General features: G+C 36.6%; 1 protein-coding gene across 1 annotated transcript; it reads right to left on the bottom strand.

The window, feature by feature from the left end:
• Positions 1 to 152,059: 152,059 nt before the first annotated feature.
• On the bottom strand, positions 152,060 to 491,968 carry kirrel3b (kirre like nephrin family adhesion molecule 3b). The gene is made up of 16 exons (XM_059330957.1): positions 491,654 to 491,968; positions 287,699 to 287,848; positions 273,954 to 274,103; positions 247,717 to 247,874; positions 232,648 to 232,798; positions 211,122 to 211,227; positions 194,384 to 194,532; positions 192,876 to 193,003; positions 191,699 to 191,825; positions 175,289 to 175,389; positions 170,973 to 171,183; positions 167,664 to 167,771; positions 166,171 to 166,254; positions 164,584 to 164,693; positions 162,955 to 163,041; positions 152,060 to 153,979 (listed from the first exon to the last, which is right to left on the bottom strand). The coding sequence occupies exons 1-16, from the start codon at positions 491,775 to 491,777 to the stop codon at positions 153,518 to 153,520; spliced, it is 2,406 nt and encodes an 801-aa protein (XP_059186940.1). The 5' UTR covers positions 491,778 to 491,968; the 3' UTR covers positions 152,060 to 153,517.
• Positions 491,969 to 562,500: the final 70,532 nt, after the last annotated feature.

Here is a 562,500-nt window from a genome sequence, read left to right as displayed (position 1 = left end):
CCACAAAAAGACAAAAAAAACACCAACATTTGGTAAGAACCAAATAATCATCAGGTCACTCTGCTCGGGCCAGTTCATCACTGCTGGCAGCTTTAATTTATCTGGTTTTAAGAGTTAATTTCTTATTTTAAGTGTCCTGCTTCTTTAATATGTTGATATTTATTCATGCATTCATCTTATTCTGGCTGTTTGCAGCCTGCAGAGGTAGAGAGAGAAGTAACTATTGGCTCATCTGTTTATTCTTTCTGACTCCTGGGAGTGAATCATCGTCATAAATACTTTTATAATTGCTTTTAAAATGTCATTTAATTGTCAGGAAGAGGAGCCTGCCAACATGAAATATTTTCAACCTGTAAACAGGAGGACAAGTCGTGTTATGCAATAATCTTCATTGTCACAATCAGCCTTTTGTTAAATGATGGAGAGAATCCTACTACTGTCTTTTATACGCCTGCAATCAAAAAAAGAGAAAGAAATACAAAAGTCATAGTTATAATATTAGGTACTGAAGAGGATTAGGGCCTCAGGAAAACTTATATTTCAGTTCTGGGTTTTAACCCTCCACGAAAGTGCAGGAGCACGACTTCTTCATGACATTAAAAAAAGACCCAAAAAGACACAAAATGACTAGAAAAAAGACACAAAATGACCAAAAAGACACAAAAAAGACACAAAATGACCAAAAAAAGACATTGAAAGACATTGCAACGTAAAAACGAAGCAGCTTTTTTAGAAGTTTCCATGTCCAATTTAGTTCATCAACCCTTTTTCAGCAAAGGTAAAAAAACACATTGACTAAGTATACGTTTTTGCAGGTTTTTCAAATTTTGCAGTTTGCATTCAGCATTTTTAATGCAATATTTTGTCTTTAATGTTTTTTGTGTGATTTTTTCCTCAATTTTTGTGTGTTTTTTTTTATGTTTTTGTGTTGAAAATGTTGATCCAGTAAGTCAAAATGTAAAAAATAATAATCAGGTCATATTGGTCTATCACAATGAAAATTAAACCACAATTAAAAGGATTGTGTCTGAAAACTAAATTATTACAACTTTATGCACTGCAAAAAAAGAAAAGTTGGGTGAACTAAAAATTTCAAGGCAACAAACTTCCATAAAATTTTAAGTTGGACAATTAAACTAAATATTTTTTATTTTTGAGTTTGCTCAACTCTGAATTCAGATTTCTGAACTTATAATTTTACATTGTAATAACTTTTAATCCTTACTTCTGCTAACTTCTGCAATGTGCTGAATTGGCACAATTGTAACACCGCTATGAAATGTCAGCTAATGTTGCGACCACAATTTTGAGTTAGCATTGATACGCTAATGGCTACTCTTGTAGCTGTAACAAGCAGCGCAGCTAGCATCAGTTACCCGCTAGCATCAGTTAGCCGCTAGCTTTCGCTAATGACAGAATTTCACCGCTTTCCAGCATTTCACAATAACGAAATAAGAGTTAGCAGAACTATTGTCCCTTGTTGTGAACCCCAACTTAAAGATATAAGTAACAACAACTCACCAACTTGTTTTTGAGCAGACAACTGGCTTCCTTTGTTGTGCTAACTTACATTATTGCCCTAAGTGTCAGTAATTTATATTTCCAAGTTTTACCAACTTAAATCACTGTTTTAGGCAAAAAATATAAGTTGGCTTTTTTTGCAGTGTGGATGATAGTTGTGACTATCACTATCTTGTAGAAGTATGGTTCTTGTAAAGGCTCAGTTCCTAAATACGAACTGTGTCTATTTCTCTGTGGATTGTGCTTTTTAATACTTTCAAAGTATTTATATACCACCTACACATGCTTCACAATCAATAAAAGACTTTCTTTTACAACATAGGATGATTAAGATCATTTTAAGTCATACTTTGTGTGGGAAAAAAACCCAAAATGATCATTGATGATGTGGAAAAGAAGTATATAATGAATCTGTAAGTCTGGTGAAACTAATCACTTGTTAGAGATATTTTGGAGCATTTCCCTGTGGGACTCCTATTAACACAGCTAGAAGACGGAAATCTGCTCAATCCAACTGGTTTAAAGAGGATCAAAGCATTATCATTAACCCCTCACACACATCTGTTAAATGCAGAAAGTCAATCAGTATCAAAGCAGAAACAGAACGCATTAGGACATGATGATGTTTTTCTTTCCTGTGGTGTGGGTGGGAATGATTCAGTTTACTTGATAAATAGAGACGAGGTGCTTCCTGATTAGCAGCCAAACTGAACAAGAGATGAAGAAATGATGAAAAAATGGCTTCACGATTAGGTTTAGGACGATAAAAATGAGTTGATCAGAGAACGAAAGAACACTGCAGAAACTGAAATATATCTCAGATCAAAGGGATATATGGTTATTATTGTCTGATAAGATAGTTCTTCTTAGTCAGCAGTTTTTATTTTGGTTAGTTAGTTTCTTATTTCAAGAGATTTAAGAAAAATATTCTACATACAGAGAAAAATCTTTGTAGCTGTATCAAGAAAAGTCTGTCTTTTTGTGTCATTTTGTGTCTTTTTAAGTGCCATTTTGTGTCTTTCTTTTGGTAATTTGTGTAATTTTTTGTTCTTTTTGTGTCTTTTTTGAGTCATTTTGTGTCATTTTTTGTTCTTTTTGTGTCTTTTTTGAGTCATTTTGTGTCTTTTTAAGTGTAATTTTGTGCCTTTTTGTGTCATTTTGTGTTTTTTGTGTCATTTTGTGTTATTTTTTGGTCATTTTGTGTCTTTCTTTTGGTAATTTGTGTCATTTTTGTGTCATTTTGCGTCTTTTTAAGTGTCATTTTGTGTCTTTTATGTGTCTTTTTGAAAGTTGCAATAACAATTATAAAACACACAGAAATATAAGAGGATTAATTTGAGCAAAACTATTACTTACTTACTTACTGTATCAAACCTTGCTAGCATGAATTACTGAGTCTGAACTTATTTAAACACATTTAAATATGCAGATTACTGTGAAAACTAAAAGATAAAAGTTGACTAGTTTTTAGTGTGACTTTGCTGGTTTCTATAAATATAATGCCTATCACATCATTATGTCAAGATGATGGCTCTAGCATTTACTGATTATTAATTCAAGAATATTTTTACACATTGAGAAAATAGGTCACGTGTATTTCATTAGAATCAAGAAAAAGTCACTTGTTATTAGTTAGAATACACTATTTCTAAGGTATTTGTGGCTTCATTGAGACAAATTTTCTTGTTCCATTGGCAGATTAATTTCATATTTTTAAGCAAAATACACCTCATTTTTGTACTTTTTTCCTTGTTTCTAAGAGCTGACTTCCAGCGACGGGTCGAGGTAACGGAGCCTCGGGGGGATTTTCCTCACAGTCGAGGGGCTTATTTGAATTGGATCTGCTGTTGATTGAAATGAATCGGCCCAATATCACAAGTCCTTATAACTCGATCCTGGGGACAGATGGACGAGTCATCTGAGAGGACACTGTCTCTAATCCTCAGTCTCTCATGAGCTGCTGAGGCATTCTGGGACGCCGGAGAGGGAAGAAAGACGACGAAGACCCTCCAACACACACACACACACACACACACACACGCACGCACACATTGATGTGTGTGTGGGCTGTGGGCTGAACTGATTTCATGGTGGACGGAGAATGAGATCAAAACTAACAGAAAGGTGTAGAGAGAGTGTTTTCTTAGTTTGACTCCTCATCCAGCAGCCAAAGAGACTCAACACGACTGTGAAAAGGCACACAATTAGACCACGAAGAGATCAAAACAGCTACAAAAAGACTCAAAACAGCTTCAAAGAGATGCAAAAAGACTACAAAGAGACCAAAACAACTGCAAAGAGGTGTAAACTCTGTTTTTAGATTTTTCTTATTTTGTCGTTTTTATTTATAACTATATTTGTGTATGATTTTTATTGTATTTTAATAACTGTACAGCCCTTTGGTCAACTGAGGTTGTTTTTAAATGTCTATATGTATTATTATTTATTATTACATTTACTTGCCTAAGTATGTGTATGTTTATGTTTATATTGTGTATTTTTATGTATTTTATTTATTGTCGCACTGCTTTTTGGCGTCAGCTTTCAAATCTCATTATACATGTGTATGAAGACAATAAAGGCCTTCTATTCTATTCTATTCTATAAATAAACTTTGACTTGACTTGACTAAAAGAGGTTTAAAGAGACTCAAAGAGGAAACAAAGCTGAATATCAGATATATCAGATATATATCAGATATATGAGACACAGACCCATGTCAGTCTGTTGAAGTGATTTTATGGTGGACAGAGAATGAGATCTAAACCAACAGAAAGGTGTAGAGAGAGTGTTTTCTTAGTCTGACTCCTCATCCAGCAGGAGGAGCAGCGGGGTGCTGGGGTCAAAGGTCGGCGTGTCAGATGAAGTTATCCTAACGTGGCTTTGACCTTTGACCTCCACCTGGTCGGGTTTCACAGAGACAAAATGCTTTTTCAACTGTTGAAGGATCACTAGTGAAGTCAATGTTCACTTTGTTCTGTTAGAAGCTTCATCTTCACTAGAGGAACTCAGCTGGAGTTATTAATCAATCTGAGTATTTATATTTTATCTCTGGCTGTTTATCAGAATCAGTGAAGTGAAACACGCCGACCGTTCAGTACTGCTCCGTACGTCAATCAGCCAACGAGCTGAGAGGTAAGTTGATAAAGATACAGTTTACACACTGCTTGGTTTTTGTGTCATTTTATGTATTTCTTTTGGTATTTGTGTCATTTTTTGGTCATTTTGTGTCTTTTTGTGTCTTTTTAAGTGTCATTTTTTGTAATTTTTTGGTCATTTTGTGTCTTTTTAAGTGTCATTTTTTGTAATTTTTTGGTCATTTTGTGTCTTTTTTTGTCATTTTGTGTCTTTTTGTGTCATTTTGTGTCTTTTTGTGTCATTTTGTGTATTTTTTGGGTAATTTTGTGTCTTTTTGTGTCATTTTGTGTCATTTTGAGTCATTTTTTGTGTCATTTTGTGTATTTTTGGGTCATTTTGTGTATTTCTTTTGGTAATTTGTGTCATTTTTGGTCATTTTGTGTCTTTTTTGTCATTTTGTGTATTTTTGTGTCATTTTGTTTCTTTCTTTTGGTAATTTGTGTCATTTTTTTGGTCATTTTATGTCTTTTTGGGTAATTTTGAAAGTTGCAATACCAGTTATAAAACACACAGAAATACAAGAGGATAATTTCCTTCTGAGCGACCTGCTATTTGAATCCCTTCTTCTTTTTTTCTTTTCTCTCTTTGCTGTTAAATCACTGTGGAGCTGTCAGCAGCACAGATTGCAGCGTTCACATCCACTCGTCCTGTCAGCAGAGACACATGAAGTTAAATTACCAGCTGAATTTCTGTTCTGAATGCAGAAACACGTAAATACATCAGGGACATCCCCAGAGCTGGCTCCTAAATATTAAACCAACCATAAATAACCAGTATTTACCACTGAGAGCTGCTTTTGTTGCCTCTAAAATTAGATTAAATATACTTCAAGGAATATCACTGGTTATGAAACAGTTCCAATTTAAAAGTGATGCTTTTATATGACCTACATAAGCAAACAAGATCATGAGTGAGGTTTGCTGTTTCTATATAGTTATTCTTAAAAAAAGTTATGAAAAGTTATGTAGATGCTTGATTATTTTAGAGAGTAAAGACAAGCTTTGCAAAAACAATAATAATTGAAAAGACAAAAAAAACCCAATGCAAGATGCACTAGAAGAGCTGTTTAAAATCCTCCTGTAAACAGTTTTGGTTGAGCATTTTAATGTGACGGCTGCATTTAGTGCTGAATTCTTCTGCATGAGTATTTATTTAGCAGGTATTTCTTAACGTGGATCATGTTTCACACATTGCACCTGACTTGGCTGGAACGTGAATACATTTTCAGTCACAAGATTTTTTTTAACTTTAATCCATGAACATTTAAAACAAGGATATGTAAACAGAGTTTGTGGACTTTTTTGGTCATTTTGTGTATTTTTTGAGTCATTTTGTGTCTTTTTTTGTAATTTTGTGTCTTTTTGTGTCATTTTGTGTCTTTCTTTTGGTAATTTGTGTAAATTTTTTGGTCATTTTGTGTCTTTTTTTTGCACATTTTGTGTCTTTTTTGTGTCATTTTGTGTCTTTTTTTGCACATTTTGTGTCTTTCTTTTGGTAATTTTTTGTCATTTTTTGGTCATTGTGTGTCTTTTATGTGTCTTTTTTGTGTCATTTTGTGTCTTTTGTGTCACTTTGTGTATTTTTTGGGTAATTTTGTGTCTTTTTTGTGTCATTTTGTGTATTTTTTGGTTAATTTGTGTCTTTCTTTTGGTTATTTGTGTCATTTTTTGGTCATTTTGTGTATTTTTTGGTCATTTTGTGTCTTTCTTACGGTAATTTGTGTATTTTTTTTGTAATTTTGTGTATTTTTTTGGTAATTTGTGTAATTTTTTGGTCATTTTATGTCTTTTTGGGTCATTTTGAAAGTTGCAATACAAATTATAAAACACACAGAAATACAAGAGAATTAATTTAAGCAAAACTATCTGACTGTATCAAACCTTGCTAACATGAATTACTGAGTTTAAAACATACAACATTGAACTCCTTGATGTTTTCTTTACAGTTTGATGAGTTTGACTGAGTTCGGATCAAGTGTCTTTTCGTCCTTTCAAAATAAAAGCGTACATTATCCAAACAGGCTTTTGTGGACACGAGGCTTCTTAACTACTGTGGAACATGCAAGTTAAGTATTCACTTTTCAATAAGTGTGTGTAGTGGATCTATTATAATGTGTTCCATTGTGCAATAATAGAGACATGCAAGTTACAATAACAAATAGAGCCTCAAGGTCCGAATCGTCTTCGGAAACCATGAGGTAAGCTGCTTTATGAGCTGCAATGTTGCAATATGCTCCAGCTAATTTAGCATGAAATTCTGTCAGTGAATGCATCATTTTATCTGGTATTCAGGATGAGTCAGAAGGAGACAGACACAATGGGGACTATTGTTCAGGGATAAAAACTAATGGTTGCTATCTTTATCAACACAGGCTCAAAACACATCTGGCAAATTTGTGTGAGCTTCAGTGGCCACGTACAAAGACGACAGTGTTCCTTGTTGACTGACACAATCTGTGAGACATAAATGATTTACTCTCTAGCCTTTAAAGCAGGGCAGGGCTCTGTGCACTGCAAAAAGGTGTGTCTAAAAAACCCGATAAAACAGTAAATCTGAGGGAAATGATCTTGCTGCATGGACAGATAATTTACCTTGACATTTCTTAAATTAAGATTATTAAATCGAGAAATAAGCATGTTGCACGCTTAAAATAAGAAATTAACTCTATTATCTAACACTTCTAAATCTAAAGTTGTTTTTTTATCTTGGTAAGAAACTAATAATTTGCAGTGCACGCTGCACGTTTTTTGCCTTTTTTGGTCATTTTGTGACCAAAACAAGATGTAAAAAGACAAAATGACCAAAAAAAGACACAAAAAAAACACAAAAAGACAAAAAAAGACATAAAAAAACAAAAAAAAAACGAATGTGTGGCATGAAGCTGGAGGACAAACCAGGGAAAGAATGAATCTATACAGTCACAAACCTGTTTCACTTATACATGTATGTATGCAGACTGATGCATCTGTATGCACCATAACTTTACTGCACATGCACATATATATATATGAGCTCATGCATACATGCACAAACACCTTTATGAATGCACTGCAAAAAAGGTGTTTAGTCTAAAAACCAGATAAAACAGTAATTCTAAGGGAAATGATCTTTCTGCATGGACAGATAATTTACCTTGACAAGATTTATTAAATTAAGATTATTAAATCTAGAAATAAGCATGTTGAACGCTATGCAGCAGGATCATTTCCCTCAGATTTAGTGTTTTTATCTGGTTTTTAAACACCTTTTTGCAGTGTATGAGCTTATGCATACGTGCACAAACAGCTTTATGAATGTAGATGCTCATGCATTAGTCACTCAGCTGTTCTGGCTGCGTGCAGCATGTGCTCACGTCTTTGTATGTTGTTGTCAGTGTGCAGGGTTATCCAAACACAGCAGCAGCCAAGAGACACACACTAGAACACCTGATACTTGTGTGTTTTCCATTAACTGTCATCTATGACACTCAAGTCTTTGAGGAAAATGTCTTCACAGCAAGTTTCTGTCCAGATCTAAATATATATCTATATACACAAGTGGCTTTGTTTTGCTTTTTACAGCCCTGCACAGGATTTTATTTAACCCTCTGGAGTCACCAAAAGCACCATAGCATGACTTCTTCATCACATCCAGACGTAAAAACAAAGCAGAAAATGACGCAAAATGATCAAAAAAGACACAGAAATACTTACAAAGACACAAAATTAATGAAAAATGACAAAAAAAAAGACACAAAATGACTTAAAAAAAGGCACAAAAAACACAGACACAAAATAAATGAAAAATGACTAAAAAAAGACACAACAAAAGACACAAAATGATCAAAAAAGACAAAATGACCAAAAAAAAGACTCACAATGACCAAAAAAAGACACAAAATGACTAAAAAAAGAAACAAAAAGACATGAAATGACCAAAAAAGACACAAAATGACTAAAAAAAGACACAAAATGACCCAAATTGTTGGGCTAAACACACAAGAGCCAAATCAAATGGAGTCCCATTAGAATAAAAACCAGAGTTGATGACAGGATCACACACAATCACAAGATCACATTTATGTTGGTTTTTCTTTGTTTCTTTTTGGTTCTAAATGTTGATCCAGTAAGTCAGAATAAAAAATAAATTATTATCAGGTCATATAGGTGAAAAAATATACCAACATGGTATTTAAACATGTTTTAAGTGGTGAATACAGGCAGGATGGAAAGGAGTCAGACATGGACTAAATAGAACAAAACTCCAGAGAGTTAAATTCATTTCTTTATCTATTTTGCTCTGAATTGGCTGATGATTCAAAGATTAAATAAGCGTACTATGTTGGGTCTGTTAAGTGTTTTTTCCAGCAGATCTCTATAAGGCTTTATTCCACCAGTCATTTATAAAAGCAGCATTAGCTGCTCTGACTTATTAAGAACAAAGGTCTTCCTCTGGCACAGAACACACATAAATTATTGTTTTCTTAATTGGATTAAAACCTCAAAGTGAGTTTGGAGACCTCCCACACACACACACACACACACACACACACACACACACACAATGGAAACAACAAGACGCATCACTGCAGATCTCCATCTGGGAGGTTTTCAGTTTCTCAACAGCTATTAAAGAAGAAGAAGAAGAGGATCCTTGTTACAAATTCTTTTTTTTATTGCCACAATAAATCTCTCATCTCTACAAAACAGAAGGAAATAAAACTTTTTTTCTTTTGCTTCCAATCGCTCGGAAAAAGATGTTCAGTATAAATAAACTATTGGTATCTCCCTCTTCATCATACGCAGTTCTTCTCCTCCTCCTCTCCTCTCCTCTTCCTCCTTCTCTCCTCTCCTCCTCATCCTCCTTCTCCTCTCCTCCTCCTCTTCCTCTCCTCCTCTTCCTCCTCCTCTCCTCCTCCTCCTCCTCTTCCTCCTCCTCCTCCTCCTCTTCCTCCTCCTCCTCTCCTCCTCCTCCTCCTCTTCCTCCTCCTCTCCTCTTCCTCCTCCTCTTCCTCCTCCTCCTCCTCCTCCTCATCTCCTCCTCTCTTTGTCCCCAGGTGAAAGGAAACTGTTGTTACATGTAGGTGGATTTCTCAGTCAGTCATGATCCTCTCTGACAGTAATCCTGGCTGATCTCTGACTGTGTGTGTGTGTGTGTGTGTGTGTGTGTGTTGACAGCAACCTGCTGGGTGAGCTCTGAGCTGCGAGTTGAGTTGAACTGATGACACTGTGACACATGTCAGCAGAAAGAAAACATCCTGTTCACTCAGCAGCAGTTTGTAACTATTTATTGACTTTCAGAAAGTCAAGCACACAGTTGAGGATTTATTCTGCTCTCATTTGACGAGAAGGAAAAAAAGAACGTGTTCGAGATGACAACCTCGTCAACGTAGGAAAATAAAAAGGAGATGGAAAACTTTTCTAAAGAGTCTCAAATAGATTACAGGAAAATATATATAACTAGAAAATCTCCACTGGGCAAATAGTGAAAGGTCCACGGGGGCTACTGCTGGTGTGTGTACACTATGATGAGATTCTTCAGAGATTTAAAACAATTAATACTAGTAATGTTATAATACTACATAATATACAAGGAGCACACCTACAACAAGCATTCCTTTTCAAGTATTTATTTATACAGCAACCTATGACCTTTAACCTCAAAATGTGTGTGTGTGTGTGAAGCATGTGTATCTGGAGGAGTGTGTACGTGTATCTGTAACTGTAATCAAATCAAAGCATCAAAGGCTTTGCGGCCGACCACTCAGAGCAGAGCAATCAACAGAACTAGAAAATTTCCTCTGGGGAAATAGTGAAAGGTCCACGGGGGCTACTGCCGGTGTGTGTACACTATGATGAGATTCTTCAGAGATTGAAAACAATTAATACTAGTAATGTTATAATACTACATAATATACAAGGAGCACACCGACAACAAGCATTCCTCTTCAAGTATTTATTCATACAGCAACCTATGACCTTTAACCTCAAAATGTGTGTGTGTGTGAAACATTTGTATCTGGAGGAGTGTGCGCGCTTACGTGCACATGTGTGTGAGTGTGTGTGTGTGTATGTGTGTGTATGTGCGTGTGTGTGTGCGTGCGTGCGTGTATCTATAACTGTTATTACATTAAATGACCAGTGTGAATGTGCGTGCGTGTATCTTTAACTGTAATCACATCAAAGCATCAAAGGCTTTGCGGTCGACCAATCAGAGCAGAGCAATCAACAGAATTAACAGCTGGCCTCGAACAGAATGCATTTTTGGCAAACCATAATACCTATCATTGATCCGACTTCACTTTGAGCGTCCTGAGTTCTTCCTGAACGTCTACATATATTTTTTTTTAAGAAAAATGAAAAAATAGCTTTGGTAGAGCGATCTAAAAAAACTGTTACATCTCCCTTTTTCAGAAATCTGCGTTTTTTAATATGGGAGCGAATGAGGCTGTTGGTGCGTGTTGGTGGATCATCTGTGCGTCCTACACCCAAACTATAACTCTGACAGCTTTACCAGAGGATTGTGAGTGAGAAGACTAATTTTCCTACGTTTCTATGTATAAATTATTTCTGTAGAGTGGAATTTGCGGCCTGGAGCGCAGTTTTCAAATTTATTTTTGGACAGTTTTTTCTCTCCCTCTACACTCTGGCGATGATGTCACACACTGTGACACGAACGTTCCGTGCAATACACACCCATAATAATCTCAGAATTTCTCCAAAAATGATCATGGACATTGAACAGGGATTGATAAAAAACGATATGACCGATCGAAACGTGGATTAATACACCAATACACAAGACTTGTGTCTACTGTTTAAAGTTTAAATGGAGTCTCTAGGTGAAATTATGCCGGAGAAGTAGACGTTTAAAAATCTCCAATTATTGTTATTTTTCGCTCATTTTTTTCCGGCCATCCCATTCATTTCAATGCAAAATTTTGGGCAGTTTTTCGCGACAAGACAAATTAAAGCTGCCAGCAGCGATGAACTGGCCCGAGCAGAGTGATCTGACAATTATTTGTTTCTTACCAAGATAAAAAAAAACTTTAGATTTAAAAGTGTTATATAATTTATCTTGTTCTAAGAGTTAATTTCTTATTTTAAGTGTTCAACATGCTTATTTCTAGAGTTAATAATCTTAATTTAAGAAATCTTTTCAAGGTAAATTATTCATCCAAGCAGCAAGATCCATTCCCTCAGATTTACTATTTTATCTGGTTTTTAGACCTTTTTTACAGTGTTGTTATACATTGAGAGTAATGTAAGTCCACCACAGCATCCAGACTCTGAATCAGACTTCTCAGACGTTTCTTCCTGCCAGTGTTGGTTTTTTTCTCTATGAGGTATTTGGTTTTATTGGTTAGTCAGTCGCTCTGGAGATCAATAAAATGACCAGCACAGTTATTGCAACTGTGACAGTTCTGAGTGAACATATTCGTCCAATAAAGAGTTTTATTCCGTGGTAGGAGATCCAGCCATGAATCACTGCTGGATTACTGGTTCACTGAAGACAGGACGGGCTGAAATCAGAGGACAGACTTTGGTGTGGCATGTGGACGGTGGAAGATTAAAGATACGAATAAAAAAAATATATATTGCAGAAATTATGTCCAAGGATTTTGTGTGTTTTTATGTGTGTTTTTGTTTGTGTTTTTGTAATTTTTTTGTCTTTTCATGTGTGTTTTTTGTATTTTTTGTGTGTTGTGTGTTTTTGTAATTTTTTTGTCTTTTCATTTGTGTTTTTTGGGATTTTTTGTGTGTTTTTGTGCGTTGTGTGTTTTTTGTATTTTTTATGTTTTATGTGTGTTTTTTGTATTTTTATTTTTTTTTGCGTGTTTTTTGTAATTTTTTCGTGTTTTTATGTGGTTTTTTGTATTTTTTCTGTGTGTTGTGTGTTTTTTGTATGTTTTTGTGTTTTTTATGTGTTTTATGTGTGTTTTTTGTATTTATTTATTTATTTTTGTGCGTGTGTGTGTGTGTGTGTGTGTGTGTGTGTGTTTTTATATGTGCTTTTTTGTATTTTTTGTGTGTTTTTTGTGTTCAAAATGTTGATCCAGTTAGTCAAAATGAAAATACTAATCAGGTCATATAGGTTGTGCTGAAAAAAATGATACCAACACGTCATGGTAAATTTATCAGTGGTTTATAAAGGCAGAATGAAAAAGAGTCCAAAACCGACAAAATAGCCCCAAACTCTAAAGGGTTAACTGTAGAAAACACACAGTTTTGCTGTAAATTCTCTAGTGGTCCCAGTAATGAGGACAGAAGCCGAGGTGGAAGTTAGTATAAAGAACAACAAAGTCCACTCAGGGCAGATGTGTCCAAACTGTTCCAGAAAAGGACCATGAAGCTGCAGGTTTTCCTTCCAAGCAAGCAGAAGTCATTGAATCAGCTGATCTCAGGGTTGAAACCCTGGTATGATAGACTAGATGCTTTTTATTAGCTTTCTCATAATCAGTGTCATGTTATGATCTGAGAGGCCAGTTCTGGAATAGTCTGGACATGCCTGACTCAGGGTGGATGGGAGTCATGGTTGGTGGGTCAAACAAACACTGATGTTCCACCCAAGTGACTGGTGCTCCTGGCCAAATACCCAAAATCTGTAATTTAAATTCTGTGTGACTATGTCATGTTCTTTGTCCTTTTTATGTCACTCACGTAACAAACATAAGTACCTCATGTACGGTTGTAATTATTTTATGCCAGCATGGTTGTTGGTCTGAGTATTTCACAAACTGCTGATCTACTGGGATTTCACTCACAACCATCTCCAGGGTTTACAGAGAATGGTCTGAAACAGAGAAAATATCCAGTGAGCCTTGTTGGTGCCAGAGGTCAGAGGTCAGAGGAGAATGAACAGACTGGTTGGAGATGATAGAAAGTCAACAGGAACTCAAATAACCATTTGTTACAACCAAGAACCATCTCTGAACACACAACACGTCTAATCATGAAGCAGAAGACCTCACCGCCACTTTATTAGGTACACCCTGCTAGCGGATAAAGTGGCCAGTGAGTGTATGTTTTCATCTCAAATGTGAAAAAAAAAACAGAATACAATGATTATTAATACGTTTTAACATACATTGAACTGAAAACTGTACTTTGTTTGTAGAGAAATGTGTGACTTTTCAGTTCATGAGTAATTCACTGAGTTTCTTAGCGTTCACACAAAATAAATGCAGGAGATATCCCATGGACTTTAGTCTGTCAAGAGCCAGACAGTTTAAATCTTGTGTTTAAACACTGAATAATTGAATCAAATAAGCAAAACATGATTCAAACACATCAACACAAGGACAAAACGTCTCATTCACAGTAAACAACTTAATGTGGTAAATTAACCCTCAAAAGCTCCAAATAATCCAGACTTGTTGACTCCATCCAGACTAGAAAACAAAGCAGCGTGGAGCCCTACTGTAAATTTACCTCTAAAGTTCTGGCTGTAAACTCCATGAGGCCAGTTTCAGTTTGATGATGATATACCAAGTAAAACTGGAGACAAGCTCAAATAGATTTAGTAGAAAATGATAGAACTGGATATGAACAAAATAGCATTTTATGTTGGACTAATGGACTAAAAAAAGACACAAAATGACAAAAAAAAGAAACAAAAAGACACAAAATCACCATAAAATACACAAAATGACCAAAAAAGAAACAAAATTACATAAAAAAGACACAAAATAGCTAAAAAAGACACAACAACAGACACAAAATGACCAAAAAAGACACAAAATGAGACGACAGAATGACTAAAAAACCCACAGAAGACACAAAATGACAAAAAAGACACAAAATAACTAAAAAAAGACACAATAGACACAAAATGACACAAAGACACGAAAAGGATTCAAAAATGGACAAAATAGCCCTTTTAGACTCCATAGAGTTAATTAAATACACATTTAACAAAGATTCTTTTCAGAATGTTGCAAGAGCTTAAACGACTTTACATTGATTATGAAACATGTGTTTCATTAGTAGCATGTGTAAATCTGCACGTCCAAAATAAAAACACACAGTTTGTGCATATTTAAAGAGTTTAAATGTGAAATCTTGCAGCCGCCTGCTCTGACAGTAGCAACACTACAAACAGCAGTTGTTTTCACAGCCAAAGCCCTGAATATGGCTTTTGGATGAAGACTAAAACAGATTAAGAAGAAAAAAAGAAAAGATTAGAAAAAACAACGGCGTGCCTGGTTTTCATGTAGAGCCAATAGAGACGTATTCAGCTCTCACACACCAGCAAAAGGTTTCCACTTGCTCATCTGAAGAACCCAATCCTCCCTGAATTACAGGGAGATTAGGGCGGATTACGCTGCCTCTGAGAATCCAGATATTATATCCAGAGAGAGACAGTGGGCCGCACCTGTTGCCCCACAGCCGCCGGGACGGGACGCTCGGTCCGGTTTAGGGTTTATTAAAAGAACAAAACACAGAAAAATTAACTAGAGTTTATAAAATGAAACGCCGTGTTGTTTTAACCTTTTTATTATTTATTCTCCAAAGGAGCAATTTGAGCTGTAAAGACAGCTGTAAACTGACAATTGATATTTAAACATTTAACATTAAAACATTTAGCAACAACAATAAAAAAAAAGTCACTTGTTATTAGTTAGAATACACTAATTCTAAGGTATTTGTGGCTTCATTGAGATTAGATATTTTTACTGGTTTTGGAAAGTCTTGACAAGACACATTTTCTTGTTTGTTTTTTGGTCTTTTTTTTTGTCATTTTGTGTGTTATTTGTGTGTTTTTGGTCATTTGTGTCTGTTGTTGTGTCTTTTTTTGTTATTTTGTGTGTTTTTAGAGCATTTTGTGTCTTTTTTAAGTCATTTTGTGTCTTTTTTTGTTCATTGTGTCTTTTTTGGTCATTTTGTGTCTTTTTTTAGTCATTTTGTGTATTTTTGTGTATTTTTTTTAGTCATTCTGTGTCTTTTTTGGTCATTTTGGATCTTTTTTGGTCATTTTGTGTCTTTTATTAGTCATTTTGTGTCTTTTTTTAGTCATTTTGTGTCTTTTTTTTTAGTCATTTTGTGTCTTTTTTGGTCATTTTGTGTCTTTTTTGGTCATTTTGTGTCTTTTTTTAGTCATTTTGTGTCTTTTTGTGTCGTGTAATGTTGCTGAAACAGCTTTGTAACTGTTGATACTCTAGTTTCCAGCATGTATTTACTCAGTATAGGTCATAAAATCTCAGTAACAAGCTGTAATATCTGATTTAGATCATTAAGGACCAAAACACTTCAAACAAGTGAAACAGTGGAACATAAAAACTGCTGACTAAGAACTATCTCATCAGACAAACAATAAGCAGATATTCCCTTGATCTGAGATATCAAGTCAGAATCCAGATATTATATCCATCAGAGAGACAGTGGGCCGCACCTGTTGCACCACAGCCGCCGGGACGGGACGCTCGGCCCGGTTTAGGGTTTATTAAAAGAACAAAACACAGGAAAATTAAGGAGAGTTTATAAAATGAAACGCCATGTTGTTTTAACCTTTTTCTTATTTATTCTCCAAAGGAGCAATTTCACTTTAAAGCCCCATATGTGAAATGTGTTTTGAATTTTATACCATGACTTCATCCTCTGGCAGAAGATGTCTCCAGGACTACATGAACAACGTGGCCCAGGAGGTTCTTTATTGTCCCTGCAAGCACTTTACAACCAGCCGTGTGTGCAGTAATTCACTAAAATGCAATTATGTTGAAAAAGTGCACCATAAAAAAAAGGCAATTTCACGAAAAACGGTGTCGAAAAAAAGTTAATAAAAATGGGAGTTATTTACATGGATAACTGTGCAAATGAGTGCTAATGCTGCGGTAATGGAAGGAGCGTTCATAATTAACTACCTCTCTTAAAACGCTGCGACTTGCAGGTGGAACATGCAAAAAAAAGCAAAAAAGCCTCTTTTATTAACGTGAGCATCTTGTGGAAATAAAATATGAGAAGTCACAGTTTCTTGCTAGATCTTATAACATGTTATGACACAACTGGAGCGTTTTAATGCGGCTGACATAATGCTGTGTTAAAACCAAACGCAGCCCGGCGGACTCACATTATTGTTCCGCTGAGTGAAAACTTGCTGAGACAGAAAATTACGGGAATGATAGATTAAGATTCCTAAAACAATGTTGCAGCGTTAAAGGCTTATTTAAGGCCAGATCACACCCTGCTAACCTTCCCAGGGACACTATGCAGGTTGCTCAACCTCACGCGGCCGCGCCTAACTCTTGCAAAAACTCCAAAGATGTATTTACACGGACAATGACAAGCCTTTACTCATGCCTGGATTGATTGAGCAGGCATGTAATGGTTTAGCATTAATGCAGTGCGGTTGAATCACTCAGAGCTTTTTACTCTGTTTTCATAAGAGGAAATAAAAGGATACGAGACAGTAACTTCAGTGTAAAAGCTCTTATAAAAATACCAAATTACAAGGCATTCACTATCTGGAGTACTGCAATTACCCCGAACCAAACCACTGCTGGAGCATTTGTACTGTGTGTGCAGAGCAGCACTGCAAAAACTGAACTCTAAGTTAGATTAATATCTTAGATCAAGGGGATATCTGCTTATTTTTTGTCTGATAAGATAGTTCTTCTTAGTCAGCAGTTTTTATTTTGGACTGTTTCACTTGTTTTAAGTGTTTTGGTTCTTAATTATCTAATTAATAATAATATTACAGCTTGTTACTGAGATTGTATCACCTATACTGAGTAAATGCATGCTGGAAACTAGAATATCAACAGTTACAAAGCTGTTTCACCAACACTTACAAGACTTACAAGACACAAAAAGACACAAAAAGACTAAAAAAAGACACAAAATGATGTTTTGTTGTGTGTTTTTTGGTCATTTGTGTCTTTTTTAGTTATTTTGTGTCATTTTCTGTGTTATTTGTGTCCTATTTGTGTCTTTTTTGGTCATTTGTGTCTTTTTTAAGTCATTTTGTGTCTTTTTTTTGGTCAGTTGTGTCTGTTGTTGTGTCTTTTTTGGTCATTTTGTGTCCTTTTTTTAGTCTTTTTGTGTCTTGTAAGTGTTGATGAAACAAAAAGACACAAATGACCAAAAAACACACAAAAAAAACATCATTTTGGGGCTTCCCGGTGGCTCACACTGGTAGAGCGCTTACCACATGGCCATGTGCTTGCTGCTGCGGATCTGGGTTCGAATCCGGCCTGAGGTCCCTTTGCTGCATGTCTTCCCCTCTGTCTCTCTGTTTCTATCAAATAAAGCAGTAAACATGCCAAAAAAATAATCTTAAAAAAAACATAATTTTATGTCTTTTTTTTGTCATTTTGTGTCTATTTTGGTCATTTTGTGTCTTTTTTTTAGTAATTATGTGTCTTTTTGTGTGTGTTGATGAAACAGCTTTGTAACTTTTGATATTCTAGTTTCCAGCATGTATTTACTCAGTATAGGTCATAAAATCTCAGTAACAAGCTGTAATATTATTATTATTTAGATCATTAAGGACCAAAACACTTAAAACAGTGGAACAGTGGAACATAAAAACTGCTGACTAAGAAGAACTATCTGATCAGACATTAATAAGCAGATATCCCCTTGATCTAAGATATTTCATCCTACTTAGATTTGACTTTTTGCAGTGCAGCTCTGCACACAGAGTACAAATGCTTTTAAGCAAAATGCACCTAATTTTTGTACTTTTTTCCTTGTTTTTGCAGTGTGAAGCCGTCCGACTGCACACAGACAGACGAACTCTTGTTCTTCAGCAGGAAGACGCAGCCGGCACCAACTGTCCCCAAACACAACAATGCCATTGTGCAATAAATAAGATGAGACAATTTTTTACTATGCTTGTGGAGAGACAAACAGGACAGGTAACAGTACATTAGGAAAACAACCTGCGGTTGCTAGGAGACGGGCAAACAAACAGAGCAGGGAAACAGAGTGGTTGGGTGTAAATCAGCCTGGAGGGACAAGAGCCCAGTCACTGAAGCACAGAGAGCCAGTTTCACAAGGAGGCCAAGCCAAGTATCATCCAGCGTGAAATACCAGCCACTAATCGTTTACCTTTAGCTTCTCTTCTCTTCTTATCCTCCATCTCTCTCTCTTTCTTCTTAAGAAACAGGGCTGCAACCAAACATTGTTTCTGCATTATTCTTTTATGTATCTGTGAATATCTGATGCTTTTAAATGTGATATAAAACACACTAACTTGCATGTAATGCTTGAGTAAAAATACTAATACTTCACTGCAGGTAACAAGTTACAATCCTGCATTCAAAACCTTAAAGTTTACAATACAATAATACAATAAATCTTAATTATCCATCATGGTGGAAATCTGTCTTCGGCTCACTGTAAAGATACAGAATTTCATTAAAAACATACAGCAGTTTGGAATGCAGTTAAAACATAGAATAAGAAAAGAAAAAGACAATAAAGAGCAGTTAAAAAGTTATGTGTCTGATGCTTTTAAATGTGCTATAAAACACACCGACTTATATTTAATGCTTGAGTAAAAATATTCTGTGGACACCTTTAAAAAAGGGCTTAAAACTTTTTTTGTTCAGGGAGGCATTTTTAGGTTGTCCCTAGATGTTTTTATTATTGTCTCTGCACCTTAATCTATTAATAATCTACTTTCTTACCTGGGTCTTTTTTATCTACTGCTGATTTTAATGTGTCCGATTTTTCTCTCAGTCTTTTGTTTTTTGTTTCTGGTTTCTGTAGCACTTTGAGATTTCTCTATGAAAAGTGCTTTACAAACAAAATGTATTATTATTATTATTACTAATACTACACTGCAGGTAATGAGTTAAAATCAAAATAATTTGATAGTGTTATCTGCAAAACATACTCAAAAGTTGTGCAGTAAAATGCTCCTGATATGATGTTTTCCTGCATTCAAAACCTTAACGTTTACAATACAATAATACAATAAATCTTTATTATCCACCATGGTGGAAATTTGCCATTGGCTCACTGTAATGATACATAATTTCATTAAAAACATACAGCAGTTGAGAATGCAGTTAAAACATAGAATAAGAAAAGAAAAAGACAATTAAGAGCAGTTAAAAAGTTAGTTAGTGCATCACTTATGTTGTTGAGATTGTTTGTGTTATCTGCAAAATATTCTCAGAAGTCGTGCAGTAAAAAGCTTCTGATATGATGTTTTTGTGTTTATGTTACTGCTGCATTGAAGTGCATGTCTGATTTTACTGCTATAGATGATTAAAGTTGTGTTCATTGCAGCTTCTTTACATTCTGACAGTTTAATCTGCAGCAATGAATCACTTTCTATTAGATCATCAGGCTGACAAGTTCACATGTGTTGCACAAGTTTTCACCGTGTCAGAAAAACTATTTTCAGCTTAGTAACCATGCATTTTCCAGCTGATCCTGAAGGGATTTTAAATATGTTTTATTAACTAATTAAGGAGAATTTTCTCAACTCAAACATGCATAATTAACACATATGCAGAAACATGGTTTTTACGTGATAGGAAGGATATTATTAACTTTTAAAATATCTTCTTAAAACTTCTCATTGGCTTTGAACACCATGTAGAGTGTTTATTTTATGATTTTATGTTTTTTTATATACATGCATATATTATTTTGTGCAGGCAGTACATTTTATTTATTTTATTCTATTTTTAATTCATTTTATCTTATTGTATTTTACTGTTCTATTGTTTTCTACATCTCTTTGTATTGTATTTATTGTTGTGCAGCACTTTGGAAACCTTGTGTTTGCTAAAATTATGCTATAAAATAAATAAAGTGGATGGAACTGTATTCTGTAATGCAACTAAAACTGTCAGACAAATGTAAAAAGTACAAGATTTGCCTCTAACATCTAGTGGAGGAGTAGAAGTTGAAGTAGAGTAAAAGTTAGAAGAAGCATAAAATCTCAACCAACTTACATTTTCATCTATATTTTCCCCAAAAAATATATTGAAGGTGTGAGGTAATAACAGAGTGATACACCTGTTAACCTGCAGCTCTCTTTGCTTATTATTATTTCCTTTTAGAGAAATGTGGCAGCTTCAAATTATCCTGTCATCCTGCAACCATAAATGTTAATTACCCTGTTCAAGTGCTTTAAAACAAAAAGCGTTTGAGTGGCGCGTGGAAGGTTAACTGTTGCATTTGACCTCCTGAAACCAAAGATGTGCTTTCCACATTAGAGCCGCGCAGCCGCGCACATCAACTCTGAGCACGATGCGTCAACTCGCAGCTCGCAGCGTGCAATTTTCTCTCTCCGCTTAAGTTGCTGGGCCAGATGACAGACGAGTTAAAAGGGTAAAGTGAAGCGAGATGTGCTCTCAGAGCCTCGTAGTATCAGCTCCGCCATGCTGAGGTGATACTTGCTCTCCGGTTTCGGTGCAGTTCCGCTCGACCGGGCAGACTGGGGACATTCCTCACACACACACACACACACACACACACACACACTTTAACACACTGCAAAACACACACACACCCCTGTCTGTCACATGCTGAATGAATCCATACCCACAGGGACGGCAGCATCTAATATGTTTCTCTTCTTGACATGTTAAACTGAAGAATGTGACGGAGAATACACTGCAAAAAACATGAAGCTTACCATGTATTTTCTTCTTATATCCAACAATAGTATCTCTTGTTAAATGCATGTATTTCTTCAACCCTTTGATGCAGAATAAAGTAATATACACCTTTTTTTCAGGACTACCAGTGCTACCAGAATAAATAAATGGTTCTGTCATATGTCACATGAATGTGCAAAAAGTTATAGAACCCTGAAGACAAGGGAACAAATAAAGTGAAAACTTAATTTTACAGAAATATAGTAAAACCACACACAAAAACATAAATGCAATTTTAAGGTCTTGGAGATGAAACATGAACATGAAGCTTACCAAGTATTTTCTTCTTCTATCTATCAATAGTATCTTCATTATCTTGTTCTGAGTATAATTTACCTACTGACCATAGCTTTATGTGCTTATTTTAACAACATGTGTCTTTTTGTTACTAAACTGAGTGAATAACCTCTTCACAGGGATTTCAGTCTTGTGTAAAGACTTGTTTTTAGGATTGACATTGTGAACTTTTTCATGCTTTTCAACCTATTCAACTGTTGAATATGGTGAGTTTTTACCTAAAATATTGGCTCCAGTTGAGAGTTTTAGTTGCATGTAGTTTAAATTATATTTCAAAAGCATTTTCTACCACCAGTATCTACCCACAGATACTGAAATGAGGAATGACTGTTACTACAGTCGGGCTTTTCAAGCCATAATTGCTTGAAATAAGTATTTTTGGATTTATTTTAAGACATCATTGTTTTTTCCAGTGCCGAGATGCACTGGCAGATAATTTGACTTGTTTCAAGCATGCATTTGCTTCATTCTAGTTATTTATTTCTTATTTTTTGCAGCGAAGGCCTGGTTGAGGCTCTGCAGCCTGTTTTTCAGCACCTCGTCTCGGTGTGACAGGCGTCTATTAATGACACTCCTCTTTGTGCAGAACATCTCTCCGATTCTTCCTCTAAAAGAGCTTAAATGAAAGGATATACTCAATTACTTAAATGGATCATTTTCTGCTAAGTGCAAATATGAAGAGGAGATTAAAAAAAACCCATTGACAAACACCTGACGACCTGATTTCTTCACAGTGTATGACACTCATTCACAAGTCGAGTTCCAGATAAAAGTTCAAGGAAGTTAAAGCTCAGATTACAAAGGAAAGCATGATCACAGTCATAAAAATATCCACACAAATAGCTGGTGCTATTAATAGGCAGCGTTGAAATAGATTTAATCAATGCTGGCATGCAGGAAGTTCAAAAGAAAAAAAAGCCCAGTATGTAAATTTTTGGTGCATTAAAAGCCAGATGTTTCATTTTTACTGTTTCTGGTTTAAGGCTCATGCACAAAGAAAGAAAGAGAGAAAGAAAGAAAGAAAGAAAGAGAGAGAGAAGGAGTCGTGCTGGTTGCTTTTCTTGGTCACCTTATAGCGTCTAACCTCATACGGGCTGCATGTTGTCAACCAGCTGCTGGCAACATCACTCGGCACCAGCAGCATGGTGCCGCGCTGCAGAGTGAGCTAATGGGCCCCGCGTTACTTCATCGCACTTCTAAGTGTTGCTGCATTTAAGAGAAGCCCCAATGACTGCAGAGGCACTAATAAAGCTGTTCAGAGAGAGAGCGAGAGAGAGAGAGAGAGAGAGAGAGAGAGAGAGTCCCCCGAGACTCCAGCTCTACTTGTGAATCGTTGACAAGTCTCTCCTAAAGGCCCAGGTGTGTCCTTCACAGGGAACTTTCTCTCCTCGGCAGCTCGTGCAAACACTCGGAGGCCCTTCAAGTCACTTCTGCTCATGCAAAAAGCTGAAGTGAGCGTCTTCTGGTTTCAAGTGTGTCCAATTATCTGCTGTTGTCTTGTTTGAAAATACTGCTAACTAACGCTTTCTATGAGGGAAATGCATTCACTTAATCTGCTTTTGGCACCTTATAAATCCAGTTTGAAGCTTATTCATAATGCATTCAAATAACCATAATGCTTTAAAACAATAATCATAACACACATTTTTAACCCTTTATCAGGCAAAGAACTATATTTGGTAACTTCAGGTAATATTTCGAGAAAAAAGTTGCAAATTTACTAGATTAAAATGGCAAATCTACAAGAAAAAAAGTCGCAGATTTACGAGAAAAAAGTGGGAAAAAAGCAACTTTTTTCTCCCAGATTCACCACTTTAAATCTCATAAATCTGCAATTTTTTTTCTCGTAGATTTGCCGCTTTACTCTCGTAAACTTTTTTCTCAAAATATTATTTTCGTTTTTTTTTTTTTTTACACATTCTGGCAGTATGTAATATCCTCCAATATTCTCTAGGGTTGAAATTTGGAATTTGCAAGTATTTCTATTGTGTCCTATTAAGGGTTAATGATGTCAAGTATCCTCATGCTTCATAACTGCAGCTCATTGAAGCTCATGTCTATAATGCATCATAAACATACTTATAACCCCAACCCTATAATCACTTTATAATGTATTGTAACACAGATTATAATGCATTATGGAAGATTATAATGTGAGAGCCATAAAACACTATGAACCTTCAAAACCAGTCTGTGCGCAGCAGTTATAAAGCACTACACTACTCGACCTTATGAGTTGTAATAAAAGGCTTTTTAATGTGCTTTTACTATTATAAATATATGTGAGTACCTAGAAGTATAATTACATATTTCTACAGGTTGATTGTAATGCACTATAAGCATGCAATTCATAATTACTCTGGGTCAAAGGGCGTTTGTTTACTCTGCACCTTCTGCTGGGATCTGCTCCAGAAAGACTGGAAACTAACTGACTTTATTTCTTTGAGCACTTTTAAATCCAAACTGAGAGCTATTGAGGCCGATTGTTTCTCATAACATGTTTAAGATCTGAGTCTGATGTAAATATGTTACTGTATTTGTGTTTGCTGCCTCTTGGCCAGGGCTCCCTTAAGGAAAGAGGTTCTTAATCTCAATGGGAGATTTCCTGGTTAAATAAAGGTTAAATAAAACATTAAAAAATGCAATGCATTATGGACATTAATAGAAAATGTTGCAAAATACTTGGACTGCAAAAGCTGCAAAAGTTTCATCAGAATTACACATGAAGAAATAAAACACGACATGCTGTTTTGGCTTTAATCATCAAAATGTGTGAAGTTGTTGTGCTCAGAGAGAAACAGAAGGAATATTAGAGCTGGTGGAGAATTGCAGCCTCTTGTGGTTCAGTGATAATGTAAAAGCTGAGAGCTCAGCAGAAATAAAATGTGTTGCAGTCTTTATACAGTCTTTGGTTGCAGAGCAGTGAAATAGTTGCTGCTGCTCCTGTTTTGGCCTCCAGGTGTGAGTCCACCTCCCACTACACTGAACAAAAATATTTTTTTGGCCCTGTAATTATTATTTCAATCATCCGTATAAATTTTACAACAAAATACGAATCCAGTGCTTTTACTTTAAAATATCAGTTTTTCATGTGGTGCATTACTGTGTCTGTGTAAATCTGATATTTACTTGTGTAGTTTCATAGCATAGCTAACCTATTGTTCATTTTGTGATAAAAGCACCAAATTTGGTGCATATATAGCTTAATATATTTGGATAAAGACTGGATATTGGGCCATCTCATATTCACATTCTGATGACCATGGCCGCCATTTTTCCAGAATGGCGTCCAGCTGTTCAAGTAGATAGAAGCTGGACTTCAGAGGTTGAAGCTCTGCCGGCCCACTCCACAGCTCCACACAGCAACGAGACGTGTGTCTGAGGACAAATTCTTTAAGCAGCGTAATCGTGCAGAATTGTCAGAATTAATGTACAGATTCTCGGGGACGGAGACACCTGTCTGAGTGTAATGTGATATCTATATTTTCTACGTTAAGATCGGGAGCATCAATCATCCCGTTGGAGAGAAAACGCTACGTGCTGAATGTGAAACGTCCCATATGGGCCCGAGCATAAAATCCCTCGTCACTTTCCTCCCTGCAGACTCTCAGCTGCCTGCTTTTGCAGCTTTGCCTTTTGCCCGTGAGGCGTTCTGCCTCTATAAATTAGATAACAATTACACAACTGGTTGACAAAGCACAGAGTTTGCGTTTGACATTTTTTGGCTCGGCTGTCAACACAAAAAGGCTCGGCTGCTCTGGGTGTGAACGCACCTTTATAAATCATCCTCTGAGGAAAAAAGACAGATAGAGATGCATGGCTTTGTTTCACAATACACACGAGAGCCGAGCTTAAAAAAAACATTTTACAGAAGTCCCTCGCTGCGATTAATTTATCACACGTCAATAAGGATTATCAAAGAGTTACACTGCAAAAAAGGTCAAGATTTATTAAATTAAGATTATTAAATCTAGAAATAAGCATGTTGAACACTTAAAATAATAAATGAACTCTTAAAACCAGATAAATTAAAGCTGCCAGCAGTGATGAACTGGCCCGAGCAGAGTGACCTGATGATTATTTGGTTCTTACCAAGATAAAAAAAACAACTTTAGATTTAGAAGTGTTAGATCATTTATCTGGTTTTAAGAGTTAATTTCTTATTTTAAGTGTTCAACATGCTTATTTCTAGATTTAATTAAAAAAAAAGAAAAAAAATGAAAAAAATAGTCAGAAAAGCAGAAAAAATGAGTCAGAAAAACAAAAAAATTGTCAGAAAAACAGAAAAGAAATTGTCAGAAAAAAAAGAAAAAAGTCAGAAAAACAGGAAAAAATGTGTCAGAATAGCAGAAAAAAATTGGTCAGAAAAACAAAACAAAAATTTCAGAAAAACAGAAAAAAATAGTCAGAAAAAAAAAAATCAGAAAAACAGGAAAAAATAGTCAGAAAAGCAGAAAAAAATGAGTCAGAAAATCTGAAAAAAGAGTCGAAAAACAGCAGAAAAATGAGTCAGAAAAACAAAACAAAATGTCAGAAAAACAGGGAAAAAATTAGTCAGAAAATCTGAAAAAAAGAGTCAGAAAAGCAGGAAAAAAACTACTTTGAAAAATAGAAGAAATAGTCAAAAACAGGGAAAAACATTGTCCTTAAAATAATAAATTAACTCTTAAAACCAGATAAATTAAAGCTGCCAGCAGTGATGAACTGGCCCGAGCAGAGTGACCTGATGATTATTTGGTTCTTACCAAGATAAAAAAAAAAATTTAGATTTAGAAGTGTTAGATCATTTATCCTGTTTTAAGAGTTAATTTCTTGTGTTCAACATGCTCATTTCGAGATTTAATAATCTGAATTTAAGAAATCTTGTCAAGGTAAATTATCTGTCCATGCAGCAAGATCATTTCCCTCAGATTTACTGTTTTATCTGGTTTTTAGACACCTTTTTTTACAGTGTACAAGTTAACTATGCTGTCTAGATTTTGGATGCAACGCCTCGAGTCAATCTATCATAAAGTATAAACTGTTTTCCAGGAGCTCGATTAAAACCAGGTGAGATCAGCGCGCTGGCATCGATCCTCAGGACTGGACACGCTCGCCTGCTGTTCTCGCCAGGTGAATTAAAGGTTGTCTTTATTTTACAACAGGGGTTTTTTCCACTGCTCCGTCTTATTTTCCTCTGTCACCGTGATGCCAATTTTCCCTGTGAATGCACAGGATCACATCCTCACCTATCAATAGGTGTCACTCACTTTTATTTCCCCGGAAAACTGACAAATAGGCAGAAAAAGATGGAGGAGTTGTTGCTTAGGAACAATGCAGGAGAATCATAACAAGGAAAAAGACCCTGCAGGTAAGTTCACCTGCAGGCATCAGCACAGGGCTTTCTCTCTGACAAGTTAAGAGGACGCACAAATATGAGCTGCACCATAAGGACAGAAAGATAAATAAATCAGTGCTGTCCAAACAATGAATAATATTTGCTGTGTGCTGGTGTTCATAGCTGAGATTAAGTTTACAGTATTAAAGGATAATGGTTAGAACCTATGAGGACAGATTGATGCTTGGACATCTCACTGTACAAACAGAGAACAGTAAAGACTTCTAGTCTCCGTCAGCAGCAACATTCATCATCATGGAGATTCATCAGACGACAGAAACAGCAAATGTTGTTGGAGAATGAATTCTCTCGTCATGACATCATCACTCGCAAAAAACAACACAAAACACTGGATTGTAATGTGTTTAAATTTAGTACAAGTACAATTAAAGACAGCTATGTGACCTTTGCTTGTTGATTGAAAATATATATATAAATAAAAATAATAATAATGATAATAATACATTTTATTTGGAAGGCGCCTTTCTTGGCACTCCGTACAAATAGATAGAAAAAACTATAAAATATACAAAATTAAGAGCAATACAATAAATTGGACAGTTGGTATCAGAGGGATTATATATATATATATATTGTTTCTAAAGAGCAATAAAGTTTCATTATCTTTTGAAGAAAAAGTTCATTTAAAACCTCAGTCACCAGGTTCCCAGTGTTTTTTTCTTTCTTTTTCTACAGAGGTTCAGGGGCCTGACTGACTGTTTACTAACTCAAGTACCATATATAAGTACAATTTCAAGATTATTTATGATTTCAAGTACAAATAAGTGCATTTTATGCTACTTTACCACTCCATACGGAAGCCCTGAGAGGCCCTATAAGCAAAAACATTCTGGTGATCAAGATATTTTTTTTAAGGCTGATCTAAATAGTTTTCTTTTCAATGTTTCTGACTTTAAAAACAGGAGAAATATATGATTTTGCTAGCATTAGGTCCTAAATGGCCAGGATTTATCTGGAATTTTTTTTTTTTTTTCAAATTTGTGTTTGTTGTTGTAATACCAATTTTGGCCACAAGAAGCTGAAGTGCACCACTACAAATATAATTTAAAGCATCCATTAATGTTTTCTTTACCAGGTGAGTTTTTAATGTCTCCTTGTACACACAAGGTACATAATTAAGTGTTAGCAAGTTATATGACATTTCTGTAATTTTTTTTTAATTTTGACTGCGCAAGAAAACATGAATGCATTTAGTCCTTTAGTTAGAAGACGGAGTAGTGCTGCACCTCTTGTGGCCAAAAAGAGTATTACAACAACAAAGACTGAGAAAAATCAGCGTTTTTTTAAACCTGTTTGCACAAATGAGAAAAAAAAAAGTTTGATTTCACCTTTTCCGAAGTCATAAACAGAGGAGCCAAATAATTTAGATCTGACTTAGAAAATGGATCACCATATTTTTTCCCCTCTCTTGCCTCTCAGGGCTTCCATAGCTCTATAATATAATATAATATAATATAATATAACAATATATTTAAAGAGGACATACAGTCATTCTGACAGCTGTAATCAGATTCAGATTATATGTTATATACAAAATTTTTTTGTTTTTGTGTGTCATCTACATACAAATGCCCCATGATTTATGAGTTATATTATTCATTTAATCTTATGATATTTTTCCATCTTCATGTTGCTCTATTTCCCTCATTAAATCTGTCTGAATGAATCTGTGAAACCATGCACCAACCCTGTAGAAATAGGGTCATTTGTACATATCAGTTATTTTAGTTTTGAAAAAAAAAAAAGATTGTGCAAATGTATAAAAAAAGGAAACTTTTCATGATTGAATCATGTTTTTGGCAGAGAGGAACAAGCAGCAAAGGGATTTGGAAACATTAATAACTTTACGACTTAAACACTAAAGTCAGTGTTTGTCTGCAGTGTTTGTCTGCAAATGTTTGTCTGCAAGTTTTGTGAGAATTTAGAAGGTATCATACACTGCAAAAACTAACTGACAAAAATAAATAATTAACTAGAATTAAGCAAAAACATGCTTGAAACAAGTCAAATTATCTGCCAGTGCAGTAAGTAAATATTTCTTTGTAAGAATTCTTTAAATAAGTAAAAATATCTTGACACTGGAAAACCAATGCTGTCTTAAAATAAAAAAAATTAAAAAATCCACCATATTCAACAGTTGAAAAGATTGAAAAGCATGAAAAAGCTCGCAATGTCAACCCTAAAAACAACTCTTTACACAAGACTGAAATCCCTGTGAAGAGGTTATTCACCCTCTTTTTGTGTCTTTTTTGGTCATTTTGTGTCTTTTTTAGTCCTTTAGTCCAGACTGAAAGAGGTTATTCACTCATTTTAGTTACAAAAAGACACATGTTGTTAAAATAAGCACATGGTCAGTAGGTAAATTAAACTCAGAACAAGATAATTAAGATACTATTGATAGATAGAAGAAGAAATGTAGAATGTTTTTTGCAGAACAACAGAACTTTAGTGATTTAAGGGTTTTTTTTTTTAAAGCCCAGGATCTCTCAGCTTTATTCCCCTCAATTTTACTTTGTTAAGAGTTCTGTTAAGTTCAAGTGAAGACATCTCCAGTATGTGCCTCGGGGCAGAAGGTTGGAGGAAAAGGAAGCAAGAAAAGCACCTATTCATAACAGTTAGAGCCGAGCGCTGCTGCAGGCGGATCGCTGATAGACTTACGCCCATTGACTGATAAGGAGGAGGGCATCTTTCAGCGTGCATTCTCCTGCAGGGCTTACTTAGACACACGTACAATTCAGCATTGAGCAGAGAATCTGGTGTTACACCCGTCCATCTGTCTCTCATGTGGCCTGCATGAGGTGAGCGCTGGCATCAATAAAAGATCAGCTGTCAGCTGACAAACCGCCCGCGTCAGGGCCGACGCAGCGGACATCAGGCAGCGAAACGCACCCACCAGAACATGGAAGAAATGTTTGCATGTGAAAAAAAAACAGAAACAGAGAGAGAGAGAGAGAGAGTTGGCGGGCAGCCAGCTGCTGTCTGGCTCACATCCAGCAGGATGATGTAATAGTGGGTTAAGTAGTTCAGCCAGATTCAGGAGTTGGAAAGCAGCTTTGTGTTTTTGGGGGTTTGACTCTGCAGCAGGTGAAACACGACAATCACTGGATTCTTTTCACATTTAGCCCTCGGAAGGAGCCAACAGGAGACAGTCTGAGGAGGTGGAGGGTCATTACAAACCTCTCTCTCCCTCTCTCTCTCTCTCTCTCTCTCTCTCTCTCTCTCCTCTCGCCCCTCTCGCCTCTCTCTGCCTGCCGTCCACACAGTCACATATAGAAACTTCTGCAGTCAGTTGTTGCATTCAGAACTAGGGTTGTCAAAAGTATCGATACTCTCAAAAAAGTATCGATACTAAAACATTGTATCTGGATACGATGCTCATTTTCAAAAGTAGCGATACCCCCGTGTGTTATTTTCTCTCTTGAAGTCCCAGAATGAAGCAGAGACAAGTCAACCTGCAACCAAACAGCAACACAACCTTGCGACTCTACCGTCTGTTTGACCAACAACCAAAATATGATGCCAAGTCCCCAGAAGCTATGAAAATAAAAATGTTATGTGTGTAAAGCATAGCCAAGGAATGAACACTTAAGTTAAGTTATTGTTATTTTTTTATCAAGCTTGCCTAATATTGTGCACAGCATACAACCTCAAAATATTGTTCTAATTGTTATTGTTTATTGTATTTATTTATTTTCTGCACTACCTCAGACCTGAAGTTATCATAGTTGCAGTTTCTTTTTGCACAACTGTTTTTTAATTATAAATATTTAACCTGTGGTTCTGTTCATTTTTACATGTTGCATTTTTCTTGTTTATAAGAATATTTCTGTTAAATTTTGGGGTTAGGGTTAGAGTTAGTATCGGTATCCAGTTGAAAATCTTAGTATCGTGACAACCCTAGTCATTACAAACCTCTCTCTCTCTCTGTTTTTCTCTCTCCTCTCGCTCCATTTCTCCTGCCGTCCACACAGTCACATATAGAAACTTCTGCAGTCAGTTGGTGCATTCAGAACCCTTCGGCCTCGTCACTCAGCTAAACTTTAGCCTGGTGAACAGCAAGCATTGTCCAAAATCATCACAAATGTAGATGAAAACACGAATTATGAAGTCATCAGAACGGAGCTGTGCTGTCTTTAACCCTCTGGGCTCTGAGCCTATTTTGGCCATTTCTCTTTTTATACTTTTGATTTTGCCCTTCATGTACCACATAAAAAATGTTTACTATACCCATATTTGGTATCCATTTTTTCTTCACCTATATGATCTGACAATTATTTTTTGTATTTAACCTACTTGATCAACATATTGAGCTCTAAAATACACAAAAATCATGAAATCTGAGTTGAAAAATTATACTATTTACTACAATAAAAACCACAAATATGCTCAATGAACTGTTTTGGAACTTGAAAATGTAAACATTGGATGCATATATGAACATATAAAAAGGTAAAAATTTAAATATAATAAAACTATATACAAAAAAGTCCCACAAAAACATGTATATTTATAGGCTTTTTTTCCTTGTTAGCTGCAACTCTTCACAACAAACAAACTGTGCAAAATTACATATTATCACTATTATCGTATGTTATCTTATCTTATTATCATATCTTTGGTTTTACATGACCTGGGAATGTCATTGTTGAATGTTTTTAGTTAAACTTCACGTGATCTGATCAGAACGGCACAATCATACAGCCCAGAGGGTCAAATGAATATTAAAGGGAACATATCAAACTCATACTTGTTTTGGGGTTTCTACTAGAACATGTTTACATGCTTTCATGTTCAAAAAACAAATTTCGCACAGTCTGCAGTCCAGTTGCCACAAAAAAAGTATTGCCTTTGTATGATTCTACATCCCAATCTAATGTGCTCCTAGCCTGGCTAACACCAGACTAGATCACAAACTAGATCTAGTCTGGAGACCACTTATTCATGTTTCCGTAGAGGAGGCGTGGTTTACGATCCTCCAGAGCCGTTTATTGGGCGCTATGAATGTCTATCATCAGCGTCTGTAAGTAGCTCTTAGCCAATCAGATCAATTAACTGTGCAACAGCTTGTGGATACCGGGTTGGGCTGCCTCCTTTATCTGGTCCTCCATCAAGGCGATCAATGACAAGACGACCACAAGGACCGGGGTCTGGCTAAACCCCGATAGCTTAGCCGCTAACGGGGCTAGTTGGTAGATTAGGCTTTTGCCAATCGTCTGTTAATTGTTCTTTGAAAGAGGTAAAAAAAAAAATCCAACTTTATGGGTGAGTGTGTATTAACACCGCGAGAGGTTTCAGTGGTTCAGAAACGTGCGGTTGAACACATCTGTGACTTTTAATAAACGTCCAACAACAACAACATTTATTCTGGCAACAATGTAACGACTCAAAAACAGAACAGTCTGTTCTGATTGGTGTTTCTGGTTCTTCCGCGTTCTCATTCAATCAATCAATCAATCAATCAATCAATCAATCAATCAATCAATCAATCCATCATCTCACCACTAAATCAATTGACAGGTAAACAGAAACGTGTAAAAAAACATGCAGGTGTTAATTATCTGTGACCTTTAAGGGACGATAATTCGTGCAGGTGCATGCAGGAAATGAGAAGGTAGCTTTGTTTCACTTTGATTTAATGTGGGAATTACACAAGGAAAACACATCCACGGCATGTTTTCATCCTTGTAATTTTATTTTGGAGTTGAGGATGATTAGATAATGTATCCGGCTCCGTCGTGACAGACGGTCAGGGTCGGTTTAAACAGCGTATACTTAAGCTGAATTACACAGTACGCCTCAAATGAGTCACTGAGCTGAAGAGGAACTGTTTATACAGCGTCTGATTGCAGGGTTTCATCATGCTACAACACTCCGGATGAACTTTTTCTTTTATACGTTTGTGATTGTGAAGATAAACTTTGGGCGTTCCCCACAAAAAAATAAAAAAACAAGACCGGTTACAAGTCATAAAATAAATAAACGATCATTTATAAATCTGGTAATACAATCAGGGAACATTTATGAGTCATATGAGTTCTTCTGTTAGTAGGAGTGGGATTCTGACATCCGATAATGACTCAATGAAGCTACTTTAAACAAGTTAATCAAATTTAATTCAACCCTGGCCCTCACCTGCAGCATGTTACTCTAAGGGACTTGTCCATGAATTGATGTGAAAGAACCACAAGGAAACATATAAACCCACTACAAAGCCAGATGCAAAGAAACAGAAATGCACAACAATTATGAAAAGGGTCAAAACAACCACACACAATGACTACAAACACAAAACGACTACAACGAGATGCAAAACAACTACGAAGAGATGCAAAATGATTACAAAGAGATGCAAAACAACTACGAGATGCAAAATGACTACAAAGAGATGCAAAATGACTACAAAGAGATGCAAAACAACTACGAGATGCAAAATGATTACAAAGAGATGCAAAACAACTACAAAGAGGTGCAAAATGACTACAAAGAGATGCAAAACAACTACAAAGAGGTGCAAAATGACTACAAAGAGATGCAAAACAACTACAAAGAGATGCAAAACAACTACAAAGAGATGCAAAACAACTACAAAGAGGTGCAAAACAACTACAAAGAGATGCAAAATCACTACAAAGAGATGCAAAACAACTACAAAGAAATGCAAAACAACTACAAAGAGATGCAAAACAACTACAATGAGGTGCAAAATGATTACAAAGAGATGCAAAACAACTACAAATAGATGCAAAACAACTACAAAGAGCTGCGAAATGACTACAAAGAGATGCAAACAATTGTAGAGATGCAAAACAACTACAAAGAGGTGCAAAACGACCACAAGGAGATGCAAAACAACTACAAAGAGATGCAAAACAACTACAAAGAGATGCAAAACGATTGTAGAGATGCAAAACAACTACAAAGAGGTGCAAAACGACTACAAGGAGATGCAAAACCACTACAAAGAGATGCAAAACAACTACAAAGAGATGCAAAACGATTGTAGAGATGCAAAACAACTACAAAGAGGTGCAAAACGACTACAAAGAGATGCAAAATGATAAAAAATGCAAAATGATAACAAAGAGATGCAAAACGACAACAAAAAAACAAACAACTAAAAACAGACACAAAATGATTGTAAAATGATTGTAATGAGAAAATGATTGAATGAGATGGAAACTCTTTTTTTTAACTTTTTAACAGAAATGAACTACATAGACATTACATTACAAAACAACTAAAACTAATAAAAACTAAACTAAAACTAATAAAAACGAAACTACAACTAATAAAAACTAAACTAAAACTAATAAAAACTAAACTAAAACTAATAAAAACTAAACAAAAACTAAGCATTTTCCAGAAAATAAAAACTAAGTAAAGCAAGCAAACTCCCTCTAAAAATTAATTAAAACGAATTGAATTTGAAAACAAAAAATCACAACGAAATTAAAACTAAAACTAATGAAAAATCCATTATAATCTATTCTAACCTCCCTCCCATCAGCCCTGCAGTGAGTGACTCCGTAGAGTGAAAGACACTCAGTGTGTTACCAAACAGTCAATGTTACTACGGAAACATTTAAAATGACGGCATACGAGATTGAATAAGAAATAGGATTTTAATGTCAACAGATGGAGGTGCCAGGTAGCCCAATATTACTATTATTATTACTAATATTACAATCGGAGCCTCGGCAGTATTTAAAGCCACCGATATTAATGGCGGTAGAGGGAAACATTATCCTTAAGTCCTGCGGTTGAATCCAGCACAGAGACCAGAGGTCTGCCAATACATATGAAGCTAACCCAGTCTAATATCCAAATTACATTATGGCACACTCAATCAGAGCCGGGGCTATTACTGGCCACAGGAGAGGACATAGGCACATTTGCGGAGAATGGTTTCATTTATGAAGCAGGTCGTAAAAAGTTGGGTTTGGGGGGGTTGGGGTGCAGCAGGGCACTTAAAAATAACTGAACAGGGGGACATGTCATTGGTGTAATAGCATTAGCTTAGCCCTTTAATCTGCATTGAAGTATGTTTACTTTCCAATTATGTTGAAGTTACGGCCTCCAATAGATCACAGTTGGAGATTTAAAATATACAGTACTGAGCCTTGGATGATTACAGAATAATATACTGAGCAGAAAGAAAGAAAGAAAAGATTTAAAGGCGACTAACAAGTCCGTCATATTTCTCCTCTGACGTCTCAACAGTTTGCTTGGCCTCCAAATAAACACTGTAAAAACAGAAAAAAGTTGTTTTTATGGTAAAAAAAACAGCAGCTGTGGTTGCCAGAACTTTACCGTAATAAATACGGTCCAATTTTTCTAATATTACAGTAAAATGATATTAACACTGTTGATTTTATGTTTAAGATTGCCATTTTATTCCATTTTTTACCGTATAAATAAAAAGTTTTTCCATTAAAAGAAACACTATTCTGCCATATAATTGACAAGAAAATATGTTATAAATGCTGCATAAATTATAGATTTTACCATTAAATATTACAGTATATTTCTGTTAGAGATATGGTGTTTAGTACATTTAACAGTGAGAAAAAGTATTTTTATAAAAAATAAATGCAAAAATGACAGGGATGGCTTAATGACTGCATAATATATATATATATATATATAACAGTATATTGCCAGTGTATTTTACAGTAGAGTAATGTATTTTTTTAAACTGTAAAAAAAATGTTTTGTCTGATATAAACATTTACAGTGTTTCATTGTTACTGAAACTGAATTAACCCATTTATCATTTTACGTCTTTTACTACGTCTTATACTTTCACCCTAAAATCTACAGACATTTTTTACAGTGCACAGAATATATTTCTGTGTGTTGTTCCTGCTGATGCTGAGGTTTTACAGCTCAAACGGTCACTTTTACATGCAAATCTCAGACAGTTTTCTGTTCCCTCCAACAACAACAGAGACAGTCACCATGTCCGCTACTTGCACTCAAATTTCAGTTGGACGGAACTTAAGTACAAGTTAAAATATTTATGATCTCAGAAACTGAGCCATGGGCCATTATGATGAATAAAATAGAGGGTTTATTTAAGGTGCAATTTAGAGGTTTTTTTTCACTGATTCCTTCCTCAATAAGGAATCAAAGTTTTTGATTTCCAGCTGTGGATTCATGGAGCAGCAAGTTCTCCAACATAAAGGGCAGAAGAGGTCTTTATGACTGTAAAAAATGTTTGTAGAAACTACAGTAAAACACTGTCAAATTGCATTAGAAATAGGGTGTGAAATTAAAAATCGAATATCATCGTAGACGCTTTTAATTACCACAAATCAAGGAATAGTACAAAACCTTTAAACTGTAGAAAACACAGTTGTTGTCATGTAAAGTTAAAGGAGAAACATAATGTCATGAGGACACAATTACTCACCTAAAAATAAAGGGACTACTCAGTTTAAATGACAGTTTTTGGTGAAATTTACATATAAATTAGAGGAGTAAACCAACTGCATTTTTCACACGGTGAAGTTCTAGCACAGCTGTCGGTATTTTACCGTAAAACAGATTTTTTTTTTTTTTTACAGTGCACGTGTTCTAAAAATAGCACACATGTATGGTTTGCAGTTGTAAAAACAAAAAAGACTGCAGTTTCTGTGGATTTATGTTGTAAAACCACTGATCTAGGTTTAGGGCAAAAAACTTCTGGTAAGGTGTTATGAAAGACAGTTTAAGCAGTAAATAAATGTACGTAAATGCCGGAAACTAAGTAGTTACAAGGTTAGCATGACTGCTGCAATTTCCATAAAAAATGTAAGTTACGTTCAAAAACGTGATCCACGTAACTTAGTAATCAACGTAACTTAAGTTAAAAATGCAAACGGGATGCAAACTCCGCTCTCCTGTCCAATTGTCCAATAGTAGAAATCACAAAAAAGTGGAAGTCACGAAAAAAGTGGAAGTCACGAAAAAAAGTGGAAGTCACAAAAAAAAGTCAAAATGAGTTAAAAAAGTGGAAGTCACCAAAAAAAAGTGGAAGTTAAGAAAAAGAAGTCAAAATAAGAAAAAAAAGTTAAAAGTCACTAAAAAAGGCAAAATAAGAAAAAAAAGTGGACGTCACGAAAAAAAGTCAAAATAACAAAAAATAGTGGAAGTCAAGAAAGAAAAATGAGGAAAAAAGTCACCAAAAAAAATTCTAAATAAGAAAAAAGTTGAAGTCACAAAAAAAGTCAAAATAAGACAAAAAAAGTGGAAGCCACAAAAAAAATGTCAGCCAGATGGCGGTGGACACATTACAGCGGACGTTGAAATTCGTAAATAAAGCTCTTTTTTTCGCTGCCTGTACACACGACCTATATTGATGTTTTTGTCAGAGAACAGGCTGCATGGACACTGATTAGATAATGGATTACCCACATTGTTTGAGAAGCCAATCAATGAGCTGAAAACCTCCTGGTCACCATCTGAGAAGTCTATTTAAAACGAGAGCTCTGCTTTATTAAAGTCCTCTACAGAGAAGAGAGGCTTTGGAGCGCATTAAGACATTTCGCTTCACTGTCATTTAGCAATTACGCTGCATCTGCAGAGAGGAAATAGGACGGAAATCCTCCTGAAAGAGATGAAAGGCCGGCTCGGCTTCAGAGGCTGAGACCAGGACTCCCTCTAGCCCTGGTGGTCTCTCTTCTTCTCCTCCCTCACTCTTTTTCTCTCATCCCTCCCTCTCACACTCTCACTTTTCCCTCAGCAGTGTTTGCCAGGAGTGGATCTCCTCCTCCTCCTCCTCCTCCTCCTCCTCCTCTTCCTCCTCTTCCTCCTCCTCCTCCTCCTCCTCCTCCTCCTCCTCCTCCTCCTCCTCTCTGAGGACCATCAGTGAGTGAGGGGCCACCTTTGAGCATGGCTCTGAGCTGCTGCTGCTGTGATCTAACAGCTATAAAATGCCAAATAAAAGTAATGGACAGCCATTGGCCGAGAGCAGCAGCCATACAACACAATGGATCATTGTTATGGAACGATGATGTCACGGCTGCTCCTCTTCTTTTTATACACTAAAGAGAACAATTATTATTATGATATCTGTATGTATCTCTCATGATGTCATGTCTCTTATTCATTAAAGCTTTTTACTGGGATTGTTGAAGATATTAACTACACTGTTAAACTTTTCTCTGTTCATTTACTAGTAATTAAGCTGCAGCAGCTTCGCCTGCAGAGTACTGGAATTATTTTACGTTTCTTACCATATTTTACAAATACATTATATTACTAAAACAAATGTGTGTATTTATGTATTCTTGTAAATTTACAACACCATACTGTTCAGTTTGTCGTTAAATTACTGAATATTTTTATTGAATATTTATACGATAAACTGTTACATTTTCCTGTGTAAATATACAGTAAATACAAACATATTTTTTTCTCCCAGATTGCACTGCAATACAAAATATGGCCCTGTATGACATTAATACAGTGGAATACTGTTCAGTTTTCACTGTAAATTTACATGTAAGATATATGATTAAATTGCATATACACGGTCGGACAGAAAGTTGGAATAATTTTGTTTCCAGATACAATTTTCTGTTAATTGTGGTTTAATTTTCATTGTTATATGTTTGGAGATTGATTAATAAAGTTTATAAGGTGGTTATTACGAAAAATATATATACTGGAATGTGTATTTAAAGCAGTCACGAAAAAAAGTGGAAGTCACGAAAAAAAAGTCAAAATGAGGAAAAAAAGTGGAAGTCACGAAAAAAGTCAAAATAAGAAAAAAAAAGTGGAATTCACGAAAAAAAGTCAAAATAAGAAAAAAATTGGAATTCACAAAAAAAGTCAAAATAAGAAAAAAGTCACGAAAAAAAAGTCAAAATAAGAAAAAAAGTGGAAGTCACGATAAAAAAAGTGGAAATCACAAAATAAAAGTCAAAATGAGAAGAAAAAGTGGAAGTCACAAAAAACAAACACGTTAATAACATGTTACTATAATTATAATAATAATAATAATTCTTAACGCAACACTTTGACCTGCTGTCACTCCCAAACTGATTGATGCCAACATTTTTACAGGAACTCATTTAGGTTTAGTAATGCTACTTTGTATCATTATAATCTTTATTTATAATTAAATGTCTCTTGAGAAACATTCATTTTCTCTCTATATATATATATTTTTTTCTATAACCCATGTTGATATGGCTGTTCTTTAAAGTCAGATTTCATGTATATATTAAAACTTGCACTTCTGGAATATAATACCAAGCACATTATAACATGATGAACAGTATGATGTCAATGTTTAAGCTCAATCTCAGCTCATATCCACCTACTGGATGTATGTTACTCTGTGTTAATGTCAGACTGTCATGTTTTACAATATGAACCCAGCCAGAAGCGGGAAACAAACTTCAACCCTAAATTTAAGAACACCTTCAGCGATGAATGAGAACAATTAAATAATTGCATACTTCCCCACCAGCACTATAACCACAGCAAATCATGCTAGTCTTCTTGTCAGTGCTCATTCTGCAGGCCAAGTAATAATTTCATCTCTCTCGAAAACTATGTGTGCATAATAATTCACCTGTAGCATCACTGGGCAGGTAGCAATTAACTCGATCAGCCATAAATCTCACCTATCAACTTCATTTTAGAAGCATCTCGTCACAGAGGTTAAAAGGTTTCCTCTTTTTCTGCTTGTCTGATGCTATAAATTATCTGAGATAAGTATATGTTGATGCTTTGTGTTTGGATGCCGGATGAAGAACACAGGCATTTATTAAGCACTCCTAAACAAACCACTGCTGGAAATATGCCAATGTGAGTTAAAAAGTTCATGTAATTATTCAGTGTGTACAATTCATTTACATTTTTTGTTACATTTAATTAAGTTGTTTCATTTCAGCATCAAATGTTGCAACTGCAGGATTGTTGAGGCTGTGCCTGAAGCACTTTATTCATTTTTTCACTGGAACATAAAAGAGTTTTTGTTGGAGATGTATTTAATTTAGCTCTAAATCAAAGACTCAAAGACTCTCATTTTTTATTAATACATATAAAAGTCCTGAGTTGGATTACAGCAAACTGTTTAACATGGTAAGTGTGTGAGATGTTAGGGGTTTAAAACACATGAGAACTTACAGAAAGCTGATTTTCAGAGCCCTCCCTTTGCTTTCACCGACAGAATGTTACTGAACATGACGTACCAACCAGGAAGAGACTCAAAATGACCACAAAGAAACATAAAATGACTAGAAAGAGACAATAAGCCGCTTCCAAGAGACTCATAGGGACTACAGCGTGACCATAAAAACTACAAAGAGACTCACAATGATTATGAAAGGCGCAAAACAGCCACAAAGCCACACAAAATGACTCAACAAAGACAGAGCGTGCACAACAACTAAAGAGACTCAAAATAAGTACAGAGAGACACACAACAACTACAAGGAGACTCAAAATGAAGACAAAGAGAAAAAACGTGCAAAGCAACGACAAAGAAACTCAAAATGACTATAAAGACTCAAAATTATCACAGAGACAAACAATAACTACAAAGAAACTCAAAATGACTACAAAGACTCAAAATTATCACAGAGACACATAACAACTACAAATTGACTCGAAATAACTACAAAGAGACAGACAATAACTACAGAGACTTAAAATGACTACAGAGAGACTCAAAAGTAGTACAAAGAGACAAACAGCAACTACAAACAGACTCAAAATAACTACAAAGAAGACTTAAAATGACTACAAATAGACTCAAAATTACAACAGAGACACACAATAACTACAAAGAGACAGACAATAACTACAGAGACTCTAAATTACTATAAACAGACTCAAAATGAGTACAAAGAAATGCAAAACAATTTAAAAACAATTTATATACTTTTGATATTCAACATTTGATCTAAAGTGCAAGAATAAAAAAGGCTCCTTATTGAACTATGTTGCAGCCAGGGTGTCTGTCCCAGTCCACGTCTGTGTGTTTTCTTGGCACTAACTCTACGGACCCCCCCACCACTTGTTCTCCCCCCCCCCCCCCCCCCGGTCCCACTGTGCCATCCCAGTGGTCCCAGCGTGGGCCCAGCAGCCCACCAGCAGCACCAGCCGAGCCGTCCTCCCTGCAGCCACCCCTCGCTCCGTCACCCTGGCGTCGCATGACATTCTTTCCCACAGGCAGCCACATAGTTGCAGCGTCTCCTCATGCGAGGGGGCCTGGGACCCTGCAACAGGCGGGGGGCACTTCAAAGGCCGGCGGCCCACAGCTGCAGCCTGTCGCTCCAGCAGCCAGCTCCAGTTTGTAATCATTATTAAAGGCTTGACCTCGGAGGCATCTCTGCCGCTGTTCACACCCCCTTCCCACCCCTGATAACGCTGCACGGGCTCCTCTCAAGGCCGCTCCAGTTACCATCAGCAGAGGACGGAGCGATGTGGTGGAGCCATTGTTTCATGGTGGTGTGGTGGTCTGGTGGAGGCTTTAGAGGTTTCAACAAGGAGCCTGTTTCTTCATGCTGTAAGGAACCTGTATGGTGCTGGTTCAGGGGCTGGTGACAAAGCTGCAGTCTTAACAAGACTATAAAACACTGAAATATGGTTTAAAGAGCCCATGTTGCAGAAGATGAAGGAAGAAGAAGGTACATAGACATAATAGACTCAAAATGAGTTCAGAGACACACAATAACTACAAACAAGAACTCAAAATGACAACAAAGAGACTCAAAACTAGTACAAATAGACTCAAAATTACTACAAAGAGACTCGAAATGACTATAAATAGACTCAAAATGAGTAGAAAAAGACTCAAAATGACTACAAAGAGACTCACATCACACTGGTGTGGTGGTCCGGTGGAGGCTTTAGTGGTTTTAACAAGGAGCCTGTTTCTTCATGCTGCAAGGCACCTGTATGGCAGTGGAAGTGCTGCTTCAGGGGCTGGTGACAAAGCTGGAGTCTTAACAAGACTATAAAACACTGAAATACGGTTTAAAGAGCCCATGTTGTTGAGAACTACAAAAAGACAAAAAATTACTACAAATAGACTCAAAATTATTATAAATAGACTCAAAATGACTACAAAGAGACTTTAAATGATGACAAAGAGACTCAAAATGACCACAAAGAGACCGAAAATGAGTACAAATAGACTCAAAATGACTACAAAGAAACTCAAAATGACTACAAATAGAGCTGTCAGAAGTTATGAAGGTTTGTGATGTCACAAGTAAATGGTAAATGGACCTGCACTCATATATCGCTTTTCTAGTCGCTTTGCGACCACTCAAAGCGCTTTACACTACAGACTGCGCTCATTCACCCTTTCACACACACATTCATACTGGTGGCAGAGGCTACCCTAAACGGTGCCACCTGCCACCATTGGGAATTCATTCACACACCGATGAACACAGCATCGGGAGCAATTTGGGGTTCAGTATCTTGCTCAAGGATACTTCGACATGTAGGCTGCGATGGTCGGGGATCGAACAACCAATCCTTCGGTTGGGGGCCAACCAACTCTCCCAACTGAGCCACAGCCGCTATATAAGGTACATATAAATATAGTTATAGGTAGAAAGTACGGCTCCAGGGCCGTTACAGTCTGGGCTTTTTCTGAAGGGGGATCTTAAAGAGACAGGCACTATAATGGAGCGTTTCAGCCAGAAGGTTAAAAGGTTTATTCACAATGAGACAGTATGAGAAATGTGTTTATTTGAAGATTAAAGTATGTTAATCTATTCTCAGAGACATCCAAGTACAAGTATGAACCTGAACATTAGAACAGTATGTCCCCTTTAAATGGAAGCTCATAACAATGTAGTAACAACTTATTTTATTGAATGTGATTCATAGGTCACTGCATGCCCATGCAAAACACTGCAATGATCAATCATCATAATCATTTGAGAAAAATGTCAGTGGAGAGAAATTATTCCTCTTGTTTATTAGGCATTAATTCTTAGAATTTTGGTATCTTTTAACAAATCAAAATAGTAAAAAATGACTGCAATACTTTAAAAGTCTGGATGATTTTGGAAAAACACAGATTTGTGAAAATATTTTTCACTTTGAAACTTCTTTAAACCATATTTTATTGAAAGATGATGACCTTCCATCAAGACTTCTGCAGTGTTGGTTATAATATTTCACAGCACATTTTGCTTTTTGAGGATTAATAATTTGATCATAACCTACCGGCTCATGAAGGCACTGAACCGGATCTTACAGTACCTGGTCATTCCCAACTAACATACTGTTAATATTACATTTACATTGAGTCATTTTAGTCATTAGTCATATTACTTTAAAGACCTGGATGTTGAAAATAATAATAATAATTTAAATAAAATAAGATAAAATAAAATGATAATAAAAATATAAAATAAAAATAATAATAATAAATGAAATAAAATTATTATAATAAAATAAAATAATAGTAATAAAAAGATAAAATAAAATGAAAATAAAAAAATAATACATTATAACTATTTTTATAGAGCATTTTTACTTAACTAGAACATTTCTGAAAGGGCCACGGGGGGCTATTGCCGGTGTGTGTACACTATGATGAGATTCTTCAGAGATTTCAAACTTTGCCCTTTAACCTCAAAATGTGTGTGTGTGTGTGTGTGTGTGTGAAACATGTATCTGGAGGAGTGTGTGCGCTTACGCGCGCATTTGTTTGTTTGTCTGTTTGTTTGTTTGTTTGTTTGTTTGTTTGTTTGTGTGTGTGTGTGTGTGTGCGCGCGCGCACGCGTGTTTGAAGCATGTTTATGCATGTGTGAGGAGTGTGCGTTCTTACGCGCATGTGTGTGTGTGTGTGTATCTGTAACTGTAATCACAGCAAAGATCAAAGGCAATCAGATCAAAGCAATCAACAGAATTAACTGACACCTGCCAATGTCCTGGAACATTGACAGGCTGGAATTTCTGGCCTCGAACAGAAAGCATTTTTGGCAAAACCATAATACCTATCATTGATCCGACTTCACTTTGAGCGTCCTGAGTTCTTCCTGAACGTCTACATATGATTTATTTTTTTTAAGAAAAATGAAAAAATAGCTTTGTTAGAGCGATTTAAAAAAACTGTTACATCTCCCTTTTTCAGAAATCTTCCTGCGTTTTTAATATGGGAGCCAATGAGGCTGTTGGTGCGTGTTTGTGGATCATTTGTGCATCCTACGCTCAAACTTTAACTCTGACAGCTTTACCAGAGGATTGTGAGGGAGAAGACTAATTTTCCTACGTTTCTATGTATAAATTATTTCTGTAGAGTGGAATTTGCGGCCTGGAGCGCAGTTTTCAAATTTATTTTTTGACAGTTTTTTCTCTCCCTCTACACTCTGGTGATGATGTCACACACTGTGACACGAACATTCCGTGCAATACACACCCATTATAATCTCAGAATTTCTCCAAAAATGATCATGGTCATTGAACAGGGATTGATAAAAAAAACTATTTGACCTATCGAAACGTGGATTAATACACCGAGACACAAGACTTGTGTCTACTGTTTAAAGTTTAAATGGAGTCTCTAGGTGAAATTATGCCAGAGAAGTAGACGTTTAAAAATCTCCAATTATTGTTCTTTTTCGCAAAAAAATTTTCGGCCGTCCCATTCACTTCAATGCAAAATTTTGTGCAGTTTTTTTATGACAAACCGCACGTTTTGATATATAATTTGTCCTGCAACTCTTCAAGTTGTAGGACTAGAAGCGGGACGAAATTGTGTGCGGAAGAGGAAGAAGAACAAATCCACAGAATAACAGTAGTGCAGCACTGGTCCCTACAGCTATTGCTGGATGGGACCAGTGTTCGGTGCGATTGCCCCGAGGCCCTAACTATACAGTTCTCTCAGCAGGTTATAACGCAAGTATAATGCATTATAGACATGGCTTTATAAGGTCAAAATTGACCCTCCACTATATTGAACAACATTTTGTGTCTTTTTTCAGTAATTTTGTGTCTTTTTTTTTGTCATTTTGTCTTTTTTAAGTAATTTAGTGTTTTTTCAGTCATTTTGCATCTTTTTTTGGTTATTTTGTGTCTTTTTTTAAGTCATTTTGTGTCTTTTTTGTAATTTAGTGTCTTTTTTGGTCATTTTGTGTCTTTTTAGGTCATTTTGTGTCTTTTTTTGATCATTTTGATACTGCGTCCAGCAGCCTCCTGGTAATTTGAGTGTGAGACCCCTGAGGTAAACTAAATGCATTGCTTCTCATCAGCTTTATCACCATTCTCCTCCTCCCCGAAACTTGTTGATTAGTAGTTATGTTGGTCAACACAACAACTAAAGGGCACCAAGATATTTATATGAGCCGTATCCTCATCGCTCAACAACTCCACATCCAACAGCTGGATCTATTGTGCAGCTATAGATTGTAAACAACACTATAAAAGGAGGTGATCGGCCGTGATAACAAGCATCAGAAGGACGATGCTTCATGCTTCGGTTATTCTAAACATCTACGTCCAGATGTGAATGTGCCAACAGCCAGGATACGCTCCTTTCCTTTTCTCATTAATTCCTCTTTATCTGGTTGATGTCATGCTGCTGACTCACTCCACAACAAGAACAACAGCAGCAGGTGTCCACTAATGGCAGGTTGGCCTGGTGAGAAGTGGGCGGGGCCTCACCTGTACCAGGTGTGCTGCTGCCGCGGCAACAAACACGCATCGTGATAACCTTTCATTAAAGATTCCACACGCCGTACGACATGCAGCTGAAGCAGCGTTTTGACCTGAAACTATCTCTCTCTACATAGTAATCAATCCTCACAATAACTCATTGCTTTATTGGGCCTTTATATATCGCCCTCACACAAAAAACCTGACATTCTCTAAAGCTCACGTTGACTTTATGGCTCCGTTAAACAGGCAGTAAATCTTCCCTGAGTCACATAAACAGGCTGCAGAAAAAACATCGTTAATTACACAGCGAGGCGTGATGACACAGCATCAAAATATCTTTTACTTCATTCACAAACTTTCAGAATTGTGCCATTACACTGTAAAAAAAACCCTGTTGTTTTTATGGTAAAAACCAGCAGCTGTGGTTGCCAGAACTTTACCGTAATAAATACGGTGCACCTTTTTCTAATATTACGGTAAAATGATATTGGCACTGTTGATTTCACGTTTAAGATTGACATTTTATTCCGTATTGTACAGTAAAAAAATAAAACGTTTTTCCATCAAAAGAAACGCTGTTTTGCCATATAATTGACAAGAAAATTCTTCTAAATGCTGCATAAATTAAAGATTTTACCATTAAATATTACAGTATATTTCTGTTAGAGATATGGTGTTTAGTACATTTAACAGTGAGAAAAAGTATTTTTACAAAAAATAAATGCAAAAATGATGGCATGTATATATATTACAGTATATATTTTTTACAAACACTTACTTTTAGATTTAGATTTAGAAGTGTTCATCATTTATCTGGTTTTAAGAGTTAATTTAGTATTCTAAGTGTTCAGCATGCTTATTTCTAGATTTAATAATCTGAATTTAATAAATCTTGTCAAGGTAAATTATCTGTCCATGCAGCAAGATCATTTCCCTCAGATTTACTGTTTTATCTGGTTTTTAAACACCTTTTTTTGCAGTGTATCCACGTCTCCTAGTGTTTACTTCCATATTTATCTCCAACACTCAGCAACTCACACCAAACAATCTAGTCCGACAGGTTAAGAGGAAAAACACGTTTTTGAATTTAGGGTGAACTATCCCTTTACATATTCCACAAATTGTGTTGTGAAAACATGTATTCAATGAAACACTTTCTCCAGAATCATTCCTGCAGCCTGCTCAACCACTTTATCAAGATTACTGTTAAAAATAAATAAATAATAAAAAACATCTCCATTTCCATAGCTACAGCCACAACACTTACAGTTCCCATGATGACATGAAAACATTTATAATCATCTTGTGGGAGAGAATTTTTTTGTTAACAAAGATGAAGGAAGGATACTACAATGAAAAGTGCAAGTAGAGATGACAAATTCATCTGTGTGTATAATAAATCCTCTTCTTATCAATAATCACATCCATCTGCCCGGAGGATTCACTATTTATTTCCACATTTGTGAATAAACTTGTTGTAGATTTCAGGACTGATAGCGTGTCCTGTTTCACCGTGTCTGCATTAAAAACTAAAGGCTGGCTTAAACAAAGGGACTTTCTGATAAATAACATGTCATGTAAACATTATAGAGAAACCCCCTCTTATGTTACATGTCAGACATTTAGTGTTTGTTTTGATTCAAGCTGTTGGCATGATAAAAAGGGCCACCACGCATCACCATGGCACGGTATTTTAATTATGGAAACATTTATGATAAAAGGATATGGAGGTGATCTAATGCACCCACCCACTGTTATCTGGGTTACATAAAATAGATGCAAAAAAGACTAAAAAGGGCACAAAATGACCAAAAATATATGTAAAAATGGCTGAAAATGCACAAAATGACCAAAAAATATGTAAAAAATAAAAAAAAAAGACACAAAATAACATAAAATAGATTCAACAATCACTAAAAAAGACACAAAATTACCAAAAATAGAGGGGGGATTGACTATTTATTTTCACGTTTGTGAATAAACTTGTTGTAGATTTGGTGACTGATAGCGTGTCCTGTTTCACCGTGTCTAGCCTGGTAACACTCTGAAACAAAGGGACTTTCTAATAAATAACATGTCATGTAAACATTATAGAGAAACCCCCTCTTATGTTACATGTCAGACATTTAGTGTTTGTTTTTATTCAAGCTGTTGGCGTGATAAAAAGGGCCACCACGCATCACCATGGCACGGTATTTCAATTATGGAAACATTTATAATTAAAGGATATGGAGGTGATCTAATGCACCCACCCACTGTTATCTGGGTTACATAAAATAGATGCAAAAATGACTAAAAATGGCACAAAATGACCAAAAATAGATGTAAAAATTACCAAAAAATACACAAAATGACAAAAAAGATATAAAAATGACTAAAAAAGACACAAAATGACCAAAAACAGATGTAACGTGTTATCTGTGTTATTCAGTAGAAACCCTCCATGCCCAGTGAGAGTGTAGCTGCCGTATTCAGGCTGTGTGGCTCAAGCCGCGGTGCGTGGCCCAAGCCGCGGTGCGTGGCTCAAGCCGCGGTGCGTGGCTCAAGCCGCGGTGCGTGGCCCCGCTCCAGGACTCAGAGCACAGCTGACGGCTCCTAACAGATGGAGAAGCTGAGTCTCTTTGTCTCCCTTTTGTTTTGTTGATTTGTTTATTTTTGGTTTCTATATAATCAGGATCCTCTGGAGCTGAGAGAGGAGACAACTAGACATAATAAGCTGGATGATGAGAGGGGCAGCGGGCCCCGGACCCCCCAGGCTCCTGCTGCTGCTGCTGCAGGGGGATGCCAGGAATGGCTCGGGGGTCCCAGCGGCACGAGCCTCCGACACTTAACAAGCCCCTCCAGTTGTCCCCGGCCATGACCCGGCTCGTCTTAAGACACATATGTGGCTGAGACAGCAGAGAGCCTCAGGGACACGATCAGTTACAGCCTGTCATATCTCAGGAATATCTACAATCACAATATTTACAGGACTCTTTCCATTACACAGAGGGGAAGAGAAACTACCTTCATTCACTTCCAATCAATAAATACTTATTATTATTATCACGAATGTTTCCATGACTGTAGATGTAAAAATGACTAAAAAAGACACAAAATGACATAAAATAGATGCAAGAACGACCAAAAAAAGACACAAAATTACCAAAATTAGATGTTAAAATGACTAAAAAAAGACAAAAAATGGATGTAAAAATGACTAAAAAAGACACAAAATAACATAAAATAGATGCAAAAACAACCAAAAAATGACACAAAATGACCAATAATACATGAAAAAATGACTAAAAAAGACACAAAAATAACATAAAATAGATGCAAAAACAACCAAAAATGACACAAAATGACAAAAAAATAGATGTAAAAATGACCAGATCTTCTATCAGACTTTTTCCATTACTAAGAGTTGAAGAGAAAGTACCTTCATTCATTTCCAATCAATAAATTCTGCAAGAATGAATCAATCAGAAAGTACTGAACTGGTTGGAGGTAATACATTATACAGTCATGGAAAAAAAATATTAGACCAGTTTTTTCTTCAATTTGTTGTTCATTTTAATGTCTGGTTCAACTAAAGGTTAATTTGTTTGGACAAATATAATGATAACAACAAAAATAGCTGATAAGAGTTTAATTTAAGAGCTGATATCTAGACATTTAACATGGTTTAAATCATACTGATTTTGGTTATTATCAAGAAAACCATATATGATATATATATATATATTAGGGCTGTAACTAACGATTATTTTCATTATGGATTAATCTGCAGATTATTTAAAAAGGTTAAAGGTGAACATTTTCTTTAAAAAACACTTTTTTTAAAAGTTGCTTATTCTTCTCACAGTGCAGGTTTAGAAGTTTAAATAGAAACATCAATTATAAATAAATTCTTCTTCTTCTTCTTCTTTAGAAGAGTAAATATTATCCAGGGCTTAAATGTTTTTTTTTTTCTATAAATACTACATGATAAAATAATTTTCCAAGATGTGGTGTTGGAAAGTTAAAAGTGGTGCTGGTGGACAGCCTGTAATCTGTGGAGCTTAGCTGCAGAGTCGATTGTGGGTAAGAAGACAATGTGAGTTGGCAGCACAACACATAAACGCAGCACATTAGAGTAAAAACAACTGGTGAGGCTGGCGGCTCCCACAGTCCTGGGCTCCGGTGTAATGAGCAGATAACTAGGCCGTCATATAACACGTCCCCACATACCATTGACATGTAAGGCTCGTTTTAATGGTACGAGCCGGGATGTACGCCGCTTTTAGCCACGTTTAGCTCCCCCAGGAGCGGGAGCTATGTCCAGAGGCTAATTAGCTTGAAAAACAATAGCTCCCTGATCACCATTCCATTGTGCTGCCCTGCATTGTGCCGCGGATCTGATTACAAACTTGTGATAAACAAGGAGCTAAATTAGATGTGCAGTTGTTGCCATTGTCCCTGATTTGTGATACCCCCGCGTCCTCTGTAGGCGGTATGTCCCAGTTAAAGCCTGACAGAGTCGCTGCCCGCTCCCTCATGGAGGAGAAATGTATGGAAGTGACCGACAGAGAGAGCTGATACAGTTGGTCTCTGCGGTCACCTTCTCCTGGCAGAGACCGACGTAATTAAGACGGTGAAGGCAGTCCAAGTGGTGGGCTGCTGCTGAAAACCCTCTGGAGTCACTAAAAGAAGCTCCAAATCATTCCGACATCTTGATTAAAAAAGACACAAAATGACGAAACAAAGACACAAAATGACCAAAAAAAGACACAAAATGACTAAACAAAGACACAAAAAGACTTTAAAAAAAAGACACAAAATGTAGCCTGGGTATACCCATACTGCCTTTTGCGCTTGGATCTGGAAACTAACGCCGTTTCTTAGCCCTGTTTTAGGATCCAATCACAGAGCGGGGAGGGACGGCAAGACGATGACGCGTACTACTGGACAGACGGAAGCTTGTAGTTTTGTAGTTTTCTTACAGATCCAACATGGCTGCAGCAGACGCCAAGCTCTCTTTAGCTGTAGATGGTGTTTTAAATAGTTTAGAGCGAAAGTTGATTTTAAAAGAAGAGCAACGTTTGACTTTACACTCCTGTTTCACCACCAAAAAGGATGTTTTAGCCTTAATGCTGCCGACAGGATTTGGCCAAAGCCTAATCTACCAACTAGCCCCGCTACCGCTCGCTGCTGTAACCACGGTGATGAGCCGGTGGACAGCGGAGCCCCCAGAGACCCCCAGCAGCTCGTCTTTTGACCATAAAATCAGTGGATGTGTGGCTGAAAGACATGAGGGGGAATAAGGCGGAAAAATAAATAATCTTGCAGAAAGAGAGAACTGGAGAAGCAAAGCAGCAGCAACACTCACACACACACACACACACACACACACACACACACACACACACACACACATCAACACTGCCGGTAGACTGTGAGCAGCCAGAGTCAGAACATGCTGCAGAAAAACGTTGCAGAAGCACAACTGAACATTTTAGTCTCAAAGTAGAGATGGGCTAGTCTGGCTATGTAAATCCCCATTTTCTGTCTCTCTACATACGTCATCTGGTATAACTGATCTGATTGGCTAAGAGCTACATACAGACGCTATGATAGACATTCGTAGCGCCCAATAAACGGCTCTGGAGGATCGTAAACCACGCCTCCTCTACAGAAACATGAATGGCTGGTTTCCAGACTAATCTCATTTGTGATTAGTCTGGTGTTAGCCAGGCAACACAAAATGACTAAAAAGACACAAAATGACTAAACAAAGACACAAAAAGACACAAAATGACTAAAAAAAGACACAAAATGACCGAAGAAGACACAAAAAGACACAAAATGACTAAACAAAGACACAAAAAGACAAAATGACAAAAAAAAGACACAAAATTACCAAAAAAAAAAGACAAAATGACCAAAAAATGACACAAAATTACCAAAAAAAGACACAAAATTACCAAAAAAGACACAATAAAGGCACAAAATGACTTTCAAAGACATGAAAAGGATTCAGAAATGGACTAAATAGCCCTATAAGACTCCGTAGAGTATTACTGTAGCTGTGATGGAGAGTTAAGACAGAATATGAATATGATGGATGGAGTCAGGAGTGATTTGCTGCAGAGCGTGGGTAGCGGGTAGTGGGTTGTGTGTTGTGGGTTGGGGGCCAGCTGCTCGGGGGTCACAGAGCTGATGGGGCCAGATGCTAACAGATGCTAACAGCCCTCTTAGCCTCTGCTGATGGAGCACAATTGATTAATGCCCCCAATTAGGAAACATTAAAAGGCACGTTTTCCAAAGCACAATCCACTGTCACATGATGCATGAGGGGTGTTTGGTGTTTTCCCAGCAGGCTGACAGAGAACGGACGGCTCCGTTTAGAAAGAATCACACTTGGCAGATATCCACCACGTTAACCGTCCGATATGTGGAGCGGAGAGTCTCAATGGGTCAGATTCTACAAACAGCAACACAGTGATATTAAGATAAAAAGACATCCATGTCAACAACCTCTACAGCCCTACAGAGTCTACACTGCAAAAAAAGCCAACTTGTATTTTTTGGCCTAAAACAGTGATTTAAGTTGGTAAAACTTGGAAATATAAATTATTGACATTTAGGGCAATAATGTAAGTTAGCACAACAAAGGAAGCCAGTTGTCTGCTCAAAAACAAGTTTGTGAGTTGTTGTTACTTATATTTTTAAGTTGGGGTTCAAAACAAGGGACAATAGTTCTGCTAACTCTTATTTCTTTGTTGTGAAATGCAGGAAAGTGGTGAAATTCAGTCATTAGCGAAAGCTAGCGGCTAACTGATGCTAGCGGCTAATTGATGCTAGCCGCTAACTGATGCTTGCGGCTAACTGATGCTAGCAGCTAACTGATGCTAGCGGCGCTGCTTGTTACAGCTACAAGAGTAGCCATTAGCGTATCAATGCTAACTCAAAATTGTGGTTGCAACATTAGCTGACATTTCATAGCGGTGTTACAATCGTGCCAATTCAGCACATTGCAGAAGTTAGCAGAACTAAGGATTAAAAGTTATTACAATGTAAAATTATAAGTTAGTACAACTTACAGTTGAGTTGACAAAAATCTGAATTCAGAGTTGAGCAGACTCAAAAACAAAACTTAAAATATTTAGTTTAATTGTCCAACTTAAAATTTTATCGAAGTTTGTTGCCTTGAAATTTTGAGTTCACCCAACTTTTCTTTTTTTGCAGTGTAACAGTAAAAACATTTTTGGTCTGAATCGAGTTTTAACTAAAAATGAACTCCTTGATGTCTGTTTTATCTTGTGACAAAGTTTTAGATTTCAATTTTGCTTTATTTCAAGTCAAGTCAAGTCAATTTTATTTATATAGCCCAAAATCACAAATCACATATTTGCCTCAAAGGGTTTTACAGTCTGTGGAACATGGAGTCAGACCTGGACTGATCCGAAACAAACAGTTAATTTGTCATGTGTGGGACTTGTATCCACTTCTCTCTCCACAAACTGTAAGCTGTGTTTTTATTAGTATTTTTAGATCCTAGTTCCACCGACAGCTCTTCTACCTGTCAGCCGGAGAAATAACACCTTCTGATGGTTTTGGCAACTCGTAAAAAGAGAAGTCGTAAAAACATTAGCATAGCCCGCCTCTTCCTCTTTTCACTATAAACCTGGAGATATTCATAAGACTGTAGGCCTGTCAGGCCCAGGCTTGACTCCGCTCTGACTTTTATAGCGTTCTAAAATATTTTAAAATAAAAAAGAGCTGATTCGTCATCGCTCTTTCCCTTCGCATGCCTGGATCACTGTTGTGAAATGTGTTCAGGGAACGCTTTGTTTCATATTCAGCTCGAAAGATCTGCTCCATTTGTGCTTTCTGTAGGATTGTGGTTAATATGACTTATTATAATGCATCTATTTTTTGTCATTTTGTGTCTTTTTTAGTCATTTTTACATCTATTTTTGGTCATTTTGTTTCTTTTTTTAGTCATTTTTACATCTTTTTAGTCATTTTTACATCTGTTTTTGGTAATTTTGTTGTTTTTTTGTGATTTTTACATCTATTTTTTGTCATTTTGCGTCCTTTTAAGTCATTTTTACATCTTTTTTTTGTCATTTTGTGTCTTTTTTTGTCATTTTTACATCTATTTTGTCATTTTGTATCTTTTTTTGTCATTTTTACATCTCTTTTTTGTCATTTTGCGTCCTTTTAAGTAATTTTAACATCTATTTTTTTTGTCATTTTGTGTCTTTTGTCATTTTTACATCTATTTTTTGTCACTTTGTATTTTTTTTGTCATTTTTACATCTATTTTGGTCATTTTGTGTCTTTTTAGTCATTTTTACATCTATTTTTGTCATTGTGTGTCTTTTTTAGTCACTTTTACATCTGAAGTCATGGAAACATTCTTCATAATAACAAAAATCCTTATCAATAAAACCATGGAAAATGTCTAGATATCAGCTCTTAAAAGAAACTCTTTTTGGTGTTATCATTATATTTGTCCAAACAAAGTTGTACCAGGTATTAAAATGAACAAGACATTGAAGAAAACAATGGTCTAATCATTTTCCCATGACTGTACATAAAACTTATAATGATAAATAATGTGGTGAGTGCTCAGTGACCTGAGGAGATGTAGATGTCTCCGTTATTCAAACTGTCCCTGTTGGTTCTGCCCTTTCTCTCTCGGTGCCTTTTCCCTGGAGAAGGTGTGGGGATTGCTGACAGGCAGGCCAGTAGATGTCTCAGCTCAGGGCTTCCTGTTACAAGACCATAACAGACTCTGCTTGGTGAGTAACAAGGACACATTCCCTGGCTCCCAGCGAGTCCAGCGGGACGCTGTGGATCACGTACGGGAATCACTTAAGTAGGCCGCACGCCGGCTACAAAGTCAGGAGCAAGAAAATGGGTTCTGGTCAAACCCTTGTCTCAGGAAGAAGAAAAAAATCACAAAAATAGATCTAAAAACGAATAAAAAGACACAAAATAACATAAAATAGATGCAAAATGTCAAAAATGACCAAAAAAAGACACAAAATGACCAAAAGTAGATGTAAAAATGACTAAAAAGACACAAAATGACAAAAAAATGATGTAAAACAGACACAAAATTACATAAAATACATTGCTTATGATTTACTTAAAAAAATGTGTTGTACTGACTGATTTTACACTTACTGAACACTTATTACAAATATTTAATCTGTGAGTCAAATATTAATTTCTTTTGAAGTACTAATGAATTTTGATGTAGTCAACTCAAATACTCATCATGATGATATTCAGCATTTATATTTAGTATAATACCTTTAGATTACTGTCACATTTACAGGCTCCTTCAATCATTTCTTAGCGTGTTGATCAGCGATGGGCAACCTAAATGCTGCAGGGGGCCACAGTTTATCATGTTCACTACCACAGGGCCACATATAGGAGCGTACACTTCACCAGATATGATGAAGCTGCTAGCTTAAATATGTTTACAGTGCAGTAACTTAACATATTTCATGCTCAAATGCATGTTTAACAGTATAAATAGGAATACAAAAGATTTGAAGCAAATCAAAAATAACCACTTGCTGTGATTCATTTTCTTTTTAAGTTCAAGAACAGTAATTTTGTGCATTTTTACATTGCGCTTTTAAGATTTCATGCTCAAATGCATGTAGTTGTACTGAGGGCCACTTCAAGTGAGGGTGAGGGCCGTATGTGGCCCCCGGGCCTCCAGTTGCCCATCCCTGGTGTAAATAATCAGTGTTGAGACGTTTCCAGCTGCCCGTTAACTAACTAACCTCTCAGTCCATCTGACTGATTGGTGTGAGCTGCTGATTCAAACATTCAGCAGTCAGGCTGGGAACTGTTTCAGCCTCAGAAAGCAAAAGTTCCAACCCGCCGTGTGGAAACAACCTCTGACCTGAAGCATTAACCTTTGACCTGCAGCAGGTGGAGACGGTGTCTCTCCAGCCATCAGCAGCATCTCCTCTCAGCTCTCTGGACAAATATTATCACTGAGCTGAGGAGCACTCAGACAAAAACGCTGTAGCCTCCATGGGAGGTCCAATAACACGTGTAAATGCTGTGTCTGGGACCAGGAGGGGGTCTAGGTTAGCTGACCCCATGTGGAAAACAAACCAAACACCTGTTTTACACTTACAACTAGTGGGAATGGGATGAGAAGCAGCGGTGCTGCGGAGATAAAGGAGAATTTATTAGAAGTTGTCAGGGACGCTCACCCTAGAATAGTGTGTCATCTGAAGCATGTAGATATGAAGTAATGTGGATCATTATAGTCACTGTAGTCACAGAGTGGGCATGATAATACCGCAATAATATTATATGGAGGAACAAATCATTTCATTGCATATGTTGCTCTTTCTACACTGTAAAAAAAGTTTGTAAAAATACCGTAAAACTCAAATTACATCAGAAGTAGGTCGTAAAATTAAACATTGTACGTCACCATAGTAGATACTTTTAATTATTGTAAATCAAAGAATAGCACAAGATAGATAGATAGAAAGATAGATAGATAGATAGATAGATAGATAGATAGATAGATAGATAGATGGATAGATAGATAGATAGATAGATAGATAGATAGATAGATAGATAGATAGATAGATAGATAGATAGATAGATAGATAGATAGATAGATAGATAGATAGATAGATAGATAGATTACTTTATTCATCCCCATATTTATGTACAATAAAATACAGTAGAATAAACTTGAAAATTTCCTCTGGGGAAATTGTGAAAGGGCCTACTGCCTCAAAATAAAAACGTGCAGTTTGATTGAGATAGGTGTGCTATTACTTTTCTCTACAGAATACGAATTTCGCAAAAAACTTCCCAAAATTTTGCATTGAAGTGAATGGGACGGCCGAAAAAAAATGACCGAAAAAGAACAATAATTGGAGATTTTTAAACGTCTACTTCTCCGGCATAATTTCACCTAGAGACTCCATTTAAACTTTAAACAGTAGACACAAGTCTTGTGTATCGGTGTATTAATCCACATTTCAATAGGTCATATAGTTTTTTATCAATCCCTGTTCAATGACCATGATCATTTTTGGAGAAATTCTGAGATTATAATGGGTGTGTATTGCACTTCTGAAAAAGGGAGATGTAACAGTTTTTTTTAGATCGCTCTAACAAAGCTATTTTTTCATTTTTCTTAAAAAAAAAAACCATATGTCGACGTTCAGGAAGAACTCAGGACGCTCAAATTGAAGTCGGATCAATGATAGGTATTATGGTTTTGACAAAAATTCTTTCTGTTCGAGGCCAGAAATTCCAGTCTGTCCACCTCTGGCTGCTGTCACTGTTACGGAACATTGGCAGTTGGTGGCAGTTAATTCTGTTGATTGCTTTGATCTGATTGTCTTTGATCCTTTGATGTGATTACAGTTACAGATAAACACACACATGCACATAAGCGCGCACACTCCTCCAGATACACGTTTCTCACGCACGCACGCACGCACGCACACACACACACATTTTGAGGTTAAAGGTCATAGGTTGCTGTATAAATAAATATTTGAAAAGGAATGCTTGTTGTAGGTATGCTCCTTGTATATTATATAGTATCATAACATTACTAGTATTAATTGTTATAAATATCTGAAGAATCTCATCATAGTGTACACACACCGGCAGTAGCCCCCGTGGCCCGTTCAGAATTTACCCAGAGGACATTTTCTAGTTTCATTATTATTATAGATTATAAAGAGCTCTTTCTGGACAAAATGAAAAGAAACTGTGTTTTTTAAAGTAGACTTCTTCACTTAATTCTTTATCAGGTTTAACAATTACTCCTTTGAAAATCTTCCTGGCTTTGCCTCTATCGGCCCCCTGCTGTTATGGAGCTTATGGTTATTAGTAACGGGCCGAGGAGGAACAGAGTGCTCTGCTGGCTGACGCCCAAACGCACAATCTTTGATGTGCAACTGTGGTGTTGTGGGGGCCAGGCGGCTCCGTGGAAGGGGCCGGGGGGCCGGGCGGCTTCACCAATAGGTGTCGGCAATCTCCCTCTGGTCTGTCTTCATCACGGGGAGAATGCACGCAAGTGGTCCTGGGAGACCCTCCCTCAGTGGCAAACGAGTTTTAATGGAGAGGTCAGGGAGAGTTCCTGACCACCGGGGGGGGGCCCCGGGGCCAGGTGGCACATCACAGCGGCCCTATGGCAGCTATCCCCAGAATGCGACACAGTGGCGTCGGCAACTTTGTCTCTGATCAACGAGGGGGGGTGTGGGGGGGCGTTATAGCGTGGCCAAATGCTGAAGGGACTGTGGACCATGAGGACGAGGCGGCGGCGTGCCAACTCTCAGGCAGACCGCTTGGCTTTTTACACTGGAAGGAGCTGAACTAAAGTACATTTGGCTTCCAAATGCCAAACACAAATAATTAAATCCACAACAGAAACAACAGAATAGTCGTTTGGTTATCTTCTGTCATTTTGTGTCTTTTTTTGGTCATTTTGTGTCTTTTTTTGGTGATGATTTCAAAGTTCTGGAAAAGTCCCATGTTGCATTGCAACACTCCCACATGCATTCTCGTTTTGTGTCTTTTTTTAGTCATTTTGTATCTTATTTTGTTCATTTTGTGTCTTTTTTGTTCATTTTGTGTCTTTTTGTGTCTTTTTTTAGTCATTTTGTGTCTTTTTTAGTCATTTTGTGTCTTTTTTTAGTCAATTTGTGTCTTTTTTGGTCATTTTGTGTCTTTTTTTTAGTCATTTTGTGTCTTTTTTTTGGTGAAGATTTCAACGTTCTGGAAAAGTCCCATGTTGCATCGCGACACTCCCACATGCATTCTGATGCATTTAATTTGCCGAGAGACCAAAAATAGATGGAAAAAACTACACTTTCCAGGCTTTAATGGTAGAAATGTCTTTCTACCAAGTATCTTGTGCCAAATGCCAAACACAAATAATTAAACCCACAACAGAAACAACAGAACAGTTGTTTGGTTTTCTTCTCTTTCTCCCTTTCTTCTCTCACTTTTTTTTGGTTTCGTTTCGTATCCGTTTATTTCGGTCAATACATGTCATTAAAACAGAAGTAACAAACCAGAAAACAAAACACATTGATCAAAGTAAACAATAAGTAAACAGAGAAAGAAAATTGATAATAGACATTTGGACCGAAAAGGCTGAAACAGCTTATTACGCCTGTTACAACTCAAGTTAATTTAAAAATGTACAATCAGTTATTTATTAATAAAATAAATAAGCTGTCACAAAAGAGAGAAAAGAAAGAAGCTGCTTGATTTTTCTTTTTCCTAAATAGTAGCCGCATAGAACGTGTCACCACTCATTACTCTAACTTATATAAATTAATCATCCTGTTTTTAAGTACTTTTTTGAATAAGTTAATGGTCTTGCAAGTTTTTAAGTCTTTCTCCAATTTGTTCCATAAATTAACAGCTGTTACTGTGGTGCATCGTGATTTGGTGTTGGTTCTGGTTTTTAACTTTATAAATATACACACCCCTCTGAAATGATAATGGCTTTGTCTTAGATTGAACATTTTATGAATACAGTCAGGCAGCATTTGTAAAAGGAAAAAAAGAAGAAATGGAAATTAACATCATATTCAGCAGGTGAAAAAGTTTTTAGAAGTTGCTTTTTTTAATCTTCCTAAAACAACCACTTGATTTAAGTTACAAGGACAACATAGCAGCCTTGAATAGATTAATTAAAGGATCACATTATTACAGGACAGCATTTCAAAAGGGTGAACTAAAGGTGTTCAACTGATAAACATTTTAATTAGCACAAAATAAATCCTGCATAGCACAGAAACATAATAAACTGTGATCCAGGGTGTTAAAAAGTTTGAATAACTTTTCAGTTAATCCTCTGGGCTCTATGATCACATAAAGTGGCTTTTTTTAAAGCTCCGTAACAAAAAAACAAGGCCATGTGGAGCTCTGCTGTCAACTTCACTCCAAGTTACAGACTTGAAACTTTCTCCAGTTTTTGGTTTGACGTTCCGAGGTCAAGTAAAACCAAAGACATGCTTATTCAAGTGTAAAAGTATGATGGGACGAGGCAGGTCTAATCATCTAACACTGTTCCTATAAATAAACTTGTTATTATGGTCATTTTTTATGTATAGTTTTATTATATTTGAATTTTACCTTTTATATGTTCATATTTGCAACCAATGTTTACATATGTCAGGTCTTAAACAGTTCATTGAGCATATTTGTGTTTTTTTTATTGTCATAAATAGTAAAACCTTATTTCAGATTTCAGGATTTTTGTGTATTTTGGGGCTCAACATGTTAATAAAGTGGATTAAAGTGAAAAAAAATAGTCAGATCATGTTGAAGTTGTGCTGAGAAAATACCAAACATGAGTATAGTAAATATTATGTGGTATATAAAGGGCAAATAGGCTCAGAGCCCAGAGGCTTAAAAGACGGTTCTAAGGCAACGTTTGTCTGAATCAACTCTAAAACAGTCAGGATACAGTACGCTCTTCATCAGAACACAGTTAACACATAGTATAGTAAGTATTTGCACCTATCATGGTAATTAAAGGTAGTTTTAGGTCATTTATTGCATAATATTGTCCGTTTTTATTCTATAACGCCTCATTTTACACACCAGTTACAGGCTTAATTTTGTTTATGCTTCAGTTGTCTTTTACTTTAAAGTTTGCATTTGTGTTCGAAGAAAAAAACAGACAATTTTACTTTGTTTTAAAGCCAGACTAGATTACAAGATGGAGCCTGAGACATGTTGGACAGAGATGTCAACATGAATGAAACAAACATTTGTACATGTGTGTGAGACAGAAAGTGACTAAGGAGTGATTCAGTGATGCCATCTACTGGCTGCTAATTGTTTCACTCCCTCTCAAACTGAAATCAGTCTTTGTGCTTGTCTCTGAGCCCTGATTAAGATTCACCTGTCCACAGAACAGGCATCATCTTACACATTAGAGACTTCAAGTGCCCCCTCCCCCCTTTAAGTCATTTATCTTCACTTTAATGGAGTTTGGTGCCTTCTGGAGAGGACGACAAGGACTAATTAGGGCTGCACACGGCCCACAAAGTGGCTCTGTCATCTAGTGGCCATTGAAGAGAACAAACAGTCCCTTGCTACTCTCAGCTGTTCAAAGATATTAGAAAAAACATTTTGAAACACCAGCTGTCTTGTGGTTTTCACTGCACAATCCTCTAAAACCACAAGCCGTTGCAGTATAGCAGCACATCCGTCTGCTCGGAGTCAGACGATAATGTAACTGGAGCCCATTGTCGTGAAGGCTCCAATAAAAAGATTTAAAGATGACATTGTCCATTTTTATATGCAACCAAATAGCCTGATAATGACCTGTTAATAAAACCAATTTTATTCCAATTCAAAGCATAAAGACCTCTTCTCAACACAATTTGACCTGAAGCAGCAGAAGCACTGAAACCTTAAAGTCTCAGCGATCTCATGGCCTCTTAACACTCTTAACGCTGCGAAGCTTCTTCTGCAGACGGCATGTTAATGTGTTCACTGGCTGCATTAATAAAAAAAGAAGGAAAGTTTACACAGATCCTTATTTTAAATGAATTGCCACACAGAAAATTAACGATAGGGCATAAGGCATCACGCCATATACTCTATAAATAAAATAAAATAATAATAATTATTATTATATCTCCCCCCCAAAAAATAATCAATTTTTTTAATCAATGCATCCCCCCAAAAATTAACTATCAATCAATACACCCTCCCCAAAAAAAATTAACTATCCTGCAATGCATCCCCCCCAAAAATTAACTATCATGAAATGCATCCCCCAAAAATTAACTATAAATCAATGCATCCCCCCAAAAACTATCATGCAATGCATCCCCCCAAAAATTAACTATCATGCAATGCATCCCCCCAAAAAGTTTACTATCATGAAATGCATCCCCCCCAAGAATTAACTATCAATGCATCTCCCCCCAAAAATCAACTATCATGCAATGCATCCCCCCCAAAAAAAATCAACTATCATGCAATTCATTCCCCCCCAAAAAAATTACTATCATGCAATGCATCCCCCCAAAAAGTTATCAATCAATGCATCCCCCCAAAAAATTAACTATCAATCAATGCATCCCCCCCAAAAATAACAAATGTGCAATCCACCCCCCCAAAAAATGAATTATCACTCAATGCATCCCCCCAAAAAATTAACGAATGTGCAATGCACCCCCCCCAAAAAATCAACTATCATGCAATGCATCCCCCCGAAAAGTAAACTTTCTAAAGCACTGCAGTTTAAACCCACGTTGTGTTACATTTCTACTTGTTCTTTGTCAATTCCTTCAACTAAAACACAAACACTCATTCCTCTTTCATATTCTGCCATGACATCTTCAAACAGCCGCTGCATGTGTTCGGCCTGCAGAAACACTGGAGAAAATGTAAATCTGTGTTTACACATTTGTGTATATTAGACATTATCACTGTGAATAACCGGTGCCGTGCTGCCTGGGAAAGACAAAAAAAGCAGCTATATATTCAGCTCTTCACTGTGGAATAATCATTAGTGAAGAAGCCGGTGTCGGGTACACAACATTATCTGGTTTCCATTGAGTGAACATTTGTAATTTGTGTAAACAGATGCGCAGCCTTGTTTTTACACCTGCGCCGTTTAATTAGAAATGCACACCTCCCTACAGGCTAATTCTGTTATTTATCTATTTTGAGGTGGGATGTTCATTTGCACATTGTCTGCATGTAAAATAAACCAGTCTGTGTTTGTAATCCCCTGAAACTGGGCTGTAATCCTCATAAACCAGGCAGCACCCAGACCACAGTAATGCAGAATACGACAATGCATTCCTCATTTATTTCACTCAGTTTATAGGCAGAGACTAAATGTTAGATAATTATCTAAATACAGCCCCTCTAATCATCATTACTGATACACTGCAAAACGCCAGCTCTCAAAAACAAGGAAAAAAAGTATAAAAATGAGGTGTATTTTGCTTAAAAATATTAAAATGATCTGCCAATGGAAGAAGAAAATTTGTCTTGTCAAGACTTTCCAAAACCAGTAAAAATATCTAATCTCAATGAACCACAAATACCTTAGAATTAGTGTATTCTAACTAATAACAAGTGACTTTTTCTTGATTCTAATGAAATACACGTGACCTATTTTCTCAATATGTGTAAAAATATTCTTGAATTAATAATCAGTAAATGCTCGAGCCATCATCTTGACATAATGATGTGATAGGCATTATATTTATAGAAACCAGCAAAGTCACACTAAAAACTAGTCAACTTTTCTTGATACAGCTACAAAGATTTTTATCTGTATGTAGAATATTTTTCTTAAAATTCTTGTATTTCTGTGTGTTTTATAATTGATACTGCAACCTTAAAAAAGACACATAAAGGACACACAATGACCAATAAATTACATAAATTACCAAAAGAAAGACACAAAATGACCAAAAAAAAATCACAAAATGACACAAAAAGACACAAAATGACTCAAAAAATACACAAAATGATAAAAAAAGACACAAAATGACACTAAAAGACAAACTTTTCTTGATACAGCTACAAAGAATTTTTATCTGTGTGTAGAATATTTTTCTTAAAATTCTTGAAATAAGTCAAAAGCCGTGGAATCTTTATATCAAACGAGGGAAACAGTCTAAAATAAAAACTGCTGACTAAGAAGAACTATCTGATCAGACAGAAAATAAGCAGATATCCCCTTGATCTGAGATATTTACTCTGACTTAGATTTCAGTTTTTACAGTGTAGATATTATAAAGCTGAGACACATTTTGGTCTGTGACAGTTTCTTTTTCTCTTTCGGGGAAATTAATTAAACCAAACAGATAAAATGTAGAGTCGTTGCTACATTTAAACATTTTCAAATGCTTCTATTCTGGCCTGATCAATACCACGCTGTCAGAATATGAAACACATCAGAATGATCCAGTTTTACATGCACTTGACTTTCATATACAAGTGTAAAGATTATATTTAGAGAGACAAGTCTGCAGACATAAAATAAAATATATACAGCAAGAAAATGTGTTACTAAGGGTCTTTTTTCATGCTTTTTCTGTCTTATCAAACAAAAAATAAGAATATATCCCCTTGATCTAAGATATTTCATCCTACTAAGATTTGAGTTTTTGCAGTGTATAAAAATAAAGCATGAAATAATATGTTTTTATTCACACAGGTGGATAACAGGCTGAATAAAAACAGAGTTTCACTCCTCACTGTCTTTAAAGCCATATTTGAGTTGAGAGAATAGGAACAAGAAAAACATATTTTCAGATTCCTACATATATATAAATGCATCCCGTGTGAGCTGTTCTCCTTAAAAAAGTGTCCAAAAGCAGCCGCGCTCCAAGGAATTATACAATCACTCTGGCAACAGATGCAGGACATCTGCTATCAGCTGTTTTCTGCTTCAGTACAGTAAAGATCAGGACAGGAATCAGTGGGGGAGAGCAGGTTGTCTACATTTCTGTTTTAGGGAACTATTGATAATCTTGTCATCTCACATTAGCAGCCAGCTGGTCAAATAAAAGATCAGAGCTGCATTTTGTGAAATAGAAGACATTGTTAGTGTCGCATACATTTATATTTACATTTAGCCATTTAGCAGACGCTTTAATCCAAAGCCACTTACAGGAAAAAAGGCAAACAATGAAAATATAGTGTGATAAGAGTGATTAGTGCTGCAATAAGTGCTGGTGACAATTCTTTAAGGAGTAGAATTGTCGTGTGGTGCTAAAAGAGACAATACAAACAAAGAAACACTGTAAGTTTAGGTGTATGAATAATGTGAAATGGATGAGCAAAGATTTCAAACGCTTTCCTTTCTCATTTACACAAGAAATCCTGTCCAATGTGATTTTTACACAGTTGGGCCAAGACACTGATTATAAAATGAATAACAGGGAAACATATGGAACAGCTGTCATTTATTCTATTTCAACCCATTTTACTAGCTAGTACTCCAAACCATACTGTCTCATGTGTCTTTTGTTTCGAGCCTTAATTACTGTCAGCAGGAGCTCCTCATGTCCTCATCTGTACATGTAACCGTCAGCTTTTTAAACACATTGTTATCATTGTGAAAAGGTCCAGTTTCATCAGCTTTAGGCAACAAAAGTTTGCCAAGGTTTGGGCAAAAAAGTACATGGTTGGGCGTTGTAGAATATAGTTTAAAAAGTAAAATAAATGCATGTAAATGCTGATACAAACTTGAAGTACAGAGTGACATTGCTTTAATTAACACTGTTCGCTTTTTTTACCCAACACACGAACGCCGGTCTCCTGGGTGACAGTCCTGAGTTTGATTTTAATATGAAAGATATATCGATATATTTTTAAATGTGATATGGAATTAGACCATATCACATAAATCGATATAGTTTCATTTTTGTTTTTTCTTTATATATAAATGCTGCCCTTACTAGGGTTTGTCATGTAATGTTCGCTATTCTTTTCTCATATAAATACATTTATTTCAGAAAAAGATTGTTTTAAGAGTTAATTTATTATTTTAAGTGTTCAACATGCTTATTTCTAGATTTAATAATCTTAATTTAATAAATCTTGTCAAGGTAAATTATCTGTCCATGCAGCAAGATCATTTCCCTCAGATTTACTGTTTTATCTGGTTTTTAGACTAAACACCTTTTTTGCAGTGTATAAAAACTAATCAGTCATTTAATCCCTTCTGAACCCCCCCCCCCCCCCCCCCTAAATAAAAAAGAACAGTCATGATGGATTTACATACCAGCAGCTTTAGAGGACAGAAGTCACTGAAAACTACAAACCTCCAACAACAGAAGTGACAGTGACACAGTTGACTTCTGAAACCCAAAGAAAGACACATTATTCTGCTTCTTGTTGTGATTACCTCACATTGACTATATTCTCCGTAAAATCAACTTTGGTATTGGTGTTTTATTTCGATCCAAGAACTGTTTTACACTTAATGTTCGAAGGAAACTTGCCCTACAACTTATTTTACCGTTTTTTTGATTACGCTGATGTAGTATATCTAAATGCATCTAAAACCAATCTTCTACCCCTCAACACAGCATAGAACTGTCTATGTAGATTTGTTCTTGGTTGTTTATTTTACACTCATCACTGTATCATGTATAACACACTCAAATGGCCTACACTCAATACATTTTTTATTCCATATTCCTCAACATATCAATTACGACACTCATCTCAGTACTTCTTTTTCATTCCTACAGTGAATAAAACAATTGGTTAAAAAGCATTTATGTTCAAAGCGCCATCTGAGGAATAATCTTCCTTTAAACATACCATCATTGACATCTTTTCATAGTTTTAAATATGCCCTGTCTTCTTATTTTGAGTTAAACTGCACATGTTTCAGATAATGTTATGTCCATTTTTTTTTTGTAACACTGCAATTTCAATTTACAATAATATGATGTTACTTCTTTCAGTTTTACTAGGCTAATGTTATGGCCAACTTGTGGCCATTGAGAGGTTGTGTTCATTGTTGTGTTCAGTTTTTCTCTGTTTGTGTTGATGCCTGTTGTCTTTGTTGTTGTATGTCTGTAAAGTGTTGGGTGTTTTGTTTTGTAATGTACTTTAGGACCCCTCGGAAACAAGAGGATTCCTCTCAAGGGGCTTATCCTACTCAATAACATTTCTGAATGAATTATTCGCCTTTTCACGCACACTCACACTCAAACACACTGGGACACGTTATGGGAAGCGTTTATATGAACCCATCAGCTGTAGAAGCGTCTGGGAATGCTTGGCCTTCCTCTTCCTTCTCTGAGCTGTGGAGAAGGTTTCTCTAATAAAAAGGCTGACCTTGATCATCTCCCAGCAGCTCAGATAAAGAGGAGATCAAATGGAGCAGCGGGGATTTACCCTCCTCGCCTGCTTCCACTACAGCTGACAGGTACTGAATTATGATATAGTCAAACACTTAGGAAATATGAAATCAGCTCCATTTAAAGCCTTTCATTCCCCCTCAGCAGATGGAAATGGAAGCTGTTACTGCCTATATTCATCTGAGAACAATCCTGAGGCCATATGTGACTAAATGTAGACAAATATAGACAGAGATATCAATTAGTCTCCTCTTTTCAATGGTACCAGACCATTAAATGGAAATTATCAATGGTGATCACGACCATTATAACACGTCAACAGTTTTTAAGGCTCCACTTTCACACTGCAAAAAAAGAAAAGTTGGGTGAACTCAAAATTTCAAGGCAACAAACTTCGATAAAATTTTAAGTTGAACAATCAAACTAAATATTTTAAGTTTTGTTTTTGAGTTTGCTCAACTCTGAATTCAGATTTTTGAATTTATAATTTTACATTGTAATAACTTTTAATCCTTACTTCTGCTAACTTCTGCAATGTGCTGAATTGGCATGATTGTAACGCCGCTATGAAATGTCAGCTAATGTTGCAACCACAATTTTGAGTTAGCATTGATATGCTAATGGCTACTCTTGTAGCTGTAACAAGCAGCGCCGCTAGCATCAGTTAGCCGCTAGCATCAGGTAGCCGCTAGCATCAGTTAGCTGCTAGCTTTCGCTAATAACCGAATTTCACCGATTTCCCGCATTTCACAACAAAGAAATAAGAGTTAGCAGAACTATTGTCCCTTGTTGTGAACCCCAACTTAAAGATATAAGTAACAACAACTCACAAACTTGTTTTTGAGCAGACAACTAGCTTCCTTTGTTGTGCTAACTTTCATCATTGCCCTAAATGTCAATCATTTATATTTCCAAGTTTTACCAACTTAAATCACTGTTTCAGGCAAAAAATACAAGTTGGCTTTTTTTGCAGTGCACTTTGGTTAGGTTAACCCTCTGGAGTCCATCCATTTATTGAAAATACACACGTTTTATTTACAGTAATAACTTTATTTATATCTGATATGTAGACAAGCTGAGAAAGCCAGTTAAAGTTCAATCATAGGAGCTTTCACAGTGTGACATTTATGTTTCTAGACCATTTTTAAAATGTGAATTTTCTTTCTACAATGAAATCTATAACTGTTTTTAATTTACATGCAAATAGACTGTTTTGTAGTTTTATTATTTATTAGTTTTTCTGCTGTTTTTGTGTGTATAAATGGTTGAAAAAAGGTAAATTTCCATAGAAAGCTGTGTCTTTTGTTTGTATTTTGGTTCCTTGCAGCTTTATACTTTATTTGAAATAAAATGTAAAATCTGACTGATAGCCAAGTTTGTGTGGAGAAAAAGGAGCCATGCATGTGATGTAAGGACAGACTGAAAGATGCTGAACAGACAGACATTAATGCAGAGGAAGTTGACACATTTGAACCCAAATCTCCTGGACTTCAGAGGTTTTAGGCACCAAAGTTATGTGGTGAGGTTTAAGAAAAGATCTTGGTTAAAGTTAAAGTAACGTAGCGTAATGTAACATGACGTGTCGTGTATTAAGTTTGTTATGAAACTTACTTTGGTCCGTTAGATCTGAAGAAGGCAGGAAGAAGAAGAAGAGGAAGAGTTTTTGACGTAGAGACCCCTCCACTCAGAGGCAGAGACCTTTAAAAGGAGAACATGGGACCACGTTTTAAATCTTCCACAAAAATGTCAGACTCTTTTTTTAATGATAAGGTTACTGGATGTACTTGTATAGTTCGTTTACACATTGCTGCATGAGTGCAGATAGCATTAGGGACGAGGGGATATGTCCCCTTAGATTCATAGTGATCCTAATCCGTCCCCCCACTTTCAGCGCCAAACATCGCCAGTAAAACAGGATTAATGTTCCGTTAGTTAGACTATTTACATTGCAGAACATAGAGAGTCTGGCTGCTAATGGACAATGGTTGTTGTTTACACTACAGTTTATTTAAAACTGTTAAAGTAAAACATATTGTGGTTAAGGCATGGAGTGGAAAAATTACTCATTGAGTTTAAATCATTTGCTGACAGCTTCGTCCCCCCAGTTCAAAAATCACATCTGCGTCTATTTTCCTACATACAGTAAAACAAAGTTAAGTGGTGCAGATCAGTAGCCCACTGAATACTAAAAAATATTTTTTTTTGGTCGTTTTGTGTCTTTTTAAGTAATTTAGTGTTTTTTCAGTCATTTTGTGTCTTTTTTTTTAGTAATTTTGTCTCTTTTTTTGGTCATTTTGTGTCTTTTTTAAGTAATTTTGTTTTTTTTCTCTCATTTTGTGTCATTTTTGTAATTTTGTGTCTTTTTTTGGTCATTTTGTGTGTTTTTTTAATTTTGTCTCTTTTTTTGGTCATTTTGTGTCTTTTTTAAGTTTTTTTTTTTTTTTTCTGTCATTTTGTGTCTTTTTTAAGTAATTTAGTTTTTCATTGTCATTTTGTGTCTTTTTTTGGTCATTTAGATACTGCCTCCAGCGGCCTCCAGGTAATTTGACTTTGAGACCTCTTCCTCTGGACCCTAATAGACTGAACTGTGTTTCATTCATCACAGTAAACTGCGTCCAGAGACTGGAGTTGTTCCTCTGCTGCTCCAACAGATGGAGCTAGCGCTGCACAGCAGATCTCCACCCAGATGGTCAGAGGAACACAAAGCATGTGTGTGTGTGTGTGTGTGTGTGTGTGTGTGTGTTTCTGCCCTGTAATACCTTCCTTTCCTTTTAATCTACATTAGCATCCTGTTAACTGTGTGCATCAAAGCACAGCGCTGCCATGTCGCCAGCTTTCAGCTCATTAGGGACAAAAAGGGATATACTGTACAAATGTGTAAATATTTTTGTTTGAAGATGAAAAACTAATTAGCTGTATGTTTTAAATGGTGCAAAACTGAAACATTTACAGCTGAACGTGCTGATGGTGGAAGCTGAAGACTTAGTTTCTGAGCTGCACGGAGAGAGAAGTTTACTGCTAATGGAAATAAAATGATGGCAAATTAACTGCTGCCTTTGTCTCTTTACATTATGTAACAATATGTCTGCGCTTTGAAAGATTTCTTTTCATGATGACATTTATGTTACTTTCTTATTCACATTTAGCAATGACTCATAGTCTCTGCCAGACAGGAGAGACAGAAAAAGCATGAAAAAAGACCCTTAGTAACACATTTTCTCGCTGTATATATTTTATTTTATGTCTGCAAACTTGTCTCTCTAAATATAATCTTTACACTTACATATGCGAGTCAAATGCATGTAAAACTGGATCATTCTGAAGTGTTTCATATTCTGACAGCGTGGTATTGATCAGGCCAGAATAGAAGCATTTGAAAATGTTTAAATGAAGCAACGACTCTACATTTTATCTGTTTGGTTTAATTCATTTCCCCAAAAGAGAAAAAGAAACTGTCACAGACCAAAATGTGTCTCAGCTTTACAATATCTACACTGAAAAAACTGAAATCTAAGTCAGAGTAAATATCTCAGATCAAGGGGATATCTGCTTATTTTCTGTCTGATAAGATAGTTCTTCTTAGTCAGCAGTTTTTATTTTAGACTGTTTCACTTGTGTCATATAAAGATTTCACAGCTTTTGTCTTATTTCAAGAATTTTAAGAAAAATATTTGACATACAGATAAAAATCTTTGTAGCTGTATCAAGAAATTGACCAAAAAAAGACACAAATTGACCAAAAAGAGACACAAAATGATCAAAAGAAGATGCCAAAAATAGACGCAAAATGAAAAAAAAGACACAAATTTACAAACAAAGACGCAAAATGACCAAAAAAAGACAAATTGACCAAAAAAAGGACACAAATTAGTTTTTAGTTTTTAGTGTGACTTTGCTGGTTTCTATAAATATAATGCCTATGCATATCATTATGTCAAGATGATGGCTCTAGCATTTACTGATTATTAATTCAAGAATATTTTTCAACATATTGAGAAAATAGGTCACGTGTATTTCATTAGAACCAAGAAAAAGTCACTTGTTATTAGTCAGAATACACTAATTCTAAGGTATTTGTGGTTCATTGAGGTTAGATATTTTTACTGGTTTTGGAAAGTCTTGACAAGACACATTTTCTTCTTCCATTGGCAGATCATTTTGATATTTTTAAGGAAAATACACCTCATTTTTGTACTTTTTTCCCTTGTCTTTAAGAGCTGACTTTCTGTGCTCTTTGATTGTGTCAGGAATGTCATGAATGTACGAAGCATGCCATGTCTTACTCTGTGTCAACACGATTAATCTTTTTTTTTTTCTCTGCCGCTCTTTTGCTCTCCATCCTTGGATTGGCACACTGTGTGGGAGATGGGCTTCTACGTCGAGCAAGAGGTAATTGAAAAGTGCAGAAAACAAATCTTTTCAATCACATTCTGAAGGCTTTGTCCTCTCGCTGTGCAGGCAAATGTGCCAATTGCAAAACAAAGCACGTCACAGTTTTTTTGCATCAGATAGCCGCGCTAATGTTTAGGGAAAATCACCAAAGCCAGTCTTTGTGGGATTGTCACAAGGTTTCTTTGGCTTGTTTGTTTCCTCATGTGAAGAAAGAAAGAAAAAATGCATAGCACGAACAAATCAAATCCAGCCTTCGTATTGTAGACTCACACTCACTCACTTCTGCTTTTTCTGTGGAGGATGTTGTTCATTATCACAAAATAAAAGACCAAACAGCCGTCGCTATGTGCACAGACGTGATGAAGCTCCTCAGATGTCTCAAATTTCTCAAGGGCACCGGAACACTTTATACATGCACAAACAGACTCACACACTTTAATGTTCTCTGGCTGTTACCTGCATCACTTTATCTAGTACACTGCAAAAAGTCAGCTCTCAAAAACAAGGAAAAAAGTCGAAAAATTAGGTGTATTTTGCTTAAAAATATCAAAATGATCTGCCAATGGAACAAGAAAATTTGTCTTGTCAAGACTTTCCAAAACCAGTAAAAATATCTAATCTCAATGAACCACAAATACCTTAGAATTAGTGTATTCTAACTAATAACAGATGACTTCTTCTTGATTCTAATGAAATACACGTGAGCTATTTTCTCAATATGTTGAAAAATATTCTTGAATTAATAATCAGTAAATGCTAGAGCCATCATCTTGACATAATGATATGATAGGCATTATATTTATAGAAACCAGCAAAGTCACACTAAAAGTGATTAGCAGTAATTCATGCTAGCAAGGTTTGATACAGTCAGATAGTTTTACTCAAATTAATCCTCCTGTATTTCTGTGTGTTTTATAATTTCTATTGCAACTTTCAAAAAGAAACAAAAAAGACACATAATGACCAAAAAAAAGACACATAATGACCAAAAAAAAGACACAAAATGACACTTAAAAAGACACAAAAAAGACACAAAATGACACAAAATGACTCGAAAAATACACAAAAAAGACACAAAATGATTTAAAAAAATACACAAAATGACCAAAAAAACACAAATTACCAAAAGAAAGACACAAAATGACCAAAAAGACACAAAAATGACACAAAGAGACACAAAAAGACACAAAATAACACAAAAAGACAAACTTTTCTTGATACAGCTGCAAAGATTTTTATCTGTATGTAGAATATTTTTCTTAAAATTCTTGAAATAAGGCAAAAGCCGTGAAATCTTTATATCAAACAAGTGAAACAGTCTAAAATAAAAACTGCTGACTAAGAAGAACTACCTAATCAGACAATAAAATAAGCAGATATCCCCCTGATCTAAGATATTATATTATATATAAACGCAGAGGCCTTTAACTAGAGTTATAAATCCTCCTGACTGGCTCTCTAAAGCTGCTGTTGTCCTGATGTTTGCATAATCAAGAAATGGCACTAATGCTAAAAGTTTAACCTAGTTTTTTAAATGAGTTCCAAAGCAAAAACTCCCTGTTGTACCTCCCCCTCTTGCAAACAGCATATATTCAGTAATTAATGCAGGAATATTGGAGGCAGAAACACTCTGAGTTGGTCTGTTTTGCATGTCGGGTCCCGATGAGGGGCAGATAATAAACGTGTCCTTGGTGTGAAGGAATATGGATTGCAGGACTTACTGATGTAGCCATTGATATGCACAGCAGAGGGTTTTTTTTCCTTTTTCATTTTGTCTTCCCACACCAGAGACCTCAACTTGTGCTTTTAAAATGAACCGCCCACCTCAATCAATGAGTTAATTAACATATTGTGGAGTCGCTCCGAGGAGTGTTGACGAAACTCAACACTAATCTGCAGCAGTCGGTTCTCTGTGGAACCAGACGTTCCCAAGGACGGACTAATCACACAGCTGATTCAAATTATATTCAGCCTAAAGGGCTCTAAAGCAGCAGCAGAGGAGACGTCCACCATCAACCAGCACTTAGAGAGGAACGATGCTGCTTATAGAGCCCGCTGCGTCCTGTCCTGTTTGTCACAATAAACTCTGCTCCGAGATTTTATTCAGAATGTCACAGTGGAAAATAGTGCAAGGCTTGGTTTAGTTTTGTCCTCCTCCGAGTGTCAGCGCAGAGAAATGTCAGATTATTTATCTTGTTTTAAGAGTTAATTTCTTATTTTAACAAAAAGACCAAAAAAAAGACACAAAAAAGACACAAAAAGACCAAAGAAAGACAAAAAAAAACTCAAAAAGACAAAAAAAGACACAATAAAGACACAAAAGACCAAAGAAAGACAAAAAATAGTCAAAAAAGACCGAAAAAAGACAAAAAAAGACACAAAAAGACCAAAATAAGAAACAAAAGACATAAAATTACAAAAAAAAAACACATAAAAAGACAAAAAAAGACAAAGTTTTTTCTATCTTGATAAGAACCAAATAATCATCAGTTCACCACTGCTGGCAGCTTTAATTTATCTTGTTTTCAGAGTTAATTTCTTATTTTAAGTGTTCAACATGCTTATTTCTAGATTTAATAATCTTAATTTAATAAATCTTGTCAAGGTAAATTATCTGTCCATGCAGCAAGATCATTTCCCTCAGATTTACTGTTTTATCTGGTTTTTAGACCTTTTTAACAGTGTGTAATAAACAGAGAAATAAGCCCAACAATGAGCCGTCTCTTAAAATTGATGGGCTCCTCATTATGTGTTTTTTGGTAATTTGGTGTCTACTTTTTGGTCAATTTGTGTCTTTTTTGGTCATTACACATCTTTTTTATTCATTTTGTGTGTTTTTATTGGTTATTATACGTCTTTTTTGGTCTTTTTACATCTTTGTTTGGTCAGACAAAATTATGATAAGAAGGACACGAATTATGACAAAAAAGACACAAATGACAAAAAGACAAATGCTGAGGTAAAGGCGTATGTGATGTGAGCAGATCAGATCAGAGTTTTGTGTCTTGTCAGTGTAGACGACACGCTACGGAGGAGAGGATCTAAGTTTTACACAATTTTGCCTTTTGAAGCCCCAAAAACGTTGTCGTGGTCTAAACGAAAAGCACTAAATATTTTTTCGTTTTGACCTGCTAGCGTCCTAAACGTGTAAACTGGGCCTCTGTCTGTCTGCTGTGTGATTTAAATAATGTGAAATCATGCTGGTCTTTGTCTAGTTTGCTCCTCTCAGTGTTTAGCAGCCAGACTCTTTTTCAGTTTGGGCTTTCAGAAACGGTTCCATTCTGCTTTATTTGCAGGGGAGAAGTCAAGGGAATCAGTTACCAATGAAGCTTTGAAGAGCTTCTTTCTGCCAGCTGCAGCTCCACGCTGCCCTCTGTCACACTCAACTGCTCTTTTCTCTTAATAACCTCGATGACGAGCTCTTTCTCTCTCTTTTCTCTCTCTGTCACTAATGCTTAGCCTTTAGGAGGAACTCTTTGCATCATCTGACGACCCTCTCAGTGTTTGAGAGGAGGAGAAGGAGAAGGAGGAATCACAGACTCACACTTGCCCTGACAAGCATTCAGATGAAGCATTTAACTGATGAAATGCTAAAAATTTGGAGGGTTTCTCTTCGCCTGAGGGAAAATAGATTTTAGGGTCAGAGTTTGGGTGAGATGTTGAGTATTTGACTTTGCTTCTTTTGAATTTTGATTTGTTATATAACTATTTTGAAGAAAGGACTGCCTTTATTAGTTATCATCTGGCTGCACTGCAACAAACCACCTAAATCTCAATGAACCCACAAATACCTTAGAATTAGTGTATTCTAACTAATTACAAGGGCATTTTATCTTTGTTCACATTTGCAAAATTTAAAATTCTTTATTGAGCATGATAGTGTTTTGAAAGGAAAAAAGATTTTAAATCACATTTTATGTTGGACTAAAGGACTGAAAGAGACACAAAATGACCAAAAAAAGACACAAAAGGACTAAAAAAGACACAAAATGACTAAAAAAAGACACAAAATGACTAAAAAAAGACACAAAATGACTTTATACTTGTAAATGTTGATGGAACAGCTTTGTAACTGTTGATATTCTAGTTTCCAGCATGTATTTACTCAGTATAGGTCATAAAATCTCAGTAACAAGCTGCAATATTATTATTTAGATAATTAAGGACCAAAACATTTAAAACAAGTAAAACAGTCTAAAATAAAAACTGCTGACTAAGAAGAACTATCTTATCAGACAGAAAATAAGGCATTATATTTATAGAAACCAGCAAAGTCACACTAAAAACTAGTCAACTTTTCTTCAGACAGCTACAAAGATTTTTATCTGGATGTAGAATATTTTTATTTAAATTCTTGAAATAAGGCAAAGGCCTTAAAATCTTTATATCAAACAAGTGAAACAGTCTAAAATAAAAACTGCTGACTAAGAAGAACTATCTTATCAGATAGAAAATAAGCAGATATCCCCTTGATCTAAGATATTTACTTTACTTATATTTCAGTTTTTACAGTGTGAGAAATTAAGTCCATATGAAAGTGTTAATAAATATCTGCAGCCTGTTTGTCTAATGTTGATAAAGAATGATGTGTGTCTTTCTGTCGGCTGTGACAACTGACAGCTGATTCCTGTTTGGAGAAAAAAAAAAGTGCAAAAGTGTTTGAATGAGAGTGTGAAAGAGGGACAGCAGCGGTTCAGGAGGATGTTTGTCATCTGGAGAAGATTCCCACTGAGCTCTGACTGAAAACGCCTCCATCATTGACATTTCACCAAGAATGGCATGTTGTTGTTAGCAGATGAGACTCACACAGAGCTGCTCTGAAGCAGCCGGCCCAAACAGCAGCAGGAATTAAAAAGGTGGCTGTGTTATCAAGACTGGACCAAAGGGTTGGCCTGTAAATAAACCAGGCGGCAATCTCCGTGCCTGAGCATGGAGGCCACCAGGAAGCGCATAAAGCCTGCAATTCACCGGAAATTCCAGTAGGGGTTGCTAAGTTTGGCTGCAAAAGAAATCTGCCCATTCATTTCAGTGCTAAATTTGAAAACTTCTCACTTGATTTATTACCTCAGAAAAAAATTTCAGGGACAACATTATGGTCTCAATCGTTAGTAAAAAATCATCTTCAAGACAATTTGATGTCAATAGTTCTAATAATGGCCCCATTTAGAAGAAAATAGAAGATAAAGAATCATATGATTTGGGGCGGGGCTACCTTTGATTGACAGGTAACTGACAAGGCGAGACGTCACCAGGAGAGAACAGAGCAATGCGTATCCACGGAAACGTGTCAATATTGTATAAGTTATATATAACGTCATATAGATAGAAAAGAGGATGTTTACCGATTTGGTCTCATAACTTTAACCCTTTCACTGTATTTTCACTTAATGACTAATGTTTATTTGAACGTTTTGTTCTGTAAAAATGTCTTGTTCAGTGTTTGGTTGGACTAACAGACACTCCAAGGAGTCGCTGCTCAGTTTTCTGAGGTAAGAAAGATACATTTTGCTTTTGTTATTTTGCTAGCCAAAACTAATGCTCCAATTAATGCTAACATGAATTAGCAGTTCCTAGATATTTTACTTATTTAAAGAATTCTTACAAAGAATCATTTAATTACTTTACTGGCAGATAATTTGACTTGTTTTGAGCATATATTTGCTTAATTCTGGTTATGTATTTCTTATTTTTTGTCAGTTCGTTTTTGCAGTGTATCTACTGATTCTGAACATTTCATTACCACTCTGATTGAGCAGGCAGGTAATTTTTTCACTTAAGATTAAAGCGAAAGTTTGTATTGTTGAAGTACTTATGTACAGTCAGTGTATTACTACAGTAGATGGCAGTCAGCACAACCCCAGTTTGGACAAACTAAGTCTAAACTAAGCCTAAATTAAAGCTAAGCTAAGCTACTGCTGTGGTACCAAACATGTCATGTTGTCCTGTCAAGAATGGGGCTAAATAACAAGACTGGTCCGCCCTCAAAAAGACCCATGGCTGGTCCCTACAGGCAGCAAAATACAACCATTAAACATCAATGAACTTCTGTGCTTCACGTTTTTATCTAACTGTGTCACTTCCAACCAGTGGTGGAGTCTAGTTTTTTGCAGTGGGTATACTGTCTATACTGGTACTCAGCCGTCCCAAAACAACACATCAACAACAACAACCATCTTGGAACAACACCTCATAACTAGAAAATTTCCCCTGAGGAAATTTTGAAAGGGCCACGGGGGCTACTGCCGGTGTGTGTACACTATGATGAGATTCTTCAGAGATTTCAAACTATGCCCTTTAACCTCAAAATGTGTGTGTGGGTGTGTAGCGAAAATCGCATAAAGTTACGTGTGCGTGTGTGTGTGTATGTGTGTGTGTGTGGGTAATTAAAATCACATAAAGTTACCTGTGTGTGTGTGTGTGTGTGTGTGTATGTGTGTGTGTGTGTGTGTGTGTGTGTGTAATTAAAATCACATAAAGTTACCTGTGTGTGTTTGAAGCATATGTATGCATGTGTGAGGAGTGTGCACGTTTACGCGCATGTGTGTGTGTGTGTGTGTGTGTGTGTGTGTATCTGTAACTGTAATCACATCAAAGATCAAAGGCAATCAGATCAAAGCAATCAACAGAATTGACTGGCACCTGTTCCGGCACAGTGACAGCAGAAGTGGACAGACTGAAATTTCTGGCCTCGAACAGAAAGCATTTTTGGCAAAACCATAATACCTATCATTGATTCAACTTCACTTTGAGCGTCCTGAGTTCTTCCTGAACGTCTACATATGTTTTTTTTTTAAGAAAAATTAAAAAATAGCTTGTTAGAGCGATCTACAAAAACTGTTAAATCTCAGACAGCTCCGAAATCTTCCTGCGTTTTTAATATGGGAGCCAATGAGGCTGTTGGTGGTGTTGGTGGATCATCTCTGCGTCGTACGCCCAAACTATAACTCTGACAGCTTTACCAGAGGATTGTGAGTGAGAAGACAAATTTTCCTACGTTTCTATGTATAAATTATTTCTGTAGAGTGGAATTTGCGGCCTGGAGCGCAGTTTTAAAATTTATTTTTTGACAGTTTTATCTCTCCCTCTACACTCTGAGCAATGACATCACACACTCTGACACCAACATTCCGTGCAATACACACCCATTATAATCTCAGAATTTCTCCCAAAATTATCATGGTCATTGAACAGGGATTGATAAAAAACTATATGACCTATCGAAATGTGGATTAATACACCGATACACAAGACTTGTGTCTACTGTTTAAAGTTTAAATGGAGTCTCTAGGTGAAATTATGCCGGAGAAGTAAACGTTTAAAAATCTCCAATGACTTACGTCGCGAAAAATTTGTGATCTGTAGAGAAAAGTAATAGCACACCGATCCCGATCAAACCGCACGTTTTGATATATAATTCGCCCCGAGCACTGGTCCCTACAGCTATTGCTGTATGGGACCAGTGCTCGGTGCGATTGCCCCGAGGCCCTAATAAACACCATCACCACCTTGAGTCTGATGCTGCATCCTAACATGTTGATAACACTAAACCAGTCTGTCAGAATGCTCTCAAGATGTATACTGGAGGCTAGGCATTAGTGAATGTGATTTAGATTCAGATGTTTTTAAGTTCAAGAATAAAAAACATCTGAATCTGAATCAACAAGTTAGGATGCAGCATCAGACATAAGGATCAATGAGACTGGATATATCTGTTAGGAAAGCTGCTCTGTGATTGGTTGGACACACAACCGTTCATAGTTCTGTGATTTCCCTGATGTTCATGAACGCGACATACACTTAGGGGCTGAGAAGCCTGTCAGTCATTGTCGTTCCCATGACAACGGGTCATTTGGAGGTGGGCGGGAACTGGAGAGCCGGCAGGCAGAGAGCCGAGCTAACGGTCGGTCGTTCATTACAATGACAGAAGTTCGTTAGCTTGTTGTGGTGTTAGCCATGGTGTTAGCTACGGCCCACTGATTATTCAGTAATTAAGCACCATGAAACCAGCTGATGGTAGTGAATGTACTGAGGAACGCTACAATATATTTAAATATACCAACAATCACCAGCTATGCTAATTTCACTTGCCGGTTGGCGTTATGGTGGCGTCGGGCTCCTTCTGAGAAGCTTCAGCTTCATCTTCATCTGGCTGTTTGTTTTTTCTCCGACCTTCTGCTGAAGCTGCAGTGTCTCCAGAAGCGTCTGTGGGTTCAGTGGCAGCTTCGGAAAACACTGAAAAAGTTTTGTCTAGCGTTGTTTTTGTTTCATCTCGTTGTAAATTACTAGCTGATTGTCTCCTTTGTGCCGAGAAAGCCCGCGAAATTAATCTGTTACTGTTGTCGTCACGGGCAACGGAAGCCTCAGAGGTCTAAACATCATGTGAACACAGACTGGGTTGATATAATTAATTCATCAACATGTGAAAACTGTCACAAAATGATGTTGTCACGTATGCTCGCGCATCAAGTGGATATATGAAGAAAAAAAACCTAGCGAGTATATAAGGCGTTTAACGACATATCACACAGAATAAACCACTGCGTATACGCAAATCACTCCCGTTTCCACAGGGTATAAGGCGAATACCTACACCACTGCTTCCAACATGTCGACCTCGTTTATGTACATTTATTTACTGTTTAAACTGTCTTTTATAACGCCTTACCAGGTTTGTTTTTGTCCTACACCTAGATCAGTGGATTTGTAGCCTAAATTAAACGCAACTGCAGGCTATTTTTTAACAAACCGTATGCACTGTAAAAATAAAAAAAAAGGAGTGTCTAAAAACCAGATAAAACAGTAAATCTGAGGGAAATGATCTTGCTGCATGGACAGATAATTTACCTTGACAAAATTTCTTAAATTAAGATTATTAAATCTAGAAATGAGCATGTTGAACACTTAAAATTAGAAATTAACTCTTAAAACAAGATAAATTAAAGCTGTCAGCAGTGATGAACTGGCCCGAGCAGAGTGACCTGATGATTATTTGGTTCTTACAAAATGACTAAAAAAAAAGACACAAAATGACCAAATAGACACAAAATGACAAAAAAGACACAAAGACATAAAAATGACCAAAAAAGACACAAAATGACCAAAAAGAGACACAAAATGACTAAAAAAAGACACAAAATCACCAAAAAGACACGAAATGACAAAAAAGACACAAAATGACAAAAAAGACACAAAATTACCAAAAACAAGACCGAAAATGACCAAAAAAGACTAACCCTAAAATGAGAATACATGGGAGTGTCTCAATGCATCATGGGACTTTTCCAGAACTGAAATCATGGTGGAAGACGACTATAGCGGAGGGAGCTCAGATATAACAGCTAAAAGCTCTCAAATACTTTTTGAGTTTCATTTCTATCTGCTACAGAGGCTGAAAAATCTATTATTTAGGAAGAGTTGACACTTCTGTTGAATTTACAGAAAAACTTCAGGTTATAGGGGCTGATTTTAAGGTTTTACAGGCAGTTTTTCCAGCCGTTTTAGGCCTAAATGGGTTAAAGTCCCTCTGACTCTCCATCTGTGCTTCACCAGCAAAGAAGTCACAGAATTATCTTTCCCACTTTGATCGACTGTGACATCATTTTACACTGTTATTAAATATTAATGACGGACAGATAATGGAAGCTTTATTACAGGAACTTTGAAATCGGAGGCAGATTTCCTGGAGTGGAGACAGATTGGAAAGTGTGCGGTGATGTTTAATTTTCACGTTATCAAAGAGGTTTGTGTGCAGAGACATGAAAAGCTGTGGGCCATGTCATAAAAACACCAAGGCTGAAACACTCTCAGCGAGGAGAAAAATAAAAATCTGTTCAATGTGAAGCCATCCAGAGCCACAGGCCTTCAACAAATACACTGCTTTACTTTTAACTCCGCAGCTTTTGTCCTGTTTTTATTGACGTCGGGTCTGAAAGCATTAACTTTTGAGACCGAGGTGGGAGTTTTAAAAATTCTGAAAATGTATTTTTCTTATTGAAAAGTGTGTTTTTTTTTTACTCTGTTAATATAATGCAACCCAAGAAGTGTTAAACTCTGTGATCCTCTGCCTCATGACTGTTGACTCAATGAAGAGAAGTGACTTTCTGAGGAAGGAATGAACCCTGAAACCCTCTGAAGCTCTCCGTCCTGCTGGCTGGTGGCCACCATTAACCGCTTTATTTCTCTACGCCACAAATGTGGAAGTTTTCATGTCAACACTCATTACACACTGATAAAAAAAGGTGTTTAAAACCAGATAAAACAGTAAATCTGAGGGAAATGATCTTCCTGCATGGACAGATAATTTTCCTTGACAAGATTTCTTAAATTAAGATTATTAAATCTAGAAATAAGCATGTTGAACACTTAAAATAATAAATTAACTCTTAAGACCAGATAAATTAAAGCTGCCAGCAGCGATGAACTGGCCCGAGCAGAGTGACCTGATGATTATTTGGTTCTTACCAAGATAAAAAAAACTTTAGATTTAGAAGTGTTAGATCATTTATCTTGTTTTAAGAGTTAATTTCTGTTTTTTAAGTGTTCACATTTAAAAGACATAAAGCACAGAAAAAAATAATGTTAGTTGTTTTCATGTCATTGAGGGAACCAACATTGATAAATCTCCCAAGATAAACCAAATGACACTTAGAAATATAACTCCCTCTCAAAATAATAGTGATATTTAGTTGTGAGCCAGTAAAGAGACATGGTGCTGTTTTAACGGTAACATGAGCAGTCTGTCCAAAACCACATTTTCACAGTGTGTGTTTGTTACTGACAAAAAATATATTATAATTGACCAAAAACTGTGTTATTTTCACAACAACAAAATGTAGAAATTACTTTGGACGAAGGGCTAGCTAGCGTTAGCACCAATTTAGCACGCTAGCTAGCAACTCCGAACCATAGCATCATCTTATCACGTTTTATATCTATATAAAATATATAATAATATCTATGGTTACAAAGTGCATTACTCGTCTCACACAGACAAAACGTCAAGCCAAACTTACCGTTTACTGCCGTTACTCACTTTTTATGTTACAGTGAGACCAGCATACATGCTAACCGCTAGCTAACCGCTAGCTCATTAAGCTATTGGCAGGTGTTTGGGTGGTTAGTAACAGTGTGACCAGTAAAGATACCGTGGCTCATCACTGCAAAACGACCAGGTGCCCGAAGAGTAATATTAATATTTAAATACAATACTATCAGATACTTCATGTACTTACTGAACAGTGTAACCGGTAAAAATTGAGATTTAGCTCTGAGGTGTAGCCTAAATACAGGATCAGAGTTTAGAGTAAGAAGTTCAGAGTTAATATTCAAACATTTACACTAACAGGTTTAATTTAGTGACGCTTCCTTTTTACACTTGGTTCTGACAACAACTATTTATGGACTGAGAGTTAATTATAATGGATTAACTCTATCAAGAGTATAATTGACTCTACTATGTCTAGTTTAACACCAAGAATTCAACTCTTCTCAATTTGCTTATTTCTAGATTTGACAATCTTAATTTAAGAAATCTTGTCAAGTAAAATTATCTGTCAATGCAGCAAGATCATTTCCCTCAGATTTACTGTTTTATCTGGTTTTTAAACACCTTTTTTTTTTTTACAGTGCATCATGCCAACAGGAAAGCAAATCACTGGTGTAATTGAAGCATTGAAGTGTAAGAGTCTTAAGTGGATCGGAGGGTAAAAACACAGCGTGGAGAGTTTCTTTAGCAGCAGGTGGCTGTTGGTCAGAGCAGATTAGCAGATGGTTTCACATCATCAAATGTCTTTAGTCACTTATAATGTCACTTTAACACAATATGTGGTAAAGTTATTCAATACGCACTAATGTAACCCAAATAATTACTGAAATAATGTTTCACTACAGAGTCTAACTGCAGTAACTAGCAAAGGTTAAAACTGAGAAAAACTACTTTAAAGTTTTTTTTTTTACGTTTTTAACTGGCCAGCCAAATGTGTGTTATAATTATATCCTTATTTCTACATGTATTGATGATGTAATATTTATGCTTAAAATCATGATTTATTTGACCTTAGACCCCAAAAGCGTATTTACTGCACTCTGGTTTCGCTGTAAAAGGTTCTAATAGTGATGATAAACAGAGCAGATATATAGCAGAGTCACTATAATGTTGTTGTCTTCTTTTAGCTTTTTTATTTAGTTTTCAGTGAATATTCTCAAATTGATTTTGTTATAAATGTATTTAAACGTGTTTAACAACTCTTTTCTCTTATTCAAATATTTGTGTATTTTAGACTTAATATTATAAAGTAATGTTATATTTTAGTCTTTATATAATTTTATCTAACTTTTTTTACTTCATCACTATCTAGATAATAATCTCCCTTTCAAATAAACTTATAATTTCTATTATTCTTGTCTTCACTATTCAAAACAATGAAGAAATTCAAGGCTACACTGGATCACAGTCAGAGAGAGATTACTGTGGTCTGCTTTGGTTTTCAGTTATTTTGTACTTTCTGCAAATTTTATATCATTATTTCTCTGAAATAAAGCAAAATTGAAATCTAAAACTTTGTCACAATATAAAACAGACATCAAGGAGTTAATTTGTATGTTAATAATGGTAATAATAAGTTTATATACTACATTCCTATGTGTCTCTCCAGGCCAAGACCTTTCCGGTGATGTATTTGGTTCTCTATGACAAAGTTTTATTGTTTTCAAATCTTGGACATATTCCGTAACATATATATATATATATATATATATATATATATATATATATATATATATATTATATAGCCGTAACAGGCTAACGTTCAGACAGGACTTTGAGTGCTCTGAGTGCGAGATGTGAAAAAATAAAACTTTGTCATAGAGCTAAACCAAATACATCACTGGAAAGGTCTTGGCCTGGAGAGTAACATATATCAATTTGAAGGTTCTATAATATTCTTGCTTTGAGATATTGACCTTTGAACCTTCACCCTGGGGCATATTTAAATGATTATAACTAAGAGACAAAAATGGTTACAGACATGAGACCTACTGTTATAGAAAGGTGTTGACATGGACTATAATGTGAGCATAGTCACTAAGGGGTGGGAGTGGGGGGGCTTTAGGATATGCTGAAAAAATAAAAAATCCCCCATTGAGCAAGACAATATTTAAAGTCTGATGCCAAAAATGTGATTGACATCCCCTCAGACCCCTGCAAGACAAAAATTAAGTATTTCCAACTTCCAATTTTAGGGGAAACCCTGTTTTATTAAAAAAAAAACTACAACTCCCTAGACCTCTCTTGAGTACTTATGTCGACATCAGCACCATTGTTGTAGTTCCTCCGTTTTAGGGTTGTGAAAATCTGTTTCGACCCAATATATCAAATATCACACACTGTCTAGTAAATAATTATACTGTATGTATATTATCTATGCTAAAAAAAGACCATGTTTGTTGAATGAAGATATTTTAACTAAAACAGGAGAGCAGCATTAACAGTGAGATTGCACCACACATCCGGTAGATTACAATATAAAACAGCGGACAAATCTGATCGTAACGTCACTTTGTCAACATTAGTGTCTCCCGCTGCAACAGAATAATATGTTGATCAGCAAATCAACCTCAGACACAAGGCATGTAATGGGCGAAGGTTTGATCCGTTAAATACACAGAAGATCAGGGAGATTTCAAAATAAAACATAGCAGATCGTCTTTTTCTGGCGAGATCTTCGCCACAAAGTGATTATGTACATTCACTGAGTGAGTATTTAGAAAATAAAACATATATTTCTTGCTAGAAATGTGATCAAAATCCATTTTTATGCAGAAACCAAGTCAGAATATTGATTTTTTTTCACAAAAAATGAGAGAACTGTCCGCCATGTTTTTTGTTCTGACCGCCGGAACCTTGAGAGTCGCGTGACTTGTAACAAACCAATAGGAACAAATATCCATGGAATAGCCACGGGATATGACTGTCATTAACATGCATTGTAGCAAAATCCGTGTCAGTTTCACGGAAATTTTAGTGATTCCGTGGCTATTCCACGAATTTTGAGTTAAGAAAATCCGTGGCTATTTCACAGATTCCTGTGAGACCAGGCTGCACATGCCCAAAGATGCTCTTATGGCTTAAAGTGATGCCTCCTGGCATGATACCCAATCACATTCACACACTTTAGCCTCACAGTATGCAGCAGATTTCCTCCTGAAAACACTTGTCTAAACACAGAATAAAAAGTGAAGACGAGACGCCACTTTAGGTCTTCTGTTCAGACCGTCATCATGTAAACAGAGCCTCCGTCAATCAATATATATGATAGAATAAACTCTTTATGTAGCTACACACATTCTAACAGTGTCTGACTCTAACTGAGAGGAATTAAAGAAGTGAAGTTGTGAACTTGAGGTGGAGTTTTAGCCTGGCTGCTATCAGTAGCATCAGTTGACCTGCAGCAGCAGAGTTCAGAAACGCTGCTGGCCTGGTGGACATGGTGAACTCTGATAAAACACTCCAACACTCTGCTGGTTCTAATGGAGCTCCAGACACTTTCACACTTCTCTTCCAGGCTAAAATAAGCAGAGAATAACTGGTGAGAGAACATACACATATACAGTTTGATTTGCAGCACAATGATGCTCTGTTTACTCTGGTTATGTGACCTTTGAACCTGCCAAAAGCTTGGCTGAATAAAAAAAAAGGCAAATACAGCTGATGGCTGTTTTTAGTCACAATAGAGACTTAATGAATCCTGATGCCTGCTTTGTGTTTACTGCAGATGGATGGATGGATGGATGGATGGATGGATGGATGGATGGATGGATGGATGGATGGATGGATGGATGGATGGATGGATGGATGGATGGATGGATGGATCGGTGGGTGGGTCGGTGGGTGGGTGGGTTACTAAAATTACAAAAAAAAGACACAAAATTACCAAAAAAAGTAATTAAAGGGACCTTCCACACACAACACAGTAAAGTGCCATTCATATAAAACTCACATTAAACTTTCATATCAAGGTGGGGGCCACAAAATATCGTCACGAGGGCCACAAGTGGCCCACGGGCCGCCAGTTTGAGACCAATAATTTAAAATCAAGAAGCCCTCTTGACCCCCTGAGGAGCTTTGTTGACCTCCAGGTTTTTTTGTTTTTTTTAAAGAATGTGTGTTGTAACATGTGAATGAGTGTTGTGTGTGGAGTTTCCTGCAGCTCCTCATGCTCAGCCTTTATGAGCTCCAGACAGGCAGGAGGTGATAATACAGCATTTGTATATGACACCATATAGTTTAATGGTGTGCCGAGGCAGTAAATATCCATGTGAGTTAGTGTAGTGTACAGTTAATGGTCGGCGTGGGTCACCGAGGGAAGCTTTTAGCTCTGGGAGCTGACCGCCAGGACCAGTTTAATGGACTGGAGCTCCAGACGGAGGAGCTAAACCAGGCTGAGAGCTGCTGACTGACCTCAGGATAACACAGAGTCAAGGAGGAGGACGTGTTATAGGACACAATGAGAGCAGAACAACAGGTTTACACTCTGTTCCCAACACCTCCAACACCCTCTAGTGCATGGGTCTCAAACTGGCATCCCGCGGGCCAATTGTGGCCCTCGTGACGATATTTTGTGGCCCCCACCTTGATATGAAAGTTTAATGTGAGTTCTATATGAATGGCACTTTACTGTGTTGCTGTGTGGAAGGTCCCTTTAATTACTTTTTGGGTAATTTGTGTCTTTTCTTGGTAATTCTGTCTTTTTTTAGTAACTTTGTCTTTTTTGAGTCATTTTGTGTCTTTTTAAAAAAAAATTTAATAATTTTGTGTCTTTTTTGGTAATTCTGTGTCTTTAAGTAATTTTGTGTCTTTTTTAATAATTGTGTGTCTTTTTTAATCATTTTGGTTTTTTAAATAATTTTGTGTCTCTTTTAAATAATTTTGTGTCTTTTTTTGGTAATTTTTTGTCTTTTTTGGTTCATGTTTTTTCAGTCATTTTGTGCATTTTTTGGTCATTTTGTGTCTTTAAAAAAAAGTAATTTAGTGTTTTTTCAGTCATTTTGTGTCTTTTTTTAAATTTTGTCTCTCTTTTTAGTAATTTTGTGTCTTTTTTTGGTCATTTTGATACTGCCTCCAGCGGCCCCCTGCAGGTAATTTGAGTTTGAGACCCCTGATCTAGTGAGTGAGGAGCTTATGCTTAATGAAGCATGCTGGGTAATTAGCGGTGACAGAAACCTCAACGTACACGTACTGTCTTCATCTTCATCTCTCCGCTCTCTCTACCCTCTCATCTTCGTCTTCTCTGCATCCTTTCATCTTCTGTTTCTTACCTGATCTTCATACCAAACAGATACACACTGTTATAGTCAAGAGGACAGAATATGCACTGTAAAAAAAGGTGTGTCTAAAAACCAGATAAAAACAATAAATCGACAAGATTTCTTAAATTAAGATTATTAAATCTAGAAATAGAAATCAGAATTTTTACCATTTTAAATGTCAGTTTGTCTGCATAATACCACACACAAAAATAACAATGGCATTTTCAGACCGAATGTTAAACCTAATGTTCTTGAATTAGGATTATTAAATCTAGAAGTTTTTTTTATCTTGGAAAGAACCAAATAATCATCAGGTCACTCTGCTCGGGCCAGTTCATCACTGCTGGCAGCTTTAATTTATCTGGTTTTAAGAGTTAATTTCTTATTTTAACTGTTCAACATGCTTATTTCTAGATTTAATAATCTTAATTTAAGAAATTTTATCAAGGTAAATTATCTGTCCATGCAGCAAGATCATTTCCCTCAGATTTACTGTTTTATCTGGTTTTAAACACCTTTTTAATGTCTGAGCAGTAAACAGATAAAGAGACAGCAGAAAGACAGAAAGTCATCCCATGAAAGCGTCCCCTGGATGATGGACAGGTCCAGCTCTTCCTACACATGATTAACTGCACAGCGCAGACATTTCTCCCCTCAGGTCCCAGAAGAGACTCAGTCAAGGTGAACACCAAGACATGATGAAACCTGAAGCAATCTGACCCCCAGCAGGAGAAGAAGAGAATCTGTCTCCGTCTGATCCACGTTAACCCTCAACATTCTGTTATCTGGTACAAAACAAGCCGTCATTCGACTCTACGGGAACGTTTGGTGACTTGCACTCAAAAAAATAATACTGCATATGGCTTCATTCAATCAGTGGCAGCAACATTTTTACACTTAGAGATATTGAGTTGATTTGAAAACTCTCAAATGGGTTCAACAAAACCTGAGTAACGAGTAGATTTAAGTCATTTTTTCAAGGACTTCTGAATGAATTGACTTATTGGCTCAATTACCACATAACTTGAGTAAATGTAACTGAAATATGATGTTAACCATATCATATGGAAAACTGAGTAGAAAATCACTGGACAAACTGAGTAAATATAACTGAAAACATCTGTAGGATATAACTGTAAATTTGCTCATGATTTGGTATTTTGTGTCTTTTTTAAATAATTTTGTATCTTTTTTGGTCATTTTATGTCATTTTGTATCTTTTTGGGTCATTTTGTGTCTTTTTTAAGTAATTTAGTGTTTGTTCAGTCATTTTGTGTCTTTTAATATATTTTGTGTGTTTTTTGGTCATTTTGTGTCTTTTTGCTTATGATTTACTTAAAAAATGTGTCATACTGACTGATTTTATACTTATTACAAATATTTAAACAATGTAATCTGTAAGTCAAATATTAATTTATTTTGAAGAAGGAAACTTAATTTCTATATGGATATTTTACACAAAGATTCCTGTTTGAGTTCTACTAATGAATTTTGATGTCAAACACTCATCATGATGATATTCAGCATTTATATTTAGTATGCTTACTTTTATATTACTGTCACATTTACAGGCTCCTTCAATCATTTCTTAGAGTGTACTCGGGCTATTTAAACTTCAGATTTATTGAAAGATAGCTGAAAAAGCTTGTCAGTAACAAGTGTTCACCTGGAGGCAGGAAGCAGCGTCCTGCTCTCCACTAAAGTTCACCTCCAACACCTGACACTCATCCTGAAGAGCTGTCGGAGCTGAAATGGCGTGCAGCCCGAGGCGGAGCTACCGTAAATATAAAGCTACGGCAGCTGTAGAGGTAAGAGACAGAAACAGGATGTAATGTTTACTTCTGTTTTCATTCCTGTCAGCTTGGTCGGGGACACATTTAGCTTCTCTAAACCTCAATTTCAAACACTAAATGTTGCCTTTTTTTGAGAAACTTCTTAGAAAAAAGTCTCCTGAATGAAAACAACCTCCTCCACCTCAATCCACAGAAGTACCAAAAAAAGAAACAAAATGACCAAAAAAAGACACAAAATTACTAAAAAAAAGACACAACATGACCAAAAAGACACAAAATTACTAAAAAAAAACACACAAAATGACCAAAAAGACACAAAATGACTAAAAAAAACACACAAAATGACCAAAATGACTAAAAAAAAGACACAAAATGACCAAGAAAGACACAAAATTACTGGAAAACACAAAATGACCAAAAAAAACCCTCAAAAATTACAAAAAAAAACACACAAAATGACCAAAAAAATCCACAGAATTACCAAAAAAGAAACAAAATGATCAAAAAAAAGACACAAAAAAGACACAAAATCACCAAAAAAAAAGACACAAAATGACCAAAAAAAAGACACAAAATAACTGAAAAAAACTAAATTACTTAAAAAAGACACAAAATTACAAAACCGACAAATGTAAAGTTAATATAATGTAAATATAAAGCCACTGCAGGTGTAGAGGGAAGAGACAGAAACAGGATAGAAAAAAGGAATGTCATGTTTACTTCTGTTTATATTCCTGTCAGCTTGGTCGGGGACACATTTAGCTTCTCTAAACCTCAATCTCAAACACTAAATGTTGCTTTTTAGAAACTTTTTAGAAAAAAGTCTCCTGAATGAAAACAACCTCCCCCTAAAATTACATTTCTGACAGCAACAATTTATTTTGTGCTTTACAGTTCATCACAACCAAACAGCTTCTGTTTTCATTTATGTCAGCACATTTAGCTTCTCTAAACCTGAATCTCAAACACAAAATTACTGAAAAAACACTGAATTATCAAAAAAGACACAAAATGACCAAAAAAGACACAAAATGACCAAAAAAAGACACAAAATTACTAAACCAACAAATATAAAGTAAATATAATGTGAATATAAAGCCACGGCAGCTGTAGAGGTTAAGAGACAGAAACAGGATGTCATGTTTACTTCTGTTTATGTTCCTGTCAGCTTGGTCTGGGCCATATTTAGCTTCTCTAAACCTCAATCTCAAACACTAAATGTTGCTTTTTAGAAACTTTAAAAAAGTCTCCTGAATGAAAACAACCTCCCCCAAAATTACATTTCTGACAGCAACAATTTATTTTGTGCTTTACAGTTCATCACAACCTAACAGCTTCTGTTTTCATTTTGAAGGTGTAGTAGAGTTTTTATTAAAAAATGTCTCCAGGCAGCAGGGTGAAGAGGATAAAAACGTCTCTGCACATGGATGGATGCTCTGCTGGGCTCAGATCCTCCAACAGGAGACGAGCTGGACCAGGAGGGTTAGTGACCGCATGGATGGGCAGGGGGCTGAAGGGGAGGGGTTTCTAAAGGTGTAAAGGTGGTTAAAGGAGCCGGAAGTCAGAACTGTGTGAAAGCAGAATGAGCAGAATGAGGCGTGGAGCGCCTCGTCCACTCTAACAATCCGTCCATCGATTCTCTGTTTCCTAACGAGTTATTTTGGGCCGTGTGGGATTTCTTTTTCTTTGCTGTTTCCTCCTGATGAGGCTGTGCTGCTGTTTATTTTACCCCCTCCTATTCATGAGGCTTCTTTTAAAGCAGGGGTCTCAAACTCTAATTACCTGGGCGCCACTGGAGGCAGTAACAAAATGACCAAAAATAGACACAAAATTACTAAAAAAAAGACCAAAGAAGACACAAAATTACAAAAGAAAAGATACAAAATTACTAACACTAAATTACTTAAAAAGTCACAAAATGACAAAAAAGACACAAAATGACCATAAAAATCCACACACTGCAAAAAAAGCAAACTTGTATTTTTTGCCTAAAACAGTGATTTAAGTTGGTAAAACTTGGAAATATAAATTATTGACATTCAGGGCAATAATGTAAGTTAGCACAACAAATGAAGCCAATTGTCTGCTCAAAAATAAGTTGGTGAGTTGTTGTTACTTATATCTTTAAGTTGGGGTTCAAAACAAGGGACAATAGTTCTGCTAACTCTTATTTCTTTGTTGTGAAATGCGGGAAAGCTGTGAAAGCGGTCATTAGCGAAAGCTAGCAGCTAACTGATGTTAGTGGCTAACTGATGCTAGCGGCTAACTGATGCTAGCGGCGCTGCTTGTTACAGCTACAAGAGTAGCCATTAGCGTATCAATGCTAACTCAAAATTGTGGTCGCAACATTAGCTGACATTTCATAGCGGTGTTACAATCGTGCCAATTCAGCACATTGCAGAAGATCAATTCGAAGAAAAAAAGACACAAAATTACACCTAAAAAGACACAAAACGACACAAAATGACCAAAAAAAGACAAAGAATTACCAAAAAAAGACACATTATTTAAAAAAGACAAAATTATTAAAGAAAGAAAATTACCAAAACAAGACACAAAATTACCAAAAAAAGTAATTAAAGGGACCTTCCACACACAACACGGTAAAGTGCCATTCATGTAAAACTCACATTAAACTTTCATATCAAGGTGGGGGCCACAAAACATCGTCAAGAGGGCCACAAGATAAATGATCTAACACTTCTAAATCTAAAGTTTTTTTTATCTTGTAAGAACCAAATAATCATCAGGTCACTCTTCTCAGGCCAGTTCATCACTGCTGGCAGCTTTAATTTATCTGGTTTTAAGAGTTAATTTCTTATTTTAAGGACTTTTTTTCCTATTTTTCGGATTTTTTTTTCTGTTTTTTTGACTAATTTTTCTGTTTTTCAGACTAATTTTTTCCTGTTTTCCAGAGTTATTATTTGTTTTACTGTTTTTCAGACTACTTTTCTGTTTTTTTATTAAATCTATAAATAATCATGTTGAACACTTAAAATGAGAAATTAACTCTTAAAAACGGATAAATGATCTAACACTTCTAAATCTAAAGTTTTTTTAATCTTGGTAAATAATAAATAAATAAATAATCATCAGGTCACTCTGCTCGGGCCAGTTCATCACTGCTGGCAGCTTTAATTTATCTGGTTTTAAGAGTTAATTTATTATTTTAAGTGTTCAACATGCTTATTTCTAGATTTAATAATCTGAATTTAAGAAATCTTGTCAAGTGAAATTATCTGTCCATGCAAAAAAATCATTTCTCTGTTTTTAGACACATTTTTTGCAGTGCAGATAAGATAAACTTTGTTTTATCCTCAAGGGGAAATAGTTTCTTAGGCTACTGTTCTATTCAAAGCTCACTTAAAACAGGATGTGTCAAAGAAAACAAGAGACAGAACAGCACAAACAGAATAAATTACATACAACAAAATATGTAAATACATGTCATTATAAATATGAAGGTGAATAATATAAATTGTAATCAAAACGTGTAAAACTAAATACAACAACAGTGTTTTCTCTCCTGTGGTCATGAATCTATTTCCTTGTTTAGTCGTGTTTTATAGAAGTTGAAAAGAGCAATTTAGTAATCAAGTCAATTATTATTATTCTGTGCTATAGAGCAGCTTTGTTGTCTAAAAACACATCAATTAATCACAGCGTTGCATTATTATTCACTATCATCCAGCACAGCTTTTTAAATGATCACAGGATGATAGTATTTAATGTTCTATTTATTATAAGCTAATAAATACTTCAGTAAAAACATCTAAAAGGGTAAGATCACTTTATTAAACCCTCTGAACTCTGGAATGTATGATTTGTTTTAAAAAATAGCCAAAAAAAACATAATTTATCATAGAAATAAACCTTATAAAGAGGCATTATCGTTGATATTTGAACTTTCCGACAGAATGGATCAAAGGTTATAAAACCAAAACGAAGCTTAAAATTTTGATATTTATGTAAAAAAAATCACTTTATTCTACACGTCTATAAATGTAAATAAATAAACCTTTGGAACAACTAGATACTGTTAAAAATTCTGAGATGGAAATTTCCTTTTAAGAAATCACAAAAATTTGAGACGGAAAGTTCACTTCATTAAACCCTCTGAACTCTGTATGTTTTCTTTTAAAAAATTGCCAAAAATACATCATTTATCATAGAAAGAAACTTTAAAAACAGGCATTATCGTCGCCATTTGAACTTTTTGACAGAATGGATCAAAGGTTATAAAACTTCCTCTGAGAAAAAGTAACCAAAACTAAGCTTAACATGTTGATATTTCTGTCAAAATCACTTTATTCTACATTTCTCATTGAAAACGTTGCAAAAAATAAACCATTTGGAAAAACTAGATACTGTTAAAAAAAAAAAAAAAATTGGTGCAACTCGGAAGCAATAATTGATTCTGCGGAGACGAACGATCACGTGACAAATATTCACTAAAAAGGCTGTTTACACAGAGCAGAGAGGAGAGGACAGGTCGAAGTAGTTCAATATGTAAATCACATGGAGAACACTTTTCACAATAGTTATGACACTTGATGACACTCGGAAAAGTGTTGTCTATATAAATTCCATTTTATTCTAATTTAAATGAGTTGTTCCCACTTCTAGCTGTGATTGATTCAGTAGAGGTGTTAAACTTACATATTGCTGTGAAATACAAGGCCACAGTGAGTAAAATGTAAAAAGAGCAAAAAACACACTGAAATGTCTTGCTTTTCAGAGGGTTACAATTCTACTCATTTTCAGGGTCTCAAGTAAAAAATGTTTCAATAAAAGGACAGAAAAGTTCAGAACCACAACACAGCAACACAAAATGAGTATTAACCCACAGCTGAAAATTGTCTCCAAGGAATGTCACATTTAGAACTTCCAAAACCCATAATACATTTTTTTAATACACTAAAAAAGGAACTGAGATTTGTCCAAAATGGTTAACCCTCTAGAGTCCATGAAAGCACCTGAACATTACTTCTTCATGAAGTGAAGACATAAAAATGAAGCAACATTGAGTCTCTCCATCAGCTTCCAAATAAAGTTCTGGATTGAAACTCCATACCAGATTTATTTTGATGATATCAAAGTAAAACCGGAGATATTGTCAAATATATTTAGTATAAAATATAGAAGTAGATATTTTCCTCATTTTACCTGTTACATGTTATATATGCAACCTGTATTCATATTTGTAACATTTCTGTTTGTGAATCATAATTTTCAAGATCAGATTTTTATGTTTTCCTTAGTTTCTATTGGGATCAAATAGTCAAAGTTAAAAATTAATTATCAGGACAAATAGGTGAGGTTGCACTGAAAAAACTGATACCAACATGGCATGGTGAAGATTTTTTAACGGACATAATAGCCGAAGGTTTAAGAGGGTTAATATCCAAAACCCAAAAGCATGCATTTCCTGTGAAATATAGTATATTATACTACTATATATATATTATACACTGGACACTAAGCTAGCATACATATCCCGCAATGCAATGCTGCAGCGAACACAATGTTCATAACACACAATGGTGTCGGACCATTAAATTACAGCCAGAATAACACAGATTGTGAAGACCAAACAGTGAAGAGGTCCATCATGTTGCTGTCAGGTGCTGCACATGTTAGTTTCCATGGTTACGCCACTTCAACCCTCAAGGAAGCTCTCAGAAGGTAATTAGAGGTAATTAACGACTGTTTATTTACTCATAAATGCGCTGAACAATAGTTGGTTTCTAGTTGTGAGTGTAGTGATAGTGACCTGTTATCAAATATTTAAATTCATGTTTAACTTATATACTACTGATCAGGTTTATTGTAATTGTTCCTTGTATATTTATTCTAGTCAGTCTTTTATGCGTCTGGAGGAACTTGTGCAGAATATGTACCTTATGCATAAATTATTTTACGCACAATAACTATTAATTATTCAGGAATTTCTTCTCTAGCTCCATTGTTAAATTCCCAGGGCACTGCTGGGAATCAGTAGCTGTATCCCAAAGTCAAGGATTCCTCCTTCAGAGTCGGGGCTCCGGAGGCGAGGCAAGAGTCCTCCGGAGTCACTGGTGTAACGCACAAATAGAGCAGCCTTCAGTGTGCAGCTGTGCGTCATTGCGTAATTGGACGTCCTGCTTAAATTCAGCGCCGCAATTTCAAAATCAGTTTATAACATTATGTGTCTTTGGCATCAGCACTCCGATCCCGATCAAACCTCACGTTTTGATATATAATTTGTCCTGCAACTCTTCACGTTGTAGGACTAGTAGCGGGACAAAATTGCATCCGGAAGAGGAAGAAGAAAAAATCCACAGTATAACGCCCCGAGCACTGGTCCCTACAGCTATTGCTGTATGGGACCAGTGCACGGTGCGATTGCCCCGAGGCCCTAATTACCAAAAAAGACACAAAAAAGACACAAATTACCAAAAAAGACACAAAATGACTTACAAAGACACACAAAGACATGAAAGGGGTTAAAAAAAAAGGGACAAACCAGCCCTATAAGACTCCAGAGGGTTAAGTAAAATACAGCCATTAAAAAATGTATATATCATATATTCTATGGGAAACTGCAACATACAAATATTTTCTACAGTATAATACCTTTTAATGGAAACAGACCAAAAGAAGACACAAAATGACTTAAAAAAAAAAGACACAAAATGACAAAAAAGACACAAAATCAGAAGACAGAATAACCAAAAAAAAACCACAGAAGACACAAAATAACTAAAGAAGACACAACAACAGACACAAAATGACCAAAAGAAGACACAAAAAGACACAAATTACCAAAAAAGACAAAAAAAGACACAAAAAGACACAAAATGACTTACAAAGACCCGAAAAGACATGAAAAGGATTCAAAAAAGGGACAAAATAGCCCTTTAAGACTCCAGAGGGTTAAGTTAAATACAGCCATTAAAAAATGTACATCTCATATATTCTATGGGAAACTGCAAGCTACCTACAAATATTGCCCAGAATGCATTGTTTTCTACAGTATAATACCTTTTTTAATGGAAAACAGTATGTTACTGTCACAATTTGGCTGTTTATTTACAGCAACCTGCTACAGTGCACCTCATACAACCTTACTTAAAACAATCCAAACTATCCCTTTAAGAGCAAATCAATGCACAGAGGATTTGTAAACCTCTCTGTGGGATCAGAGCTGAGAGAAATAAAGCGTCTGCTGCTGCATCCATCCATCCATCCATCCAGTGGTGGTCGGGGTGTGATTGCTTGTCTTGTCTTGTTTCTCCTGGCAACAAGGTGAATCTCTTGGATTACCTGCTCTCTTTCTTCTAGGTATCGCTCTGTCTCACTTCATGGCAGTTGCCACGGGTTACGGCAGCGGTCAGGGAGCCATTTTTCATGTTTTGCACACAGAGTAGGTCAAGAACTCAACATGCATACACCAGGCAGGTTCATATATGTGTTTATTTTTATCCACTTGTCTGAGCCGTCTCCTCCTTCACCTCAAAGTGCAGGTTTGTTTTTTTCTCCCTCTGTACGACTCCAGACCTCCCCTGACTCACCGCCTCTGAAATGCAGCACCATGTGACATCTGATGACATCTAGTGTGCCTCTAGTTTGTGTCAGCATGGCAGAGGACACGAGTCAGTGAACAAGGCCTGACCGCTGAACTGGAACGTCTGCTGGGAGTCCTGTGGGGACTGGAGGCGCTGCAGGGACATGAGCAAGAGCTCAGAGATGAGCCATCAGCACATCAGCTGGAATACCTGCTGTCTGACAGCATCACCTTCCTGTAACCGAGACAAAGATGGAGGAGAGCATCCACACAGGCTCTGTGATCACATTTTACATTACAAATCTCTTGTGAATTCCACTGGAGGTTAATAATAACTGGGTGTTGGAAATATATTATAACATCCAAACACATCCTGATTTAACCCTCTGGGGTCTGAGCCTATTTTGGCCGTTTTTTCTAAATGCTTTTGACAATAAAAAAAAATAAAAAAAATGTTTATTAATGAATAAACAAAGAACGATTACTTATTAGGAGCCACAATATGAAAACAAGACACTAAAACACAATTCTAGACAACAAAGACTCAGAAACATATTTACAAATTAGACATAATGTACACACAAATAACATACAAAGAATAATATAAAGGACAACCACAACAACAACAATGAAAACGATACACCAGTACAAAGCCATACGGCGAAAACAGACAAACAAACAAAAACAAAAAAAAAAGAATTATGGAGAGACTGGTAACATACACAGATTCCAGGATAAAAAAAGAGAATCATATGAAACATTAACTAAATTCAAAGTAACCCTTTAGATCAAATATTTTCTCACTTTAACCTACTTTATCAACATATTGAGCCCAAAAATCATGAAATCCGAGTTTAAAGAATTATACTTTTTACTACAATAAAAACCACAAATATGCTCAATGTACTGTTTTGGAACTTGAAAATGTAAACATAGGATACAAATATAGACATATAAAAAGGTAAAAATTTAAATTAAATAAAACTACGTGTATCATTCATTTATTTGATTTGTTTAACTGCAGTGTGATTGATATGATGTTAGCGGGCAAGCATTAGCTTACACAAAGTGCAACATTAACACCTTTCGTTCAGTGTATATAAGAATAATTTGGCGTCACGAGATGTTATTTTACCTGCAGAGATGGCGGAGACATACAGACGTTAACAGGGACGAAATAACTTGGCTCTATAGCATGGGTTTCAAACTCGCGGCCCGCAGGCCAATTGTGGCCCTTGTGACGATATTTTGTGGCCCCCACCTTGATATGAAAGTTTAATGTGAGTTTTATATGAATGGCTCTTTACCTGTCTGTCCTCCTGTCCTGTTCACCTCTTTGTCATATTGTTTGTGTGTTTTAACGGGATGATGACTAGGTTCATTGTACTAATACTTGTTACTCTGTGCAATGATAATAAAGGCTTCCGATTCTGATTCTTCTGATTCTGAGCTGATGACAAACATTCAATAGTCTAGAAATACACAAACTCACACTCATTGATTTAAGACTCCATTTTTGATCATTGTGTAGCACATTTTTGCAACAAATACAATAATAAAGCATGCAATAAAGTGTGTAAGGATTTTGTGCATAATGTTTTTTTAATCAGAGGACGGGTTACAAAAACATGCATGCAACAAATATGAAGTTTATATGCAGAGACCATAAGATCAGTGTGTTAATAAGTAATAATGCAGCTGTGTTTTACCCTCCAGTTTACCTTCCTTTGATTTGTTTTTTAGAGTGCAGGTTTGCTGCTCTGCTGCTCTATTATTTATTCTTTTAATTTCATCATTATATTATTTGCTTTCTTTATACACCAGACTCCTGCTAATAGTCTGTAAATAATGTATCAGTTCAAGTCATTAAAAGCTCTTTCATCTGCAAAAAGAAAACAATATACTTCTTGTTGTGATTTTAAACCGTTTATGGAAAGAAAACAGTGAAACTGAGTTCTTATCAAGGCAAACACAGTTTAGTCTCTCTGACATCAGCTGTCTTCTCCTCTTGGGGAGGTATCTCTGATCTGAGAACTGGACCCTGCAGACAGTCGGGATGTTTGCCTGGTTTTCTGCTGATGGAGCTAAGTGAAGACAACAAGCTCCACTCCACCGTCAGCCTCCACCCACCAGCTTTGCTGCTGCTAATGATGTGTATAGGAGCTGAAACCATCCATGTGTGTCTCTTTTCTATATGTGGAGGTGAGACACAGGTAGGGGAGCTTGATGCATTAAGTTAGATCATTTATAGTGTCTGAAAAATAGATTTTTTCCCACCGAGTTCACATTTAGAAGCTGTTTGGTGCCTTTTTTATGTTTAAAATTCTCTTCCAGGCGACTCAAATCACATTTTGACGCATTTAAATGTGGAAACAGTTCTCATTATTGTTCAGGTGAAACTCTTTTATTTAAAAAATAGAAGAGTTGCATACTTTCTAGTGTTGCTGTCCTTGTGGAACATCTGTTTGGACATTAACACTAATTAGTCGTTTCCTCTTTTTTTGGTTTAGTTCAAGCTGCCTCTGATATACTTCTTTTGGATCAATCTCTCCGTCACAAAATGGTTAAAATTGTTAGTCTGGAGACCACCGATTCTTGTTTCCGTAGAGGAGGCGTGGTTAACGATCCTCCAGAGCCGTTTTATTGGGTGCTAGGAATGTCAATCATCAGCGTCTGTAGGTAGCTCTTAGCCAATCAGATCAGTTATACCAGATGAGGTATGTAGAGAGACAGAAATTAGACGAGGAAGACGACAACTGATGTTTACACGATGGAGCCCGATTATTGCCTTTTGTGCAAAATATATATGAAGGAAGAAGGACACTCAACATACGCACACTATTCACACATATATTTTATATATATATCACAAGGACCGGGGTCTCGCTAAACCCTGTTAGCTTAGCCGCTAACGGGGCTAGTTGGTAGATTAAATCCTGTTTCTCAGCAAGGCTAAAACCTCCTTTTTTGGTGGTGATAAAGGAATGTAAAGTCAAACATTGTTTTTCTAAAATCAACTTTGTCTCTAAACTATCTAGAACTCGTCTACAGCTAGATCCAAAGAGAGCTTGGCGTCTGCTGCAGCCATGTTGGATCCGTAAGAAAACTACAGAACTACAAGCTTCCGTCTGTCCAATAGTACGCGTCATCGTCTCAACGTCCCTCCCCGTTCTGTGATTGGATACCAAAAACAGGACTAAGAATCAGACATGGACACCATGCTGCCTTGCAGCTCCAAACGAAATCAAGTGCGCAAGGCATCATGGGTAAACCAGACTATGCAGACATCCCAGCCTCAATAAACAGATTTACCAACGTTTGACAAAGATGAAAAACAAAAGGAGATTTTCACTATAATTTTAGTTAGTTTTGTAACCACACAATACAGTTTCAGTTGGTTATCATTTTTAAAAAACCCTCTAGTTTAATTTTTATTTCAGTTAACGAAAATGTTTTTTTTTTTTAATTCTATTCTTCATTAGTTTAGTTAACTCTAATAACCTTGGGGGAGACCGGACTCTTTATTTACACTGTAAAAGATGAATTTATGTATGTGAAGATGACTTCATTACACTTAAAGTTCATAATGAACTTTCCTTCTGCTCTTTTGATCCTTTCGATGCTGTGGCTATTTATGAAGAGCTGCACACAAACAAGGACACACACACACACACTCTGAAATGTCAGAGGGGCAATGAGCTACTTATTAGAAAATATGCTCCACAGAGAAGCCCTGCTTTAATTAATTTTGTGCCTGCCAGTGACAAGCAGAGGAGAGGGACCATGGTCCGTCTGGTCTCCATGGAGACGGCTATCCGTGAGTTAACTTCTGGGCTAAAACTTGGCTACATTTAATGATTTTCAGTGTCAGAAAAGAGAAACATTTATGTTGCAGTGAGTAGTTCAGTCCTTGTGTACTTACTGTCAGCATAATTATAATGTAATAATGTTGCAGTGTCAGAAGTCCCAGTGTGACTTTAGCTCTGACAACCAATTCATTCCAGTAACATGAGTCAGATTAGATTGTGCCTCTAACTAGGAAGCTTTGGCATGGAGCATGAGCATCAGACCCTCGGCTCGGCCCCCCAAGGCCTCGTGTCTGACTAACAAGTCTCTGTAGCCTTTATTAGGCTGGTATTAGTGGACACACAGTGCCGTCCACTGCCCTCCGTCCTCAGCGTCTCTATAGGAGGACAAATTGTTTCGAGACACTTACACAACCTCCAAAAAAAAAAAAAACACTGCACAAACAGACAATTAAACACAGACTGCTGCCCAAGAATTCCCTCTGCAAACAGATGGATGTATACAGTGTGTGTGTGTGTGTGTGTGTGTGTGTGTGGAGGAAATATGGGAGATGAAACAGACGCCAAAGAGGCTTTTTCCAGGATTTGTGTCTTGTCAGTGACATGCAGTTCAGAACCAGGACAACCAGGTGGTTTTAGTCTGGAGGAACAAAAAGACCAGCACAGTTACAGTTTTTCCTCAGTGGTTTTGGTGCATTTCTCACATCAATATTAACATTTGTACAACAGTAAGTTCAACCTACAACTAGCAGTAGCAGTTTCTCATTCCTTACAACAAATTACTCACATTTCAAACAATTAATACTAGTAATGTTAGATAATATATAATATACAAGGAGCACACCTACAACAAGCATTCCTTTTCAAGTATTTATTTATACAGCAACCTATGACCTTTAACCTCGAAATGTGTGTGTGTGTGTGTGTGTGTGTGTGTGTGTGTGTGTGTGTGTGAGAAACATGTGTATCTGGAGGAGTGTGCTCGCTTACGCGTGCATTTGTGTGCGTGTAACTGTAATGACATCAAAGCATCAAAGGCTTTGTGGTCGACCAGTCAGAGCAGAGCAATCAACAGAATTAACAGCTGTGGAATCTTCTGGCACAGTGACAGGAGCCAGAGGTGGACAGACTGGAATTTCTGGCCTCGAAGAGAAAGCATTTTTGGCAAAACCATAATACCTATCATTGATCCGACTTCACTTTGAGCATCCTGAGTTCTTCCTGAACATCTACATATGTTTTTTTTTTTCAGAAAAATGAAGAAATATCTTTGTTAGAGCGATCTAAAGAAACTGTTAAATATGCTTTCCTACAGAAATCTTCCTGCGTTTTTAATATGGGAGCCAATGAGGCTGTTGGTGCGTGTTGGTGGATCATCTGTGAGTCCTACGCCCAAACTATAACTCTGACAGCTTTACCAGAGGATTGTGAGTGAAAAGACTAATTTTCCTACGTTTCTATGTATAAATTATTTCTGTAGAGTGGAATTTGCGGCCTGAAGCGCAGTTTTCAAATTTTTTTTTGACAGTATTTTCTCTCCCTCTACACTCTGGTGATGATGTCACACACTGTGACACGAACATTCCGTGCAATACACACCAATTATAATATCAGAATTTCTCCAAAAATGATCATGGTCATTGAACAGGGATTGATAAAAAACTATATGACCTATCAAAACGTGGATTAATACACCGATAAACAAGACTTGTGTCTACTGTTTAAAGTTTAAATGGAGTCTCTGGGTGAAATTATGCCGGAGGAGTAGACGTTTAAAAATCTCCAATTGTTGTTTTTCGCTCATTTTTTTCGGCCATCCCATTCATTTCAATGCAAAATTTTGGGCAGAAAAATTCATATTCTGTAGAGAAAAGTAATAGCACACCGATCCCGATCAAGCTGCACGTTTTGATATATAATTTGTCCTGCAACTCTTCAAGTTGTAGGACTAGTAGCGGGATGAAATTGCGTCCGGAAGAGGAAGAAGAAGAAATCCACAGTATAACAGTAGTGCAGCACTGGTCCCTGCAAGCAAACAAGCAAGAAAGCAAGAAAGAAAGAAAGAAAGATTCTGCAGTTTGTACTAATTGTTTTGAGAAATGTTTTAACTATTGTGCAATGTGTAATATAGAATGAGAGGACATGTTCCTCTCCAGTTTATTATTCTGTATATTTATCCTCCAGGCAGAAATAAGAGTTTGGCTCATTAATCAAAGTCAACACATCCTTGGAAGTAAACTTGAGGTCGGAGTAAAGGAGCAAGGAGAGACAAATTATGCTTGAAATCTATAATGAGACAAAGAATTATCAAATACAGGAAACTTTATGGCATATTACATGAAAGAGCAAGGATATCTTAACTTCTGGCTCATTAGAATCTGTAGATGTTTTAAAACCTGCTGCTTATAATGATTTTCAAATGTGGTATTTATAAAGTTGGTATCTATAAATATGCGTATGTTCTGCTCAGGGGTATGCATACAGATATTTGGGAGATAAATCTGCTCATGAAGAGCTGCTCTTTGAATCTTTAATATCACACACTACAAAAAGGTGTGTCTAAAAACAAGATAAAAACACTAAATCTGAGGGAAAAAGTCCTCAAAACAAGCAAAGTTATCTGTCCATGCAGCAAGATATTTTCACTTGACAAGATTTCTTGAATTAAGATTATTAAATCTAGAAATAATCATGTCTATAGATGCATTTAGAAGGCTTTAAATAAGCCGGGAATGCTGGTTTTAACCCTCTGGAGTCCAGAAAGCGCTGGAGCTCGACTTTTTGTCTGTGTGTTTTGAGTTAGTTTTTATGTGTGTTTTTTGTAATTTTTCGTGTTTTTTGTAATTTTTTTATTTTTTTATTTTATTTTTTATGTTTTTGGTGTCTTTATGTGCGTTTTGAGTGAGTTTTTATGTGTTTTTTGTAAAAAAAAAAAAAAAAAAAAATGTTTTGTGTTTTTTGTGTTCAAAATGTTGATCCAGTACAAAATGGTAACAATAATAATCAGGTCATATGAGGTTGTGCTGAAAACAATGATACCAACATGTCATGGTAAAGATTTTTAAAATTGTCAAAATAGCCCCAAACTCCAAAGGGTTAAAATTATATTACTTAAAAAGTAGCTTTTTACAGCTCAAAAATAAGTAAAATATACTAAACATAAGCATAAAATTCTGGTTTTAAGATAAGATTACTTAAAATTTAACATTTTACAGCCTCAAAATAAGTGAAATACACTAAATATAAGCAATTACATATTTTGTTTTCTTAATTTTAGTAAATTAAGCTGAAGATTATGAAAAAATGTATATATATTTAGAGAAAAATTACTCAGTATTAGTGAAGAATGACTAAGCTGTCTTTATCTTGAAACAAGGCTTATTTCATCTTAAGTAAACCTTAAAGCCTGAAGTCCTTATTTTTAGAATATACGTCTTAATAGTTTCTGCAGAAATCACAACCAGAAATAAGAACGTCAACATTTATTTACTGCTCATCATCATCAGCTGTGTGTCAGGTTTGCTATGTTCTCTTATAATCAATCAATCTTTACAATAAAGACATTTGAATATCATTTTTCCACAATCGACAAAAGAGAAAAAAATTATTCTCAGCCCAGTTATGTTTGATGAACTTTTGCTGCTCGCTGCTGTTTCTGTCTGTTTCTGTCTGTTTTTGAAAGAAACATATAATAATCTTACCATTTTTTAGAGATTATTGCATTTAAAGAGCAGGACTTGTGTGCGTAACAATGAAGCAGTTGGCTTTTAATTAGGTACAAAAACTAACAAGATTAAATAAATTGGCTTTTGGGTATAAAACTGTAAGGCTTATAATAATTATAATAATAATAATCCCACTTATTACATGGAGACTTACAAAGGAACCAACAATCTGACTAAATAGATTTTAAAATGTTTCATTGATCTAAAAATAATTGTTTTGCTTCTGTTAAAAAGAAAAGAAAAGTCTGTTAACCCTTTGGAGTTTTAAGCTATTTTGTCAGTTTTTGACTCTTTTCATTCTGCCTGAATATAAACCTCTTAAACATCTTTAAATTAACATGTTGGTTTCATTGTTTTCAGCACAACCTCACCTATATGACCTGATTATTATTGTTTTCATTTTGACTTACTGGATCAACATTTTGAACACAAAAAACACAAAAAAGTTACAAAACACACACATAAAACTCACTCAAAACACACATCAACACACACAAAAACACATTAAAACACACACAAAAACACATTAATTACAAAAACACTGAAAAACACAAAGAAATTACAAAAAAGACCCACAAAAACAGTCAACACAAAAGATTGCATTAAAAACGCTGAATGTACACTGCAAAATTAGAAAAATCTCTGCAAAAAAAAGTAAAATCATGTTTCTACACTTGGTCGTGGTGTTTTTTACCTTCGCTGAAAAAGGTTTGATGTATTAAATTGGACATAGCAGCATTAACTCTATAACCTGCATCTGATTGACGTTTTCTGCCTCATAACTGTTAGTTTTTGACATTTAAAATTTAAAAAGTCAGAAATCCACATTTCCCCTGCAGCACTAACAGGTGCTTGGCCCAAAAAACAGGAACCGACTGTTTCACAAGGACTCTCTTTCAGAAACACTTTCTTTTATTGATTAAAAAAAAAGTTGTGTTCTTTCTCGTGTTGTCGTCCTTGTGGAAACATCTGTTTGGATTTTAGCCATGAACACGAATTAGTCCTTTCCTCTTTTTTAGTCCAAGCTGCCACTTATATACTTCTTTTGGATCAATCTCTCCATCACAAAACTATTAAAACTCTGGTAATTTTAATTTTCAATTTAAAAATCACAAATTTTCCTCAGAGAGCCTTTAGCTCTTCAGCTTAACCCTATAAAGCCTGAACCATGAAATAATTGCCAGGAAGTTCAATTAAAAAGCAAAACAAAAAAAAACTGGTGTTTTATTCTCTGGCTTTTTAACTTTGCGTGAGTTTTGTGATCCTCTGTGTCTTTTATTAGGGCCTCGGGGCAATCGCACCGAGCACTGGTCCCATACAGCAATAGCTGTAGGGACTAGTGCTGCACTACTGTTATACTGTGGATTTTTTCTTCTTCTTCTTCCGGATGCAATTTCGTCCCGCTACTAGTCCTACAACTTGAAGGACAAATTATATATCAAAACGTTTGATCGGGATCGGTGTGCTATTACTTTTCTCTACAGAATATGAATTTTTCTCGACGTAAGTCGTGAAAACTGCCCAAAATTTTGCATTGAAATGAATGGGACGGCCAGAAAAAAAAATGAGCGAAAAAGAACAATAATTGCAGATTTTTAAACGTCTACTTCTCCGGCATAATTTCACCTAGAGACTCCATTTAAACTTTAAACAGTAGACACAAGTCTTGTGTATTGGTGTATTAATCCACGTTTTGATAGGTCATATAGTTTTTTATCAATCCCTGTTCAATGACCATGATCATTTTTGGAGAAATTCTGAGATTATAATGGGTGTGTATTGCACGGAATGTTCGTGTCACAGTGTGTGACATCATCACCAGAGTGTAGAGGGAGAGAAAAAACTGTCAAAAAATAACTTTGAAAACTGCGCTCCAGGCCGCAAATTCCACTCTACAGAAATAATTTATACATAGAAACGTAGGAAAATTTGTCTTCTCCCTCACAATCCTCTGGTAAAGCTGTCAGAGTTATAGTTTGGGTGTAGGACGCACAGATGATCCACCAACACGCACCAACAGCCTCATTGGCTCCCATATTAAAAACGCAGGAAGATTTCTGAAAAAGGGAGATGTAAAAGTTTTTTTAAATCGCTCTAACAAAGCTATTAATTTTTCTTCACAAAAATCATATGTAGACGTTCAGGAAGAACTCAGGACACTCAAAGTGAAGTCAGATCAATGATAGGTATTATGGTTTTGCCAAAAATGCTTTCTGTTCGAGGCCAGAAATTCCAGTCTGTCCACCTCTGGCTGCTGTCACTGTGCTAGAAGATTCAACAGCTGCTAATTCTGTTGATTGCTCTGCTCTGATTGGTCGACCACAAAGCCTTTGATGCTTTGATGTGATTACAGTTATAGATAACGCTATACAAATAAAGTGGATTGGATTAGATTGATTGAACCTGCTGCTCGGAGTCTAGCAGATTCTTTCTTCAAGAAAGATCACAAAAATCCCCCCCTAAAAACTGTTTTCATTGGCAATGACTGATTTTAGCCCCTCACACACACACATCGATTATTCTTTGATCCTCTTTCAACCCTCAGTGGTAGAAAGTTAGTAACGTTTTTATGGGCCCTCCCAAGGGGACATTTCAACGTTCTAATGGGAAAGAAACCTGAATAATTCCAACCCATTCTCATTCCCAAAGCGTAATATACCGACGATTTGTCACACCCCTAGACGTATCATACTGAGGCAAAGGGTACCCTTCCACGTCTGTGTGAAACGCTCTGGGTTCTCAATTGACTCCAATATAAACCCGCTCGCGGCGCTGAGAAACGCTTAGAGCAGAGGCTTACAGCCGTCTATTCACTCCAATAATATCCCGACCACGGCCCTCCATTACGCTGCCAGCGACAATCTGAATGGAGAACCGAGGACCCTGTGCACGGAAGTATTTTTCTCCCTATTTTAAGGATTTCTTTTAATGACATCGTCAACATTTCTCAACACAAACACATCAAAGTCTCACTGATAATTCAACAATAAAATAGCTTCATGTTGTGGCTCTCAGTATCATTTTTTTTCTCCTTCGATTCTGAGAAATAAACTTTTATTCGTTTGTTTTACGGCACTTCACTGGCGGACATTTCTCTCATTTTTAGTGAAAAAAAATAAATATTTTGACTTTGTTTCTGCATAAAAATGGATTTTGATTACATTTCTAGTGAGAAATATATGTTTTATTTTCTTAATATTCACTCAGTGAATGTACATAATCACTTTGTGGCGAAGATCTCGCCAGAAAAAGACGATCCGCTGTGTTTTATTTTGAAATCTGTTTTATTTTGTAATCTACCGCGATCATACCGGATGTGGTGCGATCCTCGCGGATGTGCTGTGCGATCTCATTGAATCGCGCTTCACTGTAAATGGCCCCGACTCTGCTCTCCTGTTTTAGTTAAAATATCTTCATTAAACAAACATTGTTGTCTTTTTTTAGCATAGATAATATACATACAGTATAATAATTTATTAGACAGTGTGTGATATTCGATATATTGGGTAGAAATAGGTTTTCACAACCCTAATATGGAAGAACTACAAAACGAGAGGTTTCCAGGGGTTTGAGGGGATGTCAATCACATTTTTGGCATCAGAATTTAAATATTGTCTTGTTCAATGGGGGATTTGTTATTTTTTCAGCATATCCTAAAGCCCCCCCACTCCCACCCCTTAGTGACTATGCTCACATTATAGTCCATGTCAACACCTTTCTATAACAGTAGGTCTCATGTCTGTAACCCTTTTTGTCTCTTAGTTATAATCATTTAAATATGCCCTAGGGTTAAGGTTCAAAGGTCAATATCTCAAAGCAAGAATATTATAGAACCTTGAAATTGATATATGTTACTCTCCAGGCCAAGACCTTTCCGGTGATGTATTTGGTTTAGCTCTATGACAAAGTTTTATTTTTTTCAAACCTTGGAAATCTGCCCTAACAGACTTAGATTCCCACAGCCCTTTGAGTGCGAGATGTGTTAGATGTGTGCGAGACTGTTATAGAAAGGTTTTGACATGGACTATAATGTGAGCATAGTCACTAAGGGGTGGGAGTGGGGGGGCTTTAGGATATGCTGAAAAAATAACAAATCCCCCATTGAACAAGACAATATTTAAATTCTGATGCCAAAAATGTGATTGACATCCCCTCAAACCCCTGGAAAGCCACTAATTAAGCATTTCCAACTTTTAGGGTAAAACCTGTTTTATTAAAAAAAACTACAACTCCCTAGACCTCTCGTTTTGTAGTTCTTCCATATTAGGGTTGTGAAAACCTATTTCTACCCAATATATCGAATATCACACACTGTCTAATAAATTATTATACTGTATGTATATTATCTATGCTAAAAAAAGACAACAATGTTTGTTTAATGAAGATATTTTAACTAAAACAGGAGAGCAGAGTCGGCGCCATTTACAGTGAAGTGCGATTCAATGAGATCGCACAGCACATCCGCGAGGATCGCACCACATCCGGTATGATCGCGGTAGATTACAAAATAAAACAGATTTCAAAATAAAACACAGCGGATCGTCTTTTTCTGGCGAGATCTTCGCCACAAAGTGATTATGTACATTCACTGAGTGAATATTAAGAAAATAAAACATATATTTCTCGCTAGAAATGTAATCAAAATCCATTTTTATGCAGAAACAAAGTCAAAATATTTATTTTTTTTCACTAAAAATGAGAGAAATGTCCGCCAGTGAAGTGCCGTAAAACAAACGAATAAAAGTTTATTTCTCAGAATCAAAGGAGAAAAAAATGATACTGAGAGCCACAACATGAAGCTATTTTATTGTTGAATTATCAGTGAGACTTTGATGTGTTTGTGCTGAGAAATGTTGACGATGTCATTAAAAGAAATCCTTAAAATAGGGAGAAAAATACTTCCGTGCACAGGGTCCTCGGTTCTCCATTCAGATTGTCGCTGGCAGCGTCATCGAGGGCCGCGGTCGGGATATTATTGGAGTGAATAGACGGCTGTAAGCCTCTGCTCTAAGCGTTTCTCAGCGCCGCGAGCGGGTTTATATTGGAGTCAATTGAGAACCCAGAGCGTTTCACACAGACGTGGAAGGGTACCCTTTGCCTCAGTATGATACGTCTAGGGGTGTGACAAATCGTCAGTATATTACACTTTGGGAATGAGAACGGGTTGATAATTCAGAGAGCCCAGAGCTGGCCCCTGAGGAGTGCCAAGGATTATTGATATTTACTGAGTCAGGGTCCTGAGTAAACTGCTGTCAGATGGTCCAGAGGCTCCTGATCCTCCCTGAACCTGGAACATACTCTATAGACACAAACATCCACACATTCATAAACAAAGTTGCTGTATCTGCACTGTAAAAAAAAAAAAAAAAAAAAAATTTGTTTCTATGGTAAAAAACAGCAGCTGTGGTTGCCAGAACTTTACTGTAATAAATACGGTGTAACTTTTTCTAATATTATGGTAAAATGATATTAACACTGTTGATTTCATGTTTAAGATTGACATTTTATTTCATATTTTAACTGTATTAATAAAAAGTTTTTCCATCAAAATAAACGCTGTTCTGCCATATAATTGACAAGAAAATACTTTATAAATGCAGCATAAATTAAAGATTTTACCATTAAATATTACAGTATATTTCTGTTAGAGATATGGTGTTTAGTACATTTAACAGTGAGAAATAGTATTTTAACAAAAAAAAAGCAAAAATAACAGTGATGCTTGTATATATATATTACAGTATATTTTTGTTACACGGTGCCAGAGCATTTTATAGTGGAGTAATTTTTTTAAATTTTTTTAAAGCAATTTAAAAAATCCTGTTTTGGCTGATATATACATTTACAGTGTTTCATTGTTATTCAAACTGAATTAACTCATTTATAATTTTACATCGTTTTTAGCAGTTTTTCACCCTAAAATCTACAGACATTTTTCTGATGTAATTTGACAGTGTTTTACTGTAATTTCTATTTTTTACAGTGTGGTTTCATAAGCAGGACACAGTTTAAAAACAACTAAGAAGTTTTAATAAGTTGGCATGGCAGCATGAATAGAAACCTTGAAGAAATCTATTGAATCACTGATTGGCTCTGAAACATCAACATGCCCTTGGTTCACTTCTTTCACAACGAGTCCTATTGTCTTGTCTTGTTTCACATTATATTTTGATTTGATTTTAAGCCAATGTAGCATTTAAGCCTGATGAACTTTACCTACTAATAAATAAACACAAAACATGTTTATTCCACCTCTAATGAACACTTTGTACTTTCATTTTGTCATTAATTTCCCCATTTATTATCTTAACCATTTGAAGTACACACTAAAAAAAACTAAAAAAACCCACAAAATTACAATAACACACAAAAACTACAAAAACACATAAAAATTCACCCAAAACACAAATACACCAAAAACACAAAAAATTTTTACAAAACACACACACAAAAAAACAAATAAATTACAAAAAACACAGATAAAAACACAAATTAAAAAAAACAAACATAAAAAACAGTAAACAAAAAATATTGCGTTAAAATGCCGAATGCACTCTGCAAAATCAGAAAAAAACTTTTTGCAAAAAAAGTAAAATCATGTTCCTACACTTGGTCGAGGTGTTTTTTTCACCTTTGCTGAAAAAGAGTTGATGCATTAAATGTGACATGTAAACTTGTGGAAAAGCCAAAACTTTAGAGTTGAGCTGCCAGCAGGAAACATGCTGCTGAACGTATACCTCATGAAGAAGTCAAAGAGCTGCGGAGCTTTCTGGACTCCAGATGGTTAAATTTCACAAAACTCTCACTTGTATCAAAGTACCACATCTGGACAATAAACTCTTGTAAAACATTCTCTTCAGAAATCAATATTAATACGCTAACCGTCTCCTTCACAGGCAGAAACACAATCAACAGACAGCCCTGTCTCCTGTCTGCTTCAGACACAAACACCACTCAGCTCTGCAGATATGATGACAGCTCTGAATCAATTACTGCTCTCAAACTGCAGACTTTTTATTTTTTGGTGCATTATCTGTCCTCAGAGGACCTCATGTTGCATTATGCATAAAATCAGGACACGCTACTTACTGCAGCCTTGAACTTTGACCCTCTGCTCATTTATGCTGCAGAGAGGACTGTGGGTCAGATAAGAAAAAAAATAACTAACCCTGTGGAGTCCAAAAGCTCCAAATAATCCAGACTTGTTGACTCCATCCAGACTAGAAAACAAAGCAGCGTGGAGCCCTACTGTAAATTTACCTCTAAAGTTCTGGCTGTAAACTCCATGAGGCCAGTTTCAGTTTGATGATGATATACCAAGTAAAACTGGAGACAAGCTCAAATATATTTAGTATCAAATGATAGAACTGGATGGAACCCTCTTATATGTTAGATTTGACACCTTTGGTCACATTTACAACATTTAAAATTCTTTATTGAGCATGATAATGTTTTGAAAGTTTAAAAAAAAGATTCAAAATCACATTTTATGTTGGACTAAAGGACTAAAAAAGTCAAAGTCAAATAACAGTAAAACACTGTCAAATTGCATCAGAAATAGGGTTTAAAATTAGAAATTGAATATCACCTTTGTAGACGCTTTAAAAGTTTTGTTCTATTCCTTCATTTACAGTAATTTAAACTGTAGAAAACCCTTTTTTCATGTAAAATTAAAGGAGAAATACCATAATATCACAAGGACACAATGACCCTAAAAATAAAGGGATTATTCAGTCAAAATGACAGTTTTTTCTGATATTTACATTTACAGTAGAAAACCCACTCACTGTAGTTTTTACGGTGAAGTTCTGGCAACCACAGCTGCTGGTATTTTACTGTATATTAACCAGATTATATTTTACAGTGTGCACCACCATGTAGCCCCTGTACTGGGACATATTAAAGCTGTTCAGGCATGAGCAGCAGGTATGGTACTATGAATATTGGAACACACCCCGGACCAGTTCTTCTTCTCTGCCTCCAGCTGATCCAGTCCAGACCAGATGAACTTAATCTGTCTGAAGACTGAATGACCCACCAGGCTGCTGGAGGGAGAAGCTGCTCAATGTGTGTACAATATATCTATAAGGGCAAGAAGTGTGTGTGTGTGTGTGTGTGTGTGTCTTGCTCATGGCACGAAGGTGTGCATCCTCGATTTTGAAGATTTTTGAATACATTTTTCTAAATATCATTATTTACGTAGGACGTGTTGCAGCATTGCACTGTTTCTGATTGGATGCCTTTTAGAGAAGCTCCGCCCCTTTTAGGGGAGCTCCGTCCCATTGTGTGATAGGCCTACACCTGGTCAGTAACACAGTAATTCACTCTGGATTTCCACCCTGACTCATCTCATCTGAAGTCTATTTATCCTTCCTATCTTTAGGTGTTTTAAGGTGGCTACAAGGTTCCATTTTACAATAATATTCAAATAGTTTCCACTGAATATCAATGTTCAACGTGTATGTGCTGGATGGTGTGGTACCTTATGAAAAGTAAGTGTTTTATGGAGTTGCAGACGAATACATAATTCCTAGAGGCACTGCACTAGTCTGATGAACACGGATGTTGTAAAAGGGACCAAAAAAAGACACAAAAAGACCAAAAAAAGACACAAAATGACCAAAAAAAAAGACACAAAATGACCCTGCATGGGTTTGTTTGGTCAAATGGCAATTCAGACAACAATACGAATACTCCTCTAGTAATAAATGATTAAAAGGCCTTCTACTCAAATATGGACAAAGGTTAGTTATGTCAAATTTTCTGTATAAAATATGTCTCAAAGTGCTTTCTAGAAACTCAACAGCTACAGTTCGTGACCCAGAACAGCATCTTAAAAAAAGACAAAACAGCTCTCAAATATAAAAAGAAATGTATTTCATACTGAGGAAAAGGATAGACACCTCAGGAGAGGAAACTCAGAAATATATTCCTCCTCCTCAGACAGCAGGTGTGAAATAAAAGCCTTGGTTGGCAAATCGGATGAACAGAAAATGTGTATCATTTGGTAGAAATACTAGATACAACGACCCAGAAACAGAGTTCAGAACCAACAGAATAAAACCAATATAAAGGCAATTGAAAGTTGATTTCTAAGTGTACAGATACGTTGTCTGATGGATCTCTGACCACAGCAGATGTAAACTCTGCACCGTCTACATTCCTGCTGCCAGATGCTTCTCAACACTGCTGGAGCTGCATTTTGTGCCTCAGGCCACAAAATTACCCAAAATCATTGCACCATGTGTACTGACTCTGCTGTATACAACCACACACACACACACACACACACACACGGGACAAAATATACAATACTGCCCTCCAAAATGAGCCAAAAACTAATGGAAAGTGAAACTATCTCTCTATTATCTAGATACATTTAAGTCTTAAAAATAGAGTAATTCAAAATTAAATTAATCAATGAACATATTGTACTCTCTGTGAGCATATTTCCCAAAAGAGGAATGTCTTATACCTGCAAAGAATAAACTGAATAAGACACATGCAGCAAGAAATTACTGTATAATCATGTTGTCAGTGGGTCAGATTAAAGCCCTTTACATAAACACAATAACAGATCTTTTTTTTTTTTTTTTCCAGAAGGAAAGAACAAGAAAAAACATCTATCTGGCCAGAACATTTCACACTTCACAAGAAACTCCACTGCAGAACTGGTGGGAAGTCACAGAGTCCTGCAGCACATGTCTCCTTCACCAAGAAAAGACACAAAATGACCAAAAAGACACAAAGTGACTGAAAAAAGACAAAATGACAAAAAAAAGATACAAAATGACAAAAAAAAACCCACTAAATTATCAAATCAGTTTTCCCCACATATTTTACATATTGAAGTATTGTGATTTTTCCAGCCTCTCCTGTCCTCTCCTCTCTGCTCTGTGTAAACAGCCTCTCCTGTCCTCCAGAACCAGAACATTTCATACTTCACAAGAAACTCAACTGCAGCACACGACTCATTCAAATTCAGATTTCTGACCAGTCAAACAAAAACAAAAGTTCTTGGACACCACAAGAACAAAGTTCTGCCCAGATGAATGTCAAGAACAGAGAAATGTGTTCTTTGTAGGAGAGAGAACAAATATCAAGAAGCCTATGTATCTGTAGCCTTAAATTAAACACAGAATGCAACTTTGTGAGGAAGAACTCATTCACAGCACTCCAAAACCACACTGCATCAGTTTCGTGTGAAATAAATTCATTAAAAGGTGAAAAACATTCAGCAAAATATCATAAAGCGACTGTTTCTACATGGTAGGAAGTCAAACTTGTCTAAAAAATAACTGTCACACTGTGGAAAACAGGTAACAGAGTGAACTGTGAAGCTGATAGACAGGAACGGATCAGATCAGATCAGTGATTGATTGACAGCTTAGAGTTTCTGACAGGTGAAGGAGGAAGTCAGCAGACAGGTACAGGTAAACAGGTAGAGAGGTAGAGAGGTGAAGAGGTAGAGCAACAAAACACAAGCTCCAAAACAAAAACACAGCAAGAAAACAGAATGATAACTTTGATTACCTGGAAAAAATCCATGTAACTGAGTCAGTAGATGAAGTGACTGATGAGGGAACGAGGAGCAGGTGAGGAACTAGAGAGCTAATGAGGAGGAGAAGAGGTGTGTAGGTGTGTGTGGGGCAGTATAGCGGAAAAGGAGAGGTAGGAAAGTCTGAGAGCATCTAGAGCAGGGGTTTCAAACTCATATTACCTGGGGGCTGCTGGAGGCAGTATCAAAATGACCAAAAAAGACACAAAATTACAAAAAAAAAGATGACAGCAAAAAGACACAACACTACTAAAAAAAGACACAGAATTACCAAAAAAGACACAAAATGACCAAAAAATACACAGAATTACCAAAAAAGAAACAAAATTATTAAAAAAGACACAACATTACCAAAAAAAGACACAATCATGATTTTGGTTATTATCAATAAAACCATGTTAAATGTCTAGATATCAGCTCTTAAATTAAACTCTTATCAGATATTTTTGTTGCAATCTTTAAATGTGTCCAAACAAATGTAGCTTTAGTTGTAGCAGCCATTAAAATGAACAAGAAAACAAGGAGAAAACAAGGTGGTCTAATCATTCTTTCCATGACTGTATACTGTTTTAAGTGACAAGTAATTGTCAGATAAATGTAGTCAAGTAGAAGTATAAAGTTACATGGAAAGTGGAAATACCCAAGTAAAGTACACATACTTAAATTAAAAAATAAAATTAAATAAAATTAGTACAGTACTTGAGTAAATGTACTTAGTTACTTTCCACCACTGATTCCACTGATATTGTAGAACTCAGAGGGTAAAACTGTAAAGGAAGTTTTTGTGTGTGACACAGAACAAAATACTATTTTGTAGCTGACATCTAAAGGGGAATTACAGGTTTGGTTTGCTACCAAAACATCATCATTTGAATAAAGGTATTGTGGGGATAAAAAAGGTAATTTTATTAACCATACCAGTGTTTGTTGCAGCAGTTAACAGAACAGAAAAAGCATCTTATATAAAGCTTGACTGGAACGATGAATAACTTTTTCTTTTTATAAACCAAAATAACAGAGCTGTATTTCACAGTTTGAGGTTGCAACTGTACAAGGTTAAGTTATATAATATCTGCCATGAGACAATGAAGTGAGACGTGTTGCATTCATGAAAATCTTTAGCTGAAGAGCTGTCTGTGCATTGGAATAGAAACTTAGAAAAACCATTAACACAAGTCGAATTTGGAACTTGATTAACCTTTTTTTTTAAAAAATTTAATACATATTTGTGTGTTGTGTTTAAGGCCTTCAGTTGGGACAAAAAGCTTTTAATCATGCTGCTTGTTCTCCTGGAGATATAATTATAATGCAGATGGACCTGAATCTATCAGAGCTGATTAAATGGGAGAATAGAGTTGTTTTAACATTTTTAAAATAAGACTCTTGGTCAATGTAATTGCTCTTAAATTCATTAATTCATTTATTATCTGAACTCTGGTCACGGAGGAGCTGAGCTGATCCCAGCTGACACTGGCTCTCATTCACTCCTACGGGCAATTTAGAGTAATCTAGTTAAACTAAGCTGCATGTTTTTAACTGTTGGATGAAATAAGACACAGAGAGACCCCACTGACCCCTCACCACCACCACACCAAAGTCCAGATAAATCATTCAGATGGTTTATAAACTTTTTGCTGTGTTTCAGGCTGATAATTTGCTCCCATGTGAACAATGTATCTGCCTGTTTGTTTGGCCTGTGTTTTATTGTACAATGAAAATACATTTTAATCTTTTTATCTTCTATTTATCCTGCAGCCCAGTCTCTGCTGAGGTCACTCTTTGATTTAGCTCCATTATGCTAAACTTTATAATTACTAAAATGTCAGATTCCTCTCACTCTACATCCTGAGCAGAGAGGAAGAAGTGTCTGAACTCAGCACTTTGAATGAGATATTCTGTTGCAGCGCTGAAGTTTTATTGCCCTAACATGACCAAAAAAAAGACACAAAATGACTGGAAAAATACTAAATTACATAAAAAAGACACAAGATAACCAAAAAAGACACAAAATGACAACAAAAAAAACACAAAATGACCAAAAAAAGACAAAAAATGACTGAAAAAACACTAAATGACTTAAAAAAGACACAAAATGACAAAAAAGACACAAAATGACTAAAAAAGACACAAAATGACTAAAAAAGACACAAAATGACCAAAAAATACACAAAATGACTGAAAAAAAAACACAAAATGACCAAAAAAAGACAAAATGACTGAAAAAACACGAAATGACTTAAAAAAGACACAAAATGACCAAAAAAAGACACAAAATTACTAAAAAAAGACACAAAATGACTGGAAAAACACTGTATTACATAAAAAAGACACAAAATGACCCAAAAAATACACAAAATGACTAAAAAAAACACACAATGACCAAAAAAGACACAAAATGACTGGAAAAACACTAAATTACATAAAAAGACACAAAAATTATTTTAAAAAGACACAAAATTACCAAAAAAGGCAAAAAAATAATTAAAAAATACAAAAAAATATTTTAAAAAAAGACACAAAATGATTTAAAAAAGACACAAAATTACCAAAAAAAGACACAAAATTACCACAACACGGTAAAGAGCCATTCATATAAAACTCACATTAAACTTTCATATCAAGGTGGGGGCCACAAAATATCGTCACGAAGGCAACAATTGGCCCGCGGGCCGCCAGTTTGAGACCCATGCTCTCTCTCTCTCTCTCTCTCTATATATATATATATATATATACAGACAACTTTCTATAAATAATAAGAGGTGATTTTGTTATTATGACATTCTTAATAAAAAACAGCAGTAATGACAAAAATCTAGTTTTTACATCTAACCAACCTGATGATTTGTGCTAATAACATCATTAATAACATTAATAACATTAACATTAATAACATCAGTTCTCCATCCAGGAAACACTGTGTTGAGGAGGAAGAAAAGCAGGAAGTACAGTGAGCAGGAGAACAGTGTTGATTTGATAAATACTTCTTCAGAGCTGCTGATGCTCCGCTAAGCATTGAGACCCCGCTGAGACGGCATATGTTAATAAAAAGCTCTGCAGGACGTCTCTGCATCCTAATCTGCTGCTGTCACTGTGAATCTGACTGTGTGTGTGTGTGTGTGTGTGTGTGTGTGTGTGTGTCTCTCCATCTCTGTGCTGCACCGTCAACTTGACAACTGCATCTGCAGATCTTCCTACATAGTGAGGACCAGAACACGTTTTTAACCAACAGAGTGAGGACATGTTTGCAAAGTGAGAACATTTCAGCCGGTCCTCCCTCCTTTAAAGGCTTTTTGAGGTTTCAGACTTTGTTTTAAGGGTTAAAGGTTACATGATAATGATAATTAACTGAAACTGTATTGTGAGGTTACAAAACTAACTAAAATTATAGTGAAAATGCTTCATTTTCCTCTTTGTCAACTTTTTTCATACATAATGAAGATGGATCAGACAAAGGAAATAAAGGCAAAATTTACTGTGACCTCTTTTAATCTCCCACCCAACAAATACCCCATTACAAAAAACTAAAACTAATAAAAACTAAACTAAAACTTAAGCATTTCAAAAAAGTAAATACTAAACTGAAACTAGCAAATTCACTCTAAAAACTCATTAAAACTAACTGGATTTGAAAACAAAAATTCACAATGAAATTAAAACTATTCCAATGAGGGTCCTCACAAAGATAGAAGTACAAAAATCTCTGTGTGTGTGTGTTCTTGTACTTCTTACATAGTGAGGACCACAACACGTTTTTAACCAAAAGAGTGAGGACATTTTTGCAAAGTGAGCACATTTTGGCCGGTCAGTTTTTGAGATTTCAGACTTTGTTTTAGGGTTAAAGGTTAATATCAGGTTTCTGTAAAGGTAACCATGTATTAGGGTTATGGTAAGGGGCTCGGGAACTAAAACTAAAGCATTTGAAAAAAACTAAAAGCTAAACTAAAACTAGCAAACTCATTAAAACTAAATGCATTTGAAAATAAAAATTCACAATGAAATTACAACTAAAACTAATGAAAAATCCAAAACTATTATAACCTTGCAAGGGAATTCACTGTTCCAATGAGGGTCCTCACAACAATAGAAGTACAAGAATGTGTGTGTGTGTGTGTGTGTGTGTGTGTGTGTTCGTGCACATGGAGAATGTGTGATGCTCTGTGCAGTGACAGCAGCTCCTCATCTACATATCAGTTTTGCTCATTTGAATAGAGCATCACTGGGTGCTGGTGGTGATAATTACCTGTTGTGCAGTGAGTGGGGCCCCGGCTCCCACTGGGCCCCTCGCTGTCGGCCCCGGGTCACTGAATCAGCACACAGTACAGAGGAGGATGTGACTCTGGGGACCGGTGAGACATGACAGCACAGCAGAGTCCAAGCTTCACTTCTACCTGCTGGGAGCCAGCCGAGCGGCCATCAACACTGCAAAAAGACACAAAAAGAAAAAAAAAAGTACAAAAACGAGGTGTATTTTGCTTAAAAATATCAAAATTATCTGCCAATGGAACAAGAAAATGTGTATTGTAAAGACTTTCCAAAACCAGTAAAAATATCTAATCTCAATGAACCACAAATACCTTAGAATTAGTGTATTCTAACTAATAACAAGTGACTTTTTATGTGTTTTTATGTTAAATGTTTAAATATCAAGTGTCAGTTTAATGTACTAGTTAATTACATGCACACTACACAACAATACACACTTCTATTGTTTCATCGATCATAAAACTATTGATTCATCTGGCTGCTTGTTTTAAGGATGTGAAGAGGTCAAATTATGTCAAAGGTATGATTTCTTAGTTATGCTTGAAATAAGAAATCATTACTTCGAAATAGCAGTATATATATATATATATATTATATATTATATATATGTATATATATTTTGTGTCTTTTTTTTGGTAATTTTGTAGTCATTTTGTTTATGTGTTTGGACATTTTGTTTCTTTGTTTAGTCATTTTGTGTCTTTTTTTGTCTTTTTGTGTATTTTTTTGGTGATTTTGTGTCTTTTTGTGTCTTTGTTTAGTCATTTTGTGTCTTCATTGTGTCTTTTTTGGTCATTTTGTGTCTTTTTTTGTCATTTTGTGCGTGAAACAGTGGAACAATATATAAAAATAAAATAAGCAGATATCCCCTTGATCTAAGATATTTAATCTGACTAACGCCTGGATTCCACTGGATGCATAACGACTCCGACAGGGGTCTGTCCGCAACGGCTGCGTATCTACGCAGTCCGTCAACACCCACCGGATCCGTCTGTGTCGGAGCTGTTGCGGACAGCAGAGTCCCGAGGACGCACGAGATCTCGCGAATTCACGCCTAATCAATTGATATAACTGGAAGATAATCAACATCTCCTCGTTAATGACTGGAGACAAATCCAGCGACTCCGTCTTAACGACCGCTAACGAGGTCGGCCGGCTTGTTAACGAGCCGGCCGACCTCCTTAGCGACCCGAGGTATTTTATTTTGAAAATATACCGGTGTTTTATTTTGTGTCTGTGCAAGACTTCCTGTCCCGAACGATCTGCTCTGTGCTGAATTTATGCGTAGTGCTCCGTCGTCCGACAAAAATAGAAGCTCTGCGCAAGTGTTGCGAGGGCTGTCGGATGGCCCTGCGTTGTCGGACTCATTACCCAGTGGATCAGGGTAAACGACACAGGGAAACGTGTCTTAACATATCTAGGTTTTATTCAGCAGCAACTTGGAGATTTGTGCTCAACAGGAAGACGTCTTTCAGAGCCAACAGCTGCCATGTGAAGAAAAGGTTAAAGAGCTAAAGAAAAGGTCAAGAGATGGTGTCACTAGGAGACGGATTCAAAGGTTGAAACATCCCATTCATATCTGACAAAACACACTGAAGGGAAGATTGTTAGACGACACCGTGGAGATTAAATCAGACAGTTTGGGATGTCAGCTGTCACTAGATCACACCTAGACAGGAGGAGCTGCTCTGGAGAAAAGGTGATAAAAAACAGATAAAACAGTAAATCTGAGGGAAATGATCTTGCTGCATGGACAGATAATTTACCTTGACATGATTTCTTAAATTAAGATTATTAAATCTAGAAATAAGCATGTTGAACACTTAAAATAATAAATTAACTCTTAAAACCAGAAAAAAAAAATGTCAGAAAAGCAGAAAAAAAGATTTAGAAGTGCTAGATAATGTATCTTATTTTAATAGTTAATTTCTTATTTTAAGTGTTCAACATGCTTATTTCTAGATTTAATAATCTTAATTTAAGAAATCTTGTCAAGGTTTTTAAACATCCTTTTTTACAGTGTTGGCACTCACAATGTCATACAGCTGTTAAGATGATAAAAAAACATTAGAGTTAATGATTTAGCAATAATGTGAGTGTGTTTGTAATTAAATGAGGCGCATGTAGCAATTTTCTCGTTTCCATAATTCAGTCAAAAAGCGCTCCAGCTGAGTCTCAGTGAGCTCAGGTGAGTCACGCTGCCTGCAGCCTCTCGGCCATCGTTCTGCATGGCTGCGTCCTGAAGATGAACATTAAAGATGATCTCTCTCATCTCTACAGCTGTATGTTCACTGTGCTGGGGGTCCGGGGCCACGCTGCTGCACAGGGGCCCCGCAAACAGGAACCAACAGGTGTCACTTTAATGATGAGTCCTCTGGTTGTAGTCGGCCAGGAGACGCTGGCTCTTTAATTAACCTGCAGATATATATATATATATATATATATATATAAGTTATATATATATATATATATATATATACAGGAGGAGGACAAGATCTGACCGTCTAGACCACTCCCTGGATTTAATTACAGGCTCAGCCTCCTGCAGCCTTACACTGCAAAAAAGGTGTTTAGTCTAAAAACCAGATCAAACAGTAAATCTGAGGGAAATGATCTTGCTGCATGGACAGATAATTTACCTTGACAAGATTTCTTAAATTAAGATTATTAAATCTAGAAATAAGCATGTTGAACACTTAAAATAAGAAATTAACTCTTAAAACCAGATAAATTAAAGCTGCCAGCAGTGATGAACTGGCCCGAGTGACCTGACGATTATTTGGTTCTTAACAAGATAAAAAAACTTTTTGTGTCTTTTTTTAATGTTTTTTTTTGTCTTTTTGTTTCTTTTTTTTGGTGATTTTACATCTTTTGTGTCTTTTTTTTTGTGTTTTTTTGTCTTTTTATGTCTTTTTTGTGTATTTTTTTGTGTATTTTTTGTCTTTTTTGTTTCTTTTTGGTTCATTTTATTTCATTAAAGCTGCCAGCAGCGACCTCTTCACCTCGTCAGTGTATTTTCTGATGTCTGATAATAAAGAAAAGTAAAAGGAACATCCACGTCCTCTTTGATCCAGAGACGTAATAATTCCACTACACCTTTTTTTTGCAGTGTGTATCCAATTGTCCTGAGCTGTCTGCTTCAGATAGAATCTCTCCGCCATGTTTCAGTCACCATCAAGCCGCAGATTGCTCCTCTTATGTAATTTTTCCCTTGAAATGAGGTCAGGCCTCCCTCAGAAAGTGGTTTCTGTTCTCATAGATGTCTGGCAGATCTGCATCCAGACGCCATTGGAACTTTCTGGAGCCTTTTCTGCTTCCAGCTGTTTGCTTTTCTCCTCCGACTCGAATGAATCATGTCAGAATCAAAGATGCTATAATGCATGTTTCAATTTGTTCATTCAACCAATATTTCACTGCCCCTCTAGATTCTCTTCACTTTGAGTTTTGCACAGCTTCTTTGACTTTTCACACCACGGATTTGATTGACATTTTTATCCAATTATAGTGATAATTATCTCTCAGACTACAGATGTTGCGTCCCACATGCTTCAGGCTTCCTCTGACCAGAGAGAAGAGGCGTCTGGAATTAGAGCTCATCCTGTGATCTGCTTCGTTTCCTGCCATGATGCTGTTATTTACTGTTATTTACTGTTAGACTGAAGAAAAGCTCTCACACTCTGATATCCAGTGAAACACAATCAAGTCTGTCAGTCTGTTAAAGATCCTCTAATAACAACTGGAGGTTTATTCCTATTCTGTGCAGCTTTAACATAAATAACTAATCATTTTAATGTTTGACGTAATTATTACCCACAAGCAAAAGTTACTAAAAAAATATAATATAAATTTTGTGTTTTTTTCCTAATTTTGTGTCTTTTTCTGGTCATTTTGTCTTTTTTTTTTAAAAGTAATTTAGTTTGTTTCTGTCATTTTGTGTCTTTTTTGAGTAACTTAGTTTTTTTAGTCATTTTGTGTCTTTTTTTAGTAATTCAATTTTTTTTTCCTGTTATTTTGTGTCTTTTTTTTTTTTTTTTTAGTAATTTTGGGTTTGAGACCCTTGATATAGGGGCTGAAATGTCATGTCTTACATTCCTGTATGGGGCTGATAGTTGATGTTGAATATATCTGTAATGTGTAACACAGTAGCAGTGTAGATTCAGTGATTATCTCCAGTAAAACTCTCTTCCCAGGTCTTCCTGTGAGTGATCTTCCCTCTGGGAGAGCTAATGCAGCTGTAAATGTAGCTAAGAATAGACAAAGAGCAGCATATATAGAAGAAATGAAAATGGAAGAAGGCATGGAAATGTTCACCTTTAGAGAGGAATATCTCCTGTTCTATCATCTGTTCGTGGCCTTTACAATCACAATACAAACACCCACTGAAGATGAATTCAGAAACAGTTCAGATTTAACGGGTCCAGTTGCACATTCACAGCAACTAAAGGTTGAGCTTAATGAGTTTTTAGTTGTTTTTTCCCCGGCTTTATTCTTGCTCCCTATCAGGCTGTCTAGACACCAGAGAAAGCTTTTCATCAGCAGCAGCAGCTACAACTAATTGAACAAGCTTCCACACTGCAAGCAAACGTCTCATGACCAATATAACATCTCACCAGAACACTACTGGTGCCAATGATGCCAAAGGGAAATGTCTTTTTTTTAGAGGACATAATGAATTACAGTGTTGTCGTTAACAGAGCAGGTAGTCAACTATTCAAATCTTTTGGTTTGAACAGTTATTTAAAGACAATAAGTCCAAACCTGAAAGGGCCACGGGGGCTACTGCCGGTGTGTGTACACTATGATGAGATTCTTCAGAGATTTATAACAATTAATACTGGTAATGTTATGATACTATATAATATACAAGGAGCACACCTACAACAAGCATTCCTTTTCAAGTATTTATTTAAACAGCAACCTATGACCTTTAACCTCAAAATGTGTGTGTGTGTGTGTGTGTGTGTGTGTGTGTGTGTGTGTGTTTGAAGCATGTGTATCTGGAGGAGTGTGGGCGCTTACGCGCATGTGTGTGTGCGTGTATCTGTAACTGTAATCAGAGCAAAGATCACAGACAATCAGAGCAGGGCAATCAAAATAATTAACTGCCACCAACTGCCAATGTCCCTGAACATTGACAGCAGCCAGAGGTGGACAGACTGGAATTTCTGGCCTCGAACAGAAAGCATTTATGGCAAAACCATAATACCTATCATTGATCCGACTTCACTTTGAGCGCCCTGAGTTCTTCCTGAACGTGTACATATGGGTTTTTTTTAAGAAAAAATAAAAAATAGCTTTGTTAGAGCGATCTAAAAAATCTGTTACATCTCCCTTTTTCAGAATTCTTCCTGCATTTTTAATATGGGAGCCAATGAGGCTGTTGGTGCGTGTTGGTGGATCATCTGTGAGTCCTACGCCCAAACTATAACTCTGACAGCTTTACCAGAGGATTGTGAGGGAGAAGACTAATTTTCCTACGTTTCTATGTATAAATTATTTCTGTAGAGTGGAATTTGGGACCTGGAGCACAGTTTTCAAATTTTTTTTGACAGTTTTTTCTCTCCCTCTACACTCTGGCGATGATGTCACACACTGTGACACGAACATTCCGTGCAATACACACCCATTATAATCTCAGAATTTCTCCAAAAATGATCATGGTCATTGAACAGGGATTGATAAAAAAACGGTATGACCTATGGAAACGTGGATTAATACACCGATACACAAGACTTGCGTCTACTGTTTAAAGTTTAAATAGAGTCTCTAGGTGAAATTATGCCGGAGAAGTAGACGTTTAAAAATCTCCAATTATTGTTCTTTTTCGCTCATTTTTTTCCGGCCGTCCCATTCACTTCAAGGCAGTTTTTCGCGACTTACGTCAAGGTAAATTATCTGTCCATGCAGCAAGATCATTTCCCTCAGATTTTGTGTTTTTATCTGTTTTTTTAAACACCTTTTTATCAGTGTGCATACGTTTGTATTTGCTTCGTTCTCAGTAGGGAAATGTCTTTTTTTTTTTTTACAGGCCATAATAAATTAGAGAGTGTTGTCGTTGCAGCAGCAGAGCGAGCTCATCTCCACTTGATGAGCAGGAACGTGGACGAGGCCCAGTAGGATCATTTCACCAACAGGCTTTATTTTAACTCAATCAACTGTGATGCTGAACACACTGGTCAATTAGAAGCACTTCTTCTGAATTCAAGTCACTTGTTAATTATGGATTTTCTTCTCATTGATCCATTTTTGCTTTAGGATGAAGGAAACAGATTAAGTGAGAAGTCATATGGGAGAAAAATATACTTTTATAATGAGTGTCAGTCAAATACTTGATCAGGAAAGTCTGATATTTGGACTTTAAGTATTGTTTTCTTACTCTCTGTCATAAATCTTAATACGCTGTAAAAAAAAAAAAGAAAATGTTGTTTTTATGGTAAAAACCAGCAGCTGTGGTTGCCAGAACTTTACCGTAATAAATATGGTGCAACTTTTCTAATATTAGGGTAAAATTATATTAACACTGTTGATTTCATGTTTAAGATTGACATTTTATTCCGTATTTTACTGTAAGAATAAAAAGTTTTTTCATCAAAAGAAACGCTGTTCTGCCATAAAATTGATAAGAAAATATTTCATAAATGCTGCATAAATTAAAGATTTTACCATTAAATATTAGAGTATATTTCTGTTAGAGATATGGTGGTTAGTACATTTAACAATGAGAAAAAGTATTTTTACAAAAAATAAATGCAAAAATTACAGTGATGCTTGAATATATATATATATTACAGTATATTTTTGTTACAAACATGGTGCCAGAGTATTTTACAGTGGAGTAATGTATTAAAAAAAAAAAAAAAAAAAAATTTTTTGGTAATTTTGTGTCTTTTTTATTAATTTTATGTCCTTTTTTGGTTATTTCACATATTTGTTGGTCTCTTAAGACATTTTTTTGCTAATTCTGTGTCTGTTTTATGTAATTTTACACCTTCTTTTTTAAAATATCTTCCGGGGTGTTCTGCTGGTAATCATTTAAGGTTTATTGTTGGTCATTTTATGTCATTTTTTGTCATTTGACATGTTTTTTCATCTTTTACCTCGCTCTAGAGTGACATGACAGTTCAGATTGAGATTGCATTGTAAAACATTGGACCTGTATCCAATTTAGGATCACATATGAAAGAGGTCCAGGTCTGATTTGAAAAAATCGTACTACATGGAATTTGTGCTGTTCACACTTTAAAAAAAAAAAAGAGATCAGAGTCACGTATGAGAAAAAAATGATTTGGGCCACTTTCGCCTGCAGTCTGACTGTAGACATGTTGTCCCTTTTAGAAACAGAACAATGTCTCAGCATCCTTCTGTTTCTTTATTCCTCTTAATTCCCACATCTCCACCATGAGCTTATCATTGTCCCTGGAGATTCAGCTGATGAGGTTCAATCATCCACCTGCAGTCTTTAACTCCAATCCTCTTGGGTTTTCATGTCAGAAAAAAGTTGATGTTTTATACTAATATCACAATTCATTATTAATATTTCTTAATAAAATAATACAGTGCTATGGTTCCAAGAAAGACTGCAGTAAAGTTTGTCATTAATTAACCAAGACAGCATATCTTCATGCACAGATATCTTACAAAATATGATTTTATTTAACATTGTGAAACAACCACATCATCTCCAGTTTTAACACCGTTTTTTCTCGAAAGTTCAGAAAATAAAAGATCATGGTTTGGGTTAAAACAACAACATTGACTTTTCATTACACAACAGTTTCACAGAATACACTACCAGCAGTTTTCTGGGGTAAAGTCCTGTGTGTTTTGCTCAAAATAGCCGTTTTTCCTTTAGGGGGAAAAATGGCAACCGGGAAAATCTCAGGCCACGCCCTCTCTAAAGTCTCAGGCCACGCCCTCTCTAAAGTCTCAGGCCACTCCCTCTCTTATGTCTCAGGCCACGCCCTCTCTAAAGTCTCAGGCCACGCCCTCTCTAATGTCTCAGGCCACGCCCTCTCTAAAGTCTCAGGCCACGCCCTCTCAAAAGTCCTCTCAGTCCTTTTCGACTACAAGTTAGCCCCCAGAGGGATTTAGAGACTCTGGAGGTGACGTTTGGTTTTGCTAACTATGCACAACATCAGCAGCTGAAAGCAGCATGGCTAATTATTATTAGTCTCCGCTGATCATAAACATAGTGAATTAACCAGCATCACTCACTGTGCACAGAGTGTCTGGTGCTTGTTGTAAACAAACAGAGATCGCTAAGTGAACACCTCCTGCAGCAGCACATACACACTGTACTGCTACAGAGCTAACTGTTAGCCTGTTAGCACATACAGACTGTACTGCTACAGAGCTAACTGTTAGCCTGTTAGCACATACACACTGTACTGCTACAAAGCTAACTGTTAGCCTGTAAGCACAAACACACTGTACTGCTACAGAGCTAACTGTTAGCACAAACACATTGTACTGCTAGAGAGCTAACTGTAGCTAACTGCTGCTAACGGAGGCTCTTCTTAACGGTTCATTAAGAAGAGTAAGAAAAAGTCGCTGGATTTGTCTCCAGTCGCTTTCTTGAAAAATAGTCGCTAAGGGGGTCTGAAAAGTAGCCAAATTCAGCAACAAAGTCGCTAAGTTGGCAACACTGCTTCACCGGCTTTTACAAATGGCGCGTGTTGTTGTGGCATCGAGTACTACGTCACATCCTGCTTAGTGTTCTATCCAATCAGTAACCACCTGTTTAACCTGTTTTCAGGGGGGAAAAAAGACCCTGCTCTTCTACAGGGACAAAAAAAGCGAGTGAGACCTCATTCCGGGTATTGTCCAGCAGTGGAAACAGCCCTTTTAACTACTCTAACCTCCTTACGGACTTTGTTGCTCTTTATACTTCATAACATAACTTCATCCTTTGCTCCCTTCATACCTAGAACTGTCACCGGATTGTGAGAATCTGTTTCCTCTACCTCCTCGACTATGTGTACATTTCAGTGCATTACTTTTGTAGGTATCAGTAAAAAAACAGTGAATGAGAACCGCCTGACCAAGAAAATGTCACAGAAACAAACCACTGCCAGTGATGCTTAAGAATTTGTGAAGGTAAGAAATTTCAATTATTTTTCCTCATTTAAAAAAGTGAGATCTTGTGTGCCAGAGGATAAAAAGGACAAATAGAGTGTCTTTAGTACTGAAGGTGCTAATATAAAACATAAAGGTCAGCGCAAATTACTGCTCAACAAGTCAAGGCTAAACTTTAGAGATATGTATAAAAATTAAACAGGCATCCGTCTAGTATTTGTGAAGCATCTAGAATCCATTATAAGAACATGCACTTTTCATATACTTGACTAGAATGAAAATACGACTTGAAAAACAAACCAATTCAATGTCCCTCAGTGTTTTTCTGTCTGTCTCTGCTGACTTCTTTCTCCAATGAATTTCTATTTACTGTGAAGTACTGTACTGCAGACTTTTTGGTCTGATACAGCCAGGTTCCATTATCTGCCTCCTTTTTGAGCTCTCCAACAGCTTCTAATTCTTTTCAGGACTCCTCTGGCAGTATTGAGTTTTAGGCCTTTTGGGCTTGACAGCTATCGCTCTCAGACGGCGAGAGCACCCACTGCACTCTGGTTTGAATTAGTGGATGCTCTTCAGGTCTCATACTGTCCCCCACTTACTGTTCATATTGGATTTTTCTCCCTCAAATTCCACATCTTACATCTGAAATAAAACAGTGCATTGCTTGGGGCCAGCATGTGTGCGTACATGTGTTTTGTTTGCGTAATGGAACGCTCGCCATGATATTGCTCACCATGTCAATGTGCAAATAAAGTCAGGATCTTGGCCCACGCAGAAATCCAATCAATAATGCTGTGCTTGATCATGATCCAATTTGCCTGCTGCACTTACCTAACAGTAAATACAACAGCTTTGAGTTTACTGGCTCTTGCTTCACTTGTTTTTTTGTGAGTGTGTGTGGGTAAAATAAGGAATAAGGCAGCCTTGCTTCCAGTGACATAACTCTTCCATTGTTCCTTGCAGGTCTACAGAACTGCTTGTCAACAAGGCTACAAAACAAACTCATTGCTGAAAGGTCAGAGAGGTAGCAAGGCAAAGGCAATCCATGACTTAATACCCCATCTAAGCACCTCAGAAAACTTTACTGACTTTAAAATTTCATGAATTATGTTTCCATATTCCTCTCCAACCTCTGTGACCCTGAGTGGAAGAGAGGAAATATCTCTATGGCTTCTGTGTATTTGCCATTGTGGTGTTCTTTTTCTTAATGGGTGTTTGTGCACTGTAATTTAAAAAAAAATGGCTTTTGTTCATATTTTCTAGTTTCTCACATATTGCATATGGGAGGATATTTTGACCTGTTGTGTTCCCACACAGTGTCTCAATGCTGTCATCCACAGGCTGCTTTCTCCAGCTTATTATTTGTACTTGCTACTCCTGCTATTGATGCCGTGAGAGCTGCAAATGTTTTTATAACACTTACTTATGCCAGAACTTTTTTTCTTCCCTAATAGTTCACACAAATAAGACCTTTTGTCATCGACTCACAGACGCAACTGTGTATACAATGCATGCAACGAGTTTTTGCAGTTCTGCAGTATATAAACTTTCTCCCAAACAGATTAAATGATTGAGTCTGATCATTTGGGAGAAAAAAATGCTGATTGCAGAAATCAATGCTAGCCCGCTAACAGCTAGCATATAGCTTGCAGGCTATAAATCGCCGGCTAACGTTAGCACGCTATGATTGGCCAGGTCCTATGTTCCCTGCTTTTAGAAGAAAGGTCCCATGTTCCCCGTTTTTAGAAAAAGGGTCCTTTGTTACCCGTTTTTAGAAAAAGGGTCCTATGTTCCCCGTTTTTAGAAAAAAGGTCCTATGTTCCCCGTTTTTTAGAAAAAAGGTCCTATGTTCCCCGTTTTTAGAAAAAGGGTCCTATGTTCCCTGTTTTTAGAAAAAAGGTCCTATGTTCCCCGTTTTTAGAAAACGCTATAATCAAATGAACGAGAAATCATCATTATTCATTATTATCATTATCTTGAAATATTGTGACAATATCAAGCGTGTCCAGACGTATCTATATCCCCCTCTTTGTATGAGACTGGGGAACATAGGACCCTTTTTGGGAAAAACGGGGAACATAGGACCCTTTTTTTAAAAACGGGGAACATAGGACCCCACAATCATAGCATGCCAACGTTAGCCGGCGATCGATAGCGTGCTAATGTTTGCGGCTGATCATAGCATGCTAACGTTAGCCGGCGATCAATAGCGTGCATTAGTGGGCTAGCAAGACCAAAACCAATTCAGTGCTGTTGAGAGAGACCAACTAAAAACATGCATCATTCATTTATTTGATTTGTTTAACTGCAATGTGATCTATACGGGGTAGCGGGCTCACGCTAGCGGGCTAACACTAGCGGGCTAACGCTATAAATCACATGAAATTATCATTATCTTGAAATAACGTGACAATATCAAGCGTGTCCAGATGTGTGCATCAGTTTTAAGTGTCCTCTGGAAACACTTCTGTTGTGTTGCGGTCTTTGTTTTCTAAATGCTGCTCGTGTTGTCAAATTGATGAAGATGTTTTCTCAGTTTGCTTGTGTTTTGTGGATTTGCATGTGTTTTCTTAAGTTGCAGCGCTGTGAGCCTTCAGGGCCACCGTACCAACCTACTGCTTAAGGTTAGAGAAAAAACTAAACAATTAGGCATCGCAAAAGATAGTTAACAATGTGCACAATGCATGCAACAAGTTTTTGCAGCTCTACAGTATATAAACTTTCTCCCAAACGAATGAAATGATTGGAGTCTGATCATTTGGGAGAAAAAAATGCTGATTGCTTCAGCAGCTCATACAGCATGATTGCAGAAATCATGCCCTCATATTAATCATTGCACTTTGCACAGGCAAACACTGTATGACACATTAGAAACTGCCATCTGTTACTGTCACAAGACAAACACGATAATGGAATTGCATATTTTGGAAGGATGCAAGTTATACTTTTTCACTTGAGTCTTCCGAGGCTAGCAAATTATTATAGAACAGCCAAAATTAGCTGCTTACACCCCCTTTTTCTCCCCTCGAATGATACTGGTGGCAAATTGAAATCCAGAGGTCTCTGCCAATTTCATAGAAAAAAAATACTGTATTCCATTTTTAGTTATCAGGAGCCCACATGTGATAGAAAATGGAAGAAGAAGGAGTTGATGTGTCCTTTCAGCTTCCGAGTGGAACCATCTAATGACTGGAGGTGTCTCCTAGTCTTCTATTTTTTACTTTCTCACGTTAAAACACCTTGTTTTGCTTTTTTAAAGTCTGTCCAATGTGATGTTACTACTGTACATCGCTAACATTAGCATGCTTAACAGCACTATTTAAGAGATATCTAGACATTTAACATGGTTTTATTCATAATGATATTGGTTATTATCAATAAAACCATGTTAAATGTCTAGATATCAGCTCTTATATTAAACTCTCATCAGATATTTTTGTTGTTATCATTATATTTGTCCAAACAAATGTACCTTTAGTTGTACCAGACATTAAAATGAACAAGAAATTGGAGAAAAGGGTGCTTTAATAATGTTTTCCATGACTGTATATAACTGCGAAACACATGCATTTTCAGTAAAAAAGTAATATTTGGAAAAAAAAATTGCCCTCTGGAGAACACAGAAGGAGGTCTGTGTTCGATAAAACAAAATAAAACTTAATTTTCATCGCTTTTTCTGCAAATCTTAACTAGACAAGTACAAAATAATAATCTTTAAGGACACAATAGTGATCTCGTATCAGAAATGAATAGTGACTTTAACTGTCAGTTTGTGTATCTAAATGTTTTTGGTTGAAACCTGGCTTCGACTCTGAGCAGGAAGATTTAAAAGCACATTTAAATAACTAAAGAGCTGCTCTGTGCTGTTTACCTCGAGTCTCCTGATGATCTATCGATGACATTTAAATTAATACTCATTTGAATATGTGCACGCACTATCCATCTTTCCCCCTCCATCTCTTTTTTTAGTCAAGATTTTCTCTCTTTCTCTCTCTTGCACTCAGCTTTCAAAAGGGTTTTCCACTTCATTGCACCCCAACTGTTCTCCACATGGGATTTGGAGATAATTAGGATTTTCAACTTTAAGGCTAAATTAATGTTAAGTGTTGTTAAGAACCCTTTTATGAAACACAAATAGGTAACTTGTGGGACACGGCGACACACCATCCTAAACTAGTCACACGTCTTTGACTTGATGAATAAGATTGATGCGTGGGATAAATGACACACTCGCAGCATCAAAGGTTAATTAAATGAGAGATAATTAAATAAGTGGCTTCTCGGGTGAAAATTGCTCCTTGTGGATGGAGTAGTGAAGGCACCTGAAAGGTATTTCAATGACTTCCACATCTTCCATCCATAGACTTTTCTTTCTAATTATTATCACAGATGGAGGTGTTCTTCAATCACCTAATTCTGCTCCCTGATTAAGCTTGACATTTTACTCCTGAGTGTCAAAGATTTTCTCCATATGTGCAAATGAGTTCAAAATGTCTTCATTATGCAAATTCGCTTGCTAACATTTCAGGACAAACACTCGCCTCATTATATGTCATAACACATGTATAATGATTGTGATCGTGTTGTAGTGAGATTGAACAATAATACAACGTTGTAGAGGATGATTGACATGTCAGTTATGTGATTATTGTGGGTTTTGTATGGAGACTCTATGGTTTGTTGCTCAAACCAATTCACAGAAAATAAACCGCTCACTCGACTGCAAAAAATGTCTAAAAACCAGATAAAACAGTAAATCTGAGGGAAATGATCTTGCAGCATGGACAGATAATTTACCTTGACAAGATTTCTTAAATTAATTGATAGTTAAATCTAGAAATAAGCATGTTGAACACTTAAAATAAGTAATTAACTTTTAAAACCAGATAAATTAAAGCTGCCAGCAGCGATGAACTGGCCCGAGCAGAGTGACCTGACAATTATTTGGTTCTTAACAAGATAAAAAATACTTTTTGTGTCTTTTTTTTGTCTTTTTGTGAATTTTTTGTGTCTTTTTTGTATTTTTTTGTCTTTCTTTTGTCTTTCTTTGGTCTTTTTGTGTCTTTTTACATCTTCTTTTTGTCACAAAATGACCAAAAAAGACAAAAAAATGTACAAAAGAGATAAATTAAAGGTGCCAGCAGCGAGGAACTGGCCCAAGCAGAGTGACCTGATGATTATTTGGCTCTTACCAAGATAAAAAAAACCCTTTAGATTTAGAAGTGTTAGATCATCTATCTTGTTTTTAGAGTTAATTTCTCATTTTAAGCGTTCAACATGCTTATTTCTAGATTTAATAATCTTAATTTAAGAAATCTTGTCAAGGGAAATTATCTGTCCATGCAGCAAGATCATTTCCCTCAGATATACTGTTTTACCTGGTTTTTAGACCTTTTTGCAGTATGGATTCTGTGTGTTGATGTTGAAAAGCTTGTCATTGCTTGTGAACACAAGGGGGCAGTATGGACTCATTCTCCCAGAGTGACAGAGTTCAGGCTTCCTAAACACAATATCTGCAAGTCTTTGATACCTCATCATAAATGTTTCATCTCTGCCATAAACTCCAATCACGCCATTTTCACTTATCTGATAGATTTTAGAGTCATGTCATCTTCAAAAAACAGCAAAGAAAGGAAGAAAAATAAAGGAAATATGATTTAAAAAAAAAAATCCAATCAGCTTTAACACTGAATGGCATCTTATTATTTTTTTCTTGCTTTGCCTAATTAGTAACTTTGGAGCTCACATGATGTCATCAAAGGCTTGTTTTGTAATGTGAATGGTTTACATGTGACTGACCAAGAGACACTCAGAGGGAATGTTCAGCTCATTAGAGAAATGACTCATTGTTTTCTGTCCTTTCTCCGTTTCCTTCCTTGACTACAGGCTTGGTCACAACCCCTGGGCCTCCTACCCCCCACAGCCCCCCCACCCCCCATCCTCCTTCCTCGCTTGTGTGAATAACTCAATAACTCCCATCGTGGCACAATTAAGGCATTATTACACCCTCCGCTGGACCTCACGCTCCGGGGGTGAACCGCGGGGGCAGCAGTGGGCTTGGCCCGAGCCCCCCACACCGCACGTTCCCCCACACCCAACGTTCCCCCCTACACCGCACGTTCCCCCACACCCAACGTTCCCCCCTACACCGCACGTTCCCACCACACCACACGTTCCCATCCCAGGCCACTGTGAAGCCTTGGCTACACTTACCCCTGACCCATTTACACTCCCCCATGAGCCTCTGCTTCTCCACACACACACACACACACACACACACACAAACGATCCGTCTGACATCGCACACACTTGTTCAACCCCCCCCCCCCCCCCTTGTATCCGTCCAGCAGGCAGAAACAGAAACAGCTCCGTGAGTCACGTCAGTGCCAGCAGCTGTGCAACGGGCGCCATGTGGGGTGCTCGTTGGGCCAAGTAGTGGGTGAGAGGGGGCGGGGCGGCGAATGTGGTTAAGGGTTGAAGGATGTTTGTGTTAGCGGTCGACCCATACGGGTTTTTTAAGGCCGATGCCGACACTGATTATTTTGACATCAGTCTAAAGCGATCCCTGATATGTGCTGCCAATTAAAATGGGCGGTAAATCTTTTCAAACTACATACACCATATGTATATATTAGGGCCGGGACTTTAACGCGTTAATTAACATTAATTAATTATCCAAAAATTAACGCGTTACAGTCCCGGCATATCCAAACGCACGCACATATCGGCAGATGCAAGAAAAAACGCGAATACTGGCCCGATATATCAGTTGACCTCTAGTTTTGAGTCTCTCTGTACTCATTTTGAGTCACTTAGTAGTTGTTGTTGTGCAGGTTCTGTCTTAGTTGCAGGCCTGCAGATATATCGGTCTGTGTCTATTTCGTGTGCATGTCTGTATGATGTGTGGCCACCTCTCCTCCGTCTCTTCCTTTTAGCCCTCTCTCCTCTCGTGGCTCTGCATGAAGGAAGCCATCTGCCTACTGCCAGTCGTCTGAGGCAGCGGGAGCATCTGTGACACTTCACCCACCCACCTCTTCCCTCGCACACAGGATAAAACCATGCCGAGATCTGCCGCTGACCAGCTTTTTCACTTTCCAAGACACCTCTAAGTCGTCATACAGGCTTCTGCAGCTATTGTCCTGATTCTCTTCACCTTCGACTTGCTGTTGTGTCGTGCTGATGTCTGGCTGCTCGCATTGTCACGTCAAATGTTTTTCTTTTCACACACAAAAGGAGAATCTTGGCAGTGTTTGTGTGAGCCTTCTAAAGAAAAGGAGCCTTTGAATAAACTTTAACTGAGAGTTTCATTGGACTTCATCTGCAAGAGCGTCTTCCATTGAATGTGTTCGTTCTAAAGCATTCAGCGGCTCTGAAACTTGTGCGAGCTGAGAATTTGTTAGCTCAAAAAACAAAACAGACAAAAAAAAAAAAAGTAACCTACTCCAAAATATCTATGTAATAAACCACGGGCATTGAGTCAATATTTGTGCAAACACTTCCCTCCCAAGTTGATCAACAGCAAAACAAAAAATAACATTTTTTCCTTTATCATTGAAACTAGTCCAACCTCTCTCTCTCTCTCTTGATAACAGCAGAGACCAAGGTCTTGTTTTTCTGTATTTTAGCTTTGGGAAAGATGTTTTTTATGTGGATTAACTGAAACAAAGGTCATCGTATCTTTCATCAAAATGCAATAAACAATGATTCATCATGATTTACAGGAATTAGCAAGATAAGCTTGGGTTTCAAACAGCCAAGTCTCAAGCTGCTGGAACAACTGCTCGTGTTATTTTTTCAGAGAATATCTCCACTGTGTCCACTGTGCATGTGTTATTAGTATTCATACATAACATTTTCTCGAATGCTTCCAACTCCGAAAGACGAGTCTAACAAATGGACTCGCAATAGAAGAGAGGCTTGCTCTCCAAATGTCACGTCTGCGGGCTGTTCCATTTGTTTTGAATGCACTCCAAATGAAAAGCAATTTAAGAGCTCCAACCATTAGAAAGAGCCCTCACCAGTGAAGTGCAAACCAAACCTTAATTAGGAAAATGATGATTGTTCTGTGCACGCATCCAATTTGCTTTACAATTGGCCAAGCTCCTTTTTTTCTTCTTATACCGTCCTTTGACAATTTATACACTTCAGCCTGTCCACATTTGCAAAATGTCAACATGCCAGAGATGAAATTAAAGCAGGTTTCTGTAAAGAAGACACATCTATCACATCATTACTGGCAGAAGATTAACTGGTTGACATTTCTCTCCACTGAATGGGCACAATAGGACCTGATTCAGACGATTCTCTGTCAACAAGCCCTGTCACACTCACAGTGCATGATGGAGAATATAATTAAGTCAAATATCTGTCATGCATCTGATTCTTTTCTCCTCAGAGAACTCAAAAAGATTGTATGTTGACTTTCTTTGACTTTTGTTTGTGTTCAAATGTCAAGGACGAGCTGCAATTATGTTGCTGAAAACATCCTTTCAGTCAATTTGACCATAAATCAAGACGCACACACACACACACACACACACACGCACAGACACACACAGACACACACACACACACACACACACACACAGACACACACACACACACACACACACACACACACACACAAACACACACACATACATGTGTGTGTATACTGAGGCTTGTTTAATGATACATGCTCACGTCCCGACGCCTCACCTGTTGGAATATTGTGCTAATACAGCCAGAATAATTAGCAGTCTAATAAGGAAAGCTAATATTTGATCGTCCCAAATTGTCCAAAGTGTATGTCCAGTCAACAGCGCTGGAACAAACAGGAGCAAACCTCAACACAGGGAAAGGTCATGGGATCAATAATTCATTTAAGATGCTCCCTGGGATTGACTCTGCAGTCGCCTTGTAATCAGGGGGGGAGATTTATTTATCTTAACCAACTTTAAATCCACATTCCTACGCTAGAAAAAACACACCGCGCCACCTCGGTCGATGCTCGGTGCCCTCACAAGGCCACAAGGATTTTCTGTTTTATTTACCCCCCAGGACCTGGCAGGGAGCGCCTCTTTAATAAGACTCCAACGCTGGACCAAGCATCTGTTAGGAGAACTTAGTGGAAGGGAAGGAAAAGGAAGAACATCCAAGGATAGAAGAGTATTTATAGTGGCAGTTTGTTCTGTTTGTTTGCTGTGTAGAAGCTCTCTGAGTGAAACATTCATCACTCTGATGGATTCTCTTGACTGAAATTCAGACAGCAAAATAAAAATGTGTGGTAAATCTTTTCAAACTACATACACTATGTATACGACCTTTCCTCTCCTCACGTTGTGCTCTATTTCTTTTCTTTCATCTATGTCTCCCTGTCCTGTCCACCTCTGTCATATTATATGTGTGTTTTCAGTATATGTTGCATGCTATGATCAGCAGCTAACGTTAGCACGATATCGATCGCTGGCTAACGTTAGCATGCTATGATTGTGGGGTCCTTTGTTCCCTGTTTTTAGAAAAAAAGGTGCTAAGTTCCCTGTTTTTCCCAAAAAGGGTCCTATGTTCCCCAGTCTTTGTGTGATTATCTCTATTTCCGTGCGGCTACACCTGAAGGCGGCTGCTGTAAATAGTGTGACTGCAAACACCCCGCCCCTTATTTAGCACCCTTTTTTATCATTCTTTCCTTTCTAATATAATTGGTGGAAATTACAAAAAAAAAAAACAAGCTGTATGGAGCTAAATTTCGCTTCTCCTGAAACCTAGAACACATTTACATGGTGGATTTTTGGGTGTTAACCTAACATAACTGACAAAATGACAAAACAATCTGAAAACAGATCCTGTGAGTCGTATTTTAGATTTGGAACAAACGTCCTGTGTGGTCGTGTGGATTGGCGGTCTTGATAGTTTTTATTATTAAATAACAACCCTGTCATTGTGCCGTGTCTGCAGTACGTGTCTCTGTAAGACAACATGCTGCAGTGTTTCCAGCTATCCATCATTTAGTCAGCAGAACATTTCACATGTGCAGCTCTCACACTGACTGGAAGTGTGATTCTCAGACAGAACCTCCTCTTCTGATTTAAATAATGCAGCCGTGCTGAGTGCAGCCATCCGGAGGCTATGTTGGCTCAAACGCTACAAACCTGCCCGCTCTGAAAGATTTACCAATCAAAGCCCATGTCCAGGTGTGAAACCATATCTCCCCACATGCAACACCTTGAAATAAGGATGTTTACAACACACCGGGAGTGTTTTCTCCACCACGTTCTCCTCCTACGTGATGTGCAGTTAACGGATGAATTGTTACATTCCTACTCCAGGATCCTCCACATTCCAACAGACAGATGTTGGTTGAGTGAGTTTTCAGCTGAAAACAGCTGTGCCTAATAAACAAATGGCTATAAAGGAGGCATTTCATAGACAATTGCGTCAAGGAAGCAGCAGTGTGGAGTTTTTGCTTCAGCGTGTCACTCAACTGGTTCTCCAGCCTGCTATTAGACCATATGCTCTACAGTTTGGAGATATAAACAAGTTTGAGTGACAATCCAGTCAGACTGTCAGCAGTCTCTTGTCATTTTGTGTCTTTTTTTTTATTTTTTATTATTTTGTGTCTTTTTGTGTCTCATTTAGTCATTTTGTGGTCATTTTGTTTATTTTTTGTGGTCATTTTGTTTATTTTTTTGTGGTCATTTTGTTTATTTTTTGTGGTCATTTTGTTTATTTTTTTGTGGTCATTTTTGTGTCTCATCTTGTGTCTCATTTTGTGTCTTTTTGTGTCTCATTTTGTGTCTTTTTGTGCCTCATTTTGTGGTCATTTTGTGTCTCATTTTGTGGTCATTTATGTGTCTTTTTTTTGATCATTTTGTGTCTTTTTTTGGTCATTTTGTGTCCTCTCTCTCTCTCTCTCTCTCTCTCGCTCACTATTAGACCATATTTTGGAGATATAAACATGTTTGAGTGACAATCAGACTGTCAGCAGAGAGACTGGAGTCGTGGTTGACGACGACAGAACGGTGACCTGAAGGAAATCATGGAGTTAAGTTGGAGGGATTTGAATTACTTCACATGTTGTTCAGGCTGTTTGTCTCTACCTGCTACCAACACTTCCTCTCTCTCTCTCTCTCTGGGTGTCCTTATAGATAACCATCTCAATGTTAGCAGTCACATTAAATCAGTCACTAAATCAGCATACTTCCATCTTAAAAATATTAACAAACTTAGACGATATGTTTCAAAAGAGGATCTGGAAAAATCATACATGCTTTTGTCACACTGCAAATTATTTGTTTCTTACCAAGATAAAAAAGAAAACTTCAGATTTAGAAGTGTTAGATAATTTATCTTGTTTTAAGAGTTAATTTATTAGTTTAAGTGTTCAATATGCTTATTTCTAGATTTAATAATCTTAATTTAAGAAATCTTGTCAAGGTAAATTATCTGTCCATGCAGCAAGATCATTTCCCTCAGATTTACTGTTTGATCTGGTTTTTAGACTAAACACCTTTTCTGCAGTGTACTAGTAGGATTGATTATTGCAATGTGCTTTTCACAGGACTTTCCAAAAAAATTTTTGAAACCACTTCAAATGATGAAGAAACAGAGCAGCCAGGGTCCTCACTAAATCAAAACATAGAGATCACAGCACCTCGATCTTAAAGTCCTGCACTGGCTCCCAGTTAGCTACAGAACTGATTTTAAAGCACTTCTGCTTGCTTTTAAGTCTTTAAAGGGGGCGGGCCCAAACTACTTGCATGACATGTTTAAACAGTAATCCCAAACCAGGTCCCTTAGACCAGCTATTCTCAACCTTGGGGTCCCGACCCCAATTGGGGTCGCAAGATGATTTTCTGCGGGCCAAATGTCTGTTTTAGTCTTTTTGGTCATTTAGTGTCTTTTTTTGGGGTAATTTTGTGTCTTTTTTGGTAATTTTGTGTCTTTTTTTGGTAATTTTGTGTCTTTTTTGTCGTTTAGCGTATTTTTTGGTCGTTTTGCGTATTTTTTGGTCTTTTTTGTGGTTATTTTTTGTAATTTGTGTCTTTTTGTGGTCATTTTTTTGTCATTTTGTGGTCAATTTGTGTCTTTTTTTGGTCATTTTGTGACTTTTTTTAGTCATTTTGTGACTTTTTGGTCATTTTGTGGCCATTTTGTGTCTTTTTATAGTCATTTTGTGTCTTTTTTAGTCATTTTGTATCTTTATTTAGTTATTTTGTGTCTTTTTTGGTCATTTTGTGGTCATTTTGTGTTTGTTTATAGTCATTTTGTGTCTTTTTATAGTCATTTTGTGTCTTTTTGTTGTCATTTTATGGTCATTTTGTGTCTTTTTATAGTCATTTTGTGTCTTTTTTAGTCATTTTGTGTCTTTATTTAGTCATTTTGTGTCTTGTTTAGTCATTTTGTGTCTTTATTTCGTCATTTTGTGTCTTTTTTTTGTCATTTTGTGTCTTGTTTAGTCATTTTGTGTCTTTATTTAGTCATTTTGTGTCTTTTTTTGTCATTTTGTGTCTTGTTTAGTCATTTTGTGTCTTTATTTAGTCATTTTGTGTCTTTTTTTGGTCATTTTGTCTCTCTCTCCCTCTCTCTCCCTCCCTCTCTGTGTAAATACCTGCCTGTAGATAATTTTGTAATAGAGCGCGTCGTCGGCGGCGAACCGAATGCTTCGTCTGCCATTCGCTGTGAATTTGTGCCTTTGTTAAATTGGATTCCAAATGCAATTATGTGCCAAGGTAATTCATGACAGAGTAGCCTGCCGTAACTGCTCATTTGAAAGGATGCACAGTCATTTATGTGTCATTTTGGAACAATACTGTATCTCTTGGAAGAGGTGAGGCCCATGGGGAGCTGGGGAGAGAATGAATGATTAGTGGCTTCCAATAACTAGTTCCAAGGAGAGTTTAAAGCAGGACTGTAAGCACATTTCTGGCCTAGATGTGTTTAGTAATGAGCTGGATCTCCATGATTAGTCAAATCCATCACAAATGCTGCCGTTTGTATAATGTTTACAAAACACAAGCATTTTTTTTTTTCAGTCAGCATAGGAAGCTGTTCCAGGGAAGTCATGTAGCTGGCAGATGGAGTCTCAGTATCAAGAGCAGACTTGTTATAGCACTTTAGTTTAGAGGTACACTGCAAAAAAGGAGTGTCTAAACACAAAATCTGAGGGAAATGATCTTGCTGCATGGACAGATAATTTACCTTGGCAATATTTCTTAAATTAAGATTATTAAATCTCGAAATAAGCATGTTGAACACTTAAAATAATAAATTACCTCTTAAAACCAGATAAATTAAAGCTGCAAGCAGTGATGAACTGGCCCGAGCAGAGTGACCTGATGATTATTTGGTTCTTACCAAGATAAAAAAAACTTTAGCTTTAGAAGTGTTAGATCATTTATCTTGTTTTGTTTTTTTTTTACAAAAAAATCACCCAAAAAAATACAAAAAACCCACATAAAAATACAAAAAAAACCCACAAAAATGACAAAAAACACACATAAAAATACAAGAAAAACACGCATAAAAATACAAAAAACCCCCACAAAAAATGACAAAAAACACATAAAAATACAAGAAAAACACACATAAAAATACAAAAAAATACACAAAAAACACACAAAAATTGACAGAAATCACACAAAAACCTCATAACAGTATATTATTGAGCCCTATCTTGATAAGATTAAAACACTGCTTACATAAATGCATTAATAATAATAATAATAATAATTATAATAATAATAATACAATAATATATTTGGAATATATTCTGCATAAGAAATACTTTTACTTTTGATACTTTAAGTACATATATATATATATATATATATATATATATATAACCATCTCTCCATTCATGTCACTGTAATAATAATGTGTCTTGATAAGACCAAGCTGTGCATCTTATAATATCTGCTCCTGTGTTGTATCTTTATTTATTCTTGTCGCCTAATGTCCGCACGGCGTGTCCTTCTGTTTGTCTGGTTTCTGATTTGATGTGTCGCACTGAAACGTTTTCACTTTTTTTTCCTTCTAAGCCACAAAAATCAGAGAATTGTTTCTGATGCGAGACTTGAAGAATGCTGCGTTTCCGCCGCTGGATTAATCCAGCTGGAGAGTAATTGCCCTTGCATTGTATTGACTCTATGCATGAGGGAATTCAAATCACTTTAAAGTTTCACTTGTGTAGGATTGGAGCCAGTGCTTGAGACAAGCTGAGGTGTTTATGTGAGTTCATTTAATTTGGAGTAAGACTGCAATGGTCCTATTAATGGATTAAAGGCCTGCGTGTAAATGTAATTGTGTGAATCTGCTGACTGCCGAGGAAAAGATCAGAGGGGGGAAGAGAATAAACAGAACAAATACTGTAAAAGTGTGTTGAGCAGGAACAAACTGAAAAAAACAGTTTGTTGAAAAATGTCTTTTTGCGTAGCCTAATTTTGTGTCTTTTTTGGTAATTTTATGTTGAGTGAAAGTCCTGAGTTTGTTTGTTCTGAAACAGTTTCCACGGCAACGTGTCAATAAAGTTATATAGAACGTTATATAGATATTTCAAAAAAGGACATTTAGCGGTTTGTAATTTTTGGTAATTTGATGGGTTTTTCTGTATTTTTAACATGTTTTTGGTAACTTTGTGCCTTTTTTTTTGATAATTTAGTGTCTCTTTTTGTAATATCAAATCTTTTTTACATCTTTTCTTTGGTCATTTTGTGTCTTTTTCTTGGTCATTTTGTGTCCTTTTGGGTCATTTTACATTTTTTGTTGGTCTCATGACTTTAACAGAGAATAAACAGAACAAATACTGTAAAATTGTGTTGAGTAGGATCAAACTGATGAGTGTCTGCTGTAGAGCTGAGGGAGTCAGACATGTGACTGCCATTATCTCTATTTCTACACCTGAAGGCTGCTGCTGTTAATAGTGTGACTGTAAACACCCCGCCCCTTATTTAGCACCCTTTTTTATATCATTCTTTCCTTGATAAATTGGTGTAAATGACAAAAAAACAACAAGCTGTAAGGAGCTAAATTTAGCTTCACCTGAAACCTATAGAACACATTTTCATGCTGTAAAAATGCCACCTACACACAGCTACTGATTAAAGAGTAACCAGTGTACTGTGATGGTTCGATGTGTGGTGGTTGGATCACACTTTATAAGGAGAGACAGCAAGATGGAGACAGATAACTTTCTTAAACAGCCTTTTTACTCAGTCACCAAACTTCATAACAACTTCACTTCCTGGTTTCTCACATCCCACCAGACTGAATTAACCAATCAGAAGCCAGTCCTAAACTGTCTTAAAGACGCATCTGCAAACATTCAACATGTAAATATGTAAATAATAAATGTGCAACATAAATACACAAACAGCCAACTGATGAAAATATCAAATATAAATTATATTAACTTCTGAACCTTCTTAACCTTACACCAGTATACAGTACGTGGGTTAAATGTTAAACGAAAATGCATTTTTTTTGCTTTATATTTATATGTTACTCTGTGCAATGACAATAAAGGGTTCATTCATTCATTCATTTATATACAGTACTGTGCAAAAGTCTAGGTGGCAACCTCCTGGTCTGAGCAGGAGGCAAACCAGGAAGTGCCTTAAGCTGCATTCTACCAGAAATTCCAGCAGGCGGCGCTAAGTTTGGCTGCAGAAAGATTCTGTCCATTCACAGAAAATGCAACCAAATTAAGGAAAATCGTTTTTTTGAGTTACAAATAGAAAGCTGAATTAGCCAACTATTTTAATATTACACATTAATATCTTTACTGTTTTATAATTGCACTCATTTAACAATAAAAAGTCAAAGGACACAAACACTGTGAGGTGTGGGCAAATAAAATAAATAAAGATTGGGCATCAATCCTTCTATATTGGAACTGGCAAATTGTCATAAAATGGAACATCGTAGCTGATGTGTAGTTTTCTCCCAAATGGCTTCTGACTTGATTTATTCTTTCAGAAAGGTTTTTTAGGACAACACTATGGTCTCAATCACTAGTAAAAAATCATCTTCAAGACAATCTGATGTTAATAGTGTAAATAATGGCCCCATTTAGAAGAAAATAGAAGATAAAGAATCGTATGATTTGGGGCGTGGCTACCTTTGATTGACAGGTCACTAACCAGGCGAGCCGTCATCAGGAGAGAAGCAGAACAATGCGTATCCACGGCAACGAGTCAATAAAGTTATATATAACGTTATGAAGATATAAAAAAGGAGGTTTATGGGTTTGTAATTTTATGTCTTTTTTGGTATTTTTAACATGTTTTTGGTATCTTTGTGCCTTTTTTGATAATTTAGTGTTTTACGTTGGGTTTTTTTGTTTTGAAAGAGTTTCCACGGCAACGTGTCAATAAAGTTATATATAACATTATAAAGAAATAAAAAAAAGGAGGGTTAGCGGTTTGGTCTCATAACTTTGAGCCTTTTCACTGTATTTTGACTTAATGTCCTGCTCAAACAAACATTATTTATATACACTCTGTGGTTTGAAGGCAAAGCGTGGTCACACCAAATATTGATTTGATTTATATTTCTCTTCTGTTTACTCACTTAAATGCATTATTAAAATGTCTATTTTTGAAAGCATTCTTATTTTACACCATCTTTTCACACCTCAGACATCACCACACTACTGTATGTACAACTAGTGGATTAAAAATATGCAGGGAAATTACAGAGACAGCTGGTATTTAATTCAGCAAACACATTACAGTAGGTTTATTATAGATATATATATATATATATATATATATATATATATAAATCTGCGTCTCGGTTTATTTGTTTTTGCTTTATTATGGTTGTCATGGACATGATGCAGTGTTTCCAATTACACCGTTTTGTCTTCCCTCGACTTCTCTTGAGGTGGAAGGAATTACACCTTAATGGTGCGTTGTATATTTTCTTGTAATATTAATGAGAATTTCATTTTGAGTTAGTTTCGCAGCGGGTTTGTGACAAAGGCTGGTCATTAAAGGAAATGTACAGAGTAAAAGAAAACATTTTCAGTCATAAAAGTAGCATGGTGCTCTCAGTGAGACAGAGATCAGAAGGCTGATAATACATGATGTTGACTAGGAGTTTATCAGGAGAAATTCACCACAAGGTGCAATACTTAATGAGTTTTAGCTGCAGTGTAGAAGAAGTACTCACCTTATTCACAACTTGCTTGGTTCCAGAGCCTGACAGATCATCTATAATGTCCCTAATGTCAACTTTTCTGCTCTGATCTCAGACTAATAATCAATACAGCTTCCTTCTGGAGTGTTGCCATGTTTGTGTTCTTCTTCTTTCTTCTTCTTTGGTGTTTATTGGCAGTTGGCATCCTTTTTGTTGCATTTACCGCCACCTGCTGGACTTAACTTCTTTCATACTTTCCTTATATTCTTTGAATTAGTCCAGTTGTGGCAAGAAATCTCAAGAACTCTTCGACTTTTGGTTCGTTAACTGTCATTTGTGTATTGAACTTATTAACCACATGTTAATTGATTAATCGAGGCTCCCGGTCTGTTTGTGAGCTTTATGTCGGCTTCATGGGAAGTAATCCACAATGTTTGTGTATATTGATTGATTGATTGGTTTTATTTCCCCAGCCACTGTGAAACAGGAACACAGACTGACTGGGAGCTCTGATCAATCAATGTGGAGGCAGTTAATATGTTACACATATCTGTGTGATTTAAACAGCTGTTTGAGCAGGAAACGATTCACTAAACGCCACAAAAATAGACTTTAAAAATGTGATATTTGATCTGTGAGATGTGTGAGTGATGGACGTGGGGTTTATTATATCATTAAGCTTATTGTTACTTGTTTGTATAACCGGCACAAAAGCACAATAACTACTAGTATCCAGGCAGTTTTTGAATACTTTACCACATAAAAAAATGTTTACTATAGCCATTTTTGGTATCCATTTGGTATCCATTTTAACTTTAACCTACTTTATCAACATATTGAGTTGAAAAATTATACTATTTACTACAATAAAAACCACAAATATGCTCAATTAACTGTTTTGGAACTTAAAAATGTAAACACAGGATACAAATATGAACATAAAAAGGTAAAATTCAAATATACTAAAACTATATACAAAAAAGTCCCATAAAACAATTTATATTTGTAGGTGTTTTTTTTCTTTTACTTGTAATTTCACAGTAAAGTTAGGGACCTGAATATTTTTCCCACCATCAGATATATTTATATATATTTAGGTTTTTGGAGCATCTCGCTGTGACAGTCTTATGTAAAGGCTTGTCAGATGTTAACCCTGTGGAGTGTCCAAAAGCTCCAAATAATCCAGACTTGTTGACTCCATCCAGACTAGAAAACAAAGCAGCGTGGAGCCCTACTGTAAATTTACCTCTAAAGTTCTGGCTGTAAACTCCATGAGGCCAGTTTCAGTTTGATGATGATATACCAAGTAAAAGACAAGCTCAAATATATTTAGTATAAAATGATAGAACTGGATGGAACCCTCTTATATGTTAGATTTGACACCTTTGGTCACATCTGCAACATTTATAATTCTTTATTGACAAGATAGTGTTTTGAAAGTTAGATTCAAAATCACATTTTATGTTGGACTAAAGGACTAAAAAAGACACAAAATGACCCAAAAAAGACACAAAATGACTAAAAAAAGACACAAATGAGAAGACAAAATTACCAAGAAAACACAGAAGACACAAAATGACAAAAAAAGACACAAAATGACAAAAAAAGTCACAAAATGACTAAAAAAAGTCACAAAATGACTAAAAAAAAGACACAAAATGACTAAAAAAAGACACAAAATGACCAAAAAAGACAGAATGACAAAAAGAGACAAAATGACTAAAAAAAAGACACAAAATGACAAAAAAAGTCACAAAATGACTAAAAAAAGACACAAAATGACTAAAAAAAGACACAAAATGACCAAATAAGCACAGAAGACGCAAAATGACCAAAAAAGACACAAAATGACTAAAAAAAGACACAAAATGACCAAAATTGTTACGCTAAACACACAACACACAAATAAAATAGAGTCCCACTAGAATAAAAACTGCTGAAAAAAATATACCAACATGGCATTTAAAGATTTTTTAAGTGGTGTATACAGGCAGGATGAAAAGGATTAAAAAATGGACAAAAATAGCCCAAAACTCCATAGAGTTAAAAGTTTTCCTCGACTTCTCGCCATTGTAAAAAATAGTTCTTGTTAAGACTAAACTGTGCATCTTATAATCTCTGCTTCTATGTTGCATCTTTATTCTGTTCAAACTCTTTCTGATCCTGCATTGTTCTGTGTTTTGCTTCTGGTTGCTTTATTCCTAATGTTTCTGTTTGTTTCATTGTAAGAAAAGAAGAAAAAAAAGAGAGCAAATGATATGTTCTTGTTGTGATTAAAGCATCTCACTCTCCAATCTGCTCATTCACTCTCAGCACAACAAAAAATCCCAGAGCAGAATAAACACAAACTCAAACATCATTTTTATTCTCCAAATATACAGAGCAAAAGCATCATAGATTCACAGACCAGTACAGTTAAAATACAACCATTTTTCTTTTTTTTTTTCTTAGATACAGAGGGCCACTGCCTGAAAATAGTGGTTTACCCAGAAGAATTTACATGTATTTTCATTACAATTATGCTTATGGTTCACTATTTATACAAACTCTCGGAAGGACCATTTATGTTAAGTACTTTTTAAGACCTGGCTCGTATAGTACTTGCAAACTAGTTAGAGTCCAGAATAATGTAAGCCATCACAGAAAATCGCTTATTTGCTTCTCTGTGATTCTTCCACTGCAAACTAAAGCACACTGATTTCAGCTGAGCAAACTCTGAGGTTAATTTGCAAATATTACTTAGTCCAGAGCCTTTTCCTAACGGCTGTTTGTTATTAAAGTACTAACAAGGTATTGATTGGTAGAAAAGAAAAGAAGTGAGAGAGAAAGAGTGATAGAAAGCATTTACACAGTAAAGAAAGGGTTATAATGATCAATTCCATGTTCCAAACGCCATCTCCCCCATTGTGTTCCATCACAGACAGCAACACTATTCATACAGAGACCAAGGCTTCACACAGCTTCATGTAAAGGGTTCTTCCCTATGTTCCCCGGGTCCTATGTTCCCCGATAGGAACCTCTTTTAGAAAAAAGGTCCTATGTTCCCCGATAGGACCCTCTTTTAGAAAAAAGGTACTATGTTCCCTGTTATTCCCAAAAAAGGGTCCTGTGTTTCTTGATTTTCCCCAAAAAAGGGTCCTATAACATAGGACCCGGGGAACATTGGACCCTTTTTGGGAAAAGTGGGGGTAAAGGGTCCTTTAACATGGGACCCGGGGAACATAGAACCCTGAGAACATAGGACCCTGGGAACATAGGACCCAGGGAACATAGAACCCTGGGAACATAGGATCCTGGGAACATAGGACCCTGGGAACATAGGACCCAGGGAACATAGGACCCTGGGAACATAGGACCCTGGGAACATAGGACCCGGGGAACATAGGACCCAGGGAACATAGGACCCAGGGAACATAGGACCCTTTTTGGGAAAAGTGGGGGAAAAGGGTCCTATAACATGGGACCCGGGGAACATAGGACCCATGGAACATAGGACCCTGGGAACACAGGACCCAGGGAACATAGGACCCGGGGAACATAGGACCCAGGGAACATAGGACCCAGGGAACATAGGACCCAGGGAACACAGGACCCAGGGAACATAGGACCCGGGGAACATAGGACCCAGGGAACATAGGACCCAGGGAACATAGGACCCAGGGAACATAGGACCCAGGGAACATAGGACCCAGGATCCGGGGAACATCGACCCGTTCCCCAGATAAACCACCCTGTGCAGGCAGATATTACCAGATATTGGCAGGACTAATGTTCAGCCATTCTTCATCCATTATTCCGCCAGTTTATTCAGACCAAGCAAACAGTTTGTGCAGTAAACAAATAGAATAATAAAGCCAGTGGGCAGAGAAGCCGTTACAAAACATCTACCAACACGTCTTCACTTCACAACAACCTCTTCACCTGGGACCAGTCCTTGTCCAGCCTCGTCTTTAGCTTCTCTGAGTAACATCCTCCACTCTGAGCGGCCTGCTGCTGCTTTGTTTTATCAGGGAAAGGGCAGCAACCCCTTGTAATTGTTCCGCTCTTTGTGTTTATTCATCTGTTCTGCCCTGGCATCTGTGCGCTGCTTGTCGCCAGGCGAACATTCCCCGCCAGCACCAGCCGGGGAGGCGTCCACAGGTGACCGGGGCACACTTTGTACCCTCGTGGGCTTTGATTCCCAAAGACTGACATGGCACTCACATCCTGGGGAGCTCTCATGCCCACAGTGGGGGGATGGTGGTGGGGGGATGGGACAGAAGGCTGGCCTATCAAATATTTATCTGTTTGCTGTGCAGTGTGCAGATTCTCTGGACTGGGAAAATGCATTATGTTTGGATCAGTGCAGAGCTGCATCAGATAAGTAAAAACTGGACTCTTTGGAGAGGAAATTTGTTTTGTTTTGGAGGGAGACGGACATGCTAAATGTCTGCTCTGCAAAAAAGGAGTGTCTAAAAACCAGATAAAACAGTAAATCTGAGGGAAATGATCTTGCTGCATGGACAGATCATTTACCTTGACATGATTTCTTAAATTAATTGATTGTTAAATCTAGAAATAATCATGTTGAATGCTTAAAATAATTAAATAACTCTTAAAACAAGAACAAAACCAGAAAAAAAACAGTTCAAACCACTTAAAACCAGAATAAAACAGTTCAAACCAGAATAAAACCAAGATAATTCTTAAATTAAAATTATTAAATCTATAAATAAGCATGTTGAATGCTTAAAATAAGAAATTAACTCTTAAAACAAGATCAATTATCGAACACTTCTAAATCTAAATTTGTTTTATCCTGGGAAGAAACAAATAATTTGCAGTGCCCGAGCCCGAGCCACTTCATCGCTGCAAATTAAAAGAGTTAATTTCTTATTTTAAGTGTTCAACATGCTTGTTTCTAGATTTAATAATCTTAATTTAAGAAAGGTAAATTATCTGTCCATGCAGCAAGATCATTTCCCTCAGATTTACTGCTTTATCTGTTTTTTTAGACACACCTTTTTTTTTGCATTTTGTGAATGTTGCGGATGTAAAAATGATGCATAACATATGCAAATAATGATTAAAATGAAAAAAATCCTGTCCCATGCAAACTAGATCAGGCTGTAATTGGCTCCAGCTTGATATCAAGGTAAGAATTTGATGCTGCACTCATATATAAGCTGGGAAAGATATAAAATAAAATATAGCCGAGGCATACTTGGCAGTCATCATGGTGCCAAATGCAATATATTGCTGGGCATCTGGGCATCTCTCAGAAGGGCTGAAGGTATAATAACCTCTTACTGCATCTCACTTCAAAGCTGTCCCAGCTAAGCTCGGCTTCTCATCCTATAGCCTCCCGTGTGCTCCGTGTACGGAGTACCAGTTTCTCCCCCGTGAGATCTGCGGGAAGCTAAAAACTGCTCGCACAAGCCTTTCATGGAATTTGTGAGAAACAAGGAAGGTTGATGAAATATCTGGAAGGGAAACAAAGAGAGAGTGATTGTCTGGCGGACAGTTCTGATGCCACGTGGATTTGTGGAGCTCTAATATAGTGAAATCTGACTGAGGAAGAAAGAAAAAAAAAAGCCAGGGAAAAAAATTATATACAGAGAAAGACAGCATTAGAGATTTATATACAGTCTGCTAAGTGCCAAGCTGGATTATCAGCGTTGAAACAGAGCTTTTTGTCTTAAGCTGTACAATGGGCGCCAATCCATTTGTAAAATTAGAGTCCAAACCACTGCCACTCAAGTGGAAAACCCCATTCAAATGCCCTGAATATAATCAAATGTAAAGTGCTTACAACAACAACAACTTGCTTTTGTTAGAAATGCCGTGCATGGGTTTTTTTTTCCATGGATTGTTTCAGGCTCACTTTATCCCAATCGGCTACTCCGCTATGCAAAAATCTACCTAATTAGATAAGTTATATCGTAACATAGTACACCTTCAGCCACATTTTAGCTTGGTTTGATAAAACAGAAGTGACACTGACATTCTGTTTTTGATTTTTTTTTTTTTGCAGGTTTACACCAATCTGCTGCTACTTTTTTTCCCAAGAAATAGAAAGAACTGATCAAATAGTGAGCTGATTCTGTTAAGTAAGGCTGGAACAGACCTTGAAAGACGTATGAGGCTTTTGATGGCTTAAATCAAACGTGATGTAATGTATGATGTAACGTCTGTTACAGGAATGATCACTGTTAATGTTGTTCCTTGTCAAAGAGACGCTTCAGCTCACCGAAAGGACACAACTGGGTCTTTTGATCACAACTTTTGCTAGTTTAAACCTTATGCACACTGCAAAAAAGGTGTTTAAAAACCAGATAAAACAGTAAATCTGAGGGAAATGATCTTGCTGCATGGACAGATAATTTACCTTGACAAGATTTCTTAAATTAAGATTATTAAATCTAGAAAAATAAGCATGTTGCTGCATAAGAACTTCATATCAGCTCTATGTTGTTGTGTTATATGGGGAAATGTTTGAGGAAAATGTTAAAAGGAAAGTCAAAGTTTTAATTGGCCAAAAATATTAGGGTTTTATGTGTTTTTGTTAGTTTAAGAAAGAAAAACAAACTCTGAGCAACAAATTGCACAAAAAGACCTGATGTATCAAATATGATACAAATTAGAATTTATATAAGCGAATTGATACTTATTTATTAATTTTAAATTGTCAACAGACTGCAAAAAAGTGTTGTTAAAATTATCTAACACTTCTAAATCTAAAGTTTTAGATTTAGTTTTTTTCGGGCCACTTCATCGCTGATTGCAGCTTTAATTTATCTTGTTTTAAGAGTTAATTTCTTATTTTAAGTGTTCAACATGCTTATTTCTAGATATAATAATCTTAATTTAATAAAGATCATTTCCCTCACATTTACTGTTTTTATATTGTTTTTAAACACCTTTTTTTTGCAGTGTGGAGGTCCAAATTTCACCTGATATGGTTAAAAAGTTGCTTTACACTATGCACACTGCCCACACATCTGCATCCCCAGAGTTTAGGACTGTAAAACTCTCCAGTCATTACGTTGTTCTGCCACTAAACAATGACTACGACACTCTGGACAAACAGTTTGAGCGCTTGTGCAGCTGCACATTAAATCACGACTGCATGGACTCTCAACTAAAACAGCGTCAGTGATTAAATAATAGAATCCAACTTCATATATGTCACACACAGTGCAGAACAGAACCAAAGAGTTAGTGTGACACCATCAGCTTCACAGTAGCTAAAAAAAACAGCAAAATAAAACACAGATTGCTCTTCGTGTCCGTTGCTGAGCAGCTGATCACAGCCTGGTAGAGCTCCAGAGTCAACAACAGAGATGGGAAACCACAAGAAGAAGCTGAAATATCACGTTTACATCTCATTCAACAGGTTCTCTCTAGAATATGGCTGATGATCTGCAGCGTGAGGAGCAACACACAGCTGCAAGACATGTTGCAGGTCTGTGGGATGTCCTGCTGCAGGCCTCGGAGCTGGATCTGGATCTGGATCTGGATCTGGATCTGGATCTGGTGCAGGAGCACCGTGGAGGATGCAGCTCCTCCACATCAACACAACAAGAGCTGACGTCTATCTCGCTTTGTCAAAGTTTGTTTCCACAGCAGAGCCTCAAGGCAAAGAGGAGGCGCTCATGTCTGGTTTAGAGTCCGTCACGAGGGGAAATTAGACGCTAGAAAAGAAATTACAGTCACGTATGTACACTGATATTCTTTTTGTGTCACTGTAAAATAACGACTCAGGGATTTAAAATGAGATCAGCCGCTCTTTCTTTATCTGCCCGGCGCTGTGGCCCAGATTCTGCTGCTGCAGGAAGGAGAGAGAACAACAGATTTGTTGTGTTTGAAGGTTGGAGACGTCTGTGGGCACACGGAGAAAGTTTTCTTCCACCTACACAGGAGACGAGTTCCACCAACAGACAGAGTTTGAACGGTAGGAGAGGGAAGAGTTATTGCTTTAACAACTAAAAAAAAAAAAAAAAACACATGCACATTCATTGTTGTGCTTCAGACTACTAGAGAGCAGCAGGACGTCGGCTCACACTCGTGACGTTCGTGCTGAGTTTCAACACTCGAAACAACAATCCCAGATCTTTTTTTTTTTGAATGACAATCTTCAAAAAGGCAGAAATGGTCTTTTGCCACGGAGCTGATTGTCACACAAAGCTGTCGTAGTATTCCTGACCCTCTGAATGAGCCAATCCACTTCAGGAAGCCAGTCGTCAATGTTCAAAAATACCAAACTTGGGTTGTCTCTGTGTTGGCAAGAACCTCTCTGTGGCACAATTCTGATTATGGGCTTAAAAAAGTAGGTGGTTGATGATAAACATGGGCAATATAAGGCTTCTTAATCCACTTTTTTTGGGACATTTAGAAGTCTGAACAAGTCACACGGTGTGTTAAAGCCAATCAGCTGCAGAGGAAGCAGTAACATGTTACTTCGGGGCTCCTGGGAGCTGATTCGGTCTCAGTTTTTTACAATCCTGGCTGCTCGTCGTCCCCTCTCGCCCCCTGGTGGTCAGACGTGGGTCTGCATGCGCTTCTGCAGCGGCCGGGTGAGGTCAGAGTTCTGCGAGGAGGACTGGGAGTAGTGGGAGGAGGAGGAGGCGGACGCCTTGCTGTCCTTGTCGAACTGCACGTACCCGTCCGGCTTGCTGTAGCTGCTGACGCTGCTGTCGCACTGCGTGTCGATGAAGGAGGACGAGTCGCTGAGCGAGCCGCGCTGGAACTCACGCTCGCACAGCTCGATGGAGCTGCTGCCCATGCCCAGCACGAAGCGCTGGCTGTAGTCGTAGAGGCGGTTGGGGCCGGCGCCCAGCGTGGAGTAGATGTTGGTGAAGGACATGCCCGTGGGGACCCGCTGCTTCCCCAGGGTCCCCGTGCTGGTGGGGTTCCTGGCCTCCGTGGCCTGGGGCCCTGTCATGGTGGGGGTGTGGTGCTCCTTGAAGGTGTTCACGCTGTAGTATCCGTTTGTAGGGTCCTAGTGGGAAAAAACACAGGACAGAACGACTGTTATTGTCTAGATCAGGGGTCTCAAACTCCAATTGCGGCCCTCGTGACGATATTTTGTGGCCCCCACCTTGATATGAAAGTTTAATGTGAGTTTTATATGAATGGCACTTTACCGTGTTGTGTGTGGAAGGTCCCTTTAATTACTTTTTTTGGTCATTTTGTGTATTTTCTAATCAGTTTGTGTCTTTTTTAATAATTTTGTGTCTTTTTTTAGTAATTCTGTGTATTTTTTTGGTCATTTTGTGTCTTTTTTAAATAATTTTGTGTCTTTTATGGTCGTTTTGTGTCTTTTTTTAAATGGCTTAATAAAGAGTAATATATGTTTAGTATCAGTAAATTGCTAATTATTTACAAAAAAAGAATACATTTCAATTAAATAAAAATAAATAGCCAAATAAACATCAGTTATGTATTTTCAGTAATTGTTAATTGCTGACCATTTAAAAAATAAAAATAGATAAAATGAAATAAATAGCCAAATAAGGAGTAATGTATGTCTAGTATCAGTTAATTGCTGATCAATTAAATGAAGAATAATTAAAAATAAATAGCTGAATAAACATTAGAAATGTATTTTCAGTTGTTGTCAACTGCTGACCACTTCAAATTAAAAAAAATAGATAAAATTAAAAAATAGATCAATAAGGAGTAATGTAGGTTCAGTATCAGTGAATTGCTGATGATTAAAATAAAAAATAAAATAAATAAATAGACATTTCTAAATGAATAAAGCATTGTTTTTTTGTATTATTTGTTGTGTATATAACTCTTATATCATCACATATGGGTCAATATAAACATTAATACCAATAAACAGCACAAAAATGAGCTGATAAATCAGTTAATTATCATTATATGTTATTGTTTTCTGGGGTAAACATAACAGCAAATTAATATAGTAAAAAAAAACAAGGAGAAAATAAAACGTTTCCCTTGTTTATGTGAGTGTAATCGTCTCAGAGCCCAACAGGAGCCGAGGTCAAACTGCCACTAATTACCTTTCAAATGCTGAATAAATAAGGAACGAGGCTGCCGTGTTCATCAGCAGAGGAAAAAAAAACAGTGGTGCAGCTTAGCGCCAGGCTTTAGTCAGCCCCCACGCTAACCTTAAAATCATGTTTCCTGCTAATTAAGCGTCCTTGATGATTCATCATTTGGCTTCCACCGTGTCACTGCAAAGTTCACTCACATAGCAGCTTTAATTGGACCTAAACGGGTTCTAGTGTCGCAGATTCATGTTGCTCTGGAACGGCTGCTGAGGCTAAAGCTGCAGCTTGTTTGTCAGGGCCAGTGTGTGTGTGTGTGTGTGTGTGTGTTTTTAATGTCCTCTTGCGAATGTATGTGAACAGTGAGGAGGGGCGACAGCCCCCCATTCATGCCTCCATGGTTGAAAAAGCTCAATAAGGTTCCTCTAGATCAGTAGTAATCTCACACGCACAGTTCAGATCACCCAAAAAAGGAAACAAAATGACCAAAAAAGACAAAAAAAATGACCAAAAAAGACACAAAATTACCAAAAATAGAGATAAAATGACCCCAAAAAGAAACAAAATGACCAAAAAAGACAGAAAAAGAACCAAAAAAGACACAAAACGACCAAAAAAAGACATTAAGTGACCAAAATGACTAAAACACATTAACACATGAACACTTTAACACAGTGGAGACAGAGCTGACTTCCAAAATGATTTGGCGACCCCCAGAAATCATCTTGCGACCCCAATTGGGGTCCCGACCCCAAGGTTGAGAATAGCTGCTCTAGATGGTGAAAACCAGAGGAAATGTCTTATTGGCTCCTTTACACGAGTAAAAAATGATTGTGTTCCTTCATATAATAATGTCCTTCTAGTGCCCTTACAAAGCAGCATGGCTAATTATGCGCTGAGAGTTTCCGCTGATCATAAACATAGTGGTGAATTAACAGCATCACTAACTGTGCACAGACTTAATGGTAAATGGACCTGCATTTATAGAGCGCTTTTTTAGTCACTTTGCGACCACTCAAAGCACTTTACACTACAGACTGACTTATTCAACCGTTCACACATTCATACTGGTGGCAGAGGCTACCCTAAACATACCCTAACATACACACTGTACTGATACAGAGCTAACTGTAGCTAACTGCCGCTAACGGAGGCTCTTCTTAACAAGCTTTCACTTTCTTGAAAAATAAAAAAATAGTCTATAAGGGGGTCTGAAAAGTTGTTAAATTCAGCAACAAAGTCACTAAGTTGGCAACACTGCTTCACCGGCTTTCACAAATGTCGCGTGTTGTTGTGCCGTTGAGTTCTACGTCACATCCTGCTTAGCGTTCTATCCAATCAATAACCAGGCTGATTTCAGGGGAGAAAAAAGACCCTGCTCTTCTACAGGGACGAAAAAAAGTCCAGACAAAAGTCCGCTCCGGACTGCTCTTATTCAAATTAGGGGCGTTTCGGCCTCATTCCGGGTATTACCCGGTAGTGGAAAGAGCCCTTTAATGCTAATCGTAATCAAGGATGAGGACTATTTCATCAGAATTTACAAGAAGACTGTCAAAATAAGAGCCTTAAATAAAACATAAAAGAATCCTTATTCTCCTTTACAATAATTCTCTAAAATATGCAATGATTACGATGGAATAATGGCATTAGAATGTGTGAGAGGCACCAAATTTAGGCTTTTAGGGCAGAAATGTTCTCTGGGGGAGTATGGCCCCCGGACCCCCAGATTTATTTATTTAAGTTGCTGTTCCACTTCTGTTTTGTATACTGTTTTATTTAAAAATAAATGGCTTGAATCTGCTCTATTTATTCATGTTTTACAAAGGGTTTAACCTGAGCCAGGCCTTACCACAATGATAATCACATCACAGTCATGCAGGTGCAGGATTATATATTTTTTTATAACATATAGTGAATTCGGGTAATGTGGGACACGTTTAGCAATTTTGACTTTGTTATATTTTTCTAAATTTAAAAATATTTTATGTAATTCCAGTCACATGACAATAGTAAAGGTTTTGATGACTATATTTACTTTAAGCAGGAAATAAACCAGCCAAACCTTAAGTGTCCCACATTACCTGAATCCACCATATTGGTATCAGATCGGTACACGGTATCGGCCGATACTCACAGCACAAGTACACTGTAAACAAAGATAAACAATAGCTACTCAAAAAAAATTGAGGCAACAGATTGCACGCAATATTATTTATTAAATCTAACTACGTAACAAGTTGAGTTAATAACAACTTAACAGGAAGTGCCTGTGTTAAAAACGGACTTATTTTATGTGTTGGATTCATTCAAAATTCTCTTGATTTAGAATTACATACACATAAAGATTATATTTAATGTGATCAAAATAAGTAGATTCTATCTCAAACATTTTTATATTAAAGTTACTTAAACAACCGCCTCAAAATAAAGGACACATTTATATTTAATACATTTTTTCAAATATATTAAGTAAAATTAAATGACTACAGAATAATTTATTACAGTGTATCGGAATCGGTATCGGGAGGGAAAAAATGGTATCGGAACATCTCTAATTGGTGGTGCCCCGTGTTGTGCAGAATGGGCCCTTTTTTTTTTTCTGAGTCCGCCACTGGTTGTGAATGTCAAGCATGGCGAACACAGCGGCAAATCCCAAAGGAAGAATGCTCATAATGTGGAAATGAGAGCAACAACCTGAGAGGATCCTCGTTATGTTTGTCATTATCAGACTGGAGAGTGTTTGTCTCTTGTTTAGTTCCCTCTGCTCGCCGTCATTAACAGGATCAGGATCAGGAGCAGCTAACACAACACCAGCTCCCTCCAGGGAAACGCTCGGACAGAAGAACTAACGACCAGGTCACCATGCTTTTTCTTTTTTTATTGTGTGGCTGTGATAAGCAGTAACGCTGCTCTGGACTCTCAATAGACGTCACCTGCAGCTTCTCTCAGGGTCAGACTGCTGATAACATCTCTGTTCAACATAAACTGTGCGTGAAAACTCATCTAGAGGCTCCGAGAGGAGAATGTAGGTCGTAGGTGGAATAAACACCTGCTGAGATAATCCACCGAGCTTGATTTAGAGAAACATTTCCATGAAAAGCACCGAGGGGGTTCGTCTTAAGGCAGGAAACACTTTCTACCACCTATTGGAATAACTTTAACTACCACCTATATGTAAAATAATGTGCATTTCTCTTTGCATAATGAAAGGATGTGGAAACAAACTGCAGTGAGGCTGTTTTAAGAGAACGCTTATTTCTTAAATTGAATCCCACGTTTAGTTAATGCTCACTATAATATGCCACTATGACTCATATGTAGTTAGTTTATAGTGAATGAGAAAGTGTTTTTGTCAGTGATTCATTAAAACACTTTTACCACATATTTAAATAACTTTAACAACAACCTATACATAAAATAATGTGCATTTCCCTTGCATAATGACACACACACACACACACACACACACACACACACACACATATATATATATATATAAATTGTATATATTATATACTGTAATATATATACAAGCATCACTATAATTTTTCTTATAATATTTAATGGTAAAATCTTTAATTCATGCAGCATTTAATAAAATATTTTCTCATCAATTATATAGCAGAACAGCGTTTCTCTTGATGGAATTTTTATTTTATTTTTTCACGGTAAAAAGTTTTACCATATTTATTACGGCAAAGTTCTGGCAACCACAGCTGCTGGTTTTTACCATAAAAACAACATTATTTTTATTACATTGAAATTTTAGAATGTTTATTTCTTACATTTAATTCCACGTTTGGTTAACGCTCACTATAATATGCCACTATGACTCATATGTCGTTAGTTTATAGTAAATGAGAAAGTGTTTTATTCAGTGATTCATTAAAACATTGTAAAAAAACAAATGTTTTTACGGTAAAAAAACAGCAACTGCTTTGACAGTTGGAGTGAAAATATGAGAGAAACAACAACAATGTGTATTTATTCTTTACACATAATCTATATGATAAATGTGTGCAGCAGTGCAGCAGCTGTTGTTGTACAGGTTTCTTTAGGATGATGCACCCAGAAAGGAGAAGGAGTCCTTCACCTGGAGAGAACAGCCTCTAAACGTGATTCTGTACAATCTGACAAATCACATGCGGATCATTTATTGCAGTGTTACAAGTGGTAAAGTGCTTTCATGTGCGTTGGGAGAAGTGAAAGCAGAGTGGCTCGTCTGAACAGACGGATCCATTCATTGGCATGTAAATGGGCCGACAGCTATAAATAGCACTCAAGGCAATTTATTACATTCATTGAATTCCACGTCGGCTTTCCCTTTTGGTTGATCTGATCACAGAGACATTTTAGCTTTTTGTTTCTTTTAAATGTACTAAACCGGCCTGAATGTAACATATGAAATGTCATGTCATTTTGTGTCTTTTTTGGTAATTTTGTGTCTTTTTTTTGTAATTTTGTGTATTTTCTTGCGTCATTTTGTCTCTTTTTTTAATCATTTTGTGTTTTTGTGGTCATTTTGTATATTTTTTGGGCATTTTGTGTCTTTTTCTTATAATTTTGTGTCTTTTTTTGGTCATTTTAATACTGCCTCCAGCGGCCCCCAGGTAATTTGAGTTTGAGAGCCCTGCTTTAGACCCATGCTCTAAATAGCACAAAAGTCAATTTTATTACATTCACTGAATTCCACATCGGCTCTCCCTTTTGGTTGATCTGACCACAGAGATATTTTAGCTTTTTGTTTCTTTTAGTTTAAAGTTTTGGCTTTTCCACAAGTTTCCATGTCCAATTTAACACGTCAACTCTTTTTCAGCAAAGGTAAAAAACACCTCGACCAAGTGTAATATTGTTTTACTGAAGTTTTTGCAGAGATTTTATTGAATTTTGCAGTGTGCATTCAGTATTTATTATGCAATCTTTTGTGTTTAATGTTTTTTGTGTAATTTTGGTGTTTTTATATGGGTTTTTTGTGTTTTTTTATGGGTTTTTTTGTGTTTTTTTATGGGGTTTTTTGTATTTTTTTAAAATGTGTTTTTGTATTTTTTAATGTGTTTTTGTATATTTTTTGTGGGTTTTTCTGTTTTTTTGTTTTGTTTTTTGTTTTTATGTTTTTATGTATGTTTTTTGTCATTTTTTGTGTGTTTTATAGGGTTTTTGTATGTGTGTGGGTTTTGTATTTTTTTTTGTCTTTTTTTTGGTCATTTTGTGTCTTTTTTTAGTAATTTTGTGTATTTTTCTGGGTCATTTTGTGTCTTTTTTAAGTAATTTAGTGTTTTTTCAATCATTTTGTGTCTTTTTTTGGTTAATTTGTGTATTTTTTAAGTAATTTAGTTTTTTTTCTGTCATCTTGTGCCTTTTTTTTGGTAATTTTGTTTCTTTTTTTGGTCATTTTTCCAGCGGCCCCCAGGTAATCTAAGTTTGAGGCCCCTGCTTTAGACCCATGTTGTGCATCAAAGAGTTAATGCTGTATATAAGCAACACATTGTAACTGAAGGATACAAATTGCTTTAGGACTACACCGATGATGAATGAAAATTTAAATAAATTAAATGATATCATAAATATTTACAAACATATTTTGCCCCCGCAGACGGCCTGAAGGCCTCATGAGGCTCCAGAGCCGCAGGTTGACCACCCCTGGTTTATAGATGGAGAACACGGGGTCACGTCTCTAAATATAGAGTTATTGTCTTTAGTTAGCTGCACCACAGGCTCTCTGGCTCTGACTCACTGATTGTTTCTGACTCTGTCTGTTTAGTGGTGATGTGATTAAAGTCAGTGGTTTAACTCACATTAGCTTGTTGTAAAGTAACATAATGGAGCCTAACACGTTGAGCCACGGGGTTAATAGAGACACAGAGTGATTCAGACACGAGACTATTATTATATATCTGCAGGGTTTTGTGCTTAAATGCCAATAAGCATATATAAATATATTTTTTAATCAGCAGGTGTGTTTGTTCTAATTTGATTTGTTGTGCAGTAATTGACTGACTCAAATTAAAAAGAGAAAAATGATACATGTGAAGTCTTGTGATTGTTTAGTTTATGGTTACGGAGGAAAAAAGAACGGAGTAGTTCATTTAATTCGTCTAAGCTGCTACATAACAAAACGCTGAATGTTTTTATTATTTAAGATATGATGAGATATTCTAATAGTACAATGAATAGGAACTCACTTATAAATAGAAAAACAATGCAAACCAAAAACATAAAAACACACAAAAAAATACAAAAACCACACACAAAAAATACAGAAAACACACAAAAAAAATTAAACACACACACAAAAAAAATACAAAAACCACACACAAAAAACATAAAAACACACACAAAAAAATACAAAAACCACACAAAAAATACAAAAACCACACAAAAAATACAGAAAACACACAAAAAAAATAAAACACACACACAAAAAAAATACAAAAACCACACACAAAAAACATAAAAACACACACAAAAAAATACAAAAACCACACAAAAAATACAAAAACCACACAAAAAAAATGCAAAAACCACACAAAAAAAAATACAAAAACCACACAAAAAATACAAAAACCAGACACAAAAAACATAAAACACACAAAAACATTAAACACAAAAGATTGCATTATAAATGCTGAATGCATGCTGCAAAATGCAACAAAATCTCTGCAAAAACTTCAGTAAAATCATGTTTCTACACTTGGTCGAGGTGTTTTTACCTTTGCTGAAAAAGAGTTGATGCACTAAATTGGACATGTAAACTTGTGTAAAATCCAAAACTTTAGAGTTGAGCTGCCAGCAGGGAAACATGCTGCTGAAGGTTTTTATGTCATGACGCCATGAAGAAGTCGCTCCGGCTCTTTGTGGACTCCAGAGGGTTAAATGAGTCCGTCTCATATGTTTGGTATAAGTTTTCTCTCACTAAGTTAAATAAGAGCTGCAGGGCCAAACAGCCTGTGATTCCTTCAGCTACCTTTGATGAGACTAATTAATACCTCTAACAGGAGTCATTCTGCCTCTGGAGTTATCCTTGAAAATCATGTGTAACAGGAGAGGGATTAATTCTTTTCTGCTATTTTTGGTCCCAGAGTTAAAGACCCCCATGTTCCCTAAAGGCTCTCTGCCTCTCCACCTTCATCCACCCTCACACTGCAAAAACATCAAGCTGAACAAGTATTTTATTCTAATATCTATCAATAGTATCTTAATTATCTTGTTTTGAGTATGATTTACCTACCATAGCTTTGTGTGCTTATTTTAACAACATGTGTCTTTATTTTTTAACAAAAATGAGTGAATAATGTTCACAGGGATTTCTATCTTGACTAAAGGACAAAAAAAGACACAAACTGACCAAAAAAGACAAAAAATTACCAAAAAATACACAAAATTACTAAAAAAGACAAAAAAATTACCCAAAAAATACACAAAATTAAAAAAAGGATAAAAAATGACCAAAATGACAAAAAAAAGACACAAAATGACAAAAAAAGACACAAAATGACCAAAAACAACAAAACAAAACAACCATAAAAAGAAACAAAATGACCAAAAAAGACACAAAATAACTAAAAAAGACACAAAATAACTAAAAAAGACACAGAATTACCAAAGGAAGAATCAAAAAACATCAAAAAACACACAGAATTGTTAAAATAGACACAAAATTACCCAAAAAAGACACAAAATTGTTTAAAAAAGACACAAAATTATTAATAAAAGACACAATATTATTTAAAAAAGACACAAAATTATTAAAAAAAGACACAAAACTATCTGCCTCGAGTTTGAGACCCATGTTTTAAGACATCATTTGTTTTTCCAGTGTCTAGATATTTTATACTTATTTAAAGAATTCTTACAAAGAAACATTGACTTACTGCACTAGCAGATAATGTGACTTGTTGTGCTTGATTCTAGTGATTTCTTCCTCCTGTCTGTCAGCTGGTTTCTGCAGCAGTCCTACCTTAATGTGCTGATACTCCTTCTCCTCCTCCTGTAGAACCTCCAGCTGCTTCAGAACCGACTCCTGCTGGAACTCTCCTCGTTCAACCTGCACACACAGACAAAAAAAAAAAAAAAGTACATACAAAGAGTCTGTGTAGTTCCCCAAAAGTCTTCCTGAGACATTTTAGAGAGGCAAAGTATTTCACTTTCATCACTCGTTCTCCCTTTTTAATATCAGTCAGATATGTTTCACCTTCACTCAGGAGCATTAATAATGTATCCTGAATATCTTTTATTTATCTGAACAGAATGCAGATTTGTAAGGTAGCTAAGCTCATTTCCCTGAACTCACATCAAGCAGAGACTGTGTTAAGTATTTTAGAAAGGAAATGTAAAAACCTCTCACTGCAAATAGCCTGAGCCCTGCAGCAGGCTAAACACTGGTTCACTTCCAGAGAGGAAGCAGCTCTTTGTATGTCTAGAAGGCATTTAGATAGAGAAACACACCCACTGGAGGATTACCCAGCATGCATCAGCATCTGCAGCCGTACACTGCTCATAGGACGGGTGGCATATATACAATCTAATGCATTTATATTCTAACAATACTCAGAAAATCATTTATTCTAGCTGTGACAATAGTTATTCGTTATGTTGCTGCACTGCAAAAAAAGATGTTTAAAAACCAGATAAAACAGTAAATCTGAGGGAAATGATCTTGCTGCATGGACAGATAATTTACCTTGACAAGATTTCTTATATTAAGATTATTAAATCTAGAAATAAGCATGTTGAACACTTAAAATCTAAAGTTTTTTATCTTGTTAAGAAGCAAAGTTTGTGTCTTTTTTGGTCAATTTGTGTCTTTTTTGGTCAATTTGTGTATTTTTACATCATTTTTACATCTATTTTTGGTCATTTTGTGTCTTTATCAGTAATTTTGTGTCTTTTTTGGTCAATTTGTGTCTTTTTAGTGGTCATTTTTACGTATAATTTTGGTCGGTTGTGTGTTTTTTGGTCATTTGACGTCTTTTTTGATCATTTTGTGTCTTTATTGGTCAATTTGTGTCTTTTTTGGTCAATTTGTGTCTTTTTTTAAATCATTTTGTGTATTTTTTGGTCAATTTGTGTATTTTTTAGTCATTTTTACATCTACAATCATGGAAACATTCTTGATAATAACCAAAATCATGATGAATAAAACCATGTTAAATGTCTAGATATCTTAAATTAAACTCTTATCAGATATTTTTGTTGTTATCATTGTATTTGTCCAAACAAATTAACCTTTAGTTGAACCAGACATTAAAATGAACAAGAAACTGAAGAAAACAAGGAGGTCTAATTGTTTTTTTACATGACGGTATATATATATATAAATATATACTGATGAAGTTCTACTTGACATGAAACAAATTTCTTATTTCAAGTGTTCAACATGCTTATTTCTAGATTTAATAATCTTAATTTAAGAAATCTTGTCAAGGTAAATTATCTGTCCATGCAGCAAGATCATTTCCCTCAGATTTACCGTTTTTATCTGGTTTTTAAACACTACTTTTTTACAGTATGGCTTAAAAATATGAGAAAAAGTCAGATTTGAATGAACAAAAAGTGTAAAGTAGGACGTGTTGACACTCACACTCACCATCAGTTGTTTCATGGAGGTGTGCTCTTCGTTTTCTCGTGCTGCGTTGTGGTCTTTGTGCACAATCTCCACCCGGATGTCGTTCTTCGCCGACACAACTCCTTTCAGATCTGACAGAAACAGACGACACGTTTATCTCAATAAGATGAAAAAACACCATTCTGTATTTGTTGACATTATCATTTCCCCTCAGTGCAGTTTGCAGTATTACAGAATTTAGCAAAAAAAAGATCCCAAAAAGGGGTTTGTGAGAGTTTCCCCTATTTCCCCGAAAAACAATACAAAGCGTTATTAATCACTAGTTTCCTGCCAACACAAGCACTGAAAAAAAGGTGTAAAAACCAGATAAAACAGTAAATCTGAGGGAAATTATCTTGCTGCATGGACAGATAATTTACCATGACAAGATTTATTAAATTAAGATTATTAAATCTAGAAATAAGCATGTTGAACACTTAAACATAAGAAATTAACTCTTAAAACCAGATAAATGATCCAACACTTCTAAATCTAAAGATTTTTTTTTTTTTTTATCTTGGTAAGAACCAAATAATCATCAGGTCACTCTGCTCAGGCCAGTTCATCACTGCTGGCAGCTTTAATTTATCTGGTTTTAAGAGTTAATTTATTATTTTAAGGACAATGTTTTTCCCTGCTTTTCCGACTCATTTTTTTCTGATTTTCTGACTAATCTTTTTGTTTTTCTGACTCATTTTTTTCTGATTTTCTGAGTCATTTTTTTCTGTTTTTCTAATTAAATTTTTCTGCTTTTCTAACAATTTTTTTTAGTTTTTCTTACTCATTTTTTTTCAGATTTTCTGACATTTTTGTTTTGTTTTTCTGACTAATTTTTTTTCAGATTTTCTGAATTTTTTTTCTGTTTTTCTAACTCAATTTTTTTCTGCTTTTCTGACTCTTTTTTTTGTTTTTCTAACTAATTATTTTCTGTTTTTCTGACTATTTGTTTCTGTTTTTCTGTCTAATTTTTTTGTTTTTCTGACTCATTTTATTTCTGCTTTTCTGACTCATTTTTTTCTGTTTTTCTGACTATTTTTTTTCCTATTTTCTGACTTTTTTTCTGACTTTTTTTTCTGCCTTTTTTTTCAGTTTTTTTTAAATTTTTTAATTAAATCTAGAAATACGCATGTTGAAAGCTTAAAATAAGAAATTAACTCTTAAAACAAGATAAATTATCTAACACTTCTAAATCTAAATTTCTTTTTTTTTATCTTGGTAAGAACCAAATAATCATCAGGTCACTCTGCTCGGGCCAGTTCATCACTGCTGGCAGCTTTAATTCATCTGGTTTTAAGAGTTCATTTCTTATTTTAAGTGTTCAACATGCTTATTTCTGGATTTAATAATCTTAATTCAATAAATCTTGTCAAGGTAAATTATCTGTCCATGCAGCAAGATCATTTCCCTCAGATTTACTGTTTTATCTGGTTTTTAAACACCTTTTTTTGCAGTGTAGATTATCTTTTTTTTCTTTTTATTCTGCACATATGCAATCTCACACAGCCTTTCCCCGGCGGCTCATTCTGTTTGGGACATTTCTGACGATACTGTCAAATAACAAAGTCTTACTTTCTGTCTTAATTTTGCTTGCAAGTTCTCTCTGGTGAGCACAGATGGAGACGGGCAGTGAGGGCATAACCAGGTGCGCTTCCTCTGTAGTATACAGACAATAGACATGCTGAAGGGACCAGGAGCACAAATCGGTTCTTGGATAGAGACAGTGGCTGCCTGTCTCTAACCTGAGTCACTGTGAACATGGTGGGTGGCGGTGAACACAGCGCAGGATGGAAATAGCCTCAAAAGCGAATGCAGCCAGACTGAGATTGCATGAAATGAGCCCTTATTACAATCTGGCTCTCCTGCACCACAAAAAGATGTCCATCTCAACCAGCAATTTAATCCTGTGACATGAATGTTTCAGCAGTTTATCTCCAGAACAAAAAGACAACAATGGCAGCAAGAAGTCGAATTTTGCAGACAATCAAAATGCTTCACTGCAAAAAAAAGATGATAAAAACCAGATAAAACAGTAAATCTGAGGGAAAAGATCTTGCTGCATGGACAGATAATTTACCTTGACAAGATGTATTAAATTAAGATTATTAAATCTAGAAATAAGCATGTTGAACACTTAAAATAATAAATTAACTCTTAAAACAAGAAAAAAACCAGAATAAAACCAGTTCAAACCCACTTAAGACCAGAGTAAAACCAGAATAAAACCATTTAAAACCAGAATAAAAGCAAGATATTTCTTAAATTAAAATTATTGAATCTAGAAATAAGCATGTTGAACACTTAAAATAAGAAATTAACTCTTAAAACAAGAATAAAACCACATAAAACCACAATAAAAAACACTTTAAACCGGAATAAAACCACTTTAAACCAGAATAAAACAACATAAAACCAGAATAAAGCCAGTTCAAACCAGAATAAAACCAGTTCAAACCACTTAAAACCAGAATAAACCACATAAAACCAGAATAAAAACAAGATATTTCTTAAATTAAGATTATTAAATCTAGAAATAAGCATGTTGAACACTTAAAATAAGAAATTAATTCTTAAAACAAGAATAAAACCAGAATAAAACCACATAAAACCAAAATAAAACCAGTTAAAACCAGAGTAAAACCACTTAAAACCACTTTAAACCACTTAAAACCAGAATAAAACAACATAAAATCAGAATAAAACCACATAAAACCAGAATAAAACAATTTAAAACCAGAATAAAACCAATATATTTCTTAAATTAAGATGATTGAATCTAGAAATAAGCATGTTGAACGCTTAAAATAAGAAATTAACTCTTAACCTAATCTTAATTTAATAAATCTTGTCAAGGTAAATTATCTGTCCATGCAGCAAGATCATTTCCCTCAGATTTACTGTTTTATCTGGGTTTTTTTTTTTTTAAATAAATCACCTTTTTGCAGTGTGGAAGCAGATGAATGAAAACATTATCTCCTTTGTCTAGATGGACATGTTTTCCTGTGTGCTTGGGGCCGGTACAGTATTTTTCATGCTTCACTGGTTTAACTGGGAAAGAGACGTACTTCTCTGGGAGCGAGTGCAGCAGAACGCTCCGATGGTCCCCATGAGGACGATGAGGGCCACAAAAGCTCCCACAGCGATCCCAATGATCACCGCCACTGGGAGAGACTCTGCAAAATAAAACAACAAAGAGAAATGTCCCTCTATGAAAACATTCACAGAACATCTCATATGCACATTAAAGTCAATAAACACTGTAAAAATGGTGGTTTACGGTAAAAACCAGCAGCGGTGGTTGCCAGAACTTTACCGTAAAAAATACGGTGCACCTTTTTTCAATATAACGGTAAAATGATATTAGCACTGTTGATTTCACGTTTAAGATTGACATTTTATTCCATTTTTTACTGTATAAATAAGACGTTTTTCCATCAAAAGAAACGCTGTTCTGCCATATAATTGACAAGAAAATACTTTACAAATGCTGCATAAATTATAGATTTTACCATTAAATATTACAGTATATTTCTGTTAGAGATATGGTGTTTAGTACATTTAACAGTGAGAAATAAAGTGTTTTTACAAAAAATAAATGCTAAAATTACAGTGATGCTTGTATATATATTACAGTATATTTTTGTTACAAACACAGTGCCAGAGTATTTTACAGTGGAGTAATTTATTAAAAAAAGAAAAAAACTGTAAAAAATTTCAGTAATTTTGTGTCTTTTTTATTCATTTTATATCCTTTTTCAGTAATTTTGTGTCTTTTGTTACAAACACAGTGCCACTGTACTTTACAGTGGAGTAATGTTTTTAAAAAATAAAAAAACTTTAAGTTTTTTTTTTTGTATTTGTGTGTCTTTTTGTATTCATTTTACATCCTTTTTTAGTAATTTTGTGTTTTTTGTTGCAAGAGTATTTTACAGTGGAGTAATGTATTAAAAAAACTTAAAAAACTTAAAAAATCCAGTTTTGGCTGATATAAACATTTACAGTGTTTCATTGTTACTGAAACTGAATTAACTCATTTATCATTTTCCGTCTTTTACTGTCATGATTTAGCAGATTTTCACCCTAAAATCTACAGACATTTTTTTACAGTGTATAATAACATTCAGTGAACATCTCAAATGCACATTGAATTCTCTATAGGGGACATAAAGAGGACGTTATAATGTCTCTGTGTGTCAGCCTGACATCCTCATCTCTGACTCTCGTTCTGTCTCTGCAGCAGCTAACAGTAGCTAACAGCAGCTAAAGCTATATTTCATCCCTCTAAGTGACTCTGGCGTTCTCCCCGAGGCTCCAGGCTATGAAATAAAAACACACAGGCACGCTGGAACAAAGTTCTGTTCTGAAATCTAATGGAAACTAATTACCAAACCTTCTGTTATCAGTGTGGGTAAACATTTCCCTCCTAATATCGTCTCATTATCCTACTGTCTATAACTTTTAATTTACACTCATTTAGGCTAATAGGAGCTTTTATTCTCACTGAGTCGACTCTGTGTGCATTAGTTTAAGCCTAATCATGTTTGTGTTCTTGCAACAATGTTTTAGTGCATTAAGAGATTAAAGCTGCATCTATATGCTGCTCCAACATTAAAGGTTCTTATTAAAACACACTTTAATGACCTGAGGTACCAGCCCACGTTTGTCACCTTCTCACATATTAAACAAATGCAAAACAACCGAGTGCTTATTCATTCATTTTACAACCTTTTTCAGTAATTTTGTCTTTTTTTATTCATTTTACATCCTTTTTTGGTAATTTTGTGACTTTTTAAATTAATTTCACATCCATTTTCAGTAATTTTGTGTCTTTTTTATTCATTTTACATCCCTTTTCAGCAATGTTGTGTCTTTTTTATTGATTTTACATCCTTTTTCAGTAATTTTGTGACTTTTTAAATTAATTTCACATCCATTTTCAGTAATTTTTTGTCTTTGTTTTTCGTTTTACATCCTTTTATTCTCACTGAGTCGACTCTGTGTGCATTAGTTTAAGCCTAATCATGTTTGTGTTCCTGCGACGATGTTTTAGTGCATTAAGAGATTAAAGCTGCATCTATATGCTGCTCCAACATTAAAGGTTCTCATTAAAACACACTTTAATGACCTGAGTTACCAGCCCACGTTTATGACCTTCTCGCATTTTAAACAAATGCAAAACAACCGAGTGCTTCTTCTTCCCCATTAAAGCCTATTTAATGTCTCCATTGATCAATGTCACTTTCACATAAGCAGCTTATAATTTATCATTTGCGATAAGTGAATAGAAAACACAGCTTCCTCTCCGCTAGAGGGGAAAAAGGTCAGCAGAGAGAAAGAATTCATTTTTTAAAGCAATGAAAAATGTTTTAAATCTTCCCTTTACATACAAGAAATTAGGTGTTTTATATTCAGCATGCAGTGTGTGTGTGTGTGTGTGTGTGTGTAAGGTCACCAGTTCAAATTGCCAGGGAGTGGACTTTATATTAACTTTTTATTAACCCAGAAAACCAATTTGCCAGGATTTTATCATCATATTTACTGTACATCAAACGTTTTTAGAATTTAGGCCATGATGCAAATATAACTTTGTATTTCATTTCATACTTCCAAGATGGTGAAATGTTAATTTTTGAACATCTTTATTTTGATAAAAAATATCAATTTGTGTTTAAAATAGCTGCTATATTGAAGTTATAATGTGCCATTTAATATTACATATTCTGTGCTCAGAGAGGAGACAGAACTAAAATGTGGTATTACACTGCAAAAAAAGGTGTGTCTTGTTTTTTTAACAAGATAAAAACACTAAGTCTTTTTCCCTGTTTTTCTGAGTAATTTTTTCTGTTTTTCTGACTCGTTTTTCTGTTTTTCTGACTCGTTTTTTCTGTTTTTCTGGCTCATTTTTTCCCTGTTTTTCTGACTTTTTCCTTGTTTTTCTGACTTTTTCCTTGTTTTTCTGACTTTTTTTCTTTTTCTGACTTTTTTTTCTGTTTTTCAGACTCATTTTTTCTGTTTTTCTGTCTCATTCTTTCTTTTTTTCTGACTCTTTTTTTCCTGTTTTTCTGACTTTTTTTCTTTTTTTCAGACAATTTTTTCAGTTTTTTATTATGCAGTTATTTATTCTAAGCAGCAAGATAATTTCCTTCAGATTTAGTGTTTTTATCTGGTGTTTAGACACCTTTTTTGCAGTGTGTGCATTAATATTATTCATAAATGACTTTGTGTACTTACTGTCAACATGTAGAAAAATCACATGCCCACATAAACTCACATGATAAGTTCACAGACAGGCACAGACACCATCTACCATCTACATCTCTGCCTATAGCAGCACAGTGAGGAAGAGGAAGAAGAGGAAGGTGAACCTGTCGAACCTTGGCTCCCACCTTGTTCCTTCAGCCGAATGATCTCGGTGTCGGAGCCGAAGCTGTTCCAGGCGGTGCAGTTGTAGATGGTCTGGAAGTCGGCGGGGACGATGTTGCTCATGGTCAGAGTGGAGATGACTCCTTCCTCCGTGGTCACCGTCTCCACCGTGTAGCGGCCAGACGTCCCCGACTCCAGAACCGTCTCCTTCCACGACCACGCCTGAAAAAACACACAGGGGGGAGGTGATGAGCTTCACTGGTGCTGGAGAGCAGGGGTTCTCAACCTGGGGGTCCCAGATGATTTCTGGGGGTCGCCAAATCATTTTGGAAGTCAGCTCTCTCTCCACTGTGTTAATGTGTTTTAGTCTTTGTGGTAATTTCATGTCTTTTTTTTGTCATTTTGTGTCTTTTTTTTGTCATTTTGTGTCTTTTTTGATAATTTTGTGGTCAATTTGTGTGTTTTTTTTAGTCTTTTTGTGTGTTTTTGGTCATTTTGTTTCCTTTTATTTTTGTGTTGTTGTTTTGTTTGTTTGTTCATTGTTGTCTCATTGTGACTACATTGATGTATGTGTACTTATGCGTTTTTAAGTTAATAACAAGTTATGTATGGTTAATAATGGTAATAATAAGTGTATATACTACATTACTATGTGTTATACATACATATATTATATATATATATATATATATATATATAAACATTATTGTTGTTATATAACTGAATATAGTAAATTAACATAGAGAGAAGGGATTTAATAAGCTTTGACTCCTTTTGAACACAAATAAGTGTTGAGTTTTGTTGTTTTGTCTTCTGTTTATTGTTCTTCGTTTGTTTTTAATTGTTCATCTTTTATTTTGTGTTCAAATAAATTATCAATCAAATCAATCAAAGTGTTTGCATGTGTAAAATAAACCATCATGCTTTGCTGTTATCTGGGATTCTGAACAACGGCTAACCTGGCTGCACAAACACCTCTCCCCCACTCAAAGGTTAATGGAAGCAGCATAAATAAAGTGTCAGTGAGCTAACAGCATGGCTTTAGACTCTTCTTATGAAGTAAGAATCAGACATTTTCACATATAAATCTAAATAAATCCAAGACACAGGACATGATCACGCCATGCAACTCTTGCATCACTACTAAGTAACAGTAATATTAAGGTTTTCCTCAAATTACTGTTTTGAATTCAAAGTTTATTAACATCTCATACAAAATGTGCAGTAATTGAGGGGTCCTGATGTTTCTGCAGGGATTAATCTGTCAGGACGTGACGCTCTGCCACATGATGGACGTTGTGAAGTGACACTTCAGTGATGTGGTCGAGGGGAAACAATAGATATTTGCATATCGTGGTTTTATTTATGCAGTGATATGTTATGGTAACACATGTCTGCTTTTGTTCGAGGCGTCTTAGTGCATTCTTGACAATAGTGAGAGTTTGATGCTTAATTTTTGCTGATTTTTAACTCACAAACAAGGAGATTTATTACTGTGGATGAAGAGTGACAAAGACAAATTGGTGCTGAGAGAATAAACAACACGTCCAACTTGCAGCCTGTAATAACGGACAGGTGGCTAAATAGAGCTGTGAAATGCAGCGCTACCAAATTTGACTTGTGTTAGAATTCTGTTTAATGACTTCTTGAATAGAAAAATGATAAACATGAGGAGCTCCTTCTAATGAGGGTCCAAGAATAGAGGATGGATTACTGAGCAGGTCTACCAGCACAGGCCCAGGGGCCAAAACTCTCAGGGCCCCCTCTGGTTTTATCTACAACATGCTGTCAAAGAGACACGTACTATTTTTTTCTCTGTTGGGTTTTTTCTATGTTTCTTGTACTGTATGTGTCTGTATATATATATGTGCCAAAACTTTGCATAAATAAAATTTACAAAAAAAAAAAAGAGACACGTACTAACCAGAAAGAGACCACAAAGAAACAGAAAATGACCACAAAGAGACAGAAAATGACCACAAAGAGACAAAAAAAGACCACAAAGAGACAGAAACAGACCACAAAGAGACAGAAACAGACCACAAAGAGACAGAAAATGACCACAAAGAGACAAAAAAAGACCACAAAGAGACAGAAACAGACCACAAAGAGACAGAAACAGACCACAAAGAGACAGAAAATGACCACAAAGAGACATAAAAAGACCACAAAGAGACAGAAAATGACCACAAAGAGACAGAAAAAGACCACAAAGAGACAGAAAATGACCACAAAGAGACAGAAAAAGACTATGAAAAGACATAAAGCTAAGTACGAAGAGACCAAAACAACAAAAAAAAGATACACAAAATGACCACAAATCCCAACAAAAAGACACAAAAATGACACCAAAGGGACATCTAACCAGCAAGAGTTGCATAAGGACGACAAAGCGACACAGAACGAAACCTTGAAGATGTTGTTTGCATGTTTCCAGGGCAACAATGTCTCATAATGTAAAGCTCTCTGTCACAATTATGTGATTTTTGTGAATATAAATACATGAGAAGAGACTTGAACCACATCTCAGTGTTGACATATGTAATTTCAGACATAAAGCCAAAGAAACTAAAGTGTCTCTGTTACTAAAATAAATAAATCTGAATCCACAATAAACATTGCAGAGGCTCTGCAGGCTCAAATAAACCTGATATCAATTATGTTGCTAGTTAATGCTGGACATCAATATAATAAAAACACACATTAGATGACAAAGTATGGCAATTAAGCACATGCATATCCAAACACCCACACACGCAAATTAATAATCAGCGCAACGTGAGCTGGGAGAGTAGGCTGTTTATTTATATAAGGTCCATAAATCTTAATGGGATCAGTGCTAACAGAGCACAAGTAGCATCACATGAGGAATCAGGGCTTCAAATTGTATTTCCATGCCTACATTGAACACAAGAGATGGAGCTTTACTCATATGTAGTTAACAGATATCAATAGTCCAGTCAGCGCAGGGACCCGGATTACTTTGTGACCTCCAAAAATGAAAAATCCTCACTCAATATTTGTTTTCTAGAAGATAAAAGATGTATAGCCTTTACTACTTCGCAATAGTTAACAGGGATGTGTTTCGACTCGGCTTTAGAAAAGATCAGCTACACCACGAAAAACATGCTTGACAAGTTTTGGAAAATCTGGAAGGTTTTCTGTAATTTCCTTGAGAAAAATGATATTGAAGTAGATGGCTGGAATGATGAGCTGAACTGAAGATTTATTTATCTTTTAATTTTATCTTGATTTAGTATGCAGATTTAGAGCTTTACAGCAGGGCCGGCTCTAGGCATAGGCAACATAGGCGGTCGCCTAGAGCGCCATCTGCTGGAGGGGCGCCGCCAGTCACCCTCAAGGAAGAATTTTTTTTTTTTTAAATGTAGATGCCCATTGTCGTCCCTTCGTGTTCTGTCTTGAAAATAATATAATATTATAATATTATAATAATAATAATAATAATATATAATATTAACAAAATAAAGAAACAGACAAACAATGACATTTTGTCACTTGTGGTGCTGAGTCACATGACGTGTGGTCATTGCCTTGCCCCCCTTTCGATCAGACCGCTGTCAGAGAGGTCAGGTCACGTCAAGTGACAGACACATTATGTTTTGATACATCTTCAAGATGAAACGGCCGTCAAAGCTCTCTGGTAATCAGTATCGAAAGAGAAGAAAAGAGGAGGAGGAGAAGACGTTTCATTTGTATTAGCTTGCTAGCTAGGTTGAAATAAAGCAACGCTAGCTTAACACAGTTAAGCACATTTTTCATGGGGTTTCCACTTTCATTGTCTCTCTTGTCTCTAACTTTGTTAGCGTCTCCAGCTGGGCTTCTTTGAGAATTGACTTGTAAGTTAATAATTCTATAGACAGACAGTTGTATTATAGCCTGGTTGGCACCATGGGCAAACAACAACAGGAGTTCCCCTCCATGAAACAGCAAGCGGAGCTGCTCAACACCAATGGATCTCACCGAGGAACCAGATGGACTAGAGCCGGGCCTGCTTTACAGACATGTATATGTATCTGTGTGTGTGTGTGTATAGATATATGCATTCATTTATTTACTTATTTTTAATTTATTTATCTTTCTACCACCATGATTTTGTTTTGTGGTTATAAATGCCCCCCCCCCTTTTTTTCACCTTCCAGTTATTTATTTATTCATTTTATTTTCATCATCATTGTTCACCGTTTGTAAATTAACAAAATGTGCAATAAACATATGTTAAAAAAAAAAAGTCCAGTCAGCCATTCTATCAGACAGAGAAATGAAAGAATGAAATAGAGAAAAGACGCGATCACTGAGATGAACTCACGATGCGGTCTGGAGGAGGCGTACTCCGGATGAAACACTTGATCTGTCCTTTCTCTCCGTGTAGAGCCTGCTGGGTCTGGGTGCTGGAGATAGTGGGAGGCCCTGAAAGAGAAGAAAAAGAAAGTTAGAAGATGAGTTACATAAATTAAAACATGAATAATTAAATCCATTTTCCGTTTCAGGTCCTCTGCCAGTTCTGCTCAATGGAGTTTTTGTTCTACATTATATGAGAACGTCTCTCTGAAACACCTCTAGTGTTGAGTAATTCAGACTCCTGGGGAGGATTATATGAACATATCGCCTCATCCCTCGCTACGATCCAGACAAGGACACGGCGGGACCGGACCAAGGGCCCCAGACCTCATTCTGGATCAAGAAATAGTTGATTTATGGCCGGCTTGATTCCTCCTGTGGAGATAAACGTCAGTGGAGAGCTACAACAGTTCTCTGGAGCGCAATCAGCACGACACACTCGGAAAGAGAAAAACACCTCTGAGGGAAGATAACACACTTGTTGCAGTGTTTCACCTCAATCCATAATCAATCTAATATTTACCTGCAGCAGATCTGACCCCTGAACCAGAAACATTAACCCTGTATTGGGCAAAGAACTATATTTGGTAACTTCAGTGGATATCAAAATGGGGTCCCCATGTAATATTTCGAGAAGAAAGTTGCAAATTTACTAGATTAAAGTGGCAAATCTACAAGAAAAAAAGTCACAGATTTAAGAGATTTAAAGTGGCAAATCTGTGCTAAAAAAGTTTCAGATTTACGAGGAAAAAAGTGGGAAAAAATATTTTTTTCTCACATATTCACCACTTTAAATCACTTTAAATAAAATTTCTAGTAGATTTGCCACTTTAATCTCGTTAATGTATTTCTCTAAATATTACCCCCATCCCCCAGGTCCGTATGGTTTTTTACACATTCTGACTGTATGTAATATCCTCCAATATTCTCTAGGGATGAAATTTGGATTTTGCAAGTATTTCAGTGAGTGTCCTATTAAGGGTTAAGCCCCAGCTCTCTATAAATATCAATCAATCAATCAATCAATCACTCAGACTTTATTTATAAAGCTTCTTCTCTGGCACTGTAGGGAGGCGGTCGCAATTTTCTTTCCTCTCTCCCTCTGTGTGTTTTCCTGCTTCGCGTCTCATCTTGTCTTTTGTCTTATACTTTGAGAGACTCTCTCTACACTAATCTCAAAACTTAAAAATCATGGATATCATCAACTGGTCCCTCAACGCAATTGACACAATCTTCTGGAGGAGAAGCCTGGGTTCAGGGGAGCCCTCATGTCCTGCCGGCACTGGCGGCTCTCTCCGTAGAGGACATAGAAGATCTCTATCTATTCGGAACCTTGATAACAGGTCTTTTGCTGATTGGATTAGACTTTGCTCTGGTTTATCAAGATACACAGAAAATGGTGCCAGTTGTCCAAAGCCCTATAAGGCTGCTGAGATGATTGATATGATGGGCAGAGCTGTCGGCACTCAGACTGTGGTCACAAACCGCACTTTGGATAAAATCATGGAGCGACTGACAGCCCTGGAAAAGCGACAAGTTCGTGTATATATATATATATATATATATATATATATATATATATATATATATATATATATATATATATCTCATATTTTCACTCCAACTGTCAATGTAGAAAAAAGTGTTTTAATGAATCACTGACAAAAACCTTTTTTTGCAGTGTACACTGCATGCTTTTGAGCATGAAATATGTTAAGTTACTGCACTGTAAACATATTTAAAATTGCAGTTTCATCATATCTGGTTCAGTGCACGCTCCTATATGTGGCCCTGTGGTAGTGTTGATTAAAAACTGTGGCCCCCTGCAGCATTTAAGTTGCCCATCCCTGATCTATCATCTATGTGTAAATACACTCGTTACAGCCTCCATAATAAGTCTGATTAATTGGAATAACAGACTCTGTAAGCAGGCTGAGCGGAGCCAACAGGAGCTGCAGGTCTGGACTCGGAGCCAGCTCCTGTTAAAACTTGGTCAGGCTACAAGATTTGACCTGACAAGGGCAGCTCGGCCTAAACGACTGGTCTGCTGCCATCTGGTCCTGAGGCTGTTCTCACCAGGTGACAAGATGTCACACATGACCCACTTCTGTCTCTCAACTCTAACGCCTTCACTCCTCACACACTCACTGCAAGTACAGTCCCCAAAAAGGGCGCCGGCGTTTATTTACATCAGTTTATATTTAAAAAGATGCAGAACAAGAATAATCCTGTGGATCAGCTGTGATCTTTAAATATTATTTCACATGAAGTTATTGTAAGTGGAGCTGCAGCAGTTTGCTGTTGGAGGAGGCTGCTGATCTTGTTTACTTGAGACTTTACAGGCAAAAAACATTATTTTCAAATGCACTTAAATGCTTCCTTCTTCCAAACAAGTGGAAATAAAACATCCAGAATACATTTTTAGATGTTTTCTACTACACTTTGTCTATTTGTGCACTGCAAAAAAGGTTTGTTTAAATAAAGGATAAAAACAGTAAATCTGAGGGAAATGATCTTGCTGCATGGACAGATAATAAATGATTAAATCTAGAAATCTTGTTTTAAGAGTTGATTTCTTATTTTAAGTGTTCAACATGCTTATTTCTAGATTTAATAATCTTAATTTAAGGAATCTTGTCAAGGTAAATTATTTGTCCATGCAGCAAGATCATTTCCCTCAGATTTACTGTTTTATCTGATTTTTAGACTAAACACCTTTTTTGCAGTGTGTCTGTAGATTTCTCCAAAATTCACCTAAAGTTATCATTAGATAAAGCCTTATTTGCACATTGACACGTCATATTTCAGAAATAATATTTCTGTCTTTTTCTGTGTCTTTTTTAGTTATTTTGTGTCTTCTGTGTCATTTTGTGTCTTTTTTTGGTCATTTTGTGTCTTTTTAGTCATTTTGTGTCTTCTTCTGTGTTATTTTGTGTCTTTTTTGGGGCAATCTGTGTCTTTTCTTTAATCATTTTGTGTCTTTTTTAGTCCTTTAGTCCAACATAAAATTTGATTTTGAATCGGTTTTTTTAACTTTCAAAACACTATCATGCTCAATAAAGAATTTTAAATGTGTCAAATGTGACCAAAGGTGTCAAATCTAACATATAAGAGGGTTCCATCCAGTTCTATCATTTGATACTAAATCTATTTGAGCTTGTCTCCAGTTTTACTTGGTATATCATCATCAAAAGGAAACTGGCCTCATGGAGTTTACAGCCAGAACTTTAGAGGTAAATTTACAGTAACGCTCCACGCTGCTTTGTTTTCTAGTCTGGATGGAGTCAACAAGTCTGGATTATTTGGAGCTTTTGGACACTCCACAGGGTTAAAGTTCTCATCTGGACCTCATCAGAACCAATCATGTCTTAGAAATAATCACCTGGGCTTTGAGTTTGTCCACATTACAAGAGCAAACATTGAGTGAAATTTCTTCTGAGCCTTCTACTGTGGAGGTAATTCAGAAATAATTCAATTAAAAACACAAACAAAGTGCCATAATTGCTTTCGTCCACCTCCATTACGTTTGATTTAAAAGCTGTTCCTAAAGAGATGCTCCTTAAAAAATGACACCGGAAAATGTTTCCATCATATCTTGTTTTTATGGTGAAAACGCCTTGTGTAGAAGCTGTTAAAATCAAACATTTAGCATGTCTCCAGTGCTGGTTAAGGTTAATAATGTGGGTTTGAGGGGGTGGAGAGTGAGTGAGTGAGGAGCTTCTTGATTAGAGAGACAAGTCGCTTCTCAGCCAACTTCCCTCTAACTCCCGCTCTCTGCCATCTCTCTGACGATACATAATTGCAGTTTATTACCTGTCTCTTATTAAAATGAATTAGCATTTTAATGAGACTTTGCCAGATGGCGTCTTGGTTTGCTACTGGAGGAGGCTGCAAGGCTGCAACTGGATCTACTGCTGCACCAGAAACGCTGCAGAAAAAAACTACACGGACTGAAAGATGTTCAGCTGCTTCCACTGACTGACTAGATAGATGGATAGATAGATAGATAGATAGATAGATAGATAGATAGATAGATAGATAGATAGATAGATAGATAGATAGATAGATAGATAGATAGATAGATAGATAGATAGATAGATGGTAATAATGTTATTGTGACTAGACAGTGTATAATAATAGTACAGTATATAATATATAATAATAATAATAATAATAATAATAATAATAATAACAATATGATAATATAATATATAATAATTAAAATGATATATTATAGTAATAAGGCCAGTAATAGTATTGGCAGCAACAGAATATGTATATAATAATAATAATAATAATAATAATAATAATAATAATAAATAATAATAATAATAATAATAATAATAATAATAATAGTAGTAGTAGTTGTAGTAGTAGCAGTAGTAATAAAAAATAACAAGATATGATATAATATGATATATTGTACCAGCATTATAAATGCATATAAATATTTGACTACAATAGATAATATACGTAGAGTATACGAATATGTGTGTGAAAATGAGTAGAATGTGCAAAAGGACAAGAATATTGTATAAATATGATGTATAATATCAATACGTTTAATACACATCTCACATATGATGTGATGTAAATGTTCCAGTATTGGAGTGTTGTACAGGTGAAGAGAGCAGGAAGTGACAGTAGATTTAGTTGTGTTGACATGTCAGAATGTCACTATTTGGTTGGTTTGAGCTCTGATGAGAGGAGAACGTGTGTCAGGCTGCTGCAGGATCTATTCTACGGATCAGAGCTGCAAATGAGGAATATAATTAGAGAGCTTTATCTCTCTGGCTCAGCCTGGGTTACAGTGTGTGTGTGTGTGTGTTGTAGAGGAGGTGGGAGGCTCCACAGCATCAATGTAGCAGCAGGGAGGTGATCAACATGTGTCTCCTCACTCGTCTGAGGAGGTGTTAGCTGTTAGCTGTTAGCTGTGGAGTGGACATTACAACCAGATTACACAACAACATGGAGGAGGAGGGAGTCACAAGGTCGGCAAACATTTCCTTACAGCAGCTATTCTCAACCTGGGGGTCCCGACCCCAAGTAGGGTCCCGAGATGATTTCTGGGGGTCAACAAATCATTTTGGAAGTCAGCTCTGTCTCCACTGTGTTAAAGTGTTTTAGTCTTTTTGGTCATTTTGTGTCTTTTTTGTCATTTTGTGTCTTTTTTTAGTCATTTTGTGTCTTTTTTGTCATTTTGTGTCTTTTTTTTTGTCCTTTTGTGTCTTTTTTTAGTCATTTTGTGTCATTTTGTGTCTTTTTTGGTCATTTTGTGTATTTTTTTTTGGTCATTTTGTTTCTTTTTTGGTCATTTTGTGTATTTTTTTTGGTCATTTTGTTTCTTTTTTGGTAATTTTGTGTCTTTTTTGGTCTTGTTTGGTCATTTTGTGGTCAATTTGAGTCCTTTTTTTAATTTTAAGTAATTTTTTTGTCATTTTGTGTCATTTTGTGGTCAATTTGATTCTTTTTTGGGTAATTTTGTGTCTTTTCTGACAAATCCCAAAGTATCAAGTTGTTACTTTCCAAGGAGTCTCTGGCTTGAAGCTGACTGTTACACACTCAGGAGGTCAGAATGGACCTTTACACTTATAGCAAAGGACTTAGATTAAAAGGAACAATAAAATATAAAAACAGATATATAAATGCACAGACAGAGAGATGTTTTAGTTGTTGTCTGTTTCAGAGAGAGATTGTGTTCAGTGAGGGGGGGTCGAGGACAACATGCATGTTGAATTGGGGGTCGAGACTCAAAACGGTTGAGAATGGTTTCCTTACAGAACAGAACAGGCGTCCGCTCTGAACAAAAGCTTGACATTTCCTCTCTCTTTTGACTTCTCTGTTTTATTGTGATAAAGGAGCATCAAACAGCCAGAGGGCAGCTGGAACACAGCAGAATGTCTTGTGTGGTCACTGGTGGAAACATTTTCCTCTGGGAGGAATCCTCAGTGGTCAGGACCAGAGTCAGAGCTTATTTTACAGATTTTAACCCTCGGAAACCTTCGGCTATTATGTCCGTTAAAAAATCTGTTAAAAAATCTTCACCATGCCATGTTGGTATCAGTTTTTTCAGTGTTACCTCACCTATCTGTCCTGATAATTGATTCTTAACTTTGACTTACTCGATCAAAATGTTGAACCCAAAAGAAACAAAGGAAAACATAAAATCTGATCTTGAAAATTATGTTTCAAAACACAGAATTTTAAATGTTGCAAATATAACATATAACAGGTAAAACGAGGATAATCTCTAGTTCTATATTTTTATACTAAATATATTTGACATTATCTCCGGTTTTACTTGGCCGAATATCATCCAAAAAAAAATTCTGGCATTAAGTTTCAAGCGTTTCAAAGTTTTGGCTTTCCCAGAAGTTTCCATGTCGTCCAATTTAACACGTCAACTCTTTTTCAGCAAAGGTAAAAACCAACTCGACCAAGTGTAACATGGTTTTACTGAAGTTTTTGCAGAGGTTTTATTGAATTTTGCAGTGTGCATTCAACATTTTTAATGCAATCTTTTCTGTTTAATGTGTGATTTTTGTGTTTTTATGTGTTTTTTGTATTTTTTTTTGTTTTTTACGTGTGTTTTTGTGTATTTTTTGTGGGGTTTTTGTGTTTTTTTGTGTTTTTGTGTGTTTTTGTGTGTGTGGTTTTTGTATTTTTGTGTGTGTGTGTTTTATGTTTTTTTTTGTGTTCAAAATGTTGATCCAGTAAATCAAAATGACAAAATAATAATCAGGTTTTTTTTATGTATATTCCACAAAACGTGGCTCTATGATTTGATTTCCTCTTGAATATTGCACCAATGAAGTCTAACAGTTATTCTACAGACTCCAGTCGCTGTAGTGGTCAGTGAGAGTGTGTATATTGTAATAAAGAGGCTTGTTATCTACATTGCTGTCTACTGTATACTGTATCTGTGATTGCAGGACCAGGGGAGCATCATTACTGCTTATTTTATGCTAATCTTCCTGCTGTTTGGCTCCACTAACAGCAGCGGGCCGAGAAGATGCACAAAAACACATCTTCATCCCTAATTGGTCAGCTGAGGCCGTCAGCATGTTTAACTGGAGCAGAAAAACCAAAAGAGTTCCAGCCCCGAACACTGTGACAGCCTCACCACATTGCCTTGTTCAGGCTGAACGTCTCCTCCTCAGGGAGCAGACGGAGGTTCTCCTCGTCTATGTGCAGCCTGTCATCACTTCACACTAGAAACACATTTACAGTAACAACAGTAGAGTACAGTAAAGACACAGGCCAGAAACACTTATCATCTGATCCTCTGGCCACAAACAGAGCTGCAGCCAAACTTTTAAAGGGTGCTGAGATAGATTTCAAACACTGTCTGCAAACTATTTGTGGTCACAATGAGAGAAAGATCTGCAACATCTGGAACAATATTAGAATCCAACACTGGAGACGTGATGTTAATCAGCTGTGTGGACTCCAGTTGACTCAAGTCACTGTTTGCTGACTTGCAACTAAAAGTGACTTGAGATTTAACTTGTACTTGTGTAACAAGGCTAATTGTACAGAAATATTGCAAATAGGAGAGTAAATATTTAGTTGTGATTTCTTGTATTATAATTACCCAGAATCTGTATATATAGTTCCTCTCTGACATGTTATCCTCCTTAGTCTGCTTGTGGAATGTTTTACATTAAGCTTCTGTAATCCACGTCATTTTTGTGTGTCCTACTGTATGTTTTGGGCCGTTGTGCTGACCTCTCCCCTTTTGTCACTGTTAATGGGAGAGGTAAGCTGCATTTTTCCCTGTGTATGTTAGTTAATCTTAAATGGACCGTTATGCTTAAATGTTCTATAATATACTTTTGTACATTTGCATAGGAGCTGAAGTTGAGGGCAGGACTGACTGGAGTTTTCTTTTTGTTAACTGTATCTGTCAGAATAAACGGAGATCGCCTCCAAAAGGAGATCTGGTCTGAGCGTCGTCAAATCACACAACGCAGAGTAGCCTCCACTGGTTACACTTGGAAATTGAAGACTGATGACTCAATTTGACTTGAGACATGAAGTGTAACGCCCGCAACAAGGTTAGAATAGTTTTTAGTTTTAATTTCGTTGTCAATTTTTTTTTCTAATTCAGTTAGTTTAAATGAGTTTCTAGAGTGAGTTTGCTAGTTTTGATTTAGTGTCTCAACTGTGTTCATATCTCTGACAAACTACCACAGAAATGGCTCAAAATATATACATATATATATATATATATATATATATATATATATATATATATAGTTAAATTCCATCTTTGTTTATTAGCCCTTAGTGTTGATATAACATCTGTGTTGTTGTGGGTTCCTAATTACTTGATCAGGATTGATCCAGGTTGATTCCCATTGATTATTTTCAGTGGGATCTGACCTCTAATGTGCTGCCTGTTTATTTCCAGATATCCTTTCTGCTCCAGTGGACAAACTGAGGAGGATTTCTCCTCCAGGACAGACAGACAGACAGACAGACAGAGAGACACCTTGGAGCTGCTCTCCTCAGAGAAGTTACACTCCAAAAACCTGATAAACCGGCGAAAACAAGCCGAAATTTCAGCAGCAGCATCGTGTTAGAAAACTCCTTGTCTATAAATATAATAGGTGGAAATATGAAAGGTGTTTTTCACACGTGAAAAATTAGCGTGTGAGCTGAGTAGAGGAAGTGCATGTGACAGATACAGTTCATGCAAATGGGAGAAAAGTGAGTTCAAAGTCTTGCAGGGAGTCTAAAACATCACCATATCGCAGCACGCTGGAATTTAGCCGGTCAGATAAAATGTGCTGCATTTTAAACGCAGTTTTCCTCTTCATTAATTTGCAGTTTTCTTTCTTTCTTTCTTATACTGTGTCATTGGCAGTTTAAAGAAGGCTGGGATGCTAATTAAGAAGGCACATAAAGGCTGTCTGGGAAGAAGAAAAGCAGATCTATAACAACGTGGAGCTCAGTGGGAAGTTGAGGGATTCTCCGGCCCTCCCTAATGGGCTCTCTCTCCGGGCTGCACAACAAACTGTACCTTTCATTATATATATACTGCTTCCTCAACACAAACTGTTACTGGACAGATATGGATATCTTAATTAATATGCGTTGCATGAATATACACTGTAAAAACTGTAAAAACAAAAAACAAAAACCTGTTGTTTTTAGGGTAAAAACCAGCAGCGGTGGTTGCCAGAACTTTACCGTAAAAAATACGGTGCAACTTTTTCTAATATTACGGTAAAATGATATTAGCACTGTTGATTTCACGTTTAAGACTGACATTTTATTCCATTTTTTACTGTATAAATAGAAGGTTTTCCATCAAAAGAAACGCTGTTCTGCCATATAATTGACAAGAAAAAATGACGGCTTGTATATATATTACAATATATTTTTGCTACAAACACTGTGCCAGAGTATTTTACAGTGGAGTAATGTATACATTTTTTAAATGTAAAAAAAAAACTTACTAAATTTGTGTCTTTTTTTATTCATTTTACATCCTTTTGTTGGTAATTTTTGTCTTTTTTTATTCATTTTACGTCCTTTTTTTTTTGTAATTTTTTGTCTTTTTTTATTCATTTTACATCATTTTTTTTTTTTAATTTTGTGTCTTTTGATCCAGACACAGTACCAGTGTATTTAACAGTGGAGTAATTTATTGAAGAAAAAAAATACTGTAAATAAAAATCCTGTTTTAGCTGATTTATACATTTACAGTGTTTCATTGTTACTGAAACTGCATTAACTCATTTATCATTTTACGTCTTTTACTGTCATGGTTTAGCAGTTTTTCACCCTAAAATCTACAGACATTTTTTACAGTGTATGCGTTTCATTATACATATCCTGCTTCCTCCAACACAAACTGTTACTGGACGGCTAGTGGATATCTTAATTACTATGCATTGCATGAATATATGGTCCTTAAGTGTACACAAGCTAAATCCTTCCATGCATGTCAGATAACTTCTCTCAGCTCCAACTAGTGCAGGAATAAAGCCGTGCATATATATTCTATATAAATAATCACACGCATGGACGTGCAGCGCTCCTCTTTCAAACATGCAGCCACTTGACGACGGAGAATAAAACGCCCAGAGAGCTTTAGCATTCTGAAAATGTTTGAGTGGAGTAAGCAATATGTATCCATTAGTGACTTAAACACAAACTGCCTCCCCTGCTAGCTGTTTGATTATAATTAAATTACATTGTTCCCCGGGGAAAGCAGGAATCCTGGTGTCTGTGTGGAACGCCACAGTGGGACGACAGACAGAGGGAATGACAAATTATAAACACATGTAATTTAAATGATGGCATTAAGGAATCGGGGGGATAACTGCAGGGAAAACAAACAGCAGAGAAACATTGAAATGTGCACCGTGTGGTCGTGGATATGCTCAGCGTGGCCGATATCTGTAAAAAAAAGCTTTGTCTGTAGATTTTACAGTGAAAAACTGCTAAACCATGACAGTAAAAGATGTAAAATGATAAATGAGTTAATTCAGTTTCAACAATGAAACACTGTAAATGTATATATCAGCCAAAACTGTATTTTTTACAGTTTTTCGGGGGGGGAAAAATACATTACTGCACTGTAAAATAGTCCGGCACCATGTTTGTAACAATATATTGTAATATATTTACAAGCATCACTGTAATTTTTGCATTTATCTTTTGTAAAAATACTTTTTCTCACTGTTAAATGTACTAGAACAGCGTTTCTTTTGACAGAAAAACTTTTTATTTTTTTGTTGTAAAATATGGAATAAAATGGAATTTAAACATGAAATCAACAGTGCTAATATCTTTTTACTGTAATATTAGAAAAAGTTGCACCGTATTAATTACGGCAAAGTTCTGGCAACCACAGCTGCTGTTTTTTTATCGCTTTTTTTAAGTAATTTTGTGTCTTTTTGGTCATTTTCTGTCTTTTAAAAATAATTTTGTGTCTTGTTTTGGTCATTTTGTTTCTTCTTTAAGTAATTTTGTTTTTTTTTCTCTCATTTTGTGTCTTTTTTGGTCATTTTGTGTCTTTTTTTGGGTCATTTTGTGTATTTTTTAAGTAATTTAGTGTTTTTCTTTCATTTTGTGTCTTTTTTTGGTCATTTTGATACTGCCTCCAGCAGCCCCCAGGTAGTTTGAGTTTGAGACCCATGATCTACAGTGTTTCATTGTTACTGAAACTGAATTAACTCATTTATCATTTTACGTCTTTTACTCTCATGGTTTAGCAGTTTTTCACCCTAAAATCTACAGACATTTTTTACAGTGTACCAGGTGTGCCACAGGGAAAGCCCTAGCTGTCGTTTTTTTACCGTAAAAACAACAGTTGTTTTCTTTAAATCACGGTCGTCCTCCTAAAAGCTGAAGCTCGTCTCTTATGTCAGTTATTCATCGTCAGAAACAACGGAGTCCTGCTGAGTGTCAGTTTCTAGTCTGATGAGAGGTGAAAAGCTCACATTCATCTGGAGAAACAGGACGATCACTGGCCCTCGGGAGGGAGAGACCCCCCCCCCCCTCCAAAAAAAAAAACCCAACAACATTTCAACCACACTGTTTGCACTTTCACAAGTTTGACAATGTGATTGGCCTCGAGGAGCGTCTAAGAAATGACTCCAGATTCCTCGTGTGGTTTGGCAAGAAAAAAGAGATGAATTTCAATTATTCAAAAGGGTAAAAAGGAAGGAAGCTTCTGAATGTCAAACACCAATTCAGGCAGGGGGGGGGATATAAGCAAATAAAATAAAAAAGAAAAGACCAAGAGAAGAGAATTTGCTTGAGTGAATCCTTGGGAGACTCAATAAACATGCCATTTCAGCTTTTGTTGTATGTTTCCCAGCGTGCTGCCAGTTGTTTTGTGTTATAATCTTTATTAAAACAATCCGTCTTCTTTCTCTCACGGCGTTGCTTTTTTGAAAAGCCTCCTTAGTTACACGAGCAGATAAGAGATGCATCAAAATAAACTGGTACATTGGATGTTATGTATTCTGTTTACAAATTAAATCTGCAGAAGAAGATGCCAGTATAGGTTGCTATCAACACAACGGGAGACAATAGAATTAGTCATGATTTTTCTCTCCCTTTACGCCTCTTCTGCCTTGATTTGAGCAGGATTCCTGGCTGAGGAGGAGGAGGCTCATGCAGTTCATAGAGAGTCATGGTTGTGATGTTGTGCTGCAGGGAATTCTGGTTCCACATTCCTTCTGATATGCAAAACTAACGTCTGGGTTTGAAAAGAATTTCTTGACAAACAGTGTTTGATACTTGATGTATCTTCATCCCCAAATCAGCAGCAGTGTTGCTTACAGGCAAACTCTTTTGTTAGCTTTCAGAATGAACAATGAGACTCTGTCAGCATTAAGTCAACAGCATCTCTGCAGCTTCTTAACCCTTTGATGCCCAAAATACAGTATAAACACCTTCTAATGCACAACATGGTCAAAAATGACCTGCATTCATTTCACATGTTATTTCATGCTGCTGTGTGTTTGAATATCTTTCTTTTTTATCATTAGAACAGATTATATCCATTTTTCCTTTCATATTTTATGAAGAAATATAGTTTTTGTATTATTACATCAAGTTTACACACATGGGTCAATAATGACCTTGTGCATTAGAAGCGTAGTGATACAAAAAGTGATTCACTAAATCAGGGATGGGCAACTTAAATGCACAATTTTTCATGGCCACTACCACAGGGCCACATATAGGAGCGTGCACTGAACCAGATATGATGAAACTGCTATTTTAAATATGTTTACAGTGCAGTAACTTAATATATTTCATGCTCAAATGCATGTATAACAGTATAAATAGGAATACAAAAGGTTTGAAGCAAATAAAAAATAACCACTTACTGTGATTTCTTTTTTTTCAGTGCGAGAACAGCAGACCAACATTAATTACAAGAAGTAATTTTGTGCATTTTTACACTGCACTTTTAAGATTTCATGCTCAAATGCATGTAGTTGTACTGAGGGCCACTTCAAGTGAGGGTGAGGGCCGTATGTGGCCCCCGGGCCTCCTGTTGCCCATCCATGCACTAAATTAACAATGTGAGTATATGTGTAACTATGTTTGTCTTATTTTGAAGGTTTAACTTTAAAAGAGTTGTTAGAACCACCAGATTACATTGAAAAAATCACATATTTTAACATCTGAGACTTATTAGAGAGAACTTACATTGAATACATTATATAATATAGTCTTTTTTGGTCATTTTGTGTCTGTTGTTGTGTCTTTTTTAGTTATTTTGTGCCTGTTGTTGTGTCTATTTTAGTTATTTTGTGGTTTTTTTTTGTCATTTTGTGTCTTTTTTTAGTCATTTTGTGTCTTTTTTTTGTCCTTGAGTCCAACATAAAATGTGATTTTGAATCTTTTTTTTCCTTTAAAAACACTATCATGCTCAATAAAGAATCACGCTGCTTTGTTTTCTAGTCTGGATGTGATGAAGAAGTCATGATTTGGAGCTTTTGGCGACTTCAGAGGGTTAAAAGAGTTGTTAGAACCACCAGATTACATTTAAAAAATCACATATTTTAACATTTGAGACTTATTAGAGCCACCAAATAATAACTTCCATTATAAAAAACACCAATTTAACAAAATAGGATAGTTCATATTTGTGTCTTCTTTGTCAGGTTTTAAATTGGTGACAACATATAAACACCTTCGCATTCCCGGTGGCACACCTGGTAGAGCGCATACCACAGAGGCCCAGTCCTCGTAAGCGGGCGGCCCGTGTTCGAATCCGGCTCGGAGCCCTTTCCCGCATGTCTTCCCCTCTGTCTCCCCCTTTCACTCTCAATATCTCTCCTATCGATAAAGCTACAAAATGCCCCAAAAAAAAAAATCACCTTGTGCATTAGAAGAGTAGTGATAAAAAAAAGGGTTTTTATTCAAAAAGTAAGAAATGAAAACAAGAAATTAGGACGTATGATGATCAAAAACAAGTTATTTGAGGAAAACCTGTAATACTGAATGATGAAATTAATTTAATGCAAAGATAAAGAACATTAAGGCCCCGTTTACACGAGGACGTTTGCGGGTAAAAACGACAAAATATTTTATCGGAAGTGCCTTTCGTTTAGACGGTGACGGCGTTTTTGGGGCTTAAAAACGAAAAAATCGGAAACCACCTTCCAAAGTGGAAAAGTTGAATACGCTCCGCCGTAGCGTGTCCGTCTACACTGCCAAGACGCAAAACTCTGCTCAGATCTGCTCACGTCACGTATGTGTTTACGTCACATACATGCTCCAGTACAGGAAAATAAACAAACGTGGGATTATTTCCATGCGTCGGACCTTCAAGCTGCTCTGGCAGCTCTAATAAACTTACAGGAGTCTTTCCACCGCTGTGAACGAGACCTGGGAGATCTAGTGGATGGTGGATAACTTTGTGGAAGGAGTAGCTGATGAAAATGTGTGGCGTGAAAACTTCTGCATGCCCAAAGATGCTCTTATCGCTTTAAGTGATGCCGCCTGGCATGCATATAATCGATTTTCACACACTTTTGCGTCACCGTATGCACGCAGATTTCCTCCCGAAAATACTCGTCTAAACGAGGAATAAAAAGTGAAGACGCGACGCCACTTTTGCGTCTTCTGTTCAGACAGTCCTCGTGTAAGCGTAGCCTAAAACTCAGTTTGGTCACTTTAGACCCATGTTGTGCATCAAAGGGTTAAAACCATCTCTCTTGTTTCTGTTTTTTTTCTGTTTTAGTTTTTGGCTGAGTTTCATTCAGATGGACACGGGAGAAAATAAGAGACATGTAAATCCCACAACTAAGAACCTGTTCCACGCTGAAGCATGCTCCCAGAATATCAAGCGCTGATAATGAAGTCATTTGTTTGAGCGTTGCCAGGTCTCCCACCAAGGCTGCTATTCATTAGTCAGTCAGCGCTCAGCAAAAGGAAAAGGCAGCTTCTCTGTGACTCACGCAGAATATAATTAGCATTTAAGTACATTTCACCTGTGGAATGTGCGACCATATCTGGAAAAGACCAACAACGTCTATATTTATTGCCTTTTTCTGCTTAAAGGCTTCAGAGTGATGACAGTTAATGAAACTGCTCTGTTTGATCACAATACCTTTGTCAGGAGAATTAATCTGCATGGCCATGCTGTGAGCCACATCCCTGTGTTGTGTGTGTGTGTGTGTGTGTGATGCTTTATGTTGAAAAAAGTGCTAAAGTGCCTCTACATTGGTGAAAACAAGAGGAAGGGTCTTATTTGCTGCTCTTTACACGTGCAAAAAATGATTGGGTGTCCTCTAAGGTTCTCCTTCATATAATATATTATGATGATGTGTCCTCTAGATCAGGGGTCTCAAACCCAAATTACCTGGGGGCCGCAGGCAGTATCAAAATGACTTAAAAAAAGACACAAAATGACCAAAAAAGACACAACATTATTAAAAAAGACACAAAATTATTTAAAAAAGATACAAATGACTGAATGACATGAGGGGGAATAAGGAGTAAAAAAAAATAATCTGGCAGAAAGAGAGAACTGGAGAAGTAGCAAGCAACACACACACACACTGCCGGTAGACTGTGAGCAGCCAGAGTCAGAACATGCTGCAGAAAAACGTTGCAGATGCAGAATTGAGCATTTTAGTCTAAAAGTAGAGATGGGCTAGTCTGGCTATGTAAACATCAATTTCTGTCTCTCTACATACGTCATCTGGTATAACTGATACGATTGGCTAAGAGCTACATACAGACGCTATGATAGACCTTCTTAGTGCCCAATAAACAGCTCTGGAGGATCGTAAGCCACGCCTCCTCTACGGAGAAATGAATGGCTGGTTTCCAGACTAATCTCATTAGTGATATAGTCTGTCATTAGCCAGGCTAACATTTTACTTAAAAATGTACAAATTTTCTCCCAGGGAGCATGTCCCCGGGCCCCCTACATGGTTCTGTTCGATGGTTTCAACTGTCAGTATCATATCATTAATCACTTTGATCTTGATCTCCTTTTAACTTGATGCAATCAAGGATGAGGACTATTTCATCATCCATGATGCATCATATATTTTTGCTGCAGGTTTTGTTGCTCCATGTTGTGCAGAATGTTCCCTTTTTATATTTCCAGTCCGCCACTGCTGCCTGGTAAATGAACTCGTGTCTCCAAGTAACAACTATACTAAAAAAAAAAACAGAGCTGGGAAATAAAGCTGCATATTGTGTTGGAAGTTTTATAGATTGAAGCTTTTGTAAAGCACAGAGAAAGCAGAAGACTGACTCCTGTGACAAATTGCTTTCTTTCTGCTGCCGTTGACCCTGGACCTTCACCATTCACTCTCCTATGTGTTTGCATTTGACAGCGTTGTGGGTGTGAATCTCTGAAAGACATATCAATAATACAGCTTACCGTTGACGGTGAGAGAAACCTCCTTCTCCCCCGCTCCGACTCGCGGCACCACGGCGCGGCACACGTACTTCCCAGCGTCCTCCTGCCTCACCGACTTCAGTGTCAGGAGGTTCTCGTTGCTGAGAACCTGCGACAGAAACAGTCAAAGATGATCAAATGCAGCAAAGACAGCAAAGGCACCTTCGCTTTTCAGAAAGCAACAAGGCAGCAGCGTTACGGGAGGAAAGAGAGGCAGTTTAATACCCTAAAGGGCACCTCGCCTCAATTATTAAAATCCAATTTAGGGTCTGAGCTCGGAGCAGTGGCGGGGTTTCTCTTTGGCCTTTGATGTTTACAAAAGAAAAGGTGGAATGAGTCTGAATTTGCAGCTCAAATCAACAGAGAACAGGTCACCAAGAGGCTGCCTGCAACATCTGGACTGTTGTTTTTTCACTGTTAATGATTTTGAGTTGGTGGGTGATGATTTTGGAGTTGTTTTAACACTTAATGTGGGGAAGGGAGGGGTGGGTTTTGTCATTTTTATTGTCTGTTTTCATTTATTTATTTATTTTTATTTTATTTATTGTCTGTTTTTATTCTTATTTTTTGTAAAGCACTTTGTGTTGCATTTATATGCATGAAAAGCGCTTTATAAATAAAGTTTGATTTGATTTGATTTGATTCAGTTGGAGTTGATTTTCAGATTTTGTGACTTTACGTTCGGCTAAAGACAGAATACACTTTTAATGTATCGTAAAACAAAACAATGAATGTTAATTATCACATTAGTGAAAGGAAATAACATGATTTTAAGGTTAAAAATACACTTTAATGTGTCATAAAATAACACGATTTATGTTAAAAATGAACACTCAAAGTGCAAAGTGAAAAGGAATAACACAATTTGGAGTTAAAAGTGCACTTTTGTGGTGTCATAAAACAACACCAAGGGTGTCAATTATTTAACACTATTAAAGAGTTAAAATATTAACACTTTTCAAAGTGTAATTTTAACTCAGTATCCCTGAGAACAATATAAACTCAGTAAAAGTGTTAAATTTAACACTCTGTGAGTTGAATTAACACTCCCGAGGTGCTGGAATCATAGAAAGCCTTAAAACAAAAGCTTAGAATCTATTCAGGCCACATTATGTGTTTGAATAAAAACCACTCTTGCAGAGAGAATGAATGAACTGACCACTCCAGATCCTCTCTTCATCCACACGATGGTCAGAGACGGGTTTCCTGTCCACGCACAGTTGAAGACAGCGTCTGATCCGAGGTCCACCTGCAGGGACTGAGGCTCCGCAGCCATACGGGGACCAACTGGTGAAAAAAACACATTATTAACCATGGAGCCAAACCTGAATGGTAGTCTGGACTGTTAAAAAGGTGTCTAAAAACCAGATAAAACAGTAAATCTGAGGGAAATGATCTTGCTGCATGGACAGATAATTTACCTTGACAAGATTTATTAAAGTAAGATTATTAAATCTAGAAATAAGCATGTTGAACACTTAGAATAAGAAATTAGCTCTTAAAACAAGATAAATGATCTAACACTTCTAAATCTAAAGTTTTTTTTATCTTGGTAAGAAACATCAGGTCACTCTGCTCGGGCCAGTTCATCACTGCTGGCAGCCTCACATAATTATTATTAACTGGATCAACATTTCGAACACACAAAAAAAACATAAACCACACACAAAAAAAACTATAAAACACACAAAAAAATGACCAAAAAAAACTTTCATGAAAAAATATAAAAACACGAAAAAATATAAAAACACGAAAAATAAAAAAAAAAACACAAAAACACAAAAAATTACAAAAAACACATGATGAACACAAAAATCACACAAAAAACATTAAACACAAAATATTGCATTAAAAATGCTGAATGCACACTGCAGAATTCAATAAAATATCTGCAAAAACTTCAGTTAAATCATGTTACACTTGGTCGAGGTTGTTTTTTACCTTGGATGGAAAAGATAACTTATCTAACACTTCTAAATCTAAAGTTTTTTTCATCTCAGTAGGAAACAAATAGTTAATTTCTTATTTTAAGTGTTCAACATGCTTATTTCTAGATTTAATAATCTTAATTTAAGAAATCTTGTCAAGGTAAATTATCTGTCCATGCAGCAAGATCATTTCCCTCAGATTTACTGTTTTATCTGGTTTCTTTGTAACTTTTCGAAACTGGTCTCACAGGAATCCGTGAAATAGCCACGGAATCACTTTCGCTACAATGCAAGTAAATGACAGTCATATCCCGTGGCTATTCCATGGATATTTGTTCCTATTGGTTTGTTCCAAGTCACGTGACTTTAAAGGTCCCAGCGGTCAGAACAAAAAACATGGCGGACAGTTCTCTCATTTTTAGTGAAAAAAATCAATATTTTGACTTAGTTTCTGCATAAAAATGGATTTTGATCACATTTCTAGCGAGAAATATATTTTTATTTTCTAAATATTCACTCAGTGAATGTTCATAATCACTTTGTATGTTGGAATAGCCACGGGATATGACTGTCATTAACTTGAATTGTAGCGAAATCCGTGTCAGTTTCACAGAAATTTGAGTGATTCCGTGGCTATTCCACGGATTATGAGTTAAGCGAATCCGTGGCTATTTCACGGATTCCTGTGAGACCAGGTTGAACTTTTTATCAGTGCAGGATAGTTTGGTTAGCTGCTCACAGTAGACGTCGACGTTGCGGCTGATGTTGGTGCTGCCCAGCGGGTTGGTGACCTCACAGGAAACAGGTTCGGTGAAGAAGGAATGGTCCACGATGACCTCATACGTGTCTCCAGAAACCTCCTTGATGATGCTTCCTCCTTTGGCCCACCTGAGGATCAGAGAGAGGAGAGACGTTAAGACAGGTTCTCACTCCCCTGGTGTCAATAGCATGCTTCTGTGTGAATAAATCATCATTCTGGAGGAAGCTTCTCCACTGCTGGCTTCAGCAGGTTCCTGTGGCAGCCCTCCATGCTGTGACGAGCTCCTGGTGACTGGGAGCAGACAGCACGCTCCTCATTACGGCAGCAGAGAGGAGCGAAGAAAAACAAATCACAGGATGACAAACGGGAGCAGCCTCACCTACCAACACGTACTGTACCACACAACAGCTGATGTTCATAAAGTGAAGAACATCTGTTTGTGTGTGTGATTGATGGCTGCTGTGACGGGGAAACAGACAGTTTCTACGTGGCGAGGTGAGACTTTTATGATGTCACGGGTAGCGGCGTCCCGCTCGTCGTGCTAAACAGACAGACAAGACCCGTTTATAAAAGAGAAGCGAGAGCATCCGTTGATGTCTCTTTGGGAAATGTAGATGATTCTTTTGAAAAAGACACAAAATTACCCCAAAAAAGACACAAAATGACAAAAAAAAGACACAAAATGATTTAAAAAAGAGACAAAATTATTTTAAAAAGATACAAAATTATTAAAAAAGACACAAAATTATTAAAAAAGACACAAAATTATTAAAAAAAGACACAAAATTATTTTAAAAAGACACAAAATTATTAAAAAAGAGACACAAAATTACTACAAGAGACACAAAATTATTTTAAAAAGACACAAAATGACTAAAAAAAGACACAAAATTACCAAAAAAAAGGTAATTAAAGGGACCTTCCACACACAACATGGTAAAGTGCCATTCATATAAAACTGACCAAAAAAGACACAAAATTACGTAAAAAGACACAAAATGACCAAAACAAGACACAAAATGACCAAAAAAGTAACTAAAAGGACCTTCCACACACAACACGGTAAAGTGCCATTCGTATAAAACTCACATTAAACTTTCATATCAAGGTGGGGGCCACAAAATATCGTCACGAGGGCCACAATGGGCCTGCGGGCCGCCAGTTTGAGACCCATGATTTAAACAACTCAACTGTTACATCCCACACCTGACGTATAGAGCATGTTTTCACGCTGCTAAGTCTACTTTTAACCGTAAAACGATTCAACTTCTACTGTTAATATTCTGCTGTGTGACGTTGGATGCATCAGCCACCGTTCTCCACCACGGAGACGTGGCTGCATGCTGATGTGGCGAATGAAAACAATGTCTGTCTGTCTGCGTTTTATATTCCTCCAGAGCTGTGAGCAGTGTTGACGGGATGGGGAGCTCATTTGTTTTCCATGACTAAGCTGGCCCCGTGCTCCACTGGAACGCTATCATTTAAATGAGAACAGATTACCTCATTCAATCAGGAAGTGAAGTGAAGCAGAATTCTAATTGGGCTTCATGGGATTGTTTTCAGCTTTCTTTTCCAGCGGTAGATCTTCTCAGAGTTGTTGTTCTAGTGAGACGAGGAAGCAGCTCAGAGCTCTGAAACACCTGCGTTTACAAAAATGTCTCAAATATATATATATATATATATATATATATATATAGGGCAGACGGGTGTTTTTGGCCTGTCTAACTGCTGGTGATACTCGTATAGCGAGCCTGGACAGTGTTTTATTCTTCGTTTATTTATTTTCTCGAGGAATCAATGAGGGCAACAACTCATTTACAATGATGTCGAGAGAGAAAACACATGAAAAACACATGAAAAAAAAAGAGACAGAATTACCAATAAAAGACACAGAATTACCCCAAAAAAGAGACACAAAATTATTAAAAAAGACAAAAAATTACTAAAAGAGACACAAAATTATTTAAAAAAGACACAAAATTACAAAAAGACACCAAATTATTAAAAAAGACACAAAATTACTGAAAGAGACACAAAATTATTTAAAAAAGACACAAAATTATTTAAAAAAGACACAAAATTACTGAAAAAAGACACAAAATTACTAAAAAAGACACAGAATTACCAAAAAGATACAAAATTATTAAAAAAGACACAGAATTATTACAAAAAGACACAAAATTACTAAAAAAACACACAAAATTGCTAAAGGCGACACAAAATTATTTAAAAAAGACACAAAATTACAAAAAAAGTAATTAAAGGGACACAGGGATAAGTTTAGTTTTTGTTATCATAGTTTAGTTATTAGTTATACATATATATATATATATATATATATATATATATATATATATAAACGATGCTCCATAGATATAACTGGGAGACTCGTATATACACACTATCTATCTATCATATCCCCAGTATTCTCTGTTAGCAGAGGGAATCCTGTGTATTCTCCATATTGACAGATTAAAAGAATGTGAGCAGCGTTATGTTAACGATGATGACTGCTGATGTCTCTGAATATGGAAATCATTATGAATGTTTCCGCTGCTGTTTACATGATGACGATGATGATAAAGATGATGACGATGGTATTAATTACAGCAGTCATCATGATGAAGACAATAACAACGATGATTAAGATGATGACAACAATGATAACGATGATGAGGACGACGAGAGAGAGAGAAGAATGATGATGATGATGATGATGACGGAACGCCGAAGATGAACAGAAAGAAGTTTCAAAGTTCACTCTTTTCTTTTGGAAACAGCAGCTAATAAAACAATTTCTCCTAAAGGTCCTTTAGTGGCTATTCAGGAGATATCAACAATAGCAAAAAGTGCTCAGAGAAATATCTATGACAACTAGGAAAACAAGACTGTCCCCCTAACGGTGTGTTCAGACCGGACGCGTAGCGAATATTTCGCGCGACAAGATTACATACAAAGTCAATGCAAACACGCAAATACACGCAAATTTTTGCCGGCGGCGCGAATCGCGGGTTTCGCGCGACGCGAATGCCGCGCTACATGTATTGTAGAGAAGTAGCTACAACAGATAGCTGAAATCACATTGTCACAACTTACCAGGCAGACCGGTGACCTCACTCACCCTCCTCCAGGCAAGATCTTTATGGTTCCGGTTGCGGTAGGAGGGTGATGATGTGTCAAAAAGCTCGGGAAGCCCACAGACCGCAACAATAAGTTTCTCCTCCATTTTTCCGGAATAGGCGGGTTACCGGGATGCATGACGTCACTGTCGTCCAGAATCTCAACGCTGATAGGCTGTCCCGACACAGCGTCACGCGAATATTTCGCCAAAAATGAATTTATTGAACTCACGCGAATTCGTGTTGTTTCATTCGCGCCGTGACATTCGCGTCGCGCGAAACCCGCGATTCGCGCCGCCGGCAAAAATTCGCGTCTATTCGCGTGTTTGCATTGACTTTGTATGTAATCTTGTCGCACGAAATATTCGCTACGCGTCCGGTCTGAACACACCGTAAAAACACCCATATGTCAACTTATTACAGCAGCTTATTATTACCCTAATTGATGTTCATTATTAGATATGATTGCAACACATTGTTGACATGTGTTGACATCTGACTCACTGTTTTAAACATTAAAACTGCATTACGACTGCTGTTTTCAACACTGTTTTAATGCTGGAAACGGTCAGATTTCAGCACCAAATCCCATAACTTCCATTCATTTGTTAATTGAGAGAAATGATCTGGATATCTTACTGATTTTGATGGATAACTATATGTAGGAAATCATATAAACCATTAATGAGAACAGCCTGAAACATTACATTTACAAATAAGAAGGTGATGATATGAGCTCCTGCTACTAGTAGGGGCACTAATCTAGTAAACACTCCTGTTGGTTATTAGATATTAGTTGGTAGGAAGAAACGATTTATGGGGGCCATAATAATCTTTATTCTTCAATCTTTAATCTCCATCTGCAGATGAAGATCATGTGATATGATCAAAAGCTCCAGAACAGCTACTACACGGATGGTAACACTTTACAATAACCAACTAAATGGTGTTTATAGATGGTTTATAGACCAATTATTAACCATTTACAAAGTGCTATATATATTTAATTGTTAAATGTTTTCAACCAATTTCTTGAAGGTAAATGAATAATTTCAAAATCATTAACATACTTAATATGGTGTTAAAAATGTTATAATGAGTGCAACTAAAACTATTAATAAACTATTAGTTTTAATTTAATTGTTAATTAATTTAATGGTAAATTAAACTTACATTAGTATACCATCTATTTGCCATTTATAAATGATGCAGTTAGTAAAACATTAATAAATTGTGTATTTACCATTATAAATGGCCTATATACTGTTTATTAATGATGATTAAACATTAATATACCATCTATTTGCCATTTGTAAATGATGTAGTTAATTAAATATCAATAAATTATGTATTTACCATTCTAAATGGGCTATATACTGTTTATTAATGATGATTAAACATTGATAAACTCTCTGTTTACCATTTATAAATGATGGTTATTGTAAAGTGTTACCAAAGGGACTTTTAGGAGAGAATGCTTTGTCAGACATGATGGTTGTGATGCTGACAATTATGATGATGACATGGATGTGAATGTGTTTCACCTCCACGTCAGCAGCTCTACTGTAGAGTAGTAAGAGGACAGGAGAGGACAGATGTTTGGACAGCCGGCGGCAGCCTCCCGACCGGAGGTTGCCGCTGCCAGGTTTGTAGCGGTTGGCGGTGTTGGAGGGAGCAGACAGAACGCTGTGGTCCACAGGGAGCAGAGCTCTGCTGTTAGCTGGTTCCTGTCCAGGACTGGTGTCTAAACATAGCCGGCCTCGGCTAACACAAACACCTGCAGCCCTCTGGGAGCAACAGGGCCACGGCTAGCTGACTCACTGCTGACTCACTTTACTCTGCTGGGGCCTGTTCAGGGATTTCATTCAGACAAAAGGTGAGAATCTGTTCACTCCACTGGCTGTTTCTGTGTGTAAACACAGATGCATACACAGCAGTGGTTTATTCTGCATGATATGCCAGTAAACGCCCTATATACTTGCTAGTTTCTTCATATATCCACTTGATGCGCGAGCATACGTAACAACATCGTTTTGTGATTACAACGAGATGAAACAAAAACAACGGCAGACACTTTTTCAGTGTTTGCAGGTGACACTGCAGCTTCAGCAGAAGATGTCGGAGAAAACAACAAAACCAGCCAGATGAAGATGAAGCTGAGGCTTCTGTAGATAATAATAATAATAATAATAATAATAATAATAATAATAATAATAAAAATCAATAAATAAATAATGAATAAATAAATAAATAAATAAATGAATTAAAAAATAAATAAATAAATAAATAAATCCCCTAGAAGAAGCCCCACGCCACCATAACGCCAACTGGCAAGTCAAATTAGCATAGCAGGTTTAGTTTAGTTTAGTTTAGCTTTTGTATTTCGAACATGTGCGAGTAACAACAAAAACAAACAAACCCAATGAGAATAATCAAAACAACAATAGCAATAGTCAAAACAAAAGCAGTAATGTGAACACAACATGTCTGTAAAGGACATCTCCAGGTCCCGCCCACCTCTAAACAACCCGTTGTCATGGGAACGACCATGACTGACAGCTTTCTCAGTCCCTAAGTGTATGTTGCGTTCATGAACATCAGGGAAATCACAGAACTATGAACGGTTGTGTGTCCAACCAATCACAGAGCAGCTTTCCTAACTGATATATCCAGTCTCATTGATCCTTGAAACAAGGTGGTGATGGTGTTTATTATGAGGTGTTGCTCCAACATGGTTGTTGTTGTTGATGTGTTGTTGTGGGGCGAGTAAAGACAGTAAACACACTGTAAAACACTAGACTTCACCAATGGTCCACGGTGTGTGTTTGTGTGTGTGTAATCTAACTCTGTGATGGAGATAAACAGGTCTGCTGTTAATGGAAGTGGAGGATGAAGGAGACGTGGAAGAGGGGGAGTTTTGTATTTGCTGAATGTGATTAAGGCAATAAAACAGTAACAATTAAATTAGGCAGGTATCTGTGCCATCAGCATGGAGACCCTCAGTAAATCAGCCCCACAGTTATTATCAGCATGGTTAAACACAGCACAGCGCCGCTCCACTCTCCCTTCATAGTGAAAGTGATGACTATTGGATTCTCTGAGGAATATAAAATAAATATGCAGGTTTAGTCGGAGCATGCTGTCATTTTGACATGGACATAAATTGCAGAGGGATTTTATGATCTGCCAAGGAACTCAAGTAAGAACAAGTATGCTCTCTATTATACATATATAATATCTAATTTAAATAAAGACAAATGCTATTTGGACCACAGCATTCAACTTGGGAAAAAAATGTAGGTAAGTATAAGTTTAGAAAGTTGGAAATAACTTTAAAACTTTGTGGAAATTTCCAGGGTTATTACAAACTTTTAATGTTTAATCTCAACTTTTCAGGGTAATTTCCAGCTTGTCATGGTCGTATTGATTTCTACGTTTGCAGGAACATTGCGCTTAAATTTACAATTTTGCAATTATGTTGTTAATTGCTGAAAGAATTACGTTTCAGGTGTTGCATCGAGGCGCTAAGGTTCTTTTAAATAAAGTTACATGATAAAGTGAGAGACTATCCCCCCCTAAAAAAAATGCTGTTCTACAAAAGTAAGGGGACAGTCAACTAAAAGTCACTGTTGATATATTTTAATTCAAAGTAACTACATTATGTATTTACTTTATGTTCCACCTCATTTGCATTACACTGTAAAAAACAACAACTGTTGTTTTTATGGTAAAAACCAGCAGCTGTTGTTGCCAGAACTTTACCGTAATAAATGCGGTGCAACTTTTTCTAATATTACGGTAAAATGATATTAGCACTGTTGATTTCACGTTTAAGATTAAAATTTTATTACAGACTTTACCAAAGTTTTTCCATCAAAAGAAACGCTGTTCTGCCATATAATTGACAAGAAAATACTTTATAAATGCTGCATAAATTAAAGATTTTACCATTAAATATTACAGTATATTTCTGTTAGAGATATGGTGTTTAGTACATCAGAGAGAAAAAGTATTTTTACAAAAGTTATGCAAAAATGATGCTTGTATATATATATATTACAGAATATTTTTGTTACAAACACAGTGCCAGAGTATTTTGCAGTGGAGTAATGTTTTTTTTTTTTTAGATGTAAAAAAAACTTTTGTGTCTATTTTTTTAATCCCTTTTACATTCTTTTACATTCTAAATCTATTTGAGCTTGTCTCCAGTTTTACTTGGTATATCATCATCAAACTGAAACTGGCCTCATGGAGTTTACAGCCAGAACTTTAGAGGTAAATTTACAGTAGGGCTCCACACTGCTTTGTTTTCTAGTCTGGACGGAGTCAACCAGTCTATTTGGATTTGGATTTGGATTATTTGGAGCTTTTGGACACTCCACAGGGTTAAACAGCTCTGCTGCCACAATAGTTAGTGAGCACTAATTTAGAAAATGCTTCTACTTGTTTTCATAAAAATATTTCTAGGGAATAATGGCCCTTTTCCAAAAAGCACACAGTGGCATGTATCAATTAGCTACCTCCAAGATTCTCCAAAATTGGTGCTTTTACTGTCAGCTGGAAGCAACAGAAAATCCAGCAGTGACAACAAGAAAAAAAGTGTTACATAATTACATTAGAGAAATATATTCCAATGTGATCTTTTCCGAAACCTAACCATATGTTTAGTTGCCTAAACTTAACCAAACTGCAACCACTCCATGTGTTTTAAACAGTTCTGCTGCCACAACAGTTATTGTGCACTAATTTAGAAAATACTTCTACCAAAAAGCACACAGTGGCATGTATCAATTAGTTACCTCCAAGATTCTCCAAGAAAAAAAATCCAGCAGAGACAACAAGAAAAACAGTGTTACATAATTACATTAGTAAGTAAGTAAGTAAGTAAGTAAGTAAGTAAGAAAACTTTATTTATATAGCACCTTTCGCAGACAGAAGTCACAAAGTGCTTCACATAAAAATCATAAACATTACAAAAAAATGTACATACAAGTTTTAAAAGACCAAAACAACAGCAATTAAACAACCATAGCAGTCCCAAAGCAACTAATCAAGCGCCCGAACAAATAAATGAGAGCAATATACTCCAATATGATCTTTTCCTGAAACTTTTGTTGCCTAAACTTAACCAAACTGCAACCATTCCATGTGTTTTAAACAGCTCTCCTGCCACAACAGTTATTGTGCACTAATTTAGAAAATGCTTCTACTTGTTTTCATAAAATATTTCCAGGGAATAATGGCCCTTTTCCAGAACTACACAGTGGCATGTATCAATTAGTTACCTCCAAGATTCTCCAATTTTACTGTCAGCTGGAAGCAAACAGAAAATCCAGCAGAGACAAGAAGAAAAACAGAGAGAATCTGAGTGTGTATTTGAATGTTCTCTGCTGCAGGAACGAGGCTACTGTAACTCTCTGCATGCTGTATGTGTGCAGACGAGGGACCTGATTTGCTTTGTTTGTTATTCTTCCTCTTCTCTCTGGTGGTTTCTTCTTGTTTGGATCTAAGGAAACCCCTCTGTGTCTTCATCAGAGGCTGAGTGATTGTGATGTATGCCAGTTAGCCCTCCTCCCATTATAACCAGTAATGAAGATGTTCCGACCCACTCGTCTCCCCCTCTTAGAGGCTGTTGATTCCCTGAGTGCCGACTGGAAGGCGAGCCCATTACTCTTACTTCATTCACACATTCAGCTCCACTTTCATCTTCTCCTCCACACCGAGTCCTCCCCTCAATCCCCTGATTCCTTCCTCTTTACTCTCCCCTTGAGCTGTGTTCTGGCAAAAGTTCAGCTACCTGTAGGAATATATATCCTATTTCCATTTCCACGTTTAAAGTCAGATTTATTGAACCAGTAGGGCAATCATGAGGGGTTGGAAGGCAGCAGAACACTGTAAAACAGGTCTAAAAACCAGATAAAACAATAAATCTGAGGGAAATGATCTTGCTGCATGGAAATTAAGATTATTAAATCTAGAAATAAGCATGTTGAACGCTTAAAGTAAGAAATTAACTCTTAAAACAAGATAAATTATATATTTAACACTTCTAAATCTAAAGTTTTTCTTTATCTTGGTAAGAACCAAATAATCATCAGGTCACTCTGCTCGGGCCAGTTCATCACTGCTGGCAGCTTTAATTTATCTGGTTTTAAGAGTTAATTTCATCATTGTGTCTTTTTAGTGGTCATTTTTACATCTATTTTTGGTCAGTTTGTGTCTTTTTTGGTCATTTAACATCTTTTTTGCTTCATTTTGTGTCTTTTTTGGTCAATTTCTGTCTTTTTTGTCAATTTCTGTCTTTTTTTGGTCAATTTGTTTCTTTTTTGGTCATTTTGTGTCTTTTTTTGGTCATTTTGTGTCTTTTTTGATCAATTTGTGTATTTTTTTTTAGTCTTTTTTATATCTACAGTCATGGAAACATTCTTGATAATAACTAAAATCATTATGAATAAAACCATGTTAAATGTCTAGATATCAGCTGTTAAATTAAAGTGTAATCAGCTATTTTTGTTGTTGTCATTATATTTATCCAAACAAATGTACCTTTAGTTGTAGCAGACATTAAAATGAACAAGAAACTGAGGAAACATGCTTATTTCTAGATTTAATAATCTTGATTTAATAAATCTTGTCAAGGTAAATTATCTGTCCATGCAGCAAGATCATTTCCTTCAGATTTACTTTTTTATCAGTTTTTTAGACACCTCTTTTTTTTTTTTTTTTTTTTTACAGTGTGCTGTCTGGCTCTCCGTCATTGACTCAATCCACTGTAGGATTATATAATTTCCACACAGACTAATAACTTTTGATACTTCAAGGTTATACTCTGCACCAGTTCTGCTGGTTTCATAGTCTCCCATTTAGATTTATCTGCAATTTATACAAGCACTCCAGGACTCCCGTGCTCCGTTGGAGCTGGGGGCCTGGTAGACGGGGGTTTTGGGCCTCATAAAGCTTCCTGAGAGGCTTCGCTGAGGGAGAACCCCCCCACATAAAGTCCCCTCCTATAGAGTAATATGAGAGAGGAGAGCAGGGAGCTGGTCAAGCAGTGTGGGCCATTTTTCAGTGCTAATACACTCTGTCTAGCCCAGATCAGATACGGCACAAGGACAGAGGAGTTCTTAGACGGATGGCCTCTTTTCCATCCCCCAGAGAGCCATCCATCCATTCCCAGTGTGCACTGCACCACTTTACCATCCTCACATTCAATGGACACTTGAGACACAGACCCGTGATAGTGGGGGCACCAGTCAAAGGCAGGGGGCTTTCACTGCTGAAAAGGTGTTAAAAACCAGGTAAAAACATAATAAAAACAGTAAATCTGAGGGAGATCACCTTGCTGCATGGGCAGATTTCTTAAATTAAGATTGTTAAATCTAGAAATAAGCATGTTGAACACTTAAAATAATACATTAACTCTTAAAACCAGATAAATTAAAGCTGCCAGCAGCGATGAACTGGCCCGAGCAGAGTGACCTGATGATTACATGTCGAAGTATCCTTGAGCAAGATACTGAACCCCAAATTGCTCCCGATGCTGTGTTCATCGGCGTGTGAATGAATTCCCAATGGTGGTAGGTGGGACCGTTTAGGGTAGCCTCTGCCACCAGTATGAATGTGTGTGTGAAAGGGTGAATGAGCGCAGTCTGTAGTGTAAAGCGCTTTGAGTGGTCGCAAAGCGACTAGAAAAGCGATATATAAGTGCAGGTCCATTTACCATTTATATATATACAGTCATGGTAAAAAATATGATACCACCTTGTTTTCTTCTTGGTTTCTTGTTCATTTTAATGTCTGGTTCAACTAAAGGTTAATTTGTTTGGACAAATATAATGATAACAACAAAAATATCTGATAAGAGTTTAATTTAAGAGCTGATATCTAGACATTCAACATGGTTTTATTGATCATGGTTTTGGTTATTATCAAGAATGTTTCCATGACTGTAGATGTAAAAATGACAAAATAATACACAAATTGACCAAAAAAAGACAAACCGACTAAAAAAAAAAAGACCACTAAAAAGACACAATAATAAATTAACTCTTAAAACCAGATAAATTAAAGCTGCCAGCAGTGATGAACTGGCCCGAGCAGAGTGACCTGATGATTATTTGGTTCTTACCAAGATAAAAAAAAAAACTTTAGATTAAGAAGTGTTTGATAATTTATTTGGTTTTAAGAGTTAATTTCTTATTTTAAGTGTTCAACATACTTATTTCTAGATTTAATCATCTTAATTTAATAAATCTTGTCAAGGTAAATTATCTGTCCATACAGCAAGATCATTTCCCTCAGATTTACTGTTTTATCTGGTTTTTAGACACCTTTTTTTTGCAGTGTGCAGAGAGAGAGAGCATGACAAAGAAAGAAATAAAGGAAGAAATAAATTAGAGAGGAGGGAAGTGGCAGTTTTACTCTCTTATAGCTTCAACCTCAAACCATTTTTCATTCTGTAGTTTGTCGAACTAAAAGAAAAAGTCATCTCAAGCGTCGATCTGAGTGGTTGATCCCCCGGGGAGAGCTCTGATTCCTGCATTGATCCAGTCTCCGAACAATTGAGGTGAAATCCCTTTTGCAGGTGCAACAGACGTCCTGTCTATGCCGCGCACCTACACAATCAAATACAAACCTTGTTTTCCACCATATCGCTCCCCTCCCTCCTGCTTTTTTCCTTCTCAAAAGGGCAGAATCCATCAAAAAGGCAACATCTCTGTTTTGCCACCTGTGAGTGTGTTGTACATCCATTTCATTTCCCAGTACCATTACAAGATTCAGAGGCGGCCAATTCCCTTCGCTATCGATTTCATTCCATTTATTTTTCACCAGGTTTTTAAAAACCTCCCACGCAGAAAAAACCATCTCTTGACAAATCACTCGAGCATTACACTTCTAGAGGGCCGCGCAGATACGTCAGCAGGATAATTACTGTCCATTCTGTTGTTTCATCGCAATTACAGATGTGGTAAGAACAAAACTGAATTGATTCTAACAAGTGCGGCTGAGAATGTGCCTATCAATAAGCTCTAACAAACGCAGGAAACGGCTGAGAGGAATGCAACTTTGCAGATTGCGACTTTGTAAATTCGATGTATGGGAGCTTATGTTTCATCTGCAGCTTCAACTGTTTTCAGCAGGGTTTTATGTCAATAAATAGTTTGGGATATAAATGCTAAATGGGCTGCATTTGTTTAGCTCTAAGTGCAGTGTGCAGTGCTTTCGACTCAAACTAAAAATATTACCTGCAGGTCATGAAGAAGAAAAAAAACTTGAGAGAAATCAAAAAACTTTGTTTTGGTTCCTTAGGATGTATATTTAGTTCAGTATAAATCAAACTTGATGTCTCTAAATGCAAAAAGAATGAGTTTTACAATCAAATCACTAATTTTATCCTCTTTTAAATGGCAGTTATTAGTTTTAAACTGTATGTTACACTTTTTTCAGTGTAGGACTTATTAAAGCTCAACGTCAGATCCATATATGGACGAGGGCGGAGTCTCCTGGTTCTACTCAAGATGGGGGGTCCATTTACCGCATTTCAGCACATTTTCTAAAGGTTTATGGATGAAACTAAGTAGTACCAGCACTGTAAAAAAGGTGTTTAAAAAACAGATAAAACAGTAAATCTGAGGGAAATGATCTTGCTGCATGGACAGATAATTTACCTTGACAAGATTCTCACGTCTAAATCTAAAGTTTTTTTTTTATCTTGGTAAGAACCAAATAATCATCAGGTCACTCTGCTCGGGCCAGTTCATCACTGCTGGCAACTTTAATTTATCTTGTTTTAAGAGTTAATTTCTTATTTTAAGTGTTCAACATGCTTATTTCTAGATTTAATAATCTTAATTTAAGAAATTTTGTCAAGGTAAATTATCTGTCCATGCAGCAAGATCATTTCCCTCAGATTTACTGTTTTATCTGTTTTTTAGACACACCTTTTTTGCAGTGTGGAAACAGAATTTGCATGGAACGACAGTATTTGAACAGTTGCTGCGTTTGAAATTGATCTATTTATTTACCCAAGATCACTTTGGCATTGTAATTATAATGGAAAGATGAAATATAATTCCTTTGCATATTTGTTTTAACCGTTATTCAATCATTTGTATTTAATGTATCTTAATACAAACCCAGTTTCCAGGGATTTGTGTCTATATTGACAGTGAACACACAGTGCCAATGATCAGCCGATGCAGATAGTAAAACGGCTTGTGTAGGTGTTAAAAAGCTGTTATTGAACACAATCTGCGGTTGTGTAGTTTATGAAAATATCAACATTCTGTTTGGTTATGTTGGTGTGGAATTCCTTTATATATACAGACATTAAATGTTTCTGAGGTAACCTGAAATATGAAATCTGTTGATATAGGTGCAAAGTGTTTTAGTTTCCAGCAGCTTTAGAGTTAAACTGCCTTGACTTTTATTACATGTTTTTCTGTTACAATTCGACTTATGAAATGTTGTTTTGTCCTCAACCTACACATAACAGCAGCTAAAAACATGTTGAAGCTGGAATAAAGAGTGAAGAGGGCTCAGTTAAGTCATGAGGTTTAATCTTTGGTGCTCCAGTCAGAACTCAATCACTGAAGGACCTTCATGTTCTTCTTTAGACGGTAAAAGGTAAACAGAGCGTACTTGTGCAGCGTTTTTCAGTCCTTGCGTCCATTCAATCACACATTCCTCCTCTGGTGGTCGAGGCTACTCTAACCTGCCACCTGCCACCAGCACCAATTCACTCAGCTGTTTGGGGTTCAGACTCTTGACCAAGGACACTTCAACATGTCGAGCAGGGATGGGCAACTTAAATGCTGCAGGGGGCCACAGTTTATCATGTTCACTACCACAGGGCCACATATAGGAGCATCACTTAACCAGATATGATGAAACTGCTATTTTAAATATGTTTACAGTGCAGTAACTTAACATATTTCATGCTCAAATGCATGTATAACAGTATAAATAGGAATACAAAAGGTTTAAGTAAATAAAAAATAACCACTGTGATTTCTTTTTTTTTCAGTGCAAGAACAGCAGACCAACATTAATTACAAGAAGTCATTTTGTGCATTTTTACACTGCACTTTTAAGATTTCATGCTCAAATGCATGTAGTTGTACTGAGGGCCACTTCAAGTGAGGGTGAGGGCCGTATGTGGCCCCCGGGCCTCAAGTTGACCACCCCTGATGTAGGCTGACACGGTCGGGGATTGAACCACCGACCTTCCAATCAGTCTACCAACTGAGCCACATAGTTTCTCAGTGGCAAAAACCCAAAGAAAAGGGAATGGCGATCTTTGTCACCCACCACTCACAAATATCTCTCTTCACAGAATGAATCATGTGTATGGGCTGAAATATGTGCCACCAGAAACTGAATTTGAATTATTTATATACGCCAAAGAGTTGTTGTGTATCTGCGTTCGAATGCTCTGCCTCAACTACCCGCAGAAAATTGAAATTACATTTTTTCAAACTTAAATTTGAATTGTGAGAACTGAATGTTCAGTTACAAACTTATAAATTCAATTTCAAATTGCAATTCAGATTCAGTTTTTCAATGCAATGATTCAAACTGAACGATACAAATTCAAATTATGTGAGTCAAATGCTGTTTTTTAATGCAATTATTCAAGTTAAGCAATTCAAATTCAAATATAAATAATTAAAAATCAGTTTCTGGTGGCACATATTTCAGCCCATACATGTGTGATAAGCTTGCTGCAGGTTATTTCAAAGGGACGTGTAATTCGACTTGTATTTTTAAAAATCTTTTGGCATGTTTTAATCTTCCTCACAGCGAGTATTTGCATCTTGGAAGATTAGTTGGATGACCACGTCTTTTGAGAGTGAAGATATGTGTTTGCAGTTGTCTAAAAACAAAACAAAATACAATAAAACAAAGGAAGAATAACTGGTTTAAAACTAACGGTGTGCACTTTCAGCCATATTCAAGCAGTACTGTACAACACACACACACACACACACACACACACACACACACACATACAGCAGTAGACCCCTGGGGGGGAACCTGCCTCCTTCCTTCACACTGTGGAGCAGAACCCAATCTGAGAACGCTGTAATCTGGACAGCTCCATCACATGTCATGCACATTATATTTTTATATTTTTATATTTCGGCTTCCCTCCAACAGCTGATGGACATTTAATGTTCAGGGGAGACGATGATGTGACCACAAAGCAAGCAGCTCTGCAGCAGAGCCGCCGATCGCTCTGCTGCAGCCCACTGGAACATGACAAGGCTCCCAGATGATTCTTCTGAGCTATATTTTCATTATATTTCATCTGTGTGACAGCGTTTCATTGTTTTTTTTTTCTACTTTTCCTTCCAAACTTTGAGGCAGATGTAATGTTGTCACGGCATCATGAGAATGATTAATGCTTTCAATAATGTGAAAGTGTTAAACTTGACTTAATGTACTTGAGAGAACGCCTCATTTCAAGGTGATAACAACCACCTTTTCTCCTTCTTTTACATTACAGGCTGCTTTGTACACTGTAAAAAATAATCTGTTGCTTTTACAGAAAACAAATGGCAGCTGTGGTTACCAGAATATTTCTGCAAAAAATACAGTACAAATGTAAACAACTTTACAGAACAACTTGTAAATTTAGCTGATATTCAGTGTACAATAAATAATAGCTGAATGTTAATTTACTGGTATTCAATGCACAATAACCAAAATCTGCATGTAAATTTTGAATAAATAATGAGAAAAGCAGCACCATCCTGTGAAATTAGCAGTAAAGGACGCTATAATCTACAACTTTAAAATGTATTTTTTAAATTTGAAATTATTACAGTTTTAGGATGTAAAATTTACAAGTTGTTCTGTAAAGATTTTGACATATGTACTGTATTTTTTACGGAAATGTTCAGGTAAAATTCTGTAAAAACAACGGGACATTTTTACAGTGCACTGTTAAAAAAATAATCTGTTTAATTTACGGTAAAATAGCGTTACAGCTGTGGTTGCAGAACTTCACTGAAAAAAATACAGTGAGTGGGTTTTCTACTGTAAATTTAAATGTAAATATCTGTAATTTAGACTGAATAATGCTGTTATTTTTAGGGTAATTGTGATGTAATTGTGATGTAATTCAACAGTTTTTACTGTCATTTCTACTGTAAATTTAAATGTAAATATCAGCAAAAACCTATTATTTTTAGGGTAATTGTGTCGTTGTGACATCATGGTATTTCTCCATTAATTTTACATAAAAATACTATATTTTTACAGCAAAACTGTGTGTTTCCTACAGTTTATCACAGTAAAAGTAAGTGTTTATGCTTTTTATGCTTTTGCTGTAATTTCTACTGTAAATTTAAATGTAAATATCAGCAAAAAATTGCAATTTAGACTGAATATTCATGTTTTTTTAGGGTAGTTGTGTCATCTTGACATCATGGTATTTCTCCATTAATTTTACATGGAAATGTTATATTTTTACAGCAAAACTGTGTGTTTCCTACAGTTTATGACAGGAAAAGTTAAAGTTTTTATGCTTTTTATGCTTTTACCGTCATTTCTACAGACATTTTTTTACAGTGTGCTCTCTCGTATGATCTCACCTGTAGAGCGTGACGGGAGGATTGGCCTTTGCAGAGCAGTGGAATTTCACAAGGTTGCCCTCGAGAACTGGCTGAGGCTCCACGGAGAGATTGACAAGTGGGAGATCTAAAAAAAAACCCACAGAGACACAAAGACAACCAATTACAACGCTGACAGTCTCCTCCAGCATCCTGCAGCTGTAGAACTGTTTATGCAAGACACAAACACCACCTTGTTGACATTTTACGTGGGAAAAAATGAGGCCTGGAGAGAAAAATACAGCAGGAATTTTGCAGAAGAGACAAAAAAAAGTCACCTTATCAATAGTTTATAAAACATGCAACCTCAAAGGGAAACAGCAAACAAACCGACATGCAGAATAAAGTCTTAGTTTTATTCCGGGGACCTACATTTTCCCCGTGACCCAAAACTGATTTGGCAGCCTTTTATGTCCCCGTAGCACCTAACAGTACCCTGGTAAATACACTCCACTTAAAACCACAAGTCTTTTTATTATTTGGATTATCTTACAACACACTGTGGCAGCATTTAGAACAGTTGTGACAACTTATCACAGTTTGTGGCAGCATTTTCTCCCGAATAATAGGCAATTACTCCTGAATAATTTGATGCCCTATTTGTTATCTTCCTGCCACCCACATAGGAGGTCTGAGCCCAGCTGCTATTAGTCTATTTCACAGGTGTGGGAAGAGAATCAGCTATTTTTATTCTCATATATTCATTTGCGATGGTATAAGGAGCGAATCAAAGGCAAACTTGACTTGATAATGAGTTTTAGTTAAATGGCAATTTGAAAACAGCGAATAATCCATAGTGCAATTAAAACAATGAGCAACCTCTGTGATACAGTACAATTAAAACAGTTCTTAGAATAACAAGCATACAGATTATGCAAATTTAATAAACAATTTAATTTATCCTAATTGACAAAGGTGGGATTCTTTTTGAAGATACGTGATAATTTCCATATCAATCCCTTCCCATGTGAAACAAATAGCTATTTACCCAGCAGACTCAGTGAATATAAAGTAGGTGTTTGTTAGGGTTCCTCACAAGAGCTGGTGTATGTTTTATTTTGAGTTTTAGCTGACCAGTAGCTGATTAAATATATTGATCAACCCTTAAAGCGCCTGCTCAACCGATTAGGAACAGATTTGAGAATAAAGGGAACATGCATCAAATGCACAAAGCATCAAAAATTTTTCCACATGTTCTCCATCACTATAGGTTTCAATTTTTGGTAGGAGTCACTTCATCAAGATTCCAGATCAGAGATGGCAGCCATATAAAATCTATGAGAACCAATATATCTTCCAAGCCACTTAGAAGGTCAATCTTGGTGTCAAAATCTACATTTTCTGGGTCAAAGAATCATTTAAAGCTGTTGAGAATATCACTAGATGAATATTTTAATCAAATAGATATGTTCATTTTGGCCATGTATTTACGTAATTATTAGATCCCAAACATTTTCAGCTCCCTGCTGCAGCACTTGAAGCGAGTTGCCTACCAGTAAGTGGGTGAAAATTAACATATCTATTTGCTCAAATAATCATCTAGTGATATTCTCAACAGCTTTAAATGATTCTTTGACCCAGAAAATGTAGATTTTGACACCAAGATTGACCTTCTGAGTGGTTTGGAAGATATATTGGTTCTCATAGACTTTATATGGCTGCCATATAAGCCGCCTAACTAATATGGTGGAGCACATTTTGAGTCACCATATCTCAATGAAAAGAGTGTTTAACTGAAACCTGATTGAGCCTCTCGACCACTTGGCTCAGGTTTGTGTTTCTAAAAATAAATCTTCTAGATGTCGCTGTGTCTTTAAATATTTAAATGACTCTTAGTGCCGCCTCCAACCAGGAAATCACAAACAAGAAAATCACTCCAGACATTCGCCCTGTTTGAAATGTTAAAAGGTGGGTAACTTTTTTTGACATATAATCCTGTCAGACGCCTTACTGAACAGAATAATGTTTAAATGATTACAAAAAAACTGTAATGAATGTATAATCATTTTTTTAAAAACTATGTCAACCAAACAGTTGATTTCATAGCTAATAGTTCATTATAATAAACCATGTGCTATGAATAATCATAACTTGTGATCATTCATTGCTGTAAATATGAAACATTTCATGTTATTCCATCATAAATATGCTGAAATAATTAATTAAGTATGTCATTTTTGTCACTTTCTGAGATGATTTACAAGTAAATATTGTAATTATATAGAATAAATATGTGGAAATCATGCAACAAAATGACAAATGCTCGTATACTAATGTTTTTTTTACCATTGTAAGATAATGTGGTTCGTATTTGATTTTGTTTTTTTTATTTTACAATTACTAGATGACTACACAAAGGGGTTAAAGGGTTAAAGTGAATCATCTGGAGGAATGTTCCCTGTAACACATACTTGGAGAATATTTTCTTTCTCAATGTTCTTCCATACTTATCCTTGGTATCTGGAGTGTATGACACACAGGTAGAGGAGAAACACTGTGAGCTTTGTATGATCCAGTGTTGCACTCAGAACAGTCAAGAGGTTGATTATAAAACACTTCAGACCCTCGACGCTCGGCATGTTTGTTACAGAGCAGAAAGAGGCGTTGGACCACCAACCACCTACTAGTTTACACAGTGTACAACATGATGTTTAATACCTGAAGCATCTAAAGCAGGGGTCTCAAACTCAAATTACCTGGGGGCCGCTAAAGGTGGTATCAAAATGACCAAAAAAAGACACCAAATGACCAAAAAGACACAAGATAACCAAATAAGACACAAAATTACAAAAAAAGACACAAAATGACTGAAAAAAAATAAATTACTTTAAAAAGACTCTTTAAAATGACAAAAAAGACAGAAAATGACCAAAAAAGACACACAATTATGCCCGCATGTGTGTGTGCGTGTATCTGTAATCACATCAAAGCATTAAAAGCTTTGCGGTCGACCAATCACAGCAGAGCAATCAACAGAATTAACACATTGACATCAGCCAGAGGTGGACAGACTGGAATTTCTGGCCTCGAACAGAAAGCATTTTTGGCAAAACCATAATACCTATCATTGATCCGACTTCTGCGTGTTGGTGGATCATCTGTGCGTCCTACGCCCAAACTATAACTCTGACAGCTTTACCAGAGGATTGTGAGGGAGAAGACTAATTTTCCTACGTTTCTATGTATAAATTATTTCTGTAGAGTGGAATTTGCGGCCTGGAGCACAGTTTTCAAATCTATTTTTTGACAGTTATTTCTCTCCCTCTACACTCTGGTGATGATGTCACACACTGTGACACGAACATTCCGTGCAATACACACCCATTATAATCTCAGAATTTCTCCAAAAATGATCATGGTCATTGAACAGGGATTGATATAAAACTATATGTGGATCAATACACCGATACACAAGACTTGTGTCTACTGTTTAAAGTTTAAATGGAGTCTCTAGGTGAAATTATGCCGGAGAAGTAGACGTTTAAAAATCTCCAATTATTGTTCTTTTTCGCTCATTTTTTTTCGGCCGTCCCCTTCATTTCAATGCAAAATTTTGGGCAGTTTTCGTATTCTGTAGAGAAAAGTAATAGCACACCGATCCCGATCAAACGGCACGTTTTGATATATAATTTGTCCTGCAACTCTTCAAGTTGTAGGACTAGTAGTGGGACGAAATTGCGTCCGGAAGAGGAAGAAGAAGAACAGTAGTGCAGCACTGGTCCCATACAGCTATTGCTGTATGGGACCAGTGCTGCAATTGCCCCATGGCCCTAACTAGATTGTACAGATTATTGTTGCATTGTAAACCAAAACAGGTAAACACGCTCTCAAAACTAACAAAAACTATCAAAAGATAAATAAAAGGATAAATTGACTATAGCCTTAACAACAGTGTGTGTTTTCTTGTCGGCCCTGTGCTGTTGGCGGTGGCGGTGGCGGTGGCGTGCTGGTGAGGCATCCTGGGCAGCAGATTAGTCACATAGGGAGCGAGCTGGTTGTGGGTGTGATGCTGGTGCAGCCATCTGTTTCAAAGGTGTACTAAGTCTATCTGCTCTGTGTTCAATAATACTAATGTACTAACTAGGGACTGTGTTTGGATCTGGATGAATGGCAGAATTAAAGAAGCACACAAACACCGCTGTAATGAAGCCAAACAACACTGTGTATAGTTATGGAGAGTGATTCTGTGTGTGTGTGTGTGTGTGTGTGGGCATGAAGTGGAGGAAACTGCTTTTTACCCTGTGGCTGTGCAGATGCTCTGGGCTGGCTCAGCTGCCACAAAGCCCCAGAGAGGGTTGGGGGGGTGGGGGGTGGTCCAGGTGCTGGATCCATCCCGACTCACACACACTGAATTCACCATCAGGAGACTTCTTATTTTATTTTTTTCCCTTCTAGACAGCAACACCTCCACCCCAACACCCCCACCTCCATCCAACCACCCTGCCACTTTTAAATCCAGGAGCTCCACCTGTGCCAGTTCTCCCCAGGCCAGCAGAGAAAACAACAACAACACACTGCAAAAAAACCAGCTGACAAGAAATAAGAAATATAAATAACTAGAATTAAGCAAATACATGCTCCAAACAAGTACAATTATCTGCCAGTGCAGTAAGTTAATCTTTCTTTGTAAGAATTCTTTAAATAAGTAAAAAATAAACCAATGATAGCTTGAAATAAAACCAAAATATACTTATTTTGATCAATTGTGGCTTGAAACGCTGAACTCTAGTAACATTAAAATAAGCCAGAAATACTTGAAACTAGCATGTTTTGAACCTATATATATATATATATATATATATATATATATACAGTCATGGAAAAAATTGTTCATTTTAATGTCTGGTACAACTAAAGGTTCATTTCTTTGGACAAATATAATGATATCAACAAAAATAACGGATAAGAGTTTAATTTAAGAGCTGAATTGAAGATCTTGACATTTAACATGGTTTTATTCATAATGATTTTGGTTATTATCAGGAATATTTCCATGACTGTGATGTAAAAATGACTAAAAAATACACAACATGATCAAAAAAGAAAACAAAATTACCAAAAATATATGTTAAAATGACCACTAAAAAGACACAAATTGACCAAAAAAGACACAAAATTAACAAAAAAAAGACGTGAAATGGCTGAAAAAGACACAAACTGACCAAAAATAGATGCAAAAAAATTACCAAAAAAGAAGTTAGATCATTTATCTTGTTTTAAGAGGTAATTTCTTATTTTAAGCATTCAACATGCTTATTTCTAGATTTAATAATCTTAATTTAAGAAATCTTGTCAAGGTAAATTATCTGTCCATGCAGCAAGATCATTTCCCTCAGATTTACTGTTTTATCTGGTTTTTTAACACCTTTTTTGCAATGTAAAAACTCACCATATTCAACAGTTGAACAGCTTGAAAAGCATGAAAAAGCTCACAATGTCAATCCTAAAAACAAGTCTTTAAACAATAAGGTAATTACATAGGGACATAATAATAATACCAATAATTAAATAAGTATATAAAGCTATTGTCAGTAGGTAAATTATACTCCAAACAAGATAATTAAGACAATATTACTAGATATAAGAATAAAACACTTGGTAAGCTTGATGTTTTTGCAGTGCAGAGTGTCTGCTGGAGGACTGGCGGCCACAGTGAACCAGCGAGTTTTTCTCTCCAGGTACTGAGCTGCCATCTGTGTGCGTTTGTGTATTTGCATGTGTAGGCACATGTTTAAGGGAGGGGGGCATATGTGCATATGAAAGGGCATGTGGGTATCATAATATTACACAAAAAAACCCTCTGCATGCCTTGAGCCTGCAGAGCTACCTGCCCAGTAGGTGGTTTCAGCCTCATGTGCAGTTAATTGCGTGGAGGAAAATGTGTGCAGAGGGAAGCTCAGGGGCAAAACGACAGATGTGGTTACGGTAATAAAATCCAGCAAAAAGAGTACAAAGATGGGTAGACATAAGAAGACAGCAGGGGGTGGGGGAGCTGGAGGCGGAGTCACAAAATGACCAAAAAAAGACACAGATGACTAAAAAATAACACAAAATGACCAAAAAAAAGACACCAAATGACCAAAAAAGACACAAAATGACTAAAAAAAGACACAAAATGACCAAAAAAGACACAAAATGACAAAAAGATACAAAATGACCAAACGAGACACAGATTACTAAAAAAAGACACAAAATGACCAAAAAAAGACACAAAATGACCAAAAAAGACACAAAATGACCAAAAAAGACACAAAATGACCAAAAAAAAGGCACAAAATGACTAAAAAAATACATAAAATGACCAAAGAGAGACACAAATGACTAAAAAAAGACACAAAATGACACAAGACAGCAGGGGGTGGGGGGCTGGGGGAGGAGTCTGCGCTAATAGACACAGTGTATGTGCTGAGGCTAATTGTAGAAGCTAATTCACAAGCCTTTTCTCACTAAAACTGTTCCTATACTGTACTTTCCAACCATGCCAACGGTTTCTCTGGTCTCCCCGCCAACAGACTTCTAAGGACACAAATGCTCATTACTGTCAATCCGGCTTCTAATTAATGTTCTTTTCACATGATTGACTTGAGTTGAGCTGAGTTGAGTTCAGCTTTTTTATTTCGAACATGTGCGAGTAACACAACAAAGTCAACTCAAAAACAAACAAATCCAATGAGAATAATCATAACAATAAATAGCAAGAGTCCAAACAAAAAGCTATAATGTGAACGCAACATGTCAGAAAAGGAGTAGGATGAAGCATAAGATGCTTATTTAAACCTAAACCCCTTCTCCACTACTCAATTAACTATTTTTTCCCCCTAAACATACACCTGGTTGTTAAAGCCGTTCTTCCTCCCTGTACCTGGTGAAAACCATGTGTTTGTACCGCTTTTATTATCCACAAACTTAAGGACAAAAACGTTTTAATATTGTACGTGCCCGCTGATGTTTTAGATTGATCTAATCTGACTCACCCCTCAGATTATAAATGACCAAAAAAAGACACAAAATGACTAAAGAAAGACACAAAATGACCAAAAAAGACATAAAATGACTAAAAAAAGACACAAAATGACCACAAAAATACACAAAATGACTAAAGAAAGACACAAAATGACCAAAAAAGACATAAATTGACAAAAAAAAAACCCACAAAATGACCAAAAAAGACATAAATTGACCAAAAAAAGTAGATTGTTTATTGCTTGGTACATGATTTGTGCTGTTTGGAAATGAACCAGGTAGGTTGAGGCATAAAAACGGACGATCCTGGTCTCACAGGAATCCGTGGCTATTCCACGGATTCCTGTGAGACCAGGTTGAAACAGACCATCCCTCCAAAAAAAAAGAGCTCAGTCCAGCTCGGCGAGGGGTGATGTCACCACCACTTTACATCTATTTCAGTCAGACGAGCAATTTGTTGTCTAGTTGTATCTTTCTCTGTAGAAGCGAGCAGAGAGAGCCGAGGGAGCAGCAGCTGTCAGCAGTGAGCCAGCTAAAGGCCCAACCTCTGACCGCTCATATGACAGACATCTACTTAATAAAGAAGTCCATTTGCCTCTTTGATGTATAAATGCATGAGCTGCTGAGCAAACGAGGCGTCATGCAACAGAACATCAATATGCAAGACTGTTAATTTAACCCTGTGGAATGTCCAAAAGCTCCAAATAATCCAGACTTGTTGACTCCATCCAGACTAGAAAACAAAGCAGCGTGGAGCCCTACTGTAAATTTACCTCTAAAGTTCTGGCTGTAAACTCCATGAGGCCAGTTTCACATTTGACACATTTAAAATTCTTTATTGAGCAAGATAGTGTTTTGAAGGTTAAAAAAAAAGGTTCAATCACATTTTATGTTGGACTAAAGGACTAAAAAAGACACAAAATGACCAAAAAAGGACACGAAATGACTAAAAAAATACAGAAAATGACACAAAATGACAAAAAAAGGTACAAAATGACTAAATAAAGACACAAAATGATCACAAAATGACACAAAAAAAGACACAAAATGACCAAAAAAAAGACACAAAATGACCAAAAAAAGACACAAAATGACAAAAAAGACACAAAATGACAAAAAAAAGGCACAAAATGACATGAAAAGGATTAAAAAATGGACAAAATAGCCTCCCTAGAGTTAATTCGGCCGATTCGTCAAGAGAGTAGTAGTGAGGGATGAGGAGGAGGAGGAGGAGGAGGAGGAGGAGGAGGAGGAGGAGGAGGATGAATAGAGGGAATAACAGGGATAGCAGGACTGATGGGAGTTCCAGTGAAACAACAGGATGAATGAATGAGGCTGCTGTTATAGTTGGCTGACAGCTTTTGATGGGTTAGTTCAAAGTGGAGACCAGATGGTGTTTTTGGAACAATCTTCCAACTTCTCTGTGTTTCCTGGAGATAGTGCCAACATAAATTGTTTTTCCCCCCCTTTTCTTAAAGCTCAATTTCCAATCTCTCCGGGTCACTGTAGACAGCTGTTCTCCACTCGGATCAGCCTCAAACTGCTGGAATGTCTGAGAGACGGTGAGTCTGTTTGTGGCTTCTAGCCTCGGCAATATGGGCTCATTGTCACATCAGTGGAAGACTGGAGGGGAGAACAGACTGACGGAAAACCTCAGGTCCAGCATATTGATTATGAGATATCCAACCGTGGAGCGCTGCAGAATCCACTCAGTCTAATGAAGGCAGATGTTGTGGTAGACGTACAGGAGGAGCTGCAGAGCTCGTAGCACAGCTGTCCACATGTGAGCATCAACATTTCATTACTGAGCCACACAAAGATAGCAGCACACTGCAAAAAAGGTGTTTAAAAACCTGATAAAACACTAAATCTGAAGGGAAATGATCTTGCTGCATGGACATGGATCCAATGTTTTCTAACTAGCTTACAGGAACTGAACTCATAATGTCTCATCTCTGTTTAGTTTTTGTTTTTTCTGCATTTTGTGTTTGTGTGTGTCTAAATTCTCTGTTATACACTGCAAAAAAGGTATCTAAAAACCAGATAAAACAGTAAATCTGAGGGAGATGATCTTGCTGCATGGACAGATAATTTACCTTGACAAGATTTATTAAATTAAGATTATTAAATCTAGAAATAAGCATGTTGAACACTTAAAATAAGAAATTAACTCTTAAAACCAGATAAATTAAAGCTGTCAGCAGTGATGAACTGGCCCGAGCAGAGTGACCTGATGATTATTTGGTTTTTACCAAGATAAAAAAAAATGTTTGCGTCTTTTTTTTGGTGATTTTACATCTTTTGTGTCTTTTGTTTGTGGTTTTTTTTTGTTATTTTACATCTTTTGTTTCTTTTTTGGTCATTTTATGTCTTTTTGTGGGTTTTTTTGTCTTTTTGTGTCTTTTTAGTGTCTTTTTTTGTCTTATTAGATTTAGATTTAGAAGTGTTATATCATTACTCTTGTTTTAAGAGTGAATTTCTTATTTTAAGCGTTCAACAGCATCATTTCCCTCAGATTTACTGTTTTTATCTGGTTTTTAAACACCTTTTTTGCAGTGTAGCACATCTGTCTACATATGTGCATTAACATTTCATTAGTGAGCCAGTCAACAGATAGTAGTGAAAGTTTTAACAGTATCAGAAGTGTGATATCAGTATTGCAACATAATGTGAGCTTAATCTACTGCAGAGAGCACGCTAAGCCTTTTATTGGCCCTTTATCCTCCTCACACTCTTTTCCTCTCACTTTCCAACTCTGTCATCTGCCTTCAGATGAATTTACCATTATCTGCTTGATTAAGCAGGGAGAGCATGTAGCAGCTCCCAAAAACAAATCCTCCCCAATTGCACATCTGCATGTTCTTTATTAATTAGTCTCAACAAATGGCATTCATTTTCTCCCCACATGGCTCAGCTTGTTTGCAATGCAAACACACGGAGAACCTTGGCTTCGCTCGTCCCCGGCGCATTCATTTCCCACGACGGGTTTTTTGAAAGTTTTATTTTATGTGGGGCAACGCTCTGCAGATATGCAGCCGGACTAGAAAAGAGGAATATTTTAAGTTGTGTGGGATGAAACTGTGGCATCAGAATCATATTTCACAGCAGTGAGAGGGAGGTTAGCTGGGTTTAGTGATTAAAGTCCAAAGGGCATAATGCAAGTTAAGTCATGCTGCTTGGGAAAGCAGCATCAGGGGGTAGCCACCCCTCCGCTATCAAATAATTACAGTCTGCTAATGGACTGGTATGGACAAGTGAAGTCAGCAGTCTATCCAGGCTTCTGAATCACCTCTGTTGGCTCTAAATCCCTCTCATTCTGGCAACATCACCACTACATACTGTATTTAGATGCTAATTTGTCTAACCCTTGGTCAGATAACTCTGTATGAACTTCTGTTGGGAGTGAAAATGCTGATGTGGATGTAAATCAGGACGAGCATTAAAGAAGTGATGATAAAAAGAAAATACCGTTGTGAAATGCATTGGATTTTAGGGTTTTAGGGTTTTAGGTTTTAGCTGTCGAGAAACGTGCCGCGTTGTGTTTAGATTAGTCGCATTTAGGATGGAGAGAGAGAGGGTGAGAGAGAGAGAGGGGGGAGGGTTAGAGAGAGAGAGAGAGAGAGAGAGAGGGGGGGGGGGGGGAGGGTTAGAGAGAGAGGGGGGAGGGGGGGAGAGAGAGAGAGAGAGGGGGGGGGTTAGAGAGAGAGAGAGAGAGAGAGAGAGAGACAGACAGACAGACAGACAGAGAGAGAGAGAGAGAGAGAGAGAGAGAGAGAGAGAGAGACAGACAGACAGACAGACAGAGAGAGAGAGAGAGAGAGAGAGAGACAGACAGACAGACAGAGAGAGAGAGAGAGAGAGAGAGCTTGGAGGTGAATGGAATCTAAATGGTAGACGTGCAGACAGACTGAGGAGATTTTAATTACTTTTGTTGCTATCAATATAATCTCACTAATACGTTCAATTAGAAAACTCAGGCAGGAAAATAAATGAGACTATTAATTCTAAATATAGAGACTTCTACGCAAAGAGACACGCAATAGGAAATATGAGCGTTTATTCAGAGAATGTAAATGCTCCATTTCCACAGTTCTACTAACAACCATTTAGGCACATTTACTTATTTCAGATTTAGATCACATCATCAATATCAATCTAGTCTCAATCTGCAACAGAGAGCAACACACAGAATGTGAGAGAAACATTTAGAAGGCATTAACCCTGTATATGATACATGTCAACTCATAAATTCCTACTTTTAATAACTAAAAAGTGTCACACCGTGGTGAGGTTGTGTTTTATTTTGTGTTCTGGTCTTGTTATTTCCTGTTTTATTTTGAAATAGTAACTCTCCTCTCGTTTCAGGTCACTTGCCCTTCCCCGTGTGTCATCTGTCTGATTGTCTCCCCTAATTAGCGATTGTGTTCACCTGGTGCTCCCTTCCCTCCATGTGTTCCAATTGTTCATCATTTTGGAAGTCAGCTCTGTCTCCACTGTGTTAAAGTGTTCATGTGTTTTAGGCTTTTTGATCATTTAATGTCTTTTTTTTTGTTAATTTTGTGTCTTTTTTGTTAATTTTGTGTCTTTTTTGGTCATTTTGTGTCTTTTTTTGGTCATTTTGTGTCTTTTTTGGTCATTTTGTGTCTTTTTAAAATCATTTTGTGGTCAATTTGTGGCTTTTTTGATTATTGTGTTTACTTTTTTGGTCATTTTGTGTCTTTTTTTTGTCATTTTGGTTTTTTTTTGTGCCATTTTGTGTCTTTTTTGGGTAATTTTGTGTCTTTTCTGACAAATCCCAAAGTATCAAGTTGTTACTTTCCAAGGAGTCTCTGGCTTGAAGCTGACTGTTACACACTCAGGAGGTCAGAATGGACCTTTAAACTGATAGCAAAGCACTAGCAAAGTAACAATAAAATATTAAAAATATATATATAAATGCACAGAGAGAGAGATGTTTTAGTTGTTGTCTGCTTCATTATTTGTCCAAAATTCATCATATCAACTGAGTTTGTCTGATCTGAACTGTGATATTCTGTTCAGTGAGACAACATGCATGTTCAATTGGGGGTTGCGACTCAAAAAGGTTGAGAACTGCTGCTGTAGAGAGGCAGATTGAGCAGAGACAAGTGGAGCTGGGTTACTCAGGTCACAGCTTCCACTTTTGACTTCATCCCCCTGAACCAAGAAATGGGGTAAAAGCTCTACCAGAGATCAAAGGGACTTTCAGGCCAGTAAATTATAATGTAACTCAATGAGATCTTGGAGGCTCAGAAGTGGCTTGCAGTGTGCACTCTAGCCTCGGTGCCTGGTGTATCTGGCCTTCACAAGGGTCCCACTTAGACTAATAGCAAGCGTTGGCCAGAGACCGCCATTAATCCCTCCATCTTTGTTACAGACAGGCCTGCTGCACTGCAGCTCCACTTGTAAAACACATGAGTGCATGGAAGGGAATTTATCATTCCCATTAAACATGGCTGCCGGGTTTTATATGTGTGGAAAACATAGATTTCTGGCAACAATTTCAGTCCTCAATAATGAGAAAATGTTTATTATTATTATTCATATATATCAAGAACACTGCAAAAAAAAGGTGTGTTGTCTAAAAACCAGATAAAACTTTTTTGGTCATCTTTTGTTTCCTTTTTAGGCATTTAACATCTTTTTTGGTCTTTTTGTGTTTTTTTTGTGTCATTTTGTGTCTTTTTACATCTTCTCTTGGTCACAAAATGACCAGATTTAATGTTTTTATCTTGTTTTTAGACACTCCTTTTTTGCTGTGAAGTCTTTAATTTACTACAAAACAAAAATGCATGTAGGTCAGCACTCACATTTACATTAAACTAAATGTATTCTCTTACAAATATGTTTGTTTCTTTATATGTAGATGGTAGTTTAGCATATGTAAGTAAATAATGTAGCTGCAGCTTATTGTTATGCACAGCCTTGGAACAATCACACAACATACACGTGCTGCAACATAATGTGTCACTATTATGCAGAACTGCATCTCTCCAAGGATTCTTCTTATTTGCATGAATCATGACTAAACTATAGTATAATTCATAGATGAAAGCTTAAAATGTAGCTGATTACAGTGTGAGAGAACATGAACATTTTTAGTGAGGAATATGTGAACATGAAATCCTGTGGTGCGTTCAAAATCACAAACTGTGCAGGACATCCCAGACATGTGTTCTATTATACATCATAGTTTTGTGTAATTAATCATTGAGATCATGGCAACAAACTGATTTTATTTGTTTCATTATGCTTTCATTTGATTCATTTTTTCCCTCAAAAACTAAAACAGCCCTTTTTAATTCACTACAAAAACTAAAATGTATCTAAGTCAATTTATTAGTCTAAATTAAATTAAGTCATCTGTCTCTTATTTGTATGTAATTTGATATTGTTTAGTATGCACTGGGTTGAAATAACCACATCACACTGGCAAAAAAAAAACAGTAAATCTGAGGGAAATGATCTTGCTGCATGGACAGATAATTTACCTTGACAAGATTTATTAAATTAAGATTATTAAATCTAGAAATAAGCATGGTGAACACTTAAAATAAGAAATTAACTCTTAAAACAAGATAAATGATCTAACACTTCTAAATCTAAAGTTTTTTTTTTTATCTTGGTAAGAAACAAATAATCAACAGGTCACTCTGCTCGGGCCAGTTCATCACTGCTGGCAGCTTCAATTTATCTCTTTTATACATTTTTATGTCATTTTGTGACCAAAAGAAGATGTAAAAAGACACAAAAAAGACACAAAAATACCTAAAAAAGACACAACAAGACTTAAAATGACCAAAAAGGAAACAAAAGACGTAAAATGACCAAAAAAGACCTAAAAAGACAAAAAACAAACAAAAAAAAAAAACACGCAAAAAAAAACCACCAAAAAAAGACACAAAAAGTTTTTTATCTTGTTAAAAAACAAATAATCATCAGGTCACTCTGCTCGGGCCAGTTCATCACTGCTGGCAGCTTTAATTTATCTGGTTTTAAGAGTTAATTTCTTATTTTAAGTGTTCAACATGCTTATTTCTAGATTTAATAATCTTAATGTAATAAATCTTGTCAAGGTAAATTATCTGTCCATGCAGCAAGATCATTTCCCTCAGATTTACTGTTTTTTACTATTTTTTAGACTAAACACCTTTTTTGCAGTGTACCAAAAACAACAACAGCCTTCAGTGTGAAAGAAACCATGGGGAAATAAACGTTTCATGCACAGATTAATGCTGAGCATATTTGATATCAGGCTACATATGTTTCTAGAGGCATATCACAATGGCAACCTCCTGACTGCTTTTTGCAGAAGAATTGAGGGGAAAACACTGCACAATGTGAGGAAAAGATGGTCAAGTGTTCCATTTATTTTACTGTCTGACACGGAGCGCCTGGAGGAACCGTTGGCTTGATGGGGAGGTGATGACTTTCACCTTCTCCTCTGAGGAGAAGAAGAAATAGAGGAGTGTTTGTGTTGTTGAGTGGAGGTAAAACATGCTGTCCTGTCTGGTTCTACAGGCTGACAATAGATGTCTGTGTTTAATAGAGAGCTCCAGGAATGTCTCCACACATTCTGATTGTGTGGAATTAACTGGAATATTAAATAGAATATGAAGACAATCAAGTCTAACAAGGAAACTGTGAGAACTTGCAAGAACAAAAGGGTCTTTTTATCAAGATTTCTGGAAGAGGAGTTATTATCACACTGCAAAAACTGGAATCTGAGTAAGATTAAATATCTCAGATCAAGAGTTTTATATGGTTATTTTTTGTCTGATCAGATAGTTCTTCTTCGTCAGCAGTTTTTATTTTAGACTTTTTCACTTGTTTGATATAAAGATTTCACGGCTTTTGACCTAAAATATTCTACATACAGATACAAATCTGAATCTGAATATGAAGAAAAGTTTGTGTCTTTTTTTGGTCATTTTGTGTCTTTTTGTGTCATTTTGTGTATTTTTTGAGTCATTTTGTTTCTTTTTGTGTCATTTTCTGTCTTTTTTGGGTCATTTTGTGTCTTTTTTTTGGAAATTTGTGTCATTTTTTGGTCATTGTGTGTCATTTTGTGTCTTTTTTGGTAAATTGTATCTTTCTTTTGGTAATTTGAATCATTTTTGGTCATTGTGTGTCTTTTATGTGTCTTTTTGAAAGTTGCAATAACAATTTAAATATAAGAGGATTAATTGGAGCAAAACTATCTATATATATATACTGTATCAAATCTTGCTAGCATGAGTTTAATTTGATCCAAAACGTATTTAAACATAAAACACATTTAAACATCCAGATTACTGTGAAAACTAAAAGATAAAAGTTGACTAGTTTTTAGTGTGACTTTGCTGGTTTCTATAAATATAATGCCTATCACATCATTATGTCAAGATGATGGCTCTAGCATTTACTGATTATTAATTCAAGAATATTTTTACAGATATTGAGAAAATAGGTCACGTGTATTTCATTTGAATCAAGAAAAAGTCACTTGTTATTAGTTAGAATACACTAATTCTAAGGTATTTGTGGCTTCATTGAGATTAGATATTTTTACTGGTTTTGGAAAGTCTTGACAAGACAAATTTTCTTGTTCCATTGGCAGATAATTTAGATATTTTTTCCTTGTTTTTGAGAGCTGACTTTTTGCACTGCAGGATATTTAGTCAGGGGAAGATTTGAGGAAAGTGCATGTTGTGTTTGACTCGTGGCTGCGTCTCATTCGTCCCCCTGCTTTGTTGCTGTCTGGTGCAGGTGTCCAGACTAATCCTCTCTCACTGACTGTGTCCCACTTCAGCCTCCGGATGCTCCAAAGTCTGCATTTCCAGACTAAATATATCATAACAGCAGCACAAAACAAATCTTCTCCAAATCGGTCCAAGAAACCTACATTGTTTCTAAATATGGAGACGTTTGAGGACAAAATCCTGGAGATTAGGGCTGCACGATTAATTATGGCCAAAATGATAATCACGATTATTTTGATCAGTATTGTAATGATTATTAAACATGATTGTTCCTCATGTTAGGGAAAACATTTGTATTTTTATTGCACTACTTTTAAACAAACAACAGGAACAGTTTTTAGTGTCCGGTGCTTGTTGTAAAGAAACAGAGATCGCTAAGTGAACACCTCCTGAAGCAGCAGCACATACACACTGTACTGCTACAGAGCTAACTGTTAGCCTGTTAGCACATACAGAGTGTACTGCTACAGAGCTAACTGTTAGCCTGTTAGCACATACACACTGTACTGCAGAGCTAACTGTTAGCCTGTTAGCACATACACACTGTACTGCTACAGAGCTACTGTGAGCACATAGGCCTACACACTTTACTGCTATAGAGCTAACTGTTAGCCTATTAGCAATTAGCAGACTGGACGCTAAGGGGTTAACACCCCCTCTATGTTACTTAGCTAAATACTTAGAAAAGAAGTTAGCTAAGTAGTTAGCTTAGCAAGCTACTTAGCCAAGAAGTTAGCTAAGTAGTTAGCTTAGCAAGCTACTTAGCTAAATACTTAGCCAAGAAGTTAGCTAAGTACTTAGCTTAGCAAGCTACTTAGCTAAAAAATGGATATGGGTCATTTTTGACCCATGTTGTGCATTAGAAGAGTAGTGACACAAAAAGGGATTTTATTAAAAAATGAATAAAGGAAAACATAAAATTAGGATGTATGATGATCAAAAACAAACTAATTGTGGAAAACCTGGAATACATGATGAAAATAATTTATTGCAAAGATATAGAACATAAAAACTCTATCGGGTCACTTTAGACCATGTTGTGCATTAAAGGATTAAGTGATGCCGCCTGGCATGATACCCAATCCAATCCACACACTTTAGCCTCACTGTATGCAGCAGATTTCCTCCTGAAAACGCTCGAATAAACGCCGAATAAAAAGTGAAGACGAGACGACACTTTAGAGTCTTCTGTTCAGACCGTCATCATGTAAACAGGGCCTGAGATTGGATGAATTGTGCAGCTCTACCCTGCAAAAAAAGCCAAATTGTATTTTTTGGCCTAAAACAGTGATTTAAGTTGGTAAAACTTGGAAATATAAATTATTGACATTTAGGGCAATAATGTAAGTTAGCACAACAAAGGAAGCCAGTTGTCTGCTCAAAAACAAGTTTGTGAGTTGTTGTTACTTATATCTTTAAGTTGGGGTTCACAACAAGGGACAATAGTTCTGCTAACTCTTATTTCTTTGTTGTGAAATGCGGGAAAGCGGTGAAATTCGGTCATTAGCGAAAGCTAGTGGCTAACTGATGCTAGCGGCTAACTGATGCTAGCGGCGCTGCTTGTTACAGCCACAAGAGTATCCATTAGCATATCAATGCTAACTCAAAATTGTGGTCGCAACATTAGCTGACATTTCATAGCGGCGTTACAATCGTGCCAATTCAGCACATTGCAGAAGTTAGCAGAAGTAAGGATTAAAAGTTATTACAATGTAAAAAGTTAAAAAAATCTGAATTCAGAGTTGAGCAAACTCAAAAACAAAACTTAAAACATTTAGTTTAATTGTCCAACTTAAAATGTTATCGAAGTTTGTTGCCTTGAAATTTTGAGTTCACCCAACTTTTCTTTTTTTGCAGTGTGGAGCTCCAGCCTGTATCTGGTCCTCAGATCACCTCTGAATGAGGACGCAGCATGTGGCTGCTTCTTCTGTATGACAACAGCAGCTTCCCATCAATATTAACCACTGGCTTGTCCTTCCTCACTGCCGTCTGTGGACCCATCCAGACCCATCCAGACCCGTGTTTCTGTCTGGTCCTCCAAGAGAAGGAGGTCAGCGTTGGTCTGCTCCCCCTGCTGCCAACAGTCCATCATTTATTCATCCAGCACCTGTTTTTATTGTTAAAGAAGCCCGAGTTCTTCTCACGTGTCGCTTTGCAACGCACGCTGCATTCATATTTAAGTGGCTTCCAGATTTCCAACCTCAAAACACCCCATTTTTCACAATAATATTGTCATAAACTCACTTGAAATAGACATAGATGTGAAAAATCACGCTTGTATTTAGACAGACATGTATGAAGTGTTAGCTGCATGTGTCTGAAAAACACTTTACACTCTGATAGGTTCACTGCAAAAAAGGTGTTTAGTCTAAAAACCAGATAAAACAGTAAATCTGAAGGAAATTATCTTGCTGCATGGACAGATAATTTACCTTGACAAGATTTCTTGAATTAAGATTATTACATCTAGAAAAAAGATGTTAAAATACAAAACATGACCAAAAAAAGACACTAAAAAGACCAAAAAAGACACAAAAAAGACACAAAAAGGCAAAAAAAGACACAAAAAAAGAGGAAAAAGACTTAAAATGACCAAAAAAGACAATAAAAAGACAAAAAAAGACACAAAAGATGTAAAATCAGCAAAAGAACTCTGCACACTGCTCGGGCCAGTTCATCACTGCTGGCAGCTTTAATTTATCTGGTTTTAAGAGTTAATTTCTTATTTGAAGTGTTCAACATGCTTATTTCTAGATTTATTAATCTTAATTTAATAAATCTTGTCAAGGTAAATTATCTGTCCATGCAGCAAGATCATTTCCCTCAGATTTACTGTTTTATCTGGTTTTTAAACACCTTTTATGGCTTTTCTTTCTTTCCGTGTCTTAGTTCAAGAAACATCAAGTCTTTCAGATTGTTGTTGATCCAAGAACCTCATAATCGAATTAGGCAGATCTGAAATTAAGCAAATTGATGCCCAACACGAACGAATCAAAGTTCAATTACGGCACGTTTCATTTCATGAGGAAGCTTAATTTGGAAGAAGGTTCTTTGCTAGAAACTCCGGAGGCTCTGCTGAACACTTTACCTGTCAAGTCTGAGGAAGAGGAAGAGGAGGAAGAGGGAGAGGAGGGGAGGGAAACAAGAGGCTAAGCCTTGTGGGAGACAATTTGAATCTCGACAATTAGTCTCTGCTGTCGCTCAGTTTGATCTCACACTGTGAAAAATGTTGTCGGGAGCTTTAATTGTGTAAAGAGCACATTTAGGAATGCTAATTAGAAATCTGCTGCACTCATTTTTCAGGGTTAAATCGTACATTCAGAAGCGAGGATGATGCGACGATGGTGAGCATTTATCACACACACACACACACACACACACACACACACACACACACATCATTATACATGGTGACAAATCACTTTACATGTGGGCAGACTTCCCTCTCTGACTGCAGGACAAAAAAAAAAAGAAACGACGAGGACAAACTGCAAGGGTTGCAAACACTAACAACTGTTAATCATTTTTACTCCCGCGCCTGAGTCGGCCTGGCCCATCTCGCCGTGCTCGCCTCTTGTGGTGCACATAATGAAAAGAATGGAGCCGTCAGTCATATTGCCTCTCTAAATAGCATTTTCTGCTTTATTAGTCATACTTAATGGTGTTGAAGGGGCCGTGAGTGATGCAGAATCCCTTTGTTCAAAGCCCCTCTCTTACTGTGAACGCTTCTTGATCGAAAAAAGATTCCCTGACAATTGAGGCTGAATGTGTTTTACACGCTGGGCTTACTTTGCCTATTCTGGAGGGGGAATTGTGCATACTCTCATCAAAGAGATTGATGGCGTGAGCGAGGAAATAAAGGAGGTGGAGACAGTGTGCACAGCGCCGCAGCAGGCAGGTAGCTGGACCGAAAATGACAATCCCATTCATTTTGGATGGACAGCTCCTTTGATATTTTATCATAGCGAACACAGAAAAAAAAAAGAAAAAAGAAAGTGATGCATCATCAATCCATCCACCCACCTACATGGTATGAAAGCAAAATGGAAACCAATTATAAATATCCATCAGAGCCTAAAATGAATCTTAGATGTTTACAGAGTGTTAGTCACGTATGCCTGTCAGACACTTTCACGCCTCTACATGTGAGAAATACCTCAAATATTGAGGAATGCATGTCAGACACAGGCTTTTATCCCCCGTCTGCACCACAGGACGGTAAAAAACAACAAGTTAACCCTTTATCAGGCGAAGAACTCTATTTGGTAACTTCAGTGGATATAAACTGGGTCTCCACGTCTCTCTGTTTGGTCGTAGAACCACATGGATTTATTCCAGATAATCAGCAAAGATCAGACTATGTCACAGACGGTGACACCATGACTTCTCAGAATATTTAGAGAAAAAAGCTGCAAATTTACTAGATTAAAGTGGGGAAAGGGGGGTAATATTTTGAGAAAAAAGTTACAAATTTACTAGATTAAAGTGGGGAAAGGGGGGTAATATTTTGAGAAAAAAGTTACAAATTTATGAGAAAAAAAACTCAAATGAATGGTAAAAAAGTTACAAATTTGTGAGAAAAAAAATCTTAAATTGATGTTAAAGTTATAAATTTGTGAGAAAAAAAATCTTAAATTAACGTTAAAAAAGTTAAACATTTGTGAGAAAAAAATCTTAAATTAACGTTAAAAAAAGTTACGAATTTGTGAGAAAAAAAATCTTAAATTAAGGTAAAAAGTTACAAATTTGTGAGAAAAAAATTTCAAATTGACGTTAAAAAAAGTTACAAATTTGTGAGAAAAAAATCTCATATTTGTGACCAAAAAATCTCAAATTAATAGTACAAAAGTTGACGAGATTAAAGTGGCAAATCTACAAGAAAAAAAGTTGCAGATTTAAGAGATTTAAAGTGGCAAATCTGCGCGAAAAAAGTCGCAGATTTACAAGAAAAAAGTGAAAAAACAAAAACTTTTTTCTCCCAGATTCACCATTCATAATTTAAGATATTTTTTTTCTCACAAATTTGTAACTTTTTTAATGCTAATTTAAGATTTTTTTTCTCACAAATCTGTAACTTTTTTTAACGTTAATTTGAGATTTTTTCTCACAAATTTGTAGCTTTTTTAACGTTAATTTAAGATTTTTTTTCTCACAAATCTGTAACTTTTTTAACGTTAATTTGAGATTTTTTTTCTCACAAATGTGTAACTTTTTTACCATTCATTTGAGATTTTTTTCTCACAAATTTGTAACTTTTTTACCATTAATTTGAGATTTTTTTTCTCACAAATTTGTAACTTTTTTAATGCTAATTTAAGATTTTTTTTCTCACAAATTTGTAACTTTTTTACCATTCATTTGAGATTTTTTTCTCACAAATCTGTAACTTTTTTTAACGTTAATTTGAGATTTTTTCACATAAATTTGTAACTTTTTTAATGTTAATTTGAGATTTTTTTCTCACAAATTTGTAACTTTTTTAACGCTAATTAACGATTTTTTTTCTCACAAATGTGTAACTTTTTTACCATTAATTTGAGATTTTTTTTCTCATAAATTTGTAACCTTTTTCTCAAAATATGACCCCCCTCCCCCGGGTCCGTATGTTTTTTTTTACACATTCTGGCTGTATGTAATATCCTCCAATATTCTCTATGGTTGAAATTTGGAATTTGCAAGTATTTCAATGAGTGTCCTATAAAGGGTTAACCAAGAACTGCAGAGAGAAAGAGAAGCAGAGAAGCAGAGGGATGAAGAGAGAGAGAGATGGAGGTTTGTGTTCTTACGCTGGATGTCGATGGTGACGCTGGTCTCCTTGCCGTTGGGGACGGCCTTGTTGGAGGCCTTGCAGATGATCTGCTGACCCGTCTCGATGTTAGAGGGAGACAGGTAGAGCGTGCTCACCGTGCTCTCTCTCCTGCCGTCCCGCAGCAACGTCTGCAGAGAGCGAAGCAAAGGTGAGGAAAGTGGAAAGTTACGGAGCATGCACACTGCAAAAACACTGTAAAAAAAAGAGAAATAAATAACTAGAATTAAGCAAATACATGCTTAAAACAAGTCAAATTATCTGCCAGTAAAGTAAGTAAATGTTTCTTTGTAAGAATTCTTTAAATAAGTAAAAATATCTAGACACTGGAAAACAAATGATGTCTTAGGGTTAGGGTTAGTATAGTATAATATAGAGGGTTAGGGTTAGATATAGTTAACTATTTAACTATTTTATAGTTAACTAAATTGGTCGTGCCACTGCTTTAGGTGCATAGTTAAAGCAAACATAACAACAAAACAAACAAACATAGCAAGAAAAAATATTGGCATTTTACATTTCTGGAAACTGCAGATATGTTTTTTTGTCCATTACCAAAGACATATTAATTCAAAAGCCCTGTAGGTCAGCCCAGAGGAGGCTGGCGGAAGTTTTGTCCAGAAGTAAAGCTTTTATGTCCCATTGTGTCAAGGAATGCTGAGAATTCAGTTAAAGGGTTAGGGTTAAAAAGATTCACATTGAAAAAAATTCCATTGCATTGGCTCACAGTGATTGTACTCTGGAATGTCAGATAAATAAAGTATAAATATGAAATATAAAACTGTAAAAATAGAACAATTGAAGCCTGTTATTTCAAACTAAACTGAGTGGTTTTACAGCATTGTGAGTGTTTAAAACAGTGATCTTCACTTCTTGAAAACATCGATTTTCTATTTGTTTTGTTTTTGTATATTTTGACTGTGTAATTTTGGTGTTTATATTTATTTTGTACTTGCTATGGATGTATTGGATAAACTGATGTGTGCTCTGACAGCTGATATAATTATGCATCCAAGGAAAATCCAATAAAAATAATTTTGAAAGAAAGAAAATATCAATGGTCACGTTATTTGTTGCAGTTTTTAACGTGTTTGCAGCAGGTTTGACACAGAAATCATTACATGTCACAATAAGAGGTTTCATTGGTTCAGAAATGTTCATGTTGAAAGAAATATGACGTTAAAAAACTCAGAGATTCAATGTTATCTGGACTGTGAAATGTATAACGACAACATTTATAATGACCAAAAATAGATGTAAATATGACCAAAAAGACACAAAATGACCAAAAAATAGATGTAAAAATGACTAAAAAAGACACAAAATGATAAAAAATGATGTAAAAATGACAAATACATTTGGTATTGAACCTTTAATCGCTGAAATTTAAGTTGGGGCTTGTAAGATGTTTAAATGATACAGAAACAGAGAGGAGAGCGATGGAAACAAGCAGTTGAAGCTTTGATGGAGAAGGTGTAAAACTGTGAAAAACAACAACAAAACAGCAGCAAATTCCTGAATACACACATGTTGTCCCTTGTGGGACCACAGGCAAACCCTCAGAACTCTCCAGCCTCCAGTTTTTACTGCAGAGCTGATTGAAAAAATACAAAAAAAAAAAAGTAGAAATATGTTTTTCGAGCCTCTTTTGTGTGTCTGGAGAGCTGCGCTCTAGTGCATGGCTTGTCATCCTCCACAAAGGAAATCAATCTTCTTTTCAGCGCTCATCCTCTGAGCCCTACATTGTGGAAGCCATCTGGAATCGGTTGGTAGCGCTCAGTAGCTCTCGCTCTCCCCAAAACGCTCCGGGGAGGGCTCCGGGAGTCTCTGCTAACCAGCAACGGGCACAACAAAGTCACTCACTAGAACAAATTGCGTGGGCAACAGGGCACAGTGTGGTCAACCACAAAGTCAAGATGCATTTCCCTGCCACGTCTTTAAAGGAGCTGCGCTGCTGCTTTGTGTATTTGAAGAAAAAGAGGCTCTGGCTGCACTGAAGTACATCAAACATCTTCCTGATTTAGAAACACAAGAGTGGTGTTGACCAGAGGGAGCTACGCTGGACTGCTGCGGATTAGCCTCACAAATGTATGGATGGCTTCATGGATATTCCCTTTACTCACAATACAGCAAGAAAAATATTGCTGTCCCACTTCACTGTCTGCAAACCAATACTTCTCCAAATGTTACGGCCTGCTCTCACACACAATAGCTGAAAATATGAAATTATAGTTGTGGAAAGGCACAAAAGGGACGTTGAGATGAGTTAAAAAGCAGCCAGGTACATTATATTAAAGAGCCTTCACATGCACAAAATTACATAAAATATATGTAAAAATGACTAAAAAATGACTAAAAAAAAAGACACAAAATGATCAAAAATAGATGTGAAAATGACTAAAAAAGACACAAAAAGATGTAAAAATTACAAAAAAATATGTAAAAATTACAAAAAAAGACAAAATTACAAAAAAGACTAAAGAATACACAAAATTATCAAAAATAGATGTAAAAATGACAAAAAAAAAGATACAAAATGACCAAAAATAGATGTAAAATGACTAAAAATGACCAAAAAGACACAAAATTTCATAAAATAGATGTAAAAATGACTAAAACAGACACAAAATGATCAAAAAAGACACAAATTGACCAAAAAAGACATAAAATGACCAAAAATACTTGTAAAATGACTCTCAAATGTATATTATATATAAATATATATAAATGGATATTCCCTTTACTTGGATTCTTGCTCACAATACAGCAAGAAAAATATTCCAGTCACACTTCACTGTCTGCAAACCAAAACTTCTCCAAATGTTACGGCCTGCTCTCACACACAATAGCTGAAAATATGAAATTATAGTTGTGGAAAGGCACAAAAGGGACGTTGAGATGAGTTAAAAAGCAGCCAGGTACATGATATTAAAGCGCCTTGACAAAGTTCAAGAACACTAAGAGCAGCAGCAGCGTATATTTCAGCAGATAATCAGCAGCCATTAATCATTAGCTGAGTCAAACTGTGGCTCGTTGTCAACGCACCAACCAGCTGTAATTATCTTCTCATTTCTCTACTTTAATGCAAGGCTTTCTTTTGTAATCTAACTATGTGCCTCTCTTATGCATACCATATTCTGAATAATATAATTAAAGTGTCATTGAACTTGTAAAATCAGACTTGAAGACATTTCCAAAGAAATCTTTTTTTTATTTTTTATTATATATTAAACCTCCGCACGGTTCAAGTGGCCGCCTCTTCACACACTGTGGAACTTTTGTGTCATTGAATGAAGGAAAACAATATTTATGAAGCATCTGTGGAGTGTGAGAGATATTGTAGATGCCGTGCATGTTTCCATGGAGTACATTTGTATGTGGAGGACCACGTGTTTAAATTCTAAAGCAGGGCGCATTAGCTGCCAGACGTGGATATGTCAATGTAATATCCTTATGGTCGGCTTTAACAAAGAAATTTCGAAAGTCGAATCTTATCTAATCTAATCTAAATGATACAGAAACAGAGATGGAACAAGCAGTTGAAGCTTTGATGGAGAAGGTGTAAAACTGGGAAAAACAACAAAACAGCAGCAAATTCGATGACAATGACTAAAAAAGACACAAAATGACAAACAAGATGTAAAAATGACAAAAAAAAGACACAAATTGACCCAAAAACGACATAAAATGACCAAAAATATATGTAAAAATGACCAAAAAAGACAAAATGAAAAAATGAAAAATAATGTTATCTGTGCTGTGCAATGTATAACGAAACATTTATACAGGCAACTGGGTCTTCAATGTGATCCAACTACCAGCTGGAGCCTCTTTAAGCTCGATGGATCCTTTAAGAGAATTGATGATCAGTTTTTCCCTCACAGAAATATGCTCTAGTCCAGAACACATAGATGTAAAAATGACTAAAAAAGACACAAAATGACGAACAAAAAATTATGTAAAAATGACTCGAAAAGACACAAAATGATGTAAAAATGACTAAAAAAGACACAAAATGACAAAAAATTATGTAAAAATGACAAATGCATGTGGGATTGAACCTTTAATCGCTGAAATTTAATTTATGGCTTGTAAGCTGTTTAAATGATACAGAAACAGAGAGGAGAGCGATGGAAACAAGCAGTTGAAGCTTTGATGGAGAAGGTGTAAAACTGTGAAAAACAACAACAAAACAGCATCAAATTCCTGAATACACACATGTTGTCCCTTGTGGGACCACAGGCAAACCCTTAGAACTCTCCAGCCTCCAGTTTTTACTGCAGAGCTGATTGAAAAAATACAAAAAAAAAGTAGAAATATGTTTTTTGAGCCTCTTTTGTGTGTGTGGAGAGCTGCGCTCTAGTGCATGGCTTGTCATCCTCCACAAAGGAAATCAATCTTCTAAAACAAGAATAGATGATAAGAGTTTAATCTAGGAGCTGATATCTAGACATTTAACATGGTTTTATTCATAATGATTTTGGTTATTATCAAGAATGTTTCCATGACTGTAGATTTAAAAATGACTAAATAAAGACACAAAATGACGAAAAAAATAATGTAAAAATTACAAAAAAATTACAAAAAAATGATGTGAAAATGACTAAAAATAAAAAAAAAATTACAAGAAAATTATGTGAAAATCACAAAAAATTACAAAAAATAGATGTAAAAATGACTAAAAAAGACACAAAATGACAAACAAAAATTATGTAAAAATGACTGAAAAAGACACAAAATGACAAAGAAATCTTTTTTTTTTTTTTTATCAAACCTCCGCACACACTGTGGAACTTTTGTGTCATTGGAATGAGGGAAAACAATATTTATGAAGCATCTGTGGAGAGTGAGAGATATTGTAGATGCCGTGCATGTTTCCGTGGAGTACATTTGTATGTGGAGGACCACGTGTTTAAATTCTAAAGCAGAGCGTATTAGCTGCCAGACGTGGATATGTCAATGTAATATCCTTTCTGACACAATCAGGATTGTTTCCCTCGTCGCTCCGGACCTGTCTCCGCTCATTAATCTTCAGAAGGGGGTTAGCTGCCTGCTGCATTCAATTCAACACCATGCCACATTACAAATTGATAAATTTTCATATGAGTGCCTGGAGCCCATGTGAGGAATACTTTAACCAGGCTGGGAAAGGAACGGCAAAGGTAACAAGATTGAGATGGAAATGGTTGCTTTTCCCCTCCAAGTACACATATTTAAAGGTGTAATATGTAAGTTTTCCACATTTAAAATGAATAGACCAGACTTTTTCCGTACAGGAATGCTGCAGATTTTTGTTTCCAACAAATCAAGAACAGGTAGAAAAACCTGCAGCAACATGGCTCCTTCTGGAATAATATTGACATGCCTGGACTAAACCTACAGTCATGGAAAAAAAATAAAAATAAATAATAATAATAATATTGACATGCCTGGACTAAACCTACAGTCATGGAAAAAATAATAATAAAAATTATAATAATAATATTGACATGCCTGGACTAAACCTACAGTCATGGAAAACATATCTGACCATTATTTTCTTCAGTTTACAACACTGAGCTAAACAGAGACTAAAACAATGACAAAAAATAAGAAAATAAATATAAAAATAGAGAAATTACCACTGAAAAATACTACAAATGGTGTAAACGAGGTAGATAGTGTGTTGCACATATTAATCAATTGCACATATCAGTTTTTATTGCTAAATGACCAAAAAAGACACAAAATGACAAAAAATGTTGTAAAATTGACTAAAAAAATACACAAAATGACAAAAAAATGATGTAAAAATGACTAAAAAAGACACAAAATGACAAAAAAATGATGTAAAATTGACTAAAAAATACACAAAATGACAAAATGATGTAAAAATGACTAAAAAATATACAAAATGACCAAAAATAGATGTAAAATAGAATAGAATAAATATAAAAATAGAGAAATTACCACTGAAAAATACTACAGATGGTGTAGACGAGGTAGATAGTGTGTTGCACATATTAATCTATTGCACATATCAGTTTTATTGCTAAATGAGCATTTATAATGCATATCGTATGTTATCAAACTGCTTTTTATTAAGATAAGGACGGAAACATCTTGATGAATGTGTTTGAGATATTTGGATATGATAAACCTTATTTTGATATGATGATACCAATAATAATATTGTCTATCTTTAACTACATATTTTAATTAGATAATGAAGAAGAAGATAATAAAGGCACAAATTGACCACAAAATGACCAAAAAAGACATAAAATGACCAAAAATAGATGTAGAAATTACCAAAAAAGACAGAAAATTACCAAAAAAAGACACAAATTGACCACAAAATGACAAAAAAAAAACTGTAAAATTCCATTTTGTGTCTTTTTTTCATTGTGTCCATCTATATGACTCAATACTTGGTTGACTTGAACTAGTGGAAATGGACTTTCCATCATATTCTAATGTATAGAGATGATCCTGTATATTAAAGCAGATTATATCGTATATTATTAAACTACTTTTTATTAAATTTACTACATTAAACATTAAATACAAAATCCTCGTCTGCTGTTACTGTCTTTAGTCCAATAAATCTCTGTAAGGAAGGAAACATCTTGATGAATGTGTTTGAGATATTTGCATATGATAAACCTTATTTTGATATGATAATACTAAATATAAACTCTGACTCATTCTATATTGGATGTAGATGAAGGAAAGCTTCCTTCAGGGATGCTGATGATGATGAATTTACCAAGTAAGCAAAAGCTAATAATTCATTCATCATTAATATTCTGCTAACACGTCCCACAGCCTTTTGATTTGATATCAATGTATCTCCAGATTCTATTCACTCGGCTATAGTAATTATAAATATTCCAGCTTTAACATTGAACTATGGTATGTTTATATGGAAGACAAAATAGGCCCTTTTTCACCGTGGTCACTGAGGTTAAATAGGTTTCTTTTGTTTAACTTAACTCACTTCTCACCTCACCAAAGATCATTTGAAAAGTTGTTGAAAGCAATTAATTGAAGTGATCTGTATTTCAGATCACACTTTTAATTTTAATCCCGAATGAATTAGGTTAATTACCTCGCCAACATAATTTAAGATCTTTTAAAAGTGGCACAAAGACTTTCATTAATGCTAAAAGTAAAGAGCCCTTTGACTTAATATTCTTAATATTCTGCTCCTGCTGCTGCTGAGGAAACCAAACCTCTCCAGTAAAAGTTAACATGTTTAAGGCCCACTCACATTCTAATGGCTGCCTTTATTTGTAGGTATTTCCCACCTTATTACTCAACGGGTGTGACCATTAAAATGTAATAAAGTGATTCAATTACACAAAAAAATCACATGAAGCAGGAAAATAATGAAACTGAGAGGCGGAAAAAGCAGCTGAACTGAACACAGAGAGAGCTTTGAATGTTTTAACAGAGTTTTATCCTGACTCCTTTCCATCCTGCCTGTATTCACCACTTAAAACATGTTTAAATACCATGTTGGTATATTTTTTCACCTCTATGACCTGATAATAATTGATTTTTTATTCTGACTTACTGGATCAACATTTAGAACCAAAAAGAAACAAAGAAAAACCAACATAAATGTGATCTTGTGATTGTGTGTGATCCTGTCATCAACTCTGGTTTTTATTCTAGTGGGACTCTGGGACTTTGAGTTATTTTGTGTCTTTTTTTTTTGTTGGTAATTTTGTGTCTTTTGTTGTGTCTTTCTAAGTTATTTTGTTTCTTTTTTTAGTAATTTTGTATCTTTTTGGTAAATGTGTCTTTTTTAAGTCATCTTGTGCCTTTTTTGGTCATTTTGTGTCTTTTGTCGTGTCTTTCTAAGTTATTTTGTTTCTTTTTTTAGTAATTTTGTATCTTTTTGGTAAATGTGTCTTTTTTAAGTCATCTTGTGCCTTTTTTGGTAATTGTGTGTCTTTGTAAGTCATTTTGTGTCCTTTTTTGGTAATTTTGTATCTTTTTTGTGTCTTTTTTAGTTATTTTGTGTCTTTTTTAAAGTAATGTTGTATCTTTTTGGTCATTTTGTGTCTTTTTTCAGGGTTGGTACACTTGCAGTGGTCAACTTCAAGCATTTTTCAAGGACTTTCAAGGTAAATTTTCAAACTTTTCCAGTATCTTCCACCTGTTGTAAGTTGCCTGTTTTAGATGAGTACTTATATACTAAAAGGGGGAGATTTCACTGAACCAAACCAATAGAGATGGTGTTACACTTTTAGGAGGAACGCTCTTCATTTCAGATAGGCTACTCATTATTTTACATTGAACATGTGATTATCTATAGTCTATAGATGGATAGAGTCAGATTGAAAGAGAAATACAGGAAGAATTTCAAGCATTTACAAGCTTTATCCAAAATCCTTGATTTGAACCCTGTATGAACCCTGTTTTTAGTCCTTTAGTCCAACATAAAATGTGATTTTGAGTCTTTTTTTACTTTCCAAACACTATCATGCTCAACAAAGAATTTAAATGTGTCAAATGTGACCAAAGGTGTCAAATCTAACATATAAGAGGGTTCCATCCAGTTCTATCATTTGATACTAAATATATTTGAGCTTGTCTCCAGTTTTACTTGGTATATCATCATCAAACTGAAACTGGCCTCATGGAGTTTACAGCCAGAACTTTAGAGGTAAATTTACAGTAGGGCTCCACGCTGCTTTGTTTTCTAGTCTGGATGGAGTCAACAAGTCTGGATTATTTGGAGCTTTTGGACACTCCACAGGGTTAAAAGGATAATTATTTTTTCTACTGAAATGATATCCAGCAACAGTGCCAGCTTCATGTAAACTTTAACCATTTTACCTGATATTAAACAGCAACACGATCTCACTGCGAAGCTGAGAGGGTTTACAATAAAAAGGTACTATTCTGCTCTCGCCGGCAAGAACAGCTCATAAAAACGTCATTATGTTTTTTTATTTTTTTAAACCTCCTAACACTGAGATAACTCTGCTCACCTCTCAGCTTGTCACCAGAGCATTCAGAAAAATATGGGAGGTGGGGAGGTGAATGAACAGTGTTTTTTTTAATGTTTTCCTTCACAGAGCAAGTACGCACTGCAAAAAATATGTGTCTAAAACAAGATTAAAACTCTAAATCTGAGGGAAATGATTTTGCTGCATGGAAAGATAATTCACCTTGACAAGATTTCTTAAATTAAGATTATTAAATCTAGAAATAAGCATGTTGAACACTTAAAATAAGAAATTAACTCCTAAAACCAGATAAATTAAAGCTGCCAGCAGTGATGAACTGGCCCGAGCAGAGTAACCTGATGATTATTTGTTTCTTATCAAGATAAAAAAAAAGACACAAATTGACCACAAAAACACATAAAATGACAAAACTTGTAAAATACGTCTTTCCATTTTCTCACTTTCTGTTATCGTGTCCATCTATATGACTAAATACTTGGTTGACTTGAACTACTGAAATGGACTTTTCATCAGATTCACTATCACTCCAGAAAAGAAAAAAAAACACAAATTGACCAAAAAAAGACACAAAATGACAAAAAAAAAAAAAAAAACGTAAAATTCCTGAAGACCTCAATACTTGGTTGACTTGAACTAGTGGAAATGGACTTTTGAGATGATCCTGTATATTAAAGCAGATTATATCATATGTTATCAAACTACTTTTTATTTAAATACTACATTCTCTGCATCAAAATCCTCATCTGCTGTTACTGTCTTTAGTCCAATAAATCTCTGTAAGGACAGAAACATCTTGATGAATGTTCAACATGCTTATTTCTAGATTTAATAATCTTAATTTAAGAAATCTTGTCAAGGTAAATTATCTGTCCATGCAGCAAGATCATTTCCCTCAGATTTACTGTTTTATCTGGTTTTAGACCTTTAGATTTACTGTTTTATCTTGTACCTTTTCCTCAGAGTGACACCTCTGAGCCTGGCTCCGACCTGCAGGCTGCTAACCGCTAACAGTCCTTTAGCTGTTTGCACTCAGCAGCTCCACTGGAGCAGATGGGAGATGAGTGTTTGATGCAAGAGAGAACATTATTCATTAATTTCCTCTGCCCACATTTTCACAGCGAGTCTTCATATTTGAACCATTCACCTCACTGTGACAAGCTTCTGCCACTTGAGCATCGCTGGAATCTCCCCCGACTCCCCCACACACATAAAACATGAAAAACAAACCAAAAACACACACACACAAAATTACAAAAAACACATACAAACACACTCAAAACACACCAAAAACATAATAAAAATACAAAAAAACACACAAACATTACAAAAAAACACACATAAAACACAAAGAAATTATAAAAAAAACAACAAACAAAGAAAACAGTAAACACAAAAGTTTGTATTACAAATGCTAAATGCACAAAGCTAAATTAGAAAAATCTCTGCATCTTATTACACTTTGAGGTGTTTTTTTTAGGGTTAATGCACTAAATGTGACATGGAAACTTGTCTCTGCTGCTGACGTCGTGTTTTTTAAAAGCTACCCTCACTAATGATGAGCAGTGCATTAATTCACACTTTTATGTTAAAAAACTACACATATTTTTCCTGCTAAACGATAACTCTAATCATACACGTTCTCTTTATAACCACTGGTCCAGTAAATAGTTTTCTAACAGGTCATAAGAGTCAGATGAGCTCTTGGAGGCCTTAGTGGGGAAATTATCTTTGGGTCAGAACTATCATTAGATATGACACCATCAGCAGAGCCATTTCTGTGAATCCTGCACCACATCTGCTCACATTAGTCCTCTTGATCTGCGGGATATGAGGAGACCATCAGAGCAGATGATTATGCTTATACAGAATGTCCTCCTACTGCTCTTCGGATCCAAAAAAAGACTCTTTTTAATCGTTAGAAGTCTGAGCATTCACATTACTTCACCCTTTGGAGTTTGGGGCTATTTTGTCTGTTTTTGACTCATTTTCATTCTGTATAAACCACTTAAAAATCTTCACCATGATGTGTTGGTAAAAAAAACACAAAAAAAGACACAAATTGACCACATAAAGACACAAATTGAACAAAAAAGACATAAAACGACCAAAAGAGACACAAATTGACCACAAAAAGACACAAATTGACCAAAAAAAGACATAAAACGACCAAAAGAGACACAAATTGACCAAAAAAAGACATAAAACGACCAAAAGAGACACAAATTGACCACAAAATGACAAAAAAAAACCCATAAAATTCCTGAAGACCTCAATACTTGGTTGACTTGAACTACTGGAAATTGACTTTTCCATCATATTCCAACTTGTGTAAAAGCCAAAACTTCAGAGTTCAGCTGCCAGCAGGACTCCACGCTGCTGAACGTTTGTACGTTGTGACGTCATGAAGAAGTCGTTCTCCGGAGCTTTGTGGACTCCAGAGGGTTAATGGAAGCCATTTTTAATGATTTTTAATGGTAGGCAATAGAGATAAGAGTGGAGAGGGACGTAGTTGAGCTGAGAACAGGCCTCCATCAAGCTGCAGCAGCATCACTACCTCCTCATATCTGCCTCTGCTGCATACGAGAGGAAGTGGAGGCAGGAAACACACTCTCCGCCCACCATTAGCACGCCGCACCTCCAGCAATCACTTTATTCAAATGGGCCTGGTGCCGTACCCGGCCCAATCAATGGCATTTATCTGCTCTGTGAAAAAAGCCGATAATGGGAAGAGGCAGCGCGGGGAGCGCAGGGAGGCAGGGGGAGGTGTTAGCGCTGCAGAGTGCTGCTCTCTTTATGTTCTTTGTTTAAATGGGAATAGAACAAGACAGTGTTGATTACACGATTAGCCTTAAGGCTGAATGTCAGTCAGGAGTCTACGGGGTCAGCTGATCGCTGCCACTGTAAAAAAAGATAAACAATAGCTACTCAATAAAACTGAGGCAACAGATTGCACGCAATATTATTTATTAAATCTAACTACGTTACAAGTTGAGTTAATAACTTAACAGGAAGTGCCTGTCAATTAAAAACGGACTAATTCTATTGTGTTGGATTCAATCAAAATTCTCTTGATTTAGAATTACATACACATAAATATTATATTTAACGTCAATCAAAATAAGTAGATTCTATCTAAAACATTTATATTAAAGTTACTTAAACAACTGCCTCAAAATCAAGGATGCATTCATATATATATATATATATATATATATATATATTTCTATTTTAAAAAACACACAATATATTTAAGTTCATTTAAAGTGGGTTTGATTGGATTTACTAAGAAAATTTGAGTTTTGAGAAAATTTGAGAAAATAATTGAGAACGAATTACATAATATAATTTTAGATGTAAAAATGACTAAAAAAAGACAAAATGACCAAAATAGATGTAAAAATGACTAAAAAAAGACACAAAATGACCAAAAATAGATGTAACTTGTTATCTGGGTTATTTAGTAAAAACACTACATGCTCAGTGTTTTACTGTCATTTCTACAATGACAATTACAGTGTAGAAAGAGCAACATACTTAGACTAAAAAAGATAAAAAAAGACAAAAAAATATGTTAAAAACATGACGAAAAAAGACACAAAATGACCAAAATAGATGTAAAAATGACCAAAAAAAGACACAAAATGACAAAAAAAAAGATCTAAAACCACTAAAAAAGACACACAATGACAAAAAAAATAGATGTAACCTGTTATCTGGGTTATTTTTAAAAAATGTACTTAAAATGTATAAGTCCAGTCAACATAATAAAAATATCTAGATTCAGATAAAATTATTTTGTGCAAACACTTGTCATAATAAAATTATGTTCATTCAACAAAACGTTTTTTCGAGTGTATGGTGTGAAAGAAAAAGAAAAAGTGAGAACACAATCTGTCAGGCAGAATGACTGTGGAAAGGTTCAGGCAGATTCCTGCACGGTAAGAGTGACACGGAGCATTTGATAACAGGTTGGGAAGATGAAGAGAGACAAATGCCAGAGAAGGAAGAGATCAAAACACCAGAGAGAGACGTAAAGTCGCTGATAGTTCCCCGATCTCGCCATCTGCTTGTCTGACTTGATTTGTATACTGGGAAGAGGAAAAAAAGGCCAGATTTTTTTATTTTTTTCTTCTGGAATCAAAACACAACCTGGATTTTCAAGGGATTTCATTTCAAAAAGCAGCCTGGATGCTGAGGCAAACGCCCACCGATGACTCACACAAACATCTCACGGCTGTTTAGCACTTCTGCTAAAGGAGTTATTTACAGCAAGGCAAGACATGCAAATATGCAAAGTAACAGGTGTTAGCATTCCCTACCTCTGATTACTTTATAATGAGAATGGAAAGCTCAAACCACCACCAAACCAATGGTGCATTCCAATGTAGTGTTGGTATGCACCATTGTATATTTACACTACAGGCCAAAAGTCTGGAAGCAACTTAAATGTTGTGTTCTGAATGTCTTTCCTCTTAAAAACCAGTGTGTATTCTGTGTATCTCTGGATGTGTTTACTACATGATCAGACTTTACCTTTATTGAATTGAACCATTTTCCTCCATTGACCTTTAGGTACACATTGATGTTATCAGACCATTGGTGAATAAATGTTACCAAAAGAAAAGAAGGGCTTAGTTTTAGGGTGGAGGAGATTTGGAAGAGTCACAACTTCAGTTCAAAAGTCAAAAAAACAAATCACAGTTTGCATTATTCACTTTAGCTCTTTAGCTTTTGAGAGTTTGGAGACAAAAATGCCAATAAATCTCAACTGTATTCATATCTCTGACAAACTACCACAGAAATGGATCAAACTGAAGCAGCTGAGTAAAGAAACAAGAGTTCAGATTTATACATTAAGGAAAGAAGGAAACACAAAGTCTAAGCAATAAAAACCCAAAGACCTGATAATTAGAGTCAAAATGTGTTCTAATAAGTGACTCCTTATATAATAATCACCTTTATTTTGTTGCAAAGTATAGCAATGAAACTATGATCTTTTTTTTGTACAAATTTGATCTTTGGCCTGTAGTATAAAGGATTTTCTCAGAAAAACTTTCCAGCATAATCCGTATGGTAGCATATGAAATGTAACATGTGACGATCGCTGTTTTCAATGCATTTTTAACACGTGACAGCCACTGTTGTAGGTTCATCACTATCACTGTTTCAGACAGAAGGAATGCTGTTTTAAATATGTTGTTAATGCTGTAAATGGTTACATTAAACCACCAAAAGCTCCTCCATCGTTCAGGTTAGCACTTCCACATTACTTTCAACAATGGGACACAAACGCCGGTTTTTGGTTGAAGGACTGGAGGTTTAGACCATCTACCACCTCTCACATACTGTTAGAATAATCTGTTATTCTCTATCTGTTGAAGCTTCATCACTATCACTGTTTCAAACAGCAGGAATGCTGTTTTAACCCTTTGATGCACAACATGGTCTAAAGTGACCCAACTGAGTTTTTATATTTAGCACTAAATTAATTTCATCATTCAGTATTTCAGGTTTTCAGGCAGCACATCACAGCAACAATGAGACTTTCAAGTGCAACTCGGAAAGTTGGCTTTCCCACATTTCACAACAAAGAAATAAGAGTTAGCAGAACTATTGTCCCTTGTTGTGAACCCCAACTTAAAGATATAAGTAACAACAACTCACCAACTTGTTTTTGAGCAGACAACTGGCTTCCTTTGTTGTGCTAACTTACATTATTGCCCTAAATATCAATAATTTATATTTCCAAGTTTTACCAATGTAAATCACTGTTTTAGGCCAAAAAATTCAAGATGGCTTTTTTGCAGTGTTATCTCACAATGTCAACAAAATAAAATAAATCTGTGTGTATCCACCCTGTGTGTTGGATCTGCTTCACTGTTCCACCAAGTTATATGGAAATTGGGCCAGCAGGTTTTCCATAATCCTGCCAACAAACGGTCAAACAAACTGAGACGATAACATGAACTCCTTGGTGGAAGAAAAAAAAAAAAGCTGGTCCAGAGAATGAAAGCAGTGGCACCATGCAGCCCCTGGCTCTTTACCCCCCCCCCCCCCCCCGGTCTGACACACACCTCTATGCTTACCTTGGAGTACATGGCCCCATTCAGGACCTCTCCGTTGCGGATCCAGACGATGGAGGCTGCAGGCTTGGCGTTGTCTGCATGGCAGGTCAGATTGAGGTGGTCTCCGGCCCGGAGGCTCACCACCGGACCCCCGCTGATCACTGGGTCCTCTGGGGGGACTGGTCAGGAGAACACAGAGAGAGAAAGGCTGTTAGCCACATGATAGCTTATATTATCATGAATGGGTTGCATTTCATAAGGAAAAAATAAGGGTAACACTTTATATTAAGGTGCATGTATTCAACATTAATTAGTTGCTTATTAGCATGCAAAGGGTTAGCATAATATTTGTTATAAAGCATATATATGAATATATATAATATAAAACAAACATAAAATAAATGTAAAGTTGTCTCTGACTCATCTCCACAAAAAGTGCACATTTCACCTTCTTCAGCAAACCTGGTTTTAGTTTTGGAACCACAAAATACAGTTTCAGTTAGTTAGTATATATATTATATATGTTTATGTACATATATAATATATGTGTGTGTACCCTAATATAAAGTGTTACTAAAATAAGGAGTGAGTACATTAAATCTGGACGTATGTAGATTATCATTCAATATGTTTTATTTGTGCTGGATGCATTATATTGGCATACCTGCATGTAATGACTTTTCCATTGTTGTTGTTATATTTATCAGTGTGACGTATTTCTTACATTGTGATAGTGGAAGTCTAAGCTAATTACAAACGACACCTGCAATGATTTGACCTCCTCACACAGTCGACACACACATAATGAGCACTGAACAACATTTGGCTTATTCTATACGAATGATTTCCTTTAGAAAATAAAAGCCACATCTCTGGTTAAACATTCAGCGAAGGTAATGACTTCACAGTTAGAAACAGATTTAATCGAAATGTAGCATTACATGGAGCGGTTTGAAGCTCGGAGAGCACGAGTCACAGCATGACTCTCTAAATAACAATCAGCTGTGGCATCAGTCAGACAGATGAGATTCTGTTTCTATACATACTGTTAATGCATACAGAAATGTCAGTATTAAATATGATTCAATCTACACTGTAAAAAAAAACCTGTTGTTTTCACGGTAAAAAAAACAGCAGCTGTCGTTGCCAGAACTTTCCTGTAATAAATATGGTGCAACTTTTTCTAAGATTACAGTAATATGATACTACTAGAAAATTTCCTCTGGGGAAATTCTGAAAGGGCCGCATTTGTGTGTGTGTGTGTGTGTGTGTGTGTAACTAAAATCACATAAAGTTACCTGTGTCTCTGTGTGTGTGTGGTGTGTGTGTGAAGCATGTGTATCTGGAGAAGTGTGCTCGCTTACGCGCATGTGTGCATGTATCTAGAACCGTAATCACATCAAAGCATCAAAGGCTTTGCAGTCGACCAATCGGAGCAGAGCAATCAACGGAATTAACAGCTGTGGAATCTTCTAGCACAGTGACAGCAGAGGTGGACAGACTGGAATTTCTGGCCTCGAACACAAAGCATTTTTGGCAAAACCATAATACCTATCATTGATCCGACTTCACTTTGAGCGTCCTGTGTTCTTCCTGAACGTCTACATATAGTTTTTTTTGGGAGAAAAATGAAGAAATAGCTTTGTTAGAGCGATCTAAAAAACTGAATAAATATGCTTTTCTACAAAAATCTTCCTGCGTTTTTAATATGGAAGCCAATGAGGCTGTTCGTGCGTGTCGGTGGATCATCTGTGCGTCCTACGCCCAAACTATAACTCTGACAGCTTTACCAGAGGATTGTGAGGGAGAAGACTAATTTTCCTACGCTTCTATGTATAAATTATTTCTGTAGAGTGGAATTTGCGGCCTGGAGCGCAGTTTTCAAATTTATTTTTTGACAGTTTTTTCTCTCCCTCTACACGCTGGTGATGATGTCACACACTGTGACACGAACATTCTGTGCAATACACACCCATTATAATCTCAGAATTTCTCCAAAAATGATCATGGTCATTGAACAGGGATTGATAAAAAACTATATGACCTATCGAAACGTGGATTAATACACCGATACACAAGACTTGTGTCTACTGTTTAAAGTCTAAATGGAGTCTCTAGGTGAAATTATGCCGGAGAAGTAGACGTTTAAAAATCTCCAATTATTGTTCTTTTTTTGCATTCACTTCAATGCAAAATTTTGGGCGTTTTTTCGCGACTTATGTACTATTTTTATTCATTTTACATCCTTTTTCAGTAATTTTGTGTCTTTTTTATTCATTTTATGTCCTTTTTCACTAATTTTGTGTCTTTTTGTATTCATTTTACGTCCTTTTTCAGTAATTTTGTGTCTTTTTATTCATTTTACGTCCTTTTTTAGTATTTTGTGTCTTTTGTTCCAAACACAGTGCCAGTAAATTTTACAGTGTAATTTATTTAAAAAAAAACTGTTTTGGCTGATATATTTAGTTAAAGTGTTTCATTACTGAAACTCAATTAACTCATTTATCATTTTACAGTCTTTTACTGTCATGGTTTAGCAGTTTTTCACCCTAAAATCTACAGAAATTTTTTACAGTGTGTGTATAAAACCCCCTCAGACACACATATGTACATTTCTTCCCTCTCTTCCTTTGACAAACAGAGAGAAGAAAGCATCTCGTACTCAATGGCACTGATCAAAGTCCTTTTCCTGTTTTACCCATGAGCTGATCTGTTTGTTTTCTGTTTTCCTTTTTTTTTTTTTCTAGAACTGAGACTGCAGTGAATTATTGATTGACCTGAGTGCTCATTACAATGCAGATCTGGGGCAAGATGAAATCAAAGGCTGCAGGCAGCTGCCATATTCCCCCTGCAGAAGCATCACGATGGGAGAGGAAGGTTATTATGGGTTGGATTTACATTGTCAAACAGCTCTGAGATGCATGAAGAGAAAGAGAGAGAAACATAATTGGGATACTGTTTGTACATTTAATGACACTAAGTATGAAATGCTCTTTTATGGCTGACATAAATGGGAGTGTAGTGTCACAGAAAATGTGCATATACATATTCTATGTTGCTCACTTTTCACTGAAATGACAGTTTTGTTGTCACTTTACAGGACTCTGTTTTAGTTTGAGGTCACTGCCAATGTGTGTTTTTATAATTTACAAAGAAAACCTCTAATTGGATCTCAGAACTACATTTACTTAATCCTTTTTTAAAATTAAGTCACGTTTTTGATGCTATTTATGGATCTAGCATTACTGCCCTACAAAGTCTAACTGCAGTAACTATGCAAAAGGTAAAACTGAGAAAAACTGCTTTTTTTGGCCAAGTTTTGGTTATATTTAGATAAGTGATTTGAAACATATTTCTACATGTATTGATGATGTCATTTTTATGCTCTAAAATAATTATTATTTGACCTTTGACCCCAAAAACGTACATTTTGTGTCTTGTTTTGGTGATTTTGTGTTTTTTTTTTTTAAATAATTGTGTGTCTTTTTTAATAATTGTGTATTTTTTTAATAATTGAGTGTTTTTTTTTTAATTATTTTGTGTCTTTTTTTAAAATAATTTTGTGTCTTATTTGGGTCATTTTGTGTATTTTTTTTATATAATTTTGTATCTTTTTTGTAATTTTGTGTCTTTTTTGGTCATTTTGTGTCTTTTTTTAATAATTGTTAGTCTTTTTTAATAATTATGTGTCTTTTTTAATAATTTTGTGTCTTTTTTTAGTATTTTTGTGTTATTTTTGGGTAATTTTGTGTCTTTTTGGGCAATTGTTTGTCTTTTTAAAATAATTTTGTGTCTTTTTTAATAATTTTGTGTCTATTTTAAATAATTTTGTGTCTTTTTAAAATAATTTTGTGTCTTTTTTGGTCATTTTGTGTCTTTTTTAATAATTCTGTCTCTTTCTTTTGTCATTTTGATACTGCCTCCAGAGGTAATTTGAGTTTGAGACCCCTGGTATAAAAGGTTCTAATAGTGATGATAAACAGAGTGCAGTAACTATAATGTTGTTGTCTTCTTTCAGCTTTTATATTTAGTTTTCAGTAAATAAACATTTTCAAACTGATTTTGTTTTAAATTTATTTAAAAGTGTTTAACAACTATATTCAAATATTTGTGTATTTTAGACGTTATATTATAAAGTTATGTTATATTTTGGTCTTATTATAATTTTATCTCACTTTTATTTTTATGTTTAAATTAGTATATATATCCAAAACAGACTGTGGTAAGTGCAATTACTGCTTGGTTCTGAGTTGATTTAGTGGTTTTTGTATCATTATTTCTCTGAAATAAAGTAAAATTGAAATCTAAAACTTTGTCACAAGACAAAACAGACATCAAGGAGTTCATTTTTAATTATAACTTAATTTTGACCATAAATGTAGCTACTCCAGTTAGACTTTGTAGGACAGAATAGCCAACCATAGTTATTTACATTGTATTCACCTTTTTATGAAAAAATATTAATTGTTAGTGGCGGAGTTCGCCATTTCTGATTGAACTCAGACTGAAAATACCTTCTCAAGAGTGTTTCACATGAAAATATGCCACTCATAATTCAGTGCCACTGTTTTTTAATTGAATAACTGCTTAGTGTGTTAAGGTAAATAAAACCTTTTGTTGCTGCTTCACATAAAAAGCGTTCACCTGCAGGCTTTTATTGTGAAAGCTGTCACATTTGAAAAAATGTGTTTGCCACAGATGTTAATCGCTAATTGCAATAATTAATTAAAATGCAGCTGCTAAACTTTTGGATGCACTATGAATAGATGCTCACACGATAACCACAGGTGTCAACACATCAACTGAGACTGGAATTTTTAAGGTTCTTTGCATAATATTCAGAACATTAATATAGCAGTTAATGCTTAAGACACAAGAACCACCTAAAGGACCCTTACAACCACCTAAGACACCAGTAGAACCACCTAAAGGACCCGTAGAACCACCTAAAGGACCCGTTGAACCACCTAAAGGACCAGTAGAACCACCTAAAGGACCCGTAGAACCACCTAGAGGACCAGTAGAACCACCTAAAGGATCCATAGAACCACCTAAAGGACTAGTAGAACCACCTAAAGGACCCGTAGAACCACCTAAAGGACCCATAGAACCACCTAAAGGACCATAGAACCACCTAAAAGACCAGTAGAACCACCTAAATGACCATAGAACCACCTAAAGGACCAGTAGAACCACCTAAAGGACCATAGAACCACCTAAAGGACCATAGAACCATGGAACCATGAAAGATGCTGAACAGAGACAGAAATGAATGCAGGATGTTGACAAATTTGAACCAAAATCTCCTGGACTTCAGAGGTTTAATGACTGCCTGAGTGGCATTTTGGCACTTTGCGCTAATGATTAATTGTGTTGCATTGGGGGGAAAAAAGACTAAAAAACATGAAAAATATTTGTTTGTCCAATTTATTCGCCAACATCCCCGTCAGAACCACGCATTCAGAATGAGTAAGGAGTGAATCAGAGCGGTGTGGGAACAGAGAAGTCTGGACTAGATAAGAAGAAGAACTCTGACCAACTGGACCAGAGAATCTGAGATTTCAAAGACAATTCCCACTCACTATTTCCTATTGTGTGTTTGAGTTTGAAATGCAGTGTTAATTCTGGCAGGCTCCCTTTCATCTGGTCCTCATTAACATGCGGCGGGGCTGGAGAGAAGAAGAGGAATCTCAGGTCAGCACTTACAGATCAGACAACACAGTGTGCTGATCTCGGCAAGAGAAGAAGAATCTTTGTGAGAATGTGGTCACCTTCTGCTCCGTTATCAGGAAACAAGGTCAAGGAGATCACATTAGTTTATTCTTAGGCTAAGAATAGAGCTACTGCATGGTATGCAAATGAGGCAGGGAGCATGTGAAAAGCATTATGAGCTGGGAATCTCAAACAGCGCTTCCATTTGTCATTAAGGAGAATGAGCAGAATGAGAGGCAGTGATAGCACTGTGACAGCTGATTGCAGAGATCCAGTCTTATTGGCTTGCTGTCACTGCTCTCTTGCACACATGACTGAAACATTAATTAAATGCCAAGCATATAAGGCAGCCATAAAGGCTTTTTTTATGGAGAGAGGGAGATTAGAAAGGGAAGTCTGACAGTATGTGACTGATAGGACTCAGACTTGACGTGAGGAGATTTTCCTCTTATTGCTTACAAGTGCTAAAAGCTCTCATGGAAAGTGGAATCTGAGGCTTCTTTGTTCTCTATCAAAGGAAATGTTCCTCCTTGAGATATAGGAGCTGCAGCTGTCTATAAGACGTGGACGTCGCCTTGGTGATGGCCCTCATTGTTTGTGGACTTCTGCTTTGAAGTCTCCAAATCGGCATTTTGACTGTTGCCATCTCGTTTTTATTTTAACCAGCACATTAATTTAATGTTTTACATTTTTAAGTGACCAAAATGTTCCAGTCAACGTTCATGAAGTGAAAACACACCGTGAAAGTTTCTAAGATAAATACACACAATGCAACTTGGTAGCAACCTGTCAATCACAAGGCGGCAACCTCCGGCAACCTCTGAGCAGGGAGGCAAGTGGCTTAAGATACATTCTACCAAAAATTCCAGCAGGGGGCGCTAAGTTTGGCTGCAGGAAGATTTCTCTCCATTCATTTCAGTGCAAAATGAGAAAACTTCCTGTTTTTCAGGACAACACTATGGTCTCAATCACTAGTAAACAATCTTCTTCAAGACAATCTGATGTTAATAGTGTAAATAATGGCCCCATTTAGAAGAAAATAGTAGAGGCGTTTGAAATTTGAATAAAAACAACCAATGATCTTACACACAGACAGAAAAGCCAGAGAGAACAAGGGCTTCATTGGACTTGGGGACACCTTTTTTTTTAGCAACCTTAAAATTGACAAAGTTCTCCTCCGCTGTACCTCGGCAGTGTATTCTGGGCCTGAACCATTAGCAGCAGAGTAGACCAGAGCTAGAGTCTTGAAGCGTATCAGCCACCAGTAACCAGTGGAGGGAGGGAGGAGGGAGGAGGGGTGTTGTTTGTGAAAATTTGGGAAAGACCAATAGAGCAGCTGCATTCTGGATGAGTTGTAGAAGTCGGAGGGCTTTGGCAGCAGACCTGCCATGAGGGAGTTACAGTATTCCAGACTACAGGTTTTAGGCAAAAACCGCTTTAGCTTCACTTGTCTGGCGTAGATGTTACCGCTTTATGTTGGCACATAAATATAGTATCTCAGGGTCAGAAGATGACACACATAAAGAACATGGAGGAAAGGTTTCGGCTTCACTAAGTCACCATGTGACCTTTAGAGTCTCAGTTATTCACCTGGATGTTTCCCTCTGAGGAAGGTGAGTGCAAGAGGAGTTTATGGTTTTGCATAGTGGAGCTACAAGGCAGAGAGGAGGTCAGAGACAGAGCTAACAGAGTCCTGTACACCTCCAGGTCATGTCCCTCTGGAGGGCTGCCTGCTAGAACACACTGAGGCTGAATGTTGAGCAGATAAAGAAGAAGAAGGAGAAGAAGAAGAAGAAGAAGACACGCCTGGCTGCCTCCATCCTGCATCCACTCCTTGTTTCTCTCCAAGCTCCATTGTGTCTGAGGACCTACAACATAGTGAGGGTGCCGATGTGGAGACAGTTTGTGACAGCCACAACTGAAATAGGTTTCTGTGTAACTAGCACACGTGCATGCAAGGTTTCAGCTTGTGCTCCTTTTGAAATCCATGGAAAGGCATGATGGGAAAAAACCGTCACACCAAGGCAAAGGGCAGTTAGACCCCAATACACACACTGCAAAAAAGGTGTTTAAAAACCAGATAAAACAGTAAATCTGAGGGAAATGATCTTGCTGCATGGACAGATAATTTACCTTGACAAGATTTCTTAAATTAAGATTACTAAATCTAGAAATAAACATGTTGAATGCTTAAAATAAGAAATTAACTCTTTAAACAAGATCTCTCAACACCCACACAGGATAAATTAATTAAAATGTGCAATAAAATGGACATGTGCAATACAATTGATATGTGCAAAACATACAATCTACCTCATCTATCAATTATAACATTTTCAGTAGCCATTTATTTATTTTTATACTTAGTTATTACATCACATGTCCTTGTTCTTGTTTCTGTCCTTGTTTAGCTCGTTATTTTTTAAATGTTTTTACTCACGCTGTTTTGTGTTATGATTCTCATAACTATGCACCGTATGCAGTGGCACTTTCAATTTTGTTGTATAGTGAACTATATAATGACAATAAAGACTATTTGATTTGAGATAAATATCTAACACTTCTTAAGCTAAAGTTTTTTTTTATCTTGTAAGAACCAAATAATCATCAGGTCACTCTGCTCGGGCCAGTTCATCACTGCTGGCAGCTTTAATTTATCTGGTTTTAAGAGTTAATTTATTATTTTAAGCGTTCAACATGCTTATTTCTAGATTTACTCATCTTAATTTAAGAAATCTGTTTTTTTTTCTGGTTTTCAGACATCCTTTTTTTGCAGTGCATTAGTCCAGTAGAGGAGGAAACTTTCCTGCTCTTGTTCTTGGCAGGTGAAAGCCTTTATGTGTGCTGAAGTAATGGGATGATTTGACCAATAACCCAACATCCATTGAATGCAAATGAATGACTAGGAGGAAATTATTTAAATAGATATTTTTCTCTTTCTCTGCATTGGAGATCTTCCACTGATCCTGCCTTCTGACTGCCAGGTCTGACAGTTATACAGAGGCCAAGCCTTGAACTTGAATCAGCCATCATCATTACTGGGCTGTTTGCAAACTCGGCAGTCCCTAATGGTTCTAAATTAGCTCTTTACTGCAGCCATTCGATGGACTTGGCATAAGTAGTGTGGTCAGTGGTACAGATTGATCGCTCCTCTTTAATTACAGGGCTGACTCACTGCAAACCCTGCTCCACTCACTATTTTCTTCTTGGGGATAATAATGTAATCTCTTTCAACACTTTCACAAATTTGCATTCTCCCGTGCATGCACGGAGATGGAACTGTCTGCACGCAAACGCACAGACGCAGACATTCAAGTAGTTCAGTGATTACAGGTTTTAGACAAATCAAAGATAAGTAATAGCCGATCAGTCGTGGAGGAGGCTGAGTCTGTATCAGCCAAAGATGTAAAGCGTCTGGTTTCAACTACTTTATGAAAGCCATAAGACAGCCAGGTCATTACTTGAACCTCATCATTTGAACAGTTTGTTCACTGCAAAAAAAGGTCTAAAAACCAGATAAAACAGTAAATCTGAGGGAAATGATCTTGCTGCATGGACAGATAATTTACCTTGACAAGATTTCTTAAATTAAGATTGTAAAATCTTGGTAAGAACCAAATAATCATCAGGTCACTCTGCTTAGGCCAGTTCATCACTGCTGGCAGCTTTAATTTATCTCTTTTGTATATTTTCTGTCTTTTTTGGTCATTTTGTGACCAAAAGAAGATGTAAAAAGACACAAAATGACCAAAAAATACACAAAATGACCCAAAAAATACACAATAAAAGACACTAAAAAGACAGAAAAAAGGACACAAAAGATGTAAAATCACAAAAAAGACATAAAAAGACAAAAAAAAGACACAAAAGACAAAAAAACACCAACAAAAGACAAAAAAAGGTTTTTTTATCTTGTTAAGAAACTTATAATTGTCAGGTCACTCTGCTCGGGCCAGTTCATCACTGCTGGCAGCTTTAATTTATCTGGTTTTAAGAGTCAATTTCTTATTTTAAGTGTTCAACATGCGTCTATATATGGTCACTTCTGGTCCCAAAAAACCGACATGGCGACAGCCTGAATGGAGCATTCATAAGTGTAAAGCACACTTAGAGGTGACGGCACAGTATCTACGTCCACTTCTTATTTACAGACTTTGTTCTATTCCCACCTTCACACCTTCTATCCAATAACTCCCCTTCAGGTTTATTATTATTTACCATGTGGGAGCAAATACTTTTCTGCAAATAATAAGTCCTCCGCTGCTTTTTTTCCCTTCTTCTGTGTGTGTGTATACATTTTGTACAGTCTGCCATACTGTTTGTGATTGCCATCTGTGATCCTGTTTGTGCAAGTTTTTGTGCAATTCTCCCACTTTCTTTTTCATTCATTCACTCAAAATCCTTATCTCACACTCAGCTCAGGATCTTGTGGCTTTCAAACAGATGTACACTGACAGCACTTGAAGAAGGCCGGTGATTTGGGCCAGTGAGCCTCGTATGTCTCATGTTTCCACCTGTGCTGCGTAGTCCTCTCCTCTCCCTTTTTGTCTTCTTTCTTTTTTCCTGATCTATCTATCACAAACTCTGCAAGCTGTCGCGATGGGGTGACAGGCGGCCCGTGCTATAGCGTTCTTCTGGAATAGACAGGAAGTCAGGAGGCTCATTGTTGTTCAGGACACGTCTGCAGCAGCACGGCGCTACAGTAGCTCCCCTCCTCCTCTTCCTCCTCCTCCTCCTCCTCCATGCACCATGCAGGAGCCCTCTCTCTCATTCATTCGCCTCCAAATTGCTTTTTCTCCCTCGCTCCTGCTCCTGGAAAGCCAGGACGCTCGCAGGATTTCATCGCCGGCTTTCGAGAAGTTTCCCCCAAAATTGCTTTGGCCTGGAAAACTCAGCAGGTTCACCACCAGTTTGTTAGAAGAGGACTTCTGGGCCAACTCTAGCCTCGTTATCAGCTCCCCGTCACATAAATTCAACTTTTATGTTTTGTGTTTGGGGAATTTTATGTCCTGTGTTTGGGGAATTCATATGTACTGAGGGACAAAAGGCAGCTTTATGACCCTGAGGGTTTATTCAGACCCCTCTTGGACTCACCACCTTGCCCTATTCACTTAATTACACATCAATATGCCGTGGTCGCATTTATGGATATCTTTGATTATGCAGTAAAAGTAAATGATCTCACTGACATCCAGGCTTTCTGACATCACTGTGTTTTTTTTTTCTTTTTGACTGAGGCGCCTCATGTGGGGTTTATAGTGAGAAATATCCAGCAATGGTTGATTTGCACAAGTAAAGTGACTGCATGAGGTGACGGACCTCCATAAAATGTAAGCAGCCTTGAAATAAAATAGTGGAATTACCTTCATAGGGTTAATGTAAGCTGTGATGTACCAATTTAATTTTACCCTCAAACAAAAAAAAGACAGCTTGGATGTTAAGAGCTATCATTACATGGATGATCTAATGAAACCTTGAGTCAAAGTGACCACTACACTGCAAAAAAGGTGTCTAAAAATAAGATAAAAACAGTAAATCTGAAGCTACTCCTGAAAGCATACCCTGCTTTAGTGTCCATTTTACTCTGAATGAAAGCATGATTTGCAAAAGGAATATCATGTTGTATTTAAGAAGACTTAAAACTAGTGAGAACATATTAAAAATGTTTAATGAGGCAATAAATCAAGGGAGGAGACGGGTCATTTTCTAATAGACTTCAATACAATTTGACTTCTTTTTGCAACCAGTGGAGTCGCCCCCTGCTGGCCATTAAAAAGAATGCAGGTTAAGGTCACTTCAGCATTGACTGTATTTAATAAGACTTAAAGCTAGCCATTGGGGCCATAAACTTATTAGGAACATGTTTACAAATGTAACAAATGCTGAAACAATCAGACTCATTTTCTTTTTCTTTTTTTTTTGCATTAATTGAAGTCGCCTCCTGCTGGCCATTAAAAAGAATGCAGGTTTAGATCACTTCAGCATTAACTGTATTTAAGAATACTTGAAACTAAGCAATTGAGGCATAGATAGATTTATTAGGAAAACATTCACTGATGTGTACTGTGTGAAGCTTTCTTACTGAAACAATCACACTTCTTTTTTTGCAACCAGTAGTGTCGCCCCCTGCTGGCTGTTAAAATAATGCAGGTTTTGGTCACATCAGCACAGTATTTAAGAAGACTTAAAACTAGTGATTGAGAACACTGAACTTAATAGTAAAACGTTTAATGAGGCAATAAATCAAGGGAAAATGAGGGTCATTTTCTAATGGAATTGGACTTAATTTTGCAACCAGTGGAGTCGCCCCCTGCTGGCCAGTAAAAAGAATGCAGGTCTGGGTCACTTCAGCATTAACTGTATTTAAGAAGACTTAAAGGCCATACACTTATTAGGAACATGTTTACAAATGTAATAAATACTGAAACAATCAGACTTATTTATTTTTTTGTATTTTTTTGGCATTAATTGAAGTCGCCCCCTGCTGGTCATTAAAAAGATATATTCACTTTTCAGACCTAAAGGATTCTGCATGATATAGAAGTTAAGGTGAAGAAAGAAGGCAGCGAATTACAGGAAATGGAAATAAAGTGTAAAAAAAAGAAGATTTCAAGGCTGTGGTATCCACAGACATATTTCAATCTTTTTTTAAATAATGCAGTATAGAAATGCTTAACAATCTTTTGTTGGTGTCATGATGTAGTGAATAAACAGTGCCAAATGAAATGGAGAGAGGGAAGGATGAAGATGCGATGAGGAGTGGGGAGATGCCAGAGCTGTCAGAACCGTGCAGAGCCTTCTCCTTCACAGAGCAGCCATGTGCAGCTCCAGAAGCTGCTCTCCACAGATTGGGAGGGTGCTGACATCGCTGCTCACCAGCCGGCTGAGTTGAGCTGTATAGCTGTGTGCGTGTGTGTGTGTGTGTGTGTGTGTGTGTGTGTGTGTGTGTGTGTGTGTGTGTGTGTGTGAGTTCGAGGGTGGGAGGCAGCAAATTCGGGAATCAGGTTCCATAAGGACAGTTAAAAATATAAAAAGCATGGCTTCCCTTCCGTTCTTTCTCTTCTTCTTCTTTATGCCAATCATTAGTTTACTAACAATTACAGCTAGCTGAAGCAAGCTTATTTATTATGTGACGTACCAATTTATTTTCACCCTCAAACAAAAAAAGACAGCTTGGATCTTAAGAGCTATCATTACATGGATGATCTAATGAAACCATGAGTCAAAGTGACCACAACACTGCAAAAAAGGTGTCTAAAAATAAGATAAAAACACTAAATCTGAAGCTTTAGTGTCCATTTTACTCTGAATGAAAGCATCATTTGCAAAAGGAATATCATGTTGTATTTAAGAAGACTTAAAACTATAGTGAGAACATATTAAAAATATTTAATGAGGCACTAAATCAAGGGAGGAGTCAGGTCATTTTCTAATAGACCTCAATACAATCGGACTTCTTTTGCAACAAGTGGAGTCGCCTCACCTCCGTTCTTTCTCTTCTTCTTCTTCTTTATGCCAATCATTAGTTTACTAACAATTACAGTTAGCTGAAGCAAGCTTATTTATTATGTAGTGTGAATTTAAATCAGCCCAGCACCTGTACACAGTCGGTGCTGTTGTTTTGCAGAGCACAGATGTATTTGTGTCATTTCTCCTCCTTCTGTTGAAAGGCTGAGAAGAAGAAAAAAAACATCCTACATACAGTCTGTCTGCCATAATCACGCACCTGTTCACAGCCGCTCTGATATCATAGAAGTAGTTATCATTTCCATCTCGTGTTTCACACAAAATGGTAAAAAAAAGGAAGCAAAATATAAACGTTAGTCATGTTTTTTCCCAGAATGACTGCCATTTAGGATACCTTATCTCTCTCTATACTTTGACTAAGATGCTTGGCGAGACCTAAATTAACTTTTCGAAGAGATAAATTGGTTACTTACACGGGAAGCTCTAAAGCTACTACTTCTTCCTTTTTTCCTTCCTTCCTTTAGTGTCTCTAAATTGGTCTCAGACACACATACGCACATATTAAATGGCACCTCACAGTAAGAGGGATATGGATCAGTATATTCTGTTACCATAAATGTTTGATAAAGACACATTATTTGTGTCCAAGTGGTGTCACTCTGCGTTGTGTTGAACTTTTGGGTTATTGAGGACACCAGGACAAGATAGTTGAAGCTTGTTTATTGTCCAGCTCCTTCTCTTTGCTCTCAAGGTCTTCACTCTGTGATACAGTACAGTAGTGATAATACAGATCACCTCCTATTGTCACCACCTATCGACCAACAACAACACGAGGAATGGCTTTTCTTTTCTTTCTAACAATGCACCTTCACTCTACTTCAGTGTGTCCGACTGAGAGTTATTTACAGAGTATGGCATGAAAAATAAATGACAGAATATGTGAAAATTGCAACACAAGACATCATGAAACATCACTTCTCTCAATACCAACGATGGTAAAGAACAGATACTATATACACAGTATTAAAGTAAAGTAAAATCAATTAAAAAGCGGAGCAGAGAAATACATTCCTTCGCTCTTAAAGTCCCAAAACACAGAGAGGAAAATAACTTCCGTCCACAATGGGAGAATCCGTTTCTTTAACATTTTATCAGGGCAAAATAGCCTACTTACTAAAACTTACATATAATTACCTGTTTACATCCAAATGATTCAGAAAATAATTTCCCCACAAATTAACATCACAATCCTTTGTGAAACCGAAATCGACACGAAAAACAGGAAGTTAGCCCTTACAAATGCAAAATCCAACATTCTCAGTTCACGCCTTCAAAATAAAAAAGTTCTCCGCATTTTCCTAATTAACATCAAAATATAAAATTCTAAAAATAATCTAGTGTAACAACATCTCTCTGTTACACAAGCAATAAAAAAGTCTTGTCCCTCATCATGAGAAGCAATAGAACAATACAACTCCTTCACCATTTGATGCACAACATACTTAGCTAAGTAGTTAGCTTAACAAGCTACTTAGCTAAATACTTAGCCGAGTAATTAGGTTAGCAAGCTACTTAGCTAAATACTTAGCCAAGAAGTTAGCTAAGTAGTTAGCTTAGCAAGCTATTTAGCTAAATACTTAGCCAAGTAATTAGCTTAGCAACCTACTTAGCTAAAAAAAATGGATATGGGTCATTTTTGACTCATGCTGTGCATTAGAAGAGTAGTGATACAAAAAGGGATTTTATTAAAAACTTTATAAAGGAAAACATAAAATGAGGATGTATTATGATCAAAAACAAACTAATTGAGGAAAACCTGTAATACTGAATGATGAAAATAATTTATTGCAATGATATAGAACATAAAAACGCATACATATCGGGTCACTTTAGACCATGTTGTGCATCAAAGGGTTAAACAGCAGACTGACTAAAGTTACTTCTGGCTCTGCTGAGCTGTCACACTGCTCCAAAGAGGCTACCCTCAGACTCAACTTACATAAAATGCTGCATGTCCCAATAATAATAATAATAATAATAATAATAATAATAATAGCACAGGTGAGCAGGCAAACAGACAACAGCGAAAATGACTTCTTTGCATAAGCTTTTTATCCAAGAAACAACAACAGCAGCTGCCAAATTGCACACACATGGTGACATAGTCAGGCCAACAATTGTGAATAATTCCTCTTATTCCAGAGCCATGATTCGGTCAGCGGTTAGCACTCAGTGTGAGGAGTATTAGCAGTAAAACAGCTCACACACTGACAGTAGAGAACAGGGCTGGCACCGTGGACGGCGGTTAAGGCTAAAATACGAATTCAAGGACTGTGCGAAACATTATCTTTGTCTTGTTTTCACCATGACAACTTCTAATTCCTCAGGAGCTTTTTCTCTCTTTCTTTTTTAGCCTGCCCTCGAAGTCCACCCCCATTACTAAAAGGATGCCAGCGTGATCCTTGAGAAATAATGAATTCAGACTTATCCAGAGAAATGGCTGATTCAGCTTTGGCAATTGGAAACAACAATAACAAAAGATACCCTTGGGCTTTTGTGTACATGAAAATTGTTTCTGAAGCACGGGTCCAGAACATTAACAATGCAGCGAAAAAAGGGGGGAAAACAAATATCTTGCACACAATGGCTCATTGAAATGGCATGCTATCAATTATGTTTGTCAGAAGAGCGGCATCATACTGTGTTTATGAAGGCCTGTCATTCTGAGAAATCTTCCAGAAGGTCTTTTAAGTTTCACTTCCTGTAATATCTCACTGTAATTATAGAACGAGCCTCATATGGGTCCAAATGTAAAGCTATCAATATATCAAAACAGGAAGACTGGTATCTCACAGCAGCAATCAAACATAAAGAAATGAGTCTGCAGATATTAATAACTGTTCCCAGAGTAAAAATAATAGTATTTATTTGAACACTTTCTCTGAGTGCATCTGTGTACTTAACATTGCAGTAATTCTTTTCTAAAGAATGCAATCGCTCCGAAGGGTTAAAGTCGCCATCCATTCTGCTGTCGGAGCTTTTTAATGAAGGAATTTCATTATTGTTTATGAATGTTGGTGTGTTCACTGTTTTTCTTTGTAATTGCATCACTTCTGCATTCTAAGTATCGACTGGAATTAATGAAAGCCAAACAAAGTCTTCTGCAACTTATTAGACGTTTTCTTCTAACCAGCCAGTCAGGTACATAATGTTTGTAGAAACTACAGAAAAACACTGTCAAATTGCATTAGAAATAGGATTAATTATAGTTAGCTGTAACATTTTGGTCACTTAAAAGTGTTGCTAACCAACCAAGCTAGCTAACTCACACTAGCATTAGCTGATGAAAACGTCTTGTTTAGCATTTAGTTGTAATAAAAACAAATACTCTTAACACTAAGCTAGGTAGCTTGTGCTAGCATTAACTGGTAACTTATCATCTTCCTCCCTACCCTCTCATCCAAATATGGTCACTTCTGGTTTAAAAAAAACAAAAATGATGATGGCCAAAATGTCAAAATTGAGGCTTCAGAAAGCAATGGTTCATGTCACAGTGGCTACATTTACTTATGATTTTGCTATATGAAATTAAAAAACAACAACATTTGACTTTATTATATGTTTATGAATTTACTACAAATTCATTTCAAGGCTCTATATATCTTGACATATTTGTTTCTATGTATGAAATATTTTCTCCTAAGGAAGTGTCAAGTCTTCTCCAACACAGCATGATGTTCATTTTTATAAATTATTGTCCCATTTTGAGTAAAATCGTCAATTAAGCAGGTTGCTTTAGGGCATGGCTACCCTCTGATTCAAATATGGTCACTTCTGGTTTCAAAAAAACAAAAATGGCGACGGCCACAATGTCAAAATTGAGGCTTCAAAAATGTCCAAAACCAACGGTTGATGTTACAGTGACTACGTCCACTTGTACTATATGGTTTTGCTATGTGAAATTAAAAAACAACAACATTTGACTTTATTATATGTATATGTATTTACCACAAACTAATTTCAAGGCTCTATATATCTTGACATATTTGTTTCTATGTATGAAACATTTCCTCCTAAGGAAGTGTCAAGAATTGTAACCCTTGTTTTTTTTTTTTCCACTAAGGTTAAAATCGTAAAGCATTTCAGACCTCTTTGACCTTGTGCTCTGCAGAGCTGGAAAAGAGAGTCAAGTATTCATGAAATGTTTATCAAAAATGCATCTAAAAGTAAACCGAGCTGATTACCCATGCTTGACCTCGCCACAGTTTGAAAAGCAACACTTTGTCATATTCGCTGCAGTCTCGTAATTAAGTGGAAGAAAAAAAACGAGAAATGATCTTTCTGCTCTGAGTATGAGGATAAAGTGACAAAAGTTAAAGGACTGTCAGTGAGTTCATGCGAGAAAACCTGCATGAAAAATTTGACGCCAGTTGGGCTCTAATTAATGACTCGAGAGTGAGTGTGATGATGAGAAGTCATCTCAGCCACTTCATCATCTTCCCAGTTTATCTTTGGTAAAGTAAATACCTGATGAGCAATTCTGAAACTTAAATTAAGAGACGTGGATGTACCAAGCGTCTCTGCATTAATTGTGTATCCTTTTAACGCTGTCTTTTAAATTAGGAGAATTCAGTAATCAAAGAAATCCATGGCTCTGCATTAACGAGGGATGATTGGGTGAGTCATACGGAAAATAAAAGACAAAGAGAAACAAAAACATTTAAGAGGGAAACTGGTGCTTTAACTCTATGGAGTCTTGGGCTATTTTGTCCATTTTTTAATCCTTTTCATGTCTTTTTTGGGTATTTTTTGTCATTTTGTGTCTTTTTTATAGTTATTTTGTGTCTTTTTGTGCCTTTTTTGTGTCTTTTTTGGTCATTTTGTGTCGTTGTGTCATTTTGTGTCTGTTGTTGTGTCTTTTTTTGGCCATTTTGTGTCTTTTTTTGTCATTTTGTGTCTTTTTTATAGTCATTTTGTGTCTTTTTGTCATTTTGTGTCTTTTTTAGTCAATTTTGTGTCTGTTGTTTCTTTTTTTTTGGTAATTTTGTGTCTTTTTTTGTCATTTTGTCTCTCTTTTTTGTCATTTTGTGGCTTCTGTGTCTTTTTTGGTCATTTTGTGTCTTTTTCTGTCCTTTTTGGTCATTTTTGTGTCTTTTTTTCTAGTCATTTCGTGTCTTTTTGTGTCTTTTTTGGTCATTTTGTGTCTTTTTTTGACGTCATGAAGAAGTCGTGCTCAGGCGCTTTCATGGACTCCAGAGGGTTAAAATGTCAGCAGTGAGTCAATGAATGGGGCCACATTTCATTGTGACATTTTGACACATTTTCCTTTGTGGTAAAGATTAATATGTGCTAGATTTAGAAAAAAACACAGCACCTCAAGGTACTTTTTCAACCAAAGACCTTAATCAAACAAGGGTGATCTCCTTTCCCTTTGTTCTATTGGTCCCCAACCTGAGGTAGAAAGATTAGAGCAAAGGTCTGGAGCCGTGCCAACTTGCTGCAAGGGATATAATTAGCCTCAGGGGTCTTTTTTGGACCTGAAACCCTCCATTCCCTTTCTTCATGACTAATTCACAAGACCTTGATTCTCCTTTGGCGTTTGAGAGTAAGCCTGCAAGCCATGCAATCGCTCCGAAGGGTTAAAGTCTCCATCCGTTCTGCTGTCGGAGCTTTTTAATGAAGGAATTTCATTATTGTTTATAAATGTTGGTGTGTTCACTGTTTTTCACTGTAATTGCATCACTTCTGCATTCTAAGTATCGGCTGGAATGAATGAAAGCCAAACAAAGTCTTCTGCAGCTGATTAGACGTTTTCTTCTAAACGGGCCAGTCGGGTAAGGTGCACTGTAAATAATGTTTGTGGAAACTACAGTAAACGCTGTCAAATTGCATTAGAAATAGGGCGTAAAATTCAAAATTGAATATCACCATAGTAGAGGCATTAAATTGCCGTAAATCAAAACTTTTAAGCTAGAAAACAGTTTTTTCATGTAAAATTAAAGGAGAAATACCATAATGTCACAAAGATACAATAAACCTAAAAATAAAAAGACTATTCAGTCAAAATTACAGTTCTTGATAATATTTACTTTAAAAATTTACAGTAGAAAACCCACTCACTGTTTTATTTTACCGTAAATTAAACAGACTTGGGGTCATCCGTAGCGTAGTGGTTTACACAGGCGCCCCATGTATAGAGGCTACAGTCCTCGCTGCGGTGGAGCCGGGTTCGAATCTGGCCTGAGCTCCCTTTACCGCATGTCCTCCCCTCTGTCACCCCCTTTCTATCTGTCTCTCACTTTCAATAAAGCATGTAAAAATGCCAAAAAAATAATCTTTAAAAAAAAATTAAACAGATTTATTTTTACAGTGTGCTTCTTCTTCTCTGGCTCAAACGAACCGCTCAGCTTCAAGGACAAAATCAGCAAATCATTATGAAGAAAATGCAGAGTCGCAGTTTTCTAAAGTAGTAAAATCAAACATTGACACAATTGCACACAATTTCAAGCACTTGGCTTTTATACTGCACAGCCCTAACCACCGGTCTAAAAACGTGAAGCCTATGCAGAAGTGCTTTAAACTTGCATTCTTTCAAATGACCAGCAGGGGGCGACTACACCAGTTGTATTAACATTTAAGTAAATGCTGACTTCTTACTTGATTTATTATCTAAATAAATATTTTCCTAATGACTTTATGGTCTCAATCACAAGTGTCAAGTCTTCTCCAACACAGCGTGAAGTTCATTTTATAAATTATTGACCCATTTTGAGCCAATTCTTCTTTTCTGGCTCAACCGAAAGCTCAGCTTTCAAGGACGAACTCAGCAAATCATTATGAAGAAAATGCAGAGTCGTAGTTTAATAAGTAAGAAGTAGTAAAATCAAACATTGACACAATTGCACACAATTTTAAGCACTTGGCTTTTATACTGCAGAGCGCTAACCCGCCTTAAACCTGCATTCTTTCAAATGTCCAGCAGGGGGAGACTACACAGGTTGTATATGAGTCTATAAGAATGCTGACTTCTTCCTTGATTTATTATCTTAATAAACATTTGCCTAATGACTTTATGGTCTCAATCACAAGTGCCAAGTCTTCTCCAACCCAGCATGAAGTTCATTTTATACATTATTGTCCCATTTTGAGTCAATTCTTCGTTGGCTCAACCGCTCAAGCTCAGCTTTCAAGAACGAAGTCAACAAATCATAATGAATAAAATGCAGTATGAATATCTGTTGTTTGGCAGTGATAGAGGTCTTTCTCTATGCATTGGTAAATATTTATGTTATGTTATTTCAGAGCCCATCAAAGTCAAAGAGGAGAGAAGTTCCTCTGATATGGCACATGGAGGAGTTTTGGGCTGATATTGAGTTATGGAAGATGGAGGGGGGAGGGGAGGAGGGGTTAGATTTATTCTGCTGTCAGCTCCAAGAAGTGTGTGTGTGTGTGTGTGTGTGTGTGTGTGTGTGTACTGGTGTGTGTGTGTGTGTGTATGCATATTGTGTATATGCCTATGTATTTGTGTGTGTGCAGGAATAGGTGTGTGTGGCCGTCGCTGTCTTCAGAGTCGATAGACACACTCTGTCACCAGTGGCAAGTAATTGACAGCTTGGAGTTTGCAGTGACACAGGCCTTGCATATATTTCCTCCATTACCTTGTGTGTGTGTGTGTGTGTGTGTGTGTGTGTGTGTGTGTGTGTGTGTGTGAGCCTGCAGTTCTCTCTGGCAGTGCATTCAGGAGTCAGCTAGCTCGGCAGGGGATTAAACAAACACCTTCTATTTGGGCTTATGGGGAGGAATGATAAACTCTCTCACCCTCAATCAGCCAAATAGGTCATAAAAGGTTTCCACTTCCTCATTGCTGATTGGTTATTTAAATACAGTAGGCCAGCTACACTCCCTTTCCTGCTGTTGTTGTATGTCGCTCGCAATGCAAAGTGAAGCGCTTTGCTTGCAAATAATTTGTTTCTTTGTTTTAATTACTTTGAGTAGTCGGTGTAGGGTTTGCCAAATCAGAAAAAGCACAGTGTCAAGGGGATTAAAGCGAAAAACAAGAATTATTTGCATCTGCTGTGTATGGCAGCTGTTCACTCCTACATGAATGAAATGAATTGGCAGTTTCATATGTATAAAAAAAACTCACAAGGATGCTTCGAAGGCTCAATAAATTGGCATGAAAGATGATGTTTAGTGATAATATTGCCAAAACCCAAAATGACCTAAATTGAATTTAGATTGATACACAGTAAAAAAAAAAAAAAAGTTGGTGAAAAACTGCAAAACCATGACAGTAAAAGACCGTGAAATGATGAATGGGTTAAAAATTCGTTTCAGTAACAATGTAATATATATATATATATATATATATATATATATATATACACATCATTATTATCTTTTGTAAAAAATACTTTTTCTCACTGTTTAATGTACTAAACACCAAATCTTTAATTTATGCTTCATTAATAAAATATTTTCTTGTCAATTATATGGCAGAACAGAGTTTCTTTTGATGGAAAAACGTTTTATTTATACAGTAAGAAATGGAATAAAATGGCAAAAACAGTTTCTTCACAAAAGCAATAACAACCCTGAACTCTCATTTGCATTGATTTTCATATGGACTTTATTACTGTGCAATATTTATTTCTTTTTAAAATATACTATACCTGGCAATGTGCAATAATTTGTGCAATAAATTGTCCTTCAACATGCAACATATATTTATGAACACATAGCATCATATCTGCTTCTGGCAATTTGAATTGAAGACTGTGCAGCTTACCTTCCTTTCTTGCCTATGTTTACATTATATCGTGTCTATTTTTCTTTACATTTACTTGCCTATGTATGTTTATGTTTATATTGTATATTTTTACATTTTATATATATTTTATTTATTGTCGCACTGCTTTTTTGGAGTCAGCTCTCAAATCTCATTGTATGTGTGTATAGTGACAATAAAGGCATTCTATTCTATTCCATTCAATCTTAAACGTGAAATCAACAGTGCTTATATATTTTTACCGTAATATTTTTAAAAATTTGCACCGTATTTATTACGGTAAATTTCTGGCAACCACAGCTGCTGGTTTTAACCATATAAAAAAACAGTTTTTTTTATTTTACAGTGTAGAATAAATTGACAATGACCTTGTTTAACACACTCATGTTGGATTCCTCTTTCTTTCCATCCTATTCTGTCCTTTCCTTTCCTTGACTGTGGAACCAAATAAAGTTTGTGTGAGCAGCTAAACTTTGGGATTTTAACAAGTCAAGGAAGAAGGAAGGACAGTAGCGGAGGGCAGGAGAGTGCAGTTTCTTTTTCAGCTCTCTGTACAAGTATCCATAATTATTCACTCATATCCATTTGCAGGGGGGCTTGGCAGCCAGAGAAACGTTATGCCGCAATTTGTCTTCCCCTCTCTCTTTTTACTCCTGCTGCCTTCTCCCCTACAAATCGTTAGTTTCACTTTTCATTAGGCTGGATCAATAAGGCGGATCAGTCGCTCGTGGCGAGGATACTGCATGGCAGACGCCCCTCTCTCTCTCTCTTTCTCTCTCTCTCTCTCTCTCTCTCTCTCTCTCTACTCTTTCTTCTCCCTTACTCATTGTCATTGACTCTAGCTACACTCAGAAAATAGTACAGAATTGTACCTTTAAGGGTCTAATGGCTTATCACTGGGGCAGTACCCTCAGAAGGTACTTTTTTTGTACCCTTATTTTTAAGTACAAAAATGGACCTTTAAAAATTTGCCTTTATAGGGCAGTAGTTCTCAACCTTTTTGAGTCGCAACCCCCAATTTAACATGCATGTTGTCCGCGACCCCCGCTCACTGAACACAATCTCACACACACAGTTCAGATCACCCAAAAAAGACACAAAATGAACAAAAAAAAGACACAAAATGACTAAAAGAAGACACAAAATGAACAAAAAAAGAAACAAATTGACCAAAATAGACACAAAATGACCAAAAAAAGAAACAAAATGACCAAAAAAGACACACAATGACTAAAAAAGACACAAAATGACCAAAAAGACTAAAACACATTAACACATGAACACTTTAACACAGTGGAGACAGAGCTGACTTCCAAAATGATTTGTTGACCCCCAGAAATCATCTCGCGACCCCAACTGGGGTCGGGACCCCAAGGTTGAGAATAGCTGTTATAGGGTACAGTATTGTACCAGTATTTAATTTTATATATTTTTGTGTATCTACATTATACAAAAGACAAATACGTTTTCACTTCATCAGAATGTTTTTATTTTTTATTTTCACATTTCACTTTCATTTAACTAAACAATGTCAAATTGTTTAAAGTTAAAAAGTATAACTAACCTACTGCTGAAGAAAGACTAAATAATTATTTAAACAATAATTAATATTTAGGCTACTGTCATTTGTAGAGCCTAACACAGATTGTCTATTGTACCCCAGCATGTACAAGGAAGGGTACACATTTGTACCTTTTACCACTTGGGTACATATAGGTACCTTTTACCACTTGGGTACATATTTGTACCTTTTACCACTTGGGTACATATAGGTACCTTTTACCACTTGGGTACATATAGGTACCTTTTACCACTTGGGTACATATTTGCACCTTTTACCATTTGGATATATATTTGTACCTTTTACCACTTGGGTATAGGTACCTTTTACCACTTGGGGTACATATTTGTACTTTTTACCACTTGGGTACATATAGGTACCTTTTACCACTTGGGTACATATTTGTACCTTTTACCACTTGGGTACATATAGGTACCTTTTACCACTTGGGTACATATTTGTACCTTTTACCACTTGGGTACATATTTGTACCTTTTACCACTTGGGTACATATAGGTACCTTTTACCACATGGGTACACATTTGTACCTTTTACCACTTGGGTACATATTTGTACCTTTTACCACTTGGGTACCCATATTTACCTTTTTGGCCCTCAAAAAGGTACATATAGGTACCTTAAGGTCCAATAATTGGCCCTAGGGGGTACATTAGTGTAGATTGTACCTCTGGGGACAAAAAAGGACTGGTATTGTACCCCTTTTTCTGAGAGTCCTCCAACTGGAGGAACGCTGGAAGCATATATGCTTCCAGCGTTCCTCCAGTTGAGTGAAAGGCTCTAAGAGACAGGAAGTAACCGGGGACTCCAAGGGCCCCAGAAAGACTCGTCAGCCAGAGATTGCTCCGGTGCCGCCCAATAAGAAGCGAATGGCACCGCTGAATGATAACCCTATAAAGTTTAATTAAGAACCAGAAACCTCTCAAGCTTACAGTCATAATGAAAATGGAGGCTCCATGCAGAGGAAGGAAATTAAAGTGGAAATGTAAGGGTCTGTACAAGTTTAGTCATATTAACAGGCTCTGCCAAATGGGAAACATTAGCCTTGATTTAATTATTTTCTGATGGTTTTCATTCAAAATGTAGCTTTTGTTCTCAGGGTTTATTGCAGATGTTTTATCACGTTTTGAGTCAGCATGTGAACACCGATGTTTGAACCATAGACTGTGTAAAAGAAGTGGACATAGTTTGGAATATTGGCCATGGCCATCTTTGTTTTTGGCTTTCACCATCTAATTTTTTTGGAGCGGAAGTTATCTAAGTTATTAGTTAGTTTGGTTAGCAAAGTGCCACATTCTAATTCACTGAGCGAGACATTTTCAGGTGACTAAAATGTTACAATTAACTTTTAAGAACTGGGAATAAAAAAACACTGTGGGACAACTCAAACTAGACAGCAGCTACCCTACAACATACACTGCTTTATCTTCTATTTAACTCTACATGGGACCATCATAAACTCAATTAGCATCATGCTCTTTTGAAGATAACTTGAAACTAGTGATTCAGTGTGTTTACATGCATAGTTTAATCAAGCTACGCTTAAAAATCGATTTTGGTGTTGCATGTAAACTGGGGCAAGGACTTCTGTCCTTGTCCCAGTTTACATGCAACTGAGAAAATCTAATAACTGGGGGGAACGAGTCCTCCTCCTCAACACTGGGTGGCGATATGCGTAATTTCAGTGGGTTAATATGGCGCCCTTTCCGGTTTACCTCAGTTAGACACTTTGTGCCGTTGCTACTTACCAGCGACCAGCTAACGTGCAACCGGCTAATGTGAGCTGCTATTGTGACCGGCTAACGCGACCGGCTAATGCAAGCTGCTAATGTTACCGGCTGATGCAAGCTGCTAATGTGACCGGCTAATGCGAGCTGCTAATGTGACCAGATACTGCGACAGGCTAATGTGACCGGCTAATGTGCGAGCTGCTAACGCAACCGGCTAATGCGAGCTGCTGATGTGACCGGCTAATGCGACTGGCTAAGTGACCGGCTAATGCGCGAGCTGCAGACTTATTTTTCACCAGTGGAGGTTGTGTAGCTACAATTATAGTGAACATAAAGTGAACAAGGAGACATACTGTATACTTTTATACTATTTTTTAAGACGCCCTAGACCTCTGGTTATACTTCTGCCCAGTATTTAGACTATTTGGTTTGAGTATTTCTGATAATGCATTCTTATCTATTGTCCTGTTTTCCTTTAGAACAGGGCTGCTTAAAGTTTTAATGACAGAACACCAATTTATTGAGCCAAAGTATGATTGAGTACTGCACAGAAAACATGCAGTTGTGAGTTGTCCACCAAAAGTTTACCTCTCAGCGGCAGCATTGATGTCAGAGTTGCTATGCAACCAGGAGCTGAGTAGTGTATTAAATGTTAAAGCTATTGAAAGAGAGAGTCAGAGAACACTTTGAGCAGCTATGCTAAGTATTTCACCGTCAAACTAAACCAAAACACTGCTTATTCTGCATGTTTTTTTAATATATGAAATATCAGATGTTGATGTGATTTTATCATTGTGGCCCTAAACCCTCAGAAGCACTTTGAGAAGCAGCATGAACCGTTTAAACACTAATGAGAGAGTGTGAAGTCAGTGACGCCAGTGAAGCCTTCGTCCAGCGGGGGCGGTTAGCGCCAGCTCACTGCTGTTGTTTGGACTCTGTGTGTGTGTGTGTGTGTGTGTGTGTGTGTTTAATTTGGACTCACCCAGCACAGTGAGGCGGGCGGGACGGGACCTCATGGCGGCCTGGACGGCCTGGCACTCAAACACAGCGTCATCCATCAGCTCCACACGCTGGATCCGCAAATGATGTTCTCCTGACCCGTGGTCGCCAATCACCGTGTAGCGAGGGTAGCCTGCATGGAAAACACACACAGTAGTTCATTAAAATCACCTTGGAAGTCAAAATGCAGCCTTATTTTAAGTCTTAACTCGATGGAGTTTTGGGCTGTTTTGTCCATTTTTTAATCCTTTTCATCCTGCACCGCTTAAAAACATGTTTAAATGCCATGTTCATATATTTTTTCACCTATATGACCTAATAATAATTGATTTTTTATTCTGACTTACTGGATCAACATGTAGAACCAAAAAGAAACAAAGAAAAACCAACATAAATGTGATCTTGTGATTGTGTGTGATCCTGTCATCCAACTATTTTATTTATGACTTGTTTAGCATAACAATTTTGGTAATTTTGTGGTTTTTTTGGTCATTTCGTGTCTTTTTGTGTCTTTTTTCTGTCTTTTTTGTGTCTTTTTTGTGTTTTTTTGGTCATTTAGTGTTTTTTTTTAGTTATTTTGTGTCTTCTGTGGGTTTTTTCTTCTTAATTTGTGTCTTTTTTTAGTCATGTTGTGTGTTTTTGTGTCTTTTTTTGTCATTTTGTGTCTTTTTTTGTCATTTTTTGTCTTTTTAGTTATTTTGTGTCTTCTGTGGGTTTTTTTGGTCATTTTGTCTTCTCATTTTGTGTCTTTTTTTGGTCATTTTGTGTCTTTTTTAGTCGTGTTGTGTCTTTTTTGTCATTTTGTGTCTTTTTTAGTTATTTTGTGTCTTTTTTAGTCCTTTAGCCCAACATGAAATCTGATTTTGAATCTTTTTTTTTACTTTCAAAACACTATCATGCTCAATAAAGAATTTTAAATGTGTCAAATGTGAACAAAGGTGTCAAATCTAACATATAAGAGGGTTCCATCCAGTTCCACTATCATTTGATACTAAATCTATCTGAGCTTGTCTCCAGTTTTATTTGGTATATCATCATCAAACTGAAACTGGCCTCATGGAGTTTACAGCCAGAACTTTAGAGGTAAATTTACAGTAGGGCTCCACACTGCTTTGTTTTCTAGATGTGATGAAGAAGTCATGATTTGGTGCTTTTGGAGACTCTAGAGGGTTAAAGCAACAACAAAAAGACACACAGATTAAATGCATATACAGCAGGCTGCGTTGCATTTTAATGGGACGGCTCTAATTGAGCTGCACGACGAGATAATTCAAACAGCCAGCAGGTGAGTATTATAGATGACTTTATAGATGAATTTGCTAATATAACCACAATACATTTCCATACAAGATTAAAACATGAATACTATAACACACGGTTTTATAGCACTCCTGGCAATGTTAATGAGCTGCTGTGGAGGTTGCTGCTTTCTGCAAAATGATGTTTTACTGCAGCCGTAAACAGGAACAGCTAGAGTTTGAGTTGTTTCAGCATTGCTCTGTGAAATGATTTATAGTTTAATAATGCAAGAAAGCAGAGCAATATCCAAGAGACCTGGGCATTTTACACAAGTCAAGCGAGATGGTTTTAAAGATATCCCCCTAACTATTATCGAAATATGCATCGAGAGTGTGTTGTGGAGTGCATCCGTCCACCGGGGCAAATAAGCAGGAAGAAGAATGAGTTTGACTGCGCAGCTTTATGGGGTATTTCTCATGCTTTTAGAATTGCTCGTCTCTGAAGATCCCATTCTTTTGCTCTCGCTCCATCTTTCTAATTATTGGTGATACAGTGTTTGGAATGAAATGAGAATGTCTGTTCATAAAAAATGCACTCCAAAAATGTTGCGAATTTCCAGCTAAGAATTGCTTTTTCCTCCAGTGGTCCTTAAGTAATTGATCAATGATGAAACTAGTGGATAGTTTTGGAGAATGTTACAGCAGAACAAGGCCAGACTTTAAACAAAAGCTTCACTTTTAAAAAGAAAACTTCACACTTTAGACTCACACACTTGTCGTTTCCTTTCCAGAAAGTCTGTCAGTGCCCATCCAAGTGTTGGGTCAATGCCAACAAATGTTGGGGAGAAAATTATTGATTTCCCAGTAACAGCTAGCCAATGACTCATGTTCACTTCAGAGATCCCCAAACGCTCCACTCTCTCTCTCTCCCTGTAAAGCTTTTACAGGCTGCTTATATGTTTTAGCGCCCAAAAAGAACATAACAGACTGGGCAGCCTGAGAACAGCTTTTAAATCCTTGAATATGTCTACAGCAAAAACCCATCACATTTATTTAACTCTATGGAGTCTTGTACTATTTTGTCCATTTTTGAATCCTTTTCATGTCTTTTCGTGTCTCTTTTTGTGTCTTATTTGGTCATTTTGTGTCTGTTGTTGTGTATTTTTATGGTCATTTTGTCTCTTTTTTTGGTAATTTTGTGTCTTTTTGTGTCATTTTGTCTCTTTTTTCTCGCCATTTTGTGTCTTTTTGTGTCTTTTTTTGACGTCACGAAGAAGTCATGCTCCGGCGCTTTCGTGGACTCCAGAGGGTTAAAAACTGCAAAGATTATATTTCAAAACCTTTATTTTACCTTATTTAAAAATATAATTTAAGTATATTTGAAAGATACAAATACATTGATTGAACTGTAAAGTTTTTACAGGCTGCTTATATGTTTTAGCGCCCAAAAAGAAGATAACTGGGCAGCCTGAGAACAGCTTTTAAATCCTTGAATATGTCGACAGCAGAAACCCATCGCATGCCCAAAGTCCAATTACTGACTGTTGCTTCATTGAATCCAGTTGCCTTTAATAGAGCATGAAGTGGGCTTCATTTTCTGCTGGTGGGGTGAGTTACAGCCGATTAAGCCACTCTGTGCATCTCATCCTCCTACGTGTAGCCTCTAATCTTAAGGGTCTGTACGGTGGGAGGACGGAGGACAAAAGAACGGCTAAACATCAACATGAGAGCCAGCGAGAAGAGAAACAAAAGGAAGGCCAAATGATGGGGAAGTTAACTAAAAGAGGAACAAAGATGACAGCTGCTCCGCTGGATGTTTGTGTGAAAACTCCAGGTGATCAAATGCTTCCTTTCTTTGAGTTTTACACTTCGTGCTGAACTGAGTCATGGATGGATTACTGACAGGGACTACTGGGGCCCCTGGCCTGTCACTCAAAGAGACATGTCCTAGAAAGAGACAGAGACTGAGAATAAAGAAACATAAAACTACTGAAAGAGGCCAAAACACCTACACAGAGAGTCACAACAACCATGAAAAGACAGATAAAAAACCAAAAAGAGACACAAAATGGGAACATAAAGGGACATAAAATAATACAAAACCCACATATGAAAATAACTATAAGACAAAGTGACACAAAACAACTACAAAGAGACACAAAACGACATAAAACAACAAAAAATGACTTCAAAGAGACACAAATGATACATAATGGCAACAAAGAGAAACAAAGTGACTACAAAGAGACACAAAAACACAGAGCTGCATAACGAATACAAAGAGACACAAGGCAACAAAAAGGAGGCACAAAATGACTAGAAAGAGACACAAAACAATACAAAACTACATACAAAAATAACTATGAAAATACCAACACAACCACATAAAAAAAACTTTAGAAACAGCAAAACAACTTCAAAGAGACACAAAATGACTAGAAAGAGACACAAAACAGTACAAAACCAGATACAAAAAGTAACTATTAAAAGTGCAAAACAACGGATACAAAGAGACACAAGGCAACAAAAAGAGGCTAAATGGCTATTAAAAGTGAAAAACCTGCACAGAAATTTATAAAACATATATTTTATGAATTATTATGAATGTTTGACGACCTTGGATTTGCTTTAGTTATTGGCAGTGAAAAAGCTGCAGACAGAAGCTGAGCTGATCTCCTCACTGTTGGACAGGTAAGAAAGTAATATTAGCTTATGTGACCAACATATAAAGTTATACAGAACATATACACTAACACCTTCATGGTGAATCTCAGCTGCGACTACAAAGAGACACAAGATGACAACAAAGAGACACAAGATGACTACAACGAGACTACAGAGAGACACAAGGAGACACAAAATTACCAGAAAGACACTCAAAATGACTACAAAGAGACACAAAACAATACAAAACTACGTACAAAAATAACTATGAAAATACCAACACAACCACATGCAAAAAACAACTTTAAAAACAGCAAAAACAATGACAAAGTTACACTAAACAACTAAAAAGAGACACAATGTGACAACTAAGAGATACAAAGAGACACAAAACGACTACAATGAGACAAAAATGACACAAACCGACTACAAAATGACACAAAAAAACACAAACCAACTACAAAGAGACACAAAATGACAATGACGGCTGTGGGTCAGTTGGTAGAGTCGGTTGGCCCCCAACCGAAGGGTTGGTGGTTCGATCCCTGACCGTCGCAGCCTACATGTCGAAGTATCGTTGAGCAAGATACTGAACCCCAAATTGCTCCCGATGCTGTGTTCATCAGTGTGTGAATGAATTCCCAATGGTGGCAGGTGGGACCGTTTAGGGTAGCCTCTGCCACCAGTATGAATGTGTGTGTGAAAGGGTGAATGAGCGCAGTCTGTAGTGTAAAGCGCTTTGAGTGGTCGCAAAGCGACTAGAAAAGCGCTATATAAGTGCAGGTCCATTTACCATTTACCAAAAAAGATACAAAAATTGACTACAAAGACATACAAAACAGTACAAAACCGCATACAAAAAGTAACTGTTAAAAGAGAAAAACAACGGATACAAAGAGACACAAGGCAACAAAAAGAGACTAAACGGCTATTAAAAGTGATAAATGTGCACACTGCACACTGTTGGACAAGTAAGTCAGTAATAATAGCTTATGTGACCAACATATACGGTTATAAAGTTTAATATCAGCTTCATTAACACCTTCATAGTGAATCTAAGCTGTTTACTGGAGCTTTTCTCTCTTCTCTCGTCTCTAGTCTGCAGATTTTCCGTATTTCTGCACCACATTCTGGCTTCAGTCTGTGTGTCTTGTTGTCATGCAGCAGAGGAGTCGGGGCCTCTGGTATCAGAGCCCAGGGGCCCGGTGGGGCCCGGGGGCCCATTGTCTCCTCATCTGCTCATGCACTGAGTGATAGCGAGGCTTCAGCAGCAGCGGTTGTAAATATGACAGGGTTAATAGAGAGCTGATGATAACTAAAAGCTTCCATTAATAACATTAATAACCAGCGAGTGAGTGAAAGAGAGCTTTCAGCTTTTCATGCTCAGAATAATGCCAAAAATAGAGGACGCACCATTATGCGCACAAGGTCACCCGGAGAACCATTTCGCTTCAATTTTATGTTCATTGATGAGATTCAAAGCAATAATGCCATAGAGGATCACAAGGGTAATGATTATTGCTCTTTCTGAGTGATGTGACCTCGGTTTGACTCATATCTGAGCCTGCAGACAGGAAACTCACTTCACATACACTTTTGTTGTGCTTGCTTTAATTGTAGCAGGTATAAAGGTATCAGCCGTGTCAGTTTCTCTTACACAAACAGATGATCTGGCCAATTACCTCATCGCAGCCTCAGGCAGACTAAGAATAATTCTGCAGCGTGAGGACGACGTGGCTCTGCTCCAGTTTCATCTCTGTGCATTAAAGTGGATCCAAAAGGAAAAAGTCATTTGCATTTGAGGTGGATAGTAATGAGAAGAATATTACAATCTCATCAATGGAAACATTCTGTAATGCAGTGGCGCTTCTACACAGGGGCCTACAGGGGCCACATGTGTGAATTTAGTAACAAATCAATTTATAACGATGATCGACGAAACAATTCTGACCTATTTTTTGTTCAAACAATATCTCATTGTACACAAAAGGAACCCAGAATGTGTACATTCTGTAATCATTTCTTTTTACTTAATATATTTGATAAAATGTATTAAATATAAATGCGTCCTTGATTTTGAGGCAGTTGTTTAAGTAACTTTAATATAAATGTTTGAGATAGAATCTACTTATTTTGATCACATTAAATGTCATCTTTATGTGTATGTAATTCTAAATCAAGAGAATTTTGAATGAATCCAACACAATAGAATTAGTCCGTTTTTAATTGACAGGCACTTCCTGTTAAGTTATTAACTCAACTTGTAACGTATTAAATTAATAATATTGCGTGCATCTGTTGCCTCAATTTTATTGGGTAACTATTGTTTATCTTTTGTTTACAGTGTTTAATTGTGCAATAAAAGCTTGTGTAAATAAAAAAAAGATCATGCTCACTGTACTTCACTTCAAAAAAATAAATAATAATAGTTGTGCACAAAAATAAGAAATGTCATTATCGTACAAAAATAACTGTTGTTGGTGAGTCTCATTTTTCAATCAATGTGTTTGTATTTTCTAAATAGACTTAAATGAGCCAAAATAAAGGTTTTGAATGCTTAAATATATCTTTGCTGTTTTTTTAATGTACCCTCTGATAAAACACTGGACCCACAGTAAGATTGGTCTAGACCGCCACTGTAATGTGTTGTTGCACCTCCGTTCACACATTTACCCTTTATCGGGCGAAGAACTATATTTGGTAACTTCATTGGACATAAATGAGGTCCTTATGTCTCTCTGTGAGGTCGTAGAACCAAATGGATTTCTTCAGCTAATCAGCAAAGATCAGGCTACGTTACTAGATTAAAGTGGCAAATCTACAAGAAAAAAAGTAACAGATTTAAGAGATTTAAAGTGGCAAATCTGTGCAAAAAAGTCACAGATTTGTGAGAAAAAAGTGAAAAAAACAACTTTTTTCTCGTAGATTGCCACTTTAATCTCGTAAACTTTTTTACCATTAATTTGAAAAAATTTTCTCCTAAATTTGTAACTTAACCATTAATTTGAGATTTTTTTCCCATAATTTTGTAACTTTTTTTCTCTAAATATTACCCCCTGGCTGTATGTAATATCCTCCAATATTCTCTAGGGTTGAAATTTGGAATTTGCAAGTGTTTCAATCAATGAATGTCCTTTTAAGGGTTAATACCATCAATAAGAGTGAAATGATGGCGGCTCACATGAAGACTGATCACCTGTGCACGTGTGATTGTACCTGGAAGGAGCATTGATCTCACATCTCAGCACATTTCACAAGACACAATGTGTTAGCCAAAGCAAACAATGTAAAATAGGCCCATTAAGGAGTAATGAATCCATCAGAGGGGAATGGATTCATCCTGAGGCTGGATCAATGCTCTACGTGTGTGTGTGTGTGTGTGTGTGGAGTCACTGGGGGCGTGGCCTAGTGATTTATAGCGTTCACCTAGAACATGTTTCACACAGCAGAAACAACCAGGGGATAGTAGCAGGTTAGTGCAGCTGTGAACAGGTGACCTGTGTTTCTACTCTCTCTCAGGAGAAACAAGAGACTCGCTGCTGACTGTCAACATGTCATGTCAGGAACTCTTCCTCCATAACACACACACTGTAGAAAAGGTCTCTAAAAACCAGATAAAAACAGTAAATCTGAGGGAAATGATCTTGCTGCATGGACAGATAATTTCACCTTCTAATGCATCAAATAAATAATCTAGTTTCTCATGTTATTTCATGCTGCATGTGTGTTTGAATATCTTTTTTTATTACAACAGATTATTATATAAATTTTTCCTTTCATGCTTTATGAAAAAAAATGTTTTTGTATTATTACATCAAGTTTACACACAAGTCATAATGACCTTGTGCATTAGAAGCGTAAATAAAAACAGAAAATTAGGATGTATGATGATCAAAAACAAGTTATTTGAGGAAAACCTGCAATACTGAATGATGAAATTAATTTATTGTAGAGATATAGAAACTTAGTGGGGTCACTTTAGACCATGTTGTGCATCAAAGGGTTAAATTAAGATTATTAAATCTAGAAATAAGCATGTTGAACACTTAAAATAAGAAATTAACTCTTAAAACCAGATGAATTAAAGCTGCCAGCAGTGATGAACTGGCCCGAGCAGAGTGACCTGATGATTATTTGGTTCTTACCAAGATAAAAAAAACTTTAGATTTAGAAGTGTTAGATCATTTATCTTGTTTTACGAGTTAATTTCTTTTTTTGAGTGTTCGACATGCTTATTTCTAGATTTAATAATCTTAATTTAAGAAATCTTGACAAGTGAAATTATCTGTCCATGCAGCAAGATCATTTCCCTCAGATTTACTGTTTTTAAACACCTTTTTTGCAGTGTAGCACTCACCTGTTTCACACAGCGTAACCACCGGGGGATAGTAGCAGGTTAGCTGCAACTGTGAACAGGTGACCTGTGTTTAAAGAGTGACACGCTGCTCACTGTCAAGAACTCTTCCTCCTATAGCCTCTCCTCCTCCTCCTCCTTCTCCTCCATAATGTCTACAGCTCCACGTCTCTACTGTACGTGCAGGAGAATTCACTTATAGCTGCTTTGTCTGCAGCCATCATGCGTAGCAGATACATTCTCCGTCATGCATATTCATCACATTGATGAGCATGTTGTGAAGCAGTTGTGGGGCTACTTTGCTTTTCTTTAATTAGAGTGGAAAAGCGTAACACAAAGGGGGGATGAATGGGAGGATTGAGGGACAGATAGGAATCATTGGCTTTTGTGCAGTGATTTGTGTGTGTGAATGGAGAGAGTTCTCAGGTTTAATCACTGCTGCTGTGAATGAAACACATCATAGCATCAGTGCCGACGCAGCAGCACCTCCTCCTTTCTATGAATCCCCAGCAGCAGACCTGTATTATTGAAATGCTCCATGCAACATTTGATTCGTCGCACTTTTTATGTATACAGCTGCCACTTTCCCTCTCATTGTGTACATCCACGTTTCACAGTGGATGGAGCATCACTCTTTTACTGCCGCGTGCATCGCTTGTTTATGTAGCAGCCGTGATAAAAAGGACAGCTGTGGAGCTCTTTATTTCTCTAAAAGTCTCATCCGTCTCAATAGAAGTACTCAGCCCGCTGTCCGTATCACATTGGTGGTTCTAGTGACCTGTCTGCTCCAGACAGGCACTTATTACTCCTCATACACACACAAAGCTTTTGGTCATTTTGTGTCTTTTTTAGTCATTTTGTGTCTTTTTTTGGTAATTTTGTGTCCTTTTTTGGTCATTTTGTGTCCTTTTTTGGTCATTTTTGGTCATTTTGTCTTCTCATTTTGTGTCTTTTTTTGGTCATTTCGTGCCTTTTTTTTAGTCTTTTTTGGTCATTTCGTGTCTTTTTTTGTCTTTTTTGGTCATTTCGTGTCTTTTTAAATTATTTTGTGTATTTTTTTCGTCATTTTGTGTCTTTTTTAGTCATTTTGTGTCTTTTTGGTTATTTTGTGTCATTTTTTAGTCATTTTTGGTCATTTTGTCTTCTCATTTTGTGTCTTTTTTGGTCATTTTGTGTCTTTTTTAATTATTTTGTGTCTCTTTTTGGTCATTTTGTCTTTTTTAGTCATTTTGTGTCCTTTTCCTGGTCATTTTGTGTCTTTTTATCTAGCAGCAGTGATAAAAAAGGACAGCTGTGGAGTCTTTATTTCTCTAAAAGTCTCATCCGTCTCAAAAGAAGCACTCAGCCCGCTGTCCGTATCACACTGGTGGTTCTAGTGACCTGTCTGCTCCACACAGGCACTAATTACTCCTCATACACACACAAACCTGTGCATGTTTTAAAGCGTTATACAGAGAAACGTCACCCCGGTGTCTCTACTTCCTGGTCCGACTATTCAGACAAATAAGAAAGAGTAAGTACTTAAGTAGTGAAGGTCAGAAAAACTGCATCTTGTCCATGACTGATGTGATGTTAACTCTATTTTCATCCTGCCTGTATACACTTAAACACCTGTTGTTGTGTCTTTTTAAGTTATTTTGTGTCTTTTATTAGTCATTTTTGGTCATTTTGTGTCAATTTTTTGTAATTGTTGGTCATTTTGTGTCTTTTTTTAAATATTTTGTGTCTTTTTTTGGCCATTCTGTGTCTTTTCTGGTCATTTTGTGTTTTTTTTTTTCATTTTGTGTCTTTTTGTGTCTTTTTTTAGTCATTTTGTGTCATTTTTTTGGTCATTTTTCGTCATTTTGTGTCTTTTCGGTCATTTTGGGTCAATTTATAGTCATTTTTAGTCATTTTTCGTCATTTTGTGTCGTTATTAGTCCTTTAGTCCAACATAAAATGTGATTTTGAATCTTTTTTTCCTTCCAAAACACTCGTGCTCAGTAAAGAATTTTAAATGGTTCAAATGTGACCAAAGGTGTCAAATCTAACATATAAGAGGGTTCAATCCAGTTCTATCATTTTATACTAAATATATTTGAGCTTGTCTCCAGTTTTACTTGGTATATCATCATCAAACTGAAACTGGCCTCATGGAGTTTACAGCCAGAACTTTAGAGGTAAATTTACAGTTGGGCTCCACGCTGCTTTGTTTTCTAGTCTGGATGGAGTCAACAAGTCTGGATTATTTGGAGTTTTTGGACACTCCACAGGGTTAAAGGTTGATGTAGTGACCTGACATTCCCTTTGTTTTCTCTCTTCTCTTGCTTCCTCTGGCTCAGAGCTGAAATCAGATTTCATCTTGATTGTCTTGTCTTGTTAAATCAATAAAAATAGAAGAGGATAAAACAAACTCTACATCTCTACTCCACTCTGACCCCAAATACAATTGTGCTCTCTCTCTTCTCTCTCTCTTCTATCTGCAGCAATCATAAGTCCTCTCCCTGTCTGCCTCCTCTGCTGTCAAAGGAGACTCTGAGACTGCAGGACCTGATTGTTTACTGCAACCTCCCCGTCCCCCCGGGCCTGATAAGAACCTCCGGAGGGAATAGGACGGCTTTACTGGGCCCAGCTTTAATTACAGACCGCATCGGAGACTCCGTTTGTTAAAGGTCAGAGGGTAGAAGACCCCCGACCTCACGTGAAGTACAGATTTAATCCTTCCTGATAAAAATAGACTTGTGTTGTGTTCTAAAAATGGCTGAAAAAATGACACAAAATGACTAAAAAAAGACACAAAATGACTGAAAAAAGACACAAAATGACTAAAAAAGACTAAAAAAGACACAAAATTACTAAAAAAATGACACAAAATGACTGAAAAAAGACACAAAATGGCTGAAAAAAGACACAAAATGACTAAAAAAAGACACAAAATGACTAAAAAAGACACAATATGACTAAAAAAATGACACAAAATGACTAAAAAAGACACAAAATGACTAAAAAAACACAAAATGACTAAAAAAGACACAAAATGACTAAAAAAATGACACAAAATGACTAAAAAAGACACAAAATGACACAAAATGACTAAAAAATTGACACAAAATGACTAAAAAAGACACAAAATGACTTTATAGTGTTGGTGAAACAGCTTTGTAACTGTTGATATTCTAGTTTCCAGCATGTATTTACTCAGTATAGGTCATGAAATCTCAGTAACAATATGTTACTGTAATATCTGATTTAGATCATTAAGGACCAAAACACTTCAAACAAGTGAAACAGTCCAACATTTAGTGTCTTTTTTGGTCAATTTCTGTCTTTTTTTAGTCATTTTCTGTCGTTTTGTGTCTTTTTGGTCATTTTGTGTCTTTTTATGTCTTTTTTTTGTCATTTTGTGTCATTTAGTGTCATTTTTGTGTCTTTTTTGGTCATTTGTGTCTGCTGTTGTGTCTTTTTTAGTTATTTTGTGTCTTTTTTGGTCATTTTGTGTCTTTTTTTAGTCATTTTGTGTCTTGTAAGTCTTGTAAGTGTTGCTGAAACAGCTTTGTAACTGTTGATATTCCAGTTTCCAGCATGTATTTACTCAGTATAGGTCATACTATCTCAGTAACAAGCTGTAATATTATTATTATTTAGATAATTAAGAACCAAAACACTTAAAACAAGTGAAACAGTGGAACATAAAAGATGCTTACTAAGAATCTTATCAGACAGAAAATAAGCAGATATCCCCTTGATCTGAGATATTTAATCTGACTTAGATTCAGTTTTTACAGTGTTTGTAGAGTGGTCACACAGTGGTGGTGTGTGAAGTATATTATAAAGCTGTTATAAATGAGGCCTGAGCCCTGATAGAGTGAAGCTCCTCCTGTGGATAGAGAACCCCATGCTCAGATCTAAATGGATCTCTGTTTTGGAAGAATTTAATGATCATTTCAGTAAATGATGCGTGCGTACTACGCTTTTATGGATTTTCTCATCCAGTAGCTCAGTGCTTCAGAGGTTGTAAATGTTTATTTAGAGGAGGGGTGTGCTTCCTTCAAATCCATCCAGGTCATGAATATACATAAAGGCCCGATCGGTGGAACAACAGGCTACTAAATGACAGTGCAGTAGTCACTTTTACTCCAAATTAAACAATTAAGGCAATTATACACGAGGTGCAGTGTAATTAGAGGATGCCAACTACTCTTCAAAAAGCCATTTAGCAGCCTGAAGCACCAGAGAAAGACCAGCGCCACTATTGATTTCTCATTTCATTCCGGTTTTTCTGCTTCTCTGCCAAACACAAAGTATAAGAGATTTAGGTCTGCATCAAACACGCAGACAGAAAAGCTTTTTTGATGCTGTTTGGTTGAGCTGAGTGATATAATTATTGATGTTGTACATAACACTTGTAATATAATTTTGTGTTGTAATACACTATTATCAGAGCTCTTTTATCTGTCTGTGGAGTGATGTATCTGGCAGAGGGCAGGATGTTGACATGTGGGGGGGCTTTAGATGACAAAAAGCAGCCATTTGAATATGACAGTTATATTAGTGGAGTGTAATTAATGGCGGAAACGGAGGGTAATGGAAAAACGCCTGGCGAGACGCTCAAGGGGAGGAATGTTGTTAGTTACCAGCGAGGTCTCTGCCAACTCCCAGCGTGAAACAGGCGAACAGTTTGTGTCTTTTGTTGGTAATTTTGTGTCTTTTTTTGTCATTTTGTGTCTTTTTTGGTAATTTTGTGTCTTTTTTGGTAATTTTGAGTCCTTTTTTAGTCATTTTAGTCATTTTGTGTCTTTTTGTGTCTTTTTTTTGTCATTTTGTGTCATTTTGTGTCTTTTTTATGTCTTTGTTGGTCATTTTGTGTCTTTTTTTGGTCATTTTGTGTATTTTTTGGTCATTTTGTGTCTTTCTTTAGTCATTTTGTATCGTTTTGTGTCTGTTTTTAGTCATTTCATGTCTTTTTTCAATGATTTTGTGTCTTTTTTTGGTGATTTTGTGTCTTTTTTGGTGATTTTGTGTCTTTTTTTAGTTATTTTGTGTCTTTTTGTTTCTTTTTTTAGTCATTTTGTGTCTTTTTGTTTCTTTTTTTAGTCATTTTGTTTCTTTTTGTGTCTTTTTTTTGTAATTTTGTGTCTTTTTTAGTCATTTTGTGTCATTTTGTGTCTTTCTAGTGTCTTTCTAGTGTCTTTCTAGTGTCTTTTTTGGTCATTTTGTGTCTTTTTTTAGTCATTTCGTGTAATTTTGTGTCTTTTTTTAGTCATTTTGTGTCTTTTTTTAGTCATTTTGTGTCATCTTTTGTTTTTTGTGTCTTTTTTGGTCATTTTGTTTCTTTTTTTGGTCATTTTGTGTCTTTTTGTGTCTTTTTTTGTCATTTTCTGTCATTTTCTGTCTTTTTTGTGTCTTTTTTTTTTTTTTTTGTCTTTTTTGCTCATTTTGTGGGTTTTTTTTACACCAGGCGAGACGTTCAAAGGGAGAAATGTTGTTACTTACCAGCGAGGTCTCTTCCAACTCCCAGTGCCAGGCCATCTTTGATCCACAGCACGACGCCGTGGTAACCGGGGATGGTGCACGGTAACGTCACCGGCTGACCCGCAACCACCACCAGGTCCTGGGGCTGCTGGGAAAACATGGCCGCCGCCCCTTTAGAGAGAAAAAGAAGAAGAAGAGAGATTAAAGATCAGCTCTGACCCATTTAAACCCTCGATGCACAAGTTTTTATGTTCTTTATCTTTGCAATAAATTAATTTCATCATTCTCATTCTCACACACACACACACACACACACACACTACACAAACTATCACTGAATTAACATAACACAAGGTCATTTTTGAGCCATGTGTGTAAACTTGATGTAGTAATACAAAAACTATTTTTCTTAATAAAGTATGCAAGGAAAAATGGATATAATGATCTGTTGTAATAAAAAAAAGATATTCAAACACACAGCCAGTATGAAAATGATTACAAAAAACACAAAATGACACAGAATGACTAAAAAAAGACACAAAATTACTAAAAAATACTAAAAAAAGACACAAAATGACAAAAAAAAACACAAAATGACTTTGTACTTGTACGTGTTGCTGAAACAGCTTTGTAACTTTTGATATTCTAGCATATATTTACTTGACATGTGTGTAAACTTGTAATAATGCAAAAACTACTTTTCTTAATAAAGTATGAAAGAAAAAAAGGATATAATGATATGTTGTAATAAAAATAAAGACATTCAAACACACAGCCAGCATGAAATAACATGTGAAATGAATGAGGGTCATTTCTGACCCATGTTGTGCATTAGAAGGCGTTTATAAGTTGTGCATGAAAATCGTTACATCACTTTAATATTATGAGGAGAAGAGGGCCTAGAAAACTGAAGATCAAAGACGGAGGATAAGTGGCTTTACCAACACCTGCTTTCACTGTCTCAAGAGCTGAATGGAGGGGAATGAAGGGAAGTGCACCATATGCCCATTTCCACCAATTTCACTCAAGCCTCTTGTCAAACTCATGTTGAAAGAAGCCTAAAGTGTGATATACAAACGTGGCACATCCTTGTACTATTCATGATGCACAGACAAGATACAGTACAGGCATCAGAGGTGTCAGAGAGGAAGCAGCAGCGGCGCTAAGAGACAGCCGTCACCGCTCGGCTTGGTTCATTTATGAAGGATGTCACCGTGCAGATGGGCCGGGCTCTTAGACAACCACAGCAGATAACAGGAGCCAACACGGCTCTAGTGGCATACATTAACTCCAGCTCACACACAAATTACTACTGTGAAATAGTAGTTTTATATATATGACAAAAAAAAGACACAAAATGCCTAAAAAAAGACATAAAATGCCTAAAAAAAGACAAAAAATTACTAAAAAAGACACAACTTGATTAAAAAATACACAAACTGACTATGAAAAGACAAAAAAATAAAAAAAAGACACAAAATGACTAAAAAAGACACAAAATGACTAAAAAAAACACACAAAATGAAACAAAATTACTGAAAAAATGACAAAAAAAGACAGAAAATGACTAAAAAAAGACACAAAATGACTAAAAAGGAACCAAAAAAGACTAAAAAAGAAACAAAACTACTAAAAAAAAAGACCCAAAAAAGACTAAAAAAGACACAAAATGACTAAAACAAGACACAAAATGACACAAAATGACTTTATAGTTGTAAGTGTTGATGAAACACCTTTGTAACTGTTGATATTCTAGTTTCCAGCATGTATTTACTGAGTTTAGGTGATAAAAGCTGCAGCAGAAAACAGAGCTGCTCGTCTGCCAACACGGCTCTAGTGGCATACATTAACTCCAGATCACACACATGTATTCTACGATGCTGCTGCTATTAGCTGCAAAAAAAATCACTGCACACCACTTTCTGCCTGAACACACGGAGGAGAGTGGTGAGCAGTGAACTCCATTAGAGCAGAGGGTGTGTTAATGGGAGGGGTCTGTATGGGGCTGTGAGTGCTGCTGATGGGGAGTTAGAAACACTGGCAGCCTGCCTGTCAAATAAAGCCTACACACACACACACATACACACACACACACACACACACACACATATATATATACACACTCTCACATGCATTCATAAAGTCTGATCTAGGAGCTCCGACTGCTGCAAAGGTTTAAAAGTGCACAATGCAAAAAAAAAGGTGTTTAGTCTAAAAACCAGATAAAACAGTAAATCTGAGGGAAATGATCTTGCTGCATGGACAGATAATTTACCATGACAAGATTTATTAAATTAAGATTATTAAATCTAGAAATAAGCATGTTGAACACTTAAAATAAGAAATTAGCTCTTAAAACAAGATAAATTATCTAACACTTCTAAATCTAATAAACAAATAATTTGCAGTGCACTTGTGCCAGTTCATTGGTGTTGCAGCTTTAATTTATTTCTTTTGTACATTTTTTGTCTTTTTTGGTCATTTTGTGACCAAAATAAGATGTAATAAGACACAAAAAGACACAAAAAACACAAAAAAAGAATGACCAGAAAAGAAGCAAAAGACGTATAATCACTAAAAAGAGGAAAAACTTTTTTTTTTTATCTTGGTAAGAACCAAATAATCATCAGGTCACTCTGCTCGGGCCAGTTCATCACTGCTGGCAGCTTTAATTTATCTGGTTTTAAGAGTTAATTTCTTATTTTAAGTGTTCAACATGCTTATTTCTAGATTTAATAATCTTAATTTAAGAAATCTTGCCAAGGTAAATTATCTGTCCACGCAGCAAGATCATTTCCCACAGATTTACTGTTTTATCTGGTTTTTAGACTAAACATTTTAACAGTGTTGTTCTGATGTGTAGTTAGAAACACTGGCAGCCTGCCTATCAACTAAAGCCTTCACACACACACACACACACACACACTCTGACATCATTCATAGATCTGATCTGGGAGCTCTGACTGCTGCAAATGTTTAAAAGTGAAACTTTCTCTCTGTCTCACAGTTTTGTTAGCAGCTCTTTCTTATTTTTAACTTCTATGGAACAGAATCTCTCCTCTTTTTTCTTAAACAACTCATTCTTTCTCCTTTTGATACAAACTCCGGCAAACTGGAGCATGTTCTCCCTCCCACTTCGCCTAAAAACGGGCTCGCACGCACACATTTTTTAATCATATGCAAATAAAAAGCTGATAGAAGAATAACATGTAGCGAATTAGAATAATAAGACAGCGTGTTTTTCATCTTACAACATCTTTGTATCACGTTGCAGTCATCTTCTGCCGTTCTTTGTATGCTTGGTTTTATATTCAAAGGAAATTACTTATCCTATTGCAGGCAGGGAAATTGATTAGCTTTGTTCTACAATTTCAAACCACATCAGAGAAAAAGATTGTTGTCATACAAGAAACTGATTTTAATTTAGTTGGAAAATGCCATTAGAATCCCCACGAGTCATTTTTCAGCCTTGAACTGAATTCCATGTGATGGATAGCTTGTTAGAGACGTAAGCACAACTTTTCACATTGATTCATGTGCTGTCTGTCCTGTCACACCTACACACAGACACACAAACACACAACGCTGCCTCGTTTTAATAAACATCTATTACAAAACCAACCACAAATAAGAATAATAGTAGTAGTGTGCTATAGCTCACAACATGCACACTGCAAAAAGACACCGCACAAAACAAGAAAAAAAGGACAAAAAATAGGTTTATTTTGCTTAAAAATAGCTAAATTATCTGCCGATTGAACAAGAAAATTTGTCTCGTCAAGACTTTACAAAACAAGTAAAAATATCTAATCTCAATGAACCCAAAAATACCTTAAATCATGGGTCTCAAACTCACGGCCCGCAGGTCAATTGTGGCCCTCGTGACAATATTTTGTGGCCTTTTTAAATAATTTTGTGTCTTTTTTGGTAATTCTGTGTCTTTTTTTTCGTCATTTTGTGTGTGTTTTTTTGTAATTTTGTGTATTTTTTTTGTCATTTTGTGTCTTTTTTGGGTCATTTTGGTTTTTTTTTTTTTTTTTATAATTTTGTGTCTTTTTTTAATTAATTTAGTTTTTTTCTGTCATTTTGTGCCTTTTTGGTCATTTTGTGCCTTTATTTTGGTTATTTTGTTGAATCTTTTTTGGTAATTTTGTGTCTTTTTTTGTGATTTTGTGTCTTTTTGTGTCTTTTTTTGGTCATTTTGTGTCTTTTTTTTAATCATTTTGTGTCTTTTTTAGTCCTTTAGTCCAACATAAAATGTGATTTTGAATCTTTTTTTTTTACTTTCAATACACTATCATGCTCAATAAGGAGTTTTAATTGGTACATCATCATCAAACTGAAACTGGCCTCATGGAGTTTACAGCCAGAACTTTAGAGGTAAATTTACAGTAGGGCTCCACGCTGCTTTGTTTTCTAGTCTGGATGGAGTCAACAAGTCTGGATTATTTGGAGCTTTTGGACACTCCACAGGGTTAAATTAACCAAAACAACAACAAGTGAAACAGTGGAACATAAAAGATGCTGACTAAGAATCTTATCAGACTAAAATCAGCAGATATCCCTTTGATCTGAGATATTTAATCTCTGTTATATTCTAGTTTCTGCAGAGTGAGAGTCTCTCCATCCTGTGGATCATCATCCTCCCTGGTTAACCAGGCTTCTCTCTCTGCACGTGTGCATGTTTAGAGTGCATGATGCAGCGAGGTGAGACTTTATCTCACCGTATGTATTGCCCTTCAAACCCAGACAGCTTTGTTCAGGCCTGCCTGTTCCCACGTGAGCAGCTTATCTCTGCTGTAGCGTTCTGCTGCTACACGCTAACATATAGACAGCTCCAACACGTCTCTGGCATGTTCCACAGAAACAATGTAGACGCCAGGAGACGTTGTATCTGCTCAGTCATGACTGATATTATCAAACAGTTCAGCCTGGGCTCTAATTGATTTAACATACCAAGACGTCTGTTATCAAGAAGAAATATTTAGATTGGAGATTATACTTCAGGCGACCTGCCACGCTGCTGCACGTTCTCTCTGCACAGAGCAGAACCCTCCCTTATATATATATATATATATATATATATATATATATATATATATATGTATATATATATATGTATATATATATATATATTAAGGCTGCAACTAACGATTATTCTCATTATCCATTAATCTGTTGATTATTTAAACGATTCATCGTTAATTTTGTGTCTTTTTTTGGTCATTTTGTGTCTTTTTTTGGTAATTGTGTGTCTTTTTAAAATTATTTGTGTCTTTTTTAGTCATTTTGTGTATTTTTTTTGGTCATTTTCTTTCTTTTTTAAGTCATTTAGTTTTTTTAGTCATTTTGTGTCTTTTTTGGATCATTTTGTGTCTTTTTTTGGTCATTTTGATACTGCCACGAGCGGCCCCCAGGTAATTTGAGTTTGAGACCCCTGAATTACACAGTCACACTGACCAAGGGAAGACATTTCTTTATCCTTTAGAATTGATTTAAATTTACCGATTGTGATCAATTCAGACAATTTCAATTCTTTTTGCAGATTGTTCCATGATAAAGAGACGTAACTAAAAGCTTTCTGACCTAACTCATTCTCTCTCTTGGTTCCAGCATCTGTACAATGATTTGCGACCATGTTTAGTTGTGTTTGTACTCATTTATATGCAGACAGGTAAAAGGGAAACAGCCCCAGAACATGTGTGATGATGAGCCTGAGCACAGAGTTTTAGCACATCATTTGCAGAAGGAGTTCATGCTAATTCTGTGTCACAATTTGCCCTGAAACTGTTGTAAACAAATATCTGACTTCTCCAGCAGCCCCCTCAGATATATTAATTAACTGTACTCCACTGAATCACACATCTCCCACACAAACATGTGAGCCATTACTTTTAGCTTCACTTGAACTTAAAGGGCCACTTCACTGCTTCTGCACAGCAACATCAGTTTACTATCAGCCTTTAAATATACTTCATGTCTTCTGTTTCTTTCCAAGGTATAAAAAATAACCCAGATGACGTCACCAAAGTACTGTTACCAGTCTTACATTTCTTGACATAAACAATTATACATTATAAGAGTCCAGTTTCATGGAAAAGGCAAAAAAAATCCTGGCAAGAATATAAAATTGCAGAGCCCCTCCTGCAGCATATGAACATGCATCATATAATAATGGTTATTTCAAGCATCCTGGTCCTGATGCCATTATATAGTGGCACTTGTTTGACAATTACCGTCCTTTTTTTCTTTGCTAAGGATCATTCTATAAAGTCCTGTGAGGTAACAAACTGTGATTCAACATACCACTCAACTCTTGACACAATCTGTCGTTATCTCAAAACTTGACGAGCATCATCCAAGTTTTAAGTAGGATGAATCTTTTTGTATTTTATTTGAAAGCAATTGTCAAAAATTAGTATGCAGTTTTAAGCATCAAGTATTTTTCTTATTTTGCACAAGGAATTAATATTACATAACTAATGTGATAAGAGTATGCACCATAATACTGTATGCTAATTCCACTACAGAAGAGAGATGAAGATCTCTTTTTTGGTCAATTTGTCTTTTTTGGTCATTTTTTGTCTTTTTTTGATGGTTTTGTGGTCAATTTGTGTCTGTTTTCGTCATTTTGTTTCCTTTTTTTGGTAATTTTGTGTCTTTTTTTTGTCATTTTGTGTCTTTTTTGAGTCATTTTGTGTCTTTTTGTGGTCATTTTGTTTCTTTTTTGGGTGATCTGAATTGTGCATGTGAGATTGTGTTCAGTGAGTGGGGTTCTTGGACAACATGCATGTTACATTGGGGGTCGCAACTCAAAAAGGTTGAGAACTACTGCGTTAAAGAATCCTCTCTAGACCTTAATGCTGCACTAACGCCTCTTAATACACTAGACCTCGATTGTTCCCCTTTTTTTCCCTGTTAGTCACTTTGGATAAAAGCGTCTTCTAAATGACTAAATGTAAATGTGATTCGAGGCTCTAGCTGGCTAGCAAAACATGAAATTGTGAGCCTTTGGCTACAGTTAGCAGAATGCTAAACTATTAGCAACAGTTTCTCTCCACCTTTAAAACACTTCCAACACCTGTTTTATTGCATGTATTGCCAGACTTCTATCTTTTAGACTGTTTTTTGAGGTTACTTTGCAGTGTAGACAGTTGTTTCCAATACTGGAACTTTTTCTGCAGGATATTCTGTTGTTAAACTATCAGATGTCTGTATTTGTAAAGCAGCCAATAGGAGCGCTCTCTCTGAAGCGTCCTCTCTGCCCAAGGCAGAAGAATCATGGCTGAAAGGTTGCTGCAAAGCATAGAAACAGCACAATAAGTGGGATGTGTATTCAACAACCAGGAGCCAATCAGAACCCTTACTGAGAACAACAAGGCCGTTCTCCAGCAGGGATGTCAGATGAATGAAGAACATGTTTTAGAAGTAAAAAATCCAAAGTAAAGGACCTCGAACAGCACTTGAATGGGGCCTTGACACTCCTTCGCTATTTTATCGAGCATCCGTTAATCACATTTCCCTAAAAGTTTGTTCTGTTGCCTTTCCAACACTCGTGTCCTGGAAGGTCTATTAAAATCCTCCGCTAATAGACAGAATCAGACACATAACTGACACCAGCTTGTACTTGTCACTTGAGCAGTTAAAAAGTGACCTCCTTCATTCAATTTAAAGGCTGGCTGAGTCTTCATAGGGACGCAGCAGTAAAGGAGGAGGTGATGTGTTGGAGGAGGCTGCAGCTCACATCAAGGTGGCTACAATCACTCATCCAGCCCCTCTGCTCCCATAAATCTCTGTCGCATCTGCCACATTTATCCTTCACTGGGCATCACCGTGTTGGCAGCCCCAATCTAGCTCTTCTTCTTTATTCTCCGCCAGGTGAGACAAGCCCCATCCTCTCACTTCTTCATGGAAATATTTCAGGATTAAAATACCCAATTAAGCACTTTAAACACTGCAAAAAAGGGTGTTTAGTCTAAAAACCATATAAAACAGTAAATCTGAGGAAAATCATCTTGCTGCATGGACAGATTTATTAAATTAAGATTATTAAATCTAGAAATAAGCATGTTGAACACTTAAAATAAGAAATTAACTCTTAAAACCAGATAAATTAAAGCTGCCAGCAGTGATGAACTGGCCCGAGCAGAGTGACCTGATGATTATTTGGTTCTTACCAAGATAAAAAAAAACTTTTTGTGTCTCTTTTTTTGGTAATTTTACATCTTTTGTGTCTTTTTTTTGTTTTGTTTTGTTTTGGTTATTTGTTTTAGTGTCTTTTATGTCTTTTTTTGGTCTTTGTTTGTCTTTTTTGTCTCTTTTTTTGTCTCTTTTTTTGTGTTTTTTGTTTCTTTTTCGTGTCTTTTTTGGTAGTTTTAGTGTCTTTTCAGTGTCTTCTTTTGGTCACAAAATGACCAAAAAAGACATAAAAAATGTACAAAAGAGATAAATTAAAGCTGCCAGCAGCGATGAACTGCCACAAGTGCACTACAAATTATTTGTTTCTTATCAAGATGAAAAAACTTTAGATTTAGAATCGTTTATATTCTGCTTCCACAGCCTCTAATATCTGACATATTCCAGATCCTACAGCATGTTATTCTGGTTTAAACCGGCTGTTACATGATCAGGAGGTCAGACTGAGGCCTTTTACTAAAGAACAAGATATAAAATATACCACTTGTAACATAAAATATACCACAGATTCGCCCTTCTGTTGCACTATAACTGTTGCTGAAACGCTCTCTAAGCCATAATTGGATGCTTTGCAATGATAGAAAAAGAATTCACATCCTGACCTCCATTGTGGAGCATAAGATGACACTGTTAGAACCTGCAGTGTGTCTTTAAGCAGAGCTGCTGCTAACTGTTAGATAATGGGCGGATTAGCTCCTGGAGAAGATTTGAGCAAAAGAACAACGCTCCATTTAGCAAATCCAAAGTGCTGAAGTAAAACATTTTTCTGTTATTGTCACTAATCTACCCCGACACAAGCTAAAGTAAGGAGTTCACTTTTTTTTTAGTATTTGAAGTTCTATTCATAGTGGAGGTTTGTCTGTTGCTGAGTGAGAAGAAAACCCACGGGGCTGTTGTCTCCAGCGACAGACACAGATCCTCTGTGAGCCCACGCAGACACACAACCTCCACCTCCACCTGCAGAGTGGAGCTCTGCAAAGACTGAGACTGTTCTTAATTTTATTATTCATGTTTTTAAAGCTCTCCAGTAACCTCGTTGGGATGCTTAATAAAGCGTTATTAACATGCATCTGCAGCTCTGCAGCACCTGAACACATCCAGCCTCCTCCTCCTCTTATGATGGAGTCAGAGGAAGATGCTTAATTGGGCATTTTAATTCTGAAATATTTTCATCAATAAGTGAGAGGACAGGGGCTGCAGGGGTATAAGTTGAATTCCTTTTAAGGTTAAAAAGTAGACGTAGCAGCGTGCTCGTTCCAGTAAAACGTGTCCTATATGTGGGGTTTGGGATGCTACATTGAACTGTTTAAATGATCTGACACAGACAGAAAAACAAGAGAGAACTCAGAGCTTCATTGGACTTTGGGACACCTTTATCAGCAAAGTTGTTGTAACTAGACAGTGTATTCTGATGTTTGATAATAAAGAAAACTAAAAGGAACTCCGACTTGATCTTTGATTTACTTTCTCACTCAATTTCTACAAGGGTAACACAGGATTCTTAACCCTCTGGAGTCTCCAAAAGTGCCAAAGCGTCTTCATCACATCCAGACTAGAAAACAAAGCAGACCAAAAAAAGATAAAAAAAGACGCAAAATGACTAAAAAGGACACAAAATAAGAAGACAGAATAACCAAAAAAAAACCCACAGAAGACACAAAATGACAAAAAAATGACACAAAATAACTAAAAAAGACACAACAACAGACACAAAATGACCAAAAAAAGACACAAAATGACCAAAAAAGACTCAAAATTACAAAAAAGACACAAAATAACTAAAAAAAAAGACACAACAACAGACACAAAATGACCAAAAAAGACACAAAATGACCAAAAAAGACTCAAAATTACAAAAAAGACACAAAATAACTAAAAAAAAAGACACAACAACAGACACAAAATGACCAAAAAAGACACAAAATGACAAAAAACACAAAATAACAAAAAAATAATAAAAAAAGACACAACAGACACAAAATGACAAAAAAAGACACAGAAAAGACAAAAAAGACACAAATGCCCAAAAAAGACACAAAATTACTACAAAGACACAAAAAGACATGAAAAGGATTAAAAAATTGACAAAATAGCCCTTTAAGACTCCATAGAGTTAATGCAACATATGACAATAATACATGTGTCTTTGTGGGATTAATGCTCATGTTGTGAACATGAACAGACCAGTGTGACTGTGCAGATGTTACATAACAAACGTCATGAGTAAAAATGGTTGAAAAAGAGAAGCAGAGAAAGAGCTCCTCTGTGATTATAGCGTTCACAGTGTTTAAATTACAGTGGTGCAGACATTTAAGTATCAGTCCCCGTGATGGATGTATATTTATGTGCATCAAATCACAGACTGTGAATGTGATTCATGCCGGCTCTGATTGAATCTCTGCATTTAGAAAAGAGAAGGCCACAGATCTGTGATAAGGACTGCCCAGTTGTTTTAAATATTAGGGAAAAAAATAAAATAGGTGGTTAAAGAGAGAGCACGGAGCCATATTGATAATGTGGAGCGCCACTCTGCATGGCCTAATGTTGTCATTTCACTTCACATAATTTGTTTACCATTGGACGGCGGCTGCATTTCCACACACTCCACCACTATTTCCCCCTCAGTGCTAACTGCCCCCAATTTCATCGCTCTTTGCCAATCAGGCCTGGAAATTACCGTTACGGACACACATCCAGCCACTTCACAGAAATAATCAGCATGCTGTCTGTGCGGCGTGTGGCCACACAGCACCAGAGCTTAGCCCGGATCATTATCAGCAACTATTAGCCCTCTGGCCCGGCTTTTATACCGGCAATTTACAGCACAGGAGGCCTCAGAACATGAGGAGTGGGTGAGATGGTCGAATGTGGGAGAGTTCACTAGACACACTGCTAAAACATGGAGATTAACAAGTATTTTATTCTAATATCTAGCAATAGTGTCTTAATTATCTTGTTTTTAGTATAATTTACTTACTGACCACTGCCATTTTGTGTCTTTTTTAGTCATTTTGTGTCTTTTGTTGTGTCTTTTCTTGTTATTTTGTGTCTCTTTTTGGTCATTTTGTGTCTTTTTGTATCTTTTGTTGTGTCTTTTGTGCGTTTTTTAGTCATTTTGTGTCTTTTGTTGTGTTTTTTTGTTATTTTGTGTCTCTTTTTGGTAATTTTGTGTTTTTTTGTGTCTTTTGTTGTGTCTTTTTTAGTCATTTTGTGTCTTTTGTCGTGTTTTTTTGTTGTTTTGTGTCTCTTTTTGGTCATTTTGTGTCTTTTTTTGTCATTTTGTGTGTCTTTTTGGTCATTTTGTGTCTTTTTTAATCATTTTGTGTCTTTTTTAGTCATTTTGTGTCTCTTTTGTGATTTTGTGTCTTTTTTTGGTAATTTTGTGTCATTTTGTGTCTTTTTTGTGATTTTGTGTCTTTTTTGGTCATTTTGTGTCTTTTTTTGTTATTTTGTGTCTCTTTTTGGTCATTGTGTGTCTTTTCTTAGTAATTTTGTGTCTTTTTTTGCTCATTTTGATCCTGCCTCCAGCAGCCCCCAGGTAATTTGAGTTTGAGACCCCTGATCTAGTTGCAGTTGAGGTGTGTGAGTGATCCATATTGCAGGAGATTTATATTCCAGGCCAGAAGAGACACAGCTGGAGTCCTTTTGCAAGTTATAATTTACAAAGACTAAAAAAAAAAGGCTGCTCGTGGGCTTGGAAAATGTATTTTTCCGTGTTTTTCTGTGGGTTCCATGTCGTCTTTGTGGTTTAAACACATGCAGAAACAGAGCGAGTGGATGATAGGTTTCATTTGACGTGGGTCACTGCAGCAGGAAGTATAAGAATAACATGATTTAGTCCCTGGATTCACACCTTTGGTACAAGTGGCTACAGCACACATCACCTATGGCAACGCTAGCAGTGGATTAGAGGGAGATAAAAATAAAACTCTCCCCCTCAGAACCCCCCACGTCTTTCTCTCTCCACCACTGAACTACCAGGAGCAAAGTCACAAAGAAGAAGCTGGTCAGTACACTGCAAAAAACAACTGACAAAAACAATAAATAAATAGCTAGAATTAAGTGTTCAACATGCTTATTTCTAGATTTAATAATCTTAATTTAAGAAATCTTGTCAAGTAAATTATTAGGGATACACGCTGATATCCACCGATATAATAAACCGATTAAATAATGTGGTGCTGCTTACTTGATTAAATGCACAACCTCGGTCCTATGTCTGTCATATGTTCAGAAGTTTTTATTGTTTGCACATCAACTCTCTGTTGCACCTTAAGCACATGTTTACTTATTATGTCAATTGTGAAATTGGCCAAATTTTCCCTGATTGTGTGTATTATTGTTATTGATTATCTCAGGGAGAGCATCATCCAAGTTTTAAGTAGGATGAATCTTTTTGTATTTTGTTTGAAAGCAGTTGTCTAAAATAAGTATGCAGTTTTGAGCATCAAGTATTTTTCTTATTTTGCAGAAGGAATGAATATTACATAACAAATGTGTTAAGAGTATGCACCACAATACTGTATGCTAATTCCACTACAGAAGAGAGATGAAGATCTCTGCAATTAGTTGTGTGGGAAAAAATATCGGTATCTGGAATCGGCATATCGGATATCGGCAACATATCCAATATAGTGCATCCCTATAAATTATCTGTCCATGCAGCAAGATCATTTCCCTCAGATTTACTGTTTTTATCTGGTTTTTGAATACCTTTTTTTTCAGTGAACAGAATCTCACGCGCACAGTTCAGATCACACAAACTCAGTTGATACGACGAATTTTGGACAAATAATGAAGCAGACAACAACTAAAACATCTCTCTGTCTGAAATTATGTAATTTAATATACATTTTGTGCATTTATATTTTTTTCCAAAATGATTTGGCGACCCCCAGAAATCATCTTGCGACCCCAATTGGGGTGTAAACTATCTATAAACATGTTGGCCAGTATGAAAAAGGAAGTAATAATCATTTCAGAGATGCTAAAGCAACAATATGAGACAGAAAGTTGGCAGGAAAACAACCAGCTAATTAGCACACTTCCATCAAATATGCTTTATTATCTAATTTATTCACAATATGAATTCAGAAGCATCCAATAACTCTGATTAGCTGTGATTGATTTACTGCTTGCTGGGCTTTAATAAGGTAATTAAAAGGCCTTCTTGGTGATATTTGACACTTATTTAAAAGCATAACTTGGATTAGTTAAAGACACAATAAATAAAGATACATGACAGAGCCGGAGCGCGACACAAACATTAATCTGAGCACTAAGTCTGTCGGCTAAAACGCTGCAGATGAAAGTGACGGGATGAAAAGCTGAGCTCACCTCGCTGGAGTAAATGTGAGAAGGATGCAGAGAAAAGGAAGTGGACGTGCTCCGTCAATGCACAGGAAACGCTTTAGGTACAACACCTTTTATAAACTCAAACCATTCGGACAGAAATTGCCTTAAGTGTGTTCTGAAAAGAGGAAAATTACACACAAGACCACCATAAAATAAGGGTTTTACCTCCAGAGAGAGAAGGAACAGACAGAATGACAAGAACTAGACTAGAACCAGAGTATTTACGCTCTTCATTCACGGGATTCACAGCTTTTTTTTTATGAAATGCATGAAAAATTAAGTTTCAACTTCCTATTTCTCAGAGCAGCTTCACTATTGTTACACGAACTATACGTCATTAATAGAAACTGTAATCCATACTGCAAAAAAGGTGTAAAAACCAGATAAAACAGTAAATCTGAGGGAAATGATCTTGCTGCATGGACAGATAATTTACCTTGACAAGATTTCTTGATTTAAGATTGTTAAATCTAGATATAAGCATGTCTACAGATGCATTTAGAAGGCTTAAAATAAACCGAAAATGCTGGTTTTAAGATGAGATTACTGAAAAAGTAACTTTTTAGAGCCCCAAAAAAATTGCCTTCTAAATGCATCTGTAGACATGCTTATTTCTAGATTTAACAATATTAATTCAAGAAATCTTGTCAAGTGAAAATATCTTGCTGCATGGACAGATAATTCCACTTTATTTGAGTACATTTCCCTCAGATTTAGTGTTTTTATCTTGTTTTGAGACCCTTTTTTGCAGTGAAGAGACAGATAGAGTGGTGAAAGTTGACGAAGAAAGGATGTAATGACGGAGTGGAGAAACAGAAAACAGAAGGGACCCTTCCTGTCCAATCAGACTGCATCTCCAGCCCCAAACTTCTCTCCTTCTCCATCTCCCTCTCACTCATTTGCATCTCTTTTATGTCTCTGTTTCCCATTATGCAAAAAGTCGACGCTAAAAAAAAAAAAAAAGGCAAAAGTAGTCCGGTTTGCAGACCGAGTCGCTCCATTTCCCCACACTTTTTTAATCAATACCAGCCAGGGGAGGAGGGTTATGTGGCGTTCAGTCGCATTTATGCTAAATAGAATATCTGAACCGTTCTCTTTGAACTGTAGTTACCGTGGAAACCAGCCCACAGGAGTTGCTGCTTTATAACCATAATTACAATCAGTGGTCATACCAGGTCTTGTGTTTCCAGAATAAATCTCACAGAGATCCAGTAAGAGCTCCGTTCTGTGTTTGATTCCTCCTGACTCCCACTTTTGTACGTCATTTAGACACTTTCTCTGTCTAATCCATCACCGGAGACGTTACAGTAGATCTGTTTGTTTACTACTCTGAATTTTAGAAGAGAATTCATCCCATAGTTCATGATGCTTCAAAGATTATTAAATCTAGAAATAAGCATGTTGAACACTTAAATTAAGAAATTAACTCTTAAAACAAGATAAATGATCTAACACTTCTAAATCTAAAGTTTTTTTTATATTGGAAAGAAACAAATAATTGTCAGTTGCAGCTTTAATTTTATGTCTTTTGCACATTTTTTTGTCTTTTTGAAATGTAAAAAGACACAAAATGACAAAAAAAAGACACACAAAAAGGAGTAAAATGACCAAAAAAGACATAAAAAGACAAAAAATCACCCCCCAAAAAAAGACACAAAATACATAAAATCACAAATAAAAGACACAAAAAGTTTTTTTTTATCTTGGTAAGAAACAAATAATCATCGGGTCACTCTGCTCGGGCCAGTTCATCACTGCTGGCAGCTTTAATTTATCTGGTTTTAAAAGTTAATTTGTTATTTTAAGTGTTCAACATGCTTATTTTTAGATTTAATAATCTTAATTTAAGAAATGTTGTCAATGTAAATTATCTGTCCATTCAGCAAGATCATTTCCCTCAGATTTACTGTTTGATCTGGTTTTTAAACACCTTTTTTGCAGTGACTCTGACCTTTTTCACGTCATTTAAACACTTTCTCTTTTTAATCCATCATGGAGACATTACAATAGATCTGTTTGTCTACCACTCTGAATTTTAGAGGATAATTCCTTCCATATAATAGGTCCTGATGCTTTGATGACCTTAGTGTTTGAACTGCTAGAAGTCTCAGCCTGCAGAGCTTTAATAAACTCTCCTCCTGTTCCTGGTGTCCATGCATGGTGTTTCTTCTGCAGCTGATGATGGAGCGAGTGGCTGCGAGGCCTCCTGCTGTTGCCATTTGTAATTTTTAGGAGTGATCATGGGAGGCGATCTGTCTTGATTATGTCTTGGCTACTGTCATGCTCCACTACCGCTCAGTGTGAGAGAGGGCAGGAACACTGATCTTTATCTTCTCTGCTGCTTCAATCTGCATTCCCTCAGACACATCTGACTAATAACGGCAGCCATGGCAGCTATTATCAGTCTGCATACTCCACTGTTTGTTTTACAAGTGGACGGACAGATTGATATAATACAGGCCTCCTCTAATGGGCTGCATGAAATATTCATTATTGGTAACTATTGTTGTAACAATAGCAGCTGCATGTGAGGGATTACATCTCATATTAATGAAGTATCGGAACAAAAGTGAAGCTGCTCCGAGAAACAGGACGTTAAAACTTTGGTGCACTGGAAAACTAAACTGGTTGTTTCAACTTAACTCTGTGGAGTCTCATCGGGCTATTGTCTTTTTTGGTAATTTTGTGTCTTTTTTTGTCATGTTGTGTCTTTTTTGGTCATTGCGTGTTTTTTTTGGGGTAATTTTGTGTCTTTTTTTGTCATTTTGTGTCTTCTGTGTGTTGTTTTTTTGGTCATTCTGTATTCTCATTTTGTGTCTTTTTTGGTCATTTTGTGTCTTTTTTGTCATTTTGTGTCTTTCTTGGTCATTTTGTGTCTTTTTGTCATTTTGTGTCTTTTTTGGTCATTTTGTGTCTTTTTGTGTCATTTTGTGTCTTTTTTGGTCATTTTGTGTCTTTTTGTGTCTTTTCTTAGTCATTTTGTGTCTTTTTTAAGTCTTTTTATGTCTTTTTTAGTCATTTTGTGTCTTTGTTTTTAGTCATTTCGTGCATAACTAAGAAATCATAACTTTGACATAATTTGACCTCTTCACATCCTTAAAACCTTAGTGTGTGTGTAATTAACTAGTACATTGGCACAGAGCTGTAAACTGACACTTTTAAACAATTTAAACATTTAACATAAAAACACATTAAAAAAATCACTTATTAGTTAGAATACACTAATTCTAAGGTATTTTTGGGTTCGTTAAGTTCCATTGGCAGATTATTTTGGTATTTTTAAGCAAAATACACCTAATTTTTGTACTTTTCTTCTTCTTTTTGCAGTGTTTGTGGTGGGGAGGGACCTTGAAGGGTGTTCAAAGTGAGCTTACAGTGGGATTGATCATGTTCATTAAGGGATGATGAGCATTTGAAACAGACTCAGCTGGTTGGTTTGATGGATGCCGTGTGCACACAGCCTCAGTCCAACAGGGCATATCATATATTTTGAGGGAGAGTCCCATTTTTCTATTACATGATATGTCAGTGGCACAGAAAGCCACATTAAGCTGCCTTTTGTCCAGCCATAACTCATATTTTGTAAGGCTGACAAGATAAAAGTGTACCTTGACTTTCAGGACTCGGAGCGTTCTCTTTGACTGAGATTCAATCAAGACAGATCAAAGCCTTCCAAAATAAAGCCAAAAGGGAAGAATCAGAGAAAAACTCTCCGATTCATACAAAAGGTTTTAATAAGTCAAAGAAGTTGCAAACAAACTTTAACAAATCTGACGTGGTGCTTATTGAGTTTGATTTAAAAAAAAATCATATTTTATTATTTATTATTCAGTTTGTATACATGATTTACATTAAGAAAATGTACCCAATTTTATTATTAGTATTATTATTATTGATTTATTTTATTTTATCATTATTATTATCATTATTATTATTATCATTATTGTTATTATTATTATTATTATTATTATTATTATTATTATTATTATTTTAGTCCAGCTTTTTATCTTATATTATTTTAATTATTTTATTCATTGTTGTACCCTATTTTTTGTTGTTGTTGTTGTTGTTGTTATTTTAGTCTAGCTTTTATCTTTTATTATTATAATTATTTTGTTTTTTGTTAAAATTATTTATTATATTTATCTTTTTAGAAAGAGCTTTCTATTGTAATTCTTCGGTTATCCTGTTTATATTTATTACATTTTTTTATTCTAATCTTTTGTCTTGCATGCATTAGTCTCTAATTGCTAAATTGTTTTCATGAATTGTCGTTTTTTATATTATTTTTCTTGTTCTGTCTTATAATCGATGTGTCATTCATCTGTAAAGAACTTTCAAGTGCAAACACTTAAGATTCAAATAAAACACAAACTACAAATCATTTAGTTTGGTTTTATTACTATAAGTCACATTTTATTATTTCGGCTGACCTATAACTGCAGAGTATCTTGATTACTGTGACAGAACTGAGCAGAACCACATATTTTTTTGTTTTGACAAGCAGAATGTGAAGCCTGCTTGCAGCCTGACAACCACTTTTAAAAGTTACTGTTGAGCTTTGCAACAAAGAGGTGAAGAGGAGGGTAAGAGGCTCCATAAATAAGCCATCTTCTCAGAAATATTTTGTCCAAGAAGAGGTGCTCACAGCACAACAGTGACGGCACTTTGAGTTGTTTACTGTTTGCAGCATAGCACTGAAATGCATGTCATATCTGTCAAGGTTTCTCTTGCAAAGCTATGTTGTATTCTCTCTCTCTATCTCTGACTCCATTCACTGTTAGCAGAGGAACACACGCCTCAACATTTTGTTCTTTATGAGGAAATATTCAGCTACAAAAGAGGAGCGTTAAGTCTGCGTCTGGCTGGCAGGAAGAACAAAGCTGCAGCACAACATGGTTTAAAGTGACTCGACTGAGTTTTTATATTCTATATCTTTGCAGTAAATTAATTTCATCATTCAGTTTTGCAGGTTTTCCTCAGTCAACTTGTTTTTGATCATCATACATCCTCATTTTTTCTTTCCATTTCTTACTTTTTGAATAAAACCCCTTTTTTTAATCACTACTCTTCTAATGCACAAGGTGATTTCTGATCCATGTTGTGCATTAGAAGGTGTTTATATGTTGTCACCAATTTAAAACCTGACAAAGAAGACACAAATATTAACTATCCTAGTTTGTTAAATTGGTGTTTTTTCCTATGAGAATTATTATTTGGTGGCTCTAATAAGTCTCAAATGTTAAAATATGTGATTTTTTCCAATGTAATCTGGTGGTTCTAACAACTCTTGTAACCCTCTGGAGTCTCCAAAAGCTCCAAATCATGACTTCTTCATCACATCCAGACTAGAAAACAAAGCAGCGTGATTCTTTATTGAGCATGATAGTGTTTTGATAATAAAAAAGATTCAAAATCACATATTATGTTGGACTAAAGGACTAAAAAAAGACACAAAATGACCAAAAAAAGGCACAAAATGACCAAAAAAGACACAAAATTACTAAAAAAAGACATAAAAAGACACAAAATGACTAAAAAAAGACACAAATGACCAAAAAAGACACAAAATGAGAAGACAGAATGACCAAAAAGAAAACAAAGATGACACAAAATGACAAAAAAAGACACAAAATGACCAAAAAAAGACACAAAATGACTAAAAAAGACATAAAAAGACACAAAATGACAAAAAGAAGACACAAATGACCAAAAAAGACACAACATGAGAAAAAAGACACAAAATAACTAAAAAAGACACAACAACAGACACAAAAAGACACAAAAAAGACACAAAAAGACTTACAAAGACACGAAAAGACATGAAAACGATAAAAAATGGACAAAATAGCCCTATAAGACTTCATAGAGTTAAAGTTAAACCTTCAAAATAAGACAAACATAGTTACACATATACTCACATTGTTAATTTAGTGAATCACTTTTTGTATAATTACACTTGTAATGCACAAGGTCATTTTAGACCCATGTGTGTAAACTTGATGTAATTATACAAAAACTATGTTTCTTCATGAAGTATGAAAGGAAAAATGAATGTAATGATCTGTTGTAATAAAAAAATATATATATTCAAACACACAGCAGCATGTTGTGCATTAGAAGGTGTTTCTATGTTGTGCATCAAAGGGTTAAAGCAACTGATTCACATGTTTTAAGTGTAAAAAGAGTAGATAGATAGACAGCCGGATTGGAAAGAAAATTGTCAAATCACGTAAATTTGTCTGTGAGATGGTTTAATTCAACACATTTCCTGTTGGCTGCAGGATTAGAGCAGAGAGAATGATGCAGAGAGAAGGATGAGAGCTCTGCTCTAACATTTCTCAGGGGACGTCGCAGCAGTTAATGCTCACATTTCTTCACTTGAGATGGATTTATAATTATCCACTTCCAGTGATTAATGGTCTTATAATTATCTGCGATGAAATATATCAACGCAGACTCTTGTGGATTCACTCACAATCATATTCCGTGATAATAATAAAAACACTGGAAGGATGAGGGGAGAAGCAATGTGGAAATGACAGCAAGTCGCACTTCTTATTAGGATGTTTTCACAAGCGTGGAAACTCTCTTCAAACCGCCATGTAGCATCAAATATCAGACGCTTCAACTCGATGGAGTCTGGGGATATTTTGTCCATTTTTGAATCCTTTTCATGCCTTTTTTGTGTCTTTTTTGGTCATTTTGTGTCTTTTTTTGGTCATTTTGTTTCTTTTTTTAGTCATTTTGTGTCTTTTTGTGTCTTTTTTAGTCATTTTGTGTCTTTAATTTAGTCATTTTGTGTATTTTTGTCATTTTGTGTCTTCCGTGTTTTTTGGTCATTCTGTCTTCTCATTTTGTGTCTTCTGTGTTGTTGTTTTTTTGTCATTCTGGCTTCTCATTTTGTGTCTTTTTTTGTCATTTTGTGTCTTTTTTGGTCATTTTGTGTCTTTTTGTGTCTTTTTTTGTCATATTGTGTCTTTTCTACTCCTTTAGTCCAACATAAAATGTGACTTTGAATCTTTTTTTTATTACTTTCATAACACTATCATGCTCAATAAAGAATTTTAAATGTTCCAAATGTGACCAAAGGTGTCAAATCTAACATATAAGAGGGTTCCATCCAGTTCTATCATTTTATACTAAATATATTTGAGCTTGTCTCCAGTTTTACTTGGTATATCATCATCAAACTTACAGCCAGAACTTTAGAGGTAAATTTACAGTAGGGCTCCACGCTGCTTTGTTTTCTAGTCTGGATGGAGTCAACAAGTCAGAATAACTAACATAACCAGTGTCCCTGAAATATATTATTTATCACATCCTGGTTTTTAACAATCACCAGGCAGAAATTCAAATGGTCTCCTGGGAGCAGGAATGCAGTCTCATTAAAAGAGATGTTCTCCCTGAGCTTTCTCTGACTCATAAAATCCCCATCGCCTCCCTCCAGACAGTGGAGACATCCATTTTCCTCTCATCGTCTTCAACTATTTGCTTCCCTTGGAGACAGCCTCATCTCATTCTTCTTCGCCGGCTGCTGTGACATTGAAAGAGACCCCTAATCAAAACATTTGTCTTTCTTTCAGCCGGCGTTCACACCGGTGAATGAGAGCTGACACCAGAGGGAGATGTATTTGTCCCAATCAGGGCCTCATCTCCGTGTCACCGCCGGCCGAGTGTTTTATCTCGACAGGGCACTGATGAATCCGCCACTTAGCCTTGATTTGGAGGAGCGGCTCGCCACTGCCAGAGTGCCAGGTTAAATCACAACGTCAGTGGCTCAGCCACGGCCATTACAGGCAGCCACACACTCTGTCTTTACCATAAACAGTCATAAATGTTGCAATAAGGATCTCTGCCTGCTCTTTTATCAAGTGTGCTGTTATGACAATGATATTATGAATGTGTTCATTTATGGATTAAGAGGGAAAATAATGTTTTGTTTTCTTTCTTGTATTCTCATTCTGATGAAAGAATGGATCACATGTCACAAAAACATGGTCGCTGGGAAACAACCTGGTTATGTTTAGGCTTCAAAACTACTTAGTTCGGTTTAGGAACAATATGAATACTTGGTAAGATTTAGGAACAATAACATTACTTGATTAGGTTAAGGGAACAATAAAACTACTTGGTAAGGTTTAGAAACAATACAATTACTGGTTAGGATTACTGGTTAGGTTTAGAAACAATGAAACTACTGAGTTAGGTTCAGGGACAATACAATTATTTAGTTTAGGGTTAGGTTTAGGAACAATATGATTCCTTGGTTAGGTTTAGGAACAAAAACATTACTTGATAAGGTTTAGGAACAATACAATTACTTGCTTAGGTTTGGGAACATTACAATTACTGCTTAGGTTTAGGAACAATATGAATAGTTAGTTAGGTTTAGGAACAATAAAACTACTTGGTTAGGTTTAGGAAAAAGAAGCTGCAACGTTGATACTTTGCATGAAATCACATAATGAAGTTACAACTGCATAACAAAACAAACGGTGAGGTTAAATAACGTGCAGGATTAGAAATGGGACATGAACCCTGGAGTCCTGGATCAAAGGACTGTTTTGTTTGATCCAACCTCCACCCCACACCCAACCTAACAGGACATTCAGGGTCTTTATGTTCTGTCGCCTAAATTTAAGGGTCATCGTTTTAATCACATAGTTAAAATCAGGAAATTGTTTGATTTGGTTCAGGCAACAAAACAACTTGGTTAGGTTTAGGAAAAGATCCTAGCTTGGGTTAAAATAAGTCTTTTTGTTAAGTTGTAACACTTACTTTTGGTTTCTCATGGGGTTAGGGTTAGGATAAGAGTCTCTCTTGATACGATGCTACCTAACTTTCTGTTTCCCTAACTTCCTCCAGCCAACAGAGACTGCCACGTAACAACAAAGGTAAATATGGGTTGTGAAAAGCCGATTGGAAAGACAACCTGTATGCTTGTTGTTTTGGGTGAGGACAGTCTTAGTCAATTATTGTCTTAGTGCGTCTGATCTCCTTATTTACTTTGTCTTGTAAATGTGGCATATAACTGGATCGATGTGGCGTTCCAGGAAGTGACACCATTTCTTCAGGTAGAGTTAAGTTGTAATTGTGTGACTACAAATCCTTTAGCTCTGAGCTCCCAAGTATTTGCCACATGTGCTGCCTAATTAAACTAATTAACTGGCTAAAAGGAGAAAGAAAGAGGCTGCATGTGTCAACACACCACATAAGACAGCTCCCTGAGATGGTTAACAGCTCTGGAGAAGGCTGCTGATCTTTTCTGTCACTTTCAAAGGGCGCTGATTCAAAGGAAGGGCTCAGATGTTTGCACTCAACATCCATATGCTTTATTATGTCATGTTCAAATTAAACTAAAACAACTCCAGACATCAAATCAGCTCTGATTTGGTTTTCTGATGCCACCTGCTCATAATATCAAGACTTTAACCCTTTATCAGGCAAAGAACTATATTTGGTAACTTCAGGTAATATTTTGAGAAAAAAGTTGCAAAATGTACTAGATTAAAGTGGCAAATCTACAAGAAAAAAAGTCGCAGATTTACGAGAAAAAAGTGGGAAAAAAGAAACTTTTTTCTCCCAGATTCACCACTTTAACCCTTAATAGGACTCATTTAAATACTTGCAAATTCCAAATTTCAACCCTAGAGAATATTGGAGGATATTACATACAGCCAAAATGTGTAAAAAAAAACATACGAAAATGATATTTTGAGAAAAAAGTTTATGAGATTAAAGTAGTCTCGTAAATCTGCAACTTTTTTCGCGCAGATTTGCCACTTTAAATTTCTTAAATCTGTGACTTTTTTTCTTGTAGGTTTGCCACTTTAATCTAGTAAATTTGCAACTTTTTTCTCGAAATATTACCTGACTCTAAGTACCAAATATAGTTCTCTGCCTGATGAAGGGTTAAAGGTATACTATGCAGGTAAACTACTTGATAAAGTTCAAGCAATAACTGACTTGTTTAAAGTTACTCAAAAAGAACAGGGTTATGATTAAAAGTCCCTCTTCCATACAGAACTACTGGACACAGTAGCATCAGTGAGGTAGATGACAAGTAAATAGGTTTCAAATGGAACACAAACTTTAGTCTCCTAACTGAAACAAACCATGCTACATTTTGTAGCGTCGCTAAATTCAAAACAAGGGAAGCTTCTTGTTTCATATCCAGATTATTAGATATTCAGAGTGTATATTTCAAAACAACTAATGCTTATTAGTTTGAAAATAAAATAGATTGTACAGTTTTCAATTTAATTTATGTCTGAAAAAGATAAATGGATCTAAATTTAAATAAATATTACTTAGAAACAGCCTGAGTAAAGATTACAAACACTTTGTGTGGAAAAACTTGCCTAGGTTTTTTTAAGTAAATGTCACTCCATTTTTCAGTGTATGCACTTGTTTCTCATAACGTGTTTAAGGTCTGTGTCTTATGTAAATATGTAGCTGTATTTTGTGTTTGTTGCTTTTTGGCCAGAGCTCCCTTAAAGAAAAAGAGGTTCTTGATCTCAATGGGATACTTCCTGGTTAAATAAAGGTTAAATATATATATTTTTAAAGCTTCCATTGTTCCATTAGGGAGTCTTTAACTGGAGCCATCTGTTTGCAGGTTGTAAGGTGTCAGCAGCTCGACACAAACGCAGGTGATGAGGATGAGTGTAATACATTTTGGATTTAACCAAATGCATGTCCATCGCTGCAAGCGCTTTCTGCTACATTAGTGGAAAAAAGCTTTTTGGGGGAAGTGTAAAAAGCCATGCATGTGTGTGTGTGTGTGTGTGTGTGTGTGTGTGTGTGTGTGTGCAGAGAGAGAGTGAGAGATGAGAGGCTGCTGCTAGCTACAGTAGCTGTCAGACAGAGAGGGAATGTTGTTACAAGACAAGGGAGGAAGAGGAGAAGAGGAGGCTTTATCAAGGTGTGCAGGATCCCTCTGACATGAGATAAGAGGCCCGAGTCGGAACTACATTCTGCCACACCTTCACTAAGAGGACTCTGTCAAGACGGGAGTAAAGATCCATTTCAGAGTGAGAGCCACCGTGATACTTGACTGCAGAAAGCCATTACCTTTCAAGTATACACTCTACCTTTAAGTGCATATAAGGCAATAAGCAGACACTCTATCCTGTAATTTCATTTGGATTCTCTAAGCCTTTCTTTGAAATTTGCCCCTTAAATGGACAAAAAAAATATTATTCTCAGAAAGCTGTGGGCTATATGTCTTTAATGTGGAGAAAAACGGTGCAAAGCTGTATTGTGTTTGGGATGGAGCTGCACTGCAAAAAAAGGTCTAAGTGTCTAAAAACCAGGTAAAACAGTAAATCTGAGGGAAATGATCTTGCTGCATGGACAGATAATTTACCTTGGCAAGATTTATTGAATTAAGATTATTAAATCTAGAAATAAGAATGTTGAACACTTAAAATAAGAAATTAACTCTTAAAACAAGATAAATTATCTAATACTTCTGAATCTAAAGGTTTTTTTTTAATCTTGGTAAGAAACAAATAATCATCAGGTCACTCTGCTCGGGCCAGTTCATCGCTGCTGGCAGCTTTTATTTTTCTCTTTTGTACATTTTTTATGTCTTTTTTGGTCATTTTGTGACCAAAAGAAGATGTAAAAAGACACAAAATGACACAAAATACGAAAAGACAAAAAAAAAGACACAAAAAGGTGTAAAATTACCAAAAAAGACACAAAATACGTAAAATCACCAAAAAAAGACACAAAAAGACAAAAAAAAATCACCAAAAAAAGACACAAAAAGAAAAAGAAAATCACCAAAAAAAGACACAAAAAGATAACAATAATATAAATTATCTAAAGCTTTTCATTATCTTGGTAAGAAACAAATAATTGTCAGTGCACTCTGCAGCTTTAATTCATCTTGTTTTAAGAGTTAATTTCTTATTTTAAGTGTTCAACATGCTTATTTCTAGATTTAATAATCTTAATTTAAGAAATCTTGTCAAGGTAAATTATCTGTCCATGCAGCAAGATCATTTCCCTCAGATTTACTGTTTTAACTGGTTTTAGACTCCTTTTTCTGCAGTGTGCTGTGGTTTACAGGGAGAACCAGACCAGACCAGATGATTATCTGCCCGTCCTGGACTCCTCTTGAGTTAGAAGCTCCACGTCGTCGTGTCCTCCAGCGTCCTTTACCAGTCTGTTTGGTTCTTAAGCAATACATCACCGAGCCCCAAATGGGACCACAAAACATCTCCCCTTGGACTGGCTTTCACACTGCCACCTCGTACACAACACCCTTTCCCGTGAAAATCTCTCAATCAAAGCTTCATTTGCATTTCAAAGTAGCACTTTACAGCCATGGAGAGGACATAAAATCACACCTGCCTTCAAATAAATAAATGGGAATTCAAAATGGTGTAAAAAATGATATAAAGCAAGAGCTGGCAGAAAACTAAGCTTGTCATATTTTATGTCATTTACAGTACATTAGCAAATGCCATAAAAGTGCACAGCTGTGCGAGATGCAGTAGTGGCAGGATTTAGGAGACTTAAGGCAGTAATATAAATGGGGGGGTAATGATAGAAAAAGGTTTGCCAGAAACTGTGGGCAAGAAGCCTAAAAACTAATTGAAAATGCTCCCTTTTACTTTTAGCATTTTCTCTCTGGAATCACGCAATACTCCGAGTCGATCCATTTATTTAAAACGCTGTTTATCAAACTACTTTGCTTAAATGGAAATAAATACACCTTACTGAAGACAAGGAGGGAGGGCTCTTCTACTTACTCAAACAGATTTCCATGAAATGTTCTGCCGTCAACAGATGCTATAAATCTTCCTCTTTGCAAATAAAAGGGACATTTTTAGTCCATAAGCCAAAATAAAACACATTTTCAAAAGGCTGAGAGGACTAAGGCTACACTCACACTAATACTGTTCCATTTTAAAGCACATTATCAGGAATAATCTCCATCCATATTAACATGAATAGAAATGGATTTGTCATAAGACTGAGATTGAGAGAAGTGATGTTTAATGATGTCTTGTGTTGCAATTTTCACATATTCTGTCATTTATTTTCATGCCATACTAAGTAAATAACTATCAGTCGGACACACTGAAGTAGAGTGAAGGTGCATTGTTAACCCTCGAGGCTCCTTAAGGACCAAACGTGTACATTCAGCTAATTTTATGTTTTTCATTCTTAATATATCAGTCAGTTTAAAAGGCTTATTGTACGAAACTTGGCAAGGGTTTGTTTTTATTATAATTTTAAAAATTCCAAAATTCCTCTTTTGCAAGGTGTATAGAATAGGAGATACGCATAACACTCACACTTTGACCCATTTAGGGTCTGTTTTGGTCCCATTGACTCCCATTATAAACACATTTTTGATACTCTGTAATCCTGACATAATATAATGCTTTTCCCATGAATACCTAATAAATATAAGCCTCTCCCTTCAAAATACATGGACAATAGGTTTTAGGTCTGATGCAGAGCTAAATCACATACAGTTTCAATGGTTCTCTTACCTTGCAAAATGCAGGCAATGAAAAAGCTGAACACCATTAAAATGTTCTTGGTCTGTTGGGATTGATTTAAAGGAGTTATCAATTATTGACCTAGTCAAGGCTGTAATAACCTCACCACAAATATTCCACTTTACACCTTATTTTTGAAAATATTGCACATTTTGTGTTTTTCCCTTGAGAAAATGAGAGGTTCTTATGACAAAAAGGGCATTAAAACATAAAAAATGAAAAAATAAATAAAAATATTTTTATATCTATGTTAGGTTGGAAGCTGCTAAAAGGTTTGATGCAGTGAAAGTGAAAAAAATATTTATATATCACATTTTTATGACACTTGTATGAGAGGAACTGTTTAGGGATTTTAAGGTGTGAAGTGTAAGGTAATTTTAAAGAGGCCTCGAGGGTTAAAAAGAAAAGAAAAGCCATTCCTCTTGTAGTTAAAGAGTGTTGTTGGTTGATAGGTGGTGACAATAGGAGGTGATGTGTATTATTAACTACTGTACTGTATCATAGAGTGAAGACCTTGAGAGCAAAGAGAAGGAGCTGGACAATAAACAAGCTTCAACTATCTTGTCCTTGTGGTTTTCCTCAATAACCCAAAAATTCAACACAACGCAGAGTGACACCTGGTACATAAACACAGCAGATTTGTGAGGATAACCCTTAATAGGACACTCATTGAAATACTTGCAAATTCCAAATTTCAACCCTAGAGAATATTGGAGGATATTATATATTATATATAATATAGGGGGGTAATATTTTGAGAAAAGAGTTTACGAGATTAAAGTGGCAAAAAAATTCATTCACTTTTTTCTCACAAACCCGTGACTTGTTTTGCGCAAATTTGACTCTTTAAATCTCTTATTTCTGCGACTTTTTTTCTTGTAGATTTGCCACTTTAATCTAGTAGATTTGCAACTTTTTTTCTCATTTTTTTTAAAGTGCAGTATTAATTTTCTTTTGACTAGTTATATTGTTACTTTAGGACATCTGTCAAACTATTTAAACATGTTACAAAAACATGTAGAAATTAATACATTTATACTAGTCAGAACTGACTTAATTTATCTGAATAGTTCTAAAAGAAACTTGGTCAGATTGGTCAGATGTCATGGTGTCACCATCTGTAACGTAGCCTGATCTTTGCTGATTATCTGGAATAAATCCATGTGGTTCTATGACCAAACAGAGAGACATGGGGACCACTGAATATATGTCCTTATGTCTTATGTCTTTATATCCACTGAAGTTAACAAATATAGTTCTTCACCTGATAAATGGATAAAGCCTTAATTCACTTTGCTTGACTGGTGTCTATCTCAACCAGCCTGGACCAGTACTGGTCTAACTGGACTGTGAGGACCATTGTTGGGAACCAGCACGTGAACACTGAGTGGTGTGTGATCAGAGAGGTTTGAAGCTGTATCTCATCTCAGGTTAGTGTCTCTGAGCGCTGCCGGCCTCCCCCGGGGCTCTTTGCCACATCCAGCTCAGCATCCTGCTCACTAGACTGTGAAGCCTCAAGAAAGACTCTTTTTTTTCAGGACGACTCCTACTACTCCTTTCTTCCACACCTCTTGAACTTTCTTTTGCCGACAGCGTTGCCTGGAGCCATTATCCAGCTCCCACTAGTGGAGGAGCTTTGAACCCCCACACCCCTCCCACTGCTCCTCTAAACCCCTAAACCCCCCACCCATCATTTTTTCTTACCTTTTTACTCATTCACAGTTTTCTAATCTGGCTATTCTCAACCTGGGGGTCCAGACCCCAATTGGGGTCGTGAGATGATTTCTGGTGGTCGCCAAATAATTTAGGAGGTCAGCTCTGTCTCCACTGTGTTAAAGTGTTCATGTGTTAATGTGTTTTATTCCTTTGGTCATTTAATGTCTTTTATGGTCATTTTGTATCTTTTTTGGTGATTTTGTGACTTTTTGGGTCATTTTGTGTCTTTTTTTGATCATTTTGTTTCCTTTTTTTGGTCATTTTATGTCTTTTATGGTCATTTTGTGTCTTTTTTGGTCATTTTGATCATTTTGTGGTCAATTTGTGTCTTTTTTGGTCAGTTTGTTTCCTTTTTTTGGTCATTTTGTCTTTTTTTAGACATTTTGTGTCTTTTTTTGGTCATTTTATGTATTTTATGGTCATTTTGTGTCTTTTTTGGTCATTTTGTGTCTTTTTGTGTCATTTTGTGTCTTTTTTTGATCATTTTGTGGTTAATTTGTGTCTTTTTTGGTCATTTTGTTTCCTTTTTTTGGTCATTGTGTGTCTTTTTTAAGACATTTTGTGTCTTTTTTTGGTCATTTTATGTCTTTTTTGGTCATTTTGTTTCTTTTCGGTCATTTGGTTTCTTTTTTTGATCATTTTGTGGTCAATTTGTGTCTTTTTTGGTCATTTTGTTTCCTTTTTTGGTCATTTTGTGTCTTTTTTAGACATTTTGTGTGTTTTTTTGTCATTTTGTGTCTCTTTTTGATCATTTTGTGGTCAATTTGTGTCTTTTTTGGTCATTTTGTTTATTTTGTTTATTTTTTGGTCATTTTGTGCTTCATTATTTGTACAAAATGTGTTGTATCAACTGAGTTTGTATGATCTGAACTGTGAGATTCTGTTCAGTGAGCGGGGGTTGCGGACAACATGCATGTTAAATTGGGGGTCGCGACTCAAAAAGGTTGAGAACTACTGCTCTAATCTGGTATCAGCTTTGCTCTTGCCAATTCTCATCCTCCGTGCAGGTAAAACACGATCAAAGATGCAGCTGATTATTTGTTTTCAACAAAAAAAAGAAGGAAAAAAGACGCCTTCATTTCTCTCAACTTTGCCTCCTGAACACTTTAAACTCAGCTGGGTGTCGATGTGATTAATGACTGTGACAAGGTTTTACAACCATGAAGCGCTCAGTAAAGAAGCTGAGGGGTTTCAGAGTGGAGGTCACACATTATTAGGTCACTTTTTTTTATAAAAACGGTAGCGTTCACTAACTGACTCCCACTGCCTCAACAAGCGATGATGAATTGTGTGACTGAAGAGTTCTCCTCACGCTTTGTATCTCATTAACATTAGAGGGGAAAGTCAGTTTACTGCCAAGGCTTCTTACTCACTATGTAGCTCTAGTAAGGGCTGAATACATAAAAAGAGGAGAGAAAAAGACTGAAGGACCACAACGGACTCACTACACTGCAAAAAACTAGATTAATTATAAGAATTATATTTGAGATATCGCAGTTTCTTTTCAGATTAATTAAGTCAGTTCTGACTAGTATAAATGTATTAATTTCTACATGTGACAATGTTTTTGTAACATGTTTAAATAGTTTGACAGATGTCTTAAAGTAACAATTTAACTAGTCAAAAGAAAATTAATTCTGCACTTTAAAAAAAAAATCACATAAATAAACATTTTGACTGGATTACACACACTCAAAATTACAGAATTATATTATTTTAGAGTTATAGACATCTGGAATTGAGTTTGAATAGACGTCTTAGGTAAAAGTTAAGCTTTCCACAAGTAAGAAATGAGTAAGTTAGTGAAAAAGTAATTGTTAATGTCACAATTTAGCTCTAGTAAGATGCAGCATACAAAAAAAATAGGAGAGAAAGAAGAGTGAGTGACCACGGGGGGAAACATCCCGGACTGCCTCACTCTGAGAGCTCACTGGGAATAGAGATAGTTACAGCAGGAAAAGCATAAAGTCATAAAAAGGCTCCCATCTACTGTAGAGTTCTCTCTGGGGAGCAGATATACCTCATTATATCAAACAATCTCCCATTTAAAGCGTCTCATGATCCAGGGTGGCTCCTCACCACCTCTCCACTTAGCGTGCGAGGCTATCGGGTGGTGGAGGCGTATCTTAAACCGCTTTAAGTGGTGATGACAGCGGCTTTAAACCAATTAAAGGTCCTCTCGACACGCAGCAGTCATGGTCCTGCAGCTTTTTACCGGCCTCTTACAGGCTCTTGCTGCCTGCCCACTGAACTGCCTCTGTAACTCTCCTGGAGTTACCCCTGGATGTTGCCTTTGGCTGTCGTTGCCGCGGTTGCCGGGAGCCTTTGTCCCGTTGCTGGGCAGGTTGCCAGTTGCGAGAAAATTCTGCCAGCTTCTCTCACACACACACACACACACACACGAACCTGGTCTCACAGGAATCCATGAAATAGCCACGGATTCGCTTAACTCAAAATCCGTGGAATAGCCACAGAATCACTCAAATTTCCGTGAAACTGACACGGATTTCGCTACAATGCAAGTTAATGACAGTCATATCCCGTGGCTATTCCATGGATATTTTTTCTGATTGGTTTGGTCCAAGTCACGTGACTTTCAAGGTCAGAACAAAAAACATAGCGGACAGTTCTCTCATTTTTAGTGAAAAAAAATCAATATTTTGACTTGAAATGTAATCAAAAATGGATTTTGATCACATTTTGTTTCTTCTTTAAGTAATTTAGTTTTTTTCTGTCATTTTGTGTCTTTTTTTAATAATTCGGTCTATTTTTTGGTCATTTTGTGTCTTTTTTTTATAATTTTGTGTATTTTTTTAATAATTCTGTCTATTTTTTGGTCATTTTGTGTCTTTTTTTATAATTTTGTGTATTTTTTTTGTAATTTTGTGTCTTTTTTTGGTCATTTTGATACTGCCTCCAGCGTGGCTATTCCATGGATATTTGTTCCTATTGGTTTGTTCCAAGTCACATGACTTTCAAGGTTCCGGCGGTCAGAACAAAAAACATGGTGGACAGTTCTCTCATTTTTAGTGAAAAAATCAATATTTTGACTCAGTTTCTGCATAAAAATGGATTTTGATCACATTTCTAGCAAGAAATATATGTTTTATTTTCTAAATATTCACTCAGTGAATGTACATAATCACTTTGTATGTTGGAATAGCCACGGGATATGACTGTCATTAACTTGCATTGTAGCGAATTCCGTGTCAGTTTCACGGAAAATTTAGTGAATCCGTGGCTATGCCTTTGTCCCGTTGCCGGGCAGGTTGCCAGTTGCGAGAACATTCTGCCAGCTTCTCTCTCACACATACACACCAGCAGCAGCAGCAGCAGCAGCAGCAGAACAACATCAGGTGTACACACAAACATACACGCATATAAATATGGATGCATAGGAAAATGGAGTGGTGCTTTGTGGACGCTAATGGAGCTAATGTTGCGCTACTGAAGGTCAGGTCAGAGGAGATTAGAGCGGCTGACAGTGTGACCTTTAGTAAACTAGTACTCACAGTGGGACTCCTGCATGTTCTCCTTACTAACACAGCCAGAGGCCTCCACTCTACGTATGCAACCATTATCATCTGAAATGTGACCTCATAGCTGGCCTCGGAGCTTTAGAAAGCCACTAACTCCAATCTGGTGTTTCCTGCAGAATCGGAGAGCATCAACAGAGAAGGAGGAACTTTTAAAAGGCAGGAATTATAGGGTGGACATTTCTACCTTTAGCATTGAATAGGTAAGGTTGACTAATATGGGAAATTATGGAAGTAGATTAGGGCCAGGTAGGAAAAATAAATGGTCGAGAAAAAAGTGGAAAAATACGAGAATAAAATATCTGTAATGTAAGAATAGTTGTAGGTATCTACAATGAACATTGCTACGAGTAAGAATTGAATTGTTGACATCACTAATAAACATTTTGACTGGATAATGGATATCATTAAGTGTACTTGAAACATGACTTGGAGTTATAACACTCAAAATTACAGAATTTGAAATTAAAGATATCTGGATTTAAGTTTGAATAGAAGTCAAAGGTAAAAGTTAGGCTTTCCACAAGTAAGAAATTAGTTGTTGATATCTTTAATTACTAGTCAAAACTACATTTCATATTCAAAGTGAAAAAGTAATTGTTAATATCTATAATTGTAATGTTAACGGGGCTTGCGATATATCTATATATATATATATGCTTGCTAAACAGACAGCTGAAAGGGTTGACAGGTACAGCCCATCATTTTTTAACCTAAAGATCTCAAAATTTTAATCTAATAACAAAACAGTATACTTTATAACAAATCTCATGCTTCTGATGGGAAAGTTTCACATCCACTAGATGAAGTTTTCCAAATCCCTCCTTAACTTTAGTGTTTTTACAATAGAAATTTAAAAATCAAGACTTTAGAGTTGATGTCAAATAAGAAATGTGAACACACTCTCATACACTTTAAACACTTATTTTCAGAAACCACAGAATAATTTAAAAGTATCAGCACATTATACCCTATGTGCCTTATTATATTATTATTTTCTTTTCTTTATATGTCTTGTTTATATCCTGAATGCCTGTATTTCTCTCATTGTTAATAAAGATCTAAAAAAAAATACTTAAAAGTAATACTTACTGTCAATGTGAACTGAGTAGTAAAAACTTAGGCTTTCCACAAGTTAGAAATTAGTTAGTTAGTGAAAAAGTAATTGTTAATATCTATAATTGTAATTTTAACAGGGCTTGCCGTATATCTATATATATGCTTGCTCTATAGACAGCTGAAAAGGTTGACAGGTAGCTGAGCTCCTGGTGAAGCGGTTCAGATGGACGGTGGCGTGGCGAGCTGAGTGTGAAAGTATCTCAGAGAGAGAGTTTGTTACAATCAGCTGGAGTGAGTTGGACTAGAGAAGTGACGTGATGCCCTTTGGGATGATAAACATCACATCCTGTTATGCTGCCGCAGGCACTGCTGCTGCTGCTGTGTGTGTGTGTGTGTGTGTGTGTGTGTGTGTAGATGTTTGTGTGTTTGTTTGTGTCAGGTGTGAATGAAGAAGAGCGGAGCTCAGACTCCCCGGCAGTTTCAGACCCTGCAGGATGACAACTCTCTCCAGCACCTGGCTGCAGAGGAGCAATTAACATGTCACAACCTGGAGCTGGTGTCCTGCGCCTCCTCTGACTCCTCCTGACTCCTCCTGACTCCCTCTGTCTCTATTTCTTTCTCTCCGTCTCTTTATCTGCAGCTCAGACAGTTCACAGCTTCCCCCTCTGCTGTCATGAGCTCCCTGCACAAGTCTGGGCTGCAACAGTTAATAATGGTGTGGTGGATGACAGCATGTGTCATAACTGTTGTGTCATAATTAAAAGAACAGACTCGTGGTCAACCACAGACTATATAGAGGTGTGATATCTGGACCAAACAACAATGTTCCTACAGCTCCGCTTTAATGCTTCCTTACATGCATACACTGTAAAAAAAATTGTTTGTAGGAATTACAGTAAAACACTGTCAAATTGCATGAGAAATAAGGCGTAAAATTAAACATTTTATATCACTGTACACTGTAAAAAAAAAGGCAGTTGTGGTTGCCAGAACTTTACCGTAATAAATACGGTGCAACCTTTTCTAAAATATTCTCTATAATCACTGTTGATTTCACATTTAAGATTGCCATTTTATTCCATATTTTACTGTAAAAAAAAATGTTTTTCCATCAAAAGAAACGCTGTTCTGCCATATAATTGACAAGAAAATACTTACAGTAGATTTAACAGTGAGAAAGAGTATTTTTGCAAAAAGTAAATGAAAAAATGATGGCTTGTATATATATTACAGTATATTCTTTGCTAAAAACACGGCGCCAGTGTATTTTAAAGTGGAGTAATATATTTTTTAAAATTTTTAAAATTTTTAAAAATCCTGTTTTGGCTGATATATACATTTACAGTGTTTCATTGTAACTGAAACTGAATTAACTAATTTATCATTTTACGTCTTTTACTGTCATGGTTTAGCGGTTTTTCATCATAAAATCTACAAGCATTTTTTACAGTGTAGTAGACACTTTTAATTACAGTAAATCAAAGAATAGCGTTAACTTTTTCTGTCATAAACTGTAGGAAACACAGTTTTGCTGTAAAAATATAACATTTTCATGTAAAATTAACGGAGAAATACCATGATGACACAATTACCCTAAAAAATTACAGAAATATTCAGTCTAAATTACAGATATTTACATTTAAATTCACAGTAGAAAACCCACTCACTGTGTTTCTTACGGTGAAGTTCTGGCAACCACAGCTGCCAATTAAACAAATTAAATTTTTTTTACAGTGTATGATAAAGTTGCGGAAAACCACTTATGTTTAGTTTTCAGCATTTGCTACTGAACTGCAAATTGCTTCTGCCAAAGCCTCAGTAAATAACAAAAAGAATTAACAAACCAAAGGCACCAAAGGCTGATAGAGAAACTGAGTGCTCTGTGTAAGTGGGGATTGTGACAGAAATGAGCAGTGTGCATTAACATATATCCCTTGTACTGACACCATTATTACCACTTTGTTCTTTCAAACGTGCATTTAACCTTGGCTGAAATAGTGCTGAATATGAATAATAGGTTGCAGGTCTTAACCTGTGTGCCGGAGTTACCCTGTGTTAAAAATACCTTCAAATGCATTAAGAGGATAAAGGAGTATGCATAATGCCTCGCCGCTCATTTGCAGGTGCATATTTTGATGAATAATTATGGCTGGTGTCTCTGTATCTTGCAGGTAATGAAGTCGTCACGCAGAGAATGTGCAGCAGAGCGATGGGAGGGACGGGATGAGGCAGAATAATGGGGGCCGGGGTCACTGGGAAACTGGGATATAACTAATAACTAAGAAATAATAAGAAAAGACACTAAGGAGGACTCTTAAAAAGATGGCTATTAATAGAAGTCAACCTCAGCTGAGTTCCACTTCAATTGAAAATAACTGTGGAAAACATTTGTGCCCGTGAGAATCTATCCTCTTGACTACTGTGGCACATGTTAGTGCAGCGTATTATTAGCAGCCCAGATAAAAAGGGGGAACAACTCCGTATGACAATGTGTTTCTTTTGAGCCGACGCAGCAGGAAGTCTGTGCAGCTGTTGGATGGCGAGCCTAATGATGCACCAAATGTGTCCAGAGAAAAGCTTGTTGAAGACGTATTCATTCATCTGTTTTATTCCTATAAGACATGTTTTATATGTGCATTAATGAAGCCACTGTGCAAAAAAATAAAACTGCAGTACCTGGACTGGCCACTTGAGGCTGGCTCCACAAACAAGTCAATCCCCATAGACCAGGGGTCTCAAACTCAAAATACCTGGGGGCCGCTGGACGCAGGATCAAAATAACCAAAAAAAAGACACAACATTACTAAAAAACGACACAAAATGACCAAAAAAAGACACAACATGACCAAAAAAAGACAGAGAATTATTTTAAAAACACACAAAATGACCCAAAAAAACCCACAAAATGACATATATATATATATATATAGCAAGTTATGTAAAATCCAAATCCACCTCCGTACAGTTGTCATGCCGTTAAATTAGATATAGACAACACTGTTTTTTTGTTCAAGGCTGTCAACATGTTTATTTGTGCTGTTAAATTGATCATTTTAACATGAGTGTCTATGGGGATTGACTGGTTTTTGGAGCCAGCCCCAAGTGGCCAGTCTAGGTACTGCAGTTTTTTACACAGTGGCTTCATTAATGCACATATAAAATATGTCTTAGGAATAATACAGATCAATGAATACACCTTCAACAGGCTTATAACTGAATACGTATATATATATATATATATATATATATATATATATGCATTATTTCTGGTTGTTTGCTTTGTTTCAGGGCAGACAGAAGAGAATTGGATGTGATATGATCTGAGTGAATGTGAATCAGATTATCATGGCGAGTCCAGACAGGAAATCACAGCAGAGCGACTCTTGCTTGAAGCCAGTTTGTTTGTGAGAGTAAGCATGCTAACTTAATCATCGATACAATTCTATCTGCAGTATAAAAACAAAGGCAGGAGCCTGAATATGATCGGGGGCCGGGGCAGATGTGAGCTTTACAAATGTTCTCCTCAACAAGCAGGACAGACTGAGCTAATGGCTGTTTGTATTCTCTCTCTCACAGTTGGCTCGGAGATATCCACATGATTTATATGCATTTTTCATCTATATGGGACACTATCAAACATTGATGTTGATATCCCTGCGGAAATGTTGATCGAATAGCCATCTCAGCCTCCGTATATCTGCCAGCTGCCTCCTCCGTGGGCAGCATGCATCAAAACTGTCTCTGACATGATACGACTTTTCATCTGCAGGCTTTAGAGTCACATAGGTATAGATTATGTCCTCTCCTGCTCCTTTCTCCTGTCTGTCTCTTTATTTTTATTTATTTATTTATTTGGCACAATTTTAAAAGAAAGAAAATAACATAATACCTACAACAATAACACAATTTATATAGTCCATAGTGTCCCCTAGTAATCCCACAGTGCTTTCAAAATGACTAAAAAAAGACACATAATGACCAAAAAAAGACACAAAATGACTAAAAGAAGATGCAAAATGACTTAAAAAAGACACACAATGACTAAAAAAGATACAAAATGAGAATACATGTGGGAATGTCGCAATGCAACATGGGACTTTTCCAGAACTTTGAAATCATCACCAAAAAAAGACACAAAAAGAGACAAAATGACCAAAAAAAGACACAAAATGACAAAAAAAAAAGACAATGTTGTTTATTGAACCATATACAAATTGTACAATTTGAAAGCTGTTGGTTTGATAAATGTTTAGAATGCCAAGTTTGCGAAACAAAGGTAATGTATGAGTTGGAAATTATTCTTCCTGCAGAGTATTGGTTGCACACTGCAAAAAAAGCCAACTTGTATTTTTTTGCCTAAAACAGTGATTTAAGTTGGTAGAACTTGGAAATATAAATTATTGACATTTAGGGCAATAATGTAAGTTAGCACAACAAAGGAAGCCAGTTGTCTGCTCAAAAACAAGTTGGTGAGTTGTTGTTACTTATATCTTTAAGTTGGGGTTCACAACAAGGGACAATAGTTCTGCTAACTCTTATTTCTTTGTTGTGAAATGGGGGAAAGCGGTGAAATTTGGTCATTAGCGAAAGCTAACGGCTAACTGATGCTAGCGGCTAACTGATGCTAGCAACGCTGCTTGTTACAGCTACAAGAGTAGCCATTAGCGTATCAATGCTAACTCAAAATTGTGGTCACAACATTAGCTGACATTTCATAGCGGCGTTACAATCGTGCCAATTCAGCACATGAAGTAAGTAGTAAGGAATAAAAGTTATTACAATGTAAAATTATAAGTTCAAAAATCTGAATCAGAGTTGAGCAAACTCAAAAACAAAACTTTAAATATTTAGTTTAATTGTCCAACTTAAAATTTTATCGAAGTTTGTTGCCTTGAAATTTTGAGTTCACCCAACTTTTCTTTTTTTGCAGTGCAGTTTTGTATGATGAGTGCTGGCCCAAGCAGTATTCCAATAATGAATGAATGGATAAAACCATTGAATAATAGTCTGAATTCACCCTCTGCCTCTGGTTCTCCTTCTCCGAGCCCAGAGCATATAATTTGTCATCTGGAGGAATGGTTCCCCTTCTCTCTTGCTATCATGGCGGAACATATTTTTCGTGATCTCCAGGATCAAGGGGTTTTCAATAAAAAAAGACTCATATCATCCAGTGACCCTGGCTTCACGCTGCAAGGCTCCTAATGAGCCCTCGGCAAATGGGCCCATTTTTTTCTTGTCTGTGCCAATTGAGCTGTGACCCAGCGAAGGCCTGGCAAATCAAAGACATCTTGAGTCGACTCATTATTTGCTTGTGACAGCTAGCAGAGAAACATGATTAAAGCCAGCCAACTCAAATAGAAGGGGAGAAGAAGAAGAAGAAGAAGAAGAAGAAGAAGAAGAAGAAGAAGAAGCGGAAAGCGGAGCCGTTGAGATATGCGGACAGTTTTCTTTTTTCTTTTTTTTAATTTATTTTTTTTTATCAGATGTTTGCTTTGCTCCTCAACACAACTGAAGGTCATCACTGCCAATTAAACAGATAAATACACACAGAGGCTGTTTATCACATGACTTTATACTGGAGATCTGTTCTTACATCCAAACAGTCATTAAGGTATTCTAGCAATTAATTATGCCATCATACTGTCACTGTAGTGTGAATAGGATGGAGACTGATGCTCTCCAGTCTGTCTGCACTTTAAAACCCTCCTGAAGACCTTCAGAGAGGACCTTCTCTCCTATTCACCACACCACAACTCTTCTCCTTAACCCATTTAAGGCGGGAAAGCATTACCACATTTCTAGCATTAAAACCGGGGCCGCTGTTGCGTTATTCTACCATTAAAGCTGGGAAAGAAGATACGTCGTTTTGTAGTATTTGTAGTTTTTTGACCTATTTTCGGTCTCTTGGCCAATGAAATGCATCAGAATACATGTGGAAGTTTCGCAATGCAACATGGGACTTTTCCAGAACTTTGACATCATCACCAAAAAAAGAAACAAAATGACCAAAAAAAGACAAAATGACCAAAAAAAGACATAAAAAGACACAAAATTACCAAAAAAAGACACAAAATGGCCAAAAAAACACACAAAATGACTAAAAAAGATGCAAAATGACTTAAAAAAAGATATAAAATGACCACAAAAAAAAAACACAAAAAGACACAAAATGACTAAAAAGACACAAAAAGACACAAAATGAGAATACATGTGGGAGTGTCTCAATGCATCATGGGACTTTTCCAGAACTGAAATCATGGTGGAAGACGACTATAGCGGAGGGAGCTCAGATATAACAGATATAAGGTCTCAAATACTTTTTGAATTTCATTTCTATCTGCTACAGAGGATGAAAAATCTATTATTTAGTAGGAAGAGTTGACACTTCTGTTGAATTTACAGAAAAACTTCAGGCTTTAGAGGCTGATTTTAAGGTTTTACAGGCAGTTTTTCCAGCCGTTTTAGGTCTAAATGTGCTTAATGTGGAGCCGATCATTGATTAGAGGTATTCTCTAATTGTCTTGGCTGCGTTGGCTCAGAGATGAAACATTTTCTTGAAACAGCGGGCGGAGACTGTTGTTTGTGAGTTTGTGATTCTGGACGTGTCCGTCTGTGACTCATGTGTTCAACCTTTTGACAAGGGGATGACTTTCTAAACATAACATCATGAATATGAGAAGCGGCTGAGCTGACCTTCTGGATGTTCCTTAGCAATGTGACACAGTGTGGTGACATCCAGACAAAGTGACTCTCAGAGATATTAAAGGTTCAGGTAGCAGTGATTGATGCTCCCACAGACGGAGCTTAGCATCTCTTCATCGTCCTCACACACCGGGAAAAAAAAATGTCTGTAGATTTTACAGTGAAAAACGTAGTCATTTGCTATCATTTTTGGTCATTTTGTGTCTTTTTTAGTCATTTTGTGTCTTTCTGTGTCTTTTTTTTAGTAATTTTGTGTCTGTTTTGGTCATTTTGTGTCTTTTTGTTCATTTTGTGTCTTTTTTTAGTCACTTACTGTCTTTTTTTGGTTATTTTCTGTCTTTTTTGGTAATTTTCTGTTTTTTTTTGGTAATTTTCTGTCTTTTAGGGTCATTTTGAGTCTTTTTTAAAATCATTTTGTGTCTTTTTTTGGTCATTTTGTGTCTTTTTTGGTTATTTTGTGTCTTGTTTTTAGTAAATTTGTGTCTTTTTGTGTCTTTTTTTAGTCATTTTCTGTCCTTTTTTAGGTCATTTTGTGTCTTTTTTGGTCACTTTGTGACTTTTTTAGTCATTTTGTGTCTTTTTGTTTCTTTTTTTAGTCATTTTGTGTCTTTTTTAAGTCATTTTGTGTCTTTTTTTGATCATTTTGTGTCTTTTTGTGTCTTTTTTGGTCATTTTGTGTCTTTTTGAATAACTCAAAGGTCCCCGATGAGGAAGAAAAAAAAACCCTGACACGTGTTTTGGTTCAGTGGTTTAGAGCCAGAAGAAAGAAACTGACAGTGGATTTAGTGTTATCAAAGCTCCGTCACTAGAGCATATGTTGGCACAGACAAACATACATGCCAGACACAATTTAGCCATTAGAGGAAGCTTTTAGATGTCAAGGCAACACGTCCTGGAGGAAGCGATGGAAGAGGCCTTCAGGGAGCTCCGAGTGAGACAAACAGACAGAGAGAGTGACTGGATCTAGCTTGTCCTCACCAATGTGGAGAGGGCTTAATTAGGGCCCGGGCATTTCATTAAGGCAGCCATTAAAGTCAGCTTCGTTTAGTGCAACACTGGCATGCCACAGTGGGACACTTGAGCCATCACACACACACACACACACACACACATTTATACAGGCAGGCGACCATGGCAGTCCAGTGGACCTGAACAATATGCAGCGGGGCAAATTCCTTTCACTATAATTAATAGGAAGCGTCCCCTCCCCCAGCCCTGCGGGGGAGAATACATATTGTACCCTCCACCCGTTTTCCTTCCTCACAGGGACCATCCGTCATTTGGCCTTAATGTGTTTAGTTGCAGCACACAAGGACGAGGGATTCTGAATGAAATCATAAAGGACACTTAGATTGCCGTTACATGGAAGAGGAGATGCCATATATCACAGCCCAGTGTGTGTCTTCATCTCCAGGAAATGATGCTGTAATACAGCTGTTCTCAACCTGGGGGTCCCCACCCCAATTGGGGACGCGAGATGATTTCTGGGGGTCCCCAAATCATTTTGGAAGTCAGCTCTGTCTCCACTGTGTTAAAGTGTTTTAGACTTTTAGGTCATTTTGTGTTTTTTTTTTGTCATTTTGTGTCTTTTTTCTGGTTATTTTGTGTCTTTTTTTTTGGTCAGTTTGTGGTCAATACGAGTCCGCACTTCATGTTTTTTGAGTGTTTTTCTGTGTTTTTCATTTTTTTGTCATTTTTTGTGGGTTTTGAGTGGTTTTTTTGTGTTCAAAATGTTGATCCAGTAAGTCAAAATGACAAAATAATAATCAGGTGAGGTTGTGTTGAAAAAAATGATACCAACAATTTTTAAGTCGTTTATACAGGCAGAATGAAAAATAGTCAAAACCCTTCAAAATAGCCCCAAACTCCAAAGGGTTAATAAAGTGGGTTAAAGTGGAAAAAATAATTGTCAGATCATGCTGAAGTTGTGCTAAGAAAATACCAAATACCAAACATGGGTATAGTAAATATTATGTGGTATATCAGAGCCCAGAGGGTTAAAACGAGCCATTGACTCTCTTTCCGCCAGCCTGCTCTCCTTTCTTTCCAGTCAACTGATCTCTAAACCGTTTGTTAGCCTCTGCATGCAGAGTCATCCCATGAAGGGATTGGAACGATCTGAAGAAAGGGGAAAAAAAAGAACGGGAGGGTGGAAAAAGTGAGTGAGAGAGAGATAAACTCATCTCTGATCTTAAGTGACAATTTGACTTGGCATTTTGCCAGGAGAGCGCCATACTGATGAAAGAGTGCATAAATAAAGGATGCAGAGAAGATGTCAGCCAGCGACGGGAGAGAGTGGAAGAGACAGAGAGAAGAGTGAGAGAGAGAGAGAGAGAGAGGGAACCACTTGGACACTTCTGGCTACGTTCCCTCGCCCATTACAGAGTCTGGATCTGACTTCACATGCCATTAGAGCCAGTGTAAATCAGCAATTAGGTGCACAAATGAAGAAATGTCAGCTATTACCTGGAGCACAACAGGCTGACAGAGCTCGCCACGGAGCCCCGGCACAGCCAGGACCCCTCATCTACAGCCAGGCAAACACACACACACACACACACACACACACACACACACACACACACACACACACACACACACTTGAAACAAAGTCTGAAATATCAAAAAAGCCTTTAAAGAAGTGAGGACCAGCCGAATTATCCTCACTTTGCAAAAACGTGTTCTGGTCCTCACTATGTAGGAAGTACAAGAAAACACACACACACACACACACATTCTTGTACTTCTATCTTTATGAAGACCCTCATTGGAACGGTGAATTCCCTATCAAGGTTATAATAGTTTTGGATTTTTCATTAGTTTTAGTTTTCATTTTGTTTTCAGGTTTTTGGTCCCCACCAAAATTTTGGTACCCACACTGTGAGTGTGCTGTCAGATGTTGGTCCCCACAACGGGATAAATACAGACACAAATACACACACATTCTTGTACTTCTATCTTTGTGAGGACCCTCATTGGAATAATTATCATTATCATATAACCTTTAACCCTTAAAACAAAGTGTGAAATCTCAAAAAAAGCCTTTAAAGAAGTGAGGACCACACACACACACACAGTCTCCGCTCACAGTTCCTGACTGGTTTTGGCGCGTGGTTTTCGTCTCTGAGCTGCGTGGCTCAATTAGATGTGTTGTTGTAGTTTACAGTAAGTATGACATGTTCTCTGAGGATCTGTCAGCAGCTCTTCTCTCTGCTGAGGCCTCAAAAAGCACAAACACATGAAGTATAAAGCAAGACAAAACTGAGAAGAGGTGGTAGTGGAGGAGAAACTACATGTAGCTGCAATGTAAAGACAAAGCAGGAGATTAAAGAGATATGTTTTCGCTTGGAGCTCAGATTTCTATCTTTGATGAAAGCAAATGACTGACTCCTTGAAGGGTGGACATATTTATTTATTTATTTATTTTCCTTTAAAAAAGGTAAAGAAAGAGGGGAAAACAATCTCTACCTTCATCCGACTCCCTACAGAGTCAACACTCGGGGGAACATATGTAATTTCTTGTCAATTTGGGATATTCAACAATTATAACTGAAGAGAAGTCTGATTATTGGTATGATCTTAAAATAAAATGTTTCCCTCCAAAACTAATGGGAACATACTTTTCTGTATTTTTTGGTAATTCTGTGACTTTTTTTTAAGTAATTTAGGTTTTTTTTGTCATTTTGTGTCTTTTTAGAATAATTTAGTGTCTTTTTTTGGTAATTCTGTGTATTTTTTTTTTGTCATTTTTGTGTCTTTTTTAAGTAATTTAGTGTCTTTTCTGGTAATTCTGTGTTTTGTCAGTCAGTTTGTGTCTTTTTCTTTCATTTTGTGTCTTTTTTTAGTAATTTTTTGTCTTTTTTTGGTCATTTTGATACTGCCTCCAGCGGTAATTTGAGTGTGAGACCCCTGCTTTAGAGTCACTGGAGCACGTCGGAGAGCTTAAGGGTTAAATCACAAACACACTAATACAGTTTGTTTGAATAAAACAAGAGAAACAACATGAAGCCAGAACTTCACCCACATCTTTCTAACCACACAACCTACAGTAACAACGGGACTCATTAGGTTCATTTGCTAAAGTCTCTCTGCTGAAGATTTTAACCAAGTCCCAGCAGCCGTCACCTCCCCGGCTTCATTCAGGCGGTTTTGTTTGGAGGCTGGGTTTAATGTGGGAGACCTATAAAGAGCAGGGACAGAACAGAGAAGGGGGAATGTGCAGCGTTGAGAAAGCAGGCCACTTTACAGCACTGTCAACATAGTTGTCCTAATTATGCAGCCACCCAAACAGAGGCCCTCTAATCCGCAGGCACACGGGCCTGTCAGATTCCCTGCGAAGATCAAGAATACACACACACACACACACACACACACACACTGCAAGAAGTCAGCTCTCAAAACAAGAAAAAAAGTACAACAATGAGGTGTATTTTGCTTAAAAATAGCAAAATTATCTGCCAATGGAACAAGAAAATGTGTCTTGTCAAGACTTTCCAAAACCAGTAAAAATATCTAATCTCAATGAACCACAAATACCTTAGAATTAGTGTATTCTCACTAATAACCAGTGACTTTTTCTTGATTCTAATGAAATACATGTGACCTATTTTCTCAAAATGAACTTTTCTTGATACAGCTATAAAGATTTTTATCTTTTATGTAGAATATTTTTCTTTAAATTCTTGAAATAAGGCAATTTTGTGTCTTTTTTTGTAATTTTGTGTTATTTTTGGGTCATTCTGTGTCTTTTTTGTAATGTTGTGTCTTTTTTGGTCAAAAGCCATGAAATCTTTATATCAAACAAGAGAAACAGTCTAAAATAAAAACTGCTGACTAAGAAGAACTATCTTATCAGACAAGAAATAAGCAGATATCCCTTTTGATACAAGATATTTGCTCTGATTTAGATTTCACTTTTTGCAGTGCACTCCACACAGCAACTTCTTCTTCTGCACACTCACCTCTCGCTCTAAGCCAGCGAAGGCACAACTCTACAGCGGTGAAGGAAATTTACACAAGTGTGATAAGATGGAAGATGAGCGTGCAGCGTCCAGTGTGAAGGATCAGAGCTGAGACGTGAGGAGATGAGTAGATGTGGAGCCCGGCCCTGCAGGGATGTGCTTACTCTAATGCATGTTATTAAAGCAAACAGCTGCATTAGCCGTGGGGAAGCTTCAGTGTGAGTGTGTGCTCCACATGTTTGGGTGTGAGCCGTGCATGAATGTACAGTAGTGACACTAACGCTGAGCGCTGATGTCGGCAGATACGGCATGCAACGGAATATTACGGCTTTTCTCACTGCAAAAACTGAAATCTAAGTCAGATTAAATATCTTAGATTAAGGGGATATCTGCTTATTTTTTGTCTGATAAGATTCTTAGTCAGCATCTTTTATGATCGACTGTTTCACTTGTTTTAAGTGTTTTGGTCTTTAATTATCTAAAATGGTTTTTTTAGTAATTTTGTGTCTTTTTTTAATCATTTTGTGTCTTTTTTTAATCATTTTGTGTCTTTTTTTAGTCATGGTGTGTCTTTTTTAGTCATGTTGTGTCTTTCTTCAGTCATTTTGTGTCTTTTTTTAGTCATATATATAAAACTGCTATTTCAAAGTAATAATTTCTTATTTCAAGCATAACTTAGAAATCATAACTTTGACATAATTTGACCTCTTCTCATCCTTAAAACAAGCAGCCAGATGAATCAATAGTTTTATGATCAATGAAACAATAGGAGTATGTATTGTTGTGTAGTGTCTATGTAATTAACTAGTGCATTGGCACAGAGCTGTAAACTGACACTTGATATTTAAACATTTAACATGAAACATTTAACAACAACAATAAAAAAAGTCACTTGTTATTAGTTATAATACACTAATTCTAATGTATTTGTGGCTTCATTGAGATTAGATATTTTTACTGGTTTTGGAAAGTCTTGACAAGACAAATTTTGCTATTTTTAAGCAAAATACACCTAATGTTTGTACTTTTTTCCTTCTTTTTGAGAGTTGCCCTTTTACAGAAGCAGCCTGCAGCCTCCGTGATGATTGGCCACGTAATAAGAAATATCCCCAGCGTTCTGTGTCATTATACAGCTCATATTCTACCTGTGAGCCAGGTAACACATCATAATGAATGGCTTTTATCCCCCGATGCACCCTCAAACGTTTACAATAGCAGCTCTCCTCCTGCCATGACAGCGCCCGGTGCACGCTGACATTTGAAGTTTATGGCTGTATCACACCAGGTGCTGTATGGGCAAATTAAAGTGACACCAATTCATTCCTATGGGAATGGCAGGTCACGGTGCAGCCGTCTGGCATGGAGAAGTATTACCTGCAGTAATATTAGACTGTATCCTTGAAAGGGAGATGCTGGTTTGGCTTCAGTCGGCCAACTGGCATCAGGGCTGATCCAGTAAACAGACATTAACCCTTTGATCCTCAACATATAAACACCTTCTAATGCACAACACGGGTCAAAAAAACCTGCATTTATTTCCCATGTTACTTCATGCTGGCTGTGTGTTTGAATATCTTTTTTTTTTTATTATAACAGATCATTATATCCATTTTTCCTTTCATATTTTCCATGTTTACAGGATAAATTAATTAAAATGTGCAATAAAACGGACATGTGCAACACAATTGATATGTGCAAAACATACAATCTACCTCATCTATAAATTATAGCATTTCAGTAGCCATTTATTTATTTGTATGCTTATTTATTACATCACATGTCCTTGTTCTTGTTTCTGTCCTTGTTTAGCTCGGTATTTTTTAAATATTTTTTTCCTCACGTTGTTTTATGTTATGATTGCAGTGGCACTTTCAATTTTGTTGTATAGTGAACTATATAATGACAATAAAGACTATTTGATTTGATTTGATTTGATTTGATTTGATTTGATTTGATTTGATTTGATTTGATTTGATTTGATTTGATTTGCTTACATGGGTCAAAAATGTGCATTAGAAGCGTAGTGATACAAAAAGTGATGCACTAAATGTCTGTATATGTAACTATGTTTGTCTTATTTTGAAGGTTTAACTTTAAAAGAGTTATTAGAACCACCAGATTACATTGGAATCACATATTTTAACATTTGAGACTTATTAGAGCCACCAAATAATAATTTCCATTGGAAAAAACACCAATTTAACAAAATAGGATAGTTAATATTTGTGTCTTCTTTGTCAGGTTTTAAATTGGTGACAACATATAAACACCTGCACAACATGGGTCAGAAATCACCTTGTGCATTAGAAGAGTAGTGATAAAAAAAGGGTTTTAATCAAAAAGTAAGATATGAAAACAAAAAATTAGGATGTATGATGATCAAAAACAAGTTTTTTAAGGAAATCTTGCAAAACTGAATGATGAAATTAATTTATTGCAAAGATATAGAATATAAAAACTAAAAAGACCATGTTGTGCATCAAAGGGTTACATGTTTTGCTCTTTGGAGGGCCTCCAGTCTGAGTTTGAGATATTCTGCCATATTTCTTTTGGCTCTCCATAATTGTGTGTATATGTGTGTGTGTGTGTGTGCTTGTCTTGTTTCTGTTAGTGTGAAAGAACTCGTCACGGTTTGGGAGGCATGGCTGAGGGAGAATGAATAGCTTGTTGACTGGGTGTCTGCAGCTCCTGTCTCCCCCCTGACACTGCAGATGCTTCCCATTTAGGTAACGGGAAGCTGGAAAGGCTTGAAGATGCTGGAGATGCTTGGAAGGATGAGGGCAGACAACAAGCATGCTGCTGGAGGAGGAGGGAGGCAGCAGCAGCAGAGATTTTAGAGGCTGAGCCTGGCAGCAAGTTTACTCTGCAGCCCCGAGATGCATGACAGGCGTGGCATAGAAAAAAAAAAAAAAAAGCAGCCAGCACCATCTCCCAGATGGAATAGGAGGAGATGCCTTATGAGTCCTGTTATGAAAGGCGTGGAATGATTTCCCAAAAATAAAACCGCCCATCTAAGCAGAGTTTATATTCCTGCTGCATCCCCCCCCCCCCCCTCTCTTACAAACACACTCAGCTGAGTAAGCACAGATGCCTGAATGACTTTTTACCTTTGCCCAACTCTCTTTCTTCCCTTGCCAGATGCTGTTTGTCTTCGACCCCCTTGCTTAAAGTATCGGGGGCCATCTGAGCAACTCTGCAGCAGAATTGTGCGCTGCTGGGTTTAGAGCGGTGTGTGGGAAGGATTAATGTGACAGAGCCTCCCAAATGTGCCACAAAACCATCATCTTTAGCCCTGGCAGCAGGAAACGCACACAAAGGGGGTTAGGAAGATGAGCTAACTGGCTGGCTGCTATCTCCCACCAACCCCCCACCACTGAAACAGGGCCTTGTATGCTAATGAAACTCTGCAGATAAGCAACGGCAGGCAGGAGAAAAATGTGCGAGGCATTAAATCATGCCTCGGCTAGCATTAAAGAATAATAATAATGGAGAACATCTAGATGTCTCTGGTTATTGATGTGTCTTTTATGACATGCCTCTATTGAAGAGAGTGTGACACTAATGTCTGCCCCGTGGCGGAGAGAGAAGAAGCATCAGAGACAGCGGCCGCTGTTCATTTATTTGCATAAGAAAAAAAGAACGCTGTGTCAAAAACATGTACAGTAATATTTTCAAAATACAATTTAGTCCCCTTATGAGACTTGGAGGTTTATATCAACAATAACGCCAGCATTTACACACAATTCAGGGTTATCATTTCACTTTTTTATAGACATCTGTGCTAATGGCTTTGGAGATTGGGTGAGATGAAATACTTATCAGGCTGGCTGCAGGGAGAAGAGGCTTATATTGCAGCAGTTTCTCTTCAGACAGACTCGTGGCCTGATTGTAGCAGAGTTTAGTTTGGGGAGACGAGTCGTGCCCCAGGTGCCACCCTGTGACAGTTGGGCGCAGATGGATTTAAACCACCATTTGCACCCTTGGCAGCACTTTGTTTCCATATGCTGTGGAGTGGGCAGGCCATGTGGGCCGCTCAGCTGGCTGTGTGGAGCGGGTCAGGGGGACCCAGTCCTCTGCCCAAGGCTAGCTGTCAAGGGATTTGCTGTTTCTTTGTTGTGCAGGGCTTTGAGAGGATGCTGGCAACTCACTGAAGCCCAGATCAACCAAACAGTGAAAGCGAATTACTGAAGAGGTGCAACAACATCACCAACAAGGAACACAGATGACAGTCACAGTCACTGGTGGACGACTCAATGCTACATAACAAGTGATGTGTAAAGTGCCGTTCCAGGAGAGAAAATGTGATGAAGTGCCCTCTAGGGTGCACATAGACAGAAAAAAACCGTGATGGATTGCTCTTTCTGATCCCCTTAAAATGTGGACAACATCTAGGGGCCCCTTCAATGGAGAAAACATGATCAAATGTCCTCTAGGCTGCCCATAAATAGACAATATGTCATGAAATGCCCTCCACTGTCTCTATAAATGGAGAAAATATGAATGCCCTTATACTGCAATACGATAAAGGGCACTTTGAGTATAATTCAAATGGAGAAAACATGATGAAATGCCCTCTAGAGTGCTCCTCCGGTAGATAAAACATATCAAAGTGCCCCATAGAGAGCCCTTAAATGGGGAAACTGTGATAATGGCCCCCAAAGTAAGAATACATGATACAATGCATGTATGGTTCTGTTAAATGGGCACTTTTGGTGTCATATTCTATGTTTTCTAGGGTGCCTTTAAATGGTGAAAATGTGAAAACGTGCCCTCTAGGGTGCACATTAACAGAAAAAAAACTTGATTGAATTGCTCTTTCTGATCCCCTTAGAGAAAATTGGATGGAATGGACCCTTTTAGGATGCCTTTAATGTTTTTAGATATGATAAATGGCACTCTGGGTGTCCTACCAATAGAGAAAACATGACAAAATGTCCTTTAGAGTGCCCTTTCAGTAGATAAAACATATCAAAGTTCCCCATAGAGAGCCCTTAAATGGGGAAAATGTGATAATTTGTCCCAATGCCATGTATGGTTCCGTTAAATGGAGTAAATGTGATAAAATACATTCTAGAGTTGACCTCCAATAGCCTTCCAATGGGGAAAACATGATGAAGTGCCCTTTAGATTGCCCTTCCAATGGAGAAACATATCCTATGTTTTCTAGGGTGCCTTTAAATGGTGAAAATGTGAAAAGTGCCCTCAAGGTGGCCTTGAAAGATGAAGACACAGTGTAGTGCCATATAGGCAGACCTACATGCTTGGAAACCTTTGGCCGTTGGTGCCCTTTTTATATTTTTCTCCCCTGACCCTCAAACAACCTGAGTCCCCAACTGGCAGCAGTGGTAGAATTCGTCTCATGAGACCATCAGATCAATACATCCAGTGAAGGTGAAAAAGAGGACATGGTTGTTTTTTTTTCCATTTTCATTCAAAAAAAAGCTCTGCTCATTTCATAACCATTTCAATATTTTTAAAGCTGCCGCAGCGATTCAAGTGGTTCCCACAGCAAACGTCCTTGCCATGCAGAAGATGTTCAAAGACATGTTGCTGTGAAAACGATGAGAAACGACTCCCTTTTTGCAGATTAATAGGGAGTAGTTTTACGCTCACTGATCTAATTATCTTAGTAAAATAAACACGACTCTTCCCCACATCTAAAAACAACCTTCTGGAGAGAAGCTACTTGCCTTTTCCCCCATCACCTCCAACACTCAGCAGATATAGAGTATCAAAGAGAGAAATCCTTCACTGTAAAAAAAAATATGTTGCTTTTACGGAAAAAAAATGGCAGCTGTGGTTACCAGAATAATTCTGCAAAAAATACAGTACAAATGTAAACAACTTTACAGAACAACTTGTAAATTGTACTGGTATTCAGTATCAATAAATAATAGCTGAATGTTAATTTAGTGGTATTCAATGCACAATAAGCAAAATCTGCATGTAAATTTTGCATAAATAATTAGTATAAAATCAGCATCATCCTGTTAAATTAGCAGTAAACGATGTAAATGATGTTAAAATGTATTTATTTTTTTAAATTTTTTAAATTTACAAGTTGTTCTGTAAAGATGTTGACATAAATATTCTGGTAACCACAGCTGCCATTTTTTTCTTTAAAAACAACAGGATATTTTTACAGCATGATGTGTGTAAATATGTCCCGGGTCTATCTCTATATATTATTCCTCCATCCCTTTCTTTGTCTCTTTCTACAGTCTCCACCATTGCGTCCTGACATCGAGGTCATGAAACAGCCAGAGTTTTGGTTCTATTTCGGTTTCCAATCTTTTTCCGCCCTCTGAGTATTTGCACTGTACAACCTAAATCCACCTGTATGACCCCACCCTGCACCTTAGGCCCGGCTGAACGAGGAACCCCCAGCAGATGTCTACTCACGCTACAGCTTCATCAAATGTGTTTGTGTGTTCCTGTGCCTCTGAGGGAGGGGGGGTAATGGAATAGCCTCTTCCTGGGGCGAAGGCTGAGCGCTAGAGATGCTAGAGAGCATCGTTAAAAGCATATGAGCGTGCTCATAAGAGCGAGGGGCCAGGCTGCTCAGGAAAGGCCAAGCTTTTATAGGGACAACCTTTGGCTATGAGTGCAAGCAATCAACATCTTTTCTTTGTCCAAGGCTCTCAGAAATCCTGTGTTGTTTTTTTCTCTCCCTCAGCTGTGGGTGTCCTTCTGAAGTTCGTTGATTTTCGCTCTCCGTTTTTTACTTTCCCACTCTCTCTCTCTCTCTCTCTCTCTCTCTAACCCTCTCACTCTGTCTAACCCTCTCTCTTTCTCTCTAACCCTAACCCTCTCTCTCTTACCCTCTCTCTCTCTCTCACCCTAACCCTCTCTCTCTCTTCTCTCTCTCTCTCTCTCTCTTCACATGGCTGTCGTCACACGGCCGTGACAGAACGTTGAACCAGCAGGTCAAAAGTCCCTAATAGGTTGTTGGTTCTCAGACGCAATAATGGCGTTGATTCACTTTCTTTATAACACCGCTGCGTTAATGGAGGGCCAAGGGTGACAGTAACACCATATGAAAATAATAGTGTTTGCCATGTAGTGGCTTGTTGATTTGCTGCCTGATGGATTTTTAATATTCACTGCCGGGTCGTTCCGGACGGTTGACTGTGGCCATTTAGCAGCTCGATGCTTGTGGACAGGAGCTGTGCTGCCACCACAGAGAGAGAGAGAGGTGGCCGGGGTTGGAGGGTTGGGGGGTTGGGGGAGACAGAAAGGGTAGACACTTCAAATTAATGACGGTCTGTGGCGAGTCTGCTCCGGCCTTGGCCCGGTCCGAGAACAGAAGATGTATGTTCAATGACTAAAAGGTTTGTTCTAATTAACAGAAGTGACTGTGTCTGGATGGAGAGGCAATAATCAGGTTTGGGAGGACGAGGAGGAGGAGAATGGGGACACGGTGACCTGTGAGCAAATACAGACACGAGGAGAAACAGACTTGGTTAACTGCCGGAGACAATCAAAGTGCCCTCTGAAGGCCTCGTAGCAACAACCTTGAGTGACTCATTGATGTCCAAACACCTCCACCACCGATCTATAGGCTCTTTTTTCTTGCTTTTTTTTTGTTCCTTCTCTGAAAAGAACAGCATTTAAAATATGGTACTCCAGCGATTTGATATTGTCCATAAAGTATGGGGGGCTTGCACAGGGGAAATTAAAGAAAGAATGGTCAAACTGAAAGCAATAGTGGCCAAGAGATCCTGAACTTAGACAGCATGTCTCTACTTCCTCCCACTGTACAAAAATAAAGACTAAATCCATCAGGTCAGTTGGAGTCTGTGCACAAGTTTTGCTACTGAATCAAGGTCCTGTACATACACCCGCACCAACATATAATACATAATATATACTACCATATAATACATATATATATATATATATATATATATATATATAATATAATATAATACATCAGCGTGATCAGAACTACCCAAAACAACAAAAATCATCTTTAACCCTTTGTCTCACAAATAACCACATTTGGTAGTGTTGGGACAATGAAGCCTCGTGAGGCATTTCCTTTATTTTTTGCCCCTAGATGGCATTCTTGGCTTTAAAAAAAAGGCTTCAGCAATGGTGATTGAGTGTGTTTTCAGCCCTTTGTTTCATCTCTTGGGCTCCATAAATAAAGCAAATGCTTCACGAGGCTTCGTTGTCCCAACTAATATTTTGCAACTTTAGCGGACTCCAAAATGTCACAGAATTTACCCATCTAAAGTTTTTTTATGACTATTTAAGAAAGACAGATTTAAACTGCTCTTTCTGTGAAGGACACCCTGAAGATGTTTTTCATTTATTTTGCTCTTTCTCAACTAAAGTATGGGAAGATATTTGTAACCTGATTTTTTTTTATGTTGGTAAGAACCAAACAATCATCAGGTCACTCTGCTCGGGCCAGTTCATCAGTGCTGGCAGCTTTAGTTTATCTGGTTTTAAGAGTTAATTTCTTGTTTTAACTGTTCAACATGCTTATTTCTAGATTTAATAATCTTAATTTAAGAAATCTTGTCAAGGTAAATTATCTGTCCATGCAGCAAGATCATTTCCCTCAGATTTACTGTTTTATCTGGTTTTTAGACTAAACACTTTTTTTGCTGCAGCAATCAACATGTTTTGGCTCCACTTTTGCAGATCTTTCATTACAACCATCTTTATATCCAGTCCAGTCGATGGTTCAGAGTTATAGAAACTAGGATTAGACTGACCCGTATTACTCAACTTTCAAAATGCTGGAATCTTTCATTAGACTTTCTCTGCCCTGATGTTTCAAACCCTTTGACTCTAGTTTATAATACAGACTTTCTGTCCAATATATGAAGCCTAACTTAGAATGACCCTGATGACATCATTAAAATTATTTCCCCAAGACCTCAGAAAGATCCTTCCAATGCAACAGAAAACATTATACAAGTGTTTCCACAGGCCGAGCAGCTCTCTATGACATGTAAACTAACCTTTATGTGGACACACACGGACTCAACCTTTAAAAACATCCAAATAAATTAATGAAAAGTGTTCTGGTGATCATCTAGTATCGACCCATCCAACAGATGTGGCCCACAAGCTAAAAAAATCATCATCATTTCCCTTCTACAAAGACACGAGTGACACATAATAACTGCATCAGCTCGAACAAAAAGTCAGAAATAAATCATCAAATGCTGAGAAACATCATATTCAAGCCTGCAAATAAAACATTTTTAGAGGTATTATGGCTTCCCACAAAGCCAAAGCCAACTCTGACACACACTTGTTGCTAATCTGATTCAAGATTTATTTTTAAAAATCAGCAAATTCACCATCCATTGAAAGCATTTTCCATTTTGCATCTGTGCAGGGGTTAATGCTTTCTGAAGATTGCTCTGAAGAACTCTCTGTGTGATATTTACACTCCTGCCACCTAGCCGCAACCTCTTCTGTCTGAGTGAAATGAACCTCGGCGAACTCAGTACGGCTGCATGTGCACTACCCGTCGTCTTTCACACACTCTGTAATTGGATTCACCAGGAGCTGATGCTATTCAGTGGGCATTTGAAATATTACATGTTTCTCTCTAAGAGGTTATTTCATGAAACTGTCGACATTCATGTCTTTTTTTCTGGTATAAATCCATTGTAAGGGCTTCTATCTATCTACCACACAGTCCTCTCTGGCTCCGTGTTATGAATTCCCCTTCATTTGTAGGTAGGCCTAATTTGACACCTGCCTCATCATTTACAATTAGGCATTATGGGATGTAATTGGCCATCTGCCTCTGCCATCTTGTGTTCCTGGAGAGGAGCCATGTTTGTCTCCTGCTGTTTAGAGAGCCGGAGCACTTGGAGATGCCGTTGCTCCGAACGTGACCTCTTGATACTTTTAGCTTAATGAAGAGCAGCGAGGGAAGTACCTGGACTTTATTATTTATTATCATTTTTCATATATATACAGCACAGAGGGTATATTAACTCTATGGAGTCTTATCGGGCTATTTAGTCCATGTCTGACTCCTTTCTATCCTGCCTGTATACAACAGTTAAAACATGTTTAAATGCCATGTTGGTATATTTTTTCACCTATATGACCTGATAATAATTGATTTTTTATTCTGACTTACTGGATCAACATTTTGAAGCAAAATGAAACAGAGAAAAACCAACATAAATGTGATCTTGTGATTGTGTGTGATCCTGTCATCAACTCTGGTTTTTATTCTAGTGGGACTCCATTTGATTTGGCTCTTGTTTAGCGTAACAATTTTTGTCATTTTGTGTCTTTTTTTTAGTTATTTTGTGTCTTTTTTTAGTCGTTTTGGTTCTTTTTCAGTCATTTTGTGTCTCTTTCTAGTTATTCTGTGTCTTTTTTAGTAATTTTGTGGTTTTTTTTAAGTCATTTTGTGTCTTTTTTGGCATTTCACGTCTTTCTTTAGTCATTTTGTTTCTTTTATAGTCCTTTAGTCCAACATAAAATGTGATTTTGAATCTTTTTTTTTAACTTTCAAAACACTATCATGCTCAATAAAGAATTTTAAATGTTGCAAATGTGAACAAAGGTTTCAAATCTAACATATAAGAGGGTTCTATCCAGTTCTATCATTTTATACTAAATCTATTTGAGCTTGTCTCCAGTTTTACTTGGTATATCATCATCAAACTGAAACTGGCCTCATGGAGTTTACAGCCAGAACTTTAGAGGTAAATTTACAGTAGGGCTCCACGCTGCTTTGTTTTCTAGTCTGGATGGAGTCAACAAGTCTGGATTATTTGGAGCTTTTGGACACTCCATAGGGTATATATTAATAGCTCACATAATGTAGGCATAACGCTCTGTCATCAAAGTAGTTCAATTACTTTACAGGTAAAATCTAAAGCTATTTCTATGGTTAAGGTTGAACACTGAATATGATTTTAAGTTGGTGATAAATCAGCCAATTTCTGACCATTTAGATTGGAAGTCCTCCTCATAAAAGGCACCTGAGTTAAGACCGACAAGTCACTGTTTTTGTGATTGTTGAGCATAATTGAACACTTTTACTTTTTTAAGATTAGGAGGGAAAGAATCAGCGGCGAGTGAATATCTGACAAAAACATGCAGAGATCGAAATGGAAAAGATTTAAAGGAACATATTCGTTTTTGCCTCCTCAATTATCCTCACCTCTAGTGAACTCCAAACCCTTGGCAGCTACTGTAATTGCTCTGTTCTTGCTGTCAGTCACAGTTAACTCTCTCCGTATCGCTGCTCCCACTTTTAGCTCCACCTGTGCCCCGTCGCCTGCTTGATGTGATGACAAGCGCCACATTTCTGATGACAGGCAAGAAAATCTTGAGTGACAGTGGCTTTCATTCCTTCATCCCTGTCACTCACGCTGCCTGGCCACTGGGAAAAAAACGCTTCAACTTAGCTTGTTGTAAGTGCTAAGCATTGACAGTGAAGAATTATACCCGCGTTGGTTTCTCAGAGAGCCCGTGGTTGATGCTAGCATTAAAAGGGACAGCCTGTGAGCAGCACTGTGCAATAAGTAAATGACCTCATGCATGTTGCAATGATCAAAAGAGCCTTTGCCAGCAGGTTCTGTTTGGCTCCAGGCACATTGGTTCCTGCAGTTTGAACAGTGCCACTGAAATCACTACACTTCCACTCTAAAAATGGGTTATTTTAAGTCCACTATCACAACACGAGAGCCACGGTACCTGTGGGAATGAAATGTGTTTGCCTACTGGCATACTGCACAAACAATAGCTCACTCTCTCCAAAATGCAGATTTATTGCTTGCAGCAGTGAGAGTGCTGCAGCCTTGTTTGCTACACACTCCAAATAAAGATATATTTATTTACCAATATTGTTTTTTCCCCACTTTAAAGCAGAGTTATGGGTGCAGAATTGTTTGTGTGTGATCAACTCACCAGGATACAAAACTGGAAGATAAAGCATGTAAACGACAACAAATACATACTTTAAGTAACCATAACCAGATAATCACAGCTAAAAAAATGCTTTGTGTGGTGTGTCATGCAGCAGACAATACAAAATTCCATAAATGGCATTATATCAGGCTCTCTGGTGCCACAGAAACATTTTAATTTGATGCCTTATTCAGATTTCAGCCTTGAGATTTCCAGTGTGACCCCTGCACATCTTCATTTATTAACATTTCCGTTCTGCACACTGTCAGGGCTTAATTAGCATAGCTTACACACACACATTCCTAGGAGATGTGCATGTGTGTTGCTCATGTCAAGAGCCACTAATAACATTTTTACGCCTCCAGAGAGATACAATACGAACTGTAGCCAGCTTAAATAATCCATGGGGGAACCGCCCATCACATTTCCAGCAGGGGATCTTGACCACAAAGAAGTTGAAATGAAGTCTTCTTACATAAGCTTTGCATCGTTCCACTTGTTTTATTCATTTTACAGCAAACTTATACTCTTGGTTTGTGTGTGAGAGTCTGAATTTTTAAGCTCAGAGGGCTCAGATGGTGTTATCTTCCACACTATCGACTTTACACCAGTTATTGATTGTGCATTTCCATTTCAGATATTCTGAAATGTTCTATTATAAGTCTTATGTAATGCATGTCTCAAGCAACTGCAAAATACAAAAGAGAATTCATAATTTTAGCAAAACAACATAAAACTTTAAACAGACTCTTGTTTATCGCTGTATGTCTCCAGTCAGTTCTGGATGCTAACGGATAGAAACATAGCAGCAGAAATCATACCGATCCGTTTCATTTTTCTGGGTTACATCTAATCAATTCTTGTTGTCATCGATACTGGCTGAGAATCAAAGAGAATAGTCATGCACAGGGTGTTAAATAATAGCAGATTCAGATGGTGAGAAGGCTTTTGAAGTACAAAAAGGTAATTTTTTTCTTGATACTTTGGCATATTGTAAAGACTGTCAGATATTGCGGTGCCCGTTTTCTCTTGCTGAAGCCAATTTTTTTCCTTTTTGTTGGCAATTTGCTTCAATTAGACAACACAGTATGGGACAAGAAACGTGGGAAAAGACCAAAAACATCCCACTCAGATCCACATTGAGGAAGCTGTGTACTTAGTGGTATGAATCACACCACTGGGCCAGCAGGATGGCCAGGATTTGAGTTTTTAAAAGGCTGTGGGTACATGTGCTGCTTTTGAAATGTAAATGATGCAACATGTGGTCTATGTATGCAAGTATTTGTGTAGTTTTTTTAGCTGCTTGTATATATATGCTCTGCCATTTGTGCTTCTCTCAGCCTCTCTTCCAATTTGTCACTTCTGCATCCTACTGTTAGTGCATGTATCGCCATGACAACAAGATCTCTAACCTAAACAACAGGATATACAGTTTGTCAATAACGACACATTGTCAAAATGAGTGTTTCACGGCTCATAGTACCACGGACACATACATTCGCAGTTGTAAAAAAGGCTGTAGTTTCTGTGAATTTAGGCGACAAAACCACTGAGCTAGGTTTAGGGCAAAAAAGTTTTAAAAGACAGTTTAAATAGTAAATAAACGTACGTGAATGCCCGAAGTGAAGTAGTTCTGAGGGTGACGTCAGCCACAGAAGTTACATAAAAAATGTAAGTTACGTAAAAATACGTACGTTATGTAACAAACGTAAAAAAATGTAAGTTACGTAAAAATACGTACGTTGTGTAACAAACGTAAAAACCGTAAGTTGCGTAAAAATACGTAAGTTAGTAGTAAAGTAGTCTAGTTATGAGGGTGACATGAGCCACATAAGTTAAAAATGTAAAAAATGTAAGTTACGTAAAAAAAATATGCTATGTAACAAATGTAAAAAGCGTAAATTACGTAAAAAGATAATTTGTTTTCACACGGGACATGAAGCCCATTCTCCTGGGTGAAAGTCAGTTTGTTTGGGATGGAATTTGGTGTTAAAAAATTAAGTAAAGTAGTTATGAGGGTGACGTGAGCCACGTACTGTAAGTTACATAAAAAATATAAGTTATGTAAAAAAAAACCTACGCTATGTCACAAACGTAAAAAATGTAAGTTACATAAAAAGGTAATTTACTTTTGTTTTCACACGGGACATGAAGCCCATTCTCCTGAGTGAAAGTCAGTTTGTTTGGGATGGAATTTGGTGTTAAAAAATGAAGTGAAGTAGCTATGAGGGTAACGTGAGCTATGTAAGTTACGAAAATGCCTGTCATTACGAATATGTCCACAAGATGGCAGTGGAGGACAGTCTAAAACGTAAATAAGTCGTATTTTGCTGCCTGTTCAGACGCCTCATATCAACGTTTCTGATGGAGACCAGTCCGGCCATGATGGAGCTGAATACTAAAGTTACCAGCACAGCTCCCACTCTTGTGTCTTTCTCTGCCTCTCACACATGTTTTCTCCACACAGATCATCACAGTGTGATATAGTGTAGCCTGTCACTGAGGTGGGAGTCGGCTGGTTGCTGTGTCACTATGACAAAACATGACAGATGTGTTTAGGCAGTGGAGTGCCGGACCTGCCACACAGCATTAGGCTCTCACAGTCAGAGAGGACAGCCGGCTATTCCCACACAGGGAGTCCAATCATAGACATCATAATGGTTTGTCCACAGCCACCATCGGATGTCTGAGCCCCACCGGAGAGAAAACGCTGCAGAGCTGCAGAGCAGAAGAGCTGCAACTCAAATCTATCTTCCTCCTGGATATCAAGGAATCACTTGTGGGTTTGTTGATGTGGAAGATTCTGAAGAAGAGTTAATGAGCTTCCAGTGAATTTCGTTTTTTATTTATACAGACTAAAATATCACATTTTCTATATAATTTTCAGTGTTTTGTAATATCATCAAGAAAATTGTTATCGCAAAAATACCCTGAAATATCATGATAATCTTTTAGGACCATATCGCCCAGCCCTAAACCCACCTCTGAATCCGGAGCAAACGCAGAACAAAAAGCAGAATATCCGTGCGTTGCATGTAAAAACCATCCACACTGCAAAAAAAGCCAACTTGTATTTTTTGGCCTAAAACAGTGATTTAAGTTGGTAAAACTTGGAAATATAAATTATTGACATTTAGGGCAATAATGTAAGTTAGCACAACAAAGGACTTTTAAAAGTCATATTAAGAAAATGTGTAAAACCATCAAGGCAAACTTAGGATGTTTTATGATTATAAGAAACTGTTTGACTTTTAACTGTGCTTTTCTTTTTCTAAATTCTATGATTCTCTCACATATATCTTATGGCTTGACCACATGGTCCCAGGCTCACCAGTCATCAATTAAGGCTATAGAGTGTCTTTTTAACCGAGCCTTGAAAGTCCTGGACAAGAAGAGAATAAGGTACCATCACTGCCAAATTCTAAGCAAATATAAGATCTTAAGTTTTGCTAATTTTATTTCCTTCCACTCAATTAAATTGGTCTTCAAATGCCTAAATAATGCTGCTCCCCAACTGCTCTGCAAGACAATAACAAGACTGCAAAGTGGTACCAGATCCACCACCCGAGCAACGTCAAAAGGCAATTGTAGTATCCCATTCCGCAGAACATCTTTTGCTCAAACTGCCTTTTCAATAAAAGGGACAAAATTATGGAACTCACTGCCAGACTACTTGAAATGTATCCCTACATTTGTTGCATTTAAAAAACAAACAAAAGTGTGGCTACTTCAGCAACAATCTTGCTCTCATACTTAGTTTTTTACTATTTAGCTTTAATATTTAGCTTGTATTCTCTCTGTACTATTATTATTATTATTATTATGCTGTTGTTTTATGCCTGTATTTTTAATAATGTTAATCTGTATTATTATTTTTGATCAAAAGCCCTACTAGGGACAAGTGTCGTGAATTAGCTTTGGCTAAAAACACTATGATGCATACATCAGATAAACTGTCAAGATTGTCTATGTTTTTGTATCTGTCCCTATTCAAATAAACCTTAAAAAAAAAAAAAAAAAAAGCCAGTTGTCTGCTCAAAAACAAGTTGGTGAGTTGTTGTTACTTATATCTTTAATTTGGGGTTCACAGCAAGGGACAATAGTTCTGCTAACTCTTATTTCTTTTTTGTGAAATGCGGGAAAGCGGTGAAATTCAGTCATTAGCGAAAGCTAGCGACTAACTGATGCTAGCGGCTAACTAATGCTAGCGGCTAACTGATGCTTGCTGCTAACTGATGCTAGCAGCTAACTGATGCTAGCGGCGCTGCTTGTCACAGCTACAAGAGTAGCCATTAGCGTATCAATGCTAACTCAAAATTGTGGTCGCAACATCAGCTGACATTTCATAACGGCGTTACAATCGTGCCAATTCAGCACATTGCAAAAGTTAGCAGAAGTAAGGATTAAAAGTTATTACAATGTAAAATTGTAAGTTCAAAAATCTGAATTCAGAGTTGAGCAAACTCAAAAACAAAACTTAAAATATTTAGTTTAATTGTCCAACTTAAAATTTTATCGAAGTTTGTTGCCTTCAAATTTTGAGTTCACCCAACTTTTCTTTTTTTGCAGTGCATGTAGAAGGAGAAGAGTTCAAATCTGATCTGCCTTCATGTTTGTTTTGGATTTTGTGTCCAATTTTTTGCTGTTTTTGATGGGTTGGGGAAACAGACAAATCATAGACATCATAATGGTTTGTCCACAGCCACGATCGGATGTCTGAGCCGACCGTTGAGAAAACGCTGCAGAGCTGCAGAGCTGCAACTCAAATCTTTCCTCCCGGATATCAAGGAATCACTCGTGGGTTTGTTGATGTGGAAGATTCTGAAGAAGAGTTAATGAGCTTCCAGTGAATTTCAATAGAGGAATTCAGATGACTTACCACAAATTACTGACATGAGCCAACGTCAAAATGATCAAAGACAATCTCATTATTCTTCATTCACTGAGACTTTTCTTCTTCTTTTTTTCCTCCAAATCCTGATTAATCATTAATTCATCATAAGGAGGGCCATGCACACAAGGTTTTGGGGGAACTGACAGATTTGACAGGTATCCTAACGCTGCTTTTCATGTTCAGATCTCATCTGCAGCTCAACCTGTCTGCAAAGTGATCGTTGAACTACAAGGCAGCCTATTGTCCATAAAAAATCCACGCTGATGACAGATCCCTCTTGAAAAATTCAGTGTTTTTGATGAATTATGAAATTGCATTATGGGAGTTGCAGCTTTTTTTTTTTTTTGCGCGGTCAAACGAGTCCACCCACTCTATAAAAGAGCTGACTTGGACACATAATGGAAATAGCCTTTTGTCCCTATTATCGGCTCACCTGTGGTCAGTTTTACTGTACTGAACAATGGCAATTACCTCGGATCCCTTGATAGCAACTTCAGCTCAGTTTAGTGCCAAAAAAAAAGAAAAAAGTACAAAGACTTTTGAGTAACCTTGGGAAAATGGGGCTTTGATTACCATAAAATTAACTGCCAGATTCATTACATAATAAGATGTACATAAAAGGAATAGAAGGGGGCCTTTGCTCTGGAGAAATACTTATACAATATGATTACCCAAAGCTTAATTACCATATAGGAATTAATCCTATATATATATATACTCCAGCTAGGAGAGAATGATGACACCCTGGGTGGATTTGTTTACAGTATATGTTTGCACATTTGACACCTCTTTTACAAATTAACCATAAAGATGCCAAAATGATCTCAGCAGGTGTTAATGTGTCTGATTGAAATAATAAAAAATATACACAAACAAAGCTTGAGCCAGGTGCTTCTGCTTGATTATGATTTTCACAAGTCAGACCTCGAGTACAATCGCAACACGTTGGACGTTTAATTATGTCAATTTGGCAGAAAATAATAAATCAGCATTGCATCTAAAATGAGCTCATGCTGTTTCCCAAACCCATCAAAAACAAACAAAAATTGGACACAAAATCTAAAACAAACATGAAGGCAGATCAGATTCCACCTCGTCTACATCTACGTGGATGGTTTTTACATGCAACGCACCGATATTCTGCTTTTTGTTCTGTGTTTGCTCCAGATTCAGAGGTGGGTTAACCAGCCGAGATGAAAAAAATAAAGAAAATAAAGCGCCTGCGAAAGGGAAAGCTCTGCCAGTTTGAGTCTTTTTCTAGTGAAGAGATAGTTTATTAATGTTTAATCATCATTTATAAACCGTATATAGGGCATTTAGAATGGTAAATACATAATTTATTAATGTTTAACTAACTAATTCATTTATAAATGGCAAATAGATGGCATATTAATGTAAGTTTATAGTTACTTTAAGCCTTTATCAGGCAAAGAACCATATTTGGTTTGGTTCATATACCTTTAAGAAATTGGTTGACATGAATACAACTGAATGATGCCCAACTGCTACAGACATTTATATTTATTTATTCATGTTTTGTATTTACTTTTTGCCTCCAGTCCCTCTGGATGTAGATAGTTAAATTGTATGTTTTTGTTTTTTCTTTACATGTTCATATTATTAAAAGGGAAAGAACAATGAACATTTGGAACAAGAAGCTATTGATACAAAACCTGGCTCTGTGCAATTTTGATACTAACAGCTGTGAATCCATTTGTACTTGTTAATTGTTGTGAAATTTCCTAATAAAAAGATTCCAAAAAAAAGAAATTGGTTGAAAACATTTAAAGATTAAATCTGTATAGCACTTTGTAAAAGGTTAATAATTGGTTTATAAACCATCTATAAACATCAGTTAGATGGTTATTGTACAGTGTTACCAGTAATATATAGTGTTGTTTTAGAGCCGGCTGCTCTCTATAAGTCTTTCTATACCGGGTGTCTCCTCTCTGAAGGATAGTGGACCCTTCAGGCCTCGGGGTGCTGGTGTGAATGCAGCTGCTGTCAACACGATGTGGTCACAGCAGAGGTCAGTGGTCCTGGACCCTCGGGCTGAACAACGCTGCCTTCATTTAATACAACCACCAGCTCTCTGTTCCACTCCCACTGTCACTAACACGGCACTTACACTCTGCAGAACTATCTAAAGCCTTTACAGTCAAACACAGAGTGAGTTTCTGTTCTAAAGGGCGTCCACACTGGTATGATTCAATTAATAAAATGTCACTGAAATTATCAGGTAACATTTTATATTAGGGAACATGTATGTGTTTGAGGGTTTTTGTCTCTGTTTTAACCTTTATTTATACAGGTAATCTCATTGAGACACACAGTCTCATTCTCAAGAGCATTAAAAGGGTTAAAATGCCAAAAATGTTCAAACATTTGGTAGTTTTAAGCAGGGCGGAGGTTGTTTAAGAGGTTAATGCAGAAAAAAATATTATAGGAAAATATATATAAAGTTTTCACGTATCATGTTTTTTTTTTGAAGTGGACATTTTCAGTACTTCAATAATTTTGTGTCTTTTTCAAATAATTTTGTGTCTTTTTTAAAATAATTCTGTCTTTTTTGGTAATTTTATGTCCTTTTTATAGTAATTTTGTGTCTTTTTTAGTAATTTTGTTTCTTTTAAAAAAATAATGTGTCTTTTTTAGTAATTTTGTGTATTTTTAAAAAAATTTCTGTGTCTTTTTTGGTAATTTTGTGTCCTTTTTATAGTAATTTTGTGTCTTTTTTAGTAATTTTGTGTATTTTGAAAAAATAATGTGTCTTTTTTAGTAATTTGGTGTCTTTTTAAAAAATAATGTGTCTTTTTTAGTAATTTTGTGTATTTTTTAAAATAATTTTGTGTCTTTCTTTGGGTCATTTTGTGTCTCTTTTATGCAATTTAGTTTTTTTTCAGTAATTTTGTGTCTTTCTTTTGTAATTTTGTGTTTTTTTTTCAGTCATTTTGTGTCCTTTTTTGGTCATTTTGATACTGCCTCCAGCGGCCCTCAGGTAATTTGAGTTTGACACTCCTGCCGTAAGGCCTCTCAAATGACCACTCTGTCTCTCCTGAATGACCATTATCGTCTTCGTTCTCCTCTTCATCATCTCCACTCAGTCATTCAGTCAAAGGATCCATCAAGCTGAAACAACAGCAACGACCATAAACAAAACCAACATCAGCACAAGTGGCTGCTAAGCAATAGAAGTGGCTGCAGATATGACACTTTATGTCCCTTTAAGCCACCCACTGCTCCGTCCTGAGTCATGTGCCAGTCGCCATGGCGATTTAGTTTTTTCCTGATGAAAGGCGTCGACCAATGAGCCGCCGCCGACGCCGTCGTCACTCTAATCGGTCCGACAGCCTGTTTGTGCTTACAGCAGCTTCTATATAACCCTCTAATTTGTCAGCCGCCGGCTTTAGAATCGGTGCGTTTTGAATCTTTGCTTTTTTTTTCTCCCCGCTCCACGTACAAGAGATCCTAATGAGAGTGCACATGTTTGGCTGCAGAGCCAGAGTGGTTCTGACTTTATACCTTAAGCTAGGAGTGGATTCAACACTTGATGTTGCGGTGCGGGTGTGACATTTCCTCTACGAGGGCATATTCACACACCTTTCACCAGCTCCTGCTCCGGGGCAGAGGCTAAAAATAATCTGGAGGATGTTGCAGTGAAGATGTTTCACAATAAAACCTCTCCTGAGCTCCACTCTTTTACTGCTCCCTAATTGGCTACAGGACCTTCTCACCTACTTTATGGGCTGTTTTGACAGTGTGGGAGCCAAAATACTGCCAGCAGACTCACAAAAGGCTTTTCATTTTCATTGTCGAGTCCCAGTTTGTTCTCAAATGTTTCAACAAAAAGCTTAAGACATTTTATCACATGCATAATAAGGAGAAAAAATAACCAGGAAGGAATCATGATGATTTGATCCAGTTATTATTCTATTATAATAACTTTGTGACTAGTCATTGTGGGAATATAATAACGTTTCAGGGGTGAAATGACGGGAAAGCTTCTGGGTTCAAAGTCCTGAATCCTTCAGGGTTTGAAATACCTTCAACTTCAACTATGTCATTTACACGTTTATATATTTACATTACCTGGAAATATCATTATAAATAATATATATATATATATATATATATATATATATACACACAAGTTAGCACCTGCTTGAAGTATTTGTATCTTTAAAAGCATAAGACATAAGACACTTGCAAAGACCTTAGTTGAGCCTTTAAAACATGGGTCTCAAACTCGTGGCCCGCGGGCCAATTGTATAATGTGAGTTTTGTATGGATGGCACTTTACCGTGTTGTGTGTGGAATGTCCCTTTAATTACTTTTTTGGTAATTTTGTGTCCTTTATTTGGTAATTTTGTGTCTTTTTGAAATAATTTTGTGTTTTTGTTTTTTTTTAATAATTTTGTGTCTTTTTGGTAATTTTGCATCTTTTTGGTAATTCTGTCTTTTTTGGTAATTTTGTGTCTTTTTTTATATAATTTTGTGTCTTTTTTGTCATTTTGTGTCTTTTTTTAGTAATTCTGTCATTTTTTAGTAATTCTGTGTTTTTCTTTAGTAATTCTGTTATTTTTTTTTGTCATTTTTTGTCTTTTTTGGTCATTTTGATACTGCCTCCAGTACCCCTTTTTTGCAGTGTATTGAGATTGAATTCTGAAAGGTTATTGTTTATGTTGATTTATTGCAACAAGACTGGAACACACATTACTCTGGAGACAGTCTTGAATTTCATGAGGTTCCACAGAACATCCGTCCTGTTTCTACTATATCTCTACCCTGTCTGTCTGTCTGTCTGTCTGTCTGTCAGGATAGTGGACTTAAGACTGTCAATTAGGGTTAAAGGCTGTGAGGTGGAGGAGCAGCAGAGCGTGGCTGCTGCTGCCCGGAGCAGCACCTGATGCCTAATAATGGAAATTGACAGGGCTTGTTTTTAATTCTCCTGCTGCTCGGGGCCATGTTGCATCAGGAGCACAATACAGCCGGAGGGTGGTGAGCCACACCTCCAGGCAGGTTTCTCCATTAGCTCCTTCACATGAATGCTGGAGTGTAAGCATGTCAATAATATACAAACTTAGAGTGCCAGCTAATGGAAAACATCCTCCTCTCTCCATCTTCAGCAGCAGCAGCTTGTTTTGTTTTCTTCTTTACCAATGAAATCACACTGCAAATAAGTGTCTAAAAACCAGATAAAACAGTAAATCTGAGGGAAATGATCTTGCTGCATGGACAGATAATTTACCTTGACAAGATTTCTTAAATTAAGATTATTAAATCTAGAAATAAGCATGTTGAACGCTTAAAATAAGAAATTAACTCTTAAAACAATGATAAAACTCGAGTAAAACCAGAATAAAACCAGTTCAAACCACTTAAAACCAGAATAAACCAGAATAAAACCATTTGAAACCAGAATAAAACCAGTTAAAACCAGACTCAAACCACTTCAAACCAGAACAAACCACATAAAACCAGAATAAAACCAGATTAAACCAAGATATTTCCTAAATTAATATTATTAAATCTAGAAATAATCATGTTGAACACTTAAAATAAGAAATTAACTTTTAAAACCAGATAAATTAAAGCTGCCAGCAGTGATGAACTGGCCCGAGCAGAGTGACCTGATGATTATTTGGTTCTTACCAAAATAAAAAAAAATTCTGTGTCCAATTTTAAAAAGTATGTAAATCTATATGACTGAATACTTGGTTGGAACTATTCTATATTCTAATTTATTAAAATGATCCTGTAGGTCCACTCTACTACTATTATTATTATTATCGCTACGACTTCTCTGCTATTAATGTCCTTCTGCTGCCCTTAAATTAAATTATACTGAGTGAGAGCACATTTACTTGCTGCTGGGGAAACTTGATTTGCAGTTACAGCCCAGATTATTATGGGATGGATTCAAATGTAGCAGATTTGTTAGTTTAACATTAAATCTGTGAACTCGACTCCAGTATATTATTACAAGAAAACATTAGCTTTCAATACTAGTAATGATTTTAAACACCAAACTCCTACCTTTCCTATATTATGTAACCTGAAATAGTAACAGCAGACGATGTTGTTTGGCTCTTTTTGGGTTGATAATTAATCATCCTCAACTATTTGTTGTGTGAGTGATGAAGACAGTTGGAGAACAATTAGAAACAGAATACAATAGAGACTCGACAGGGGGAGGTTTTTTTTTTTTGCTTGGCAGCTATCGTGTTGTTTTCTAAATGATGTACAGATTTCCAGGCATTGTATTATTAAATGGTTTGAAACAGATGCTGTTAATCAGGGGTCTCAAACTCAAATTACCTGAGGCAGTATCAAAATGACCAAAAAAAGACACAAAATTACAAAAAGAAGACACAAAATGACTGAAAAAAGACACAAAATTACATAAAAAGACACAAAATGACCAAAAAATACACAGCATTACCAAAAAAGACACAAAATGACTGAAAAAGTACACAGAATTACCAAAAAAAGATACACAATTATTAAAAAAGACACAAAATTACAAAAAAAAGACACAAAATTACCAAAAAAAGTAATTAAAGGGACCTTCCACACACAACACGGTAAAGTGCCATTCATATAAAACTCACATTAAACTTTCATATCAAGGTGGGGGCCACAAAAGATCATCACAAGGGCCACATTTGGCCCGCAGGCCGACAGTTTGAGACCCCTGCTGTAAAAGCATTGAGTCTGATCCACTAATGTTTCCATCTTATTCTGCTCCAGTTAGTGTTTAATGAGTTCACAGCTAACAGATGATGGCTTCTACATACATCCTCCCTTTAAATAACAAGGAAATGTCATGAATTAAACTCTAGCGTACCTTTTAACCCCTGACATGGCATTTTAAAATATGAAATAAATACACCACATTGTTTAAATGACATAAGGTTATAAGTGGACAGGCAGAAAGTCAGATTTAAGTAGATGAGTCATGGAGTCATACGCCTGTAAAGAGCACTATGTGATTCTTCTTCTAGGTGAGTAAAATCCAAACAGGATCACTTCCTCATCTATGCATCGACTCCTTCAAGCTCTTTGTTGTCAGTCTCTAGACCAGGGGTCTCAAACTGGCGGCCCACGGGCCAATTGTGGCCCTCGTGACGATATTTTGTGGCCCCCACCTTGATATGAAAGTTTAATGTGAGTTTTATATGAATGGCACTTTACCGTGTTGTGTGGAAGGTCTCTTTAACTACTTTTTTTGGTAATTTTGTGTCTTTTTAAATAATTTTGTGTCTTTTTTAAATAATTTTGTGTCTTTTTTAGTAATTTTGTGTATTTTTTGGTCATTTTGTGTCTTTTATAATAATTTTATGTCTTTTTTTGGTCATTTTGTGTCTTTTTAAAGAAATTTAGTGTTTTTTCAGTCATTTTGTGTCTTTTTTTAAATAATTTTGTGTTTTTTTTGGTCATTTTGTGTCTTTTTTTTTATCATTTTGTGTCTTTTTAAAGTAATTTAGTGTTTTTTCAGTCATTTTGTGTCTTTTTTTGTAATTCTGTGTCATTTTTGGTGTTTTTGTGTATTTTTTCTGTATTTTTTCTATTTTTGAGTCTTTTTTTTAGTAATTTTGTCTCTTTTTTTAGTCATTTTGATACTGCCTCCAGCGGCCCCCAGGTAATTTGACTTTGAGACCCCTGCTCTAGATCCAAACAACGAAACTTTATTGTTCATGTTGATTTATTGCAACAAGACTGGAACACATTACTCTGGAGAGAGTGTTGAATTTCATGAGGTTCACTGCAAAAAAAGGTGTTTAGTCTAAAAAACAGATAAAACAGTAAATCTGAGGGAAATGATCTTGCTGCATGGACAGATAATTTACCTTGACAAGATTTCTTAAATTTAGATTATTAAATCTAGAAATAAGCATGTTGAACACTTAGAATAAGAAATTAACTCTTAAAACAAGATATATAAGATTATAGAACGTTTATTCATGTCATTAATTCAATTCAGATTTAAGTACATGAGTCCTGGGAGGCCTACGCCTGTAAAGAGCACTGTATGATTCTTCTTCTAGGTTTGTAAAATCCAAACAGTATCACTTCCTGATCTACGATTGACTCCTTCAAGCTGTTTGTTGTCACTCTGTGGATCCAAACATCAGAGGAGATGTGCTGCAGGCCACATCCCCTGGCTGTCACTGATAACATTGTTGATCCTTTAAAGCTTCCATTTGATATTTCAGTGAAGGCACACTGTAGACTTTGAGGAGGAGCAGCATGTGAAAGCCAACTTTACTTTTTTAATTGATTTTTCACTGGAAATTCATGTGAGATCACATCTGCACACTGCAAAAAGGTGTTTAAAAACCAGATAAAACAGTAAATCTGAGGGAAATGATCTTGCTGCATGGACAGATAATTTACCTTGACAAGATTTATTAAATTATTATTCAATCTAGAAATAAGCATGTTGAACACTTAAAATAAGAAATTAACTCTTAAAACAAGATAAATTAAAGCTGCAAGTCTTGTCTTTTCGTGTCTTTTTTTGGTGATTTTACGTATTTTGTGTCTTTTTTTGGTAATTTTTTGTGATTTTATGTCTTTTTTTGGTAATTTTTTGTGATTTTATGTCGTTTTTGTGATTGTACGTCTTTTGTTTCTTTTTTGGTTATTTTACGTCTTTTGTGTTCTTTATTGTGTCTTTTATTGTGTCTTTTTTGGTCTTTTTGTATCTTTTTTTGGTCATTTTGTGTCTTTTTACATCTTCTTTTGGTCACAAAATGACCAAAAAAGACAAAAAAATATGAAATAAATAAATTAAAGCTGGCAGCAGTGGTGAACTGGCCCGAGCAGAGTGACCTGATGATTATTTGGTTCTTACCAAGACAAAAAAACTTTACATTTAGAAGTGTTAAGAGTTACTTTCTTATTTTAAGTGTTCAACATGCTTATTTCTAGATTTAATAATCTTAATTTACTTGTCAAGGTAAATTATTTGTCCATGCAGCAAGATCATTTCCCATAGATTTACTGTTTTATCTGGTTTTTAGACACCTTTTTTTGCAGTGAACCTCATGAAATCCAAGACTCTCTCCAGAGTAATGTGTTCCAGGCTTGTTGCAATAAATCAACATAAACAATTTCGGAGTTAAATCTCAAAACGATGCAAACTGTGTGCAAAATGCAACACCTTCCACCAAGCGGCTCTAAATATTCAAACTGTTCTCCTTATCACACTGACTTAATTGGGACAATGGACCCTATTTCATTGTCTCCTGAGTAGGTGCACGCCTTTATCTGCTAACGCTGCTGCACATTAACCAGTGAACAAGTTGACTCATAAGCTGTGAAACCATCCCTCCTCCTGCTCCTCTCTCCTCTCTCCTCCCCGCCGTTCAATGCTAAACCGAGCGAGCCATGCTAATCGGTGGGAAGAGGCGACTAAAGCTACTGCTAATCCATTCTGGAATTACGGGGGAGAACAAATTAAGAAACTTCAACTCATTAGCTGAGCTTTAATTCACCGCCCCTCCTGGAGTAATCCCTAAACTCAGCCTCTCCAGTTAATTATACTGAGGCCCTGGATGAGAGGCCCTTCATTGTCTTTCCTGTTGTTGTTGTTGTTGTGCTGCAGTGTTAACTTTGTGAAGTGTGTGTGCATAAATGTGTGTGCTTGGTGGGTTTTTTTTCCACTCAGAAAAGCACACTGCAAGAAGTCAGCTCTTAAAAACAAGGGTTAAAGTATAAAAATTAGGTGTATTTTGCTTAAAAATAGTAACATTATCTGCCAATGGAACAATAAAATTTGTCTTGTCAAGACTTTCCAAAACCAGTAAAAATATCTAATCTCAATGAAGCCACAAATACCTTAGAATTAGTGTATTCTAACTAATAACAAGTGACTTTTTCTTTGTTCACATTTGCAACATTTAAAATTCTTTATTGAGCATGATAGTGTTTTTAAAGTAAAAAAAAAAATATTTCAAAATCACATTTCATGTTGGACTAAAGTAATAAAAAAGACCCAAAATGACCAAAAAAGACACAAATTACCAAAAGAAAGACACAAAAAGACACAAAATGACACAAAAAAGACACAAAATGACACAAAAAGACTTATTTTTCTCAAAGTTCTTGAAATGAGGCAAAAGCTGTGGAATCTTTATATCAAACAAGTGAAACAGTGTAAAACAAAAAATGCTGACTAAGAAGAACTATCTAATCAGACAAAAAATAAGCAGTTATCCCCTTTTGATCTAAGATATTTCATATTACTTAGATTTTAGTTTTTGCAGTGCAGGCTAAGAAACATCAGCATCACAGTGGTATCCTACAGTGAGAATCACCTAATGCTAAATATTCTTCAGTTGGTAAGATAACTGCAAAGCTTTGACAATCCTGATGATTTATTTATTCAAGGGTTCAGGCAGCAGAGAGATGAAGATGAAGGCGTGTGTGTTTGTGTGTGTGTGTGTGTGTGTGTGTGTGTGGATGCAGTTTTTCTATTTGTGGTGTGGGGCATGAAAGTAAACTACATGAAAATATAAACACCTTCGATCAAAAAATATGCACCGATCTCTCTTCTGCGAGCGGGTTTAAGGGAGTTTTTTCAGCTAGCTGCTGCTGTGATGAGAGGAGGCAAAGTCAGAGGAATCAAAAGAGTCGCTTTCAAGAAAAAGTCACCTGCGCCGAGCTACAAACTAAATGATTTACAAGCTTTGGCATTTTCTCTCAGCTCAGAGTATCGATATACACAAACTTATGATACTGGCCCCTTTTCAAGTCGGAACCAAAGGAGCGTAAAATGAGATTTGGCAATTCTGTGAAAGTGCCTTCAGTTTCTTTTGAATGTTTAAGCATCTGAGTATGGATTAATGTGGCTTAAATATGTGATACTGGCATCGCACGTTTCTCCAGCAGCACCTTTATAGGGAAAGTTGCAAAGTATTTCCCACATTGACCTTACAATTACCTCTGCACAACTCTTCTCAAACTATTTTCTGCCTTTGGAGTGCTCTGCAGTGCTTCATGTTCGACTCTAGAACTCTGAGCTGTGCACAAAAGTCGAAGTCAATAACATCCACATTTAGTAAATACTGACAAAGGTGTCGAAGAAGGACAGCTTTACAGAATGCTGTGCTAACTGAATATGCACTAAACAGTGGCGGACTCAGGCAGTCTGAGGGTCAGGGGCGGTAAATAAAAGAATAAAAGGCCACCAGCTGCATGCACCGCAGCACAGAACGTCCTCCAGAATCTTTTTTTTACCCTGGAAAGTGTAGTGGAATTACTACCTCTCTTGAGTGAGAAAATGAATCAAAGTTCCTTTTAGTTTTCTTTATTATCAGACATCAGAATACACTCTCTAGGTACAACGGAGGAGAACTTTGTCCAATCTCAAAGGCTGCTGAAAAAAGTTGTCCCTCCAATTAAAGCCCTGAGTTCTCTCTGCTTTTTCTGTCTGTGTCAGATCATTTAAACCAGGGATGGGCAACTGGAGGCCCGGGGGCCACATACGGCCCTCACCCTCACTTGAAGTGGCCCTCAGTACAACTACATGCATTTGCGCATGAAATCTTAAAAGTTCAGTGTAAAAATGCACAAAATTACTTCTTGTAATTAATGTTGGTCTGCTGTTCTTGCACTGAAAAAAATCACAGTAAGTGGTTATTTTTTATTTGCTTCAAACCTTTTGTATTCCTATTTATACTGTTAAACATGCATTTGAGCATGAAATATGTTAAGTTACTGCACTGTAAACATATTTAAAATTGCAGTTTCATCATATCTGGTTCAGTGACGCTCCTATATGTGGCCCTGTGGTAGTGAACATGGTAAACTGTGGCCCCCTGCAGCATTTAAGTTCCCCATCCCTGATATAGACTGTATGTTTGTTATTTTAATTTTAAAATTGTGCTTTTCTTTCAAAAATAAGGACGTTTTCTCCAAACAGAGTGTGTGTGTGTTGGTCTCGAGGGCCTGATCTCATAATGGATGTCCACCAACATGGCGTCCTGCTGTGAAAAGAGGACCTCTGAGCTCTTTACTGGGACTTTAAAATGTGCATCAGAACAGTTTCTGACCCTGTTTTTTAATCAGGCCCTGTAGACGGACCACCGAGGGGCTCCAGTCTGTCCTGCTGCTCCGTGACAGAACAGCCACAAGCAGCGTCCCCCGTCCTCCCATCACCAGAGCTGTCACGGCGAGCCTCATTAGCCTGATGGGAGATCCATGGCGAGCGGCCCCCGCACTAACCTCCCGTGGCCCACAAATCAATGCACTCGCAGCAGGGAGTGGGGGGGAGGGGCCACAGGAGCATCCGCTCCCTCTCCGACCACAATGCTGGTTAATTATCGAGGCGTGATTGTGAATGGCCGGACCACTTGTGCGAATGGAGCGTAAACAAAAGCAAATTGGAAACAGGTATTACACAGCTACCATGTTAGGGCCCCCCCCCCCTCCCGAGGGCCCCGTCTGATTACAACAATCACGGCGTGGCGAGATGAGAGCGGCACATGAAGTGGTTTTAAAGCACAGGCATGCACATCTATCCCTCCATCCATGGATCCATCCATCGCTGATGCTTGATCCTCTACTGCCACTTATCCATATTTGAAATTACAAAAGCCTCTCTTATGGGTGGCTTATCGCCCATGTAATGACAAAGTTCAAATGTGAATCCATCCGCACAACTCAGAAAGCCATTGAAATCCTCTCCAACAGGCGCTGGTGGCCACGGCAACTATACTGGCAATTTACAAAGTAGCCGGCTGCTAAAAAAACGTATTGAAATTTTTTTTGCGGCTGCAGATTGAAAATGAGTTTGACACTCTCGCGGACACAAGAGAGAAAAAAATCTATTGTATAACAGGCTTTTAGAGCGGTCTGAATGGCATTGTTACTTTTTGAGTTGCAGCACATTGAAAGGCAGCTACAGGTGGACTCAGGGCAGGAGGAAGCTGGGGCAACTGTTGGTGCTCCAATGTTAAAGAAGAAAGAAAAATGCCCTCTTGGATGTTCCCACTGTAGATAAAGCATGAGTGGAGTGAAGAAAATGAAATAGAGTGCCCTCTGAGGTGGCCTCACTGTAGAAAACATGATGAAGTGGCCTTCAGGGTGCACATACATGGAGAAAATATTACAAAGTGCCCTCTAGGAAGCCCCCCCCCCCCCCCCCCCCAGTGGAGAAAACATGATAAAGTGTCCTCTATTGTGCCTGTAAATAGAGAAAACATGATAAAGTGTCCCCTTGAAGGCCTTTTAAGTGGAAAAAACTTGATAAAGTGCCTCTCTGGAGTCCTTGGTGGTATATTTTTTCTGTCATTTTGTGTCTTTTTTGGTAATTCTATGTATTTTTTGGTCATTTTGTCTCTTTCTTTAGTAATTTGTGTCTTTTTTTGTCAATTTCATATGGTCTACTCTACAGGGTCAGAAAACGGTTCTAATGCACATTTTAAAGTCCCTGTAAAGAGCTCAGAGGTCGTGTTTGTGGACATCAATTATGAGATCAGGCCCTCGAGACAAACAAACACACTCTGTTTGGAGAAAACACAGAAGAATTGACTTTGTGTGTATATATGTGTGTGTGGGTGGGTGTGTGTGTGGTCAGATCTTTTATACAGTCTATGGGTCAGATAAAAGGAAATACACTTTGTCAAATTCAATTGGAAACTTCCTTTTCAAGCATCTACAGGCACAAAGTCAGAGAGAAAAGAAGTGAAAAGAAACAGAATAGAAAGCCTTGATCCTTTCTACTGTTCTTAATTAGTTTTCTGCACATGAAAAATAAGCTTTTTGTTCTGTCGGCTCGCCATTGTTCCACAGTGTGATAGTGCTCATTGTGTGGCGGATCTCAAGGTATAATAAATGTTAGTGAATGCACACAACACAACAAGTGTGGCAGTTTAACATGATGGAATTGTCACAACACTTGAACCTCACACACACACACACACACACACACTGAAACACACACACATCTTTATCTCCCCTACAGGCTCAATCTGACGCCAGATCGGATCTAATCTGACGCAACGCCAGACCTCATCCACGCTCCCGCCAGCAGCCAGAGTGAGAGAAAATAATCTGTCTTTAATACCTGAACCTAATTAGCTCTGAAATCTGAGGTTAATTAAACAAAAGAAGGTTAAATTAAGTGACTGGGATTTAAGTGGCGACATAGCGGATTAAAAACACCCCCGTCTTTCTCTGAATCACTCATCCCTGCTAGCCACAAAAATCCTCTTCTCGCCTCAGCCTCATTTATTTTTAACACATTTTGGACTCGTGTAAAGAGGTCGACGCTGCAGTTCACCACCGCAGACGTGTTCAACACACTCACTCACTTTATATCAAGGTATTAGTGGTGCAAAAGATTTGAGCACCTCTAACACTGGGATTTGTAGTGACTGTATATGCATATCATTACATTTGAAGTCACATATTCTATGAGTTGTGTACTTGTAGATTTTTTCCCCCCATAAATACAACAGTTTCCATGTCTGAATCCTTTTCATCCTGCCTGTATTCACCACTTAAAACATGTTTAAATGCCATGTTGGTATATTTTTTTCACCTATATGACCTGATAATAATTTATTTTTTATTCTGACTTACTGGATCAACATTTAGAACCAAAAAGAAACAAAGAAAAAACCAACATAAATGTGATCTTGTGATTGTGTGTGATCCTGTCATCAACTCTGGTTTTTATTCTAGTGGGACTCCATTTGATTTGGCTCTTGTGTATTAAGCGGAACAAGTTTGGTCATTTTGTGTCTCTTTTGCATCTTTTTTGTATCTTTTTTAGTCTTTCTGTGTCTTACTTTAGTCATTTTGCATCTTTTTTGTGTCTTTTTTGTGTCTTACTTTAGTCATTTTGTGTCTTTTTTAGTCATTTTGTGTCTTTTTTTTTGGTCATTTTGTGTAATTTTTTAGTCATTTTGTGTATTTTTTTAGTCATTTTGTGTCTTTTTTTTGGTCATTTTGTGGAAGCTAAATAAAACTATTAATAAACTAGTCATTATAATGTAATTGTTTGTTAATGGTAAAGTAACTATAAACTTACATTAATATACCATCTATTTGCCATTTATAAATGATTTAGTTAGTTAAACATTAATAAATTATGTATTTACCATTCTAAATGGCCTATATACGGTTTATAAATGATGATCAAACATTAATAAACCGTTTATAAATGATGGTTATTGTAAAGTGTAACCCATAACGTCACCAGATGAGGCTGGAAACATCACGATGCATGTTGCTCACATAAAGGTCAACATAAAGTATTTGATTATTATATTCAAACCACCACAGAGGAAGTGTTTGTGTCTGTGTAATGGACGGAGCGGCAGTAATCAGAATTAGAATACCTGTCACATACTTCATCTAATGGCCTAACAGAGAGAGAAAATTACAATCTGCTTTCTCACATATAGACAGAGGGCGACCTCACAAGGTATCAGAGAGCTCTAATGAACGCTTAATTGACAAATCAACTAATGGTCATCATAAAGCCTCCTGAGTGGGCTCCCCATTCACTCCAATGAAAGCTTTTGTCTCACCATAATCAACTTTGATCTGCAATAACGCACTGTCAGCAACCTCTGGGGTAATGGATTTTTTTTCCATATGCTCATTTGGAGGTCAGATATGAATGGAAGAGCTGCAAATAATAGCTTCTTTTATCCATGAATGTGTCAATTATCACTCTGATTAATCTTTTATTTCATCAGGTATCAAGAAAGAAGTGTTTTATTTTCAGCATTTTACTGAAACAACAACAACATGTTCCTCATTTTGCTCTTTGAAATTGGATGAATGGAGATTGGTTATGCAGCCATGCACTGAGAATAGAAGATAATTTAATGATTTGAACATATATTATTCAAGTTTCTGTGTGAAGAAGTAAAGGATTCACTTCACACTGTTTCTGACTATATGAAATATTTCATAGACTCCATAATGTTACATTATTAGAGTCAGTTCAGATCAGACAAACTCAGTTGATACGTCAAATTTTGGACAAATAATGAAGCAGACAACAACTAAAACATCTCTCTGTCTGTGCATTTATATATTTTTTTATATTTTATTGTTACTTTTAATCTAAGTCCTTTGCTATCAGTTTAAAGGTCCATACAAAATCAGAAAAAAACACAAAATGGCCAAAAAAAGACATTAAATGACCAAAAAAAAGACACAAGATGACCAAAAAAATACACAAAATGACCAAAAAAGACAAAAAAGACACAAAATGACAAAAAAAGACACAAAATGACCAAAAAAAAGACAAAATGACCCAAAAAAAGACACAAAATGACCATAAAAGACACAAAATGACCCAAAAAAAGACACAAAATGAGATGGAATGACATCAGCTAAAAGGAAGTAAACTTTTATTGTCTTATTTTATTGTTTATTTCAGCTACAGACCAGTTTGGAGTTACGTCACACAAACTGGTGGCAGAAACTCAGAGAGAAACCAAACGAATGGCAACAGAAGAGTTTCAGGGTTTACGATGTCTGGCTTTGATGTTGGATTTTTTTTTTAAAAGTTAAAAATTCTGGCCTCCATTCTTATCGACTGGCTTTGTTAGAGACTCTCTTTGAAGCTGGACAGAGACGTTTAAACCATTAAAGAACGGACCGGACCGCTGAAAACAGACAAAAGACACGACCACTATAAAGTTAGATGTCACGTAGAAATGTATGGGCTGAAATATGTGCCACCAGTTTCTGTTTATATTGTATATTTTTATATTTTATAGATATATTTCATTTATTGTCGCACTGCTTTTTGGAGTCAGCTTTTAAATCGCATTGTACATGCGTATAGTGACAATAATAATAACAAATGTAGCTTGTTGTTAGCTTTAAAATAGATGTATCAGGGGCCAAATAACATTGAGCCATCACATAATAGAGAGAAAACAGGTGAAAGGTATTTTTCTCAGTGACATTTGTTTAACTCTATGGAGTCTTGGACTATTTTGTAAATTTTCCATGTCTTTTTGTGTCTTTTTTGGTCATTTTGTGTCTGTTGTGTAATTTTTTGGTCATTTTGTCTCTTTATTTGTCATTTTGTTTCTTTTTTCTAGTCATTTTGTGTCTTTTTGCATCTTTTTTTTTGTCATTTTGTGTCTTTTTTGGTCATGTTTGTGTCTTTTTTTGACGTCATGAAGAAGTCGTGCTCCGGCGCTTTCATGGACTCCAGAGGGTTAAATCAGCCTGTAATCCTGCATCGCTTTATCAAAAAACTGCCAAAAATGTGACAGAGATGGCAGATTTTGCTACTTACCTCAAATTAACTAACTGCTAGTTATACGAACTAATCAGTGATGAAATTTGTTGCCAATTTTTTTTATAGATCTTACTTGATTAGTTGTTGCAGAGCTAATAGATAGGAGTGTGTGCTGTAGTTCTTAAAATGCATTTTGTCAGACCAAAAATAGCGAGAGGAGATATAAGTTTGACTATAATTTAGTAAGTGTAATTGTATCTCCTGCTGCAGAAGGTTAACATGTTTGTTTATTGGTTTGCCGGCTACATTTGGCCAATCATTCCATTCAGGATTGCAAAAGAACAAAACAGAAATCCTCCTGACTCCCACTCGCTCTCTCTCCTCGTCCTCCTCGCTGGACTCTACAGCTGCAGAGTGTTTTCAGCACAAGAACACCTGAGCTACACACACATTTCAAACATTTTAAAAGCATTACACAAGCTGCCTTTTCTTTTCTTTTTTATGGAAATGATAAACAACTGCAGAATCTAAATTGCAGGATAAATATTTTACCTATGCAGAAGCATCTGTACTTCCACCAAGGCCGAAGCCATGGAGAGAAAAAAAAAAAAAAAAAAAGCTGCCACGTTTTGTTTGAAAGCTCTGCCTCTCTGCTGCAAATGACCTTTTGTGGGTGGAGAGAAAACAGCAGATTGGCCATTCACTCCTGTTTTTTTTTTTTTTTTTCGGGACGGAGGTGACATGATGATAGCCGGCCATCGCTGCCACTTGAAAGCCCTCTACTCATAATGCTGCCACCTGGGTTTGTTGCACAGGTTCGTCTGCACTCAGACGCTTTCACCGCTGCTTTACTTTCCCTCTGCAGCTTTGCTAATGACGTTTGCCGGGCTCGCCGGGAGGAGAAAAAGCCAGCTCTGGATGAAAGAGCCGAGACATCTCAACCTTATCAATAATGCCTCTTAGCCACTATAGCATACGGCTGTAAACAACCTTAAAAAGACGAAACAAAACAAGGAAAAAAAACTCGTTTCCGAGGCAAGGCTTCTTCCACTAATGGGCCCAAACGCAACCTGTTGCCTCGCTGTTTTCCTTGCACACGCTTCAGCCCGAGTCAAAAGCACGGAGGCGACTTTTGGAGCATCAATTTGGTGTTCTCACATGGAGGGGAAATGTGCAGCGAGTGGGCTGTGTGCTAATGCTATTAGCGAAGCGCTGGACGGAGAGAAGTGAGCAAGCTGCGAAGTACGCCCTCCAAAGAATCCAAGCGGATGTTTCCCTGTAATCATTGGATTGTGGTGCAGGTAGAAGCCTTAGTTTAACCACCATTCTGTCTCTAGCACAGGTCCATCATTACCAGACAGAGAGCTCAGCTCATCTCCACCTCTGCTGGAGTGCCTCCACACGGTGTGCAGCTAGAAAAATGTAACCCTGCTGAACCTCTCTGTGTCTGCTCCCTCTCTCTCTCCTCTCCTACATCCTTTTTTTCTCCACCGGATGAAAAGAACAGCCCGAGGGGGGTCATTTGTATCTGTTGCCCCCGTTCCTTGTCTTAGTTGTCCAGCCTGTAGGCCATCTAGTCACATGGAACCAGGTGTCAGAAGGAGTAATAGCACAGATCGATGTCAAAGGGAACGAGGGGAAGCTTCCTCTCTCACACCTTTTTCTATTTCCCACTGAATTTTAAAAAAAAAAACACGTTGTTAAGGCTTCTGTAAATGTCTAAATCTTTGACCCAAATGAGAGACAATCAACACTCTGTGCTTGGAGAAAAGGCTCCAAATTGTCCCAAACTCAGACTAAACCTGCATGTTCTTGATTTATGTCTAGTCTGGAGGGCATGAGACAGGAACAGTGAGACAAGGAGAAAATGTTAGTGTCACCCTGCTGACCCCCCTCAGCACCAAGACCAACCATTCCAACCACGTGAAAGAGAAAAATGTGGGCGAGAGGAAGCTTCTCCTCGTTGCTGGTGCGTCCCTTTGACATCCATCTGTGCTATAACGGTAAGATTCCTGCATTCAAAACTTACTAAATTAAAAAAAAGGCTAGTTTTCCATTCTAAATCTCCAAGAGAGATATTTGTCAAGTGTCAAGCATTTCATTTGCACTTTGGTTCTCACTGCTTTATGACAAAATCATGTTGATAAATGCTTATTATGACCTAAAGCTGGTAGGCTAGTTTATCTCAGCAAAAACTGTAATTTAGAGTGAAAAGTCCTTTTTTTTAGGGTTAATGTGTCCTTGTGACCTTGTGTCCCTCTGTCACATGTCATGTTACTTTGTCTCTTTGCAGTGATTTTGTGTCTTATTGTGAGGTTTTGTAAGGTATTTTGTGTCTCCTTGTGGTTGTTCTGTGTATTTTATAGTCACTTAGTCTCTTTGTGGTCATTTTGCATCTTTTCATGTGGTTTTGTTAACCCCCTGGAGTCCTGGTGGAGTTCTCACTGCTTTATGACAAAATCATATTGATAAATGCTTATTATGGCCTATGAATAAAGCTGGAAGGCTAGTTTAGACTTAGTTTTATCCTCCTTGTGAGGTTTTAAATAAGGTTTGTGTCTCCATTCACACATTTTCTCTCTTTTTGTGGCCAACAGTGGCTCCTTTGCACATAAAGGTTGCCGACCCCTGCAATGTTGGTTAAATCAGCCATTCTCAACCTGGGGGGCCCGACCCCATTTTAGGTCCCGAGATGATTTCTGGGGGTCGCCAAATCATTTTGGAAGTCAGCTCTGTCTCCACTGTGTTAAAGTGTTCATGTGTTAATGTGTTTTAGTCTTTTTGGTAATTTCTTTTCTTTGGTAATGTCTTTTTTTTGTCAATTTGTGTTGGTTTTTTTTGTCATTTTGTGTCCTTTTTTGGTCATTTTATGTCTTTTTTTGGTCATTTTGTGTCTTTTTGTCATTTTGTTTCTTTTTTGGGCCGTTTTGTGTCCTTTTTGGTCAAATTGTGTCTTTTTGTGGTCCTTTTTTGTCATTTTGTGGTCAATTTGAGTCCTTTTTCGCTTAATTTTATGTAAACTCTGACAAATCCCAAAGTATCAAGTTGTTACTTTCCAAGGAGTCTCTGGCTTGAAGCTGACTGTTACACACTCAGGAGGTCAGAATGGACCTTTAAACTTATAGCAAAGGACTTAGATAAAAAGTAACAAAAAAATATAAAAAAAATATATAAATGCACAGACAGAGAGATGTTTTAGTTGTTGTCTGCTTCATTATTTGTCCAAATATCAACTGAGTTTGCATGATCTTAACTGTGAGATTGTCTTCATGCATGTTAACTTTTGGTTAAATAACAAAACACATAAGTCAGTTACATTTCTAAAAACTTTTCCAGGTGTTGTCGTCATGTATTTCCAATGAGAAACATCCCAACTGCTGCTCTCTGTGACTGATCTCCAGACCAAAGCCTTTCTGAAGAGATTACCAGAGTAATCATCAGAATGTGGTTCCTCCAGGAATCAGTTATGAGAATGAATGGATTACATGAAAGTAATTCCAGGCTCAATATCAGCAGCTATCCCAAAGCCAAGAAAACAGATTGTGATCTCATAGTGCTGCTGTGTCCTGCGGCTCTCTGCAGCCGTCTAAGTACCTCGGAGACTCTCCGGAGCATAAACCACCTTCGCTTTACAGCGTCGGCAGGGTCACAAGTTCACCTGGATGTTTTGCACGTCTGGTTTTACACGCCGGGGCATGTTTCCTTCAGTATCTGTGGATCCTGGATGCATTTACACACAGATACATACATAACCATAAGACGTAAACACAGCCAACTGAACACACGGTGCAATCTGAGTGTATTTTGTGGCCCCCACCTTGATATGAAAGTTTAATGTGAGTTTTATATGTGTGGAAGGTCCTTTTGTGTCTTTTTGGTAATTTTGTGTCTTTTTAAAATAATTGTGTGTAATTTTTTAAAATAATTTTGTGTCTTTTTGTTAATTCTAAAATTCTAAAATGACCAAAAAAAGACAAAATTACCGAAAAAAAAAAGACAGAAAATTACTGAAAAAAACACAAATTACCAAAAAAAGACACAAAATTACAAAAAAGACACAAAATGACACAAAAAAAGACATAAAATGACTGAAAAAAACACTAAATTACTTTAAAAATACACAAAATGACCAAGAAAGACAAAAAATTACCCAAAAAATACACAAAATTATTAGAAAAAGACAAAAAATTTACAAAAAAAGTCACAAAATTACTTTAAAAAGACACAAAATGACCAAAAAAAGTAAAAAAAATTACCAAAAAAAAGACACAAAATGACATTACATAACATTTCCACTTCTTCCTGCTCCAGTGCATAAACCACTTTGCTTTCACGTTGACATGGATATTTTGCACGTCTCCTTTTTCCACGCTGCACCATATTTCCTTCAGTATTTGTGAATCCTGGATGCATTTACACACAGATACATACAGAACCATAAGACGTAAACACAGCCAACCAAACACATGATGCAATCTGAGCAGAGATCCTGAGAAAAGGTGTTTTTGGAGAGCGAACTAAATCCACCCGGTGTTTTCTCTGTTTTCTCTGCTACAGTAATGATATGGGTGCACATCTGTCACTCTGAGCCCGTGGCGAGACCCCGTCTCCTGGGAGAGAAGGTAACAGGCGGCTAATCAGCTCCCTCTGACATCTTCATCACACACACACACACACAAACACACACACACACACACACACACACACACACACACACACACACACACACACGTATGGCAGAACAAACAGAGAGTGGGAAACACGGCGCAGACAGATAAAAAGGATTAGGGTCTAACAGGCCAGCAGACACAGGACACAGCAAGGACACGCTCTGTGTGTGTGTGTGTGTGTGTGTGTGTGTGTGTGTGTGTGTTACAGCTCTCTATCACTACTGATCAGATCTTTTAAGCCCCATATTGAAAACCTCGTGACCAAACTGAAACTAAAATAAAATAAATCTTGTTTTTTCCTATCCGTCAAAGAAATATTTGATTTCTGCAACTTTTTTGCCTCTACTGGACTACAGTGATCTGCTTTTTATGAATGCAACTAATCAGAGTTTTAATAAGTTGGACTTTGTTTATCATTGTGCTTTGTGTTTCATTTCTGGTTTGGGAAATCGTACACATCATTGTATTCTGTATGCTACGCCTGAGATGCTGTTTTTTATCTATCAAGAAAACCATCAGGGGTCTCAAACTTGCGGCCCACGGGCCAATCGTGGCCCTCGTGATGATATTTTGTGGTCCCCACCTTGATATGAAAGTTTAATGCGAGTTTTATATGAATGGCACTTTACCGTGTGTGGAAGGTCCCTTTAATTACTTTTTTTTGATAATTTTGTGTCTTTTTTTAGTAATTTTTTGTATTTTTTGGTCATTTTGTGTTTTTTGGGGGGGTCATTTTGTGTCTTTTTTAAATAATCTATCTTTATTTGGTAATTCTGTCTTTTTTGGTCATTTAGTTTATTTTTAAAAATCTGTCATTTTTTGTCTTTTTTGTCATTTTGTGTCTTTTTGTGTCATTTTATGTCTTTAAAACAATTTTAAAACAATTCTGTGTATTTTTTGTTATTGTGTGTCTATTTTGTGTCTTTTTTAGGTCATTTTGATTCTGCCTCCAGCGGCCCACAGGTAATTTGAGTTTGAGACCCCTGCTGTTCATACATGTGTTGAAACAAAACTAAACATGATCAACAATCACAAATCATTGTCCAGATGCTGGAGAGAGAGAGAGAGAGAGAGAGAGAGAAGAGAGAGAACAGAGTTAAGAAAGCTAATAAACCTTTTAGTTAAGTCCCTTTATCATGGAACAATCTGCAAAAAGAATTGAAATTGTCTGAGTTGATCACAATCGGCGAATTTAAATTGATTCTAAAGGATAAAGAAATAATTTCCATTGGTCGCTGTGACTGCTGAGGCTCCTTTAGTGTTGTTGTGATGCTGTATTTGTATTTAATTGTATTTAATTGTTATGATAACTGTTTTTAAATGTAACTTGTCTCTTTCTATGCTGTTTTCTTGGCCAGGTCTGTCTTGGAAAAGAGATTTTTTAATCTCAACGAGACTTTTACCTGGTTAAATTAACCTCACGTACACAAACCTGCACAACAAACACCTCCTCCTCCTCCTCCTCCTCCTCCTCCATCGCTCCTCCGTGATTAACACAACAGTAACGTAAAATTGCTTATTGACTTGAACAGAGGTTATTTATAACATCACTGCCTAATTCCCCTCAGGCCTCCACATGCAACATCTCTGACAGCTTTATGCCGGAGCTGCTACACACGTTTTGGCAACAAAAGAAAGCATTTTTTACTACCTCAGTGCCTGATTTCATTACTTCCTATTTAGCATATGCACAGTGTGCTGCAACACAATGGCAGCAGCTGTAAGAATAGCAGCATAGCAGCAGAATGCATTTTTATGATGGTAAATGCAACAGGGTGCATTTACATTTCAATTTCAGGCATTTAGGCGACACATGCATCCAAATACAATAAGAAGAATCTGAATAAGCCTTGATTATACAATGCAGAAAGTACACAGAGTGTCGACACATGGAAAAAATACACTGTAAGAAAAAATCTGTTTAATTTACCGTAAAATACCGGCAGAACTTCACCGTCAAAAATACAGTGAATGGGTTTTCTGCTGGAAATTTTAATGTAAATATCAGCAAAAACTGTAATTTAGACTGAATAATCCTGTTGTTTTTAGGGTAATTGTGTCTCAGTGACATTATGGTATTTTTACATTAATTTTCCATATTTTTTAAAATATTTTTACAGTTTAAGTTAAACTGATTTACGGTTATTAAAAGTCTACAAAGGTGATGTACCATTTTTTTTAATTTACGCCCTATTTCTGATGCACTGTAAAAAAAAAAAACTGTTTAATTTACGGTAAAATATTTACCGTAAAACTTCACCAGAACTTCACCGTAAACATACAGTGAGAGGGTTTTCTACTGTAAATTTGAATGTAAATATCAGCAAAAACTGTAATTTAGAGTGAAAAGTCGTTTTATTTTTTAAGGTAAATGTGTCCTTGTGACAATATGGTATTTCTCCATTAATTTCACATGACATGTTACTTTGTCTCTTTGTGGTAATTTTGCATCTCTTCGTGTGGTTTTATTAAGGTATTTTTGTAGTAATTTTTAGTCTCTTTGTGGTTGTTTTGTGTCTTTTATCGTAACTTAGTATTTTTGTAGTAATTTTGTATCTCTTTGTGGTCATTTTGTGTCTTTTTGTGAGGTTTTGTGTCTCCTTGTGGTTGTTCTGTGGCTTTTATGGTCACTTAGTCTCTTTGTGGTCATTTTGCATCTCTTCATGTGGTTTTGTTAAGGTATTTTTATAGTAATTTTGTGTCTCTTTGTGGTAATTTTGTGTCTTTTTGTGGTTGTTTTGTGTCTTTTAGTGAAGTTTTGTAAGGTATTTTGTGTCTCCTTGTGGTTGTTTTGTGTCTTTTATGGTAATTTAGTCTGATTAAAAAAACAAAAATTTTATATTTTTTACAGTAAAATGGTGTTTTCTACAGTTTTCCAAAAGTTTTGTACTATTCCTTGATTTACGGTAATTAAAAGTGTCTACTACGGTGAAATGCAATTTTTTATTTCACGCCCTAAATGCTATTTAACAGTGTTTTACTCTAATTGTACAGCAACGCCAGTGCAGGATTTATAAGGAAAACAGCTCCAGCATGTCATTTATCTCATCATATATCATATTATCATCATTATCGGTTATAGAACACGTCCTCTTATAAACGATTCACGTTTCATCTTACGGACAACAAGGTTTTTTTTCCTATTAGACCTGGCTCCTCGCAGCGATAGCAGCTTTACAAAATGTTCCGTAGCCTGTCCTGTGACCCCCGCTGGGCCTAGCGTGAGCTCCATACAGCCGTGGTGAATTATCATACATCTACTAAATCATCGATCAAAGTGCGAAGAGCAAAGAGAAGACAGCAGGACTCACACTGGCTGCTTCTCATCTCTGCCAGTAAATGAGAGCATGTTTCTTTCTGCTGTCTGGTGCTGAGATCTCCTCTGGACTCATGTTCAAACAGAAACAAGTCTCTATCTTCTCATAATATTAATTGCAGTCTGAAAGAAGTCACATAATTACTTTGGGTGAAGACAAGTTTAAAATTTGTTTGACCTAAAGGGGGGCTGGGCGAGAGGGATTAAAAATAAACTGGCTAACATGTTTTACACTTCCTGTAAATACAATCCAATTATCTCATTTCCATATGAACTTTTTATATATTCTGTGTTAACTCTTATTTTGAAAGATGTGAATCGGGGCATCAGAGACACAGAGCAGCTTCGAATGTTAGACAAACTAACAGCAGACTATAGTTCAGAACTACAAATCTTCTCTTCACTTCTGTAGTTATTAAAATCTTCTGAAGAGTATTTAGATCTCTTACTGCAGTAAAAGTACTAATACCACACTGTGAAATGACTCCACTACAGTCAAAGTCCTGCATTCAAAACTTACTGAAGTAAAAGTACAAAAGTATCAGCATCAAAATGTACTTAAAGTATCAAAAGTACTCGTTATGCAGAATGGACCCACTCAGATTGTTTTATATATTCTAAATATATTAGTACATTATTATTATTGGTGCATGGTCAATGTAGGGCTCATTTTAACTATTTAATTAACTTTATGTGGTTTGATTTATAAACATGATTTGATTTGATTTGATTTTGATTTGATTCAAGTTTATTTTGAATATGAAAACATAATAATAAAAAAGAGTAAGAGAAAACATTTAACATGAGATATAGAATACATATTGGAAAAGGAGTGAGAAGAAATAAAACTTATAAACTCCCACACCCTCTCTCCTTAAATATGACAAGTTGCAATCCTTGTCTAAACATGTCTTGTATTACAAAAACATAAATATAATTTACGTAACATAAATATAAATTACCTACTGCGTAATAACTTTAAATTGATCATGTTTTGTATGTTAAATCTCGACCTAAAAGTAACTAAAGCTGAAAAAATGTAGTGGAGAAGACATAAAAATTTACATAATATGGAAATAATCAAGTAAAGAACCTTAAAATTGGACTGAAGTCCAGTATTTGAGTAAATATACTTAGTTTCCTTTCTAAACTAAAGAGTGAAGTGAAGAGAAGAGTTGTAGTTCGGCTCTGAAACTGTCCAGGTTGAAGTAAAAAATCTTAATTTCTAAACATAATCTTAATCCATATAGTTTAAATTAATGAATATTATCAATTGAATATCATCAGCTGTATTTTTAAAGGATTTAAAGCTGAATTGATATTATTAAAGTGTTTTCACTGATGGAAAAGCTGTGCTAGTGATGTTTCCTGACAAAGGTTACAGTTTTTAATACTTGGTAAAATGTAAAAACAGAGTTTTGTTGTTGAATTGAATGTTTTAAGAGATGAAATTGCATCATTTAGGTTCTGGCTTGAACAAACTTTATAAGAACTGCAGCTGAATAATAAAAAGAGAGAGTGTTTAGGGGACACATACAAAGATAAATGTGCCATTAAGGTCCAACAACTAATGCAATAGTTATCAGCTTAATTAAGTATATATACATTTCAGCATTAAATCCTTTAGAAAATGAAAATAGGAGTTGCTGACACACTGAAAGAGAATGCAGAAGCACCAAGGCTTGCATCCAATTCACTCTCAACATGAGACAGAATGATGAAATGCAACTGTTCCCCCAGTCTGATTCATAGTTGGAGCGTTGCACTCTCTGCCCCGTCAAATGGCCCTTTTGTACCCTTTGTGAATATTTTATGAAAGAGGACTCTTCTGTAAAGAGACAAGCGTCTGCACTCGCTCCTGCTATTATCTCTCTTTTAGAAAATAGATCCCCAAAAGTCTCCTGACATTCTCCCAAATGTCACCGATAAAGAGAACATTGAACACACATGCTAAGCAGGATTCCACGTCCTTTTTTTGTACATTTTTATGGGTTTTATTCAACTTTTACAGCCTGAAACACAGTTTGGGTTAGAAGGAAATATCGATGTTAAGTTTCCTGATACTGTACTGGCTCACTGTATGAATTCTGAATAATTTGTTTTCATGCAAAGATTTTGCAGCAGACAGAATGAATGAAGAGTGTTGCTGTGATGTTACTGTAATATATGCAAACACAGTCTCACTGGTCTGAAACAGGAACCGTTTTTATTCAAATTTAATGCATATGTTCCCTATAATATGAGTGGTAAATCTGAAATTATTATTATTTTTAAATCTCAATATATTGTCTTGCTTACAGTATCGCAATATATCCTGACATATTGAATGATATGTATCGTATTGCCAGATTCTTGCTAAAATAATGCCCCAATTCTTTAGAAATTTTCATGTCTACATTGTAAAAAATGCTACAGTAAACACTGTCAAATTGCATCAGAAATGGGGCGTTAAATTACCGTAGTAGACGCTTTTAATTACCGTAAATCAAGGAATAGCACAAAACTTTTAAACTGTAGAAAACACACAGTTTTGGAGAAATACCACAATGTCATCAGGACACAATTACCCTAATAATAAAGGGACTTTTCAGTCTAAATTACAGGTTTTTGCTGATATTTATATTTAAATTTAATGTAGAAAACCCACTGACTGGATTTTTATGGTGGCATAAGTTCTGGCAACCATAGCTGCCGATATTTTACCGTAAATTACCTTTTTTTACTTTCTCCAGTTGCCCTTGAGCATATCAAATATAAGAAATACATTTAAATGAAATCAGTGAGAATAAAAACAGCAGGACAGCTGGATAAGCAGAGTTAACCTCTGACAGAGCGACCCGGGGTTAGGAGGAGCTCTCCACCTGTCTGTGGTGCTCTGCTCACCAGCTGCTGACCTGGTGATGTCAGCGTTACCGTGACACCGGCCAGGCCTCAGCACCCTAAAACCTGTCAGAGGCCAAACACCTACCGGATGCTCCGCCTGCAGCAGCTGCACCAACCGGCTGATGCAGCCAGGAAACGGAGGAGCCAAGAGGTTAAAAAACATCTTTGTCCTCTGACTCTCGTCTCCCATAAACCTACTGAATGTTGCTGAAACCTCTCACCTCCTGCCCACTCTACTAACCCTAACCCCTTCTCTCTGTCTATCTGTCTCTCTCTCTCTCTGTCTCTCTGTCTGTCTTTCTGTCTGTCTCTATATGTCCCTATATATATATATATATATATATATATATATATATATATGTGTGTCTCTATATGTCTCTCTCTCTCCCTCTCTCTCTCTCTCTCTCTCTCTCTCTATATATATATATATATATATATATATATATATATATGTGTCTCTATATGTTTCTCTCTCTCTCTCTCTCTCTCTCTCTCTCTCTCCACTCATGCATATAAAAACGTGTGTGCTCTCCTACTTAATGCACACACACACATTTCTGCACACACGTAAAGTTCAGGTCTGACAAGCAGTGGGCTAACAGCTAGCGTTTAGCTCAGCAGCTGGGTTCACCACCAGCTACAATTACAACCATTAGCATGGTTAATTAACAGATTCACTGGCAGCTCATGCAGGCTGAACATCGTCCCCCTCGCTGCCAAAACCACCAGGCCTCCAGAGACCCACTCCCACACCGCTGGCTCAAAGGTGGAGGAGGAGGAACGCCTCCCAGCACACACAATATCCAACTTATTTTATTTTTGTCCTGTTTGACCTGCTCTGTGTTTGATGCCGTCTGTCTCTGACGTGTCTTTGAGCGGTAAACATGTAAACAAAAGCTGTGAGAGTAAAACCATGAGAGCTGTGCTGCTGCTCATTGTGTCCCTGGGTGAGAGACACTGGCAGCCAGAAAGGCTCTGGCACGAGTCCGAAACACTCGAAAGCTGCCGAGTGGAACCAATAAAGACCGAGTCTCTCTCTTAAACAAGTCTCCATGCACCTCGTGGTGTCAGGAGGTGAGGAAACGTTTCTTATCGAGTGAAAAACGTCTCCCTAAACGTCGACATATGCATCTTATTAGAGCTGCAAAAAAAAACAACTGCAACAATTATTCCATTAACCCTTTATCTAGGAGAACTTGACTATATATGACAGCATATTAAGGCCAAGTATGACTAAAAATATTGCAAATATATATATATATATATATATATATATATATATATATATATATATATATATATATATAAATATAAATAAATAAAATATTTACAAATATGCAAATTTACTAGATTAAAGTGGCAAATCTACAAGAAAAAAAATTGCAGATTTGAGAGATTTAAAGTGGCAAATCTGCTACTTTTTTCGAGCAGATTTGCCACTTTAAATCTCATAAATCTGCACATTTTTTCTCGTAGATTTGACACCTTAATATCGGAGACTTTTTTCTCAAAATATTATTTTCGTATGTTTTTTTTTACACATTCTGGCTGTATGTAATATCCTCCAATATTCTCTAGGGTTGAAATTTGGAATTTGCAAGTATTTCAATGAGTGTCCTATTAAGGGTTAATCGAACAACAATCTATTATAAATTAATCGTCAACTATTTAGATAATCCAATAACTGGTTTGTCAAGGCTTTCCTTTTCTGTTGGGGAAGGTGTCTACAGAGGGGAAAACAGTCAATTCAGAGAGCTGAATGTTTTATTATGTTGCCATGAATGATGACTTTTCGACCAAAGAAGCTTCACTGCAAAAAAGGTGTTTAGTCTGAAAACCAGATAAAACAGTAAATCTGAGGGAAATGATCTTGCTGCATGGACAGATAATTTACCTTGACAAGATTTATTAGGTTAAGATGATTAGAGCTGCAACTGTTATTCTATTATTGAATTAATCGTCAACTGTTTTGATAATGGAATAATTGGTTTGAGAAGTTTTTTTTAAAGACAATAAGTCCAAATTCTCTGATTTCAGCTTCTTCAATGTGAATATTTCTGGTTTCTTTGTTCCTTTATGACAATAAACTGAATATCTCTTTGGTTTGTGGACAAAACAAGAGATTTGAGGACGTCATCTTGTGGTTTGGGAAACACTCATTGAGATTTTTATACATTTTATTCACCAAACAACTAATCGATAATGCGTTGGTTCCTCTTCATTTATAAAGTCTTGACATGCCACCAAACCTCAGCACTTTATTAAACTGGTCACATAGTAATTATCCAACACGCTCTAGTGATTAATGCTTAATACTCTATGTTCCTCGGACTAATATTGAATTTGGAAAAACTGCTTTCAGTTTTTCTGCTGCATCGACCTGGAACATCTGACAACATTCACTCAAACTCAACACAATTATAACTATGATAACCAATAACTCTGCCTTTCACTGTAACTGTTTTGAATGTTTTTGCACACTGTTTAGTGTTTTCTCTGAACTCTCGACTTCATTGTAAATGAGGGGTTGCCCTCAAAGATTCCTCAAGAAAATAAATAATGGTTAAATGAAATGATTAATTGTTTAAATAATTGACAGATTAATCCATAATGAAAATAATAATTAGTTGCAGCTCTACATCTTATTGTTCTGTTCCCACATTACTGACCAGCTGCTCATTTGCTAGTAAACACTTTTTGTTGAAGTCACACCGACTCCTACGCAACTAGTATGTGAAGGCAGAACAAGATTTTTCAAATAGCCGGCGTGACCACTTGTCCAACATTTCTGTTTGCTGGGAAAAGCAGCAGACCTCCACAAACTAAAGCAATAAGTGAGCTATTTATACAGAAATCACAGGAGGAATAAGACCTTCTATTGTTCTCCATATCTACATACTGTATGTACATGAAAGCTTGAGTGGGTTCAGTCGGAATAACCTTTATTTTTCACTGGTCTACACTGCAAGAAAAGAAAAGTTGGGTGAACTCAAAATTTCAAGGCAACAAACTTCTATAAAATTTTAAGTTGGACAATTAAACTAAATATTTTAAGTTTTGTTTTTGAGTTTGCTCAACTCTGAATTCAGATTTTTTAACTTATAATTTTACATTGTAATAACTTTTAATCCTTACTTCTGCTAACTTCTGCAATGTGCTGAATTGGCACGATTGTAACGCCGCTATGAAATGTCAGCTAATGTTGCGACCACAATTTTGAGTTAGCATTGATACGCTAATGGCTACTCTTGTAGCTGTAACAAGCAGCGCCGCCAGCATCAGTTAGCCGCTAGAATCAGTTAGCCGCTAGCATCAGTTAGCCGCTAGCTTTCGCTAATGACCAAATTTCACCGCTTTCCCGCATTTCACAACAAAGAAATAAGAGTTAGCAGAACTATTGTCCCTTGTTGTGAACCCCAACTTAAAAATATAAGTAACAATAACTCACAAACTTGTTTTTGAGCAGACAACTGGCTTCCTTTGTTGTACTAACTTACATTATTGCCCTAAATGTCAATAATTTATATTTCCAAGTTTTACCAACTTAAATCACTGTATTAGGCAAAAAATACAAGTTGGCTTTTTTTGCAGTGTAACATGTAAAACAAGCTCTTTACCAGTAGATGTTACTTTGTATGAAGTGGTTTGTTTTGCACATGGAGAACAAAACGCTGTAATATACTTCAAGCAGACTGACAGTTGAAAAGGGCAGAGAGAGACAAAGATACATCTGAGCAACACTTGAATAAGAATATGAGAAATCATGAGTTGTTGGTTAAATAAACCAGAAGCTCAGAGTCGATGTGTGCAGATTTAAAAAGGAAAAGGTTCAGTGTCAAGGACGTAATAATGCCTAGAAGATGATGGAATTCACAGACTTTTGGCAAATTCTTCACAGCTTTACAATGGAAATAGAAGGTTAGTTTCGGTTCAACAAATCACAGTTTGAACCTGTTCAATCTGACTGGAGATAAACGCTGTCCCAAAGTATTTAGAGCCAAATTGTGGTTCAATAAGAGTGATGGAGGGTCACTTCCTCTGTTCTGGACTGGAAAATGAATTAAAATCGAAGGGTATTTGGTGTGAAAAATGGTTGCAACTCTTTTCTTCCATTTTAATCCTTTAGCTATTTTTCTTCTGGGATGAAATTGCTTCTTTATTGAAAGAAAAAAAAAGAAAAAAAAACATCAATATAAGAAGTGTTTTAAAAAACTTCAAGGCTTCTCATATCTATATCTATAACTGTGTGTTTTTATTTATACTGCTGCCTTGGAGAAGAGATTCTTAATCTCAATGGCACACTTAAATAAAGGTTAAATAACAGTGTGCAGTGTATAAAACTCGTTTTCAGAAAGAAAATGTTAATATTATATGTTTATAATAGAAATAACTCTGAAATCGAGTTCCAATCTGTCTGACAGGTATAAATACTGAGCTATAAAGAGCTCTCTGCACTGCAAAAAAGGTGTTTAAAAACCAGATAAAACAGTAAATCTGAGGGAAATGATCTTGCTGCATGGAGAGATAATTTACCTTGACAAGATTTTTTAAATTAAGATTATTAAATCTAGAAATAAGCATGTTGTTTATCTTGTTTTGAGAGTTAATTTCTTATTTTAAGGAAATTTTTCCCCATGTTTTTCTGTATTTTAAAGAATATTTTCTTTTTTTCTGCTTTTCTGATCACTTTTGTTTTGTTTTTCTGATTCATTTTTTTTTCTGCTTTTCTGACAATTTTTTCCTGGTTTTCTGACTTTTTACTGTTTTTCTGACAATTTTTTTTTCTGTTTTTCTGACAAATTTTTCAGTTTTCTTATTAAATCTAGAAATAAGCATGTTGAACTCTTAAATTAAGAAATTAACTTATTAACTCTTAAAACAAGATAAATTACCTTACACTTCTAAATCTAAAGTTTTTTTTTATCTTGGTAAGAAATAATTGTCACTGCCGTCTGCTTGCAGCTTTAATTTATCTTGTTTTAAGAGTTAATTTCTTATCTTAAGCGTTCAATAATCATGTTGAATGCTTAAAATAAGAAAATAACTCTTAAAACAAGATAAACAACATGCTTATTTCTAGATTTAATAATCTTAATTTAAGAAATCTTGTCAAGGTAAATTATCTGTCCATGCAGCAAGATCATTTCCCTCAGATTTACTGTTTTTATCTGGTTTTTAGACATCTTTTTTGCAGTGTGGGAAGGTGATGTCATGCAAAGTTGACAGAAAAGTAATACAAAAGAAATCTATATAGTATAGAGAGAGAGAGAGAGAGAGAGAGAGAGAGAGAGAGAGAGGAGAGGTGTCATGGCTGGACAATCCTCAGTGAAGTACTTGGGGATGGGGATATAACTTTATACAACAATAATGTAACGCAACAATGATGCTGCAGGAAGGAAAACCCAATTAGATGTGGGCACTGGTGCACAGTCCTCCGGAGAGACTGACTGGCTCCGTTAAAAAATGTATCATAGAGCTCAGCTTATTAAGATGTCATCTGTGCAAGCTCTGCAGGTTCGGGGTAAATACCCTGATGGCAGATTCTTCTGTGGGCACGTCGATCCACCCTGTCGCCGCTTTGCAGTCAAAGGCTCTTTAGTGGCTGTCACTGGCTGCCTAGAATGCTTCATAAACAACTTGTGCTTTTTCACCTAATTAGGCTGGAGGGATTTCACTAAAACATAGAGGAGGAGGGGGTTTAGTACCGAGGAACCTACAGCTATTAACTGCCACCCAGACCAGAACCCCTCGCCCCAGTCTCAGTGTCACGTCGCATGATTTTTCTTTTCTCTTGTGCACGTCAGACATGCTTGCATGCATTGGAACTTTGCAAAGTTGCTGCAAAGTGTTTGTGGTTAGAGCACCATTGGGGCCAAAAAGTTGCATCTTGAAAAACAATATTTTGTGAATAATAACACATTATTTGCTTTAATCAGAGTAACAAGTACCACATACAGCAGTTCTATTTGTTGAGATGTGTATTTATCTACAACTAGTGCAGTGCCTGTAGGAAGTATGTATTTGTATAGTGGGAGATGCAACATAAGAACTGAATAAAGCTAAATCTCCGCTAATTGCGAACATAATTTGCACATTACATGCAGACAACTATGAATACGAAAACTTTATTATCCACTGAGTGGAAATTCCTCTTTGGTTTCACCATAGACATGTCTCAAAACAAACAGAATAAATAGTAAAAAAATACAACGTCTGCAACTCCATAAAACACTTACTTTTCATTAGGTACCACAGCATCCAGCACATACACACTGAACATTGATATTCGCTGGAAACTATTTAAATATTAAATATTAAAATCGAACCTTGTAGCCACTTTAAAACTCCAGAGTGAATTACTGTGTTACTGACCAGGTGTAGGCCTATCTCACAATGGGGCGGAGCTCCACTAAAAGGGGGCGGGGCTTCTCTAAAAGGCATCAAATCAGAAACAAAGCAATGCTGCAATACGTCCTACTTAAATAATATTTAGAAAAATGAATTCAGAAATCTTCAAAAACGAGGATACACACCTTTGTGCCATGAGCAACACACAGACGCTTCTCGCTTTTATAGATAGATATACATACAAATATTGGCAGACTTTATAATTGACTTTATATCTGGAGCATTATCTACTAAGAGCAACAACGTTTTACCATCCAATTAGGCTACTGGCAGAGAAAATACCAGCCTGATGCAGTTAAAACATTTGTTGACCGACTTGCTCCGTATCTGGTTTCTGCCAACATTTACACACACACACACATTCTTGTCTATAGCACATCGTTGGGACACAAGACTTGGACATGCAACGGGGGGACCGCCCTTTCTGAAGGATCTACAGCCCTGAAAAACAGATCAGGTAACATACTGGAGCAGCCAGAAACACAGATATTACTTCAAATTGTCAATCAGACAAAATACTTTCAGATTTTTTCTATCGTCCTTTGGACCACTTGACACACACTCAAGTTTAACTTACTTTGTGGATACTTTAAACACTAATGTAACTTTTATAAGTTGCTGTAAGTGTTTGTGGTTAGAGCACCATTGGGGCCAAAAAAAGTTGCATCTTTAAAAGCAATATTTTGTGAATAATAACACATTATTTGCTTTAATCAGTGCAACAAGTACCACATACAGCAGTTGTATTTGCTGAGATTTACCCAGTTTATTGTGCATTTATCTACAATATACATACAAATATTGCCAGACTTTATAATTGATTTTATATCTGGAGCATTATCTACTAAAAGCAACAACGTTTTACCATCCAATTAGGCTCCTGGCAGAGAAAATACCAGCCTGATGCAGTTAAAACATTTGTTGACCGACTTGCTCCGTATCTGGTTTCTGCCAACATTTACACACACACACACACACACACACACACACACACACACATCACATATATTCATGAGCACGCATAACACACACGCTGTGTAGACATGTGTGAGCGAGACATCTCCATAACCAGAGCAGCTGACCTGAGACTCTCAGAGCTGCTGGTGACTCCAGGGAGAAGGATAATAGAATTTCTCCAGCCGCCTTCCTGTTAATTACAACAGACCTTGGCTCGGAATAAATATTTATTCAGAGGGTGCAGCAATCTGCATGCATATTGTACACAAGAGCCACGGCCAGCCAGAACAATGGCTGACAATGGTGAACAACATCAGACCACAATAACTAAAGTAATAATAATAGTGGTGTGTGTATATATACGGGGATGTGTGGGTGGAGCTTTAAACACACACATGCTACAAACAGATGCTGTGACATTAATTTAAGATGCTTTAATATATAGTTAGATGGTACACTGTGGCTCATAAAATATTTGGTAACACTTTATATTAGGGAACACATATTCAGCATTAATATGTTGTTTATTAGCATGCAAATAAGTAACATATTGGCTCTCAATTAGTCATTATTAATAATAAGTACTCAAATAATATAATAAGAATGGTAATCCATAATATATATGTGTGTGTGTGTGTGTGTGTGTGTGTGTGTTTGAGGGTTTTTTTTGTGTGTGTTTGAGGTTTATTTGTCTCTTTTTTAACCTTTATTTATACAGGTCTTACTCTAATTTAGACACACAGTCTCATTCTCAAGAGACACCATATAATACATTTGATTATATGATATTTATACATTTTATCTGATGCTCAAATTTTAAAAATACAACCTGTTTTCTTTATTATATTCTTTATATTATATTTATTTATATTAGGGAACACATATTCAACATTAATTAGTTGCTTATTAGCATGCAAATAAGTAACATATTGGCTCTTAATGAGTCATTATTAAGTAGTTATTAATACCTTATTCTGCATGGCCTTATTATACAACCAGTAAGACATTGACTAAGAGTTTTACCTCAATAACCTCAGAATTATTGCTTATTAGTAGTCATTTTGTGTCTTTTTTTGGTCATTTTGTGTCTTTTTCTGGTCATTTTGTGTCTTTTTTAGTCATTTTGTGTTTCTCTGTGTCTTTTTTTCAGTCATTTTGTGTCTTTTTGTGACTTTTAATCAATCTCTTCTAATGAAAATGAAACCACAATAAACAGACGATTGTGTCTGAAAACAAAACTTTATGTGCAGCTGTGTTTTTGTGCTCAACCAGAAATAGAAAAACTTTCTTTCAGAGTGGATATTTTCCTGAGCTACAGTTCAACCAGGCTGAATCCACTGCTGTCTTTAGTGATATAAACCAGCTGCTTTATAATAAATGCAAGCAAATGAGTATAAATTAAGGTAAAACACAATACACATTTACTCATTAATGCAACAAGTAATTTATGTGTTGCTTTGGATCGTGTTTGTTGCTATAATAATAAAATCATCTGCAGCATCTGCAGTGGCATATTCCTCCTCCACCTACACCTTTAATGTATGTACATATTCCACGCCAATCACCATTTTATGGCTTATATTTGTAAGCAGAATTATTTGCAGATAACATATTGTGGAGAAAGACTTTTTTTCAGCCGTGGCTCTATGTTCTGTGTCCGTGTGCTTCACACAGCGAGGATCAGGAACCACACTGAAACACAACACGCTGCAGAGCTGCACAAGTTTTCTCTGACAGATGGAAAGAGTGAAAAAAAACTGTGAATCTATACTTTGGATGGTTAGCTGGCAGAACCAGCCAACAGTTGGCAGGAAACGTTGGAGCAATATAAAGAAGGAGAGAGAGGAAGGATCCAACACACACTGAGGTGATTGAGAGGACAGAGGAAGGAACATGTCACAGCCAGGACCCGCCTCATCTACACACTGTTACACACATGTACAGGACGACAACACACAGGAATATGAACAACATTTAAACCAAAAAGAAACAAAGAAAAACCAACATAAATGTGATCTTGTGATTGTGTGTGTTCCTGTCATCAACTCTGGTTTTTATTCAAGTGGGACTCCATTTGATTTGGCTCTTGTGTGTTTAGTGGAACAATTTTGGTCATTTCGTATCTTTTTTAGTCATTTTGTGTCTTTTTTAGTTATTTTGTGTCTTCTGTGGGTTTTTTTGGTCATTTTGTCTTCTCATTTTGTGTCTTTTTTGTCCTGTTTAGTGGAACAATTTTGGTCATTAAGTGTATTTTTTTGGTCATTTTGTGTATTTTTTCAGTCATCTAGTGTCTTTTTTTTGGTAATTTTGTGTTTTTTTGTATATTTTCTTTGGTAATTTTGTGTCTTTTTATGGTCATTTTGTATCTGTTTTAGTCATATTGTGTATTTTTTTTAGTCATTTCATGTTTTTTGTGTCCTTTTTTGGTCATTTTGTGTCTTTAAGTGTATTTTTTATTCAGTTTGTGTCTTTTTTGTCACTTTTTTTTTAGTCCTTTAGTTCAACATAAAATGTGATTTTAATTATTATTATTTTTTACTTTCAAAACACTATCATGCTCAATAAAGAATTTGAAATGATGCAAATGTGAACAAAGGTGTCAAATCTAACATATAAGAGAGTTACATCCAGTTCTATCATTTTATACTAAATATATTTGAGCTTGTCTCCAGTTTTAGAGGAAGGAACATGTCACAGCCTCATCTACACACTGTTACACAGCCTTCAAACACACAAGTACAGTACGACAACACACAGGAATATGAACGCAACATTTGTGCACTCTCTCACACACACACACACACACACACACACATGGACACGTTCCCCTTTGCTCTGTGGGCCAGGCAACAGCTGTGTTTGGTGCAAGTGGAAGAGCAGCTAATGAACCAAACAGAACGCTTGACAATTCACATCTGCTGACACTCTCCAGCTGCTGCAGCAGGCCGGGCCTCGCTGCCTCCTCAGACCCAGACCTGACGCCAGGGCAAACACCTGGGAGACACACACACACACACACACACACACACACACACACACACACACACACACGCAAACACTCTGACATGCATGTATACGTACACTACAGGCCAAAAGTTTGGAAGCAACTTAAATGTTGTGTTCTCAATGTCTTTCTATAAAACCAGTGTGTATTCTGTGTATCTCTGGATGTGTTTACTGCATGATCAGACTTTACCTTTATTGAATTGAACCATTTTCCTCCATTGACCTTCAGGTAAAAATTGATGTTATCAGACCATTGGTGAATAAATGTTACCAAAAGAAAAGAAGGGCTTAGTTTTATGGTGGAGGAGATTTGGAAGAGTCACAACTTCAGTGAAAAAGGAAGAAGAGGAGACGAGGAGACAGGAGAGGAGACTAGGAGACAGGAGAGGAGACGAGGAGACAGGAGAGGAGACTAGGAGAGGAGAGAGGAGAGGAGGCAAGGAGAGGAGATGAGAGAGGAGACAGGAGAGCAGATGAGGAGACAGGAGATAAGAGAGGAGACGAGAGAAGAGACAAGGAGACAGTGGAGGAGACAGGAGAGGAGACAAGAGAGGAGACGAGACAGGAGAGGAGACAAGGAGACAATCGAGGAGACATGAGAGGAGATGAGAGAGGAGACAAGGAGACAGGAGATGAGACGAGGAGACAAGGAGAGGAGACAAGGAGACAGTAGAGGTGACAAGGAGACAGTGGAAGAGACAAGAGAGGATACAAGGAGACAGGAGAGGAGATGAGACGAGGAGACAAGGAGAGGAGATAAGGAGACAGTAGAGGTGACAAGGAGACAGTGGAAGAGACAAGAGAGGATACAAGGAGACGGGAGAGGAGACAAGGAGACAGTGGAGGAGACAGGAGAGGAGACAAGAGAGGAGACAAGGAGATAGGAGAGGAGACAAGGAGACAGTAGAGGAGACAAGGAGACAGTGGAGGAGACAGGAGAGGAGACGAGGAGACAGGAGACAAGGAGACAGGAGAGGAGATGAGAGAGGAGACAAGGAGACAGGAGAGGAACATTATTCACTTTAGCTCTTTGTCTTTTGAGAGTTTGGATCCAAAAATCCCAATAAATCTCAACTGTGTTCTAATAAGTGACTCCTTACATAATATCTGATATTGTTGCAAAATACAGCAATGATGTTCTTTTTTATACAAATTTGATCTTGCTTCCAAACTTCTGGCCTGTAGTGAACGTCGTGCAGGCTAAAACAAAACAAACTCATGTAAAAGCATGCACAGATTCCTAAAAATCCCCCTTTGTGTGTATGTACGATCTGTGCAGAAAGCCTGAGTTAGATTTAGTGAAAAGCCGAGTGAGGTTGCAGGCGGTTTGATGCGGAGGCGGGAGCGAACTGAATCCATTTGACCGCAGTTAACAGAAAATGAAAGGCAGAAACGAGTGGCGGTATACCTTGCTGTCTGCCGTTGCATAAATTACTGGATACATTTTGTCACTTGCAGTGTTACCTCGTTATACCTCAGAGCACAACATCCTGTAGCAACATGCTGCTGGAGCCACTATCTCTGATACTGGGAGCTTCACTTCACTTCTCTGTCTGCACACCATTTATTTATAGCAGGTCTGAAGCTGAAGAAGCCTCACTGTCATTGTAGGAGACAGGTTAGTGGTCCTCGTCTCCACAAGGCCTCATTACAGGACAAGATGGACTCAATCCTCATGAATATAGAAATATTTCACCTTCGCTATTGTAAAACAGCCATCAGGGCTCAATATCTTTAACTCCAAGGAGTCTTATCAGGCTATTTAGTTCATTTTTTAATTCATCCTGCCTGTATTCACCACTTAAAACATGTTTAAATGCCATGTTGGTATATTTTTTCACCTATATGACCTTATAATAATTGATTTTTTATTCTGACTTACTGGATCAACATTTAGAACCAAAAAGAAACAAAGAAAAACCAACATAAATGTGATCTTGTCATTGTGTGTGATCCTGTCATCAACTCTGGTTTTTATTCTAATGGGACTCTTTTTGATTTGGGTCTTGTGTGTTTAGCCTAACAATTTTGGTCATTTTGTGTCTTTTTTAGACATTTTGTGTCTTCTGCTGGGTTTTTTTGGTCATTTTATCTTTTCATTTTGTGTTTTTTTTTGGTCATTTTGTGTCTTTATTTAGTCATTTTGTATCTTTGTAAGTCATTGTATGGCTTTTCTGGGTCATTTTGTGTCTTTTTTTAGTCATTTTGGTCTTTTTTTGGTCGTTTTGTGTCTTTTTTTGTAATTTTGTGTCAATTTGTGTCTCTTTGGTCATTTTGTATCTTTTTGTGTCTTTTTTGGTCATTTTGTGTCTTTTTTGGTCATTTTGTGTTTTTTTTTTGTCATTTCCTGTCTTTTTGTGTCTTTTTTGTCATTTTGTGTCTTTTTTTGTTATTTTGTATCTTTTTTTGGTCTTTTTATGTCTTTTTTTGTCATTTTGTGTCTTTTTTTGGTCATTTTGTGTCTTTCTTAGTCATTTTGTCTTTTTTTGGTCATTCTGTGTCTTATTCAGTCATTTTTATGGGTATTTTTGTGTCTTTTTTATTCCTTTAGTCCAACAAAAAAATGTGATTTTGAAACTTTTTTTACTTTCAAAACACTATCATGCTCAATAAAGAATTTTTAAATGTTGCAATGTGAACAAAGGTGTCAAATCTAACATATAAGAGGGTTCCATCCAGTTCTATCATTTTATACTAAATATATTTGAGCTTGTCTCCAGTTTTACTTGGTATATCATCATCAAACTGAAACTGGCCTCATGGAGTTTACAGCCAGAACTTTAGAGGTAAATTTACAGTAGGGCTCCACGCTGCTTTGTTTTCTAGAAAAAAAATGGACTATTTGCATAGTTTTGCAGCTAGAGTATGGAGTGAAGTAGAGAAAACATCACCTGAAGGACTCTACTGGTCGTGTGACTTTAAGGGTCCTGGTGTTGCAGATATCATCAGTTTTTAAATGATACTCCGAGGCATGGGGGAATATTAAATTTTCAGCAAAATGTCATTTTATCCCAGCCAAAATAATTACAATTCATGACATTATTATGATTAAATTATGCTTCAAACACTTTTTTTTTTAGAGATTGGACGTTTATCTTTTTTTTGTGAAAAAAACAAATCAAGAGGTCCCCCTGCATACATAAATGATGAAATGAAATCAAATTAATTTTAATTAATTCCTGATGATAATTACTTTTAATAAAGTATTATAATACTTAACTTTATTAATTATTTATTTACTTATTTTCAACCGCAGGCTCTGTTTTTCACTTGATGTCAAACGGAACAGAGAACAATTGCATCAAATGCATGAATAATTCTGGAATAAAGAGGAATTATGCTCTCAGAAAAAAACAAAAAAAAGCATAACTGGCATCGTAGCACAGAGTCAAAATGTCAGAGGAATACTGCTTGTCCTTGATGATTATGTATCTATGGAGTTGCAGACGTTGTCGTGGTCTGCATAGCCACAATATATGAAACACAATAGTTATCAATCAATCTACACATTCCACAACACACCAAATAACCCTTACTCACATTGTTGTGTCTCAAAATGACCAAAAAAGACAACATTTTTTGGGTCTTTTTAGTCATTTTGTGTCATTTTTGTGTCTTTTTTTGGTCCTTTTGTATCTTTTTATGGTCATTTTGTGTCTTTTGTTAGTCATTTTGTAGTGTTAATATACAAAATGTATATTGGGTAATACATGGATGTACACTGAGATATAAAGAGACACAGAAATAGTTATTTTAATAAAAAAGAAACTCATGATAATGTAAACTAGAAAATTTCTCTGGGGAAATTGTAAAAGGGCCACGGGGGCTACTGCCGGTGTGTTTACACTATGATGAGATTCTTCAGAGATTTATAACAATTAATACTAGTAATGTTATAATACTACATAATATACAAGGAGCACACCTACAACAAGTATTTGAAAAGGAGTGTGGGCGCTTACACGCGCATGTGTGTGTGTATCTGTAACTGTTATCACATCAAAGATCAAAGGCAATCAGAGCAATCAACAGAATTAACTGCCACCAACTGTCATTGTTCCAGAACAGAGTTGGAAAGACTGGAATTTCTGGCCTCGAACAGAAAGCATTTTTGGCAAAACCATAATACCTATCATTGATCCGACTTCATTTTGAGCATCCTGAGTTCTTCCTGAACGTCTACATATGGGTTTTTTTAAGGAAAATGAAAAATAGCTTTGCTAGAGCGATATAAAAAAAATGTTACATCTCCCTTTTTCAGAAATCTTCCTGCGTTTTTAATATGGGAGCCAATGAGGCTGTTGGTGCGTGTTGGTGGATCATCTGTGCGTCCTACGCCCAAACTATAACTCTGACAGCTTTACCAGAGGATTGTGAGGGAGAAGACTAATTTTCCTACGTTTCTATGTATAAATTATTTCTGTAGAGTGGAATTTGCGGCCTGGAGCACAGTTTTCAAATCTATTTTTTGACCGTTTTTTCTCTCCCTCTACACTCTGGCGATGATGTCACACACTGTGACACGAACATTCCGTGCAATACACACCCATTATAATCTCAGAATTTTTTCCAAAAATGATCATGTTCATTGAACAGGGATTGATAAAAAACTATGTGACCTATCGAAACGTGGATTAATACAGACTTGTGTCTACTGTTTAAAGTTTAAATGGAGTCTCTAGGTGAAATAATGCCGGAGAAGTAGACGTTTGAAAATCTCCAATTATTGTTCTTTTTCGCTCATTTTTTTTCAGCCGTCCCATTCATTTCAATGCTAAATTTTGGGTAGTTTCCTGCGAAAAAAAATTGTATTCTGTAGAGAAAAGTAATAGCACACCGATCCCGATCAAACCGCACGTTTTGATATATAACTTGTCCTACAACTTGAACAGTTGTAGGACTAGTAACGGGACGAAATTGCGTCCGGAAGAGGAAGAAGAAAAAATCCACAGTATAACAGTAGTGCAGCACTGGTCCCTACAGCTATTGCTGTATCATGGCCACTATATGCAGTATGCTATATTTAGTGAAGGATAACAAACCACAGACATACTGTACACAGCTCTAACATATGTTGGAGATAAACTGACTCTCCATCTGCTGTAGTAACACCAGGACATCATGGCTGCATGGAGCTCTGCAGAATGTAAAAGCAGGCAAAGTGTGAGGACGCTCAGATGAAAAGTGTCTCCTGGGTTCTCCTCTGCAGCCTCGTTTAGTGAGGAATGGTTCACCTGTTCAGTGAAACAGGTAACATTTATAAATGCTCACACACAGATCGCTCCCATGTGTCTCCATGAGCCTGTTTCCTTCACACACATACCGAAACACAAATCTGTTCTCACAGAACCCCTTTTGTCATCCTACCCCTCTCTCCCACCCACTATCTCCAGTGTGCCCGGATCTTAATGCGGTGAAAAATGGCTCATCTTTTCTGATTGCATTTGATAACAATTTTGTCAAGGCTCCTCTGGCAGCCGGCGAGGAGCGGTCCCATCAGCAGCTGTAGCTAATTAGCCACTATCGCTAGCTCTTTTGGCTCACCCGCCGCTGCTTCCCTTGGCCCAGTCGCTTCTAAGTATAAATTATTGGATTGTCGAGATAAACGAGGGCTGGCAAATAAGTGAGCAAGAGAAGGAGAGAGATGAGAAGGAGTTCAAGGAGGAAGCATGGAGAGATGCTGCAGAAATGGTCCCACACTGCAAAAAACATTAAGTATTTTCTTTTTTTATCTAGCTATAGTATCTTAATGATATTGTTTTGAGTATAATTTACCTACTGACCATAGCTTTATGTGCTTATTTTAATATCTTATTGTGTAAAGACTTGTTTTTAGGATTGACATTGTGAGCTTTTTCATGCTTTTCAATCTATTCAACTGTTGAATATGGTGAGTTTTTACCTAAAATATTGGCTCCAGTTGGGATTAAATTGGATAACAAATGCAGAAACAAAGGCAACATATTTCACCTACTTTTAGACTTTAATTGCATTCAAGAACTTTCATAGACTCCAGAAATCTATGAAACAGCATGCACCTTTTGGGACTTTTCAAACTAGAAAAGAACCAATTATGATTGTCTGTGAGGATAATTGATGCTTGCCTGGTTACACTGCAAAAAAAATGTATCTTACCAAGTATTTTCTTCTTATATCTAGCAATAGTAACTTAATTATATTGTTTTGAGTTTAATTTACCTACTGACCATAGCTTTATGTGCTTATTTAAATACTAGTATTATTATTATCTGCTGATGTAATTATCTTATTGTGTAAAGACTTGTTTTAAGGATTGACATTGTGAGCTTTTTCATGCTTTTCAATCTATTCAACTGTTGAATATGGTGAGTTTTTACCTAAAATATTGGTTCAAGTTGAGAGTTTTAGTTGCATGTAGTTTAAATGATATTTCAAAAGCATTTTCTATCCATCAAAACGTGCTCGTTTCAAGTATTTCTGGCTTGTTTTAATGTTACGACAGTCACAATTTCTCAAAATTAGTAGATTTGGGCTCATTTCAAGACATAATTTGTTTACTTATTTAAATAATTCTTAGAAAGAAACATTTACTTACTGCACTGGCAGATAATTTGACTTGTTTCGAGCATATATTTGCTTAATTCTAGTTATTTATTTCTTATTTTTTGCAGGTTTTTGCAGTGTATCTTAGCTTTACCTAAAGCTAGGTCCCTGGTAATGAGAGGGGAAGTTTATGCTGGGACTATTTCAACCGTTGGTCGCTAGATATTTGTTAAAAATGACACAAAATATAAGAATAAGTTAAATTTTCACACACATTCACGCCTTTTTCCTTGTATTTCCACAAATATTCCCAAGACCGAGTTAATAATATTGCAGATAAAAGCCAAACATAGCAAAAAGCCCAAACTGTGGAGGACTTGTGGATAATTTGCTGTGCTCACTAAGGTGCTGATAGTTGCTGACCGTTCAGGGAAAAATGCGACTGAATTACTGTGATAAAAAAAAAAAAAGCGTCCTGATGAAAACACAAAGCAATCACAGAGAACAGAAAGTCTAGTCAAGGACAAGCAGCGAGCGATAACACACGGGACAATCTTTTATCCCCTTGTGATTAATTCAGGTCCTCGCTGCTCCACACTGGATACAGAATCATCAGCAACCTCCATGTTAATGGACCTTCAGCAGGCTGCAGGGACAAGGCCCGCAGAGAGCCGTAGGACTGTACAGGAGATTAACCTCTTGGCCATCAGAGGCATTTGTTTGCTCTTATTCATCCTTCATTCGGCTGCAGATATTACATCCAGAACACCGAGCCCAAGAGGAGGAAGAACGGAGAGAGACGGAGAGAGGGAAAAATAATTTGGGTCGTCGTCATAATGGAAAAATCAATAAAAGAGGATCCATCCTTATGGGATTACCAGAGTGAAGGGGACGTTGTTATGGAATCAGATCTGGCAACACATCCTAACTGGCAACTGGTAAGATACACACCACTGCTCAGAGTAGAGTGGCTTTTCAAAATAAACTTCCATGTTCACAGGAAAGTAACAGACAGGTTTAGGAATAAAACTACTCAGTTAAGGTTAGGAGAAGAAGAAGAAGAGGGGGCTTATAAACAACAACAATATCTGTTGTAAGGGCCAATAAGGGCCACTTCAGCAATATGATTGAACCCATTTAGGCCTAAAACGCCTGGAAAAAATGCCTGTAAAACCTCTGGGCAGTTTTAAAATAACCCACTAAAACCTGAAGGTTTTTTTTTTTGTAATTTTAAGTCTTTTTTTGGTAATTCTGTGTCCTTTTTTTGGTAATTTTATGTCATTTTGGTAATTCTGGTTCTGTTTTGGGTAATTTTGTGTGGGGGGGTTTGGTGATTTTGTGTCTTTTTAAAATTATTTTGTGTCTTTTATTTATAATTTTTTGTCTTTTTTGGTAATTCTGTGTATTTTCTGGTCATTTTGTGTCTTTTTTAAAGTAATTTATTGTTCTATCAGTCATTTTGTGTCTTGTTTTGGTCATTTTGTGTCTTTTTTCTGTCATTTTGATACTGACTCCAGCGGCCCCTATGTAATTTGAGTTTGAGACCTCTGACTTAAGTTAAAAACTGTTAAAAATGAATGATGATCATTTAATTGTAATTCATGCAATGCTTAGAGTATGTTAGTTTAAAATACACAAGTAGTAATTAGTTTAAAGGGTTAAAACGTTTCTATGCTCTAAATGTTGCATTGTGATGTCACTATATAGTGGTAACTAGAATACAGTGTGCAGGCGAGAGTTAACAGTAGATATATGGCAGTAGGAGGAGGGGGAGTGTGTGATTATAAAGTGACGAGGTAAACAAATAGAGGCGTGATCAGCTGACAGGTCTGGACCTCGAGGGACGGAGGTGGATTCTCTTTTACAAGACGGACTTATTGATTTAAATAACTCCAGCTGCACCTAATGGGCTCCGTCATTTAGCCTGCAGCATCTACCATCCATCTCTCATCTGTCAAGAGTGGCATAAGGGCGCACAACGTTATTTATGTGATTTATGAAGAATTTCATCGAAGGGGAAGTTTGTCATTCACGAGTGTCCGAGATTTGGTAGAAGAGCCGTAGCTTCAGTGTGAGAGGAGGAACGGGAGAATAGTAACGAGGACAGTTTTAAAGAGAGAAAGTTCCAGCTCGGAGGAGGAAATCAATAGTTTTTTAATGCTGCTGGAAATGAAGGGCAAGTAAAATGTAAAGATTTTTAAGTTAACTCAGTAATGATCCACACTAGAAATCCACTTCTCCTCAAACTAAACGGCAAAAAAATGTTATTTCCTGCTCTCGCTCTTCACATCTTCCATTTCCATCAGAGGCAGTTTTTGTCAGTTTATGCTTAATAGTCAGCTGCAACCTAAGAGAAATAAACAATAGCACAACATAACTTTTCTCTTCTTTCTCTCTCCCAAACTCAGACGGAGTGAGAGCGAGTGATTCTCTGTGATGTCGGCCCATTTGACATGTGAAGGTCAATACACGAATTGCAAATCACAAACTGGTTAGCAGCTTTGAGGGCTGCCAGTTACTTGTTTGTTTTGCTTTTCTTTTATCCTCTGCAAAAACTTCCTGTGAGCACAAACACACTTTCCATCTCAGATGTGGCAAAAACACTGTTGTGTGTTGTGTGTTGTGTGTGTGTGTGTGTGTGTGTGTGTGTGTGTGTGTGTGTGTGTGTGTGTATTCTTGTACTTCCTACATAGTGAGGACCAGAACACGTTTTTAACCAACAGAGTGAGGACATTTTTGCAAAGTGAGTACATTTCGGCCGGTCCTCACTTCTTTAAAGGCTTTTTTTTTTTAGATTTCAGACTTTGTTTTAAGGGTTAAAGGTTACATGATAATGATAATTAACTGAAACTGTATTTTGTGGTTACAAAACGAACTAAAACTCACTAAAATTACAGTGAAAATGTCCTTCATTTTCGTCTTTGTCAACTTTTTTGATACATAATGAAGATGGATCAGACAAAGGAAATAAAGGCAAAATTTACTGTGACCTCTTTTAATCTCCCACCCAACAAATACCCCATTACAAAACTACTACAACTAGTAAAAACTAAACTAAAACTAGCAAACTCACTCTAAAAACTAACTAAAACTAAATTAATTTGAAAACAAAAATGCACAACAAAATTAAAACTAAAACGAATGAAAAATTCAAAACTATTATAACCTTGCAAGGGAATTCACTGTTCAAATGAGGGCCCTCACAAAGATAGAAGTACAAGAATGTGTGTGTGTGTGTGGTGTGTGTGTGTGTGTGTGTGTGTGTGTAGGTCTCCTCTCTAACACCATCTCCAGCGTTCCTTCACTGAATCTCCGCCACCAGGGGTTTGTTTGCTTTGACACCAATAAGCCTGCTAGCATATGTTCAATTAGCACAAAAACACCTGTAGACCAACCTGCACAACACTTTATATTCCTGCCTCCTGCCTCATTAAATGCCTGGTCCATCCCCCTCCAGAAGAGGCACGAAGTCAGTTTGCATGTTTGGTGTTTTTTTTACCGTAGCTTCATACTAAAATCTTCCTGTGGAGATAATGGACGATATGCATGTTGCATATGCTGCATATGGAAATCATTATAGTCCTAACAATTAAGCATGTCAGTTTACATTTGGCGTTTTTTACATCACTTCAAAAAATGTGTGTCTAAAAACAAGTTAAAAACTTTGTGTTGTTGAGGGGGTTTTTTGGGTGATTTTAGGTCTTTTGTGTCTTTTTTGTGTCTTTTTTTGTATTTTTGTGTCTTTTTACATCTTCTTTTGGTCACAATGACCAAAAAAGACATAAAAATGTACAAAAGAGATAAATTAAAGTGATGAACTGGCCCGAGCAGTGTGACCTGACAATTATTGGTTTCTTACCAAGATAAAAAAAACCTTTAGATTAAGAAATGTTGGATAATTTATCTTGTTTTAAGAGTTCATTTCTTATTTTATGCGTTCAACATGCTTATTTCTAGATTTAATAATCTTAATTTAAGAAATCTTGTCAAGGTAAAGGATCTGTCCATGCAGCAAGATCATTTCCCACAGATTTACTGTTTTATCTGGTTTTTAGAGACCTTTTTTTGCAGCATTCAGCCTCATACTAAACCCTCCTGTGGAGATAATGTACAATATGCAAGTTGCATATGCTGCATATGGAAATCGTTATACTCCTAACAATTAAGCATGTCAGTTTGCGTTCTATATTACTGTCGCTCCAACTTGCAGTTTATTTTACTTGACAACCTGCGAGACAGAAAGGCAGCAGGCCGTGAAGTCTGAACATCCAGAACGGAGGTTTATCAAGTAATAAATGGGAAAAATGTTGCAGGGACGTCTGCAGCGAAAAGGCAGTCAAAGTGATAGTCATATCCGCTGGATTACTTTTAAGCTCCGAGGTAAAACGGCTCCTTAATTCAATGGGAGAGTGGCCATGAGACATGTAGCATGGCAGGACATGTGTTCACATCACCTTCAGCTTCATCAGCCTCCACACTGTAAAAAATGTCTGTAGATTTTAGGGTGAAAAACTGCTAAACCATGACAGTAAAAGATGTAAAATGATAAACGGGTTGATTCAGTTTCAGTAACAATGAAACACTGTAAAGGTAGATTAATGTATATATCAGCCCAAACAGTATTTTTTTAAGTATTTTTTTTTTAAATCAATTACTCCACTAAAAAATTTACTGGCAGCATGTTTGGAACAAAATAAAAAAATTACTAAAAAAAGGATGTAAAATGAATAAAAAAAGACACAAAATTGCCAAAAAAGGTCTAAAATGAATTAAAGAAGACAAAATTATTTAAAAAAGGATGTAAAATGAATTTTAAAAAAGACACAAAATAAGCAAAAAAGGATGTAAAATGAATAAAAAAAGACACAAAATTAGTAAAAAAAAGGATGTAAAATGAATGAAAAAAGACACAAAATTAGTAAAAAAAGGATGTAAAATGAATGTAATCTTTTAAGTAATTTTGTGTCTTTTTAAATTCATTTTACATCCTTTTTCAGTAATTTTGTGTCTTTTTTTAAGTTTTAAAAAAAATACATTACTCCACTGTAAAATACTCTGGCACAGTGTTTGTAACAAAAATATACAAGCGTCACTGTAATTTGTGCATTTATATTTTCTAAAAAATACTTTTTCTCACTATTAAGTGTACTAAACACCATATCTCTAACAGAAATATACGGTAAAATGGTAAAAATCTTTAATTTATGCAGCATTTAGAAAGTATTTTCTTGTCAATTCTATGGCAGAACAGCGTTTCTTTTGATGGAAAACTTTTTATCATTCATTATACATTTTTTTTGTTCCAGAGAGAAAAAGGCATAACTGTGGACAAAATAGATCAAGTTTTAGCAAAATGGCAATATAATGAAGCTTCACTTCCCTTGCTGTGTGCTTTCAGCAGGCTGTGCAGAGCTTTAATACCAACCTGATGCTAAATGTCACAGTTAATTTATCAGCAGCTGGATGACCAGGTGGAATTGATGGGCTACACTTTTGCTTTGCATGACTCATTGTAAGTTTTATTGGGATCCTGCCAATGAGGCAGAGACAGCAGCTAACTGATGATGCTCCAGGCCTTAATGTATTTTTGAGAGACAGTTCCAAAAACCTAAGTAACATTTTCTTCCAAAAAAAATTCACTGCTTGGCGATCGATCTCACGGAGCTATTCCTCAAGTGATGACTCTACTGTAAAAGATGAAGATCTAATAAAAAAGTCCAACTACAAGTTTGAGTAATAAAAATAGAAAGTCTGGTCAGAACCGGAGCGTTTCAGACAGACCAGTAATTGCTTTGGGTCCACACAGGTGCCAGGCTTCCTAATGCAACATGATGCCATTTAAATCTAAATGAATACTTTTTTTTTTTCCCTCCTGGTGTTATTAATTTCCTCTGCCGTCAACTGCCTCTTCATTTGCTCAAGGGCCCTGCAATTTGATTAACACGTGCCACCCAAATATTTCACGGCATGTTCTTTAGTGGCTGCTAAGCAAAGTCTTCTCAAGGATCAGAATTTCAGAAAAGCAGGTTGATTTTGCTGCCTTAAGTTAAGTGTCTGCTGTCCATCGATTAAAATGAAAAACCACTTCATTTGGTAGCCAGTTGAAGGACTTTCTCCATTCTCTTTATTCCCCTTTTAAACCTTGTTCTCACTGGTCAGTCCCCTTGGCTCCGGCCCATTTGGTGCCCAAGGCGAGATCCACCCAACACACTTCAGCACCTTCGTGTTGAACAGCTCCGCTTGCTGTTTCATGGAGGGGGAACTCCTGTTTGTATTTGCCCATGGTGCCAACCAGCTATATAATACAACTGTCTGTCTATAGAATTATTAACTTACAAGTCAATTCACAAAGAAGCCCAGCTGGAGACGCTAACAAAGTTAGAGACAAGAGAGACAATGAAAGTGCAAACCCCTCGAAAAATGTGCTTAACTGTGTTAATACAGCATTGCTTTATTTCAACCTAGCTAGCAAGCTAATACAAATGAAATGTCTTCACACAAAATGGCATTTAAAAAAAATATCTCTTTCGATACTGCACACCGGAGACCTTTATGGCCGTTTCATCTTCCAAGATATATAAAAAAACATAATGTGTCTGTCACTTGACGTAATCTGACCTCTGTGACAGCGATCTGACGTCTAAAGGGGGGCAAGGCAATGACCACATGTCACGTGACTCAGCACCACAAGTAAGAAAATGTCATTGTTTATCTGTTTCTTTCTTTCTTTATTATATTAGATTTATCAAAACATAACATGTCTGTCACTTGACATGACCTCTGTGACAGTGATCTGACCATCTAAAGGGGGGCAAGGTAATTTGAGTTTGAGACCCTTGGCCTACAGCAATACGTTACACTGCTATTTTCCGACCAAAGTACATTAATGCAGCTTTGTTTATTTGCTCTAAACTGGTTGATACGGTGTTTTTTTTATGTGGTTTGAGGGAGGAAGAGAAGAAGCAGAAAAGGGGCGTTCAATGTACTTTTGATGCACACGACGTCTGATTCAGTTCTCAGAACAGAGGACAGAAGGTCTTCTATAGTTCAGTCGTGGTTCAGTGCCATCTATTCTTGGACATCGAAGGTTCCTAAAGCAGAACAACATCGTGTCCTTTCATGTTCAGCCTGTAAACACACGCTGCACATTCTGAAGATTCACATGACAAAAGCTTGATGGAAACACTGAAATTCGATAAAACTTTTGAAAATGGGCATTTTTACGCTCACTTGAGGAGGTTTTTGTCATTTTTCGAAAAATATTAATAGTTAATGCACTAAACAGGAGATGGAAACAGTCTTTCAGAATAAGTTCTGAAGTAGTGAACATTTACCAAACATGACTGATCAGCTGTTTCCACTTTGCCGGAAAACCCAAAAAAGAAGAAGAAGCTGTTGAAGACTCTTCATTTTCTTGTGTGGTGCTAGGTCTTTGAAAGCAGCACCATATTCTGGAGTAGAAACCATTTCATTAATGTGTTTGTTTACCTTAATCAGTGCCGTTTTAGTAAATTTGATCTTTGTGTTGGAATAATTTATCTTATTAACTGACAGAAATTAATCAGAAACAATTAAAAAAACATCAATTCACCACAGAAATGGCAAACATTCTCAGATTCAGGTTTTCAGACACGAACATTTGACATTTTTCTTTTCTGTTTTTATATCACGACAAAATAAATATTCAGTTATAAACACAACAATTCATTTAACTGCTTAAGAAAATAATTGATGTTCTCTGTGCTTGCATCAACACAAATCTGTGTTTCCTAAACTGGTCAAACTGTTTGACTGAAAAATTAGTTTTTCTCATCGTGTTTTGGTCTTTTGGACATATTTAGCAAGTCCAATGTGCATAAAGATTAAATATAGTATACAAAAATGCTTGTATCTTAGAAACAACAAGGCTCACAATCAAATATTTGGTATCTCTCAGGTAAAAAGTTGAATGTCCAGGCATTCAATAAAGTTACTAGATTTCAAGACTTTAGACCAATCAGAAGAAATTATGTGTGATTTTTCCATATTAACTCTATGGAGTCTTGGGCTATTTTGTCCATTTTTGAATCCAAAATGTCTTTTTTGTGTCTTTGTGGTCATTTTGTGTCTGTTGTTGTGTCTTTTTTAGACATTTTGTCTTTTTCAGTAATTTTTTGTCTTTTTTTTAGTCATTTTGAGTCTTCTGTGGGGTTTTTTGGTCATTCTTTCTTCTAATTTTGTGTATTTTTTAGTCAATTTGTGTCTTTTTTAGTCCTTTAATCCAACATAAAATGTGATTTTGAATCTTTTTTTACTTTCAAAACACTATCATGCTCAATAAAGAAATTTAAAAGTTGCAAATGTGAACAAAGGTGTCAAATCTAACATATAAGAGGGTTCCATCCAGTTCTATCATTTTATACTAAATCTATTTGAGCTTGTCTCCAGTTTTACTTGGTATATCATCATCAAACTGATTTGGAGTTTTTGCAGACTCCAGTGGGTTAAATACAGGCACAAATGGGTTAATATAAGGAAAAAAGACTCAAATAAAGTTAAGGTTAGACTATAGAATCAGATATAACTGGTGCCAAGAAATGCAATAAGTGCTTAGCACTTGAATTCTGATGTTTATTTGTCATCTGTGACCAGTCATGACAGAGTTAATGTGGTCATCTCGATGTAAAACACCAGCGAAACGTCTGAATGCACCAGAGGCAGAGAGATGCTTACCGCTGCAAAAGCCTCATTATCTTAAATAAACCGTGTCACTGTCAGGAGGGGTTGATAAATGGGCCAAAGCGTGTGACATTTAGAATAACAAATTTGTCTTTATGTTGGAGAAAAAACACATGTAAGTCCAAAGGAAGCCATCCTGCTGTGCTCAGATCTTGTAAAAAGCAGCTGAAGTACAAAGACTGGAGGAGAAAAAAAGAAAAAAGAGGCTGGAATCAGAGTGGGTTGTGACTGATTGTTTTTGAGTAATAGCTCCACACAGTGTGTTAGATCCTCCAGGCCCGCTGCACTGCATCTGGCCAAAGACAAAGCTAATCGCGGAGGACGGCGGTGTGAGGGATTGTGGTGGATGGGCCCACCGCGGGGCAGCCGCCTCACGCTGGGTGTGATGTTTGTGTGTGGAAAAGAGTGTGTGTGCACGATTTCCATCATGAGCTCGGTGCGGGGGTCATAGCACAAACATCACACAGGCTCACCTCAAACTCTGCATCTCTGCATCGTGTGCCTGTGCACTGCAAAAAAAGCCAACTTGTATTTTTTGCCTAAAACAGTGATTTAAGTTGGTAAAACTTGGAAATATAAATTATTGACATTTAGCGCAATAATGTAAGTTAGCACAACAAAGGAAGCCAGTTGTCTGCTCAAAAACAAGTTGGTGAGTTGTTGTTACTTATATCTTTAAGTTGGGGTTCACAACAAGGGACAATAGTTCTGCTAACTCTTATTTCTTTGTTGTGAAATGCGGGAAAGCGTTGAAATTCGGTCATTAGCGAAAGCTAGTTGCTAACTGATGCTAGCGGCGCTGCTTGTTACAGCTACAAGATCTTTAAGTTGGGGTTCAAACCAAGGGGCAATAGTTCTACTAACTCTTATTTCTTTGTTGTGAAATGCAGCGAAAACAAACGGCTAACTGATGCTAGCGGCTAACTGATGCTAGTGGCGCTGCTTGTTACAGCTACAAGAGTAGCCATTAGCGTATCAATGCTAACTCAAAATTGTGGTCACAACATTAGCTGACATTTCATAGCGGCGTTACAATCGTGCCAATTCAGCACAAGTAGAAGTTAGCAGAAGTAAGGATTAAAAGTTATTACAATGTAAAATTATAAGTTCAAAAATCTGAATTCAGAGTTGAGCAGACTCAAAAACAAAACTTAAAAATATTTAGTTTAATTGTCCAACTTAAAATTTTATCCAAGTTTGTTGCCTTGAAATTTTGAGTTCACCCGACTTTTCTTTTTTTGCAGTGTGGCTTGTTGTTTTGTTGTGGACGATGTGGAGGATGTATCAGTGTTTGCAAGCTTTATAGCCTTAAAAGCTAAGACCACCCCGAGCTGCAATTGCTTTGCCAAGCATAAAAGATCCTTTTGCCCATTTTCTGTGGCTGACTGTTTATAAGACAAACAACATTAGTCATCCTCGACAGTTGCTGCTATCACTCCAGTTTAATGTTATTCCGAATAAAGTGGCCAACATTGTCTCATCTTTTTTATACGGCTCATATTTGTTTACGAACATCACTTATGTGAGATGACAAGACGACGAGTTCACGGCACGCTGTGTTTCAGAAGGAAGGCTGCACTGCAAAAAAAGGTGTTTAAAAACCAGATAAAACAGTAAATCTGAGGGAAATGTTCTTGCTGCATGGACAGATAATTTACCTTGACAAAATTGCTCAAATTAAGATTATTAAATCTATAAATAAGCATGTTGAACACTTAAAATAAAAAATTAACTCTTAAAACAAGATAAATTATCTAACAAATGCCTGGTACAACTAAAGGTACATTTGTTTGGACAAATATAATGATAACAACAAAAATAGCTGATAAGAGTTTAATTTAATTTTGGTTATTATCAAGAATGTTTCCATGACTGTAGATGTAAAAATGACTAAAAAATACACAAATTGATCAAAAAATTACACAAATTGACCAAAAGACACAAATTGACCAAAAAAGACATATAATGACCATTAAAAAAGACACAAAATGAACCAAAAAGACGTGAAATGACCAAAAAAAAGACACAAAATTACTAAAAATATATGTAAAAATTACCACTAAAAAGACACAAATTGACCAAAATAGCCACAAAATGACCAATAAATATGCAAAATTACCAAAAATATATGTAAAAATGACTGCTAAAAAGACACAAATTGGCCAAAAAGGACACAAAATGAACAAAAAAGACACAAACTGACCAACAATAGATCTAAAAATGACCACTAAAAAGTCACAATGATGAAATTAACTCTTGCACTGACAATTATTTGTTTCTTACCAAGATAAAAAAAACAACAACTTTAGATTTAGAAGTGTTACTTAATTTATCTGGTTTTAGAGTTAATTTCTTATTTTAAGTGTTCAACATGCTTATTTATAGATTTAATAATCTTAATTCACTCAAGGTAAATTATCTGTCCATGCAGCAAGATAATTTCCCTCAGATTTACTGTTTTATCTGGTTTTTAAACACATTTTTTGCAGTGCAGTGAGCCTGGTCTGAATAGCAGGGCTCTGCAAGTTATTTTAATGCAATCATGTATTTTTTCCCTCCACCATGCTCCTCTTGTACTTCAGCATCAATATGTATTTCATCCCTCTGGTCTGTGTCTGAAATTATAGAGAGCTCTGGGGATTCAATTCACTCCAGGCACATTTAGCAGAGAAAAGAGCTAAAGAAGCTTGTCACATTTCCTGGACTAGCGTAGCTACACAGGATAAAGTTGGTAAGAGGGCTCGGCGTGGCTCTAAGCCTCTGATATCACTAACTCCCTGGTGAAGGATAGAGACAAAAGCTTCCAAGCATCTCCGGTGAGTGAATGATGAGCGAGGTTGTATTGCTGTGGACCGACACCGTGTTAGAAGAATGGGATTGGGAGGGAAGTAGTCATTTGCCAACTTTGACACCACAGGGAAGCATTGTCAAACACGAGTGAGAATATTGAGTGAGGGATGTGTAAAGGGAGAGGGGAAAGTGAGAAAAAGAGAAGCCTGCTGGGTCCTCTGTACTCGGGCAAACAGGGGAAGTGGTGGAGGTTGTGAATAACAAATTAATTAGAAATGGGAGCAAGATAGCGATGGATGAGAGGCCCGACGGACAGGGTCCAGGAGAAAAAAAAAGCCAATCACGGAGCAGTGGGCTGTGAGCCCCATCCATTATGTGGGGACTGACAAGTTACCAGCAGTCAGAGCAGGAGCTGCACTTAATAAATCAAAGCTGACAACTCCTCCTTGGCCCTATCTCAAGTACAGCTTTCCCACTTCCCCTTCCCCAGGTTCCATTAAGCTTCACCTTCCAGCCACTGGCTTTCTTATTCCCCTGGATTCTTCCAAAAATATGTTCTCCTGGCTGGATTAAAGAGTGCCTCTAACAGGGTTACAGCTCTGGGCAACAAAGATTGGTGAAACATATGACCTGTAATGGTACGTTCACACAAAACCATTGCACCATCGCATGCAAACTCAATCTGAATGAGGGGATTTATGCATCTTTACCACAAGTTGAGATATCGTGAAACCTGATCCTTGTTGAGATTCATCTGCAGAAATAGCCTCATCAATCCAAAGCATGAATTCAGACTTCTTAAACATCATGATGTAGTTAACTCTGCATACTTTTATTCCATTTGTTGCACTTAAATCACAGCCAAATATGTTTTACGATTAAGATTTCCTTATTAGTCCCACAATTTAACCCATCTTTGTACACGCCATGCTTAGCAGCAGTGGGCAGCACATTTCTGTCCAATAATCGTCCAATCTCGATTATTATCATGATTTTTTATATTGTTTTTATCCTGCCAGTTTTAAAGCATCTCTACTTGGGTGGATGTTCTTCTAATGATTCAACAGATTTGTTGTCGTTAGAAAGCCCACGCTGTTCATGTTTCCTTAACTTGTTTATTGAACTAAGTTACATTCAGTAATAATTTGTTTCTCTAAGTTTTCTTATTCCCACGCTCTTGAACGCACATAAGCCGTTTCGACGCTATTGAATGCACCATACCTGTGTGTGTGAATTGCCGTGCTGTGAATATTAGTTTTCTCTCGATACAGCGGCGGACAGATTGTAATTTCCTTTTGCTCTTTCCCAACATTCACCTGTTCCTCCTGGTTTATTGCTCCAAGTCATTGCTGACATCTATTTCTCTGCCCTCAGCTCAGCGTTTAGCTCCACGTTCGCTCTTTCTGTTTACTTCTCCGGCCACTTACAAACAGTAGTGGAGCAGGAAAAGGGCCACATATCCGACATGTTTGATTGAGCAAATATGCTCAGAGCTGATCACCGTAATCAACCTGAAATTTACCACGACCCAGGCCTAGTGGAGCGGTTAGGTGCCTTGATCAAGGGAACTTTTTGCTGCATATGAAGTTACCAATGTGGTGTAAAAACCAAAGTATCATTATCAGTCCTTGACCTGGGATTTGAACCAGCAGATCCTCCGGTTACACGACTGGTTTTCTAACCTCTTGTCCACGGACTGACACATTCAACCCTCCAGTAATATGAATAAACAACGTGATCCATAGATCACACACTTCCTACATGTGTGGTGTGAACACACCAGGAGGTTGGTATCGAGTCTCTAAAAAGAAATCTCCATTCATTAAAGAGACAAGCCAATAAACATGGGCAGAATCTAACAGGCAAATGGTGTTTCCAAGCTTTTCTTTGATTACCCGAGTTAGAAAACAATATATACCTAAATGGGGTTTGCTACATTGTACAAAAACAATGACAGCCATTTACCGACAATCCATTCAGGACGACTTTTCTCTGAGTGACAATAACAGCTCCAAACACTAGAGCACTGAGGTGATAATTGTGTGGAACTGCAATAAGGATCCAGGCTCTGTGCATTTCTGCAGCTCTCTATATCCACAATGTATGCAAGTCAAACAGGCTGTTGAAGAGCGAGAGGAAAAAAAAGCAGCATCGACGAGCCGGCTAAACAAATGGATTGGATGCCATTATTTAGCACTTGTAATTTACCACCATTTGCTTTTAATGAAGGCAGAGCTCCAGAAAAGTTACATCTTAATTAAAAGAAGTTTTTGCTTCCAACAGTAACGAGTTTTTCTTTTCTTGCCGTCTCTTAAAAAGTCAAAAATCTTTCAAAGGGTGATCAATTAGCACCTTCCGGAGAGGCAGAATGTCTAAACAAGTCCTTTGCGGTGCAGCACAGCATTTTCAGCAATTAAGGACTCTTGCTTGCTTGTAAGTGGAAAAAGCTCTTTAGGGAACAGTTACACAAACACAAACACACACACAAAGCAGGGGAAACAATTACTAGTGCAGATGTTTCAACTGTAGACCTCGCCGGGATCAATTCTAATCAAGTGTCTAAAGATTGGAAATCAGACTTGGCATTCCCTCGTTTTCACTCCATCTTCTGCTCCCTGCAAGCTGCTGTGTTGTTGTTGTTTATCTTTTTTTTTTTTTTTTATAATTTTTGTTAACGAATAAACAAAGAAAAGAACAGTGGATTACTTATTAGGAGCCAAAATATGAAAACAAAGCACTAAAACACAAATCTAGACAACAAAGACTCAGAAACATATTTACAAATTAGACGTAATGTAAACACAAATAACATACAAAGAATAATATAAAGGACAACCACAACAACAACAATGAAAACAACAATACACCAGTACAAAGCCACACGGCGAAAACAGACAAACAAACAAACAAACAAAAAACAAACTGGTAATATAGACAGATTCCAGGATAAAAAGAGAATCATATGAAACGTTGATTAAATTCAAAGTAACCCTTGGACCACAGCAATAGCTTTAGACCAATTGAGTATGGTTTCAGGTCTAGCATTATTATTGTTGTTGTTTATCCATGTTCAAATGTGCTTTTTATGGTCATATACACAATGCATGAGCTGCCTAAAAGGTTAGATGAGTGGGTTTTTATTGTGAGGGTCAATGGTTCAGATTCTATAAGTGGGAAATGAACCAGTGACACTCAGAAAACACTGAACTTATTTTAAAAAATGACTCTAACTTACAGCGAAAAGCAGGAGCGAGGCACTTAACCTGCAGCTGCTCCAGCCGAGCGACTCACTGACCTACAGATCAGATTGGCTTGAACAGGTATGATGTGAGGCTTTGCTGAAAACTAGATGCTGCTGCGTAAAAAAACAACCTCTCTGCTGCTCAAAAACGTGTTTTTTTAACCTTATTTTTGTAATTGTATTATTGTGAAAGTGTTCTGTCCGGTGATAGATGAAAGACAAAGGTCATTTTCTGTTACATGATCATGAAAATGCTATTTTCCCTGCAGGTTATTCTTTTATGTCTGCTTTTGAGATCCATTATCTCTGTTCACATGTGGCAGATTTTGTTATCAGACACCTTTTGTTCAAGGTAATGGAAAGGTTAGTTGCCTTTAAACAATCGCTATCACGCCGCGCCTGCAGTAGCTGTGGGCTGAGAGCGGACGAGTCCTGCAGAAACGCTGGATAATTGCAGGAAAAACCCACATTGTTTTCACCCCAGAGCGCTGAGAGACTCTCCAGCCTGTGCTGACGTACAGTGGGAACTGTATACCTGCAGTTTCCTGATAAAGGGGAAGAGAGATTTCAGAAATCTAGCGAACACAACGGCCCCCAGAGTGATAATGGTCGTAAAGAGGAAAAGCTACTTGTTTCCCCGTATCGCAACAGAAGTTGCTGGGATGATATGAGCAGGCGTCATAATCTGGCAATCTTGTTTGATTTGATAATTATAAATGCAAACTTCAAAAAAAAAGAGAGAAAAAAGAATAGACGGCTGTGGAAAAGGCAGCTGAAATCTGGAAATATAAACGTCCTTCTGTGCAGAGCTTTTGGAGTTATTTCAGTCCATAACACATGTTTAAGGGAGTAATTAAGGATTTAAATACACAAATATACATGCAAACATGCTCAAGGACACAGACACATAGTATAATAGTTTAACTCTATGGAGTCTTAAAGGGCTACTTTTTCCATTTTTGAATCCTTTTCATGTTTCTTTATGTGTCACAAAAAGACACAAATGATCACATTTGTGTCTTTTATGGTAATTTTGTGTCTGTTGTTGTGTCTTTTTTAGTTATTTTGTATCTTTTTTTAGTCATTTTGTGTCTTTTTTGGTCATTTTGTGTCTGTTGTGTCTTTTTCAGTTATTTTATGTCTTTTTTGGTCATTTTGTGTCTTTTTTGGTCATTTTGTGTCTTTTTTTGGTCATTTTGTGTCTTTTTTTAGTCATTTTGTGTCTTTTTTAGTCATTTTGTGTCTTTTTTGGTCATTTGTGTCTTTTGTGTCTTTTTTGGTCATTTTGTGTCTGTTGTGTCTTTTTCAGTTATTTAGTGTCTTTTTTTAGTCATTTTGTGTCTTTTTTGGTCATTTAGTGTCTTTTTTAGTCATTTTGTGTCTTTTTTTTAGTCATTTTGTGTCTTTTATTTTGTCATTTTTTGGTCCTCTTTGTTTTTACGTCTGGATGTATGTGAAGAAGTCATGCTTTGGCGCTTTTGGAGACTCCAGAGGGTTAATTGTGCAATAAAATATTGTGTGTATATATATAGATATAGATCATTCTAAACTAAAATAAAGATTTTGAATGCTTAAATATCATATTTGGCATTTGTTAATGTGCTAATGTGTCCCTCTGATTAAACACTGGCCCCCACAGTAAAACTGGTCTAGAACGCCACTGCAGACACACACAAACAAGCACTCCCTCACACACACAAACACACTTAGTGCACTTTACAGCACCAGTTAACATTGATGTGTGTGTGACGCCTGCACCCATGTAGGACAAAATTAACCTTGTGAGTCCCCAGGTCCTCTTCACGGTCAATGGTCACACAATATACACACAAGAGCTGCCCCTTCTCTACAGCAGGACCCCAACATAAACAATTACCAGCTAATGTGTCCATTAATCTCCATGCTTCTTATTATTATTCCAGCCACGGCACACTGAAGCCGTCAGAAAAGACCCCGTGCAAATAACGAAGCTTGTCCCTGTAGTTTAGATCTTGTAGTGGCTGCAAAGTTTCTCCATGGAGGAAAAAAACCCTGATTATTATATACTTATAGCTGAGCTGCTGAGCAGATTGGTGCTCTAATTTAGCCATGACCTCCCTGGCAGTAGCATGCAGCACCATTTTAACCTATTTTTGGGGTTTAGTTGCAACATGATGAGAAAGTATGTGTTTCCAACTAAAAAAAAACTCAGGGTTGGGCAATAACTAGTTGCATTTCACAGTTTTATTTAACGGTGCTTATTTTTTTCCTGTTTATTTAATTTAGGGAGGGTAGAAAATGTATTTTGGTTTATTTTCTTGCAGGTAAGATTAATTGCATATTGAGTTAAAGGGACCTTTTGTGTGCTTTGTTGCCCTCGGCCTGCACTAAGCTAATTGAAAACTCTGTGTATTCTAGCTAAAGGAAGGAATTGTAAATAAAGCACTCTTGTGATAACTTCTGCTTGGGACTTGGGGAAGTTGTTGGCTTGCTGCTGTTGGACAGCACCATCAGGGGTAGGAGCACTGTGTAAAAAAACAAAAAAACTGTTGTTTTTACAGTAAAAAACCAGCAGCTGTAGTTGCCAGAACTTTACTACGGTAGAACTTTTTTTAATATTACCGTAAAAAGATATCGGCACTGTTGATTTCACGTTTAAGATTGCCATTTTATTCCATTTTTTACTGTATAAATAAAAGTTTTTTCCATCAAAATAAACGCTTTTCTGCCATATAACTGACAAGAAAATACTTTACAAATGGTGCATAAATTAGCAGCAAATATTACAGTTTATAATTGTTAGAGATATGGTGTTCAGTACATTTAACAGTGAGAAAAAGTGTTTTTACAAAAGATAATTGCAGAAACTACAGTTGTGGCTTGTATATATATTACTTTATATATTACAGTGTATTTCACAGTGGAGTAATGTGTTTTTTTAAAACAAAACTAAAAAAAAAAATTCAGTTTTTGCTGATATAAACATTTAAAGTGTTTCATTGTTACTAAAACTGAATTAACTCATTTATCATTTTACGTCTTTTACTGTCATAGTTTTTCACCGTAAAATCTACAGACATGTTTTACAGTGTAGGCTAGCAGGAAGCTGTCTTTATGTCTAGCTCCGTTCATTCTGCAGTATGCGCTCAGATTTTGTGTTCATTTTGGTTTGTTCTGAATTTGCACCACCTCTCATCTGCCACTCAAATCAATGCACAATGCCCTAAGCAGTCTAGTCTGCAACCACACGGAGGCAGGTGGCCTTACAGTATGTTACAAGGACAAGAAGGACTTTCACTGCTGGAAAAAAAACAATAATGTCCTTCAGAAATGAGAAATGAAAAAAGGGCTCTTAATTTACATGCAAAATCAAAACTCTTCCATCATAATTCAAATTATATTGAGATCAGCATTGAGTACTGCCTGGTTAAAATGTATGTTTTTACTATAAAAACTTGTGTAAAATGGTCTTTTTATTTTAGATATCTTCATCAAATTTGAACTGTTAGTAGGTCTTTTTTTAATACTTTGACCCCAGTGTGTTTTACAGCTATAATGATCTGCAGGCCTGTTGGTCTGTTCCAACTTCCATCATTCAATACCATCAGCACCATCACACAAAACTATGTATTTACTCCAAACTATTCACCAGCTTTCAATTTACTTTGCACATGGCTTTTACAGGTGTTTTAGGCAAATTTGCAGGAATGCTGAGTGGTTTTATTTAAGAAGAAATGTCATTAAAATGTGATCAAATATAATCAGTGCATTGCCTTGATAAAGGTACTAACATAGTTGTGAAAACTTATTAATTTTTTACAGTAAACTGTAACCTCTTACAAATCAAAAGCAACCCCCATATATTTAATTAGCAGAATAAATGATTGAACGGTGTTGGTTTATTAATTTTACCAATGCCTTTTGATTCATTTCCCCTTGATTTTTACCATAAAAATACATGATTTAGGAAGATTTAAATCCAACAGCATTTTGATTAATATTCCAAACTAAACCAGAAGTATCTGTTTTTGCACATGAACTATTCCAATTTTAAATCCCCCATTTTGATACCGTTAGATTTATAATTAAGTTAATTATTTTTTTCTTTTTTTAAATTTCTCAATAGTTCAAGATGGACCACTACAGATGACCAGCGTTTTGCACATTTATGGTGTTTTAAATGGTTCATTTTATAGTTTTAAAAGGTTATATGGTCCCTGTTTGTTTTTACTAAATTAGTTTGAATTACTACATTTTAGTGATGAGAAATATTTGCAATAAATTTAGTCATGGATTATTAAAATTTTAAATGTTTGAAATAGTTTTTTTTTGTCAAATGTTTGAATTGTGTATGTGTTTATCAGTTCCAAAGTTGAATAAATCAGACACTGATGGCACAGCGCTCTGTTTTTAACTCTTTTATTTTAACTCTTTTATTTTAACCAAAAATGCTTTGCCCTGGTTAAGGGTTAAATATAAAATATTTCATCTACACAAGTTAAATGCACCCTGTGGCTCAGAAACCTAACAGGTGCCTCCCCCTGACTCAGACCAGCTCCCAGTGACAAAAAACACCAGATTACTCCCTCAAAGGACGAAGTAATTACCAACCTCCAACTCCTAAAATAGACTCCTCCTAATTTGTAGCTTTGGGTCGTATACAAGTGGGTGGTATATGAGCAATCACTTCCTGCAGCAGAAGCGTTCAGTATCTCCATTTCTCATCCATTTCTCACTACTCGCTCCTCTCCAGGCACCACTTGCTATGCATTTGCTCTGGAGGGAAAACTTATTGAGGCTAGATGGGACCTAAATGTATATATCAGCCAAAAAGAGGATTTTTTTACAGGTTTTTTTTTTTTTTTTTTTTTTTAAGTTACTCCACTGTAAAATTCACTGGCACCGTGTTTGGAACAAAAGACACAAATTCCTAAAAAAAAGATGTACAATGAACAAAAAGAAGACACAAAATTACTAAAAAAGGATGTAAAATGAATTAAAAAAGACACAAAATTACAAATTAAAAAAAAGTAGGTAAAATGAATTTTAAAAAAAAATACTAAAAAATTGTACAGTTTTTTTTTATTTTTTTTTTATTTTTTATAAATTACTCCACTGTAAAATTTGCTGGCACTGTGTTTTGAACAAAAGACACAAAATTACAAAAAAAAAAGATGTAATATGAACAAAAAAAAAGACACAAAATTATAAAATGAATTAAAAAAGACACAAAATTACTAAAAAAAAAAGATGTAATATGAACAAAAAATGACACAAAATGACTTAAAAAGGATATAAAATGAATTAAAATTAAAATTCGATGGCACCATGTTTGGGACAAAAGACACAAAATTACTAAAAAAAAAAGATGTAATATGAACAAAAAAAAAGACACAAAATTACTTAAAAGGGATGTAAAATGAATGCAAAAGAATTTAGTAATTTTGTGTCTTTTTATTCATTTTACATCCTTTTTTAATAATTTTGTGTCAAACTCCTAAAATAGACTCCTCCTAATTTGTAGCTTTGGCTTGTATACAAGTGGGTGGTATATGAGCAATCACTTCCTGCAGCAGAAGCGTTCAGTATCTCCATTTCTCATCCATTTCTCACTTCTCGCTCCTCTCCAGGCACCACTTGCTATGCATTTGCTCTGGAGGGAAAACTCATCGAGGCTAGATGGGACCTTTCCCCAGCCAGCCAGCTAAGTTGTCACTCCGCTACATATGGCATTAGCTTCTTCCCCTGCTTGAAGTAATTGGTGTGCCTGTCCCTCAGCCCAGGAGGCTCGGGGTTAGGGGGCTCTAAAGGCTGGAGAAGGACGGAGGTAACGGTCCAGCGGCAGCAGGTTTGCCTTCACAGAGTCTTTCTGATGAGCTCCCATGAGCTCTGAGCATCTGCTGCTTCAGATAAGCATACCTCAGATGCCACTGGGAAAGGTAAGGAGGGGAAAAAAATAGAAAGATGGATCTTCTCCTCATCTTTTTCCTTATTTCAGAATGAAATGAAGAGAGATTTTTTTTTTTCCCCCAGAGTAATACATGGAAATCCACAGAGGGACGGTTCCACGCCAGAGACGCAGGATGTTGTGGTCATTTGAGACACGGCTGAGAGACGAGACCTCCTTAATCCCTCACTGGAAAACATGTCTGGAGTGGAAAACGGTGGAAAAAGTGATAAACCATGACAGTAAAAGACGTGGAATGATAAGAGTTAATTCAGTTACAGTAACAATGAAACACTGTGAATGTATATATCAGACAAAACTGTGTTTTGCAGGTTTTTTTTTTTTTTTTTTAGTTACTCCACTGTAAAATACACTGGCACCGTGTTTGGAACAAAAGACACAAAATTGCTAAAAAAGGATGTAAAATGAATAAAAAAAAGACAAAATTATTTTAAAAAGGAGGTAAAATTAATTAGAAAAGACAAAATTATTCTAAAATGATGTAAAATGAATTTAAAAAAGACAAAATTACTAAAAAAATTAACATTTAAAAAAAAAAAAAAATTACTCCACTGTAAAATTCACTGGCACCATGTTTGAAACAAAAGACACAAAATTACCAAAAAAGTATGTAAAATGAATGTAAATGAATTTAGTAATTTTCTGTCTTTTTTAAATTCATTTTACATCCTTTTTCAGTAATTTTTTGTCTTTTTTTAATTTAAAAAAAATTATAAATTACTCCACTATAAAATACTCTTGCACTGTGTTTGTAACAAAAAAAATACTGTAATATATATATATATATATATATATATATACATATATATATACAAGCATCACTGTTATTTGTGCATTCATCTTTTGTAAAAAATACTTTTTCTCACTGCTAAATGTACTAAACACCATATCTCTAACAAAAATATACTGCAATATTTAGTGGTAAAATCTACAATTTATGCAGCGTTTATAAAGTATTTTCTTGTCAATTATATGGCAAAACAGCGTTTCTTTTAATGGAAAAACTTTTTATTCATACAGTAAAATATGGAATAAAATGGCAATCTTAAACATGGAATCAACAGTGCTAATATCATTTTACCGTAATATTAAAAAAAGTTGCAGCTGCTGGTTTTTTATCGTAAAAACAGGTTGTTGTGTTTTTTTTACAGTGCACATGCAACTTCAGCAGACTCACATCTTCCCTCTGAATTCAACTCCTTCAAGGCACAATTCCTCCCTGAGCAAATCTCGCTAGCAAATACAATTAGAGTGGAGGAAAAGTAGTGGAAATCTTTAGATAAACTCTCCTCAGTCAACAAGCTGGCTCCGCCGTGTAATTCTCAGGTGCTAAACAAGGATGCGGGTGTGCGTTCTCGCTCAGATCTGAATTGGAATCCAGAAAAGTAACAATCCATCTTTGTCTGGTTTGATTTTCCCTCCCGAGGCCGTGTGACAGACAGATGGCGGCTGAGATTATACTAGTTGGATGTGCTGCCTGCTTCCTCCCTTAAGTCGCTCTGTTTGATGTTGCAAGGCCAACACTTCCAAAATAATAAGAGGCCCAGAGTCGAGCTCATGCATTATGAAGACAGGAAGGAAACAGCTGCACAACATCACCAACAATAATAACATCGGCTTCTTCGGCGAGAAAAACAACACAGTGACAGTAGCCTTGGTTCGCTGTTTAACTTTGCATACTGGAGCTTTTCTACTGATTTCTTTCCAGCTTGCAGCCCGACAGCATCACAACACTGTATAGCAGCGTTTTACACGTGGATGTGAGACGCTAAAATCTCAGCAATCAGCAGGTTTAATGACAACGTCAAATCAAGATGTGTAGAAATGATTTTACAAGCTCAAAATGACTGAACACAATGTGAGTTCAGCAGCTTTTTACATCACAAAAAATTAGCAAAAATTGCTTTTTGATGAGATTGCTTCACTCGTTAATTCATCCCTACTTATATCATCATTCTCTATATCAGGGATGGGCAACTGGAGGCCCGGGGGCCACATACGGCCCTCACCCTCACTTGAAGTGGCCCTCAGTACAACTACATGCATTTGAGCATGAAATCTTAAAAGTTCAGTGTAAAAATGCACAAAACTACTTCTTGTAATTAATGTTGGTCTGCTGTTCTTGCACTGAAAAAAAAAATCACAGTAAGTGGTTATTCTTTATTTGCTTCAAACCTTTTGTATTCCTATTTATACTGTTAAACATGCATTAGAGCATGAAATATGTTAAGTTACTGCACTGTAAACATATTTAAAATTGCAGTTTCATCATATCTGGTTAAGTGATGCTCCTATATGTGGCCCTGTGGTAGTGAACATGGTAAACTGTGGCCCCCTGCAGCATTTAAGTTGCCCATCCCTGCTCTATACTATGTTACAGGACTTTCTGGGAGAAAGCCCTGTACGTCTATGGCTATCGTATGAAATATAATTGAATATATATGAATGAACTTGACTTGACTCAACCAGACTTGACTTAAACGCCAAATAAACTCCGATGAGCGATCACAGACAGCTTGCATGAGGACTATAACAGGCTTAAAACAATCAGACGGGGTTATAATTTAGGTTTTTTATAAATTGGAGAATATGTCAGATTGTGGTTTTCTAACCGTAAAAACCAAATAAACTGTCAATCCAATGATGTATTTAAAAAAAGTAATTTGCTCTTTTTCATTGCGGTAATATAATTAATTAGGGCATGGAAATAATATAATAATAATAATATAAATTATTTCTGTAGAGTGGTATCTGCGTCCTCGAGCGCAGTTTGACAAATGTTTCTCTCCCTCTGCAGCTAGCGATGATGTCATGCACTCTAGCCTCTCCATAGGGTAACATTGGGGGGATTTTGTCGTGTTTTTGCCAAATTATTTGAAAATTGTTTGTTGAAACCCTTAGAAAAGTCATAGCACACTTTTCATGGTCGAGCCGCAAAAGTCATGTCTACAACAATGTTGCAATATTGATATAGAGGTATCAAAAAAATATGATATTTGATATTTGATATTGCCCATATTGGCCAGCCCAGTGATCAATAGTGGACCGTCTACCTCATCACCACGCTGCAGTTATTGTTCAGGGACATGATGATGATGTCACACTCTGTGGAGTAATAACAGCATTGACCCCTGAGAAGCTCCACAGTTATTATACTCTTCAATAAAGTTAAGCTGTTTAATATTCAAAGCGCTTTATTGAGTTTTTGGAAGGAAAAAAAAAAGATTAATTTAAGACATTTCTTTACTTTGCCTGGTTTTTAACTCAACTTGAGCATAAATGAACCTGATATTTAATCACTTGCCCGGAAATAATCACAAACCAATTTATTTCCTGGAGCTTTCAGTTAAAATGCCTATTTGAGATATGGCACTTGTGCAGACAGACGTCCTGCTCTTAATTGTCTTTGCAGATGACCCGTTATGTCTATGAATGTGTCTAATAATACGGCCAAGTGTGTGTGCACATGTGTAACTCTCAGCATTCTGCAGCATTCTGCAGCAGCAGCAGCGTGGATCTGTGGTCCAGATATGGATGAATGGCTGCAGGGGGATCACTCCTTCTCTCCCTCCCTCTCTCTCTCTCTTCTACCAGCCGATTTTTCACTGCTGAAGTGTTCACAAGGTCAAACTAACTACCTGAGAAAGCAATCAATGATTTTAGCAAAGCAACAAAGCATCTATTTACCAGACTAGTGCAGAGCCCGTAGGAAGAATGTATTCATATAGTGCCAGATTGTATTTTGTAGGTGATGCTAATGCTAATCTTGCTAGTAACCTTAAATAACACAGAGACACTATCTCATGCTTATCTGTCAGTTAATAAAATTTAGTTTTTACTGTTTTCAATGGATCAAACTGATGCAGTAGAAAGGCCTTAAATCTGATGCGCTAAAAGTACATTAACATGAAATCAATTAGCTGATATACTATATTGCATGTAAGTGTCTTTTTTGGTCATTTTTTTGTCATTTTGTATCTTTTTTTGGTCATTTTGTGTCTTTTTTGGTTATATTTTGACATTTTGTGTCGCTTTTGGTCACTTTGTGTATTTTTTTGGTCATCTTTTGTCATCTTGTGTCTTTTTTAGTCATTTTGTGTCTTTTTTAGTCATTTTGTGTCATTTTTTGGTCCTTGTTGGTCTTTTTTTGGTCATTATGTGTCTTTTTTTGGTCCCTTTTACATCATTCGTGTTTATCAGACTAGTGCAGTGCCCGTAGGAAGTATGTATTCGTCTGCAACTCCATAAAACACAACATTGATATTCTCTGGAAACTATTTGAATATTATTTTAAAATGGAACCTTGTAGCCACTTTAAAACTGCTAAAGATAGGTAGGCTAAATAGACTTCAGATGAGATGAGTCAGGGTGGAAATCCAGAGTGAATTGTGTTACTGACCAGGTGTAGGCCTCTCACACAATGGGGCGGAGCTCCCCTAAAAGGGGGCGGGGGCATCCAATCAGAAACAGTGCAATGCTGCAACACGTCCTACATAAATAATGATATTTAGAAAAAATAATTAAAAAATCTTCAAAATCGAGGATGCACACCTTCGTGCCATGAGCAAGACACACACACACACACACACACACATGCTTCTTGTTTTATAGATAGATTTTTTCTTAATCTTCTGAATCCTTAACCTTGTACAAACCAAAAAAAACATCCATGTCAGGCTAAAAAAGTGAGTGTGTGACTGGCGTAGAGAAATCTTCAGCCCACTGGAAGAGGCTGTGCCAAGCGCTACATGATTTAGCATGAATTATGGAGCACATAGAATTTGAATCATTCAGTAAGACAAACTGAGGAAAGGTCAACATCCTCATCCCTGCAGGTCCCATTCCCCTCTATGTGACTTTGCCTCTGTTCCTGAGTAAATGTCTGGCTTAATTAAAACACGGCCGAGACGTCTCTCTGAGAACACCTGTACGCTCGTAAATCCACTTGAACGGCGAGGGTGACGGCTAAGGGGGGAGGAAGGGGAGGTTGTAGTTTTCTTGGGAGAGGAGGGGGAGGGGCTATATTCATTCTGCACCTCTGAGCTGCAACACCCTTGACCCGGTTGTCAGCGATCCGTCATGGCGGCTGAGTGACGGCCCGCGGCGCATCTCTTAACCTTCTTTTAATCAACCTGTCCCTCTGCATCACCTTAAACATAAGAAGCGGCTGACGGGGGGGACAGGGGGCATTTGTCTTTGCATTACGGGCGGACGGCCTCTCCTTGAGAAGACCACCAGATTCATCAGGGTGATAGAGCGCTGTGTGTATTCCTTAAAGGAAGCCTTGGGAAGGAAAGGGAGAGTCAGAGCAGCAGAGAGAGAAGGAGAGGGACGGCAAGAAGAAGAGAAACCACAGAAATGAACCAGGACTCTGTGTGTGTGTGTGTGTGTGTGTGTGTGTGTGTGTTTGTGTGGTTGTTTGTGTTGAACCTTGAAACTCAAAGCTTGTTTATGGGGAGCATCCAATCAATAATGGTGTAAGGGGAACATCAGTGTAAACTCAGCCTTTGCTTCATGTCGGCACATTGGTTGTATAAGCGCTGATATTGAAAAGATGTCGGCAAAAGAGCAAAAAAAAAACTGAATTTTGTCTAAATCTGAAGTTATCTGTGTCTTTTTTTTGTCATTTTGTGTCTTTATTTGGTCATTTTATGTCTTTTTTTAGTCCTTTAATGTGATTTTGACAACACTATCATGCTCAATAAAGAATTTTAAATGTTGCAAATGTGACCAAAGGTGTCAAATCTAACATATAAGAGGGTTACATCCAGTTCTATCATTTTATACTAAATATATTTGAGCTTGTCTCCAGTTTTACTTGGTATATCATCATTAAACTGAAACTGGCCTCATGGAGTTTACAGCCAGAACTTTAGAGGTAAATTTACAGTAGGGCTCCACGCTGCTTTGTTTTCTAGTCTGGATGGAGTCAACAAGGCTGGATTATTTGGAGCTTTTGGAGACTTTAGAGGGTTAAAGAATACAAATGCTGAACATAAATCCTCAACTCTCCAACAGACATGCTACACACATGTCTGTGTAAAAACACCCACACATGGACGAATGCATGAAACCAGGTGCAATTGCACAAAAAAATTCAGGAGTTATACGGCTAAATTAGCTTGGCTGACTATAGCATAATCTGACACCTTCTGCCAGACTTGCAACTCTTTTATTGTTTGCTTCATGGTTTTATAAAGGTATAAGTCATGATTTGGAGCTTTCAGAGACTCCAGAGGGTTAAATCTGATGTTTTTCATCGGCCACAAAGTAAATTTGTGCAGTGAATGTAGCAGGCCGTTAGCGCCACCTCCTCTCTGCTGTTGTTCCTCTCTCTACAGTCTGCAGCTGAACAGACTCCCCACTTTCTCCGTCTGGTTTGAGACAGCAACAGGCTGGCTCCCTCTTCAAGTCTCCACCTAGCTGTCGTCTCCCATCCACTCCAGCAGAGCTTCTGTTTCACCTCCTGCCAAACCTGAGTCTTTATGACTCACCCAGAGCTTCCTCCTCCTCCTCCTCCTCCTCCTCCTCCCCCTAAAGCTTTGTATCAAGCCAACACGCAGCAACGCACCACTATTATTCATGCCAACTAACTTTCATACTTGACTATAAACACTGGCATCCTTAACCCGGCCCACCCACTCAGGAGGAGGCCGCCGTGGAGTCCCAGCAGAGCGCCGACTCCTTTTATAGGTTGAAGGTCGGCGCTCCACCAAACAGGCTTTGTGGTCACCGGGGAGACGGCGGCCTCAGTCAGAGGGCTCCCTCTAATCTAATCCTGCAGAAAAGATGAACTTCTTTTCCCTAAAATCTTTTTACAGAGACGCCACGGACTCATTAGGAGAGACTGTCAGGGGGTGTAGGGTAAATTTACTACCTCTCTGCGTGAGAAAGTGGATTAAAGATCAAGTCAACGTTCCTTTTAGTTTTCTTTATCATCAGAATACATTGCCAACACTGCAAAAACTGAAATCTAAGTAAGAGTAAATATCTCAGATCAAGGGGATGTGTAGATATTCTGGTGTAAACCAGCTGTTACATGATCTGGAGGTCATACTGAGGCATTTTTAGTAAAGCAGAGACTTTATGATTAAAAGTAACAGAAAATATACCACAGGTGAAACAAAAAAAACAACCCAATCAAGTGTTTTTTAAAAAGTCTTTCTCCACGAGGTGGGAGAACGGCTGGTTAGATAAGGCTCCACTCACCCAATTATCACACTTTGATAGCGTATTAGTTAATTAACAGTGAACAGATTGAAAAATGTTCATTTTCCTCGACTCTTTTTCTCCTCCAGTCCCTCCACCCTCAGCAGACACAAACACAACCCAGTCGGTGTGTTAACAATCTAAAAGCACCCTCGGCATTTTCCCCGTGTCCTTCTGTTGTCTTCAAGGAGAAATCCCATCACAACAGCATACCTGCACTGTTAAAAAAGGTCAAAAAAACAGATAAAACAGTAAATCTGAGGGAAATGATCTTGCTGCATGGACAGATAATTTACCTTGACAAGATTTCTTGAAATTCAGATTATTAAATCTAGAAATAAGCATGTTGAACACTTAAAATAAGAAATTAACTCAATTTGACAATTATTTGGTTCTTACCAAGATAAAAAGAAAAACTTTGTGTCTTGTTTTGGTGGGGCTTTTTGTCTTTTTTTGTGTCTTTTTTGGTCATTTTACGTCTTTTTTTGGTCATTTTGTGCCTTTTCTGCCTGCTATTCCATGGATATTTTTTCCTATTGGTTTGTTCCAAGTCACGTGACTTTCAAGGTCCCGGCGGACAGAACAAAAAACATGGCGGACAGTTCTCTCATTTTTAGTGAAAAAATCAATATTTTGACTTATTTTCTGCATAAAAATGGATTTTGATCACATTTCTAGCGAGAAAAATATGTTTTATTTTCTAAATATTCACTCAGTGAATGTACATAATCACTTTGTATGTTGGAATAGCCACGGGATATGACTGTCATTAACTTGCCTTGTAGCGAAATCCGTGTCAGTTTCACGGAAATTTGAGTGATTCCGGGCTATTCCACGGATTTTGAGTTAAGCAAATCCGTGGCTATTTCACGGATTTCTGTGAAACCAGGTCGGTCTATCTGATCCTGTTGGAGCCCAGGAAGAATAGCTGTGGCTTTGCTGCATCTAATGGGGTTAACCTTAATAACAAACTAATAAAGTAATAATGATAATTTTGTGGATATCTGTGACGTTTTGGTTCCCAAGCAATGTATCAAAAATGTTGATTCTAGGGTCTAAAGTTTTTTTTATCTTGGTAAGAAACAAATAATTCACCTCACATACCCACGGGAGCTCAGAAATCATTAGAAACAGCATTTCATACACGATTCTCACCACGGCAGTCTTACTCACCTTTGACTGTGATAATCTAAGTAGCAGCTAATTGATTACCTGCTGGAAACTAAAAGGAGTGAAAAGGTCAAGGTATGGCACCATGCAAAGGACAAACACCACAGGCAGCGAAGAAAGGTCACAGCCTCTCGGCTTCTTTTTTTTTAAGAAAGGAGCAGTGGAGGAGCTAACAGGAGTCCCAGGGGAGACGCAGCATGAGTAATTTTGGGGCAGACGGCAGTCTTGTCTAAATATAAGCACTCAAGCTGTGCAGGCTGGCACATGAGAGAGAGAGAGACGGTCTGGAGACAATGTTGGAATCCAGGTCAGGAGGAGATCGCTCTCTGGTCATTCTGTGTCTGTTGGTGTGTCTTTTATAGTCATTTTGTATCTTGTGTTTTGTCTATTTTAGTTATTTTGTGTCTTTTATAGTCATTTTGTGTCTTTTTTGCTCATTTTGTGTCTTGTGTTGTGTCTCTTGTAGTTGTTTTGTGTCTTTTTTAGTCATTTTGTGTCTTTTTTTGGTCATTTTGTGTCTTCATTTTGTAATTTTGTGTCTTTTTTGGTCATTTTGTGGCTTGTGTTGTGTCTATTTTAGTTATTTTGTGTCTTTTTTAGTCATTTTGTGTGTTTTTTAGTTATTTTGTGTCTTTTTTGGTCATGTTGTGTCTTTATTTGGTCATTTTGTGTCTGTTGTTGTGTCTTTTTTAGTTATTTTGTATCTTGTGTTTTGTCTATTTTAGTTATTTTGTGTCTTTTATAGTCATGTTGTGTCTTTTTTGCTCATTTTGTGGCTTGTGTTGTGTCTATTTTTGTTATTTCGTGTCTTTTTTAGTCATTTTGTGTGTTTTTTAGTTATTTTGTGTCTTTTTTGGTCATGTTGTGTCTTTATTTGGTCATTTTGTGTCTGTTGTTGTGTCTTTTTGTTATTTTGCATCTTTTTTGGTCATTTTGTGTCTTTTTTTGGTCATTTTGTGTCTTTATTTGGTAATTGTGTGTCTTTATTTGGTAATTTTATGTCTTATGTTGTGTCTATTTTTGTTATTTTGTGTCTTTTTGGTTATTTTTCTTTTCATTTTGTGTCTTTTTTGGTCATTTTGTGTCTTTTTTAGTTATTTTGTGTCTTTTTTGGTCATTTTGTGTCTTTTTCAGTTATTTTGTGTCTTTATTTGGTCATTTTGTGTCTGTTGTTGTGTCTATATTAGTTATTTTGTGGGGTTTTATGGTCATTTTGTCTTTTCATTTTGTGTCTTTTTATGGTCATTTTGTGTCTTTTTTGCTATTTTGTGTCCTCTGTGTTTTTTTTGGCCATTCTGTCTTCTCATTTTGTGTCTTTTTTGCATCTTTTTTGTGTGTTTTTTGGTCATTTTGTGTCTTTTTTGCGTCTTTTTTGTGTTTTTTTTTTGTCATTTTGTGTCTGTTGTTGTGTCTTTTTTGGTCATTCTGTAGCACATGTGGCTGGCACATGTGTGAGAGCCTTGAGTCTTGAGACAATGTTGAAATCGAGGTCAGGAGATAGAAGATAGCGTCGCTGGGAGCTTAAAGCTGCTCTGAGCACTAGTTAACCCTCTGGGCTCTGAGCCTATTTGCCCTTTATATACCACATAATATTTACTATACCCATGTTTGGTATTTGGTATTTTCTCAGCACAACTTCAACATGATCTGACTATTATTTCTTCACTTTAACCCAAACAAATTGAGCCCAAAAATACACAAAAATCATGAAATCTGAAATAAAATTATACTATTTATGACAATAAAAACCACAAATATGCTCAATGAACTGTTTCAGACCTTAAAAATTTAAACATATGCTGCAAATATGAACATATAAAGGTAAAATTTAAAGATAATAAAACTATACATAAAAATGACCATAAAAACATGTTTATTTATAGGAACAGTGTTAGATGATTAGACCTCGTTTTTTTGTTACGGCGATTTGAAAAAAGCCACGTTATCATAGAGCCCAGAGGATTAACACTGTATGCTGCAAGTTATTTCATATGTACATACAAAAATATGCTAAATAAATGCTGATTTGTTCCCTCGTAAGGTGCATCGCAGTCGTTTTTCAAGGTGGCCAGCTTGTATTTTTAAATAAATCATGAAAAAAAACTGGCAGTGCTTTTGGAGTTTGGAAGTGATGAGCTGAACATTTGTTCTACCAACTTGTGGTTTTGATATATAAAGTAATCTCCTCCAGCTAGATCTACTGTACCTTAGCTGCTTTAATTCCTCATTTGATGGCCACTGTACTCTGTAAGTGTGGGATTATAACGGGGGATTGTGTTTGTACAGTAAAACACCGTGATAAAGACTAAACCCCTGTCATTTACACTGCATTCTTTGAGTCTCACGCTGTATAATAATAATAATAATAATAATATGTAATATTATGTGTAATGACAGACATGGTGACGCTGCTCAGTGCTATCTTTACTTTAGAAACTAATTTGACATCATGTAATACAGGGGTCTCAAACTGAAATTACCTGGGGGCCGCTGGAGGCAGTATCAAAATGACCAAAAAAAGACACAAAATGACAAAAAAAAGACACAAAATAACAGAAAAAAACCACTAAATTACTTTAAAAAGACACAATATGACCAAAAAAAACCCACTAAATTACTTAAAAAAGACACAAAATTACGAAAAAGACACAAAATGACAGAAAAAAAGCTAAATTACTGAAAAAAAGAAACACAATGAGCAAATAAGACACCGAATTATTTAAAAAATGACCAAAAAAACCCACTAAATGACTTCAAAAAAGACACAAAATGACCAAAAAAAACCACTAAATTACCTAAAAAAAGACACAAAATGACAGAAAAAAACTACATTACCTTAAAAAATAAACAAAATGACCAAAAAAGACACAGAATTATCAAAAAGACACAAAATTATTATTTTTTTAAAACGCAAAGGGACCCAAAAAATACATAAAATTACAAAAAAAAGACACAAAATTACAAAAAAGGACACTAAATTATTACAAAAAGACAAAATTATTTAAAAAAAGACAAAATTATTTAAAAAAGACACAAAATTACCAAAAAAAGTAATTAAAGGGACCTTCCACACAACACGGTAAAGTGCCATTCATATAAAACTCACATTAAACTTTCATATGAAGGTGGGGGCCACAAAATATCATCACGAGGGCCACAATTGGCCCACGGGCCGCGAGTTTGAGACCCATGATGGAATACGACAAAAACAAAAAAAAAAACATTTTGCAGCAGTAGATATTTTTCTCAGTGATGTAACATAATAAGTTGCCACTTGTCTTACAAATGAAGTTGTACTGGTGATACCTCAGCTGTGTGTGTGTGTGTGTGTGTGTGTGTGTGTGCATTAGCAGAGATTTACATCTGTGCACACACAGCAACAAATCCATTATCCCGACACACACACACACTGTCTCTATCCTCAAGAGTCTGTATGCTCAGGTGTGTGTTATTATGATTTGGAAGGCTACGTTATAAAAAAAAAAAAACAGCAGCAGCTCCATTTATTTGTCACCAAGCTGCTTTTAGCTGATGTCTGACGACAAGCCTGTACTCCGGCCTTTTATCCACACACACACACACACACACACACCAACCAAAAAAAGCAATGAAGTGAAGTGTTGGTGACAGCCACATCGGTGCTGCAGCAGGCCAGACGCTGCTTGTTAACACACGGAGAATAAAACAAGACTAATGTACACTTCAAGGACAAAGAAAAAAAAAGGTTGAATAATTGAAAAGGCCCATTCCTGCTAGGACGACGTGTTAAAGGAGACGATCACATCACATCGCTTTCACTTTTCCGGTCGGTTTCCGCTTGTCTGCCAATGGAACAAGAAAATTGGTCTTGTCAAGACTTTCCAAAACCAGTAAAAATATCTAATCTCAATGAAGCCACAAATACCTTAGAATTAGTTTATTCTGACTAATAATAAGTGACTTTTTTCTTTGTTCACATTTCATGTTGGACTAAAGGACTAAAAAAGACACAAAATGATCAAAAAGGACACAAAATGACTAAAAAATGAACACAAAATGACCAAAAAGACACAACATGACTAAACATAGACACAAAATGACCAAAAAGACACAAAATGACCAAAAGAAAGAAACAAAATGACTAAAAAAAGACACATAATGACCAAAACAGACACAAAATTACCAAAAAAAACACAAAATGAACAAAAAAGAGACACAAAATGACACAAAATTACCAAAAAAGACACAAAAAGACAAACTTTTCTTGATACAGCTACAAATATTTTTATCAGTATGTAGAATATTTTTCTTAAAATTCTTGAAATAAGGCAAAAGCCGTGAAATCTTTATACCAAACAAGTGAAACAGTCTAAAATAAAAACGAATGTACACTGCAAGGGTAAAAAAGAAGAAAAAAAACGGTTGAATAATTGAAAAGGCCCGTTCCTGCTAGGACTCCGTGTTAAAGGAGACGATCACATCACATTGCTTCACTGTTCCAGTGGGTTTCCGCTCTAGTGCCACAGAGGCATTAGGTATTCTTCCACGTAAGCTCTGCTCCTCCCAGGAGTGCTGAGCTCTATTCAGGGTACAAAGCAGAGATAGTGTTTGCACTCTTTGATTTACCGACGGGGGCCCCATAAGATAAAAGGAGCTCTGGAGTCAAACTGCACCAAATACTGGGCTTAGTAGACGGCCGTTAGCCGACACGGCTCCCTGAGGACCGCCGTCCTCCTCGTCAGCCTGACATATACTTCATGTTGCCGTTTGCACTTTTACCAAGAGGCTTCTCCTCCCCACGGAGCCTTCAGAGGTTCTCCTCCAGACACCAGCACCACGGAGCTACAATAAACCAGGGTGGCAGCTTTTATCTCTACAGAGGCTTATAGGGCTGTTTGGTCCATGTGTCTTTTTTTGTCATTTTGTGTCTTTTTAAGTTATTTTTTGTCTTTTTTTGGTCATTTGTGTCTTTTTTTTGGTCATTTTGTGTGTTTTTTGTTCATTTTGTGTGTTTTTTTAGTCATTTTGTGTCCTGTGTTGTTTTGGCCATTCTGTCTTCTCATGTTGTGTCTTTTAAGGTCATTTTGTGTCTTTTTTTAGTCACTTTGAGTCTTTTTTGGTCATTTTGTATCCTTTTTTAGTCATTTTGTGTCTTTTTTTAGTCACTTTGTGTCTTTTTTTGGTCATTTTGTGTCTTTTTTTTGTCATTTAGTGTCTTTTTTGGCCATTTGTCTTTTTTTAGTCACTTTGTGTCTTTTTTGGTCATTTTGTGTCTTTTTTGTCATTTTGTGTCTTTTTTGTCATTCTGTGTCCTCTGTGTCTTTTTTGTGTCTATTTTTGGCCATTTTGTGTCATTTTGTGTCTTTTTTAGTCCTTTAGTCCAACATGAAATGTGATTTTGAAATGTGAACAAAGAAAAAAGTCACTTGCTATTAATTAGAATACACTAATTCTAAGGTATTTGTGGGTTCATTGACATTAGATATTTTCACTTGTTTTGGAAAGTCTTGACAAGACAAATTTTCTTCTTCCATTGGCAGATACTTTTGCTATTTTTAAGCAAAATACACCTAATTTTTGTACTTTTTTTCCTTGTTTTGAAGAGCTGACTTTTTGCAGTGTGAGAATATAAACAACTTATTAAATATAAACAAGAGCAGCACTGCAGTGTGCATTAGTCTTTAGACTAATATTCTGTGTTGTGGTTATTATTACAGAACTCCCCCCTCTCCGCCTCACACCTTGATCTGCAGCCCTGACACTTTGTGAAATATACATGTGTCAGCAAATGCAGTATATGCAGCTCCCGGAGCACTCCTAAAATACCTTTATAAAACCATGAAGCAAACAATAAAAAAAGGCTAAGAGTTGCAAGTCTGGCAGAAGGTGTCAGATTATGCTATAGTCAGCCAAGCTAATTTAGCCGTATAACTCCTGAATTTTTTTGTGCACTTGCACCTGGTTTCATGCAATCGTCCATGTGTGGGTGTTTTTACACAGACACGTGTGTAGCATGTCTGTTGGAGAGTTGAGGATTTGTGCTGCAGTTCGGGCATTTGTATTCTTTTAACCCTGTGGAGTGTCCAAAAACTCCAAATAATCCAGCCCTGTTGACTCCATCCAGACTAGAAAACAAAGCAGCGTGGAGCCCTACTGTAAATTTACCTCTAAAGTTCTGGCTGTAAACTCCATGAGGCCAGTTTCAAGAGACACAAAAAATGACTAAAAATAAGACACACAATTAGATATATAAGTAAAATAAGGCAAAAGCCGTGGAATCTTTATATCAAACAAGTGAAACAGTCTAAAATAAAAACTGCTGACTAAGAATCTTATCAGACAAAAAATAAGCATATATCCCCTTTTGATCTGAGATATTTCATCTTAGATTCCAGTTTTTGCAGTTTTTGCAGTGCTTCTCTTGTTCATATCATATACGTTGTTTATTTTCTCATATTCAGGAGTTAATGGCGTAGTTTTGCAGATTTTGCAGGACTTCCCACTGACTCTGACGATCATTCACTGCCACTAGCCATCAATCAGACACGAGGTGTCTGGAGATACAGCTGCTGATTGATACTATGTGTCATTGTGCTGTGAACAGAATTCGATTTAGCTGGTGACTGACTGAGAGCCTCTGGGAACTTAGTCAATATGTTGCTTGCCAAACTATAATTAGCCCAGTGGGTCCTTTGTGCTGGGGCAAGGTAACATTGTGAGTCAATTGTCAACTTTAATATGAATGTCAGTTTTGAAAAGTGATGGCTTGACAAAGGTGTCACACCGTATTATATATGTTACTGACAGGAAAATATTACACTTGAAGGCATTATAAAATATTACAACGTGTGTTTTTTCTGGCGGCAGCGCTTTGTGATTGTTTTCTTTGGAAAATAATATATTTACTAAGATATGAAAACACCTTTCACTGCTGTAACTAGAGCTGGGTATCCAACCCTGATACTTCTAGGTATTAGTACCGAGTATCAAATAACGCCTCGTCATTGAATATCACATTTCAATAGCTAAGTATCAAAGTAAATCTCATCAGAATCAGTTTGCCATTAAGCATGCAGCCTCTTGGTACCAGGATCTATTAATGCTCGGCTAATGTTACACATCATAGAGGAAGAACAGGGCGTGAGCTTGTTGTTCTACTTAACCCATTTAGGCCAAAAACACCTGGGAAAACCTCTGGGCAATTTTAAAATTAGCCCCTAAAACCTGAAGGTTTTTTTAGTAATTTTGTGTCTTTTTTTTGGTAATTCTGTGTCTTTTTCAATACTTTTGTGTCTTTTTTTGGTAATTTTGTGTCTTTTTTTTAACCCATTTACGCCTAAAATGGCTGGGAAAAATGTGTGTAAAACCTCTGGGTGATTTTAAAATAAGCCCCTAAAACCTGAAGTTTTTCTGTAAATTCAACAGAAGTGTCAACTCTTCCTACTAAATAATAGATTTTTCAGCCTCTATAGCAGATAGAAATGTCGGCATTGGACATTTCTTCAAACCACAAATATGTTAATCTGCAACATATTTTGTTGTTGTAAAATCGTATTTTTATTTAACCTTTATTTAACCAGGAAATATCCCATTGAGAATAAGAAGCTCTTTTTCTTTAAGGGAGCCCTGGCCAAGAGGCAGCAAACACTAAATACAGTTCCTTAAACATGTTGTGAGAAACAAGTGCATATTGTGGAATTGGCCTCAATAACTCTCTGTTTGGATTTAAAAGTGCTCAAAGAAACGTAGTCAGTTAGTTTCCAGTCTTTCTGGAGCATATTCCAGCATAAGGTGCAGAGTAAACAAATGCCCTTTGACCCAACTCTGTACGAGTAAAAAGGGACAGAAAGCAACAACTGATCTGGTGAACGAAAAGAATAAGATCCAGCTTTTCTCACAGTAATTAAGGTGTAAATGTGAGAAGGCAACAGTCCAAATATTGCCTTATAAATGAAAGTATACCAATGACTCTGAGATAAACAGTATCAATCATTGTCATCATCAAGGTCATGTAATCATCAAGACATTGAGCAGCAGCATTCATATAAAAAAGTAATCCAACACAGATAAAAATGTTGCAGTGACAAGACACTTTTTTACATTAAAAGAAAAGTGTCCGCCTGCCCCTTGTTGGACGTTTTGTTTGTAACTGTTTTTGTGTGCCATTGTCGGAAGTTATGACTGGAAATAACGTTTTTTAGGTCTAGTCCTATTATTTCTACCCTTTCTAAACAAAGTATTTTTGGTGCCTAACCTTCACCAAAGAGTTGTTTAAAGCAGCAGTTGTCTCATCTTGAAATCATCACGTTTGCATTGTGTTTAAAGCATCAGTCACCACGTGGAACAATTAGGAATAATCTCAGTGGTTCAGAAATGTTAATGTTCAATATTTTTTGGTTGACTAATGCAGAGATTCAGTGTTATCTGTGGCTTGCAGTAATGTGCAATGCCAACATTGATTCTGGCAGCTTTGTTGCGCTACTGCTATCAAAAGTTTCTGAACAATACCAGCCCTAGGCTTAACTTATCATCACCACTGAATTCATACATTTTTATGGGACAGTGACTCCAGAAGCAATATATTAATAAATGCATCCTTAATGCCGATAGTTTTTTTTCTTTTTTGAAACAAACAAGGCTGCATGCTGTTTCTCCACAGCCCTGATCAACATACAAAGGGCATCAGACACAAGGGAGTGAGAGATTTACGTCGTTAAAAATTTCAAATCTTAATGGAAAGTATGTCTACCATGCAAAAAAAAAACGATTAAAGTTTGTGCGTGGGTTCTAAGAGATGATCAGCAGAGTGCTTTCCAAACGAGAGGTGCTGCTGTTGAACTCATTAATGGACGGGGAGGAACGAGAGGGACAGAGATCATATTTATGGGAGGAAACATGCAGATGAATGTGCGTGCGTGCATACGCACACAACAAAGCCACTCTCTGCAGACAGTAGAGTGATGGCATGTAATTATTTTGTCAATGGCCGACCATGTGTTTATCAGAATGTTAATGTATGCATAATAACAGGCTCCACGACGCCTGCAAGAATGTCAAGGCTGCCGGCCTGTCAATCAAGCCTCAAAATAGAACGGCAAATAAGTATGCAGTGCTGTCTGGCTAAATGACAGACAGAGCCCCCTCATAGCCCTTAAGCTGACAAATATCAGGCCGGTGCACGGGGTGAAATTATTGTATCAGGGAGCTGAGTGAGCGAGTGGACCTTTGGCCACAGGAGAACCAGCACCTGAGTGTCTAGAGCAGCAGTTCCCAAACTTTTTCTCTAGCCCATTTAGACGCTAACAAAGTTAGAGACAAGAGAGACAATAAAAGTGGAAACCGTGCAAAAAAAGTGTGTTAAGCTAGCGTTGCTTTATTTCAACCTAGGGAGCAAGCTAATACAAATGAAATGTCTTCAAACAAAACGGCATTTAACCCTGTAAAACCCAAATATAGAAAAATGCAAAAAAGTGTTTTTCACCATTCAGATCTTGTTGTAGTTTACACAACATTACAACTAGTGTAGTTGTAATGTTGTGTAAAAAGATTGGGACTTCTCTTCCTCCTCCTCTTTTCTTCTCTTTCGATACTAAGCACCAGAGAGCTTTGGCGGCCGTTTCATCTTGCAAAATATATCAAAACATAACGTGTCTGTCACTTGACGTGACCTGACCTCTGTGACAGCGGTCTGACCGTCTAAAGGGGGGCAGGGCAATGACCACACGTCATGTGACTCAGCACCACGAGTGACAAAATGTCATTGTTTGTCTGTTTCTTCATTTTGTTAATATTCATTATTTTCAAGACAGAACACGAATCGAGGGCGACAATGGGCACGAAAATGATTATTGTTTTTGTTTTTTAGCTTGTGCACCCCTGGGGGTCCACGCACCACACTATGGGAGTCCCTGTTCTAGAGAAGTGGTTCTCAAACTTTTTTTCAGTGATGTTCCCCCTGTGAAGTACCCCCTAACCAGGGCAAAGCATTTTTGGTAAAAAAAAAATAAAATAAAAAATAAGTTAGAAACAGTGACTCTGGGTTTTTAGGATCATGAAACTGAATAGCGTACTGAATATAAAATTAATTTTATGAGCTTATACTTATATTTTCCAAAAAATTTGATTAAATAATTACTTTAAAAGGATTTTTGCATGGATGCTACTTTTTAAATGAACATTTTAAAATCTCACGGACCCCCTGGAGGGCCTTCATGTACCCCCAGGGGTACGCGTGCCCCCATATGAGAACCACTGCACTAAAGCACTGAGCTGATGGAGACGGATGGAGTAAAGAGGGTGGGTGTGGGGGGGCTACAGATGATAGAGACACAAGGATGGACGGAGCAAAAATGAGACAGGACGGACATGAAAAAGAGCATCGGCAGAGATTTCCATCATGAGGTGAAGGAGACAGCAGAGAGCAGACAAAGCATCAATGAGCGATCCACTTGTAGCTGCTATTGATTATGTGAATCCTCCGGGAGGCCCTCTAACCCCCCCACCCACTATTCACCTCAAAAAACAAATGTAAGAAAAGAAGAAAGTAAAAAACGTGGGTTGAATTGTTCTCAGACCGTGCAAGCAATCCCTTATGTTACAAAAGAAAGCCTAAAGTGCCGAAACCTTCAAATCTTTTATTTCTGCTGGATATTGTTTGACAGCATGTAGGTGTGGAAGGTGTGCAAAGTTAGTATACCTGCAGCAAACTTTAACTGTGTGGAGGTAAAATCATCTCGTCAGTGATGCTCCATCTCTCACTAGATAACACTCTCGCTACGAGCCTGTTTATTTCTGGCGTAGCAATCGATTGGAATGTGAAGGGGACAGTTCGCCCGCAAATCAGAAATACATTCTTCTTCTCTTACCTGAATTGCTTCTAGATTGTCTTGGTTTGAGTTAGTGTGTGTTGGAGATACCTGCCTTCCCTCCAATGTAATGGAACTACATGGCACTTCACCTGTGGTGCTCCACGCCTCAGAAAAATACATTTAAAAAACTCAACAGCTATGTCTCTTTCCATACATCAAGACTTAGTTACTCAAGATAACCCACAGAGCTTTTTGTCAGCAGTTGCACAGAAGGAAGTATGTATCTTCTCATTGATGAGCGGTAGAAGTAGGGCTGCACAGTTAATCAAATTTTAATATTAATTTGTATCTAATCAAGCACTTTCTACAACAGTAGTCCTCCAACCACCAAGGGGCAGGGCCATTTTTTTCCCCCTGAAAGAAGCCTGGTTGCTGATTGGATAGAACACTAAGCAGGATGTGACGTAGTACTCTTCGCCACAACAACACGCGCCATTTGTAAAAAACGGTGAAGCAGTGTTGCCAACTTAGCAACTTTGTTGCTATATTTAGCAACTTTTCAGACCCCCTTAGCGATTACCCCCTTAGCCAGTACAGTGTGTATGTGCTAACCGGCTAACAGTTAGCTCTGTAGCAGTACAGTGTGTATGTGCTGCTGCTGCAGGAGGTGTTAGCTTAGCGATCTCTGTTTGTTTACAACAAGCACCAGACACTAAAAACTGTTCCTTCTGTTTGTTTAAAAGTAGTGCAATAAAAATACAGATGTTTTCCCTAACATGATGAATAATCCTGATTAATAATTGTGATTATCATTTTGGCCGTAATCGTTGACCGGGGAAGCTTAAAGTTGTGCAACGACCTGCAAAGAGCCACAGAGAAACGGCCTCGAAACAACACAGAGGGGTAAAAGGAAAACACAAAGCACAAGATGAAAAGAAACAACATCTTCACCTCCTCTGACAAAGAGACAGTGAGTCAGCAGCAGCCACAGGAAACCAGGACCTAGATACAGGCTGCACACACCTGATACCAATCAGAGATTAGCTCCAATAGCTGCCACACTCACAGCTAATGAAAGATCAGAGCTCAGTGAGTGGCAACTGTCAGCGCCACTCCCACTGGAGTCTTCATCAGCTGGATATCAGCTGTTACAGATCTCCACTAACATTAGATGAAGTCCTGCTCAGTGATACAGTCACTGGAGAGAAAATAGTTCATTCATGAAGCTGCTCACTGTGAGGTCTGTGGATTATCTTGGGTAGCAGGGTCTTGATTTATGGAGAGACATTGCTGAAATTTATATATAAAAAATCATTAGACCATTTTTTTTCTTCAGTTTCTTGTTCATTTTAATGTCTGGTACAACTAAAGGTTCATTTGTCTGGACAAATATAATGATAAGAACAAAAATATCTGATAAGAGTTTAATTTAAGAGCTGATATCTAGACATTTAACATGGTTTTATTGATAATGATTTTGATTATTATCATGAAAACCATGTTAAATGTCTAGATGTCAGCTCTTATATTAAACTCTTATCAGCTGTTTTTGTTGTTTATATATTATATTTGTCCAAACAAATGAACCTTTAGTTGTACCAGACATTAAAATGAACAAGAACTTGAATAAAACAAGGCTGGTTTGATATATTTTCATATGTATATTATATATAGTACTCTGCATGAATGTACATATATAGTACTGTGCAAAAGTCTAAGGCAGGTGTGAAAAATGCTGTAAAATAAGAATGTTTCCAAAAATAGAAATGTTAAAAATTTATTTTTATCCATTAACAAAATGCAAAGCGAGTGAACAGAAGAATAAAAATCTAATCTAAGTAAAATCAGTATTTGTTGTGAGCACTCTTGCCTTCAAACCAGCATCAATTCTTCTCTGCATTTTCCCCCAAAACCTGCCTCAGACTGTTCAGTACTGTATATATACAGTTTTTGATAGTTTTACAATTAGTTCCATTATATATTTGGTAGAATGAACTCTTACCAACCACATTACAACATTTAGATTGATAAACAGAACTACAGGTAAAGGGAAAAATATGCACTTTTGATTTTCGGGTGAACTGTTTCTTTAAAAACAACATGAAGCAGGAAAGATGTAACTGAAATGAAGCTCAATTAAGGCAAAAACAAACCCAGTGAGCTGTCCCTCTGTTCCCTCTCAGCTGTTATAATAATGCTCATCAACATGACAGTGTTTATCTCCTTCGTCTTATCAAGGAGTAGCTGATTATCATCATCTACAGGACAGATTTTCTTCAGATTAGTGCTAAAATGGCTATTTAAGGGAAACGAGGAGCGAGCTAGGAGAAGGAAAGCAGCCAGGCCGCCCGGATGGATCTCTGTGTGTGTCCGTAAAAACCCAAAGACTTATCTGAAGATTTTAGCCTCTGTCTGGACCGCACGTTGTGTAGGATTACGACCAAGGTGTGAGGATGATCTGTTTCCAATAGACATATGAGGAGCAGCAGACAGACAGGCACATACACAGTCATAGCTGAGTGGCTTATCCGTGGAGAGATTCTTTTTTTTCTTTTTTTACATTTTTCTGTTCTGAGTTTTTGGGCTGCAGTGTCAGATATGTTCAAACTGGAACGCACTGGATGTACTTTACCTCTGCAAAGTTCAGCTGCAGCTACTTCTAGAGGGAAAATGTTGCATTGATTGCAGTCATTCATCACAGCAGAGGCGAGAGAGAGTCTGCTTTATTGAGAAATTCTGAGCCTCAACAGTGAGGGAGGAACCACAACTCATCAAAGATACAACAGCTTTGTCCTGAAATTTTTACTTGTGAGAACATTGCTGTCATACCTGTCACTGCCTGGCTGCCAGCCGAAGCACTGCAGAGCATCTCTGAATCCTCAATAAGAGAGAGAGAAAGCATGGCCGCTCTGCTCCTCCTCTATGTATGTTAGGAGGCAGAGGTTTCTCGCTGCCAAGGGCACCGGGAGCAAAGTCTCACCAGTGTAAATCTTTAAACAGTGAGGTCACCTGCACAGATTTAAGAGAATTAATGCCCAGGCCCGGGGGACGGGATGACGCGTCACTTTGTATGAGCGAATGCCACTGAATCGAGTTAACCAAGCAGAGTCGTCTTACAATAATCAATTCTTAATTTCATGCTGAGTGCCTCAGATTAATCTGCGCAGCAAGGAGAACTGGGTGAGCTTTGATTTTTGGGCTGTGTTACCGCGTTGGCTTGTTAAATGCAAAAAGACACAGAGGTGGTCTTTCTGGGGTCATCCCTACTGCAATAATAGAAAATGTTCCCTATGTTCCCTGTTTTTCCCAATAAGGGTTCTATGTTCTACCATAGCAATACATACCGGGGAACATAGGACCCTTTTCCACAAAAAGGGACCTATGTTCCCCGGAATCTATCACTCTTTCCGGTAGACTCTCAGCATGGCCAGCAGGTCTACCGTCACATGGCCCACCTTAGCTCAAGCAGCACTAAACTAAATTATCACAGCAGCTACTTTCTGGTTACTTTGCAGTTCATTTTTTGCTTTTTAAGTAGGGTTAGGGTTAGGATTAGGCCTATTTGCCAAGGAATGTGGCAGTAATGGTGGAGAAAGTAACAGAACATAGGACCCTTTTTGGGAAAAGCGGGGAAAAATGGTCCTATGTTCCCCAGTCTCATACAAAGAGGGGAACATAGACATGCTCCCATCTTTCCTACCCCTGAGCATCAGTCTCTACAACTCCTTCCTCAAAATATCACACACTCCAAATCAAGTCCAAAAGCTTTCGATCTTGTTTGTGCAATAAATCAATCAGTGACTCTTCTCTGTACAGTCTACCATAGACAAACTCTCTTATAAGGTTTTAGATTTATATATCGCTCACACTAATCTTCTTTCTCTCTTTTTTATTTATTTAACGGTTAATTGTTTTTTATTTTACTGTCATTGGTTTTATTTAACTGTTTATACCCCATGTATATAATGTTACATTTTAAAGTGTGTAGGGTTCAAATGTTTTTCTCTTCTCTTGACATTTCTGTCTGATTTGTCATTTGGGAGCTGCTGTGACGAACACTATTTCCCTGCAGGGATTAATAAAGTATTTATATTCTATTCTATGGTGGAAGTAGAAAATAATAATACATTAGATTTTTATAGCGCTTTTAAAAGGTACTCAAAGACGCTTAACATAACAGAATTTAGACACAAACAAACACAAAATGCGGAGAAAACAAAAACAGAGATGAGACATTATGACTTCAGGTCTTATAAGCTGTCTTGAAAAGGTTTTGAGTTGTTTTTTGTTATTGAGGGCTTTGTAGTTGATGAGCAGGATGTTGAAGTGGACTCGGTGCTGGATAGGGAAAGGTGCTGGAGGATGGGTGTGATGTGTTTCTCTGGATGAGGAGTGGGTGAGCGATGATGGGTGGGCCCTTTCTATCCCACCCAGATATAAACAAAACTCCAAGCATATGGCGATAGAAGTTATGATAGTGGAAAGCATCACAATGATAGCAAAGAGAGCAGTAATGGGAGCCAATTACGCCAGAGGAAATCGAAGCGTTCTATCAGGCTAACGTGGAGAAACGAGTGCTGCAGAGCGACGGCCGGTCTTGGTGGCTTTAAATTAGAGAACCGATAACATGTGGTTGCAGTAGTTGTGGAAATTGCATTATGCATCGCACACATTGAGAGCCTGAAAATCATTTTCTATAGGGCTGTTTAGCAGGAGGTAGCGCCATGCATTTAAATGACCTCATCTCATAGAGCGATGTAAGATTTATGAGCTTTTTCAGTGTATAATCAGCAATATCCAAGTCAGATCAGTACGCCTCAGTAAACAGTTTATTGAATGAAAACAAGCAGATTCCTCCTTAATGACAGTGTTCAGTAGCAAACAGTGACAGCATCAGAGAGGAGATACTGATACGTTACATATCGTCTTATACAAGTCTAATCAGGCCGTCCTCCAGCGTAACCTTGATCGGAGCAGCCTTCAAACTGTTAAAAACACACACAAACACACACACACACACACACACAAACACACACACGAACGTAGCCGGGCCCGGGACACACTGCTCTAATCACTGGGGCCAATCTGGTGAAAACAATCACCCAGTTAATTGAGAGCAGTTTAGTAGATGAGTGTATCAAACACACACACACACACAGTCTCACACACACAGAGGAAGAGAGCTTACAGGGACGTCTTAGTTATTTACTAAGTCATTTCTCTTATCACTTAGGCTTTGTAAACAGCCAGTGGGGAGGTAATGCAATCTCCGGTGCTGCTCACTCAACTCTCAGATCGGTGGAAGGGGAAAAAAAAATAAAAAAGAGAAGAAGAGAGAGAGAGCGAGGACGCCACGTCCCCGTTTCCCCGTTTCCCCAGTCCATCACTCATGACAAAGTGGCTTCCCCATCAGGTGACGTCAAGAAGAGGAAAGACTACACTGCAAAAAAAAGCTTATCAAGTATTTTCTTCTTATATGTAGCAATAGTATCTTAATTATCTTGTTTTTAGTATCATTTACCTACTAACCATACATGTATGTGCTTCCTTTAAGAACATGTGTCTTATGTGTCTTTTTGTGTCTTTTTTTAGTCATTTTGTCTTTTTTTAGTTATTTTGTGTCTCTTTTTGGTCATTTTGTGTCTTTTTTTTGTCATATTGTGTCTTTTTTTAGTTATAATGTGTCTTTTTTTGGTCATTTTGTGTCTTTTTTAGTCATTTTGTGTCTTTTGTTGTGTCTTTTTTAGTTATTTTGTGTCTTTTTTGTAATTTTGTGTCTTTTTGTCTCTTTTTTTTAGTAATTTTGTGTCTTTTTTTTGTAATTTTGTGTCTTTTGTTGTGTCTTTTTTAGTTATTTCTTGTCTCGTTTTAGTCATTCTGTGTCTTTTTGTCTCTTTTTTAGTCATTTTGTGTCTTTTGTCTCTTTTTTTAGTCATTTTGTGTCTTTTGTTGTGTCTTTTTTAGTTATTTTGTGTCTCTTTTTTGTCATTTTGTGTCTTTTTTTGTAATTTTGTGTCCTTGTCTCTTTTTTTAGTCATTTTGTGTCTTTTTTTTTTTAGTAATTTTGTGTCTTTTGTGTCTTTTTTTTTGGTCAAGTATTTATTTTAAGATATCATTGTTTTTCCAGCACTGAGATATTTTTACTTATTTAAAGAATTCTTACAAAGAAACATTTACTTACTGCACTGGCAGATAATTTGACTTGTTTCGAGTATGTATTTGCTTAATTCTACTTATTTATTTCTTATTTTTGTCAGTTGGTTATATATTAAAACCTTCTCCTGACTTCTATTCATGACGGTTGTATGAGTTTTTTTCACACGGTGATTCACATGATGAGAGAAAATATTAAAATTACAGCCCGGCACATGTTGAGCAGGTTCCCTCGGTCAGTAGCCCGACACAGAACGGAGCCTGTCAGAGATTGATTTAGTCACTGACCTTGTGTAATTGAATCGTAACTAATTGTAATTAGCAATCAGAGGGTGGAACCACCCACCTTGTAGAGAGAGAGCAGTATGTCTGCCGTCGGGAGGCTCACCACCCTGCTGTCACTTTTACTGCTCGTCAGTCGGAAGGCCAATATGAATCAATCATCTTGTGCATATAGCGGAATTAATAAGGCATACAGTAACTTATTGCTTCAGGAACAAAGACAAATCTGCCTTTAAATCAACTGCAATGTGCGATTGTAAAAGCCCGTTGAGAAGCCACACTGCAAAAACCAACTGACGAAAAACAAGAAATAAATAACTAGAATTAAGCAAATACATGCTTGAAACAAGTCAAATTATCTGCCAGTGCAGTAAGTAATTGTTTCTTTGTAAGAATTATTTAAGTAAAAATATTTCGGCACTGGAAAAACAATGATGTCTTGAAATAAATCCAAATATACATAATTTGAGCAATTGTGGCTTGAAAAGCCCGGCTGTAGTAACATTAAAATAAGGCAGAAATACATGAAACTAGCACGTTTTCTCTCATTTCAGTATCTGTGGGTAGATACTGGTGGTAGAAAATGCTTTTGAAATAACATTTAAACTACATGCAACTAAAACTCTCAACTGGAGCCAATATTTTAGGTAAAAACTCACCATATTCAACAGTTGAATAGATTGAAAAGCATGAAAAAGCTCACAATGTCAATCCTAAAAATAAGTCTTTACACGATAAGATAATTAAATAAGCACATAATAATAATAATAATAATTAAATAAGCACATAAAGCTATGGTCAGTAGGTAAATTGTACTCATATCTAGCAATAGTATTAATTAATTAATTATATTGTTTTAAGAAGAAAATACTTGGTAAGCTTCATGTTTTTTGCAGTGTATCTATTGATTGAATTTGTTTTCATTGTCCTTCATTAGAAAATTATAATGACTCACATCCTTAAAATTCAGAATAAATACTAGTTATTTACCCCCTTTAAAAAAAAATAAAATAAAAAAAATAGTGAGCCCTATTTATAGTCAATGGACATGCTGCTGTAATGCTGTTTATGACTGCAGCAAAGGCAGAAGCTGCATTTGATCACATTTTCATCTAAATGAAACGCAGAACCGTTTTATTTCCTTGTCATGTTCTTGGGCTGCCGTGTTTCTAATCTACGCCCAGAGATGCATAAAGTACAAAAAGCACTTGTTAAATAAATTGACTTTCATATGTGGCGTTGTGAGCAACATTACAGGCTAGTTACTGAGTCAAGGTGAGCATTTGAAGTAGTGGAACACCAACGACTGTTCTTGGCTGAAGATTATCTGCAGCCGGCCCGAGAGCCATCCATTTAAGTGACTTTATCATTAGCAGGCAGCGAGCTCGGATCCACACAGCGAAATGGAATAGCTGGGAAACTAATGGCACTTGACAGATAGTGGCGTGAGATAGCATGCTTATCTTTGTATTATGTGAAAAGAAGGCATTCTCCCTGATCACAGTGAGTGTGGTGGGTGGTGGGGGGGTGGGGGATCCATACCATAAAGGAACAACCCTCTTTGTCACTTTTAAACCAGTCATTTGTTACGGCTAGTTAAATGTTACTTGCTATCCGAGGGAACATAAAACGTACCAAAATGTCACTTTTTTTGCTTCAGAAAATTGCAATAAATCATCAATGTTATATTTCTTTCTTTCTTTTTTTGCCACCTCTTCACTTGAAAGCAATCAAAGTGCCACTCTGGCTCTCCCCAGAGCAATAGATCTGTCTTTGTAATGCTGTTCTGTGAACATAGCAGACTAGCTTTAAAAAATAGACAAAAAAAACACACACATTTAAAATAGATTCCAGGTTCAGGTCTGCAAAAAACATCAAGCTTACCAAGTATTTTCTCCTATATGTAGCAATAGTGTCTTAATGATCTTGTTTTGAGTATAATTTACCTATTGACCATAGCTTTATGTGCTTATTTTAACAACATGTGTCTTTCTGTAACAAAATGAGTGAATAACCTCTTCACAGGGATTTCAGTATTGACTAAATCACTAAAAAATACACAAAATGACCAAAAAAAGACACAAAATTACCAAAAAAGACAAAAAGGCAAAAAAGGACACAAAATGACAAAAAAAAACACAAAAAAGACACAAAAAGACACAAAATGAACAAACAAAAACAAATATATTATTATGATGTAACAAAATGAGTGAATAATCTCTTCACAGGGATTTCAGTCTTGTGTAAAGACTTGTTTTTAGGATTGACATTGTGAGCTTTTTCATGCTTTTCAATCTATTCAACTGTTGAATATGGTGAGTTTTTACCTAAAATATTGGCTCCAGTTGAGAGTTTTAGTTGCATGTAGTTTAAATGTTATTTCAAAAGCTTTTTCTACCTCCAGTATCTACCCACAGATACTGAAATGAGAAAAAAATGTGCTAGTTTCAAGTATTTCTGGCTTATAACTACAGTCTACAGTCTGGTTTTTCAAGCCACAATTGCTCAAAATAAGTATTTTTTGGATTTATTTTAAGACATCATTGTTTTTCCAGTTTCTAGATAATTTTACTTATTTAAAGAATTCTTACAAAGAAACATTTACTTACTGCACTGGCAGATAATTTGACTTGTTTTAAGCATGTATTTGCTTAATTTTAGCTATTTATTTCTTATTTTTTGTCAGTTTTTGCACTATAAGGTGCGTAATGCAGAATTCCAATAAAAAAAATCCACTTTAAAATATGAAACTTGCAGCACAAAATTAATTTAAACCGATCTAAAGAAATCTTGCAACAGAATGACAGAGCTGTTGTGCAGTCAGAAGTGTTTTTAGGTGTGAGGAGGATTGAATACTCTCCATTTAATACGAGCTGAATTAGACGGAGGGAAGCTCAATCTGGCATAAAGATATGATCTCTGCATCTACAAAGCTAGTTGAGCACAGCACATATTAGTCATCCGTATCGCGCCCCACATTGAATTCCCCCAACATGCCTTCTTTCGCTTATTGCCATAGCAACTTACACTAAGTACTCCCAACTCACAGTGAAGATTTGGTGTCTACACAGTTAAGTCTTTAAGTCCAGGCTTTTTGGTTCCAGATCCTCTACAAGCATATGACAATTTACTGCAGATGCAGATGCAAAGACTCTGCAGAGTCAAACCCCCCGAGGTGCACAAAGATATAAAACCATGTAGAAGTGAAGCTTGCAATAACATGTACGGCCATTTTCTTAAATAGTTATAGAGCTTAGAAATTGGTGCTATGTTGCGCAGCATTTAGGGCTAATCTTCTGTTTGTTTGCATATGGAGCAGATGAGGCAGATGGTATTTTGGGGGACACCATATGACAGACTTTAAGTTAAATATGTACGTTGGATGGGCAAACATGCTGTGGAAAAAATGACAAAATATAGCAGGTAATTTGGATTGTCAGCTTGGGTTAGAAACAATAGAGTTGGGTGACCCCAAAAGGTCAAAGGGAAGCTATTGTTAAATGGCAGCATTTTAAATTTGCTTTAACCAATTTAGGCCTAATACGCCTGGAAAAAATGCCCGTAAAACCTCTGGGTTTTCTAATTTATACTAGATTTTTCAGCCTCTGTAGCAGATAGAAATGAAATTCAAAAAATATTTGAGAGCTTATACTTGTGGCTTTCATGAGAAGTTTATTTGTCCAAACCTTAAATAAAGTTATTTAAAAAATCAAAAAACTCAGCAAATAGAGAGTTTCAAAGAATTCTAATTAAATATGTTTTATTGTTGACCAATTAACCTGAAGCTTTCATAACTAACATTTTTAAATTTCAAAGCATTTCATTCATTTGTGGAGCTATATTTAAAGAAAATCCAAACAGTCTAATTGGCAACTTTCCAATTAAATGTGTCAATGTTTTTTTACTCCTGAAAAAGAGTCTTTATCTTAGAAAACGTAAAGTTGAATTACTGAATGTAAAGACAAATGTTCTCTTAGGAAAGACATGGTTTTAAAATGTATTTCATTTGAGTACTATAAATATTTACCCTAATTTGTCTGCAACAGAGTTGACTGATTTTACTGTTACTACGATGATTTTCAGATTAAATATTTTTAATGTCACATGTTTAAGCTTGGCAAATGCTGGACGTGTTACACAAGACGATTGTTTACAGTGGACACTGTGATGATTAGGAAGGCCGACCAAACTTTCAAGGTTTTTCAATGAAAAACTGTGAATTACTGGTTATTGCTGGCTTATTTCTTAGATTTGAATACATGAGGATGTACGAATGTCAAAGGGTAAAACATCTCTTCAGTGACAAGTCAAGAAAAAGGACCTTGGAGCTCTTTCCTTGACTTTGGAAAGCGCACTTTCTCCGGTTCTTGCATAAACAAATGTGAGCGTATTCTGCAGTCTAATCCTACTTAAGTTCAATGCTCTTGGGGTACTTTAGTTGGAAAGGAAACCAGAGGTGCTTGCCAGTTTCTTTGAGACTCGGCTGCCTTAAAAGAAGATGTGAAGAATATAAGCTCCCCTCAATGAGACGGTCAGTCCTTTTGTTCAGCAAGGACGAGAACTCGTCTGTCTCCTATAGGTTTAGTCAGTGCTCCAGCTTAGCCGTGCATTTTCTGAAGTTAAGCTGAATAAACAAGGCAATAAATCAAATGAGGCTGTGCACAACTGTTTATCTGTGTAAATGAAATATACAAGTCCAAGGAGAGAGACGGAAGTTGTGGATATGCAGATCAAAAACTCTCTCAGAACTTCACAGAGTTCAGCCGCGAGGGATTTTTTAGAGGTTACCAATTATTTTCTTGTGGATGACCATTAAATTATGAAGTAACTAAAGCTATCTATAATAAATCTATGCTGAATCCATAATGGATTCAAATTCAGCATTTTTCAAGGGAAAACGGAGGCACTTTGACAGTTGGGTTTGGAAATCTGATACTATTTAAACGAACTCGGATCAATTTTTCAAAAGCTGCAGCGAGATAATGACCTTCATTTGGAGTCAAAATTATGGGTGGATTCATATGCTAATCATAGGACAATCTTTAACTTTTTAAAAACAACTGTCCAAAAAGAAACAAACATCAGAAAGCAAAGAAACCAGAAAAAAAGACGGTTTTCGTCCCTGTAGAAGAGCAGGGTCTTTTTCCTCCCCTAAAAACAGCCTGGTTACTGATTGGATAGATGCTAAGCAGAAGTACTCTACACCAGTAGTTCTCAACCTTTTTGAGTCCCAACCCCCAATTTAACAGACATGTTGTCCTCTTGTCTCTTCAGTTTTACTGGTTTCAAGCTGTTGTTTGTCAGCACTTCAGAGAAAATGACACACTGTGAATATTCTGTGCTGTTCGCTCCATTTTTCCAGCATCAGTTATAGCTAGCTGCTAGCTGCTAGCAAACTGCAGCTGCAGTAAAGCAACAATGCACCAGTTGTTTTTTCTTTTTGTTTGATTATTTTTTCCGAAGAATCTCACAGTTCAGATCATACAAACTCAGTTGATACGACGAATTTTGGACAAATAATGAAGCAGACAACAACTTAAACATCTCCCTGTCTGAAATTATCTTATTTAATATTAATTTTGTGCATTTATATTTTTTCCAAAATGATTTGGCGACCACCAGAAATCATCTTTGCGACCCCAATTATGGTCGGGACACCAAAGTTGAGAATGGCTGCTCTAAACAACAACAACACGCGCCTTTTGTAAAAGCCGGTAAAGCAGTGTTCCCAACTTAGAGACTTTGTTGCTAAATTTAGCGACTTTTCAGACCTCCTGAGTTTCAAGAAAGCGACTGGAGACAAATCCAGCGACTCCTTCTTACTCTTCTCAACGAACCGTTAGCGTCAGTTAGCTACAGTTAGGTCTGTAGCAGTACAGTGTGTATGTGCTAACAGGCTAACAGTTAGCTCTGTAGCAGTACAGTGTGCATGTGCTGCTGCTACAGGAGGTGTTCACTTAGCGATCTCTGTTTGTTTACAACAAGCACCAGACACTCTGTGCACAGTTAGCGATGCCAGTTAATTCACAATCACTATGTTTATGATCAGCGGAGACTCTGTGCATAATTAGCCATGCTGCTTTGTTTATGATCAGCTGCTGACGTTGTGCACAGTTAGCGACGGTGAAAACCAAACGTCACCTCCAGAGTCTCTAAATCCCTCTGGGGGCTAACTAGTAGTGGAGACACGCAGAGTGAGCGGATTTTTAGCATAGCACACAGATTAGTCGTCCCATTCTTAAAGCGGCAGTCATAAAATGCTACTTCTCCATGTTCCTTAATGTTCCTTTGAGGGAAGATATACTGAGAGTAGTGGAAGGAATCCCTCCTGTGCAATGGCATGTATATAGCCAGAAAGACCTTCACATGGCCCCAGGAGGGAAGATAAAGCTACAGAACGATTTACAGATTTACAGCTTCAACAGATAGCAGCAGCAGCAGCAGCAGCAGCAGCGTGAACACAAAGCATCATCAGCAAGGCTTGCAACAACTGTTGACTTGCAAAGATTAATTACACTCTAAAAACTAATTCAGATGACCTTTAGTCATTACTTAAATATATATATATTGTTGTGAAATTAAAAAATCAAGTTCTCAGATACTGTTTGACTTTTTACTGGAAATTGTTATTTTATTGAGTTTGGATGAAACACAAATTATGCCTATTGATTCAATACACTATAATGACTTGTGTCAGTTAATTTTTTTTTTAGTTAATCAAAAGTTATTTAATTTTAAATTCTGTTAATGTAAAATAAACGGCCCAGTTTCCGTCTCCTGCCTGCACGAGCTTCTTCAGCTTACTTAACCCTCTGGAGTCCATCTATTTATTGAAAATACACATGTTTTATTTACAGTAATAACTTTATTTATATATGATATGCAGACAAGCTGAGAAAGCCAGTTAAAGGTCAATCATAGGAGCTTTCACAGTGTGACATTTATGTTTCTAGACCATTTTTAAAATGTGAATTTTCTTTCTACAATAAAAACTATTACTATTTTTAATTTATATGCAAATATACTGTTTTGCAGTTTTATTATTTATTATTTTTTCTGCTGTTTTTGTGTGTATAAATGGTAAAAAAAAAAAAAAGAAAAGGTACATTTCCATAGAAACCTGTGTCTTTTGTTTGTATTTTGGGTTCCTGGCAGCTTTATACTTTGTTAATTAAAATAAAATAAAAAATCTGACTGATTTGCCAAGTTTGTGCGGAGAAAAAGGAGCCATGCATGTGATGTAAGGACAGACTGAAAGATGCTAAACAGAGACAGAAATTGATGCAGAGGAAGTTGACACATTTGAACCAAAATCTCCTGGACTTCAGAGTTTATGTTGCATCAGCTTAAATACTATTAATGCAATTATTAAGTCCATGTGACTTAGAAAAGGTAATTCAGCAGACTCAAAACATTGCTTTGAATTAATGTAATAGCAGCAGTTGGACTTAAAGCACTTAACTTAATAATAATTAATAATAAAATACTTTTTTTGTTGACCCAATGTTTTATTTATTAGAGTGTATGACTCGTCAGAATGGTAAAGAAACACAAAACCGGTTTGTGACGGATACTTTTCAAAGAAAGAACAGTCCTTGGAATGAAAATCCATTCTTATTTATAAAACAAGTGTGAACTGGATGTCAAGGAGAAACTGTTTCATACTTGTACGTTATTATTACAAGTCTTGTATACGTTGATTGCTTCTTGCTGCTTTCTGTATCGACGCTCAAGTGGAAAAAAAAAATGTGTTGCTGACTGACCTCTGTGGCGGTCACAGCAATCACAAACAGAGCAATAATTGGTGCCGGGGTTGAGGTTTGCAGCCGAGTGGATTCATCAGGAAGAGTCAAGGTACATTTCATTTATCAAGATTTCTCATCCCATCAGACTCAACAGTGAACCAATTGGTATTTCAGCTCCCTGAAATTGCCCTTTAGCCACCAGGCTGGTAGCCATTGTTCCTAAAGGCACAACAGCAACACATTGACTCTTCTGAGCAACACTGTTGCTTGTACTTATATCTGTTAGTGCACTGCAAAAAATGCCAACTTGTATTTTTTGCCTAAAACAGTGATTTAAGTTGGTAAAACTTGGAAATATAAATTATTGACATTTAGGGCAATAATGTAAATAAGCACAACAAAGGAAGCCAGTTGTCTGCTCAAAAACAAGTTTGTGAGTTGTTGTTACTTATATCTTTAAGTTGGGGTTCACAACAAGGGACAATAGTTCTACTAACTCTTTGTTGTGAAATGCGGGAAAGCGGTGAAATTCGGTCATTAGCGAAAGCTAGTGGCTAACTGATGCTAGCGGCTAACTGATGCTAGCTGCTAACTGATGCTAGCGGCTAGCTGATGCTAGCTGATGCTAGCAGCTAACTGATGCTAGCGGCTAGCTGATGCTAGCGGCTAACTGATGCTAGCGGCTAACTGATGCTAGCGGCTAACTGATGCTAGCTGCGCTGCTTGTTACAGCTACAAGAGTAGCCATTAGCGTATCAATGCTAACTCAAAATTGTGGTTGCAACATTAGCTGACATTTCATAGCGGTGTTACAATCGTGCCAATTCAGCACATTGCAGAAGTAAGGATTAAATATTTCAATGTAAAATTATAAGTTCAAATCTGAATTCAGAGTTGATCAAACTCAAAAACAAAACTTAAAATATTTAATTTAATTTTCCAACATAAAATTTTATCGAAGTTTGTTGCCTTGAAATTTTGAGTTCACCCAACTTTTCTTTTTTTGCAGTGCTGTTGCTTGTACTTATCTCTGTTAGTGGGGGAAAATAGATGATGTTGTAGCAATACAGTGTATTCTTTTCCCTCTGGTGGCAATATGTATTTGAATCACACCATCCAAAAAGCACACATCTTTTCATAAACCTAACATATTCCACCCACATCAGGCTTGCTGTCAAGGCATCTCCTCATAATCAGCAAGTCCTCTCTGCATCGCTGCTATTTAAATTGATATTCCAGTTGTTCTTATAATAGATGAAAATAGATGCTCATGACTAAAACTAACTCTGCATATATTGGGTTTTTTTCTCTCCTTAAATCATGCATCTTTGTAATAAAAAACAAAAAGGCCACGTAAAATTGACTTCACATCTGCTTGTTTTAACCGTTTGATGCACAAAATATAAACACTTTTTGCACAACCATGTTATTTCATGCTGGCTGTGTGTTTGAATACCTTTTTTTTTTATTATTCCAATAGATAATATTTATTTTTCCTTTTTATACTTTATGAAGAAAAACTGTTTTTTTGTATTATTATCAAGTTTACACCCATGGGTCAATAATGACCTTGTGCATTAGAAGTGTAGTGATACAGAAAGTGATTCACTAAATGAACAATGTGAGTATATGTGTAACTATGTTTGTCTTATTTTGAAGGTTTAACTTTAACTCTATGGAGTCTTAAAGGGCTATTTTGGCTTTTCATGTCTTTTCGTGTCTTTGTAAGTCATTTTGTGTCTTTTTTGGTCATTTGTGACTTTTTGTGTCTGTTGTTGTGTCTTTTTTGGTTATTTTGTGTCTTTTTTTGGTCATTTTGTGTCTTTTTTTAGTCCTTTAGTCCAACATAAAATGTGACTTTGAATCTTTTTTTTTCTTTCAAAACACTATCATGCTCAATAAAGAATCACGCTGCTTTGTTTTCTAGTCTGGATGTGATGAAGAAGTCATGATTTGGAGCTTTTGGAGACTTCAGAGGGTTAAAAGAGTTGTTAGAACCACCAGATTACATTGGAAAAAAATCACATATTTTAACATGTGAGACTTATTAGAGCCACCAAATAATAATTTAACAAAATAGCATAGTTAATATTTGTGTCTTCTTTGTCAGGTCAACATATAAACACCTTCTAATGCACAACATGGGTCAAAAATCACCTTGTGCATTACAAGAGTAGTGATAAAAAAAGGGTTTTTTATTCAAAAAGTAAGAAATGAAAATAAAAAATTAGGATGCATGATGATCAAAAACAAGTTATTTGAGGAAAACCTGCAAAACTGAATGATGAAATTAATTTATTGCAAAGATATAGAATATAAAAACTCAGTCGGGTCACTTTAGACCATGTTGTGCATCAAACAGGAACAGATCGGTTATAAAAGTAGGACATAAAAAGCCAAATTTGGTTTGAAGAGGGACGAAGGGTGCAGGGGATCTTGCACCTTCCTGTCCAGTAATGTGGGCTCGCTAGGTGGATTAACAGAGGTCCTAAGCTGAGTGCTACAGATTGTCGGGATTTAGGGATTTGGTGGGGAGGGATTGACGGTAGTGCGTGTATAACGGGGTGGAGATTGAGAGCAGATTGCTGTGATTTGGGCATGATTATCCAGCCGGTATTGTCACTGATCTCCATCATCCTGTTTCATTTTCTCGGGAAGTGCAGCTCATGTCAGACAGAGAATCAACTGCCCCAATCCCAGGCAACGGACTGTTAATGGGGAGGATTAAAGGTACCTCTTCCTCTGTTTCTGCACTCTGTTTCTCTCAATGAGCACACTGCAAAAAAAAAGGTGTGTCTAAAAACAAGATAAAAACACTAAATCTGAGGGAAATGATCTTGCTGCATGGACCAAAAAAGACGTACAATGACCAAAAAAGACACAAATTGACCAAAAAATAGACACAAAACTACCAAAAAAGACGTATAATGACCAAAAAAGACACAAATTGACCAAAAAATAGACACAAAACTATCAAAAAAGACACAAATTCACCAAAAATTAGACACAAAATTACCAAAAAAGGACGTAACGAGGAGCCCATCAATGTTAAGAGACGGCTCATTGTCGGTCTTATTTCTGTGTTTATTTCACACTGCAAAAAAGGTCTAAAAACCAGAAAAAACTGTAAATCTGAGGGAAATGATCTTGCTGCATGGACAGGTAATTTACCTTGACAAGATAAATAAGCATGTTGAACACTTAAAATAAGAAATTTACTCTTAAAACAAGATAAATTATCTAACACTTCTAAATCTAAAGTTTTTTTTATCTTGGTAAGAAACAAGTAATCATCAGGTCACTCTGCTCGGGCCAGTTCATCACTGCTGGCAGCTTTAATTTATCTGTTTTTTTGTTTTGTTTTTCACCGTAAAATCTACAGACATTTTTTGCAGTGTGTGGTGTGGTCTCTGAGTATCCTTTGGAGCCATTTTTAGCGTCTATCAGTATGAGAGGCCAGTTCTTCTTGTTGGTGCGTCTCCAGTTTTCTTGAGGCCATCTCTGACACTTGGTGGTGCCCTCTGCTCTGCCTGATCTGGAGCAGCTAGACGGGCATAAAGAGCAATCCTCCATGACTGGACCGACCCGGAGCTGAGGCGGGGTCAGGGTCTGGGCCAGTGGCACCAGCTGGGTCCTTCTGCCACTTATAATACATAATATATAGCAACATACAGCAGCAGACAGACAGGGCCAGATTAACACTCTGCTGTTCCCTGGGCAACAATATTGAGGGGCCCCATCATTAGACCCCAAAATCACCATAATCTGGCAAAATATAGAATAAATTACAGTAATTTACAGTTAATATACTCAAAAGATCAATAACTAGCTGTCATCAAGTGCATTTTCATGTACAAATGTGCAAACGCTCATCACTACAAATGCACCACAATGTCCAAACAAAACACATCAGCATCAGTTTAATCTGGTGAAATTGACCCACTACATAGATAATTATAATAATAATAAAAATAATACATTTTATTTGGAATGTGCCTTTCTTGGCACTCAAGGACTCTGTACAAAAAGATAGAAAAAGATCATGAAGGAAGTGTCCTCAATTTTCACAAAAAAATTAAGTAAACAACCACTTTCAAAGCATCCAATATTTATTTACCAACACCTATTCCAAGCAGCACTAATGTATTGAATTAATAGAGCCATCACAGAGGAAGACATAACACAAACAAAAATCAAGAATCTAGAATTAAGAAGCATTTTGGTCCTCAGCTCATTTTAAACAGAAATCACCCTGAAATCACCTCAAAATTCATTTTTGAGCAACGGCTCCAATGGACAGTTCAACATATAAACGAGAGATAACCAGATATTTTGCTTGTGCCCACACTGCCCTGGGCCCTTTAGGGGTCAGGGGTCCCTGGGCAATTGCCCTGTTGCCCATATGTTTAATCCAGCCTTGCAGACAGACAGTGTGAGGGGTAAGACAGGCTTCTGAAGACCACAGAGCTCTGTGATCCATCCATCTATCTCCATCTATCTCTCTGTGACTTTAATGTTAAATCACCTAGAAGTGACGATAGCCTGATCGCTCTAATTAGGGAGATAATGTGTATCGGTGTCTTACCATCAAGCCTTGTATTTTTAACATATAGGGGATTAATTAGGAACCTTTCCAATGTGCCTGCCTCTAATAACTTCACTTCATTAAGACTCCTATCAGGCTCTAAAGGGGCCGGCAAATTAGCAGATTCTCAAATATAAAGATATAGGTGTTTGGACACTTAGCCTCCGTTGAGGGACACGTTCTTAATTTAACGAGGGACTGGAAGAGAAGAAGTGATCATTAGAAAGTCTGATTTGTTTAGTAGAGATGCTGAGATCCACTTCCAGTGCATCCCTCTATCTGTGGGTAGATACTGGTGGTGCAACTAAAACTCTCAACTGGAGCCAATATTTTAGGTAAAAACTCACCATATTCAACAGTTGAATAGATTGAAAAGCATGAAAAAGCTCACAATGTCAATCCTAAAAACAAGTCTTTACACAAGACTGAAATCCCTGTGAAGAGGTTATTCACTCATTTTAGTTACAAAATGACTTTTTTTTTTAGGTTTTATTAACTATACAAGACAAAAAAACTCATGTTGTTAAGCACAAAATAAAAATAAGCACATAAAGCTATGGTCAGTAGGTAAATTATACTCAAAACAAGATAATTAAGATGCTAATGCGGGAAATAAGAAGGAAATTCTTGGTAACCTTCATGTTTTTTGCAGTGCGGCTGCTTGGAAATCGCTGGAAAGAGTCCAAAACAAACATGTTTCCATGTTAATGTTTTCACCAGGGTCCCATTTTATCGGGGAATATATCATCCACTACTGGTAACTCTGTTCCAAGTGGAAAGTGGAGAAGTTGAGGTAGAGATGTTGGTCCACATTGTAGCTGGGAGCCAGAAGAAGTTGCATTATTCACTACAACCACAATAAGGCAACGGTGGAGAATGGTTGCACGGCAACCTGATGTCAGAATGGTTTTCTGCTTTTTGAGCATCCACTATTTGATGGAAATTTGCCTGTTGGATTATGCAATCCATTATCTTACGGTGGTGCAATTTTGGCCTCAGGTTGAAGGAAAGTCTGTGGGGAGAGTCAATGTTGCCGCTAGTTGTTGTGGTTCAGTTTGTTGCTTTGTTGCTTTGGACCAACAGACAGAAGAACTCTAAAAAAACAGCAGACAGACAAACTGTGGGGCAACAAAAGTCTGCAGCAAGTCTCAGTTCACTTCTTGCACACTGCAAATTATTTGTTTCTTACCATGTTAAACAATCTTAATTCAGGAAATCTTGTTAAGTGAAATTATCTGTCCATGCTGCATGATCATTTCCCTCAGATTTAGTGTTTTTATCTGGTTTTTAAACACCTTTTTAGCTTAGTCATTCTTCACTTACACTGAGTATTTTTTCTCTAAATATATATCATAATCGTCAGCTTTATTTACTAAAGTAAGAAAACAAAATATGTAATTGCTTATATTTAGTGTATTTCACTTATTTTGAGGCTGTAAAAGGTTCAATCTTTTCGTAAAACCAGCATTTTATGCTTATTTTATGCTTATGTTTAGTATATTTCACTTATTTTGGGGCGGTAAAAAGTTACTATTTAAGTAATCTCATCTTAAAACCAGCATTTTCGGCTCATTTTAAGCCTTCTAAATGCATCTGTAGACATGCTTATTTCTAGATTTAACAATCCTAAATCAAGAAATCTTGTCAAGTGAAAATATCTTGCAGCATGGACAGAAAATGTCACTTGTTTTGAGTAGCTTTTCCCCTCAGATTTAGTGTTTTTATCTTGTTTTAAGACCCTTTTTTGCAGTGCATACATTAAGTTTTTTAAATGGATGCTAAAATATGGTTTTGACAGGCACTTTACTGGGTATTTACATGTTAAGTCTCACCGTCAGCTGGTCAATAAAACAATAAAACACGGCAGCGTAATGAAAAGAATATGCCCACTGAGCCAGACACGGAGCTGCTCCACTCTTTAATCCAGGCTCCCTTTTCCTTTTTCTTTCGCTTCTCCTTGCAGAGTGCTCTGAACCTGCTGCGAAATTGAATTTTCCACCCTCGTGTGTACGTGAAGCAGCCAAGCACTGCATTGTCAGAGTACTCAATTAGCTCCCAAGGCGGAAGCCAAAATGTTTTCCAACAGCAAATGTATTCTTCACAGGGCAAGCTCTCATTAGCATAATGCTTCTATTCCTATAGCAGAGTGCCTTCCCAAGGTTGAAAACAAAACCGGCGAAAAAACAGCCTGGAGCTTTAATATCAGTGTCCCTCCATGCCATATCATATCATACTTAGGGCTAGCGTAGCCTCCAGTGTTAACCTCTGCTTCAAACATCTCATTAGCATTAGTAAGTAGCTAACACCTAGCTGAGACACGAGCTAAAGGCTCCTTTTCTGCAGGATTCCTCCTCCGAGTCTCGTAGAACTCATGCAAACTGATGTTGAAACGCTCTCGTCCCATTCCCTCGCTGGAAAAGCTGAGCATACAGAAAGCAGGAGCTGTAATAAATCTAGAGAACAAAAGAGAGATTCCAGCCTTTAAGACCTTATAATGCTAACTGAAAGTTGTGGTAAGTTTGCTGCAGAAAATGAATCATGTTGTTTACCGAATGTGCTGACATTGAAACAGTTGGCTGAAGCATTAGAAATAATCAGCACTGACAAGTAGCTAAACACTTCTCCCACAAAGTGACATTGAAGTCAAACAACTAGAAAAACGTCTTTCTTTTTTTTTTTTCCCCCGACTGAACGGCTGAAAGGAAAGGCAGCAATAGAAAAGAAAAACGTGAAGACAAAAGCGTGTCTTAACAACGAGACACTCAACAGCAACCACGCACGACTTTAGTCTGACTAGAGTGGATGCAGCACAGGCAGAATCTAGTCGGGGGGCTGTAATCTGGCTGTTTGCATTATTCACTTTAGCTTCTTTGTCTTTTGAGAGTCAAAAATGGAGACAAAAATGCCAATAAATATCAACTGTGTTCATATCTCTGACAAAAGAAACAAGAGTTCAGATTTATACATTAAGGAAAGAAGGAAACACAAAGTCTAAGCAATAAAAACCCAAAGACCTGATAATTAGAGAAAAATGTGTTCTAATAAGTGACTCTTTATATAATAATCATGTTTGTTTTGTTGCAAAGTATAGCAATGAAACTATGATCTTTTTTTGTAAAATACACGGTGACATGGATAACGGCGTTCCATGTGATTTTCTTTCACCTAATTTCACTATTTTTTTTATTGAACCTTATCTTTCACTGACAATTTCTCCCATAATTATTATTTCTCTAATTTATTTCATGAAATCTAATAATGAAGCTGCCAGTGGTTATAAAACGAAGCATCTGTTTTATTTTTCGTGAAAATGTGACGGCTGATGGAATTATCTGATGTGCTTATACCATAAAAAAACACCGTTAATGAGTTAAATTGATTTACTTCATCGTCCTGTAGCTTTTCAATTTGAAGCTGAAGTAATTAGAAGGAAGAAAAGGCTGGAAATAAATGGAACCGGCTGCTTTTTCCCTGAGTGGAAATCAGTGTTGAAAGAACGAACATACCTTAACTTTGAGATGAGTGAAATTGGAAAAACATTCCCATTGTCCAATCTGAGAGTGAAGCCCTGAAGGCTGAACTGTTGATTGGCTGCTGAGGCACTTGTGTGTTTGTGTGTGTGTGCTCTGCAAAAAAAAGTGTTTAGTCTAAAAAACAGATAAAACAGTAAATCTGAGGGAAATGATCTTGCTGCATGCTCAGGCCAGTTCATCCCTGCTGGCAGCTTTAATTTATCTTGTTTTAAGAGTTAATTTCATCATTGTGTCTTTTTAGTGGTCATTTTTACATCTATTTTTGGTAATTTTGTGTCTTTTTTTGGTCATTTTGTGTCTTTTTTTTGGGTCAATTTGTGTATTTTTTTTGGTCATTTTTACGTCTATAGTCATGGAAACATTCTTTTTTTTTCATTCTTGATAATAACCAAAATCATTATGAATAAAAACATGTTAAATGTCTAGATATCAGCTCTTAAATTAAACTCTTTTCAGCTATTTTTGTTGTTATCTTTATATTTTCCAAACAAATGGACCTTTAGTTGAACCAGACATTAAAATGAACAAGAAACCAAGGAGAAAACAAGGTGGTCTCATATTTTTTCACATGACTGATAACCTGATAATATGTGTGTGTATATATATATATATATATATATATATACATACACACATACTGATACTCGGGCCAGTTCTTCGCTGCTGGCAGCTTTAATTGATCTTGTTTTAAGAGTTAATTTCTTATTTTAAGTGTTCAACATGCTTATTACTAGATTTAATAATCTTAATGTAAGAAATATCTTGGTTTTATTTTGGTTTTATATGGTTTTATTCTGGTTTTATGTGGTTTATTCTGGTTTTATGTGGTTTATTCTGCTTTTAAGTGGTTTGAACTGATTTTATTCTGGTTTTATATTGTTTTATTCTGGTTTGAACTGGTTTTATTTTGATTTTATTATTGTTTTGAGAGTTAATTTCTCATTTTAAGTGTTCGACATGCTTATTTCTAGATTTAATAATCTTAATTTAGGAAATCTTGTCAAGGTAAATTATCTGTCCATGCAGCAAGATCATTTCCCTCAGATTTAGTGTCTTTGTCTGGTTTTTAAACACCTTTTTTGCAGTGTGGGCATTTGTGTGGTCTAAAGCTCGGGCGTTAACCTTCGCGAGGCTTTTAATGGCGCTCTCAGATTAGTGCGCCCTCTGTAAGACGGAGACAGCAGCAGGATTAACCTTGTTTTAAATGTGCCGTTTGAGAAAGATTGGTTGGCCTTAGTGTGACCTAGGCTTTGGACGAACCATCACCACTTGATAGAAACTGGCTGTTAATGGACTCCACAGAGCCAAGAAACACCCTGACCACATATGCTCATGTTTCAGATTAATATCCTTTGCCTTCCAACACTCACTACTTGCTATAGCTTCAAATTAATTTCCTTCTTTGGCAAGTCGTTTTGGCCCCTGTCCCTTGGCAGACCTTCTCTCAAGCTGATTTTTTTTTTCTCAGAATGAATATGATCTAATTTTGTGATTTGCTCTGATCTCACCTGCCCGAGCCAGGAACAGTCTAAACCTCTAGACAAACACTTCCTGCACCACTTGTGTCAAGGCTTTCCTTTTCTATTGGGGAAGGTGTTCTACAGAGAGAGAAACAGTCAATTCAGAGAGCTGAATGTTTTATAATGTTGGCATTAATGATGACTTTTGGACCAAAGGAGCTTCACTGCAAAAAAGGTGTGTCTAAAAACCAGATAAAAACAGTAAATCTGAGGGAAATGATGCTCGGGCCAGTTCAGCTTGCAGCTTTAAATTGATCTTGTTTTAAGAGTTAATTTCTTATTTTAAGTGTTCAACATGCTTATTTCTAGATTTAATAATCTTAATTTAAGAAATCTTGTCAAGGTAAATTATCTGTCCATGCAGCAAGATCATTTCCCTCAGATTTACTGTTTTTATCTGGTTTTTAGACACCTTTTTAGCGTGTATGCATATCATTTTGTCAAGATGATGGCTCTAGCATTTACTTATTATTAATTCAAGAATATTTTTCAACATATTGAGAAAATAGGTCACGTGTATTTCATTAGAATCAAGAAAAATGCACTTGTTACTATTTAGTTAGTTTTACTTGTTTTGTAAAGTCTTGACAAGACACATTTTCTTGTTCCATTGGCAGATAATTTTGCTATTTTTAAGCAGAATACACCTAGTTTTTGTACTTTTTTTTGTTTTTAAATGCTGACTTTTTGCAGTGTAGGCTGTTTTACCTTCATTCTAAGGTTCAAAATAAGGTTTGCGGCTCCATTCCGACTGTTTTTTTTTATTATTATTTTGAGGAAGAGCTTGTAATGTAACTAAGGGAGAGGAGTGTGAGGCTTCATACGGAGCCTGGGGAACGCTCAGCGTCACACTTTTTAACCACATTTTGTGTACATCTTGGCTTTGTCTTGTGTGTGTGTGTTCCTGCATGTACCTGCATGCCCTGTGTATGTGTGTGTGTGTGTGTGTGTGTGTGTGTGTGTGTGTGTGTGTGGCTATCCTCTGCGGCGCTCAGTGTTTGTGCAGCGTGCACGAGTGTGAAGAGTCCAACAGAGAGCAGTGCATCTCGAAAGGTGCCACAATGAGTTTGTCACAGAGAGCGTAAAGTTGAGGAGAAAGGGAGTGCAGAGAGAGAGAGAGACTCCCCCGGGCGCCCCGAGTCTGTCAGACTGATTAAGTCACAGTGAGAGTTGGGGAAAGTGAACCAGAGCATGCTAGGGGAGCATGCATGACAGCGGGGAAATAAAGAAATAAATAGCAGCATGTAAGTATTAACATGAGTGCATGTCACATGTGCACTTCCTTCTACCTGACCCTGGAGACTCATGCTGCACACCAGCCCCCCCACCCTGCAGCTCCTTCAGCCTCCGGCGACACAAAGCAGGTCAGGGCATCTTAAAGTTCACCCAATGCAACATGACAGGACAACTCTAACATATGCCTGTGTGACAGTGGAGCAAATAGATGAGTGATGGCAGTACACTGTGTGTGAAGGGGGACGAGGAAGAAGAAGTAGAAGAAGAAGAAGAAGAAGAAGGAGGAGGAGGAGGAGGAAAAAATGCAGTAGAACGAAGACTGACTCTCTCATTCTTCACTTCTGTGTAGAATACACAAAAAATAAAAGTACACAAATTGACCAAAAAAGGCACAAATTGACCAAAAAAGACACAAAAAAGACGTGAAACGACCAAAAATAGATGTAAAAATGACCACTAAAAAGACACAATGATGAAATTAACTCTTAAAACAAGATAAATTATAGCTATATACGTTATTTTTAGGGAAGATGAAAAACAAAGACTGACTCTCTCATTCTTCACTTCTGTGTAGAATACACAAAAAATAAAAATACACAAATTGACCAAAAAAGATACAAAATGACCATAAAAGACGTGAAACAACCATTAAAAAGACCCAAAAAAAGACCAAAACAGACACAATCTGACCAAAAATAGATGTAAAACTGACCACTAAAAAGACACAATGATGAAATTAACTCTTAAAACCAGATAAATTAAAGCTGCCAGCAGTGATGAACTGGCCCGAGCAGAGTGACCTGATGATTATTTGGTTCTTACCAAGATCAAAAAAAAAAACCTTTAGATTTAGAAGTGTTTAGATCATTTGCTGAAAAGTCACGTCACATTATTTTCAGGGAAGACGAAGAACGAAGACCGACTCTCTCTCTCATTCTTCACTTCTGCTTTTAGTTGCTTTTGCAGACACACAAAAGGGGTCAAAAGCTGCAAGTTTTGACTGGAGAAATGTAAGGATTTATAGTTGTTTTTCTAAAATACGAACACACACAAAACAGCAGCCCACTCACAGGTCTGTGGACGCCGCTGAAGGTGTCAGAAACACAAGAAGAAGAAGAACCTTTGAGCCCTGTAGAGGAAATAAAAAAAAAAAGGCAGGCTGTTTTTGCCACGTGTCGGAATCATGCAGCAGTGTAAAAGATGAACTCTGGGTGTTTGTTGGAGGACCCTGGTGCCCTGCTTGGTCTCAATCTCTCTCCGTCTCTCTCTGCAACACTTAGCAGCTCTGCAGACTTGTTGGTACACAGCAGAAGGGCAGCATCATTAACAACACTGAAGGCTAGACACAGAAAACTTTGGCATGAAGTGCAAATGAGACGCGAGATGGAGCACGGCTGGCGGTAATAAAGCAGGTACATGCTTGATATTGCTCACTAGCCGGAAATGTAAAAAAAAAAAGGCTGCCGTGCACTCTCAGAAATAGGGGTACAGTACGAGTCCTTTTTTGTCCCCCGAGGTACTACCAACACTAATGTACCCCCTAGGGCCAATTATTGGACCTTAAAGTACCCATATGTACCTTTTTGACAGCCAAAATGACACATATGTACCCAAGTGGTAAAAGGTACATAAATGTACCCTTTCTTCTTGTCTTTTGTATAATGTAGGTACACAAAAATATATAAAATTAAATAATGATCCTATACTGTACCCTATAAAGACCCAATTCGTACCCTTTTTAAAAAGGTCCACTTTTTGTACTTCAAATTAGGGCACAAAATTGCCACCAGAGGTACAATATTGGTCTTTGTAAGACAGATAATAAGGACAGATAATTACCTTGACAATATTTCTTAAATTATGATTATTAAATCTAGAAATAAGCATGTTGAACACTTAAAATAAGAAATTACCTCTTAAAACCAGATAAATTATCTAAATCTAAAGGTTTTTTTTATCTTGGTCAGAAACGAATCGTTTGCAGAGTAGTCAGACACTTAATTACCGTGAATCAAAGAATAGCACAAAACTTTAACTTTTACTGTCATAAACTGTAGGAAACACACCGTTTTGCTGTAAACCACAAGGGTACAAATAAGTACCCAGTGTCAAGGGTACAAAATTGTACCTTCTGCACTGCAAAAAAGCCAACTTGTATTTTTTGGCCTAAAACAGTGATTTAAGTTGGTAAAAGTTGGAAATGTAAATGATTGACATTTAGGGCAATAATGTAAGTTAGCACAACAAAGGAAGTCAGTTGTCTGCTCAAAAACAAGTTGGTGAGTTGTTGTTACTTATATCTTTAAGTTGGGGTTCAAAACAAGGGACAATAGTTCTGCTAACTCTTATTTCTTTGTTGTGAAATGCGGGAAAGTGGTGAAATCCGGTCATTAGCGAAAGCTAGCGGCTAACTGATGCTACCTGCTAACTGGTGCTGGCGGCTAACTGATGCTAGCGGCTAACTGATGCTAGCGGCGCTGCTTGTTACAGCTACAAGAGTAGCCATTAGCGCATCAATGCTAACTCAAAATTGTGGTCGCAACAATAGCTGACATTTCATAGCGGTGTTACAATCGTGCCAATTCAGCACATTGCAGAAGTTAGCAGAAGTAAGGATTAAAAGTTATTACAATGTGAAATCATAAGTTAGTACAACTTACAGTTGAGTTGACAAAAATCTGAATTCAGAGTTGAGCAAACTCAAAAACAAAACTTAAAATATTTAGTTTAATTGTCCAACTTAAAATTGTATTGAAGTTTGTTGCCTTGAAATTTTGAGTTCACCCTACTTTTCTTTTTTTGCAGTGTGAGGGTACTCTGTAAAGCAGGTACATGCTTGATGTTTCTCACAAGCTGGAAATGTAAAAAAAAAAAAATCTGCCGTGTTTACTTTGTCCTCCTACGATGGCCACCCCCATACTGGAATTAGCATCACTCGTCTCTCCTCCACAGTCTCTACAGGCCCGCTGCTATGCCAAAGCACAATCTATAGCACCTCTAGCATCAAATGCTAATTGCTGAGTATTGGCAGAGAGAAAAGGGCTCCGTGAATTAAGAGTCATTTAGCGAGACTCTGAGTTCAGCCATGCCTACCAGCTCATTCTCTGCTCTCTCTAAAAGTGTAGAGCAGAGTGAAAACCAGCTCTCAACACATTAAAATTCAAACCTGTGAGAGTAGTTAGTACTCACAGATATAATGGTTCCTAAATGGTTCTTCACAAGCTTTATTCTGGTTCTACAAAGAACCATCAGCGGTTTAAGAACCTCTTTGTTCTGTGGATTGTTATTCAGTTTTACGGCGTTCACTTCTATTGTTCTTTGGATTTGAGTTATTTGATGGGTGATTGTATAACAGTGTTATTAAATGTATTTCTACCAACATATCGAACATATAAGGTACCAACCATCAGAGAAATCTGTACACTTCAAATAATTTGTTTCTTATCGAGAAAAAAAAACTTTTTGTGTCTTTCTTTGGTGTTTTTCTTTGTCTTTTTTTTGTCTTTTTTGTGATTTTATGTCTTTTGTTTCTTTTTTGTGTCTTCTATTGACTCTCAAAATGACCAAAAAAGACAAAAAATGTAAAGAGATACATTAAAGCTGCCAGCAGCGATGAACTGGCCCGAGCAGAGTGACCTGATGATTATTTGTTTCTTACCAAGATAAAAAAAAAACTTTAGATTCAGAAATGTTAGATAATTTATCTTGTTTTAAGAGTTAATTTCTTATTTTGAGTGTTCAACATGCTTATTTCTAGATTTAATAATCTTAATTTAAGAAATCTTGTCAAGGTAAATTATCTGTCCATGCAGCAAGATCATTTCCCTCAGATTTACTGTTTTATCTGGTTTTTAGACCTTTTTTACAGTGTCGAAGCAATCTTTTACTAAATTAAATGTATTTCTGAAAGCAACTTTATTCCAAAAAATCCAACATTGCACTGTATAACAAGTCACTCCCTTAAAGCTGAAAGTTAGAAAGTTAACCTCCATAATAACAGTTTCACGTCCATGTAAACTTCACTGAAAATTAATAATTGACATGTTTATGTTCAAGGGACAAAACCTTATACACTGCAAAAAAGGTGTCTTAAAACCAGATAAAAACACTAAATCTGAGGGAAATTATCTTGTTTTAAGAGTTAATTTCGTATTCTAAGTGTTCAACATGCTTATTTCTAGATTAATAATATTAATTTAATAAATCTTGTCAAGGTTAATTATCTGTCCATGCAGCAAGATCATTTCCCTCAGATTTACTGTTTTATCTGGTTTTTAGACACCTTTTTGCAGTGTGCAGAGTAAAGACAAATGAACAAAGTCATATCAAGAGAATAACACGCTTATAGACGCGTTGAGTCCTTTAGAAGGATTTCCCTTTGATCCCGTAGTCTGAGACGGAGCTGGCTGGTCTGGTGAAGCAGCTGCTCTGATGACCTGAGACAAGAGGAAGTTCAACGTTCTCCAGACCACGAGGCGCCTACGCAGCATCTAACAATCTAACAACAACCATGAAACATAATGCAACAACAGTTTTTAACATAACACAGTCTGAGGTCTTTACAAGCAGAGAAACTTCCAAGAGGAGTTCTGTGAATTAGTCGTTGGGAACACATCGATTGAAAAAATCATGAAAAATTGGAGTGACAGAGAAAAAACCCACTTGTGAAACATGACAGAAACTATAAATCTCTATCTGAGGTCTGAGGGTGCAACAGTTTGTAGCATCGGGGCGGAAATTAATAACCTCACACTCAATTGTTTTTCTTGGCAAACTGTCTGTAGAATTATAAATTGGCCAATTGTATGGAAATTGCACAGATAAAAAAAAAAACTAAACGCAGAACAAAAGAGAATAGTTAACAGGTTCAAAGTATGCCGTCAAACAACAAAACTACCTTTGTGAGAAAATATGGCTTTTGTCTGCGTTCGGGGCCCAAAATCAATGTGCACTAAACAGCGCTTTGGTCTTTGCACAGATTTTAATTTGTCAGACAAGAACTTGATTCATTCAGCCGTGTTGCTTTCAAAGGGAATTGGAACAAATAGATGTGTGAGTATGGAGGAGCACCGCAGGAAGTATTTTTTACCCCCTCACATGGAAGGAACAACGGGGCCATTGTGTATCTTTGATCAGGAACTCGTCCATGTTGATGACAATGTGAAATCTGCAGGATGTCCCAAGAGTTTTGTACCCCGAACCTTCAAAGTAAACTTGTTTTTCCTTCCAAACATCCTCTTCATCTGCTGCTTCCTTCACTCTCGCCACTAAATCTGTTATTGTCGACATCAGGAAGCAACACCAGCAAAGCATCACGGTGCTGAATAGACGTTTTGACGTCAATTTCGTCAATGCAGAAAAAAATAATGAACTTATTACATATTCAAACACATTCATTACGACTTCATCACTGTGATGTACACTGCAAAAAAGTGTTTAGTCTAAAAACCAGATAAAACAGTAAATCTGAGGGAAATGATCTTGCTGCATGGACAGATAATTTACCTTGACAAGATTTCTTAAATTAAGATTATTAAATCTAGAAATAAGCATGTTGAACACTTAAAATAAGAAATTAACTCTTAAAACCAGATAAATGATCTAACACTTCTAAATCTAAAGTTTTTTTTTTATCTTGGTAAGAACCAAATAATCATCAGGTCACTCTGCTCGGGCCAGTTCATCACTGCTGGCAGCTTTAATTTATATGGTTTTAAGAGTTAATTTCATCATTGTGTCTTTTTAGTGGTCATTTTTACATTTATTTTTGGTCTTTGTGTCTTTTTAATGGTTATTTCACAACTTTTTGGGTCATTTTGTATCTTTTTTGGTCAATTTGTTTATTTTAATTTTTTGTGTATTATACACTGCAAAAAAAGGTCTAAAAACCAGATAAAACAGTAAATCTGAGAGAAATGATCTTGCTGCATGGAAAAATAATTTACCTTGACAAGATTTCTTAAATTAAGATTATTAAATCTAGAAATAAGCATGTCGAACACTTAAAATGAAAAAATAACTCTTAAAACAAGATAAATTATCCAACACTTCTAAATCTAAAGTTTTTTTAAATCTTGGTAAGAAAAAAATAATGTTTAATAACAGGAAGCAGCTCTGCTTATTGGTTTATTGTTATTGAGTGACAATTCTATTTCATCTCTCGTGGCGTCTGACCTCTTGAGTTCCTCGTTATTAAAGCGATATAAAATGTGATTGTGTGTTTGGGTGCTGGCCTCACCTTGGCTCAGCTCCAGTATATTCTGCCTAACAAAGTGGGCTCCAGAAAACTTGAGCCGTGGTTAAGGACCTCCCCGCAGGGCTCACAGGCTTCACTGTTTAATTCAGAAACACAACAGCACCCCCGTGGCATCTTCAACCACTCCACTTCATCTGAAAACTAAAAAAGAGTTTTGTTTTCTGGAGAAAAAGCCAAATGGCAAATCCCCTCCTACCTCAGTGTCTCTTCTACTGGGACCTGATTAAACTTGGACAGAAAGCCAGATATCAGCACTAACACAGCTTTCAAAAAACATAAAACTAATTAAATAGGACTAATACGTTTAAATTCATACACTGTAAAAGAAAAACAAGAAAAACCTTTTGTTTTTACGGTAAAAAAACGTCAGAACTTTACCGTAATAAATATGAAACACTGTTCTGCCTTATAATTGACAAGAAAATACTTTATAAGTGAAAATGCATGAATTAAAGATACAGTATATTTCTTTTAGAGATATGGTGTTTAGTACATTTAACAGTGAGAAAAAGTATTTTTACAAAAGATGAATGCAAAAATTACAGTGGTGGCTTGTATATACACTGTAAAAAAATAACTGTTGTTTTTACGGTAAAAAACCACCAGCTGTGGTTGCCAGAACTTAACCGTAATAAATACAGTGCAACTTTTTTCAATATTACGGTAAAATGATATAAACACTGTTGATTTCACGTTTAAGATTGCCATTTTATTCCATTTTTTTCTGTAAAAATGAAAAGTTTTTCCATCAAAAGAAACGCTGTTTTGCCAGATAATTGACAAGAAAATACTTTATAAATGCTGCATAAATTAAATATTTTACCATTAAATATTACAGTATATTTCTGTTAGAGATATGGTGTTTAGTACATTTAACAGTGAGAAAAAAAGTATTTTCTTTACAAAAGATGAATGCAAAAATTACAGTGGTGGCTTGTATATACACTGTAAAAAAAACAACTGTTGTTTTTACGGTAAAAAACAGCAGCTATTGTTGCCAGACCTTTACCGTAATAAATACGGTGCAACTTTTTTAAAATATTACGGTAAAATGATATTGGCACTGTTGATTTCACGTTTAAGATTGCCATTTTATTAAATTTTTTACTGTATGAATAAAAGGTTTTTCCATCAAAAGAAATGCTGTTTTGCCAAATAATTGATAAGAAAATACTTTATGAATGAAAATGCATGAATTAAAGATTTTACCATGAAATATTGCAGTATATTTCTGATATGGTGTTTAGTACGTCTAACAGTGAGAAAAAAATAAATGCAAAAATTACAGTGATACCTTACACATTTAAAACTATCTCAGAATATTCGTTGCTCTCACTTAAATTTCCATTTAAAATCTCAGAAAAAAAAAAAAAATTTACTCGTAAATTTACCGGTTTTAATCTCAAAGAATATCTGATTTATTTTTAAAAGTGAAAAAATAAGATTTTTTACAAAGCATGAATGCAAAAATTACAGTGGTGGCTTGTATATACAGTATATTACATTAAATACATATTACAGTGTATTTTACAGTACAGTAATGTACTTTTTTTTTTAATTGTAAAAAATACTGTTTTGCTGATATAAACATTTACAGTGTTTCATATCATTCATACTGAAACGGAATTAACTCATTTATCATTTAACGGTCTTTTACTCTCGTGGTTTAGTAGTTTTTCACCGTAATTCTTTTTCATATATTTTACTGTAGTGTATATATATTTATATATATATATATATATATATATATATATATATATATATATATATATATACATACACACACAGTCATGAAATTAAGATTATTAAATCTAGAAATAAGCACATTGAACACGTCTTTTTGGGTTATTTTGCGTCTTTTTTGAACATTTTGGTTTTTTGTCATTTTACATCCTTTTTTGATCATCTTGGGTTTTTTTGTGCGTTATTTTGGTTAATTTTACATACTATTTTGTAATTTACAGTGTCTCTTCTCACAAGGGGAGCTAACGTCTGGGAATAAATGACAAAAGTGGCAGATGGAAAAAGTAAAGTTTCAGGAGGAAGTGAAACCTGTGTGAGTGACCTTTCCTCCGCATGGTGCCGAGTTATTAAAGCCACCTCAGAGTGCTTCAATTAGCTGCAGCACTATTCTACCAACCGGCCGTGACTCACTCTGATCCCTGTCTGTCCTCAGAGGCAGCGTGTTCACTCTGCTAAGCTGGAGCTTTCACTCTTTAAATTAACTTTAACAACACTTACTGTGCACCTGGCAGTTTAGTTCATTCTGATGCCGCTGCTGCAGATTTGGTAGCTTCTCAGGCCCGTTTAACCAGGGTTAAAACCACTAAATATTTTATCCTTATCCTGATTTTTTTCGTGCCTTTTTGTTGAGATGGTGACGGCGTTTCTGGGGCTTAAAAACGCAAAAATGTGTATTTGGACAAGGCAAAAAAGTACAGTAAAGTAAAGTAATAGCTAAATTATCTGTCAATGGAACAAGAAAATTTGTCTTGTCAAAACTTAAGTAAAAATATCTACAATCATAATTGTGTCTTTTTTGTCATAATTTGTGTCTTTTGTTGTCATAATTTGTGTCTTTTGTCATAATTTTAGTCTTTTTTTGTCATAATTTGTGTCTTTTGTCTTTTTTGTCATAATTTGTGTCTTTTGTCATAATTTGTGTCTTTTATCATAATTTGAGTCTTTTTTGTCATAATTTGAGTCTTTTTGTTATAATTTTGTCTTTTTGGTCATAATTTGTTTCTTTTTTGTCATAATTTTGTCATTTTTGTCATAATTTTGTCTTTTTTGTCATAATTTGTCTTTTTGGTCAAAATTTGTTTCTTTTTTGTCATAATTAGTCTTTTTTGTCATAATTGTCATTTTTGTCATAATTCGTGTCACCGTATGCAGCAGATTTCCTCCTGAAAACACTCGTCTAAAATAAAAAGTGAAGACGAGACGACACTTTAGAGTCTCCTGTTCACATCTCCATCATGTTAACAGAGCCTCTGTTTGGCTGCTTGTTGTCCTTTCTTTCTTTCCTTTAGCTTGTTTTTCCCCCCAAGACAAAAGTCAGAGTGGTCCATTTGGGCTCTCTGACCTGACGTCTGTAGACGGACAGCTTTCATCCTGATCGTACCTGACAAACCTCCTCCTCCTCCTCCTCCTCCTCCTCCTCCCATCTCTCCTCGTCCTCTTCCACATGCCGGAGCATTTTAACAACATGGCTTCCAGGCTTTTCTCCGGCCTGGCTGAGTTGATGGAGTAAAGGTCCCACGGAGCAGAACAATCTGCACAGTTTTTTTCCTCCTCTCAGGCAAAACAAGGGGAGGCTCAGCAGAGGAGCAGATTTTGAGGCCTGAGATAAGGGACATGTGTTAGGTCTGCTCAACGATTCTCTCATTATTCTCCATTTTCAACAGAAGCAATGATGAGAACGAAACATTTCCTATCTCTCAAAGTGGCAATTTGCCCATTTAATGCTTGTGTTATGCCGGCCTGCCATCCTTTCATCCTCCCTCTTTGCACTAATCTAATTCTTTTTTCCCCCTCCTTTTATTTCTTGGCTGATAATTCTCACTTTATTTCCATTAAGCTTTGTTTGTTCACAGCGATCTGTTGCTGTAATTTATTAGAGCTGTCAGCTTAAATGATGTGGCATGCCGACACGGCCCGGCAAATACGGGCTCCCCCCCTCTTTCCTTCTCCTTTTATGGAAAGCTGCCCTAGTTTTTTTTTTCTAGGGAGAAAGAGGGAGACATTACAATTAAGGTGGCGACACGGACCCCCTGGTGGCCGAGCCCAGGGACCAGATGTCCTGTCACCGAGATGCCGGCCCTCACCTCCAGGGAGCTCTGGGTTGAAATCTGGTTCATGTCTCAGTGGGGAACTCTGCTGCTCCTGTTCCATCATTAATTCAAGGAGAACACAATCTGGAGCCATGAGCCTCTTTTTCTCCCCGATAGTTGCACCACAACTTACTCACTCAATTGTTTCTTTTTAATTCGCTGCCTGTCCATACATACGTACAGATATAATCAGGATCTCAACCTGATGCACATTAGCAGCCCAATAATCAAAGTGTGATAACTAGAGTTGCCATCTCCCCAGAAAATAAATAAGGGACCCCTAATCTGCAGGGCCAGTCGACCCGATCGCCTTCACCCATCCTGGCGTGGTGACATTTTTTAGTCCCTTTTTTTGTGAGTGAAACCCCAATTGGGGTCGCGAGATGATTTCTGGGGGTCGCCAAATCATTTTGGAAGTCAGCTCTGTCTCCACTGTGTTAATGTGTTTTAGTCTTTTTGGTGATTTTGTGTATTTTTTTGGTCATTTTGTGTCATTTCGATTCTTTTTTGGGTAATTTTGTGTCTTTTCTGACAAATCCCAAAGTATCAAGTTGTTACTTTCCAAGGAGTCTCTGGCTTGAAGCTGACTGTTACACACTCAGGAGGTCAGAATGGACCTTTAAACTGATAGCAAAGGACTTAGATTAAAAGTAACAATAAAATATAAATATATATATAAATGCACAGACAGAGAGATGTTTCAGTTGTTGTCTGCTTCATTATTTGTCGAAAATTCATCATATCAACTGAGTTTGTATGATCTGAACCGTGAGATTGTGTTCAGTGAGACAACATGCATGTTAAATTGGGGGTTGTGACTCAAAAAGGTTGAGAACTACTGATCTACGTCACAACAACACGCGCCATTTGTAAAAGCTGGTGAAGCAGTGTTGCCAACTTAGCAACTTTGTTGCTGAATTTACTTTTCAGACCCCGGAGGGCGGCTCGTTAAGAAGAGGCTCCGTTAGCGGCAGTTAGCTACAGTTAGCTCTGTAGCAGTACAGTGTGTATGTGCTAACAGGCTAACAGTTAGCTCGGTAGCAGTACAGTGTGTATGTGCTAACAGGCTAACAGTTAGCTCTGTAGCAGTACAGTGTGTATGTGCTAACAGGCTAACAGTTAGCTCTGTAGCAGTACACTCTAAGAAAAGATTCAGGAGGTTAGTTAGTTAGTATGACTTAAAAACATGAGCTTTTTCAGCATAGAAAATACAATTTGTTACATGTCCATTGTTTTATTAAGTTGACAACCTATTTCAAGAAGTTGATCAAAATTAAAAATGAAGAAAGATGTCTTAACTCTTTAGAGAGGGCGTGGCCTGAGACTTTCCCAGTGACACTTTCCCCATTAGTTGAAACACGGCTACATACATAACCAGGATCTCTGTTGTTCAAAGCAACCTGATGCATGTCAGGCATTAGCAGCCCAATAATCAAAGCGTGATAACTGCTTGTATATGGACAAAGGCTATGGTGGAAAAAGGGAAATTAATCAAATTAGAGGCCGATTTCAACAGCAGAAACATATCTTTAGAGCCTGTTGAGGCCCGTTGGAGCATGCAACACATTTGTGGTTTGTCACCTCATTAGCGATGGAAGGAATTAGCATGAATTTACAGGAAGCAGATAGTGTGTGGCTTGCTAAACCGTGTTTTCACCCCCTTTGTTCCCGCCCTTCTGCAGGTTCACCATGTTTGACAGATGCCCGACTATCAATGCTGCATGAAGTGCATGTCATTTCCCTCACAGGACGTCTTAGAGGGAACGCCAACACAAAGAGACCCCACAATCTTCACTTTCTCATTCCCCAGCCCCGGATACTGCCTTTTCTCTCTCATTTTGTCCTGTTCTCCTTTTGTACAAGGCGACTGCTGGTTTTGGGAGATGAAAGACACTTGTTTGGCAGCCTTCAAAGAGTCACAGAACTCTGAAAGTCACTTGTATAGCAGGGCTGTTCATTCTCCATTATATATATATCCAATATGGAGGTGATGATCAAAAGGATGAAGCTAAAAGATGTCTGCTTTGGAGTAAACAACAACAGCACCGATCCCTAGACCCACATCTTCTAACGGTTGTCCTTCAGCTAATGCCACATAGCAGATATCTCCATCTTTATATTTGGAAATAATCTGCTGTATTGATCAATCTAAAGGGTTCTGACCAGTGGTAGTTCTACACAGGGGCCTACAGGGGCCCCTATAGTGTCAAATTAATAATAAAATGATCAATTTATAACAATGAACAATGGAACAATTGTAACCTTTTTTTTGTTCAAACAATATCTCATTGTACACAAAAGGAACCCAGAATGTTACATTGAATAATAGTTTAACTCTATGGAGTCTTAAAGGGCTGTTTTGTCCATTTTTGAATCATTCTCATGTCTTTATGTGTCTTTTGTAATTCATTTTGGTCTTTTTTGGTCATTTGTGTCTGTTGCTGTGTCTTTTTTAGTTATTTTGTATCTTGTTTTTGTCATTTTTATGTCTTCTTTTGGTTATTCTGTCTTCTCATTTTGTGTCATTTTTGGTCATTTTGTGTCTGTTGTTGTGTCTTTTTCAGTTATCTTGTGTCTTTTTTTGGTCATTTGTGTCTTTTTTTGTCATTTTGTCTTTTTTTGGTCTGCTTTGTTTTTACGTCTGGATGTGATGAAGTCATGCTTTGGTGCTTTTGGGGACTCCAGAGGGTTAATTGTGCAATAAAATATTGTGTATATATATAAAGATCATTCTGACTGTACTGCACTTTCAAAATAAAAAAAGTGATTGTGCACAAAAATGTTATTGTTGGTGAGTCTCATTATTTAAATCAATGTATTTGTATCTTCCAAATATACTTAAATGAAATGTTTAAATTACCGCCACTGGCTCTGACACATATTACTTATAGCTGCCTTATTTTTTATTTTTTTGCCTGCTAGAAATCTGTGTGGACAGTTTGGGAGCTTTTTACAAGATAAATCAGCTCCAATGTGTCATATACTGTGTCTAATTAATCCATTAAACTGATTCTACACATCTCAAGGCAGAAAAACAGAGGAGAAATATCAAAGCATTAAGCAGTTAGAGAGAACCAGAGAGATGAGGAGTGACAGTCGACTCCAAGCCATTAAACTCTCCACTCACCCATCTGGAGGAGTCTTTGGGCTGCAGGAGATCCAACAGAAATTTATGAGATTGTTTCTGCCATGTTTTAAATGAGGCGGTGGAGTTGGAGTTTCTGCTGGGCTTGAGCAAATTGCATTTTTTTTAATGAAAGTCTTGTTAATAATTCACGCTCATAACCTGGGGAGAGTTTAGGGGCCGTGCACCGGAGGTGAGACCCTGAACATCATCATCATCATCATCATCATCATCATCATCATCTTCAGATAAACTGTTTAACCCTCTGGAGTCCACGAAAGCACCGGAGCACGACTTCTTCATGACGTCAAAAAAAGACACAAAAATGACCAAAAAAGACACAAAAAGAGACAAAATGACTAGAAAAAAGACACAAAAAGAGACAAAATGACTAGAAAAAAGACACAAAATGACTAGAAAAAAGACACAAAATGACTAAAAAATACACAAAAAGACACAACATGACCAAAAAAGACACAACAACAGTAGTATGTACAGCACTTTGTTGCCGGCTGTTGTTGTTTTTAAAGTGCTTTACAAATAAAGCTGAGTTGAGTTTTGAAATAGCATTTAAACTCCATGCAACTAAAACTCTGAATTTGAACCAATATTTTAGGTAAAAACTCACCATATTCAACAGTTGAATAGATTGAAAAGCATGAAAAAGCTCACAATGTCAATCCTAAAAACAAGTCTTTACACAATAAGATAATTAAATAAGCACATAATAATAATACTAATAACTAAATAAGCACATGAAGCTATGGTCAGGTTGGTAAATTATACTCAAAACAATATAATTAAGATACTTTTGCTAGATAGAAGAAGAAAATATTTGGTAGGCTTCATGTTTTTTGCAGTGTTAAAGCTAAAAGTCACACAGGGGAACTTTATAAAACTAATAAAATAAATCTGTTGTTACTCCACTTCTCCACTAAAAAAAACAAACAGCATGAGGTCTTTTGAAAAAAAAAAAAAAAAATACCCATTGAGAAGTAGTTTGAACCAAAGCTGTTTAGAGTCAGATAGGCAAACAATGTGAAGTAATAAAATTAGCATACAAGGAAAGCGAGGAATAATCACATTTGTGCTTGTTTGCACATACGCACAAATACTCAACAAACACACTGGCATTAAGGATTAGGGCTGCAAGACGCAGATATGTTTTAATTTGTGACAAAAAAATGCTCTTCCTTTTGAGATTTCTGCTTTTTCTTCTCCTCTCTTTGTTGTTCTTTCTTCTCCTCTCTCCTCTCTTCCTCAGCTCTAGATATATTTGTTTACCTTGGAAGGCATTGTGTTGTCATTACCATCATCCGTCTACTAGGAGATAACATTTCCTTTCAGCGGGGAGAAAATCCTCTAGTCATCCTGAAAAAATGAGAACAAGACTTTTACCTAAATGCTGCTTTGCTTTCCTCCCCAAAGACTCCAAGAAATCCTTCACATGCACTTTCTATTTTTACTTCTCTAGTTTCTGAGCTTAGAGAAATAATCATATATATATATATATATATATGGTCATGGAAAAAATGATTACACCACCTTGTTTTCAGCAAAATATCTGATAAGAGTTTGATTTAAGAGTTGATATCTAGACATTTAACATGGTTTTATTGATAATGATTTTGGTAATTATCAAGAATGTTTCCATGACTGTAGATGTAAAAAATGACACAAAATGACATAAAATAGATGCAAAACCGACCAAAAAATGACACAAAATGACCAAAAACAGATGTAAAAATGACTAAAAAAGACACAAAATGACCAAAAATAGATGTAAAAATGACTAAAAAAAAATATTAGACCATTGTTTTCTTCAGTATCTTGTTCATTTTAATGTCTGGTACAACTAAAAGTACATTTGTTTGGACAAATATAATGATAACAGCAAAAATATCTGAATATCTGAGCTGATATCTAGACATTTAACATGGTTTCATTCATAATGATTTTGGTTATTATCAAGAATGTTTCCATGACTGTAGATGTAAAAACGACTAAAAAAAGACACAAAATTACATAAAATAGATGCAAAAATGACCAAAAAAGACACAAAATGACCAAAAATAGATGTAAAAACGACAATAAAAATACACAAAATGACCAAAAATAGACAAAAAAAGACAAAAAATTGATTCAAAAATGACTAAAAAAGACACAAAATGACCAAAAATAGATCCAAAAATGCCAAAAAATAGATTCAAAAATGCCAAAAAAAAAACCACAAAATGACCAAAAATAGATGCAAAAATGACCAAAAAAAGACACAAAATGACCAAATATAGATGTAAAAATGACTCTGACTCTGAATTTGAAGCATTCTGAGTCTGTGAGCTGTTCATGTTTACTCATATTTTTGGACTATCTCAGACTGTAGGAATAGCATGTATGAATTTTGAAGATGTTGTTGGCAGCTTTAAAGGAGCTGGGCCTGTTAGGGTGACATTAACAAAACTGGTTTGTCATTTTCACTGTAGAGCAACAAGGAGGTGCAGCTCCATGCTCCGTCCTCTCTGCTCTGGTTTATATATGTAGAGCATCAGCATGGAGAGTAAGTGGACAAAAGATGTGGTTATGCTGCTAATTGCAGTATTGATTTATTTGGCGTGTTAGTCACGCAGAATTTATTGAAAATATGCTTCCTGCTTAAAGTTGACACAGAGGTCAGTGCAGCTTTCAGTGTGAAGGTGAAGGCTTATTACATGATTAGTGCTCAGCCTAGCTCATTTAGAAATACGGCCACTTCCACATGTTGTTACATCTCCTAGAAGAGGCTGATAATTAATAATGTACACGTCACCTACACACAGAGACGATTTGGCTTAAAGCAAACCAGAGCTGTACACTGCAAAAAAAGCCAATTTGTATTTTTTGGTCTAAAACAGTGATTTAAGTTGGTAAAACTTGGAAATATAAATTATTGACATTTAGGGCAATAATGTAAGTTAGCACAACAAAGGAAGCCAGTTGTCTGCAAAAATACAAGTTGGTGAGTTGTTGTTACTTATATCTTTAAGTTGGGGTTCACAACAAGGGACAATAGTTCTGATAACTCTTATTTCTTTGTTGTGAAATGCGGGAAAGCGGTGACATTCGGTGATAAGCGAAAGCTAGCCGCTAACTGATGCTAGTGGCTAACTGATGCTAGCGGCTGACTGATGCTAGCGGCTAACTGATGCTAGCGGCGCTGCTTGTTACAGCTACAAGAGTAGCCATTAGCGTATCAATGCTAACTCAAAATTGTGGCAACATTAGCTAACATGATGCGCTAGCATCAGTTAGCCGCTTGCATCAGTTAACCGCTAGCATCAGTTAGCCGCTATCTTTCACTAATGACCGAATTTCACCGCTTTCCTGCATTTCACAACAAAGAAATAAGAGTTAAGAGAGCAGAACTATTGTCCCTTGTTTTGAATCCCAACTTAAAGATATAAGTAACAACAACTCGCAAACTTGTTTTTGAGCAGACAACTGGCTTCCTTTGTTGTGCTAGCTTACATTATTGCCCTAAATGTCAATAATTTATATTTCCAAGTTTCACCCACTTAAATCACTGTTTTAGGCAAAAAATACAAGTTGGCTTTTTTTTTGCAGTGTTGATTATTTGCTTTTTTCTTCCTGTAAGTCGCTTTGGATAAAAGCGTCTGCTCAATGACTAAATGTAAATGTAAAACTAGCAAACTCACTCTGAAAACGAACTAAAACTAACTGAATTTGAAAACAAAAATTCACAACGTAATTATAAAACTAATGAATAATCCAGGACTATTATAACCTTGCTGTGCAGTAAATCACATGCAGCCTGTGTAATAATATGTGTCCCGTATTGCTCAGAGCGTTTGTGAGTAAACCGTGGACGTGATGTCTGAAGGCTGTTAGCAGCAGCCAGAAGATGCATGTGGAGCTTCAGCGCAGGAGGCACTTGAGGAATTGGGTTGCTGATCTGATAACGACTTCCTGGTGTTTGTCGGGGAAGTTTCTGGGACAGCTCAATAATATTACACCTGGATGAAGTCGCCCCTGTCTCCTCTTTTAGCCCCGACTCTACTTCTACCTCCTCACTGTCCCAGCACACCACAGATTCAAGACGACACTGTAAAAAAGGTGTCTAAAAACCAGATAAAACAGTAAATCTGAGGGAAATGATCTTGCTGCATGGACAGATAATTTACCTTGACAAGATTTCGTAAAAAAAGATTATTAAATCTAGAAATAAGCATGTTGAACACTTAAAATAATAAATTAACTCTTAAAACCAGATAAATTAAAGCTGCCAGCAGCGATGAACTGGCCCGAGCAGAGTGACCTGATGATTATTTGATTCTTACCAAGATAAAAAAATCTCTTTTTTTGGTGTTTTTTTTTTGTCTTTTGTGTCTTATTTTGGTGTTTTTTGGGGGTGTTTTTTTTTCTGTCATTTTTGGTCATTTTACATCTTTTTGTGTCTTTATTTTGTCTTTTTTTGGTCTTTTTCTGTCTTTTTTGTGTCTTTTAACATCTTCTTTTGGTCACAAAATGACCAAAAAAGACAAAAAATGTAAAAAAGAGAAAAATTAAAGCTGCCAGCAGTGATGAACTGGCCCGAGCAGAGTGACCTGATGATTATTTTTTTCTTACCAAGATAAAAAAAACAACTTTAGATTTAGAAGTGTCATTCATCTTGTTTTAAGAGTTAGTTTCTTATTTTAAGCATTCAACATGCTTATTTCTAGATTTAATAATCTTAATTTAAGAAATATCTTGGTTTTATTCTGGTTTTAAGTGGTTTGAACTGGTTTTATTCTGGTTTTATTCTTGTTTTAAGAGTTAATTTCTTGTGGGGGTGAATCTTGTCAAGTTGCCCATGCAGCAAGATCATTTCCCTCAGATTTACTGTTTTATCTTATTTTTAGACACACCTTTTCTGCAGTGACGGACTCATGGGAGACGTGTTCATACTTCACATGCATCCTGCGTGTCTTCGTGTGTTCGTGTGTGCACGACAATTACAGCTGCAAGCCTTGAATGGCAATATAAATGCAAATCAGCCTTTTAACTTGTACACGCAGAATCCAGGGAGCGAGGAGCTTCTCACCTGTGGATGGATGCGGATGTGTCTCTAACACCTGCTGTGCATGTTTTGAAAACGACAATGGCGATAAATAGCATGTACCGAAGTTCCATTTGTTAGCCGAGCTGCAGGCTGTTGCATGTGCCTGGACTCTACGCTATAATAGAGTAAACTCTTGGGAACGGTTGTAAAACAGCACAGTGTCGGACAGTCAAACGCAACCATGTGCCTCTGGCATTACCTCCCCACCAGTCAGCTTCCTCTTTCAGAGGCTGCAGCGAAATTGAGCTCAGCGGTGCTAAATGGAAAGGGCTCGATAGCTTCTATTTAATAAACGGATAGGAAAACAGTTCTCTCTGTGGCACCAGACACCAATGGAGAGAGGCATGGCTTTTTGAAAGGCTATTTGATCTGGCACTGATACCAAACAATGTTTTATTCAGGAAAGCACATCAGACACAATAGCAGCACAAACTTGCTCTTCATCCAAGCCAGAAACTTTTTTTGAAATGTGCCAAAGGGGGAATGTGTGAAGCTCTGAGAACGACAGTGGCGATTCTAGACCGATCTTACTGTTGGTACAGTGTTTTATCAGAGGGTACATTAAAAAACGAAGATGATATTTAAGCATTCAAAACCTTTATTTTGGCTCATTTAACTCTATGGAGTCTTGGACTATTTTGTCCATTTTTGAATCATTTCCATGTCTTTTCGTGTCTCTTTTTTGTCATTTTGTGTCTTTTTTTTAGTTGTTTTTGTCTTCTTTGGTCATTATGTGCCTGTTGTGTCTTTTTTGGTCATTTTGTGTCTATTGTTGTGTCTTTTTTAGTTATTTTGTCTCTTTTTTTGTCATTTTGTGTCTTCTGTGTCTTTTATGGTCATTTTGTGTCTTTTTTTGATGTCATGAAGAAGTTGTGCGCCACATTTATGCATTTTTTACAAGAGGCAGTGCCAAAAGAATAAGTAAATAAATAAGTAAATAAATATTCATTGCTTTTATTGCACAATTAAACTATTATTACACAATGTAACATTCTGGGTTCCTTTTGTGCACAATGAAATATAGTTTGAACAAAAAATAGGTCAGAATTGTTCCGTCGATCATCGTTATAATTGATTGTTTTGTTATTAATTAGACACAGGGGCCACAGCAGGAGCCAAGGGCTTCTTGTGGCCCCTGGAGGCCCCTGGTTAGAACCGCCACTGGAGAACCACGTGCCCCTCCCCCAACTCTCCCATGCATGCTCCGTCTATGGAGATGTGCATGTTTTTGAGGCTTTTTTTTCACCAGATGCCAAACGAGGCTTTGAGCCACCTGCCTGTCCCACTAAGACAATTAAGCAATTGGGAAGAAAAGGCCATTCATTCACTAGTGAGGCTGCAATGTAAGCACAGGAGCCAGAAACACCCCCTCACCCCCCTCAGAAACACTCTTTCAGCCCCCCCGATGCTGGCTGAGAGCCACCTCCACTCTATTTGTATTTGTGTGAAAGGGAATGCAGCAGCGTTTGACACCAGTCTGAGGAAATGTGTGACATGGGGAAGCTCGCTGTGCATGTTGATAGAAATCCCTCCATCGGCCCCCCGGATGAATGCAGCGTGAGCTTGTGCGTCATTATGGTTGTTTACGAGGCGAAGACACATCATACAGGAAGACACACACATGCATCCAGACCCTCCCTGCATCACCAAAGAGCAAAGAGTCCAATAACGGAGGTTATACAGTATATATACAGTTGACAGTAGAATTTTGGTTTGGATTTGGATTTTGGTTATTATCAAGAAAACCATGTTAAGTATATATATATATACTTAACATGGTTTTCTTGATAATAACCAAAATGTCTAAATATCAGCTCTTAAATTAAACTCTTATCAGCTAGTTTTGTTTTTATCCAAACAAATGGATACCTTTAGTTGTACCAGCCATTAAAATGGCGAGGGGGGCTGTGGCTCAGTTGGTAGAGTTGGTTGGCCCCCAACCGAAGGGTTGGTGGTTCGCAGCCTACATGTCGAAGTATCCTTGAGCAAGATACTGAACCCCAAATTGCTCCCGATGCTGTGTTCATCGGTGCATGAATGAATTCCCAATGGTGGCAGGTGGGACCGGTAGGGTAGCCTCTGCCACCAGTATGAATGTGTGTGTGAACGGGTGAATGAGCGCAGTCTGTTAGTGTAAAGCGATTTGAGTGGTCGCAAAGCGACTAGAAAAGCGCTATATAAGTGCAGGTCCATTTACCATTGAAAATGAAGAAAACAAGGTTGTCTAATAATTTTTTCCATGACTCTATCTATCTATCTAGCTATCTATCTAACACAAAATGACCAAAAAAAGACACAAATTAACTAAAAAAGACACAAAATGACCAAAAATCAATCAATCAATCAATCAATCAATCTATCTATCTCTCTATCTCTCTTTATATATATATATATAGATATATATCTATATCTATATATATATAGATATATATATGACCAATATATATATGTATATATCATGATTTCTCTAAGGGGGGATGTGATGGTCAGAAACTAGAGAAGACGTATGGAGTATGTTTTGAGCGCTGCTACATTATATAAAATACTATAAATGAAGGTTTCTATCTATCCTCAAACATTAATATATCCTAATATAAGAAAATAGCTGTATTGATTGTAGAGCAGAGCACCTGATGTTTCTTTAATATGGTGCTGCTGGGATTCACTCTGCCCACTTTAATACGCAGCCTATTTTTATACGCAATAATAATGTGGTGTCACCAGCAGGATCAGCTAAAGGCAATCCCTAGATATATTTCAATACTCTGGGTCTGTGCCATGCAGCACCTTCCAACGCCTTCTGCCTTCAGGCTTTTAGAAACCAGCCTCGCTCTCACGTGGATGTCAGGGAAAAAAAACAAAAAACGGATAAACAAAGAGAATTAAAGTCTAATTAATTACATTTTTTAGAGGCCACTCTAATATTCACTTTGCTGATTTTGGAGGCTGAAGAGCTCTTGTCGCACTCTCTGATTTTTATTTTATTTTATCAAGTGCAATTTAATATTGTGGAGGCTGGCCCAGGCAGTGAAAAAATGCTAATGCACATTGGGGAGTTTAAATGATTTGCTATCCTTTCAAATCTGTTGGCAGGGGTTTCAATCTGGCTGGCGTCCTGGGGGAATTCACACTGGTCATTGCTCAATCCCCTGGGGGACATTAGTGCAAATCACAAAGGAGCACACAAGTCATTTCAGTTTTCCACTTTCCTTTGGCCACTGCCCAATGCTAAATGGAATAGGACCGGCTCCACATACAAAATGACCAAAAAAAAGACACAAAATGACCAAAAAATTACATAAAATTAATCAAAAAATGACTCAAATTGACCACAAAATGACAAAAAATGACCAAAAAATGACCAAAAAATGATCAAAAAAGACACAAAATTACCAAAAAGACACAAAATTACCAAAAAAACACACAAAATTACCAAAAAATTACATAAAATTAAGCAAAAAATGACTCAAATTGACCGCAAAATGACACAAAATGACCAAAGAAATACACAAAATGACCAAAAAATTACATAAAATTAATCAAAAAATGACTCAAATTGACCACAAAATGACAAAAAATGACCAAAAAATGATCAAAAAAGACACAAAATTACCAAAAAGACACAAAATTACCAAAAAAACACACAAAATTACCAAAAAATTACATAAAATTAAGCAAAAAATGACTCAAATTGACCGCAAAATGACACAAAATGACCAAAGAAATACACAAAATGACCAAAAAATTACATAAAACTAAGCAAAAAAGGACACCAATTGACCTGGCATCCTGGGGGAATTCACACTGGTCATTGCTCAATCCCCTGGGGGACATTAGTGCAAATCAGAAAGGAGCACACGAGTCATTTCAGTTTTCCACTTTCCTTTGGCCACTGCCCAATGCTAAATGGAACAGGACCGGCTCCAGATAGCGGGCAGGGCGAGCCTCTCGCCTGCTTCCCTCTCTAACCTTTTAAACCTGATTTAATCAAATCAAAATACCGCGCTGCAGACCCATTTGAGACAACCTGAAGACAAACAGTGGAGGAAGCAAAGGGCCTTGGGGGTGAACCAGGGCCAAGGCCATCCATTACTTCCTGTGCAGGCCAGAGCAGAGGGACAGGGAGAAGGCCTGCGGTGCTCCATGATGAACAGACTCCACATCACAGATTGGATTAGAGTGGCAGCAGAGAGAGCCCTAAAAGCCATGCGCACTTTATTGGAGCCTTATCTAAAGCGATAATGTTACTAGAGAAACGCCTGTTTAATGACGGATGAGTGGACGGAGCCCTGTAGAGCAGCAGTTCTCAACCTTTTTGAGTCCCGGCCCCCAATTTAACATGCATGAACACAATCTCACAGTTCAGATCAGACAAACTCAGTTGATGTTTGGACAAATAATGAAGCAGACAACAACTGAAACATCTCTCTGTCTGTGCATTTATATATTTAAGTCCTTTGCTATCAGTTTAAAGGTCCATTCTGACCTCCTGAGTGTGTAACAGTCAGCTTCAAGCCAGAGACTCCTTGGAAAGTAATAACTTGATACTTTGGGATTTGTCAGAGAAGACACAAAATTACCCCAAAAAAGGACTCAAATTGACCACAAAATGACAAAAAATGACCACAAAAAGACACAAATTGACCAAAAAAGACACAAAATGACCAAAAAAGACAAAAAATGATCAAAAAAGACACAAAATTACTAAAAAATTACATAAAATTAAGCAAAAAAAGACACAAATTGACCAAAAAAAGACACAAAATGACCAAAAAAAACCCCACAAAATGACCAAAAAAAAGACACTAAATGACCAAAAAGACTAAAACACATGAACACTTTAACACAGTGGAGACAGAGCTGACTTCCAAAATGATTTGGCGACCCCCAGAAATCATCCCCAAATCTCTCAACCAATCGACCCCGATTGGTTGAGAATAGCTGCTGTAAAGAACCAACAGGAGGCAAGCTGCTGCATCGGTCAACTCGTCTCGTTTTTAGCAGCGAGGAAGTCCAGGGTGGTGATGATAAAATGGAACTGGTCCCCCTGCAGGGTCATCATCACAGGTGGAGCTGCTTTACAGGGACTCAGTGCTCAGACTCACTGCAATTTAGGTCCCATTTCATCAGCGATACCCAGGAGGCACTTTGGGCGGAAATGGTAGCAAAAGTGTTATTGTGGAGATTTGTAGTCTCGCTGAAAGCTCTGATCTCTGCAGCGCTTGGGTTTGTGATATGACCATGCACTGTCTTTATATTAATGCTGCAACTAACGATTATTTTCATTATCGATTAATCTGTTGATTATTTAAACCATTAATCGATTAGTTGTTTGGTCAATAAAATGTACAAAAATATCAATCAGTGTTTCCCAAACCACAAGTTGACGTCAAAATGACTAAAAAAAGACACAAAATAATAATAAAAAGACACAAAATGACTAAAAAAAGACACAAAATGTATAAAAATATCAATGAGTGTTTCCAAACCACAAGATGACGTTTTGTCCACAAACCAAATAGATATTCAGTTTATTGTCATAAAGGAACAAAGAAACCAGAAATATTCACATTGAAGAAGCTGAAATCAGAGAATTTGGACTTATTGTCTTAAAAAAAAACTGCTCAAACCAATTATTAGATTATCAAAATGTTGACGATTAATTAATAATAATCGATTATTGTTCGATTAATCAAATAATTGTTGCAGCTCTACATTACTTGTACAGGTTTCAATTAAATATAAGTCAAAAGGGACGGATTATTATCGCATTCTGTATTATTTATATTTTAGAAAATGCCCCAACTATTTGGAAATCTGGGTTTTATATGCACAGATTATAACAAATATGTTTGTAACGTAGACTACCTTCCTGAGACCTTTTTCCATAAACAAGTTCACCAAATGAGACGGACTTATTTCGGTTAATTTGACCCCTTTTTTTTATTTGATTCGGTTCCATAATTGGACAGTTATAGTTAAAAAGGTCAGTTATTATGGAAATTTGTGTTGGGAAACAAGTTGACTTTGCTTTATGGAACCAAACCAACTGAAAATGAGTCAGATTTTTTGGTAAACTTGCTTTATTTCAAAGCTAAATATCAGTTTAGACAACTGACTGCTTCTTTTCTAAATGAAAAGGAAATGATTATTTTCAAAAACACAATTTTCTTCATCTTTTTTTGTTTGTTCACACATTTTTAATTCTCACCAACTTAACCTTGAGTTCTTGTTTTGTTCACCTGTTTCCCTGACAGATGTTGACTTCAGCACAGTGGTGGCTCGTAAACAGGCAAAAAAACATATTTAATAACAGCAGAACTCTGTGTTTATGGATATTTTTCATGTTTTGAATATGCTTTTTCTCAACTCCAATATTCCACACAGTATAGAACAGGTAAAAACTGTAATCGAGATGAATAAAAAGGAAAGAAATTCTCTGATTCCTGTGGTGAGAACTTCCATTCACTTCAGAAAAGGTGAAAAAAATTAGACAAAATGAACATTGAAGTTGAACATTTTCTCAGCGTGAATGTCTTGAACAAAAGTCTTATTAATGCCTCAGATTTGTAAAGCAGGTTTTGACAAGAAAGGAACTAACTTTGTATTGTTCCACTGTTTGAACCCACCTGGTAGGTTCACCTGTGTTCTACAAGCAGCCACAGATCTCAGTAGCAGGTTTAACGTTTCTATCTATCAAAACCTCGGCGAGGTAGAGAGCAGATTAGCAGGGAAAAGACACAGCGGAGCTAAAAAAAAACACCAACATCTTTCCTTTTAGCCCTGCTGTGCCGATGCTTTGTCCTCTCGAAGGAAAAATAACACAGTGTGATGCAGCTCTACTGTACTCACAGCAGCACCCCCACTCTGAACACACACCGCCCCGCCGAGCCCACTCCAGTTGTTGTTTCATGTGCATTAAACTGCAATTTAGAAGCCATTAATCCATCCACGTAATCTGTCACAAAATAAAATCCTGACTGGGGTTAGAGAGGGCTCACTCTCCTCCATCTCCAAACCTTATTACATGCACACTGCAAAAAGTCAGCGCTTCAAAATAAGAAAAACTGTGCAGAAATAAGGTGTATTTTGCTTAAAAATAGCAAAATTATCTGCCAATGGAACAAGGAAATTTGTCTTGTCAAGACTTTCCAAAACAAGTAAAAATATCTAATCTCAATGAAGCCACAAATACCTTAGAATTAGTGTATTCTAACTAATAACAAGTGACTTTTTCTTTGCTCACATTTGCAACATTTGAAATTCTTTGAGCATGATAAAAAAAAAAGATTTCAAAAACCACATTTCATGTTGGACTAAAGGAATAAAAAAGGACACATAAAGACACAAAAAGAATAAAAAAGACACAAAATGACCAAAAAAAGACCCAAAGTGACCAAAAAAAGACACAAAATGACTAAAAAAAAGACACAAAATGACAAAAAAAAGACACAAAATGACTAAAAAAAAGACACAAAATTACAAAAAAGACACAAATTGTCTAAAAAAGACACAAAATAACAAAAGAAGACACAAAATGACTAAAAAAAAGACACAAGTGGTGTATACAGGATGAAAAAGATTCAAAAATGGACAAAATAGCCCATGACTCCACAGAGTTAAAAACAAGGGGGAAAAGTACAAAAATTAGGTGTATTTTGCTTAAAAATATCGAAATGATCTGCCAATGGAACAAGCCGTGGAATCTTTATATCAAACAAGTGAAACAGTCTAAAATAAAAACTGCTGACTAAGAAGAACTATCTTTTCAGACAAAAAAATAAGCATATATCCCCTTTTGATCTAAGATATTTCATCTTATTTAGATTTTAGTTTTTGCAGTGTGCAGTGTTTTGCAGTGTTTTTATCAATCTGCAACCATCTTTCATCCAAGAATAAAGTGTCGGATGGACGAAGACGCAACAATAAAGAAAGAAGACGTGCAGCTGCTGACGCCGTCTTCACAGGTGACCCCGTGATCACAACAGCATCTGGTTGAATTACTTAACACCGCCGCCCAACAGACATGTAATCCGGGATAATGCCCTTTTGCTGAGTGCTCCAATCTGGATAAATTCATCCCAGAGGAATGAGATCCAGCAGCAGCAGCAGCAGCAGAGTCTGGGGGAGAGAGGAGATGAGGGGCTTGGGGCTTGATTGGTTGGTGCTAAAGAAAAGTGTTGGGGCTGGGGAAAGACTCTTCTGGATGGATAATAAACCCCCCACAGTAAACAGCTTGATGCTGTTGACTGGTTGACTGAGTGAGTGGAAGCAGATCATTGCCTGGTTTTCCAAGAACACTCCAAACTAATCATATTCCTTCCCTGGCTGACCCGAATCCTGACAGACTGGAAACGAGGCTTTCATCCAAACTGCAGTCAGCGGATATACTATACTTACATTTCCATCTCGCCTACTGATGACTGAAACATTTGGTCAACACATGCCCATCTCTATCTCTATTTTTATTGATGGATTTATTATATTTATCTCACCGACCACGTAGAAAAGTCTTGGCCAAAACTGAATTTTCTTGGAAACGGCGGGTTTTTTTTTTTCTCGTCAGTGGCGGTTCGAGACCAGTTTTACTGTGGGTGATAGATGATGTTTAAGCTTTCAAAATCTTTATTTTAGCTTGTTTAAACATCTCATTTAAGTACATTTGGAAGATACAAATACATTGATTTAAATAATGAGACTCACCAACAATAACAGGTTTTTTTGTATGACAATGACATTTCTCATTTTTGTGCTCAATCACTTTTTTTTTTAAAGTGCAGTATAGTCAGAATGATCTTTCTATATATATAAAATATTTTATTGCACAATTAACCCTCTGGAGTCTCCAAAACCACCAAAGCATGACTTCATCACATCCAGATGTAAAAACAAAGCAGACCAAAAAATGACACAAAATGACTAAAAAAAAGACACAAAATGAGAAGACAGAATAACCAAAAAAAAAACCCACAGAAGACATGAAAATGACAAAAAAGACACAAAATAACTAAAAAAGACACAACAACTGACACAAATGACCAAAAAAGACAAAATGACTTACAAAGACACGTAAACACATGAAAAAGATAAAAAAAAAATGGACAAAACAGCCCTTTAAGACTCCATAGAGTTAAACTATTATACAAAGTAACATTCTGGGTTCCTTTCGTGTACAATGAGATATTGTTTGAACAAAAACAAGCTTAAAATTGTTCCAGTTTTTATTGTTATAAATTGATCATTTTATTATTAATTTGACAAAGGGGCCACAGCAGGGGCCAATGGCTTCTTCCCTGTCGGCCCCTGTGTAGAACCACCACTGCGTATTTATTTTATTTATCTCACCAAACACACAAAAATGACGTCTCTCATTCCCAAACATTGGGACTTACAAGTTCCAGCTGTCCGGCAGCAGCAGCAGCCTCTCAGATTATTTATTCATATGTTTACTTATTACCATAAATATCCAACAGGGCACTCGGCTCAGAGGGATTACAGGGGGCTTAATCTATCGTGGCACAGAAATGAGCAGGGGTCACAGCAGCTGAGGTGACTTAAGCTGGCTCGCCTTGATGGGACATGCAGCACAAACAAGAAAACAAACTGCATGCCACGGGGTGCATGACCGAGCCATGGCGTCATCTGTCACTCACTGTGTTAGCATGGCATAATCCAGACAGGCGAGCATTAGTCAAGACAACTGTCATGTATGGTGAGGGGAAGTCATACCAACAGGACAAGGGCACTTGTGTGTGTCTTAGCCAGGCGGCAACCTCCGGCAACCTCTGAGCAGGGAGGCAAACCAGGAAGTAGGGCTGTGCCATATCGTATCGTTCACGATTATACCGCTATATTTCTTTTATGGGTAAAAAAAAATGCATATCGTGATATTGGCAACATTCCTGCAATTTGACAATTTTTGAAAATTTGACAATTTAGTGTCTCTTTTTGGGATTTCACATCTTTTTTACATCTTTTTTTGCTAATTCTGTGTCTTTTTCATGTCATTTTACACCTCCTTTTTTAAAAATGTCTTCCTGGGTGTTCTGCTTGGGAAACATTTAACGTTTATTTTTGGTCATTTTATGTCATTTTTTTGTCATTTCACATGTTTTTGTATCTTTTTACGTCTTTCTTTTTGGTACTTTTGCGTCTTTTTTGGCAATTTTACGTTGTTTTTTTATGTCTCCCGGATGAAAGTCCTGGGTTTGTTTATCCTGGAAGAGTTTCCATGACAATGCGTCAATAAAGTTATGTATAACGTTATATAGATATAAAAAAAATAGGTTTAGCGGTTTGGTCTCATAACTTTGAGCCTTTCACTGTATTTTCACTTAATGACAGTTTATTTGAACGTTTTGTTCAGTAAATGTCTTGTTCAGCGTTTGGTTGGAAACAAGATGGAGACGGAAACCAACAGGTGACATCACTATGTCCATTATTTATATACTATACCATATAGTCTATGGTCTCACCAGGCACAGTGGTGGTCCTGGACCAGAGTCCCTTTAGAAAACAGACCATTTTAGTCTGTATTCTGCAGCAAGGCAAGAAAAATGCACATTGGTTTTAGCATTCTGATAGAATGGGGATAAATCAATTAATTACCTCTAAGTCATTATGGTCATAATCCATGCATAAGACAGCAGTGTGTCTTGCTTACAAATAACCATTCATAATAATGAGGCTGAAAATTGGTATTTATGTTTGAGTAGTGTTGTGCAACGTAATGGGCTGTATTTCTTTCTCTTTTTTCTTTCCCTTTGGAGAAATGAGAATGATTTCTCCTTCTATTAAAAAAAAAAATCCACACACACACATCCAGACATGACATTGGAAAGACATTTAATTATACTTTGGTTGAGAAATATGTATCAAAGCCCGCCGCCCATGAAAAGCGGATTTAGACTCGTCAGTCAGCAGTTAATAGACAGCAGTAAATGAAACGGGGGGATGTTGGGGGGGTTGCTAAGACATGATTCCCAGCACCAAGAAACAGCTTAGTGTGGCTGAAATCGAGGGGTTCTGACACGTTATATGAGGGGGGGATGGATGGTGGGAGATAATGAAGGAGATTGAGAGGGAGATTTTTTAAGAAGATTTCAGGATTTCATTCCTGTGCAGCAGCACTGCCCCTAGTGGGCAAACCTCCAGTCAAGGATAGCCCATCAAGATTTAATTTCCCTGAGAAAGTGGACCAAAAAGAAGCCAGACAGACAGCTTGCATATAGGTGCCATTCAGAGGAAGAAAACAGAGAAAAGAGGGAGACAGAAGGGAAACAGGGACTGAGCCCGCCGTACACTTAACAGTGACAATGTGTGATTTTTCTCCAGCACATTTTCTTCAGAGCCTGGCACATCCAGTACAAGACTATTCTTAAACTGCCCCTCCTCCTGCGGGACACCATGCTCTCACATATTTCACCCATTCCCCGACACAGGCTCGGGGTTCTCAATCACACTGCAACTCACAGCCAAAGGAATTAGAAAAGAACAGAGAGGGAGAGAGGGCTGGTTTTCACAGAGAAAAAGAGAGAAATGTGGCGGGAGTGAAATCAAGAGGCAAGTGAAGAATGTGGGAGAGGATGGACAGCGTATAGATTGGAGGGGGGGGGGGATGGACGAGGTCCTGGACTAGTTTGGCCTGAGGTGAATGTGTTCCTGGAGACTTGTCTCCCAGATCCTCCTGACTGCTGCTGTGTCATCTGTCACTGGCAGGAGAGGTGACAGCCAGAGAAAAGCTGCCCTAGATGCAGGAGCAGTCAGGAGCACCTCGCTACAGCTTTTTCTCCTCCCTCTCTGCTTTTCCCCGGACCATTTATTTCCCAAAGTTGAGACAGAGAGAGAGAGAAAAGCCTCTTCATATAGACTGACTTCACTCTCTTTCTTTCTCTGTTTTTCTGCGTCTGCGGCCACAGCTCCCCTCTGTCCCCCCGTTCATAAAAACGAGATTGTTTTTTCCGCAGCTTTCTGCTGACACCGGCTCGCCACATAAACTGAGCCGTAATTTGTACAACAACAGTAAGCTACAGGGAAGCACTTTTTTCTTCCCCGGAGGCATACATATAGAAGGCAGGTTGTTATCCCCTGTTTACCTGGCAGGGGGAGAGAAGTATTTTATATTATGGTAATAACCGAGTGTGCAGGAATGCAGAGCAATCCCATCTCATTCCAGTTGTAGCAATCGGCTCGTTCCAGCTGCTGCTATCTGAGATATGCATGGCGTTAGTTGTTCCTAGAGCTGGGGCTCAGCCTCTCATCATATGGGAAGGAAAATGGGAGAATAAAAGGGCCAAACAAAGTGTGCAGCGTGCCAATAAATAAACCCCCCCTGCTGTGGTTTTAATGTCTAATAAAACTAGGATGTTATTCCTCCTATAAACTTGCAAAGGAATGGATATAACTGGATAGAACAGTTGTGGATAGAAAACTTAGCAGATGCTTAACAGAGTGAAGGAGAAGAGACTAATGACCGATCATGTATTTCTGCATCACAGTGAGCACAGATGGTACAGATACAGGAAGGCTGCACAATGAAATCAGGAGGAGAGAAAACAGCAAAGCAGCAATATCGGGAAACAGTCACAGCATCTGCAGCCCCGAAACCAAGGCCACGACCTGGACAGAAAGCTTGATTCTGTCCAATCTCTGGGTCAACTTATACAGCTTAAGTCTCTGTCCCAGGTCACACACACACACACACACACACACACACAGTCATGAAGAAAAGCAGACAGCAAATCTGCTGCCCGTTAAAGCACCGGAGACGCACAGAAACAGAATTAGAAGCTTCAACATGCAAGTCAGTTTAAATGTTGCCCATCCTGATATTATTTCCCCCCGTTTCCCAACATATAATCACAGCAAAATGTTGTATTTAATGCATTCTTGTGTGTGTTTTATTGGCTCTAGAGCTACATATAAATGCTCTTGTTTCAAGTTTGTGTTGTCAGTTCAAGGCAAAGTGTCAACAAACTGAGATCTCACGTCGGAGATTCTGACTTTTCCACGCTAAAGGTTACAGCTCCCTGTGGGAAACAAGAACACACAGTCATCCTCCACAACACAGAGCCCCCTCCTCACGATGTAGTCCGACATGACGGGGGAGGGGTCAGGCTTTGTAAGGAGGTGGCGGCCGTGTCGTTGACCCTGACCCCCAGTAAACCAACCTGACAAACCTCCAGAATCTGATCCATCACACACACACCAGAGACTTGTGCTGTACTTTGCTCACCTCTATTGTTTTCCAAAGACAACCACCTGGTGGCAAGCTGGGGAAACAACTAATCCATCCTCATTGTGTCCACAAACACACTGTCTAGGAATAAAAATAACAACAGGAGAGAGTGTCCAAAGGGGGCTGGAGCTGCCAAGCTTTTACTCAGGAGTCTTCTTCTTCTGAAGCACTTCACCGTTAACTTTCCTCTCTCTTTTCTTGCGAGCAGACCCCCCGTAGCTGGACTCAACGGGGAAGGGCTGTCAGTTCAAAACAATGTGACTCAGGAGTGAACGCTTGACTGAAGCGGACCGGGGTTAGAGGGCTTTGTTTGTGTGTGTCTGTGTGTGTGACATGAATATAAAGCCTGCATAGGAAGTCTTTAACTTGTCAGCTCTGACGGCTACGACAAACTGGACAAAAGTGCAGCGTAGAAGTCTCCACACAGCTCCTTATTATTAACCCCCCAGGACACACTTTCTCCTCTAATTTCCTCCTTTTGCATCAGACATGCCAGTGCACAAGAGACAGCTCCATCATAAAGCTGTTAAACACACAGACGGCAGGACAAGCTCACACATCACAGCTTTATATAGATGTGTTCATTCATTCATTCAGACACCACAGCGATCCAGCCAGCAAGTCACACAGCACAGCAGAGATGACATGCATAAGCAAGTTAATGTGGAGGAACTTACCGTGTGCGGAGATCCACAGGAGCACAAGCAGCCAAGGGATCATGACTGTGGAGTGCAGAGGGCAAAACCGAGGAAAAACAACACTGGGCGAGTGTGAAATTGAAGTTGGCAGCAACAAACACATGCACGAGATGAGACAGAGCTCCTCTGTTTCTGTTTCTGCTGCTGGAGTGAAGAGGACGGATGCTCCGGTCCCTCTCTGGTGTCTCCTTTTACCAGAGGACGGCTGCCAGTCTGTCTTCTTCTTCTGCAGGTTTTGTCCTCTTGTGTCTCTCTTTGTGTCCCCTTGTGTGTGTGTGTGTGTGTGTTGAGAGTTGCGTTGCTCCACGTTGCTCTAATGTTGCTGTGAGCTTGTAGACTTTCTGCTCCTCCGCTGCTCTGACTCTGAGCACACTCCGATCACTGTTTCTCTCTCGCTCGCACAGTTTCCCGTCGCCCATCCATTCTCGGTCTCTCAGCTCCTCACTTGGCCCCCCCTCCCTTCTCTCTCTCTCTCTCTCTCTCTCTCTCTCTCTCTCTCTCTCGCTCCACCACTCACATCTCAGACACAGTCAGGGGAAAGAGCTCCACCACTAGACTCCTCCCTCTCTCCTTCTCTCTCTCTCCATCTCCATCTCTCTCTCTCTCCGCCTGGCTGTCTGGGTGGCTGGGAGACTAGGGTCCTCTCTCTGGGAACGGGGAGGAAAAACAGAGCGAGGGTGCAGATCCAATTAGAATGAGAATAGGAGCGACTTGGCCTCTATAGCTACAAATAACACACACATCCACTAAACAAAAAGTCTACTTTAACCCCCCCTCACGTTAACCCTTAATAGACAGTTAACCCTTTAGGTTTAGGTTTATTTTATTTGCACAGTTAGAATTACATAAAATGACAAAGATAACATATGATGTAAAGTGCAGGGAGATGGGCTTATTTAAAGCCTCCACCTAAAATTTCATAGTTATTAGAAAGTAATAAACTGATAATAGAAAAAACACATGTATAACATCAACATGTTATAATGACGATAACAAAAACAATTAAAAACAAAAATGAACATGTTACAAAAATTTGTATTTGTGTGTGAATTAGAATTTTAAAACAGCAGTTAAATGAGCTTTTAGACATCTTTTGAAACATTTTAGGGAGATGGAGTACATTGTCTGATGGGAAAATGTATTCCATAATCCCCTAATATGACACTCATTGAAATACATGCAAATTCCAAATTTCAACCCTTGAGAATATTGGAGGATATTATATATATCTTTAGTGTTGTATTTTAACATTGTGTTGTGTTGTGTCTTAATACTGTGACTTTACTCTTGCTGTTCTATTGTGTTTTAAGAGTGTGAAACTCTGTTGTTGCTGTCTGAAAGGCTTGTTTGTTTGTGTTAGATTTATGTTATTTGTTCCTGCCCAGGGACTACAGATGGAATTTAGCTAGTAGCTAATTCTGGTACAGCTGAGAGCCATGCACTGTCTCTGTTAAATACACAAATAAATAAATAAATAAATTACATACTGTCAGAATAGGAGCGACGTGGCCTCTATAGCTACAAATAACACAGACATCCACTAAACAAAAACTCCACTTTCACACCCCTCATATTAACCCTTAATAGGACACTCATTGAAATACATGCAAATCCCAAATTTCAACCCTACACTGCAAAAAAGCCAACTTGTATTTTTTGGCCTAAAACAGTGATTTAAGTTGGTAAAACTTGGAAATATAAATTATTGACTTTTAGGGCAATAACATTAGTTAGCACAACAAAGGAAGCCAGTTGTCTGCTCAAAAACAAGTTGGTGAGTTGTTGTTACTTATATCTTTAAGTTGGGGTTCACAACAAGGGACAATAATTCTGCTAACTCTTATTTCTTTGTTGTGAAATGTGGGAAAGTGGTGAAATTCGGTCATTAGCGAAAGCTAGCGGATAACTGATGCTAGCGGCTAACTGACGCTAGTGGCTAACTGATGCTAGCAGCGCTGCTTGTTACAGCTACAAGAGTAGCCATTAGCGTATCAATGCTAACTCAACTGCAACATTAGCTGACATTTCATAGCGGCGTTACAATCGTGCCAATTCAACACATTGCAGAAGTAAGGATTAAAAGTTATTATAATGTAAAATTATAAATTGGTACAACTTACAGTTGAGTTGACAAAATTCTGAATTCAGAGTTGAGCAAACTCAAAAACAACTTTCCTTTTTTTCCAGTGTAGAGAATATTGGAGGATACTGCCAGAATGTGTAAAAAAAAACAACATACGGACCCTGGGGGAGGGGGGTAATAATTTGAGAAAAAAAGTTTACCAGATTAAGGTGTCAAATCTACGAGAAAAAATGTGCAGATGTATGAGATTTAAAGTGGTGAATCTGTGAGAAAAAAGTTGCTTTTTTCCCCCACTTTTGCCTCATAAATCTGCAACTTTTTTTCGAGCAGATTTGCCACTTTAAATCTCTTTAATCAGCACATTTTTTTCTTGTACATTTGGCACTTTAAAAAAAATCTCATATTTGTGACCAAAAAATCTCAAATTAACGGAAAAAAATTTCAAATTCATGAGAAAAAAATCTCAAATTTGTGACCAAAAAATCTCAAATAAACCGTAATAAAAGTTACAAATTTGTGAGAAAAAAATCTCAAATTAATGGTAAAAAAGTTGACGAGATTAAAGTGGCAATTCTACGAGAAAAAAAGTGCATATTTATGAGATTTAAAGTGGTGAATCTGCGAGAAACAAGTTGCTTTTCCCCCCACTTTTGTCTCGTAAATCTGTGACTTTTTTTCTTGTAGATTTGGCACTTTAATCTAGGAAATTTGTGTTTTTATTCATACTTGGCCTTAGCGTGCCGTCATAGTCAAGTTCTCCTCGTACAAGTCCATGTGGTTCTAAGACCAAACAGAGAGACATGGGGACCCTATTTTTATATCCACTGAAGTTACCAAATATAGTTCTTCGCCCAATAAAGGGTTAAAACCCCCTTCTTCCTTATTTGGATTCCACGGAGGGCTTAAAATTTTTTGGAAAACTGAGCCTCCCTTCCTGAGAATGGATAAAGAGCTCATTAACATTCAGGAGCAAAGCTATAGTATTCATTAGTATCACTTTTGTTTTTTCTATCAGGGATGAATTAGATTCATAGTCACTCACTCAAGGAGCCACGATGCAAGACGTCATAAAATGCCCAAGTGCACGACATGCTTACTAACAAGTTCTCCTGGTTATGCCTGTTAAATATTTAAAAACTTCCAGGCCAGTCCGAGTAGAAAGGAGCTCCCTGCATGAACTGTAAGAAATGTCGATTTTACAGTAAAAATCTGCTAACCCACGATTTTTTTATTTTTATTTTTATTTTTTTTCATTATTATTATTATTATTGATTTTATTTTATTTTTTTTTTGGTGTGTGCTGTGCTTTTTGTTTATTTTTTCACCTTTTCTGTGGTCTGTCGTGTGTGCTTTATGTGGGAAATAAAATGAATAAATAAATAATAAATAAACAAACAATTCAAATAATAATAAAAAAGATGATATATGTACATATACAGTATATATATATATATATATATATATATATATATATATATATATATATACATATATATATATATATAGTGTCAAGTCAATTATACAGCCCAAAATGACAAATCACAGATTTGCCTCAAAGAGCTTCACATATACAAGCAGTCACTGTAATTTTTGCATTTATTTTTTGTAAAGATACTTTTTCTCACTGTCAAATGTACTAAACACCATATCTCTAACAGAAATATACTGTCATTTTTAGTGGTAAAATCTTTAATTAATGCAGTATTTATAAAGTATTTTCTTGTCAATTATATGGCAGAACAGCGTTTCTTTTGATGGAAAAACTTTTTATTTTTCATGGTAAAATATGGAATAAAATTGCAATCTTAAACGTGAAATCAACAGTGCTTGTATAAAAAATATTAGAAAATGTTGCACCGTATTTATCACGGTAAAGTTCTGGAAACCACAGCTGCTGGTTTTTTACCATAAAACACCAGTTAATTTTTTACAGTGTGTCTTGGACTGTAAAAACACCACAAACACTCTCACTGTGTATTAAGGACACTAAAGGGACCAGCAGCTGGTTTCAAGGGGAGAACTTTACTATTAAATATAATACTTTATGCACACAAGTTAATAATTTGTACCTGAAATTAAAAGTTTGTACCATTAACTGTGTGAATACGCTCCATGAATTAATTATAAAGAAACGATTTTGCCTCTTTGTCCTGGTAAATAGAATTTAATTATTGTACCGGCAGGAAATTAAAGGGACAGTTCACCTCAAAATCTAAAATATAAATTTACTAAATATTATTTTGATATTTTTATAATATATTATTATATGTATATATATTTAAGACAAACTTCAGTAAAAAAAAAAACCCAGCAATGTACAGACCCATGACTTCCCAAACATTTAGAACAAACCATTAGCACAAAAGACTTTAAATTATTATTGAAAAAACATCACTTAAATGGATACAGATACTAATTATGAAACTGTTATTCATAAATGAACTCCATTAAAGATATAGAATAATATGGTTCAGTAAAGAGTACAAACTACTACATAATAAACACATATATATAGTACTAAATGATATATAACATCTAGCTTTAAGTAATGGATATTAAATGTGAAGATGAAATAACATCTCCTAAATGGATATATATGGAAATTATTACTATTAATTTACTATTAAAACTATAGAATAATATGTTAGAAAGGTATATCAACTAGCTCAGCTATGGTGTATTAAACTATGTAGGAAATCTATATTTAATCTGATTTTGAAGCTTTGCCATCTTTTATATTCTTGGTTTTATTTCTGTTTTGTTTTTTTTGCTTCACTATTCCCATTGTTAACTCTTTAAGTTTGTTTTAATTTAAGTCGTATGTCCTGTATATTATATGTTGGACCCCAGGAAGAATAGAAAACAATAAACAATAAACTCTTCTGCTGTCTGTAGATTTTCATGACTAAATAGGTCATGAATTCTGGAAAGAAACAGTGTTTTTCAAAGTTAGATTTTGGGGTGAATTGGCTCTTTGTGTCTTTTTCTCAAGAACCCAAACAATGTGGGACTTGAACCTGCAGCCACGATAACTAACTATGTGTGAATTCTATATTTCAGTGGTAATTATAGAATGCAGGGCCATTTTGCGGTTTCATAGGAACTTTCAAAAATGTTGTTACTATTCATTCCATATACATCTTTTCATATCTGGGTAGTTTCCACGTCTTATTTTAAAACATAGTGGCGATGCTGGTATTTGGGCCAATCTACCACTTTGATCCAGACTAAAATATTGAAATGGATGGATGGCTTGGGTTGGCTTTTTCTCCTGACATTTCTAATAAATTTGGCTCAGACATTTGTGCCTCCCCCTCAGGATGAAATGTAATAGCTTCCATGTAGCGCCATCATCAAGCCAAAATGGGATTTTTTTCAGCCTCTGCTGCACTTTTTGCTTGGTGCCAATTATCAAATGTCAAACTAGCTTTACTAAGTTTGTGATGGACGAAAGCTTTCTGGATGAGCAAACACATCATTATTACCAGTATCTGTTCAACCAACTAAACTACCTGTATCTGTTCAAATAAGTAAATTATCTGTATCTGTTAAATCAACTGAATTATCTGTATCTGTATCTCTTAAACCAACTATACAGTCTGTTTCTTTATCTCTTAAACCAATTATCTGTATCTGTTCAACCAAGAAAAATATCTGTATCTTTATCTCATAAACCAACTAAATTATCGGTTTCTTTATCTCTTTAACTAAATTATCTGTATCATTTAGCCACTTGTTAGCAACCGCCTTTTTAAGGACACGTAAAAAACTTAAAAATTCACAAGTGGGGGTATTTGTGTTTTGTGTCGTGCAACAAAACGCGAACATCTCTTCAGCTTGTGTTAACCAGAGTGTTATCATTGCTAACACTGTAAAAAAAAAAAAAAACAGCAGCTGAACTTTACCGTAATAAATATGATGCAACTTTTTCTAATTTTGCGGTAAGATGATATTAGGACTGTTGATTTCACGTTTAAAATTGTTGCCATTTCTTTCCATATTTTACCGTAAAAGAAATAAAACGTTTTTCCACCAAAAGAAACGCTGTTCTGCTATAAAATTGACAAGAAAATACTTTATAAATGCTGCATAAATTAGAAATTTTACCGTTAAATATACCCAGATACTATACCCAATACCCAGACTGCCTTGCACGCTCGATTTCATTTCGAACTGCCAAGGGGTCTGGAAACCAGAGAGGTTTCTTAGCCCTGTTTTAGAGATCCAATCACAGAATGAGGAGGGACGGCAAGACGATGACGTTTGATGTTTTAAATAGTTTAGAGCGAAAGTTGAAAGGCGAAAGGTCTCTCGGCGGCTCCGCTGTCCCCCCCGCTAACGCCGTAACGGTAGCGTAGCGCTACCGCTATTAGCCCCGCTACTGTAACGCAGGTGATCTCGCTACGAGCCGGGGGACAGCGGAGCCTCCGAGAGACCCGCAGCAGCTTGTTTATTGCCCATAAAATCAGTGGATGTGTGTGGCTGAATGACATGAGGGGGAATAAAGCATGAAAATTAATAATCTTGCAGAAAGCGAGAACTGGAGGAGCAAAGCAGCAAGCAACACTCTCACAGACACACACACAACAAACATCCATTTCTGTAGCTCTACTACGTCATCTGGTATAACTGATCTGATTGGCTAAGAGCTACCTACGCTTTGATAGACATTCTAAGCGACCAATAAACGGCTCCGGAGGATCGTAAACCACACCTCCTCTACGGAGAAATGAACGGCTGGTTCCCAGACCACATCTCATTTGAGATTAGTCTGGTGTTAGCCAGGCTAGCTTTCTGCAGGGATTCTGCCCTACAACTGAAAGGGTTAACAAAAAGAAAGGCAGCTGCTACCGGACCGTTTATTATCTGCCGTGTTGTTGTTACCGCAATAAGTGGAAATGTTATGTCATTTAGTGTCTTTTTTTGGTAATTTTGTGTCTATTTCTAATAATTTTGTGTCCTTTTTAAGTAATGTTGTGTATTTTTTGGGTCATTTTGTGTCTTTTTTTGGTAATTTTGTGTCTTTTTCTAATAATTTTGTGTCCTTTTTTAGTAATTTTGTGTCTTTTTTTGGTAATTTTGTGTCTTTTTCTAATAATTTTGTGTCCTTTTTTAGTAATTTTGTGTATTTTTTGGGTCATTTTGTGTCTTTTTTTGTAATTTTGTGTCTTTTTTAGGTAATTTAGTGTTTTTTCAGTCATTTAGTGTCTTTTTATGGTCATTTTCTGTCTTTTTTTGGTCATTTTGTCACATTTTTGTGTTGTGTCGTGTTTAAGGGGTCTACTGTGTTTTTTACCCACCCAGCCTCCTGGTCCACACCCCCAGACGGTCTGCTGACTCCTTGGTCTCTCCCTGAGACTGTCAGCCTGCTCCAGGTTTTTAAAAGGTCTATATACAAAGTGGTGGTGTGGGAAAAAAACAAGAACAGGTTCCAATCTTCTGTCTTCTTTCAGTGTCTTACTGCACACTGCACACTGTGATTGAAAACCAGATAAAACACTAAATCTGAGGGAAATGATCTTGCTGCATGGACAGATAATTTCACTAAAGATTAAAAAGTAAAAGTCAATCATAACAATGGAAAGTTCAAAAATAAATAAAAAATAAAAAAAAGCTGAATAAAAAAAATAAAGTAAGATAGGATAAGATAACATTAAATAAAATAATATATATATAATAAAAAAATACATTTTAAAAAAGTAAAAGTCAATAATAATAATGGAAAGTTAAAAAATAAATAAATAAAAAAGCTAGATAAAAAATAAAGTAAGATAGGATAAGATAAAATAAATAAATTAAAATTAAAAAAGGCTAGATAAAAAAGATCAAACAATAAATAAATAATTAAGAAATAGAGCATGACAAAATATGTATATATAGAAATAGACTAATAAATAGTAGCAAATAAATAAATAAATAAAAGAGATGCAACACTAAGATGCATGAGCAGAAAAATCTCTAAATATGGTTCAAGTAAAAGCCAAATTAAAAATACAAGTCTTAAGTTTGCTCTTAAAAACATGAACAGTCTCTGATGCCCTCAGGTCCTTTTTTGACGTAGTCTTTCTCGTCATAGGACCCTAATGACTTTATTACCATATCCAGAAAAAATGCTATAATTCTCTCTTTCTCATACATAATGATTGACAGTGATGTGGACTAGAGGGACGGAGCCTCTATTAATATAAGATGTACAGTAGATGGGAGCTCTGATAGTGACACAGTAAGCACTGCTCGTCTACGTCACATCAGTTTAATCCTTCCCTTTGACTTCATAATCTAATCAAAGGGCCAGAGGACGGCAGGTGGTCTTTTCATCAGTGCAACTAACAGCTACACACAAAAACAAGCCCAGTGCGGCTGAACCAGAGGATAATAGATTTGCATTCTGCCTAAGAACATGATGAGTCGGGGCAAAGAATAACAATGGAGCTTATGTGCTTGAAGGTTGAGCAACGAGGTAAACAGGCAAACAAACTGTAGGTCAACAATCCTTCACTTGGTACAATAAACCTTCACCTGGATTACTTTTATTTATTTTATATATATATTTATAGCCTATATTATATATTTATATAATATCTGGAATATTTGGACACATTTGAGACTGATGAGCTGAACCTCTAAATCATGGGTTTTGTGTCTTTTTTTGGTAATTTTGTGTCTTTTTTGATAATTTTGTTTCTTTTTTTTGTAATTTTGTGTCTTTTTCTAATCATTTTGTGTCCTTTTTGGTTCATTTTGTGTACTTTTTGGTTCATTTTGTGTCTTTTTTTGGTCATTTTGTCTTTTTTTGTAATGTTGTCTTTTTTGTGTAATTTTGTGTCTTTTTTTAGTAATTTTGTGTCTTTTTCTAATAATTTTGTGTCTTTTTTTAGTAATTTTGTGTACTTTTTGGATCATTTTTTTTTTTGGTCATTTTGTGTCTTTTTAAGTAATTTTGTGTTTTTTTCAGTCATTTTGTGTCTTTTTTTGGTAATTTTGTGTCTTTTTTAGTTATTTTGTGTCTTTTTTTGGTAATTTTGTGTCTTTTTAAAGTCATTTAGTTTTTTCAGTCATTTTGTGTCTTTTTTTGGTCATTTTGTTTCTTTTTTAAGTAATTTAGTTTTTTCTGTCTTTTTTAAATAACTTTGTGTCTTTTTTGTCATTTTGTGTCTTTTTCAAGTAATTTTTTGTGTAATTTTGTGTCTTTTTTTGGTCATTTTGATGCTGCCTCCAGGTAATTTGAGTTTGAGACCCCTGCTCTAAATCTTGTTGGTCTTATCATCAATATAAAACGAGATCAAAATCCGACAATAAAGAGACAATAAACAAAATCTGATCCAGATACATTTTGAGCTAATATCATGAATGAGTATACTCTAAAAGGTCATTCCACAGCCATTTACACCTGAAAACACTGATGTTTTACGGTTTACAGCCTGATGTCGACATGCAGGTTCCTCAGCCAGAGTGAATAACTGAACACATAAAAAAGGTGAAAAAAAACCAGACATCAACACCATGTTTTGTATGATAATGTCCTTCCAGAGACAGAGGGGAACCATTAGAAGAGGCTCCTACACTGTTAAAGCCACAGTGCACCCACAGGGGGCATAATCTGAAATGACTCACGAGACAGAAACTCTTCTCCTCCCACTTTAAGAGCCTCTTTATACCAGCTACGACCATAATCCACAGTCAAAAAGACATGCTCGGAAGAAAGGGAAAGTGGGCTTAAAGAAGATGAAGATAGAACATTAATCGGCCTGAAGTCAGCTCTCTACTGCAGAGATATCTGAGGTCATTCTGTACCAGCTGCTGGTCCTTTAACACACTATGTGTCCTTCGAATGTCTTCAGAAGAAAAGCTGCTAGTGGAAGAATTAACTCATGTCATATGAATAACTGTCACTGATATAATCATCAGTATGTTAGTGATGGTGCTGGTTCCATCAACTGGAATTCAATCACCACACTGTAAAAAATGTGTCTAAAAACCAGATAAAACAGTAAATGTGAGGGAAATGATTTTGCTGCATGGACAGATAATTTACCTTGACAAGACTTCTTAAAATAAGATTATTAAATCTATCAATGAATTAAGTAGTGACTAACTACTACCACTAAAAAGACACAAATCGACAAAAAAAAGTCATAAAAAGACCAAAAAAGACACAAATTAACCAAATGTAATTTCATGTCATTTAACATGGTTTTATTCATAATGATTTTGGTTATTATCAAGACTGTTTCCAAGACTGTAGATGTAAAAATGACTAAAAAATACACAAAATGACCAAAAAAGACAGAAAATTACCACTAAAAAGACACAAATTTACAAAAAAGGACACAAAATGATTAAAAAAAGACACAAAATTACCAAAAATATATGTAAAAATGACCACTAAAAGACAAATTGACAAAAAAAAGACACAAATTGACCAAAAAAGACACAAATTGACCAAAAAAGACACAAAATGACAAAAAAATATATGTAAAAATGACCACTAAAAAACAAATTGACAAATAAAAGACACAAATTGACCAAAAAAAGACACAAAATGACCAAAAAAAGAAAAGAAATTGCCAAAAATATGTTACAATGACCACCAAAAATAAACAAATTGACAGAAAGACAAAATGACCAAAAATAGATGCAAGTTTTAGATAATTTATCTTGTTTTAAGAGTTAATTTCTTATTTTAAGTGTTCAACATTCTTATTTCTAGATTTAATAATCTTAATTTAATAAATCTTGTCAAGGTAAATTATCTGTCCATGCAGCAAGATCATTTCCCTCAGATTTACTGTTTTATCTGGTTTTTAAACACATTTTTTTACAGTGTAGGAGTGTTGAAAACGATTGTAGTCCAGTCAGATTGTGTCCCTTTTTGTATTCCACTGTGATCGTCGATGTCCATCACATTTGGTTTGATACTTAATACTACATCTTCCTTCCCACATACACTTTCTCTTTGACTTTAATGGCAAAACTTAATCCACAACTGACATTTATTGGCAAGCTGCCTGAATGGATCTTAAATGGATTTGAGGAATGCTTCACTAACAGAACCCTTTAACTTCAAATTAAATAATCAAAAATACATTAGACCAAATGTAAAAACATTAGTATTGCAGTCGTGTAACATTGTCTCACTTGAGATGGACATTTTTTTTTATTATCACAAAGCAGCTAGAAGAAGTTTATAAACTGGTTATGAAACAGTCTCAATTTTATAATGATGTCCCTGTCTGACCTACATAAAACAAACTCAAAGGCTATTTCTATATTTCTATATTTCTATATCTTTCTTCTTAATTGCTGTCACCTGGTCGGAGGTGATGTTTGCATTTTCCCAGACAAAGTTTCACAGTAAGTTAGTTCAAAGGAAGCAGCAGGAGGCTTTTCTATAGAGCATTTTTATATATATATTTTTCCTGCACACATTTTAATTACACATGTACAAAGTATTTCTACAGCAACAAAAACTTTCTTCTTACACTATTGCAAACTGATTTTTTCCACATGCTCAAAAAAGTTGATATACAGCTGCTGCAGGCTGTGAAACTGGTTTTAAAACATTCACCAGTCGAAAACAGTCAGAAATGTTAATATGCATTATCCTTCTAAGAGAAACCTGTAACAGGCTAACAGTTAGCTCTGTAGCAGTACAGTGTGTATGTGCTATCAGGCTAACAGTTAGCTCTGTAGCAGTACAGTGTGTATGTGCTAACAGGCTAACAGTTAGCTCTGTAACAGTACAGTGTGTATGTGCTAACAGGCTAACAGTTAGCTCTGTAGCAGTACAGTGTGTATGTGCTAACAGGCTAACAGTTAGCTCTGTAGCAGTACAGTGTGTATGTGCTAACAGGCTAACAGTTAGCTCTGTAGCAGTACAGTGTGTATGTGCTAACAGGCTAACAGTTAGCTCTGTAGCAGTACAGTGTGTATGTGCTAACAGGCTAACAGTTAGCTCTGTAGCAGTACAGTGTGTATGTGCTAACAGGCTAACAGTTAGCTCTGTAGCAGTACAGGGTGTATGTGCTAACAGGCTAACAGTTAGCTCTGTAGCAGTACAGTGTGTATGTGCTGACAGGCTAACAATTAGCTCTGTAGCAGTACAGTGTATATGTGCTAACAGGCGAACAGTTAGCTCTGTAGCAGTACAGTGTGTATGTGCTAACAGGCTAACAGTTAGCTCTGTAGCAGTACAGTGTGTATGTGCTAACAGGCTAACAGTTAGCTCTGTAGCAGTACAGTGTGTATGTGCTGACAGGCTAACAATTAGCTCTGTAGCAGTACAGTGTGTATGTGCTAACAGGCGAACAGTTAGCTCTGTAGCAGTACAGTGTGTATGTGCTAACAGGCTAACAGTTAGCTCTGTAGCAGTACAGTGTGTATGTGCTAACAGGCTAACAGTTAGCTCTGTAGCAGTACAGTGTGTATGTGCTAACAGGCTAACAGTTAGCTCTGTAGCAGTACAGTGTGTATGTGCTAACAGGCTAACAATTAGCCCTGTAGCAGTACAGTGTGTATGTGCTGCGGCTAGAGGAGGTGTTCACTTAGCAATCTCTGTTTGTTTACAACAAGCACAAGACACTAAAAACTGTTCCTATTGTTTGTTTAAAAGTAGTGCAATAAAAATACAGATGTTTTCCCAAGCATGATGAATAATCGTGATTAATAATCGTGATTACATTATTGATCAAAATAACCGTGATTATCATTTTGGCCATAATCTTGCAGCCCTAATTATACACGAATGAAAACATAGTAATACTCAGTATTATATTTGATTTCTGAGCAATACATTGAATACTGCAACTAACAAACCAAAGCCAATGTGCTGCTGCCTGCAGATACTAAGAAGTCCTGTGCACATATCCGTCTTGTATAAGTTGGATTTTACAGGCTTTAACAGGCACAAAGCCACCATTCTCTGCATCTGACATCTTCACACCAGAGCCTTATCATTAAATGTAACCGTGCAACAAGGAAATACTATCTAAATACTTATATTTACTGGATGCCAGAGTGCTGTACCTCAGGGGTGTGGGACTGAATTTCAAGTAAGTCCGACTTTGAAAACACAGGATTATGCAGGGCAGCCAGCAGTTTGTCTTCAAGTGAGGAATAAATCTTATTTATTCAGTACTTTCTCAAGCCTGTATGTCAAAGCTCAAGGAGCACATCTTGCAGTGCGCAGCAAAACAGCAGTTCTCCACTAATTTAATTAATTAGCTCTGTCTACAAAGTGACCTTTGAAACTTGAAAAGGCTTAAAAATGACCAAGAACAGATTGAGAATCAATCCAAAAAAACTTAGAGTGGATGAGAAAAATGCAATTTCAACGTGAGTAATGCTTCACGGCACTGAATGTTAAATTGTTTATGGAAAATATAATGCTTGGCATGGAGAAAAAAATAAGCAAACTATAATAAATAATTATATTATATTGTAACTTTTGCAACAATATAGCTGTCACGGAGGGAAAAGAAGAGAGTTTTGAAGTGTCGAAGTCTGTTAGTCCAACCAAACGCTGAACAAGAACAACATTTAATGAACAAAACCAAAAAAATAAACTGTCATTAAGTGAAAATACAGTCAAAGGCTCAAAGTTATGAGACCAAACTGCTAAACCTCCTTTTTTATATCTATATAATGTTATATATACATTACGTTGCCGTGGAAACTCTTTGAGGATAAACAAAACCAGGAGTAAAACTGCCAAAAATGACACAAAAGTACCAAAAACTAAGATGTAAAAAGATATCAAAACACATGTGAAATGACAAAAAATGACATAAAATGACCAACAATAAACCTTAAATGTTTCCCAGAAGAACACCCAGGAAGACATTTTTTTTAAAAAGGAGGTGTAAAATGACATAAAAAGGACACAGAATTAGCAAAAAAAGTCACAAGAGACGAACAAAAAATGTAAAATGACCAAAAATGTCCAAGAAAAAGACACAAAAAAAGTTAAAAAAAAAGATGTAAAAATACAAAAAGAGAAACTGTCAAAAAAAGGCACAAAAAACATGTTAAAAATACCAAAAAAGACATAAAATTACCAAAAATTACAAACACGTTATATATAAAGTACAATAACGTGGATGAGTGGATGAGAAAAATGCAATTTCAACGTGAGTAATGCTTCACAGCACTGAACGTTAAATTGTTTATGGAAAATCTAACGCTTGGCATGGAGAAAAAAAAAAGCAAACTATAATAAATAATTCTATTATATTGTAACTTTTGCAACAATATAGCTGTCACGGAGGGAAAAGAAGAGAGTTTTGAAGTGTCGAAGTCTGTTAGTCCAACCAAACGCTGAACAAGAACAACATTTAATGAACAAAACCAAAAAAATAAACTGTCATTAAGTGATATACAGTGAACGGCTCAAAGTTAGAGACCAAACCGCTAAACCTCCTTTTTTATATCTTTATCATGTTATATATAACTTTATTGACACATTGCCATGGAAACTCTTTCAGGATAAACAAACCCAGGAGACGAAAAAAAACAACAACGTAAAATTACCAAAAAGAAAGATGTAAAAAGATATCAAAAAACATGTGAAATGACAAAAAAAGACATAAAATTACTAACAATAAACCTTAAATATTTCCCAGCACAACACCCAGGAAGACATTTTTTTAAAAAGGAGGTGTAAAATGATATAAAAAAGACAGAATTAGCAAAAAAAAGTCACAAGAGACCAACAAAAAAATGTAAAGTGACCAAAAATGTCCAAGAAAAAGACACACACAAAAAAAAAAAGATGTGAAATTACAAAAAGAGACACTGTCAAAAAAGCACAAAAAAAATGTTAAAAATACAAAAAAACACATAAAATTACCAAAAATTACAAACACATTATATATAAAGTACAATAACGTGGATGAGTGGATGAGAAAAATGCAATTTCAACGTGAGTAATGCTTCACAGCACTGAACGTTAAATTGTTTATGGAAAATATAACGCTTGGCATGGAGAAAAAAATAAGCAAACTAAAATAAATAATTATATTATTTTGTAACTTTTGCAACAATATAGCTGTCACGGAGGGAAAAGAAGAGAGTTTTGAAGTGTCGAAGCTGTATCGCTCGGCTTTTTTGTTCCATGCCACCATGAAATATTCTCTCCTCTCCCCAATCCTTCAGCAGATGAAATGCAAAGTCTCATCCTCGAACTCAAAAAGTGACACATTAAGATGATGGACAGCCACTCTGTTTTTGAGCTAAATAGAAAGTGACATATCTGTTTATTTCTCTTGGGCCTGCATATCCGCTGTAGAGACACGGAGAGGTCTGCAGCAGCGCTATCCACCGACGTGTGTGTGTCCACGTCTGCATGTGTGTGTTGAGTGTGTGTTTCCATCAATTTGTATTTTGAAATTAGCAAATCAGCCAGTTGTCTTTCAAGGAAGGACATCCGCTCAATCTTTGTCAGTGCGATGATTCCCCAGAGACGCTACATCTCTGGCCTGATGCTGCACATTCTCATTCTAATCAAGTGAGCCGAGTGGCAGAGAGAAGATCTAAATGAAGTGAATTAAAGAGTACGGAGGTGTTGGAAGGAGGCGATGGCTCATTTTCATCCAGAGGACTTTTTTTTTAGCACAAGGAGCCTCATTGGGAGGAGCAGTATGCTGCTGGCATGCTGCTCATTTCCATTTATTAATGCAGATGCTACTTTTAATGAAATATTTCTGTTTATTATAGATTAACATTTATATTTCCAAGTTCTTCCTTCATCAGATGTGGCTGTGACTTCTGGCTCAGTAATGACTCTCCCATTGATTATAAAGAAAAAGATAAATGAATAGCTACTTTATCACATTAATTGCACCACTTTAATTTAATGCTGGAAGTGAAGTAGTCTTTGACTTGAGCCAAGGTACGTATAAAGTTGTTTACTTTTGTTTCCAACAGGTTAGGAACCCTGTTCTCCTGAGTCACAGGCTCTGTTTACATGATGACGCTCTGAACAGAAGACAAAAGTGGCGTCTTCACTTTTTATTCCGCGTTTAGATGAGCGTTTTCAGGAGGAAATCTGACACAAAATTATGACAAAAAAGACAAAATTATGACATAAAAGACACACATTATGACAAAAAAGACATTTATGACAAAAAAGACAAAATTATGACAAAAAAAGACACAATTATGACAAAAAAGACATTTATGACAAAAAAGACACAAATTATGACAAAAAAGACACAAATTATGACAAAAAAGACATTTATGACAAAAAAGACAAATTATGACAAGACATTTATGACAAAAAAGACACAAAATTATGACAAAAAAGACACAAATTATGACTAAAAGGACACAAATTATGACAAAAAAGACACACAATTATGACAAAAAACACAATTATGACAAAAAGACACAAATTATGACATAAAAGACACAAATGATGAGGTAAACTTCTCATATTGACATTTTTGAGGGGAGACCGGTCTCTTTTGCTTTCAACAATCCGGAGAAGAAGCTACAGTACGATGGAGTCGGACTTTTAACTGTTCCATTTATTAATGCAGATGCATTCGCTGCTACTTTTAATGAAATATTTCTGTTTATTATAGATTAACATTTATATTTCCAAGTTCTTCTGATTCTTCATCAGACGTGGCTGTGACTTCTGGCTCCCATTGATTGTAAAGAAAAAGATTAATGAAGAGCTACTTTATCACATTATTTGCACCACTTTAATTTATGCCGCTGTGACCTCAGGGATCACTTTCTGCTGCATTCTGCTGCTTTATCTGAATTGCTTTTGGCTTTACTGATGTCTCACCTCCATGTGAGATCAGCTGCTCTCTGCTGACTGGGCTGATAGAAACACAACACCTAAAAGACCTAATTATGCTTTGAAATGGAGTAAAACTCAAGCTGCACAGCCAGACCTCAAAGCAGAAATCTGCAGGTTAAAAAAAAAAGAGCGAAAGCACAAGTAAAAAAGCCGTGGATACAGACTTTTCTTAACCATTCATCAAAATAATGTGGCTGTTGAATAAAAAATTATGTATACAAATTGCCATTTCAGATCTATTAATCAGCCGGATCATTTCTACATACGACGATGCACTAAAATATTTTTGTCTTTTCTTTCTGTGCCTTTTTTCTGAGTCATCTGGGAGGCAATGAGATTCACTTCTACATAGTTTATTGATAATTACAATAGGTAACACGTTTGTGCATATGATTAAGAGTAGATGCATTATTTTGAGGTTATTTGAGGTATTTTAGTGCAAAAATTCACACTTTGGTTGACTTATTTCTGTGTTTCACTTATTCAAGCCCTTCCCAAAAGTCCTCATGTAACCTGACATAAGATATAAATCCTGATCCATAACCAGTGTGAGACTGATGCTGGTTCAAATTATTCATAACTTCACAGATTAGCCAACTGTGCTTTCCTACATCACTTCTTCTGCAACAAGATCTCCAACATAAATGTCAGAATAGACCGTTTATAAATGCCACACATGATTTTGAGCATTTCAGTCTGTGCAGAGTGTTAAAACTTCCTGGTAAGGCGTTCTAAAAGAAAGTTTAAACAGTAAATAAAAGTCAGAAAATGCAGTGAAGACTCTTAAAACAAGATGAATTATCCAACACTTTTTTATCTTGGTAAGAACCAAATGATCATCAGGTCACTCTGCTCGGGCCAGTTCATCACTGCTGGCAGCTTTCATTTATCTCTTTTGTAAATTTTTTGTCTTTTTTGGTCATTTTGTGACCAAAAGAAGATGTAAAAATACACAAAATGACCAAAAAAAGACACAAAATGACCAAAAAAAGACACAAAATGACCAAAAAATAGACAAAAGACGTAAAATGACCAAAAAAGACATAAAAAGACAAAAAAAAAAACCAACAATAAACCCCACAAAAAAAGACACAAAATACGTAAAATCACCAGAAAAAGACACAAAAAGACAAAGAAAACATCAAAAAAAGACACAAAAAGTTTTTTTTTTATCTTGGTAAGAACCAAATAATCATCAGGTCACTCTGCTCGGGCCAGTTCATCACTGTTGGCAGCTTTAATTTATCTTGTTCTAAGAGTTAATTTCTTATTTTAAGTGTTCAACATGCTTATTTCTAGATTTAATAATCTGAATTTAAGAAATCTTGTCAAGGTAAATTATCTGTCCATGCAGCAAGATCATTTCCCTCAGATTTACTGTTTTATCTGGTTTCAGACACACATTTTTTGCAGTGTTGTCAAGTGGTTTAACTGCCTGAAGTCAACCGTTGCCTGTGAAGGTGGAAGTTTATTTTGAAAAGCCACAGTGCATTCAACTAGAAAGTGACCCTGATAGATCAGAAACAGAAGCAAAGGGGTTTCCCTAGTGTCTGTATCACACCGAGGGCCGAGACAAAGAGTCTGTATCGTGTTGGAGTCCCTCTCTGTCACAGCTGGAAAGCCTGTTCACATCAAACTCAATGCATTTTTTTATAAATAGCTTTTTTTCCCTCCTCAATCAAACGGAGCACTTTGAATTTTGTGTCTTTTTTTGGTAATTCTGTGTCTTTTTTTGGTCATTTTGTGTCTTTTTTTTTTAGAAATTTTATCTTTTTAAAATAATTTTGTGTCTTTTTTTAGTAATTTTGTGTCTTTTTTAGAAATGTTGTGTCTTTTTTTGGTCATTTTGTTTCTCTTTTAAGTAATTAAGTATTTTTCTGTCATTTTGTGTCTTTTCTTAGAAATTTTGTGTCTTTTTTAAATAATTTTATTTAGTTGTAGATTCATTTTTAACTGTTAAAATTAATTTTCTATTGATAGAGGAAACCTGAGAGGGGCTCAATGTCCTTGACTTATTGTCAAGCCTGTTCACACCAACTCAGTGCATTTCTTTATAAATATGTTTTTTTTTCCTCTCAATCAAACGGAGCACTTTTTATTTCCAAAGCGAGTCCACGGCTAGCTGCAGCCTACAGCTCCTCTCTGACCCTCGCTGCTCGCTCATTTGACTCCTTCACATTTGAATTGCATCTTCACTGCGCCGTGGAATTGAGGTTTTTACATGCTATGCAAAACAGTGCAACGATTTGTTTGCCATGCTCATGTGGAGATAGGTAAAGATCAGTGGTCAGCACCTCTAGAAAGCCTGTCAGGGGTCAGAGGGCTTTGCATAAGTCAAGCCGGATTCACTTCCTACACTCTAAGAAAAGATTCAAGAGGTTAAAAACATGAGCTATTTCAGAATAAAAAATACAATTTGTTACATGTCCGTTGTTTTATTAAGTTGATAACTTATTTGAAGAAGTTGATCAAAATTAAAAATGAAGAAAGATGTCTTTACTCAGAAATATATTGATTTTGGATAAGCATTTCTGCCTTCACTTAACAAGTAAAAGTATTAAGGTATACACTGTAAAAAAAGATAAACAATAGCTACTCAATAAAATTGAGGCAACAGATTGCACGCAATATTATTAATTAAATCTAACTACGTTACAAGTTGAGTTCATAACAACTAAACAGGAAGTTTCTGTCAATTAAAAACGGAGTAATTCTATTGTGTTGGATTCATTCAAAATTCTCTTGATTTAGAATTGCATACACATGAAGATTATATTTAATGTGATCAAAATAAGAAGATTCTATCTCAAACATTTTTGTATTAAAGTTACTTAAACAACTGTCTCAAAATCAAGGACGCATTTATATTTAATACATTTTATCAAATATATTAAGTAAAATTAAATGACTATAGAATAATTTATTACAACTTAATATTGTATTACAATATGTCTGACTTAAGTCAAATAAGTTACTTATACTCAATAAAATTGAGGTAACAATTTGCATGGACTTTGCTGAGTAGAAAGAGAGTAAAATAAAGGAGTTATAGCAACTTATAAATAAAATAAATAAATAAATAGAGTAATTTGACTACTTATTAACACTAAAAGGTTGATATAAAAATTGAGTTGGTTCAACATAATGAAGCTTGTAGAGGACAAAACAAATCATGTTGGTTTATTAGACTAAGTCTCATGGGAAATACTCACACTGCAAAAAAGAAAAGTTCGGTGAACTCAAAATTTCAAGGCAACAAACTTCGATAAAATTTTAAATTGGACAATTAAACTAAATATTTTAAGTTTTGTTTTTGAGTTTGCTCAACTCTGAACTTTGAACTTATAATTTTACATTGTAATAACTTGTAATCCTAACTTCTGCAATGTGCTGAATTGGCACGATTGTAACGCCGCTATGAAATGTCAGCTAATGTTGCGACCACAATTTTGAGTTAGCATTGATACGCTAATGGCTACTCTTGTAGCTGTAACAAGCAGCGCCGCTAGCATCAGTTAGCCGCTAGCATCAGTTAGCCGCTAGCTTTCGCTAATAACCGAATTTCACAACAAAAAAATAAGAGTTAGCAGAACTATTGTCCCTTGTTGTGAACCCCAACTTAAATATATAAGTAACAACAACTCACCAACTTGTTTTTGAGCAGACAACTGGCTTCCTTTGTTGTGCTAACTTACATTATTGCCCTAAATGTCAATAATTTATGTTTCCAAGTTTTACAAACTTAAATCACTGTTTTAAGCAAAAAAGTTGGCTTTTTTGCAGAGCAATAATGTCTTAGTTGGAATTACTTAAAAAGATAAATGCAAATTGTAACAACAATTTTTTTTAAGTTGAGCCAGTGTCATTTTTTTTAGAGTGTGAGAGGGAAATGGCTCCATGTTGTTTGACATCTGACACGTCTTCATCGACGTCTTCATCGCCTGCTTTAGCCTGCTGCTGCTCTGCCCTGACATGCTAGGCGGTAAATAAAAGCCGAGTGCTGAACTATGGATCTGCCCTCAGGCTTGAAGAGGACGCTGCGTATGTCAATGGAAGACAAGTGAATACATCAGCTGAAAGAAAAATATCAGCCAAAGAACCAAATTTATGTATGTTATTCCAATCACATTTTTCAGAGCAGTGTGTCGTTGTGAATAGAGGTTGTCGAGGTTGCCAGACGTGACAATTGTTGTACGTTGCTGTCCCAACTCAGGGATTAAAAGAGACAACAGTGGGGAGGGAAGTCAATCAGAATCAGGGGGGTAAAAAAGGATGGGTAGGGCAAAATAAAAGACGTTACACCTTCAGAATAATGTTGTTTTAGTTTTTTTTACCTTGTTTTTATGTTGTTTTATATTCATATTAATGTAAATTATTGTATGAAATGTGATTTTGGCACAAAACATGGTGTTTTTCATGAAATGTGATGCTAAGATGCAAATACCCTTATTTTGAAAAACCAACACAGGTGTCTTTTTAAATAATTTTGTCTCTTTTTTAATAATTGTGTCTTTAAAAAAATAATTTAGTGTCTTTTTTTAATAATTTTGTGTCTTTTTTTAGTAATTTTGTGTCTTTTTTGGTCATTTTGTTTCTTTTTTAAGTAATTTAGTCATTTTGTCTTTTTTTTTAAATAATTGCGTGTCTTTTTTAAAATAATTTTGTGTCGCTTTTAAGTCATTTCGTGTCTTTTTTTTTTTATTTTGTGTCTTTTTTTAGTCATTTTGTGTCTTTTTTAATAATTTTGTGTCTTTTTTTTCGTAATTTTGTGTCTTTTTTTGGTCATTTTGATACTGCCTCCAGTGGCCCCCAGGTAATTTGAGTTTGAGACCCCTGGTAGAGAGAGATTTATTTTGTTGTAGATTCGTTTTTAACTGTTAAACTTAATTTTCTATTGATAGAGGAAACCTGAGAGAGGCTCAATGTTCTTGACTTATTGTCCTCAAGTCAATCAAAAATGATCAATTTTATAATAATGTTTATTTGACTGTAATAGTATAGTAGTAGTAAACGTATAGACTTATTTTGTTGTTGTTGTGTTTGTTGTTTTGGCCTAGTGATACTGCAACATCCTATTTTCAATTATTATTTTCAAGTCATGTACCGGAAACCTTACAGTAAATAATGTATTTAGAAAAACATTCAGTTTGAAATATTCATAATTTCACATTTCGATAATGATGTGAATAAAATAAAATCAGTCGTCACATTACCTTAAAGATTTACATCCTCCTATTGAGACAGAATGCTTGTTTTCTTTCACTCTAACTTACATAATTACAGATCTTCCTTCTGTTTTAATTGCAGACAGACGTTTAAAGTGCTTTGAGGTAAATCTCTAAAGGGATTCATCCCCATGGAGGATAGTGGGAGAGCATAAACATGGATAATTTCTATAAAAAAAAAAGAAGTAAAATGCTGATGTTATGCAGAAAAACACATGACAAAATATGCTTATTCAGCCCGACCCCGCACTAATAATATTCAGTTAACCTGTGAGTGTTTTGCCAGTGGCCTTAACTCAAAGATGCAGAATGAGCCACTAAATCTGAGCCCAAAGCCAAGTCTTTACCAGCACACACAAATTATTCCTGAGAAAATGTGAAACCCAAGAGAAAATGATATGCAGAGAACATTGCTTTAAATTGCTGTACTCAACAAGCCATCTGACAGTCTGGGCTGGTAATTGCTACTTTGTTGTTGTCTTGAATGGACTCTTACACACATTTATACACATTTTTAGTTTTAAAATGGGAACATTTTAGAATTTTTAAATAGTTAAAATCATCTTGGCTGCTTCTTATGGAGCTATATTGGACAGATTGAGCTATATTGTATTGTCTCTATCATAGCTTACACATTAAAACATATTTAAAAGATTGTTACAGGATATAATTCATTTTTAATACAACAACAAAACAAACAAAGCCATGTTCCTGAACACATCAGCAGGCTCTCTAGGAGGTCTTTCTGCTCCAGAGTTGATGCTTATTTCTGTTGTCAATTAACACCGTTCACACAAGATCATTCCAGATGTTTACACCTCAAATAGGACAAACCTGCTAACAGCATTAAACCAAACAAGCAATCAGAAAATAAGATATTTCCGTTCCACAGCGTGATATAATGGAGCTTATTTCTCATCATCGGTCATTTAATTGTGAAATTGTCCTGGTTTTGTAAGGTTTAGATAATGTTAGAGATAAATAAAATTAATTGCAGCCCTCATGACGATATTTTGTGGTAATTCTGTGTCTTTTTTAAATAAATGTGTGCCTTTTTTGGGTCATTTTGTGTCTTTTTTTGGTCTTTTTGTGTCATTTTCTGTCATTTTTTATAATTTTGTGTCCTTTTAAACATGTAATTTCATTGTGAAATTGTCCTGGTTTTGTAAGGTTTAGATAATGTTAGAGATTATTAAAATTAATTGCGGCCCTCGTGATGATATTTTGTGGCCCCCACCTTGATATGAAAGTTTAATGTGAGTTTTATATGAATGGCACTTTACCATGTTGTGTGTGGAAGGACCCTTTAATTACTTTTTTTGGTAATTTTGTGTATTTTTTTAAATAAATTTGTGTCTTTTTTGTGTCATTTTGTGTCTTTTTTTGGTCAGTTGTTTAAGGTTGAGGAGTAACTTCACCATGTTAGCTAAATGCTCCTTTAACTACAAGGTCTGCTCTTGATTTCCTCCCCTACATGTGAAATTCATAAGATACAATGTGTAAATAAGAGCTGAAGGAGCTTTGATGCTTTCTGTTTTTTAAAGCGTCTTTGAGCTGAAGCAAGTCTCAACATGTCCCAGATTTATACATTTCTACATGGAGCTCAGTCAGTGGCCAGAGAAAATATCACTCATCAACCATTAAAACAACTCTAAAAGGGGAATAATGGATTTTTAAAAAATATATTTACATTTTATTTTATACATTATGTTTTATAGATTTTTTTTTGGATCGTATTCAGGATGAACGTTATTTTAATTTTGCATTGTGATCCTTGTGCAAGAATCCAAGTAGTTTTTCAATACGATGTTATTTATGTATGCAATGCATTTATTTATTTATACCTTGTTGAGGCCTGAGAGGCTGTCTGAACCCGGTCCAAAGCTTCCTGCCACAGCTGATCAATAGGGGAGCAGACAAATGACTACAGGACACTGGACCATATATTAGAGGAACCCAAGTGGAAAGCTGCGCTGCTTGAATAATTAAAGTAAAAGATGTTGACTGATGGCTATAACATTAAACATACATGTTATAAACATTATGGGGTGTGGAAAAAAAACAAACCCCAGATAAAACAGTAAATCTGAGGGAAATGATCTTGCTGCATGGACAGATAATTTACCTTGGCAAGATTTCTTAAATCAAGATTATTAAATCTAGAAATAAGCATGTTGAACACTCAAAATAAGAAATTAACTCTTAAAACCAGATAAATTAAAGCTGCCAGCAGTGATGAACTGGCCCGAGCGGAGTGACCTGATGATGATTTGGTTCTTACCAAGATAAGAAAAACTTTAGATTTAGAAGTGTTAGATCATTGATCTGGTTTTAAGAGTTAATTTCTTATTTTAAGCGTTCAACATGCTTATTTCTAGATTTAATAATCTTAATTTAAAAAATCTTGTCCCAAAGAAAAACACACAGAAGAAGACACAAAATGACCAAACAAGACACAAAATGACCAAAAAACACAAAAGACACAGGAAGACACAACATTACTAAAAAATAGACACAAAAATGGCCAAAAAAGACACAAAATGACCAAAAAAGACACAAAATGACCAAAAATACACAAAATGACCAAAAAAACAAACGAAATGACTTACAAAGACACAAAATAACTTAAAAAAAAGACACAAAATGACCGTAGATAGTGATGTACGTCAACAGAAACAGAACAGACAGAATAAGAGATAATTCTAACAATCCACAGTGAAACGTTGTTGCTGATTTCAGACCCGAGGCTCCAAAAAGCTCATTTTCCTACATACAATAAATCATATAGGACACACATGATGCTTTTCTGTCTTTACTCTGTGTGTTCCTGCTGGTGGTGGTAGCACCTTCAGTAAAGTGTTTCTGCTTCTAAACTTAAATGCTCTTATTGTTTGGATTAAATCTTTGTTGATGGTGTGACTGTGCTAATCATATTTTCAAAGTAAAGGCGTTCTCTCCAGTCTGAAGGGTGCCAAAGGTTTCTTTGGCAGGTGTGGACAATCCTGTTAGAGATGGTGTTTGTGCTACACCTTAACCTCTTTTTCCACTAAATCTATCTTTTGTTTGAACAGCTTCCCAGGATGAAGCTTTACTGCCAAGGAGATTTAAACATAGAAGTAAGAAGAAGAAGAAGAAGAAGAAGAAGAAGAGGAAGAGCAATCTGCCTCTATCTCTGACTCCGTACACCTTTTTATTTTGTTTCAAAAAATGAAAATAAATTACATTTAGGGCGTTTTATGTTGCTGTGCATTTTAATTACTTCTTACTGGAGTAATCATTCTGTGCAAATTTGTGTTGGAAAGACTAAATCCTGCTATTTAACAAGCACTACATATTTATCTTTCAATTATATGCAAGCAGACAGATAAAAAAAAAAAAAGATAAAGTAAGTTTTTTTGTTGCAAGAAAATTGTCCATTGCATTGGCAAACACTATTCAGACAGTATGCACTGGAAAAAACATGAAGCTTACCAAGTATTTTCTTCTTTTATGTAGCAATAGTATCTTAATTATCTTGTTTTGAGTATAATTTACCTATTGACCATAGCTTTATGTGCTTATTTTAAGAACATGTGTCTTTTTGTAACTAAAATGAGTGAATAACCTCTTCACAGGGATTTCAGTCTTGACTAAGGGACAAAAAGAATACACAAAATGACCAAAAAAAAGACACCAAATAACTAAAAAAGACAAAAAATGACTAAAAAAGACACAAAATGACTAAAAAAAGACACAAAATGACCAAAAAAAGACACAACATAACTAAAAAAGACACAAAAAGACACAAAATGACCAAAAAAGACACAAAATGACTAAAAAAGACACAAAATGACCAAAACAAACAAAAAGAGGGTGAGTAACCTAACCCCTCTTCACAGGGATTTCAGTCTTGTGTAAAGACTTGTCTTTAGGATTGACATTGTGAGCTTTTTCATGCTTTTCAATTTATTCAACTGTTGAATATGGTGAGTTTTTACCTAAAATATTGGCTCCAGTTGAGAGTTTTAGTTGCATGGAGTTTAAAGGATATTTCAAAAGCATTTTCTACCACCAGTATTTTTTACTGCATTACTTACTGCACTGGCAGATAATGTTACTTGTTTCAAGCATGTATTTTCTTAATTCTAGTTATGTGTTTCTCATTTTCTGTCAGTTGGTTTTTGCAGCAGTTGTGTAAACTGTTTCCAGAACAAAGGTAAACTGTGTGCAGAGGCAGCATGAAGAAAAAAAACACAGCATACAGTATATCAGTGCACACAAACAGTAGAGAGAGCAGCCTGCAGCTGACTTCTGCAACCAGTTGCAATAAAGCATGCTAAAGCACAAATATAATGCTTGAGCGTTGCTATAAAATATGCACGAGTTGAGAAAAGGCAACAGTGAAATTGCTGGTGTTTAGCCAGGTAGTGAAAGGAAGAAGTTCACACAGAGGAGAGGGAGGAACTGTTAATAGTTTATTAATTTCTGCTCATGCGTTAAATGTAATTGGTTTCTCGTGGTCCACATTAGATTGGTTGTACAATTGTCATACAAGGGGAGAAAAACATGGCATTTAAACAAGATACAAGAATTTCTGGCATTTCAGCTGCAGCTAACATCGTAACAATTACCATAATTGCATGCTGCATAATATGCAATTACTTGTCATGGAGAGGATAACTGCTATCAAGGTTATACTGACAACTTCATCAATAATTTGTAGTAAATACTGTGAGAAAAGCATTATTTAATCTATGTTTTCCCTGCAAAAAACATGAAGCTCAACAAGTATTTTCTTCTTATATGTAGCGATAGTATCTTAATTATCTTGTTTTGAGTATAATTTACCTACTGACCATAGCTTTATGTGCTTATTTTAACAACATGTGTCTTTTTGTAACAAACATAAGTGAATAACCTCTTCACAGGGATTTCAGTCTTGACTAAAGCAATAAAAAATACACAAAATGATCCAAAAAAGACACAAAAAGACAAAAAAATACACCCAAAAAACACAAAAGACAAAAAAGAGACAAAAAGGCAAAAAAGGACACAAAATGACAAAAAAAAAAAAAAAATGACAAAAAAAAGACACAAAATGACAAAAAAAGACACAAAATGACAAAAAAAGACACAAAAAATACACAAAATGAACAAACAAAACAAATACATTATTATTATGTAACAAAATGAGTAAATAACCTCTTCACAGGGATTTCAGTCTTCACTAAAGCACTAAGAAATACCCAAAATGACCAAAAAAAGACACAAAATGACCAAAAAAGAGACAAAAAGACACAAAAAGGCAAAAAAGGACACAAAATGACCAAAAAAGAGACAAAAAGAAGAAATAATGACGCATATTATTTATTTCTTGCTTTCTCTCAGTTGTTTTTTGCAGCGTTTGGACAGAGAACGTGAACATACATGAGCATTAGGATTTATACTTGTTATTATTGCCATAGCATTAACTTTTTTTCTGTTACTTTTGCTTCATGCAGATCCTGGGGGTGTTAATGGGGCTATTTGTGCAGAATGAAGCTCTATGTGGGTCACACTGTGTTTTCCTTTGACAACCTCTGAACGCTGCTGTTCTGCTGCAGCTGATTAATGGCTCGCTGCGTGTCACACTGACCTGATGGAAGGTGTTCAGAGTCACAAAAACAGCACAATGCTGCTTTTTTCGACCTCCTGGGTTTATCCCTTACATTTACAAAAAAATAACAATATGCAGTGATTTAGAAAAACAAGCTGTTTTGATGAGGCACAATTGTGTTTCTCAACAGGTCGGCAAATGCAAGAACTCAATGTAAATGGAACAATATAATGAATGACTCTGAAATGATCAGTTTTAGTAACAATGAAACACTGTAAATGTATATATCAGCCAAAACAGTATTTTTTTTTACAGTGTTTTTAAAAAAACATACATTACTCCACTGTTAAATACACTATAATATGTATTTAATGTAATATACTGTATATACAAGCCATCACTGTAATTTTTGCATTCATCTTTTGTAAAAAAAATACTTTAAAATACTGTTACGTACAGTATATTGTCATATATACACACACACACACACACACATATATATATGTATATATATATATATATATATATATATATATATATATATATACAAGCATCACTGTAATTTTATTTTTATTTTTTTATTTTATTTATCTTTTGTAAAAAATACTTTTTCTAACTGTTAAATGTACTAAACACCATATCTCTAACAAAAATATACTGTAATATTTAATGGTAAAATCTTTAATTTATGCAGCATTTATAAAGTATTTTCTTGTCAATAATATGGCAGAACAGCATTTCTTTTGATGGAAAAACTTTTTATTTATACGGTAAAATATGGAATAAAATGGCATCAATCTTAAACGTGAAATCAACAGTGCTAATATCATTTTACCGTAATATTAGAAAAAGTTGCACCGTATTTATTACGGTAAAGTTCTGGCAACCACAGATGCCGTAAAAACAACAGGTTTTTTTTACAGTGTGACGTTAGTATGAATAAAAGAGGAATCACAGAATTAATGCACAATAAATGTACAATAAAATTCAACCTTTCCTTTAAAGAGCAGCAGCTCTTGTTGCTTTTATAAACTACATTTTAAACTTGATCTTCCATTTTCTGTATCTTTTTTTCCCTCAGAGCTAATTGCGATCTAATTGTGGGAAAAAGCAATTATTGCAGACGTTTCCGAACTGTTAAACGTTTTTCACACCAGGTCACAGTGTGAATATTTCTCTGGTGTTCCTTAAGGTCTCGGTGTCTTCATTTGGTAGTTTTGACCTTTTTATCGGTTTGCTGCAACCACTTATTGAGACATAATTGAGAATTATAATGTTCTAAAGCATAGGTCTCAAACTCGCGGCCCGCGGGCCAATTGCGGCCCTCGTGATGATATTTTGTGGCCCTCACCTTGATATGAAAGTTTAATGTTAGCTTTATTTTTATTTTTGTGTCTTTTTTAAATAATTTTGTGACTTTTTTTTAATAATTGTGTGTCTTTTTTAATATTTTTTTGTCTTTTTTTAAATAATTTTGTGTCTTTTTTGGTAATTCCGTCTTTTATTGGTAATTTTGTGTCTTTTATAGTCATTTTGTGTCTTTTTTGTGGAAGTTTTTGTCTTTTTTAAAATAATGTTCTGTCTTTTTTGGTAATTCTGTGTGTTTTTTTGGTCATTTAGTGTCTTTTTTGTCATTTTGTGTCTTTTTCTTTAGTAATTTTGTAATTTTGATACTGCCTCCAGCGGCCCCCAGGTAATTTGAATTGGAGACCCCTGCTCTAAAGCCTTACACACTATACTCAAAATCTGATTAAAGTTTTTTAATCAGATTTATAATTTAAGATTTATGCCTAGAAAAACAGTGTTGTAGCTGCACCCTAAATAAATAATCAGGTTCTCTGATTTGAGGTGATGGAAGCAACTTCTAAGTAGAATATTATGTTGACCTATTATCTCCCCCTAAAGAGCCACTAAAAATGGTTAATGTGGGTCTGAAAGGGGTGAAGTGGAAATCCTAACAAGGAAAAACAAATAAATGAATAAACATGGGTATTATCCAGCATTTCAATTCTTTACTTTCTATGCCTAATGTTTTTCAGACTATATTCTTTTTATGAAGTGTGCCAGTGTGCGAAATAATCAATGACCATCTGTATATTTCAAGTGGTGATGACTTATTCAAATGGTGGATTTTCCTCTCTCAGCACAAAAAGGGAAAAGAAAGACACTTTAGCGCTGAGTGACACTTCAATTAGCCTCTTGTCCTCCACTACTAATAATCAGATTGTGAGCCGTGTAAAGGACAAGGCAGGTCATTAAAATATCCTCAAAAACCCAGAAGATTTACTCTAGGCTGTGGATTCTGCTTGTATTTGCTGACAGCCGTATAGTGCTGCACCTCCTCTCTGCCCTCCCCAGATGAAATAAAAGCTATCTTGCTGTAATTGCTGAGGAAAACTGATTCACCAGTGTCTGCAACACTTTATGTGCCCTCTAATTTCGTTCAGCTCCTTCTTCAATTGCCAGGCCCCTCGCAGGGGCCCTCATCTATTCCATTCAGCGCTCTTCAGCGTGATGTCGCTGCGGACCCGGATAACCAAATTACGTAGGCACAGCTTTATGACAGTGTAATCAGACAACCAGAGATTTGTCGAAATTATCCAGCAATTTATGTCGACACCGGAAAAAGGAAAAGGTCTATGATTAGCTCTGGTCTGCTGCTGCAGCACCATTGTAGCAGCAAACTTTCTATCATGATATATTTAAATATTGTTTTCAACACACTAACATAATCTGGATCAAATAAACAGCTAATGAAATACAGAATGTTGAATACATGTTTAGAATACACTGGTGAGTAAACGCACCATTCAGTTAGATCAACTGATGCTTTTAAGTTCAGGCTGTAACGTTTAATGCTCCAGTGTGATTCTGTTTAAAGCTGTTTGGCTGAGCACAGCTTCTTCAAACATTAGCCGGTGCTTGTTGTAAACAAACAGAGATCGCTAAGTGAACACCTCCTGCAGAAGCAGCACAGAGCTAACTGTTAGCCTGTTCACACATACACACTGTACTGCTACAGAGCTAACTGTTAGCCTGTTAGCACATACACACTTTACTGCTACCGAGCTAACTGTTAGCCTGTTAGCACATACACACTGTACTGCTACAGAGCTAACTGTTAGCCTGTTAGCACATACACACTGTACTGCTACAGAGCTAACTGTTAGCCTGTTAGCACATACACACTGTACTGCTACAGAGCTAACTGTTAGCCTGTTAGCAATTTGCAGACTGGACGCTAAGGGGTAAACATCCCCTCTGGCTCTGCAGCTGGGAGAGACTGCTGCAGGAGGACTGTGCCACTTTGACTCGTTCTTACTCTTCTTAATGAGCCTCCGGCCCCCGCAGCTCGTTCAGAAGAGTAAGAACGAGTCTCCAATAACACCAGAAAAAGTCTCTGGATTTGTCTCCAGTCGCTTTCTTGAAAAATAGTCTCTAAGGGGGTCTGAAAATTTGGTAAATTTAGCAACAAAGTCGCTAAGTTGTCAACACTGCTTCGCCGGCTTTTCCAAACGGCGCGTGTTGTTGTGGCGTCGAGTACTACGTCAAATCCTCCTTAGTGTTCTATCCAATCAGAAACCAGGCTGTTTTCAGGGGAGAAAAAAGACCCTGCTCTTCTACAGGGACAAAAAAAGTTCAGTTAAAAGTCAACTCCGGACGGCTCATATTCAAATTAGGGGCGTTTCGGCTCACTCTGGGTATTGGACTGTAGTGGAAACAGTCCTATTTTAGTCTTTTAGTTTGAAGCGTTTCTGGGCTGAAAAGTAAGAGTGACTGTGGGAATTTAACTCCAGGGGTAAGAGAAAGGAATGAAACAGAAGATAAGTCACCTTTAACAATGGCCACTAAAGCACAGAGCTGACATCAGCAACAATCTCAGCTCCACTTTATTCCACTATGAGAGGCTGCTACATTCACTTGGACCGATAAATATTAAAGCTTTTATAAAACAACATGAGTTAGTTAAATATTAAGCTAAAGTAAATCCTGATAATGTCTCTTTGTGATAATTTTGTAGGGTAATGTAAATATTACGGTACATGTTCAGGAACAATGGAGCTTTATATTAGACAATGAACTGCCTGGGAACAATGGCAGCGTTGTTTGAGTGACATAATTGGGTTGTGTGTGATCCTCATCTACATTTGTGACGTCCGTCTTTGTCCTGCAGACAATAATTACAAATGTTTTTATTCCATTAAATGGTAATTAGTTGTCATCAGCCAGATATATATATATATATATATATAGGCTACTGTGAGGTTAAGTTTAGGACAAAAGAACAACATGGTTATGTTTAGGCAAAAACACTGCATTGTTATGTTTAGTGAAATAAATCATGGTTTGGATTAAATACTTTATGTAACTATGTAACCTTATCTAGGCCTAAATCTAGAAATAAGCATGTTGAACACTTGAAGTAAGAAATTAACTCCTAAAACAAGATAAATTATCTTCTGAAAAAAAAACCATTTTCTTTTTTTTATCTATCTTCTGAATCTAAAGTTTATTTTTTATCTCGGTAATTAACAAATAATCATCAGGTCACTCTGCTCGGGCCAGTTCATCACTGCTGGCAGCTTTAATTTATCTTGTTTTAAGAGTTAATTTATTATTTTAAGCATCATTGTGTCTTTTTAGTGGTCATTTTTACATGTATGTTTGGTCATTTTGTGTCTTTTTTGGTCATTTTGTGTCTTTTTTTGGTCAATTTGTGTCTTATTAGTGGTAGTAGTTAGTTGGTTAGTAGTTATTTCTAGATTTAATAATCTTAATTCAAGAAATCTTCTTAAGGTAAATTATCTGTCCATGCAGCAAGATCATTTCCCTCAGATTTACTGTTTTATCTGGTTTTTAGAACCACCTTTTTTTCAGTGCAGCCACTGTGGAGACATCAATGTTTAAAGCCAAGAAATGCAAATGTTAGTAATGTAAGTTTCAAGGAGTTTAACACTCAGTAGGCTTTAAACTAAAGGTGGGTCATTTCAGCATAAGTGACCCGGGGAAACATAGACTGAACATTTGACCTAGAGAAGGAAAGCATTGAGGACATAGAACCCTTGGAAAGGTCTCCTTAATGAGTCAAATTAAGAAGATATTGAGCAGGGAAACATAGATACGCTCCTCTGAACCGTTGCAGCCGAGCTTCTAACGTAATTGACCAGCCTCCAAGTAATTTCTTCAACACTTAGAAACCACTGTCAGCCTACAAGAACAGTCAGAAACTGTTTTGCCAGCATAACAACATCATTTCTCATAAGCAATTAGACGGAGCTTCCTGTACTTTTGTGAGCGACTGCAGCCTGCATGCTCCGCTACATCCCAGAATGCAAAGCACACCTTGAGACGGGAGACATTTAGCTCAAAATTACAGAGTAGATGCATCAACATTGGTTCACATTCCCACCAAACCGCTTAACCCTTTGATGCACATTATGGGTCTAAAGCAGGGGTCTCAAACTGGCGGCCCGCGGGGCAATTGTAGCCCTCGCGGCGATATTTTGTGGCCCCCACCTTGATATGAAAGTTTAATGTGAGTTTTATATGAATGGCACTTTACTGTGTTGTGTGTGGAAGGTCCCTTTAATTACTTTTTAAAAAAAATGTGTGTCTTTTTTTAATAATTATGTGTCTTTTATAATAATGTTTTTGGTCATTTTGTTTCTTTTTAAGTAATTTTGTTTTTTCAGTCATTTTGTGTTTCTTTTTGGTAATTTTGTGTCTTTTTTGGTCATTCTGCGTCTTGTTTTTGGTAATTTTGTGACTTTTTAAAAATTATTTTGTGTCTTTTTTTTTAACAATTATGTGTCTTTTTTAATAATTTTTTTGGTCATTTGGTTTCTTTTTTAAGTAATTTAGTTTTTTAATGTCATTTTGTGTCTTTTTTGGTCATTTTGTGTCTTTTTTGTGTCATTTTGTGTCTTTTTTAAAATATTTTTTTGTCTTTTTGGTAATTATGTGTATTTTTTTGGTCATTTTGTGTCTTTTTTGGTAATTCTGAGTAATTTTTCAGTCATTTTGTGTCTTTTTTGTCATTTTTTTGGTAAATTAGTGTTTTTTCAGTCATTTTGTGTTTCTTTTTGGTAATTTTGTGTCTTTTTTGGTCATTCTGCGTCTTGTTTTTGGTAATTTTGTGTCTTTTTTTAAGTAATTTAGTTTTTTTCAGTAACTTTGTGTCTTTTTTTTAGTAATTTTGTGTCTTTTTTTGGTCATTTTGATACTGCCTCCAGCGGCCACCAGGTAATTTGAGTTTGAGACCCCTGGGTTAAAGAATGTCTTTTGGAACTGGACTGACTTTTCAACTAAAAGGTTATATTTCTGATATGCAGGGTGTTATGTGGGGACTTATTGGATGCAGCAGCTAATAAACTGGGTTATTTGTGTGTGCATGCAGTTCGTCTTCTACTATTCTAGCTTGATCTCTGCTGTGGCAGGTGTATGGAGGAGCAGTAGGGAGTCTGAAAGCGTGAACTAAAGTGAGTAAACTGTGGCAGATATGTTTCATCCACTCACTGGTAAGTCAACACTGTGATGCCCAGTGTCTGAATCTGAAAGTTAATCAAACAGCAGACCTGTTTTTTTTTACTTATGAAACAAAAATAAGAAAGTTGCAGGTATTTTTGGACCTCTCTCATCACTCAACACTCTTGACTCCTGACAGATGCTCCCATATATAAAATGGTCACCACATTTCAAGCAGCTCTGCTTCGCTGTGGGCAATGCAACGATAACATCTGCTGTCAGAATTGTTCATCACAATAGTCGTGCCTTGCAGGAGGGACGCAGCAATTGAAGTTCCTCTGAGAAATTATCTTTGTGATAACAGATCTGATTGGTGGAAATATTGCCAAGAAGATGCTTTTAAAGTTAACTGTCAAGACTTCTGGAAGTTGTCAGAAGATGATGTATCTTGAGATATATTTTGTTCTTTAACCTCTTATCATTAAAGTCCTCTTTGTTGAGAAATGGTGGTTGTCTACACTGCAAAAAGGTGTTTAAAAACCAGATAAAACAGTAAATCTGAGGGAAATGATCTTGCTGCATGGACAGATAATTTACCTTAACAAGATTTCTTAATCTAAGATTATTAAATCTCGAAATAAGCATGATGAACACTTGAAATAAGAAATGCACTCTTAAAACAAGACAAATGATCTAACACTTCTAAATCTAAAGCTTTTTTTTTTTTATCTTGGTAAGAAACAAATAATCATCAGGTCACTCTGCTCGGGCCAGTTCATCACTGCTGGCAGCTTTAATTTATCTGGTTTTAAGAGTTAATTTCTTACTTAAAGTGTTCAACATGCTTATTTCTAGATTTATTAATCTTAATTTAAGAAATCTTGTCAAGGTAAATTATCTGTCCATGCAGCAAGATCATTTCCCTCAGATTTACTGTTTTATCTGGTTTTTAAACACCTTTTTTGCAGTGCAGTTCAGGGTTTGTTGTACAGGAAAGTGTACAACAGAGTGTACAATAGAAAGTGACAAGAGAAATGCTTTGGGAGAAGCCGTCAAACATTGACTGAACTGTTCGTGGATCCTGTTGTGTCATTTGGAAGTGGACAGAAACGTAGAGTTATACTGAGATTCTTAGCAAAGCTCTTCATCTGACCAAACTGAGCTCTGCAACAGGGATCTTGGTCCGAAACCAAAGCTCCACTCACACACAACAAAGAGCCTTAAATGAATTGCAAAGGAGGCCAATATTCTGAGCAAAGTGGTAAATATTGACTTGTGCAAACTAAGACCCTTGAGTGATAAAGCAGAGTGCTGTGTCTGAAACGGCTCACCTGAAGTGGTGTCTGAGGGTCACAGGCACAGAATAGGGCAATATTAATAATAGTGGCTGTAATAAATGGAGTCAAATCCAGGTGAATTCATGAGAGGAGAGCTTGCATTTATGCAGCAAGGACATTAAACTGGGGCATCTGCACGCTTTGTCTGAAGCCCAGACTTGACGCGTATAGATATTATGTAGAATGATTCACAGACTCATATTGTCCTGAAACTCAACTGGAGTTAATAGGAAATGAGCATGCATACTTTTCTAGCATGTAGTCCAGCCTATATCGCACTGTATAGCGTCTTCTTAATTAAAAGCCACACTAGAAGCATTTCATCACATTTTCTTCACTGGATCTCCGAGCGCATTTTATCATGTTTTATCTAGCATGGGGGCATCTAAGAGGGCACTTTTTCTGTGTTTTTTCTTATTTGTTTCACTTAAACAACTCACAACGTAAGTTATGTGAACAACAAAAGTTACGCTAACAAGGGAAGTTACGTAAAAAGTAACCCTCCTGGATGAAAGTCCGCTGTTTGTTTGACCCATCCACAGTTTAATCGAGCTATGCTTAAAAATCGATATTGGCGTCTAATAGGACTTCTGTCCTTGTCAGGGAGTTTACATTTTACATGCAGCTGAGAAAATCTAATAACTGACGGGAACATGTCCTCCTCCTCAACACTGGGTGGCGATATGCATCGTTTCAGCCGGTTAATATGGCGCCTTTATGTTCACCTCAGCTCGACAATGTGCTACCGGCTAATATGTCGACCGGCTAATGAGACCGGCTAATGCGTCCGGCTAATACGCGACCGGCTAATGCGACTGGCTAATGAGACCAGCTAATATGCGACCGGCTAATGCGACCAGCTAATACGACCAGCTAATGAGACCGGCTAATATGCGACCGGCTAATGAGACCAGCTAATGTGCGACCGGCTAATGCGTGACCAGCTAATGTGCGACTAGCTAATGTGCGACTAGCTAACGTGTGACCGGCTAATGTGTGACCAGCTAAGGCGACCAGCTAATGTGCGACTAGCTAATGTGTGACCAGCTAATGCGTGACCAGCTAATGTGCGACCAGCTAATGTGCGACTAGCTAACGTGTGACCGGCTAATGTGTGACCAGCTAAGGCGACCAGCTAATGTGCAACTAGCTAATGTGTGACCAGCTAATGTGCGACTAGCTAATGTGTGACCAGCTAATGAGACCAGCTAATGTGCGACCGGATAATGTGCGACCAGCTAATGCGACCAGCTAATGTGTGACCAGCTAATGAGACCAGCTAATGTGCGACTAGCTAATGTGTGACCAGCTAATGAGACCAGCTAATGTGTGGCCAGCTAATGAGACCAGCTAATGTGCGACTAGCTAATGTGTGACCAGCTAATGAGACCAGCTAATGTGCGACCGGATAATGTGCGACCAGCTAATGTGTGACCAGCTAATGAGACCAGCTAATGTGCGACCAGCTAATGCATCCGGCTAATGTGCGACCAGCTAATGTGTGACCAGCTAATGTGCGACCAGCTAATGCATCCGGCTAATGTGCGACCGGCTAATGCGTCTGGCTAATGTGTGATATCCGCCATTTAAACTGTGCATCACGTTGATCATTACTAAATCCATAAGATGGCAGCAGATGAAAGTCTGAAACATAATGTGAGTCATATTTGCTGCGTGTATTAATGCCTTACATTGACATTTTTGAAAGGAGACCAGTCTGAAAAATGAATACTTGAATGTAACATCATGTTGAAAGTGTTCAGAGAGTTAGTGTCTGTTTATGAGTTCAAATCATAAATGATATCTTGTATTTTATGAGGTTCTAGATGTAGCAGTAAGCTCGGCTGCAGGATATTGAACAATATTTTATGTGAAGTTTTCCTGCAACAGTAGGAAATAGCTGAAAACTTTATTTGGCTCATTGTCAGTCATCTAAAATGTCCATGAACTTATGAAACAGATTTTTTCACAATTCACTCAGTTATTCTGATGTTCCACATGGCAGAATTCTTTATTTAATGAAATCACATCATGACAGTTGAACGTGAATGTGCTGACTGGCGGTGACAAATTATCTAACACTTCTAAATCTAAAGTTTTTTTTATCTTGGTAAGAACCAAATAATTGTCAGGGTTAGGGTTGTACATTTGTTGTCTTTTTGGTCATTTTGTGACCAAAAGAAGATGTAAAAAGACACAAAATGACAAAAAAAGACACTAAAAAGACAAAAAAGTCATAAAAAGACCAAAAAAGACACAAATAAGACACAAAAAAAGACCAAAAACGACACAAAAAGACAAAAAAGACACAAAAAATACGTAAAATGCCCAAAAAAGAAACAAAAGACATAAAATCACCAAAAAAGACACAAAAAGACAAAAAAAACACCAAAAAAAAAAGACACAAAAAGTTTTTTTTTTATCTTGGTAAGAAACTAATAATCATCAGGTCACTCTGCTCGGGCCAGTTCATCACTGCTGGCAGCTTTAATTTATCTTGTTTTAAGAGTTAATTTCTTATTTTAAGCTTTCAACATGCTTATTTCTAGATTTAATAATCTTAATTTAAGAAATCTTGTCAAGGTAAATTATCTGTCCATGCAGCAAGATCATTTCCCTCAGATTTACTGTTTTTAGACTAAACACCTTTTTGCAGTGTGAGCGTCTGCATGTGTCTTTGCTCATTTTGTCAGGTTTTTACTTGAATGTGTCACTTGTCATTTTATATATCGTTCTATGTTTTTATCTTCATCACTCAGATTGACTGATTGTTGAAGATGTGTGGGAGCTGATGACAAGGCCACCAAAATAAACGCTGTAACACCTGTTTAGTTAGAAATGCACAGTTTTGTGTTTCCTGGAGTTTTGACTACAAAGACAACATTTTCCACGGACCCAAACTTTCTAGAAAAAGCTACAGCCTTTCATGTTTTTTTTGCTCACTTCAGTTTTTTCCTCCATTTATTCACGACCATCTGATTTGACTGTCTCTAAATGGTTTATTTTAATATCAAATTAGACAAAGGGGATATGGAGACAGATGGTTATCATGCCTAGCATTAACTATTGTTAGCATATCTCTGCAAATGTATGCTATTTCATGCTTCTTTTACTTGGCCCAGACCTTAATCCCATTGTTCGGCCCGCAAAATCCAATTTGCACCAATTTCATACACTGCTGCACTGAACTGACGCCAATCTACAGTATCTACCTTTAGCATATCAATCTATTCTGCTCTTACTGTATGTCCTAGACCTCGCACAAAGTGCTGCTGGCATTTCTATTTTCCCTTTCTTGTTGGACAATATATAGATTTGTACAATCAGCACTGGTATCACACATGTATTTCTGATTATGAACCAAACCAGACACTGGGTGTTAATATTTCATTTGTCAACTCAACACCCACATAAATTGGTCGAGCCACCAGATTGTCATAAGATGACATTGCACTGCTTTTTCCAATTATCAGAGCAACATAAGAAATTCAGATTGAATGTGAGCGCATGGCAAGAGAGAAGGGAAATATTAACACAGAAATATAATTAAATGCCAGTCACACAGACAAAAAAATAATATTACCACATAATTGTTACTGCAGAGAATACAGTGGAAGGGTTGATTTCAGAAAGATTTATATGGCAGCAGCACTGACAAAAGATGATGTGTATCACCAAAACCATTCAAAGAGCCCTAATGAGTTTCCTTATTATTGCTCCATGCCAGTGTTTCAACTTCTGTGCACTTGCATTATTGATGCCGCTGAAGTTATTCAGAAGACCGTGTATATGTGACATTTCATTATTTGATAACCAAAGAGCATTTGAATATTCTTTGTGCTATCATTCAGATAATCAGTGCAACCAACAAGCTTTATTGCCTTCTCCATGAACTGCTGATTCGAACTCCAAATAGCAACATGGAAGTCAAGTGTGAAAGATAAGCAGATGTGTGCATCTCAAATAGAGGGGAAATAAGAGCAGAAACATCTTTAACATTCATTCAGTCATCTGTGCAGTGTTTCAATGTGATGACGCACTCTTTCAGCTTTCATTGATTCATTGAAGAAACTGCTTGTGGATGCAGTCAGGCTCCATTAACTGTGATACTTTTCCAGGATGCTCGTTGTGTGGCCCATTATTAAACCCAGTTAACAGCTGCCAAACAGAGATTCTTTGTCCATGACACAGTCCCATATCTCAGCACAGCCAGAGCACTAAGAGACTCTCTGCCATTGTAAGACATCTGCTTTCAAACATTAACAATGCTTCATAGCCTCTAATGGAGTCTCTGGGGTAAACATGTCCATTTCTGAGAAGTGTTACATGCTAACTTCTCTGCATTTTTTTCATTCTTTATTTTTACTTCATTTCAGAGAATTTCAATGCTTCAATTCATTCAAATTTTTTATGTGGGCATGCTGTTGCTGCTGTTTTATGAACTTTGTCAGCAAGTCAGCACATCAAATCAGCCCACAGAGCTCCAGTAGTTGCCATCACGCAGTCCCACATTTAACCAACAATAACAAAACACTGCCATATTGGCAGGAAATCTGGAGTACTGTTGGGCAAATGACTGCTAGCAGCTAGTCCCTTTGCCTTCTGTTTTTATGCAAAGTGAACATGGTGCAGAGCTGTTGTGCACCGGGATGCCAGAACATTTGGAGAGAAGTAAAAAGGAGAGCATTTTAATGGATTTCTAAAGCAGTAGTTCTCAACCTTTTTGAGTCGGGACCCCCAATTTAACATGCATGTTGTCCGCGACCTCCGCTCACTGAACAGAATCTCACGTGCACAGTTCAGATCATACAAACTCAGTTGATACAACAAATTTTGGACAAATAATGAAGCACAAAATGACCCAAAAAAGAAACAAAATGACCAAAAAAAAGACACAAAATGTCTTAAAAAAAAAGACACAAAATGACCATAAAAAGGAAACAAAATGACCAAAAAAGACACAAATTGACCACAAAATGATCAAAAAAAGACACAAAATGACAAAAAAAGACACAAAATGACAAAAAAAACACAAAATGACCAAAAAAAGACAAAATGACCAAAAAAGACACAAAATTACCAAAAAAAGACACAAAATGACCATAAAAAGGAAACAAAATGACCAAAAAAGACACAAATTGACCACAAAATGATCAAAAAAAGACACAAAATGACAAAAAAAGACACAAAATGACAAAAAAAACACAAAATGACCAAAAAAAGACAAAATGACCAAAAAAGACACAAAATTACCAAAAAAAGACACAAAATGACCATAAAAAGACACAAAATGACCAAAAAAGACACAAAATGACCAAAAAAACACACAAAATTACTAAAAAACACACAAAATGACCACATTTTTAAAAATATATTTTTCAGTATTTTGTAATATCGTCAAGAACATCGTTACCGCAAAAATACCCTGAAATATTGTGATAATCTTTTAGGGCCATATCGCCCAGCCCTAACTTCAACAGTCAGCCAATATGTGCAATCATCTATACATCCAGCAGCCCTGCCAGCAGGAAGAAAAGGGAAGGGGAATCAATATTATCATGGCGGTATTGTGTTATTGGAGCGCATGTACGGAGTAGCTCTGCACCTTATGGCTCCTTTATTGCAGGAGCAGCACATGCTGAATCTCCCCGCAGTAATTAATATGGGATTTTTCTCATTACAGGCTTTGTGATCACAAGACAGAAGCGGGAGCTGTAAGTAGAAAAGGAAGAAAAAACAGATGCAACATAGCAGATAAGGTGGTGTTGATCAATAGCTTCAAATTCTAATAAGATTGACCCCCTCGGCAAATTGCATTGATCTGAAAAGAAGATGCCAGAAATAAATGAGTGGACGCAGGGCAATGGTTAACCCTCTGTATTAATGCTTCTGTCTGAGTGAACAATCACTTTAAATTGGTTCCTTGGTGTCTTGTCATTATATGGCACCACAAATGTAATCAGGAATGATAGACGCCTTTCATTACATTGTAAAATATGGATTATATTGAGCATAATGCAATATTTCGAGGTGTTTTTTATGACAAGTCATTCCCCTACATCACCCTCATCATCTCGTCTTTTTTTGGTAATTTTGTCTTTTTTTTTTTGTAATTTTGTGTCTTTCTTTGGTAATTTTGTTTCTTTTTGTAAAAATGTTGTGTCTTTTTTAGTAATTTTGTATATTTTTTCTGTCATTATGTGTCTTATTTTTTGGTTGTTCTGTGTATTTTTCTTTAGTAATTTTGTGTCTTGTTTTGGTAACTTTGTGTCTTTTTTGGTAATTTTGTGTCTTTTTGTAAATTTTTTTGTCTTTTTTAGTAATTTTGTGTATTTTTAGGGTGATTTTGTGTATTTTTTGGGGTCAGTTTGTGTCTTTTTAAAGTAATTTAGTGTTTTTTCAGTCATTTTGTGTCTTATTTTTTGGTTGTTTTGTGTCTTTTTCTTTAGTAATTTTGTGTCTTTTTTGGTTAATTTGTGTCTTTTTTTAGTAATTTTGTGTCTTTTTTTTGGTCATTTTGATGCTGCCTCCAGCGGCCCCCAGGTAATTTGAGTTTGAGACTCCTGCCTTACAGCCTGAGATCAATGCTGGCGCCATTCATTTTTACTTCCTGCCAACATGGCGGTGTAAACAAAACGAATCATTCACCTGAATGTCTCTCACTTTAAAGCACCTAAATGAGGACAGACACCGCAATCAGGATAAAATTCCAACAACAAAATGCAAATCATCTTCCCATTTTAATCCTTAATCAAAATGTGAGGTTACAAATTTATATTGAGGATGATTCCTGCTTTTCTCTTTTCTGAAAAAAAGAAATGCAATACTTCAACACTCCTGAAAAAGTCATTTTATAATCTAACACAAAAAAAATGGACAAAAGTGTCCTTAGCAAATCAAATTCTACATGCTATACATAAGTCACCCCTGATTCATATTAGCTCATCACATTTATAGACACAAGCATAAATGTAGCAGATGTGGAGTCGTAGTTGTGAGCTAATAAGCAGACAGAACACGGTTTAATGACCTCTTTAACTTTCTTTTTTATTTTTATTTTAATACAACAGGAAAAACTGGAAGCACTTTCAAGACGAGGTAGTCACACATCAATCAAATTCGATGGATATAGTTTTGTGTCTTTTTCTTTAGTAATTTTGTGTCTTTTTTTGGGTCATTTTGTGTCTTTTTTTGGGTCATTTTGTGTCTTTTTTTGGTGATTTTGTGTCTTTTTGGTACTTTTGTGTCTTTTTAGGGTGACTTGTGTCTTTTTTTGGGTCATTTTGTGTCTTTTTAAAGTAATTTAGTTTTTTTTCAGTCATTTTGTGTCTTTTTCTTTAGTAATTTTGTGTTTTTTTTGGTCAATTTGTGTCTTTTTTAAAATAATTTGTTTTTTTTCTGTAATTTCGTGTCTTTTTTTGGTCATTTTGATGCTGCCTCCAGCGGCCACCAGGTAACTTTACTTCCTGCCAACATGGCGGTGTAAACAAAACGAATCATGAATGAATGAATGAATGAATGAATAAATGAATGAATTTTATTTTAGGACAGACAGTACAGAGCCATTAGACATTTCAACATGGAACATGAGATATGCGAAGATGGTTGTACATAACAGGTTTAGCAGAATTGCTACATTTCACCCGGCTGTCCGTAGAGTACATATATACACATGTATACACACAGCTGAATTAAAAGGATCAGATTATGATCCGAAAGACCTGTCAGTAGATTGTAGGTCCTGGTAATTCTATCAGGCTTGTTTGTGAATATTAGGTCAATAGTAGAATTAGAGAATTTGGAAATTCTGGTGGGGGAGTTTATGAGTTGAGAGAGGCCTGATTTTGAGCAAGTTTGTTTTAATTTAGCTCTAGTAGTTTTGTTTTGCCAGTTGATATTGAAATCACCGAGTATAATTAGTTCTTTATCCCCCAGTGTTTTTATAATGTGGTTCAGTTGAGTGAAATGATTATCATTCTCTTTGGGTGGTTTGTATATGACAACGATGTTTAAGGACATTTTGTTGGCAAAAATGATTTTTATCCCTAGGCATTCCATGTTGGTACTTATCTTTAACATATAATGCAATACCACCGCCACGTTTGTCTGGGCGGTCTTTACGGTATAATTGGAAACCTGGGAAAGTGATTAGGTTGCTGTCAATTGTGGGGGATAACCATGTTTCAGTCAGGGCTAAAAAGTCGAGATTAGTATTAGTAAGCATGGCTTCTAGTTGTATTTTTTTGGGGATGAGGCTGCGGATGTTGAGATGTCCACCAATTAGACCTTTTTGTTTAAAATTATGATCCCATATGATTTTGGCGTGATTAACTGTTTGAAATAGTTTATGTTCTCTTTGTAGTTTAGTGGAGGTTGTGTTTTGGCTGAGATGGTGGGTCTTAGCCGTGCATTTTACCTTTGAATTTAATTTAACATTGTCAGCGGTTGCTGAGAGCTGTGTTGGCTTTTCTCCACCAGGTGGCAGCAGATGAGTGTTCTTGTCCTGTGACACGATGACTGACGTGGGAGGGGCGGTCAGGCATGACGAGTTGATGTTTGCATCTGGGGGTGTGTCCTTTACCTCCTTGGCTTGGGTCACATATCTCGCGATGTCATAGTTCTCGCGATGTTCGGTGCAGTTCACGCGATGATTGATGGGCTGGGGAACTTGGCGTGGGTCACAGATCTCGCGATATTGGTCGGGTTGGGGGATGTTATTGGTTTTATTGATAGTATTGTTAGCGGTTGGTAACGAAGACTTATTTAATAGTTGGATCGGCCTCACCAAGGTGCTCATGTTGGTGGTGTCGGTACAACATGGGCGCATATGGATGTTTCTGACAATAATATGCACAGGTACAGCAGAGATTGATTCAGTAACAGCAGGACCCGCACTTTTGGGTAAAAAACTGTGACAAGCAGAGCGAGGATGCTCAGCATGGTCTTGCTGTAGGGTATGTCAGTCGAGGCTAAAAGCAATAAAATGTATGAAATTTTGAATCAGGACTTCCGTACCGGTCCTGTTTAAATGCAGACCATCGTGTTTGAATAGGTTGTGTCTAGTCCAGAAAGAGTCAAAGTGGCTGATAAAAGTGAGACCACAGGCAGTAGAAAAGTTTTTCATCCAGTCATGTAGGCTGCCCAGACGGCTAAAATGCTCAGAGCTCCTATTTGTGGTGACAGGTGTCGGGCCGGAAAGAACACACCTCCTTCCCAGGCTTTCCACAGTGGAAACCATGGCCTCAATGTTGAGGTGCAGCAGTGTGGATTGTCTGGCCATGACGTCATTTGTGCCCGAATGTACAATTACAGTGTGGACAGAGGGATGGATGTCAAGAAGTACTGGGATGAGTTCAATGAAGTCTGAGGTTTTTCCTCCTGATAGACAATAGGTAATGGCACCAGGGAGGGAAACAAACCGGATAATGGAGTCACCTACTAGAAGTATATCTGGGCGTTCAATATCTGGGTTGCATTTGTAGATGGACAGCCTTGGGTTGAGGGAGACTGATGAACGGGGTGTGATTGGATGTAACGAGTTGTTGACATGAACAGGTGCCCGGGTGGGCGGGGTCAGGGGAGAAGAGTTTGTGATTGCAGCACCTGTTTGCTTCGAGGAAAGCGCTGTGGCAGTTACAGAGTGAGGCTGCTTCTTTTGGTGCTGGGGGAGAGACAGGCGAGGTCGCTTTTTAACTGGGGGGGTTTGAGAAGAAGACGAAGATGGAAGTGACAGTGATGCTGCGCTGTGAGTGTCGCTGATGGGAGAGGAGCGTTTTCGCACCCGGGCAGCGCTGCGAGTAGCAGGTGGAGAGACGAGGGGGAGGGACGCCAGGGGAGAGAAAAAGTTTGAGAGCGGAATGATATCATCGCTACCGATGTCAGGAGAGTCAAAGAGGGGAAGAGAGAGCTTTTTTGCTCCCCTGACAACCGAAGACCACGATGGAGCGGAGCTCGGACCAGGGACGTTGGTAGTGGCGGCGGTAGGAAACGCAACTGAGGGCTGCAGATTGACCTCTGGCTCCAGGCGGGCTAACCGGGAGCACAGCACTGACTGCCGCTGGAGGAGGCCGTTGATCATCTGCTCCAGGGATCGGAGTTCTGACTTGAGCTCCGCAATCTCCTTTGCCGGGGTCATCTGGTGAGCTGAGAGTTGGTTGCGTGCAGTGCGGGATGTGTCGCTCGTTGTTGTCGGTGAGGTGTCGGTCAGCGGGACGGAGCGGCAGTGGCATCCCGTGCCGGAACCGTCATGTTCTATTCTTCGGTCCAGTTCAGCAGCTTTGTCCGTCAGGAGGGTACAGTTGGCACAGCCGGATGGAGAGGTTAGTGGAGGCATGGTTTATTGAAGAAGTAGCTGGGGAGCAGAGATAGAAAAAGAGGCCAGTACAGGACTAGACGTAATTCTGGGGTTTAGCGAGCAGCTGTAGGTGGTGGTAGCCGCTAGCAGGGTGCGTATTGACACTTACGCGCAGGGGCTCCGACCCGGAGCCCACAGCGTTGTTCTGGTATAGTGACAGTGTTGATCCATACAATGAAAGTTAATGGCAAAACTTACCGACACGGGTCCAACAAGTGGACCCGCTGCGGTGATTCAGCTTCAGGAATGTCTGTAGTAGCCAGGACAACCGATATCCGTGTAGCACAAATGCTAGGATGCTAAATGAGTGCTAAAACACGCCGGTTTGTGCTAGCCTCGGTGGTCAAGTCGTATTTTTTTCAAATCCAGACGTCTGATGACTAAAACCTTAAGCCGTGTTTATCAAGTACAAGAAACAACAAGATTCAAAAAAGTGTATCACATAAATTGGCCTAAAAATTAGGTAAAAATGTCATTTTCCCACAGAGCCGTATGTGTGGTGTCTCTCTCGAGCAGCAGAGCAGCAGATGTGACAAACCACTGTTAGAATGAGACAGCCTGATGAGAGGAATATTGGGAAAAAAGTAACCTGAATGTCTCTCACTTTAAAGCACCTAAATGAGGACAGACACCACAATCAGGATAAAATTCCAACAACAAAATGCAAATCATCTTCCCATTTTAATCCTTAACCAAAATGTGAGGTTACAACTTTATATTGAGCATGATTCTATGATTCTATGATCTAACACTAAAAAAATGGGCAAAAGTGTCCTTAGCAAATCAAATTATACCCGCTATACATAAGTCACCCCTGATTCATATTAGCCCATCACATTTATAGACATGAGCATAAATGTAGCAGATGTGGAGTCGTAGTTGTGAGCTAATAAGCAGACAGAACACGGTTTAATGACCTCTTTAACTTTTCTTTTTTTTTCAATTTTAATACAACAGGAAAAACTGGAAGCACTTTCAAGACGAGGGAGTCACACATCAATCAAATCCGGTGGATATATTTTGAGACTAACCTTTAAAGTCACCCTGTTCTGCACAGTTAATTACAGAGCTGGCAAACTCCAGTAGGGCCAATAATTCTCAAGATCAGGCCACAGGTCATTGGCTTCAAATAGTTGAGCCAGTACACTTGATCATCTCTTTATCGCTGGCCTCTTCAGCTGCAGATGAATATGTTACTTAGATGAGACAATTTACAAGCATGGCATGGGAGCTAAGGGCTTCCTTCCCAACAATCAAATGAGCATAAACACTCACAGTGTTGGTCTGAATGAAGCCTCCTATATTGTTCAGCTCCAATTTATTTGTGTGGATGGATTCTCGGGTGAAATGCCAGACTTGCTTGTTTACCAAGCGGAGACATGAGACAATGCTGTTTGGCTCTTTCACTTCAAGTCTGGCCATCAGTTATAAATATTATTCCTTACAGAGTGTTGAAAGTCATTTCTCGCAGCACAATGACCCAGTGAGACATATCGACGGATTGAAGTCAAAGAGTCAGACTGAAGATGAGCTTCAAACCAGCTCTGTCTCCTCTTCATCCTTTTACCAATGGAACTTATGAACCTATATTGTAAAGCTGTCATTTAAAACTGCTGTTTTTTTTTTGTTTTTTTTTAAATAACTGATTTGTTTATCTCCTTCCTTGTTTTTTCGTCAACTCCATTTATGAAAACCTTTTACCATTCTAGATCCCGTTCTATAAATAAGAAACTACTGTGAGCATGAATACTACCATAATGCATAATCTATATTGTAAAGCTGTCATTTAACCCTTTGATGCCCAACATATAAACACCTTCTAGTGCACAACATGGGTCAAAAATGACCCTCATTCATTTCCCATGTTATTTCATGCTGGCTGTGTGTTTGAATATCTTTTTATTATTATTATTATTACAACAGATCATTATATCCATTTTTCCTTTCATGCTTTATGAAGAAAAAATATTTTTTGTATTATTACCAGATTACATTGGAAAATCACATATTTTAACATTTGAGACTTATTAGAGCCACCAAATAATCATTTCCATTGGAAAAAACACCAATTTAACAAACTAGGAGAGTTAATATTTGTGTCTTCTTTGTCAGGTTTTAAATTGGTGACAACATATAAACACCTTCTAATGCAAAACATGGGTCAGAAATCACCTTGTGCATTAGAAGAGTAGTGATAAAAAAAAGTTTTTTTATTCAAAAAGTAAGAAATGAAAACCAAAAATAGGATGTATGATGATCAAAAACAAGTTAATTGAGGTAAACCTGGAATACTGAATGATGAAATTTATTTATTTCAATGATATAGAATATAAAACTTAGTCGGGTCACTTGAGACCATGTTGGTCATCAAAGGGTCAAAACTGCAGTTTTATTTCTTTTAGAATATCTGATTTGTTTATCTCCTTCCTTGTGGAACTCCATTTCTGAAAACCTTTTACCATTCTATATCCCATTCTATAAATAACTATAACTACTGTGAGCATGAATTCTACCATAATGCTTTGTTTAACATAATGTACCATGGCCTGTTAGTCCAACTAAATATGTCCCTATCTTTTGATTATATGTAGGATATTACCCAGGGTGCTCAGTGAACTCTTACAGCCTGAGATCAACGATGGCACCATTCATTTTTACTTCCTGCCATGGCGGTGTAAACAAAACGAATCATGTCTAGGGTTGTCACGATACTAAAAGGTTCAACTCGATACCGATACTCCGGAAAATATTCGATACTCGATACCATTTTCGATACCACAAGGATAAAAACAAAGACCCCAAAATTTAACAAAAATATTTTTATTAACAAGAAAAATGCAACATGTAAAAATGAACAGAACCAAGGTTAAATATTTATAATAAAAAACAGTTGTGCAAAAATAGACTGCAACTATGATAACAAGCCTCAGGTCTGAGGTAGTGCAAAAAATAAATGAATACAATAAACAATAACAATTAGAACAATATTTTGAGGTTGTATGGTTTAGCTGCTTAATAAGTTGTTGGATCGATTCTTTTGAAAATGTGTATTGTATTTGGATACAACGTTTTAGTATCGATACTTTTTTGAGTATCGATACTTTTGCCAACCCTAATCATGTCACCTGGATGTCTCTCACTTCAAAGCACCTAAGGCCCCGTTCACACGAGGACGGTCTGAACAGAAGACGCAAAAGTGGCGTCGCGTCTTCACTTTTTATTCCTCGTTTAGACGAGCATTTTCGGGAGGAAATCTGCGTGCATACGGTGACGCAAAAGTGTGTGAAATTCGATTGTATGCAGCCAGGCGGCATCACTTAAAGCAATAAGAGCATCTTTGGGCATGCAGAAGTTTTCACGCCACACATTTTCATCAGCTACTCCTTCCACAAAGTTCTCCACCATCACTAGATCTCCCAGGTCTCGTTCACAGCCGTCTGGCTCGCCTCCGACGAATTGCTGCATCCAAAATGTGATGGAGGTAATTACAGATCCTTCTCTGTTCACTAATACTATCTGTACATATCCTGTACATTTGGTGGAAAGACTCCTGTAAGTTTATTAGAGCTGCCAGAGCAGCTTGAAGGTCCGACGCATGGAAATAATCCCACATTTGTTTATTTTCCTGTACTGGAGCATGTATGTGACGTGAACACATACGTGACGTGAGGAGATCTGAGCAGAGTTTGGCGTCTTGGCAGTGTAGACGGACACGCTACGGCGGAGCGTATTTAACTTTTCCACTTTGGAAGCTGGTTTCAGATTTTTGCGTCTTTAAGCCCCCAAAACGCCGTCACCGTCTAAACGAAAGGCACTTCCGATAAAATATTTTGTCGTTTTCACCCGCGAGCGTCCTCGTGTGAACGGGGCCTGAATGAGAAAATACCAACAACAACATGCAAATCATCTTCCCATTTTAATCCTTAATTAAAATGTGAAGTTACAGCTTTATCTTGAGCATGATTTCTGCGTTTCTCTTTTCTGACAAAAGAAATGCGATACTTCAACACTCAGCCAATATCGACGGATTGAAGTCAAAGAGTCAGACTGAAGATGAGCTTCAAACCAGCTCTGTCTCCTCTTCATCCTTTTACCAATGGAACTTATGGACCTGTATTGTAAAGCTGTCATTTAAAACTGCAGTTGTTTTTTGTTTTTTTTAGAATATCTGATTTGTTTCTCTCCTTCCTTGTGTTTTCGTCAACTCCATTTCTGAAAACCTTTTACCATTCTATATCCCACACTGCAAAAAAGGTGTTTAGTCTAAAAACCAGATAAAACAGATAAAACAAAATCTGAGGGAAATGATCTGATGGACAGATAATTTACCTTGACAAGATTTCTTAAATTAAGATTATTAAATCTAGAAATAAGCATGTTGAACACTTAAAATAAGAAATTAACTCTTAAAACAAGATAAATTATCTAACACTTCTAAATCTAAAGTTTTTTTTTATCTTGGTAAGAAACAAATTATCATCAGGTCACTCTGCTCGGGCCAGTTCATCGCTGCTGGCAGTTTTAATTTATCTCTTTTGTACATTTTTTGTCTTTTTTGGTCATTTTGTGACCAAAAGAAGATGTAAAAAGACACAAAATGACACAAAAGACACAAAACACACAAAAAAGACATAAAATGCCCAAAAAAGAAACAAAAGACGTAAAATCACAAAAAAGACACAAAAAGACAAAAAAACACCAAAAAAAGACAAAAAAGAAAAGAAAAATTTACCTTGACAAGATTTCTAAAATTAAGATTATTAAATCTAGAAATAAGCATGTTGAACGCTTAAAATAAGAAATTAACTCTTAAAACATCTTGGTAAGAACCAAATAATCATCAGGTCACTCTGCTCGGGTCAGTTTATCACTGCTGGCAGCTTTAATTTATCTGGTTTTAAGAGTTAATTTCTTATTCTAAGTGTTCAACAAGCTTATTTCTAGATTTAATAATCTTAATTAAAGAAATCTTGTCAAGTGAAATTATCTGTCCATGCAGCAAGATCATTTCCCTCAGATTTACTGTTTTATCTGGTTTTTAAACACCTTTTTTGCAGTTCATTCTATAAATAAGAAACTACTGTGAGCATGAATACTACCATAATGCTTTGTTTAACATAATGTACTATGGCCTGTTAGTCTGACTAATTATCTCCCTATCTTTTGATTATATGCAGCATAACCTTTTCTAAATCGTCCTAATAAAACATAAGTATTCAGAGGTGTAAAGTCCCCTAGTCCTTGACAAGACAAGATACAACATTTAGACAACACATAAAACTCGGAGGAACACTGGCTCTCTTTATAGTCTTCCCCTGAAAGCACCTTTGAGTGCAGCGCTGCCATAAACAATGACCATTATTTGAGCGATAAGAAAGGATGGCACGGAAAAAAGCAATGTCTCTCAGTGGTTGCGCGCACTTGGCTCATTTATTAATTTATTTCAGTATAGAAGAAAGCCCCGGGGAGCAGAATGTTTTAAAAAATCCATGATTAATGAAACATTAATCATGAATTTTGTAGGGGAACAGGAAGAGTTGTCACTCTCTATTTGGGCCCATTAGGAGTTGGATGGAAGGAGGAGACAGGCAAAGGGAATAAGGCTGGTGGAGGAAGATGATTGGGGGAGGATGTCAAGGAATGAGAGGAGGGAGGAAGAGGGAACAGCAATTTGAAATGATGAGGGGATTCAGAAGATGTTGACATAGCAAAAAGCCTTTGATGGTGCTACAGTATATGCCTTTATTTTAAGCCCCAAGTGGGCAGTATCATTAAGGGCACAAAGAGGATGCAAAAGTGCCAGCTTTACTTTTATATCACTAATGGTAAAAACTTCACAAGTAAGAGTGGGTTCAATTAAAAATAGGGCTTATTAGTGGCTGATGCTGATGAAGTCAAAGCTGAAAATACATTAACATAAATATTTTCAACCGATGCATCGGTTTTTAGATCGTCAAAAAGTCTTGAATTCATTTAAACAGAATGTTTTTACTCTAATATCAATGCTAAAACTGCAAAAAATGTGTTTAAAAACCAGATAAAACCAGTAAATCTGAGGGAAATGATCTTGCTGCATGGACAGATAATTTACCTTGACAAGATTTCTTAAAGTAAGATTTCTTAAATTAAGATATATCTTGTTTTAAGAGTTAATTTCTTATTTTAAGTGTTCAACATGCTTATTTCTAGATTTAATAATCTTAATTTAAGAAGGTAAATTATCTATCCATGCAGCAAGATAATTTCCCTCAAATGTACTGTTTTATCTGGTTTATATGAATGTTTGAAGGGAAATTTTGCCAATATTCAACCGGCTCTGTGTCTCTACAGTGTCTCTTCCCTTTTAAGTTTCCCTTTCAGAACATGTTGGGCTACAATCTTGGCTCAGTCTACATTGACACATTGACCAATGGGTCCGGTGTGTGTGTGTGTGTGTGTTGGACTTGTTGGACTTGTTGGAACATGCATGTGTCTTAATTTTTTTATTTCTGCCAATAATTTCAGCTCATTCATTTGTGTTTCTTTTGGGAATGGCAAACAAATAACTGATATCTATGTATAAAAGCAAGAAGTGTGTGTGTGTGTGTGTGTGTTTGTGTGTGTCTTGCTCATGGCACGAAGGTGTGCATCCTCGATTTTAAAGGTTTTTAAATTAATTTCTCTAAATAGCATTATTTACGTAGGACGTGTTGCAGCATTGCACTGTTTCTGATTGGATGCCTTTTAGGGAAGCCCCGCCCCCTTTTAGGGGAGCTCCGCCCCATTGTGTGATAGGCCTACACCTGGTCAGGAACACAATTCACTCCACGCCTGACAAGATAAATTAAAGCTGCAAGCAGTGATGAACTGGCCCGAGCAGAATTACCAAGGTAAAAAAAACTTTAGATTTTTAGTGTTCGATCATTTATCTTGTTTTACCAGTTAATTTCTTATTTTAAGCATTCAACATGCTTATTCCTAGATTTAACAATCTTAAATTAAGAAATCTTGTCAAGGTAAATTATCTGTCCATGCAGCAAGATCATTTCCCTCAGATTTAGTGTTTTTATCTTCTTTTTAGACACACCTTTTTTGCAGTGTGGTGCTATCAGAAAAAATTGAATCCTAAATGAACAGAAATGCCACATCCCTTTCTAATCGTATGCAGTTTCAATGAAGAACAATGAAGTAGAAGGTCATAATCTACATAGTAAAAAAACCAACCTGCTCTTAACCTCTTTAAAACACACTAGACTTAAATCACACGTGTCACTCTAACCCTGAAATGAATTCATTTTGGCATCCATGTCTTTGTGCTCTGTGTGTAATATTTCCTCCCATGTGCATGCAAATCATGAGGCTTATAGAACTACAATAGCACTTGTCAATATTTGTGCCAGGTACAACAATCCCCTCATGCCTCACCTTCTGCTGAATGCTAAGTGCCCAAATCGAAGTGAGAGACGGCAACAAAAAAAAAAAACGGGAGACTTTTCAGCAGCGATGCCTTTGAGGCAAATATCTCTGTGTAGAATAGATGGGTGGGGATGGGTGGAGTGGAAGGATACAATGGAATAAACATGGCAGCTGCTTCTGTTGTGAACTTCCAGTGATTTCACAGCTCTTGGAATTTGACAGTGGCGGCACCATTGAGTGACTGCTGATAACGGCAGTGGGGGCTTTGCGTGAACAACAGAAGCCAGCAGTGTTAACCCTGCATACTAATTCAGCCTGCAGACAGCAGCCTGGAACATGTGACTGACTGGAGAGGATGCACTATTTACTTCACAGTTACACTCAACTTCACTCTTCTCATAATGAGCAGCTAATCGTCAACAACACTACACCGCAAAAAAAGCCAACTTGTATTTTTTGCCTTAAACAGTGATTTAAGTTGGTAAAACTTGGAAATATAAATTATTGACATTTAGGGCAATAATGTAAGTTAGCACAACAAAGGAAGCCAGTTGTCTGCTCAAAAACAAGTTGGTGAGTTGTTACTTATATCTTTAAGTTGGGGTTCACGACAATAGTTCTGCTAACTCTTATTTCTTTGTTGTGAAATGCGGGAAATCGGTTAAATTCGGTCATTAGCGAAAGCTAGCGCCTAACTGATGCTAGCGGCTAACTGATGCTAGCGGCTAACTGATGCTAGTAGCTAACTGATGCTAGCGGCTAACTGATGCTAGCGGCTAACTGATGCTGGTGGCTAACTGATGCTAGCGGTTTACTGATGCTAGCGGCTAACTGATGCTAGCGGTTATCTGATGCTACTGGCTAACTGATGCTACCGGCTAACTGATGCTAGCGGCTAACTGATGCTTCCGGCTAACTGATGCTTCCGGCTAACTGATGCTGAGCAGCGATGAACTGGCCCGAGCAGAGTGACCTGACAATTATTTGTTTCTTACCAAGAATAAAAAAAAACATTAGATTTACAAGTGTTAGATAATTTATCTTGTCTTAAGAGTTAATTTCTTATTTTAAGCGTTTAACATGCTTATTTCTAGATTTAACAATCTTAATTTAAGAAATCTTGTCAAGGTAAATTATCTGTCCATGCAGCAAGATCATTTCCCTCAGATTTACTGTTTTTATTTTGTTATGTTACCAATATGCAAATGAGCGTATTACACTGGTATCGCCATCATTGCAGCTGGAGAGGCCGGAAGAATCACTATTATGGAAAATAGCAGCACACTTTAAAAAAAGCACTAATAAAAGCTTCTAAAACCCGATAGCATGTAGCACGTAGCAGTCAATAACAGCCCTGTTGCTGCAGCAATAAAAGCTTTACAACCAAAAACCACATAATCAAATATGATCTGGAATTGGGCTGCAATTAAAAACATCTGCAATGAAAATGATATGTTCCCTGATGTTAGCATGTAGCTAAATGTAGCAGTGGTATGATTACACTGGCTGTAATGGAGTTTTCTGCAGGGAAAATTCAGCAATAAAGGCTTCCTAACTTAGAAATTGGGAGATATTAGCAACACGATTTCATGTAGCTGTTTATGTGATGTATACACTGCAGCAACATGCCCAGAGCAGATTCTCATGAATAAAAAATTGGAAATGGAGTGCTGGAGATGGTCAGAAACCTGAGGGTGCAACCATGAATTACTTTTACATACATTAACAACATTATTTGACACTTTGGACATGTTTAATATACGTTAGACAGATAATAAGGATAAACATAATAGGTCCCTTTAATTTGAGCCACATTATAGCAGTGTGAATGTATTTATGAATCAGTTGTACACACACACACACACACACACACACACACATTCTTGTACTTCTATCTTTGTGAGGACCCTCATTGGAACAGTGAATTCCCTTGCAAGATTATAATAGTTTTGGATTTTTCATTAGTTTTAGTTTTGTTGTGAATTTTAGTTTTCAATGTCAGTTAGTTTTAATTAATTTTTAGAGTGAGTTTGCTAGTTTTAGTTTAGTTTTTATTAGTTTTAGTTTTTTGTAATGGGGTATTTGTTGGGTGGGAGATTAAAAGAGGTCACAGTAAAACATTTTTTTATTTCCTTTGTCTGATCCATCTTCATTATGTATGAAAAAAGTTGACAAAGACGAAAACGAAGGACATTTTCACTATAATTGTTGTTCGTTTTGTAAACACACAATACAGTTTCAGTTAATTATCATTATCATGTAACCTTTAACCCTTAAAACAAAGTCTGAAATCTAAAAAAAGCCTTTAAAGAAGTGAGGACCGGCCGAAATGTCCTCACTTTGCAAAAAATGTCCTCACTCTGTTGGTTAAAAACGTGTTCCGGTCCTCACTATGTAGGAAGTACAAGAACACACAAACACACACACACACACACACACACACACACACATACTAGGAGAAAATCAATTGATTGCTGGATATCAAGTCACATAAATTGTCTAATCAGAAATATAAAGCCATGTAATTCAAGTCATCAGAGCAACTGCAACATACTCTTCACACATACGCACATGCACACACACACACACACACACACACACACACACACACACACGCACACACACGTGCAGTCACTTCCAAATGTTAATATATGCACAATATCACCCTGGAAATGTGTTGTTCAATCTGAAATTCAAATCTGTGAAAGTAGTCTTGATCTTGCAAATGAAAACGAAATAAGGTTGTGATTCATTACTTTCCTGTGGCCGAGCGCGGCCGTGGTGTTAGGTGAGGCAGAGGACATGCCGGCTGCAGCAAGGATGGAACTAAAGGTGATCGAATGGTCTCAGGGAGCAATCAAGAGGTGCAGAGAGCTGCTGGAGGAGTGGATGCAGGGCTGCTTGGTGGCATGTAGCAGAGTGGAGTTTTCCTTTCTGAATTCCTGCCATCACTTGCCCTGGAGGCCGCGCTACAAAGACACACCGAGGCCAGGAGAGTCAAGTCATTTCCTCCCTCTGCTCCCATCAGGCCCTTTGGCATCGCTCGCATCTGACACTGATCCCACATCTGTCAGAGGCTGAAACCTGCCTGGCTTTTGATAGGAAACGGCTTCCTGCTGCTGCTGCTGCTGCAGCCTGGCCATGCAAAGATGAGCAACTTTAAAGTCACGACTAAGGTTATTATAGGTAACGAAAACTAACGAAACAAGGAAAACTAGAATTGAAAAAACATTTTAGTTAACCCTTAACCCTATAGGGCACTCCTGGAAATTGAAAATATCAACCCTGAAGTGATATTGGAGGATATTACAAGACTTTTCGCAAAATATTTCATTTTTATATTGCAAATCGAGGTCAATTGAGTCATTAGGGCCTCGGGGCAATCGCACTGAGCACTGGTCCCATACAGCAATAGCTGTAGGGACCAGTGCTCGGTGTGCTATTACTCTTCTCTACAGAATACACATTTTTTGCGACGTAAGTCGCAAAAAACTATCCAAAATTTTGCATTGAAATGAATGGAACGGCCGAAAGAAAATGAGCGAAAAAGAACAATAATTGGAGATTTTTAAACGTCTACTTCTCCGGCATAATTTCACCTAGACACTCCATTTAAACTTTAAACAGTAGACACAAGTCTTGTGTATCGGTGTATTAATCCACGTTTCGATAGGCCATATCGTTTTTTATCAATCCCTGTTCAATGACCATGATCATTTTTGGAGAAATTCTACAGAGTGTAGAGGGAGAGAAAAAACTGTCAAAAAATAAATTTGAAAACTGCGCTCCAGGGCGCAAATTCCACTCTACAGAAATAATTTATACATAGAAACGTAGGAAAATTTGTCTTCTCACTCAAAATCCTCTGGTAAAGCTGTCAGAGTTATAGTTTGGGCGTAGGACGCCCAGATGTGCCACCAACATGCACCACCAACATGCACCAACAGCCTCCCATATTAAAAATGCAGGAAGATTTCGGCAAAAGGGATATGTAACAGTTTTTTTAGATCGCTCTAACAAAGCTATTTTTTCATTATTCTGAAAAAAAACATATGTAGACGTTCAGGAAGAACTCAGGACGTTCAAAGTGAAGTCGGATCAATGATAGGTATTATGGTTTTGCCAAAAATGCTTTCTGTTCGAGGCCAGAAATTTCAGTCTGTCCACCTCTGCTGTCACTATGCCGGAACAGGTGCCAGTTAATTCTGTTGATTGCTTTGATCTGATTGCCTTTGATCTTTGATGTGATTACAGTTACAAATACACACACACACATGCACGTAAGCACGCACACTCCTCACACATGCATACATATGCTTCAAACACACACGTGCACATACACACACACACACACACACACAGGTAACTTTATGTGATTTTAATTACACACACACACACACACACATACACACACACACACACACACACACACACACACACACACACACATTTTGAGGTTAAAGGGCATAGTTTGAAATCTCTGAAGAATATCATCATAGTGTACACACACCAGCAGTAGCCCCCGTGACCCTTTCAGAATTTCCCCAGGGGAAATTTTCTAGTTATTATTATATTTATTTTGTGTCTTTTCTTGGTCATTTTGTGTCTTTTTGGGGTCATTTTGTCTTTTTGGGTTATTTTGTGTCTTTTTTTGGTAATTTAGTTTCCTTTTTTGGTCATTTGGTGTCTTTTTTTAGTCATTTTGTGTCTTTTTTTTGGTCATTTTGTGTCTTTATTGGTCAATTTGTGGTCATTTTTTGTCATTTTGTGGTCAGTTTGATTCTTTTTTGGGTAATTTTGTGTTTTTTTCGGACAAATCCCAAAGTATCAAATCGTTACTTTCCAAGGAGTCTCTGGCTTGAAGCTGACTGTTACACACTCAGGAGGTCAGAATGGACCTTTAGACTGATAGCAAAGCACTTAGATTAAAAGTAACAATAAAACATAAAAAAAATAAATAAATGCACAGACAGAGAGATGTTTTAGTTGTTGTCTGCTTCATTATTTGTCCAAAATCGGGGGTCGGCGACAACATGCATGTTAGATTGGGGGTCGCCACTCAAAAAGGTTTAGAACTACTGCTCTATCAAACTCTAAAAAGAGGCAAATTTTGAGCTGGCGAGGTGGTGAAAACGCTCTGTAAATACATAAACAATGCGATTAAACAATGATGCAGGTTTGAAGTTAATGTAGAATCATAAATAACAAACATTTGTGGATGTGGGAATGTCAGAGTGTTTGATCCATGATGTAAAGCAGCTCAAGTGTTGTGTTGATGTATCAAAGGCCTTCCTCATGTTTTATTAGAGGTGTTCACAGTCAAATGTATGCCCCCTTAAACCCCCCCTCCTCTTGCTCCATTTATCAAAAGCTGAAATAATGTGGCAGGGATTTATTATCTTATTCAGGAGCCAGGCTTCATTTGCACAACAGAGGCCACAATCCTCAATCTGGCATTGATTTCTTTTGATTTATGTGGAACAAGCGGTGTTAGGAGTGCATGTTCATTGAGCCCGGTGCCCCTCTAGTCTGCTTTGTTTACAGTGACAGTGATATGGACGATGATGAAACATGGGAGCAAATCAACACAACGAGCCGTCCTGTGGATGCACAATTAGGGATTATGTGGCTCAATGTTAATTTAGGGGGGAAACAGAAAGAGCAACTCAGAAAATACACTGCAAAAAAAGCCAACTTGTATTTTTGCCTAAAACAGTGATTTAAGTTGGTAAAACTTGGAAATATAAATTATTGACATTTAGGGCAATAATGCAACAAAGGAAGCCAGTTGTCTGCTCAAAAACAAGTTGGTGAGTTGTTGTTACTTATATCTTTATGTTGGGGTTCACAACAAGGGAAAATAGTTCTGCTAACTCTTATTTCTTTGTTGTGAAATGCGGGAAAGCGGTGAAATTCGGTAATTAGCGAAAGCTAGCGGCTAACTGATGTTAGCGGCTAACTGATTCTAGCGGCTAACTGATGCTAGCGGCTAACTTATGCTATCGGCTAACTGATGCTAGCGGCTAACTGATGCTAGCGGCTAACTGATGCTAGTGGCTAACTGATGCCAGTGGCTAACTGATGCTAGCGGCGCTGCTTGTTACAGCTACAAGAGTAGCCATTAGCGTATCAATGCTAACTCAAAATTGTGGTCGCAACATTAGCTGACATTTCATAGCGGCGTTACAATCGTGCAAATTCAGCACATTGCAGAAGTTAGGATTAAAAGTTATTACAATGTAAAATTATAAATTCAAAAATCTGAATTCAGAGTTGAGCAAACTCAAAAACAAAACTTTAAATAGTTAGTTTAATTGTCCAACTTAAAATTTTATCAAAGTTTGTTGCCTTGAAATTTTGAGCTCACCCAAATTTTGGTCCAAATTAGTCAACTTCCTACACTCTAAGAAAAGATTCAGGAGGTTAGTTAGTATGACTTAAAAACATGAGCTTTTTCACTATAAAAAATACAATTTGTTACATGTCCATTGTTTTATTGAGTTGATAACTTATTTCAAAAAGTTGATCAAATTAAAAATGAAGAAAGATGTCTTAAGAAATATATTGATTTTGGATCAGCATTTCTTCCTTCACTTAACAAGGAAAAGTATTAAGGTAATAAAACTTAATATTGTATTACAATATGTCTGACTTAAGTGAAATAAGTTACTTATACTCAATAACATTGAGGCAACAATTTGCATGGACTTTTCTGAGTAGAAAGAAAGTAAAATAAAGGAGTTATAGCAACTTAAATAGAGTAATTTGACCACTTATTAACGCTAAAACATTGACATAAAAATTGAGTTGGTTCAACATAATGAAGCTTGTAGAGGACAAAACAAATCATGTTGGTTGTACGAGACTATTTGAGTTAGTTCAGCTATAAAAGTCTCATGGGAAATACTCAATAATGTCTAAGTTGGAATTACTTAAAAAGATAAATCCAAATTGTTACAACAATTTTTTTAAGTTGAGCCAGTGTCATTTTTTTAGAGTGTAATTATACTTGGTTAAGGTTAGGAAATGACCCTGGTTTGGGTTCATAAAACGTAAGTTTGTGAAGGTTTCAAATGAAATGATCGTTTCTGGGGTAAAAGTCCTGTGTTTGCTGATCCATCATCCCTCCGAGGAGTCTAGCTTGTTATACTATGTCACCTCAAATCCTCAGGCAACTCTGCATGTCCTAAAATGATGCTAAAGGCAAATGCTTTGCATGAAAAAAAGTGACATGTGTGACAAGAGTGAGGACGAGTGTCAGCCAACCTGAGCCAAAACCTGTCAGAAGAAAGAAAGAAAAAAAAAGAGTCTCCAGCCATGCTGGAGGATCTGAGCTCACTGCTGACATCAGCATGCTAATGCTTAGTTTAGTGCAGTAGCATGCTAGCAAAAGCTAATAAGCATTAAGCACTAAATACAGCTGAGGCTTATGAGAATGTCAAAGGTTTTGAAGGTACACTCTAAAAAAATGACACTGGCTCAACTTAAAAAAAATGTTGTAACAATTTGCATTTATCTTTTTAAGTAATTCCAACTAAGACATTATTAAGTATTTCCAATGAGACTTAATCTAATAAACCAACATGATTTGTTTTGTCCTCTACAAGCTTCATTATGTTGAACCAACTCAATTTTTATATCAATGTTTTAGTCTTAATAAGTGGTCAAATTACTCTATTTAAGTTGCTATAACTCCTTTATTTTACTTTCTTTCTACTCAGAAAAGTCCATGCAAATTGTTACCTCAATTTTATTGAGTATAAGTAACTTATTTCACTTAAGTCAGACATATTGTAATACAATATTAAGTTTTATTACCTTAATACATACACTCCCCATTTTTTACACAAAATGACCAAGAATCTACATAAAATTAAGCAAAAAGGACTCAAATTGACCAAAAAAGACACAAAATGACCCAAAAAGACACAAAATGGCCCAAAAAAAGAAACAAAAAAGACACAAAATGACAAAAAAAGAAACAAATTAATTAATATTATATATTATTATAATATTAATATTATTTACACAAATTAACCACAAAATGATCAAAAAAGACACAAAATGACCAAAAAAGACACAAAATGACCAAAAGAAGACAAAATGACCAGAAAAGACACAAAATGACAAAAAAAGACACAAAATGACCAAAAAAGACACAAAATGACCAAAAAAACCACATACAAAATGACCAATAAAAAGACATTAAATGACCAAAAAGACTAAAACTTGAGAATAGCTGGTCTATGGTGACACACAACCTCTTTTGCCGTTTATTTGGAGAATTTGTCGACCTGAAGAAATCTCTGATCGCTGGACTGATTCCACTGCAATCCATCCAGTGAAGACATGTCAACCATATGGTAGATGAGAAGTCAGCCAATCAATAAATAATATTGCAATTAACTTTATCTGTGTAGTGCTTTTCTTTACAAGGTTACAAATTGATTTTCTGCAGGAGAAAAAAGAATAAGAGACCATGAATGATTGAACCAGATTTCATGGGAATCCATTTATTTGTTGTTAAGACGTTTGACTTAAAGCCCAAAAGGTCGACCCCGTGGTTGGTACGTCAGCTGATCAAGCCACTAGGATTCATTATCAGGGGACCATGAATGGGCTTCATACAGAATAAGCTGTTTTCAGGCTCTTAACATGGCTGATCACAGCAACAACATTGCTTCTATGAGAGCAGTGAAGGAGCCAGAGATCAGAACAGGCAATTCTGTTGCCTTTCACTTTTGATTTGAGGGTGTTTACATCCACATTCAATGAAGCAAGTAGGAAAAAAAATTGCTGCCCTCTTTATAAACATACTCCCCAAGGGTAAAAAGGGGCTGCGACTCCTACACTATTCACCCAGAATTGATGTGAACACCTGCTGAAAGTCAGCACTTTGCCCTCATAGGCATTGTTTCATTTGAAAAGCAGCGTAGTGGAAGAGAGCCAAAACAATGAAAAACATATTATTGTCCTAAAACTGCATTGTGCACCACTGGAACCCTGCAATGTCTATTGTCTATTGGCTCTCATTGGAGTCGGAATATCCAATAAAATCTCCATATATGCTATGCAAAACATATTAACTATGGTATAAATTATCCCTTACAAACACGGCCTTTGTCTTGGCAAGTATAATACAATAACAGGGGAAAATACAGCTTTTTCTACACTGCAAAAAAGGTGTTTAGTCTAAAAACCAGATAAAAACACTAAATCTGAGGGAAATGATCTTGATAGACAGATTTCTTAAATTAAGATTATTAAATCTAGAAATAAGCATATTGAACGCTTAAAATAAGAAATTAACTCTTAAAACAAGATAAATTATCTAACACTTCTAAATCTAAAGGTTTTTTTTTTTATCTTGGTAAGAAACTAATAATTGTCAGTGCACTCAGCTCGGGCCAGTTCATCGCTGCTGGCAGCTTTAATTGTATCTGTTTTGTACATTTTTTGTCTTTTGTGGTCATTTTGTGAGCAAAAGAAGATGTAAAAAGACACAAAATGATCAAAAAAAGACACAAAAGACACAAAAAAGACACAAAAGAGACGAAAAAGACCAAAAAAGGACACAAAAAATATGTAAAAAGTCACAAAATGATCCAAAAGACACAAAGAAGACACAAAGAGGAGACAAAAAAGACCAGAAAAATAACAAAAGACACAAAAAGACCAAAAAAAGACACAAAAGACACAAAAAGATTTAAAATTACCCAAAAAAAGACATAAAAAAGACACAAAAGACCAAAAAATACACAAAAAAAACCCCACAAAAGACGTAAAATCACCAAAAAATACACAAAAAGACAAAAAAAACACCACAAAAAGGACACAAAAAGTTTTTTTCTATCTTGGTAAGAACCAAATAATTATCAGGTCACTCTGCTCGGGCCAGTTCATCACTGCTGGCAGCTTTGATTTATCCGGTTTTAAGAGTTAATTTCTTATTTTAAGTGTTCAACATGCTTTTTTCTAGATTTAATAATCTTAACTTGTCAAGGTAAATTATCTGTCAATGCAGCAAGATAATTTCCCTCAGATTTACTGTTTTATCTGGTTTTTAAACACCTTTTTTTTGCAGTGTATTGGCTCTCATTGGATTCGGAATATCCAATAAAATATCCATATATGCCATACAAAACATATTAACTATGGTATAAATTATCCCTTACGAACATGGTCTTTGTCTTGCCAAGTATAATACAATAACAGCCTCTATTGTATGCATGCAGCCTGGACGTGTATGCTTAACCCATTAAAGCCGGGAAAGCGGATACGTCGTTTTGTAGTATTTGTATTTTTTTCAGTCTCTTGGCCAATGAAATGCATCAGAATACATGTGGGAGTGTCGCAATCAAACATGGGACTTTTCCTGAACTATGAAATCATCACCAAAAAAAGACACAAAATGACCAAAAAACACACAAAATTATTTAAAAAAGACACAGAATTCCCAAAAAAGACAAAATTATTAAAAAAGACACAGAATTACCAAAAAAGACACAAAATTATTAAAAAAGACACAAAATTATTAAAAAAGACAGAATTACCCAAAAAGGATACAGAATTACCCAAAAAAGACACAAAATTATTTTAAAAAGACACAGAATTATCAAAAAAGCCACAAAATTATTAAAAAAGACACAGAATTACCAAAAAAGACACACAATTATCAAAAAAAGACACAAAATTACCAAAAAGGACACAAAATTACCAAAAAAGACACAAAATTATCAAAAAAAGACACAGAATTACCAAAAAAGACACACAATTATCAAAAAAGACACAAAATTACCAAAAAGGACACAAAATTACCAAAAAAGACACAAAATTACCAAAAAAGACACAAAATTACCAAAAAAAAGACATACAATTACTTAAAAAAACCTTCAGGTTTTAGGGGCTTATTTTAAAATCGCCCAAAGGTTTTACAGGCGTTTTTTCCAGGTGTTTCAGGCCTGAATGGGTTAATAAAGCCTGCAGAGTTAACACTGAGAATAACAAAATGATTCCATAACAATTGCATTTTGCTCTTGAAGTCTGTTTCTATTTGGATCTGGTAATCCTCTCGGTGCGTGAGGGGGCGAAGAGAAGTTGTGTGATACGGCGGCTAATCAAAGTTTGGACCTACTCGCTTTCCTCCTGGAGGTGAAGAAGGTCCCTCTCACCCATTGTCTTCCTCCTACTCTCCAGCAGCAGCAGCAGCTGTGTCTCTATGTGGAGATCACACCTTTCTGTTAGCGGAAGCTGATTTAAATCGCTGCTCGCTGATCGTGTTTAACACGACGTGTCAGTGTGTTGCTGTTGTTGCTTTGATGATCTTATGCAGAGTTCGAGGCTACGCGCAGGGTTCGAATGTAAAATTCATTAATTATGCTGTAAGACGGATCGCGGTGTACAGTCAGAGGGGATGGAGGAAGCAGCGGCACGCAGATCTGGGATCAACACTATTGAACTGTGTATTGATTCTGTTGGAGGCGAGCTGTCGAGGCCCGTGTTGTTAAAGGCTGAAAGGCTCAAACAGTAATATATGTGGGTGGTTTTACTGTATATTAGTAAATTGTAAGACTAATGAGGTAAAAAACAACAACAACAAAAAAACACACACAACCTTGCTCCCCTGGACAGTAGTATGACTTAAAAACATGAGCTTTTTCAGCATTTTTTTTGGGCCATTTTCTGTCTTTTTTTGATACTTTTGTGGTTAATTTGTGTCTTTTTTTGGTCATTTTGTTTCTTTTTTTGGTAATTTTGTGTCTTTTTTTGGTAATTTTGTGTCTTTTTTGTAATTTTATTTCTTTTTTTGGGCCATTTTGTGTCTTTTTTGGTCAATTTGAGTCCTTTTTTGCTTAATTTTATGTCATTTTTTGGTCATTTTGTGTAAAAAATGGGGAGTGTATGTATTAAGGTAATAAAACGTAATATTGTATTACAATATGTCTGACTTAAGTGAAATAAGTTACTTATACTCAATAAAATTGGGGTAACAATTTGCATGGACTTTTCTGAGTAGAAAGAAAGTAAAATAAAGGAGTTAGAGCAACTTAAATAGAGTAATTTGACCACTTATTAACACTAAAACGTTGATATAAAAATTGAGTTGGTTCAACATAATGAAGCTTGTAGAGGACAAAACAAATCATGTTGGTTTATTAGACTAAGTCTCATGGGAAATACTCAATGTCTTGTTGGAATTACTTAAAAAGATAAATGCAAATTGTTACAACAATTTTTTTAAGTTGAGCCAATGTCATTTTTTTAGAGTGCAGGGTTTGAATGTAAAATTCATTAATTATGCTGTAAGACAGATCGCGGTGTACAGTCAGAGGGGATGGAGGAAGCAGCGGCACGCAGATCTGGGATCAACACTATTGAACTGTGTATTGATTCTGAGCAGATCCTGTTGGAGGCCCGTGTTGTTAGGCTGCTCGCTCTTTGCCACTAATTTAAACGGTAATATGTGTGGGTGGTTTTACTGTATATTAGGAAATTGTAAGACTAATGAGGTAAAAAAAAAACAACAACAAAAAAAACACACAACCTTCCTCCCCTGGACAGTTTCTGCACTCTAAAAAAACCAACCTGATCTCACAGGAATCCGTGGAATAGCCAAGGAATCCCTCAAATTCCTGTGAAACTGACACGGATTTCGCTACAATGCAAGTCATATCCCATGGCTATTCCAACATACAAAGTGATTATGTACATTCACTGAGTGAATATTTAGAAAATAAAACATATATTTCTCGCTAGAAATGTGATCAAAATCCATTTTGTGCAGAAACTAAGTCAAAATATTGATTTTTTCACTAAAAATGAGAGAACTAACCATGTTTTTTGTTCTGACCGCCAGTACCTTGAAAGTCACGTGACTTGGAACAAACCAATAGGAACAGATATCCATGGAATAGCCACCAGATATGACTGTCATTAACTTGCATTGTAGCGAAATCTGTGTCACTTTCACAGAAATTTGAGTTTCCGTGGCTATTCCACGGATTTTGAGTTCAGCCAATCTGTGCTTATTTCACGGATTCCTGTGGCTCAACTTAAAAAAAATGTTGTAACAATTTGCATTTATCTTTTTAAGTAATTCCAACTAAGACATTATTGAGTATTTCCCATGAGACTTTTATAGCTGAACTAACTCAAATAGTCTAGTTATAACCAACATGATTTGTTTTGTCCTCTACAAGCTTCATTATGTTGAACCAACTCAATTTTTATATCAACGTTTTAGTGTTAATAAGTGGTCAAATTACTCTATTTAAGTTACTATAACTCCTTTATTTTACTTTCTTTCTACTCAGCAAAGTCCATGCAAATTGATACCTCAATGTATATGTATGTATAAAATATACAAATATACAATCTAACCATAAACATACATAGGCAAGTACATGTAAAGAAAAATATATACGATACAATGTAAACATAAGCAAGAAAGGGAGGTGAGGTGCACAGTCTTCAATTCAATTTGCCAGAAGCAGATATGATGCTGTGCATTGTTCATAAATATATTGCACGTTGAAGGACAATTAATTGCACAAATTATTGCACATTGCCAGGTACAGTCCCTATTATAATGGTAGAGGAAACACTGCATATGCACTGTGGTCATGTATGTGGTGGAAGCCGTATAATTTCTTGAAGATCTTAATGACAACCATAGAAATCAACAGTTCATCTAACAGTAAGTACATGCAAATAAAAATAGTAGTAATAGAGTTCATAGGGGTCACCAAAATGAAAATATCCCTCCCACTTAATAATATAAAGGTTAACATCTTTATATATCAGATTTGTATTTCCTAATCTATTAATTTATACCATTAATTTCCTGTTCAGGTTTGCTGGAGGGGACTGGAATCTATCCAAGCATGATTTTGGCAAGAGCCAGAAAAACACCCTGGTGTACAGTTGTTTTCACGTTAATGACAAACTAAGTGATAACAGAGTCCAGGACAAGAAAACAATTTCCTGAGATGGAGTGCAGCATGCGGCCATTACTGTCATAATATCCCATCTTTTTAAACTACAACTCTTTGCCATTGCGGCAATGCACAGTTTTATTTGTGATGTGTTTGTAGAACTAAAGAGTATAAGACACATAATCATTTTCCTAGCACCTGAGGCTGTGTGTGTCTCAGGGGATTGGGCGATATCTTACATTATTTATATTTATACATATATTTATACAGCAGCTAGACGGCTTCATGATCAACAAAGGTGATGGAAATCTATTTCCAATAGTTGCCTTTCCTGGTCCTTGTCTTTACTTTACCTACTTCTCCAGGATTCTCTTGGGTCTGTTGCTTAAATTTCATCATCAGGAGGCAACCGAACAGATATATAAAACAATATCCGCAATTAAATATTCTTTACAGGGTGAACATGATGGTATAGCTCAGGCGACAACCTCCGGGTCTGAGCAGGGAGGCAAACCAGGGAGTGGTTTAAGCTGCATTCTACCGAAAATTCCAGCAGGGGGCGCTAAGTTTGGATGCAAAAAAAATCTGCCCATTAATTTCAATGCAAAATTTGAAAACTTCTCACTTGATTTATGACCTCAGAAATGTTTTTTAGGACAACACTATGGTCTCAATCGCTAGTAAAACATCTGGTGTTAATAGTGTAAATAATGGCCCCATTTAGAAGAAAATAGAAGATAAAGAATCGTATGATTTGGGGCGGGGCTACCTTTGATTGACAGGTCACTAACAAGGCGAGCCGTCATCAAGAGAAGCAGAACAATGCGTATCCACGGCAACTTGTCAATAAAGTTATATATAACGTTATATAGATAGAAAAAAGGAGGTTTAGCGGTTTGGTCTCATAACTTTGAGCCTTTCACTGTATTTTCACTTAATGACGTATTATTTGAAGGTTTTGTTCATTAAATGTCTTGTTCAGTGTTTGGTTGGACTAACAGACACTCCAAGGAGTCGCTGCTCAGTTTTCTGAGGTCAGTAACCAACATTTAAACTAGCATCAGTTAATGCTAATGACCACAAGAACCACCTCAAGAACCCTTACAACCACCTAGAGGACCGTAGAACCACATAAAGAACCCTTACAATACCTAAAGGACGCTAGAAACACCTAAATGACCAGTAGAACTACCTATAGGACTGTAGAACCACCTAAAGAACCCTTACAATCACCTAAAGGACCCGCAGAACCACCTAAAGGACCCTTACAACCACCTAAAGAACTGTAGAACCACCTAAAAGGACCCGTTGAACTACCTAAAGGACCCGTAGAACCACCTAAAGGACTGTAGAACCACCGAAAGGACTGTAGAACCACCTAAAGGACCTGTAGAACCACCTAACGTACCCGTAGAACAACCTAAAGGACCCATAGAACCACCTAAAGGACCCGTAGAACCCCCTAAAGAACCCTTACAACCACCTAAAAGACCGTAGAACCACCTAAAGGATCCATAGAACCACCTAAAGGACCGTAGAACAACCTAAATGACCCGTCAAACCACCTAAAGGACCGTAGAACCACCTAAAGGACCTTAGAACAACCTAAAGAACCCTTACAACCACCTAAAAGACCGTAAAACCACCTAAAGGACCCATAGAACCACCTTAAGGACTGTAGAACAACCTAAAAGACCGTAGAACCACCTAAATGACCCATAGAACCATCTAAAGGACCCATAGAACCACCTAAAGGTCCGTAGAACCATCTTAAGGACGCATAGAACCACCTAAAGGACCCATAGAACCACTTAAAGGACCAGTAGAACCACCTAAAGGACCATAGAACAACCTAAAGGACCCGTAGAACCACCTAAAGGACCGTAGAACCACCTAAAGGACCCGTAGAACCACCTTCTTTGGCTTCCTGCTCATATGGAGGGAAATGAGCAGGTGGATATTCTGGCAATACAAACATTCAGAATCAAGCATCTAGACATAGAACTTTGGCCAAGACGTTCATTAGGACATATGGACGATTAGTATCCTTGGATTATTATTGTGATCATGAAACTGGAAGACATCTTTATGACAGACAAACACACAGTGCTGGAGAGACAGTGGACTGGAAACGATGGGAAGAGAATATTGTCACTCGTCTGAGAAAAGGTCATGCAGGTCTCAGCCACACATTATAGCTAAGCACCCAACCGGAAAATGCACACACACTGCAGCCAACCAGAAAGAGTGGAGCAGCTACTATTTTATTGTAGGAAATACAATGTCAAGAGCAATCCTGTTCTTCAGTTAATAAGGAAGGCGAGACATCAGACAGGACTTGTCATTGTCGGGTCTCACAGCAGGAAACATATTCTGTCATTTCTAAAGGAAACAGATCGAGCTAAAACAATCTAAAGTTTTCTACAATTTAATATTCCACACTCCAGTCCAGCTGGTGGCAGTAAAGCAACTCTGATTTGGTTTTCCAATTACTTTGGCTGCACTGTGAATTTCATGTACAAACATCTTTTATTTATGTTAATATGTCAAATCAAATCAACTTTATTTATAGAGCCCTTTAAGACAGCGTTAGCTGATACAAAGTGCTGTACATGGCAGGACAGACCAACAATAAAAACAATAAAAACAAAGAACAAGCACAATCAACTAAAACAAAGCGAGTCTCATGCTGGGTAAAAACCAGTAAATAAAAGTGGGTTTTAAAATTAATCTCAATTTTAAAATTCATCTTAATTTTAAAAGACCAAAAAGACCAAATAAAAACAAATAAAACAGAGCAAAGGCTCATGTTGAGTTAAAAGCCAGTGAATAAAAATGGGTTTTAAGATTTCTTTTTAAAAGCGGACAGTGAGGAGGCCTGTTGGTTGTTGTTTACAGTACAGTTCATTTAAAAATGCTTAAATAAAACATTTTGGTTCCGGCATGGAGTGGAAAAACTACAAATTGAGTTGAAATAATTTGCTGACAGCTTCGTCCCCCCAAATTAAAAAATCCCATCCGCGCCCTAATTGAATTATGCTAAAATATAAAATAAGCGAACAGCAACATTCATTCATTCATTACCATTAACCGCAATCGGGTCGCGGGGTGCTGGAGCCGATCCCAGCTGTCATTGGGCGAGAGGCGGGGTACACCCTGGACAGGTCGCCAGACTATCGCAGGGCTAACACATAGAGACAGACAATCACACTCTCAGTCACACCTACGGGCAATTTAGAGTCACCAATTAAACCTAAGTGCATGTTTTTGGACTGTGGGAGGAAGCTGGAGAACCCGGTGAGAACATGCAAACTCCACACAGAAGAGCCGCAGGCGGGAGGCGGGAGGCGAACCGGCGCCCCTCTTGCTGTGAGGCGAGAGCACTAACCACTAAACCACCGTGTAGCCCCGAACAGCAACATAATTAGTAAAAATCCGTGTATCATTTGTTCTTTCCATTTTCAATTGGCAATCAAAAATCAAATAATGAAAAACTGACTGGTTATTTTGTTATTTGTTGTCTATTATAACATAAAAAACAAACAAAATGCTTGTTTTTTCATATTTCAATATTAAGCTCAGATCAAAAATACGAAATAGAAAACGGGCACCAGGACTGTAAGTTTGTGAGAAGATACCTGAGGTCCTC

The sequence above is a fragment of the Centropristis striata genome, chromosome 4 (assembly GCF_030273125.1).
Source record: "Centropristis striata isolate RG_2023a ecotype Rhode Island chromosome 4, C.striata_1.0, whole genome shotgun sequence".
In the NCBI taxonomy this organism is placed as follows: Eukaryota; Metazoa; Chordata; class Actinopteri; order Perciformes; family Serranidae; genus Centropristis; species Centropristis striata.
The sequence above is the reverse complement of the archived record's forward strand: the minus strand, read 5'-3'. Positions and strand labels throughout refer to the sequence as shown.

Bases quoted from the DNA above. Each gene is read 5' to 3' on its own strand.
- kirrel3b (XM_059330957.1), bottom strand. From the start codon at position 491,777: ATGTGTTTGTTGCTGCCAACTTCAATTTCACACTCGCCCAGTGTTGTT. The intron at 164,694-166,170 runs GTAAGACTTTGT...TGTTTCTGTCAG, and splicing joins AAGCAAAATTAAGACAGAAA to ATCTGAAAGGAGTTGTGTCG. The intron at 163,042-164,583 runs GTGAGTGTGAGT...CTGTGTGTGCAG, and splicing joins CCTCCATGAAACAACTGATG to GTTGAACGAGGAGAGTTCCA.